The sequence below is a fragment of the Scyliorhinus canicula genome, chromosome 5, assembly GCF_902713615.1.
Source record: "Scyliorhinus canicula chromosome 5, sScyCan1.1, whole genome shotgun sequence".
NCBI lineage: Eukaryota > Metazoa > Chordata > Chondrichthyes > Carcharhiniformes > Scyliorhinidae > Scyliorhinus > Scyliorhinus canicula.
The window spans coordinates 174,019,968-174,567,885 of NC_052150.1; the positions used below are offsets into that span (position 1 = coordinate 174,019,968).

At 46.3% G+C, this 547,918-nt stretch overlaps 2 protein-coding genes across 6 annotated transcripts; one reads left to right on the top strand and one right to left on the bottom strand.

Annotated features, from left to right (window-relative positions):
• Window positions 1-29,464: 29,464 nt before the first annotated feature.
• Window positions 29,465-299,089, bottom strand: pip4k2aa (phosphatidylinositol-5-phosphate 4-kinase, type II, alpha a). 2 transcript variants are annotated; one of them, XM_038798107.1, is made up of 10 exons: window positions 298,594-299,087; window positions 164,729-164,826; window positions 161,565-161,661; window positions 107,714-107,866; window positions 102,448-102,594; window positions 84,922-84,960; window positions 65,922-66,035; window positions 53,655-53,907; window positions 32,832-32,935; window positions 29,465-31,646 (listed from the first exon to the last, which is right to left on the bottom strand). In XM_038798107.1, the coding sequence occupies exons 1-10, from the start codon at window positions 298,723-298,725 to the stop codon at window positions 31,566-31,568; spliced, it is 1,218 nt and encodes a 405-aa protein (XP_038654035.1). In that variant the 5' UTR covers window positions 298,726-299,087; the 3' UTR covers window positions 29,465-31,565. The 2 variants fall into 2 exon arrangements, with proteins under 2 accessions (XP_038654035.1, XP_038654036.1); XM_038798108.1 differs by lacking the exon at window positions 84,922-84,960 and having other exon boundaries at window positions 298,594-299,089.
• Window positions 299,090-317,985: 18,896 nt separating this feature from the next.
• armc3 (armadillo repeat containing 3) lies at window positions 317,986-509,039 on the top strand. 4 transcript variants are annotated; one of them, XM_038798109.1, is made up of 18 exons: window positions 317,987-318,187; window positions 349,549-349,597; window positions 356,648-356,768; window positions 374,217-374,342; window positions 379,895-379,963; window positions 398,421-398,596; window positions 411,061-411,255; window positions 428,617-428,803; window positions 442,054-442,206; window positions 442,330-442,438; window positions 447,976-448,225; window positions 457,779-457,915; window positions 459,951-460,119; window positions 475,300-475,400; window positions 480,292-480,399; window positions 497,800-497,994; window positions 508,150-508,312; window positions 508,414-509,038. In XM_038798109.1, exons 2-18 carry the CDS (start codon window positions 349,550-349,552, stop codon window positions 508,696-508,698), a joined length of 2,592 nt encoding a protein of 863 aa, XP_038654037.1. In that variant the 5' UTR covers window positions 317,987-318,187; window position 349,549; the 3' UTR covers window positions 508,699-509,038. The 4 variants fall into 4 exon arrangements, with proteins under 4 accessions (XP_038654038.1, XP_038654037.1, XP_038654039.1 ...); XM_038798111.1 differs by lacking the exon at window positions 317,987-318,187 and adding an exon at window positions 370,476-371,641 and having other exon boundaries at window positions 349,581-349,597; window positions 508,414-509,039; XM_038798110.1 differs by lacking the exon at window positions 379,895-379,963 and having other exon boundaries at window positions 317,986-318,187; window positions 508,414-509,039.
• The last annotated feature ends 38,879 nt before the right edge of the window (window positions 509,040-547,918 follow it).

Genomic DNA, 547,918 nt, shown 5'->3' on the forward strand with positions numbered 1-547,918 from the left:
ATACAGGTAAGTGACACCGCACAACAGAAGAGGACCAAATTGTGATGCCAAAGGAGAACTGGGAATTTGTGTGACTAGATGTGCCCAACACTGTTATAGGTGGATTCCTTCCACATTGGGAAATGCAGGAGAAAATTTGCCAAATTTAACAGGGGTTGGGAGTCATGTTTTGTGATCTTTATTTATAAGTAGACTTCATCCTACTCCTGACCTTCATCTGTCCATCATGAGGGGGCAGTAAGGAGTTAATATTGATGCCCATGGACCTTTCCCTGTTGACTATTTGCCAGACTTTATGCTGACACAAGCATGGAGGGTGTGGGAAATGATAAGGTAAAATGTTACCTTTGGAAAGGGATAATTTAAAACTGGAAGCTTTCAATTAAAAAACGTGCCATTTCATTATTCTCACACTTGGAAATTTACTGATTTCCTTCAGGTCTCACGGTGAAAAAGAACTTCACCAAAACTCAAACCCTTCCTCACTCAGTGTCTTCACCACTTTCCCCCTGCTCCTCCCCCCAAAAAATGTTAAAAAACACAAAAATGTTGTTTAATACTGTGGCATCTGTAATAGGTTTTGATATATTGACTTGGGATCTGCCTAATGTTGCATCAGCAGATAATGGACCAAGGACTTGCGTTTGGGCAGAACATGCATGAACAAATTAATGACTAGCACATAGAATCTTTAAAGTGCAGAAGAAGGCCCTTCAGCCCATCGATTCTGCACTGACCCTTCAAACGACCACTCTACCCATTTAGGTGTGTTCACCTCGCCTATCCCCGTAATCCCATAACCTAACCTGCACATCCCTGGACATTAAGGGGAAATTTAAGATGGTCAATCCACCTAACCTGCACATCTTTGGACTGTGGGAGGAAATCAGAGCACCATGGCAGAACCTACTCAGACAAGGGCAGCAAGGTAGCATTGTGGTTAGCACCATTGCTTCACAGCTCCAGGGTCCCAGATTTGATTCCCCGCTGTGTCACTGTGCGGAGTCTGCACATTCTCCCCATGTGTGCGTGGGTTTCCTCCGGGTGCTCCGGTTTCCTCCGACAGTCCAATGATGTGCAGGTTAGATGGATTGGCCATGCTAAATTGCCCTCAGTGTCCAAAATTGCCCTTAGTGTTGGGTGGGGTTACTGGGTTATGGGGATAGGGTGAGGTTATGGGCTTGGGTAGGGTGCTCCTTCCAAGAGCCGGTGCAGACTCGATGGGCCGAATGGCGGCCTCCTGCACTGTAAATTCTATGAATTCTATGAAACGTGCAAACTCCACACAGACAGTCACCTGAGGCCGGAACTGAACCTTGATCCTTGCCGTTGTGACACAGCGGTGATAACCATTGTGCCACCATGCAGCCCATCAATGTACACCGATATTAATCTCCTTTTTCTTTTTCAGATCCTGACTGACCTGTCTATGTCCACCATTTTCTTTTTAAAAAAATTTCTGACATTGGTAATTTTTAATTTCCGCTTGATTCAGACATTATATAGACAGCAGGAACTGGACAGGAAATAAGGGGTGGGATTCTCTGATCCTAAGGCTAAGTGTTAACGCCGTCGTAAATGCCATTGCGTTTTATTACGGCGTCAACAGGCTCCCAGATGCAGCGATCCTGAGCCCTACAGGGGGCCAAGACGGCACTGGAGCGACTCACGCAGCTCCAGCTGCCGATACCGGTGTCAAACATATGCCACAGGTCTGCACATGCGCGCTGAAACCGGCGTGAACGTGTGCATGCGCGCTGTGACTGACGCGAACTCGCGCAGGCGCGCTACATGCCTTCTCCGCGCCGGCCCGGACGCAACATGGCGTAGAGCTACAGGGGCCCGGTGCGGAGTAAAAGAGGCCCCCACCAGGAGAAGTGGGCCCGCCGATTAGTAAGCCCCGATCGTGGACCAGGCCACGGAGGAGGTCCCCCCCCCCCCCCCCCCCCCGGGGTCGGACCCCTCTCCCCCCACCAGGCCACCACCCGCAGGATGTATGGCGAGGTCCCGCTGGGTAGGACCACATATGAACGGCGCCGGCGGGACTCAGCCTATCTCGGTGGCCACTCAGCCCTACCCTGACCTGGATCCTCGCCTCTCAGCCCGCTACTACAAAGCTCAGAAAAGTCTGGCCCAGTTTATAGGAAGACAGTGGAAAACTGGTAATCCAGAGGCCCAGACTATTGCTCCAATCCCTCTGTGGCAGCCAACAGAATTAAAAAGGTAGTCTCAGTAATGATGACGACCATTAAATCATTGTCAATTGTCATAAAAATGCATTCACTTCAGGGAAGGAAATCTGCTGACCTTGCCTGGTCTGGCCTACATGTGACTCCAGACCCACAGTAGTGTGACTGACTGTTTTTAAAAAAAATTTTTAAATGTAAATTTAGAGTACCCAATTATTTTTTCAATTAAGGGGCAATTTAGCGTGGCCAATCCACCTACTCTGCACATTTTTGGGTTGTGGGGGCGAAACCCACACAGACACGGGGAGAATGTGCAAACTCCACACGGACAGTGATCCAGGGTCGGGATTTGAAACCGGGTCCTCAGCGCCGTAGGCAGCAATGCGAACCACTGCGCCACCGTGTTGCCCCAGTGATTGACTCTTTTTTATAAAAAAATTTTTATTAAGATTTTCACAAAATATAAACAAAACAACCATGGTAAAAACCCAAGAACAACACCCACCCAACTCCAAAAGCAACTGCAAACAAAGAAAAAAAAAAGCAAACAACAAAAGGGAAAGAGATAACACCCGCCACATCCCACAGACCCATGTACACAGTTCTCCCTCCCACCGAACCAAACCCACCCCCCCCCCCCCCCCCGGGGTTGCTGCTGCTGCCGGCCTATTTCCCTACCGTTCCGCCAGGAAGTCCAGGAAAGGCTGCCACCGCCTAAAGAACCCTTTTACTGATCCCCTCAGGGCAAATTTCACCTTCTCCAATTTGATGAACCCCGCCATATCATTGATCCAGGCCTCCACGCTTGGGGGCCTCGCATCCTTCCATTGAAGCAAGATCCTCCGCCGGGCTACTAGGGACGCAAAGGCCAGGACACCGACCTCCTGCACTCCCGGCTCCACTGCAACCCCAAAAATTGCGAGTCCCCAGCCTGGCTTGACCCTGGATCCCACCACCCTCGACACCGTCCTTGCTACCCCCTTCCAAAACTCCCCCAGCGCTGGGCATGCCCAAAACATATGGGTGTGGTTCGCTGGGCACCCCGAGCACCTAGCACACCTGTTTTCTCCCCCGAAAAACCTACTCATCCTCGTCCCAGTCATGTGGGCCCTATGCAGCACCTTGAACTGTATGAGGCTAAGCCTCGCACAGGAAGAGGAGGAATTCACTCTCTCCAGGGCATCCGCCCATGTCCTGTCCTCAATCTCCTCACCCAGCTCCTCTTCCAATTTACCCTTCAGTTCCTCCACTGAGGCCTCGTCTACCTCCTGCATTACCCGGTATATGTCCAAAATCCTCCCTCCTCCAACCCACACCCCCGAGAGCACCCAGTCCCGTACCCCACGTGGGGGCAACAAGGGGAAGCCCTCCACCTGCCGCCTGGCAAACGCCCTAACCTGCATGTACCAAAACATGTTCCCCGGAGGGAGCCCAAACTTCCCCTCTAACTCCCCCAAGCACGCGAACCTCCCCTCCACAAACAGGTCCCTCAACCTCCTAACCCCTACCCTGTGCCAGCCCAGAAATCCACCATCAATGCTCCCTGGAACAAACCGATGGTTCCCCAGTATCGGGGCCTCCATCGAGCCCCCCACTTCTCCCCTATGCCATCTCCATTGCCATCTCCATTGCCCCCAAATTTTGAGGGTAGCCGCCACCACCGGGCTCGTGGTATACCTCGTTGGAGGGAGCGGCAATGGCGCCTCCAGGCTTGTGCCCACAGAGGACGCCATCTCCATCCTCTTCCATGCTGCCCCTTCCCCGTCCATTACCCACTTACGCACCATCGCTGCGTTGGCAGCCCAATAGTACCCACATAGGTTGGGCAGCGCCAGCCCCCCCCCCCCCCATCCCTGCCCCATTCCAGGAACACTCTTCTCACCCTCGGAGGCCCATGCGCCCACACAAATCCCGTAATACTCCTGTTGACCCTCCTAAAAAAAGCCTTTGGGATAAGGATGGGGAGGCACTGGAACAGGAACAAAAACCTCGAGAGCACCGTCATCTTACGGACTGTACCCTCCCCACCAGTGACAGCGGTAACATACCCCACCTTTTGAACTCCTCCTCCACCTGCTCCACCAGCCTTGTGAGGTTGAGCTTGTGCAGGGCCCCCCAGCTCCCTGCCACCTGGACTCCTAGGTACCTGAAGCTCTTCCCTGCCTGCTTCAGTGGGAGCCTACCAATCCCCTCCTCCTGATCCCCCGTGTGCACCATGAACAACTCGCTCTTGCCCAGGTTCAGCTTATACCCAGAGAAGCCCCCAAATTCACTAAGAATCCTCATCACCTCCGGCATCCCCCCACCGGGTCCACCACATACAGCAACAGGTCGTCCGCATAAAGCGACACTCGATGCTCCTCCCCACCCCGCACCAGGCCCCTCCAGTACCCTGACTCCCTCAACGCCATGGCCAGGGGCTCAATTGCCAACACAAAGAGCAAGGGGGACAGGGGATCTCCTCCTATTCGTGGCTATGCTCGCCATCGGGGCCTCATGGAGCAACCTCACCCAACGGACAAACCCCTCCTCAAACCCAAACCTCTCCAACACCTCCCACAGATACCCCCATTCAACCCTATCAAAGGCCTTCTCCGCATCTAATGCCACCGCTATCTCCGCCTCCCCTTCCACAGCCGGCATCATAATAACGTTGAGGAGCCTTCGTACGTTTGTATTCAACTGCCTTCCCTTCACAAACCCCGTCTGGTCCTCATGAATGACCCCCGGCACACAATCCACTATTCTTGTGGCTAAGATCTTTGCCAGCAGCTTGGCGTCTACATTTAGCAGCGAGATTGGCCTATATGACCCACACTGCAGAGGGTCCTTGTCCCGCTTCAGGATCAAGGAAATCAGTGCCCGTGACATAGTTGGGGGCAAAGCCCACCCCTCCCTTGCCTCGTTAAAGGTCCGGACCAACAGGGGGCCCAACAGGTCCGCATACCTTTTATAAAATTCGGCCGGAAACCCATCCGGCCCCGGCGCCTTCCCCGACTGCATGCTCCCTATCCCTTTGACCAGCTCCTCCAGCTCAATCGGCGCCCCCAGTCCCTCCACCTGCCCCTCCTCCACCCTCGGAAATCGCAGCTTGTCCAAGAAACGCCCCATTCCACCTCCCTCCACCGGGGGTTCAGACCGGTACAGTTCCCCATAAAATCTCTGAAGACCCCATTAACATCTACCCCCCTCCGCACCACCTTCCCAGCTCTATCCGTCACTCCCCCAATCTCTCTGGCCATGTCCCGCTTTCGGAGCTGGTGTGCCAGCATCCTGCTCGCCTTCTCCCCATATTCATACACCGCCCCCTGTGCTTTCCTCCACTGAGCTTCCGACTTTCTGGTAGTCAATAGGTCGAACCTGGCCTGAAGACTACGCCTCTCTCCCAGCAATCCCTCCTCCGGAGCCTCCGCATATCTCCTATCCACCCTCACCATCTCCCCTATCAGTCTCTCCCTCTCCCTCTGCTCCCCCCTCTCCCTATGGGTTCGGATGGAAATCAACTCCCCACTAATGACCACCTTCAATGCCTCCCAGACCGTCCCCACTTGGCGCTCCCCGTTATCGTTGGCCTCAAGGTATCTCTCAATACACCCCTGAACCCTCCCGACCACCCCAGTGATTGACTCTTAACTGCCCTCTGGAATGGCCTAGCAGGGCACAGACTGCGAAGAAGCCGGAGTGGCAGTACGGGGCACAGACTGTGAGGCAGCCGGAGTGGCAGTGTGGGGCACAGACTGTGAGGCAGCCGGAGTGGCAGTGTGGGGCACAGACTGTGAGGCAGCCGGAGTGGCAGTACGGGGCACAGACTGCGAAGAAGCCGGAGTGGCAGTACGGGGCACAGACTGTGAGGCAGCCGGAGTGGCAGTACGGGGCACAGACTGCAAGGCAGCCGGAGTGGCAGTACGGGGCACAGACTGTGAGGCAGCGGAGTGGCAGTGGTGGGGCACAGGGACTGTGAGGCAGCCGGAGTGGCAGTGTGGGGCACAGACTGTGAGGCAGCGGAGTGGGCAGTACGGGGCACAGACTGCGAAGAAGCCGGAGTGGCAGTACGGGGCACAGACTGTGAGGCAGCCGGAGTGGCAGTACGGGGCACAGACTGCAAGGCAGCCGGAGTGGCAGTACGGGGCACAGACTGTGAGGCAGCCGGAGTGGCAGTACGGGGCACAGACTGTGAGGCAGCCGGAGTGGCAGTGTGGGGCACAGACTGTGAGGCAGCCGGAGTGGCAGTACGGGGCACAGACTGTGAGGCAGCCGGAGTGGCAGTACGGGGCACAGACTGCGAAGAAGCCGGAGTGGCAGTACGGGGCACAGACTGAGAGGCAGCCGGAGTGGCAGTACGGGGCCCAGAACGTGAGGCAGCCGGAGTGGCAGTACGGGGCACAGACTGTGAGGCAGCCGGAGTGGCAGTGTGGGGCACAGACTGTGAGGCAGCCGGAGTGGCAGTACGGGGCACAGACTGTGAGGCAGCCGGAGTGGCAGTACGGGGCACAGACTGTGAGACGGCCGGAGTGGCAGTTCGGGGCACAGACTGTGAGGCAGCCGGAGTGGCAGTACGGGGCACAGACTGTGAGGCAGCCGGAGTGGCAGTACGGGGCACAGACTGTGAGGCAGCCGGAGTGGCAGTGTGGGGCACAGACTGCAAGGCAGCCGGAGTGGCAGTACGGGGCACAGACTGTGAGGCAGCCGGAGTGGCAGTATGGGGCACAGACTGAGAGGCAGCCGGAGTGGCAGTGTGGGGCACAGACTGAGAGGCAGCCGGAGTGGCAGTGTGGGGCACAGACTGAGAGGCAGCCGGAGTGGCAGTACGGGGCACAGACTGTGAGGCAGCCGGAGTGTCAGTACGGGGCACAGACTGTGAGGCAGCCGGAGTGGCAGTGTGGGGCACAGACTGTGAGGCAGCCGGAGTAGCAGTACGGGGCACAGACTGTGAGGCAGCCGGAGTGGCAGTACGGGGCACAGACTGCGAAGAAGCCGGAGTGGCAGTACGGGGCACAGACTGTGAGGCAGCCGGAGTGGCAGTACGGGGCCCAGACTGTGAGGCAGCCGGAGTGGCAGTACGGGGCACAGACTGTGAGGCAGCCGGAGTGGCAGTGTGGGGCACAGACTGTGAGGCAGCCGGAGTGGCAGTACGGGGCACAGACTGTGAGGCAGCCGGAGTGGCAGTACGGGGCACAGACTGCGAAGAAGCCGGAGTGGCAGTGTGGGGCACAGACTGTGAGGCAGCCGGAGTGGCAGTACGGGGCCCAGACTGTGAGGCAGCCGGAGTGGCAGTACGGGGCACAGACTGTGAGGCAGCCGGAGTGGCAGTGTGGGGCACAGACTGTGAGGCAGCCAGAGTGGCAGTACGGGGCACAGACTGTGAGGCAGCCGGAGTGGCAGTACGGGGCCCAGACTGTGAGGCAGCCGGAGTGGCAGTACGGGGCACAGACTGTGAGGCAGCCGGAGTGGCAGTGTGGGGCACAGACTGTGAGGCAGCCGGAGTGGCAGTACGGGGCACAGACTGTGAGGCAGCCGGAGTGGCAGTACGGGGCACAGACTGCGAAGAAGCCGGAGTGGCAGTACGGGGCACAGACTGCGAGGCAGCCGGAGTGGCAGTACGGGGCACAGACTGTGAGGCAGCCGGAGTGGCAGTACGGGGCACAGACTGTGAGGCAGCCGGAGTGGCAGTACGGGGCACAGACTGTGAGGCAGCCAGAGTGGCAGTACGGGGCACAGACTGTGAGGCAGCCGGAGTGGCAGTGTGGGGCCCAGACTGTGAGACAGCCGGTCCGGCAATGCGGGGCACAGACTGTGAGGCAGCCGGAGTGGCAGTACGGGGCACAGGCTGTGAGGCAGCCGGAATGGCAGTACGGGGCACAGACTGCGAAGAAGCCGGAGTGGCAGTGTGGGGCACAGACTGTGATGCAGCCGGAGTGGCAGTACGGGGCACAGGCTGTGAGGCAGCCGGAGTGGCAGTGTGGGGCACAGACTGTGAGGCAGCCGGAGTGGCAGTACGGGGCACAGACTGTGAGGCAGCCGGAGTGGCAGTACGGGGCACAGACTGCGAAGAAGCCGGAGTGGCAGTGTGGGGCCCAGAACGTGAGACAGCCGGAGTGGCAGTACGGGGCACAGACTGTGAGGCAGCCGGAGTGGCAGTGTGGGGCACAGACTGTGAGGCAGCCGGAGTGGCAGTGCGGGGCACAGACTGTGAGGCAGCCGGAGTGGCAGTACGGGGCACATATTGCGAGGCAGGCGGTGCTGGGACCCTAAGTGCGAGGCCACCACTGAGGCTGTCTCCCTGCAGGAGTCCGTGGGGCCATCCCTGAAAGATAGGTAACTGGCAGGAAAGGCTACCACCACAACCCTGGTGAGCCAAGAGGAGGGATTTCCCCTTCGATCGGAGGGTTTTTTTGCCTTCTGCCCATGATTAATATATTTAATTTGGCATTCCCCTCCCGCCCTTGCCCCATGATTATGGTTAAGGATATCCATTTGTCGATCTTAATTCGTCCATCCATGGGGGTGGCACGGTGGTACAGTGGTTAGCACTACTGCCTCACAGCTCCAGAGTCCTGGGTTCAATTCCAGCCTTGGGTGACTGTGTGGAGTTTGCACTTTCTCCCCGTGTCTGCGTGGGATTCCTCCGGGTGCTCCAGTTTCTACCGCAGTCCAAAGATGTGCAGGTTAGGTGGATTGGCCATGTCCAAAAGGTTGGGTGGGGTTGCTGTGTTACAGGGATAGGGTGACGGTGTGGACTTACGTAGGGTGCTCTTTCCAATGGCTGATGCAGACCCGATGGGCCGAATGGCCTCCTTCTGCACTGTAAATTCTGTAAATGCAGAGATAGTTTGATACACCATCTCACAACTAATTGCAGCATCCCATTGATTCCAGGGTTTTCACTTCAAGGCTGCTCCTGCTCTGCCATTGTAATTTCACTCGAGTTGTGTTAAAAGAGGTCTTTGTAGTAATCCATAAATGGACAAAAGAGTTAACAGGTCAGATATCCTAATGCAGGGATTGCCAAACATTTCAAGTCGCAGAGCCCCTGGTGACCTCTCGAGCATTGGGGAGCTCCAGGCATTTTCACAATGTCGATGCCCCTTTTTTTGCTGTGAAATAGGGCAAACACAGAAATCAAATGTAAGCAAATCGCTTCTCGCTATAATTATGCATATACTAGGAATTAGGAAGAGGCATACAATCACAATACATTCACAGGTACATGGCCCCCTCACATTAAGACACCCTTCCATTGGCCCTTAACCTTAACCCCTGAATGTAGAACTCAGTTTAATGTGTGGGTAATCTGGTAATAATTTAAAAGTTTTCTAATTAAAAATATTGAACTCTGTTGTCATTTTTACTGGGAGGGATAATGCTGGAAAGCTGATACTCATTGAACACAGGCAGGCATGCACACAGACTTCTCCCTTCGCGCTCAGTCATACACACACCCCTATCCCCCCCTCCACACACACATACCCATGTATCCCTCACACACACACACACACACCTACCCCTCACACACACACACACACCTACCTACCCCTCACACACACACACCTACCCCTCACACACACACACACACACACCTACCTACCCCTCACACACACACACCTACCTACCCTTCACACACACACACCTACCCCTCACGCACACCTACCCCTCACGCACACCTACCTACCCCTCACACACACGCGCACACACACCTACCTACCCCTCACACACTCACACCTACCCAGCCCTAACACACACACACACACCTACCTACCCCTCACACACACACACCTACCCCTCACACACACACACACCTACCTACCCCTCACACACACACCTACCCCTCACACACACGCACACACACACCTACCTACCCCTCACACACACCTACCTACCCCTCACACACTCACACTTACCCAGCCCTAACACACACACACACCTACCTACCCCTCACACACACACACCTACCCCTCACGCACACCTACCTACCCCTCACACACACGCACACACACACCTACCTACCCCTCACACACACCTACCTACCCCTCACACACACCTACCTACCCCTCACACACACCTACCTACCCCTTACACACACACCTACCTACCCCTCACACACACGCACACACACACCTACCTACCCCTCACACACACACCTACCCACCCCACCTACCCATCACACACACCTACCCACCCCTCACACACATACCTACCCACCCCTCACACACACACCTACCCACCCTTCACACACATGCACACCTACCCCTCACACACACGCACATCTACCCCTCACACACACACATCTACCTACCCCTCACACACACACACACACACCTTACTGCCCCTCACACACACACCTACCCACCCCTCACATGCACACCTACCCACCCCTCACATGCACACCTACCCATCCCTCACATGCACACCTACCCACCCCTCACACACGCACACCTACCTACCCCTCACACACACGCACACCTACCCACCCCTCACACATACACCTACCTACCCCTCGCACACACACACGCACATACACCTCACACACACACGTACACATACCCCTCACACACACACACGTACACATACCCCTCACACACACACACACACATAACCCTCACACAAACCTCACGCACACATAACCCTCACACAAACCTCACGCACACATAACCCTCACACAAACCTCACGCACACATACCACTCACACACATACCCCTCACACACACACACATGCACACATTCCCCTCACACACCTCTTGACATCTCCCCTATACATTCCTCCTTCAAATCACCTTAAAATTATGTCCCCTCGTGACAGCCATTTCTGCCCTGGGGAAAAGTCTCTGGCTATCCACTCTATCCATGCCTCTTATCACCTTGTACATGTCTCTCAAGTCACCTCTCTTCCTTCTTTGCTCCAGTGAGAAAATCCCAAGCTCTCTCAACCTTTCTTCATAAGACAAGCCCTCCAATCCAGGCAGCATCCTGGTAAATCTCCTCTGCACCCCCTCCAATGCATCCACATCCTTCCTATAATGAGGTTATCTGAACTGGACACAATATTCCAAGTGTGGTCTAACCAGGGTTTTATAAAGCTGCAGAAAAACCTCGCGGCTCTTAAACTCAATCCCCGTGTTAATGAAAGCCAACACACCATACGCCTTCTAACAACCCTATCAACCTGGGTGGCAATTTTGAGGGATCTATGTACGTGGACCCCAAGATCCCTCTGTTCTTCCACACTTCCAAGAATCCTACCTTTATCCCTGTATTCAGCATTCAAATTCAACCTTCCAAAATGAATCACTTCACATTTATCTAGGTTGAACTCCATCTGTCACTCCTCAGCCCAACTCTGCTTCCTGTCAATGTCCTGTTTTAACCTGCAGCAAAGAGGGGTATAGATTCTTGGTAAGCAAGGCGATGGTAGGTTATCGGGGATAGGCAGGATGCAGATTTGAAGTTACTATTGTCATGTTCTGTACACTGGCCGAAGTAAATTATAATCTACAGAACATGTAGTTTGAAATAATTTATTACAAAACAAACTGTGTGGTATGGTAATTAGGATAAATTAACTAATAAACAACTAACACTAAACAACTCTCGTGGAACTACTGCAAATACGCACATCTCCCACCACGACCAACTCCCAAATCACATGGTGCACATGGTGATGTGGTGGGTTTGCAATGCCACCTAGTGGTCGGAGATCATGCATAACATTATGCATATCATCACAACTGTCAGATCAGCCATGATCTTATTAAATGGCGGAGCAGGTTCGAGAGGCAGAATGGCTTATTGCTGCTCCTTCTTCATATGTCTGCTGTAGGCACCACATCAAAGCTCTGGAACATGAAATTCAATGGCAGTGTCAAAGCAGAAACAATGAGACCTTCCATTGTACTGGACTCAACAGCATGCAAATGACCCTCCTGAAAATTCTACCTAGATGGGAAGACCATTTCTCCTACATGGATGGTTACAGGTTACAGAAAAAGAGCTGTACAAACTTCGGCAAAGCAGACCACCCACCTTGATAACAGTCCACACAGAGGCAAGTGCTGAAATTTGGGTCAGTATGTTTCGAGGATTGAAGCCAGGTTTGCAACATCCAATGTGCCAAAAATAAGGCCAGAGGTCATGCAGCTGCAGGAATTCCCTCATGCACCAACAACAAATAATATGAACTGCCAGTTCTGATGTTGACCATGCCAATATCATATTGGACTTTACAGTCACAAGAGAACTCACAGCGATGACAAAATAATTTACAGCTTGGACATACTCAAACAGCGAGAAGTTGTTTCACAAAATGCCACACTCCGCTGCAAACTCAGAAACTGGCTGGCCCGGGATCCCACTGAGGTGCTAATAGTTAAGGGTTAATGCAAAAGCAAAATACTGCAGATATTTGAAATCCGAAATAAAAACAAAAACGCTGGAAATATACAGCAGGTCAGGTCAGCATCCGTAGATTGACCTGCTGAGTATTTTGACTTTTTCCATTTCTGGTTAATGGTTAATTTCCATTTCCACATTTGCTTATTGCTTATCGTACATTTCTCCTTCAGCAAGGATTAACAAACTGGATTCAAAAGGAGGCTTTGAGTCACTCTGGAACTTGTACATTCAACTTTCTTAGTGGAACTTAAGAACTTGACCACTCAAATTATTGGTCAGTGCTCACTATTTTCACGTCCATCCTACTCCTAAATCTAAACCTGGAGCTTTCTATTGTACTTTGTTATCCCTGTCACTGTCCATGCGATGCTGCCTTAACAAAACTGAATCAATGACGTAAATGATAGGAAATGTGTACTTTCTTTTTTGAGGTGATTTATTCTAAGTATGAATGGACATAAATGATATGAGCAATGCTCATGTTACAAATCAAATAGGAGTGACATTCCAAATAATTTGACAGTGAGACAGGAGCACAATACAATCTGAATGACAGTGTGAAATTATCTTGAGCCTCTGATTAGGAACAGTGAAATTGGAGGAAATCCTTCCCAGTTTGCAGAAAGTGAAAGGACATGGACAGATGTTATCACACTAAGTAGATAATTAAATATTATCCCTCACTTGAGAAGTCAAACTTTAATGATAGCCCCAGAAATACATCTGCACCTTCCACCAAAGTGATTGAAGTTCTCTGAAGAGCTTTGTAGCTAGAGCACCATTCTTAACACGATACAAGTGAATTTGGTAAATGTGTGTTGAGACGCAAGGTCCTTGTCATTCGAAAAACTTTGGAAATTTCAACAGATATTCCGTTATTTTATCATTTTATAATGGACTCTTTTTCAGTTATTGGATTTAATTCAGTATGCCTTTAATGTTGACCTACAACATAATATCTGTTTAATTCCATCGACAGAATTTACTTACATTTTCCGTGCCCTGTGTTCACCTTCATTCCTTTCCCCCATGACATCATGTCTCTTCCCCATGATGCCATGCCCCTCCCCAATGGCATCACGCCCCTCCTGATCCATTAAAATCTTTGTCTTCCCTGAGCCACAATATTGAAAACTTTTCAAATTCCTCTTTGAGAAGCTCATCAAATTATTGAGATATTCAAGGCAGGCTAAAAAGAATTACCTCTTCGAGTTGACACTGATGACTCATCATACCCTCTTGGGGTAGTCCTAAAGTAGACATCAGTTCTACTGTGGCAACAACAACTCTCAGCACTTACCCCATTAAGAACACTCCTTTTCAAACTTGAGCCGATAGCACAGAATCAATCCTTCCAGATAATAGTTTGAACAAACGCACACAGAGCCTACATTTGGGGCATTGGGCACAGCCCAACTCCAACCTCACTTCCATGTAATGCGGAACGTGGTCGGAGATTATGGTTGCGGAGTTTTCTGTTGTTACTATCCTTGGAAGAGGAACAAAGAACAAAGAAAATTACAGCACAGGAACAGGCCCTTCGGCCCTTTCAGCCTGCGCCGATCCAAATCCTTTATCTAAACCTGTCGCCTATTTTCCAAGGATCCACTTCCCTCTGTTCCCCACCCTTTCATATATCTGTCCAGATGCATTTTAAATGATGCTATCGTGCCCGCCTCAACCACCTCCGCTGGCAAAGCATTCCAGGCACCCACCACCCTCTGCGTAAAAAGCTTTCCATGCATATCCCCCTTAAACTTTCCCCCTCTCACCTTGAAATCGTGACCCCTTGTAATTGACACCCCCACTCTTGGAAAAAGCTCGTTACTATCCACCCTAATCTACTCAACCTTTCTTCAAAGCCAGCATCCTCCATACCAGGCAACATTCTGGTGAACCTCCTCTACACCTTCTCTAAATCATCCACATCCTTCTGGTAATGTGGCGACCAGAACTGCACGCAGTATTCCGAATGTGGCCTAACCAAAGTCCTATACAACTGTAACATGACCTGCCGACTCTTGTACTTACTACCCCGTCTGATGAAGGCAAGCATGCTGTATGCCTTTTTGACCACTCTATCGACCTGCGTTGCCACCTTCAGGGTACAATGGACCTGACCTCCCAGATCTCTCTGTACATCAATTTTCCCCAGGACTTTTCCATTGACCATATAATCCGATCTTGAATTGGATCTTCCAAAATGCATCACCTCGCATTTGCTTGGATTGAACTCCATCTGCCATCTCTTTGCCCAACTCTCCAATCTATCTATATTTTGCTGTATTCTCTGACAGTCCCACTCGCTATCTGCAACTCCACAAATCTTAGTATCATCTACAAACTTGCTAATCAGACCACCTATACCTTCGTCCAGATCATTTATGTATATCACAAACAACAGTGGTCCGAGCACGGATCCCTGTGGAACACCACTAGTCACCCGTCTCCATTTTGAGACACTCCCTCCCACCACTACTCTCTGTCTCCTGTTGCCCAGCCAGTTCCTTATCCATCTAGCTAGTACAGCCTGAACCCCATGTGACTTCACTTTTTCCATCAGCCTGCCATGGGAAACTTTATCATACGTCTTACTGAAGTCCATGTATATGACGTCTACAGCCCTTCCCTCATCAATTAACTTTGTCACTTCCTCAAAGAATTCTATTAGGTTTGTAAGACATGACCTTCCCTGCACAAAACCATGCTGCCTATCTCTGATAAGTCTATTTTCTTCCAAATGTGAATAGATCCTATCCCTCAGTATCTTCTCCAAGTTTGCCCACCACTGACGTCAAGCTCACAGGTCTATAATTCCCTGGATTATCCCTGCTACCCTTCTTAAACAAAGGGACAACTTTAGCAATTCTCCAGTCCTCCGGGACCTCACCCGTGCTCAAGGATGCTGCAAAGATATCTGTTAAGGCCCCAGCTATTTCGTCCCTCGCTTCCCTCAGTAACCTGGGATAGATCCCATCCGGACCTGGGGACTTGTCCACCTTAATGCCTTTTAGAATACCCAAAACTTCCCCCTTCCTTATGCCGACTTGACCTAGAGTATTTAAACATCCATCCCTAACCTCAACATCCATCATGTCCCTGTCCTTGGTGAATTCCGATGCAAAGTACTCATTAAGAATCTCACACATTTCCTCTGGCGCCACGCATAAATTCCCTCTTTGGTCTTTGAGTGGGCCAATCCTTTCTCTAGTTACCCTCTTGCCCCTTATATATGAATAAAAGGCTTTGGGATTTTCCTTAACCCTGTTAGCCAAAGATATTTCATGATCCCTTTTAGCCCTCTTTATTGCGCGTTTGAGATTTGTCCTATTTTCCCGATATTCCTCCAAAGCTTCATCAGTTTTAAGTCACCTAGATCTTATGTATGCTTCCTTTTTCATTTTAGCTAGTCTCACAATTCCACCCATCATCCATGGTTCCCTAATCTTGCTATTTCTATCCCCCATTTTCACAGGGGCATGTCTGTCCTGCACTCTAATCAACCTTTCCTTAAAAGTCCCACATTTCAAATGTGGATTTACCCTTTTTTCTAAATAATTTTTATTGAAATTTTTTACAGAAAATATAACAACAAACAATGAAAAGCAACCATAAAACACCATAGTAACTGTAACACCCCCGAGACCGTATCAACGCATGTATCTCACCCTCCCCACCTGCCCAGAACACTGGGCATGGTTCGCTGGACTCCCCGAACACCTGACACACCTGTCTTCGCCCCCAAAGAACCTACTCATCCTAGACCCGGACATGTGAGCCCGGTGCAGCACCTTGAATTGGATGAGGCAAAGCTGTGCACATGAGGAGGAGGAGTTAACCCTCTCCAGGGCATCAGCCCATGTCCCATCTTCGATCTGTTCCGCCAGTTCCCCCTCCCACTTAGCCTTTAGCTCCTCTGCTGACGCCTCCTCCACCTCCTGCATTACCTTGTAGACATCAGATATCTTCCCATCCCCGACCCAGACCCCCGAAAGCACCCTGTCACTCACCCCCCTCGCGGGAAGCAAAGGGAATCCCTCCACCTGCCGCCTGAACATGTTCCCCGAGGGGAGCCCAAATTTCCCCTCCAACTCCCCCAGGCTCACAAACCTCCCATCAATGAACAGGTCCCTCAGCTGTCTGATGCCCGCTCTGTGCCAACCCTGGAACCCCCCATCAATGTTCCCCGGGACAAACCAATGGTTCCCCCTTAACGGAGCCTCCATCGAGCCCCCCACTTCCCCCCTATGTCGCCTCCACTGCCCCAAAATCTTGAGGGTAGCCGCCACCACTGGACTCGTGGTATACCTCGTAGGAGGGAGCGGCCACGGCGCCGTTACCAGGGCCCCCAGGCTTGTGCCTCCACAGGACACCATCTCCAAACGTTTCCATGCTGCCCCCTCCCCCTCCATCACCCACTTGCGCACCATCGACACATTGGCCGCCCAATAATACCCCGAGAGATTGGGTAATACCAGCCCCCCACCATCTCTACCCCGCTCCAGGAAGACCCTCTTCACCTTCGGGGTCCCATGCGCCCAAACAAAGCTCATGATGCTGCTCGTCACCCTCCTAAAAAAGGCCATAGGGATAAAGATGGGCAAACACTGAAAAAGGAACAAGAACCTCGGGAGAACCGACATTTTGACGGACTGCACTCTACCCGCCAACGATAGCGGCACATGTCCCACATTTTGAATTCCTCCTCCATCTGCTCCACAAGCCTGGTAAAATTGAGCTTATGGAGAGCCCCCCAACTCCTGGCCACCTGCACCCCCAGGTATCTGAAACTCTTCATTGCCCTCTTAAACGGGAGCCTCACAATACCCTCCTCCTGATCACCCGGGTGCACTACAAATACCTCGCTCTTGCCCAGATTCAACTTATAGCCCGAGAAGCTCCCAAACTCAGCCAACAGCTCCATCACCCCCCGGCATTCCCCCCTCTAGGTCCGCCACGTACAACAGCAGGTCGTCCGCATACAGCGATACCCTATGTTCCTGATGGAGGGGGAGGGGGCAGCATGGAAACGGTTGGAGATGGCGTCCTGTGGAGGCACAGCAGGTCGTCCGCATACAGCGATACCCTATGTTCCTCCCCACCCCGCACCAGGCCACTCCACCTCCCCGCCAAAGCCAGAGGTTCTATCGCCAGTGCAAAATACAAGGGGGACAGGGGGCACCCCTGCCTGGTCCCATGGTAGAGCCTGAAGTACTCTGCTCTCCTTCCATTGGTAACTACACTCGCCATCGGGGCCTCGTAGAGCAACCTCACCCATTTGAAGAACCCCTCCCCGAATCCGAACCGCTCCAGCACCTCCCACAGGTACCCCCACTCAACTCTATCAAACGCCTTCTCTGCATCCAGCGCCACCACTATCTCCGAAATGTGGATTTACCCTTAAACAGCTGCTCCCAATCCACATTCCCTAGCTCCTGCCGAATTTTGTTATACTTGGCTTTTCCCCAATTTAGCATTTTTCCTTTAGGACCACTCTCGTCTTTGTCCATGAGTATTCTAAAACTTACGGAATTGTGATCGCTATTCCCAAAGTAATCATCGACTGAAACTTCAACCACCTGGCCGGGATCATTCCCCAATACCAGGTCCAGTATGCCCCCTTTCCGAGTTGGACTATTTACATACTGCTCTAAAAAACTCTCCTGGATGCTCCTTACAAATTCTGCTCCATCTACACCTCCAACACTACATGAGTCCCATTCAATGTTGGGGAGGTTAAAATCTCCCATCACGACCACCCTATTTGCTCCTACATTTTTCTATAATATGTCTACATATTTGTACCTCTACTTCACGCTCGCTTTTGGGAGGCCTGTAGAAAAGTCCCAACAATGTTTCTGCACCCTTCTTATTTCTTAGCTCTATCCATATTGCCTCAGTGCTCGAATCCTCTATAGTGCCCTCCTTAATCACAGCTGTGATATCATCGCTGACCAGTAATGCAACTCCTCCACCCCTTTTACCTCCCTCTCTATCCCTCCTGAAGCATCTATATCCCGTACCAGTCTCCCCGGACAGGCGCCGGAATGTGGCGACTAGGGGCTTTTCACAGTAACTTCATTGAAACCTACTTGTGACAATAAATCATTTTCATTTTTCATTTCATATCCTGGGATATTTAGTTGCCAATCATGCCCTTCCCTTCCCTCAACCAAGTCTCAGTGACACCAATTTCCCCACGACAAATAAGTCGATGAGGGTATAGACCTTGTGTACTTGCGGAAAAAATGAGAACTCCTTCTCACCTGGGTGCATGAACCTCCATGGGTCCCATATGCCTGCCGTTTTCCCCGTTTTGGGGTTTGACTTGTCCATCAGTGGGTCTCATACACAGTTAAAGTCTCCCTCCCCCACATGATTTGTCTGCGGTGTCTATGTCAGGTATTTCCGCCGTAGTTGTCTTTATAAATTCCGTGTTGTCCTAGTTGGGAGCTACACGTTCACCAGGACCACTTGTACAGGGCTCTGCTGACCATGCTGTACTGTCCCCCTTGGTCTGCAAACGTCTTTGTCGCAGTGAACACCGTTCTCTTACTTCTAGTTATGGTTACCTCTCGTAACATGAAAGGTACATCTGTCCCACCATTCCTTTCTTACCAAAATTCGGTCCTTCTCCCTCAGGTGCATTTCTTGGAGGAAGACTATATGTAGGCTTTCATACTTTTCAGGTGAGCAAAGACTCTGGATCTTTTCACTGGGCCGTTAAGTCCCCTGTCTTTCCAGGTGACTATTCTGATGGGGGATTTATCCCCCCCCCCACCTGTGCAGGATCAACTCTACCTTGTTGATGCTTGCGGTGCCATCTTGTTCCAGGTACCAAGAATGACTTGCTGAAGCCAGTCTGGAACCACCCCCCCCCCCCCCCCCCCCCACCGCCATTTTGTTTCTCCTGAATATTTGCATCCTCCCCTCCTGTTTACCTCTCTGCTTGCCCCAACCTTGGTGTTCCGATCCCCACCCCTCCATCTTTGCCAGGAGCTCTCTCCACGGTGGGAGATGCAACAGGGCTCCTCCCTCACTCATACTTTCTGGTGCTAACTTTCCCCTAGTGTGGTGGCCCCCCTCCTGGGGTCGGCCTGACCTCATCCTGTGCCCGCTCTGTTGGTTTCCCCTCTAGCGTCTCTTTATCCTCTCCTGCGTTCTACTGCATTCGCCTCCTACCTTTCTACAAACTGAGTTCCCTGTTCATAAATTGTGCATTGTTTTTTCTCTGCCTCCTCTGTGTCATCCTTATCGCTGTCTCCCTTGTTGTCTGTCTAGTCCGTTTTTTGGACAAACTCAACTGCATCTGCAGGGGCAGTGAAATTAATGTTCCTTGTCCTGGTACATTACCCAGAGCCTGGCTGGGCTTAGCATCCCGATTTTGATATTGTTCCTGGACAGAGCCGACTTCACTCTGCTCTTTGCCAGGTCTGTGTCAATGTCCTGATAGACTCTGATCTTGTGTCACTCCCAGCTGTAGGCCTTCATTTGTCTGGCCCAATGAAGGATCCTTTCCTGGTATCTGTGCAGCTTGGCAATGACCGCTCTCGGTTGCTCCTGTACCTTGGGTTTCAGCCAGAGCAACCCGTGTGCTCTGTAAATCTCCGGCAGCTTGGGGAAGCTGTCTCTCCCCACTAGGTTACTCAGCATTTGGGCAATGTAATCAGTCGGGTCCCTGTCCTCGATTCCTTCTGGCAGGCCCACTATTCTAATGTTTTGTCTTCTCGACCTATTTTCTTGGTCCTCTACCTTCCCTTTCAGGGGGCATCGTGTTTTTCGCATCGCTTGTCTCCCTCTCGCAGGAGTGGCTGGGGACCCCTCGCCTCGTGGGTCTGATCTGCTTGCTCACCATTCCTGTCCCTTGCTGGCATTTTGTGTCCCTGTAGCCTTTCAACCTGCGGCTTCCTGGCACCCTTAGAACATAGAACATACAGTGCAGAAGGAGGCCATTCGGCCCATCGAGTCTGCCCCGACCCACTTAAGCCCTCACTTCCACCCTATCCCCTTAACCCAATATCCCCATCTAACCTTTTTGGATACGAAGGGCAATTTAGCATGGCCAATCCACCTAACCTGCAGGTCTTTGCAATAAGGGAGGAAACCCACGCAGAAACGGGGAGAACGTGCAGACTCCATACAGACAATGACCCAACAGGGAATCGTACCTGGGAACCTGGCGCTGTGAAGCCACAGTGCTAGCCACTTGTGCTACTGTGCTGTCCTTGCTGTATGTCATATTGTTGAGGGTGATGTTTTAATCTGATTTTAAAAGTGCCTATTATCCTGTCTTTCAGAGAAGAGCCACCTGATGTGTGACTGCTCAGTACATCCCTGTCACTGGAAGTCTTTGTTATTTTCCAATTTAGTGGAACGGTCTCCAAATCTAGTGAGTTTGAGAAAATTAAAGCCAATGCATTAACTGTCTCCTTAGTCACTTCTTGTACCCAAGGATGAAGTCCATGGGGATCTGGTGCTCTGTCAACCTGTAGCTCCAATCATTTGCTTAATACCACTTCCCTGATGATTGTAATTTTTCTGAATTATGCCCTCATTTCCATTTCCTGATTTACAGCGGTTTCTGGTATCCTCCATAGTGAAGTCTGATGCATAATACTTGTTCAATTCATCCGTCACCTCTCTACTTTCTATTATTAATTCCCCAGATACAAAGCTCACTTTGGATTTTGTTTATTGTCACGTGTACCGAGGTACAGTGAAAAGTATTTTTCTGCGAGCAGCTCAACATATCATTAAGTGCATGAAAAGAAAAGGAAATAAAAGAAAATACATAATAGGGCAACAGAAGTTACACAATGTAATTAGATAACACCGGCATCAGCTAAAGCATACAGGGGTGTAGTGTTAATGAGGTCAGTCCATAAGAGGGGCGTTTAGGAGTCTGGTAACAGCGGGGAAGAAGCTGTTTTTGAGTCTGTGCGCGTTTGACTTCCGGTGGCGGCAATGAGGAGTTAAGCTGCACATTCGGCAGCTCCCGCTGAGAATGGACTTTGGGGCTCTTTTCAGGGCCCCCAATGGAGCTGTGGCGGCAAATCCCGACGTGGGAAGAGGTCAGGAGTCGACCCCAACGGTCCTATGGTCTGGACCAGGAGTGGGGTAAGGCGAAAACTGGAGAAAGCACCCCCGAAAAAGCGGGGGAAGGAAGACAAAATGGTGGCCGGCGGAGGCCTTGAGGAGCTGAGGCAGTGGGTCCAGGAGCAGCAGGCGACTCTGCTGCGCTGCTTCCAGGAGCTTAAGTTGGAGCTGCTGGAGTCGCTGAAGGTAACCAACAGGGAGCTGATGGAGACCCAGACAGCCCAGGGGGCTGCGATCCGGGAGCTGCAGCAGCAGGCCTCCGAAAGGGAGGATGAGGCCGTGGCCGTCGCGGGGAAGGTGGAGATGCACGAGGCGCTCCATAAAAGATGGCAGGAGCGGTTCGAGGAGCTGGACAACCAGTCGAGGGGGAAGAATTTGCGGCTCCTGGGCCTCACGGAGGGGCTGGAGGGGTCGGACCTGACGGCCTATGTGGCGGTTATGTTAAACTCGCTGATGGGGGCTGGGTCCTTCCAGGAGCCCCTGGGGTTAGAGGCGGCCCACAGAATTCTGGCTAGGAGGCCCAAGCCGAACGGGCCGCCGCGGGCGGTGTTGGTGCGGTTTCATCGGTTCGTGGATCGTGAGCGTGTGCTCCGGTGGGCCAAGAAGGAGCGGAGCAGCAAGTGGGAGAACACGGAGGTGCGGATCTTCCAGGACTGGAGTGCGGAGGTGGCGAGGCGGAGGGCCGGGTTTAACCGGACGAAGGCAGTGCTCCATAGACGGAGTGTGAAGTTCGGCATATTGCAGCCGGCACGTCTGTGGTCACGTATAAGGATCGGCACCATTATTTTGAGTCCCCGGAGGAGGCGTGGGCCTTTGTGCAAGCCGAGAAATTGGACTCAAACTGAGGGTCTAAGATGGGGGATGCTGTATAATACTGTATTTGTATTTGCTTGGTTTAATGTAAGATGTGGGTTGGCCTTAGGGTGGGTGGGGTGATGTTGATTTGTCTTTTCTATATGGGTTTTTCTGCAGGGGTCGGGTGGACGGGTTCGGGCAGAGGGGTAAACGGGGAGTTTGGGGAGCTGGTGGGGGGGACTGACAATGGGAGTAGCCCTGGAGGAGGTGGGGCCGGGCAGGGCGAAAGCGCGGGCTTTCTGCGGGTTTCCCGCGCTGGGAGATGGTGGGGGCGGGGTCGGGGCTGAGAAGCGCGGGTCGTTGCTGGCTGTTTTCTTTTCCCACGCAAGAGCAAGGGGGGGGGGGGGGGGAAGGACCCGTTGATGGGCACGATGACGGAGGGGTAGTCCCACGTGGGGAGGAGTCGGAGGTAGGACAGGAGTCGCCGGGGTCAGCAGAAGTTAGCTGGCTCACGGGAGTGCTATGGAGGGAGGGGCATGGCTAGGAGGGGTCCTAGCCTGGGGGGAGGGTGGGGGTGTAGGGTTGCTGCTGAAACTGTCAGGAAGGAGCTGGAGGACGCTGGGGGGGGGGGAAAGAGTTGCTGCCGTGGGAAACTGGCAGAGCGGGGGACGCTGGCCTGGGGTTGGCAAGGGTTGGGGTATGGCTAATCGGCAGGGGAGGGGGGGCAGGGAGCCCTCTGATTCGGCTGATAACCTGGAATGTGAGGGGGCTGAATGGGCCGGTCAAACGGGCCCGGGTATTTGCGCACCTGAAGGGGCTGAAGGCAGATGTGGCCATTCTCCAAGAGACAAACCTGAAGGTGGTGGACCAGGTTCGGCTGAGGAAGGGATGGGTGGGCCAAGTATTTCACTCAGGGCTGGATGAGAAGAGTAGGGGGGTGGCGATCCTGGTGGGGAAGAAGGTGTCGTTTGAGGCGTTAAATGTGGTGGCTGACAGTGGCGGGAGATATGTGATGGTGAGTGGCAAGCTGCAGGGGGAGCGGGTGGTGTTGGTGAATGTTTACGCCCCAAATTGGGACGATGCGGGGTTTATGAGGCGTATGTTGGGCCGCATTCCGGACCTGGAGGTGGGGAGCCTGATCATTGGGGGGGGGGGACTTCAACACGGTACTGGATCCCCCATTGGATCGATCCAAGTCCCGGACGGGTAGGAGGCCAGCGGCAGCTAAGGTGCTGAGGGGATTTATGGACCAGATGGGGGGGGGGGGGGGGGGGGGGGGGGGGGGGGGGGGGTGGATCCCTGGAGGTTTGCGAGGCCAAGGGCCAGGGAATACTCGTTTTTCTCCCACGTACATAAGGCCTACTCGAGGATTGATTTTTTTTTGTCCTGAGTAGGGGGTTGGTTTCGAGGGTGGAGGATGCGGAATACTCCGCCATTGCCATTTCAGATCATGCCCCGCACTGGGTGGACCTCGGGCTGGGGGAAGAGAGGGACCAACGTCCGCTCTGGCGCTTGGAGGTAGGGCTGCTGGCAGATGAGGTGGCCGAGAGGGTTCGGGGGTGTATCGAGAGGTACCTTGAGGCCAATGACAATGGGGAGGTCCGAGTGGGGACGGTCTGGGAGGCATTGAAGGGCGGTGACTAGAGGGGAATTGATCTCCATCCGAACCCATAGGGAGAGGGGGGAGCAGAGGGAGAGGGAGAGACTGATAGGGGAGATGGTGTGGGTGGATAGGAGATATGCGGAGGCTCCAGAGGAGGGATTGCTGGGGGAGAGGCGTAGCCTTCAGGCCAGATTCGACCTATTGACTACCAGAAAGGCGGAAGCTCAGTGGAGGAAAGCACAGGGGGCGGTGTATGAATACGGGGAGAAGGCGAGCAGGATGCTGGCACACCAGATCCGAAAGTGGGACGCGGCCAGGGAGATTGGGGGAGTGACGGATAAGGCTGGGAAGGTGGTGCGGAGGGGAGTAGATGTTAATGGGGTCTTCAGAGACTTCTATGGGGAACTGTACTGGTCGGAGCCCCCGGTGGAGGGGGGTGGAATGGGGCGCTTCTTGGACAAGCTGCGATTCCCGAGTGTAGAGGAGGAGCAGGTGGAGGGACTGGGGGCGCCGATCGAGCTGGAGGAGGTGGTCAAAGGGATAGGGAGCATGCAGTCGGGGAAGGCGCCGGGGCCGGATGGGTTTCCGGTGGAATTTTATAAAAGGTATTTGGACCTGTTGGGCCCCCTGTTGGTCCGGACCTTTAACGAGGCAAGGGGGGGGAGGGGGGGGGGGGGGGGGGGGGGGGGCTTTGCCCCCAACTATGTCACAGGCGCTGATTTCCTTGATCCTGAAGCGGGACAAGGACCCTCTGCAGTGCGGGTCATATAGGCCGATTTCGCTGCTGAACGCCGACGCTAAGCTGCTGGCAAAGATCCTGGCCACTAGAATAGAGGATTGCGTCCCCGGGGTCATTCACGAGGACCAGACGGGGTTTGTGAAGGGAAGGCAGTTGAATACGAACGTGCGAAGGCTCCTCAATGTCATTATGATGCCGGCCATGGAAGGGGAGGCGGAGATAGTGGTGGCAATGGATGTGGAGAAGGCCTTTGATAGGGTTGAGTGGGAGTATTTGTGGGAGGTGTTGGAGAGGTTTGGGTTCAGGGAGGGGTTTTTCCGGGGGGTGAGGCTGCTCTACGAGGCCCCGATGGAGAGTGTAGCCACAAATAGGAGGAGGTCGGAGTACTTTCGGCTGTGCCGGGGGACGAGACAGGGGTGCCCTCTGTCCCCTTGCTCTTCGCGTTGGCGATTGAGCCCCTGGCCATGGCATTGAGGGAGTCAGGGATCTGGAGGGGCCTGGTGCGGGGTGGGGAGGAGCATCGAGTGTCGGTGTATGCGGACGACCTGTTGCTGTATGTGGCGGACCCGGTGGGGGGGATGCCGGAGGTGATGAGGATTCTTAGTGAATTCGGGGGTTTCTCGGGGTAGAAGTTGAACCTGGGCAAGAGTGAGTTGTTTGTGGTGCATCCGGGGGATCAAGAGGAGGGGATTGGTAGGCTCCCATTGAAGCAGGCAGGGAAGAGCTTTAGGTACCTAGGAGTCCAGGTGGCTGGGAGCTGGGGGGCCCTGCACAAGCTCAACCTCACAAGGTTGGTGGAGCAGATGGAGGAGGAGTTTAAGAGGTGGGATATGTTACCGCTGTCACTGGCGGGGAGGGTGCAGTCCATTAAGATGACGGTGCTCCTGAGGTTTTTGTTCCTGTTCCAGTGCCTCCCCATCCTTATCCCGAAGGCCTTTTTTAGGAGGGTCAACAGGAGTATCACGGGATTTGTGTGGGCGCATGGGACTCCGAGGGTGAGAAGAGTGTTCCTGGAATGAGGCAGGGATAGGGGGGGCTGGTGTTGCCGAACCTCTGTGGGTACTATTGGGCTGCCAATGCAGCGATGGTGTGTAAGTGGGTAATGGACGAGTAAGGGGCAGCATGGAAGAAGATGGAGGCGGCATCATGTGTGGGTACTAGCCTGGAAGCGCTGGTAATGGCACCGTTGCCGCTCCCTCCAACGAGGTGTACCACGAGCCCGGTGGTGGCGGCTACCCTCAAAATTTGGGGGCAATGGAGACGGCATAGGGGAGAAGTGGGGGGCTCGATGGAGGCCCCGATACGGGGGAACCATCGGTTTGTCCCAGGGAGCATTGATGGCGGATTCCTGGGCTGGCACAGGGGGTTGAGGGACCTGTTTGTGGAGGGGAGGTTCGCGAGTTTGGGGGAGTTAGAGGGGAAGTTTGGGCTCCCCCCGGGGAACATGTTTAGGTACATGCAGGTGAGGGCATTTGCCAGGCAGCAGGTGGAGGGGTTCCACTTGCTGCCCCCACGAGGGGTGTGGGATCGGTTGCTCTCGGGGGTGTGGGTTGGAGGAGGGAGGATTTCGGACATATACCGGGTGATGCAGGAGGTAGACGAGGCCTCGGTGGAGGAACTGAAGGGTAAATGGGAAGAGGAGCTGGAAGAGGAGCTGGGTGAGGAGATTGAGGAGGGGACGTGGGCGGATGCCCTGGAGAGAGTGAATTCCTCCTCTTCCTGTGCGAGGCTTAGCCTCATACAGTTCAAGGTGCTGCATAGGGCCCACATGACTGGGACGAGGATGAGTAGGTTTTTCGGGGGCGAGGACAGGTGTGCTAGGTGCCCGGGGAGGCCAGCGAACCACACCCATATGTTTTGGGCGTGCCCAGCACTGGGGGAGTTTTGGAAGGGGGTAGCAAGGACGGTGTCAAGGGTGGTGGGATCCAGGGTCAAGCCAGGCTGGGGACTCGCAATTTTTGGGGTTGCAGTGGAGCCGGGAGTGCAGGAGGCGAAAGAGGCGGTATTCTGGCCTTTGCGTCCCTAGTAGCCCGGCGAAGGATTCTTCTTTAGTGGAAGGATGCGAGGTCCCCAAGCGTGGAGGCCTGGATCAATGATATGGCGGGGTTCATTAAATTGGAGAAGGTGAAATTTGCCCTGAGGGGATCAGTACAAGGGTTCTTTAGACAGTGGCAGCCTTTCCTGGACTTCCTGGCGGAACGGTAGGGAAATAGGCTGGCAGCAGCAGCAACCCGGGGGGGGGGGGGGGGGGGGGGTTGTTTTGTTAATAGAGCTGAGCTGTTTATATTTTGTAAAAATTTCAATAAAAATTATTTTTTTTTAAAGTCTGCGTGTTTGTCAGACTTTTGTATCTCCTGCCCGATGGAAGAAGTTGGAAGAGTGAGTAAGCCAGATGGGAGGGGTCTTTGATTATGCTGCCCGCTTTCCCCAGGCAGCGGGAGGTGTAGATGGAGTCAATGGATGGGAGAGAGGTTTGTGTGATGGACTGGGCTGTGTTCACGACTCTCTGAAGTTTCTTGCGGTCTTGGGCTGCGCAGTTGCCATACCAGGCTGTGATGCAGCCCGATAGGATGCTTTCTATGGTGCATTTGTGAAAGTTGGTAACATTTAATGTGGACATGCCGAATTTCCTTAGTTTCCAAAGGAACTATAGGCACTGTTGTTTTCTTGGTGGTAACGCTGACATGGGTGGACTAGGGCAGATTTTTGGAGATATGTACCCCATGGAATTTGAAACTGCTAACCATCTCCACCTCGGCCCCGTTGATGCTGACAGGGGTGTGTACAGTACTTTGCTTCATGAAGTCAATGACCAGCTCTTTAGTTTTGATGGCATTGAGGGAGATTGTTGTTGCTGCGCCACTCCACTAGGTTCTCTATCTCCCTCTAGTATTCTGACCCGTCGTTATTAGAGATCCAGCCCACTATGGTCGTATCATCAGCAAACTTGTAGATGGGAGTTGTAACCAAATTTTGCCACACAGTCGTTAGGGGGCTAAGTATGCAGCCTTGCGGCGCCCCGGTATTGAGGACTATTGTGGAGGTGATGTTGTTGTTTATTCTTACTGATTGTGGTCTGTGAGTCAGAAAATCGAGGATCCAGTTGCAGAGTAAGGAGCCAAGTCTTTTGTTAACTATTTTCTTATTAATATATCTATCAAAACTCTTTCTGTCCATCCTTACACTTCTAGATATCTTTCTTTCGTACTCTAATTTTCTCCTTCTTATTAATATGTTTGTCATTCTCCACTATTCTTTTATATTCTATCCAATCTTTTGCAATTAGATGCATTTTCTTTAAGTTTGATATTGTCTTTAAACTTTTTTCATTAACCACAGAGGTATGTTCTTCCCCTTGGCATGATACATATTGGACAGAGATGGGGATTTTGCTAGAAATATGCACGTTAAATTACATATTTCTAATGAAGGACAACATTCTAGAACAATCAACATTATATCTGTGGATAATAAGCATTACTAGTCACCAAAATGACAAACTCTATATTGCATTTAATAATATATTGGAAAGGCCTGAAGCTTAAATAGAACTTTTTGACTTTGCTGATTTCTTTGCTTATTGCGAGTGTGACTGCTTCCACATACTCTTCCTGCAGGCAACCCACATGCTTGCTACTTTTCCATTACATTCTGTTTCTGTTGGTATTGACCTTTCAGAAAACAAGTTTTCAGGTTTCAATTAAGAGGAACATAAAATATCCTGCTTGTTGGAATATCCTCTGGCTATGAAAAAATGACCATAATTGTTGCAACAACTTCTGAATCACTCTTACATTATGCAAGAATCCCTTTCTACAAGTCAAGGCTGTTTGTTAGGTGGAAGCCTTGTTACGTGTTTATCTATTGTCAATCAATTATCAAAGCTAGGCATCTTCTTCAGTTTCCTTCACTCCTTCAGAGTAGAATTGCAGCCAAAGGCATTTTGGATTACTGCTCTCTGCTAAAGAGTAACCCCAGGATGTTGATAAGTTTGGGGAAATTGGGCACTGGGGTTTAGAAGCCACAGTAGAAATTTCAACAGAAATTTAAATATTTGTTAAAAAAAAAGTCTCGATACTGAAGTTAAATCAGAAATTTAAAAAAAAAACTAATGGAACAATGCTCCCTGTAATTCAAATTTGAGAAAAGGTTCATCGATGTGACTTTTCTATCACTTCAGGGGAGCCTACAGAAACAAAGGGACAATAACTCCCCGTTGGTAAAGGGGGTGATCCCCGAGCAATGTGGAGGAAAAAAAAAGAATAATAATTATTTGTTCATAAAGGAAAAGGATCTTGATTTTCCCCAAAGAGCGTAGAGCTAGGTAATTAGAGTGCTGAAATGCTCTTTGTTTCCTTTTTCCTCCACAGCAACTTATCTAAGGGCCAGATCAGTTACAAAGACTATTGCATGGTCCGGGTGATACCAAACATGGAAAAATAGGCATTTATTACATACTTCACTATCATTCTCTGTCTACGCATTAACAAAGGGGCATTCAATTGCTGCAAGGTGATTATGCAGGGACTGGGTAAGAGCTGTAACAACTTCTAGGCATCAGTTCTATTTTTGACAAAATGGTTGAGGAAATGTTAGAATAGGCAACTGCAGCTATTCTCACCACCAGTATGAAAATAACACCATCAATGCAAGAAATGTTTTGAAACAACAGGGTGCTTTATTTCATAAAGCAAAGCTCAGGTATGGAGTGTGTAGAATGCAGCACTAGTACATATTTTATGAAGTCGCCTCACTTAAACAAAAAAAACAATTTATTTACATGAATGACCAATAAAGACAAAACATTGTGCATTATATTTTAAACTGTGAGAAGCATTTAAAGTACACAGATGAGCCACAGAGGGATATTTTTGCCCAAATATATTGTTTGTATGCGTACCTCTATTTCCCACATGGGCTTGTTTCTTGTAGTCCTATTACTAATGGAAACTACAGCATCCTACAGAAAATTTGAAATGAAAATGACCGGCACAACGATTATGGAAAAAATTATTTTTTTAAATACGTAAAATATATAACTGTACATTTACATTACAGTGTTAACATCACTATACTAAAAGTAACAATCATGTTAAATTATTACAGGAACACACTGATGATATTGCCTTTGGCCACTGAAGATGCTAATACTCTCTAGAATCCTAGTACAATCTAGGTAATTGCTATCTAATGTGAAGCATTTAAAAAAATTGCAGTCCTAACAGCATTGACACATTTTTAATAGGAAAAGGCATTCTGGCACTCCTTTCCTTGCTTAAGTTCCCAAACATTTGGGGAGGGCACAGCAATGCAACTGATATAGTCTTAACAGCAATTTCAATGATACACCTAGGAAAAAGGCACACCTGTTGCACAGTGTAATCTTTTAAGATATTAAGCATGTTTTATTTAACAAGGCATAATCTGCATAATTAAGAGATGGTGGAAGTAGTACAGAAAAGATCAATTCATGCTTAAAATAAGATGGTCATAGTTTCAGGCAACCGTTTATTGCATATTTACACAATACCTAAAACAATGCTGCAGCAACTAAAAAGGCAACTGTGAATTCTGAAATATTACTGTTGCGTTAAGACAATCATAATCCATTCCTCTACATGAAAGGTGTAATGAATTATTGAAGCATTCCACCTTTAATTTGGGAGTCAGAATCCTCCCAAAATCCTCCCACTTAGAACATGGTGGAGATGGATTTTTTCTGAGGACATTTTATTTGAATCCATGTTAATATGAAAAAGCCGCTTACAGTGTGACACATTGGATACTTCTCTTGTAAACACCAGTAACAGTGGGAATATGGAAAAAAAAACAAGTTGTTACATTGAGATGAAATAATCTGGTCACCTATCTAAAGTGTTACAAATGCAGTTTTCTTTTCCACATTGTATTCCAATTACTAACACAACGGGGTCTGCTGTGTATAAAGTGACCAATGTGTCTTCAAGTCCTTTAACTCAATAGATATGTAGTAAATTGTTGCCCAAAACAATGTTAAATAACCATAAGGCTGATCTTGACACTTAAATGCAGATCTTTTCTGTACTGTGAAACTATATTTAATTTATCAAACCTTCAAAGCACCCAATTACTGTCAATGAGAGTGACTGAAATTTTTCATTTCTTAATTCGATCTCCTCCTCGAAAGGGTTTTAACCTTTAAAGACATAGTATAAGCTGCCTAAAGTCGGGGATTTAAGACTAACTTATCACAATAGAAATTTACAGTACTTTTGCAAGTTTTATTAGGTCAAGACTCCCTTTGAAAAAACAATAAACCAAGAAGCTACCTTGAGGAGTGCCAGTGTGCACAGTGGAAGTGTAACATTAGCAAGTTAAACAAATACTGCTCTGCATCTTTCAGTTCAATTGATAAACCGATCCACAGTTTATAATTCGATACCAGTAATTGCTGTATGTCAATCAACATGCAGTATCTTCTCATTATTGAAAGTACCTCCTCCCATGAAGTTCCATCACAGCTGGTCTTGAGAGTGTTGCTAAACACTCTGATGATTTTATATTCTTCCCACAAAATAAAGTCCTTAATTGTGAGAACTGTGCTGGCAGTTTCAGGAAGCAGTTAAAGCTATTTTCCGTCAGTCACCTTATTTAGAAGATGCAAAGAAGGGAATGCTTTCGGCAAGACGAACATTGCATATGCCACTTCATTTAGCCCATTTCATTCCCACATTTCTGTGACCCCCTCCCATTCCCTGCAGGTGTGATCCACGTTAAGCTATGTCAAAATACTGGTGATAAATTCCACAAAGCGCTTCGAGTACTGCTCTGGATTGACGGTGGAGATCTCAGCGCCAGACTATAACACACAAAAATACAATTATCATCATTTTTCATTTAACAACTTTTCAGAAGTAGAACTTCAATACAACAATTTGACAAGGGAATCCGTATAACAGAATAAATATCTTTTATAAAACTGCTTATTTCCTTGTGAAGGCGGAGAGAAAGAGTTAAAAAGCTCAGGTAATTCTCCAGAAGAGGAGGATAATAACATAGTGCGTCAATTTCAAACATTAATTTCTTCCCAAGGACAGGATCCAATTGTATGACTGAAGCATGTCAATCGGTAGCCAGTGAATGATGTCTGTTTAACTTGAAATTAAGAAAAGGGAGAAAGCCATTTATGCTCATTCCTGGGTTTTTCTCATTAAGGTCAGGAATGTCAGTATTGATTACTGGAATACTAGGTGGGGCATTCATGAATAACCTCAGCTGGAATGGGAATTGAACCAACGCTGTTGGCATCACTCCACATCACGAACCAGCCATCCTGCCAACTGAACGACCTGACCCCCTCAATCTGGTGAGGTATTGAGTAATCAGTTATGGAAAGTTGTTTTTTTAAAAAAAAAGTGTGGACACTATTATGAAGCCAAATCTGACACCGAACATCCTCAGAAACAGTAAGTATGATAAATCACATTTGAGTCTGCTTTGATAGTGTTGCTTCAAAATTGATCATTGAGCAGGATGCTCTGCTCTTCTTCAAACATCATGATCTTTTACATCCAGCTGAACAGGCAGATCGGACCTCAGCATATTGCCTCATTGATGAAATGTTTGACAGTGCCACATTCTTTCAGTTTGTCATTGAAATGCCAGCATAGATTATATGATTTAGTACTGAGTAGAACATACGGTCTTAAGTCTCAAGAGGCAAAAGTACTGGCAGCTGAGCCAAGCTGACATGGAGGGTGTGATTTATCGGCAGTTCGAGCCGGCAGATCTTGTGGTCCCGCCGACGGTGCAGGAGTGAATTCAACAGGAAGCCCCGCCAATGGCAGGCAACCTCCTACCGCCTCGCAGCACGTGGCGGGTTGCTCGGTAAATCCTGCCCTAAATAACTAGTACAGTCAATTAGAATTACTCTAGCTACTTAACTGCACTTAACTTCATTTTATGCACTCACTAAAGAATAATAACTTTCTCAAGCCTCAAAGCAGATTTTGTGAGAAAACATAAAGAAGTGTAAATTACTTACGCCATGCTTGACTGTTTTGGCAGCATGTGCAGCTTTCTTCTTTGCATCATAATGTGTTAGAATGTCAATAATTCCCAGAAAGTAAATCTCCTTCCGCAGGGAGTCTATAAAATAATTGTACGATTTATGAACAGGATGATTTTAAAAATGTGCAAACAGATTTATAGTAAAAAGGTGAAAAGTTAAAAAAAAACATTACTACGAAGGAACAGCGAGTGGAGCACCTTCAGCACAGGCTAATTCCCATCATACAACTTATTTTTTTTAAATTGAAAAATGTGAATTTTGACTTGTAAGCTAGAACTTTGATATACTGAGCTATTTTTCTTCCCATCGGAACTTGCACACTTTCACACATCCTACAGAAACTCCAGGCTTTGATTTAGATGCTAATGGGCAGGCATATTACTGGGGTGGCCAGAAGGGCCAGCAGAAATCCAAAATAGTAGATCTCCAAAGAAGTAGGGAGGTGAAAATAAAAATCAGTAATTTGAAGCAGTCAGCTACAGACCAGATATATGTTCAAGTCAGCAGGAAATACGAAAGGAAGCACTCTGTGTCATAATATACACCAGTATATCATGGTGCAGACACACACACTGATTGACACCCAGCAAGACCAATCAACACACATAAAACCGCAGCCAATCACCAGTTAGGGCATGGTCACTATAAAGACAGAGGGCATCAGTTTTCCCGCTCATTCGGGATGCAGCCTCTCAGAAGGACAGAGCTCACAGCTTGCAGCACAGATCTTCACCACGTGCTGAGTGCATAGACTGGTTAGGATAGGTTTAGTTTAATCTAACAATGTCGACCCACAGTGAAAGTATGTTCAACAGTTTCTAGCTTAATAAAATAGTGTTGTACTATTTCAAGTGTTGGTAGCCTGTATGTGTTACTGCTGAGGTAAAAGCAGTCTCCACGGATCCAGAGTGCCCAACACATCACTCTGCACCAAGATGAATCTCCCCCTCCCTTATCGAGCCTTTCTGTCTCTTTTTAACATAATCAGACCATGGGGTTGGATCTTACTAGCTGTTTGGGGATGGGTTGGGAGCTGGGAGGGCTGACAAGATGGTCTGGCATCATGCCACCTTTCCAACAGCAGGAAGTGTTGTGGATGATCTGCACGCCCAGAGTCCCATTGAGCCACTTAAACAGTCTTGGTTCCTGCTGACTTGCTTTCGGCCCTGCCACCAGCATTAAATCTAGCCCAAGGTGTTTATGCAAAGAAGCAAAAGAACTGCCCGAGGTTATGAGAGGACGGGACCCACAGAACTCATGGCCAAGATGTTCGAACAGTTCATAGAATCATAGAATTTGCAGTGAAGAAGGAGGCCATTTGGCCCATCAAGTCTGCACCGGCCCTTGGAAAGAGCACCCTACCCAAGCCCACGCCTCACCCTATCCCCATATCACCACCTAAACTTTTGGACACTAAGGGGCAATTTAGCATGGCCAATCCATCTAACCTGCACATCTTTGGACTGTGGGAGGAAACCAGAGCGCCTGAAGGAAACCCACGCAGACACGGGGAGAAAGTACACCTCACCTCTGGAAGACACAAGATTGTTGGAATTCCGGATAGCAACGAGGACCGTCAGAGGATACAGCAGGATATAGCTCGGTTGGAGACTTGGGCAGAGAGATGGCAGATGGAGTTTAATCTGGACAAATGTGAGGTAATGCATTTGGAAGGTCTAATACAGATGAGAAATACACAGTAAATGGTAGAACCCTTTAGAGTATTGGTAGGCAGAGGGATATGGATGTACAGGTACTGAAAGTCACAGAAAGTGGCAATGCAGGTGGTTAAGAAGGCATACGGCATGCGTGCCTTCATCGGCCGGGGCATTGAGTTTAAAAATTGACAAGTCATGTTGCAGCTTTATAGAACCTTAGTTAGGCCACACTTGGAATATTGTGTCCAGTTCTGGTCGCCTCATTATAGGAAGGATGTGGTTGCTTTGGAGAGGGTGCAGAGGAAATTTACCAGGATGCTGCCTGGACTGGAGGGCATGTCTTATGAAGAAAGGTTGAGGGAGCTAGGGCTTTTCTCACTGGAGTGAAGAAGGAAGAGAGGTGACTTGATAGAGGTGTACAAGGTGATGAGAGACATGGATACAGCAGTCAATTGAAGGGGTGTAGGTTAGGTTGATCTTAGATTAGGAGAAATAGTCGGCACAACATCGTGGGCTGAAGGGCCTGTACTGTGCTGTACTGTTCTATATTTTTCCCTAGGGTGGAAGAGTCATTTACTAGGGGGCATAGGTTTAAGGTGCGAGCGGCAAGGTTTAATGGAGATGTACAAGGCACGATTTTGACACAGAGGCAGGTGGGAGTCTGGAACTCGATGCCGGAGGAGGTAGTGGAAGCAGATACGATAGTGGCTTTTAAGGGACATCGTGACAAATACATGAATAGGATGGGAATAGAGGGATATGGTCCCCGGAAGGGTAGGGGGTTTTAGTTCAGACGGGCAGCATGGTCGGTGCAGGCTTGAGGGCTGAAGGGCCTAGTGCTGTGCTGTAATTTTCTTTGTTCTTTGCATGTTGATAAGTCCCCAAGACCTGATGCTCTAAATCCCAGAGTGTTGAAACCAGTTGCTATGGAGAAAGTGGACGCATTGGTAGTAGTCTTCCAAAATTCTCGGTCCTGGAATGATTCCTACAGATTGGAAGGTCACAAATGTCACCCCACTATTTCAGAAGGGAGGGAGAGAGAAAGTAGGGAACTACAGGGCTATTAGCCATACATCTTTAGCAATGAAAATTCTATAATTACAAGGATGAAATAAATGGACACTTGGATAATAATGACCTGATTAGCATGGTCAATATGGATTTATGAATGGGAAATCACATTTGATGAACCTGTTGGGAGTTTATTTTGAGCATGTTACTAACAGAATTGATAAAAAGGCGTAAGTGGACAGATTATACTTGGAATTTCAGAAGGCTTTTGATAAATTTAAGCACACGGGATAGGAGCTAATATATTGGCCTTGGATTAAGGATTGGCTAACAGAGAGAAACAGGGTGTAGTAATAAACAGGTCATTCTCGCATTGGCAGGCTGTGACTAGTGAGGTACCACAAGGATCAGTACCTGGGCCCAGCTGTTCACAATATATATCAATGATATGAATGTGGGGACCAAATGTAATATTTACAAGTTTTCAGATGACAAATAGATGGGTGGGAATATATGTTGTGAGGAGGATGCAAAGCGGCTTCAAGAGGATTTGGACAATCTGAGTAATTGGGCAAGAGCTTGGCAGATGGAATATAATGTGGAAAAATGTGGGGTTATCCACTTTGGTAGGAGGAACAAATACACAGAGTATTTATGAAATGGTTAGAGGTTAGAAAGTTTAGATTTAGGGTTTCCTGAACTAAAACAGAAAATACTGGACAATCTCAGCAAGTCTGACAGCATCCGCGGAGAGTAGAGGGAGCTAACGTTTCGAGTCCTTTGTCAGCTTTGACAAAGAGTCATCCCGACGCAAAATGTTAGCTCCCTTTTCTCTTCGCGGATGCTGTCAGACTTGCTGAGACTGCCCAGTATTTTCTGTTTTTGTTTCTAATTCCAGCATCCGCAGTAATTTGCTTTTATCAAAGGGTTTTCTAGTTCACTAAACTCCTGAAGGTTAACATTCAGATGCAGCAAGCAATTAGGAAGGCTAATGGAATGTTAGCATTTGTCTCAAGAGGAGTTGAGTACAGGAGTAGCAAAGTCGTGCCTCAATTGTATAAAATGTTGGTTAGACCGCACCTGGGGTAGTGAGTGAAGTTCTGGCTCCCCTACCTTTATTGCCATAGAGGAAGTGCAACAAAGGTTCACCAGACTTGTTTCGGGGTTTGCAGGACTGTCCTATGAAGAAAGATGGAGGAGACTGGGCCCTCTAGAATATAGAACGTAGAAAAATACAGCATAGAACAGGCCCTTCGGCCCACGACATTGTGACAAACTTTTGTCCTAGATTAAGAACAGATTAATCTACACCCCATCATTCTACCGTAATCCATGTACCTATCCAATAGCCGTTTGAAGGTCCCTAATGTTTCTGACTCAACTACTTCCACAGGCAGTGCACTCCATGCCCCACTACTCTCTGGGTAAAGAACCTAGCTCTGACATCCCCCCTATATCTTCCACCATTCACCTTAAATTTATGTCCCCTTGTAATGGTTTGTTCTAACCGAGGAAAAAGTCTCTGACTGTCTACTCTATCTATTCCCCATATCATCTTATAAACCACTATCAAGTCGCCCCTCATCCTTCTCCGTTCTAATGATAAAAGGCCTAGCACCCTCAACCTTTCCTCGTAAGACCTACTCTCCATTCCAGGCAACATCCTGGTAAATCTCCTTTGCACCTTTTCCAAAGCTTCCACATCCTTCCTAAAATGAGGCAACCAGACTGCACACACTACTCCAAATGTGGCCGTACCAAGGTTTTGTACAGCTGCATCATCACCTCACGGCTCTTAAATTCAATCCCTCTGCTAATGAATGCTAGCACACCATAGGCTTTCTTCACAGCTCTATCCACTTGAGTGGCAACTTTCAAAGATCAATGATCATAGACCCCAAGATCTCACTGCTCCTCCACATTGCCAAGAACCCTACCGTTAACCCTGTATTCTGCATTCATATTTGTCCTTCCAAAATGGACAACCTCACACTTTTCAGGGTTAAACTCCATCTGCCACTTCTCAGTCTAGCTCTGCATCCTATCTATGTCTCTTTGCAGCCGACAACAGCCCTCCTCACTATCCACAACTCCACCAATCTTCGTATTGTCTTCAAATTTACTGACCCGCCCTTCAACTCCCTTATCCAAGTCATTAATGAAAATCACAGACAGCAGAGGACCCAGAACTGATCCCTGCGGTACGCCACTGGTACTGGATGCAGGTTGAATATTTGCCATCCACCACCACTCTCTGACTTCTATCGGTTAGCCAGTTCGTTATCCAACTGGCCAAATTTACCACTATCCCATGCCTCCTTACTTTCTGCATAAACCTACCATGGGGAACCTTATAAATGCCTTACTAAAATCCATGTACGCCACTTCCACTGCTTTACCTTCATCCACGTGCTTGGTCACCTCCTTAAAGAATTCAATAAGACTTGAGGCAAGACCTACACCTCAAATCCGTGCTGACTATCCCTAATCAAGCAGTGTCTTTCCAGATGCTCAGAAATCCTATCCCTCAGTACCCTTTCCATTACTTTGCCTACCACCGAAGTAAGACTAAGTGGCCTGTAATTCCCAGGGTTATCCCTATTCCCTTTTTTGAACAGGGGCACGACATTCGCCACTCTCCAATCCCCTGGTATCACGCCTGTTGACAGTGAGGACGAAAAGATCATTGCAACGGCTCTGCAATTTCATTTCTTGCTTCCCATAGAATCCTTGGATATATCCCGTCAGGCCCGGGTCTATCCTCAAGTTTTTTAAAATGCCCAACACATGTTCCTTCCTAACAAGTATCTCCTCGAGCTTACCAGTCTGTTTCACACTGTCCTCTCCAACAATATGGTCTCTCTAATTCGTAAATACTGAAGAAAAGTACTCGTTCAAGATCTCTCCTATCTCTTCAGACTCGATACACAATCTCCCGCTACTGTCCTTGATCGGACCCACCCTCGCTCTCGTCATTCTCATATTTCTCGCATATGTGTAAAAGCTTTCCTTGATTCTAACCGCCAAAGATTTTTCATGCCCTCTCTTAGCTCTCCTAATCCCTTTCTTCAGTTCCTCCTCGCTATCTTGTATCCCTCCAGCACCCTGTCTGAACCTTGTTTCCTCAGCCTTACATAAGTATCCTTCTTCCTCTTAACAAGTCATTCAACCTCTCTTGTCAACCATCACTCGACCATCTCTTCCCTGCCTGACAGGGACATACATATCAAGGACACGTAGTACCTGTTCCTTGAACAAGTTCCACATTTCACTTGTGTCCTTCCCTGACAGCCTATGTTCCCAACTTCTGCACTTCAATTCTTGTCTGACAGCATTGTATTTACCCTTCCCCCAATTGTAAACCTTGCCCTGTTGCGCGCACCTATCCCTCTCCATTCCTAAAGTGAGAGTCCCAGAATTGTGGTCACTATCTCCAAAATGCTCCCCCACTAACAAATCTATCACTTGCCCTGATTCATTACCAAGTACCAAATCCAATATGGCCTCCCCTCTGGTCGGACAATCTACATACTGTGTTAGAAAAGCTTCCTGGACACACTGCACAAACACCACCCCATCCAAACTATTTGATCTAAAGAGTTTCCACTCAATATTTGGGAAGTTGAATTCACCCATGATTACTACCGTGACTTCTGCACCGTTCCAAAATCTGTTCCCCAATTTGTTCCTCCACATCTCTGCTGCTATTGGGGGGCCTATAGGAAACTCCCAACAAGGTGACTGCTCCTTTCCTATTTCTGACTTCAACCCATACTACCTCAGTAGGTAGATCCTGCTCGAACTACCTTTCTGCAGCTGTTATACTATCTCTAAGTAACATCCCCCCAAAACAGCATCCAAAACGGTATACTTATTTTGAAAGGGAACAGCCAAGAGGGATCCCTGCACTGTCTGCCTGCTCGTTTTCTTTCCCCTGACTGTAACCCAGCTACTCTTGTCCTATACCTTGGGTGTGGCTACCTCCCTGTAACTCTTCTCTATTACTCCCTCTGCCTTCCGGATGATCCGAAGTTCATCCAGCTCCAGCTCCCTAACATGGTCTCTGAGGAGCTGGAGTTGGGTGCACTTCCCACAGGTATAGTCAGTGGGGACACCAGTGGTATCCCTCACCACCCACATCCTACAGGAGGAGCATGCAACTACCCTGGCCTCCATCCCCTCTTACCTTACAGAATATAGCTGCCCTGTGGACCAACTGGATCTCCACCCTCCGACTCTGCTCCCAGTCAGCTGTACACTCTGTAAACTCCTGGCTCACTCACTTCACGCTCTTTGAGGAAATGTAGGAAATGAAATGAAAGGAGCACCTTGCTCCCTCCTCACTAAACTCTCTCAGTCACCAAACTCTCACTATAGCACTCAAATATACCCAAAATTCAGCACTCTCTCAGTCACCAAACTCTCACTAGAGCACTCAAATTCACACAAATTCAGCACTCGGTGCAAACAAAAAATAAATTATTCGCTAGAGTTTAGAAGAACGAGAGGTGCACAAAATTCTTAAAGGACTCGACAGGTAGATGCAGGAAGGATGTTTCCCCTGGTTGGAGGGGTCTAGACCAGTGGACAGTCACAGAATTTAGGACTGGGATGAGGAAGTATCTCTTCACTCAAAGGGTGGTGAATCTTTGCAATTCTTTAAGCAGAGGTTGATAGATTTCTAGGTACCAATGACATCCAAGGATATGGGAATGGTGACTTCCGGTTGCGGCTATGACCAGCTAAGTTGCACATTTGGCAGCTCCTGCGACAAAGGTGTTTAAGGGCCGATTGGAGGGCCCCGACGGTACTGTAAAGACGAATCCCGGTGGGGGAAGGCTCCCTGAGGAGAGTGAGACCAACTTTATGGTCGGTACTCGGAGTGGGGCGACAAAAAAAGCGGCAGCAGCTCCCCGAAAAAAGCGGGGGAAGAGGACCAAAATGGCGGCCGGTGGCGCACTAGAAGATTGGAGAAAATGGGCGGAGGAGCAGCAGGCCGCTCTCCTCCGGTGTTTTACGGAGCTGAAAGTGGAACTCTTAGAGTCTATGAACGCGACGACCACAAGGCTGATGGGGGCCCAGGCGACCCAAGAGGCGTCGATAAGAGAGCTGCAGCAGGAGATGACTGCAAGGGAGGAGGAGGCCACGGTCCTCGTGGGAAAGGTGGAGGTGCACGAGGCACTCCACCTGAAATGGCAGAGCCGCTTTGAGGAGCTGGACACTCGAATGAGGCGGAAGAACTCGAGGATCCTGGGCCTAGCAGAAGGCCTGGAGGGGCCTGATCTCCCGAAATATGTAGCGGAGATGCTGAGCTCCCTGATGGGAGAGGGGGCCGGTCCATCGCCTCTGGAGCTGGAAGAAGCATATCGGGTCATGGCTAGGCGGCCTAGGGCGAACGAGCCCCCGAGGGCGGTGCTGGTGCGATTCCAGCGTTTCTGTGATCGGGAGAAAGTGCTGAGGTGGGCCAAGAGGGAGAAAAGCAGCAAATGGGAGAATTCGACGGTGCGGATATATCAGGACTGGAGTGCGGAGGTGGCAAAGCGGCGGGCCCGGTTTAACCGGACGAAGGCGGTGCTGCACGCAAAGAGGATCAAGTTCGGAATGCTGCAGCCAGCGCGCTTGTGGGTCACCTACAAGGACCAGCACCATTACTTTGAGACCCCAGAGGAGGCATGGACTTTTGTTCGGGAGGAAAAGCTGGACCTGAACTAGAACTTGGGAACGCCGGCGGTCGAGGCCGCCCGAGTACCCTTGACTGATCAAGTGGCCCATGTCTTTCTTAGGCCAGGTCGGAACTTGGTTAAAGTTGATGGGTCGTTTGGTTTCTTTGAAACTTGTGTTATGGGGGGTTTCTTTGTTCCTTTTTGTGTGTCTCTTCCCGTTGCCAACTTCCCTTAATTATTGTTGTTGTAGGGGGGGCTTTTTTTTTTTTACTGTTTTTTGATCTGTTCTTTAAGGGTTATGGTTACTGTTCTGTTCGATGGAGGGTGATGGTTAAATACGCTATTATTGGGTAGTTATTTAGTTATGCAGGCATAGTTATGTATTTATGTATTTATTTGAGATTTGTTATTTATATTGTTATATTGTTAAGTTGGGGAGGCGGGACGGGGGGGGGGTGCAAGTTGGTTATGCGGGTTTTCTTTTTCTCTTTTTTCTTCCTCTCGTTTTAAGGGGGCTTTTTTATGGGCTTGGATGGGGACGGGGGTGGAATTGAAGATGGCGGGGTAGGGTGTGGCCGGGCGAAAGCGCGGGCTTTCCCCTGTTTCCCGCGCGCGGGACGGAGGAAGGGGGAGGAGAGAAGAGTGGGGTGTGGCCAGCAATGGCGGCTTTTCCCGCGCTGAAGCGGGGTCAGAGAGGGATGGCAAGGGGGGGGGGGGAGGCCCCTCCCCCCCCACATCGGGAGGAGTCGGAGTGTGGCAGGGGCAGCCGGGTCAGCGAAAATCAGCTGACTCTCGGGAGTACGATGGTGGATACACCGCGGCTAGGAGGGGTCCTAGCCGGGGGGGGGGGGGGGGGGGGGGGGGGGGGGAAAGGGGGGTTAGGGGGGGATACCGGGTTGCTCCTGGAAAGGCCGAGGACGGGAAGGGAAGAACGGGAGGAGAGAGGGGGGGGGCCATCGCCATGGGGAACGGGTCAGAAGGGGAGGGTCGACCCGGGGCGAACAGGGGACAGGACATGGCTAATAGACAGGGGAAAGGGACAGGTCGCTCCGCGACCCGGTTGATTACTTGGAACGTGAGGGGGCTGAATGGGCCGGTCAAGAGAGCAAGGGTTTTTTCACACCTAAAGGGACTGCAGGCGGATGTGGCAATGTTGCAGGAGACTCACTTGAGAGTAGTAGACCAGGTACGCCTGAGAAGGGGGTGGGTGGGACAGGTGTTCCACTCAGGCTTGGACGCAAAGAACCGGGGGGTGGCAATTTTGGTGGGAAAGTGGGTGTCGTTCGTGGCGGCGCAGGTGGTAGCAGATAAGGAGGGTAGGTACGTGATGGTGAAGGGTAGGCTGCAGGGAGAGAATGTGGTGCTGGTGAATGTGTATGCCCCGAATTGGGATGACGCGGGTTTTATGAGGCGCCTGTTGGGCCTCATTCCGGGTCTGGAGGCAGGGGGCCTGATCATGGGGGGGGGGGACTTCAATACAGTGCTCGACCCTGGGCTGGACAGATCGAGTTCCAGGACGAATAGGAGGCCGGCAGCGGCAGAGGTGCTAAGGGGGTTCATGGAGCAGATGGGGGGGTAGACCCTTGGAGATTTGGCAGGCCAAGGGCGAGGGAGTATTCTTTTTTCTCCCACGTCCACAGGGTGTACTCCAGAATAGACTTTTTTGTACTGAGCAGGGGGCTGATTTCGAGAGTGCAGGACACGGAGTACTCGGCCATTGCGATTTCGGACCATGCACCACACTGGGTAGAGGTAGAACTGGGGGAAGCACGGGACCAGCGCCCGTTGTGGCGCCTGGATGTGGGGCTGCTGGCGGACGATGAGGTGTGCGGAAGGGTCCGGAAGGGCATTGAGAGATATCTGGGCACGAACGACACGGGCGAGGTGAAGGTGGGGGTAGTCTGGGAGGCCCTGAAAGCAGTGATCAGAGGAGAGCTGATCTCCATAAGGGCACACAGAGAAAGGAAGGAGAGGCAGGAGAGGGAGAGACTGGTGGGGGAACTTATAGAAGTGGACAGGAGATATGCGGAGACACCAGAGGAGGGGCTGTTGAGGGAGCGGCGCAGTTTACAGGCCCAGTTTGACCTACTGACCACTAGGAAGGCGGAGACGCAATGGAGAAGGGCACAGGGCGCGGTCTATGAGTACGGGGAAAAGGCGAGCAGGATGCTAGCAAACCAGCTGCGCAAGCGAGATGCAGCCAGAGAGATTGGGGGAGTGAGAGAGAAGGGAGGGAACGTAGTGCAGAAGGGGCAAGAGGTGAACGGGGTCTTCAGGGATTTCTACAGGGAATTGTACCGGTCTGAGCCGCCCAGGAGGAGGGGGGGAATGGAGAACTTCCTCGATAGATTGAGGTTCCCAAAGGTCCAGGAGGAACGGGTGGAGGGGCTGGGGGCGCCGATAGAGCTGCAGGAGCTAGTTAAAGGGATAGGCCAGATGCAGGCGGGGAAGGCGCCGGGGCCGGATGGGTTCCCGGTGGAATTTTATAAGAAGTATGTGGACTTGGTGGGTCCAGTGCTGGTGCGAGCCTTCAATGAGGCGCGAGAGGGGGGGGGTTCTGCCCCCGACAATGTCACAGGCCCTGATCTCCTTGATCCTGAAGCGGGACAAAGACCCTGTACAGTGCGGGTCCTACAGGCCTATCTCCCTCTTGAATGTAGATGCCAAACTGTTGGCAAAGGTCCTGGCAACCAGAATAGAGGATTGTGTGCCAGGGGTAATCCATGAGGACCAGACGGGGTTCGTAAAGGGACGACAACTTAACACAAATGTCCGGAGACTGTTGAATGTGATTATGATGCCAGCAGTGGAGGGGGAGGCTGAGATAGTGGTAGCACTGGATGCAGAGAAGGCATTCGATAGGGTGGAGTGGGAATACCTGTGGGAGACGCTGGAACGGTTTGGGTTTGGGGAGGGATTTATCAAGTGGGTGAAGCTGCTGTATTCGGCCCCGATGGCGAGTGTGGTTACAAACGGGAGGAGGTCAGAGTATTTTGGGCTCCATCGAGGTACCAGGCAGGGATGCCCCCTATCCCCCTTACTATTTGCATTAGCGATCGAACCGTTGGCGATGGCACTGAGGGGTTCAGGGGGGTGGAGAGGACTGACAAGGGGAGGGGAGGAACATCGGGTATCACTCTATGCGGATGATTTGTTGTTATATGTGGCGGACCCGGAAGGGGGAATGCCGGAGGTAATGGAAATACTAGCGGAGTTTGGGGACTTTTCGGGATATAAATTAAACGTGGGTAAAAGTGAGGTCTTTGTGATACACCCGGGAGATCAGGGGGAGGGAATTGGGCGGCTCCCCTTTAAGAGAGCAGTAAAGAGCTTCAGGTACTTGGGGGTGCAGGTGGCAAGGAACTGGGGGACCCTCCACAAGCTGAACTTTTCAAGGCTGGTGGAGCAGATGGAGGAGGAGTTCAAGAGGTGGGACATGGTACCGCTGTCGCTAGCAGGGAGGATGCAGTCAGTCAAAATGACGGTCCTCCCGAGGTTCTTGTTTCTGTTTCAGTGCTTGCCCATCTTCCTCCCCAGGGCCTTCTTCAAGAAGGTAACTAGCAGCATTATGGGCTATGTGTGGGCACATGGCACCCCTAGAGTGAGAAGGATTTTCTTGGAACGGAGTAGGGACAGGGGAGGATTAGCGCTACCCAATCTTTCCGGATACTACTGGGCGGCGAACGCATCGATGGTGCGCAAGTGGGTGATGGAGGGGGAGGGGGCAGCTTGGAAACGTATGGAGAGGGCATCCTGCGGCAATACAAGCCTGGGGGCGCTAGTAACGGCACCATGGCCGCTCCCCCCCCACAAGGTATACCACGAGTCCGGTAGTGGCGGCCACCCTGAAAATCTGGGGGCAGTGGAGGCGACACAGGGGGGAAGTGGGGGGTCTGATGGCGGCGCCACTGAGAGGGAACCACAGATTTGTCCCGGGGAACACTGGCGGGGGATTCCAGAGTTGGCACAGGGCGGGCATCAGGCAACTGAGGGACATGTTCATAGAGGGGAGGTTTGCGAGCCTGGGAGAGCTGGAGGAGAAATTTGAGCTCCCCCCGGGGAACACGTTTAGATACCTGCAGGTGAAGGCATTTGCCAGACGACAGGTGGAAGGATTTCCCTTGCTTCCCGATAGAGGGGTGAGTGATAGGGTGCTGTCAGGGGTCTGGGTCGGAGAAGGGAAGGTCTCGGACATCTACAAAATAATGCAGGAGGTGGAGGAGGTATCGATAGAGGAGCTGAAAGACAAGTGGGAAGCGGAGTTGGGAGAGCAGATAGAAGATGGGACATGGGCGGATGCCTTAGAGAGGGTCAATTCGTCGTCGTCGTGCGCAAGGTTGGGCCTCATCCAATTTAAGGTGCTGCACAGAGCCCATATGACGGGGACTAGGATGAGTCGGTTCTTCGGGGGTGAGGACAGGTGTGTTAGGTGTTCGGGAAGCCCTGCGAACCATGTACATATGTTCTGGATGTGCCCGGCACTGGAAGAGTTCTGGGAGGGGGTGGCGGGGACGGTATCGAGAGTGGTGGGAACTAGGGTCAAACCAGGGTGGGGGCTAGCGATTTTTGGGGTTGGGGTGGAGCCAGGAGTACAGGAGGCAGGGGAGGCCGGAATATTGGCCTTTGCGTCCTTGGTAGCTCGGAGAAGGATCTTGATTCAGTGGAGGGACACAAGGCCACCAAGTGTTAACACCTGGTTAAACGACATGGCAAGCTTCATCCAATTGGAAAGAATCAAATTCGCCCTGAGAGGGTCGGTACAGGGGTTCTTCCGGCGGTGGCAGCCCTTCCTTGACTTTCTGGATCAGAGATAGGAACTGGAGGCCGAAACAGCAGCAACCCGGGGAGAAAGGGGGGAGGGGGGACGGGAGGGGGGGGGGGGGGATAGCAACGTAGGGAGCACGTCAGCGGGGGGTCGCGGGCAATGACTGCCCGAGGCCATCGGCAGAAAGGGAAAAACGGTTTGGTTGCTAGACTGGTAGCAAGGGGGGGGGGGAGGGTGGGGGGGGGTGCGCGCGGGGGAGGGCGTGGGGAGGATTTTCCAGGGGGGATTTGTTGTGTTATAATTTAAAATGTAGGAGGGGTAAATGTTTGTATCGAAAAATTTCAATAAAAATTATTTTAAAAAAAAAAGGATATGGGAATGGTGCAGGAAGATGGCCTTGAGATAGAAGATCAGCCATAATCTACTTAAATGGTGGAGCAGGCTTGAGGGGTCAAATGGCCTACTCCTGATCCTATGTTCCTATAGTAAACCATGATACGCTTAGAGGAACTGATACCGAAATGCCAGCAATTCTGAACAGATTTTTTGCCTCAGTTTTCACTGGAGTGGCTAACAGTCGAATGACAATTGGAGAAAAGGTCACAAGGAATATTACAACAGATAAAATAGAAAGCAAGGAAAACAACATACTGAGCCAAACGGAGGACAAGATGCCAGGTCTAGATGAATTACCCACAGATACTCAATAGGAGAAGACAGCAGAGGCACCAGGACCCATGTATAAAACAAACACTTGAAATAATCCCACCAGACTGGTGAACAACAATTGTAAATCCTATCTTCGAAATGGGAAGAACCCAAGACCAATTACCTTAATGTTAGTGGTAGAAAAGGTATTAGCATCTTTGCTAAAGATCAGATGAAAGAAAATATAATAAAACAGAAAAAATTGACATGTGTAATATAGTAGGTGTGGTAAATACAGGCTTTCAGAACACCCTTGATAAAAATCACTCACCTGGACTTCCGGTGGCGGCGATGTCCAAGTGAGCCGCACATTCGGTGGGCTCTCACTCCGGCGGGCGTTTAGGGGCTGATTCCCCGCGATAGCGGGACCACGGAGCTGAAGGAAGGCGGCAGCGAAAGTGCTGAGGAGCGGGCTGCGGCACATGGAACAGCGGGAGTCCAGGAGGCAGAAGAAAAGAAAGAAAAAGGGACAGAGACAAGGACCTGGAGAAACTTACCTGGAACCTAAGATGGCGGACACACGGAACCCGGACTCAGCAATCCAGCAGGCGCTGGATAACATGCTCCAGGTAATGAAGTCCAGTTTTGAAGCGCTGAAGCGGGACAGCTTGGACCCAATCCAGAAAGCGGTGGATCAGCTGAACCAGAGGCTGGATGCGCAAGATGTTAAAGTTAAGGAGCTGGGAGAGGTGGTGGAGGAGCAGGCGGATGCGCAGACGGTTGCGGCGCTAGAAGTTGACGGGCTGAAGGAGAGGCAGAGAAGATTGCTAGACAGAGTGGAGGAGCTGGAGAATAGAGCCCGCAGGAACAACCCGAGGATGGTTAGCCTCCCGGAGGGGGCTGAGGGAGCTGATGCTGCAGCTTTTGTAGCAGACCTATCGATGCAGCTGATGGGGGCCGAAGCCTTTCCGCGACTGCCGGAGCTGGAGGGGGCATACAGCGTGCAGGCGAGGCAGGGGCGGCCGGGCGGACCCCCCCCACCCGATGGGGATTAGGTTCCACAGGTTTGTGGACAAGGAGTGGGTGCTGCGGTGGGCAAAGAGCGCCAGGAGCAGAGCGTGGAACAACAGCGTCCTCCGCATTTACCAGGACCTAAGCCAGGAGGTGGCTCGGCGGCGAGCAGCCTTTAAGAATGTCAAGGAGGTGCTGTTCAAGAAGCACGTGAAGTTTGGTCTGCTGTTCCCGGCTCGTCTATGGGTCATGCACCAGGGTCAACACCACTACTTCTCCGAGCCTGAAGAAGCGATGGACTTTGCGAGGGATCAGGAGCTGGTCCCGTAAAGAGGCCCCACGGACGCGAATTAGGGCCCGAGGACTACCGTAGGAAGGTACGCCGAATGGGCCTGGACTGCTGTTCGATGGTTTGCTGGGTCAAAGGTGCCAAGCGGAACATTTGGGACTCTTTCCTTTGTTCATGGACATTGGTTTGGTGTTTTTTTCTATTGTTTGTTTTTTCTCTTATGTTTTTGTTTTTTCCTCTTTTTTCTGTTTTTTTCTTTTTGGGCGGATTTGTACTTTTTGTGCAGCTCGCGGAGGACACTGGAGCCGGCACGGTAACGAAGGGGGGCCGGTCAGCAAGGGGGGCCAAGGACGTGGGTTGGGTTTTTTTTTTTTTTTTTTTGTTTTGTTTTGTTGATGTCCATGCCTTCCTGTGCCAGTGAGTTTGCTCCAGTGGGTTGGAGAGGGGGATGGGGTGCCGGGGAGTGGGGAGGAGGACGGGGAAACAATTGGAATGAGACAGGAAGGCGCCGGAGTGTTGAGTCACCAGGCTAGCAGATTGGCTAGTCAAGGGAGTCAGGTGGGGGGGGGGGGGGGGGGGAAAGAGATCACAGCCAGTGGATGGCAGGGGTGGGGGTATCGGGGGATGTTGTTAGGGGGGGGTTGTTCTGCTGACGTGGGAAGGACTTGAAATAGGCACTGGAAAGGAGGTCGAGGGTGGAGGCAGCCCGAGAAAGGCTATGGCTGACCAGCATGGTGGGGGTGGTGGGGGGGGGGGGGGGGGGGGGGGGGGTTGTGCCCCCCGACCAGGCTGATTACCTGGAACGTCAGGGGACTGAATGGGCCGGTTAAGAGGGCACAGGTGTTCGCGCACTTGCGGGATCTGAGGGCGGACGTAATTATGTTGCAGGAGACACATCTGAAAGTGTCTGACCTGACCAGGCTAAGGAAGGGCTGGATTAGCCAGGTCTTCCACTCGGACTTGGACTCGAAGTCCAGGGGGGTGGCAATCATGATCAACAAGCGGGTGCAATTTGAGGCAGAGGGCATAGCCACAGACAGGGGGGGCAGATACCTGATGGTACAGGGCAGACTGGAGGGGAGAAGAGTGGTGCTGGTGAATATGTATGCCCCGAACTGGGATGACGTGGACTTCATTAAAAGAGTGCTGGGGAAGATCCCAGACCTGGACTCTCGCAGGCTAATAATGGGGGGGGAGGGGGACTTTAACATGGTCCTTGACCCGGCTTTGGATCGGTCGTGTCCCAGAACGGGGAGACTCCCAGCAATGGCAAGGGAGTGAAAGGGTTTATGGAGCAAATGGGGGCAGTGGACCCCTGGAGAGCCAGACAGCCGACAGGAAGGGGCTACACGTTTTACTCACACGTCCATAAAGTATATTCTAGGATAGATTTCTTCGTACTAAGCAGGGATTGTATAGGGGAGTTAAAGAACACGGAATATTCGGCAATTACTATCTCAGACCATGCCCCGCACTGGGTAGACCTGCAGATCGGGGGGGGGGGCGAGCTACCAACGCCCGTAATGGAGGCTAGATGTGGGACTGCTGTCGGAGGAGGGGATCTGTGAGAGGCTTCGGAGGTGTATGCAAAATTACCTGCAGGTGAATGACACGGGGGAGGTCTCAGTGGCGACCCTGTGGGAGGCGCTAAAGGCAGTAGTGCGGGGGAGCTGATTTCAATTGGGGCCCACAGAGCCAAGGCAGACAGGGCAGAGATGAATAGATTGGTCAGGGAAATGGGTCGGATAGATGAAGAGCACGCAGAGTCCCCGGGGGAGGTTTTACTCAGGGAGAGGCAGAGACTACAGGCGGAACTGGGGGCACTATCCACGAGTAGGGCCGTGGAACAGCTCAGGAAGACGAGGGGCGTGGTGTATGAGCATGGGGAAAAGGCTAGCAGACTGTTAGCGCAGCAACTCAGGAAGAGGGAGGCGGCCAGGGAAATAGGTAGAGTGATGGATGGGGAGGGGCGCAAAGTGGAGGACCCGGCAGGATTGAATAAGGTATTCCGGGACTTCTATCGCAAGCTGTATACTTCAGAGCCGCCGGAAGAACCGGAGGAGATGAAAAGGTTTCTGGACGGGTTAACATTCCCAACAGTAGGTGGGGGGGGGGGCGAGTGGATGAGCTGGGGGCCCCGATTAGAGTGGAGGAGGTATTGGGGGGCCTAAAGGCCATGCAGTCGGGGAAAGCCCCGGGGCCGGATGGATACCCAGTAGAATTTTATAGGAAGTTTTCTAAGCTGGTGGGCCCGGTCTTGGCGAGGGTTTTCAATGAGGCAAGGGACAGAGGGATCCTGCCGCCGACAATGTCGCAAGCCACTATATCACGGATATTGAAGCGGGGTAAAGACCCGGAGGCGTGCGAGTCCTACAGGCCAATCTCCCTGATTAATGTAGACGCCAAGCTCCTGGCAAAAGTACTGGCGGTTAGAATGGAGGACTGCGTACCGGAGGTGATTGGGGAGGACCAAACTGGGTTCGTGAAAGGTAGGCAGCTGGTGGCCAACCTGAGAAGATTACTTAATGTGATAATGATGCCCCCGGCGGGCAGGGAGGTGGAGGTAGTGGTGGCGATGGATGCCGAGAAAGCCTTTGACCGGGTGGAGTGGGACTATCTATGGGAGGTGCTCGGACGGTTTGGGTTCGGGGAGGGACTGGTGGATTGGATCAAATTATTATATCAGGCCCCGAGGGCCAGCGTCAGGACCAACAGAGAAGTGTCGGAGTACTTTAGGTTGTACCGAGGGACCAGACAGGGCTGCCCGCTCTCCCCGCTGCTGTTTGCGCTGGCCATAGAGCCGCTGGCGATTGCGCTGAGAGCCGCAGAGGGATGGAAGGGGATGGTGAGGGGTGGGGTAGAACATAGGGTCTCTCTTTACGCAGACAACCTGCTCCTGTACGTGTCAGACCCAGTGGCCGGGATGGGAAGTATACTGGGAATGTCGAGGAAGTTCGGCCAGTTTTCAGGATACAAATTAAATACGGCCAAGAGTGAAATGTTTGTGGTACAGGCAAGGGTCCAAGAGAACAGATTGAGAGGGCTACCGTTTAGGCTGGTTGAGGAAAATTTCCGGTATTTGGGAATCCAGGTGGCACAAGACTGGGGCAGGCTGCACAAGTTAAATTTGGCCAGGGTGGTGGAGCAAATGAAGGGAGAGTTTCGGAGATGGGATGCACTCCCGCTGTCGCTGGCAGGGTGGGTGCAGACTGTAAAGATGACAATCCTCCCTAGATTTCTGTTTGTTTTTCAGTGCCTCCCGATCTTTGTCCCACAGTCCTTCTTCAAAAGAGTTAACAGGATGATCATGAGTTTTGTCTGGGCGGGAAAATCCCCGCGGGTGAAGAAGGCGATGCTGGAGAGGAACCGCAGTGAGGGAGGGCTGGCTTTGCCGAGTCTGATTAATTATTACTGGGCGGCCAACATCGCTATGATAAGGAAGTGGATGGTCAGTACGGGGTCTATCTGGGAGCGGGTGGAGGCGGCTTCGTGCAGGGGCTCCAGCTTGGCAGCCCTGGTCACGGCTCCTCTACCGCTGCCGCCGGCCAGGTACTCCACCAGCCAGGTACTGGTAGGGACCCTGCGGATATGGGGCCAGTGGAGGGGCATGTAGGGGAGACGGGGGCGTCGGTTTGGGCGCCAATCTGCAACAACCATCGGTTTGCCCCCGGGAGTATGGATGCCCCCCATCGAGTATGGCGGCGGGCGGGGGTGGGAAGGGTGGGCGATATGTTCCTGGAAGGGAGCTTTCAAGTTTGAGGAGCTTGGAGGAGAAATTTGGGCTGGTAAGGGGAAATGATTTTAGGTACCTATAGTTGCGGGACTTTGTTCGTAGACAGGTCTCATCTTTCCCACGCCTCCCGCCAATGGGGATCCAAGACAGAATAGTCTCTAGGGGGGAAGAAGGGGAGGGTAGAGTCTCTGATATTTATAAGGTGCTCATGAGGGAGGAAGGTTCCCAGACGGAGGAACTGAAACTTAAATGGGAGGCGGAGCTAGGCGGGGAAATGGAGGATGGGCTGCGGGCAGAGGCCCCGAGTAGGGTAAATTCAACCGCGACATGTGCCAGGCTCGGGCTGATCCAATTTAAGGTCGTTCACCGGGCCCACATGACCGTGGCTCGGATGAGCAAATTCTTTGGGATAGAGGAGAAATGCACTAGGTGCGCGGGAGGACCAGCGAACCACGTTCACATGTTTTGGGCATGCCTTAAGCTTAGGGGGTACTGGGAGGGATTTGCGGGCGTCATGTCCCGGGTGCTAAATACAAGGGTGGCAATGGGTCCAGGGGTGGCAATTTTTGGGGTTTCGGAAGCCCCGAGAGTCCAGGGGGAGAAAGAGGCCGATGTTTTGGCCTTTGCTTCCCTGACAGCCTGGCGACGAATACTATTGGCGTGGAGGGACTCAAAGCCCCCGAAGACTGAGTTGTGGCTTGCGGACATGTCGAGTTTCCTGGGTATGGAAAAAATTAAGTTCGCCTTGAGGGGATCTGTACAGGGGTTCGCCCGGAGGTGGCAACCATTTATTGACTTATTTGCGGGAGAGTGAGCGTCAGCAGGGGTGGGGGGGGGGGGGGGGGGGGGGGGAAATAGAGTAGAGTAGAGTAGGAGGGATAAAATGGCGGGTAGTACCGGTGGGAGAGGAGCGGGCTTGTGCAGTATGTTACGATTGAAGTATTGAATGTACGTGGATGTTTCCACATTTTTGCCTTTTTTGCTTTCTTTCTGTTGATGTCTGTAACTATTTATAAAGCCAAAAACTACCTCAATAAAATTTTTATTAAAAAAAAAATCACTCACCTGATGAAGGAGCTATGCTCTGAAATCTCATGATTCCAAATAAACCTGTTGGACTTTAACCTGGTGTTATAAGGGAGAATAGAATGGGAGACATTGGTGTATGGTGGATAGAGACTTCTGCAGAGAATAAAACTGGCACAGACCTGATGGATTGTATGGCCCTTTTCTGGACATTCTAATTTAATAATCTTTATTGTCACAAGTAGGCTTATATTAACACTACAATTAAGTTACTGTGGAAAAACCCCACGTAGCCATATTCAGGCGTTTGTTCAGGCAAGCAAGAGGGAGAATTCAGAATGTCCAAATTACCTAACAGCACGTCTTTCTCGATTTGCGGGAGGAAACCGGATTACCCGGAAGAAACCCACGCAGACACAGGGAGAACATGCAGACTCCACGCAGACATTGACCCAAGCTGGAATCGAACCTGGGACCCTGGAGCTGTGAAGCAACTGTGCTGCCCACTGGGCTACCGTGCTAGAGCTTTCCAGCCTTTCAAGTCAGTCGGATCTTCTGGTCCTGCTGATGTGAACAGAGTTTTCAAAGGCTTGCTGGCCCCTCTTGTGAGCGATATGCAGCACCACAACTCACTGCACATCTGATTCAAATGTTAATATGCAAATTATAAAAATAGATCTATTTTAGAAATAAATATTCTGATTAAATTAAGACCGTCAGAAATATAGTCTGGGGGAAATGAGTTACACATTTATCCTAATTAGAATTTGCATTTAATTGTTCCCGGCGTGTTAGTGGTTGAATGCTTTTTCAGGAAAGTACATAATGCCTGATTTAAATTAGTTTATATTATATCGACTACAAAAGTCTTATTTTCTTTGTAAATTGCATCAACACATTAATGGCAACTATTTTGTTCTAATCGCTGCTGGAGGCAACTTGGATCTTTATAATTTTTATATTACTTGAACAAAATTCAAATGTTTACTTACTTTCATGGCTTTTTATGGCATACACATCAATAGTTGGGTCAAATTCACCAGGAGCCAATGGTCTTGAACTGTTCAGTACATTTCCGGGGCTATCCGGAGGCGTTCCACATGATCCGGTTGTATGGGCTCCTGCTCCATCACTTTCTCCTTCATCTTCTTCGTCCTCAAAATCCATTTCTTCCTGTTCAGCTCGCTCAACATCATGAATACCAACCAGAAGACTGTAGTCCATGATCTTCAACTGAGCAAGGAACTGAAGTAAAATTATAGGAAGTGAAAATCATAGTTAAATGCTCTCACAATTAGAAACAAAACATGATATTAATTTGCCTTGTAGAATAAAAAACTTTATTTATTACATTAGAAATAAGCCAGTGCATTTGTAGAATTCCTCTGGGCTGGGGAGAGGAAAATATCAGTCAAGCTTCCCATTCTTGAGGGGTCTTTATTTAGAAACTATGATGCAAATGCCAACAGGGTCTGGCTTACCAAAATGTGAATAGCTTTCAACACTTATTGGGCCTGAACCTCCTCAAAGGTGACACAGTCGGATTGTCACTCCTCTCCTAGTTTTTCATCTTAAATTCTTTTCCATCCTATGCCGTCTGACCTTCCGACTCATGCCGAGCAAGATCCAGGCAGTGAAACATGTCCCTGGGGACTTGCAGCGAGGGCAGTTCTGTCGGAGTAGTTTAGCACAGGGCTAAATAGCTGGTTTTAAAGCAGACCAAAGCAGGCCAGCTACACGGGTTCAATTCCCGTACCAGCCTCCCCGAACAGGCGCCGGAATGTGGTGACTAGGAGCTTTTCACAGTAACTTAATTTGAAGCCTACATGTGACAATAAGCGATTTTCATTTAATTTAATTTCAAAAGGAAGCCATAACCCGGGGAGGGGGGGGGGGGGGGGAGGCCTCGAGGGGGAAGGATTTTGGTCAGGTCTCGAGGGAGGTTGGTGGCATTGGATCTGGGGAGGTGGGGGAATCCTATTGATTGGGGAATTCCTACATTCCCATCGAGTTCCTTAAGGGATGGGAGGAGGCCATTAAGGGAAGGGGTAGTAGGTCTGTTGGGGGGGACCCTTAGGGGTTCGGTGTGGGACTGTACAACAGTAATCCAGAGATTAGAAGTAGAAGAGGTTTTAAATTCTTCCAACTTTTTCTGGGTAACTATTGATGTAACCCAGTCGGGACCATCTGAAATTTGCAACTTAATTGAATTTTCATATGGTTCCCCGGGCAGGGAAACTGCTCAGGGGACATTTGTACTTGCGGGCAATTGCCATGGAAACCCTTATCTGTGAACATCTGAAGGGGATTCCCGAACGCAACTTCCCCCCCCCCCCCCCACCACCCCCCCACAGCCCGAAGGTGCCAGATGTATGTAGAACTGCACCCAATATGACTTAAAACATTGATTAGAACATAGGAAAGAAAGAAGAATTTGCTCTTAGTCTTATTTTAGTATGCAAGCTAAATTCATAAATAAAATCAGTAAGTTCTGGGAAAACTCAGCAGGCCTGGCAGCATCGGCAGAGAGAGAAACAGTACAGTTTTGCACTGAATATAACTTCTTCAGAACTGAAGTAAACTCAAACCATGGTAACTGCAGAGGTGCCACAGACATCAGTAATCCTTATACAAGAACAGATGATAATTAGTGTTCATGATAATTGATAAGGTTTAATCTGCATGTTAAAGGAAGGATATACTTGCATTGGAAATGGTACAGCAAAGTTTGCTTGATTGGTCCCTGGGATGAGAGGGTTTTCATATGACGAGACACTGATTAAATTGGATCTATGTTCTCTGGAGCTTAAAAGAATGAGAGGTGATCGCATTAAAATATGCAAGATTCTGTAGGGACCTGACAGGGTGGATACTGAGAGGTTGTTTCCCCTGGTTGGGGTATCTAGAACACAGTGGCACAGTCTCAGGATAAGGGGCTAATCATTTAGAACCGAAATTAGAGGAAATTCATTCACTCAAAGGCTTGTGAATCTTTGGAATTCACTACTGCAGAGGGGTGCGGATGTTCCATCGTTGAGTATATTTACGGCTGATTTAGACAGATGGTTGACTCTTAGGCAATATAGGTAGCAGATGGGAAAGTGGAATTGAAGACCTATTTCTTAAGTTTTTGTGACATGCTCATTAACTTCTGTCATACCCCTCACGAGGTTCACGGGGAAACCATTATCAATCTCCCTTTGGGGCTCATGGCTTACGAGCTTCCCAGGTAGGGGAGGGAGGCCCGGGAGGGAGGCCCACCCAGTTGGGGTACGTAAAACCGAGCATAAAAGCCGGCCCAAGCAGGGACCGGCATGTTGGCTGTCCCCACGGGGAATGTGATTGCAGATAGGAACTGTCGTGGGCAGCTTTTTGTTACAAGTGAAATAAACCTTTTTCTTCCTACTGTTGAATTCCATGGCCATTAAAACTTCCTGACAAACAGAAATACAAGAACTTGTACTCATTATATATTTATGCAAACAGATTTCCTTCAGCATTGCGAATGGAACTTGGGTGGCATAAGGCTATGCACCTGGTAAAGCCTTGTTGTATAACATTTTTGAAGACTGGAGCATGGAGATGGAGGTGAAACTGTCCAGAGGGTGTAGAAAGCAGAAAAATGCGATGCAGCTGAAGTGCATGCAGCCCTTGGGAGGAAACATAGGAGGCTGGAGTGCTGGAAGAGAGGCTAGTTAGGCTGGGGTTGTTCTCCTTAGAGCATAGAAGGGACCCGATTGAGGTTTACAAAATTATGAAGGACATAGATGGGAAGAAATTTTTCCCCTTATTTGACGGGTCAATAACTATGGAGCCGAGATTTAAGGTAACGGGCAGGAGATTTAGGAGGGATTTAAAAAAAAGCATTTTCACCAAGAGGGTGGTGGGAATCTGGAGCTCACTGCCTGAAAGGGTGGTAGAGATAGGAACCTTCACAACTTTTAGGAAGCGTTTAGATGAGCACTTGGAATGGCATAGCATACAAGTGCTGGAAAATAGGCTGAAAGTAAATAGAGAGCTCTTCAGGGATGTTATGGCAAATCCCCACAACATTTTCCTCAGTCCTGCATAGCGGGTTTTTTCAAAGTGCGGGTCATGACTTATAGGTGGGTCGCGGGCGGATGTCAGGAGGGTTCGCAGAGCAATCGGTTGAGATGTTCCTGGGGTGGTCCCAATTGTGCGAGAAGCGCCTATCGGCTGCTACCGCATTTAAATTGGCAATGGCAGCTGCTACCGGCTTTTAAATGAGAATGAAACAAGGTTGTGTGCAGTCTTCCGACCAGAAACGTCAGCAGTGAACAGGTCACGCACGCTGCACGTACACCTGCCGTCAAGTGCCCTGTATGTATGTGCTTTTGGCACCAAATCACAGAGGAGAGCTTCTTCCATTTCCTAGCTACTAGCAAGCAAGGCAAGAGGACTCTGAAGAGGGATCATTTTATTACAAGGACGAGACGGCCTGAGACACAAATAGGCAGCGTACCTACTGGCCAAGATCTCACATCTGAATCTGCTGGAGAGATCTGCTCAGGAGAATCCATGGCAGGACAGGACAGAATAGTGCTAGTGTTAGCTCTGTACAGAGCCCAAGGGTCTCTGGTGATCTGATGGCAAAGAAGAAACTTAACTTGGGAACAAAGCGGTATAAAGATGATTTATTGAGTTTGGTTTTGTCAATTGTGCCAATCAAATAAGAAAACCATGCCCATGTGTGTTATGTGCAGGGAAGTACTGGTGAATGAGAGAAGTTTCAGGTTTTGAAAGACAAGTGGTGGGTGAAAAGTTCTTTGAGGTTGAGACCCCAGAGTAAGTTATTAACTTGCAGTTGACTTCAAATATAAAGACTACGTTGCCTGTGACAGTACATTAAAAACATGCCAAATGTTTGAGGTTTCAGCATTCTGGAGTAGCACCTCCCAGGAGTATTCAGTGCAGAGTAAAAAAGCATTTTGTTGCTATTACCCTTCACAATGACCTACATGTGCGAGGTTGGATTTTCCATTCTCACAAAGATGAAGACGGCGCAAAGGAACGGGCTGAACTCTGCATCTGATATGCACATTACCCTCTCCTCCTGTGAGCTGGATTAGAGTGAGATTGTGAACATCAAGCACACTCCCCTTTCGTATTAAAGGTAAGTGAACATGGTGTGTTGCAAAGGGCAGCTGGTGTGGGTCATGAAGGTCGGCTGCGTGGGTCCCCGGAAAAAAAGGTTGGTAAACGCTCCTCTTTGGAGTCTCCTGCCATGATGGAGTTCCGGGTAAAACAGTTGCTTTGGGAATCTGGTGTCAGGAATTCGAATGGTATCTCGCACCCAGCAAAGCTGGTTTTGAGTGATTAGCATCTCGATGTTGGGCATGTTGACTCAGGAGAGGACAACCTGTCTCGGCATCAGATTGAGGGGATCTTGTGAAGACACCACTGGTTGTACTTCTCCAGTTCTTTCAGATGCGGCTGTAGGCTATTCAATTCTCCAAAGCGCATAGGAGCGAGAAGATCACTGCTGCCCGGTAAACCATAACGTTAGGTTTGAGATCCTGGTCCTCAAATACTCTTTTCCTCAGTCTGCGAAGACTGAGTTGACACACGGAAGGCTACATTTTTTCTCCTACATCAGCTTTCATCGAGAGGAGGAATGCAAGGCACACAAAGTGGCCCACACTTTTCAGGATCTCACCGCTAAACCTAATCTATGGGAGGGAGGTACTGTGCTGTGAAGCTGGTTGGAAGACGACCTTTGTTTCCTGGCTGTTCAGTGGAAGACCATTTTCTCAAGCATTGGAGAAGGAGTCAACAATGATCTGGAGCCAGTTTCTGAGTAAATGCACAGAAGTGTCATTTGCATACCAAAACTCAAACCCCCGTTGAAAGTAAATGAACACAATATCAGTCACATTACTCTCAACAACCTTCTCCGTTAATACATTCAAGCACTGAATCTAATTAGGCAAACAGGATTTGCCTTGAAGAAATTTGTCTTGGCTGTCATGTCATTGAATAATTCATGTTTTTCCAAGTGACAATTAGATTTGTCCCAGGTTATTATTTCTAAAAGCGTATCCACCACCAATATAAGCCTAAATGGCAGTTATATCTGGTCTACCCCCTCCTCGTTTTTTGAACAGACTGTAACATTTGCAACTCTTCAGCCCTCTAGCATCACTCTCATACCCAAGGCGGATTAGAAAATGGTGGTCACGCCCTCCGCTAGTTACATATGTATGAATACACATCACCTATTCGAGGCAATTAGAAATGGGTAATACATGCTGGCCTTATCAGGACTACCCATGGATGAATAAGAAAACACATTGACCTAGATTGTTTCAGAATAGGACTAACTTTTGTTGCGACCAAAGATGTTATTTGCTGAGCGAGCCAAATCCCAGAGGGAAACTTGTCTTACCATACTATTTTTTGTAGTCTGAAAGCGAGCAGAAAAAACTACTGATCCCTGAAGCATAGAACTCCAGTAACACTTCTAAGATTTAAAAACGTTAAAGATTTATGAACGCGAAGAAAAACAATTAAGCACCTAAGATTAAAGTTGTGTCAAATCAGTCTTAAAACATGCCCCACCACCACCCCCCAAAATACACTTGGTCAGAACACACAAATAAACTATTTGGCATCAACTCCCGTATAGATATTTAACCATAAAAATTCAGTAATATTACCCAAGGCAATAACTGCTGTCACTTTAGTACAGGTATACCATATGACTTCTCAAACCCTTCCAAACTGCTATAGAAATCCAAGAAATTCAGAAACAAAACTGCTTTCTGAAATAAGACTTTTCTGGCCTGACCGGATGACTGTTTCAGAATTCACAGCTTCTCAGAACAGAGCTGGTCTCAGGACATCTCCCCACACATCCACCCAACACAACCACGCAACCCAGGACATCTCCCTCACACACAGTCCCCCAACTCAGGACATCTCCCCACACAGTCCCCCAACTCAGGACATCTCCCTCACACACAGTGCCAAACTCAGGACATCTCCCCACACAACCACGGAACCTAGCACATCTCCCTCACACACAGTCCCCCAAATCAGGACATCTCCCTCACACACAGTCCCAAACTCAGGACATCTCCCCACACAACCACGGAACCCAGGACATCTCCCTCACACACAGTCCCCCAACTCAGGACATCTCCCCCCACACACAGTTCCCCAACTCAGGACATCTCCCTCACACAGCCACCCAACTCAGGACATCTCCCCCATACACAGTCCCCCAACTCAGGACATCTCCCCCTCACACAGTCCCAAAATCAGGATATCTCCCCACACAACCACGGAACCCAGGACATCTCCCTCACACACATCTCCCTCCCCCCAAATCAGAACATCTCCCCACACAACCACACGACTCAGGACATCTCCCCCATACACAGTCCCCCAACTCAGGACATCTCCCCCACACACAACCACACAACTCAGGACATCTCCCCCACACACAGTCCCACACTCAGGACATCTCCCTCTCACACAGTCCCAAACTCAGGACATCTCCCTCTCACACAGTCCCAAACTCAGGACATCTCCCCCACACAGTCCCCCAACTCAGGACATCTCCCCACACAGTTCCCCAACTCAGGACATCTCCCCACACAGTTCCCCAACTCAGGACATCTCCTCCATACAGCCACCCCACTCAGGCATCTCCCCACACAGTCCCCCAACTCAGGACATCTCCTCCACACAGCCACCCAACTCAGGCATCTCCCCATACAGTTCCCCAACTCAGGACATCTCCCCCCACATACAGTCCCCCAACTCAGGACATCTCCCCACACAACCACCCCTCAGCTTTTCTTAAATATCCCTTTTTCCCTTGTACGTCTGATTCCATTGTCCTCATGGTTCCTCTTTGAATAACTTTTCCAAAATATAACACTATTTTATTGCCTCCACTTTCAGGTCAATAGAACTTAATAACTTTCTCCTGTTTACTTATAAAAACCATTCTAAGTTGTAAAAGTCCCTTAAACTCTCTGTTGAAATTTAACAGCTAGAAGCCAAGTATCTATCTATCTCCTAATGCAAACTTTAAACCCCAACCTTTTTACTTGTAAATCCAACTTCACCATAGCCTCTCATTACAAATGCATGCCATTTTCCTTTTATCTTTCAACTCTCAGACAAACTGTCTCTATTAACCTTTGCCTCAGCTTAATTAAGTCATGTATACACACACACACTCTTCTTTACAGAAGACCACCAAAATATAAAAAAGAATAACATCCATCTTTGCACTGTGCAATCTAAAAAACAATGTAATATCCTTCTGCTAAATTGGAGGTGTCTGCCCTTTTAAGCCCATCATTTCTAATTGAATAGATAAACAACACAAGAGGTGGGTGATTTCATACAAAGGTTGATTGCTCTTCAATGTTGATTATGGGCTTTGGTATTTTCTCTTCCTAAAGAAAGTTCTGTTAAATCTAAAAGAGTACAGCACAGAGCTTTGCATTTGATGATGTGTGATGGGCATGCAATAGAAAGGAAATACATAGGTAATGCTTTGGTGAAAGTGCAAAGGTTCCGTTGTCTACTCAACAGAGAGTCAGATGTGGTATTTATAAAGACAGTAACATTGTAACAAATAAAACACTATATAATATTAGCTATTGTAAGTACTGCAGTATCTCTTCGACATCTCAAATTTCTATCTTTGTTTTTTCATATATGGTGGTGGGGTTGGATGGTAAGTTTCTGAGAAATTTGCATTAAGGAGTATGCTATCTTTGTGGTGCCATGGGCATTGGAATGCATGCCGACATTTTCACTAGAAGCATATACTAAAATATATAAATATGCACCACATATTATATTATTATCCATAATAAAATCATACATAAGCACACTCTTCCTGCTAACATTTTCCATTATAAATTCCTACAGTAGCTCCACTGAAGGATTAGGCTATAATTATAGCATGACACGTTTAGATAAGCAGATACCATTTTAAATATGGACATCAAATTTTCTAATGGAAATATAAAATTAAGAACAGCATGTATGCTTTTAAAATAGGGTCTCCTGCATGCCATGGTTCAATTATATCTGCCCTGTCTGCCTGCTTCACTTCAAAGCTAGACTTGATTATCGTTCCCTGTGTGCAATTCCATGGAAAACTGACCAATATGTACGCATATGCTGACAAGCAGATCTGTTGACATTGCCAATGATGAGCCAGAAGATATATGCTGTTTCATTAACAGTGTTGACAGTGAGAGACAGAAAAGGGTTGACAGGAAGTACATGCTCTAATCAAGATTTTATAATTCAGAGTTATAAATTGATATCCATTATAGAAATAGAAGGGTGTATAATAGGGTTAGATTAGGAGGAGTATGGGAAGACTTTTGCACAGCGTAAATGCCAGCATAGAAAATTGGGCCAAATAGCCTATTTATGTTCCATAGACTCGATGTAACTTGATGTAACACATATAGGGCGGGATTCTCCTGAGGTCAATGGACTTTTCCATGGTCCGCTTCCCGCCCGTGGCGATCGTGCAGCGGACGGGGCAGAAGAATCCAGCCCACAGTTTGTACTTCCTAAACCAATTGGGACATTAAAAATTTATGCACACTTATTTCTTAAACTTATATACAAAAAGGTAACATCACATGAAGAATATAACAGATACCCAATAACGGATTTCGAAGCAGTATTTTAATTGATGTGTTTAAATCAATTTAAGACCACAATATAAATGGCTTATAATACCAAAATTACTATCATTATTTATAATAAGGTTTTCATGTTCTGAAGGGTTTTAATATCGTGCAGACAAATGGCATTGGAGAGGAAATTGATAGTGTTCTACATTCTTAATATGTGATGAACTTCATATGATAATTCTCAGATAATGATTAATGATCATGTCTCCTTCAGTGCTGGATTACTGAGAAAATTGCATCTAGAGGATGTATATCAAACAGTTATAATTTTGAGATGCCCTAATGAGGTAGTTGATAAACTGGAAGGATGAGCTTTAAAAGCTAATCTTGCTCATTCCTTACTTTTCTTATGTTCTGCATCTGTCCAAAAAGTATTTTGTTTATTATGAAGATTACGTTGACTGTCCAAAAAGTATTTTGTAAAAATGCAAAGCCACAAAATTACTAATTTTATTTTTAATGCGTGTTGGAATTCTGTTATTTCCAACAAGTCAGCCATTTACTTAAAACCCCAAGTGCCACAGAACAATACTCATCACGAAAACTACGTCACACCACACATTTAATTTGTACTTTGCTCATTTATAGCCAATTGAAAGAGAGAATTAGTGCTCACTCTAAATGCAGTCGACCAGATTACGCTGTTTGTTATGAAGAGTACATTGACAGTCCACCTGCTAAATGACCATTTTAACAACGGCATAATGCAGGATGAATTTAAGTTTAGTTGTCATAAGTTTTCTAACATTTTCATCAATATGGCTTACATCATAGTAGCCTGGCCCTTTAAATGAGATATCTGTGATAAATTATCAAAATGTAAATAAATTAAGTAGGCATTTGGTGTTGTGTTAATTAAACTATCAATGCTAATACAATGCAACACATCTTACAAAAAACTTCCACGCAATAATTGAGTCAATTATCCAGGTATCCAAATATCCCAATCAAACACTACCAGAAATAACATGAATTGGGCAGATAGGATCATAGAAGAGATGGTATATAATTTACATATTTTTTGATGGAAAGCACGGATTGAAAAGTGAAAACAAAGTTGTTGAAGCCAATTGTGTTTTTTAGTGCCCTTCTGCACTCCCTACTGTATTATTTTGAGTACTGGTGGTTCTTTAAGGGTTGTGGAAGATATAGAAATAGAAAGTTTCAAGAAAGTACCTTTTTCAATATTTCTATGAAAAATACTCTCATGAGTAAGCTAGTTTATTTTATTAATAAAGGGTGAGCCCTTGAAAATGTCAGTAACAAGTAAAGTAAAGTATCAAAACAAATTATGAGGGAACCTGCCCAGATACACAAAAATAACTAAGTAAAACTGAAAAATGAAACAAGGTCTGTATGATTCAATAAGGCACTCGGAACCAGAGGGAAATTGACGGGTTTGGGGAAATGTCAATTTTATTGAAATCAATGAAGGTTAATAGTGGGCAGATTATAAAACTGGTATTCCTTCTATTCCTGATATTCTCCCAATGGTGGATGAGATTTAAATCAAAACCAATGCATTAATTTGCAAGAGATATTTTATTCAGGCTGCGATGCTGCTGGTATATTTCAGTCATTATATTACATTACATTATATTACAGAAATTATAGTGTGCCCACCATCACCTGACCCTCTCCATGCCATGACTCAGGTTCTGCATCACTGAATCAAGCTTTGGCGTTTACCTCCAATTAATTTGTTTTGTGAAAGAGGTGAACTCCATTGAGTTTAGAAGTAGGTTGGACGTAATCCACTCTCCATAAGGCCAGTGGTGACACCTTCAATCACCCAAAATCATACCTGGGTTTGGGGTGGATAGTTCACAAATATGTTTACATATAGCTTCTAATTATAATCATTTGGGCATTAACAAAATGGCAGACAGTATATGCACTACGGTATACAGAAATGAAATAACTGTGATAATGATTCAAAGAGAGAGGCTCAAAAATCAATCAACTTACCCCATAATACACCGAGTCTCATCTTAGTTCTGTGTATGGGCAATATATTAGTGCATAAGCAGAAAAGATCATGGGCTTGATTCTCCATTTCAGCGGCTAAGTGCCGGCTCAAACAGAGAATTTGTGGGAGGTTTACGGCCAAATAATTGGCGCCAACTCCTCACCGATTCCAGGACTGGTGAGGGGCTAGCAGCAGCATCGGGTAAAACCCCCAGCTCCCGTGCTAAAAACAGCAGGAGAATGTCCGGGTCCCTTGCCATGCATGCACACAGCTGATGACATGCAGCTGTTGCGCCGTACAGCGTGGCGCTGGCCGTGCATGGACCCGACAGTGCCATCTGCAACGGCACAGGCCACCCCACCAGTCCTCCCAGCCTTCACGGAAGCCCCCCAGCCAGCGGCATGGATCCCGGCCGAGTGTGGCGCCGCAGAACACAGTCCACAGCTGCCACGCCGGGTTCCTGAATGCTGAGACCACACGTGTCGCGGGCCGTCATAAACTCGGCCCATCGGGAATGGAGCATTGTGGGAGGGCCTGCCGATGACGCGCCAAAACCATTGCAATGTTGCGTGATGCGATTATGTCAATTCCAAAGGGGCGGAGCATGGCTGACCAGTGTCAAACTGGCACCGGTCCCGATTTGGTTGTCGGAGTTGATTCTCCACCCAATCGGCAATTACAATATCGGCGTCGGGCAACGGACAATCCAGCCCCATGTATATGTTATTATAGAGAAATTTAATTGTCCATGAACGCAGCAGATTTCCTTGTGCTGCTCACACTGGGTGCCAAAGAGGTAGAAAATGTCCAGAAAAAGATTTACTTTTAAGGTAAGTCGTCATGGGCAATGAGATTGGTGTATGGCCTATAAGTGTTCTAAACATTAATGAAGTACAATCCTCTGCAATGAGTGTTGCATACACCAGGACCACACATTTGGAAATGGAATTTATCTTATACAAATGCAGCAACATACATGCAGATAAGGCCAAAGTAAGAACCTTAGTTACTCATGACAGGCTTAAAAAACTGGGTCTATTTACTTTAGAATGGTATAAACTTGGAGGTGATTTAACAGAAGTTACTAAAATAGTTAATGGGCTCATTGATAGATTATTCCAGTTTGGCATACTGGGAGGGACCAAGAGACATGTATTCAAACAATGCAAAAGTAAGGATCACATAGATCTTAGGTGGTTTCCCTTCTCTCGGAGCATAGTGAACCTCTGGACTGAGTTTCTGGCTTGTGTGGTTTAGACAGACTCTTTCAAGGTGGGAGATGGACAGGTTCTCAGGTGAGATCAAGATTATCTCATATAAAAGGTAAACGAATTAACAGTTAATGTACATGTGATTTGGACTGATTTCCAGTGCCTGACGTAGTTGGAGAGGAATTTGCCAAAGTTATTTGTCCCTGATGGTTTTTTTTCTCTTCTTGGAAGTTACAGGACTGTGGGGTATGCAGCATCTAATCGAGATATTCCAGAGGTAGACTTGATGGTCTTTTTTGCATGTCATTTCTGTATGGTGACATGTACTTCAATCATAAGCAGAAAAACTCAAACTATACAATCCTTATTTGGGTTTCTCACCTCAACATCCTTCTTGAGTTTTTCAAGGAACATTTTTTTGTTGTTTTCATCAATGCAAATTTTTTGCCCATCATTTATAAAATCATTGTCCTTGTATGTTGGCAGCTCCTTGGCCTGTAACAAAATGCACAGTCAATCGCAAATTCTTTAGTCAAAGTAAGTGACAGATCATGAAAATCTTCAATCTATTTCTGATTAAAATAACGTTCAATTCACATTTGTAAGCGTATTTCAAACAAATAGAAACGCAAAATGCTTTCCTAAATTAAGGGAGTTGGGTCTGAACCAGAGGTGGCGCACTTGAGCTGATGCAAAACAGTCACTGACATAGTGGAAGATCAAAATTTGAGCAAATGCAACATTTGAAAAAACACAACAGTTTGTCTTCTGAATTAATATTCGGTATTGTCACCTAATCATCCCTGCCCCAACATGATTCTGCACAAAAATAAATACACCCTCAAGCTCAATGCAAAATTATCCCAATTGGAAACAGCAGGACAACCAAAAGAAGCATCTGTCTAACAGTAAATGGCCTGGAGTTTTGATGCAGTTGCACTTTTTAAAAAAAGCAGTGCGCCTGAAATTGGCAAAAAACAGCGCAAAACACATCGCAGAACCTTTTTGTCCGGCACAACTTGAATTTCATGATCTGTTGTGCAAGTTTAAATGACCTTTTGTGCAAGTTTAAAATACATCATACTAGGCGCCAGTCTAGACTACAAAACTGGCCATGTTTCCCAAACTGATATAATCACCACTTGAAATCTTGCTTGATTGGTGATTGAGGAGGATATTAAAAATCAATTTTTGGGAGCACAAGGACACTAATATAAACATTTTAAAAGATTTTGAATATAATGTTGCTCCATTTATTAAGTAACTGGCTACCAAACAGCAATAAAACTAGCAAAACATTTGGTGTCGCTTTTATTAAACTTCATTTCCAGTTATTTAAAATATGGGTTACACACAATGTGGATGAGACACTCTGATTAAAATATTTTTGTAATTATCTCATTGTCAGCTATATTAATAGAACTATATAGAGTTATTTAAAAACAAAAGGATTTTTTTTAAGCAAGAATGTTTTAAAACATTACATCCACAAATGATTGCACTGGTTAATGGCAGACTGTGTGCTAGGCGAGATATAAATGAGAATAAAGCGAACAAAGAACAATACAGCACAGGAACAGGCCCTTCAGTCCTCCAAGCCTGTGCCTGTCATGATACCACCCTTGGCCAAAACCCTCAGCATTTCCTAGTGGCATATCCCTCTACACCCATCCTATCCATGTATTTGTCAAGATGTCTTTTGAATGCTGTTAATGTATCTGTTTCCACAATCTCACCTGGCAGCGTGTTCCAGGCACTCACCACCCTCTGCGTAAAAAACATGCCTCGCACATCTCCTCTAAACTTTGCTCCACGGACCTTAGACCTATGACCCCTGTGACAGACCCCTCCACCCTGGGAGAGTACCTGCCCTTCCATTCTATCCATGCCTCTCACAATCTTGTAGACCTCTATCAGGTCACCCCACAATCTCAGTCATTCTAATGAAAACAGTCTGAGTTAGGCAAGAAACAGGAGATTAAAAAACATTTCGCAAAACTAGCATGATGTTGGCGCAATTTGCACCTGGATCGCACACCGCATCAAAAGAGGAAACTCTACCATGATATAAACAAATGTGGCAGTATTTGCTGAGTCAGAATGTTGTACTGCCCAATAGCAGAAAATTGAAGCTATTCTGATTGGTTCTTGATGGAATCCATTTTTTGATGGTTGCCGAGGGGGCACTCACCAGAACTCTATCCGTATCATTTTATTCAACTTCCTAGCCTGTGTCTAATCCATTTCTAAGAATGAATTCTTCCACTCTTCCATTCAGCCAATGTCACTGGACCAGTAATTCAGAGACCCAAGCTAAGGATTTGGGGACATGTGTTCATATCCTATCACGGCAGCTGGTGGAACTTAAATTCCATTTAGAAAAGATCCTGAATTGAAAGCTAGTCTCAATAATGGTCACCATAGTCAGGATTTTCCAGTCCCACCCATGACGGGAATTGTCATGAGCAGGACAAAGAATTTGAAGGATAAGCCAAAAGTCCGTTGACTTTGGTGGGAATTTCCAATGGGAACTCTCAGCCCATGAAACTTTCATTCATCGTCATGAAAACTCATCTGGTCACTAATGTCCTTTAGGGAAGGGTATCTGCTGTCCTTACCTGGTCTGGCCTACATGTGACTTCTGATCCACAGCAATGTGGTTGACTCTTAACTGCCCTCTGAAATGACTTAGTATGCCACTCAGTTCAAGGATAATTGGGGATGGGCTGGCCTTACCAGCCATTCCCACATCCAATTAAAGAATAAAAAAACCCTTGAATCTAATTTGCTTATGCCCCAATTTGTTTCCTCTACTGCTGCCCAAAGCCCCTTCTATGCCTATAACCACAGGGAATGGTTTCTCAAATGTTCCCTTGACTGATTCTTCTGCCCATCTTTTGTACACTTCAACTAATCAAGAACTCTGGAGTCTCTTCCTGCATAAAGCCCCACACAGTCACCAGTCCTGCTTCCATCCTTGTTCAGATCCCTTGGATCCTGATGCCCACTTCAAGATCCTTGTGCTGGATTTTCCCTTTCCAGTATGTTTGAAGGTGAGTGGGGAGGCTTATAAAATTCAGTGTGTAGCTTGCCCACTGCCTTCCTTCCTGCTCCCAACCTGTTTCCCATTTTACTTTGGTGTGGTGGAGATTTAGGTGGCACACCTGCCCTGAGCTGATTAATGGCCACTTACAGGCTCCATCCTGAACCCACCATTTTTTTTACACATTGCAGAGGGAGACCTATGTCAAGTGGGTAGCTAGCAGCTTTTACTGGGTGGGCTGGTGTCAGGCAAGTGGGGAGAGATCACCTTTGGGGAATCCAGTGTCCATCACCGGCATCTCTAGCTCCTCCCCAACCCCCCTCTCCACAACTCCTACCATCTCCCCTCTCCCAAATGTCTAACCCCTTGTCTACATTGAATCAAGCACTCGCTTGGGCCTGCAGGAGTGGGGGCCCACCAATATCCTGGATTGACCTCCAGTCTGGCCTCCATGCTTCCTCTTCGTCGGGCACTGGCTACAGTCCCAGCACTGGTCAACGTTCGAAGCTGGTGTCGCTGGGAATACAAGAGCTGATTGGATTGCTTGGTCGCACTTTGAGACAAAATTTCCTCTCTAGTTGGGGCCTTGCTCTGGGCAAATTAATACCCTGCTGAGCATAACATGAATGCAGAGCAGCCAGCTTTTTCGTGTGTGTGGTGATCCACCACTGTATATATGTGTGTGCCTCTTTTAGGGGATGTACTATAGTACCTGCTATTACAGGTTTGCCGGTAAGCCCCTGCCGGCTAGCTCCGCCCACAGGGAGCAGTATAAATATTCATAAGCTCTTCTGAGCTACCATTCTACAGCTGCAGTTGAGGGAATAACATCTCATGGTAATAAAGTCTCTTTTGTACCGTTTCGTGTTTCTGTGTGCAATTGTTTGCGCATCAATTTATTACCGTGAGATTTCCCAAATCATGGACATCAGAATTAAACCCGACCGCCTGCAGCTGGATCCGCAATCGCTGAACGCCAGGAAAGATTTTAACCACTGGCTGGCTGTCTTCGAGGCCTACATCACCTCAGCGGACCCTTCACCATCGGAAGCTCAGAAAGTGCAACTACTTTACTCAAGGTTGAGCTCCAGCGTGTTTCCGCTGATACAGGACGCGCCGTCCTACGCCCATTCTATGGAACTGCTCAAAGAAAACTATGTCCAGTCGGCGAACACTTTGCTCAACACTCTTGCCGTGACAATGACGTTTCTTTATGGGTAATTTATGCACCTCATTCTGTATCTTCAGTTCCTCTGACATTTGGTGACTGATCAATCTTCATCCTCCCTGTTCTTAATATCGGAGCCTTATCTTTCAAACTTTATGACTTAACCTATTGAATTCCCTACTAAAACTACCTTGAAATGTAGAGAGAGACAGGAGCTGCAGAAAACCTCTTGCTTCAATAATGCCGTTGATCTCTCCCTCCCTCTCCAGCTACCTTTAATGTTTTCCTCTCTGGCTTGGAAAATTCACAGCTCTGTGTGGAGCACTACGAGGTGGTGACCATGAAAAAAAAAAATTGGTCAGTAATTAAAGGAGAGATTTCAATATTTTGCACGTATTTAGGAACACAGAAGACGACCATTCAGCCTGTTCCACCTTTTAATCATGGTGAATAGGGCAACACGGTAGCACAGCGGTTAGCACAATTGCTTCACAGCTCCAGGGTCCCAGGTTCGATTCCCGGCTTGGGCCACTATCTGTCCGTTCTCCCCGTGTCTGTGTGGATTTCCTCCGGGTGCTCCGGTTTCCTCCCACAGTCCAAAGATGTTCAGGTTAGATGGATTGGCCATGCTAAATTGCCCTTAGTATCCAAAAAAGGTTAGGTGGGGTTACGAGGACAGAGTGGAGGTGTGGGGATAGGGTGGAGGTGTGGGCTTAGGTAGGGTGCTCTTTCCAAGGGCCGGTGCAGACTCGACGGGCCGAATGGCCTCCTTCTGCACTGTAAATTCTATAATTCCATGAATCTGTACCTTAACTTCATTTCCCCACCTTTGCTCCCTATCCTTTGCTCCTTATCCTTTGCTCCCTTTATCGAACAAAAATATTGATTTCAGTCTTTAAAAATTTAATGGGCCCAGCATCAAAGCCCTCTTGTGCAAAATTATACCTCCTGACTTCACTCCTAATTTGAACGTTATTCCTTGTCCTGAATTTTGGATTTACCCCATCAGAGGAAATAGAGGAGCAATTTATTTTCATAGTGCCGCTTTTAGGGCTTCAATGCCATAAGAATCATGGGGAGATGGTGGCCAAGTGGTAATGTCACTGGACTAGCAATGCAGAGCCCAAGGTTAATGTCCTGGGGAACCCTGGTTCAAATTTTACTACGGCAGTTGGTGGAATTTAAATTTAATTCACTGAAAGCCGGTCTCAGTAATGGTGACCATGAAACTATCATCAGTTGTTAAAAACCCATCTGCTATCCCAACCTAGTTTGTGCCTCTGGACATCAGTAATGTGGTTGAATCTTAACTAAAATGGCCTAGCAAACCACAAGGGTAATAAGGGATGGGCAAGAAATGCTGGCCCACATCCCACGCAGACCATGCAGGTAGCGGCTTGCAACCCTGCCTGCACCTGAGGATCAAGGCAAATCTTTATAATGATGCTAGCAGCAACATCACACAAATGGATGTCTCCCCCACAGTTTATTTATAATTTAAAAAACCTCAATCAAATCATCTCTCAACCTTCTAAAATGAAGAGAATGGCAACCATGTTTATGCAACTTGTGCTCAGAATTTAACGCTTTAAGTGTCTATCATTCTGACAAATCTGCACCCCAACCGTGCCAAATTCAATATACCTTTCCTGTTCTGATGAATGGTAATCATTTACTTGAAACATTAACTCCCTTTCTCTCCACAGATGCTGCCTGATTATGCAGAGTAATTCCAGCACTGCTTTATTCCAGATTTTCAGCATCTGCCATATTTTGCTTTCGTTATATTCTACCTATGGTTCAGCATCTTAAACTAAACACATAACTCCAAAAGTATGATTGAACATACAACTGAATCCTCACACTTGGATTACAATCCCCATAAGATTAAAATCAACACACAAACACGCTTTCAGATTACATTTGGTATCGGTGTGCTAGCTTTTAGTGGATTTTTATATTTTGGCGCCCATATTCATTTGTTCCAGTCTTTCTCCATTAACAAATTCCAATATATCTTTCCAATATAAGAACTTCTCTGTATTGAATACCGTCTGCCATAGTTCACCAACTCACTTAGTCTCTGTCCTTTTAAAATGTTCTCCTCCCATCTATACTATACTATATTGGGCAACACGGTAGCATTGTGGATAGCACCATTGCTTCACAGCTCCAGGGTCCCAGGTTCGATTCCGGCTTGGGTCACTGTCTGTGCAGAGTCTGCACATCCTCCCCATGAGTGCGTGGGTTTCCTCGGTGTGCTCCTGTTTCCTCCCACAGTCCAAAGATGTGCAGGTTAGGTGGATTGGCCATTCTAAATTGCCCTTAGTGTCCAAATTGCCCTTAGTGTTGGGTGGGGTTACTGGGTTATGGGGATAGGGTGGAGGTGTTGACCTTGGGTAGGGTGCTCTGTCCAAGAGCCGGTGCAGACTTGATGGGCCGAATGCACTGCACTGCTTCTGCAGTGTAAATTCTATGATAATCTATGATACAACTTTTTATGCCTCCTAACTTACTGTAATCTTAAAACATGGATATATAACTCTATTCTTTCATCCAAGCCATTAATACATATGGTGAATCATTAAGACCCCAGTACAGATACCTGGGGAACACTATCTGCCATGTCCTTCCAATCAGAGAATCTTCTCTTTGTCACTATTCAGTATATCCTTCCTCACCCCATTACCATGCTACAAGGCTACCCCATTTCTGTGAGGTTTAACTTTTTAGAATTATCCTTTTTGCAGGTCCTTATCAAATGTTTTCTGCAAGTTTATATAGATAAGATTCATCGAGAGCCGCCTAACCTCCATGCTGGAAATAAATCCACTAGACTAGTAAGACATGATCTTAACACAGGCATATTGACTTCCTTTAATACATTTGGCCAAGTACTCAGTCTGTGATGATAGATTCCAATAGGTTCTTTATAATTGGTACAAAACTGACAAATCTGTAATTATCTAGTTTTTACCTTTTTAAACATATATCAATTGATTATCAATTTGTAGATTCTAAATTTTAACACAAAAAAGACTATTGTTAAAACATTTTAAACTTGTGGAGGCGGTGGGGGAGGGGGATGGAGGGAGAAGCATTTATTAACTCAACAAAAACATAGAACAACATCCTACTTGCATTCTTGGTTTGAAAAATAAAGTGTTGATTTGTGGATTAGCAGAGGCCAAATATTATCATATTAAACAATTTCAATAAAGTACTTAAAAAAAAGTACTTAAAAAGTGGTAAGTCACTGCATCAGTGCCAATTGCCAGTCCAGATAAATGGGGAGGTCATCTGGCTATAACCCACCTGCCAAAGTGAAAAAATTATCAACCAGCATTGCGGTGACCCATGCAATGTGGGAAAAGCCAAATGAGAAAGAATAAAGTACTTCAAAGTCACAAGTAAGCATCTTGTACGAGTAACACTCATGATAAAATATCTCTACAGCACTACCAGTCAATCAAAAAATAATAAATTCAAATTCTATTTATAAAAGGGAGAAATATATTTGGTTTGCACTTTTCTATTCTATTTCCCTGGGTGGGTGGATCATTGCTAAAGGGGAAAGGGGACGTGGCTTTGGCTATCACAGATAAGTTGTAAATTTCAATAATGGCAAATTGAAGACTGCAATGCAACAGTATCACACACATGGACTTCACTGCATTTGCTGCAATATTTTATTTAAATACTAAATATCAGTGCAAAGACAATTCTGATTTTAATGTCATTAACCTCAAGAGCCCTTCAATTTCCCATGCCACCAGCTTCTCCAATATAAAATCTATTTTTAATCTAAACTACAAAGCAGACTCGGTAATGCAAACCTGCAGTCCCTGATCTCTTGCATTATATAATCTAAAGGCCAATACATCTCTTAACCAATATTATGTATTTTTAAAGGGAGGTTTAATTTATATGGCAAAATCTAACCAATATAATGTAGGCAAATGGCAAAATCACTGTGCCTTGAAGAAAACACTGAACTCAACTCCTGAGGTTTCATTTGATACATCAGAACAAAGTCCCATTCAATAGCGAAGGAATGGGCGATGCTTCATAAATGGAATTTAACAAAACTGGTGGAGGAGGTTAGGGAGGATCTGAAGAGGTGGGACACGATGCACTTGACTTTGGCAGGGAGGGTCCAATGTCTGAAAATGACCATTCTGCCAAGGTTCCTGTTCATATTCCAGACACTCCCGATCTTTATACCGAAGACCTACTATCAAAAACTGGAAATGATTATTTAAGACTTTATATGGGTAGGGAAGGCGTTAAGGGTTAAGAGGACCCTATTGCAGAGGCAGCAGGGAGGGTTGGCATTGCCGAACCTATCACATTACTATTGAGTGGTGAGCGTGGAGAAGGTGAGGTGATGGTGGGAAGGAGGGGATAAAATGGGTTAGGATGAAGGGGGAATCCTGTAGGGGGTCCAGCATAAAGGCTATGGTGATGGCAGCATTGCCAATGCACTGGGCAGAAACTCAGGGAGCCCAGTGGTACAGTTCACAGTAAAGATCTGGAACCAGCTGAGCGGCACGGTAGCACAGTGGTTAGCACTGTTGCTTCACAGTGCCAGGGACCCAGGTTTGATTCCCGGCTTGGGTCACTCTCTGTGTGGAGTCTGCACGTTCCCCTGTGTCTGTGTGGGTTTCTTCCAGGTGCTCCGATTTCCTCTCACAAGTCCTGAAAGATGTGCTTGTTAGGTGAATTGGACATTCTGAAATCTCCCTGTGTACCCAAACAGGCGCCGAATGTGGTGACTCAGGGATTTTCACAGTAACTTCCTTGCAGTGTTAATGTAAGCCTACTTGTGACAATAATAAAGATTATTATTAGGAGGCACTTTCGGATAGAGGGGATGTTGTATGAAAACCACGATTTTGTGCCGGGGGAATAGATGGCACATATAGGAAGTGGAGAGAAGTGGGGCTGGTTAAGGCAGCCAACATAATTAAGGACCCCACGCACCCCAAACATATTCTCTTCCACCTTCTTCCGTCAGGAAAAAGAGACCAAAGTTTGAGGTCACGTACCAACCGACTCAAGAACAGCTTCTTCCCTACTGCCATCAGAATTTTGAATGGACCTACCTCGTATTAAGTTGATCTTTTCTCTACATCTTGCTATAACTGTAACATTATATTCTGCAGTCTTTCCTTCCTTCCTTACGTACGGTATGCATTGTTTGTATAGCATGCAAGAAACAATACTTTTCACTGTATACTAATACATGTGACAATAACAAATCAAATCAAATTAGATGACGCGGGCAAGAATGAGTGTCCTTCCAGGGGGTGGCAGACGAGTGTGAGAGTGTGGGTGGGAACCAGCGAATCATGCACAGATGTTCTGGGGCTGCAAAATGTTGCAGAGATTCTGGGCAGGAGTGTTTGCGGCGCTAGCAAGTGAGCCGGACCATATGGTGGAGATCTTTGGGATATCGGAGAGCCGGAGCTGATGGAGGGGAGGAAGGCCGATGTTGTGGCCTTCGCCTCTCTGATTGCTCGGTGACGAATCTTATTGAAGTGGCAGTCAGCAATGCCACCGCGGGTAAAGGCCTGGCTAGGGGATCTGTACGACTTTCTTCGGCTGGAAAAGATCAAATACGAGTTAAGGAGTTCAGCGGCGTGTTTTGAGGCAAGGTATGGGATGTTCATGACCATGTTTGAGGAGTTGTTCGTCGTGGGGTGGGGTAAAAAGAGGGGAAAGATTTGTTGGGAAGTTTGTTTCCCGAATTGTTTATCTATTGTAACTTTTCATATACGTTTGGAATCAAATACATTTGGAACAAAGTCCCATAGCGAGCGTGTTTAGCTGCATGTTTCCTGGCGCTCACAGGGCCAAGAAGCACATGGGTAAATAACCCGACACACATTGTATCAGAGGCCTAAGCAGGGAATGTCAAGGCCGCACATAGCCCCATTTTGTACACTGGGGACCTCCGCTTGCCGGAACTCCCCAGTGTTGCGTGAGATTGGGACACCATTTTCAAATAGCGTCCCAATTTCCAAGGCTCCCAAAGTGATCCCCAACCTCCTCCCAACCTGAATGCACTATGGGAGGGCCCCTGGCCCCCCAACACCCATGAAGGGCACCCCCGGCCCGATCGCGTGCACACAGAAATGTCAGCTTGGCACTTTGGGAGAGCCAACCTGGCACCATGAAGTGCCCATGCCAGCTAGCGGTGTCACCTGGGCACCTTGGCAGCACCAGGCCAGCACCCATGTGGCACTGCCAGGGTGCCTAGGTGGCACCAGCAGTGCCAGGGCACTACCCTGCCCAAAGGGTATGCAGATGGGGGCCTCCGATCCCTGCGGAGTCCCACACGAATGCCATTCCATTGCTCGCCAGAGGTCTCTGAGGCAAAGTGGATGAACTCCAAAGCCGTAGGTACCTCAGGAGTCTGCACATTAGATCAAAGCTTACTGCCTCGCTCTAATATGCAGATTTGCCAAAAGGTGATCCCGCCTATTGTGGCCGGAATTCCCCTTCCAACATCTTGTTAATCGCGTTGGAACTCACAAGGCGTGGTTGCCGGGTCGATCCCGGGAGTGGGGTGTTCCAGCATTCAATGACCACACTGCGCTGTAGCGAGCTGCTCTTCAATCGCAGCGTGACTGTAGGATTGCGTCCATTATGTTTGTGTTTATGTCTAGATGCAATGATGGTATTAGTTGAAGCTCATTATAAATGTCTACTGTAATTATGAAGTAAATTGTATAACTGTTAGTGACATTTAAAATGTTTCACTGTTTTTAAACTGTTTAACGTAACTCTAGCCCACTCACTCCAACTCTATATAAACACGGCTGTGCTGACTTGCAGTTTACACCATCTGTCCACAGCTTTTAAAAGTTTTAAAAAAATAAATTTAGAGTACCCAATTATTTTTTTTCCAATTAAGGGGCAGTTTTGCATGGCCAATCCACCTACCCTGCACATCTTTTGGGGGGTGAAACCCATGCAGACATGGGGAGAATGTGCAAACTCCATACGGACAGTGACCCAGGGCCGTGATTCGAACCAGTGTCCTCAGCGCCGCAGTCCCAGTGCTATCCACTGCACCACATTCTGCTCCTGCCATCTGCCCATAGTTAAGGTATAATTTGTAATGTAATGACTAAAGGGCCAGAATTTGCTGTCAGAATAAAAGCATGTGAATGATCACCATAATTTGTGGGTAAATGGTATAGCAAAGTTAGGCGAGGAGCAGATGCTTATTTAAATGCGAATATCCAAAAGTTGCTGTCAGAACTGCATCACTGCGTAGTTAGCTTCATAAAAGTGGAATCTTGTCCTCTGAACCTCCCTTTCTTTGGAAGAGACTTGCTGGACGGAATTCTCCGCCCTCTGGGATTCCCGTTTCCCACTGGCAGTGCACCCCCGCCCAACGGGTTCTTTGGCAGCGTGGGGTGCTTTCAATGGGAAATCCTATTCACAAACGACGGGAACAGAGAACTCCACTGCCAGTGAATGGCACACTGCGAAGAAACATGCGGCTAGGGAGCGGAGTATCCCCTTTGCTTTGCTACTGAAAGTTATGTCTTGTCATTACAAGCACAAATATTTTCATCAACATGGTGACAGTGAATGACTGCCCATCAACCTTTCAGGCACTGAAATGTAACTATTACACATACAGTTTACAGTGCAGAAGGAGGCCAGTCAGCCCATCGAGTCTGTGCCGGCCCTTGAAAGAGCACCCTACTTAAGCCCATGCTTCCACCCTATCCATGTAACCTAGCAACCCCACGCAATCTGTTGGACAGTAAGGGGCAATGTAGTGTGGCCAATCCACCTAACTGCACCTCTTTGGATTGTAGGAAGAAACCGGAGCACACGGAGGAAACCCACACAGACACAGGGAGAAAATGCAAACTCCACACAGTCACCCGAGACCAGAATTGAACCCGGGTCCCTAGAGCTGCGAGGCAGCAGTGCTGACCACTGTGCCACCGCGTTGCCCACGTATGCAGTCTCATTCCTTTAGGTTTTGAATTTTTCAGGAAACTGTAAAAGCGCTACATTGTAGAAGAATTCTTAGGTTTTTTTTCCTCTTTCAGTCTAATCTTTCTTCTCTATTTCTCTCTCTCTATCTTACTTGACATTGATTTCACCCCTTTAATACGTACCCCTTCTCAGTCCTTCCTGCGTTTATTTCCCAATCCTTAAATCTAATTAGTTAAGGTGGTACCCTGTTAATTTGGTTCCCTGATGCCCTGTTTCCCTCAATGCCATTATCGGCTTGCACTTTTCGCAACTTTGTGGACACAGTTGTGAGGTGAAAGGTGCAGGGGCACGTCTAATTGATGAATCTGCTGCGGGAAAATCTGGCCCATTATTTTTCTATATCTAGGTAGCAGCTTCTTGGAGAAAAGATACATCGCAAGGGATTTGTCGAATACTTCATCTGAGAAAGGTAACATTCTAAACCCCAGGTGCTAAACATATCCTTCTGTAAACAGGAAACACAATTTACTAACAAGTGTCTGGAAGATGCAGCATTGCTAAAGATGCAGTTTGTTTTAATTTTTTAAAACATTAAACTAAATTCTCTCCAAATTAGAAGCTGAATTTATTTTGCCATTAAACTAAACTGCCAGTTCATATTAGGTGTTGAAATAGTAGCAAAATCCTAAAAATATTTTCTAATAAATTACTAAACTTTTGTTTAGTTCTTACTGGCAATACAGATAAACAAACTGTTACTAGGAAAAAGGGCTGAATGGCATAGAGAGTTAACCTATTGTCCTTTCAGTTCTGGGGCCGTAGAGACTCAAATTTAGCACAAACCAATGGGATGGAAATACATCTTTTCCTCTTGATTGAAAGAATCCTACTTGACTAAGTTTAAGTGGATGTTGGCTCCTTGCCCCAGAGGACAGAACAGCTTAAATTCCAGCACAAATTGGAACAAAATTGACAATGACCAGGAGGGCATAGTTTTAACACTTGGGAAGAAATTACTGATACGATCCAGCCAGATCAGAGTGAGTTCCCCACTACAGATGGTTCAGATTGTATTTCACTTAGGAATACCTATTTATAATTTGACCCTCCATTTCTGTAATGACATTTCTCTACACATTGGTGTATTTTTGAACCCTCTCATGGATGTGGGCATCGATGGCTGGGCCATCCCCAATTGCCCCCGAGAGGTATGTCGCCGTAGGTGCACAAATTCCCTTCCCCTTCACCAAAAGAAGAAACTCAAATGAGTAAAAACTGCTCAATTACAACTGTCATTCTCAATCCAAACAATGTGTTTTTTTCCCCGGGTGCACAGACAATGTCAACACGATTGCTTGATGTTATGGGAATATTACTCAGGAAAAACTTGTTTAGCTCAATTAAAATTGTTTCCCAACTAAGCAGGTAAAATTGAGTTATAATTTCCTGCAGAAACCTAAGAGGTCATTGAACTCTCAAAGCCAGCAATATTCGAAGATGGAATCATAAAGATTCACAGTACAGAAGAAGGTCATTCTCTTACGCCTGCATTGCATGTTAATTAGAACAACCTCAAACTAATTCCACTGCCCCAACTTTTCATGATGCCCCTGTACCTTAGTCTATTCCAAATATGTATTTATATAACAATGTATTATTTATCAGAAAAAACATTGTTCCATAATAGCAATGAATATAGTATATTGCAAAGGAAAATATTCTTTGCTGAAGCAAATTCCTGAATTAATTTTCTATTTGAGTTTGACGTATTGTGAGGACGTAACAAGCAGGGTACATGAAAGGGAAACATTAGAGCTATTGCATTTTAATTTCCTAAAGATATCCGGTTCGATAAGGTGCCACATAAAAGATTGCCACAAAAGATAATGGGGCAGGATTCTCTGGACAAATTTCTAAGCCTGGTAGCAGGCGGGAATTGCAGCGTGCTTCCCAGCGCTCGATCCAACGAGGCCAGCAACGGAATTCAACATTAATTGGTCCACTTAACGAGGCTTCACGGGCTTCCCGTCACAAGTGAAGTCTCATCAGCTGATTCGTTGGGACCGCACTCGCCAGCCCCCCGCTAACAAGGTCGAGCAGCATTGAAGCAGCACTTTCTCAGACAACCCCAGCCAGCTCGCAACAATGGCGCAGAGGAGACCAGCCCCAAGATTCTGGGGCGCTGACCTGGGGAGGCTGCTAGACACTGTGGAGGCCAGGAGGGATGGCCTGTTCCCCCGAGGGTCCAGCCAGTGCTACCTGGGATGAGGAGGCGGTAGCTGTGAGCTTGGGGAGTGTGGCCAGGAGGACTGGCCTTCAGTGCCAAAAGTAGGTCAATGACCTACACCAGGCAGCGCGAGTGAGGAACACCAACGCCCCATCCCCCACCCCCAACCAAGGGACCATCCACCCCCCAACTCCCCATGCGACCCCCAACCCTCACTTCACCCCCCTCCCCCTTCAACCCTTCCCCACCCTCACAACATTGTGAACCACGAGTGTGGCTAATGAAAAAAATGAAATGAAATTATGCCCTCTCTGTCTCCCCTCAGGGAAAGCTCTCGGGGGAGGGGGGAGGGGGGGGGGGGTCAGACTGCCAGAGGGGTGCCACAATTAAGAATCCTCACCTTCTTCGAAGAGCGTGCCCTGGAGGTGACTGGAGTGGCCGAGGATGGATCGTTCACCCACGCGGAGGCTGGAGGATGCCGTTATGGTCTGGCTCCACCCAGAGGACCTGTCAACCGTGAGTTGTTATTGCCTACTGTCTGACCCATCCCTCCCACATGTCCATTCTCCCGCAGGTCCTCCAGCTGACGGCGCCGGCCCATCCCGGGCGGCACCCTCTCCTGCCTCCCAGAAGACCACCTCGGAGGATAGCTCTAAGAATGCAACCGTAGTCGCGACACAGCTGTCATCCCCACCCTCCACCAGCACAGATATACACACCTCGGTGGGACATGTTAATGGTCAGGCTTCGGTGGCACAATCTGGTGAGCACCACACTGCTGCTGGTACACATCAGGTGGAGGCAGGAACTTCCAGGTGAGACAGTAGTCGGAGGGCTGCTGGATCCCAGGACCCAACTGGGTCCCAACCTGATGCTGAGCCTGTGGTACAGAGGTACCCAGAGCTGATGGAAATAATAGGGAGCAGTTGAGACATTCAAAGGGAGATGTCAGTGGCACTCCAGCAGGTCCATAGCCACTTGGAAGAGTCCTAGTGGCTACGGGTACAGGAGATGTCGCTGGCAAAGCATAGCACCGAGGCCAACACTGTTAGGGTGGCGACCGCAGTGGAAAGCCTGTTGCACAACACGGCACCATTAGTTAAGAGGTCCAAGGCATCGCACAGTCGGTGATGCCCATGGCTGAGGATCTCGGCAGAATGTCCAACTCGCTAAAGGATGTGATCCAGTACCAGGCTGACCTTGTTGAGGTTCTGCAGGACACGTCCCGCTCTCAAGTGGGAATGGACAAGGCGCTGTGGAGCTTGCCCCAGTCACAGGTTGACATTGCTGCGGCACTGCAGAGCATGTCCCAGTCACTGAGGAGCATCGCCGAGGGCATCAACACGATGATGCAGACCATGGGGAACTGCCAGGACTGGCAAAGCCAGAACCTGCAGGGCCAGCTGGGGCTTGAATCAGCTGCCTTCTTTCCCAAGGTGAACTCCAGGGTCCTATGGGCATTGACCAGGAGGAGGGGGCACTCGATGCCAACCCGGACCCATTCCATGGAGTGGTGACGGTGGCCACCAGCTTCCCCATGATGAGGCTGTGTCTCGGGGTCAGCACACGGGACAGGGCAGCATGGCTGTTCATGAACTGCTGACATGTGAGCCAGGGCCTTCCGGTCCCAGAGCCCTCACTGGACGCCCGCCAGGGGCATTGAGGGCCATAGGACGAGATAGGCAGCTGGTTGCCTCCACTGATGTGCATCCTGGGGAGACACCTAGATGTAATGGTGGAGCTAGGAGGGCCAAGCACTTTGAGGAACACTGAGGGCTTGGGGGAGAGTGGAAGGGGGTGAGGTGAGGGGAGGGGGGGGGGGGGGGGGCAGAACCGTCAAGAGAATGGGGAATTGTAAAACACATTAAGCACATTTGTGTACAACCATTATGATGCCTCTGTTACTTTGTTCTGTAAAGCGGGCTGACCTCCATCTCTTGGCCCATCTCTCCATCTCTCCCCGGAGCTGCGTTCCATTCCTGGGTGTTCGGATGTTGGCTGCTGCGTGTGCGTGTGTGGTGTTTTTTCCCGCAGTGTTCAAACAGTGTCCAGGCATCAAGGTGTTATTGGGATGTTAAGCAATGGCTCCCACATGCTACATCGCCCACCCACCCACGGGAATCCACTTGGGATGTGTGAAGTGCTCACTTAACCTTGACTGCCATTGTCCTACTAGCTATAGCCTTCAGCCGCATGCCAGAGGCCTTGGCTGTCGATCGAGGTTATGGGTGGTCGGTGGCGCAGACAGGCAGGAACAAGGGTTGCCCTCGGAATGGGTACACCATCCAGGGGTTGGCATGGTGGTACCATGAGCGGTTGCCACCCAGTGCCTCCCCCCACCCAGCTATGGTGGCCCACTCCTGCGGAAGGTCCCCCACTGAGCACTGGGATGGCAAGCCCAGCAACCCCAGGTGAGTAGCAAAGATGGCTACTCACCCCCTCGGCACCCCCTCCCACCCCAGAAGGCCTTCCGCCAAGTTCACGCTTTTCAAAAGTACTAATGGTTGCCAGTGTGAACACTTGCTCGGGAGGCTGCTGAATGATAGGAGGCCGTTGGATATGGGGTGGCTTTCGTTAATTGTATGGAAATTGGGCTTAAGTGACGATAATTGGTTTCTTGCCACGCTATGGCGAGATCCCGATTTCGCCTTCGGGAGTGGGCCTGTTACATTGTTTGGCGCGGGCGCAGTTCTCGTTTTTGGCCTCTCTCACTTTTCACCGGCCTCGTTTCGTTTGACCGAGAGCGCAATGAGGCCAGATAATCACGCCCAATAGCTCATGGTGTTAAAGGACGATGCATCAAATTCTTATCAAATAATGGAACAGGCTCGAGGGGCCGAATGGCCTACTTCTGCATCTATTTCATATGTGCATACACATTAGCATGGATAGAGGAGTAAAGAAACCTGAGAGTCGAGGTAAATGGGCAACTTTCCACTTGCTAAACAAACTAGTGAAATTGCATGGGGATCAGAGCTGAAGCCTCAATTATTTACAACCTATATGAATGACTTGAATAAAGGGTCAGAGTGTACTGAGCCAAATCTGCTAATGGTACAAAGATAGGTTGGAATGCAAGTTGTGAGGTGGATACAAAGAGTCTGAAAGGGAATAGAGGTAGGTTAAATAAGTGGGCAAAAACCTGGCACATGGAGTATTATGCAGACAAATGTGAGGTTGTCCACCTTTATGGGAAGAATTGAAAAGTAGAATGTTATTTAAAAAGAGAGAGACTGGAGAATGCTGCAGAAACAGAGCAATCTGGTATCCTTGATCATGAATCACAAAATATCAGTATGCAGGTATGGCAAGTAATTAGGAAGGCAAATGAAATGTTGGCCTTCATTGCAAGGGGTTTGGACTATACAAGCAGGGAAGTCTTGCTACAACCGTACAGGGAACTGGTTGAGAAGGTTCCAGGAAACATTTAGTTTAAGAATGCGAATATTTCCTGGGTTTAGCATTTCCAATTCATTATTTTATTTTCCCCAGAATGGGAAGTGTGGTTCTACGATGATTACCTTATCCATTAATCTCACATTCAGAGAAGATCCCATGTCACACCATGTGGCCTTTATCAGTAAATTCAGATGCTTTAAGCTATTGAGCAATAAACAACTGAGTGCAGGATTTAACTAAATGGGAACAAAGTCCCATAGTGTGCGCATTTAGCCGCGTTTCCCGGTGCTTGCAGCGCCGAGATACACAATGCTATTAAAAGGCACTGGGTTAGATAAGGGGCCCCAGCGGGGAATTTGCAGCCGAGGACGCACATAGCCCCGTTTTGTGCATTGAGGTGCTCCGCTCGCTGGAACTCCTCAGTGAAGCGAGAGATCAAGACACCATTTATAAACTACATCCCGATCTCTGTAACCCCCCAAAGCGACCCTCGCCCCAAGCTCCAATGCACTATGGGAGGGTCATGGGATCCCTGCACACCTCTCCAACACCTGCACAGGGCATCCCTGGCACAATTGCCACCGCGCAAAAAAATTCCAGCTGGGCATCTTGGCAGTGTCAACCTGGCAGTGCCCCTACCAGATGGCAACGTCAGACTGGCATCCAGGTGGCACTGCCAGGGTACCACCCTGCCCAAACGGCATGCACCTGGGGGCCTCTGATTCCCTGGTCCCCGTTTGTGGAAACCAGTACTGAACGACGCTCGCCCAAGGTCTCCAAGGCAAAGGGGTCTCCCAAAGTACTTCGGGAATTTACACATTAAAGTGAGACTAGCTTCTTGCTCGAATATTCTAATATGCAGATTTGCCTAAAAGTGATCCTGCCACAATGGAGGGGATTCACACTGCAACATCTCGCGTTGGGAGCCAGGTAGATCCCAGGAGCGGGGTCACCCAGCTTGTACTCGCCACGCTGCACCACAGTGTGGCACTTTTCAGGCACAGCGTGGCACTTTAATTGAGCCTTGGAAACTGGAGGAAAGGGTGAAGGAAAAAATCCTGCTAGTTTTTAGTTTCTCCACCAAGAACATGCACATGAATTAAGTAACCAATGAAATGTGCAAAAGTGAAGAAAGGCTGTATGTTTGGTCGAAGTAGAAAATGGGAAGAGGCCATTACATTAGATGAGACTATCCATTGTTGATAGATCCCAGCTCATATCATACTTGTATCATTCAATTCCTTCTATTAGCTGTTTCACAATGCAGTGTTAACCTTTACTGCAGTTTTCAATCTCCTACATGGCTTGTAGCACTGGTCAGTTTACTGTAATAATATTTTCTCACGTGTTTTGAAAATTGGGATTACACTGGAACAATGAATGTTACTTTATCAAAATCATATTCTTTAACACGTATGTTTGGAAGTTGATGATAAAAACAGTGAGAAATGGAGACTAAATTCATTAAATTCTTATTTTAGTCAGACTAATGAAATAATTAGCTTAATTGTTATTCGTTTAAAGCTTAATGTTGTGTGCTGCTGCCTATAACTTATCACTGACAGAATTAGCAATTTACCTTTTCTTTGTCACTAGCTTCTCTGGCCACTGTGGAACCCTGAAACGAGGAAACAGAAGGAGGGTATCACATCATACATCCAACACCAACAACTTGTATTAGAACATAGAACATAGAAAAATACAGCACAGAACAGGCACTTCGGCCCACAATGTTGTGCCGAACTTTTGTCCTCGATTAAGAACAAATTAATCTACACCCCATCATTCTACCGTAATCCATGTAGCTATCCAATAGCCGCTTGAAGGTCCTAATGTTTCCGACTCAACTACTTCCACAGGCAGTGCATTCCATGCCCCCACTACTCTCTGGGTAAAGAACCGACCTTTGACATCCCCCCTATATCTTCCACCATTCACCTGAAATTTATGTCCCCTTGTAATGGTTTGTTCTACCCGGGGAAAAGGTCTCTGACTGTCTACTCTACGTATTCCCCTGATCATCTTATAAACCTCTATCAAGTCGCCCCTCATCCATCAACCTTTCCTCGTAAGACCTACTCTCCATTTCAGGCAACATCCTGGTAAATCTCCTTTGCACATTTTCCAAAGCTTCCACATCCTTCCTAAAATGAGGCGACCAGAACTGCACACAGTACTCCAAATGTGGCCGTATCAAGGTTTTGTACAGCTGCATCATCACCTCAGGGCTCTTAAGTTCAATCCCTCTGCTAATGAACGCTAGCACACCATAGGCCTTCTTCACAACTCTATCCACTTGAGTGGCAACTTTCAAAGAGCTATGAGCATAGACCCCAAGATCTCTCTGCTCCTCCACATTGCCAAGAACCCTACCGTTAACCCTGTATTCCACATTTATATTTGTCCTTCCAAAATGGACAACCTCACTTTTCAGGGTTAAATTCCATCTGCCACTTCTCAGCCCAGCTCTGCATCCTATCTATGTCTCTTTGCAGCTGACAACAGCCCTCCTCACGATCCACAACTCCACCAATCTTCGTCTGCAAATTTACTGACCCACCCTTCAACTCCCTTATTCAAGTCATTAACGAAAATCAACAGAGGACCCAGAACTGACCCCTGCGGTACGCCACTGGTAACTGGGCTCCAGGCTGAATATTTGCCATCCACCACCACTCTCTGTCTTCTATCGGTTAGCCAGTTTGTTATCCAACTGGCCAAATTTCCCTCTATCCCATGCCTCCTTACCTTCTGCATAAGCCTTCCATGGGGAACCTTATAAAATGCCTTACTAAAATCCATGTACACCACATCCACTGCTTTACCTTTATCCACGTGCTTGGTCATCTCCTCAAAGAAGTCAATAAGACTTGTGAGGCAAGACCTACCACTCACAAATCCGTGCTGACTATCCCTAATCAAGCAGTGTCTTTCCAGATGCTCAGAAATCCTATCCCTCAGTACCCTTTCCATTACTTTGCCTACCACCGAAGTAAGACTAAGTGGCCTATAATTCCCAGGGTTATCCCTATTCCCTTTTTTGAACAGGGGCACGACATTCGCCACTCTCCAATCCGCTGGTACTACCCCTGTTGACAGTGAGGACGAAAAGATCATTGTCAACGGTTCTGCAATTTCATCTCTTGCTTCCATAGAATCCTTGGATATATCCCGTCAGGCCAGGGGGACTTGTCTATCCTCAAGTTTTTCAAAATTTAATCTTCCTTCCTAACAAGTGTGTCCTCGAGTTTACCAGTCTGTTTCACACTGTCCTCTCCAACAATATGGCCCCACTCATTCGTAAATACTGAAGAAAGTACTCATTCAAACACCTCTCCTATCTCTTCAGACTCAATACACAATCTCTCGCTACTGTCCTTGATCGGACCAACGCTCGCTCTAGTCATTCTCATATTTCTCACATATGTGTAAAAGGCCTTGGGGTTTTCTTTGATTCTACCCGCCAAAGATTTTTCATGCCCTCTCTTAGCTCTCCTAATCCCTTTCTTCAGTCCCCTCCTGGCGATCTTGTATCCCTCCAGCACCCTGTCTGAACCTTGTTTCCTCAGCCTTACATAAGTATCCTTCTTCCTCTTAACAAGTCATTCAACCTCTCTTGTCAACCATGGTTCCCTCACTCGGCCATCTCTTCCCTGCCTGACAGGGACATACATATCAAGGACACGTAGTACCTGTTCCTTGAACAAGTTCCACATTTCAATTGTGTCCTTCCCTGACAGCCTATGTTCCCAACCTATGCACTTCAGTTCTTGTCTGACAGCATCGTGTTTACCCTTCCCCCAATTTTAAACCTTGCCCTGTTGCACGCACCTATCCCTCTCCATTACTAAAGTGAAAGGCACAGAATTGTGGTCACTATCTCCAAAATGCTCCCCCACTAACAAATCTAACACTTGCCGTGGTTCATTACCAAGTACCAAATCCAATATGGCCTCCCCTCTGGTCGGACAATCTACATACTGTGTTAGAAAAGCTTCCTGCACACACTGCACAAACACCACCCATCCAAACTAAAGAGTTTCCACTCAATATTTGGGAAGTTGAAGTCACCCATGCCTACTGCCCTGTGACTTCTGCACCTTTCCAAAACCTGTTTCCCAATCTGTTCCTCCACATCTCTGTTGCTATTGGGGGGCCTATAGAAAACTCCCAACAAGGTGACTGCTCCTTTCCTATTTCTGACTTCAACCCATACTACCTCAGTAGGTAGATCCTGCTCAAACTACCTTTCTGCAGCTGTTATACTATCTCTAAGTAACAATGCAACCCCCCCACCTCTTTTACCACCCTCCCTAATTTTATTGAAACATTTATAACCAGGAACCTCTAACACCCATTTCTGCCCCTTTTCTATCCAAGTTTCCGTGATGGCCACCACATCGTAGTCCCAAGTACCGATCCATGCCTTAAGTTCACCCACCTTATTCCTGATGCTTCTTGCGTTGAAGTATACACACTTCAAGCCATCTACGTGCCTGCAAGTACTCTCCTTTGTCAGTGTTACCTTCCCCACTGCCTCACTACACGCTTTGACGTCCTGAACATCGGCTACCTTGGTTGCTGGACTACAAATCCAGTTCCCATTGCCCTGCCAAATTAGTTTAAACCCTCCCGAAGAGTACTAGAAAACCTCCCCCCCAGGATATTGGTGCCCCTCTGGTTCGGATGCCACTCGTCCTGCTTGTACAGGTCCCACCTTCCCCAGAATGCGCTCCAATTATCCAAATACCTGAAGCCCTCCCTCCTACACCATTCCTGCAGCCACGTGTTCAACTGCACTCTCTCCCTATTCCTAGCCTCGCTATCACGTGGCACCGGCAACAAACCAGAGATGACAACTCTGTCTGTCCTGGCTTTTAACTTCCAGCCTAACTCCATAAACTCGTTTATTACCACCACACCCCTATTCCTACCTATGTCGTTGGTACCTCTGTGCACCACGACTTCTGGCTGCTCCCCCTTAAGGATCCTGAAGACACGATCTGAGACATCCCTGGCCCTGACACCCAGGAGCCAACATACCTTCCGGGAGTTTCACTCGCGACCATAGAATCTCCTATCTATTCCTCTTAACCATTGAGTCTCCTGTCACCGTCAATCCTGCCCCCACAGTGTCCCGAATTCTCCGTCCCCGAGATTCGGCGGTCCCCTCCCGCCGGTCGGCGGGCCCCCACGGCCGAAGTCCCGTGGCTGTCAGGCCTCTCCTGCCAGCGTGGTTTAAACCACCTACCTGACCGGTGAAATTGGCGGCGTGGGCGGGCTCCAGGGTGATCTGACCCAGGGGGGTGCCCCCACAGTGGCCTGGCCCGCGATCGGGGCCCACCGATCAGCGGGCGGGCCTGTGCCGTGGGGGCACTTTTTTTCATCCGCCCCTGCCATGTCCTTCACTGTGGTGGAAGTGGAAGAGACCCCCCTCCCCTGCGTATGCACCGGTATGACGTCAGCAGCCGCTGACGCTACGGCGCATGCGCGGACGTACGCCGGCCGGCAAAGTCCTTTCGTCCCCGGCTTGCGTGGCGCTAAAGGCCGTTCACGCCAGCCGGCGGAGTGGGAAACACTCCGGCGTGGGCCTAGCCCTTCAATATGAGGGCTTGGCCCCTAAAGGAGAATTCCGCACCTTTGGGGCGGCCCGACGCCGGAGTGGTTGACGCCACTCCGACACGCCGGGACCCCCCGCCCCGCCAGGTAGGGGAGAATCCCGGCCATGTTCTCGGAGGAGCTGGAGTTGGGTGCACTTCCCGCAGCTATAGTCAGTCATAAAAAATAAACCCTTAATATCCCTCAGTGACCAAACTCTCACTGTCGCACTCAAATGCACACAAATGCAGCACTCAGTGCAAACAAAGTCTGCACTGTAACTAGCTCAGATTTATACTGTGACTCTAGCCTCTGAAAACTGGCCTAATCCAATTAACTAATTAACAAGCTCCAGCTGCAAGTAGCTACAAAAGCAATCAGCTTTTGTTTAAAGCTGATTGAAAATTCACCTTCTTCTCAACCAAACAGCAACTTTTAAGTTAATTAACTAAATAACAGAAAGACTAGACTTTAGATTAAAAAATTTTTTTAAATCCTTAATATCCCTCGGTCACCAAACTCTCACTATAGCACTCAAATGCACACAAATTCAGCACTCAGTACAAATTAAAGTACCTGTAACATAGTTTTAAAAAAAACAGGCGCTTCTCAAGGGTATTATCAACAAAATCTGATACCGCGCCACAAAAGGAGATTATTGGACAGACAACCAAACTCTTGGTCAAACGAGTTTTAAAGGAGCATCTGAAGTAAGGAAGAAAGGCAGAGAGATTAAGGAAGCAAATTCCAGAACTTAGTGTCTTGGCAGCTGAAGGCATGGTCACCAATGGCAGAGACAATTAAAACTAGGATTGCTCAAAAGTCCAGAACCCGGGGGGGGGGGGGGGGGGTGCGCAGATACCGGAGGATAGTCGCCGATTAGAGAAGGTAGGGTGGCCATAGAGCGATTTGAAAACAACAAGAAGAATTAACATCAAGGCGTTGCTTAATCAGGAGTCTATGTAGGTCAACAAGCATACAGGTGATGCGGGAATGGGACTTGGTTTGAGTTAAAATATGTGCTCCAAAGTTTCAGATGACATTAAGTTGACATTGGGTAGAACCTGAGACCCAGTCGGGTGATTTTTGAAAACCTTCATTCATGGGACGTGGGTATCACTGACAGAGCCAGCATTTAATGCCCATCCCTAAAAACCTTTCGGAAGGTGGTGACAATGAGCCATCTTTCTGAATGCTAAATTTCGTAGAGCAGTTAAGAGTCAACCACATTGCTGCATGTCTGGAGTCACAGGGAGGCTAGAATGGGTACGGACGGAAAATATCCTTCCCTGAAGATATTGTAATGAAAACCCGGCTGATTCAGCAATCTGGTGGCTTCATGGTCACCATTACTGACATTAGTTTATTATTCCAGATTTATTTAATTACCCAAATTTAAATTTCACAGTTGATGGGATTTGAACTCATCTTTCCTGACAATTGGTCCAGGCTTTTGGATTACTAGTCCAGTAACATAACCACTATGCTACCATACGTGTAGTATATTGGAATGGTCAAGTTTAGAGAAAACAAATGCATGGATGAAGGTTTCAAAAGCAGATGAGCTGAGGCAGGGAGGAGTCAGGCAATACTATAGAAGTGGATCAGGCGGTGATGCAGATATGTGGTCAGAAGCTCCACTTAGAATAAAATATGACAGCAAAATAGAAGAATTAAGTCAGTGGCTAGAAAACAGATTTGTGGAAGAGGCTGAAAACAATATTTAGTTGGAGGAAATTTCTGTTCATCGATACTGGATGATGAATAAGGATTGTGACAATGTAGAGACAGTGGAGGGTCATGAGAGGAAGTGGAGGTAAAGGGGGGGGGGGGTGGTGATGTCAGTTTAGACATGGTAAATTACACGTTTTTGGATTTTTAAAATTCAGTTTGTAGGATGTGAGCGTTGTTGGCAAAGCCAAAATTTATTGCCCATCTTTGATGGCCCTTGAGAAGGTGGTAGCAAGGTGCCTTCATGAGCCACTGCAGTCCATGTGGTGTAGGTACACCCACAGTGCTGTTAAGAAGGGAGTTCCAGGATTCTGATCTAGCATCAGTGAGGGACTGCTCTATAGTTCCATGTTAAGAGGGGAACTTGCAGTTGATAGTCTTGTCATGTGCCGACTGCCCTTATTTTTCTAGGTGGTCGGAGTTGCTGGTTTGAAGGTGTTATCAATGGAGCCGTGGCAAGTTGCTGCAATGCATTTTGGAGATGGTATGCACTGCTGTCACTGTGTGTTAGTGGTGGAAGAATGTTTAAGCAGGTGAATGGGCTACCAATATAGCAAACCGATTTGTCTTGGATGGCTTTCAGCTTCCTAAGTCGTGTTGGAGCTGCGCTCAGTGAAGTGGAGAGTATTTCATTACATTCCTGACTTGTTTCTTATGGATAGACTTTGGAGGTGGAGGTAGTTGGCACGAGAAAAGTTACTTGTTCCAGAATTCCCAGTTTCTTGACCTGCTCTTCTAGCCACAGTATTTATATGGCTTGGTCCAGTTAAGTTTCTAATCAGTGGTGGCCCTTCCACCCCCAAGATGTTCACGGTGGGGGATTCAGTAATATTAATGCAGTTGAATCTCAAGGGAAAACAGTTATTTTCTCTCTTGTTGGAGATAGTAATTGCCTGGCACTTGTATGCAAATCTTACTCGCCACTTTATCAGCCCAAGCTTGAAGGTTGTCCAGGTCTTGCTGCACGTGGGCACAGTGTGTTTCAGTAACTTAGGAGTTGTGAATGGTACTGACATTGTGCAGTTATCAACAAGCATCCCCATTTCAGGGTTTATGTTGGAGGGAAGGCAATTGATAAAGCAGCTGAATATTCTGGGCTTAGGACACTACCCTGAGAAGCTCCTGTAGTGATGTCCAGGTGCTGAGAGGATTGGCCTCCAACAACCACAACCATCTTCCTTTGTGCTAGGTGTGACTCCAACCATTGGAGAATTTTCCCACCAATTCCCTTTAACTTCAGTTTTGCTGTGGCTCCTTGATGCGACACTCAGTAAAATGCCACCTTGATGTCAAGGGCAATCACTCTCACCTCACCATTAGAATTCAGCATTTTTGTCATGATTGTCCAAGACTGTAATGAAGTCTGGAGATATGTGGCCATGGCAGAATCCAAACTGTGCAGTGAACAGGGCGTAAGTGCCATTTGATGAGCACCGTCACTGATAGCTTATTTTACTCTGCAGATGATTGAGATTCAACAGAGTCCAGTCATTGGCTGAATTGGATTTGCCCTGCTTTTTTTCAGGACATACCAGGGCAATTTTTCACATTATTGAGTCAATGCCATTGTTGTTGTTGTATTGGAATATTGCTGAGGGGCAGCAGGATGTTGAGAAATCTGACATATCCAAGGGGGGATTAGCTACCTTTGTCACAATCACATAGGATGCCATTTGTGATGTTGAGAAGAGCTGATTTAGTCCTGTGGCAGCACGGAAACCTGACTGAAGGGATTCTGCCATGGGAGTTCTGGGGAAAATGGACATGGATTTGTAAGGCAACAACATATACAAGAAGTTTGGAAAGGAAAGGAAGTTCAGAGATTAAGTCTTAAGTTTGGAGGAATGGGCCAAAGACTTATTTTGATGAAAGGTACAATGACAGCAGATCAGAAAGGGTTTGGGTGATGGTACAGAAGGGGAGAGAACCATTAACGACAGGGCACCAGCAAGGAAAGTTAGGTGGTCTGCAGTTTATTGTGAATTGGGTCACACAGAGCAGGAGGTGGGTCTCATGGACAAGGTGAGCATAGCGAGGGCATGAAGAGAGATAGGAGAATAACTGAGAAATATGCGAGTTGAGGACGAGACATGGGGGCAGCTGAGAGGAGAGAAGCAGGAGTAGTTGATCAGATGGTCTCAATCTTAGTGGCAAAAAAATCCTGGACATTTTAGCAATTGTCATAGAATCATAGAATTTACAGTGCAGAAGGAGGCCATTCGGTCCATTGAGTCTGCATCGGCCCTTGGAAAGAGCACCCCATTTAAGCCCACACTTCCAATCTAGCATGGCCAATCCCCACCTAACCCGCACATTTTTTGACTGTGGGTTGAAACCGGAGCACCCAGAGGAAACCCACACAGACACGGGGAGAACATGCAGACTCCGCACAGAGCGTGACCCAAGTTGGGACTCGAATTTGGGACCTTGGAGCAGTGAAGCAACTGTGCTAACCATTGTGCTACCGTGCTGCCCACTGTCATTGGAGGCGAGGCTGGAGAAGACAGGGGGCGAAGAGTTTAAGAAGATAGTTTATTGGAGAGAAAAGTAGCATTGGACATCATGCGTGGCAGCACTGTGATGGTTAGCACGGCTGCCTCATAGCACCAGGGGCCCAGGTTCAATTCGGCTTTGGGTGACTGTATGTGGAATTTTCACTTTCTCCCCATGTTTGCGTAGGTTTCCTCCGGGTGCTCCGGTTTCCTCCCACAGTCCAAAAATGTGCAGGTTAGGTGGATTAGTCATGCTAAATTGTCCCTTAGTGTCCAAGGTTGTACAGGTTAGGTTACGGGGATAGGGCCTAGGTCGAGTGCAGACTCGATATGCCAAATGGACTCCTTTTGCACTGTAGGTTCAATCTTTGCATCCACAAGCAAATAATTTTAATACACCTCAATATAGAAAGAAAGACATGGAAATTGCGACAATTTTGGCATAAAGACTTTAATTCTTAGAAAGTACTGTCCATAACAAAAGAAGCACACACCACCACCTTCAATAAATTCATTAGTGCTTTGTGGTAGAACTTGCTTCACTTAACATGACATCTGCATGAATTGGATAACAGTCAGAGAGATTTGCAGATGGTCAGCCTCATTCTCTTGGCCTGACCTATTTTACTTGAGTGGCGAGATGAGTCTAGATCAATGAGGAGCAACCTAGGCTTGTGAGTTGGCCACATGAGTGGCCCTCCTTCATCTCAGTGGGCCGCAACATTGAAATCAGGCTTGTTCACTAATCGTGACCCCATGAACAAGATTAAATACATTTAATACACACTATATATTTCATCACAAGGAATTGAATATGCTTCATCATTTATATATCAATAGAACGATCATCAACAAAATAAATATTTACACTTTGGATGCAGGGGGAGCACATGGCTCTCTCAGCCAGTGTTGTGTGCAATATGCACGCACTCCACTTCATCTGCCCTTGCTTTACGTGCATATGTATCACTTCAGTCATTACAGTAGGGAAAAAAAAACATGTGGATGGAAATCAATGGAATGTGGCAACCTTGCGCATGGTCAACGGTCAATAAAATGTCTTGCGGGCTGCACTCAACCCAGCCACACCCCGGCTTCCCACCACTCGTCTCAATGGTCAGAGATAGATCTGGATGCAGTGGGTAACCGGGATGTCTTCTGTGTCTTGTCAAGCTCTAAGCATTCCACAATATGGCGCTGACCTCCCTTTAAGAGCATTGGATCTTAGATTGGTCTTACCTGTCTAGTCCACCAGAATCGGTATTCACATTCCAGGAGTAGATAAATTCCTGGGTTGCTATGGGTAGGAGACCTGACACCAACCTCAATTGGTTTGGCTCACATGTCAAAGCAATTTATCAGGGTGGTTGCTTGGAGGCACAGGCGAGAGCCAAGTGAAGGTGAGGACCGACACAAGATGAGCTACTCACCTTCATGTTGCCCCTTGGTGACATTGTCTGAGGGCACGGTATTAGTTTACACACGTAAACTGGCAACACCTAGTTTTACCTCACCACCAGCTCTCTCAACTCTGCTACTGCAGCTAAATTATCAGACTGCTTATCCGACATCTGATTCTGGAAATTTCTTCCAATTAAAGAAGAGTGAAACCATGGGGCGGTATTTTCCGCACATCCCACCATGTGTTTCACGGTGGCGGAGGCAGCCCACCAGCGGCCAAACGGGGTTTCCTGCTGAACGCAATCCCTTGCAACCGGAAATTCCGTGGTGGGAGTGCGCCTTTGGCGGGACCGCGAACAGCCGGAAAATTCCAGCCATTGTTTTCGACCACCCCCTCTACCTCATGTTCTCCTTTAAGACTCTTTAAAACCGACCTCTTTGACCAGGGTTTTGGACATCTGATCCAATACCTCCTCTGTAGCTCAGTGTTTGCTTTATGACGCTCTCATGAAACACCCTCTCCATTTCTTTCTCGGAGAACAGTCTGTTCTTAAGCCTGGTGTCACATTTGACCCAGAGATGAGCTCCTTACTCAAGCAACAGTGCTTGACTTCAACCCTGCCTCAGTTCATCGGCCGCTGAAAGCCTCAATTCAAGCCTTTGTTACCTCTACATGCGATGATTCTAATACAATCCAGGCTGCTCTCCTATATTCTACCCTCTGTAAACTTGAGGTCATGCAAAACATCATGCCTCTTAACTGACAGCATACCCCATTCTCCGAACATCCCTGTAATTGCTGTAATCCCAGGCACATCTTCATTTTAAAATTCTCATCACTGTTTCCAAATCCCTCCATGGCCTTGCCCTCTCCATCTCTGTAATATCTTCCAATCCCACAACCTCGGAGATTTCTTTGCTCTTCTAATTCTGGCCATTTGTGCATTCCAAATTATAACTGCTCCACTAATAGTGCTGTAGTTGAATAGACTCCAAACGCCAGAATTTCCTCCCTCCACCTCTCACCCTCGCTCCCTTACTTTCCTCCTTTAAGACTCAACTTAAAAACTAAATCTTTGACTAAGCTTTTGATTATCTGACCCAGTATCACCTCTATTAGGTGCTTGTTTAATAACGCATCAGTGAAGCACCTTGAGATGTTTCATTACATTAAAAGCAGTCTATCAGTTGTTTCCAAAATTATGTTGGGCTTTTGAGATTGTGAATAGTGAGAATTTGGTGAAACCGTAATGAGGTGGCATGAACTGAAGGGCATCACAGGAATGAAGAAACTGTAGCATCCAATTTGTTCTTAAATAATTCCAAGATCTTCCCTCCACTATTCTGTTTGGAGCCTATCTCACACATAATCACTGTGTTTCTGTAGATGAAAATAAAAAAATTAAAAAGTTATTTGTTCTGAGGAGATTGGTGACATTGCTCATACCAGCTGCTTTGAAAAGCTGGTAATGGACTTGCCAGAATTGTTGCCCCTAATCTGGTGATGATGGTCCCAGTAAGTAAAGTCAAATCGCCGTAGTCCCAGATGACCAGAGGCTGCTTTCCCCTTTGAGGAGGAGGTGGTGATTTAACTTGAGGATCACCACAGATTCAGGCAAGGGACAAGATCAAAATTAATGAAGTCGGACCTTCATTAATAACGGGCAATTAGCCCAGGCTGTTGGCCTTACTCTGCATAAATTACCAGCTGTCCAGTCAACTGAGCTAAACTGGCTCCACGACCTGTGATGGTGGTCCTACAGCGATGTTAATTAATAAATTATTGGATATTGATGCAGCAACAAAGGAATGGTGATTTAGGTCCAAGTCATGATGCTGTAGCTTGGAAGGGAACTTGGAGATGATGCTCCCACAATATTGTTGTTCATGGTACTCATTGGATTTTAGAAGAATGAGAGCTGACCTTATTGAGACATATGGGATTCTCAAGGGTGTTTGAGAGGATGTTTTTTCTTGTAGGTGAGTCTAGGACCATGGGGCATAATCTCAGAGTAAGGGGTTGTCCATTCAAGACAGAGATGAGGAGGAATTTTTTCTCTTGGAAGGGTAGGAAATCTGTAGAATTCTTTGCCCAGAGAACTGTAGAGGCTGGGTCATTTAGTATGTTCAAAGCAGAGATAAAAATATTTTTATTCAGCAAGGGAATCCAAGATTATGGGGCTACGGCAGAAAAGTGGAGTTGAGGATTATCAGATCAGCCATGATCTCATTGAATGGCAGAGCAACTTGATGAGCCGAGTGGCCTACTTTTTCTCCTATGTCTTATGGTTGTCACAGTGGTAGAGGTACCATTGAGGTAACCTGCAATAAATCTTGTAGAATATACACAGAATCTACAGATTGCATTCAATGTACCAATGTTGCATACGGAGTCATAGCAGCACCCTAGCTTCTCCTCTCCTGGGTAACGTGCAGCTTGAAGTGCTGTTCTTTCTCACCCATCCAAACAAGTAACGAACATTCTACCATAATTCTGTCTTGAGCTTTTGTATCTGGTGAAGGAACTTTGAGATCAAAGTGCGAGCCAGTAATCACAAAACAATCAGCTTTGGCCTTGTAGTTGTAGTCATATTGTTCATTTGGCTGGTCCATTTCAACTTCTGGTCAATGGGAATCTTTGAGAAGGAGATGGACTTGAGCTTTCTCTTGTTGGCAATGATGATTTCACTGGCTGTGGTGTGGCTATTAACTGCCCTTGTTTGTCAAAGTCTGGTGGCTACCCGAGTCTTGCTATCGACTGGGGTACACAGCTTCATTATCAAAGGACATGTGAAAGGAGCTGAGCACTGTGAACTGGCAGCAGAGAGCTCCATTGCTGATCTCCTAACAGAGGAAAGGTGATTGATGAAGTTGAAGATGGTTAGGCTGGGAACAATTTCCGAACACACTCTTGCAATGACATCCTAGGCTGTGATGATTTGCCTGTGACTATCACTAGTTTATTTGCATCAGGCATGATTCCAGCTGCTGGCGTGTTTTCCACTAACTTCTTAGTACACTACAGGCTGTTCAAGAACACACTTCCCTAAGCCATTCAAGAAAATTGACAAATGTCATCCTTAAATTAAATTCTCTACATTAGAAGCATCTAAGTCTGCTGTAAACTAATAAACTTAGAACAGGGTCTTTATAATATCTTAAAGAAAGAGCTGTGCTCACTATATTCTCTTGCCACAGAATAGTCCCTGGGGCAGTGTATCTCTCTGGACTTGTGAAGCACCGATGAGAATCACAGTCTGCAGTATAATTTGGGTCTTGCCTGGTGTACTCTATTGACTGGTTGAGACTTGTACAACAGTATATTTCAGTTTTATTTCCATGACCCCCCCCCCCCCCCCCCCCCCCACCACCACAAAAGGCAATGGTCCAGTAATTGCTGCAAACTAAAATGCTTCAATGAATTGCTAATTAGTGGAACAGCAACTTTTAAATGCAAAATAATTTGTAGAAAACACCTGAAGCTTTTTCCTAATCTTTTTTTCAATCTACGTATATTGTACAGCATCTTTGTGTTCACAGGGGCCAACGCATACACAAATAAATGTCTTTTGACTTTGTTGCAGAGGAAAATGGCTGCAGCTAGAAAGTAGGAAGAAGAAACTTGCTGTGTTTTGCAGACAATTACTAAGAACCTCTGATCTCAATGAGTTGTTTTGTATGCCTGCCTCTCACGATTGAGAAATTTTTGAGTAGAATTCTTTCCCAGCTTGGTAGAAACTGTGCTGCACTGCATGGGCTCAGTTGCAGGTCAATTAAAACCTGTTCATGTTGAAACATTATCACTTTTAAGTTAATGCTAAAATAGAGCAAAAGGTCATTACCAAAGTCCTCCTACATGACTTCAGAGCAAAGGTATGAGACCCTTTTGGAGCAGGTAGTTTCATTTTGAATTTAACATCACATGGACTGCAATTCCAGTACAGCATCAAACTGGTTTAAGTGGTTAGGGGTTCTCCCGGAACCCCTGCAAGAGTCAGAATGTAAACCTCTGCAAAAGAAGTTATGCGCATGCATATAATCATATAGACACAGAATTCTCCTCTGAACAGGAGAGTTGGGGCTCCAGCCAGTCAGTGTAAATGGGACATGGTCTGAATGAAAGCCATCCTAATGCTACTCGTCTGAGATGGATGGCTGCACTATCAATGTAGCACCAGTCAGCTAGGCCATTATTCCAGTGGAAAGTGGGAGTGTTTTAACTGCTAGAAGCGGTTATCAATTGATGGTGAATCTACATGCGATAAGGAGAGGATGGGGAGAGGGCTATGGCTGGAACATGCAATCAATGCTGCTTCTAGTAATTATAGTTTATTAGCTAGAAGAGACGCACTGGTGGTCACTAATTCCGTTGAATTAGTAGGAGCGTTTGTTAATGGAATATAAAAGGAAAACAGGAAGATGATTAAGTTGGGAAATAAATAAATGAATGAGGAGAAAAAAAGTTGACGAACAATGAATGAACGAAAGGGAATGGCTGAAAAAAAGTATAGAAAAAATGAAAAATGTCTTCAGTGATGGAGGCGGTGGCGTAGTGGTATTGTCACTGGACTAGTAATCCAGAGACCCAGATAATGATCTGGAGACCCCGTTTCGATTCCCATCACGGCAGGTGGTGGAAATTAAATTCAATAAAATATCTGGAATTAAAAGTCTAATGATGACCATGAAACCACTGTCAATTGTCGTAAAAACCCACGTGGTTCACTAATGTCCTTCAGGGAAGAAAATTTACCGTCCTTACCTGGTCTGGCCTTCATGTGACTACAGACCCACAGCAATGTGGTTGACTCTGAAATGCCCTAGCAAGCCACTCAGTTGTATTCAACTGCTACGAAAACACAAAGGAATGAAACCAGGCGGACCATCCGGCATGGAACCAGGCACCGGCCTGACATCGTCAAACTCACAGAATCATACCTTACAGACAATATCCCAGGCAGCACTATCACAATTCCTGGGTATGTCCTGTCTCAGTAGAGGTGGCAGCACAGTGGTATACACTCGGGAGGGAGTTGCCCTGAGAGTCCTCAACATTGACACTAGACCCATGAGGTCTCATGGCTTCAGGTTAAACATGGGCAAAGAAATCTCCTGCTGATTACGATGCTGAATACCACTTGGAAGAAGCAGCGAGAGTGACAAAAGTACAGAATATGCTCTGAGTGGGGGACTTCAATGTCCATCACCAAGAGTGGCTTGGTAGTACCACCATAGACCGAAGATATGCAGGTTATGTGGGTTGGCCATGCTAAATTGCCCCTTTGTGTCCAAAAGGTTAGGTGGGGTGTAGTTGATAATATGGAAAAATTGTGTCATTTGACACATGGAAGTCTGGCAATATCTGGTCTGAGCGAAACATGAGAGGATACAGGGAAAGATCCCACAAAGGGTTAACAGCAGCTGCCAGAGGATTGTAAAATGCAGATAGCCTTAGTCAAGTAGGCTTAGCAAACACACAGGATTTTTGTATGAAGCTAAAAACAATGGTTCACACCTTCATTGAAATTAACTATCTTAATAAGCATCTGGAAAAGCACGGATGAGGGTTTCAGTTGAGCTAGGTGATAAATGTAAACCTTTCAAGTTATAACCAAGTGGATTTTTAGCATTACGCTAAAAGCAATTATTCACACCTTCATTGAAGTAAAATCAGCAGATAGAAAAGAATGACTAGGGAGGCAAATATATAGGTGTGAAATTCTGCTAACACCAAGTAAATTAAAGAAAATGGGAGACTATCAGTCTACGAGAAACATAATTTAAAGCTGAAATCAAAGTCAAAGTTATGAGTTGGGGACACAATTGGAAAATAAAACTAAAGAAATGACAGGAACCAAACCAAAATTCACACCTCTTGAAATCAAAGCATTTTGAACATCACATAGGAAAATGTAATCGGAGACCTGAGAGGTGAGGTCATGTCAAAATGAATACTTAGTTGTGTAATAAAAAATTAGATTAAAGGTACCTTTTACAATCCAAGTGAAATAAAAGTTACTTTACAATAAAGTCAGAAAAATGTAATAACTGTTAGAAAGAGAATATAAACCCAGAGACCAAAGAAGGAACTACCAGAACCAGAGGGGGAGAGAGAGAAGCAGAGAAGGAACAAGAGAAGTAGCAGAGTCAGCTTACAGTCAGCTCGGTCATAGGAAAGGGACAGAGCCAAGTAGCCGAGCTAAAACAGCTAATACATCTAAGGAAGATCAGAATTTAAAGAGGAGGCAGAGTCAGCTCAGAGATAGCCAGTAGAGTCAGCTCTTATAGCTCAGTACATGGGAAAGATAGGACATAGCAAAAGAGCAGAACAGTGAATACATCTTAAGAAGACCAGACTTTAAAGACGATTGATTGTCAAGGTGGGCCTGAAGGTCCCTTCAACCAACCAGAAGGATCCAGAAGCAAGATCTTTTTACTTTTCTGTAAAGACAGTGATTGCATCTTTTAAAAGAAAAAGAAAAAAATATAATAATAAAATAACTTAAAAGTTTTAACCTGAAACAGTGATTATTCCACAGTCTACTTCACTTACTTAGCAATGCGGGACCCAGGAACGATGCTACTAAGTGGTAAGTAGATGAAATCTTCTGCGAAGGTATGGGTTATACCAGGGGATAACCTGAAAATATAGTTTGACCTGAATAGCACCCACCAAAGCCTGCATAGGAGTCGGGGAGTGAGAACCCCTGTTCACCATTTAGAATGTCGGCCCTTTTTGGTATAGGGGGACTTCTAAGAATTGTGGTGAGTATTCAACAACAGGGGTTACTGGGTTATGTGGCTAGGGTGGAGGTATGGGATTGGATAGGGTGCTCTTTCTGAGGGCCGGTGCAGGCTCGATGGGCAGAATGGCCTCCTTCTGCAATGTAAATTCTATGGTTCGATGGGCAATAAATGCTGACCAACCAGTGCCGTCCATATCCCGTAAATGAATAAAAAACAAAGCTAATGGCAAAAAGAGCAACGCAAAACAAATCAAAAAGTGGGAGCGGAAGAATCAATATGGTTATTGAAAGGGCTTGTGAAAATTACTTCAGAAATGTGCTATGAACCATGTTCACATGTTTTGGGCATGCCCTGAGCTGAGGGGGTACTGGGAGGGATTTGCGGGGGTCATGTCCCAGGTGCTAAAAACAAGGGTGGTGATGAGCCCAGGGGTGGCAATTTTTGGGGTTTCGGAAGACCCGGGCGTCCAGGGGGAGAAAGAGGCCGATGTGCTGGCCTTTGCTTCCCTGATAGCCCGGCGACGAATACTATTGGCGTGGAGGGACTCAAAGCCCCCGAAGACGGAGTGGTGGCTTGCGGACATGTCGAGTTTCCTGGGGATGGAAAAAATCAAGTTCGCCTTGAGGGGTTCTGTGCAGGGGTTCACCCGGAGGTGGCAACCATTTATTGACTTCTTTGCGGGAGAGTGAGCGTCAGCAGGGGGGGGGGGGGGGGGGGGGGGGGGGGTTAGAGTAGAGTAGGAGGGAAAATATGGCGGGTAGTACCGGTGGGAGGGGAGCGGGCTTGTGCAATATGTTACGGTGGAAGTATTGAAAGAACGTGGATGTTTGCACATTTTTGCCTTTTTTGCTTCCTTTCTGATGATGTCTGTAACTGTTTATAAAGCCAAAAACTACCTCAATAAAATTGTTTATTAAAAAAAAAAGAAATGTGCTATGGTGTTCTAAATTCGTTCCTGAGAAATTTGAGTTCATTGTAATTTTGTAGCCCACATGATAAAAAAAGAAAAAAGCAGAAAAATTCAGAACATAAAACTAGAAAGATTGAACAAAAAGCAAGGGAAAAGAGTCACTGTTAATGTTTTCAAAACTTAATAATTGTAAAAACAACCAAATGTGGAACCCAGTTCTCCGTACCTTCAGATCATACTTCCTGTAAACAGGGAGTCGATGGCCAAAAACATTCCTTGTGACAATCATGTAGGTCTCAACCCCATCCACCGTCAGTCGATACATTCCTAGGAATTGTGGAATAAGGGTGTTGCCGTGACATTCCACAATGTACTGCAGGTAACACAAAGAGAAGGGAAAAAAAATAATATTTAGCTCTGCAATGCTCAAACGTAGGTTGGGATATTCATAGAAGTGCACAACGAAAAAGGATGAAAAACGAAGCAAATCATTTAGATTTTGTCTAGCCAATCAAAAAGAAATAAATAAGAGCCCCCCCCCCCCCCCCCACCCCTGAATTACCTTAGTATCCATTATTATCTGGCCATAACCTTAATTTATGTCATTAACAGTTTAAGTATATACAGGTGGAGGCACTTAACTGGCAGTCTTAACGATTTTAACATCTACTGCCCTTGAGGATGGCAGCCTCGTGATATCTTGTATTCCAAATTGTTTATTTTGAATATAACCCAAGTTGGGAAGTCAATTTCCAGCAAAAAAAATAAAGAGACATTTATTGACACAGGTGGGGGAGTAGTAGTGCTCGGAGCAACACACTTGTAGCGTTTCACTTTGAATAAATCTAACACTGAGTAAAGATCGACTTTTGGCCTCCTACTTCACCAGCTGGCTGTCAGGAGGTTTAACATGGGCATCTATACACTTGGCTGCCATAATGGGAGGCAGTGGCGTAGTGGTATTGTCGCAGGATGAGTAATCCAGAGACCTAGATTCATGCTCTGGGGACCTGGGGGCTTGAATCCCGCCAGGGCAGAAGGTGAAATTTGAATGAATAAAAATCTGGAATTAAAAGTCTAAAGGTGACCATGAAACCATTGTTGATTGTCGTAAAAACCCATCTGGTTCCTTTAGGAAAGGAAATCTGTCATCCTTACCTGGTCTGGCCTACATGTGATTCCAGAACCACAGCAATGTGTGGCTGACTCTTAAATGCCCTCAGGGAGAGCAATAAATGCTGACCCAGCCAGAGACGCCCACATCCCACGAACAAATAGAAAAAAGGGTGGTTCGGCTATCCAGAAAAATCGTTATACGGGTTAGCACACTGTTATCACACCTTAGGGACTAGATTAGTGAAAGATACCAGTATCATACCAGAACTTCAAGAGAATCAGTTGGCAGAGGTGAGTGTAGTGGCCACCACGAGGGAGAAGGTGATGGGGAAACTGAAAGGTTAGAAGGAGGATAAATCACCCAGACCGGATGGACTTCACCCCAGGATTCTGAAGGGGATAGCTGAAGAGATTGTGGAGTCATTGGTGGTGATCGTTCAGGAATCACTGGAGAAAGGGAGGGTCCCAGAGGATTGGGAAATGGCTAATGTAATACCCCTGTTTAAGAAGGGTAGGAGGCAGAAGACAGGAAATTATAGGCCGGTTAGCCTGACTTTGGTTGTTGGTAAGTCTATTATTATGGATTAGATTGCAGAGTACTTAGAAGTGTATGGTAAAATTATACTGAGTCAGCATGGATTCGTCATGGGAGGTCATGCCTGACAAATTGGTTAGGATGCTTTGAGGAGGTAACGAGAAAGTTAGACAAAGAGAACCAGTGGATGTGATCTATTTGGATTTCCAGAAGGCCTTTGACAAGGTGCCATACAGGAGGCTGCTAAATAAGATAAGAGCCCATGGTGTTAGGTGCAAGGTATTGGCATGGATAGAAGATTGGTTGACTGGCAGAAGGTAGAGAGTGGGGATAAAGGGGCCCTCGCAGGGGTCAGTGTTGGGACCACAGCTATTCACGATATACATTAATAATTTGGAAGAAGGAACTGAGGCCATTGTTGCTAAGTTTGCAGGTGATACAAAGATATGTAGAAGCACAGGTTGTGTTGAGGAAGCAGGGAGGCTGCAGAAGGACCTGGGCAAGCTAGGAGAGCGGGCAGATGAACTGGTAGACGCAATACAATGTGGAAAAGTGTGAGGTTATGCACTTTGGCAGGAAGAATAGAGCGACTGACTATTTTCTACATGGGAAAAGGCTTTGGAAATCAGAAGCACAAAGGGACTTGGGAATTCTAGTTCAGGATTCTCTTAAGGTTAACGTGCAGGTTCAGTTGGCAGTTAGGAAGGCAAAAGCAATGTTAGCATTCATGTCGAGAGGACTAGAATACAAGACAAAGGATATACTTCTGAGGTTGTAAAAAGGCTCTGGCCAGACCCTATTTGCAATATTGTGAGCAGTTTTGGGTCCTGCATCTAAGGAAGGATGTGCTGGCCTTGGAGCGGGTCCAAGAGGATGTTCACAAGAATGATTCCCGGAATGAAGGACTTATGAGGAGCAGTTAAGGACGCTGGGTCTGTACTCGATGGAGTTTAGAAGGATGAGATGGGAGAGGGATTTCATTGAAACTTACAGAATACTGAGAGACCTAGACCGAGTGAATGTGGAGAGGATGTTCCAATAGTAGGAGAAACTAGAACTCAAGGGCACAGCCTCAGACTGAAGGGACAATCCTTTAAAACAGAGTTGAGGAGGAATTTCTTCAGCCAGAGGGTGGTGAATCTGTGGAACTCATTGCTGCAGAAGGCTGTGGAGGCCAAGTTACTGAGTGTTTTGAAGACGGAGTTAGATAAGTCAGGGGTTATGGGGAGAAGGCAGGAGAATGGAGATGGTACCCAAGGTAATGTTCTGGGGATCCGGGTTCGAATCCCACCACAGCAGATGGTGAAATTTGAATTCAATAAAATAAATCTGGAATGAAAAGTCTCAGGATGACCATGAAACCATTGTCGATTTTCATAAAAAAACAACTTGCTTGCTAATGTCCTTTTGGGAAGGAAATTGGCTGTCCCTACCTGAGCTGGCCTAGATGTGACTCCAAATCCACAGCAATGGATTTAAAAAGAAATGCCACGCAGTTTGAGGGCAAATCGGAATGGGCAACAAATGTTGACCTTTACCTGCGCCGCCCACATCCCATGAAAGCATAAAAAAATAAACAGGTCAGCCATGATTGAATGGTGAACCAGACTAGATGGGAGAACAGCCTAATTCTGCTATGATCCTCCCCCCATCAACAATTCTTTAAAAATCCAAAAACACATCACAACAAAGTAAACATGCATTCACACTATAAAATTATGTGTCATAAAGGCTATATTTCTATATAAAACAGCAGTGCAAGTTCAGAATAACTACATGCAATCTAGTTGTGAGCAAGCTAATGAACTGAAGTCTATGATGCTTTAAAAGAGCTTGGTTCCTCTAACAATAAAACATATTTTACATTGACTTGGAAAATACAATACCCCAATTCAAATTTATTTGCAATAGTCAAATATATTGAAATGGAAATGGTGTTGTTTATGAATGGAGGTTTTATGGCGCAGTGGTAGCATCCATGCCTCTGGGCCAGAAGCTCTGGGTTCAAGGGACTTGACGTCCATGGAAGGTGAGTTTATAACTTCGCCACACAGATTGATTGTCAGTCCGTATATCCTTCCAATGTGCCTTATGGTAGGTGGTTAAGAGCAGGAAAATTTCCTGGTCAAACCATTGCAGTACTTCACCAAATATAAATCATGGACCAATCCAATGGAAGTCCATGGCCGTCAATGCCCTCTTAGCGCATGGTACATGAAGGAGGAAGAGGCTGTGTAGGAGGGTTGAATGTACTTCTTAAGTTATTCATTTAGTCGATTAGTCAAATTGATAATGCCATTTCTACAATAATGAGCTATTGTGTGACAAACTAAGTGACACCAATTGGAAACATGCACATTCTACTGAAGTTTCCCACCAGTATGTATGGTTGTAGCCTTTTGATGTTTCGTAAGAATTTCCACCAAGCGTTGTTGTAAATGAAAATATTACATTATACTATTATAATAGCATTGTGTTAGTTTTGTGATGACAGTACAGTAATATTTTAATAATTTAAAACATGTGGATCAAATAGTTATCGTTAAAAAGATATAAAGCTTCTTGGGAGAAATTTTATTTCTGGTTTGCAAAAATATTTTATTTTTAGTATTGTTAACAGTTCATGTATCTTCTGTATATTTCAAGGTAGTCCAATTTTGAAAAAAGTGCCTCACACAGGCATTGATGGCCATTGCATCCGGACTGGATACTTGATTTTAATGCTGATGTAGTTAAACACTCCTCACAAAACAGAAAGTTGAAAATAATTTAATTAGGCTATCTTTGAAAACTTCATAAGTTGTTTTTTCAAGACAAGGAACATTTCTTTTTAACAAGGTGATCAACACTAAAAATCTGGCACATTAAGCTCAAATAAGACTTGCTTGAAGCATAATTTTCAATAATTGGTCTTTTGTGGCAAATACTATTCCTGTAGCAAGCGGTAAACAAACACTAGTTTGTTTCCTAGTTTAAGAACATTGACATTGTGCAAACTTTGAGATAATAGAGGCTACGATTATCAATTCATCACTGCTCATGAACTTGATGGGTGTAATTTTCTCACACATTGCGCCCGATGCAACAGCATGGCAGGAAAAGGCCCAAAACGGGCTTTGTGCTGGGTGCCGAACCACGAGTGAGTCGCCTGACCCGCAATGCCCAGTGCAATCTGGATCACGGCCTCACTAAGTATGATCCAGATAATCATATTCAAATGAACCATTATGCTCATCTAAATATGCACAGCTGGTTTGAACCCACATTGTCCCAGCACCAGAGAGTCACCAGTGAGACCTCTCCCACAAGTGGAGACCAGGTGTGATGGCCACTCCAGGAGTCTCAGATGCCAATGGAGACCTGGCACTGCCCCCAGCACCCTGGCAGTACCACCCTGGCAGTGCCCAGGTTAGCACTGCCAGGGTGCCAGATGCAATGCCCGGTGTGAGATTGGTGTGTCAGGTTCGAAGTGCCAGGGTGTCAGGTAACAGTGAGAAGGGGTGGGACCTGAGGGCAATACCCATGAAAGAGGGGGTAGGGGGTATGAAGGGGTGAAGGGGGTATGAAGAGTGGCCTTGAAAATTGGAGGGAGTGAAAGGGGGTCCTGAATGGGGGTACTTCAGCAAACCCATGACGGGGTATGCTCACTTGGGTGGGGCGGGGAATGATGTCCTGACTTGTATTCTGGATGCTGAATAAATAACATGATGGAACATATCATTTCTGCAGTACTTAACATAATTGTTCTCATCAGTGTAAAAAAGAACTGTTCTCCCATTTTAAACAAAAAAAGGACACATTCAATTTTTCATATATTATCCTAGGAACTTGTAAGAATTACCTGATGGTATTTCTTCAAAATGTTATGCATTTCAGCCACATCTTCGCTGGATATAGTTTTGACCACATATCTCCTGTCGTACGTGGTGTGAAAACGTGCTCCACTTCTACCTTGCGAGTCATTTGAAAAGGGAGCACTTCGTGTCACTGAATTCTGAAATGGAAAGAAACAATTTACAGGTCTGAGTGTTTGACAGTAAATTGAATGCCTTCTGACCTTTTTGGGATAACGTGCTTTAGTACTTGTAAGCTCTTATCCAGTGAGCTTTCAGCTGACTGAGAATGGCAGATGTCGAAGGCTTAAAAGCCATTCACCTTTTTGGCTGCGAACTATTAAGGGATCGTATCTATTAAAAAAGTAAAGAATGGAGCTGGATTCTCTGTCGGCGGGATCCTCCATTTTGTCGGCAGCGCATTCACACTCAGCACGGGGGTGTCCACAATGGAAAAGCCTATTGGCCGGCTGCTGGGACGGAGAATCCTGCTGACGGCGAAGGCACGCCCCACCAGAAAGTGGATCTAGTGGGACCAAGAAATCCGCCCAAAAGGTATTACAAAATGCCATCTTGACGCAATTGGCAACACACTTATACCAAAGTCAGGTGACTGAGCTTGAAGTTTCATCCCAGTGTTTGAGTATACCTGCACTTCAAACTGAGGGACTACTGCATCGCGGTTTGTAGAAATAAATATTGTAGAAATAGTCTGTTTGTTATGATGGTTCAGGTGGGTGTTACATGTGGTGCTATATGAAGGGCTGGGAGTCCTCGGTCTATCAACATCACGCAAAACAGATTTGGAGCCACTGGTGTTTGGGGCATCTTGTGTACGTAACAATAGTTACTATTTTCTTTCAGCTGGTATAAATCCAAGCACCAAACTAATAATTACAAAAAAAAGGTGCACAAAAGCAATCTCTGGATACTTTTCCCTACTTGCTCCAAACTTTGCAGTAAGAGTATTTTTAAAAATCTCCAATTTTCATTCTTAGCCCCATAATTCTGGCAATGTTAGCCACATTGAATCTACGCACCACTTGTTTCTGCTCACCATTGAACAACAAACCAGTGATGCAAAGCTCAACATTTTTCAACAAACCAGGTCCAGATAAATAAAAGCAACAGTAAAATTGAAAGGTAAGACAAGTTACTTTTTTAAAAACATATATTTTACAGTGGGATTATTTGTGGCATGGCTGTAATTCAATTAAGAAAATATATTAGTACCAAATGTGTGATTCAGTGACATTTCATTCTTTAGAAAGATCCTTTAATAAAAATATGCTTCCTCCCCCCCCAAAACATCAGTACACATATTCAGTTTGCGACACCAGTGCTCTTAAATAGACAGAACACCTGTTTAGACAAGTAGATGTTGCAAAAAAATCAATTTGATGATAAGTATGTGAAGATTCCAATATTACAAAACAAAGTTGACAGGTCAGGGAGGACTGGGAGAGAGGAGTGAAAATGGACAATTAATATCAAGCAATTGTTTAACATGTGAAACAATGAGAAAACAAATGCTAAAAAGGTTTAAAAAGGAAGAGAGTAGCTAAAACAAACAGTGGTCTAGAGGGTGAGATTGAAGGATTATTAATGGGAAAGAACAAAACGGCACAGATTTAAAACATATATTTTGGATTTTTTTTCACTATAGAAGACACAACAGCACGCCAAGGGAGGGTGGAACTTAGAGTAATCACTATCACCAGAGAAAAAGTACTGGGAAAAATAATGGGACTAAAGACTAACAAGTCCCATAGTGGCCTGCATCCTCGGGAAGAAGTGGCTGCAGAGATAGTGGATACATTGCATGTAATCTTCCAAAATTCCGTAGATTCTGGAAAGTTCCAGTCGATTGGAAAACAACAAATGAAGCATCCCTATATGAAGGAACCAGGAAGTAGGAAACTATAGGTCAGTTAGCCTGACATTTGTCATTGGGAAAATACTGGAATTCATTACTCAGGAAGTCGCCGAAGGACATCCAGAAAATTGTAATTCCATCAGGCATGGTCAACATGCTTTTATGAAAAGGAAATAATGTTTGATAAATTTGAGGATTTAAAAGCAGGATCGGTAATAAAGAACCAGTATATATAGGGCGTGATTCAGCTTCTTAAAACCGAGTCCTTTTCAGGCACGTTTGGTGGGGATTCTGTTTTTTTTGGCCCTGGGGAGTTTCTCCCAGCTGAGGCCGCACTTACAGTTCCTGCAGGCGAGTTGCTCTTGACAGCAGGAAGGGCTGCTCGCAGATCAGGACACCATTTTGATCGGTAGCCCCAATCTCGCCCCCCCCCTGCTTTCTGGACCACCCTCAACATTCCAGAGGCGCCCCCCCCGGCATGGAGCCCGATTTGGGCCTCTTGCGGGATTCACCCACTGCGCCCGGATCAGCACCGGGCACAATGGGGGTCGCTGAATTAACCCAGTGCATTTGGATTTCCAAAAGGCATTTGATAAGATGCCACATAAAGGGTTTCAACAAACGTTAAGGGGTGTTATGGTGCAGTAGGCATCTTGCCTGTAAGCCAGAAGCTGAGGTTTGAGGTCCCACACCCAGGGCCTGGGGACCAATGAAGATGCACTCATTAATGAATGAGAAAAATTTCTCAGATGGAGTATAATGTGGGAAAACATGAGGCTTGGTCAATAAAAAAGCAAAATATTATTTAAATGGAGAGAATATACTCTTTCATGTATTTCAAAAAGTTAGCATGCAGGTACAATAAGTAATTATGTGGTCAAATGGAATTTTGGCCTTTATTGCAAGTGGGACAGAGTATAAAAGTGGGAAGGGCATATTACAACTGCAAAGGGCATTGGTGAGCCTATACCTGGAGTATAATTTACAAGTTCTGGTCTCCTTACTCAAGAGGGAATATACTGGCATTGGGGACAATTCAGAGAAGTTTTACTGAGTTGATTCCCAGGATGAAGGAAAGGTGCTTACAGGAAAGGTTGGGGCCTGTACTCTTTGGAGTTTAGAAGAATGAGAGGTGTCCTTATTGATACATACAATATTTTGAATAGGCTTGACAGAGTCGATGCTGCAAGGATCTTTCCCCTCATGGGGCAATTCCAAACTAGGGGCTCAACAATAAGGGGTGTCCAGTTTAAGACAGAGATGAGGAGGAATTTCTTCTCCCAGAAGTCATTAATATTTGGAGATCTCTGCTACAGGGAGCAACGGAGGCTGTCACTGAACATATTGAAGGCTGAATTAGGGTGTCATGGAAAAGGCAGAAAAGTGGAGTGTAGACTCGATCAGATCAGCCATGATCTTATTGAATGGCAGAGGAGGCTCAAGGGACTGAATGGCCTATGCCGACTCCTACTACTTATGTTTTTGTATTCTCTGTCACATTGCTGTTATGATCTTTGCAAATTAAGATTTAACAGGGTTTTAAAAAATTCAAAACAACAAAATAATTGACACAAAAGGTGAGGTCAATTTGGCACAATTGAAAGCATTCTATAGTAGTCTGGAATTTGTACATGTGTTACCAAATCCAACACCTCAGAAGACAATTATGATGAGGAAGGCCATTTGGCCAACTTAATTTGTTCCACCATGACAGAAGCCATCTTCAACCCCATCACACCTTCAAATTACTTCTTTAAATGTTTCAACGTCCCACATGTTGCTCACCTTGTTTCTGAAGAATTTCCTTCTTGCAATACTAAGGGAGTACAGATACAAGATGTTGAACCACAGCCGAAGGACATTATAAATTGTAGGGCACTATTTTGGCTAATATTTCCCTCAGGCAGGCAAGGGTGAGGTGTTTGTGGTGCACCTTGGAGACCAGGAGGAAGGAATTGGTAGGCTCCCGCTTAGGAGGGCAAGGGAGAGTTTTAGGTACCTGGGGGTGCAGGTGGCCAGGGACTGGGGGACTCTTCACAAGCATAATTTCACCAGGCTTGTGGATCAGATGGAGGAGGAGTTGAAGAGGTGGTACATGCTGCCATTGTCGTTGGCGGGGAGGGTGCAGTCTGTCAAAATGTCAGTGCTTCCGAGGTTCTTGTTCCTCTTTCAGTGCCTGCCCATCTTCATCCCCAGGGCCTTCTTTAGGAGAGTGACTAGCAGTATTTTGAGCTTTGTGTGGGCACATGGGACTCCGAGAGTGAAGAGGGTTTTCCTGGAGCGAGGGAGGGATAGAGGCGGGCTGGCGCTGCCCAACCTATTGGGGTACTATTGGCGGCCAATGTGTCAATGGTGCGTAAATGGGTGATGGGGGGGCGTGGAAAAGAATGGAGATGGCATCTTGCAGAGGTATGAGCCTGGGTGCCATTGTAACGGCGCCGTTGCCGCTTTCTCGTAAGAGGTATACCACGAGCCCGGTGGTGGCGGCGACCCTAAGAATCTGGGGACAGTGGAGACGGGATAGGGGGGAAACAGGGGACTCGATGGAGGCTCCATTGGGTGGAAATCATCGGTTCATCCCGGGGAACAATGATGGGGGATTTAGGGGGTGGCAAAGGGTGGGCATCAGTAAATTGAGGGACCTGTTTATTGGCGGGAGGTTTGCGGGCCTGGGGGAACTGGAAGATAAATTTGGGCTCCCCCAAGGGAACATGTTCAGATACTTGCAGGTAAAGGCGTTTGCTAGGCGACAGGTAGAGGAGTTCCCTTTGCTGCCCTCGCGGGGGGCGATGGACAGAGTGCTTTCGGGGGTGTGGGTCGGAGAGGGGAAGGTGTCTGACATTTATAAGGTAATGCAGGAGGTGGAGGAGTCGTCAGTGGAGGAGCTGAAGGCTAAATGGGAGGGGGAATTTGGGGAGCAGATAGAGGACGGTACTTGGGCGGATGCCTTGGAGAGAGTCAACTCTTCCTCTTCATGTGCGAGGCTTAGTCTCATCCAATTTAAGGTGCTGCACCGGGCCTACATGTCCAGGACTAGGATGAGTAGGTTCTTTGGGGGTGAGGACAGGTGCACCAGGTGTTCGGGGAGTCCAGCGAATCATGCCCATATGTTCTGGGCATGCCCGGCACTGGAAGAATTCTGGAAGGGGGTGGCGGAGACGGTGTCGAGGGTGGTTGGATCCAGGGTCAAACCAGGGTGGGGACTTGCGATTTTTGGAGTTGCGGTGGAGCCGGGAGTGCAGGAGGCGAAAGAGGCCGGTGTCCTGGCCTTTGCGTCCCTAGTAGCCCGGCGGAGGATCTTGCTGCAGTGGAAGGATGCGAGGCCCCCAAGTGTGGAAACCTGGATCAGTGACATGGCGGGATTTATAAAATTGGAGGGGGTCAAATTTTCCCTAAGAGGATCAATATAAGGGTTCTATAAACGGTGGCAGCCTTTTCTGGACTTCCTGGCTCAAAGATAGGTATCTTGGTCAATAGCAGCAGCAACCGGGGGGGGGGGGGGGGGGGGGGGGGGGCAGGGATGAGAGAGAGAGAGAGAGAGAGAGGGGGGGGGGTGGGGGGGTGTTCCTTATTATAGTTTCTATTTTTGTTCTACGGTTATGTAACTTAACATTGTGTTAATTTAAGTTGTTGTTAATATGGTGTGTTGTGCATTGAGGTGGGGCGAATGTTTATGATTGCTATCATTATTGTTATTGTTGGTATTTTATTATGGTTCGATGTTGTTGTACAAATTCAAAATTTTTCAATAAAAATTATTTTTAAAAAAAAAATTTCCCTCAGGCAATATTAACTTGCTGTTCGCTGTCATTTGGTGCATGCAACATGACAACCTAATTTTCCTAAATAGCTAAACAGACTCCATTTCCCAAAGTAGTTGCTTGGAAAGGAAGTATAATGTCCTGAGAGATATAAGGAACTGTATAAAAACCAGTTCTTTCCTTTCTTTTCTCATAAGAAGCTCTGTGGAAGGTCAAGCAAGGAATATGAAATTTGGTTCAAACAACCAGTGTCCACAAATTGGCTCGGCAGAAACCACTGTCATAATTCGGTATCCTCAGATTTCACCATCAATGCTAATCCCTATGGCTGTGATTACAACTTTTGCTCCAGGGTTTCTAACAGTACGGCCTCCTCTTGATTTGAACTCGAAATAGGTGCACAACAGTATTAATGCTTATTATGCCTTTAGCGATTAGCACACATGCCAATCAAGATAGCGAGAATAGTTGAGCAGTAACACAAAATGTGCGCATCTCACACATGTACCTTTCATTTCTTTGGAGTTGGCATGCATCAGTTGTATAGGCTTCCATTTATCATGCCTGCGTTTGTAGCCATGCAATAGCATTTTTGTTCGTATCTTAGTGTTTTTATTTCACTCATTAAAAACATTATAGGTTGCCAATAAATTTTATAGTTTATCCAAGGACCATTCACAAAACACCAAACAATTTTCTGCTGAAAATACGTGGAATGCAATTACAACCACTTCTAAAGAGGAACTGCAGAACATCTTCTGCTAAAGGGACAAACAGGACTCGGGAGGCAAAAATAAATGAGCAAGGTTCCAAGCTAGGATATATAAATAGTTTGTATGAGCAGGAGATCACCAGAACCATCTGTTAACTCCAGAATCTCTTAAAAGGGACATAGTCTTGTGATTCAGAGAGCGTCTTGTGATTCAGAGATCATGCATAATGATATGAAGCATTGTTTTATTCAATCAATGCATATGGACTTCGCTAGCTAGGCCAGCATTTATTGCCCATCCTTAATTGCCCTGGAGAAGGTGGTGGTGATCTGCCTTCTGAACCGCTGCAGTCCACGTCGTGAAGTAACACATATATATTGCCAAGTCAGGATGGCGAGTGGCTTGGAGGGGAACTTGCAGGTGGTGGTGTTCTCAGGTCCCTGACTGCCCTTGATCCTTCTAGATGGCAGTGGCCATAAGTTTTTCCTGGATGTTGTCAAGCTTCTTGAGTGTTTTTGGAGCTACACTCATCCAAGAAAGGGGAGAACATTCCAACACACTCCTGAATTGTGTCTTGTAGGTGGTGGACAGGATTTGTGGAGTCAGGTGGTAAGTTACTTGTCACAGCTTCTGAGCCTGTGGCCTACCCTTGTGGCCACAGCATTGATATAGCTAATCTAGTTCAGTTTCTGGTCAATGATAATAATAATAAAATAATAATAATAATAAAAATATCTTATTGTCACAAGTAGGCTTCAATGAAGTTACTGTGAAAAAACCCTAGTTGCCACATTCCGGTGCCTGTTTGGGGAAGCTGGTATGGGAATTGAAGCCGTGTTGCTGGCCTTGTCCTGAAATAGAAGCCAGCTGTTCAGCCCACTGTGCTAAACCAGCCCCTAACACTCTGGATGTTGATAGTGGAATGATTCAATGATGGTAATGCCATTGAATGTCATGAGCGATGGTTAATAGCGTAAATAGAGACAAAGGAGTATGATTTGGTGGTGATTACTGAGAAATGGTTGCAAGGAGACCAGGTCTGGGAGTTGAATATCCAAGGGTACTCAGCATTTCGGAAGGATTTACTGAAAGTAGGTGGTATAGCTTTGCTAGTAAAGGAAGGGAACAGTGATGTAATGAAAAATGATATAGGCACTGGAGATCAAGATGTGGAATCTGTCTGGGAAGGAATAAGAAATAACAAAGGAAAGAAGTCCTGGTGGGAGTAATCTATAGGTCCGCAAACAGTAGTTCTGTAGTGGGGCATAGTGTAAACCAGAAAATACTGGGGCTTGTAAGAAAAGTACGACAATAACCATGGGTGATTTTAATTTCCATATAGACTAGATTAATCAAATTGGCAAGGGTAGCCTCGAAGGAGAGTTCATTCAATGTATTAGAGATTGTTTCTTGGAACAATATGTTGAGGAGCCAATCAGGGAGCAGGATGCTCTGGATTTGTTATTGTGTAATGAGGAGGGGTTACTTAATTACCTTATTGTTAAGGGTCCTCAGGAGGAATGACTATAGCATGATAGAATTTCAAATTCAGTTTGAGGGTGAGAAACTGGAGTCCCACACTCACATTCTGTAGTTAAACAAGGGTAATTATGTAGGCATGAGGACAAATCTGGTCCAGTGGACTGGGCAGGAAGACTAAAAGGTGGGACAATTGACGAGCAGTGGCAGTTGGTTAAGGAGATATACAGTTCCTCCCAACTAAAATATATTCCAGAGAGGAAGAAAGATTGTAAGAAAAACATCCATGGCTAAACAAGGAAGTTAAAGATAGCATGAAGCCAAAAACTAAGGCATACCATGTTGCAAAGGCCAGTGGCAGGCTAGAAGATTGGGAAACATTTAAAGATCAACAAAGCGTTACTAAAAAGTAATAAAAAGAGCAAAGAAGAATTATTTTTAAACACTAGCGCAAAATATAAAAAAGGATAGCAAATGTTTTAATAAAGGGAAGAGAGTAGCTAAAGTGAATGTTGGCTCCTTGGCGGATGAGACCAGGGAGTTAATAATGGGGAACACAGAAATAGAATGGCAGAGATGCTAAATCAATATTTTGCCTCCATTTTCACAGTGGGTGACACAAGTACCACCCTAATAGTAATAGGTAATGTAGAGATAATAGAAAGTGAGGAACTTAGAACAATCATCAATAGGGAAAAAGTACTGAAAACTATTGGGATTGAAACAGACAGGTCTCCAGGGCCTGACGGCCTACATTTTAGGGCCTAAAAGGGAGTGGCATTGGAGATAGTGGATCCATTGGTTATAATATTCCAAAACTCCCTGGGTGCAGGAAAGGTTCCAGTGGATTGGAAAATGCAAAAAGAAAGTGAGGCAGAAAGTAGGAAACTATAGATCAGTTAGTTTAACATCTGTCACTGGGAAATTGTTGGAATCCATTATTAAGGAAGTAATAACAGGATATTTGGAAAGTCGAAACACAATTCATCAGAATCAGCACGGTTTTATCAAGGGTAAATTGTGTTTGACTAATTTTCTAGAGTTCTTCGAAGATACAACAAGCCAAGTGGATCCTGTAAATGCTGGACTTCCAAATTTCACACAAAAAATTTCACACAAGGTACGATCACATGGGATTAGAGGCAATTTACTAGTTTAGATAGGGTAACCGACGGAAGGTAGAGAGTCGGGATAAATGTTTTTTTTTTCTGGTTGGCAAGATGTAACTAGTGGAGTGCCACGACTGGGATGTAATGAGTGGGAGGTCACTAATAGGGTTCGGTTCTTGGGCCCCAAATATTTGCAACATATATTAATGGCTTGGATGCAGGGATAGAAGACCCTATAGCCAAATTTGCAGATTGCATTAAAATAGGTGGGATAGTAAATTGCAATCGGGAATAAGAAATTTACAAATGGATAGGCTAGGCCAGGCATTGTCAAACTCAAGGGCGTGACCCACGGGAGGGTCGCGGGTGGGTGCCGGGAGAGTCGTGGCGCCGTCCGCCATGGTGCTCCCGATGCGCAAATCCACGTGCAACAGCCGCAGCAGCCGGCTTCTATTAATGCCGGCTGCGAGTGGCCTTCAAAATGGCCAGGAACAGATAAAAAAAATTCAACCACACTGCGCATGTGTGCCCGATCATCGGTACACATGCACAAAACTATGTGCATGCACACCGATGATTGGGCCCACATATGCAGTGCGGCCGCATTTTTTTTATATCATTGCAGCCTTCTTTCAAGTTCGGGGGGGGGCCAAAGGAACCAAAGGGATCATTGGGGCCAAAGGGACCCAAAACCATTTCCTCCATTTTTGTCAGCAACAAACAAGGCAAGAGAAGATGGTGGGTCGCGCAGGTTGGCTGGCGTGGGACGTGAAGGTCGGCCGGTGTGGGTCGTGAAGGTTGGCCAGCGTGGGTCGTGAAGGTCAGCGGGTTGGTAAAAATGGATCCCCAGAAAAAAAAGTTTGAAAGACACTGGGCGAGGCGAGGGGGCCAAAATTTAGCAGATGAAGTTTTACATGGATAGGTGCGAGGTCATCCATAATGGTCGGAAAAATGGAAAGGCAACTTATTACCTAAATGAAGAGAAACTTCAGAGCGCTTCAGTGCCGAGGGATCTGGGTATCCTTGTGCATAAATTGCAGAAACCTAGCATGCAGATACAGCAGGTAATAAGGAAGACAAATAGAATTTTGGCCTTTATAGCGAAAGGGATAGAATATAAAAGTAGGGAAGTATTGTTGCAATGGTACACGGCAATGGTACTTCAGACCGCACCTGGAGTCCTGTGTACAGTTTTGGTCCCCTTATTTGAGAAGGGATATAGTTGTATTAGAGGCAGTTCAGAGGAGGTTCACTAGATTGACTCCAGAGATGTGGGGTATGAAGAGAGATTTGAGCAAATATATAAGATGATATAAGGTATGGATAAAGCAGACATACAGCGGCTGCTTCCTCTTGTGGGGCAATCTAAATGAGAGGCTATAGTTTGGGATAAGTGATAGCAGATTAAGTTTTTTTTAAAATTTAGAGTACCCAATTACTTTTTTCCAATTAAAGGGCAATTTAGCTTGGCCAATCCACTTAACCTGCACATCTTTGGGTTGTGGGGGTGAAACCCACGTAGTCATGGGGAGAATGTGCAACCTCCACACGGACAGTGACCTGGTGCCGGGATCGAACATGGGGCCGGGATCGAATATGGGTCATTGACACCATGATGCTAACCACTGTGCCACCCTGGGGTAGGGGATTTAAAACTGAGATGAGGAGAAATGACTTCTGCCAAAGGGTTGTGAATCTGTGGAATTCACTACCCCAGAGTTTGGTGGATGCCTGGACATTGAGTTAATTTGAGGATGAGCTATGACAGATTTTTAATAAGTAATAGGTTGATAAAACAGTGCTGATTCTGATGAATTGTGTTTTGACTTTCCAAATATCCTGTTATTACTTCCTTAATAATGGATTCCAACAATTTCCCAGTGACAGATGTTAAGGGAGAATGGAGTTGAGGCTGAGATGAGAGCAGCCATGATCATATTAATGGCGGAGCGGGCTTGAGGGGCTGAATTGCCTCCTCCTGCTCCTAGTTTGTTTGAGAGATGGTCATTGCCTGGCACTCGTGTGATGTGAATATTACCTGTCGTTTGTCAGCCCAAGCCTGGATATTGTCCAAATCTTGTTGCGTTTGCCAGGGACTGCTTCAGTATCTGAGGAGTCGCAAATGGTGCTGAACATTGTCCAATCATCAGAGAACATTCCCACTTCTGATCTTATTATGAAAGGAAGTTCATTGATGAAGCAGCTGAAGATGGTTGGGCCTGGGACACTATCCTGAGAAATTACAGCAGAGATGTCCTGAAACTGAGATAACAGACCTTCAACAAACACAATCATCTTCTGTGTTAGGTATGAACCAACCAGTGGAGAGTTTCCCCCATGATTTCCATTGACTCAGTTTTGCTAGAGCTCCTTGATGCCATACTCAGTCAAATGCAATCTTAATGTCAAGGGCAATCATTCTCACCTCATCTCAGGAGTTCCGCTCTTTTGTCCATGGATGAACTAAGTCTGTAATTAGGTCAGAAGCTAAGTAGCCCTGGTAAAACCCAAACTGAGAATCCGTGAGTAGGTTGTTGCTGAGCAAATGCCCTTTGATTACACATTACCCCTTCACTAATGATCAACAGCAGACTGATAGGACGGCAATTGGCTGGATTGGACTGGTCCTGCTTTTTATGTGCAGGACATACTTGGGGAATTTTGTACAAAGGTGTGTAGGCTAGATGGATTGGCCATATCTTTTTATTAAAACAGTAAAAAATATTACAAGGCCAAACGGTACAAATACTAATTTTGTTGGAGAAACAGGCTACCCTCCCCTCAGTACCAACGTACGGGGAGTGGGGTAGGATACTCTGATTATTAAAACAGTTCACAACACAGTTGTACTAAAAAACAAACGGTACAAGCACTAAGCTTTGCACTGGAGAGTCCAGATACCCTTGCCTCTGTACCAACAGAAAGGAAAGGAAGGGGGGTGGTGGGGAGAGAGGGGAGAGGTGGGTGGTGGGGAAGGATGGAGTCGGGATGTTAGACTTAGAATTTACAGTGCAGAAGGAGGCAATGTGGCCCATCGAGTCTGCACCAGCCCTTGGAAAGAGCACCCTACCCAAGCACACACCTCCATCCTATCCCCGTAACCCAGTAACCTCACCTATCCTTTTTGGACACTAAGGGCAATTTAGCATGGCCAATCCACCTAACCTGCACATCTTTGGACTGTGGGAGGAAACCGGAGCACCCGGAGGAAACCCACGCATACACGGGGAGAACATGCGAACTCCACACAGACAGTGACCCAAGCCGAGAATCGAACCTGGGACCCTGGAGCTGTGAAGCAACTGTGCCACCCTGTGCCATATGTGTTGATGGAGGGGGCCCAATAGGACACTGTGTGAACTATCTACAGAGGCAGAAAAACAAAAGAACCTCCTAAATTGCTCCTTAGAGTCCAAACCTAAACTGCCCAAAGGTTAGATGGGGTTATGGGATTACAGGGATAGGGGTGGGGAGTGGACCTAAGTATAATGCTCTTTCAGAGGGTCAGTGTAGAATCGATGGGCCGAATAGCCTCCTTCGGCAATGTAGATAGTCTACAAATCTATTACTCTAATTTTCCACATTGCCAGGTAGATGCCAGCATTGTAGTTGTATGGGAACAGCTACGAGGATGACAAATTCTGGAGCATAAGCCTTCAGTATTATTGTGGAAATATTGTCAGAGCCAACAGCCTTTGCAATATCCAGTGCTTTCAGCTATTTCTTGATGTCATGTGGAATTAATCAAATTGCTGAAGATTGGCATCGGTGATGCTGGGGACCTCCGAAGGCGGCCAATATGGATCATCCACTCAAACAGTTCTGGTTGAAGATTGTTATCAATTCTTCAGCTTTACCTCTTGCACTGATGTGCTGGGATTCCCCATCATTGAGGATGGGGACATTTCTGGAACATCCTCCTCTAGGGAGTTGGTTAATTGTCCACCTCCATTCATGGCTGGACGTGACAGGATTGCAGAGCTTAGACCTGATCCGTTGATTGGAGAATGAGTAAAATTATATTACAAGGTTGAAAGAAGAAGCTGTAAGATTTTGCCACAAATCGTGCCATTCGGAAACATGAACTACAAAAACAAAAGGAATCTAAATTTCTGAGAAATATCTTAACTTTACAACTCTGGAAACTGTGCTAAGGAAAGGAGTTTTAGAAAGGGGAACAAACCAGGAGGTTAGGCACATTTATTGTCATAATAATGGAGCAATGAAAAATATTGCTCTTTGCAGATGAGTGCAGAAGAATATGCCTGGAGAAAAGAAGAAAACAAAATATAAAATGGCCTGAACAAAGGCTTTTTGTTGGTGGTGTGGGAAGTGGATGAGAGAAAATCCAGTGGAGGATGCTGTGGATGTAAATCAAACCTAGATTATATACTTTTCAATTATGACCTACTAAATAAAGGTATACTCTACACTTTGCTAAGTTAGCTAAAGCAAACTGGAAGCAATTTTTTTTTGAGAAGCCAATGACAATGGTCAAGAGCACTACTGGAGGCACCAAGGTTAAAAACCACAGTAGGGGAGGCAACACAAAGCTTATTCAAACAAAAATGTGGAACAACAAGTCTTAATTTCATTGCATTAAGCACAGCGGTATAAAGAACAACATGCAAGATGCATTTAATAAGGCCACAGGGAGTCATACACCGTTGAATGGAGTTCCTCCACCCCTCAGCGTGGGAGCTCGCACTCCACGAGACCCATGGGAAAGATAATCATTGCCACCCCGTAAGTCCTGTGCAGGATATAACAATACATACTTGAGTTTAGAAACACATTGGAAGTTTGAGGGTTGCCGACCACAAATAGTACCAACAAAACACAAAGGGGTTGCAATAGAGAGAGAGAGAGAGAGAGAGGTGGTCTCTAAAGTTGCTGTAAGATTTTTTTAATCAGATACAAAATATTTGCTTGTAAACTTTCTAGGATTTGACAGACTTCAGCTTTAAATAAAAATGAAAACATGTTGACGCAAAAATATATTTTTTCATAAAAGAGAAACACATGCTTTGGATACAGCTTGTGGCAATGGCGACATGGGAGTTCTATTTAAGGTCAAGAAATTAAGGCCAAGAATGTCAGCAGTTGGAGGAGGATTAGGACTATTGCTGGCAAAGGTAAGAGGTGGTACTACCACATCTATACTAGCAAACGCAGAAGACAAGATTGTAAACTAAGCAGATTGCTGTCAATATTTTCAGTTTCTTAACTTGCAAGGTGGCAAAATCCCAACTTAATTTCCCCAAATGCCCAATGGCTATTTCTTCTGAAACAAGCAGCAATTATGCTGCTATTCCATTTATTTAAGAAGAGGGGGTGGTTGGTGTGCGTTTCTGATGATTCTTCTCTTTCAGTTCTCAACTGTCCTGTACATTTACTTCAGATTCCTAGCAGTCTCATTGCTTTTTAACTCTGTCTACTTGTATTTTTCTGACAATCTCAATGGCACATTTTTCTGTCTGACCGTCTTGGTCGACTCCCAAAACTGCACCCCCCCCCCTCCCCCCCTCCCGCCTCCACCCATCAACCATTCCAAAAAGGCTGTGCTGTTTTCTCTGCAGCTAAACCATCGTGATGCCAGTGAGAAGTTTTGTTTTTCTGGTGCACAGTCGGAATCCTCAAGAGCAAAATAAATTCATCAGAAAAAAAAAGCTTTTATTTGGCAGAACATCAATATGATTTTTTTTCTTCAAGCAGGATTTTGTGAGCCATGGCAGCTGTTTCTCATTAAACTTTATTTTCCAAAAGAACTTTGAAAATCTTGTTCCCTTGCAAAATCAGATTCCATCAACATTACTGACCTAAGCTGAAAGTTGCTAACTATTTCAAAAAAGGCTGATTCAAGCAAGAAATTATTCTTAATCTTTTTCACAGTCGTTTTAACATTTAAAAGCCCCAAAAGCTTTCAAATTACTTCATAATTATCTGTCTTGGGGGAAGGCTGTAAACAATTTGCAAATGAACACCTCACTCTGAGCTTAGCTGGTATACAACTTCCCACTTACATGCTCTATCAATCTCCTTTTACAGTTAGTTCTGGTCCAATATTCCCCCATCTAACTATTCGGTGAGATAGAACATAGAACTGTACAGCACAGTACAGGCCCTTCGGCCCACGATGTTGTGCTGAACTAGTCTGAAACTAAGATCAAAATCAACCTACTCCCAATCGTTCTAGTGCACTCCATATGCCTATCCAATAACCGCTTGAAAGTTCCTAAAGTGTCTGACTCCACTACCATAGCTGGGAGTATGTTCCACGCCCCAACCACTCTCCCGAGTAAAGAACCGACCTCTGACATCTCTCCTATATCTTCCACTACGAATCTTATAGTTATGCCCTCTTGGAACAGCTACATCCACCCGAGGGGAAAAATAAATAAATCGCTGAACGTCCACTCTATCTATCTCTCTCATCATCTTATACACCTCAATTAAGTCACCTCTCATCCTCCTTCGCTCCAATGAGAAAAGCCCTAGCTCCCACAACCTTTCTTCATAAGACCTACCCTCCAATCCAGGTAGCATCCTGGTAAATCTCCTTTGCACCCTTTCCAATGCTTCCACATCCTTCCTATAATGAAGTGACCAGAACTGCACACAACACTCCAAATGTGGTCTAACCAAGGTCTTGTACAGTTGCAGCATAACCTCATGGCTCTTAAGCTCAATCCCCCTGTTAATGAATGCTAACACACTATAGGCTTTCTTCACGGCTCTGTCCACTTGGGTGGCAACTTTCAGAGATCTATGGACATGAACTCGAAGATCTCTCTGCTCCTCCACATTCTTCAGAACCCTGCCGTTAACCCTGTAATCGCATTCAAATGTTTTCTACCAAAAGAAAATCCTCACACTTATCAGGGTTAAACTCCATCTGCCATTTTTCGGCCCAGCTCTGCATCCTATCAATGTCTCTTTGCAACCTACAACAGCCCTCCACATTATCCACTACTCCACCAATCTTGGTGTCATCAGCAAATTTATAACCCAACCTTCAACTCCATCATCCAAGTCATTGATAAAATCACAAATAGCAGAGGACCCAGCACTGATCCCTGTGGTACACCGCTGGTGACTGGGCTCCAGTCTGAAAATTTACCATCTACCATCCTCTGTCTTCCATGTGATAGCCAGTTACTGATCCAATCGGCCAAATTTCCCTCTCTGCCACACTTCCTTACTTTCTGCATGAGCCGACCATGGGGCACCTTGTCAAACGCCTTAATAAAATCCATGTATACAACATCAACTGCTCTCCCTTCATCTACACACTAAGTTACCTCCTCAAAGAATACAATCAAACTTGTTAAGCAAGACTTACCCCTCTCAAATCCATGCTGACTATCCTGGATTAAGCTGTATCTTTCCAAATAATCATAAATCCTATCCCTCAGGACCCTTTCCAATAATTTACCTATGCCCGAAGTAAGACTAACTGACCTATAATTCCCAGGGTTATACCTATTCCCTTTCTTGAAAAAAGGAACAACATTTGCCACTCTCCAGTCCTCGGGCACTATCCCCGTGGATAGTGAGGACCCAAAGATCAAAGCCAAAGGCTCTGCAATCTCATCCCTCACCTCCCAAAGAATCCTAGGATATATCCCATCAGGCCCAGGGCACTTATCTATCCTCAGGCTTCTCAAAATTTCTAACACATCTTCCTTCCGAATATCTACCTCCTCCAGCCTACAAGCCTGTATCGCACTATCCTCCTCAACAACATGGCCCCTCTCCTTTGTGAGCACTGAAGAAAAGTATTCATTTAGGGCCTCCCCTATATCTTCAGACTGCATGCACACGTTCCCACGACTGCCCTTGACTGGCCCTAACTTCACCTTGGTCATTCTTTAATTCCTCACATAAGTGTAAAAAGCCTTGTGGTTTTCCTTGATTCTACCCGCCAAGGACTTCTCATGCCTCCTCCTAACTCTCCTAAGCCCTTTCTTGAGCTCCTTCCTAGCTATCTTGTTTTCTTCAAGTGCCCTAACTGAACCTGGTTCTCTCACCCTTACATAAGCCCCCTTCTTCCTCTTGACAAGACATTCAACCTCTTTTGTAAACCATGGTTCCCTCACTCAACCATTTCCTCCCTGCCTGACAGGGACGTACATATCAAGGACACGCAGTATTTGCTCCTTCAACAAGCTCCACATCTCAATTGTGCCTATCCCTGACAGTTCCTGTTTCCATCTTATGCTCCCCAATTCTTGCCTAAACGCATCATAATTACCCTTCCGCCAGTTATAAACCTTGCCCTGCCATATGTTCCTATCCCTCTCCATTGCTATAGTGAAAGTCAACGAATTGTGGTCACTATCTCCAAAGTGCTCTCCCACAACCAAATCTAATACTTTGCCCAGTCCATTACCCAGTACCAAATCCAATGTGGCCCAGCCTCTTGCACTTCTATCCACATATTATATGAGGAAACCCTCCTGCACACACTGGATAAAAACAGCCTCATCCAAACTATTCAAATTATAGTTGTTTCAATCAATATTTGGAAAGTTAAAGTCGCCCATGGCAGCTACCCTGTGACTACCGCACCGATCAAAAATCTGCATTGCAATCTTTTCCTCCACATCTCTGTTACTGTTTGGGGCCTATAGAAAACTCCTAACAAAGTGACCGCTCCTTTCCTATTTCTAACTTCAGCCCACACTACCTCAGTAGTCAAATCCTCCTCAAACTGCCTTTCTGCAGCCATTATACTATCCTTGATTAACAATGCTACTCCTCCACCTCTTTTACCACCTTCCTTAATCTTACTGAAACATCTAAACCCTGGAACCTCCAACAGCCATTCCTGCCCCTGTTCTATCCACGTCTCCGTAATGGCCACAACATCATAGTCCCACGTACTAATCCATGCTTCAAGCTCACCAACCTTATTCCTGATGCTCCTCGCATTGAAGTAGACACACTTCAAACCACCTTCATGCCTGCAGGTCCACTCTTATGACCTTGGTACCTTCCTCAGTACTGCACTACCCTCGACTTCCTGAACACCAGCAACGCTATCTCCTGGACTACAAATCAGATTCCCATCCCCCTGCCAAATGAGTTTAACCCCCCCCCCCCCCCGGAAGAGCTGTAGCAAATTTCCCTCCCAGGATATTGGTGCCCCTCTGGTTCAGGTGTAACCCATCCTGTTTGTATAGGTCCCACTTGTGCTCCAATTATCCAAGTAACTGAAACCCTCCCTCCTACAGCATCCCTGTAGCCACACGTTTAACTACACTCTCTCCCTGTTCCTCACCTCGCTAGCACGTGGCACTGGCAGCAAAACAGAGATGACAATACGGCCATCCTGGCTCTCAGCTTCCACCCTAGCTCCCCGTGTTCCTGCTTTACATCCCTGTCCCTTTTCCTACCTATGTCGTTGGTACCGATGTGTACCACGACTTGTGGCTGCTCCCCCTCCCCCTTACGGATCCTGAAAACACGATCAGAGACATCACAGACGTTGGCACCCGGGAGGCAACACACCAACCGTGAGCCTCTATCGTTGCCACAGAACCGCCGATCTGTACCTCTCACTATAGAGTCTCCAATAACTAATGCTCTCCTGCTCTCCCCCCTTCCCTTCTGAGCCACAGGGAGGCCTGGTCACCGTGGCTTACCTCTGGTAGCCCCCCCCCCCCCCCCAAAACAGAATCCAAAACAGTATACATGTTATTGAGGGGAACAACCACAGGGGATCCCTGGCTGCTTCTTCCCCCTCCTTTTAAACATCACCCAGCTACCTTCATTCTTAGGAGTAACTACATCCCTGTAGTTTCTATCTATAACCGACTCTGCCTCCCGAATGATCCTCTTTCATCCAGCTCCAGTTCCCTAACACGGTCTTTGAGGAGCTGGCGATAGGTGCACAGGAGATGAGATCCTGGAACATGTGGAACGGATGTCCCCTCCTGAGCTGGATTGGGCCCACTGGACGCTCTGGATGAAGCCACAGGCGAATGAGCCGCCATGGAGCAGTGACAGTTTGTTTCCATAGTTACCGGACGAAGGAGCGGGTCCTGAAATAGGCCAAAGGAAACCAGGATGCGAGGTTGGTAGGCAGGGCATTCAGATTTATCAGGATGTCGGGGCAGAGCTTGCAAGGAGATGTGCAGCCCTTAATAAAGCGAAGTCGACATTGTACAAGAACACTCTGCATTCTGGTGTGGTGTGTCCGGCGTGATTGAGAGTCAGGAACAACTCAAAGGATCACTACTTCAAGAGACTGGAGGAGCCGGGGGCTCTCGTCAAAGAACAAGGAGTTGGATTGAATTAAGTGGGTTTGGATGGGACTTTAATAGGTGTGATGGGATTGTTTGGAGATATTTTAATATTTTTGTTTATATGTTTGGTTAACTGAGATATATTGTTCTGTGTTGGTGTGTATAGGTTGTTGGGGGATTGATGGGGCGGCCAAAGAAGTTGGGGGTAAGGATTAAGGCGGTAATGCAGTTAACATATAGCCCAAGATGGGTTGAGAAGTGTAAAAGCTTTGGTTTTGATTATCCCATTGTAGCGGGGGAGTGTGGGGGGTGGGGTACGTCTCTTTTCTTTGTTCATTGCGTATGTGCCCTGGCGGTGGGCTACCTCACTAGCAGATAGAGCTCAGCTAGTGAACGGGAGTGAGGTTAGGAGGGGCTGTGGTGTGTTGAACCTGTTTGCAGGTTTTAATGAGCCTAGAAGGTGTGTACATCTTGTAGGAAAAGAGAATTTTTAAAACCATATTGTTTAGAAGATGATTAGTTTAAAACTCACTGGCAACTATGCTGCTTTTGAATGACTGTGCCAACCATACACTTGGCAGAAGTGAGCTATTCCACCATAAGCCTACCCTGCTTTGTAATATGAACTTTTACTGGTTATCTGATGCTAATGCCATCATAAAGGATACATTATGATTATGAAGTCTTGATATCACTGTAGTAATTTCTGAGCTCAAGGCTTCACAGATATGGATTTAAACTCATGTCCATTTAACTGTGTGCCATAGCTGGCTTAGAATACAGTTCACAGCTGCAATTAAACAAGAGTTGCTCAAACGTCAGAATTCTCATCAGATGAAGATCTGTAATTGTGCAACTATCTACAATGCATTTCAAAACTAACCAGTATCAGACAATTTTAATTGAGTACAGATACAGAGGGTTGTTGGCATTAAAGCATAGGTCTCTGCCTTCAGGCAATGAGGAGGGAGATTTGGAAAAAAAATTAAGGTAGAAAATGTGCAAAAATGCACACACCCAATAATATTAGAAGTGCTCCAATGGCATCTTTCATCTGTGGCAATACATCCAGCAGGATCCTTCTCAAAATATTACAGTAAGGTGTGACGCACCAGCAGGGTTTCTTTAAAAGGCCATAAATTCTAAATACCATGTCACAAATGTTGTAGTGGTGAGGATGGCTATTGTACATTTCATGAGGGAGTAGAAATTGTTAAGTATTAAGCAGCAGACTCATCTTTAAAAGAACAGTATATTACACCAGTGATAAAAGTACATAATTGATTGTGATAAGAACCCCACAGTGAATGTGTCTCAACACACTGAAGGATAACTTGAAACATTGGTCCTTAGTGGTGTATTGTTGTTTGGAATAATATGATGAATCATGAACAACCCAGTGAAGAACAATTAATAAAGAATATTTATTAAAGTAAAAGAAAAAAAACAACATGACAAAGACTAACATACACTATGACACTTAAGTATATAAAAAACTAAACACACCGTTTTATCGGAAGTTACCTCTTAGACAATAATAGGAACAGGAATACGCTATTCATTCCCTCGAGCCTGCACCGCCATTCAATAGGATCACGGATGATCAGACATTTCTCATGTTCACTTTCCTGCCCTTTCCCCACAACCCTTTATTGCCTTACTGCTCAAGAATCTACTTATCTCAACCTAAAGATACACAAGGACTCCGTCCCCACAGCTCCCTGTGGCAAGGGTACAAAATGACATCACCATCAGAGAAGAAATTCCTCCTCATCTCAGTCTTAAATTGTCAGCCCTTTATTCTGAGACTATACCCTCTGGTCCTAGACTCTCCCACGAGGGGAAACATCCTCTCAGCATTTACCCTGTCAAAGCCCCTTAAGAATCTTACATGTTTCATGAGATCTCCTCTCATTCTTCTAAATTTCAATGAGTAGAGTCCCAACATGTTTAACCTTTGCTAATTAGACAATCCCTCCACACCGGGGATCGCCCCAGTGAACTTTCTCTGAACCACTTCCAATGAAATAATACCTTTCTTGAAATAAGGGGACCAAAACTGCTCACTGCATTCCAGATGTAGTCTCACCAGCACCTTGTACGGTTGCAGCAAGACTTCCCTCCTCTTTTACTCCAACCCTCCTGAAATAAGGGCCAACATTCCATTAGCTTCCTGATTACCTACTGAACCTATGTGCAAGCTTTCTGTGTTTCATGCACAAGTACCCCCAAGTCTATTTGTGTTGTAGCTTCTCTGCAGTTTTTCTCCATTTAATTAATACTTGATCTTATGTTCTCCCTTTCAAAATGAACAGCTTCACATATTACCACATTATACTCCATTTTCCAGCTTTTTGCCCACTTACTCAGTCAACATCTCATTGCAAACTGTTTCTACTCCTCTTGCAACTTGCCTTTCCACTTATTTTTATGTCATCTGCAAATTTGCCGACAGTACATTTGCTTCCTTCGTCAAACAGTTGTAGTCCCACTACCGATGCCTGTGGAACCCCACAAGTTACAGATCACCAACCCGAAAAAGAATCCCTTATCCAAGCGTAAGTGTTTGCTGCTTCAGGCATTTTAGCTCAGAACTGATGAGCTGGAGTCTGAGCTTAGTCACTGAGGAACATCCGGGAGGGTGAGAGTTACCTGGAAGCTTTGTTTCAGGAGGCGGTCACACCCCATAGATTAAGTACCTCAAATTCAGCAAGTTGTCAGGGACAGCAGGGTGCAACTGTGAGTGAGGCAGGTAGAGGGACCCTGAATTCAGAAATGGAGGATCCTGAACTCTTGACGTGTCCAACAGGTATGAGGTACTTGCTCCTTGAGTGGATGAGGAAAAGGACTGTCAGGATGATGAGCTAGCTGTCCATTGCACCATGGTACAGGAGGCCATTCAACCAGGGGGAGCAAAAAGACAAGTGGTAGTTGTCGGGCATTCTTTAATTAGGATAACTCATAGCATCCTTTGCAAACAGGACCGAGAGCCCCACATGGTATGTTGGCTGCCTGGTGCCAGAGTGAGGGACATCTTTAACCGGCTTGAAAGGATATTGGCGTGGGAGGGAGAGCCCCCCCCCCCCAAACGGAGGGGGGGGGGACTAGGGGCATTACGGTAGCACAGTGGTTAGCACAGGTGTTCCACAGCTCCTGGGTCCCAAGTTCGATTCCCAGCCTGGGTCACTGTCTGTGCGGAATCTGCATTTTCTCCCCGTGTCTGCGTGGGTTTCCTCCAGGTGCTCTGGTTTCCTCCCACAGTCCAAAGATGTGCAGGTTAGGTGGATTGGCCATGATAAATTGTCTTTACCAAAAAAGTTCAGGTGGGGTTACTGGGATAGGGTGGAGCTGTGGGCTTAAGTGGGGTTCAGTTTCTAAGGGCCGGTGCAGACTCGATGGACTGGATGGCCTCCTTCTTGCATCATAAATTCTATGATCCAGTTGTTGTGGTCCACGTTGGGACAAACAACATAGGGAAGGCTAGGAAAGAGGACCTATTTGGGAGATTATCAGGAACTAGGAACAAAATTAAAGAACATATCCTCAAAGGTTATAATCTTGGATTGCTACAAAAGCCACATGCAAATTAGCATAGGGATGAGAAAATTAGGGAAGTAAACACGAGGCTAAAGGAATGGCACTGCGGGAAAGAGGGGCTCCATTTCACTGAGGCACTGGCATCAGTATTGGGACAGGAGAGTTCTGTACTGTTCTGACTATCTCCACTTGAACCGATCTGGGACCAGTGATCTAGCAGAAAGTATAAATACAAGGACTTTAAGCTAGCAAATGGGGGGGGTGGGGGAAGGGTAAAGCTACAATAAGTATAATGGTTAATGGGAACCAAAGCAGCAGGTGGTTGGCATGCGAGGAAAAGGTAGAGATTAATAGGATGAACAGGCAGGGCTAGTCTAATGATTAGAGGTGAAAGGAAACGGGTAAAATCAAAATGTAAGGAGACTGTGAGAGTGAAACTGAGTGTTGAAGCGGAGTGTTCTCAGAGATTAATAAATGAGGTCAGAATGTCTGAAAAGTGTAGTGCACAAGAAAATTCTGCAAGGGAAAGACAAATCAGTCGGACATATTTAAAATCTTTGTATCTAAAGGCACACAGTTTTCTGAATAAGTTCAATGAGCTGACGGGAAAAATAGAGACAAATGGGTATGATTTGGTGGGGATTACTGAAACATGGTTGCAGGAGGACTGGGACTAGGAGTTGACTGTCTAAGGGTACTCAGTACTCAGAGGATAGACAGGATGGAACAGGAGGTGGAGTTGCTTTATTGGTTAAAGATGGCATCAAGGCAGTATTAAGAAACGATATTGGCACTAAGAGCCAAAATGTTGAATCGATCTGGGTGGAAATAAAAAACAAGGGAAAAAACTCCTTTGCAGGAGTAATTTACAGATCCCCGACCAATATTTCCAAATTTGGATATAGCATAAACCAAGAAATACTGAAGGCTTGCGAAAAGGGCACAACGGTAATCATGGGAGATTTTAATATGCATATTGACTGGATTGATCAAATTGGCAAGGGTAGCCTCCAGGGAGATTTCATAGAGTGCATGAGGGATTGTTTCTTCGAGCAATATGTTATGGGGAGCAGGCTATTTTAGATTTAGTATTATGTAACAAAGGTTTGATAAATAATGCCATACTAGAGTTTTAGCGTTGGGCAGAGGTAATTATACAGGCCTGAGGAAAGAGTTGGCCCAAGTAGACCGGGCATAAATAATTGAGGGTAGAATAGTTGAGGAACAATGGTGGATGTTCAGGGAGATATTAAATACCACTGAATTAAAGTACATTCCTGAGAGGAAGCGGAATTGCAAAAGGGCAAAAAATGTCCCACGGCTAATCAAGGAAGGCATAAAGGCAAAACCTAGAGCATACCATACTGCAAAAGCTAGTGGTAAGCTTAAGGATTAGGAAAACTTTAAGGTTCAGCAAAAGGTTACTGAAAATAAAATCAAAAGAGCTAAGATGAACTATGAAAGGAAACTAGCAGAAGACAGACACGGATACCAAAAGCTTCTATAAGTATGTAAAGAGGAAGAGAATAGCTAAAGTAAATGTTGGCCCTTTAGAGGACCATACTGTGAGGTAATAATAGGTAACACAGAGATGGCAGAGTCACTGAACCAATATTTTGCTTCTGTCTTCACGGAAGAATATAATTTTAAAAATTCAAAATCTACAGTTAATGCAAAGGAACTTGGTGCAATAAACATCACTAGGGAGACGGTACTGAGTAAACTGATGGGATTAAGGGCAGATAAGTCTCTGGGACCTGATGGTCTGCACCCAAAGGTATTAAGGGAGGTGGCAGCGGAGAATAGTAGATGCATTGGTTAAGATATATCAGAATTCCCTGGATTCTGGAAGGGTCCAGGTGGATTGGAAACATGTTAATGCGGTGCCTCTTTTCAAAAAAGGACGTACAAAAAGTAGAAACTACAGACCAGTCAAGCTTGACCTCTGGGGTGGGGAAGTTGCTGGAATCAATCATTAAGGAAGAGATCACTGAACATTTGGAAAGACAAAGCTCAATCCACTATTGTCAGCATGGTTTTATGAAGAGTAAGCCATGCTTGCCAAACTTGCTCGTGTTCTTTGAGGATGTAACCAACAAGGTTACGTTTTGGTAGGAATAACAGCAAAAGGGATTACTATTTAAATGATAAAATATTAAAACATGCTGCTGTGCAGAGAGACCTGGGTGTATTAGTACATGAGTCACAAAAAGTTGGTTTACAGGTGCAACAGGTGATTTAAGGCAAATTGAATTTTGTCTTTCCTTGCTAGAGGGATGGAGTTTAAGACTAGGGAGGTTATGCTGCAATTGTATAAGGTGTTAGTGAGGCCACACCTGGAGTATTGTGTTCAGTTTTGATCTCCTTACCTGAGAAAGGACGTACTGGCACTGGAGGGTGTGCAGAGGAGATTCACTAGGTTAATCCCAGAGCTGAAGGGGTTGGATTACGAGGAGAGGTTGAGTAGACTGGGAGGGTACTCATTGGAATTTAGCAGGATGAGGGGGGATCTTACAGAAACATATAAAATTATGAAGGGAATAGATAGGATAGATGCGGGCAGGTTGTTTCCACTGGCGGATGAAAGCAAAACTAGGGGAATAGCCTCAAAATAAGGGGAAGTAGATTTAGGACTGAGTTTAGGAGGAATTTCTTCACCCAAAGGGTTGTGAATCTATGAAATTCCTTGCCCAGAAAAGCAGTTGAGGCTCCTTCATTAAATGTTTTTAAGATGAAGATAGATAGTTTTTTGAGGAATAAAGGGATTAAGGGTTATGGTGTTCAGGCCGGAAAGTGGAGCTGAGTCCACAAAAGATCAGCCATGATCTCATTGAATGGCGGAGCAGGCTCGAGGGGCCAGATGGCCTACTCCTGCTCCTAGTTTTTATGTTCTTATGTTAAGGTGGATAATGGGGAACCTGTGGATGTGCTATATCTGGACTTCCAGAAGGCATTTGACAAGGTGCCGCATAAAAGACTGATCCAGAAGGTGAGTTCGCAGTGGTTTGGAGGTAGAGTACTAGATTAGATTGAGAATTGGCTGACTGAAAGAAAGCACAGGGTCGGGATAAATGGATCCTTCTCTGACTGGCGAACTGGAACTAGTGGGGTGCTGCAGGGGTCTGTCTTCGGACCTCAACTGTCTACGATTTATATAAATGATCTGCCAGCAGGGACAGTGTAATATAGCAAAATTTGCAGATGATACTAAAATACGTTGGAAGTCAGGCAGTGAAGAAGAAATAATGGGCGGGATTCACCATCCCACCAGCCGGCCAATGGGGTTTTCCATTGCGGGCAGTCCCACGCCGTCGGGATATCTCCCTGCGTGGGTGTGCTGCCGCCGCAACAGAGAATCCCACCAGGGGAGACCCCAGCTCAAAGATTTTACAGAAGGATATAGGTAGTCTAGGAGATTTTGGCAGATGGAGTTTAATGTGGATAAGTGTGAGGTTATCAATTTTGGCTATAAAAATAGAAAGGCAAATTATCTAAATGGAAAGCAGATTCAAAATGCTTCTATTCTAGGCAGAGGATCTGGGTTTGTGAATCGCAGAAAGTCGGTATGTAGGTACAGCATGTAATTAAAAAGGCAAATGGAACGTTAGTGTTCATTGCAAAAGTTCTGGAGTATAAAAGTGTTGTTGCAATTGTGTAGGGTGTTGGCGAGACCACATCTGGAGCACTGTTTCCAGCTTTGGTCTCCTTATTTGAGAAAGGATGTGGTGGCATTGGAGGCAGTTCAGAGAAGGTTCACCAGATTTATTCCGAGGATGTAAGGGTTGACATATGTGGAGAGATTAAACAGTTTGGACTTAAAACCGCTGAGGTTTAGAAGGTTGAGAGGGGATCCGATCGAGGTATATAAAATACTAAATGAGATTGATAAAAGTAAATGTAGACCAAATGTTCCCCCTTGTGGGGAAAGCTCAAACGAGGAGTCACGGATATAAGTTGAGAGGTGGTAGATTTATAACTGAGATGAGGAGGAACTACTTCTTACAGAAGTTGGTGAATTTGAAGAACTCGCTGTTCCATAGTGCGGTGGAACCGAAGTCATTAAATAGTTTCAAGGAAGAGATAGATATATAAAAAGGGTGAAAGGGATATGGGCAACAGGTGGGGGTGTGGATTTGAGACCAGGAAAAGATCAACCATGAATTGATTGAATGCGGAGCAGGTTCGAAGGGCTGAATCGTCTACTTCTGCCCCTAATTCCTACTTTCCTGTCCCCACTCGCTGTTTCCTGCCCATTAGCCAATTCTCTATCCATGTCAATATACTACCTCAAACACTATGGACTCTTATCTTATGACTTAACCTTTTGCGAGGTACCTTGTTGTACGCCTCCTGGAAGTCCAAATACAACACATCTACTGGTTCCCCTCTATCCACTCTGGTTGACACTGCCTTGATAAACTCTAATAAATTAGTGAGACAAGATTTCCCTTTCATGAAGCCATGCTGACCATGTTTGATTAGATTATGATTTTCCAAATGTGCTGCTATTACTTCCTTAACAACGGATTCCAACATTTTTTCAACAATAGATGTTAGGCTAATTGGCTTATAGTTACCTGCTTTTTGCCAGCCTCCCTTTGTGAGTTGTGGTGTCACATTGACAGTTCCACTATCCTCTGGTACCTGTCCAGTATCCAAGGGTTTTTGGAAAATTTTGGAAAAGCTACTTCTTTTAGGGTTCGAGGATGCAGGCCATCAGGGTCTGGGGACATATCTGCCTTCAGCCTCATTACTTTCTCTAATACTATTTCCCTAGTGTTGGTGATCGTATTTACTTCCTCCCCCCATATTCTTCAGTATTAATGGGATGTTCAAGTATCTTCTACCGTAAAGACTGGTGCAAAATCATCTCCAACTCCATCGCCATTTCCTTGTTTCCCATAACTATCTCAGCAGATTAACTTTCTTTGGGGCCTATGTTTATTTTCACCTCTCTCTTCCTTTTTATATATTTAAAGAAGCTCTTATGGTCAGTTTTATATTCCTTGTTAGTTTGCCCTTGTAATTTATTTTCTCTCTCTTTATCGTCTTTTTAGTCCTTTGCTGGATTCTGAATTTATCCCAGTCTTCGGGGCTATCACTGATTTGTGCCTTCATATATGCTTTTTCTTTCAACTTGATATCTCTTTAATGGTTAACCATGGTTGGTTTATCCCCCTCTTCGAATCTTTTCTTCTTACAAAGAACAATACAGCACAGGAACAGGCCTGTCAGCCCTCCAATCCTTAACCACTCTTTGCCAAAGCCCTCAGCACTTCCTCATGCCGTGTCCCTCTATGCCCATCCTATCCATGTATTTGTCAGGATGCCTTCTGAACGCTGTTAATGTATCTGCTTCCACAACCTCCCCTGGCAACATGTTCCAAGAACTCACCACCCTCTGTGTAAAACACCTGACTCGCACATCTCCTCTGAACTTTGCCCCACGGACCTTAAACCTATAACCCCCCCCCCCCCTCCCCCCAGTGACTGGCCCCTCCATAATGGGAAAGAGGGCCAGCCCATCCACTCTATCCAGGCCTCTCATAATCTTGTAGATCTCTATCAGGTCACCCCTCAACCTCCGTCATTCTAATGAAAACAGTCCGCGTCTATTCAGCCTCTTCACGTAGCTAACACTCTACAGAACAGGCAACATCCTGGTAAACCTCCTCTGTACCTTCTCCAAAGCCTCCACATCCTTCTGGTAGTGTGGATACCAGAATTGTGCGCAATATTCCAAGTGCAGCCGCACCAAGGTTCTATACAGCTGTAGCATGACTTGCGAATTTCTATACTCAATGCCCCATCCAATGAAGGCAAGCACTCCATATGTTTTCTTAACTACCGTGTCGACATGTGTTGCTACTTTCAAAGATCTGTGGACCTGTACGCCCAGATCTCTCTGACTTTCTATATTCCTAAAATTCCTGTTCCTGCGCTCTACCCAGATTTCCTCATTGTATGAGCCGTCAGAGGTGTCCTCCCGCAGTACGGCTATAATATTTACCTTAACCAACAATGCTACTTCCCCACCTCTTTTACATCCCCGTCTATCTCTCCTGAAGCATCTATATCCTGCAACGTTCAGCTGCCAATCCTGCCATTCCTTTAACCATGTTTTTGTGATAGCCAAAATATCATTATTCCAAGTGCTAATAAGTGCTCTAAGTTCATCTGCCTCACCTACTATACTTCTGCCATTGAAATAAATACACTTCAGAGCACCGCGTTTGAGCAGACAGGGTGATGTTGTTGTCCTCTTCTTTTTTTCTCCATTTCCCCTTCAGTTATTACACCTACTAAGCTAACGCTCTGATTCCCACCCCTCTGCCATGCGAGTTTAAATCCTCCCAAGTGACTCTAGCAAACCTCCCAGCCAGGGCATTGGTGCCCCTCCAGTTTAGATGCAACCTATCCTTCTTGTACAGGCCCCACCTGCCCCAGAAGAGATCCCAATGGTCCATAAATCTGAAACACTCCCTCCTACATCACCCGTTTAGCCACGTGTTTAGCTGCCTTATCCTTCTATTTCTCGCCTCACTGGCACGTGGCACAGGGAGTAATCCTGAGATTACAACCCTTGAGGTCCTACTTTTTAGCTTACTACCTAGCTCCCTGAACTCCTTCTGCAGGACCTCATCGCTCTTCCTGCCTGAACTCCTTCTGCAGGACCTCATCGCTCTTCCTGCCTATGTTGTTAGTACCCATGCGTACTTCGACCTCTGACTGTTCACAATCCCCCTTCAGGATGTCCTGTGTTCGTTCAGAGACACCCTTGGGTGTGACCACGTCTCTAAAACACCTGTCCATGACGCTCTCCGCCACCTGCATGCTTCTAAGTGCATCCAAACGCCACTCAAACTGATCCATGCGGTCTGTGAGGAGCTGCAATTGGGTGCACTTCATGCAGATGTAGTTGTCCAGAACACCTGCAGCGTCATGGATCTCCCACATCTGGCAATTGAAGCACTGCACCCCATTAAACCCCATTTCTATCTCTAATTAATTAATTATTGACGAACCAGAAATTTATAACCAGTAATTTAATACTAATTCAAATTTAACACAACACAGATTCAAATTTAGCAGATTCCCTCTTAGCCAATCAGATCACAACCTTCCTGTGATGTCACTTTTCCCAATGCCCTCTGAGGGTCCCTGAGCATTAAATCTCACCTACTACCTTACCCAGACTGCTCTCTACTCGCTCCGCTCAGCATCTCAAAAAAGCTTACTGGCATATATTTTTGCTGAGAGTCATGAATTACCTTCTTAAACGTCTGTCACTCCTTGTTTACTGTATTTCCTGCTAATCTATCCACCCAGTCCACTTTAGCTAACGCTATCCTCATTTCATTGTATTCCCTTCGTTTAAGTTAAACACTGTTGTTTTTGACCCAAGTTTCTCACTGTCAAACTGAATATTAAATTCTATCTTGTAATAATCACTACTTCCGAGGGGATCTTTTACTCTGAGATCATTTATTAAACCTGCCTCATTTTCCATTACCAGATACAAGATAGCCAGTTCCCTTGCTGGGCTCCATGCCACATTGCTCCAGGAAACTCCCTAATGCACTCTAGGAATTGTCAACTTGATTAACCCAATCAACAAGAAGATTAAAGTCACCCATAATTAACGCTCTATTCTTTTTACATGCTCCTAGTATTTGTTGATTTATACCCATTCCTATTGTGGCTACTGTTTGGGGTCTATGCACTACTTTTACCAAGGTCTTCTTTCCCTTTCTGTTTTTTTATCTCCACCCAAATGGACTCAACATTAACATAGCCTAGATTATCTTTCAAAATATATTTTGTTCCCAAAATATACTCAAGTTCCCTGAACTCACAGAGACCCCATTTCCCAAGCAACATCCAATGTTAGTAACTATAGGTGAAATCCAGTTAATAGTTATTACACAATACTGCTTAGATGACCCAGCCTAGGAAAATGTCTCTTCTTGGTCCAGCGAAGACATGAAACTGCGTCTTTTAGAGGAGAATATCTACAATATGCCATGGCTCTAAATGTAAGCTGGAACAGGTCTTCCTGGCTCAGATCACAGATGGAATCCCTGTCTGGCTGTTAGATGGAGAACTAGCCTCCTTCCCCAATGAGGGGGCTAGCTGTAACACTGTTCAATCTTTTTGATATTCCCTTGTGTGTATTCTGCTGTCCACCTCACTCAAATTCCTTGCCCTTAGAAGTTATCATTTTTATAGCCTCATTGGGGTGCAAATGGCCATATCAGAAACATTATTTACCAGAGATCAATGTCTCTAGACTCCTCCTAATCTTGTTACTGGACAAAGCACATCTCATTATTCCTCTAGGTGCCTGCTACTGTGGTTACTTTTCTGATATTTTATTTTCATCTCAAATTCACCGTTAATCTCATTGATTTCCCACATTCCTGACAATTGTAATGTGTTATAAAATGTCCTGAGATCGCGAACGCTGCTATAGAAGTGAGAGCCTTTCTTTTCCTTTATTAGTAGCATTAGTCAGCGCAGCATGGTGGCGTTGTGGTTAGCACGCATTATAGTGCCGAGGACCCGGGTTCAATCCTGGCCCTAGGTCACCATCTCGGTGTGGCGTTTGCACATTTTCCCCCGTTCCCGCACCCCCAGAACCCAAAAAGATGTGCAGGTTAGTTGAATTGGCCACGCTAAATTGCCCCTTAATTAGAAAAAAGGAATTGTGTACTTTAAAACTTAAAAAAAGAAAAAAGTGAGTAGCATTAGGAGACTTGTGTTAAATGTTACATATTTCTGATATGAATAGCTTCATCATTCAGAATAAGCATTAAAAGTCACTTAGTTCCCCAAATTAAATAAAAGGGAATTACACTCCGAATTGAAGACTATTCATGCACATTAATTATGTATCTTAAGCATTTCATGACTGGATGCAGCACTGAAATGATGCAAGATTGATGCATCTGTCTGCTGCATCCTTTTGGACTGTATTGTAACCACAAATGAACTAATTCTTCATATTTAGAGTCATTGCGCTTATGGAAGTGTTCAGTTATGCAGCTCCCTTTGCAGTGGTGTCATTTTTATTTCATTCCCCAGTCATGTAAAGATTAGGGTGAATTTGGCAGTGTGGTTTGGTCAGAGTCCAGAGTAGTGAGATGCTTGGGGAGACAACCTCAAGGGCCCGAGCTTCATTTGATATAAAGAGTAAAGATAGTACAACGTCAGGTCATGTTTAACAAATGCTTGAATAGTTCAAAAGCTTTTACTTTTCATATTAGAAACTTTCTAAAATATGTTTAGAGCTTTCAAACTATTCCAATTTTACCAGGAGAGAGCTCTGTGCAAGTGTCTTAGCTACACATGCAGCTAGTTTACCTGTTGTGTCTAGGATGCGATTCCACAGCTCAAAGCACAATGGAGATGCTATTCTCCGCAAACTGGACCCTACTTCTATTGGCTTCAGAATGGTGGCCCTTCATTATCAACACGAGTTACTTAAAATCATTAGATTTATTTAATTTGGGGATTTTTATTTGTAAGGGTTTAAAAAAATCCATTGTTCTGTTAGCAGAATGCCTCAAAGTCAAAAATTAACCCAAAAGAGATTTCAAAACTTGAAAGTCAGAAATGTGAAACTTGGGATACAAAAAATGTTTTGAAACTGTTTTAAAATGCAATAAAATTCAATGAAAACATTGTACCAATTATTATTTTAAAAATTTGATTACCAATGATCATGATAGATAGGGGATGCTATTCACCTCCTCCCTTCCCACTGCCTGGGACACTAAATATTCTTTCCAGTGAAATGGTGATTTTAATTCAACTTCTTTGAATTTTGTACACCGTGTTTCAGTCCACAAACATGACCTTGAGTTTCCAGTCTCTTGTCATTATTATTCTCTGTCCCACTCTCCTACCTCAGTCTCTGTCCTCAGTCTCCCACCTTGTTTCAATGAAGCTTAATGGAAGCTCAAGAAATAGAATTTAACCTTGCAATTAGACATTTTACAACCTTCTGACTTGAAACTAATTTTATGGCCACAGCTATTGTATCGAATAGCTGGTGCTGGCAATGATTTTGCTGCCATCAATTCCCACTGCTCTCTATCCATTGTTTGTTTCTTACTTGTCCCAATATCACCCCTTGTGTGTTTGCACCAACATCTCTTCTGCTGGTGTGGTACAGGTCACTTGGGAAGCTGCTGTGGCAACTTGCAGAATGGAGCTATGGATAGAGACGTTAGAGGCCCCAACTTTCTTTCCATCACATGGCTGTCCAGGAATCTCTCCAACTCTTACCCTCTGCCACTGGCGGATGTTGGAAGGATTTTCGGGTTGATAATCAACCGGTCTGACCATGTTATGAATGCACCTTCCGTGGTTATCAAGTCCTGTGGTGGGATTCAAACCCGGAGCCTCTAACTGGGATGTCACCCACTCTGCCACAAGACCTCATATCATCACTTTTAAGCAAGACAAATTTATGTTACACCAGGTAAAATTTTGCTCAGGAAAGGACAATTGTTAAGTTAAATTTTAGGCAGCATATACCGCCCATTGTCTGAGGGTATGGCTGGAAGAGGTGAAAAAGGTAGTTGCGGAGGCTGGGAAAAAGGTTTGGATCTGACTGCTGATTGGTCAGGTTATTGTAATAAGTCAGTTCGTGTACTACAATCAGCGGTAAGAAGGTTCATTTACTGACCAATTAACAGCAATGATATTAACATGTTGACATTCTTTGGTCGACTGTGTCAAATGTATTTCTTGAGTAAGGGTTGCCATATGCATGGTAGCACAGTGATTATAATTGTTGCTTCACAGCACCAGGGACCTGGGTTAGATTTCCAGCCTGGGTTGCTGTCTGTGAGGAGTCTGCATGTCCTCCCTTTATCTGCGTGGGTTTCCTCCGGGTCCTCTAGTTTCCTCCCACAAGTCCCAAAAGACGTGCCGTTATGTGATTTGGAAATTCTGAATTCTCCCTCAGTGTACCTGAACAGGCGGTGGAGTGTGGCAACTAGGGTATTTTCACAGTAACTTCATTGCAATGTTAATGTTAGCCTACTTGTGACAATAATGAAGATTATTATATCACTGATGAGAAAGCCGATGTTTTGGACGTGGTGGAAGATCTCCATAGTCTTCCTGAGGCATCTTGCATTCCAATAGATGACAGGTGAGATACATTTAGAGTTGGACCATTGGATGCGGAGATTATAAAGTTTATTATGTTTGACAACAGCGGACGTGTCCCATTAAGACAAGAATCAGCTTGCCATACACCTGGAAAGGTATATGGAGGCGGGAACATATGAAGCCAGTTTGACTTGAGTCGATGGACCTTTTCTTGCTCCCCAAGCCAGTTGGAAAAATTTAACCCATTAACTTGGTTTCTCACTCTCCACAGATTCTGCCTAAGTTGCTGAGAATTTCCTGCATTTCCTGTTTTTATTTTAGACTTCCAGCATCCACAGTATTTTACTTTTGTGGTAAAGTTTCATATTCCTCTGATGTTTATAGTCAGAATTGAGACTGCTTATATTAACTTGTTCCAGTGGAGTCATACCTGGCACTAAGGAAGATGGTTGTGGCTGTTGGAGGCCAATCATCTCAGTTCCAGGACACCATTGCAGGAGTTCTTCAGGGGAGTGTACCAGGCTAACCATCTTCAGTTGCTTCACCAATGACCTCCCTCCATCACATGGTCAGAATTGGGGATATTCACTTATGTAACATGTTCAGAATTATTTGCAACTCCTCAAATACCAAAGCAGCGCATGTCCATTTGCAGAAAGATCTCAACATCATTCAGACTTGGGCTGATAAATGGCACGTAACAGACACATTACACAAGGGCCAGGCAATTGCCATCTCTAACAAGAGAGAAAGTATCTATCTCCCCTCGATATGCAATGGCATACCATCACTGAACTTCTCGTCATCCTCCTGGGGTTTACTTCATCAGAATGTGAACTGGAGCAGCCATATAAATACTGCAGTTACAGAGCAGATCAGAGTTTCGGAATCCTGCACCAAGTAACGTGCCTTCCGACTGCCTAAAGCCGGTCAACAATCTACAAGGCACAACTCAGGAGTTTGATGGGATACTCTCAATTGCCTGAGTGAGTGCAGCTCCAACTACACTCAAGCAGCACAACACCATCCAGGGCAAAGTAACCTACTTAATTTGCACTCCATCCAAGACCTTAAACATCCACTCCCTCCCCCACTGACTCACAAGTGACAGCAGTATGTTCTATCTGCAAGGCACAGAACTTCCAAGATAAAAGCAAATTACTGCAGATGCTGGAATCTGGAACAAAAACAGATAATACTGGACAATCTCAGGAGGTCGCACAGCATCTGTGGGGAGAAAAGAGAGCTAACATTTTGAGTCTGGGTGACTTTGACAAAGGCTTTGACAAAGTCATCCAGACTCAAAATATTAGCTCCCATTTTTCTCCACAGATGTTGTCAGACCTGCTGAGATTGTCCCGTATTTTCTGCTTTTGTTACAGATCCTTCCAAACCCACAACCTCTAGCACCTAGAAGATAAGGGCAGCAGATGCATGGGAATGCCACCACTTGGAAGTTGTACTCCAAGCCACACACCACCTTAACTTGGAACTATATTACCGTTCTTTCACGGTCACTGGGTCAAAATCTTACAAGTCGCTTCCGAACTCCCTTGTTCACTGTGGACTGGTCTTCAAATGAAAAAAATGAAATGAAAAATCGCTTATTGTCACAAGTAGGCTTCAAATGAAGTTACTGTGAAAAGCCCCTACCAGGCCAACCTCAAGTGTACTGCCAAAATTCCACTAACACACCTCCTGTTCTACCAGGGGAGCCAACATCCTTGTCCACTGATATACAAACATCAAGAGTGCCTAACGATCCATCCCCCGGCCGCACTTCGGAAAATCTGACCACAAGACGGTGCTCCTTCTCCCTGCATACAAGCAGAAACTTAAGCGGGAGAATCCGGTTAAGAAGGTCGTGCAATGCTGGTCTGATGCAGCAGAAGTGCTCCTATGTGACTGCTTGGTGTTAGTGGACTAGTCCATATTCAAGAACTCAGCGGCCAACCTAAACGAGTATACCACCACCGTCACAGACTTCAGCAGCAAGTGTGTAAAAGATTGGGGCCAAAGAAGGCAGTACCTACGCTCCCCAACCAGAAACCATGGTTTAATCGGGTGATTCACTCCGTACTGAAGGCATTCAAGGCAAGCTACCCTGACCTATACAATAAATCTAGGTATGACCTCTGCAAAGCCATCAGGGATGCCAAGAGACAATACCAGACTAAGCTAGACTCACCGACTACGACATAGACTTTCATCGGTTGTGGCAAGGCTTAAACAATATAATGAGCTACAAAGCAAAGCCAAGTAGAGTCTCCAGCAACAGCGCACCCCTCCCCAATGAACTCAATGCATTCTATAAAAGCAAATTACTGCAGATGCTGGATCTAGAGAACATGTTGGAAAATCTCAGGTCTGGCAGCATCTGTAGGGAGAGAAAAGAGCAAGCGTTTCGAGTCCAGGTGACCCTTTGTCAAATCCAGCAGCACGGTGTGTAAGCCTAAACCACATGGACTGCAGCTCACCACCACCTTCTATGGCCTAGTCAGTGATGGCAACATGCAATGAACAAATAAAAAGCTATACCTCCTGATGTAGTGTAATTACAGAATAGCAAACCTACATTAGCAGTTACTATCATAAATATGAAAACAGGAATTCATAATGGAAAAAATGACAAGAGGAGCATGTTGATAAGATTTTTAATATTTTTAATAATCTATCCGTTGGGATTGAGGATGACTTGCTTCCCGTTTGAATTGATGGGTTCTGAAATGGTTGCCAAGTCCAATGCACGTTCTGTAGACTCTGCCACATCCGGGGCAGGTGGTGCTTGAAGGCTTTGGTCGATGAATTGTTTAGAGGTTTGTGCATTGACATTTCTGCACATTCCCACTGAAGATTCCCAATGCGTTTGGTGCCTTCCTCTATGAGATTTTTCCATTTTTGGCCTCTCGTGAGTTGGCAAGTACATGTCATGTCTTCAGCGATGCTTTGAGGACATCCCCTAAAGTGTTTCCACAATTCTCCTTGGAGTATCCTGTCACGACCAAGTTCAGACTACAATAATTGCTTTGGGATTCTGGTCTCAGGCAAACAAATGATGTTTTCCGCACAGCAAAGTTGGTTTTCAATGATGAGCTCCTTGATGCTGGGTAAGCTAGTCTGGGAGGGGCGCTGCTATTGGGACAGCCTTTTCTTTCCACCGGATATGTCGGGCCTTGTGAAGGCTCTGCTGGTGATACATTTTGATGTTTCACAGGTCAATCTGCTGTATAGCATTGCACAGTAAGCTCTGCAATGCTGTTTTTCTCTTGGCTTCTCATTGATTTTGTCTGAGCGAATTCAACTTGTTCAAGCAGTGCACAGTGGGTGAATGGGTGCTTAAAATTACCTATGGGATTTTGTACTGAGCTCCTGCTCTCTACTTGCAGATACCAATGCGAACCAAGTCTTATGACTAGATGGAAAGTTGTCTGCCAGAAATCAATGAGGTCCTATCTTAAATAGTCAGACTGACCTCTGATGACATCCATGAGGCCTAATTCACCATTTTAGTGAGAAGCCTGCGAAGACAAGTCAGTATAGCTTTCCTACCAGGCCAATTTAGTAAACAGTGAAGCTTGGTCATTACAAACCCAACATGTAATTTATATTACTTCAATTTTTTAATATTTCCAGCCTCATGTAGAAGGTTAAGGCCTGCCTTAACCTGATTGCAAGTCCTCTTCCTCAGATTTAACTGAGGGCCAAGAACCACTTCTTTATCCCCAGTGACAACCACCTGCTACCCTTCACTGCAATTCCACCTGTCTCCTCGCTGCTGATTCCAGCAATTTTGGCTGAGAAACTAATTTTATGTAAATGAGGCCTGCACATTAAAGTCTCCCTCGCATCTCACTGCTGACAGCAGGACAATTTACTGCCCACTTCAGCCTCAATCGTTTGACTTCCAAATTACTTAAAATTAAGCTTGTGTCTCTTTGTTTTCCTTCCATTTCTTACCACTTGTCCTTTTGCAGTAAATCTTCATATATTATCTACAAATCTCTGTTTCTATTTTGATGTAATTTTAAATAAAAGGTAATTAGACAAAAACAATAACCCACAAAAATCATTTTCAAAATTACTATAATTTGTTTATTCCTGTGTGAGGCAGCCCTATATACATGTCTGTGGTTTTATCCACTTGAGAAACATACTTTGCATCACCCAGAGTGAGCCTAGTCCGTTTTACGCGCTGTATACAGTTAGGTTCAACCTAGGAGATGTAACAAATTGTTTCTCAGATGACAAAAGGCAGACAATTAAAAATTCCAGTGGAAGCCTCTTTGGGAAAATGTTTAAGTATGGTTTAATCTGGAAGTGTCACCTTTTATTGAAAAACTAAAGGAAAATCAATGCACGGTTTTATTTTGCAGGGTCAGCAGAAGAGACATGCATAACCAGCATCAGACACGGAGGTCATTATCATGAATAAGAAAAGCACTGATCAAATTTATGAGATTTACATGAGCTGGCAATTTCAGAGTCTATAAAATCTATTGTAGACCATAAAACACATGCTGTTGTAAGGAGTGACATTTTTATTAAGGCTTCCCCACCCCCACAAAAACTGCATCAGTACACATTTCATGCTTTGCTGTAATGCCACAATAAGCTTAATTATTTTACTCTGTAAAAATTAACAAGATGATTCCTTTCAAATTATTCACTTTTTATTTGCATTGTGGAAAAATGTGTTGAATGTACATTTCTTAAAATCTTTAATTGCAGTAAAATGCAAAGATTAAATTCCTCTCCTTACAAAAGATGATGGGTCAAGCAGCTTGTTATTTCAAAACTTGATTTGTATAAAATAGCAAAACACAGATTATTACCTTGCACTACATTTTAAGAATAATTTTCACACTGTGGATAAAAATTGGTTAAAATATTGAAAATATTTTGTACATGTATTATTTTTCTATTTCCATGATTTATTCTGCAACGACTATATTTCTTCCACATAATTAAGACGACCCACTGTCTGCATGGTGCATAAAGCAAATTAACAAGTGGGCCATCTTTCAAATACTAGTATTGTGATTTTTCAAAGTGAATAATGAGCAACCTCTGGCAATGCACAACTGTGTTTACAGCTAACAGATAAAATACTTTGAACACCCTATCTCTATGCTGGCTGCTTTAGGTTTATTAACCTGGGTCTCATGAGTGGAATATTACTGAAGGTCAATTTCATTAGACAGTTATAATCACTGAGCCTAGTCAACTAATGACACTTTGTATGACCTGCCCCTAGAAACACAGCATGGTGTGGAGATAATTATTAATTCCCTGCTCTGCAGCTAAGAGACTAATCTGTCTTTTTCTCTCCTACAGTGTTTTCTCGACAGCTAACACAAATAATATGTGCCAATGCAAATTGCAGGATGTAAAATAAATGTACGCTTTTAAGTGAAGACATTAGAACACCACCTTGTCAGCACAAATGCTGCCTACAAATGTTAATTATGTTTTTGTAATTTTCTATGCATCTAAAAAAAATGTTACTTTAAGCAGAACCACTAAAAAAATCTTACTATTGTAGAATAAGGGGCCTATTCAATATTGAAAATTTGATACAATAAATGTAAAGCATCACATTTAAAAATACATTTTCTTACCACTTCTGTCAAGTCTTTACAGTTCAAAACAGACAAACAAATAGATGCACATTGTAACTGTTGCTTCCCATAATATATTTGGGTGAAAGCTTTCAATTTACTGCAAACTAGTATATCACATTTCCCAAGGACTTGATAATTCCACATTCTATTACGCCACCTTGCTACAGGTAATCACATTGTGATGAATCAGGCAAACTGGTTAACTGCATCTGTACTCACTTAGTAATATTCTAGGCGCAATCCAGCAGCCACGCTGCGCCGGAAAAGCAGCTCGCCACAGCACAGTGTGGCCGTTGAAAGTCGGGGGACCCCGCTTCCGGGATCTAACCAGCTTGCAACGACTCGTGAGATTCAACACAATCTCACGAGACGTTGCGATGTGGATCTTGCCCATAATGGGCGGAATGACGTTTTAGCAAATCTGCACATTAGAGCGAGTCAGTAAGCCTTCGTCTAATGTGCAGATTTTCGAGGCACCTGAGGATTTGAGATTCAACCTCTTTGCCTTGGAAACCTCAGGCGAGCGCCGTTCAGGGACAAACAGGGACCAGATGGAACAACACTTGCGGGGGTCTCCCAGGGGAACGGAGGCACCCAGCTGCATGCCCTTTGGGAAGGGTGGTGGCCTGGCACTGCTGGTGCCACCTGGGTACTCTGGCAATGCCACCTAGGTATGCTGGCAGTGCCACCTTGATGTCAGGTTGGCACTGCCAAGCAATTGCACCGGGGTTGCCTGGCTTAAGTGTTGGGTGGTGATGCAGGGGTGGGGGCCGGGGGACCCTCCCATTTTGCGTTTGGGCTGGCTGGGAGAAGTCGGTCAGGGATTGTTTCGGGGGCCTCGGAGAACCATTTTTAAATGGCGTCCTGATCTCTCGCTACAATGGGGAGTTGGAGTGAGCAGAGCTCCCCACTGTACTAAACTGCGCTATGTGAGGCCTCGGCCGTGCGTTCCTTGTTCAGGCGCCTTATTCAACTGCGGTGTGTCAGGAAACACACGGCTATACTCGCTCGCTAGGGAACTTTGTTCCCCTTTGGGAGAATCGCGCACCCGGTGTCTAAATATGCTAAATTGGAAACTCAATGCTCACAGGTAAACAGCTTTGTTAAGTTGTGAGGAATCATGCAGCCAAATCCTGATCATTATTTTTCACTCTCGAGGAATGATTTTACGATTTTTCTTGCATTTAATTTTACTTTTATCACAAGGACCAAAGAACACCTTTCAGGTTTTTGTTTTTGTGGTTTCAGTTTGATGGATTCAACATTTTCCACTAAGGAATTTAGAATGTATGCAGTTTTATTCCTTGCAACACGTGTGATTTGAATGATGGTTTTTTGTTTGGTAAACGTTAACACTGGCCCTCTTAGAAGTAATCATAGGTTTCAAAATAACTGATATTATGATCAGAATCTTATTTTACTGACTTTTAACAGTATCTGTACTTGTGATTACTAGGACTAGCTATGCTGGAAAGTATGCACAATTTTCTTTTCTGACTACTATTGATTTTGCGTTTGAACTTATGATCTTGGTTTCTGGTTCTGTATCTGCATAATTTGGATGGACAAGACAGATGGACAAGACAACATTGTTTAGCTTTTGTGCATTGAGTGGGTTTTTGTTTTCTATTCCAGAGCCTCTTCTTTGTTGTCTAATATTTTGACATTTGAACAGATCTTTTTCAGTTGATCTACTGATTATTATTTTGGCTTTAGCAACTTGTGATTCTGCAACTAATGAATAATAAAAGCTGCAAAATAAGAAGCATTTTAAAATGATTTATACAACTCTGTTGAATAAATTATTTTAAAAGAAATTTGAAAAGAAAATGCCAATTATATTAATCATCTCTAGAAGTAAAAACATATTCACCAAAATATACTTAAATCATAAAATTTATAGAAGTACATAAAATAACCATTTAAAATTGACCATAAAGTGCAAAGCAAATCAGTTTCTTTCAATACTGTATGTTAGTCACTACAATTAGTTACTATTTACAATATTCATTACCTGTCAAACATACAGCCGGAGGGGTTTTACACAGGTTCCACCTCAGTGTACTATGTATCTTTTCCTATTGTGACTTTGTTGCAGCTGCCCCAAGCTTGAATCCATCCCTCAGCACATAGCCCTCGACCTTGGAATATGCCAGTTTGCAACACTTAATTTGTTGACAGCTTTCTGCATTGGAAGACCAACAAGTTTCAGGCAGATCAAAGTCTGAGTTGATGGTCCTCCAAGAGCAGTTGATGTTTATCTTGGTGTGCTTTGGAAACAACCTGTACAGCACAGATACCTTCAAGACTGAGCTGCTTGGGATGAATCTCAGCAAAAAAACACTGCATCTTTTTCCCGATCTGCTTTGCATTGCAGAAGGAGGTGGATGATGGTCTCTTCCCCATTGCAGCCCATCCCATTGCAAATGAGGGATTAGGTTCTGGGTGAGCAGGAAGGTTCTAATCGGGTGGGCTATTCGCTTGAACAATCAAGTCATGTCTTGGTACTTCTTTGAAAGTTCTGGCATCGAGATATTCCGTCAAATTACTTTGGCAGTCATCTGAGGGAACCATCTCAAAGGGTTCCCCTTCTCCTTTATGCAGGGACTCAAGGACATGGAGATGCCCTCAGAGTCTACAACAAAATTGTAGGGGTGGGGGAGAAGGCAATAGGCCCCTTGGATTGGAGAGGAAACCCCATTTTGGATCATAATGGCCTTAAGGGCATCTTTTGATGCCCGTGGCCCCCATTTGGGGGATGTGCATCAAATTCCAATGGCTCTCCAGACTGTTGCAGAGAGGCTGCTTGCATAAAGCTATTGGCCTCCTCACATTCAGCCAGCGGTGGAGAAGCTGCCGCCCCGCCCCCCTCCCCCCCGATGAGCATGAAAAAAAAATTAATTGGTGCCTTAATGACTTCAACTGATTTCTGTTGAGCGGATAGGCAATTAACATGCTGGCTCACCCCAGGAAATTTGTCTATAGTGGAGAGCCATCCTGTAATGGCACCCTGATATTTTCCTACACCCTCTCTCCTTGCTTCCACCTTCCCATCCGCTGGCCAACCTTCCAGGGATCAGGGGATCATGGGAAGCGGTGGCATAGTGGTATTGTCACTGGACTACTAAATCAGAGACCCAGAATAATGCTTTGGGGACCCAGGTTCAAATCCTGCCACTGCAGATGGTGAAATTTGAATTGAATAAAAATCTGGAATTAAAAATCTAACGATGACGCCCTGGTCACGGCTCCTCTACCGCTGCCGTCGGCCAAGTACACCATCAGCCCTGGTCACGGCTCCTCTACCGCTGCCACCGGCCAAGTACACCACCAGCCCTGGTCACGGCTCCTCTACCGCTGCCGCCGGCCAAGTACACCACCAGCCCTGGTCACGGCTCCTCTACCGCTGCTGCCGGCCAAGTACACCACCAGCCCTGGTCACGGCTCCTCTACCGCTGCCGCCGGCCAAGTACACCACCAGCCCGGTAGTGGTGGCGACCCTGCAGATATGGGGCCAGTGGAGGAGGCATGTGGGGGAGATGGGGGCGTCTGTCTGGGCGCCAATCTGCGACAACCATCGGTTTGCCCCCGGCAGTATGGAGGGGGGGTTCCGAGTATGGCGGCGAGCAGGGGCGGGAAGGGTGGGTGATATGTTCCTGGAAGGGAGCTTCGCGAGTTTGAGGAGCTTGGAGGAGAAATTTGGGCTGGTAAGGGGAAATTATTTTAGCTACCTACAGTTGCGGGACTTTGTTCGTAGACAGGTCCCATCTTTCCCACGCCTCCCGCCAATGGGGATCCTCGACAGAATAGTCTCTAGGAGGGAAGAAGGGGAGGGCAGAGTCTCGGGTATATATAAGGTGCTCATGAGGGAGGAAGGGTCCCAGACAGAGGAACTGAAACTTAAATGGGAGGAGGAGCTAGGCGGGGAAATGGAGGATGGGCTCTGGGCAGAGGCCCTGCGTAGGGTAAATTCGACCGCGACATGTGCTAGGCTCGGGCTGATCCAATTTAAGGTCGTTCACCGGGCCCATATGACGGTGGCTCGGATGAGCAAATTTTTCGGGATAGAGGACAAATGCGCTAGGAGGATCAGCGAACCATGTTCACATGTTTTGGGCATGCCCTAAGCTGAGGGGGTACTGGGAGGGATTTGCGGGGGTCATGTCCCAGGTGCTAAAAACAAGGGTGGTGATGAGTCCAGGGGTGGCAATTTTTGGGGTTTTGGAAGACCCGGGCGTCCAGGGGGAGAAAGAGGCTGATGTTTTGGTCTTTGCTTCCCTGATAGCCCGGCGACGAATATTATTGGCGTGGAGGGACTCAAAGCCCCCGAAGACTGAGTGGTGGCTTGCGGACATGTCGAGTTTCCTGGGGATGGAAAAAATTAAGTTCGCCTTGAGGGGATCTGTGCAGGGGTTCACCCGGAGGTGGCAACCATTTATTGACTTCTTTGCGGGAGATTGAGCGTCAGCAGAGGGGAGGGGGGGGGGGGGGGGGGTAGAGTAGAGTAGAGTAGGAGGGAAAATATGGCGGGTAGTACCGGTGGGAGGGGAGCGGGCTTGTGCAATATGTTACGATGGAAGTATTGAAAGTACGTGGATGTTTGCACATTTTTGCCTTTTTTGCTTTCTTTCTGATGATGTCTGTAACTGTTTATAAAGCCAAAAACTACCTCAATAAAATTGTTTATTAAAAAAAAAATCTAACGATGACCATGAAATAATTGTCGATTTTTGTAAAAGCCCATCTGGTTCATTGGTTCAGGGGAAATAAATCTGCCATCCTTACCTGATCTGGCCTAAAAATGACTCCAGATCCACAGCAATGTGGGTGACTCTCAACTGCCCCCTCATGGACAATTACGGATGGGTTATAAATGCTTACCCAACCTGTGCCCCATAAACGAATAAAGAAAAATTCAATCCATTGTGTATGTTATACCAGGCTTTTTCAAAGTAGGGATTGCCCGCTGGTGTAAAAAGGGTCACACTGCACCCTGAAATTAAGATAAGCATCCCAACCACCAGGTATAATCAGCAGGATGGCGAACAGAAAGAGTGCCATGAAAATTACTTTTATGATGGGAGACACAAGACACAACCCAGGAGTGAGAAGCAGATTGGACTGGCCGACTGACAAACATCCCAACAACAAGCCAGACGGTTAGCTGTAATTTGGAATCATCACATGGACAAGACTGAAGCCGAGTAAAAGGACATCAGATCGTCACCAATCAATCGAATTCTTCACTGAACTGAAGTCTTTCAATCAACTAACCTGAAATTGAGTAGCTTTTCAGGATCATCCACCAAGAGACTCAATTCCCATTTCTGTCGAGAAGCTGGCACAGACCCCTAGCCCTCTACATACACACACTCACGCTCGGTCCTCTCATTGGAAGGAGCTTCTGGGAAGCCAAACACCAAGTTGGACAGTAGTGACTGTACTTCATTGGCTGCAAACTACTTTGTACTCATGTAGTTATGGAGGTGCTAGCAAAATGCAAATCTTGTTTTTCTTTCCATAATTCAAACATTGACATCAACCTCGTAGCTCTCCTCTGCACTTTGAATACCTCTCTACTTTCATTGAGTCACTGAGTTTTACAGCATAGGAAGAGGCCCTTCGGCCCATGGTGCCTGTGCCATCCATCAAGTGGGTCTCAAAGGTTGGCCAGCTAACAAAAGTGGGTCCTGGGAGAAAAAGTTTAATAAACACTGTTACACACATCAGCTTTGTGGTTGAATCTAGTTATTTCACTTTAGGTTTACCAATTGAACCTAGCTGCCTGGGAGGGGGCAGAGGCGGGTTGCCTCGCATCCTTTAAAAACTACCTAGATGAGCACTTGGCACTTGTAACAATCACGGTTGTGGGCCAGGATTAGGTAGGTCAGGTGTTTTTCAGGTGTTGATGCAGACTCGATGGGCCTCTTCTGCGCTGCATTTTCTGTGATTCGGACGAAAATGCATCTCTGTTGTCTAGAAATCTTGGGAGGACCCGAAATCTACAATATTAATTAACACAAAATGTATTGATATGTGTTTCTATTTGCAAAGCGCCAAGGAAAAGTTCTGAATTAATAAAAACTCAAAATGACTACACTCAGCACTATTCCCAAGACTCCAAAGCCATTCTGTACTAAAATTAATGCTCATACACAACTTTGCTGCCTTGCCCTAAATGAGGAAAAAGTTATCAAATTATTCAAGGGTGCTCTGAAATGATTGAATACACCACTCACTTCAAGGGCAATTAGGGATGGGCAACAAATGCTTTGCCTGTGACACCCACATATCATGAAAGTATTTTAAAAATGCTTTGGACAGGCACTCATTGACTACTCGCCTACAAGGCAGCCTAAATCATTAATTATAGCATGAAGATATCCAGAGAGTTAAACAACATCAACTCTTTTCATACATCAGCTGACAAGAATGAATGAATGAATGAATGAATTCAGAGAATGTATTTACGGATTCGTACCAATAGGCACTTTCCCCTACCCGAATTCAAGCCCCAAGAAGCATGGATGAGTAAACAACATCAATGCTGAAAAGTTCCAGGCAATGACAATATCTAAGAGAGAGATCAGAGGGAGGATGATGACTGAGAATTATTCCTGTTATTGACTGAAATTTGTCAGTTGTATTTTTATGTGTTTTGGTTAATCAAATGAAACGGATTGATGAAGTGTAATTCAAGCAGATCATCTTCTTGGGATAAGCACTATTATAGATGGATAGAATTTACAGTGCAGAAGGAGGCCATTCGGCCCATCGAGTCTGCACCGGCTCTTAGAAAGAGCACCCTACCCTAGGTCAACACCTCCACCCTATCCCCATAACGCAGTAACCCCACCCAACACTAAGGGCAATTTTGGACACTAAGGGCAATTTATCATGGCCAATCCACCTAACCTGCACATCTTTGGACTGTGGGAGGAAACCGGTGCACCCGGAGGAAACCCACGCACACATGGGGAGGATGTGCAGACTCCGCACAGACAGTGACCCAAGCCGGAATCTAACCTGGGACCCTGGAGCTGTGAAGCAATTGTGCTATCCACAATGCTACCGAGAAAAATTATTTATTGAGGTGTTGTAATTTGGCCATAGTTTGACACTCAGCCAATTCTCCCTGATAGAGGAGGATGAACGATCAAGATGTTTTGCATTGTAATGAATGGAATTACTTCAACACAGTATTCAAAAAGAATGACGGAGGTCACAGAGTGATTGCAGACAAGCTACAGTGAATGTGTGAAGTTGGCGAAAGGCAAACGAGCGTGACAAACCATGACAGCAGATCTCCTGCTAGCAACAGCAACAGTATTCAAATATAATTAATCTTACAATAGCTGATGTTGGGGTCGGTTGAAGATAACTGATCTTGGGATCGGTGAAAAATAATCAACTCTCTTAAATTTAAATCCATTTTTAATTTCTTAATTAGATTCTTAAAAAGCAATAATACTGTCAAGAATTTACCTGTAACAAATACAGCAGAGGTCAATCAACTGCCATTGATCCCAAAGTAGGATGACAAAGTAGGTGACTCGTCCTTGATTTCAAAAGGAAATTGGGGAGGCAGTTGAGGAAAATAAACTAGGGTGTTCCGGTGATATGGAGCAAGGGGACTTGACTGGGTTGTTCTGCAGAGAACCTTTCCTGATATAGCTGAATCAGATGTCCCAGAGGCGTTTCTCGCAAATATTAAATGTATTAATTAAATGAGCTAACAACAAGTCTTAGCAAGTTTTAGGGATTGCAAGGCAAAACCATACTCCACTGTTCAAATTCTTGCGATGATCTGAATATTTTGGCAGGTTCTCTGTAGAACAACCCAGTCAAGTCCCCTTGCTCCATATCACCGGAACACCCTAGTTTATTTTCCTCAACTGCCTCCCCAATTTCCTTTTGAAATCAAGGACGAGTCACCTCTTCCACCACCCTCATAGGCAGATCATTATCACTCACTGTGTAGGTTCTTCCTCATATGCCCCCTAAATCTCTGTACAAAACCTTAAATCACTGTCCCCTCGACCTTGTACTGTCAACTAATGGGAACAGCTTTCCTTAGTTGACCTTATCTAAACCTATCATAATTCTGTACACCTCCATCAGCTTGCTCCTCAAATACCCTTGCTTGAAGAACAACCCCAGCTTCTCCAAACAAAATTCCCCCATCCCTGGAACCATCTTGGTAAATTTCCACTGTATCCTCTCAAGGACTCTTACATCCTTCCTAAAGCATGCTAACCAGAACTGTGATCCATCTGTTTTTGTACTCATTGGTTCTGTTTATCAAACCTAAGGCATGCTTGGTTAATTACACTTTCAATTTGTCCTGCCACCTTCAAAGATGTATGCATGTCAATTCCTAGATCCTTCTGTCCTTGCACATTCTATGGAACTGTAATATTAAGTGTATATTGCCTTTCCCCTTTGCCAGAATACACATGTTAAGGCTATTGAAACAACATCCTCAACACACTTCATTCCGCCTCCTGGACAGGCTCAAGTGTAGATATTTTGAACACAAATGTACAAGAGGCAATAAAGCAACAACTGACCTCTGAAGCACAAAAAAAATTGCATTATACCTACATTGCAGAGAAAAATTAATGTGCTACTGCAATAGAATGTAAATACATTCCATAATTTAATTCCAGACAGCAACAGACTTTGCTGCAGTGAAAATTAAAACAAAGGTTAGTATGTAGAGCTACAACAAAAGTATACTGCTGCAGAACAAAGGTCCTGCCAATCTGCAAGTCGAAGGGAATCAATCACATTCATTAAGAAAAATCAACATTCTGTGTTTTAGAAAATACGATGTTCTGGTTAATTTGAAGGATATGATATGAAAAGGCTTCTTGCTTAAAGCACTCACGATATTCATTAATTAATTCCAGATTAGGTAAAATAAGAAAATGTAAAGTCAGGCAAGAGTATTTAAGCTCACTGCTTTAGAATTCCAACGTTCTCATCCTCACATCGAGCTACGCATGGAGTATGTTCCTCAAGTTCTTACCTCTGTTATTGTTCTGCCATTTATAGCACCATTAGGTGCAAATTAAAACGTCCATTTTGTCCCCAAAATTATTTCATCCAGAACCTTTAAAAGCCTGGAGCAGTTTACTTTCACCTGGGTTAGATGGAGGTTTTCCAGACACTAGAGCACAAGCTCTCTTCTTTTTTTTAATAAACATTTTATTGAGGTATTTATAGTTTTACAACAACAAAATAAACAATGTACATGAATTTATAAACATAGTGCAAAAGCCATCTTCCTCCCTTACAGGTCCCACTTTACTAACCCCCTACTTCTAAACCCTTCTGCTGACAGTTAATTTTCCGCAAAGAAGTCGACGAACGGCTGCCACCTCGGGGCGAACCCTAACGTTGACCCTCTCAAGGCGAACTTGATTTTCTCCAAACAGAGAAAGCTAGCTATGTCAGATAGCCAGGTCTCCAACTTCAGGGGCTTTGAGTCCCTCCAAGTTAATAATATCCGTCTCCGGGCTACCAGGGAAGCAAAGGCCAGAACGTCTGCCTCTTTTGTCACCACTTTAAGAGTGGTGAGGCCGTGGAATGCCCTCCCTGCAACAGTAGTGAACTCGCCAACATTGAGGGCATTTAAAAGTTTATTGGATAAGCATATGGATGATAAGGGCATAGTGTAGGTTAGATGGCCTTTAGTTTTTTTTCCATGTCGGTGCAACATTGAGGGCCGAAGGGCCTGTACTGCGCTGTATCGTTCTATGTTCTATGTTCCTCCTCCTGGATTCCCGGATCTTCCGAGACTCTGAAATCGCCACCTCTGGACTCGGTGCCACCCTTGTTTTTAACACTGTGGACATGACATCCGCAAACCCCTGCCAGAATCCCCTCAGCTTTGAAATGAAATGAAAATGAAAATCGCTTATTGTCACGAGTAGGCTTCAAATGAAGTTACTGTGAAAAGCCCCTAGTCGCCACATTCCGGCGCCTGTTCGGGGAGGCTGTTACGGGAATCGAACCGTGCTGCTGGCTTGCCTTGGTCTGCTTTCAAAGCCAGCGATTAGCCCTGTGAGCTAAACAGCCCCTTTGGGCATGTCCAGAACATATGGACAAGGTTCACTGGCCCTCCCGCACACTTTGCGCACCTATCTTCTACCCCAAAGAACCTGCCACTGTCATGTAAGCCTTGAATTGTTTCAGGCTGAGCCTGATCCACATGTTGTGGATGCGTTGACTCTACTCGACGCATCCGCCAGAGACCATCCTTCTAACTCCTCGTCCCACTTGCGCTTCAACTCCTCAGTCTGCGTCTCCTCCGACCCCATGAGTTCCTTGTAAATGTCAGAGACCCTTCCTTCTCCCACCCACACTCTAGAAACTACCATGTCTTGCATCCCCCTTGGTGGTAGTCCGCACCTGCAGGTACCTAAATTCATTTCCCCGCGCCAATCCAAATTTCTCCTCCAGCTCCCTCAGGCTAGGAAAGCTCCCCTCTATAAACATATCCCCCATCCTCTCAATCCTTGCTCTCTGCCATCTCCGAAACCCTCCATCCATCCTTCCCGGGGCAATCCGGTGATTATGACAGATTGGAGACAACCCCGATGCTCCCTCCGCTCCCACATGCTTCCTCCATTGCCCCCAGACCCTCAGGGCCGCCACCACCAAGGGGCTGGTGGAGTACCGTGCTGGCGGGAACGGTAGAGGCGCTGTTATCAACACCTGCAAGCTGGTGCTCTTGCATGAAGCCGCCTCCACACGTTTCCATGCCGACCCTCCCCCCACCACCCACTTCCTGATCATGGCTATGTTCGCGCCCAATAGTAATTACTGAAGTTCGGCAGCACCAGGCCCCCCCCCCCCCCCCCCCATACTCAAGAATCCCCTTTTTTTTAAACTCGTGGGGTCTTGCCCGCCCATGCAAAGCCAGTGATTACCTTATTGACCCGTTTAAAAAAGGACCTTGGAATAAAGATGGGGAGACACTGAAACACAAACAGGAATCTCGGGAGGACCGCCGTTTTCACTGTCTGCACCCTCTCAGCTAGTGACAGCGGCAGCGCGTCCCATCTCTGAAAATCGTCCTTCATTTGGTCCACTAGTCGGACCAGATTTAGCTTGTGCAGCCATTCTCATTCCCGGCAAAAAGCAGACTAAGCTTTGCAAGGCAATATTATAGGTTCTACAAACCTGAGGCCCATGACTCCCACCACTCCAACCTTTGACAGTGGCTGTGTATCCCTCTAATGCATCTCTGAAATTGTTAAATGTTTTAACCATGAAGAACTGAATGGAGGTTTGTGGGGCCCTATGTCTTAGCAGGCGTTTTAGTTTACGAAGGTATTTTCAAATACCTTCACAAGAGATTTAGGACTTCTCTGAAATTCCACTGTCAGCTACAAAACAAAGTTAAGTCAAACTCAAAATATCAGAAATGGGTTAAATTGATGAAGCATTTGGATGATGAAAATAACATCTGGCTCATAAATTGGCAGTCCAATACAGCACAATAAACATGGCCACCTAACAGCATCAAGTCTTTGAAATATGATCCATAAGTCATACAACTATATACTGCCAACTGGGATAGGTTAGAACATATCTGGGTTGGATCGGTCGTGCCCTAGGTCCATGAGGATTTTGGCTAGAGCAAAAAAGGTATTGGAGTTTATAGGGCATTTGGGGGTCGGGGACATGGCTAAGGGGCCACGGGTGAAGGAGTTTTCATATTTCTCGCATGTGCACCGGGTGTATTCCGGGATCAAATGTTTTTGTTTTGTTTTTGGACAAGTGTTGCTAAAGGAGAGGCAGATACTTCAGATGTAGTTTGAGGTGGTGTCCACAGGAATGGCAGTGGGGAATTGTGTAGAGCCAGAGCGACAGTATATGAGGTTGGGGAGACAGCAAGCAGCATGCTTGTGCAACAGCTGAGGAAGCAGGCGGCGGTTTGAGAGATTAGATGGTTGAGAGACGAGAGGGGCACGATGGTATCGCAGCCGGAGGTGGTGAACTGGGTTTTTATTGGCACTTTAAAAATAAATTTAGAGTATCCAATTTCTTTTTCCAATTAAGGGGCAATTTAGCATGGCCAATTCACCTAACCTGCACATCTTTAGGCTGTGGGTGCAACCCACACAGACAAGGGGAGAATGTGCAAACTCCACACGGACAGTGACCCAGGACTGGGATCAAACCCGGGTCCTCCGCGCCATAGGAAGTAGTGCTAAGCACTGCACCACCATGCCGCCATTTTGTTGGCTTTTTATCGGAGGCTGTATAACTCCAGTGGGGGACGAAGGGGTGAGGCAGTTTTTAGACGGGTGGGAATTCCCGAAGGTTGAGGAGACAAAGTTGCAGGGACTGGGGACCCTGATTGGGCCAAGGGAGGTGATGGATTGCGTGGGGTCTATGCAGGTGGGGAAGGTCCTGAGGCCGGATGGGTTCCCAATCATGTTTTATAAGAAGCTTGGGTTGGAGCTGGGGCCCCTCTAGTTGAGATGTACAATGAGTCAATGGTGAGAGGGGAACTCGCCCTCCACGCTGTTGCAGATGTCAATATTTTATAGAAGGACAAGGACATGGAGTAGTGTGGATCGCACTGCCCGATCTCACTGTTGAATGAAGATGCAATTTGTTGGCGAAGGCGCTGGCGATGCAGATAGAGGATTGTGTGCAGAGGGTGATAGGTGAAGACTAGGCAGGATTTGTGAAGGGTCAGCAGTTGTTGGTGAATCTACTGGCCTCCTTTTGCACTGTGAATTCTATGATGAATGTATGGAAGTTGCTTAATGTTATTATGATGCATTTAAAGGGCCGAGAGGCGGAAGTGGTGATAGCGATGGACGCGAGAAGGCGTTTAACCAGGTCAAATGGGATTATCGGTTCGAGATGTTGGGTTGGTTCGGGCAGGGGTTTGTGCCATTCTCCATCCAGGAGGCGCAGCTATGTAGGCCCACCCACACAGCACAATCCCACTGGAGCCAAATCCTGACATTTACATATTTCACTGACGCTAAAGGTGCAGTTGAACATCCTTGACTTTCAGCGTGTTTAACCCGCGGTGACGTGCCAGTTACATGCAGCACTCACCCCACCAGCAACAAAAGCAATCTGCAAAAGCATTTCTTCAACGGCATTGTCAAGTGGCCCATTTGGAACAATGTCGCACACTAGGTCCAACCACGTCGTCTTACTTTAAACTGGATTGCCTTCTGGACTCATACATCTCCCTGAGCCCAGTGTTTCAGGACCCAGATATTTTAGAAACAATTGTCCTTCTTTCTGGCTACAGAAACAGAAGGAAACAGCAATAGCAGCCTCCAGGAATCAGCAGCCTCCAGGAATCAGCAGTCCCCAGGAATCAGCAGTCCCCAGGAATCAGCAGCCTCCAGGAATCAGCAGCCTCCAACAGGAGCAAGTAGCAAACACAACCTGCAGCTGTGAAGTGCTCTCAAAGTAAGAAGGCCAATTCCTTATTAGCAATAACCTTCAGATGTGTAGCCAGCACCTGGTCATAGCCAAAGGAAGTTAAAGTAATCCTCAGCATATAACCACAAACATCTTCTGTCCTGGAAGTGTTTGGTAGGACAGACAGACAAGACAGCTCTAGTTGCCCCAGATATGGATATGCACAATTTTGGAGGATGGCCTGTAGGCCCTGTAGATGCTCCTCACCGTTCCCCGCTCCCCCACAAGGGGTGACCCCCTATCTATGCCCCCCCCCCCTCCTCCCGCGCTACTTTGAGCGCTGGGACATCAACCCCATGGGCTGCATGCCGGGGACTGGAAATAGCTGCTCACCTCCTCAGCAGCTATTGCGCTAGCTTCCCAGTTTTAAATAGGAGTACTAAATGGCGCCCGCACAACCTCTCACTGGGGAGCCGGTTAGTTCCCGAAGGCCATTAGATTGGGCTTCCATCTCATTAATGAAATAGAGATCGCTCTTAATTGGTTTCAATTGTGTGTCACCACATCGAGGCGGGGTCCAAGACCTGCCAACGAGATCGTCACGGTTAGATTGAGAACCAATTAGTGTCCTGCGTGGATCCCGATTTCGACCTCTCCCGTGATTTAACTCACGCACCTGGATCCCCGCCGGGCACAATGCGGCCGTTGAATCACGTCCCCCAACCTTTAATTTCAACCTTAAAAACGGCTTCCAATAAGCACCCACATAGCACCCACTAGCCCCCAGAAAATAATCTTAAACTGGCTGAGGCAATTTTAAAAAAGAAGTCAATGTGATTGGAGACCAAGACCTCGCAAATACGTTAAGCATTGGATCAGCTGAGTGATCATACCAAACAAATTCACTGAGTGACTGAAGAGAATTTGATCAGGAAATTGTCATGCCTGTCACAGTTATCAAGTGGTTGCAACGTGGACCTACCTGGAAATCCTGATCATCAATTGCAAACCTCTCTCTCAAATTTCGGAAGACCATAGGGCAGTACTCCTTAAACTTAAAGTGACTTGGCATATTCTCCCTGGTAAATAAATTAAATCTCTTAGATATTGTTTGTACAAATAAATAAGCTCATGCCAACCAGTTATGGAGTGAACAAAATTGTTTATTAATACAATATAAAAGAAAATTATGCAATTGATTTAAAAAAGAAACGCACACGAGTCAAGGCCAAGTGCAGATGAAGCAGATTAAGATAGTGTGGGGGTGGGTAGAATTAGTCTTAATTTTGCCTACAATATATACATACGTGCTATACTTTTAATATAATGCTTTACTTATCATTCATCGGGTCTGGCTTTAAGGATGTGTTGGCGGATGGTGGTGGTGGCGTTTGGGGGGGGGGGGGGGGGGGGGGCGTGGAGAGAGAGGGGGAAAGAGAGAGAGAACGGAATTACTTGGAAGTTTTCAGCTGGACAAAGAGAGCCAGTATGAATTTGTAAAGTGTTGGCCATACTTGACAGATCAGAAAGAATTTTGCAGAGGTAGCTAAAGTAATGACCAGGGGATTGTCTATGGATGTTATTTATATGGACTTCCAGAATATACTTCATAAATTCTCTCATAAGAGGCTGTTAGCTAAAATTGAAGCCCATGGATTTGAAGGCAAATTGGTGAACTGCATAGGAAATTGACTGAGCAGCAGGCGGCAAGGGATATGGATAATCAGCAGGTACTCTTATTGGCAGAATGTGAATAGTGATGCCCCCACAAGGGGTCTGTGTGGCAGCCTCAACTACTCACCATATTTTTTAATGGCTTAGATGATGGAACAGAAAGCTACATATCCACATTTGTTGATGACACAGACAGATGGTACTGTAGATGGAAGTGTTACATTACAAAGAAATGTTGATAAACTAAGTGATGGGGGTCCCTGATGGGGAGGGTCTGTGATTGGGGGGGGGGGGTGGTCTCTGATGGGGTGGTTGGTCCACCTTCTATGTGCTGTGGGTGAGGGTGCCCTGCAATTCCTGTGGTGGTGAGGGGGTTGTCCCTACTTATCATTGGTGGTGGTGGAGAGGGGGAGGGGGCAGAGGAAAGCCGCTGGGCACGATATCGGGCCACCTGCTCAAAATGGCAGCCTGATACTGGGATTCCAATGGCTTCCCTAAACTCCTTGCCAGTCATAAACCTATATGGCAAAGGGAGAGGGAATTGCTCCTGGGTGCCGCGCCTGGCGTCAGCACAGACCAGGAGCAATTCTATTCCGGTGGGAGAAATTAGTCTCCTGAACGGAGAATCATCTCCATAGTTTAGTTGCACGTTTGGGGCTTGCATGGTGCAGGGAATTAACTGCACCACCCTTCTGCTTTTTAACATGACAATATTCACAATGAATATTCATAGGTTGAAGGTGAAAATTTCTATCTGTTCAGGAAGTACGGTCAAGTTGAAGGTGACTATTTGAAATGAAATGAAATGAAAATCGCTTATTGTCACGAGTAGGCTTCAATGAAGTTACTGTGAAAAGCCCCTAGTCGCCACATTCCGGCGCCTGTCCGGGGAGGCTGGTACGGGAATCGAACCGTGCTGCTGGCCTGCTTGGTCTGCTTTAAAAGCCAGCGATTTAGCTGAGTGAGCTGTTATGTAGGCCTTTGATGTTAAGTGCTTGTAATGGTCTCTAAGCAACATATCAACAGTACTTTTACCCCAGCTTAGCTTTACTCTTGTTCTGGTAGCTATATTCAAGGTTCCTTTTGTTGCCTGATTCTATTAATTTCAGGTTGACCTCTCACCCTCCACCTGCTGTGTACCTCAGCTCTTCCAAATCTCTGCTGCTTGTAACTTATCCTGCACCTACTGATCTATTCTCTCTGACCTTTCTAAACTACATGGGCATCTGACCCCTCAAAGCTTTAAATTTAAAATGCTCACCTGGAGAATAATAATCTAATTTCCCCCACCCAAACCCCCAGTTTTACAGCCCTCCAATTCTACAGAGAATCTAGTATTTTGCCTATGATCAATCTGCTTCTGAGGGATGTTAGTTTTGTGGGAATGAAAGAGAAAAAGAGGGAGACAGCTCACTTCAAGTTACCAAGATTCTTCAATCTGTGTGTGTGTGGGTTTCCTCCGGGTGCTCCGGTTTCCTCCCACAGTCCAAAGATGTGCAGGTTAGGTGGATTGGCCATGATAAATTGCCCTTAGTATCCAAAATTGCCCTTAGTGTTGGGTGGGATTACTGGGTTATGGGGATTGGGTGGAGGTATTGACCTCGGGTAGGGTGCTCTTTCCAAGAGCCGGTGCAGACTCGATGGGCCGAATGGCCTCCTTCTGCACTGTAAATTCTATGATAATCTATGATTAATCTCGGACAACGGTTCGGCACAACATCGTGGGCCAAAGGGCCTGTTTGGTGCTCTATTTTTCTCTGTTCTATGTTTAATACTGGACGGATTCTCCTGCCCCCCAGGCACGTATTTCTCGGTGGTGGGAGGCGGCACGCCATTCGCTGTCAATGGGAATTGCCATTGAAGCCACCCCACACCACCAGGAATCATGGCAGGGATGCACTGCCAGCTAGACCAGAGAATCACACCAAAGTAACCAGCCAGGGAATTCTGGCCACTGGTCTGTAAAACCTATCTGCAGCCCATGATCTTGCATAACAAATAATCCAGAGCTATGTAATGGGTGAAGCTTTCCACAAAATTAAAAACTTTCGGGAAAAAACAGGAATGTGTGAATCTGGGAAATAAAAGTCTAAATCCAAGCAAAATATAGCAACAAAGCAACATTTTAGTCAGGAATTCACAAACAAAAACATTCAAACTGATCATTCAATGCAACCCACAAATCATATGGATTGTTAAAAAATGCAAGCAAATGAAATTCATTCCCCCAAGCAATATAGTTACACCTCTGATTGTAAGTTTAAGCTCTTAGAAACGCATGGCAAGTCAGCACCAAGTAAAAGTTGACTCATTTCCTCCTCTGTGAGGGAGAACTGTCCCACATCATTTTATATGTGGAAGCACTACCATGCAATGCTATAGCAAAAATCTAAACCACAGCACATTCCATTGCACTTAATACAAAACATGCTTTCCAACTTAATTAAAAACAATGTACAGCAATAAACTTACTTATTGAAAAGGTGGTTATCCACTTTTATCTTGCTGTAGGCTTTGAAATCATCTGGCATCAACATAACTGGAATTTGGACATGACTTAACTCATTGATCTGCAAAATAAAAGACAATTCTTTTTAGAAATATACCAATCACATTACAATTAAGATTTCCAAACTTTTATATTCGGAGAAAACGGGATTTTTGTTTTGCGCCAGAGCAAATTTCAACAGACTGCATGCAATATGACAGCAAAAATGAAAATCTTTGTACAGAGGACCTGTACCTTTGAATCCAACATTACTGATAGGAAGAGAGACCCCAAGCGTTTGTGAGCGCAAGGAAAAACAAGAAATACCAAACATAAAATCATTCTTCCTGCACATTACTTCCATCATGGGACTGAATTACATTTTGACTGACTTCATTGTTTTTGCCTTTAGTCCTTTGGTAGATTATTCCAAGTATCCATTATTCTGTGATCAAATAGTTGAAATCCAAATTTGCATTTTCAGTTTATTTCTACTTTCCATTTATGCTTAAACTTCTTTTCCCGACATAGATCGAAATACTGTGCTTACAGAATCTTATAGAAATACTGTCATAGCGCAGAAGGTATGCACATTTCCTGAATCTTTCTCCCATCTCCCCTAACCATGAGCCCAATATTGAAAAATAAACAATTTCTCAGATTATCAGTGATTTTCTCTCTTCTGGAGTACTCCCACTCCTACCTCCCATCTCAATTCCTTTACTTCAAGCAGCTCCATCTCTACCTCTTCCGCAGATACACAGTTCAGATTGTCCAAGCAGACTGTTATTTCAATGGTTCCTGCCACACTCCTTCCCCTGAATCTAAAGTTTTCCCCTTGTTAAATTATACACAATTACATTGAATATATACGTACAGGACGGCACGGTGGCGCAGTAGTTAGCACTGCTGCCTCACATTGCCGAGGTCATTGTCTGTGTTGCGTTTGCACATTCTCCCCGTGTCTGCGTGAGTCTCATCCCCACAACTCAAAAAGATGTGCCGGGTAGGTGGTTCGGCCACACTAAATTGCTCCTTAATTGGAAAAGATATAATGATAAACAGTACAGAATCAGGCCATTCAGTCCAACTAGTCTGTGCTGTTGTTTATACAAGAGTCCGTCTAACTACTTAATTGCAGCCATTCAGCATATCTTGCCATTCCCTTATCTCTCATGTACTCATCTAGTTTCCTTTTGCAGACATTTGCCTCAATCACTTTCTGTGATAGAAGGTTCCACATTCTAACCAATCACTGAATAAAGAAACTTCTTCGTATTTTCTTTTTGGATTTACTCACAAGCATCTTGTTTTGTTGACCCTTAGGAAATATTCTCTTCACATTTACCCTCTTCATGATTTTAAAAGTTTTCATCAGGTTTCCTCTGAAGCCTTCTCTTTTAAAATAACTAAGCCCTTAAATTTTGGTCTATCCCGACAGCTGTAATCTCTCAGTTCTAGCAAATCTTTTTTTTGTACTTTCTCCAGTGCTTACAGACCTTTCCTATAGCATAGAGACCAGAACTAGCACATTAGTGCAGCTTTGTCAAAGTCCCATACGGTTTAACATAACCTCACTACTTTCAAATTCTGCCTTTTTAAAATCCAAGTATCCACTGATTTTCTTTTTTCTGTCCTGCTAGTTATACCCTGAAAAAGTTCTGATAAATTTGTTAAAACACAATTTAACTTTTATAAAAGGATGTTGACTTTGCCTAATTAAGATTTTCTGAGTTACCACCTCCTTCATAATGATTCCAGAATTATTTTGATGATTGACGTTAGACTAACTGGCGGGTTATTCCCAGCTTTCTCTCCACTTGAATAACAATGTTGTATGTGCTCCATTGGGTTATTCCAGAACTTAGGGAATGCTGGAAGATTACACCCACCCTCTTTTAATATCCTAGGATTTGTCAGCTTTAAGGCTTTTTCTAGTACTTTTTCCCATCTCAAATTAACTTTTTTTTAAATTTGCTCAGGGGATGTGGTCATTGCTGACTGGGCCAGCATTTATTGTCCATCCCTAACTGCCCTCCATTTCAAAGTCAACCACATGTAAACCAGACGAGATAAGGACGGCAGATTTCCTTCCTTAAAGAACTTTAGTCAACCAAGTGGGGTTTTATGACAATCGATAATGATTTCATTGCCATTAGGGTGGTGGGATTTGAACCCAGGTCTCCACATCTTGTCCTGGGTCTCTGGATTACTAGTCCAGTGACAATACCACTACGCTACTGCAACTGGACTAAAGTCCTTCACTCTCAATAGACACTTGGTTCTTGTGTCTTCCATGATGAAGACAGAGACAAAATATTTGTTCAACATGTCTTCCATTTCCTTATCCTCATTATAATTTCCCCTATAACAACCTCCGAGACTAATCTCTTCTTTTTAGAAGTTCCCACAATATGTTATTATATTACTTGCTAGTTTGCTATCACATTTGATTTTCTGCCTCCATTCATTTTTCCATTATCCTATGGTCATGCTTACTATTCTTCACAGCAGGGGAGACGGTGGCATACTGACAGTGTCACTGAACTAGTGGTTCAGAGGCTTAGGATAATACTCTGGGGACACAGGTTCAAATCCCACCATGACAGCTGGTGGAATTTAAATTCAGTTCATAAAATCTGAAATTGATTGTAATAGTAATGGTGACCATGACATTATCAACGTTTCTTTGTAAAAACCCATCTGGTTCACCAATGTCCTTTCGGGAAGGAAATCCTTACCTGGCCTACATGTGGCTCCAGATCTACAGTAATGTGGCTGATTCTTAATTGTCCTCTGAAATGTTTATGGCCAATTAAGGATAGGCAATAAATGCTGTGATACCCATATCCCATGAAAAAAAATACCAAGGGACAGAGGCCTGTACCTTAATGCGGCAGTAGAGTTGGTTCAATCTGCCGCTTTAACATCCACTATTTTTCTTAACGGTCAACCTTCTGCACTGGCGAGATTCCTTTCGCTTTCTCATGTGGGATCTTCCTGTTCCCTTTTGCCACTTTAGGTATTTTCATGTTCTATTGCTCTTTTCAATCATTTGATTGTGTTTTGACAGTAGGTGTATCCCCAAAGTTGCCCATGATCATTTTGTCTATGTTCATGTATTTCCTACCCTTGGAAGTGAGTGAGTCAATTTCAAATAACTAAGAAAAAGCCTTTTGTATTTGTAAATAAAAGATTAGTTTGTTTCTACCCTCATGTTCTGGAGGTTACTTAAGGAAACACAATACCACTCAGGCACACAAAGACTAATTACAGATGAAGACAAAACAAATCAAGTTCAGTCTCTTATTGTTTGATGGGGGTTTGGCCTTCTGAAATGGAGATGTTGCTTCATCTTAAGAAAAGGCCGAGAATTACCACAGGTTGCTTTCACAGGTAGTTGAGGAGATGAAACTGGGTGCAGGGAAGGGAGAGTTTTAATGTTTTGATTTTACGGTATTGCAGGTGTGGCACTTTCAGCTGCCGAGTTACTTACAGCAGTTATTTCTGGGTGTCTCTCCCGGAGTTCAAGCTGTTGTCCTTTTCTCCAGTGTTTCAAGATGGTTCTGACTGTAGGCAGATTGCCCTGCCTTTTCTATATTAATGGCAGACAAGCAAAGATTGCCCCCGATGGTGTTCTTTGTGTTGCTTATTTAGGATGGATTGCGTAGTGTTCACAAAGACCACAGTATAGCTTTTACTTGAACAAAGCTATGATTTTATTTCCACTACTAAACTGGATTTCGACACTTCGTCCTTATTAGAATACAGAATTAATCAATAAAATCTAACTACACTCACCTACTGCCAATCTCACTCACTGGTGTAACTTGAATCTAACCTTCTCACACTAACTGCTCTGATCTCGTTCTAGCTGTCGCCTGCTTACTTCTTCCCTAAGGTTACTCCTCCCCATCACTGCTTTTATAGTACTCTCTTCTCCCTCTAGTGGCTATGCATGCAACTACATTAACCCTTGTAATGCTGATAGTTATAATACCACACCTGCTGTATCATCTGACCTCCCTCCACGCCCAACCCAAGCAAAATGCCAAATCATGTTGCACATAAGGCAAGTGGCAATCTAATTTATAATTTGGATTTATAATTTGGATTCCCAAATATCTTTCAAGTCTGAGTTCAATCGGTGTTCTCTGAATAGTCCTGGACAATGGCAGGTATGGAATTCCACAGAGGGGTTGTCTAAGCACATCTATTTGTAATCCACTTGGAACCTTCTAGAAGCTTTACAAACATTGCAGTTGTATGCGGGCAGGTGACACCTGCAGTCCATTTTAAAAGTCCAATCATGTCCATTATAATATAAAATAGTTTTTCAAAAATTTGTAATGTCCTCAGGTCCGCGCAGGCATGGCAATTGCTTCCATCCACGTGCTGTTCAATCCATTAATCTGCTTGTCTGATACCCTCCCAATTTTTAAAAAGCTAGAATCCTATAATCCCTACAGTGCAGAAGGAGGCCATTTGGCCCATCGGCTCTACATCGACCCTCAGAAAGAACCCTACCTAGGCCCACTCCCCCGCCCTATCCCCTTGTTATAGGCCAACCTGATTATGAGTACGAGCTCCCCTGCTGAGGGGCAGAAGTCCATCATTAGGTTTGTTAATTCCACAGGATAAAGCCTAGCCCAGGTCGGGGCTTGGGTTCCAGAATAGTCCCGGCTGGGACTTGGACTATTGCTTGTATGTATTTTTCCTAAACCAAGGGTAGAAAATAAACCATTTTTTACTCTTCTTTTTGGATTCCTCCTTGACTACCATATCCTGTAACCTCCTACCCTACCCAATCTTTGGACACTAAGGAACAACCTTGAATGGCCAATCCACCTATTCTGCACATCTTTGAACTGTGGGAGGGAACCGGACACCTAGACAAGGGGGGGAATATGCAAACTCGACGCAAGCAGTCACCCAGGATTGGAATTGAACCCTGGTTCTGTGATGCAGCAGTGATAACCACTGCCACCATGCCACCCAATTAAAAACATATTTTAGAGGCTTTCCTATCTTAAAGTACGAAGGAAGAGTCAACAACCAAAATACAAATCTGTCTTCTCTATTTAAGATGCAGATGAATTAATTTCTAGCATTTTGCATTTTATTACCATATTTCGAATGTGTTCTGATTAGCACAATGTGGCATTGTGGTAGAAATGAAACTCTAATTGCACTGCATAGCACTATAGCCATATTGAACACAGAAGTGGTTCAGTAACTTCGGTCACCATCTTAAACACATCACAACATCATTTGATTAAAAATTGACACCGTTCCTCTTTCGCTCCCCTCACCCCACAAAAAAGACTAGATTATCGAAAAATGGCACTTCTTTTGAGTACTGCTCAAATCTGGAAGTGTTATTCCTTCAAAATTCATTTTGCGGCCAGTGGGCACTTGGTTGTTTTTTTTTAATGGCAGCTGGAGAAACAATGCTCAACTACAAATAGTGAATAAGCATGGCAATCAATTGTAATTGTCTATGATAACCTACATTACTACATTACGTAGTAAAAAAAGTCCCAACTAGAAACTGATCCAGGAATTGACACTGAGCCATGGAGGAAAATTTTATGATGGATAAACAAAAACCTGGTGGAAAGGATAAATGTTGAAAAGCTTTTTAAAAAAAAAATGACAGAGTTGGAAGAACTGAGAATCCCCGAGGCAGTTCCAACATCTGAAAAGATCTATGTGATGTTACAAGGTATAGCACACAAGGGATGAAGTAAGAAAATAGAAGGGTGTGGAAAGAGAAATAAGGCTGGAAGAAGGTTGCAAAGACATGGTGAGGCAGGCAAGGAAGGATATTTTTTATTTCTACTGACATCATTATCCTTATGAAGAAAATAATATGGATTTTAGATTTAATACAATATGGGAACCAGTGTAAGTCAGCATGGGCAGGTGTGTTCGACTTAGTACAAAGTACAAATGGGTTTTTAAAAAGCTTTTGGAAGGGGATTGAGAGAGTCCGATTAGGGGGATCCAGAATAAATCTTGTTTAGAGGGTGAAAAAATGGATAAGGATCTCAACGTTTGAGGGACTGAGGAAAGGCAAGCAATCCTGTAAGTTGCTTTGGTGACAGATAGGATGTTTGAGTAAATGCTCAGATCTGAGTTCAAAAGAACGTTAAGATTTTGCACAGCCTGGTTTAGCTTCAGTACCTGGAGAGGCTGGAAAGGAGGAATGCAGTCAGTAAAGAAGGAGAGGAGTTTGCTGCAGGAAATCAAAATTGCATCTTTGATCTTCCTGATGTGACACCAACAGTGGTTCGCTAATTAGCCCCTGCTACTGTTCTGACAATAGGATAAGAATGAAGTAGATTTATGCAAAATGCCAGAAGAAATCCAATTTTAATACTTGCTGCCGAAAAAGGATTTATTGCACCATTATCGATGAATCCTGCAACAGTTATAAACACAGCTTCACAGGCTATAAATGAAGGGTTTAATCTCCCAAGCTTTAGTTTACGAAGCCTCAAAGCTAAAAGTACAGCATATAATTGTAGAACAAATTAATATCACTTTCAAGAGATGAGGTAGATTACAATCTTAAGTAAATGATGGTTTCAGAAACACTGAAGAATTGGTTAGACAAAAGGATGGGGGGTACTGACATGTTAAGACACCCTTAGAAGTGCCAGTTTGGAGATTGTGGTTATGCTTAGGTGCGATGGTTTAATTATTAAAAAGAAAATGAAAATAAGGATAAGGATGTCAGTAGAAATACAAAATATGCTGTTAAACATTTGAGGTTCTGCAATACTAAACAATGATATTTAGAAGTAGTAAGACACTGCCAATATCACGAGCTGTGAGCTAGGGTCAATACGCAGTGGTGATGCTTTTTTAACGTTCTGCGTAATTATCAAGCGAGGCAAGTAAATATCAAAGAATATCCAAGAACCTGTCTATATCATCTAGAGGAATGTATAAGGCAGCATGGAACCGATATACAGATTGGTGACATAGCGGTAATGTCACTGGGCTGCTAAACCAGAGGCTTGAGTTCAAATCCCACCATAGCAGCTGATGGAATTTAAATTCAATTAACCAATTAATCTGGAATTGAAGGCTAGTCTCAGTAATGGTGACCATGAAATTATCATTGATTGTTTTATCGACCCATCTAGTTCATTAAGGTTTGGAAGAGTGAGAGGGTATCTCATAGTAATTTACAAAATTCTAACAGGTTTAGACTCAGAAAGAATGTTCCTGATGGTGGGGGGAGTCCAGAACTAGGGGTCGTAGTTTGAGCATAAGGGGGTAAACGTTATAGGACTGAGGTGAGGAGACATTTCTTCACCCAGAGAATGGTAAATCTGTGGAATTCGCTACCACAGAAAGTAGTTGAGGCCAAAATGTTGTGTAATTTCAAGAAGGAAGAAGGAATTAGATATAGCTCTTGTGGCTAAAGGAATTAAGGGATATGGGGGGGGGGGGGGGGGGGGGGATGGCGGGATAAGGGTTGAACTTGACAATCAGCCATGATCATAATGAATAGCGGAGCAGGCTCGGAGGACAAAATGGCCTCCTCTTGCTTCCATTTTCTATGTTGCTGTCCTTACCTGGTCTGGCTTCCATGTGATGCCAGACCCACAGCAAAGTGATGACTTTTAACTGCCTTCTGAAATGACCTAGCAAGCCACTCAGTACAAGGGTAATTAAGGGGTGGACCTTAATGATGGCCTTGCCAGAGATGCCCATACCCCATCAAAGAAAAATCATTTCAAAAAAACAAAATTGCCCATACTGTAAAATATACTCCTTGAAAGACAGTGGTTTTACTATTTTCAACGTTATATAATAGGGGGGGGGGGGAGGGGGGAGGAGGGGGGGGAGGAGGAGGAGGGGGGGAGGAGGAGGGGGGGAGGAGGAGGAGGGGGGAGGAGGAGGGGGGAGGGGGAGGAGGAGGGGGGAGGGGGAGGGGGAGGAGGAGGGGGGAGGGGGAGGGGGAGGAGGAGGGGGGAGGGGGAGGAGGAGGGGGGAGGGGGAGGAGGGGGGAGGGGGAGGAGGAGGGGGGAGGGGGAGGAGGAGGGGGGAGGGGGAGGAGGAGGGGGGGAGGGGGAGGAGGAGGGGGGAGGGGGAGGAGGAGGGGGGAGGGGGAGGAGGAGGGGGGGAGGGGGAGGAGGAGGGGGGGAGGGGGAGGAGGAGGGGGGGAGGGGGAGGAGGAGGGGGGGAGGGGGAGGAGGAGGGGGGGAGGGGGAGGAGGAGGGGGGGAGGGGGAGGAGGAGGGGGGGAGGGGGAGGAGGGGGGGAGGGGGAGGAGGGGGGGAGGGGGAGGAGGGGGGGGAGGGGGAGGAGGGGGGGAGGAGGGGGGGAGGGGGAGGAGGGGGGGAGGGGGAGGAGGGGGGGAGGGGGGGGAGGGGGGGAGGGGGGGGGAGGAGGGGGGGAGGGGGGGGAGGAGGGGGGGGGGGGGGGGGGAGGGGGGGGAGGAGGGGGGGAGGGGGGAGGAGGAGGGGGGGAGGGGGAGGAGGAGGGGGGGAGGGGGAGGAGGAGGGGGGGAGGGGGAGGAGGAGGGGGGGGAGGGGGAGGAGGAGGGGGGGGAGGGGGAGGAGGAGGGGGGGGAGGGGGAGGAGGAGGGGGGGAGGGGGAGGAGGAGGGGGGGAGGGGGAGGAGGAGGGGGGGAGGGGGAGGAGGAGGGGGGGAGGGGGAGGAGGAGGGGGGGAGGGGGAGGAGGAGGGGGGGAGGGGGAGGAGGAGGGGGGGAGGGGGAGGAGGAGGGGGGGAGGGGGAGGAGGAGGGGGGGAGGGGGAGGAGGAGGGGGGGAGGGGGAGGAGGAGGGGGGGAGGGGGAGGAGGAGGGGGGGAGGGGGAGGAGGAGGGGGGGAGGGGGAGGGGGGGAGGGGGAGGGGGGGAGGGGGAGGGGGGGAGGGGGAGGGGGGGAGGGGGAGGGGGGGAGGAGGAGGGGGGGAGGAGGAGGGGGGGAGGAGGAGGGGGGGAGGAGGAGGGGGGGGAGGAGGAGGGGGGGAGGAGGAGGGGGGAGGAGGAGGGGGGAGGAGGAGGGGGGGAGGAGGAGGGGGGGGAGGAGGAGGGGGGGAGGAGGAGGGGGGGAGGAGGAGGGGGGGAGGAGGAGGGGGGGAGGAGGAGGGGGGGAGGAGGAGGGGGGGAGGAGGAGGGGGGGAGGAGGAGGAGGGGGGGAGGAGGAGGGGGGGGAGGAGGAGGAGGGGGGGAGGAGGAGGGGGGGAGGAGGAGGAGGGGGGGAGGAGGAGGAGGGGGGGAGGAGGAGGAGGGGGGGAGGAGGAGGGGGGGAGGAGGAGGGGGGAGGAGGGGAGGAGGAGGGGGGGAGGAGGGGAGGAGGAGGGGGGAGGAGGGGGGAGGAGGGGGGGAGGAGGGGAGGAGGAGGGGGGGAGGAGGGGAGGAGGAGGGGGGGAGGAGGGGAGGAGGAGGGGAGGAGGAGGGGGGGAGGAGGGGAGGAGGAGGGGGGGAGGAGGGGAGGAGGAGGGGGGGAGGAGGGGAGGAGGAGGGGGGGAGGAGGGGAGGAGGAGGGGGGGAGGAGGGGAGGAGGAGGGGGGGAGGAGGGGGGGAGGAGGGGAGGAGGAGGGGGGGAGGAGGGGAGGAGGAGGGGGGGAGGAGGGGAGGAGGAGGGGGGGAGGAGGGGGGGAGGAGGGGGGGAGGAGGAGAGGAGGGGGGAGGAGGAGAGGAGGGGGGGGAGGAGGGGGGTCCAGTGGAGAATTGGGGGGGTTAGTAGCACAGTTATCCAGGAGTTGGAACTTGTTTTAGTTCTAACTTTTCCTGGGTAACTATTCAACTAAGTGACTTGGAACCAAGCAAAGTCTCTCATTTTAACTCAGTTTTCGAGGATTTTGGGGTACGACCATCCAGAGACTGGAAGGTCTGGGCACTGGGGCTGGTTTAGCACACTGGGCTAAATCGCTGACTTTTAAAGCAGACCAAGGCAGGCCAGCAGCACGGTTCAATTCCCGTACCAGCCTCCCCAAACAGGCGCTGGAATGTGGCGACTAGGGGCTTTTCACAGTAACTTCATTGCAGCCTACTCATGAGAATAAGCGATTTTCATTTCATTTCATATCTTGAAAAATACAACATGCACTTCTATCATCTATTTACTTCAATGTGATGAATAATAAGTTCCTGACAGCTATTATCAGGCTTCAGAATTTGAAAGTAGAGATCCATTGTTAGAAGTTTTGCATTTTAAGGTTGTGCTTGATACTCCAACTAAAGTGATATTACAGTGTTGAAAAGCACAATATGATCCCTCAGCTACTTGATCTCCAGTATAATGTTACAGTACTGTATTTAATTATTGCTGATGCATAACTAATAAACTTAGCTAAGTGCACAACTGAATAATACAGTAGAGGAGACACAACTCATACCTATAAAGCATCCATTTAGCACTAAGCGACAACAACGAAGACTCCAATTACAGGCAGCAACATAATGTGCAAATGACAGCTGCATCGTAAACTGGATAACACCCAGTATATGTTAACTTTGGTAAATTAAGTGCATTTTTCCTCATTATAGAAAGGGAGAATAGATGATGGGAAAGAGAGAAATCAGCTTACTGGGAGGGAGCAAGTAAAACCAGGGAGTGAATGAGAGATTAGGGGCTGGTGATAGTTGAATAAGGGGGAGTTGAAGAGATTGGAGTGCAGTTGTTAGTTCAAAGAGTGGGGGTGGGGGGGGCATGAATGACTTAAAACATGGGGTTAAAATATTCAGGAGCAGGAGTCGGCTATTTGGCCCTTCGAGCCTGCTCCGCCATTCAATAAGTCATGGCTGATCTGGCTGTGACCTCAACTCCGCTTTCCTGTCTAACCCCCTTCCCTCCCCTCCCGATTCTCTTGTTGAACAAAAATCGAACTCCGCCTTGAATAAATTCAATGATCCAGCCACCGCCGCTCTCCGCAGAAGGTAATTCCACAACCCCGCAACACCTAGACAGAAAGGTTCTCACCCCCATTTTAAACGGAAAACTTCTTATTCTTACTCTCCTAATATCTAATCTCCCCACAAGAGGAAACGTCCTCCCAGAATCTACCCTATCAAGTTCCCTCAGGATCTTGAGGAGGAGGATGGGTGAGAAAGGGGCCACTGAATGATCCACTTTCCCTGCAACCCACATCTGAAATTCAGCCCGCTGTTATTGATGGCTTTTTATCTCGCTATCATCCACCTCAACCTAGTGAAGAAATAATAAGACAGAAAAAGACCAACGGCAAAGGTTAAAGTAGGGCTGTGGGGATGAAGGGTACAAGGAAGAGATGAGAGGGAGGCAGAGATCAGACAAAAGAGAGAAACTAGCATGAAGACAGAGATATGCACAAGTGACCATATTCTCCAATGTGAACTATGCCATGGCAAAGCAATATTCAATAAATACCTAGGAATTACTTTGTATTATTTGTAAAGAAATCAATAACAAAACTAAACTAAAATTTCCATTTGTGTTTTCAAGAATGCTGATTTTTTAAAAAAGGAATTTTTGAATTAAAAGTTATTGCTGCTTTTGGGATGCTTATCTTCACGATAGACATCATCAAATGATGTCACGTTACAAGGTTCTTTTGGCAGGTGCTTAAATATTTGAACAGAGAATAGCAAGGAAAGATAAAATTTTATAAGCTTAGCACAATAGTCAGAATATGAAAATGCCACTGCCGAAAGTAAGCTAACCCATTTTTTCCAGGTCAAACCATCTGATTCATCACATCCTTCAGCCCTCTATCCAAAATTACAGTTGTCTCCTCAATTCACTGATCTGGACTGCTTCACAAGTCTTTCCTGCACTTATTCACAATCCTATAATTCAGTGAAAAAAATAATCTGTCTGACTTCCTACCTCACTAATAGCTTTCTAATTTCTAAACGGTCTTTCTGGGTCCTCCCGCTAACTCTTACCAATCTTTAAAGAGGAGATCAACTGTTTCCACCTCGAGTGGAAACCTCCCTCTGATCCCCAAAAGGCAAACTTCATATTTTCCGAATGCAGGAGTTCTGCCAAGTCATTCATTCATCCACCTGCTTTAGGCGGCTCCGGAGCTCGTCATCCTAACAAGATCCTCCTCTGGGGTATCAGGCAGGCAAAGGCCAACACGTCAGCTTCTCTCCCCACCTGCAGTCTCGGATCCTCCGCGACACCAAATATTGCCACCCACGGGCTTGGAGCAACTTTCAGCCCCAAATCTCTGACATAGTTCCCAAAAAGGATTCCCACAACACCACCAATTTTGGACAGGACCAAAACAAGTGGGTGAGGTTTGCCGGCCCTCTGGAGCATCGGCCACATTCATCCTCCATCTCCGGAAATAAATGACTCATGCTTTGCCTCGTGCACTCTGTGCACCACTTTAAATTGATTTAAACTCAATCTCGCACACGAGTATATTGAGGCCTCCTCAGGGCCTCACTCCAAATTACCCCTTCAAAATGTCCCACCCAACTCCTCCTCCTCCCACTTCCTCATTATCTGCTCCAACAAGGCTTTCTCCCTTTCCATTAACTGTCCATAAATAGCAGAGACCTTGCCCTCCCCAATCCCGTCCTCAGGCACAATCTTTTCCATCGGGGGGGGGGGGGGGGGGGGGGGGGGGGGGGGTGACAACTGTGGAAACTTGGCTAACTCTTTTTTCACAAAATCCCTGATCTGCAGTATCGGAATCCATTCATCTTCGGCCGATGGAATTTCTATACTACCTCCCCCAATTCTGCGAATCTCTCTTCCAAGAAAATATCTCTCAACCATTCTAACCCCTCTCAACCACCCCCCCCCACATCTTGTACGTTGAGTCCAGCCCTGCTGAGATAAATCTATGATAATCACAGATCGGTGTCCACAACGACATGCCCTCTACCTTAACATGTTGCCTGAGCTGGTTCCAGATCCTCAACATTGCAACCACCTTGTGGAGTATTTTGCCAGCGAGAACAGAAGATATATTCATCATCAGTTCCCTTAGACTTGTCCCTCTGCATGAAGCCTCCTCCATCCGTCCCCACACCAATCCTTCCTCTATGACCCACTTCCGAACCTTGACCACATTCGCTATCCAGAATTAGTTTAGCAAATTTGGTAATGCCAAACCAACCCACAGCCTGTCCCCTTCCAAAAATACCCTCCGAGTCCTAGGTACCTTCGCCACCCATGTAAAATCTGAAATCATTCTGCTTACCCTCCTAAAAAAAGATTTAGGTAAGAAGATCAGGAGCTTCTTAAAGACAAAGAAAAAACTTTGGGAGGACTGTCCTCTTCAGTCTGAATCTGTCCTGTCATGGGAGTGTCCCTTTAAGAAAGGTTTTTATCTTATCACATGGCTTCAGTGATGTCATTTTGTGGGTGGAGCTGAGCTTTGACTGAGGTTTTAGTTTCACTTTCAGATTTGGCTGCTTTCAGACAGAAAAGAAGTGTTTTGGCCTTTCTCTATTTTCATTTTAAATATCTATTCTAGTATCTATTCCAGGGGCTGTTTAGCACACTGGGCTAAATCGCTGGCTTTGAAAGCAGATCAAGGCAGGCCAGCAGCACGGTTCGATTCCCATAACAGCCTCCCCGAACAGGTGCCGGAATGTGGCGACTAGGGGCTTTTCACAGTAACTTCATTGAAGCCTATTCATGACAATAAGCAATTTTTATTTCATTTTAATTTCAGTAAAAAAAACCTTGATTATAGCTATCTGCCTTGGTAACCTAAAATATACAGTTTGCCGTCCGGAAAGGTTTAAACTTGCTAGTGAGACGGAGTCAGAATCTCAGGAAAAGCCAGTCTTATTCAAGTGAGAATGCAGAGCGCTCGGCCACGCCCTTGAAAAGGGGTTTTTGGTTTATGGGATTTTGTTTTTGAATTGGAACAGTTAAGGGGGAATTCATTAAGTGTTATACATAGATTACTGCAGTTGTGGGGTGTCTTTACGTTTGTAATTTATAAGAATTCTTGCTGTTTGTTTATATATATATATATATATATTATGTTAACTCAGTTCTTAGAATAAAACTTATTTTGATTAAAGTGTCTGGGAAGACTGTTAAATCACACCTGAAGGGAAGGCTTTTGTGCTCACCCTAGCCAAATTCAACATAAAGGTTGTAGGTCAGGACTTCAGAACATACTTTGGAGTTTCTAAGCACTGGCCTGTAACAGTCTCGCCAACGACAGTGGGAGAACATCCCATCTCTTCAAGTCCTCCTTCACCCCATCCACCAGATGAATGAAATGAAATGAAAATCGCTTATTGTCACGAGTAGGCTTCAATGAAGTTACTGTGAAAAGCCCCTAGTCGCCACATTCCGGCGCCTGTCCGGGGAGGCTGGTACGGGATCGGACATTTTCCAACAATTCACCATGAATCTCTGAATTGAAAGCCTTAGATTTGATTCAGTTTGGACAAATTGGCAGAGGACTTCAGTCTATCCGGGGTTTAGGGTAAGTCCCATGTTCTCATAGCCTTTGGTGAATATGGCAACTATCTATTGCAGTTTTTCTTCAGTATGAGCACTGACTAGTGCATCGCCAGAATACTATCGTTCTATTACAGAAAGTGTTGTTATCTTGGTTTTAATCTTTAGTTGGTTACGGTTGAAGAATTTACCATCAGAGCTTTAGCATGTTATTAACACACCTGGGACAGGAGTGCTATCATAGTGTTGGCACAGTGACATACCACTAACCCTGTTGGACACCTGTTTTGACAGGGGAGAGGTCCATAGTGGAACCATTGCAGAGCACTGCTATCTACATATTTCATGTAGGAGAAGGATGATGTTTGTGAACTTATTTGAGCATCTATATCTCTGTTGCACCTTCCAAACATTTGTACAACTAAGCAGTTTACAAAGTCAACCACTTAGGATGGGGCTAGAGTCACATACTAGAACAACAGTTGGGGTGGCAGATTTCCTTCCTCTAAGTTGTGAACATTTCAGCAATTACCATTTTCTCTTCTGGAGACCACAAATCACCCCAACATTTATTAAATTCTATTCACAACTTCCCATAATGGTATTGAATCCTCACCCATTACATTACTGTGTCACAGTGACGTTGCAAAGTTGTGGTGTATCTATGAAACAAATATTTTATCAATAGCAAGTCCACATGCACTTATGGTCATTAAATCAGTACTGTGCCCAAATGGTACATTAACAATTCTAATAATTACTATCTGACCATCCAAATCAAAAGGTAGAAGTAAAGTATGATTTCTAGATAATTGTACAACCAGGTCTCGATTAGGTTGCAAAAGGAGTAATTTGGTTTCATACTGAAAACCACACTCCCATATTAGCACAACTGGGGGAAATGAGTGAAAATAGGTTTTGGGTGTCTTTATACTGTAAATTCAGTGTCTCTGTGAAGTGGCTTTACATGTTATAGCAACACTAAGGCTGTAGTATAAATTCAGAACCAGGATCTGACCTGCCTTCAAAAACACCAACTGGGAAGGGTAATTTCACACAACCGGAGGGATTAACTCCAATACAGTGTGAAAAAGTAAATTTATAACAAAAGCAAAATACTGCATGTACAGGAAATTCAAAATAACAACAAAATGCTGGAAATATTCAGTGAAGTAGGCAGCAGCTGTGGAAAGAATCTGAGGCCAGGATTTTCCAGCTCCGCCCACAGCAGAAATCAGCATGAGTGGGACGGGAAAATTGGCCGGACCAGCCAAATGTCTGTCAACTTCGGACAGGACTGGAAAATCCTGGCCAGAGTTAATGTTCCAGGTTGAGGTGACTGTCATGTTCTGTAGATTGGCCGAAGTGAAAGAGGTACTATAGAACATGTAGTTTAAAATAATTTATTATAGAATAAACTGTGATCAGATAACTAGGATAAATTAACTAACAAACAACTAACAATAAACAACTCTTGTGGAACTACTGCAAATACGTATACCTCCCAGCATGATCAACCCCCTACTCCCAGATCACATGGTGATGTGATGGGTTTACAATGCCACCTCGTGGTCGGAGGTCGTGCATCACATTCATTTTCAAACTTCGATTATGCCTATCATCAGAATGAGTTTTTGTCAGAACTAGATTCATAAAGAGCCTGCAGGTGTGTGGTCTATGGAGCATCCGTCTTTTACCACACCAAGAAGGCACCATGTTCAAAAATGGGGTCTGAAATGCATGTGTACAACTGATGCATGTGTGCAGACTGAGCACTCTAATCAACACGGTCTTAATTGTGCTTGGCTGGATAAACAGAAACTAGCCCTTTTGGAAGCAGTCAGGAACTACCTCCAGACATTGGTGGCTGGCTGAAGTGTCCTATGGGGATTGAGCATGACTGGGAGAATAAAGAGAGGTCATGCAGTGCGGAATCAGCTGCTAAATGAGAAGAGGGAGAAGACTTCTCAGCTGGAGGCCACATCCACTTAAGTTCTTTCGGGAACAAATTTCTTACCTCAACTTCAGTGAGGATCAATGTACGAGACACCTTTGCCTTACAAAGGCGATCCTGTATGGAATCTAACAAATGTGGCAGCCACAAATGCAAGCTCAAAGTAGGGCAAGGACATCACTGCCCATGGCTCATAACACTTGTGCACCTGGATCCTTCCAGGCTGTTGCAGTAAATATAGGCAACATCCTGCAGGCTGCAGTGCACCGCTGCACAAGGGATGTCACTGAGACTTTCCATACAAAGAGACACAACTTCATCTCAATATCTCGATAATGACAGTTTTCGTGGATTGCAGACTTCCACATAGTGTAGTTTGCCGCTATCTGCACATATGTTGCCTTGCAGCACCTCAATGGAACTCAGCTATTTTTATAAACTGAATTGGATTTCACTTCCTCAACAGGCAGCTAATGGGAGACCACAGGCAGCACAGCAGACAAGGCTGAATGCCCTTGGTATCTTGACAGTAACAATGATTTCTCTTCTGCGGCAGTCCTTCACACCACCCGCGTTTGACCCACCATGAAATGTAAAAGGCAGGCTTCTGGGTCCATGAAGATTAAAGCAAATTACTGCGGATGCTGGAACCTGAAACAAAAACAGAAAATACTAGACAATCTCAGCAGGTCTGACGGCATCTCTGGAGTGAGAAGTGAGCTAACGATTCGAGTTTGAATTACTCTTTGACAAAGAGTCATCTTGCCGCAAAATATTAGCCCCATTCTCTCCCCAAATGCTGTCAGACCTGCTGAGATTGTCCTGTATTTTCCATTTCGGTACCGAGTCCTTGACATGGCTTACGACTTTGGTCCAGAATCCACACATGTGTGCAGCAGGTCAAGAGTGAGAAGCATGCTATCACAAGGAACATTCTGGAGCACATCATGGTATCTTCAGGCAATGCATTGACAATCTGGAACACTCTGGAGCAGTCCTGCAATGTTCGGCCGAGTGGAAGGCAAAGTTTGCAGAACATGCTGCATGGCCGTATGAGGGCACAGCCAGATTGGGCTAGTGGTAGGGAGGGCACAGCCAGGTGGGCTAGTGGTAGGGAGGACACAGCCAGATGGGTTAGTGGTAGGGAGGGTACAGCCAGATGGGCTAGTGGTAGGGAGGGGTGCGTTGAGCCAGCTAATGGGATTGTCTTTATTTTCATGACAAAGGGTTCCCATGAGCTCCTTGTACTTGTTCAAGGTGAGGGTGAAAGGACAGGGGGGGGGGAGGGATTTAAGACCTTTTGCAGTGGAGAAAATAAGTGAGGGGTCATCTTTGCATCTCAGGTAAAAAAGGTCCAAATAGATCTGTCGGTGGGTAGCTAACCTAACCGTCTACCACATCCTTTAAAATCTGTACCTCTTGGACTTAAAGGAGTAAAGAGGACGGCCGTAACAGGGAGGCCAGGGTGAGAGTAATGGTTTTATCAGGGATTAGGGCATCGAGGGTGTTGATGAGGGTGTGGTTGAGTAAAACCAGTAGCTGCAGAAATGTGGCAAATGGAGGGCTAAAGGCGAAATAATTGGGACTATGAAAGTGACGTTGGGGTATATATTTTTTCCAGGGACAGTTACAAAAGGAGGTAGGGTTGAAGCGTGGAAGGAGATGTGAATGCTGAACAACACACGTATGATAATTTTTAAATTGATGCATTGCTTAACCGGGAGACTGTGGTAACTCACCAAGACTCCTTTGACAGCATTTTTCAAATCTACAATCTCGACAATTTAGGACAGGGACAGCAGGTGCATGGGAACACTGCATGTTCCCCTTAAAGCCATTCACTATCCCGACTTTGAACTATACTGCCATTCCATCACTATTGCTGGATCAAAATCTTGGATCACCCTTCCTAACAGCACCGTGGATGTCTTACACCACTGGCCTTAGCAGTTCAAGAAGGCAGCTCACCACCACTTTCCCACAGCAATTAAATGCTAGCCTAGCCAACGATGCCCACAACCCAGAAAATATTTTATTTTGTTTTTTGAAGTCAGCAAACACAGGGGTGATGGGTTAAGAAGATTTGGTACAAGTTAAGACATGGGCAAAGCTTTGGATGACCTCAAGTTTAGGGAGAGTGAAATGTCAGAGGGCAGCCTTGAGTGCATTGAAAGAGATAGCAGAGGCATGGATGAGGGTTTCTTCTTTTTCAGTTCTTTCATAGGATGCAAGTGTTTTGCACATTCCTAAATGCCCGGTAGAGCAGTTAAGAGTCAATCACAGTTCAAGAACAGATGAGCTGAGGCAGGGTGGAGGTGCAAGATGTTAGTGAAGTGGAAGTAAAGGATCTTAGTGAAGGGAGGGACAACTGGAAACTCATCTGCAGGTTACATATGATGCACTAAGGTTGTGAAGAGTCTGTTCAGATAGCTGCCAAGCAGTGGTATTTAGGTTAATGTTTAGGGAATGGAGTTTATAGTGGGAAGCAAAGACAATGGGTTTGATTCTTCCACCCCGCCCACCGCAAGATTGCCACGGGCGGGATGTGGACCACGTAAAGGTCCATTGACATCGGGCGGGAATTTGCTGTGTCCGGCTGGGTGTGGCCGGAGAATCCCGCCTAATGTGGATGAGGTTGTCACCAAAATTTCTAAGTGCATTTGTGGCGGGTTTGTCAGGGAGTTTCCCGCTAGCTCTGCTGGCAAGTTCTCCACCACTATACAATAACGCTTAGTCACGTTTTTGGGCCCTGGGGAGTTCCTCATCGGTTTAGCCCACACTCAGAATTTTGTTTAGCACTGGGAAGCTGAACTCTGAGATCGGGCCGCTATTTTGAAAGGGTGTCCCGATCTCCAAGTGAGCTTGTGGGTCCCCTACACCCTCCACCCATGGGCAAGATCACCACCCACCCCACCACACACACACACATGGACATTATTCCACACTCCCTCAGGTGAGGACTCCCCAGTATGGGGTCCCTAGGGGTTCCCCCATCTTCAGGCCCCCCCACACTCACAGGCCTCTCCCCTTACAAGACCCCCACCCCTCAACACCCCCCAGCCTCCAAGAGGCCCCTACCTACTTGCCCTGCACCCCCCCACCCTCTTTTCACAGGCATGACCCACCTCAGGCCCTGACCCTTGACAGTGCCACCCTGGCACCTGAGCACCCTTGCAGTGCCATAGTGCCAGCTGGGCAGTGCCAAGGTGCCCATGGTCCAGGGGGGGGGGGGGGGAGAACCAGGGAGCCACCATGCACTGACCCTGACCACCCAAGGATCTCGAGTGGCCTGGGAGACCCCTCGGTGCCATTCTGCCTGGTCCATGTTTGTGCGGACCACTGGTGGATGCCGCCCGGCTGCAGCCTCGCTGGGGAGGCAGTGGATCCTAGGAGGCTAGTGGATCCCTGTTGAGCTCACCGAAGCTGGTTTAAAACTGGCTTCGGTGAGTGCTATTTGGTTATGCCACTGGTGGAAGAGGCCTCTTCCAGCATTCACCAGCCGCACTGCACTCGAGTGAGAGAGAACGCAACGTGGACAGGGAATCACGCCCATTGGCCTCTGACTTCCCTATATTTAGTTGGAGAAAATTTATGCTCATCCCTTAGTGGAAATCAGTCAAGCAAAGAATATAGAAATAAAAGGTTAGTCCCGATGAATATGTGGCTGGAGAGATGCTGCAGGCGGGAGGGCTTTGGATTTCTGGGATTGGGACAGCTTTTGGGGATGCAAGGGCATGCAAGACTATGGACCAAGTGCTGGAAAACGGGATTAGAATGGTTAGGTGGTGATTTTTAAATTGGTTCAGATACAATGGGCCAAAGGATCTTTTCTGTGCTGTATATAAACTGTTTCTAAATACGAGAAAAGCCAATAAAAAGATTTTCAAAAAAAAAAAATGAATAGTGATAACAGAGGCTCCAACTTTCTTTCTATTGCATGGCTGCAGAGGAGGACTTGCAATGAAACAACACCTTGCCTAGGCACAGAACACAGACCAAGGGGGGCCTGTGCCAGCCAGTGTTTGTGGGCACCAATCAGAGCCTGATAACTCAGGCAATGCAGGACGACATCAGAGTCCGATTGGTCGAGACCCCTAAGGGCGGGAAAACACTGATGAGCATTCGGGTGATGAGGAGGCAGAGAGGCAGTAAGTCAGGGCGAGAATCTCCTGTGTTTATTTAACTAACTTTTTTGCAACTGGTGAAAAAAAGCCACGAGGGAGGAAGATGGTGAGCCAGCCAGCTGGTGAGGACTTGGAAGCAAGCTATCGTCGAGGGGAGCAGGAGCAAATCGACCCCCAGGCCAGGCCTGAGGAGAGCTGGACTGGCCATAGTCAGTCAGCTGAGTCAGTAGCAAGGCGAGGTCATCGAGGTGCGATGTGAGATGCCACTGGGGCCAGGCAACTGGTGGAATAAGTCTTGACGGAGGTGGTGAGTGAGCCATCCAGCCAGCCGGGCCTCGGGCTGGTCGTCATCGAGCAGCGAGGGGGGGCTGGATGAATTGACCCCCAGGGCTGAGGGGGGCAAAAATGCATGCTCTTTCAGAATATTCATATAAATTAAAATCAAGAAACAACAGTTAATATGAAGCGACACTTACCAATTTGGCTGTCAAAAATGTTGAAAATGGAAGGCGAGGCAAGAGGATGAAGTTAGGCAGGAAGACAGTTTGTCATTTTACTTTTAAAAGTTTGAAGTATTGAACAGGACACAAACTGCACATTCATCCTCATCATGAAAAGTATGGGTGAATTATCTGATGACTTAAGACTTGCCCATTTCCGGAAAAACTACATCACCTGAAAAATGTGAAGAAGAAGTGGAATCTGAAATTGCGATGGAGCTGCAAGATATTTCTTCAGTTGAAGTGAGGGAATAAACCGATCCAGAAGGCATTGCCTTATGGCCAAAATCTGTTCCACTGGGTATCATAGAACAAAATGTACTAAATACACCAGAAAACATAGATGATAGAAAATTTGAGAAAAGAGTTTGAGGTTGAAGGCCAAAAGCAGTTTAGAAATCTTCATGAAGCCAATTTTCTGAGGAAGAGGAGAAATGCAATGACGGAAATGAGAAATTGGTTGATTATTTTGGAAACCTCGAAGGCAGTCGACTGTTATGTTTGCAAATTATTCTCTGGCCCTAGTAAAGGGAAACAAGCAATCACTGATGGGTGCTCGAACTGGAGAAATGTTGGAAGAGATATTGCTGATCACGAAACTTCTAAAGCTCATATTAAAGCTATGTGTGTGTTCATTCATAAATGTAAATTATCTGGAAGGATTGATTCTGTGTTATCAGCTTAGTTTGAAAAGGAGTGTTCTCATTGGAGGAAAGTGCTGAAACATGTTGTTACTGTAGTCAAACTGCTGTCTTCTTTGGAACTACCTCAAAGAGGAAAAGATGAGTCATCAGTGTCAAGTCTTTTTAATTCACTGGCCAAATTAATCATGGTGTTTATATGGGGGGGGGGGGGGAAGAATGCTAGGATCACAAACAAGGTCCTACAGAAAACAAAATCCAGGGGAGGGCTAGCCCTCCCAAACCCACAATTTTACCACTGGGCAGCGACAGCGGAAAGAGTGACGGGATGGATAAAGGAGCCAGAAGCCGGGTGGGTGCGCCAGGAGGAGGCCTCCTGCAGAGGGACCTCTCTCTGGGCCCTCGCCACGGCCGCACTCCGATCCCCACCAAAGAAACACTCCAGCAGCCTAGTGGCGGTAGCCCCCCTCCAGACTTGGAACCAACTACGGCAACAATTCAGACTGACCAAAATGTCCGACAAAGCCCCCATCTGCAATAACCATAGGTTCACACCAGCAATCACCGATGCCACCTTCAAAAGGTGGAGACAGGACGGCGGGACATTGACAGTCAGGGACCTACACTGACGGTAGGGTCACAACACTGGGCGAACCTACTGAGAGATGACTGCTAGCTAAAGGCAATGAATTCAGATACCTGCAGCTTAAGAGGGAGTACATGACTGAGATGTATACAATTATGAGGGGCATAAATAGAGGAGACAGTAAGAAACCTTTCCCCTTGGTGGAGGGGGTCAATGATTGGGGGCATGGATTTAAGGCAGGGGACAGGATGTGAGAAGAAACCTTTTCACCCCGAGTGTGGTGGGAATATGGAACTCACTGTCTGAAAGGATGGTGGAGGCAGAGACACACATAACATTTAAGAAGTATTTAGGTGTGCAATTGTGATGCAAATAAATACAAGGCTATGGGCCAAGAGCTGGAAAATGGGATTAGAATAGTGGTTGTTTTTGACTGGCACAGACACGATGGGCCGAATGGTCTTTTCTTGCTGTAGACCTCTATGACTATGTTGAAACCATTCTGAACATATTTTTAAAAATACCTGTCATGAATGCTGCCAGTGAACATCTGTATTAAAAATTATTTGCAAAGAATGAGTCATCAGAAACATTTGACAAGTTCAGCAATATTGATGATTGAAAGTGTGTCTTTACAAGATTTTACTTACGATGATGCAACTGATAATTTTGTGAAGACAAAATATAGAAAAAACTATCCAAATTGACATACCAACAAGGGATGAAGCAACAAAAATCTTAAAATTTGTCTGTTTTCCATATTCTCTTGTTCAAATTCTGTTTATCGAAATGGACCATCGCTGGTCTGAAATATTGGCCGCAGCTGGTCTAACCATCATCGCCGTCAAGACTGGTCTTCAGAAAGTCTATTGGGGACAAAGAACGGAATCTTGCAGACAGAGCCACTGATTTGGACTTACTGGACACTCAATTCATGTGAATTTACGGCAATAATGGGCGGGATTCTCCATCCCGCCAGCCGGCCAATGGGGCTTCCCATTGTGGGCAGCCCCATGCCGGTCGGGAAATCCCCGACGTGGGTCCGCTGCTGGCGTAAATGAGAATCCCGACAGTGGAGAATTCAGTCACGTCTTTGATTTTGTGGGAAGAAGTAAGGAAGTTAACTTTTCAAACTAAATGAGACTCTGAGATATACTCAATGGCAGCATAGGCATCTTGTCGATTGTAGGGTATTTGCTCCTGCACTAGACTGCCTCATTCTGTCCTGCACAGTCCTGTGCTGCCGTGATATCGCCGCTTGATTTTTCCATCTCGTTACTCATCAGCAAGTTCCATGCTTACTCACCTCAAGACACACATCGCAACATTGACCATCTTTACTGTCATTCTGACAAGAGGCAAGCATGTATTTCAATTCAGGAATGATTCATACAGGCGTGTTTTTACAGGTTAAAGAGCACTAAAGCAGTTATCAATGTGTGTATTTTTGTGGATTGTGCCTTTCGTTTCTGTGGGATGAGAGTGGGCAGAGTTGGATGGGCATTGTGTAATTGGAGGGAGGGGCATGACATCATGGGGGAGGGCGCAGAAAAAAAACTGAGCACGAGGCCCCACAAAGTGCAAGTCTGCCACTGCATGGCTGACCAAGAATCTCGCCCGCTCTTACTGCTTGCCATTGGCCTTCTGATGGAAGGATATGCAATTTGCTAATTAGCCTGCTGGGCTACATTGTGAATGCATCTTACTTGGTCATCAAGTCATGGGATGCGGCTTGGACCGGAGCTTCTCGCTCACAGATGCTACCCTCTGCACTACAGCACCTCCAATATCTGCCGTATAGAAAACGTCACTTAAACAATGTTACTACAAGGAATATTAGATCACATTTAATAATAAATATCACTCATTTGTGGCTCTGTAAATACACGGCTGTGGATTTTTGCAACTGCTTCAAAATTTTATTTCCTTTAGGAAGTCACAATGTCCCTAAGATAAGTATGCAAAAATATGTAGTAGATTCTTGCCTGACCCAATTTAACTCCAGAATTGTGTGAAACTCATTAGTGGCTGTCATAAATACAGGATTAGTCAGTCATTCTTTCCTGACAACAATGATGTGAACATCGTCTATTAGATTAGCTGGACTCTTAAACTTTAACATTGAAGTTTAAAAAGCTGGTTTGCAATGATTGGTGATGCCAATTCTGCTGCAGTTACACTGCTTATCTTGTGCTGGTCAGATATACAGCGTAAAATGCGTTAGATAACTACACTAATTGACATCCTGCAAAACATACTGTTTGCTCGTTTTGTTGAAACTCAATGTTCAAACGATGGTGTAAGATATCACTTGTAACGCTTCTGATTTCATTCAATTTGCTTCAATGAACAAATTAGAAATTATATTAGCATGAAAACTATTGTTCAAAGCATGGTATTTTCGAGTCTATTCACAAATTGTTTTGCTCCATAAAACATGTCAAAATAGCGGAAACAATTGTTTCAACATCTCAAATAAAAATTCAATACAATAAAGTAAATCAAACAAAGGTTCTTCAATCCATTTGATCTCATGTTTCAGCCATACTAAACACTGGCACCATCCAATGCACTACTGTTTCTTATACGATTAATATCCTGGCCTAATCACTGTTTCTACAAGATTTTGAACCCATTAGAAGTGAATCGCATTGTTTTTTTGAAATCAAGAGTGGCAGTGACAATGAATTTGTAGCATTGACAAATTTTGGAGGCATGTTAAACATATACATCTTGATACGGTTCTGATTAAATCAGCAGTAAAAGAGTAGCTAGCTATTATCTGTAAAGAATATCATGGTAGTGATCAAGCAGGATTGTTGCAGTGAAATCAGTAGATGCAGTTCCTTTGCATTTCCAAATGGTATTTTAAAAAGGTGCTACATAAAAGGTTGATGCACATGAGCGTTTATGGTATTGGGGATAATTTATTAGAATTGATAGGGGTATGGGTAACCAACAGGAAAAGATAAATTGAATAAACCAGGCAATGGCATATTGTAACTAGTGGGATGCCACAGAGATCAGTGCTATTTTAAATCTATACTAATAATTGGATGAAGGGTCCAACCCTATTGAAGTCAAATTTGCTAATGACACAAAGTAGTTTGGAAAGCAAGTTGTGAGGAGGATACATAATAGTCTGCAAGGGGATATAGATAGATTACGTGAGCAAACAAGAATTTGGCAGACGGACTATAGTGTCGGAAAATATGAAGTTACCCAATTTGGCAGGGAGGATAATATGAAGTTGTCCATTTTGTCAGTAAGAACAGAAAAGAAAAATATTAATTAAGTGGAGAAGGACTACACAATGCTATGCTACAGAGAGATCTAGGTGTCCTCATACATGAAAGAAAACATTTAAGGTGCAAGTTGAGCAAGTAATGTGGAACATGTTGGCCTTTACCACAAGTGAGATAGAATATAAAAGCAGGGAAGTATTCCTACAACTTTACAAGCAATTGGCGAGCCCACAACTGGAGTATAGTGTACAGTTTTGGTCTCCTTATTTCATGAGGGACATAATTGTATTGGTAGCAGTTCAGATAAGATTCAATGGGTTCCGAGGATGAAGGGGTTGTGTTATGAGGAAAAGTTGAACAGTTTGGGCCGATACTCATTAGAATTTAGAAGAATGAGCGCTCACCTTTTGAAATGAAATAGATTCTGAGGGGGGGTTTGACAGTATAGTTGTTGAGAGGTTGTTTTCAATCATACTAGTATCTAGAACTAGGGGTGATTGTTCTAGTATAAGGGGTTATATTTAAAATGGAAATGAGGAGGAATTTCTTCTCTCTGAGAGTTGCCAATCTTTGGAATTTCGACCCCAGTGCGCTGTGGCAGCTGTATTATTAAATATATTGAAGGCTGAGACGTCATTTTTTTAACTTTAGGGGAGTCAAAAGAGTTATAGGGAATGGGCAGGAATGTGGAATTGAAGCTAGATCAGATTGGTCATTACTTCATTGAATAGCGGAGCAGCCTCGAGCAGCCATATGGCCTAATACTGCACTTATTTCTTTATTTCTTATGTAGCTCCTCTCGACCGTGTGTCCCAAATCAGAATTTCAATGTAGGCAAAAGAGTGTGAATATGTATAGACAAAAACCAAACACCCTACCTATCTGAACTCTAAGTACACTACTGATGAGGAATATTTGATTTAAAAATAAAGCTAATGGGCGTTTGAAATTGAAAAAAATCATCCTCATCTGCACAACACGGTAGCACAGTGGCTAGCTGTATGGCTTCACAGCGCCAGGGTCCCAGGTTCAATTCCCGGCTTGCGCCACTGTGGAGTTTGCATGTTCTCCCCATGTCTGCATGGGTTCCCTCCGGGTGCTCCGGTTTCCTCCCACAAGTCCTGAAAGCCGTGCTGTTAGGTAATTTGGACATTCTGAATTCTCCCTGTGTACCCGATCAGGTGTCGGAATGTGGCGACTCTGGGCTTTTCACAGTAATTTCATTGCATTGTTAATGTAAGCCTACTTGTGACAATAAAAAGATTATTAAATTATTAAACAATGTTCTGATACTAAGTCCATAGTTCAGAGGCAATGTGCACTGTTTAATATTTCAAAAATATGAAATGGATGTATTTTGAAAAGCATTGGTTTACATTTCAGGAGTACCACAAGCACTGCTAAAAAGCCTGCACCTTTCAGCAGATATTGAGGTTTATAGCTTGCCGGGGGAGGCAGTGGCGTAGTGGTATTGGCACTGAACTTGTAATCCAGAGACCCAGGTAATGCTCAGGGCAGTTGGTGAAATTTTAATTCAAGTAAAAATAAATCTGTAATTAAAAGTCTATTGACGACCATGAAACCATCGTCACTTGTCGTAAAAACCCACCTGGTTCACCAATGTCCTTTAGGGAAGGAAATCTGTCATTCTTGCCTTTTTCTGGCCTACATGTGACTCCAGACCCACAGCAATGTGGTGACTCTTAAATGCCCTGAGGGATGGGTAATAAATGCTGGCCCAGCCATGATGCCCACATCCCATAAACAAGTAAAGAAAAAAGTTCTTGATGCATTTCTGAGATTACAATGTTTAAAGAGCACATGCACAATATTGTTAAAACTCAGTGTTTGTTACGTTAACCTCGGAAAGCTTCTTTGCAAATAACATTAAAAGATAAACATCCACAAAGATAAGGACACATCCTCAATAGCTGCAACTTTAATAATAGAATGTGAACTTGGAATTAGCCAACATAACTCTTTCACACAGTCAAACCGGGTTTTATTAATCTCTATTAGCACTATTCTTTACAGTGTAGTAAGCTACGAAAACAGAAATAGAATAGTTGAAACCAAATAGAAACCTTAAAATCGCAGCACTTGGTTCCCTTAGTTCTTTTAGACCTTAACTGAAATGTGGAATAACAATCTATACCATCCCTATCCAGGAATGTGCAATACATTTGTCAGGAATGTAAAATAAATTTATCGAAGTGCTCAAAAACTGTCAGTTAAAGGCACTGAGCCATGAAGTAGATAGATCCCGGTTAACAATAAATCTGGACTGCTGTCTGGCAACTGCCTTAGGTTATAATTCTTCCTGCAATCCTTAATTCTGACCAATATTCCCTGCATTCTGTTTACAGAAGTTCCTTTGACGGATTTTTCTAAAAGAAAATGCCCTCGTGATGGCGACACTGGCAGAGCAGTATTTCTAACCTGCCCTGAGAGCATTACAAATTAGCCACAGAGCATGGGACCAGAGTTACATGTAGCCAGACCACACAGGGGTTGCAGATCCCCTTCCCTACAGGCCACACTGAACCAGTTTAGCTATAACAGCAGCTCTCGTGCCAACTTTCCAGTACGAGCCTACAAATGACCACATTAAATAGAAAATAAAAACAGAAAATGCTGGGTTAACTCAGCAGGTGTCTCTAAACAGATGTTGCCAGACCTGCTGAGTTTATCCAGGATTTTGTTTTTATCTCATATTTCCAGCATCCACAGTATTTTGCTTTTAAATTACCTTATTAAGTGAATTCAATTCATCACCTTGTGACAGAGAAATAAATCTGAACTCACGGTGGATTGCCAATACCATGACCACTAGGTTGTGGTATTCTATATGGGGGCTGGTTTAGCTCACTTGGCTAGACAGCTGGTTCGTAATGCAGAGCAATGTCAGCAGGGCGGGTTCAATTCCCGTAATGTCGGAGGTTATTCATGGGCGGCATGGTGGCACAGTGGTTAGCACTGCTGCCTGACAGAGCCAGGGACCCGGGATCGCCTCCGACCTCGGGTGACTGTCTATGTGGAGCTTGCACATTCTCCGTGTGTCTGTGTGGGTCTCAGCCCCACAGTCCAAAGATATGCACGTCAGGGGGATTGGCTATGCTAAATTGTCCCTTCGGGTGAGATTGCAGGAATTGGGCGGGGGATTGATCTTGGGTAGGGTGCTCTTCCAAAGGGGTGGTGCAGACTCAATGGGCCAAATGGCCTACTTGTGCACTTTAGGGATTCTATGAATCCGCAATGGTTAAGGCAAAATAAACCTTTGCTGTTCATAGAATCTTACAGGACAAATGTTGGCCATTCAACCCATCGTGGCTGTACTAGTTTTAAAAGAACCTATTCCCATTCCCTAATCTTTTCCACAGCGCGGTTATTTTCTCCCCTTTAAGCATTTGCTCTTTTCACATTTGAAAGTTATTATTGAATTTGCTTTCACCAGTTTTTGGGATAGTGCATTTCTGATGATAGCCTTTTGCATAACAAAAAAATCTCATTGCCCCGGCTCCTTCACCAATTACCTTAAAAGTGTTTCATGCTAATTCTTGTACCTCTACTGCCTCCTCAATTCACCAGGCGGTGTGACTGCATTCCCTAAAGCTGAACAAATGTCAAGGTTGTGCTTGTTGGGTCGAACAGGATCAGCTAGACTTGCAACGTGATTTCACTGAAGCCCTGACCAGATGTAGAGACCAAGAAACTGCTGGCTGCCTTGAAGGGAAGTATTCCAAAACAAGCGATTTCAATCTGTAGACATTAAATTCAAATCCTGCGTTAGTGCTAGCGATGACTTAAAATACACCTGATTTTTGTTTTTTAAATAAGCAAATTAACACACAACACTATAATTAAATGTCAATAGTCATCAAGCTTTAGAGAAAGTATAAAAATAAAAATCACCAAGTCAGCCTTCATTTTACTGAATGGCGGGATCAGGCTCAAGTGGCCTCATGATCCTCCTATGTCGGTTCTTCTCCCTTATGTTAGGAATACGCTCAAACATAATGAAGCTTCTGCTCTTAATGCAAAGCCTAGGATGAGGTTTTGTTATTTTCTACCACGGAAACTGCTTTCATCCCATTGTACTTAACAGAGGCAATAAATTATTAAGGTTTACAAATTAAGCTATTATTGATTCCTGCCTTATGTGAATGGGCAGCACGGTAGCATAGTGGTTAGCACAATTGCTTCACAGCTCCAGGGTCCCAGGTTCGATTCCCGGCTTGGGTCACTGTCTGTGTGGAGTCTGCACGTTCTCCCCGTGCGTGTGTGGGTTTCCTCCGGGTGCTCCGGTTTCCTCCCACAGTCCAAAGATGTGCAGGTTAGGTGGATTGGCCATTCTAAATTGCCCTTAGTGTTGGGTGGGGTTGCTGGGTTATGGGGATAGGGTGAAGGTGTGGGCTTGGGTAGGGTGCTCTTCCAAGAGCCAGTGTAGACTCGATGGGCCGAATGGCCTCCTTCTGCACTGTAAATTCTATAAAAGTCAACAAAAATTAAAAATAGCATCAAAAAATCCAAAGCAGGACCACAGTGGCATTCAGTTTACTTTCACACATCACCCAGCAGTGAGCAAAATATTGCATCTACTGAACCCAAGCAGTCAGTCAGTTGTTGACCTGCTGGTCATCCTCTTACCCGCAAATGGTACAGAGAATTTAATTCAAGAATGTTTTTAATGGGAGAGCATCTCCAGAAGGGTTGACTGGGCATGCTATGTGCCTTTGTTTTATCTGATGCTTAGGTCGATGCCTGCTGGTCCGCCCGATCTGGTTCTTATTTGGCTTTCCTGTGGTGGCTTAACACAACTGTGGGGTTCGTTAGGCCATCTTAGAGGGTAGTTAAGTGTTAATCACATTGCTGTGGGCTAGGAGTCATATGTAACTCAGATGGAGCAAGGGTAACAGATTTACTTCCCGAGAGGACATTAGTGAAGCGATGGGTTTTTATGACAGTCTGGTCTGGTAGTTTCATGGTCATCATTACTGAGACTAACATTTTATTCCTGATTAATTAATTAATTAATTAACTTTCCTCAACAATCCCTAAAAAACAAATAAAAGTTTGGATCTATCAAGCTAGGTTTCACTCTGGGATCTGACTTGTCCAGTATTAACAGCAGCTGGGATTGCAACAACGTTTGAACAAAATATGAAACTAAGCCATATTCTGAAATATTAGGTCAATAAAAAAAGCTTTGCCAAGGAGGTAGGTTCAAAAAGTTGTTTTAAAGGAGCAAGGTGAGGTTGCGAGGCAAAGGCAGGCAACTGAAGATGCAGCCACCAACGGGAGAACAATTAAAATTAGAGGTGCTTAGGAGGTCAGAATTAGATGAGCACAGATGTCTCAGAGGGTGGCTGGGCTGGAGGAGAAAGGGTGGGGAAAGGCCATGGAGGGAATTGAAAACAAGGATGAGAATTTTAAAATCAAGACGTTTGACTGGGAGCCATTGTAGGTTCAGTGAATACAGCGGGGAAAGGTGAATGGGACTCAGTGTATAGTGAGATATGGGCAGCAGAGTTTTGCATGACTTCCAAGTTTACAGACGGTAGAATATGGGAGATTTGCTAGGAGCGTGTTGAAGTAGTTAGTTTAGACATAATGAAGGTGTGAATGAGGGTTTCAGCAGCAGAAGAGCTGAGATGGGTTATATTGAGCAATGTTACGGAGGTGGAAATAGGCAGACGTAGTGATGGTGCGAATAAATGGCCGGAAGCTCATCTCAGGGTCAAAATGACAGCCAAGTTTCTAATGGACCAGATTGCTGTCAGGGAGAAGGATGGAGTTGGTAGCTAAGGAACAGAGTTTCGAATGGGAACCAAAAACAATAGCTTCAGTTTTCCCAGTAGTTAATTGGAGGAAATTTTTGTTCATTCAGTACTGGTCGTCTGATTATCCAACTGACAAATTAGCAACAATCAAGAGAGGTGGTGGTGAGGTGGGGCATACATGTGAAACCTAATGCTTTGATTTCAGAAGATGTGGCCCAGAGACAGCATGTAGTCGAGAAACCCGAGATGACCAAGGTAGACCCTTGGGAAGGTGCGAGAACAGGAAGAGAAGCCATTTCAAGTGATACCCTGGTTACAAAGAAAGACAAGAATGGAACCAGGTGCGAGAAGTCCCACACAGCTGGACAATAGAGAAGCATTAAAAACCATAATGTCCTCGGATTGGCAATAAATGTCAAATTGCTACTCCGTGCCCAATTACGGAGATGAACTTTCTTCCTTGCCAGTCTCAGCGAGTTCTCTGACTCTGACCCGGCGATACCTTGGGATTGGAGGACACACCCTTTTTTTAAACTAGCAATAGCTGCAATAAACCAGGTAAGTTTAAATGTCGATTGAAACTGACAGTTGTTAGCACTGCTGCCTCACGGCGCCAAGGTCCCAGATTCAATTCTGGCTGTGGATCACTGTCCATGTGGAGTTTGCACATTCGCCCCGTGTTTGCGCGAGTTTCACCCCCACAACCCAAAGATGTGCAGGGTAGGTGGATTGGCCACACTAAATTGCCCCTTAATTGGATAAAATTAATTGGGTACTTCAAATAAAAAAAAGTTGACAGGCCAGGGAGAAGGCAAGTGTCTGAGGTAAGCAGACAGGATTGGGGGGGGCACGGTTCTCAAGAGGTCAGGTCGGGCCTGCCTGTGTGGGGTGGTGTCGGGTCAGGGAATCCCCTGGCGGGAGGGGTTGTTGCAGTCTTCGTCTTTACAGCGGTCACCCAGAAGTTAGAAGAGGATTCAATTCTTCTAACTTTTTCTGGATATCTATTTGTGTAGCACAGCCAGACACACCTGAAGCTTGCAATTTTAAATTGCATTTTCAGATGGTTCCCAGTGCAGGGAAATTTCCCAGAGAAAGTTTGCACTTCTGGGCAATTGCTGCCCCTTACCTTGAAACTTCTGAGAGGGATTCCCCAGCACATCTTTGGGGCAACCCTCTAAATTCAATTCGGGGGAGTTTGGAAGTTACGGGCCATGTGTTAATATAATTTTGTATTTCTTTTAGCAATATTACTTGATATAATTATATATTTCAATCATAGGTGGGCCTTCTTTTTGTGCTATACTGGTGAGACACTCCCCTTACAAGCAATCAGTAGATCCAGAAATTCAGATTTCCTACCATTCCCAAAACAGCTTTCTGCTATAAACCTTTAAGCAAACAATCCAAACAACAGAGGCATCAATACAGGTCTTTCTCATTTAAAATACCTCCTAATAGTGCAATCCTTTTAGTGCATTTGTTTTGCAAACCTGCCACTCTCCTCACACACTTCCCCAACCCTCCTGCTCGTCACCTCTCTGTCCCCTTTCTCCCTCTCACCACACCTTTCATGAGCCCTCACTCACAGCTGGGGTCCAGTAGGCGGAGTGACAGGGAGAGGGGAAGTGATGAGGGGGGGAACAACGAGGGGAAGTGATGAGGAGGAATCGGAGCGATGAAGGGAGGGGGGAGCAATGAGGAGGCAGGGGAGTTGGAAGAGGGGGAGAGCTGGAGAGTCAGCAAGCTGCTGAGTGAGGGAGCGGCGGCGAGCTGGGAGAAGTGCAACTGTTAAGGTCAGGAAGGAAAGCGTTGAGCAGCTGAGGCAGGAGCATGGAGAGTTGAGAGAGGTGGTGAGCAAGAGGGTCAGCGAGGGAGACAACAAGCAAAAGAGGTGGTGATTTGGTGAGTCGGAAGAGATGGCAAACGGAAAGTTGCAAGCAGTAGGCAAAGGAAAGCCAAGTTACTACTGTTAAGTTATTAAGGGTTAGGAAGTAACTTCAGCTAGTAAGAGGATTTTTAGGCCCCGCTACCTTAAGGTAGGTTTTAATGTAAAATTTACATTCTGGACTATAACCCATTCCTTATTACATGATTTAGTGCAGTGATTATTTAGAGACATGTTTGGAGAGACAAAAGGAGGACATCTGTACTAACATTTTTTTTCTGAAACAAAGCTAATAAATCACAAGTGTGCTATCATGAACCCAGCAGATATGGTGTTCTTCCAGTGAGAGGTACAGTGGATACATTTGAACTTTTGACATTCCAATTATCCAAAAAAAAGCAAAGTTCTGAGAATACTGATAGATTATACCGTTTTCACCAAAATAAATCTCTCGAGATAATAATGCAACAGTTTCAAACAGGAGAAGGCCTGTTTTTTTTCAATATATAAAAGGTAAGAGAGAGGCAAAAATAGACTTTGAACCACTGGAAAATGTGGCTGGAGAAGTAATAATAGGAAACAAAGAAATGGCAGAGGAACTGAATAGTTACTTTGCATCGGTCTCGACGGTGGAAGACACAAGTGGGATGCCAGAGCTCCAGGAGAATCTGGCGGCAGAGGTGAGTGCAGTGACCATCATTAAGGAGAAGGTTCTGGGGAAACTGAAAGGTCTGAAGGTGGATAAATCACCTGGACCGGATGGACTACACCTCAGGGTTCTAAAAGAGATGGCGGAGGAAATTGTGGAGGCATTGGTGGTGATCTTTCAGGAATCACTGGAGGCAGGAAGGGTCCCAGAGGACTGGAAAGTGGCTAATGTAACACCGTTGTTTAAGAGAGGAAGGCAGAAGATGGGAAATTATAGGCCGGTTAGCCTGACTTCAGTCATTGGTAACATTTTATAGTCCGTTATTAAAGATGAAATCGCAGAGTGCATGATAAAATAAGACTGAGTCAGCACGGCTTCGTCAAGGGGAGGTTTTCTAACAAAAGAAATCTGTTAGAGTTCTTTGAGGATGTAACAAGGAAGTTAGACAAAGGTGAACCAGTGGACGTGATTTAGTTAGATTTCCAGAAAGCCTTTGACAAGGTGTCGCATAGGAGACTGTTAAATAAGTTAAGAGCCCATGTTGTTAAGGGTAAGTTCCTGGCATGGATAGAGGATTGGATGACTGGCCTAAGCCGAGAATGGGGATAAAAGCGTCTTTTTCAGGATGGCAGCCGGTGACTAGTGGTGTGCCTCAGGGGCCGGTGTTGGGCCCACAACTTTTCACACTATACATTAATGATCTGGAAGAAGGAACTGAAGACACTATTGCTAAGTTTGCAGATAATACAAAGATCTGTAGAGGGACAGGTAGTGTTGAGGAAACAGGGGGACTGCAGAAGGATTTGGGCAGGCTAGGAGAGTAGGCAATGAAGTGGCTGATGGAATACAATGTGAAAAAGTGTGAGGCAATGCACTTTGGAAGGAGAAATGTAAGCATAGACTATTTTATAAATGGGGAGATGCTTAGGAAATCAGAAGCACAAGTGGGACTTGGAAGTCCTTGTAAAAATTCTCTTAAGGTTAATGTTAGATTCAGTCCGCAGTTAGGAAGGCAAATACAATATTAGCATTCATGTCGAGAGGGCTAGAATACAAGACCAAGGATGTACTTCTGAGGCTATACAAGGCTCTGGCTAGAGCCCATTTGGAGTATTGTGAACAGTTTTGCACCCCGTATCTAAGGAATGAAGTGCTAGCCTTGGAAAGGATCCAGAGGAGGTTCACAAGAATGTACCCCCGGCTGTTGATGGCGGCAAGGGAGGAAATAGCAGGGATGCTGGGAATAATTTTCTCTGGCCACAGGAGAGCTGCCAAAGGACAAGAGGATAGCCAATGTGGTACCATTATTCAAGAAGAGAGGCAAGGATAAACCAGTAAACTACAGGCCAGTCTGTCTAACCCCAGTGGTGGAGAAACTCTTGAAGCTCCTGAAAGCTAGTGATTCCAAACAAACCTTTTGGACTGAAACCTGGTGTTGCAAGACTTCTTACTGTGCCCACCCCAGTCCAACACCGGCATCTCCACATTGGGGAAACTATTGGAAGCAATTCTGAGAGACAGAATGAATTTGCATTTGGAGAGGCAGGGATTTATCAAGAACAGTTGGCATGGTTTTGTTAAACGGAGGTCGTGCCTGACAAACTTGATTGAATTTTTCGAAGAGGTGACCAGATGTATAGATGAGAGAAATATATTTAGTAGTCTACTTGGACTTCAGCAAGGCATTTGATAAGTTCCCACACGGGAGACTGATAGTGACGTAAGAACCTGCAGGATCCAAGGAAATTTGGTAAATTGCATCTAAAATTGGCTGAGTCGAGGGAAGCAGAGGGCGATAGTTGAGAGGTGTTTTTCTAACCAAAAGCCTCTATCCAGTGGGTTCCCGCAGGGATCAGTGTTGGATGCTTTCTGTTTGTTGTTTATATCAATGATTTAGATATGAATGTCGGAGAGTTGATCAGTAAGTTTGTGGATGATACGAAAATTAGTGGAGTGAGAAGTAGTGAGGAGGATAGCCTTAGTTTACAGGAGGAGAGAGACCGGCTGGTCAGATGGGCTGATCAGTGGAAAATGGAATTCAATCCGGATAAGTGTGGAGGTGATGCACTTGAGCAGGACAAACAAGGCAAGGGAATAAATACATGCTAAATGACTGGGAAGCACCGGGGATCAAAGGGACCTTGGTGTGCATGTACACCAGTTCTTTATGGTAGCAGAGTAGATGGATACAGTGATGAAGAAGGTATACTTGCCTTTATTAGCTGAGGCAGTGTTCAAGCGCAAGGTATGCTAGAACTGTATAAAACGTTGGTTAGGCAACAGCTAGACTAGTGTAAATATTGTGTGCAGTTCTGGAATCCACATTATAGGAGGGATGTGATAGGAGAGTGCAGAGGAGATTTACCAGGATGTTGCTGGAGTTTTAGTTGTGAAAAAGTGATTGGATAGACTTAGATTGTTTTCCTTCGACCAGAGAAACCTGAGGGGGACTAGATTGAGATGCATACAATTCTGAGGAGCATAGATAGGAGGGGGGGGGTGGGGGAGAAAGAAACATTTCCCCTTGGTGGAGGGATCAATGACCAAGGGGCATAGATTTTCGGTAAGAGGCAGGAGGTTTAGAGGATTTGTGAGGAAAAACCTTTTTACCCAGAGGGTGGTGGGAGTTTGGAACTCGCTGCCTAAAAGGGTGGTGGTGGCAGACACCCTCATAACATTTAAGAAGCATTTAGATGTAGACTTTCAATCCCAAGGCCTACAAGGCCATGGGCCAAGTGCTGGTGAATAATTAGGTAATTTGGAGAGGCAGGGATTAATCAAGAACAGTTGGCATGGTTTTGTTAAGCGGAGGTCGTGCCTGACCAACTTGATTGAATTTTTTGACGAGGTGACCAGATGTATAGATGAGAGAAATATATATAGTAGTCTACTTGGACTTTAGCAAGGCATTTGATAAGGCCCCACATGGGAGAATGATAGTGAGGTAAGAACCTGCAGGATCCAAGGAAACTTGGATATAAAAGTGGCTGAGTGGTGGGAAGCCACCACTGAGATGTGGGGTGTTTTTCTAACCGAAAGCCTGTATCCAGTGGGTTCCCTCAGGGATCAGTGTTGGTCGACCCAAACTCAATTTGCCCTTTCTGTGCTGTGTGGTTCCTTGGCCGGAATTTACCGGCTGCTCAAGAACCCGCTAGTGGGTTGTCTCCATCACCAAAAAAAAACACACGGCAGCCTGCACAGAAAACCTCAGCCAATGGCTCTTTGTATTAAATTTGATCCACGGACCTTAATGCCATTATCCCAGTTGCAATCAGTATTTTAAGCTTGCTTTTTGTAGAATCATAATTTGTTCATAAAGTTATTACACACTTTTTAAAAATATGATTTAGATGTCTGTGAAGCTTGAGTGCTTTAAAAAACTAATCAATTCAAATCCCTCCAAGACCTTGTCCCTCTCTATGTCTGCAATTTCCCCCAGGCCTACAAGCCTTTGTGATATGTGCACTCATCTAATTCTGACCTGATGAGCATCTCGAATATTTCACCATTGATGGCCATGTGTTCAGTTGCTGCAGCTCTAGGCTCTGTTATTCCCTCTTTAACCACTCCTCTCTCTCCCTCCAACATTCCTCAAAATCTTTTTGACCGAGCTTTGACCATCTGCCTTGATGTCATCTTATGGTTCAGTGTCAAATTTTGCTTTATAGTGCTCCTGAAGTGTCGAGACATTTTATATTAGAGGCGCTAAATAAACACAAGTTGTTGTCGCTGTGAACTATGTACTCCTTCAAAAGACATTAAAAATTCCTTCCAAGATAAACCATTTATATTTTCATATCATATTAGGACTAGTGAATGAGATATGTATAAATAACTGGATATTTTATAGGGCTGGCCTGAAGTATAGAACCATCCGTTAGCTCCAACAAAACTTTACTGACTAACGTGCCGAGTGCTTTCACTATTTTCATCAAATTTTTAACCTTTGCAGCTGTTTTTTCTTTTTAGTCAATATACCACTTTGTCCAGCTATTCTTTGATATTCATAACAAATTAAGATGCAACAAATCTCTCCGATCCAATCCAACATGTGCCATTCAGCACCACAGTTTACGTTGAAAAACAATTGCTCATTGACAAGAGTTTCCGACAAGCACTGCAAATTGGACGCTGCGGTGTTGGGTACACATTTGCTTGTCTCGTAGCTGCTGGACTGCCAGATGGTAATAGAAATATATTTTCCAACTAATCGAGCAAAATGATGTTTTGTGCTGTTTTAAAATTGATAAATGGACAAATGCAGAGTGTTACACCAATCTATTGGCATAAGCACAGCAAGGCTTCAACACATCTATGCCATGAAACTTCAACTCAATTTTCAAAGCCTGCGATGAGGCTGAATGAAAAAATAAAAATCTGAAACAAACTTTGATGAAAAGACATTAAATGAAGCGCCAAACTATATAGCAGGCCTGAAGAAGAATTATCCAGATTTAGTAATCATTCTAGAAAAGTAAACAACCCGCAGCCGAAAATTAGTGAATGAAACAAACTGGAACAATAATAGATGTGAAAATTTTGAATCAACGTTGCTCATTTATCCAAAGGCTTGAGAAAAGTCTTATGCATCCAGAAAATGCAGGAAAGACCGACAAATGTATTATTTGACAGAATGCAAGTGATTCTAATAGCTTGGAAGATTCTCAGGACAGGTTTGTAGGTCTCTGGATTAAGAGTCCAATGGCATTTTCACAACAGCACCATCTCCACTGAATCTGCAAGTCTAATTAGTCTTTTCCTAGCGATGTTAAAATCAGTTACACTAAATGTGTGATTTTGATAAATCAAACACTTCTTTCACCTTTGAATGCAATGGTTTGCTCTTAAATATTTTTGAAATTCAACAGCACCATTATATAGCTTTGATAAGCATCCCATGTGGTACTGTATCCAACAACTAACTGTGTTCCATTTTATCATGGATCTGACCTGATTGATCTTGAATAAGAATTAAAAACCAAATATATTTCAGTTTATAAAGGAATCTGATAAACTCTTGTAATTAAAAAGTGACTGTTACAATAATTCCATTGCTGGTTTACAAAAAGTCCTCATGTTTGAATTTTTAAAAAGTAATGTTACTCAATTATTGACAGAGCCATAAAAAACTGGGCAATGAGGTCCGCTGTAATTAGAACAGTAAAGTCAGTGTGGAAAAACTTATTTGGATAGTTAAGGGTAATTGAATCGAAGCAAAATGCAACAATGCTGCTTCATGCCAGCAAGGTTTGTACTAAAATAACAGACTCCTTGTGCTAACACATCTGCATTTTGTTTGCAGAGTACAGGAAGAGAGCTCAGCAAGTTGCTTGCTCTGCCAAAACCACTTGCTGATCCAAAGAGAAGCAGTCATTTATTTACAATTGCAGAGTACACTTGCAATTGCAGAATTGGCTGCTGCATTTTCCATCACACTTCATTTCCTGTTAATGTATGAATTTATACTTGGTGTCTTGAAGAAGACTTTCCTCAAATGAAGGCAAAGCCCATTAACCAGTATTGATCAATGCCAATAAGTATTTCAAACATTGCACTCATCATAAATCTATTAACAATGTGACTAAACTTAACATTTCTTTATGACTTGACTGAGCTGTAAAAAACATAAAACTTTAAATAAGATGACAAATGCATTATTCAATTAAAGTTTAAATGTTAACAGCATGTGCAATAATGCTTTTGAAGGGTCATACATATATATTCCAAAGTACTGAACCTGCTGCATGAAATCAAAAGGCACTGTGATGAAAGTAGTATTTATGCCAGTAACATTTTTTTAGGTCACAGTATGGATAGAGCTAGATGCATGCTCAAAAAAATGACAAGGTTGCATGATACAATAGTTCCAGTAGGGGTGTGTCTGGTCAAGGATGCAAGGGAGGGGCACACCATTCAATTCAATTACCTTGCGGCATTTATTGATCTATAATGTGTTTGATTGACATCCTTGAAGGACGATTGAACTTGTTCCTATGGCATAGACCAGTTGGGCTGAATGCCCTGTAATGTAATCCTAGAGAATACACACTGTAACCTCGCTGAAGCCTAAATATCCTGCCTAAATTAATGCAGCTGACCAACGATGTCTACAACCCCTGAACAAATTTTAAAGCAAATGTTCTTTTTTCCCCCAAAGTATCACATCACTAATGTAATAGATGCATACTAGACACAGGATTTGATATGCACACACACACAACACACTAGAGAATGGCATTGCTCAGTCAGTTGGATTATATATTGCAGAAGGACTACTGTTATAGTCATGATATATGTATTATTATGTTAGTACGGTGCAGCTGTGTTCCTGTGAAGTCAACCAGAGCTTAATTGTTTGGTGAGAACATGGAGCATAGTAAGGTCAAAAGTTTAATTGTCCTTCAGGATGCAAGTCAGATTCCAGGGTGGAATGTCAGACTACTTTCTTTTTAAATAGGAGATGAATGTCAAGACGTTGATATGTATACTTGACTGTGTTCCAGAAGTGGAGATGCTCTTAACCTAGCCTCCCCTTTTTAGACCAGTATGTTTAACTGCTATAAAGAGAGCTTTAGACAACTCAAAGTTTAATTGTTGTTAAGCCAGGCAACATGGCTGATTAAATCTCTGCCGATTAAATCTCTAACTTATTCCAGTTCTTGATGAAAGATCTTCGACCTGAAATGCTAACTCTTTTTTCCCCTCTACAATTGCTGCCAGGCCAGCTGACTGCTTCTGAGATTTTCTATTTTTAATTTCAGATTGCCAGCCTCTGCAACATTTTGCTTGTACTACATTTTCTACAACGTATATTGTTTGGAGTGTGGTGTACCATTTCTAATATTGTCAGCAAATGTCCTGTGACGTTGCTCATTGGAAATCAGAGAACATATTTCCACAAGGACAGAATGACTGCATCAAACAACAGCAAATAACATTCGAACAAACTCACCAGTGTTTAACTCTTGATTAGCTTACACAACCTTAAAAGGGACACATTTATACCATTAAGCAAATTACAGTATTTGGTGAAAGCTGGCAATTTTCTTCCCTACACACCGTAATTCCAATCTGATATCTAAAAAAGGTAACTTTTCAATTTGAGTCAATTCTTCAATAAAGGGGCCACTCAATAAATGTGTAAGCTGCTTAGGATTTGAAGAGGGGGGGTTTCAACACTCACCATATCCACTCCAGACATTGTGCGCGGTCATTTCTGAAGTTATATAAACTGACACAGCAATGGGGGAGTTAATTTTTGTGAGGGTGGAGCTTAGTGTGAAAGATACTATAAGGTTTTGAGAGATTAGGTTTAAAAATGTCATAACAGGAAACACACTGCACAACTTGGGTCACTGGTGAGTAATACTTTTTACCTTAAACATACTAAAGGAGAGTTTATTCTAAATTGTTACGGGTCAATATGCCCACAGAGAACACTTAACCACATCAAATATTCTTAAAGACTACTTGAGATCACATAGCACAGGGGTGGGCAAACTACGGCCCGCGGGCCGCATGCGGCCCGCCAAAGGTATTTCTGCGGCCCACCAAGTCATTAAAAAAAAAAAAAAATTTTTTTTTAAAGAATTTTTTTTTTTAAAGGTTAATGGGGGGGGGGGGGGGGGGGGGGGCTGTTGGGTTACTTACTGGTATAGGGTGGATACGTTGACTTGAGTAGGGTGATCATTGCTCGGCACAACATCGAGGGCCGAAGGGCCTGTTCTGTGCTGTACTGTTCTATGTTCTATATGAGGTGCCCAGAATGATAACCGGGTGAAGTAATTATTTTACTTAATATACTATGCGGCCCTTTAAAATTGTGAATTTCTGAATGTGGCCCTTGCACGGAAAAGTTTGCCCACCCCTGACATAGCACTTTGTAAATTGGTGGTGTGAAGCAATGAATTATTGACTTGCAGTTCTTGAAATGGACAGAAAGGAAGACCACAACAAATTTATTGAGCCCCAATTCTTTAAACAGGCATCCACCTTTGATGTAGATTATGAAAACCTTTGTTTGCTTCAATAGATCCTTTTGATTTGTGCCCACATTGAGAATGGTAGCATTATTGAATGGCAAACCAGGCTTGAGGGATGAAGGGTCCTATTCCTGCTCCTAATTCATCTTGCCATTTTGGAAATTACTCGACAGTGTAACTGGTTTTCAAAACAAATGGTGGCAGATAAATGTGATGAAACACAAATCTTATATACCACCCAGTTTATATAAACACCATGCCGACCAATTAATTCTCAGAGGGGAAATCATGTACTGCTACCTGTCTAATTCATAACATGGAAGCAAAAAATATTCGATCTCATCAATATTCTTGACTTTAAAAAGAAAACAAAATAACATCCAAAAAGCCTTGAACAAACTTCTGCACGAAAGTGAAAGTGATAGGCATTTAGGAACATGGGGAATCTTATTACTAATAATCTTTTATTAATGTCACAAGTAGGCTTACATTAACACTGCAATGAAGATAGAATAGGTAGTAGAGTAAATTTAGGGTAGAAAATGGAAGGCTGGAGGTAGTGATCATAGAATTTACAGTGCAGAAGGAGGCCATTCGGCCCATCGAGACTGCACTGGCTCTTGGAATGAGCACCCTACCCGAGGTCAACACCTCCTCCTTATCCCCATAACCCAGTAACCCCACCCAACATTAAGGGCAATTTTGGACACTAAGGGCAATTTATCATGGTCAATCCACCTAACCTGCACATCTTTGGACTGTGGGAGGAAACCGGAGCACCCGGAGGAAACCCACGCACACACGGGGAGGATGTGCAGACTACGCACAGACAGTGACCCAAGCCGGGAATCGAACCTGGGACCCTGGAGCTGAGAAGCATTTGTGCTATCCACAATGCTACCATGCTGCCCCTTCTTAAAGACTACTGATGTTGAGACCCCTTCTATTTCTAAATTACAATAATGATCTAGATTCAAAATAACGCTGTATAAATTTATCAAATGCAAAAATTATTTCAAACTGCGATTGTTTCAGTCTTCAGATCCATAGAAGGATGTACTTTGTCAGAAAGGGAGCACAACAAAAGTTCATTAGACTCATTCCTCAGATGATCAAGGGATAGCCCCCTGGGTGAGCTTGAATAGGTTAGGATATTACCTAACCTTTGTGTGAATGAGAAGCGATCAAATTGAAATATGGAAAATCTTCAAGGGCTTGACAGGGTGGATACTGGGATGATGTTTCCACTGACTGAGGAGTCAAGAACTATGGGACAAAAGCTCAGAATAAGGGATGTCATTTTAGGACTGCAATGCAGAAGTGTTTTCTTCCATTTGAAGGGTTTCAAATCATTGGAATTCTCTACACCAGAGTGCTGTGATTACTAAGTCCTTGAATATATTCTGTTTGCTTGATCGTACGGCCTTGTTAAGCCAGATTTTGTGATGCTACTAGGAGGTTGTGTGCCTCTAGCGAGATTTACGACGCTCGGGATGACTCGCGAGTTCCAACAAGATCTCGTGAGACGCTGCGATCTGCAGCTCACCCTCGTAGGGTGGGATCCGGATTTGAATATTTAAGGGAACAGTTAGCTCACCAGAGTGCTCAGGTGGCATTGCCAGGGTGCCAGGTTGCCTATGCCGGGGGTGCCCTGTCCTCGAGGTGGAGTGAAGGCAGGCTCGAGGACCCCTTAATCGGCATGTCTGGAGGCTGTGATGGGAGGTCGAGCGATCGGGGCAGCATTTAAAAGTGGCGGCCCAATCTCTTCCTGCTGAGCTCATCAGTGCAAGGAGTGAGGTACGTTCAGCTTTGGCGGAGCGCTCCCCACAGAGGCTACCCAAAAAAAAAGTCCCGTTTGATTGCAGGGTCGTTCTCGGCACTGCAGGCTCTGAGAAACACCCTGCTATTCGCACCCAAACGGGACTTTTTTTTTTCTGTTAAATCGGGCCCAACATATTTTTGGGACTAGGGTAATTGAGTTATATGGAGAAAGTTTGAGAAGGAGTGCCTGAGGTGTAAAATCAGTTATCTACAAAAATATGAATTTGGAGCAGGAGTAGGCCATTTGGCCCCTCGAGCCTGCTCTGCCATTCAATAAGATCATGGCTGATCTGATTGTAACTTCAGCCCCACATTCCTGCCTCGCCCTGATAAGAATAGAGAGGGAATTAAGTTCATAAGAGGAGAGGCGAAATGTGGACCAGGTATCAGTGGTGAGTATAGAGTATTGGAGCACAATTCTGAAATTACTTTGATAATGTAAATGTTGTGAGATAAAGACATTTGTTCTGGATGGACTGGCCCTTTCAGAACATTATAGGTTTGGAGGTCTTTCTCTGTTGCTCCTTTTTTTTTCCATGTTCCAAAATACATATAATGCAAATGTAAAATACCATAATGCCCTTTATACATCATTAATTCACTTTTGTGACCCTTTTTTTCTTTTTTTGTATGTGCAGCATTGTCAAAACCCAATGAGATAACATCATTGGCACAGGATGAAATGGATGTTATAAAGTGATATACTATCCAGTTGGTCAGTGTACCATATTTTGACTGCTTCAGCAATTGTTCAAAATTGATTTTTAAAAGGGACAGAATACAAATGAGCTGTCATTTTTAAAAAAAGAAAACGCTTGCTTTTTATAAAGTGCCTTATCACATCTGAGATGTCTCGAAGGACTGGGTATGTGCTGAATTGCTTTGAAGTGCAGTGACTGTTATGCATGCAAATGTGGTAGCAGTCTTCAAAGACTCTCACAAACATTTGCAAGTTGAATGACCAGTTAACCTATTTTCATGGTGGTGGTGAATTGTCAAACAGGAACCTGGCCTGTTCAAATAGTGCCATGGGAGATTATTCATCAAATTATACTGAAAGTGTCACAGAAAATGTAATTTAATAATACGGTTATGTTGTTTTGGTGTGTATAACAAACTCCAAAACCTATGACTTGGCTCCGGACTCTGCTAACTGGATCCTCGACTTTCTGACCCACAGACCACAATCAGTAAGAATAAACAACAACACCTCCTCTACAATAGTCCTCAATACCGGGGCCACGTAAGTCTGCATACTTAGCCCTCTACTATACTCCCTGTACACACACGACTGCGTAGCAAAATCTGATTACAACTCCATCTACAAGTTTGCTGACAATACGACCATAGTGGGCCAGATGTCGAATAACGACAAATCAGAATGCAAGAGGGAGTGGTGCAACGACAACAACCTGTCCCTCAATTCCAGCAAAACTAAAGAGCTGGTCATTGACTTCAGGAAGCAAAGTACTGTACACACCCCTGTCAGCATCAACGGGGCCGAGATGGAGATGGTTAGCAGTTTCAAATTCGTAGGGGTACACATCTCCAAAAATCTGTCCTGGTCCACCCACGTCAACGCTGCCACCAAGAAAGCATAACAGCGCCTCTACTTCCTCAGGAAACTAATGAAATTAGGCATGCCCACATTAACCCTTACCAACTTTTACAGATGCACCATAGAAAGCATCCTATCTGGCTGCATCACAGCCTGATATGGCAACTGCTCGGACCAAGACCGCAAGAAACCTCAGAATCGTGAACACAGCCCAGTCCATTACATGAACCTGCCTCCCATCCATCGACTCTGTCTACACCTCCCCTGCCTGTGGAAAGCGGGCAGCATAATCAAAGACCCCTCCCACCCAGCTTACTCACTCTTCTAACTTCTTCCATCGGGCAGGAGATACAAAAGTTTGAGAACATGCACGAACAGACTCAAAAACAGCTTCTTCCCCGCTGCTGCCAGACTCCTAAACGACCCTCTTGTAGAACATAGAACAGTACAGCACAGAACAGGCCCTTCGGCCCTCGATGTTGTGCCGAGCAATGATCATCCTACTCAAACCCACGTATCCACCCTATACCCGTAACCCAACCCCCCTTAACCTTAGAACTTTTTTAGGACACTACGGGCAATTTAGCATGGCCAATCTACCTAACCCGCACATCTTTGGACTGTGGGAGGAAACCGGAGCACCCGGGAGGAAACCCACGCACACACGGGGAGGACGTGCAGACTCCGCACAGACAGTGACCCAGCCGGGAATCGAACCTGGGACCCTGGAGCTGTGAAGCATTTATGCTAACCACCATGCTACCGTGCTAACCAATTATGGACTGACCAGATTAACACAACACCCCTGTATGCTTCACCCGATGCCAGTATTGATGTAGTTACATTGTGTACCTTGTGTTGCCCTATTATGTATTTTCTTTTATTTTCATGTACTTAATGATCTGTTGAGCTGCTCGCAGAAAAATACTTTTCACTGGACCTCGGTACACATGACAATAAACAAAATCCAAATATACAGTGAAGCTTACAATCTTACAGCACAGAAGGCCATTCAATTTATTGTGCCTATGTGAACACTTTGAAAGAGCTGCCCACTTAGTCTCACAACCCTGCTCTTCCCACAGCACTGCAAATTCTCTTTCCATTCAAGTACATTCATAAGACTATCACATCTTGTTATATTGCAACTCAACACAATGGCCCCTGTCACAATGTACCCCACCATTCCCCATGCCACATTCTCTTGGAAGAGACAGAACAAAAGGGGAAAACATAAAATACCTACACAAGGGGGAACAAAACTCTCAGGAATTTGGCCCTGTAGCCATCTGGGATGGCCACTTCCAGAATACAAAATGGACGTTTGCAAAGAATGTAGGGAACTGTGGACAATGTCAGGAAAACAAGCAGGCACAGAGCTTGCATGCATACTGGAGAGACAGCTCCCAGACGGAATTGAAACAATAGGTCAATTAACATATTGATGGCCCATCTCCGGGAACAAAGGAAAGACACTCAAGCAACCGATACTGTTTCAGACATTCCTGCGCCAGTTCCCCAACCGAAGATACAAACAAAGCAAGGCCAACGGCCACCTAAGACATCCCCAGCCATCAGGGCACCCACACCTTTATTGGTCATGACCAATACCAGTGATCAAGAAGCGGCCCAATTAATTGGGGCCAAGTTTAAGGCCCGACTAAAAGCGCGTGAAGCCCCTCTGGGTATAAGAAGGGAGGCCCCCCCCCCCCCCCCCCCCCCCCCCCCCCCCCCCGAAAGAATCGCTCTCTTGGACTTGGCTCTGAAAACGGAGAGACCCGTCCACCAGCATCACCAGAAGCAAGTAAGTTCAAGGTCACCGCTCACTACCAGACGGACGACCTTAGCTGTTCTCCTGTTACCTCTTCGAACCCAACAACCTCAGATCCGAACAACAGCCACTGTTCCTCTGACTGAGTGGGCACCTGAAGTTAAGTATAGGCGTTAGCGTTAGAGATAGTTTAGTTTGTAGTACTTTGTGCATGGGTAGATCTTACTGTGTGTGTAAATAAATAGTATTGACTTTGAACTAACTAACTGGTGTATTGGCTCTTTGATCAGTATTCGGGTTTGAAGAGATTCGGTATTCAAGAGATACCTGGTGACTCTGAAAGTAAACATAAATTAGGATTAAGGAAGGCGACCATATTGACTGCTATATTTATAACAAGTAAACAGAGCAACAGCCTGGACCCCCAAAAGTGATCAGTCAAGGTCCAGTAGACCAGGAGGCATGTCAGCAAAAGTCACCCCGCTTTTGCATGCTGCAATGTCAGCCAGGGTTAGGAATTCATCCAACTCGTTTTAATCACTTGCAGCAAATCTGCTTTCACTGCAGGAGATCACAACTTGTTTCAAAGGTCACTTAGCTGCTGTGAATAGTAAAATTGCCTCCTGACATCTGACCAGGTTCTATATTTATGTAACTTATAAATGTTTTACCTTGTCCTCCCCACTTATTTAACTCAAATAGCATAGCCACAAGGACCAAATCAGATTCTTTCATTATCTTTGAGGATCTTATTGGAATCTCCTTGCTGTTTACACTTCCCCGGACTAAAACCCCAGATATTGAAGCTTACCATGGTAACTAACAAATGGGTATCCATCTGGTGGTCATCCTCTGAACTTTCTCCAAGGTCGATAAGTGACTAACCTTGTGGGTGACCAAAACTGGACAAAGTATTTGTGATAAGATCAAACCAAGGTCTTATACCAGGACAAAATAGTGTTTTTGTTAGTAATAGATTGTTTTGATAGTTCACTCAAATACACTTAGTTGTTTTACCTATATCCTTGCAGCACTAGTTGTAAATCTCAAGATTTAGATACTATAGCACCTATTCTCCTCCAACCAACAACCTTAAGCTCTTACAGTATATACATTGGTCAATGGTTTTTGAAAAATTAACACCGTGTGAATTACACAATGTGCATATCAGCCTCGTGGTGAGGAAGAGATGGCTCCATGAATTGTGAATCACTACAAGCTATTGACTAATTTGCCTCAAGTCTGCCATTTTCTTGGCAAAAACAGCACTATACCTGGAACCACCCTGTGATTTTCAGAAAGTTGCTGTATTTGTATATTTTTTAAAAAAAACTTATTTTATGACAAACTTGTATCAAAGCAGGTTACAGCAAGTAAACGCCCCAGGAAACACACTTCCCAGCAATCAACTATTCTGTCTGTACAGATTTTTCCCCTTTTTCATCTCCCCCTCCCCTCTCATCACCCACCCCCCATGACGAATAGCTGCTCAAACATGGTCACAAACATCCCGAACGCCACTCCAGCAAAATTCGTCGCCATGCAATCAGAGAGGTGAAGGCCACAACATCAGCCTTCCTCCTCTCCATGAGCTCCAGCTTCTCTGAAACCCCAAATATCGCCACCAAAGGGTCCGGGTCCATCTCCTCTTCCACTATCCTGGCTAAGACTGTGAACACTCCCGCCCAGAATCTTCCCAATTTTTCACAACTCCAAAACATGTTCGCGTGATTCGCTGACCCCCACCCATACCTCTCACATTCATCTGCTACCCCCTGAAAGAACCCACTCATTCTCGCCCAAGTCATATGCACCCTGTGCACCACCTGTAATAGGCTCATCCCTGCACAAGAGGTGGTCCCATTTACCCTTCGCAGTGCCTCACTCCATACTCCCCAATTGATTGCCATTCCCAACTCCGCTTCCCATTTCTCCTTGGTCTTCCCCACCCACTCACCTCCCCTCTCCCTCAGCCACTTATATATGTATCCCCAATTTTTCCCTCTCCTTCCACATCCGTAAGCAGCAGACGCTCCAGCAGGGTGTATCCTGGCAATCTAGGGAACCCCTTCCAGACCTTTTCGTGCAAAGTCCCTAACCTGCAGATACCTGAACTCTCTACCCCTCGGCAGCTCTACCCTCTCCCTTAGCTCCTCCAGACTGGTGAACCCATCCTCCAAATATAAATTGCTCACCTTGGCTAGTCCCACATCCATCCACCTCCTATATACACTATCCATCCACCCCAGACTCAAACCCATGATTTTTGCACAGCGGCGTGAGCACCGACATCCCTTCCACCCTAAAATGCCTCCTCAGCTGATTCCATATCTTCACCGTGGACTGCACCACTGGGCTCCCTGAATACCTACTCTGAGCTATTGGCAATGCTGCCATCACCATAGTCCTCAAACTAGACCCTTTACAAGATTCCTCCTCCATCCTAACCCACTCCACCCCTTCTCCTTCCCACCACCGCCACACCTTGTCCACATTCGCCTCCCAATAATAATGAAGCATGTTCGGCAACGCCAATCCCCCCCCCCCCCCCCCCCACTGCTGCCTCTGCCTCTGTAGCAGGGTCCTCCCCACCCTCAACACCTTCCCCGCCAATACAAAGTCCGAGATGATCGTGTCCACTTTCCAAAAAAAAGGCCTTTGGTACAAAGATCAGGAGAGCCTGAAAGATAAACAAGAACCTTGGCACAATATTCGTTTTCACCACTTGGACCCTTTCATTTTCACCACTTGGACCCTGCTGCATTTGTATATTAATTGTGAAATAAATTATACTATGGAGAGTTTAACAACCGTGGATAGTACTTGATAACTGCCAATCAACTTTCTTGCCCAGAAAGCGATCAGTGATCAATAAAAATGTAAGTCTCATTACTTCAGGTTGTCAATTGTTGAAGATTTTAAAAATATCTTTTAATTTTTATTTTCTTTCTTCTGACCTTTTCTCGCCCTCTCTTAATCCCACCTTCCCTTTACTTTTCTCTTCTTGTACCTAATTTGATACCAAAATCAGCTGTTCCAATTCATCCTCCTTCTCTTTATTTCTCAATCCTGTTCCCTCATTATACTGTCCTGTTGTTCACAAGGTTCCAGTTGCCCTGATACTCTTGCTGTGTGATAATCAGCTCATACTTCTCATAACTTGAGTGTGAGCTGTTTTTAAATTGCCCATATGTGTGCAAACAAGTCTAACTAAGCAGGCTTGCTAAGAGATGCTCAATTCAGCAAAATCTCAGCCATGTGTGGTACGAGCTCAACCAACATGAAAGACCCTACATTTATATATTCCAAATGAGAGCAATCATTACCCCCATCATAACTTGACCTGACTAGTCTATTTTCACAATTCCAACAATTTCATACATGCACATATCTTGGTATCACTCATAAACTTGCAGAAAGTCTTCCCAAAGCTTCATCCAGATCTTAAATACAGATAGGCAAGAGAATGGTAACTCAGAAACATCTTATCGCATCTAGGACTATATATCTATCAACTTTGAAATTTTCAACTACACATCTGGGGCGAAGAGTGATGCAAAGTAGCTTTTTAAAAGCTCTGCCATAATAATAATATAATAATAATCACTTATTGTCACAAGTAGGCTTCAATGAAGTTTCTGTGAAAAGCCCCTAGTCACCACATTCCGGTGCCTGTTCAGGGAGGCTGGTACGGGAATTGAACCCGCGCTGCTGGCTGTGTTCTACATTACAAGCAGGCGATTTAGCCCACTGTGCTAAACCAGCCCCTGGTTTATCACCTGCATCTGCCCTGAGGAATCCTTCAGTGGGGGATGGAGAAAGAGGAGCGATATAATGCTGCACTTTATTTTAGTTTTTCAAAAAAATGGCATATGATTAGATTACTGATGTTAAACTTCACCAAGATGCACCAGGAAGCTTAAATGCTGGAAAAGGTTACAAGAACTTAAATACGTTCGATGTCTCAAAAAAGTTTCAATTTTGCTATGGGCTGGAACATAGTTCGGGGAACCAAGTATAGTAAATGAAAAATCAAGGAGGCAATAGTACAAGATAGGAAAAGAAACATTGTTGGACATGCTCTGATTATAAGTGGACTGACAAGAATAGAACTGCAACAACTACTAATTATGCAGCAATTTTAACAGAGTAATAACCATTGTCACAAGTAGGCTTACATTATTAACACTGCAAGTTGCCACATTCCGGCACCTGTTCGGGTACACAGAGGGAGAATTCAGAATGTCCAAATTATCTAACAGCATGTCTTTGTGGGAGGAAAGTGGAGCACTCGGAGGAAACGCACACAGACACAGGGAGAAGTGTAGACTCCACACAGACAGTGATTCAAGCCTGGGAATCGAAACTGCATCCCTGCCGCTGTGAAGCAACAGTGCTAACCACTGCAACCGTGCCGCTCAAATAATTAAACATCCCAGGGTGCTTCACAAAGGCACCAATAAAACAAAATATGACAGCCAGCCACATAAAGAGATATTAGGGCAGATGACCTTGATCAAAGATAGGTTGGTTTTAAGAAGTGGCTTAAAGGAGGAAACAGGAGGTGGAGATATGGTGATATTTAGTGTGGAAATTCCAGAGCATAGGGTCTTGGTAGCTGGAGCCATGTCCACCAACGTTGGAACAATTAAAATTGAGAATGCAACAAGAGGCCAGAATTAGAGGAGTACAGATATTACAGAGAGTTGTGGGGCTGAAGGAGATTTCAGAAATAAGATGGGGTCAGGGATTTGCAAACAAGAACAGGAAATTTAAAATCAGTGTGAAGCAGATGAAGATAGTTGGGTCTAGGATATTGCCCTGAGGAACTCCTTCAGCAATGTCCTGAGGCGGGGGCTGGCGTGATTGGCCTCATTCAATTATCTTTCTTTTTGCTGGGTATGAATCCAGCTGAGATGGTGTTTGCATCAATCACTATTAATTTCAAGGTGATGCTTCCTTGATGCCACCTCACCTCTCCTCTCCACTGGAATTCAGCTCTTTTGTCCATATTTGAATCAAGGCTATATTGATGTATGGAGCCAAATGATCTTGGTGGGACCCAAACCGAGCATTGATGATTAAATTAATTTGTTATGACCCCTTAGGTGCTGATAACTTTGAGAAATATATTTGAATTTCCAGTGACTGACAGGAAGCATCACAAGACAAGGTATAAAGTTAAGGCTTTTACTGTAACACAAACTAAAAGCAACACAAAGTGCTGAAAATACCCAGCAGTTTTTTGTAATTCATTCAAAGGATGTGGGCTTCACTAACTCGACCAGCATTCTTTGCCCTAATTGCCCTCATGATAGTGGTGGTGAGTTGCATTCTTGAACTGCTGCAGACCGTGTGGTGTGGGTACACCCACAGTGCTGTTTGGGAGTTCCAGAATTTTAACCTGGTGACATATTTCTAATTCAGGATGGTGAGTGGCTTGCAGGTGGTAATGTTCCCATGTATCTGTTGCCTTGTTCTTTCTAGATAATAGTGGCCATGGGCTTGGAAGGTGCTGCCTTAAGAAGCCTTTGTGAATTCCCGTAGTGCATTTTGTAGATGGTACACAAGGTTGCCACTGTGCATCGATGGTGGAGGGAGTGAATGTTTGTGGAAAGGATGCTAATCAAGCGGGTTGCTTTGTCCTGGATAGTGTCAAGCTTCTAGAGTATTGTTGGAGCTTCACTTTTTCATGCAACTGGCTCCTCAGCTGATTTTGTTTGGGCGGGCGGGAGAATGTGGTAACCAGCAGGAGGTTTCCTTGCCCATGTTTCACCAGACATCATGAGACTTCATAAGGCCCAAAGTCAATGTTGAGGATTCCTCGGGCAACTCATTCCAAACTGTATACCACTGTCCCACCACCTCTGCTGCACAGGGCATTCCCAGGAATGGTGATGGTGGTGGCTGGGTATGGAAGGTATAATTCCGTGAGTATGACTATGTCAGGCTGATGCTTGACTCAGTCTGTGAGACAGCTCTTCCAATTTTGGCACAAGTCCCCAGTGTTAATAAGGAGAACTCTGCAGGACATTTTCATTTCCCGGTACCTGGGTTGACGCCGGGCGGTCTGTCCGGTTTCATTCCTATCGGTTTTGTTTTTAGCGGTTGGGTCCAACGGAGTGTCTCTTTAGGCCATTTCAGAGGGTATTTAAGAGTCAAAGATATTGCTATGGTCTGGAGTCATAAGGGGCTTGTTTCCTTCCTTGAAAGACATTCGTAAACCAGATGGGTTTTTACAACAATCGACAATGGTTTCATGGTCATCATTAGATTTTTAATTCCCGATTTTTTTATTGACTTCAAATTCCACCAACATTGTAAGATTCGAATCCGGGTTCCCAGAACCTTCATCATTCAATATTTTCAACACTTTGTTTTTATTTTGGAATTTCAGCATCTGTAGTATTTTTGTTTTATTAAAGCAACATTGACTAAAAAATATTTTAGTAGGCACCTCATACTGAAAACTACACCAAAGGACCCATATTTAAATTTGAAATGACTGAAAATCCCTCTCCACAGTTATAATTTACTCTGTCCTTTTAAGTGGATACTTCATCACAAATTTGGTCCGAATACAAATGTTGAGCTCCCTTCTGAGCAGCACGCTAACACAGTGGTTAGCACAGTTGCTTCAAAGCTCCAGGGTCCCAGGTTCGATTCCCGGCTTGGGTCACTGTCTGTGCGGAGTCTGCACGTTCTCCCTTTGTGTGCTCTGGTTTCCTCCGGGTGCTTCGGTTTTCTCCCACAGTCCAAAGACGAGCAGGTTAGGTGGATTGGCCATGATAAATTGTCCTTAGTGTCCAAAAAGGTTAGGTGGAGTTACTGGGATAGGGTGGAGGAGTAGGCTAAAGTGGGGTGCTCTTTCCAAGGGCCAGTGCAGACTGGATGAGCCGAATTGCCTCCTTCTGCACTGTAAATTCTATGATTCTGCATGATGAATAATAGAGCCTCGCTGCCTCTATCTTTGTCTCACTCAGATTCTTGCAGACTGACTGGTCTGCTAGGTTCAGAGATAACAAGCTGATATGGCAATGGTTTGTTTTAGATTCTTCTCCTTTCAAAGCCTATCTCCATGGCAATGTAAATTTCATAGGCTTGGTATCCAGGTAGAAACGCCAATTAGCTATCCTCCAGACCCTCAACTCCTCCAGACCCTCAACTCCATCCTTTCTTAAAATTAAAAGACAGTTTAAAGTATAACCATTTATAAATCAGACATCCCACCGCTTCTCTGTGAAACATTCCGCATCAGGAGCACTGCTACCAGTGGCGGAGAATCCAGCATCGGGATCTGCACCGGCAATGCTCTGGTCCCCCGCTGGCATCGGGATGAAGGTTCGTGCCCGCGCCAGCAGGAGGATGCAAATGGGTCATTAACACCCATTTGTATCCTATTACCCTGCCGGGCACCATATTCTTGTGACCTGCATGATTCTCCTGCCCTCTGGGGTCGGTTTAATTAGAGGGTCTCTGGTAGTGGGGGTGGTGAGCTGAATTGCATCGTGGGAGGGGAAGGGGGGCCAGCCACCGAACCTTGCTATCAGGCTACCTGCTCAAATTGACAGCCCGATATCAGGGTTCCCTAGGGCATCACCATCGCTAAGGATTGGGAAACAGGTCCCGATTTGTGTTTCCAGCATGAGCGCAAATCAGATGCAATTTAGCAGCGACAGAATAACAGTCCCCCAAACGGGCAATCCTGGCCTAACAGTCTATCCAAAGTCAGCACATATGCTCTTGTCATTGTCTACAAATGTGAACATCTTGCACTGTCTTTCCAGTAAAGCAATCTGGGCCCAACTCTACCCTTTAACAACCAAGCCACCGAAGCTTGTGGTAAAGCAGGATTCAGTGCAGGTCGCATGACCCCTCCATCCCGACATTTTACCTTAAATTAAAGGGACGATCCCAAATCATTGTCTTATAAATTGCATATTTTTATGAAGTGGTAGGTGTTAATTCATAGCAAAAAAACATTCAAAGTCTTCTCTCTATATTTCCTGTCCACCTTTTCCTATTATAATTTAATATGCCAACTTAATAATGGAAAATTCCTGTATGAACGTATCTTTCCCGTCCTAAATTTGAGGCAGTATCTTCTATATGCAGTTTATAAATTACAAAGTGCAGGGGGCCCAAAAATAGAGGGGGGGAGGTGGGGTGTGGCGGGAGAAGATTAAAGAGGGTTCAGGCCAAAAGTGTGCAAAGTGGCTTTGAGGATCAGTCAGCAGTCCTCAATGAGATATTGAATTCATCAATGAATAGGGCCCCAAGACATACTGATAAGGAAGAATGCCACGCCCAGGAACAGAGGTAAAGTCAGCGGTCCCATGTGTGGTGGCTCCCACTAGAGATCATTGTTTGAACTCTTTTCACCCGACCAGCGATGGAAATCGAGACCGAAACTTGTTGTGGTTGATGAATTGAGTGTATTTTGTACGGGTTGAGGGATGTTTGTTCAAAGGTGGGTGGGAGTTGTTTGCATTTTCTGTCTGTTTTTTATTATCTATGGTTGAAAGGGTGCTAATGGGGTTGTTTTTAATTTTCCATGTTGAATTGTATTTTGGGGGTTGGTGGGATGGGTGTTGTTTGTTACTTTATTTTTGGTTTAATAAAGTAGATTTTGAGCAGGAGGTTAGCTTGGTGTTTCGGAATTTTAGGGTTATGAATTGTTCTGTGTGGGGGCCACCCCATGAGCTAGCATAGTTAGTCAATGGAAGTGAACGGATGGGGTTTATTAGCTTATGGGTTATGATTATTGGGTGGTTGCGGCTTGTTTGATTGTTTGGGTGTGGCGTTGGTGGGAAGGGGGAAAAAGGGTGGATTAGTCTTTTGATGGTGGCTGGGGACCTTTCTTTGTTCTGTTGTGTTGGGGAATCTGGTGGCCATCTTGGGTGGGCCTGTTGTCAGCTCTTCTTGGGAGGGTTATTGGTGGCCTCACTAGGTGGAAATGGCTAACTCTGGTGAGGGTGTGTGTGTGTGTGTGTGTGTGTGGTGGTGGGGGTGGAGGCAAGCCAACCCCCCTCCCAATCCAGCTGGTCACATGGCATGTGAAGGGCTCGAGTGGCCTGGTAAAGAGCTCTAAGGTGTTCGCGCACCTTGAGACTTTGAAAGCGGTTGCAGGAGACCAATTTGTGAGTTAGACATTAGCTAAGGTTGCGAAGGGTTGGGTGGGGCAGTTGTTTCAGCAATCCTGATTAATAAGAAGACAGGAAGATTTTGACGGATCCAAATGGGAGGTATGTGGTGGTTAAAGGGTTGTTAACGGGTACACCGGTGGTGCTGGTCAATGTATATGCCCCAAATTGGGACGGCACAGCTTCTTTTAATAAGTTGTTGTCTTTGATCCCGGATTTGGATTCACACCAGTTAATCATGGGAGGCAACTTTAACTGCATATTGGATTCCCGACTGGATAAGTCGAGGCCTAAGTTTTTGAAGCTTTCTGGGATGGCAAAGGCACTGTTGGCCTTTATGGAGCTGATAGGGGGACCAGACCCTTGGGGATTTCTACACCCGGGGAGAAGGATTTTTCGTTCTTCTCTCAGCTTCACCACGTGTATTCCAGGATTGATTTCATTGTGGTAGGTAGGTCGCTGCTGCCAGGATGATGGGGGCGGGGTACTTGGCAATAGTGATTTTTTTTATTTTTAAAAAAATCTTTATTGTCACAAGTAGACTTACATTAACATTGCAATGAAGTTATTGTGAAAAGCCCCTAGTCGCCACACTCCGCCTGATCGGATACACAGGAGGAGAATTCAGAATGTCCAAATTACCTCACAGCACGTCTTTCGGGACTTGTGGGAGAAAACCGGAGCACCCAAAGGAAACCCATGCAGACACAGGGAGAATGTCTGCACAGTCAGTGACCCAAGCCAGGAATAAAATCTGGGACCTTGGCGCTGTGAAGCAACAGTGTTAACCACTGTGCCACTCTCCTCATTATGTGGACATGGTGGTTGGGTCGGCACTGCTCAGTGATCCCCATGGAGGTTTGATGCATCGCTGCTGATGGATAAGGGCTTCTGAGAGAGGGTTCCTTGAGCATTGAGTATCTTTTTTTTTAATAAACAATTTTATTGAGGTAGTTTTTGGCTTTATAAACAGTTACAGACATCATCAGAAAGGAAGCAAAAAAGGCAAAAATGTGCAAACATCCACATACTTTCAATAATTCCATCGTAACATATTGCACAAGCCCGCTCCCCTCCCACCAGTACTACCCGCCATATTTTCCCTCCTACTCTACTCTACCCTACCCCCCCCCCCCTGCTGACGCTCACTCTCCCGCAAAGAAGTCAATAAATGGTTGCCACCTCCGGGTGAACCCCTGCACAGATCCCCTCAAGGCGAACTTAATTTTTTCCATCCCCAGGAAACTCGACATGTCCGCAAGCCACCACTCAGTCTTAGGGGGCTTTGAGTCCCTCCACGCCAATAATATTCGTCGCCGGGCAATCAGGGAAGCAAAGGCCAGCACATCGGCCTCTTTCTCCCCCTGGACGCCCGGGTCTTCCGAAACCCCAAAAATTGCCACCCTGGACTCATCACCACCCTTGTTTTTAGCACCTGGGACATGACCCCCGCAAATCCCTCCCAGTACCCCCTCAGCTCAGGGCATGCCCAAAACATGTGAACATGGTTCGCTGGTCCTCCCGCGCACCTAGCGCATTTGTCCTCTATCCCGAAAAATTTGCTCATCCGAGCCACCGTCATATGGGCCCGGTGAACGACCTTAAATTGGATCAGCCCGAGCCTAGCACATGTCGCGGTCGAGTTTACCCTACTCAGGGCCTCTGCCCACAGCCCATCCTCCATTTCCCCGCCTATCTCCTCCTCCCATTTAAGTTTCAGTTCCTCTGTCTGGGACCCTTCCTCCCTCATGAGCACCTTATATATACCCGAGACTCTGCCCTCCCCTTCTTCCCTCCTAGAGACTATTCTGTCGAGGATCCCCATTGGCGGGAGGCGCGGGAAAGATGGGACCTGTCTACGAACAAAGTCCCGCAACTGTAAGTATCTAAAATCATTTCCCCTTACCAACCCAAATTTCTCCTCCAAGCTCCTCAAACTCGCGAAGCTCCCTTCCAGGAACATGTCACCCACCCTTCCCGCCCCTTCTCGCCGCCATACTCGGAACCCCCCATCCATACTGCCGGGGGCAAACCGATGGTTGTCGCAGATTGGCGCCCAGACAGACGCCCCCATCTCCCCCACATGCCTCCTCCACTGGCCCCATATCCGCAGGGTCGCCACCACTACCGGGCTGGTGGTGTACTTGGCCGGCGGCAGTGGTAGAGGAGCCGTGACCAGGGCTTCCAAACTGGAGCCCCTGCACGAAGCCGCCTCCACCCGCTCCCAAATAGACCCCGTACCCACCATCCACTTCCTTATCATAGCGATGTTGGCCGCCCAGTAATAATTGACCAGACTCGGCAAAGCCAGCCCTCCCTCGCTGCGGTTCCTCTCCAACATCGCCTTCTTTACCCGCGGAGACTTTCCCGCCCAGACAAAGCTCATGATCAGCCCGTTAACTCTTTTGAAGAAGGACTGTGGGATAAAGATCGGGAGGCACTAAAAAATAAACAAAAATCGAGGGAGGATTGTCATCTTTACAGTCTGCACCCTCCCTGCCAGCGACAGCGGGAGTGCATCCCATCTCCGAAACTCTCCCTTCATTTGCTCCACCACCCTGGCCAAATTTAACTTATGCAGCCTGCCCCAGTCTCGTGCCACCTGGATTCCCAAATACCGGAAATTTTCCTCAACTAGCCTAAACGGTAGCCCTCACAATCAGTTCTCCTGGCCCCTTGCCTGGACCACAAACATTTCACTCTTGACCGTATTTAATTTGTATCCTGAGAACTGGCCGAACTCCCTCAGCATTCCCAGTATAGTTCCCATCCCGGCCACTGGGTCCGACACGTACAGGAGCAGGTCGTCTGCATAAAGAGAAACCCTGTGTTCAACCCCGCCCCTCACCATCCCCTTCCAACCCTCTGCGGCTCTCAGCGCAATCGCCAGTGGCTCTATGGCCAGCGTAAACAGCAGCGGGGAGAGCGGGCAGCCCTGCCTGGTCCCTCAGTACAACCTAAAGTACTCCGACACTTCTCTGTTGGTCCTGACGCTGGCCCTCGGGGTCTGATATAATAATTTGATCCAATCCACCAATCCCTCCCCGAACCCAAACCGTCCGAGCACCTCCCATAGATAGTCCCACTCCACCCGGTCAAAGGCCTTCTCGGCGTCCATTGCCACCACTACCTCCACCTCTCTACCCGCCGGGGGCATCATTATCACATTGAGCAATCTCCTCAGATTGGCCGCCAGCTGCCTACCTTTCATGAACCCTGTTTTATCCTCCCCAATCACCTCCGGTACACAGTCCTCCATTCTACCCGCCAGTACCTTTGCCAGGAGCTTGGCGTCTACATTAATCAGGGAGATTGGCCTGTAGGACCCGCACACCTCCGGGTCTTTATCCCGCTTCAATATCAGAGATATGGTGGCTTGTGACATTGTCGGCGGCAGGGTCCCTCTGTCCCTTGCCTCATTGAAAATCCTCGCCAAGACCGGGCCCACCAGCTCAGAGAACTTCCTGTAAAACTCTACTGGGTATCCATCCGGCCCCGGGGACTTCCCCAACTGCATGGCCTTTAGGCCCCCCCCAATACCTCCTCTACTCTAATCGGGGCCCCCAGCTCTTCCACTCGCCCCCCCCCCCCAACTGTTGGGAATGTTAACCCGTCCAGAAACCTTTTCATCCCCTCCGGTTCTTCCGGCGGCTCCGAAGTATACAGCTTACGATAGAAGTCCCGGAATACCCTATTCAATTCTGCCGGATCCTCCACTTTGCGCCCCCCCCTCGTCCCTCACTCTACCTATTTCCCTGGCCGCCTCCCTCCTCCTGAGTTGCTGCGCTAACAGTCTGCTGGCCTTTTCCCCATGCGCGTACACCACGCCCCTCGCCTTCCTAAGCTGTTCCACGGCCCTGCTCGTGGATAGTGCCCCCAGTTCCGCCTGTAGTCTCTGCCTCTCCCTGAGTAAAACCTCCCCCGGGGACTCCGTGTGCTCTTCATCTATCCGACCCATTTCCCTGACCAATCTATCCATCTCTGCCCGGTCTGCCTTGGCTCTGTGGGCACCAATTGAAATCAGCTCCCCCCGCACTACTGCCTTTAGCACCTCCCACACGGTCGCCGATGAGACCTCCCCAGTGTCAAGCATTGAGTATCTGAGGTTTAATAGGAGTGAGGCGATTTTGCTTTCCATTTGAGACATTGAAGGTGTTTGTTAGAGGGGTAATCATGTCTTTTAAGGTGCACAAAGAGAAGAGTGAGAGAGTGGAGAAGCAGAGGTTAGTGGATGCATCTTGGAGGTGGACCGTCAATCAGACACCAGAGGTATTGTCTGATAGGAAGAAGCTATAGTTGGAGTAAGGGCTGCTGTCAATCGGTAGGGTGGTCTGCTTGCTGTAACATTCAAGGGAATTTTTATGAACATCGGGAAAAGGCTAGTCGCTTGTTGGCTCACCAGTTGAGGCGCCAGCCGGCCTCTCGGGAAATTGTGCAGGTTCGGGATGCGGGAGACAGAGAGGTCTCTGCTCCGGCTGTCATTAGAGGTATTTTATCGGAAACTTTCCGAGATTGAGCCCCTGGAGGTTGGATTCTCAATGTTAGAGTTTATGGATGGTTTGGCTATCCCGATGTTGGGGCAGAATAAAAGGGTGGGACTGGAGGCTCCTCTGACTTTGGAGGATGTTATGAAGGGTATGGGTTTGATAAGGTTGGGGAAGGCGCGTGGGCTTCCCGACTGAATTTTATAAGACGTTTGCCAGGTCAGTGGCCCCAGCTACTTGAGATGTTTGAGGATTCTATGACTTGGGGGAACGTTGCCAGCCATATTGGCGCAGGCACGATCTTAAAGAAGAATAAGGATCTGATGAAGTGTGGATCGTATTGCCCTATTTCATTAATGAACACGGATGCAAAGTTGTTGGCGAAGGTCTTGACTAGGCGCATGGAATTCTGCCTCTCAAGGGTCATATCGGAGGAGCAGACAGTTGTCAGCCAATGTTTGGAGGCTACTTAATGTTGTTTTGTCTCCCTCTCCAGTCCAGAGTTGGAGGTAATTATCTCACTCAATGTGCAATAGGCATTTGACAGGGTAGAGTGGGGCTATTTGATTGAGATCGTGGGGAGGTTTGGCTTTGGGCCTAGATTTATATTTTGGATCCATCTCCTATACAGGGTCACCATTGCGATCATCCACACAAATGCTTTAAGTTCGAAATACTTCCAACTGAGGAGAGGCACAAGACAGGGGTGTCTACTCTCCCCACTATTGTTTGCCTTGAGCCTGCCAAAGCACTGAGGTCATCCACAAAGTGGAAGGGGCTAGAGAGAAGGCAGAGGAGCATAGGATGCCATTGTATGCAGACGATCTCTTGCTGTACGTGATGGATCCTCTCCCAGTGTGGAGGAGATAATGCAGCTGCTCGATAGGTTTGGCTCCTTCTCGGGCTATAAATTGAATTTGGGTATAAGTGAATGCTTTCCGATGAATCTTCCAGGGAGAGGAGCCGACCTGGGAAAGTCATCTTTTGGCTTAGCCAGGTCCGACTTTTGTTATCTGGGAATCCAGGTGGTCCATGATTGGACCTCGCTACAGGAGTTAAATTTCGGGTGTCTGGTTAAAGCTGTGAAGGCTGACCTGAAGAAGTGGGATAGCCTCCCGCTGACTTTGGCAGGGAGGGTTCAGTCGTGTCAAAATAAATATCTCTGGGCGGGCAGGGCCCCTCGGGTCCATAGGGTTTTCTTTTTACAAAGGGATAGGCAGTCAGGAGACCACCATCGCCCTATCTGTTACAATACTAATAGGCGGCAAATATTGAAACGGTGTGGGGGTGGTATAAGGGGACGGAGTCCATGGGGGATGCATGAAGACAATTGACAGTAAAGACATCAATTTGAGAGCATTGGTCACGGCTCCCCTTCCGTTTTCCCCACTGAAATGGACTGTGAACCCATTGAGAATATGGTTACAGATTTGGCAGCATTTCCATCTGGGTGCTATGTCGGTGTTGGCCCCAAATTCTGAAAACCATCGTTTTGTGCTGATTGTTTGTACACAAGGAGGTTGTTTCTTTCACTTTGGCAACCCACCTCCCCCACCCCCCCCACCCTTCATTGATGGACCGATTTCTCTTGGAGGTTGATGTGCGGGAGGAGGGGAAAGTATCGGGAGATTTATGGTGGGCATGTCCTGTTAGACGAGATTAAAAGGAAATGGGAGGAGGAGTTGGGTCAGGAGTTTGACAGCAGGTGTGTGTGTGTGTGTGTGTGTGGAACGAGGCTCTAGGTAGAGTCAACTCCACCTCCTCGTGTGCTAGGCTCAGTCTGATTCAATGTAAAGTGGTACATAGGCCACATTTGAGTCGGCCACAAATTAATTGTTTTTTTCCTGGATGTTGAAGATAGGTGCGAACGGTGCTCCAGGGGCCCGGCGCATCATACACGCACGTTCTGGTAATGTATTAAGCTTTGAGCTTCTGGGCCACCTTCTTCAGCACCATGTCAGGAATTCTCGGGGTTGATTTGGAACCATGACCATTGATGGCTATTTTTGGGATCTCAGATTTACCGCAGATGCAGACAGGGGTGAAGGCGGATACTCTTGCCTTGGCTTCCTTAGTAGCCCAAAGGCAAGTTTGGTTTCGTTGGGAGTCTTCGGCCCCGCCAGGTGCTGCCGAAACATTGTTAAGTGATCTGATGGAATTTTTGTACTTGGAAAAAATCAAATATGTAATGAGAATGTCGGCTGAAAGGTTCTGCCTGAGGTGGGAGCAGTTTATTTCCCATTTCAGGGAGTTGGTCACCATTCGATGTAAGGGATGGAGAGGAGCATAGGGGATTAGTTGTTAAAATCAAATTATTGTGGATGCTGGATTAGTTGTTGTTTCTTTCAGGTTGGGGGGCTGGAAGGGTTGAAATTGTACGCATATAATGTAACAGTGTTATATTAAAAGATTTGATCATCATTTTTCTTTAAACTGATTTGTCTACATCGCTAGACTCGGAAACAAGTGATTTGTTTGTTTGGTTTTATGCAAGACCCATATGGTGGTGCCAGCTTTCCTCATCTAGTTACAATCAAATGTTTGAACATATTGCTTGGTTAATTGAACACATGGTGGTTTCTGATGTTAGTCAGAACATGACATAAATATGCAACACGGTGTGACACTCTACACAAGGCCTATTTTTATTGATGTAAATAGGCATTGAAGAGAGAGAAAACACTTTCAGTAATTCGATTAGCATTAATCTTGATCAGGAATGTCTTTACAGCCCATCTCAAAATAGAATAAACATTTCTAAAAGCACACATTGCAATGTTTTTCTAAGACCTCTATTTTGTAATGTCAGTTATAATTAGATTATATTTGTACTTGCCAATATTTCTCTTAGTGTTTGCTTCCTGCTGTGGATTTTGGTAGAGGCTGAAGATCAAAAAGAGGCCTAATCCATACTCTCTACTGTCACTCATCCCTGGCAATACCAATACTGAATCTTCATAGCAGCTTTTTCATTTATTTTTAATATCTTTCTGAGAATAGAATGCCAACAAAAACCATACACAATACTCATCAGCAGCCTTGTACAAATTCAAAAGCGTGCCCCCCCCCCCCTTTATCAAGCGTCTGTGGAATCAAAATAAAAACTCTGGTACCTTTTCTTTTTTTTAAATATTCTTATTGATGTGTACTGTCACCGTTAATGATCCATGGTCCTGCAAATTAAAGTATCTCCACTTCTGTATTCCATTTAAATCTTACGATTTAAGGAGTAATTCCTTTCCGCATTCCTCCACAGCTCTTACTGTTCTCCCTAATTAGCCTTTTTGAATGAAGATGCAAAAGCCTATTCTTTTATAAAATAACTGATGCCTGACCATACATGGGGCAGGTTACATTTGCTTCCATGCTTCCCCAATATTGCCTGATACAGTGGGACACAGGCCCATGGGATGGAGCTGCCAGACCACAAGGCCTGAAGCCTACATGGTCCATGGAATCATAGATTTTACAGTGCAGGAGGCCATTCGGCCCATCGAGTCTATAGTGGCCCCTGAAAGAGCACCCTACCTAAGCCCACACCTCCACCCTATCCCCGTAACCCAGCAACCCCACCTAAAATTTGGACACTACGGAGTAATTTAGCGTGACCAATCCACCTAACCCACACATCTTTGGACTGTGGCAGGAAACCGGAGCACCCGGAGGAAACCCACGCAAAGGCGGAGAGAACGTGCAGACTTTGCACAGATAGTGACTCAAGCCAGGAACTGACCCCGGGTCCCTGGCATGGCAAACCAACAGTGCTAACCACTATTCTACCATGCTGCCCATTGATCTCATTGAAGGCTGTGGCAGAGGGGCTTATATGATCATTTAGCTTACCATGTGGACTTATGGTCAGCCAAGACTTTGCGAAACCAACTGAATTCAGTGATATATATTAGCGAGGTTTCAAATGGGGGCAACATTTGTCACAGCTGAACGTTCAGAACTTTCACCATCTCATTATCATTTTGCTCTTGATGGGCTGGAATTACAGTGCCTGTGATTAGAAACAACCTTATCTATTGAATAAAACATACCATCAAATATCAAAGAAAAGACAGTTTTACAGAAGGACCTGGGTTAATCGTCAATGAACCTGTGAAACATACCCTCATGTTCAAGAAAATTATTAAAAGACCTTTAAAAGTACAGTACAGTAAATTGTCTACGTTGTCAAGAGTATTGTTATCCAAATGTGAAATGGTACAAACTCTCACAAATGAAATTCAGTGGTTATAAGATCCATACCTGGATGCCCTGTAACATATAACTAACGCTGCTCCATATGCAAGCAAACCCCTGGTGACTTTCCATAAAGAGGACAGTGAACGTTTTTTCTTTGTTTCATTCTCAGGATGTGAGCATCACTTGCAAGACCACATTTGCTGCCCAATCCTGGTTGGCCTGGTGAGTAATGGTAGGCCGCATCTTAACACACATACTGTACTATGTGGAGAATGGGCTCTCATAAAGCTGTCAGGTAGAGAGTTCCAAAGTTTGACCCAATGACAATAAACATCTACAAATTTTGTTAATATTATACAAACATAGCAGAACACTTTAGCACTGCAACTCAAATTGATAAAATACTATTTAATCTCGATTGTTTGCCATGATACAAACATTGTAACTGTAACAGAATTGACAGACTGAATTTTTTTCTTAAATGTGCATCTTGTTATCATAGTTGGGCCAATAGCTACAATGCTACTTTGGCAGCAAGGATAGAAAAGTAGCATATTATTTAAATGGAGAAAGTTCCAAATGCACTTGTTTTGAACAAAATAAGCAGGAAGTGAGAGAAAAGTTAAAGAAGATAATCAAAGGCATAGGCAGAATAATGGGTTTTTAAAGGGCGGGGGAGAGAAGAGGCGAAGCCGAGAGGTGTTAAAAGGAAATTGCACAGTTTGAGAGCATGGTAGCTGAAGACTTTGCCATTAATTGATTGTGCAGCAGAAAGATCAAAAGTTCGGAAATAAAAGAAGTGTGTAATAGGATGGAAGAATTCAGAAAATTAGAGGTTGGTGGAACAAAACCACAAAGGGGACTTTGTTTTTAAAAAAAATGGAGGCAGTTTGTTGGTAAAGGACGGCATAGCCAAGGATGATCCAATTGTAGAACTTGATATGGGAGTGGATATGAGTAACATTATTTTGAACAGTTGGAATTTATGTAAGTTGGAACTCAGGATGCTGAGAAGGAAAACCTAGCAGAAACGTGGGTTTTGCATGTAGTGGTCTCAGCTCCACATTCTGCTCACTCCTGGTAACATTTTGAATCCCTTTATTATTAGTCAAGAATCTATCTACTACTGCCTTAAAAATATTCAATGACCTTGCCTCCACTGCCTTCAGGGGAAGAGAGTTCCAAAGATTCACAACCCTCTTAAGAGAAAACATTTCTTAATGGGAGACCCCTTATTTTTAAACTGTGTCCCCTAGCACTAGTGTCTCCTACACCCTGTCAAGTCCCCTCAGGATCTTGTGTTTCAATAAAATCACCTCTCAATCTTTAAAATTCCAATGGATACAGGCCCAACCTTTCCTCATAAGATAACCCCTCTTCCCCCATCCCAGGTGTCAGATTAGTGAACAGTTTCTGAACTGCTGACGCATTTATATCCTTTCTTAAATAAGACCAAAACTGTACACTGTACTCCAAATGTGGTCCCACCAACACCCTGCACAACTGTAGCAAAACTTCCCTACTTTTCTATTCCATTCCCCTTGCAATAAGCAACAGCATTCCATTTGCTATATCTGCATACTGGTCCAAATCCTTTTTCTGAAACACTAGGGAACAATTTTGTTTTGAATTTTAGATCATTTCAATTTACAGATGCTGCTTGTAGGCCAAAGCCCAGCTTAGCTATGATCTAAAATAAATAAAATGGCTGGAAAAGTAAGACGTGCCACTGAATAATAAATACAGGTTATCTGTAATAAGTTCCCACCTTGCATCACCTGGAATTCTGCTTGTTAGAAGAGGGTTTGCAAGGTAAGCAATGAAGACAAACAACTAGACTCCACACGCTAAAGGTCGGGTACAGTCATTCGGGTGGTGTTTGCTCAGGTCAGAGGCTTCTCGTGCTAAAAATCGGATGCAGCTTTTAACACCTCTCGGCTTCGCCTCTTCTCTCCCCCGCCCTTTAAAAACCCATTATTCTGCCTATGCCTTTGATTATCTTCTCTAACTTTTCTCTCACTTCCTGCTTATTTTGTTCAAAACAAGTGCATTTGGAACTGCTTTGTTCTGCACAACCCTTATACAAGTGTATGATGTTGTGTAGTTGGTACTGCATGTGCTTACTTATTGCCCTGGTAAGATGGAGACCTAATTCTGTGACAGCATGCAAGGGCCATATTGATGTAATAGATGGTCTGATTGCACCAGAAAACGTCTTCCATTTTAATTTATATATGTGGTACTTGAAAAATACCCTATTTTAAAGCATTGAACAGAATCCCACACTTTGGCTACAGTTCTGAATTTCATCATGCTTGTCCATATATTCACTGGAAGACTTGCACAATCTCTCAAAATGGTCACTGAAATGCAGCAGTGTGTAATCTTAATATTGAAATTACAACTAGCTCTTTGTTGATTTGGGTGATGTCCCCAAGGATGAGAGGCCAATCTCACAACAGCACCGAATAATCTGACAAACAGATTTTCCTCTCATTAAATCCCACACACAAATATCTGTATTTTAAACCATTCTGTGACAGTGATGAGTCACTGTGTCACTCATGAGTAAGCAAACAGCCTTTAGCAAAAGTATATAAGTTTAACATTTCCACAGAAGGAATTTATGCCCTAATTAATCTGCTATCCTATTTGGTCCCAAGTAAAATTTACAAAACAACAGAAAACAAAAATTCCCTCAGTACGGGTCAGCTAAAAAGTCTGCATGTCAGGTTAGCAGGTCACATCAATTTTACCTTTTAAAAAGAATACTCACAGGAAAATTCAATGTCAGTGAACATGGCATGATTCAAGTCATAACATCTAATTTTAAATCACAATGTTTGTAAATGTCCTGTCACCCATCTATCCTGCTCGAGTACAGAGATCGCTGCACAAGTCAAAAAAATAAAACTAATTGCACTACATCAGCTAAGTTGACCAACATATCTGTTGGATAGAGCAATATGGCCTTGGCAAATGATAGGTTTTCGGTATCACCAAGAGAACCTGTTCTTTCAAATAATAATTTTTGTGTTTATCCAGTCGGCAGAACACATGGAAGAGCCAAACAAGAAAATGCTAAATTTGATTGAATTGGTAGAACCCTCACTATTATACTTGAACACACAACTTTGGTTGACATTTTAGTGTATTATTGAAGGAGTGCTGCATTGTCAGAGATGGTGATTCCTCATGAGAAACAAAACCACTCACGAGGATCATAGAAACCATTGAAAGTTAATGGCACAGAAAGAGGCCACGGCCCATCGTGTCTGCACCGCCTGAAAAAAAAGAGCCACCCAGCCTATTCCCACTTTCCAGCATTTGATCTGTCGCCCTGCAGGTCCCCACCCAGACAATTTTTAAACAAGTTGAGGGCTTGCACCTACACTACACTTTTAGGCAGTGTTCCAGAAACCCACAACCTTCGGTTTGAACTGTATCCAAAGTATTTACATCTTTCCTTAAATAAGGAGGCCAGAACTGTACCAGATGTGGTCTCACTGATGGCCTGTACAACTGAAGCATAACTTCCCTACTCTTGTATTCAATTCCCCTTACAATAAACAACAACATTCTATTAGCTTTGCTAATTAATTGCTGTACCTGTATATCTGTACCTATATACCTGTATATTCATGCACTAGGGCACCTAGAACCCTGCAATCTCTCACCATTTAGATAATATGCTTCAGTTTTATTTGTCCAGCCAAAACGAACAACCTCACATTTTCCCGCATTATATTTCATCGGTCAGATCTTTTTTTTTAATAATTTTTATTGAAATTTTTACAAAATACAAAATGTAAACATCTTAGCTCTATTAACATACAACCGCGGTAACACCCCATGAACAATCCCCCCCCCCCCCAGCTTCAAGGGCAACTTCAAACAGAACAAAAAACCAAAAAAAAGAACAAAGAAAAAGAACAAAGAGAAAAACCAAAAAAGAGAGATATTACCCTCCACAAACCCATGTGCAGTTCTCCCTCCCCCCTATCCTTACCCCCCTATCCTTACCCCCCTCCATCCTTACCCCCCTATCCTTACCCCCCTATCCTTACCCCCCCTATCCTTACCCCCCCTATCCTTACCCCCCTCTATCCTTACCCCCCCTCTATCCTTCCCCCCCCCTCTATCCTTACCCCCCCCCCCCCGGGTTGCTGCTGCTGTCGGCCTCTTTTCCTACTGTTCCGCCAGGAAGTCCAGAAAAGGCTGCCACCACCTGAAAAACCCTTGTACTGATCCCCTCAGGCCAAATTTCACCCGCTCCAATTTAATGAACCCCGCCATATCCGAGATCCAGGCCTCCACGCTTGGGGGCCTTGCATCCTTCCACTGGAGCAAGATCCTCCGCCGGGCCTCGGTCAGATCTTTGCCAACTTACCCAAGGTATCTATATTCATTTGTAGCCTCCTCGAGTGCTCTTCACAGTTTATTTTCCTATCTTTCCTTGTATCATCAGCAAATTTAGCAATCATACTATTGATCCATTCATCCATTGTAAAAAATTGAGGTTCCAGAACTGATCTTGGTGGCACACAATTCATCACATCCTGCAACCGGGAAATAAGCCAATTATGTCTATTCTTCATTTTTGGTTAGCTGGCCAATCTTCTTTCCATGCCAATATGTTATCCTGCATACCACAAGCTTTTATTTTCTGCAATAGCCTTTGATGAGGCACCTTATCAAATGCCTTCTGAAAGTCTAAGTACAGTACATCTACTGGTTCCCCTTTAACCACAGCATCTGTTACTTCTTCAAAGAGCTCTAATAAGTTGGCTAAACATGATTTTTTTCCCCCCCCCATAGAATCCCTGCAGTGCAGGAGGAGGCCATTTGGCCCATTGAATCTGCACCAACCCTCTGAAAGAACACTGTGTCTCGGCCCATTCCCTGTCCTATCATGGCCAATCAACCCAACCTGCACATCATTGGACTTTGAGGAGCGATTTAGCATGGCCAATCCACTTAACCTGCACATCTTTGGGCTGTGGGAGGAAACCAAAGCACCCGGAGACAGGGCGAGAACGTGCAAACTCCACATAGTCATCCAAGACCAGAATCAAATCTGGGCCACTAGCGCTATGAGGCAGCAGTGCTAACTAGTGCATCACCGTACCACAAAACCATGTTGATTCTGACTGATTACCTAGAATTTATTCCAAGTGCCCTGTTATAACATCTTTAAAAAGAGCTTCTAGCATTTTCTCTATGACAGGAGATGAGATAACTGGCCTATAATTTCCTGTTTTCTGTCTCCTTCCCTTTTCAAATAAAGGGATTACATTCGCTTTTTCCAATCTAATGGAACCTTCCCCAAATCTTGTGAATTTTTAAAAATTAAAACCAGCGTGTTAACTATCTGTTTAGCACAGGGCTAAATCGCTGGCTTTGAAAGCAGACCAAACAGCACGGTTCGATTCCCGTTACAGCCTCCCCGAACAGACGCCGGAATGTGGCGACTAGGGGCTTTTCACAGTAACTTCATTTGAAGCCTACTCGTGACAATAATCGATTTTCATTTCTTCTTCCTAGCCCTTTTAGAATCTTAGGGTGGAATAGTCAGGAGCCGGAGATTTGCCAACCTGCAGTTCCAACAAAATAACAGAAATTCCAAAAAAGGATACTAAAGATCCTGTAGTATTATTTGAGGAAAAGTAGCAAGTTCTGTTGTCTTCAACATCTCTTCAAACAATTTCACTCTCAAGTTTAAATTTAATTGGCATGTTTAACTGCCCCTCAGTCTCACTCCTCTCTATCCGTCTAATCTTTCAGCACTACAAATTCTCTTCCCACCAACCAAATTCTGGTGACCATCCTCTTGTAAATCCGTTACTCGTCGTTGTACCTTCAGTTACCCCAGCCCCATGCTGTGGAATTCCTTCCCCAAATGTTTAAGCCTGCTGACCTTCCTCTCCTCCTCCAGTGCTCTAACAAGGCTTTTGGCCATTCTTTAGAATCTTTCCTCATTTGGGTTGCTAATGTGTCGTTCAGCAGATCTAATGTGATTTTAATATGCCATTAACATGTAGCATAATTAACTGAAATATTTTCCCCAACCATGAGGTTTTTTTTTTAAGTCACAAGTCTAAAAATAGCAATACGTCATAATATATATCTTCCGCACCGCAGGCAGAGTTCCCACACTACCCTGACTCTGATCACCGTCACTCTGTTGCTGGATCAATATCAGTAGTAATTTAAAGGTTTTAAATTGTGGTACATCTCCCATTATATCCCTATAATTTCATCATCTTGCTCTTGCTTGTATTATATCATCAAATCTCTTGATTTATTTATGTAAAGTGAATTAGTTTCCGATTGTCTATCTGCCGACTTAATGAATTTAATCAAAGTGAATGGCCTTGAGAGGCAAGGTAATATTAATAACCAATGCAACAGAAGCAAGTCTCTTCAAATTCATGGGTGAAGGCCAATTTTCTATTGGAGTCTATGCAAAGTTAATTATCCATATATACTTGTTGCAATTCTGTAAATGCACATCTTTAAATTGTGATAGATACAAGCACGAGGGCAGCACGGTAGCATGGTGGTTAGCATAAATGCTTCACAGCTCCAGGGTCCCAGGTTCGATTCCCGGCTGGGTCACTGTCTGTGTGGAGTCTGCACGTCCTCCCCGTGTGTGCGTGGGTTTCCTCCGGGTGCTCCGGTTTCCTCCCACAGTCCAAAGATGTGCGGGTTAGGTGGATTGGCCATGCTAAATTGCCCGTAGTGTCCTAAAAAGTAAGGTTAAGGGGGGGGGGGGGGTTGTTGGGTTACGGGTATCGGGTGGATACGTGGGTTTGAGTAGGGTGATCATTGCTCGGCACAACATCAAGGGCCGAAGGGCCTGTTCTGTGCTGTACTGTTCTATGTTCTATGTTCACTGTATTAATCTGACATGCAAAAGGTGGAAAGTGGTGTTCCAGAAGGACTGTGCTGAACCACTGTTGTTCACAATTTGCACAAACAATTTAAACTCAGGAATCAGAAGTACAATTTCAAAGTTTGCAGACACCAAATTGGGGGAATAATTAATACAAATGAAGACTGAACTAATAAAGGAAGAACTCAATAAACTTACAGAATTGGCAAATGAATGTTAATATGACCTCACTGTGAGGTGTTGTCCAATTTTAGTGGGAAGAATAATGACAAATACTCCTGGGAACTAAATGCCTAAAATCGATAGAGCAGCAGAGAGATCTGATTATACAGATACACAAATTAATAAAAGTACAGGTGTGGGTCAATAAGGACATGTAAAAGAGGAACCAAAATACTGGGGTTCATTTCTGGATGGATGGAATAGAAAAAGAGAGATGTTGGGTGGAATTCTCCCATGGCCCCACCGGTGGACTCAATGGCGGGCGGGAGGAGAATTCAGCAAGAATCCATTGTGCCACTGGTGCCCACCATGGCAGATCGGGAAATCCACTGGTGACCGGTGTGAAACTGATTTGCATCCTGTGAATGGGATGCAAATGGAAGTCCAACCAGAATTTCCCCCTTTCTGGAACAACATGTGTGGAGAAGTCGGGACTCACCTGCACAATATGTGGGCTGTCTCCGAAATTCGGGAGGGAGACTACCAGCAACCCTGGAACGCCACAGCAGTGTGTGGAGCATCTACACGTGGCTCTTCGAAGAGGTCTATCTTCCAGCCTCAGAGTGTTCCTGGAGATCCATCTTCTTTCTTCAACAGTGGGTCAGTGATGTTGGGCACCTTTTCAATATGGTACCAAGATATGATGGCAGGACGTGTGCCATCATGCCCACCCCGCCACCGAATATGGCGCAAAACCCCCAAGTGCATAATTAATGAGGTTGGAGCTGGAAGATATAATGTGGCTTTCCGGCAGCCTCTGTAGGGTAAACACTCCTTAATCACATCCCTCCAGGGTACTTAGTCCCAGATGGGAGAAATCTTCTCATGTTCAACTTGGATAGAACTTGCGATTCTGTGAGTAGTTCTGGTCTCCACATTCTAAAAAGGATATAGAGGCACTGGAGAAGATGCAGGACAAATTTTAAAAAGAGAAGTCTGAAAAACTGAACAGATCTGGGGGACTTCTGGTGGCAATATGTAGGGGGAAGATATGTAGGAGGTGGCTCCCATTAGAGTTCTGCACTTTTTGCTCTTTTCTCTTAGTTTCAGGGGTATTTTCTTTTGAAAACCCACATAATTAATGGGATAAGGATCCTATATAGATGAAATGCCCTGAAAAGTCAGGGGAAAAAAGCAGACAGTAGACATTTATCGATGGAATCGGAAGCCTCTCAGAGTTCATCAGCAGATAAAATGGTGGCGGCAGCCTCCGGGGCTCCGGCCACTCCACTAACGGCCGAGGTGCTTTAGAGTACCTTGGTAAAAGACTACTATTCTGACGGGTTCTGTTGGAGGTCCTCCGGAAAACGATGGAGGAAGTCTTGGCCCATCATAGTGGCTCTGGAGAAGACCAACCAAACCGTGAAAGCCCATGTAGCCACGACAAAGGACGTGGAAATGGCCCTTTCGAGACATAGTGATCATAGTGCCTCACTAGAAGCAGAGATGTATCTGGCGGCTGAAGCGAATAAATTGCTGAAGACCAAAGTAAACGATTTAGAGAATTGACCCAGAAGGCAAAACATTTGAATTGTGGGGCTGCCAGAGGGGTCGGAGAAGTGTTCAGTAAGATGGTGGGGAGAGGTTGAAATCACATCCCTTCCTGAGCTGGACCCAGTCCACCGTACACTCAGGCAGAGGCCTCGTCCTGAGGATTCACCGCCTGGGGTAATAGTGAAGTTCCATAGCTTCAAAGAGAAAGGCTGGTTTTCAGATGGTGAGGGAGCATGTAACTTCAATTTAGAAGGAAAGATTGGGGCGGGGGGGGGGGGGGGGGATCTTATAGAAACATATAAAATTATGAAGGGAATAGATAGGATAGATGCGGGTAGGTTGTTTCCACTGGCGGGTGAAAGCAGAACTAAAAGACTCAAAATAAGGGGAAGTAGATTTAGGACTGAATTTAGGAGAAACTTCTTCACCCAAAGGGTTGTGAATCTATGGAATTCCTTGCCCAGTGAAGCAGTTGAGGCTTCTTCATTAAATGTTTTTAAGATAAAGATAGATAGTTTTTTGAAGAATAAAGGGATTAAGGGTTATGGTGTTCGGGCTGGAAAGTGGAGCTGAGGCCACAAAAGATCAGCTATGATCTCATTGAATGGAGCAGGCTCAAGAGGCCAGATGGCCTACTCCTGCTCCTAGTTCTTATGTACATCAAAACTAACATCCGGTCTAGTCTGTCTACCTAACCAATTCAGTTGCCCAATTAAACTTTGCAGTTGCTCTTTTTCCATCTTTGAAACCACGGCGTCTTTTTGTGAATCCCGACCACGACTAATTGCTATCGGGCTAATGATCTCCAAATAAGATTGCTGACATAAAGTTGCCCCTAACTTAGTCTGTCCGATTTCCAGTCCAATACATTGAAATGCACCGGAAGCCTGATTTCCAACCCTGAATTCTTTCCTCAAACCAGAGATTACAATAGCTTCGATATCACTAGTCCCACCCCACAAAATATCATCAACACACATCATAAAGATGCCAATAAGATTTCCTTTATAGTGCCAGTAAAACATTGCCGGATCTGCTTTCAACTGGCAGCAGCCTAACTTCAACAAAACTGACCTTACCGAAAAATACTAGACTCTAGACGCATCATTTAATCCATATACACATTTGTTCAACTTCCAGAGTACCCATTCTGTGTTAGCTGCCTCTTTAGGAGGATGAAGAAAAATCTCTCTGAAGCTGCTGCCCCTGCAAAAAGGCAGCTTTTATATCTATAGATTTGCATTCTCATGCCTTTGTGGCTAATAGAGCAAAGAAGACCTTTAAAATAACCTATCCTGCCGGAGGTGAATCTACCCTTAATTCCTGCTCTCCTAAGTTTTCTTCAAATCACCTTGCCACAAGCCTGGCCATTGTCTTACAAGTTCCACCCAGAAGAACCTTTTCCATGTAAATCCATCTGTGGGATAGAGCTCTTTGTCCCCTATCCGGTACTTCAGTGTATACCCCAAATTCACTCCAACTATGCAGTTCTTGCTGTTTGGCATCTTTGATGACTTTTTCATCGAATTTATTGGAAGCCACCAAAATCTCATGTGCATGTGGGCTTCTACTCCTAGTAGTATTTATAGTCTTACTCATGTTCCGAGACCTTGATAAACTCGTCCCCACTCCCGCCTGGTATCTTGTTATGTACTGCTATTGCTTGATCTTTCCCTTCTGTCGTGGGATGTCCTTTCAATAGTTCTCGACCTTTTCCTGCGAACCTGTTCACTATCCGATGTACTATCTGAACTGGCACTGCATTTCTGTACCCTCCATTTTTGAATGTCATGTTCCTAATCCATTGTCTTGACACCCTCCCCTGAATGTTGTACATTCAACCATTGTTTATATTTTTCAGTGGCCTTTCCTGCTCTACTAATAAAAATTGCATCCTTCCATTGACTAGACCCTTCAGGCAAGTATATTACTTTTGTACCAACTTTTGGCAGTTGTCCTTTCGGAAAAATGGCCTGTTCTAATTCATCAGAAGCATTGTGTTCCTCTACAGAAACCCTGTCTATATCAATTAACTGGTCCTCATAGTTCTGTAACACGTGCGCATCAGATGACCCTGGTTCCTCGTTATATCTGTCTGCTCTGTCTAAATTTCAAAATTTGTAATCTGTAACCATTATCCTTGATGAATGTACCCTAACAGTTTGTTTGCCATGTTGCAAAATAAATGTTTTGCAATCAATAGCCATGATCTTCCCTGGGCCTTTCCATTCATTAAAATTGTCTCTCTTTTGGATACTAGGTCTCCTTGCTAAAAAACGGTATTTGATGGCTGTACATTATTCCTTAAAGCTATTCAAATTCTTTCAGAGACTTCTGCTTCCAAAAAAGCTTTTCTACTGCTATGTAACGCATTTAAATGTTCAGCAAAGGCAGAGCTAATTGTAGTCCCTTCCCAAGCTGGAGGCTGGTCATCCAAAATGGACAGAATTTTAGGATTTCTATCAAACACTAATTGATAGGGACTATAGCCCCCAACCATCTGCAATGAATTTTTTGTATGTACCGCCCATCTAAAGCTGAATTTAACTTGCAGTTTAGTCTATCTGACAAAATTTTCCAAAGCATGTCATCTATTACAGCATGGTTTCTTTCACACACACCATTACTAAATGGGCTTTCCGCAGCCGTATTCATAACTGTGATATTCACGTTTACACACATACCCCTGAACTCATCATGAGCAAATTCTCCCCCATTGTCCGCAAGGAATTTTGCCGGTGGGCCCATTCCTGTCCCTATCCATTTTTCTACGATTTGATCCAGAATTACTCTCTTTTCTTTACTTCGTACAATCGTTGATTGACTAAATCTGGCTGCTAAATCTACAAAATGCAAAATAAATATAGTTAGCTTCATCCCAGATCTTAAGGTCCATGGCCACAATGTCGTTAAAATCCCTGGCCAAGATAGGGTTACTATTGGTTGTGATGGTGTCCTTCTGTACTTCCTACAAACTTCACATCGATCACTAACCTGTTCTATCAGCTTAGTATAGTCTTCATCCCTTACCCCTGCATCCTTTAATACATTTTTCAGCCTCCAAGGAGACAAATGCACAAATTACCTGTGAAGTTTTAATACAACAAGCTTTTTATCAGCTGAAGTCCCATTTCCAACTGCCATTAACACATCCTCAACAACTGCAGCTGAAATATTACATGTCTGTAATGGAATACAATAGTGTCCCGACTGCGTAAATTGTAAGTCCACCGTCTTTCCAAAAACTGTTGCCTTATCCTGTTCCATATCCGTTTCATGTGTGCTTTCTTCATCGACGGTCTGCTCAGAAGCAAAGGTATCTCACTTGATACAACATCCGTGCTAATGAAATGCAATATTGCAAGGGATCATCACTCTTTTCAGCGACTTCAGCATATCATCCCCAAACCTGAAACTTGTGGAATTTTCAAATTCCTTAACCTTGTTATGATTTTCAGCATTCAAAGAGTAACATTTTAACCAGTCAATTCGACACACAGTAGATGTACAGCACAATTGAAGGATTCTGCAACCAACACCCTTACTACCAGAGTAAAACTGCTTATTAATAGGACAATGCCTTCTTTCTGGTCACTATCTTTTTCCTCTTCTGACTCTTCCATGTCATGCGCCGCTTCAAACACTCTATTATAACGTGTTGGACAGTGAAGGCATAATAGTATTCAAAGTCACACCAAAAACCGATTTATCATACCCAGGGCATTTCTGGGGTTCATCTTCCTATTTCCATTCTCCATGTCCCTCCTCCTATTATATGTTCTAAATGGGTTTCTGTCCTCATAATTTCTGTGTCCCGATCTCCTTCCACACTCTTGCAACCTGTTCACAGCTGTACAATTTCGTCATCCTGTCAGGAATGTATCTTCCATAGTCTGCGTTATTGCTATCTGACCCATTTGGGTCATCAGTGCCATAGGAATCAAATGTTTCCCCAGAAACTTCTTTAAGGCCTCTACCATCTGATCGAATAAGGTATCATTATCCGCAAACTTAACTCCTGTCAAAACAAGGCGCCTATCCATGTTGCTCACTCTTGCACAGTCCAGCAATTTAAATGCCAACACAGAGTGTGGAATTTCCAGGTTGTGTTTCTGCAGCCTTTTATATAGTCTGCTAAATTCCATTATATGGTCTTCCATGGAGATATCCTGGTTTCGGGAATCTATCAAAATCTGACCAGGCTTCACATGCACTTAACAAATCATCCGCTTGATAAATCTTATCCATATTATGTAATAGAGTCTCCAAACCTTCTTCTGAGTCTAACTCTTCCAATTCCAGCTCAGAAAACACTTTACTTCGGATTGTACTCTCATAAGGTGGAGAAAGAGCCAATGCCAGACCTTGTTTCCTCTTTCCCAAGGCAGTTACCCGAGTCCACATAACAACTGCACTTCTCCATTGGTCGTACAAACACTTTCAGAAAATAAGGGGGGATAGTCATATCCGGCCATCTTTATCGTAGGTTCAGCTATACACACACGCACTTTTCTTTTTTTTCCTCACTCACTCCTTGGTTGGGTCTGGAAAAGTTGTATCTTTCAACCCTTCACATTTTCACAGCAACTGTCCTCTGCCACCACTGTTTGCCATTTAGCTGCTGTTGTATAAAGAGTCAAAAGTTCTGCTCCTTCTCACAAACACCTTTATTTTCCTTTAACACAACTTTGTACAAAACTCTATCATCACATCACATGCCCCAAAGGCCACCTGAAGTTTTTTTTACATAATCAGTGTCAATTATTGCATACTTAACATAAATGAGACATTTAATTGGAATGTCTCTCAACCTATTCCTTAACATGACATTCCCTTTAGAATTGTATCCTGTTTTATACTTCTTTTCCTCAAGCAATTTTCATTTTCATTCATTTCATCTTTGTGCCAAATTGGCACAACTTCACAACTGGTTGCATTAAATTTCTATCTGCCAATGTATCCACTTCTCTATGTGCTCTTGAAGTCTATCACTATCCTAATCATAATTCTGCTCTTCACACCCACGTCTAGGGGTGGGATTTTCCCACCAGCTCACCACATGTCTTTCAGCGGGGGAGGTTGCCTGCCAGCGGGATCTACCAGTCCCTCCGTTGTCAACGGAATTTCGCATTGACAGCACCCCTCGTCGCCCAGAAACCAGTGCTAACGTGGGACTGGAATTTCCTGCAGGTGTGAAAAGCTGGTAAATCTCGCCCTAGGTCATTAATATAGGCCAAGGAAAGTAATAATTCTAATACGACACCTGGGAACATTACAATACACCTTTCACTGGTCAAAAAACAACTGTTCACCATTACTCTGTTTTCTGTCACTCAGCCCACGCTTCTTCTCATGTTGCCACTTTGCTTTGTCTTCCATGGACTTCCAATGTGGTACTTCATCAAATGTATTTTTGGAAGACCATGTACCCACATCAAACACATTACCTTCATCAACGCTCTTTGCTCAAGTTCCTGCTGGATTTCCTTAATTAATCCACACATTGTCCACGGTATTGTTAATTTTCTCCAGGATTATCATTTCTAAAGATTTTCCAACCCAAGGTTAAACTGACTAGTTTTAAGTTGCTGGCATCCTGTTTTGAAGGGCGAGATTAATTGAAACACATGATTCTGAGATGGTAGAAGTGCAGAGGCTGTTTCCCGTTTCCCCTTTCCCTTGGCAGGAGAGGCTATAACTGGGAGGTATAGCCTCAAGATAAAAGATTGGCTAATTGCAGCTAAGTTGAGGAGAAATGTCTTCATTCAGAGACTGTGAATCTATGGAATTATCTACCACAGAAGATTGTGCCTGCTCAGTCAGTGTGTATATCAATGGCTGAGATCAATCGATATTTAGATTCTAAGGGAATCAAAGAATATGAGGCACAGGTGGGAAAGTGGAGTGGATGTTGATGACTAACCATATTCTTATTGAATAGCAAAACAGACTCAAGACATCATGCTGTCCACCCTTGCTCCTAGTTCTTTATTCTCTGACATTCGTCTTGCGACCAGAGGTGACATTCCTCTGCAACATGGTCACTCCTTCTCTTCCTGATCAAGTTTGCACTCCAAAGAATGGGCATTTTTTCCCCTGCTGAGTCTCTTTCCTCTCCTTCTCACAACAGAACCCATCACTCCCACCCCACTTCAACAGAGTCCATAGATTCCCTACAGTGCAGGAGTCCATTTGGCCCTTTGAATCTGCAATGACCTTCCGAAAGAGCATTCTACCCAGGCCCATTCCCCTGCCCTATCCCCACAATCCCACCCAGCCTACACACTCTTGGACACCAAGGGGCAATTCTAGCTTGGCCAATCCAACTAGCATGCATATCTTTGAACTGTGGGAGGAAACCAGAGCACCTGGAGGAAACCCATGTAGACACGGGGAGAATGTGCATACTCCACACAGACAGTCACACAAGGCCAGGATCGAATCCGGATCCCAGGCACTGTGAGGCAGCAGTACTAACCCACTGTGCCGCCCCTTATCCCTTGATTCTACCACATTTCCCAGGATATCTGTCCTTCTCTCTTCTACTCAAAAACTGCCTCTCACTTTTTGTCCTCCCCAGGTAGGGCCTCATCTTGTCTCACCCCAACATGTTTGCATCCACCACTGGAATTCCATACACCAAGATGCCTCTCTTCATTCTATCCTGTGGAGAGGATCTCTCTTCTTATCCCTGCTGCAAGAGCATGTATTTTACCTGTAACTTCTCCGCACAGTCTCTGGGTTCATTGCAATAGAGTTACAGAACACCTGCACAGATCATATGTCCATCTCTTTCACTTCTCCCTGAGAATACATTATAGGAAGTGGAATATATGATAGATATCTGCCAGTATGATGAGTCTGACCCAAGCAATAAATCATGTAGCTACAATTAACCTCAAAAGTAGATACCAGAATCACTTCATCAAATGTCACTGACGAGTCCATTATGGTTTTGTTCCAATTATAATTGTGCATAAACCAGGCTTCAAATTGGAGTTAACTTGGCATGGAATTAACTTTCCCCATCAAGTTTAATTATTATTGCCTTGCAATACATACAGCCAAGAAGCAAAAGATCATTTTTTTGGTTGCCTGCCAAACTGGGCAACAGGGCTACATTGCTGCGTAAAATATGTTTTGTGAAACTAAAGACATTCAAACTGCTCAAGAACTGTCCCAATTCTAATGGTTCTGATGAAGGGCCAAGATCAACCCAAAATTTCCGCTTCTCGCCATAAATGCTGCCTGACTTGCTGAGTATTTCTGGCATATTCTGTATTTATTTCAGATTCCAGCATCTGCAGTATTTTATTTCTGTAACTGTCCTATTATGACTGGTACATCAACAACTGTAGCAGTGATTTGTGACACTCGTTTAATGTTGTACATTCTAATCGAACAGTGCCTTGGGCTGAAGGCAGTTTGCAGCATTCAGCCTCCAAGATAGCTTTTGTACTTCCAATAGCATGGATCCGGCTTAAACATCAATACTGCACAGTTGCAGCTTGGAATCAATGAGGCTGACTCAATAAACCCTAGATAGGCTGCAAACTTCAGTCAACAGCGATCAGAAAGTTGAGAAAATAGGTGTATTCATTGTCCCAAAATAGTCAAAGTTAGACACAATCTTCAGTACACAAGATAATCTAAATGAGACATTAAGTCATAAAAAAAGTATGCAAACTGCAACAAAATGTAACAGATTCTGGATATAAGGACCTTTTCGCTACGTGGGCTTGTTACTTTCCAATGACTACAATTTTGCAAAGTCATACAATTAAACAGCCGGTGTTGCACAAGTATCTCCTAAGAGGACTGAAAGAGAAGTAGGAATGCACAATTCCACAATTTTTGGTACCATTATCCACATCCCGTAACAGCCTCCCCGGACAGGCGCCGGAATGTGGCAACTAGGGGCTTTTCACAGTAACTTCATTTGAAGCCGACTCGTGACAATAAACGATTTTCATTTACTTTTTCATCAAAATATCCACTGTTACGGTAATGTGATATTACACAAGTTCTGTCACATGCAACAACAAATAAAATCACCCTAAACGGAGGAGTCAACATTTCGGAAAAGTTTTAAAGGTTCAATGACAGAATCCTGCATTTCTGGGAAGTAGCTATCAGAGGTCAACACTCACTGCTCCACAGAGCATTAAATATTATCCTCTGATTCAGAGTTCCGATGTCATTGGCCATCCATAGCCTGTTCTGATAAGGTTGTCAAGATCAATTTTAGATGGCTGTAACATATTGCATAAATTTTAATTATCTACCTCAATACTTATGTTCTCTCGTTGTTCGCAACAAAGTAATCTAGCACAATTCTTCCGGCTGTTTGGGGAGTCCTTTTTTTCGATGTGTTGGTTTGTCTATTTCACTCTTTGACACCCAGCACGCTCAAGGTCCCCGGGTGGGGGGGGGACTGTTTTAAAGAAAACTTAAGAGCACTGCTTTCTGAATGCTCTTTTTTTAAACTTCGCAGAAACTTTTTTTTTTACTTGTTTTTTTTAAAACTTAAAGCCATAGCTCTTGCTTTGCAGGGCTATTTTCTCTTCTATTTTGTTCTGTACACATTTCTTCCTGAACCATAGACTACTGGCTGTGGTAGTCACCATTGATTGTATAATAGAGGTAAGGCTCCTGTACTACAGGTACGGAAGTAGATCCCTGCCTGCTGGCTCTGCCCAGTAGGCGGAGTAGAAACGTGTGTGCTCACCGAGCTGCCCCCATTCTGGTAGCAGCTGCAGGAGGCCACACATCTCTGCTTAATAAAGCCTCGATTACCCTCTACTCTCGTCTCGTCGTAATTGATAGTGCATCAATTTATTAAGCAAAGATATTAGAGCGATGGAACTACGCATCAAGCCAGATCGCCTGCAGCTGTACCCTCAAGCAGCCAATGCCACTTCGGCCACTGGCTAGCTTGCTTCGAAAACTACCTCGGATCAGTGCCCTCAGACGCACAGAAGCTCCAGATCCTGTACTCACAAGTGAGCTCTGGGATTTTTCCCCTTATCCGACATGCGGCCACTTAACCTGAAGCTATGGAGCTTCTGAAAGGACACTATATCCGGCCGATCAACAAACTCTACGCCAGGCACCTCCTGTCAATGAGGCAGCAACTCCACGGTGAGTCATTAGACGATTTCTGGCGTGCCCTGCACATCCTGGCGAAGAACTGCGATTGCCAGGCAGTTTCGGCCGTTGAACAAACGGAACTCTTAATCAGTGATGCTTTCGTTACGGGCATGGAGCCGGCGTACATCCGCCAGCGCCTATTAGAAGGGGGTACGCTCGACCCTGCGGTGACCAGGCAACTCGCGCACCCACTAGTGGTAGCCTCACGTAACGTACAGTCGTACGCCCCCGACCGCACGACGCCCTCCTGGACATCATGGGCCCCACCAGCGGCCACCCCCAGCCAACCCCAAGCTTGCGCCGTGCGTCAGCCAGCCAACCCCGGGGGGCCCAAATGCTATTTCTGCAGGCAGACAAAGCACCCCCGGCAGCGCTGCCCGGCGCGGAGCGCAATCTGCATGACCTGCAGAAAGAAGGGACATTTCACTGCGGTGTGCCAGGCCTGGTTGATCGCTGCTATATATCGACACAGTGTTCCTGCACGCCCCACGTGCGACCCGTGGGCGCTGCCATTTTCGTCTCAGCAGACCACGTGCGGCCCGTGGGCGCCTCCATCTTTCTCCCAGCAGAACACGTGCGGCCCGTGGGCGCCGCCATCTTCCTCCCAGCAGACCACGTGCAGCCGTGGGCATCGCCATCTTTAACGCCGCCCGCCATGTACGCCCCGTGGGCTCCATCTCCGGCGCCATTTTGGACGGTGCCTCAGGACCCCTGCTCGTCGGAGACTTCATCTAGCCGTTCATCGCCTGCCACCGCTGCCGACCAGTCTAGGGCCAACCAACACCAGCCGTAGCTCACCTCCATCACACTTGACCAGTCCCGGCCATACAACCTCTCAACCTCGACAACGACGGTGAAAGTCGATGGGCACAAGACATCCTGCCTTCTTGACTCCGGGAGCACAGAAAGCTTCATTCACCCCTCTACGGTAAGGCGCTGCTCCCTTGCAGTACACCCAGTTACCCAGAGAATCTCCCTGGCCTCCCTATCCATTCCGTGGAAATCCGGGGGTACTGCATCGCCACCCTCACCGTCTAGGGTGTAGAGTTCAGCAACCTCCAGATCTACGTCCTCCCCCATCTCTGCGCTGCCCTGTTACTCGGCCTGGACTTCCAGTGCAACCTCCAAAGTCTAACTCTAAAATTCGGCGGACCCCTACCACCCCTCACCGTATGCAGCCTCACGACCCTTAACACCTTCCCTGTTTGCAAACCTCACCCTGGATTGCAAACCCGTTGCCACCAGTAGCAGATGGTACAGAGCCCAGGACAGGACCTTCATTAGGTCGGAGGTCCAGCAGCTGCAGCAGGAAGGCACCATTGAGGCCAGCAACAGCCCCTGGAGAACCCAAGTGGTAGTAGTAAAGACTGGGGAGAAACAGAGGATGGTCATTGACTACAGACCATCAATCGGTACACACAGCTCGATGCGTACTCCCTCCCACGCATATCTGATATGGTCAATCTGATTGCACAGTACCGGGTCTTTTCTACAGAGGACCTGAAATCTGCCTACCACCAGCTCCCCATCCGCAAGGCGGACTGCAAATACACTGTGTTCGAAGCAGACCTTCGAAGCCTTTACCACTTCCTTAGGGTTCCGTTCGTCGTCACTAACAGGGTCTCCGTCTTCCAACGTGAGATGGACCGAATGGTTGACCGGTACGGGCTGCGGGCCACCTTCCCGTACCTAGATAACGTCACCACCTGTGGCCACAACCAGCAGGACCACGATGCTAACCGTCTCAAATTTCTCCACACCACCAAACTCCTTAACCTCACGTGCAAGAAGGAGAAGTGCGTGTTCCACACCAACCACTTAGCCATCCTTGGCTATGTTGTGGAAAATGGAGTTCTAGGGCCTGACCCCGACCGCATGTGCCCCCTCATGGAATTCCCCCTTCCCCACTGTCCCAAGGCCCTGACACGATGCCTGGGGTTTTTCTCCTATTATGCCCAGTGGGTCCCTAACTATACGGACAAGGCCCGCCCACTCAACCACTCCACAGTTTTCCCCCTGACGGCTGAGGCCCGTGAGGCCTTCAACTGTATCAAGGCAGACATCGCCAATGCCACGATGCACGAGACCCTCCCCTTTTAGGTCGAGGGCGATGCCTCGGACGTCGCTCTGGCCACCCCCCTCAACCAGGCAGGCAGACCGTGACATTCTTTTCCTGCACCCTCCATGCCTCCAAACTTTGGCACTCATCTGTCGAAAAGGAGGCCCAAGCCATCTTGGAAGCTGTGCGGCATTGGAGACATTACCTGGCCAGCAGGAGATTCACTCTCCTCACTGACGAACGGTCAGTTGCCTTCATGTTTAATAATACACAGCGGGGCAAGATCAAAAATGATAAAATCTTAAGGTAGAGGATTGAGCTCTCCACATACAATTATGAGATTTTGTATCACCCCGGGAAGTTCAACGAGCCCCCCGATGCACTATCCCGAGGTACATGTGCCAGCGCACAAGTGGACCGACTCCAGACGCCCTACACGATGGTCTCGGTCACCCGGTTCTTTCACTTCATAAAGGCCCGCAACCTGCCCTACTCCATTGAGGTCAGGACCATCACCAGAGCCTGCCAGGTCTGCGCGGAGTGCAAGCCACACTTCTACCGGCCGGACCGAGCGCACCTGGTGAAGGCCTCTCGCCCCTTTGAACGCCTCAGCATGGACTTCAAGGGCCCCTCCCCTCCACCGACCGAAACACGTACTTCCTGAACGTGGTCGATGAATACTCCTGATTCCCCTTCGCCATCCCATGCCCCGATATGACGTCTGCCACAGTCATTAAAGCGCTCAACAGCATCTTTGCCCTGTTCGGTTTCCCCGTTTACTTCCACAGCGACCGGGGATCCTCCTTTATGAGCGTTGAGCTGCATCAGTTCCTGCTCAGCAAGGGCATTGCCTCGAACAGGACGACCAGCTACAACCCCCGGGGAAACGGGCAGATGGAGCGGGAGAATGGGACAGTCTGGAAGGCCGTCGTGCTCGCCCTGTGGTCCAAAAATCTCCCGGTCTCTCGCTGGCAGGAAGCCCTCCCCGACGCGCTCCACTTCATTCGATCGCTATTCTGCACTGCGACTAATGAAACCCCCCATGAATGTCCCCTTGCCTTCCCTAGGACGTCCACCTCCGGGGTTTCGCCTCCAAAGTGGTTGGTAGCTCCTGGACCCGTCCTCCTCCGCAAACACGTGCGGATCCACAAGACGGACCCATTGGTCAAAAGGGTACAACTACTGCACGCGAACCCACAATACATCTATGTGGCGTATCCCGACGGGTGCCAGGACAGTCTCCCTCAGGGACCTGGCACCAGCTGGATCCCCACCCATGGCCCACCACCCGACACCCGCCCCCTCCGATTGCCCCGGCACCACCTACCCTCGCCCCAGCGCACCTCATTACAGCCCCCGCCCCAGGACAATCCATCCTCCCACTGGTTCTACCCAGGGATGAAGATGAGGACAACATGCTCCCGGAGTCACAGGCGACCAAGTTGGCGCCTGCATCACCACCGGGACCGAGCCGCTCACATCGGAAGATCAAGGCACCCGACTGGCTGAATTTGTAAATTTCCACCAGACTGTAAACTTTAAATTTTCACAAACCTGTAAGTTTTTTTCCATCACCCCCGCTGGACTCTTTTTTAACAGGGGGTGAATAAGGTAGTCACCACTGATTGTATAATAGAGGTAATATGGTAAGGCTCCTGTACTACAGGTACGGGAGTAGATCCCTGCCTGCTGGCTCCGCCCAGTAGGCAGAGTATAAATGTGTGTGCACCCCGAGCTGCACCCATTCTGGTAGCAGCTGCAGGAGGCCACACATCTCTGTTAATAAAGCCTCGATTACTCTCTACTCTCGTCTTGTCGTAAGTGATAGTGCATCACTGTCAAATTCAGTTTTCTTCTGCATCTCTCCCTCAGCTTCCCCAACGCACTAAGCCTCCCAGGCCATCTCCTCCGAGACTACAATGCAAGTGGAGGTACGTTTCTGCATTTCGCTCATCATCTTGTGGTTTCTTACCCAGGGGCCTTGCTGTGTTCTTTTCGCCCATCTTGCAACTGTCTGTCTTTTCTGATTTTACATTACTCGAGGTCTGGCAATATCTCATAGGGTCTATTCACCCAAAAAGAGGAATTCTGGTAGTTTTATTTTCAGACTTCCGTTAGAATTGGATACTCACATGTGTCAAACCAGAGGCTGTGGCAGGATAATTTATCCTTGTCGCCAGATGAAATTATGCACTTTCAGAGACTCCATTAGTGAGCACAAAAGGTATTTATTAAGAACTGTTCAGCAGTCGCATGGCTGCAACAGCTTGCTACATGTCTCTTGCCGAGGAGGACTCCACCCCCTGGGGTGATTACCCACTCTGGAATCCCAGCTGGTCACCCCAAGCCAGGTGACTCTTTTTACCTGTGTTGCCCTTAAAGGGACAATCACCACCAAAGCAGAACAGGCTCAATGGATCATGTGGTCTACTCCTGCTCCTATTTTTTATGTTCTTATGATTTGAATCACTCTGCCTATACCAGCTCCTTGGAAAGAGCTTTCCAATTAACTCCACCCACCTGTTCTTTCTCATAGCCTAAAAATATTTCCTTTTCTGTGCTTGTCCTGCCAGCTTCAAAACCTTATGCGCACATCTCCACCTCCCGCCACCCTGAGGTCTCTTTAATCCTACACCCCCAAATGCCCCAATTGATTTAGATTGCCTTCCCTCGTTTTTCCTACCAAAATTAATCATTTTACATTTATCTGCATTAAATTTCATCTGCCCATTTCACCATTTGCCAATGTGCTCCTGAAATCTACTATTGCCCTCCTTTCCATTTTGAAATTATGGCTTTTAATCTCAAGCAATGTGATGAATGCAATTCAAAAAATACATTGTTCCCAACACCAGTCCATGGATTACACCACTACATGCTCCCCTCCACTCTGAAAAACAGCCTTTCACCACTAGTGTCTCTTGGCCAATTTCACATTCATGTCAGGTTTACTAATTCACCATAATGTGGTACTTTATCAAACATCTTTTGAATGCCCATATGCACAACAATGACCGGGCTACCCTCACCCATTCTTGCCATTACTTGAAAGACTCATTCAAGTACTTCAAACAGGATCTGCCTTCAGCAATTCATCATTTAACTTTTCCAAATTCCAATTAATTTTGTCCTGCATTGATATCTCTATGCTTTCACAACACCAATAGGTTGAATTGCCTGCTTGCAATTTTTATTTCTCTCCATTTCTTTTCAACAAGATATTGAAATATTTGAAATCTCCCAAAACTCTGTCCAAGTTTGGAAGATTGTAGCCAGAGCTGCTGCAATTTCCACCCATACTTCCCTCAACAAGCTAGCATTTGGACTGGATGACTTTTCCACTTTAAGCATGTAAAGCTTTAAAGTACCTCCTCTTTATTTTATCATATTAAATTTTTCTACCTCCTCCTCTGCCTTCCTCATTGGGCAAGAAACACACGGACCAAGAAATTCCTCTTGTACACATTTCTTTTCTTCTTTGCCCGAGGCTGTTATTTCCTCAGTCTAGATGAGGATAATTGAAGTCCCCTATTACCACGGCTCTGCATTTCTTGCATCTGGTAGCCTATGGTATTCACTTAGCTGTGCAATAGCTCCTCTATTATTCCTCAACTCTAACCAAATAGATCCTTTCTTTCAACCCACAAGAATATTGTGACAATAAAGATTATTATTATTATAGTATGTCTCACATCTGCCTCTGTTTTATTCCTCCTAGTTCTGAGCAGCACTTTCTCCCAGAAGCCATACACAAGTCTCAATCTTGTGGAGTTGTGGTTGTAATTCATTTGTTGTGTGATGTATGAAAGGGGGTAATGTGGATCTGCAGAACTCCTATCCTCTCTACCCCACCCATGAATGCAGCATTATTTCTTTGCCTACTGAAAGGTGTGTAATGTTTGAAACCAGTTTAAACTATTTGATAAGCAACATGTGTGCTACTCATTGTAACTCAATTACAGGAAGGATCCATGGAATGATGTGCAATCTAATTCAAAAATGAGACAACTGAAGTGACGCACTTGCTGAAATAATGCAGCTATAACCCAGTTTGAAAATGATAAACGTTATTATATTTAAGCAGAAACAGATTGGAAAGTAAAAGTTGTGAATATTTTTCAAAACAGGTAGCTTAAAATGCAAACAGAAAAACTAATCAGCAATAATGAAATCAAACAGGAACTAGATTAAACATCGCATTCAAAAACATCACAGCGCATCTTCTGCCAATAGGAGAAAGGCACCCTCCCAGACTGGGGTCAATGCACATATGGGATGTGGGCATCACATTTATTGAATTGAATGGCCTGCTAGGCCATTTAAGAGGCCAAGCCAGAGGGCATTGGTGTGGATATGGAGTCACATGCAGGCCAGACCAGGTAAGGACAGCAGATTTCCTTTGTGAACCAGAAGGGCAATTGACATCATGAGGCTTTTAATTCCAGATTTCTATTGAATTTAAGTTTTATCATCTGCGCTGATGGGATTTGAACCCAGATCCCCAGAGCATTAACCTGGGTCTCTGGATTACTAGTCCAGTGGCAACACCAGTGTGCTAATGATAGCCCCCCTCCCCCCCAAAAATATGTATTTTATTCAGCAAAAATATACTGTATCTAACAGAGGAGTAGGATATAAAACTGTATTACTTCAGAACATAAAATACATTCATTTTTTAAAAATAAATTTAGAGTACCCAATTCTTTCCTTTCCAATTGAGGGGCAATTCAGCGTGGTCAATCCACGTACCCTGCACATCTTTGGGTTGTGGGGCTGAAATCCATGCAGACACAGAAAATACATTCACTTTTGAAAAGGAATGTTGAATTTTGATGTGATCTGGCCTCCAGTTGCTGCTATGGGTTACAGAACGAGTTATAATTGAACGGGGACAATTGAATGCCTTGTTTTCAGAACAGCTGTACTTTTCCATATTCTACGTCTTTGAGATTTGGGTCAGGATAGAATTGTATGCTTAAATCTTAATCTACATCACTTATAAGGGCAACGTCAGCATAAAAAAATACATTTCTAATTCCAGATAAAGTTGAATTTATTGGGAAATAGTAATAAATAAATAATAATCTTTATTATTGTCACAAGTAGGCTTACATTAACACTGCAATGAAGCTACTGTGAAAAGCCCCTAGTCGCTACTCCGGCGCCTGTTTGGGTATACTGAGGGAGAATTCAGAATGTCCAATTCACCTAACCTGCACGTCTTTTGGGACTTGTGGGAGGAAACTAGAGAACCCGGAGGAAAGCAACGCAGACACATGCAAAACGTGCAGACTCCGCACAGACAGTGACCCAAGCGGGAATCGAACCTGGGAATCTGGCACTGTGAAGCAACAGTGCTAACCACTGGGCTACCTTGCCACCCAATAATATCTGTTGTGGCAACAAGTTCATTGATTGAAGTCCATCTATATGGGAAACAACTCAGCATTCAAGTGTGGCAGAGCTTTTACCAAGGATGTTGCATATGCTAGAATTATTTAAACACGGAGATGGTTTCTGTAGACTAAGTCAAAACTTGAGTTCTGTAGTTGATAATCATTCATTTATTTGTTCTAACATTTAACTGTGCAATTTAGAGGGTATAAAATTTCTCATTTATTTTTTGAGTAACCGCTCTGGATATTTTTCAACACACAGAGACACAGTCACAAAGTGGAAATATTATCAAATTGTTATTGCAAAAGAACAGAACTGGGGAAACAAAATCATGACTTGAAGTTAGTCTCACAAAACACAAAGTTAAAAAAAAAATCAATTTTATTCTGGGCAATGTTGTAGAGCAACCATTACGCAGTGTTTTGCTATCCCATTTGTGTCCAACCATTCCAAAGCTTTGAAATTTTACAAAAACCCATCTCCACTGACCTAGTTTTCAATGTTTTATCCATGATGTGAAATTGGACATTCTACACTTTTGATGATAAAGATGCCAAGGGGAATCTGTAAAATAAAATAGGTGCAGCTTTCTTGCCAACTTAGCTACCTAGCCTGAATAGAATGGTACAGAAATCTGATATTGAATGAAACAAAGAATAGAGAGCTGTATAATTAGGAGAAATTAAAAAATAACTGCCTTGATCAGTCTTTCTAGAATTGACCATTGCAATGCAGTTACATAATTTGGCATTCTGGTTTTATGGAGGTTCTTGTTTATCCAGCATGGTAGTATGACAAATTTAACAGACTGTATTTGTACATTTATATTCCAAGCAACATTGCACTTGCAGGTGCTCTTTGATCAACTGCTAGAACAATCTTGCAAGTAAAAAGACAAAGCCAGTTTAAGCACATTTGCACCTTCAGATTATTGAAGTGGTTTTGGCCTTATTTATTCCCTATTAGTTAGCAAGGAAAACCTCTGTGATCTTGTATTAAATGTGTAGGACTCCAATGCTTCTTGGCACACCATCAAGAAAACATTTCAATACTGCTAGCAAAATGGTTTTCATTTCATTCTTATGGCAGAACCCTCAATCAAAAGTATTAGTGCCTATGTAACTGAAACTGAAAATAAATTGCACACAGCTCTACTGAACAAAAGTATTTACCGATGCCAAACATATTATAGTTATATCATAGAATTTACAGCGCTGAAGGAGGCCATTCGGCCCATCGAGTCTACACCGGTCCCTGAAAGAGTACCCTACCTAAGCCCACACCGCCACCCTATCCCTGTAAGCCAGCGACCCCACCAATATTTGGACACTGCAGGGCAATTTAACATGACCAATCCACCTAACCCACACATCTTTGGACTGTGGGAGGAACCCGGAGCACCAAAACCTACGCAGACACGGGGAAATCATGCAGATTCCGCACAGACAGTGACCCAAGCCGGGAATCGAACCCAGGTCTTTGGTGCTGTGAATGTAAAAATGTACCTGAATAATTTTGATTTCTGTCTCATTAACAAAGATCCTACCCACAAATAATTACTGAGTGCAAGGGTGTTACAATTATTCGAGATCAAGGAAGGAACTTTGGAAGCAGGTTAATGACAGATGCAGCGGAAGCTCAAGACCGAGCTGGATCACTCTACAGTTATGTCTCAGTAGTGGTACTCAGCCCTTATCAGCAATGAAGGAAGTGTGCATTGCAATTCTGACAAAGGGAGCAAAGGTCTATTATCTGGCAATTTCTCCACCTCCCACTGTACTGTGATATTGGCAGCCATTTCCCCTTTGGTGAACAGGGATGCAAAGTATGCCCTTTGTATCGTAGCTATGCCCTCAAAGATGATATTCTTTTTGGTCCCTAATCGCCACCGTGGTTAGGATATTGGAATATTTTATCTGGGTCCTGTATGATTTAATTATTGCTGATTAGTTTCGAAGTTTGTATTTTAAGACATCTGGTCTTTTTTTATATGTTGCAAATGTTAACGTCCTGATGTGTTTCTGCTTCTTAAATATGATTTTCAAAATGGGTTATGGCTGCATTATTTCAACAGGTGCTTCACTTCAGTTAACTCCTTGAATTCAATTGCATATTTGGTGGGGTTGCTGGGTTACGGAGATAGGGTGGTGGTGTGGGCTTAAGTAAGGTGCTCTTTCCAATGGCCGGTGCAGACCCGATAGGCCGAATGGCCTCCTTCTGCACTGTACATTCTATGATTCTAAGATCATTCCATATGAGTAGTACATAGGTTGCTCACCAAATATCCTGTACTTTCTAAAATTATATTGTATGTACTGTGGAGCAGTAATTGGTGCTGCCACAGGAGATGGCTCAACCTCTGAGACCCGAGGACAATGGGCATGTAACCTATAGTCTCAAACATTCAAAACAAGAGATCCATCCAGGTTTATCCTATTCATTATATAGTGCAACTTTATATGAAATGAAAGTCGCCAGTCTCCTAGGCTGTTCTCCCCTTTTGAAAGAGAGCTGACTGGTGATGATTTACCAAAAGAGAAAATGCTGGAAAATCTCATCAGGTCTGGCAGCATCTGTAAGGAGAGAAAAGAGCTAACTTTTCGAGTCCAGATAACCCTTTGTCAAAGGTAGTGATTTAACCTGAGATGGGGCATGGTTGAGAAGTAGAGCCTTCATCAATAACCACAGCTGGTACCACTTTCCAACTACTGGTAATGTTAACTCAGCAAGGGTAGGAGAGGTGAATAAAAGGGGAAATTATTCCTCCTGATTCCCTCATGAAAGTCATCACTTTTCTTGGTCATACAGATACATATTATAGAGCCTCAGTAGCTACACATAAATGCTATACTCATGTACTCAACAAAAGTTTACATTGAGTTGCTGATACTGGTGTTCAAATTTAGGATTTATCTAAAAACAGCCCAGTCTAATCTTCCAGCTAAACATAATAAGTAAATAAAATGTGTAAATGGGATCAAGTTGCTTAGCTTCAAGGGACAGATAATTAGTGCTGTGAGACTGTGGGGCAGCACAGTAGCATAGTGGTTAGCGTTATGGCTTCAGAGCGCCAGTGTCCCAGATTCGATTCCCACTTGGGTCACTGTCTGTGCAGAGTCTGCACGTCCTCCCCGTGTCTGCGTGGATTTCCTCCAAAGATATGCAAGTTAAGTGGATTGGCCATGTTAAATTGCCCTTAGGTTAGATGGGGTTGCTGGGTTACGGGGATTGGGTGGAGGTGTGGTCTTAGGTAGGGTGCTCTTTCCAAGAGCCAGTGCAGACTCGATGGGTCAAATGGCCTCCTTCTGCACTGTAAATTCTATGATTCTATGACTGCATCTGGCCCATGGGTGTAAATTGGAGCACCCCACCCTAATGTTAATCAAGCAGCTCAAGACAACCACGATTATTAACAATGCATCACTAGTTAGACTTCAATAAACTTACCACCAATCCTCAAATATCTTAATTTTCTTATGAGCACAGAACTCTTCAGCACTGGAAATGACCATCTTTACCCCATGATGTCAGCATTTGAGCAAGGTGGTGAAAACTTGAAACTTATGATTTATATTTTCAGTTCCAAATCTACGACTACTTCTTTTCAGATGCTTACAACCCAGAATGACAGTTCAAATTAATGAGATTATAAATACTCCCTATTAGACCTGCGGTGATTTAAGAAAAATGCAACACTGGATACTACATAGGAAGCTATGTGATGCAGTTTAGATTTCACAAAACTCAAAAATTTAGCAGAGATTTTGTAGCTCATGTCTAGGTCTCAAGAATTAAAAAAAGTCTGGCAATGTTTTGCAACAGGAAAAGTATTCTATTAAACATTCATTATGGATTAAGAGAGGAAAAAGAAAGTATTTTAATATAACATTTATTGACCTATTTTGTATTTGTGAACGGCTAATATTGTTCAAAACCACAAATAAAATGGCTTGAGATTTTCTTTTTATAGCTGACCAAAAAGATAGACGTTTTAACCAGCTTTATTCCATCCAAATTCTGTCTGCACCACTGCAAATTCTATGATTCTATAGTAAAACGTTGCCTATAGTTATTTGGAGCCTCTAAACCAGGGGTGGGCAAACTGCGGCCCGCCAAAGGTATTTCTGCGGCCCACCAAGTCATTAAAAAAAAAATTTTTTAATTTTTTTATTTAAGGTTAATGGGGGGGGCTGTTGGGTTACTTACTGGTATAGGGTGGATACGTTGACTTGAGTAGGGTGATCATTGCTCGGCACAACGTCGAGGGCCGAAGGGCCTGTTCTGTGCTGTACTGTTCTATGTTCTATATGAGGCGCCCAGAATCATAACCGGGTGAAGTAATTATTTTACTTCATATACTATGCGGCCCTTTGTGAATTGTGAATTTCTGAATGTGGCCCTTGCACGGAAAAGTTTGCCCACCCCTGCTCTAAACCCTCAGCATTAAAACCCGATTAAAACTTAATAGCTTTCCATATGTGCAATTTACCTTTGTACCTTTTCACACATCCAGAATGTCTTTCCTCGCCACAATTAACTGTGCAGCAAAACCAAAATGCATAATTCTATTCATCACCATGTGCAGTAAACTAATGTTGGAAATAAAATAAAAACATAGCCCTTCACTCATCGTTATAGTTGTAACAATTTTGAAAATGCCCCTCTTGTCGAATGAAGTGCTGGAAAGCCACATTGCAAAATCAATTGCCACTTTACTGGCTGGGGAAAATTACAATTGCAGTGGAGAAGAAAAATGAACACAATGAAAAAGAAAACAATACAGGGGCTTAATTTGAACGATACAAGACATCAATTAGGACTCCAGAGTGTTTTGCAGACTTGGAATACACTCCCAACAATTTGTTATTCTCTCCAATAGGTTAATGAACTGAAAGGTATTTGTCTGCATATTTTCTGTTGCTTCAATATCACTAGGGACTTTCAGATTATTTTTCAAAGTACTGACGTGGCAGTTTACCAGCTCAGAGTTTTGTTTTTAACTGTAGCAATTGAAAGACCAAGAGGCATCCACAGGCACACTTTTTTGTGTACCCAAAACAAAAGGAAGTCATAGGTGAGGAAAAAAATTTTTCACTACGTTAAATCACTCAGCCACACCAAACACCCAAGTCCGTTATAGCACAAGAAAGATAGCACACAACAGATGTAAAAACAAAATAACTTACAGGATGTGGGCATCGTTGACTAGGCCAGCATATATTGCCTATTCATAATTACCCTCGAGAAGGTGGTGGTGAGTTGCCTTCTTCAACTGCTGCAGACCCTGAGTGTAGCTGCACCCACAGTGCTATTAGGGAGGGAATGCCAGGATTTTGACCCAGTGAAGGAATGGCGATATATTCCCAAGCCAGGATGGTGAGTGACTTGGAGGGGAACCTGCAAGTGGTGGTGTTCCTAGATATCTGCTGCTCTTGTCCTCCTAGGCGTTAGTGGTCATGAGTCTGGACAGTGCTGCCTAAGGAACACTTGGTAAGTTACTGCAGTGCACCTTGTAGATGGTACACAAGGCTGTCACTGCTCATCATTGGTGGAAAGACTGAATGTTTGTGGAAGGAGGAGCAATCAAGTGAGCTCTTTGTCCTGGATGGTGTTCAGTTTCTTGAGTATTGTTGGAGCCGCACTCATCCAGGCAAGTGGAGAGTATTATATTACACTCCTAATTTGTATCTTGTAGATGGTGGATAGCCTTTGGGGAGTCAGGATGGGAGTTATTCACTGCAGAATTCTGAGCATTTCATCTGCTCTGGTCACCAAAGTATTTATATGGCTAGTGCAGTTCAGTTTCTGTTCAATAGTAACCTACAGGATGTTGATAGTGGGGGATTCAACAATGGTAATGCCATTGAATGCCAAAGGGCGATGGTTGGATCATATCTTGTTGGAGATGGTCATTGCCTGGCACTTATGTGGCACAAATGTTACTTGCCACTTGAGACCAAACCTGGACATTGTCCAGGTCTTGCAGCATTTGGACATAGGCAGCTTCAGTATCTAAGGAGGCAGCTTCAGTATCCAAGGAGGCTTCTTCGATATCTAAACAGTCGCAAATGCTGCTGAACATTTCCATGTCTGACCTTATGATGGAAGAAAGGTCACTGATGAAGTAGCTGAAGATGGCTGGGCCTTGGACACCACCCTTGGTGAACTCCTGGAGTTGAGATGATGAACATCCAACCACCATAACCATCTTCCTTTTTGCCAGGTATGACTCCAACCAGCGGAGGGTTTCCCCCCATGATTCCCATCGACTCCAGTTTTGCTAGGGCTCCTTGATACCATACTCAATCAAATACTGTCTTGATGTTAAGGTCAGTCACTCTCACTTCACTTCTGGCAGTCACCTCTTTTGGCCATGCTGTACAAAATGTCTTTGACTGCCAAGTAACATGCCAAATAACATGCCTGACAAAGTATTTCCACACACCCCACCTAATCTTTTTGTTAATATGGTAACTTTCATCCTCCACACTAGCCATCCTGTTTTGTGACTGGTTTATTCAATTTGTGGCTAACTGTGTTGTGTAACCTATACCTAATTGGAATTTAACTGAAATAATTGTGAGCTATTTTAACTGTCAGTGAAATCAGATAAGTAAGTTTATTCCAGCCTAAATTACGTACAGATTTAGTCACAAAACATTCTGGGGTTTACCATTGACCAGAAACTGAACTGGACTAGCCATATAAATACTGTGGCTACAAGCACAGGCTTAGAATCCTGAAGTAACACACTCACATCACGACACCCCAAAGCTTGTCAACCATCTGCAAGGTAGAAGTCAGTTGCTTGGATCAGTGCAACTCCAACAACATTCACCATCCACGACAAAGCAGCCCACTTGACTGGCACCCTTTCTGCAAACCTTCATCCCTCCACCACTGATGTACAGCAGCAGTCATGTGTACCATCTACAAGATGCACTGCAGGAATTCACCTATTAGAATGAGATGGTTGAAGGGCAGAAAGTAAAGATTAAAGGCAAGAAGATCCTTGAGTTGGCTTTTAATGCCCACTAAAAGGGCCTCTTCTGTCACCACCGGGGTTTAACCAGCGACAGGAAAGAGCTTAACCAACGGTGAAACGGCAGTCTTCCCTGCGCAGGCTGGTGGCGGTGTCCGTCGATACTGGCTCCCTGAAGGACCCCCCCCACCAAATCAACCAAAGATGTTAGCCACCACAGCCTCTCCAAGTCAGGAGAGTGAGTGGCTTGGAGAGGCAATTACACATGCTGGTGTTCCGATGCATCTGCTGCCCTTTTCCTAATCGGAAATAAACCAAAAGATGCTGGAAAAATTCAGGAGGTCGGGCAGCATCTGCGGAGAGAGAAACAGAGTTAACATTTCAAGTCCATATTACTCTTCTTCAAAGCTGATCAAGCAGGTTGTTGTCTCCAAAATGGTGTTGAGCTTCATCACTGTTGTTGGAACTGCACTCATCCAGGCCAGTGGAGAGTATCCCATCAGACTCCTGACTTTGCCTTATAGATGAGGACAGGCTTTGGGAAGACAAGAGGTGAGTTACTCACAGCACAATTACCACTCTCTATCTAACTTGCTATTGTAGCTGCAGTATTTATATGGCTAGTCCAGTTCCGTTTCTCATCAATAGTGATGCCTCGGACGCTGATATTGGGGATTCAAAAATGGCAATACCACTGAATGCCATGGGGAGATAGGTTCTCCCTTGGTGAAGATGGTCATTGCTTGACACTTAAGTGACAAGTTATATTTGCATCACACATCAGCCCAAGTCTGAATATTGTCCAGTCTTGCTGCATATGCACATGGACTTTTCAGTATCTGAAAAGTTATAAATGGCACTGAACATTATGAAATCATCTGGAAACACCCCACTTCAGACCTTATAATGGAAGGATGTCCATTGACAAAGCAGCTGAAGATGGTTGGGTCTAGGACTCTGCCGAGGAACTCCTGCAGTGATGTCATCCGACTAAGATGATTGACCTCCAAAAACCACAACCATCTTTCTTTGTGCCAGGTAGGACTCCAAACAGTGCAAAGCTTTCCCCTGATTGATCAGGAGCCGATGTAGATAAGCGAGCACACGAACGCTAGGGGGGGGAATAAGACTTATTATCCGAGTTAAGGCACAGGCAGGTGCACTTAGGATGACCTCTCATTGGTTTACAGTTGGTAAAACGTGGGAGAGTAACCAAGAGTGCATTGGAATGTCAGAGTCTAGAGGTAATGAGGGCATGGACGAGGGTCTATCTTTAAACCCCTCCACCTTGGTCTCTTTCATTAAGATGCTCCTTAAAATCTTTGATCAGGCTTTTGGTCACTGGTCCGAATGACCATAAAGCGGCTTGGTGTCAAATTTTGTTAACAATCTTGTGAAGTATCTTGGGGCTCTTGTGAAGTATCTTGGGGCACTTTGCTTTATGAAATATATTATATAAATGTTCTTGTTGCTGGGATCCATGTAAAAACATTATTATAGATACTTAAATTGTTTATTTCAGTGTTGGGGAAATGACTTGAGCGTATTCTAAATTATCAAGACTCATGGTGATTTAAATGAAGCACTGCAGGGTTTCTAGCATCATCAGAGCTATGTGAAAACAAGAGTTACTGTCATCAGGGAAGGAAAGCAAAAAATTGCTGAGAAATAGACATGTGAAAAGCAAAACAGTGCAAACATGAGAGAGTAATTACATGAAAGATAGTATGCTGTGGCAGGAGGTATAACGCTTAATATATCAGATTCTACAACTTATTACGTACTTCAATAAATATTTTTTTGGTGTCCAATGCCTTTGCAGCCTCCATTACTCTACAGTTTTATGTTGAAATCAATAGTACACATGCCAGAATTCCTGGCCCCAGAAAACTCAATATTTGAAATTCATTAATTCTCAAGATATAATGCTAATTGTCCTGAATATAGCACAGCTAGATTTTAGTCGGCCACATTTACAATCTGAACTCTAAATCAAGACATAATTCGGATGAAAAAACCATACGAATGTTCTTGAAGTTGCACATTAATGGCCTTGATCTAAGTACATAGACCTTAGATTTACAGAAATCACAATCCTTCAAAAAAAATTGAAGGTTAAAAAAAATTATTGATGTTTAAAATTACAATTTCAGTTAACCAGCATTTTACATTCTGAAGGAGGGCCCGACACAAAAGATTGTCTAGTCCGTCCATTACATACAAGCTGACTGGCCTGTTACTTTCCATCTTTTTTCTGTTTTGTCTAATACTTTCTTTTAATAGTATCTTAACAACAAATATTGTAGGGTAATGCAACTCATACCACACTTGAATAATTGTGTTCCATCCCGTATTCTAGGTGGGACTCTAATAAAGTAGCAAGTTACACAGAAGTTTATTTAATATCCAAGATTAAAAAATAAAATGTCCATTACAATTTAGCATGGCATGCATTACTATACAAACACCTGAAAGGCTTATGTTAACGTTCTTTGACTACGTGACAAAGGTGACTCCTAAAGTGTTTCAGCAATTTTACAGTTTAGCTACTTTAAAAAAACACCTACTTGCCATCAGATACACTACAAATAACTTGCAGTTTTACCTTAATGCACCCAAGAGTGCCTTCAAATACACCCAATAATTTCAGTATTATTAAAGCAGTATATAGATGCTGGAAATCTGAAATAAAAACAAACTGCCTGTAAAATTCAGCAGGTCTGGCAGGTCTCTGCAGATGGAAGAGTTTCACATTCAAGTTGAATATGCCTTTTTTCAGAACTGAAGGTAAAAATGTGCTGAGTTTTAGGCTGTTGAAAAGATGGAGAAGAAGGATTAATAAAAGATGGGGGGGGGGGGGGGGGGGGGGGGGCAGGGAAGATTCATGGAACAAAAGGCAAAGGGAGTGGTGGTTGTTGTAAAGAGACAACGCATTTGTCCAGAGTGAGTGTAAACTTCAGCCCTAAATCCTAGAATCACCTTTTGTTGTTACATTTTAACTTCAGCATATTTTGAGAATGTAGTTGCAGAAGGCGAATTATTCAGAGTAGGTTTACTTTGAAAATTAAACCATGATCTGAATGCAACAAAACATTTATCATGTTAAAAGAACGCAAGACTTTTTTTAAACTGGGAACAGTTAAAAGATTAAGGCTAAAAATTCCACCCCTATCCTAAGTGGCAGTGGGAATGACTAGAAAGAAATCAGATGAATACATTGTTTCAAGCATAGTTGTTTGAAAGGCCCAAATCAAAAATGTAAACATTTTGAAATTACTGAAACAATTAAGTATTTTTATACATCCATGTTTCCACTGTATAAATTCTGTGAAATAATGCATTGCTAAGACATTGTAACCAAAATTAGACAAGTTTGGGATTGAGTTACAACTTTGGGCGGAGGAAGGAGGGTGGTTTAACTCAGCAAGCTGACCTCAGCAGCAATATGCCACAATGTCTGTAAAATTCAATAGCTCGACTGGAAGTTTTGAGACATTTAAGCAGGATGAATACAGAAGTCCAAAACTCCAGAAAAATTAGGACTAAAAAGATACGCTTTGCCCCCCCCCCCCCCCCCCCCCCACCCACCATCCCCCACCAATTCTTTCTCCGCCCCCCACCCTGCCACATGCTGACTGCTTCCAAAAATCAACAGCAGTGCTTGGCAAGTGTTCTGTGTTATTCTGAGCATGTTATTGGATGACTCGAGCTAGATATCAGCTGTTGCTTAAATTTTCCAAAGCCAAGTGGCTGCCAAAGGTAGAACAAAAGGACAGCTGGGATTCAATCCCTAATAGGATTAGAGGAAACCAGAAAAATGTATAGTGAGAGGGTGGATTATCATATTTCTAAGCTAGAAAATTAATTTGATCAGTCCAAATAAAATTACATTGCTAATATTAACAAAGCAAAAGTCCCATCAAACCAGTGCCTTAGATTAGAAATAAAAAGACAGAAGTACTTAACAGGTCAGGCAATATCTGTGAAGAGTTACAAAGTTGCTATTTCAGGTTGATGATCTTGGACACAATTTAACCACCACATCACGCATGGCACAGATCTGGGCAAGCCAATTAAATAGTGGGAGAGGTTAAAATAGAGATTCACACCGGGCGTGAATCAATTTGCTGTCTACTGGCCCGCTCCCGATGGCGAGGTCTGGATAACGCCAAATATGGTGAGCATCAATTTGCATCGATTTCCATTCCATTAGCCACACAGAAGGACAATTATTCATAAGATACCTGGAACACCGGGCTCCAGGGGACGTACGTGTCTGAAGGCAATCAGGTTTGAAGAAGATGCTGCAGGGCCTGGTGTGTGACATTGCTCCATATAAACAACCTGCTGCAGACGTTGAAGAAATGCTTTTGCAGATTGCTGATGCCTATGTTGGTGGTGTGGCGAGTGCTGCATGTAGCTTGCACGTCACTGCGGGTCAAACACATTGGAAGTCAAGGATATTCAACTGCCCCTTGAGCACACGTGGAATATGTGAGCGCCAGTGGATATATGTGGAGCCAGGATTTGGTTCTGATGAGATGGAGCCATGTTGGAGGGCCTGCACAGCTCCGGTTCATCGGCGGAGAATGGCACTGAAACGTGGAACAACCAACAAGTGACGCATTGATGGACAGATCATTTCTGCGACAAAGTTCTAGACATGATAAAACATTCTCAAACTTGGCCTCAGTTTCTGCTGTGGAACCTGTGAGAGGTGATACCATATATTTGTTTTTTGGGTAGAAATGAGCTGATATAGCTTTGTATTGGTACAATATGGAATGGTGATGTTTCCTTGTTGTTTACTGATCAGTGTGATATGTGGAATGTTATATAGTTGATTTTTAAATCTTTAATGTTGACCATTTTTGTCAATAAAATATTCCCAAGCGGCTTCTCGTGGGTACATGCACAATGTCTTAGACCAATGTTTTTCAAACTTTTTTGCCCGAGACTCATTTTTACCAACCCGAACCCATGCCAGCCAACCTTTGTAACCCACGCCGCTCAAACTTTGTGACCCATCATTTTCACTTACCTTTAATGTAACAGGTGAGTCTGCTTGGTGATCACACTTGCTTTGTTATTCAATGTTACATTTCTGATAATGACTTCAGCTGATGATTTAAGATCTCACTGCATCCGTTGAAAGAAAATCAAGAGGTTGGTCCTCAAACTCGCCATGCTTAGTCTTCAAAGGTTTTAAACTTTCATTTGCCAATACTTCCTTGCATATCATAGTCATAGAAGTTACAGTGCAGAAGGAGGCCATTCAGCCCATCGAGTCTACACTGGCTCTTGGAAAGAGCACCCTACCCAAGGTCAACAACTCCAACCTATCCCCATAACCCCATAACCCAGTAACCCCACCCAACACGAAGGGCAATTTTGGACACTAAGGGCAATTTATCATGGCCAATCCACCTAACCTGCACATCTTTGGACTGTGGGAGGAAACCGGAGCACCCGGAGGAAACCCACGCACACACAGGGAGGATGTGCAGACTCCGCACAGACAGTGACCCAAGCCAGAATCGAACCTGGGACCCTGGAGCTGTGAAGCGATTGTGCTATCCACAATGCTACCGTGCTGCCCGTATAACACACATGAAATTTGAATCCTGATTTGCAGTGGCACAATTAATAAATCATACCTCAAGTAATCATCCTTATGCTGCTTTGTTCCTGTTTTCAGCTTCTTCTTCATGGGTTGTTCGCCAGCAGCCCTAGGGTTCACACCAGCACTGCTGAGAGCTATAAAATGGAGGAATCTCTCTCGCATCCAAAACACGTGATATCAGCATAACCTGCTCTCTGCCGCTGCTCCACACAGCGATTTATAAAATAAAAGCGCTGACATCAGGAAGGGGCATTCTGCTCCACTGGGCTCTGTGCCTGTACACTGAGGGGGCACGCATGCGCGGAACGGCCAACATTCTGAAAGCCAGTCACAGCCGGCATTTTTAAAAGGCTGTTGCGCCATTGGGCACTATCCCCTGCGATCAGGAATGCCGCAATGCAGGCCCGGTGATCCTCCCGACACCCGTCCACGACCCGGTTTGAAAATGACGGTCTTAGACTACGATTATCGCATTGCATTTCAATCAAACTTTAAAGTCTGAACAGTTTGCTTAGATTCTAGAAGCATCAGTACCATAGTGGCAGCAGCCAACAATTAAACACTCAAGAGCTGGGCTTCGGCACTGGCGATATCCTCACATCCAAGTGGTGAGAGCACGGTCTCTCTAATGTTCCTTGCAGGGGTCTGGAGTCTAGGGGCTCCTGCTGTGGCTGGGGATGAGTGTGCAGAGCGAGGTTTCTAGCACGACTGGCTCACTGGATGGCACTCAGAGAAGGCGGGACATGCAAGGGTGGGGGAGGCTTCAGGGATTTGAGGGTTCCAGGGAGGAAGCCTGATTATCCATCATTGCCGGGATGCCGCAGGTCCAGGCAGTAACTGATGGCACGCATGTGACCTTGAGCGCACAAGGGCTCCTCATTAACAGGAAGGGGTTCCACTCCTTAAATGTTCAGAATCGTGTGCCATCACCACTACGGATCATGCACGAATGTACAGCAGCTCCCTTTTGTTAGCGGCAAGCTAAAAAGTGCCGTTAAATAAGGCCACAATCTTGCCAACGCAGCCATCGAGAAATATCCTGCCAATCGCACCCAAAACGACATTTAGAAATATTTATGTTAAATCGCGGCTCTGAGAGTCAGAATGGGAAAAAGTTAGAGATGTAACAGATTTTAATTAAGTGATGAGACATGAAAAGGGGAGTTGAAGAACAGGGAAGGGGTCTGATACGGAGGAAGTCAGGAGTTTAAAATTCAAATCATGATGGTTCAAAGCAAAGGCACAAAATATGGGTCTGGAGGTGGTGTAAATGGGAAGAGCAGAATCATCATCAACAGCTGCCATCTGAAAAAAAACGAGGCTGCGTCAATGATCTGAAATTGCTGAACTCAACATATTCAGTCCAGAAGGCTGTACGGTCCCTATTTGAAAGGTAAAATGCTGTTCCTCGCGTTACACTGACCTTTATTAGAACTGAGAAGGAGATCGAGGCATAGAGGTCAGTCACTGAATCTACCTTTGGTCTCCCTAATGTGGCTCTGCATCATGAGTGACAAACAAGGTGCTATGGCAAAGGGGAGGTCGTTTCAGGAGTGACTGAAAAGTGGACCATGGTATTGCAGAACAAATGATTCACCTGGAATGCTGCAAGGGGAGGGGCAGATGTGTTTGGGAGGGTGAAAATGCAGGAGGTTGATCTGTTAATGTGGCGGATGCTGGGGTGGAAAGGAATCTGCAAAGAATTGTTACAGCTCAGAAGGAGGCCATTCAGCCCATCATATCCAGGGCTGGTTTAGCACAATGGGCTAAACAGCTGGCTTGTATTGCAGAACGAGACCAGCAGCACGGGTTCAATTCCCATACTTGCCTCCCAGAACAGGCGCCGGAATGTGGCGAATAGGGGTTTTTCATAGTAACTTCATTGAAGTCTACTTGTGACAATAAGCAATTATTATTATTATATTTCTACCAGCTCTCTGAATTAGTATTTCACCTCATGCCTTTCTCCTGCCTTCTCCCTGTAACCCTGCAGATTGATTCTTTTCAAATAATCCATGTCGCGTCTTTTCGTCCAACGTCACTTCGTCCAACGACACTTCGTCCACGTCTTTTGGTCCAACGTCTTTTTGTCCGCCCGTCTTTTGGTCCAACGTCACTTCGTCCAATTATCCAATTACAAATTAACTCCGTATATATATATATATATATTATATATATATATACCCTGTAACACAGTGTGTTATATAATATATACATAGTGTTATACCCTGTAACACAGTGTGCTATACAATATATACAGGAGTGTTATACCCTGTAACACACAGTGTGTTATATAATATATACAGGAGCGTTATACCCTGTAACACACAGTGTGGTATATAATATATACAGGAGTGGTATACCCTGTAACACACAGTGGTATATAACTCCGTATATATTAAATGGTATATGCCATTTCGGGATGGGCGAATTAAGAAAGAGAACGGTAATATCTATCCTTTAACGAGGCTCGTTAAAGGAAAGAGAACTTTAAAAATAAAAATCCTTTATTGCATATTATACCTTGTTATGTGCATTAGAGAAGATTTCTATTTACAAAAAGTTATTGTGGGGAGTGGAGTGGAGTGCTACTAAGCAAGTTACAAAAAGTCAAGTTACAAAAAGTCTTTTACAAAAAAAATCATCCGACAAAAAAATGTAACAAGTCACAAAAAATCTTTGACAAAAAAAATCATCGGACAAAAAGACGTTGAACCAAAAGACGGGCGGACAAAAAGACGTTGGACCAAAAGACGTGGACGAAGTGTCGTTGGACGAAGTGACGTCGGACGAAAAGACATAGCACCCAAATAATCATCTAACTCACTCTGAATGCCTCAATTGAACCTTCCTCCACCACATTCTCAGGAGGTGCATTCCATACGCACGGTTTTTTGTCATGTTGCTTTTGCTTATTTTGCCAATTACTTTAAACCTTCAAGGGAACAAGAGAAACCTTATTGTGAAATTCTGAAAGGGAAGAAGTGAAGAGCAGAAGTAGGGAAAATAAAATGGACGTGACCAAGGACCCTGCCAATTATGATGGAGGGGCATTCTAAATGAAGGAAAAAATATATATTGTAAACAGAAGGTAAAGTTTGGCAGAACGGATGCTTTGGAGGAAGAGATAATGGAATGCAGTACTTACGGGAAGTTGGATGGGAGGCAGCAGAGTAGCATGGTGGTTAGCATAAATGCTTCACAGCTCCAGGGTCCCAGGTTCGATTCCTGGCTGGGTCACTGTCTGTGTGGAGTCTGCACATCCTCCCCCGTGTGCGTGGGTTTCCTCCGGGTGCTCCGGTTTCCTCCCACAGTCCAAAGATGTGCGGGTTAGGTGGATTGGCCATGCTAAATTGCCCGTAGTGTCCTAATAAAAAAAGTAAGGTTAAGGGGGGGGGTTGTTGGGTTACGGGTATAGGGTGGATACGTGGGTTTGAGTAGGGTGATCATGGCTCGGCACAACATTGAGGGCCGAAGGGCCTGTTCTGTGCTGTACTGTTCTATGTTCTATGTTCTAAGTATAGTCAAGGTAGCAATAGTAGTCAGTGGTCCTTAAGTGAACATAGCCAAGCCCCAGAACTGAGACAGAGAAGTTAAGAACATAGAACAGTACAGCACAGAACAGGCCCTTCGGCCCTCGATGTTGTGCCGAGCAATGATCACCCTACCCAAACCCACGTATCCACCCTATACCCGTAACCCAACAACCTTAACCTTACTTTTTAGGACACTACGGGCAATTTAGCATGGCCAATCCACCTAACCTGCACATCTTTAGACTGTGGGAGGAAACCGGAGCACCCGGAGGAAACCCACGCACACACGGGGAGGACGTGCAGACTCCGCACAGACAGTGACCCAGCCGGGAATCGAACCTGGGACCCTGGAGCTGTAAAGCATTTATGCTAACCACCATGTTACCGTGCTGCAGAACTGGTCGGAGAAGAACAGTCGGAGATGGACCATATGAAGCTGAAGGAGGGGTGGAAATTAGAAGTAAAGTTAAAATTTTCAGTTCTGGCTGAGAGCAGGAAACAGCACTGCTACAGCCAGCAACATTCAGAAAGAAAGGCAAGGGACTAATCCCGAGTAGGATTAGAACAAAGACTAGCCTACTTTTCCCACAAAAAGTCAGGTACTGCTAAGACCCAGATGGGTGCACATAATAATACCATTTAGTTGGAAGTGAATAAATTCAACTGAGACTTCAATGTGCCAAGTTCATAAGATCAGAAATAGTAGGAGTTGGCCACTTGGCTCATTGAGCCTGCTCCACCACTCAAAGGTCAAGGCTGGACCTTAACTCCACATTTCTGCCTCTGCGCCAAAATCTTCAATCAAACATCTTTCTGACTCAGCCTTGAATATATTCAATGATCCAGCTTCCAATGCTCTCTGTGAAAGAGAATTCCAAAGACTAACCAGAAACCAGAGAGAAGAAATTCTTCCTCATCTCCATCTTAAATGGGAGATCCCTCACTTTTAAATTGTCACTTTTAAAATAGACATTACCCAGAACCACCAAAGTGCCGACCCAAAGATCCACAAACAATAACATGTCTCGTATTGGGGTCAGCCAAGACCTTAGCATCAGAAAACTGCACCGTTTTATTGATTAATATTGCTGCATCCTGGGCCCTACCATCAAAGCCCGAATGAAAAAGCTGTCCCACCCACCTTTTCTGCAATCTTGTCTGGTCTCTGACCCATAAGCAAGTCTCTTGCAGAAACACCACGTGGGCATTTAAACTCACAGAGTAATTCGACCCCCTGACATTCCAGGTGGCCAAATGAATTGGGGGCCACCGACCCCACCTCGATCCAGAGTCTGCCATTTGAACCAAGAGGGATTGTTCAACAGTTAGAGAAAGCACGGAAACCAGTTCTTCCCAAGTTGACCGTCAAACCCACTGACAAGAGTAAACCAAGAAATATTTGCAGTCACTGTCAAACATGTTTAATTTAGTGAATGCCATTGGCTGCAAATAGAAACATTTGCGAGTAAGTCATAGAATTCACAGTGCAGAAGGAGGCCATTCAGCCCGAGTCTGCATCGGCCTTTGGAAAGAGCACCCTAATTAAGCTCACGCCTCCACCCTATCTCCATAACTCAGTAACCCCGCCTAACCTTTTTGGACACACCAAGAGCAATTTATCATGGCCAATCCACCTAACCTGCACATCTTTGGACTGTGGGAGGAAACAGGAGCACCAAGAGGAAACCCACGCAGACACAGGGAGAATGTGCAGACTCCACACAGACAGTCAGTGACCCAAGCAGGGAACCTGGGACCCTGGAGCTGTGAAGCAACTGTGCTAACCACTATGCTGCTGTGCTGCCTCCTATTTAAATGGTTAAACAAATTTGACACACTCAAGATTGCTGGAGTTTAAGCTTGCTTTGGAAGTCTTAAAAGAACACACCTGGTTGACTGCTCTGCACCTCCCAGTTAAGCACATTAGTGAGTTTAATATGGCTGGCAGACATGGTGCCAAAGCCTTTTGTCTTGATGAATGCAAGACAAAGGCAAGAGTGGCAAATTTCAAACAATCAAAACAACTTACAGTCTAGGAGAAAAGGGACATGAAAAGTGCCCAGTCCACCTCACATTACCCCGGGGAAAAAAAGTATCTCAAAGGCCACGCTCGCTTAAGTAGGTTTGAACCTACTTAAGTGAGCTCACCCAGGATCTACAGGGCTCTAGGCATCTAACAGCTTCCCCAGTGAGTGCCCAGCCGATCGCCGTTCAGTACTGGTCCACACAAACATGGACCAGGCAGAATGGAACCCGAGGGGTCTACCAGGCCATTGGAGATCACTGGATGGCCAGGGACAGGGCAGTGTGGCCCCCTGGCACTCCCCCTGCAACTGCCAAGGTGCTCGGATGGCACGGCAAAGCTGGCAAGAGCACTGCCAAGATTGCAGTGCGAGGGTGCCAGGGTGGCACTGTCAAGGATCAGGGGGGCCTTAAGAGTGGGCCCCCCAGGGATCCCATAGCGGGGTGACCTCACCTGGGGGGGGGGTCATGCCATGGGTCTGGGGACCCCACAAGCTCTCTTAGAGATCAGAGCACCCTGTCAAAAGGGCGCCTTATCTCTGAGGAACCGGTCTGGCCAACCAGTTCAGCTCCCCAGTGATGAAAAAAAATCCAAGTGTGGGCTAAACCGATAAGAAACTCACAAGGCCCAAAATAGTGACTAAGTGTGGTTAGATAACAGTAGGGAACTCGCCGACAGAGCCGGCGGAAATTCACAGAAAAGCTTGCCACAAAAGATGTTCTACCACACAATTGAACAATGTTGTTTATGAATTTCAGCGTTGCTATGATGCCAGGTAAGTAGATCATACCTCACAGCAATTGGCCCATCAAATCAAAAAGCATGTCCCTTCGGTAATTTGTAATAGGCAGAGTACAGACTGTACTCAACCAAACCGTGTTTTCAAATCGCAAAATAAAATGTCTACTGTTAAATGCGATTCGGCAACATTTCCTGAACAATCCTGGGCACACCGGCACAGTGGTTAGCACTGTTGCCTCACAGTGCCAGGGACCCGGGTTCAATTCCAACCTTGGGTCACTGTTTATGGAGTTTGTACATTCTCCCCCTGTCTGCGTGGGTTTCCTCCGGGTCGTCTGGTTTTCTCCCACAGTCCAAAAATGTGCAGGTTAGGTGATTGGTCATGCTAAATTGCCCCTTAATGTCCAAAGATGTGGGATTATGGGTTTATGGGAATAGGGCAAGGGAGTGGGCATAGGTAGGGTGTTCTTTCAGAGGGTCGGTGCAAACTTGATGGGCCGAATGGCCTCCTTCTGTACTGTAGGAATTCTATGGTTCTATGACTTATACACTTGCAAGAACCGACGTACATTCATACAAACGACCCATTTTCTACAAAGAGAGATATGACCAACAGCCTGGCGCTTTTTCTATTCATAAAATATTTTATTCAAGGCATTTTCACATTGATGCACGATCAATAACTCTCGAAGCAAGATCGGCGTACAATTGAAGGCTTTATTGGACAAGATGTTTCCCTTTGCAGGTGGAAGAGCGGGCCGGGCAGCTCTGCTTGGCTTGCCCGTAACAGCGGGGCCCCCCGGGGTTGCATGGTAGCTGCGCGGCACAAGCTTGTGGGGGGATGCATCGGGGTCGGCCGCAGACGGGTTCCACGCTACCCAAGGGGCTGCCGCAAGCTCGGGGACGTACACGCGGGCGTTTCGGGAGGCCACATCCAGGGAGCTAGCAAGGGACCGTGCCTCCTTGAGGCCTAGTGTCTCTTTCTCTCGCAGCCGCTGACGGATTTGGGAAGACAGCATTCCTGCAACGAATGCGTCCCGGATTAAAAGTTCTGTGTGGTCGCTGGCTGAAACTTGCGGGCAGTCACAGTTCCTACCTAGTGCCAGACGTGCGCAGTAGAATTCGTCTAGCGATTCCCCCGGGATTTGTCGCCTTGTCGCTCGCAGATGTCGGGCGTAAACCTGGTTTACTGGGCGAATGTAGTGTCCTTTCAACAGGACCATCGCGGCCTCGAAATCGTCTGCATCCTCGATGAGCGTGTAGATTTCTGGGTTCACCCTCGAGTGGAGAACTTGCAGTTTCTGGTCCTCCGTGGGTGTAGTCGTGGCCGTCCTGAGGTACCCGTTGAAGCACGGCAGCCAGTATTTGAAGGTTGCCGCTGAGTTTGCCGCATGGGGGCTAAGTTGCAGACACTCCGGCTTGATGCGGGGCTCCATTCTTCAAAATCTAGTCCAATAAATTGATGCACGATCAACAACTCGCAAAGCAAGATTGGAGTACAATTGAAGGCTTTATTGGACGAGATGTTTCCCCCAGCAGCGCAGGTACAGAATGCAACAGCTGGGGAGACACTGACTCTTATACTCCACCTTACTGGGCAGAACCAGCAGGCAGGCTTCACCAATGATCTTGCTGTCTCAGGTACCTACCACACCAAGGGTCTTACAGCCTCAACCTGGGTACCGTAATACCCCTAATACCGACTACCACACACATATACACACACAAACAAATCAGAACAGCAGAACAACTCAATGAACAGTCACACCCCACCTCCCTCCACTGCCCCCCCCCCCTCCCCTCCCCACAACTGATCAATCCTCCTTATAGTACATCAATAAACAGCTTCCACCTGCGGGTGAACCCCTCTGCCCCTCAAAGTGAACTAGACCTTCTCCAGCCTCAGGAATTCTGCCAGGTCCCTCAATCCCACTCCCGCATTCGGCAGCTTTGAGTCCCGCCACCCGAGCAAAATCTATCTTCGGGCTAACAGGGAGGCAAAAGCCAAAATGTCGGCCTCTCTCACCCAGTGGACTCCCAGGTCTGCCTGGCACCTTTTTTGATTTAACTGGGAGCTTGTTCACCACCACCTTCTCAGGGCAATCAAGGATAAGACAATAAATCTATAAGCTATAGGAGCAGAGGGAGGCCATTCGGTCCATCAAGTTTGCACCACAATTCAATGAGATCATGGCTGATCTGATATAATATAGAATTCATACTCCATTCAACTTTCCTGCCTTATCCCATAACCCTAGATTCCCTTACTGATTAAAAATCTGTCTATCTCAGCCTTCAACACACCTACCGACCCAGCCTCTACAGCTCTTTGCGGAAAAGAATTCCACAGATTCACCACCCCCTGAGAGAAGAGATTCCTCTTCAACAGGGTTTTAAATGGGTGACCCCGGGTCCTAGACTCTCCCACAAGAGGAAACATCCTCTCAGCATCTACCCTGTAAAGCTCCCTGAGAATCCTCTGTGTCTCAATAAGGTCACTTGTAGTCCAATGACTACAGGCCCAATATACTTAACAGCTCCTCATAAGAGAATCCCTCCATAGTCAGGATCAACCTGCTGAACCTTCTCTGGACTGCCTCCAATGCCAGTATACCTTTCCTTGGATAATTAGACCAAACTGTTCACAGTATTCCAGGTGTGGCCCAACTAGTGTTTTGTACATTTTTGGCAGGACTTCCCTGTTATTATACTCCATTCCCTTTGAAATAAAAGCCAACTTGCCAATTACCTTCCTGTTACCTGCTGTACTTGCATGCTAGCTTTTTGTGATTTATGCAGGAGGACCCCCAAATCCCTCTGCGCTGCAGTCTTTCTCCATTTAAATAATATTTAGCTCCTTTATTCTCCCTACCTAATTGCATTTTCCCACATTATGTTCCATCTGTCAATTTCTTGCCGATTCACCTGCCCACATCCCTCTGTCGACTCTTTGCGACATCCTCGCCACTTTCCCTCCCACCTATTTGTGTCATCCACAAACTTGACAATATTGCGTTCATTTCCCTCATTCAAGTTAATATATATTGTAAATAATTGTGGCCCCAGCACAGATCCCCGTGGCACTCCACCAATTACAGGTTGCCATCCTGAAACTGCCCCTCTTATCCCAACTCTGTTGTTTATCAGTTAGCCAATCCTCTATCCATATTAATATACTACCCACCACACCATGGGCTCTTATTAAGTAGCCTTTTGTGTGATACCCTATTGAACACTTTTTGAGCGGAATTCAAAGCATATTACATTTACTGGTTTTCCTTCATCTATCCTGCTTGTTACCACCTCTGAAGAATTGGAATAAATTTGTCAGGCATGATTTTCCCTTCATGAAGTCATGCTGACTCTGCTTGATTATATTGTGCATTTCTAAATACCCTGCTATTACATCCTTTATAATGGACACTAACATTTTCCCAATGTCAGAAGTTAAGTTAACTGGCCTATAGATACTTCTTTCTTCCCTCCCTTTTTGAATAAAGGTGTTACATTGGCAGTTTTCCAATATTCTGGAGCTTTTCCAAAATGTAAGGATTCTTAGAAGATTACTACAAAGTGCTTCCACCATCTATGTAGCACAATTGGCTAGCACTGTGGCTTCACAGCTCCAGAGTCCCAGGCTCGATCCCCACTATCTGTGGGGAGTCTGCACGTTCTCCCAGTGTCTGCTCCTCCCGCCTTCTCCCAGTGTCTGCTCTGGTTTCCTCCCACAGTCCAAAGATGTGCAGGTTAGGTGGACTGGCCATGATAAATGCCCTTAGTGACCAAAAAGGTTAGGAGGGGTTATTGGGTTACGGGGATAGGGTGGAAGTGAGGGCTTAACTGGGTCGGTGCAGACTCAATGGGCCGAATGGCCTCCATCTGTACTGTATATTCTATGTTCCTTTAATATCCTGGGATGCAACCCATCAGGCCCAGGAGGCTTTTCAGCCTTTAGCCTCATTAGTTTCCCCGGTGATAATTATTGTACTGATTTCCTCTCTTCCCCCCCCATCCCTTCTGCCCCTTGATTATTTAATATTTTTGGAATGTTATTGGTTTCTTTCACTGAGAAGACTAACACAAAATATGTGTTTAATTCTTCTGCCATTTCCTGGTTCCCCATTATCATTTCCCCTCCCCCTTCCTTTTTATATATTTAAAGAAGCTTTTGCTGTCCACTTTTATATTACACTCAGTTTATCTTCTCCCACTTTATTATTCTTTTGGTCATCTTTTATTGGTTTTTGAAACTTTCCCAACCCTCTGGTTTACCACTCACCTTGGCCACTTTCAATTTAAGACTATCTTTCACTTCCTTGGTTAACCATGTTTGATTTGTCCCCTTCCTAGAATCCTTCTTGGTCAATAAATGCACAGCCACATTACATGAAAGAAGAAATAAAAAAAGTCCCCCCTTAGCAATGCCCTGGCCAGAGTTCACTTGCCAACCAATCAGAGTTTCTCTTGTAGAATAAAGTATGATGATCATTTGAAAATTTGGCATTCCTGTGATTGTCCTGGTGAGTACAAGACTAAAAGTTTCAGCAATATGCCTCCCCTTAGTGATTGGTAAAATAGACAAAGGTGAATACAAATGGATGGGCCTAGATTATAGGTACAGTTTGCTGCTAATCAAGGAAATGAAACCAGCAAGAAGTGTAAAATAGTAATAGTTATCATCAGCCAGTACTTTGTACTATTTGGACTACAATGTTATTTAAAAGCTTTATTGAAAATAATTATGCAGTGTTATTGTTAGGAAAACAAAAAAGGTTGGTTCTAGTAATAATTGCTCCATTTACTCGTGTGATTTAGGGGAAGGGGTGGCGTAGTGGTATTGTCACTAGACTAATAACCCAGAGACCAAGGATAAATCTCTGGGGACCCAGATTTCAATCTCACCAAGGCAGATTAACTCACAAAAAAGTCTGGAATTAAAAGTCTAATGATGACCTTGAAAAGGTTGTTGATTGTCATTAGAAGCCCATCTGGTTTACTCATGTTCCCTTATGGAGGGAAATCTCCCATCTTTACCTGTTGTGGCCTTACATGTGACTCCAGATCCACAGTAATATGGTTGACTTTTAAATGGCTCAGCAAGCCACTCCATTCAAGGGCAATTAGGAATGGCCAATAAATGCTGGCCCAGCCACCGATGCCCACATCCCATGGACAGTAAGGTCAGCCTGGAAACACGGTAGAGAATTAAAATGACAAGCAACCAGAAGCTCGAGTTCTTGGACTGAACAAAAGTGCTCCACAAAGAAGTCACGCAGTCCACGCAATCGGCCCAAATCACTGTAGCTACTGGTACACAAGAGTATTCTGAAAACTCAGACTCTGCTCAACCTGCTGCATATTTCCAGCATTTTCTGTTCCTTATTTCTACAACATTTTATCAATATCACATGTAGAGTCACATAATGCAGCTTTCCACATGATCAGAATTATCTTCTGGAAGTGAAAATTTTGAAGACTGAAATGTTGGTCCAGATCAGGGCAAGGTCCGTACACTTATGCCCTGATTATGGCACTATGGTTAAAACTTACATATGGAGATTTCACATGCATACTGACCTACAATCTGCATGTTCAAGTTCCATCTATAACATGGAGCTACTTTAATGTTACCACTTTTTCTTTTTAAAAAGAGTACTTTTTATGTTCTTAACTTCAGAGTGGTACAAAACTTAACATGCAACCCATTTCCACCATTGCCAAACTAAGTCTCCATAGGTATCTCTAAAAATAACATTTCCCACAAACAGAATGGAACAATCAATGGACTACTCAACCTTACACAACAAAAGATGTCAATGCATCAATATGCAATCCTTTCAGCCTAAATATATTTAAAATGTGACAAAGTACAGCTCAATACAGAGTGGTAGCACTGGTGAAGGCTGAAAAGGCGGCATTTTGGAGCTGAATATAGTGCATATTTCACGCCAACACTGCCATACTCTAATTGTTTGTTAACTTTACTCGTTCCATACATCTACAGAGTCCCATCTACTTTGCACATTAAAACAGAAAAAAAATTGAGAGTGCCGGTTGATAAAGAACCGGAGAAGCAATGCAGAAATCTAGTTTTGTAGTACAGGGCATCTAAAGCATTACCGTGAAATACAAATGCACAACATTATTCCTCAAAGCTAAAATCAATTGTGGACTTCAAAGTGAATGATATTAACAGTGGGAATGGAACACTTCCATTGAAGGCATTCAGGACAGTTACAATACAGCTTAGGTGCAGAATGAAGCATTCTCTACTCTGACTGATCGATTTGCCCCAGACCCAGCCTCAGGTGATGGCATCACACCACACCAGTGACATTTTTCTATTTTCCACACTAGTCATCCTGTGGTCTGTCTAACTGTGACTGCCAATTTTGTGCCAATAACTGTGGCTTTGTGCTAAAGTACATGTCTACAGGAGTTGGATTGAGAGGACTCGAGGCTCAAACCACATGGAATTCTTGTGGCTATCAGACAAAAGAGACTTTCAATTCCAGCAGTTAGGAATGGATCTGAACCCAGAGGTTAAAAGGCCAGTGCCCAAGCCACTGCATGAAAGAGCCACCTCTCCTCCACCCCACAGTCTAAGATTTTAATTTTGTTTTAAGAAAAACCTCCCTAACTGCTCTGCGAGTTAATTTAACAACTAGCTGAGCCATAAAGGTCAGGAAAGTGCACAATCTGATGAGCTAACTGGTTTCATTTTTGCAGTAGTGTTACGCGAGAGAGATTTTAGGAACTTGGGTAAAGAAATGAGATCCAAGATGTAGCAGGCAATTTAGGAGGTAAACAGGCATAGAGTCAGACATGGCCGAATTACATTGCCCCAGTCAGACTTAAACTCGTTAGTGCAAATACAGTGGATACCCCCACCACCCCAGGTACATTGTCCTTCCAAACACTCCAGTCTGACCAGCCATTAACCCAATACAGAGCCTGATGGCCTCTTTGTCCATCAATGGGAGGTTAGTTGCATATCAATAGCATGGCTCTGTTCTTTTGTATAAACGGGAGTGGGCAATCAAACAGCCAAGATAACGATGATAGTTCAAGACTGGAAACCTCAGAGAACCTTTGTTTGAGGGCCTGGGTCGAGCTGAGAGAGCGAGCGAGAGGGCGAGCGAGAGCGAGCGATAGAGAGCGAGCGAGCGAGAGAGAGCGCGAGAGAGAGCGCGAGAGAGAGCGCGAGAGAGAGCGCGAGAGAGAGAGCGAGAGAGAGCGCGAGAGAGAGCGCGAGAGAGAGCACGAGAGAGAGCACGAGAGAGAGCACGAGAGAGCGCACGAGAGAGAGCACGAGAGAGAGCACGAGAGAGAGCACGAGAGAGAGCACGAGAGAGAGCACGAGAGAGTGAGAAAGAGAGAGTGAGAGCGAGAGAGAGCACGAGAGAGCGAGTGAGAGAGCGAGCAAGACAGAGAGAATCCTGATTTTAACAGGTAAAGGGAGACGGTTTCAGAAATCGGCCGAAAGAGGTCATGAAAATTAGCCACTGAGGCAAGCTTTGCAAAAGGGTTCAGAATGAATTTCCCTAACAGAAGAAACATTGCTTTGTTGAATGCAAGTATTGCCTTTGTCTGTCTGTTTGAACCAGAGTTGAATGTTTATTTTCAGTGCTGCTAAATGGGAACTAATGTGTTAAGGTTAAGAAACTACATGTAATCAATTAGTGGCAAGAGTTGAAGTTTAAATATTGTTTTCTTTTGTTTGAATAAAGTTTGTTTTATAAAATAACCAAGCCCTATTTCTTATCTTATCACTCCTGGAATGAATCAATCTTTCTGCACCGTCTTAAAATTTTAAAACGTTATAGCTCTGGTTCAGTCTCTTAGCCACTGTTGAGAGCTGACCAGACATCTGGGCTGTGGATAGGGAGGGAAGGGAGGTGGAAATCCTTCTTTCTCCTGATCAAACATACCAATAATTACTGTTCAAAATGAGAATGGGATGTTGGGTAAAGATAGGGGCAGCACGGTAGCATGGTGGTTAGCATAAATGCTTCACAGCTCCAGGCGCCTACCTACGCCCGATCCATGGAACTTCTCAAAGAGAATTACGTCCAGTCGACAAACACTCTGTTTGCGAGACATGTACTCGCCACTCGCGTCCAGCAACCGGGTGAGTCGATTGAGGACTTCTGGCGGGCCCTTATCCCTCTAGTACGGGACTGCGAGTGCCAGGCCGTCTTGGCTATGGAACATTCGAATCTCCTCATGCGAGATGGCTTGGTGACGGGTATTGCATCGGACCCCATCCGGCAACAACTGCTGGAAGGGGCCGCGCTCGATCTAGCGGCGACAAAGACTTTAGCGGTCTCTATGACGGCCGCTTCCCGTAATGTGCAATCCTACCCCGCCCGCCCCACCCATCCTACCCCTCGTGGACCCCGCAACTGGCCCCCCCGACTGGGGCCGCTCCCGCGCAGTATACCTGCGCTGCCCGCCACACCGCGCACCCTGGGGGTCCCCGCTGCTACTTCTGCGGCCAGCAGAAGCACCCTCGACAGCGCTGCCCGGCCCGCACCGCGACCTGTAAATCCTGTGGCAAGAAAGACCACATTGCAGCGTGTGTCAGGCCCGCGCAGTTGCCGCTATCACGTCAAACTCTCCCCCTCGCCTCAGCCGGTCGCGCAATGGACCCCGCCATCCGCTGCTCCCAGGGCTACGTGCGATCAGTGGGCGCCGCCATCTTCTTCCCCGCAGGTACTTCAGACGCCGCCATTTTGTCCTCCCCTCAGGACTGGACCACGGGACCTGGGTCGCTGCCGCTACTCGTCGGACTCTACGGACTCTTCGGACAATCGCCCGCTACTCTCCTCCATGACTCTCGACCAATCCCGTCCTCATACCTGGCTACTGCTTCTACGATGGTGCTCATCAACGGCCACGCGACCTCCTGCCTAATCGACTCCGGGAGCACAGACAGCTTCATCCATCGGGACACGGTAAGGCGCTGCTCCCTCACGGTCCATCCCGCCAACCAGCGGATCTCCCTGGCCTCCGGATCCCACTCTGTCCCGATCCGGGGTTTCTCCGTGGTCAAACTCACTGTACAAGGCGTTGACTTCAACCGTTGCCGCCTGTACGTTCTCCCCAACCTCTGTGCGACACTTTTACTGGGCCTGGACTTCCAATGTAACCTCCAGAGCCTCACCCTCAAATTCGGCGATACCCACCGCATGCGCCCCCTCATGGAGCTTCCCCTCCCTCACTGCCCCAAGGCTCAAACGATGCCTGGGGTTCTTTTCTTACTACGCCCAGTGGGTCCCAAGATACGCGGACAAGGCCCACCGACTGATCCAGTCCACTCAATTTCCCCTCACGGACGAGGCACAACGGGCCTTCGCCCGTATTCGCTCAGATAGAGCGAAGGCCGGGATGCACGCAGTAGACGAGACACTGCCCTTCCAAGTAGAGAGCGACGCTTCAGATGTTGCACTTGCCGCCACTCCAAACCAGGCAGGCAGACCCGTGGCATTCTTTTCCTGCACCCTCCATGCCTCCGAAATTCGACATTCCTCTGTTGAAAAGGAGGCCCAGGCAATTGTGCGGCACTGGAGGCATTACCTGGACGGCAGGAGATTCACTCTCCTCACTGACCAACGGTCGGTAGCCTTCATGTTTAACAACACGCAGCGGGGCAAGATCAAAACGACAAAACCTTGCGGTGGCGAATCGAGCTCTCCACCTTTAATTACGAGATCTTGTATCACCCCGGCAAGCTCAACGAGCCCCCAGACGCCCTCTCCCGAAGTACATGTGCCAGTGCACAAGTGAACCAGCTCCGTGCCTTGCACGACAGCCTTTGTCATCCAGGGGTCACTCGATTGTACCACCTGGTCAAAGCCCGTAATCCACCCTACTCCGTTGAGGATGTACGGACAGTCACCAGAGACTGCCAGGTTTGTGCGGAGTGCAAGCCGCACTTCTACCGGCCAGACCGCGCGTGCCTGGTGAAAGCGTCCCGCCCTTTTGAACGCCTCAGCGTGGATTTCAAAGGGCCCCTCCCCTCCACCGACCGCAATACCTACATCCTTAGTGTGGTTGATGAATTCTCTAGGTTTCCCTTCGCCGTCCCATGCCCGGATATGACGTCTGCCGCCGTCATCAAGGCCCTCGATTCCATATTTGCTCTGTTCGGTTTCCCCAACTACATCCACAGTGCCAGGGGATCCTCATTCATGAGCGATGAGCTGTGTCAGTTCCTGCTCAGCAGGGGTATCGCCTCCAGCAGGACGACCAGCTACAACCCCCAGGGAAACGGGCAGGTAGAGAGGGAGAATGGGACGGTATGGAGGGCCGTCCAGCTGGCCCTACGGTCCAGCAACCTCCAAGCCGCACGCTGGCAGCAGGTCCTCCCTGACGCTCTCCACTCCATTCGGTCACTGCTGTGCACCACAACTAACAACACCCCATGAACGTGTTTTTGCCTTCCCTAGGAAGTCTACATCCGGGGTGTCGCTCCCGACTTGGCTCGCAGCTCCAGGGCCGGTCCTGCTTCGTAGGCATGTCAGGCTCCACAAGGCAGACCCTCTAGTGGACAAGGTACGCCTGCTCCACGCGAACCCTCAGTATGCCTACGTGGAGTTCCCCGACGGCCGCCAGGATACAGTCTTGCTCAGGGACCTGGCCCCCCTCGGGTGCCGATCCCATGTCCACACACCTCCCTTCCCACGCGCCACCCTCCTTTCCCCCGGCGCCCCCAACATCAGCCCCACCAGGTCCATCCCTCGTTCCCCTGCCCACAGTAGAGGACATGGAAGATTTTGGCTCGCTCCTGGAGTCACCCAGAGCTAGCCTGCAGGGGCTTACCGAAACCTGTAATACAGGTACTGTCGTACATCCCATAATACATATATATATATATATATATATATATATATATATGTGCCTGTATTATGGGATGTACGACAGCACCTGTATTACAGGTTTCGGTAAGCCCCTGCAGGTTAGCTCCGCCCACAGGGAGCAGTATATATATTCATAAGTTCCCCTGAGCTGCCATTCTACAGCTGCAGCCGAAGGAATAACATCTCACGGTAATAAAGCCTCTCTTGTACCGATTCAAGTCTTTTTGTGCAATTGTTAGTGCATCACAGAGTTCCCGCCGGCAGCGACCAGGGGTAAACAGCGCCGGCGGGACTCTGTCGTATCCGCGCGGATGCTCGGCCCATCCGGCGGCCCGCAGCCTGCGCCGCGCCAAACTCATTGTGCAAATCGCGCCAATTCACCTCTGAGAATCGAGCGCCAGCGTCGGAGCATCGTGGCGCGGTTGCAGCGATTCTCCGGCCCGGGGCTCGGAGAATCGCTCCCATAATCTCGACTAAGGAGTAAACACCTTCAGGACAGGAAAGCCACCAGAGAAAAATTGGTATGGAAATAATGATCCAAATGCGCAGGTTAAAAGTCTTAAGTTTTTTTTATCTTTTTCACAATTTAGAAGCACAATTCTTAAGTGTTTTTCCCCATCTTGTACAAACATTTATAAATTAATAATCATTTATATAATATCGATACAATGGTCAAATATCGATACTATGGTCAAATGCAGAAGTGAAGGGCAGAAAAAGAACCATTTATATGGTTTCACTCCATTATATGCCAACATGTCAGTTTCCATAGAAACATAGAAAATAGGTGCCGGAGTAGGCCAATCGGCCCTTCGAGCCTGCACCATCATCCAATATGATCATGGTTGATCATGCAAATTCAATATCCCACTCCCGCTTTATCTCCATACCCCTTGATCCCATTAGCTGTTCCCTCTTGAACTGGCCACAACAGCTTGCTGTGGTAGAGAATTCCACAAGTTCACAACTCGGAAAAGAAGTTCTTCCGCATCTCAGTCCTGAATGGCGTACCTCTTATTCTTGGGTTTTGACCCCTTAGTCACAGAAATAAATTTGATATTTGACACTGATGTATGTCACTATTACTACCTATTTTGTATTTCAGTAATTCACTTTTCTTCACCTACAAACCTTACTTCAGCTCCCAAATCCTCAATATTACATTGTCACCACATAACAGGAAGAAAACCCACATTAGGCTTATACATTTCAAAAGAACAGATAGTTGCCAGTGAGTTCAGACAGTGATTGGAGTCTGCTGACACTGTAAAACATTGTTTTTTATTTGTTCACGGGAAGTGGGCGTCGCTGGCTATGCAAGCATTTATTGCCCATCCCTAATTGCCCTTGAGGGGGGCAGTTAAGAGTCAACCACATTGCTGTGGGTCTGGAGTCACATGTAGGCCAGGCAACGATGGCAGATTTCCTTCCCTAAAAGACATTACTGAACCAGATGGGTTTTTACGACAATCGGCAATGGTTAGGAGTCAATCTGTAATCTTGATGGTTTGTATACCTTACAAACATACCACGCAATTTACACATGGAGTCACTAAGGGAGGTCAGGAATATCTGACATTTGCACAATAACACATGTAATTTACATAGATTTGTAATACAGCTGGAACAGAAGCTTCCAGTCCTAGGAATCACTTTCTGGACATAATCAGCTCTAAGACGGCACTGAATATAAATACAATTTGACATCCTATAACTTTTGCTATGCAGTATTCAAGTGCTGCAACCTTTCAAGCTGGCCTGACAGCCTGGACACACCGCTATCAGCCTGAATACACCACTACCAGATAACACAAAACTATTAAAGCAACCAGTTATGGACTATGGAATCCAATTAAATTTCAGGGTCACCAAGGATGACAAGCACCAGGAACATAAAGGCATACATACAAGCAGGAGTGACCATATGGCCCCTTAACCTTGCTCCACCATTCAATAAGATCATGGCTAAATGTATACATCAACTCCACTTTTGCACCATACTGATTCCCTTAGTGCCAAGAATTGATTGACCTCAACAACTGAGAATCCACAGCCCTCTCGGGTAGCTAACTGAAAAGATTCACAACCTCAAAAGTGAAGAAATTTCTTCTCATCTAAGTTATATATGTTTAGCCTTAGCCTGGAGACTACGGTCCCTTGTTCTGCACTCTTCAGCCTGGAACAACAGCCTCACAGCATCTACTCTGTTGAGCTCTCCCAGAATTTTACACATTGATATGAAATTGCCTTTGATTCTTCTAAAATCCAAAGAATATTGGCCCTACTCAATTTCTCCTTGTAGACGAGCAATCTCATCTTGTAAACTTTGTTGCACTCACTCCAGGTCAAGTACGGTAAGGAGGCGAAAGCTACACACAGTACTTGAGGCGTCGTTTCATCAAAGCCTGCATATTACAACAAGGTTTCCTTACTCGTATAATGCAAATTGCAATAAAGGTCAACTTACCCACTGCTTTCCCATGTGCTTGCTCTATCTGCATGTTATGTTTGTGTACTGACTATAAGAAAAAAGGTTAGGAGGGGTTATTAGGTTACAGGGATAGGGTGGAAGAGAGGGCTTAAGTGGTTCGGTGCAGACGCGATGGGCTGAATGGCCTCCTTCTGCACTGTATGTTCTATGTTCTCTGCACTGTATGTTCTATGTTCTAAGATATAGAGCAAGGAAGGTATGATGAACCTTCATAAAACACTAGTTTGGCTTCAACTGGAGTGGAGCATCTAGTTTTGGGCACTACACTTCAGGAAGAAGAGAGGGTGCCGAAACGATTTATGGGGAGGAGGGCAGACGCCCTTGCCTTTGCCTCCCTGATCGCCCACCGTAGAATCCTGCTTTGTTGGCAATCAGCAGCATCACCTAAAGCTGCAGACTGGCTGTCCGACCTATCAGAATTTTCCAAATGGAGAAAATCAAACTCACCATCAGTGGGTCAGAAGAGGCTTCCACAAAACATGGGAGCCATTCACTCAGCTGTTCAAAGACCTGTTTGTGGCCAACACATAAATAAACAAATAGCCAGTAGCCAGGACAAGATAGAAAGAGGAATGCGAGGGTGCAAGGTGAGGTAGCAAAACCCAGCAAGAGAAAATGGGGAGCAGCGGTGAAAGGGGGGGGGGGGGGGGGAAACGGGACGGAGGGGGGGGGGTCAAGTAGAGAGGAGCTGGGGGGGGGGGGGGGGGGGATAGGGAGGATTCTATGCTGAGCCAGATGGCAACAGACTGTGAATAGAGACACCCAAGAAGGAACCTCTGTGACTGTACAATAATTGAAAATGAACAGCAATGTATATAATTTTGAAAATGCCAATAAAAAGATTTTTTAAAAAAGATTTATGAGAATGGTTACAGGGATGAGGGATTTCAGTTATGTGGATAGTTTGGGAAAGCTGGGGATGTTCTCCTTAGAGAAAGTTGAAAGGAGATTTGAAAAGCTGTTCAGAATCATGAGGGATCTAGACGGAGTAGATAGGGAGAAACAGAGGAATTAAGAACCTGAGAACACATAATTGAGGTGACTGGGAAAAGAATCATAGGAGACAGGAGACAAAGTTTTTTATGCAACAGGTGGTTGAGACCCGGAATGCACTGCCAGAGAGGGTGGAGGCAGTGGATTCAACTGCAGCTTTCAAAGGAAATTGGATAAGTAACTGAAGATAAAAAGAATCTGCAGGTTTACAACAAAACGATTAGCAGTTTGAATGGCCTCTTTCCGTGCTGTATTGATTCTATGATTCAACATCCCTAAATTATACTTCATCTGCCACCTTCTTGCCACTTAATGCGCTTTCGCAGCTTTGTCCTCCTCTCATCTTACTTTCCCGTCTATCTTATCATTAAACTTTGATACATTACATTTGGTCCCTTCAAGTCATTGATATAAATTATAAATAATGAGACCTGAGCACTGATCCTTGCAATAACTCATTTCCATCCCAAAAATGACCCATTTGTTTGTTTTCTGCTCATTAATCATTCTCAATCTATTCTAATATATTCATTCTAATCATGAGCCCTAATTTTGTCTAACTACCTCTTCGAGCACCTTCTGAACATTTAAATGTACTACCAGTACACTGTGAAAAACAGTTCTGTTATACAAAACCTTCCTTTCATAGAACCTTACTGACACATCTCAATCATATTCTTAGTTGTTCTATTCATGTTAAAAGGTTACAGTAAGACCTGCTAAAGTTGCCAATTCGAATCAATTACATTTCAGGGGCTAAACATGCCATATTTGCATAAATGTATTTACACAAAAACAATGCCTTCTACAAGCAATAGGTTATATTCACTGTTTAGTTCTGAAGTTCTATCTCCCCAAGCCTACTGACACAACAATAATGACCTTAAAATCTTGGTACCTCGGTGGGACCTTGCTGGTTACTGCAAATCAAACCATAAAACCAACTCATTAAATGAATCAAAATATAAAACAGATCTACATCAGGAACTGAATTCTATTAGAAATTGTTGCAATTAGTGGACAAACAGGACCTTAACAGTGCATCTACAACAGCCATTTGGCAAGCACCCAATGTGTATTTTTTAATGGATTGTTCCCCTTGAGAATATCACAGCACTAATTAAAACAACAGCTGGATAATATTTCTCCTCTCCACCTACTTCATCCCCCACCTGAGCACAACTCAAGAGGTAATACGTGGATTGCGCAATCTCAAAACTAAGTGTTTAGTAAATAACCTGCAGTGCTGTAGTATAGTTTTAAATGTTGTGCATCTTAAAACTAATAAAGTTTGTGTGGCTTTACAATGAACATTAATGACAAAGGCAAAAAGATTGCTGATCTAGCCTTCCTGATGGGATGCTCCACCTCCAGATGGCACCTTTTAATTTTGAATTACTGAAGGTAGGATTTTAAACTTGCCTTTCGTGAAATAATATTTTGTTGCTGGACATTGTTGAAGCCAGCTAACTAAATCCAGCTCATCTTTTCATTCACATCACATGGTACTTGTCCCACTGTGAGTATTTACCTCACAGTCGCTGCAGGAGAGACAACCCAAACAGCAAAACATGGTAAACAAAAGGCATAATGCTGCAGATGCTGCAAGTCTGAAAACAGAAAAGGCTCAAACTATCGCACTGATCGGCAGCACCTGTGGAGAAACAGAAGGCAGTCAGTCAATTGATGCTTCAATTTTAAGACCTCTCCTCAGAATGGAAGAGTCTGGACCGGACCATTGATAGACTGGACTTTTGAGTCTCCGTTGATTCTGCCTGACTTGCCGAATTTCTTTTCTAGCTTTCAACATAACATCGATCGCATTCACTGCAACAGAATGTAATATGATTTGTGTAGGAAAACAACTCTTATTTGAAACCATGTTCAATGGCTGCACCGCAATCTGGAATTGGATTACTTTATAAATCGCTTTCAGCTTTATTTGCATGATAGTACACTTCAAACCAGCTATTATCCCATTTACAACATAGTGAATAGATTGTCCAAAAGGATTTGGTTATATATATTTTTTTTTTAAAAAGAGGCAACAAATACCTTGGATCTTAAAAAAAATATTCTAAGTCCCACGAAAATAATTTTTGAAAATGTGTGTTCATGAAGGAGTAGCACAGGGAAAACTTTCCGTTCAAATTCTTTTCTCAGAAATCCAAGTATGTTTCGTCTGAAAATGTTGCACTTGCTACATTGCTTATTTCATAAATGCTTCTAAGTATCCAGGGTAAAGTTTACATTTTGGGTAAACCAATATAATGCACCCTCAATGGGTTCGAAATTGCACTGGTCAGGTTACATTTCAAGATACTGATAAATATCGGCACAGATGTAAAATCTTTCATGACCCAGTGTAATTGGACAGCCTAATAGATTGTAATAAGTATTTCTTGAGGAATTTAAAGTGAGAAACTTGATGCAGTTTCAATACAGCTGGAAATAAGTTTATCAAAAATATGCAGAAGTGTTCAGTCCTCACTGAACATTGCTTAAAATACTGAACCATTTAATAGTTTTATTGGTGTACACAAGCCAGTTTCTTCATAAATCAAATATAATTCATATGAAAAACTTTAAAATATGTCTACTAGTGCCAGCACATCTAAGAAAATTAGCACCATTTGAACTGCCTTCCTGAACCATTGCCATTGGCAAAAATCTCAATTTCGACCTGGGTGCGGACTCCATTTTGTGGCCAGTGCCTGATCTGAGTGAATTAAATCTTCAAATCAGTGCAAAAGATCATGGAAAACATGTTATTCACTCAAAATTAAAATATACAATCTTTCACGCTGGTTCCACCAATTCTGCCCCAATACACTGATATTACAAACCTTATGTTAAACATTATAGCTGCTTGTTAATGTTCCTAAAATGATGGTTTGGGTGTGGAAGAGGAATAAACATTTGTACAACTGGTCTTCAGCATATGATATTATGCTGAGCAATATTATGCATAAGGCAGCGGGAGAGGATGAAGGAATTTAGAATTATGGGGTTCCCTCCGATCCAGTGGAATATAACACCAGGGCCTAATTAATATTTTTGGAATCCATTTTCCATTTGCTACCACCCAGATTGCTTTAGGATGTTCTGAGGTCGTGAAATGCAAGCCTTTCATTTGATTTTTAAAAATCTCCTCAAGCCATGTATTAATTCCTGGTCAAAAGCAAGCCAAGGTAATCAATTCCCAAACCTCTTCTAATGCTGCTCTGTGGCAAAATAAAAGGCACAATTCTCCAGATTGCGAAGTCTGGTAGCAAGCGGGAACTGCCACGAGCTTCCCAGCGCTCGTCTCGGTGAGGCCAGCAAGGCTATTCAACATTAATTTGTCCACTTAACAAGGCCTCACAGGCTTCACACCGCAACTGAAAGCTCGCCATCCAATTTGCTGGGAGCACCAACCCGCTAACAAGGTGGAGCACTTAAAACAGCACTTGCACAACCAACCCCTCAGCTCACAGCCATGGCGCAGAGACAACTGGCCCCAAAGTTTGGAGACATCGACCTGGGAAGGCTCCTATTTGCGGTGGAGGCCAGGAGAGATGTCCTGTTCAGAGGGTCCCAGAGGGTGAGCCACAGGGCAGCGAGTGCCACCTGGGATGACGTGGCAGCATCCATCAGCGTAAGCAGGATAACTGGCATCCAGTGCCGCAAGATTGTCAATGACCTACACGGGGCAGCATGGGTGAGTTCCCCACACCCACCTGCCCACGAACACAACCAGCACCCCCAATCCTCCATCTGCCCCCCCAACCCACCCTTCACCCCCTCCCTTTGCCCCAACTCTCCCTTCACACCCCCCCCCCCCATGTGAACCTCATGTGACTAACAATGCCCTCTCGGTGTCTCTGCAGGAGTAGCTTTCCCACAATCTCCGAGAGAGAGCCCAGATCGGCGTAGGGGTGCCAGACATAAGAATTCTCATGACCTTCAAGGAACGGCTGTGGAGGTTAGGGGGTGGCCAAGGTCAGAGCAGTCACCAATGTGTAGGTTGGCTCACCCCGCAGAGGTGAGGATTCACCGTGCCCCACGTGACTTGTTATTGCCATACAGACTGACCCATCCCTCCTACTGTCTTTGTGTTCATTCTCCCACGGGTCTTTCAGCTGACAGTGCCAACCCATCCGGAGTGACCACCTCACCTGCCTCCCATGCGACCACCTCGGAGGAGAGCTCTGAGGATGCAACCATTGAGGCTTTCATCCCCACCCGCCACCAGCACAGACACATGCACCTCAGTAGGCAACATCAGTGGACAGGCTTCTGGGGTACAATTCCGTGAGCACCACAGTCACTGATGCACATCAGGCGGAGGCAGTAATGCCCAGATGAGACAGCAGTCGAAGGGTTGCTGGATCCCAGGATCCAACTGGGTCCCAGCCAGATGCTGAGCCGCTGGAACAGATTTACCTGGAGCTGATGGAGAAGCTAGGTAGCAGCTGGGACATACAGAGGGGGATGTAAGCGACAATCCAGCAGGTCCTTAGCTGATTGGAGTCCCAGAGGTTACAGGCACAGAAGATGTCACCGACAATGCATGGCACGCAGGCCAACACTGCTAGGGTTGGGGACCGCAGTGGAGAGCCTGGTGCACAATGTCAGCAGCATGAGTGAAGGTGTCCAAGGTGTTGCGCAGTCAGTGACTGCCATGGCTGAGGGCCTAGGTAGACTGTCCGACTCGATAATGGATGTGACCCAGTACCATGCTGACATTGATGATGTGCCGCGGGACATGTCCCACTCTCAGATGGGAATGCCCAAGGTGCTGTGGAGCTCGTCCCAGTTGCAGGTGGGCATTGAGGCAGAGCATGGCCTGATCACTTAGGAGCATCATCAAAGGCGTCGACACTATGGTGCGGACCATGGGGAACTGCCAGGGCTGGCACAGCCAGATGATGCAGAGACCGCTGATGCTCAAACCAGCTGCCCCTCCATCCAGAGGTGAACCCCATGGCCCTATGGGCACCAACCAGGAGTAGTTGGTGCTGGGTGGCAATCTGGACCCATGCTATGGACTGTCGACGGTAGCGATGAGCTCCTCTGAGTTCCACCAATCTGATGAGGCCATGTCTCGCAGCCAGCACCTGGAACAAGGCAGCATGGCTGTGCATGTATCGCTGACAAGTGTGCTGCAGGCCCTCCGGCCCCAGAGGACGCCTGGCAGGGGATCGAAGGCCACGGGACGTGATTTACATAGAATTTACATTGCAGAAGGAGGCCATTCGGCCCATCGAGTCTGCACCGGCTCCTGGAAAGAGCACCCTACCCAAGGTTAACACCTCCACCCTATCCCCATAACCCAGTAACCCCACCCAACACTAAGGGCAATTTTGGACACTAAGGGCAATTTATCATGGCCAATCCACCTAACCTGCACATATTTGGACTTTGGGAGGAAACCGGAGCACACGGAGGAAACCCACGCACACACTGGGAGGATGTGCAGACTCCGCACAGACAGTGACCCAAGCCGGAATCGAACCTGGGACCCTGGAGCTGTGAAGCGATTGTGCTATCCACAATGCTACCGTGCTGCCCATAAGCAGCTGGTTGCCTCCACCCATGATGCGCATCCTGGAGATGTTCTACCTAGACATAGGGGTAGAGCAACGAAGGCCAAGCACATCGAGGATCACTGAGAGCACTGCAGTGGCCAGGGTGGATGAGGAGGTAAGGGGTGGAGTGTGCATTGTGGGGGGAAGGGGGGGGGGCGAGGATAGTGGGGTGGTACCATCAGGATAAGGTACACTTGAATGAGGAACATTAAAATACCATCACCACAACCACTACAACGTCTCTGGCTCTTTGTTTATCATGACCAACAATCCCATGCCCCCCCCCCTTCCCCAACCCAGCACGTCCTGCCCATGCACACCCGGCTGCAGACATGTGCTCGGGGCTGGGGCCCATACCCTGGGTGATCGAAGGTTGGCCACTATGCTGCCTCCCGCAGTGTTCAAGCACAATGTCCATGCACCAAGCTGCGATTAGGCTGCAAGGCAATGAGCCCCACAGCTATATAGCTTGTGCACACAGGATCCTCTTGGGATGTGTGAAGTGCTCACTTAACTATGATTGCCAATTCCCGATTAGCAATAGCCTTCAGCCGCACAACCAGAGGCCTCTGCAGTCAGTGAGAGTTATGAATGGTTGGTCGGGCAGACAGGCAAGGGTTAGGATTGCCCCCCAGTACGGAACACACGGTCCAAGGATTGGCATGGCAGACCCACCCATATCCAACCCCCCCCCCCAACTCCGCAGGGTCCCCCACACCCCACTCCTCCACCCAGCGCCAATACACACAACCCCCCCATGGCAGCCCACCCCCAACCAGGGCAGCCCACCCCCCCTCCCCCAAGCACAGGGACAGCATGCCCAGTGCCCCTGGGCTCACTGCCCATGAGCAAAGTTGGCTGTTCACCTCCTAGGGTCCCTGCTGCAGCCCATCCGCCAGGTTCCAGTTTTTCAAAAGGAGTACTAATCGGTACCAGTGTGAACACTTGCTGGGGAGGCTGCTGAATCATGAGAGGCCATTGGATGTGGGGTAGCTCCCGTTAATTGTATGGAAAAAGGGCTTACGTGGTGATATTTGGTTTCTCGCCACAGTATGGCGGGCTCCCAGTTTCGCCCATGGGACAGGTCAGTTGCATCGCAAACAGTTTGATGCCCAGCACGGTTCACGTTTTCCACCTCTCCTGCTATTCACCGGCCTGGTTTCGCTCGAGTGAGAGCGTAACGAGGCTGGAGAATCACGCCCAAAAGAGTGACCTAGGCTAAATCATCTATTGACACCTCATAGCATAATGTATGGAATTCTTATGACCACTACATTTTAGTTTTGACTGTATCCAGTATTAGATACTTGTGCAAATTGACAAGCAGCAACTGAGCAGTAAAAGTCAAAACAAGCATCGATGACTGCCAGCTGGTTTAACATGTGTAATTGTAACATATGATTTGTTTACCCTTTCATTGTAACTGTTTCATGCTTGACAATATATGTAGGTAACCGCACCAATTTTGCATTCTTACATATGATGCATTTCATTTACGATTTGAGCACATCACAAAATCAAAAACAATTTAAATGAATTTTCAGACTCAGAATGAGGATTCTCATACCATTCTGCAAATAAGTGAAACAGGTGAAAGATGAACATTATTCTATTTTAAAATACTCAAGAGACCAGACGTAATTAGTCACACAGCAACAATTCTGTACAATTCTGCAATAAGACACTTTTTAACAAACCTATTTTTGAAACATTGTGACACAGATGTAAATAGTATCAAAAAACGTTGTCACCATATTTCCAATGCACTGCTTACGAACAACACAAATACATAGAAATCTCAGCATTGTGAAATTCCATTTGGCACACTGCCAGTGTTGTGTCAACCACACGGGGCTAGATAGCTGGTTCATGATGCAGAGCAAGGCCAGCAGTGCGGATTCAATTCCTGTACTGGCTGAGCTTATTCATGAAGGCCCTGCCTTCTCAACTTTGCCCCTTGTCCGAGGTGTGGTGATCCTCAGGTTAAATCACCACCAGTCAGCTCTGCCCCTCAAAAGGAGAAAGCAGCCTATGGTCATCTGCAACTATGGCGACTTTATCTTTACACAGCAGAGGTGTGCTACTCCAATCCCATTCCCCTGCACCTTTTCTGCAATATCATGACGAAGAAAATGAACATTGGTTTTCCAACCCCAGAAATTATTTCTGGAGAATAATCTGAATTGAAAGATTCTATGCTAGCTCTACAGAATCAGAAAGTATTTATATTCAGCATTCAACATTTATGAGCAAATAAAAAAGTAATTATTTAATAACACAATCCTGAGATAACATTCACACAGTGCTTTGCTATCTCATTGCATTGAGGCAGCCACTGGGAAGCCCTGGCGTGCAGTGCTTTTGTTTAGTAAGTGATATCCATGAGCAATAGAACACCATAACCTGCTGAACCACCAAGCAGAGACTATAGGCGTATGGAAATCTAATCTAGTCAAAAGAGTTTCCTCAAGTTATTTTTGCATGGCATGTCAAGTATACCAGACAGTTAAAATACATCCTCACCCGTTGATGCAGAGAATCTCCATTAGTTCCAATGTCAGTTGCTTGGGGTTCTCATTCTTTGCAGCCTTTTTATTGTTTACAAAAATAAAGTGTCACTCATATGAAATAGGAGCAGAAGTAGGTCATTCAGCCCCTTTAACCTGCTGTGCCATTCCATAAGATCATGGCTCATCTGTTTGTGTTGAATTCTACATTCCCCATCTATACCCAATAACCTTTGATTCCTTTATCCAAGAAGAATCTGTTTACCTCCGCCTTAAGAATATACAGTGACCCCGCTTCCACCGCTTTCTGAGGCAGTGAGTTCCAAAGTTGCACAACCCTCATCTCTGTCCCAAAAGTGCCACTCCTAACTTTAAAACAGTGTAACCTGGTTTTGGACTCACCCACAAGAGAAAACATCCTTTTAGCTCCTCTTGTCAATACCAATCAGGATCTTATCTTTCAATCAGGTCACCCCCTCACTCTTCTAATCCCATGGAAACAAGCCCAGCCTTTCCAGCTTATCATCACAAAACAACCCGCTCAATCCAGGTATCAATCTAGTAAACCTCCTCTGAATTGGTCTTCAGTGCATTTACATCCTCTCTTAAATAAGGAGACCACAACTGTGCTCAGTATTCAAGATGCTTGACAGTGCTCAGCCTAACAATTCACTTCCTTAACTGTACACTTCATTTCATAACTGAGATGGAGAATAAGAATTCTCAATAAATAATGTGGAAGAAGGGAGAAATGGGAAGGGATGACTGTCCGCATAGAAAGAGAATTACAGCTCAATATCCATGGTGTACTAAATCAGACTGTAGAATCCTAGAATTAAAGTTGTTGTTCCTAATAGAACAATCACATTTCCCAATAGTAAAACTTGCTAGAGTTCAAACTGCAGCATCAAACCAACTTCACAGTTTAATTCTGTGGCACCAGGGTGGCACAGTGGTTGGCACTGCTGCCTCACAGCACCAAGGACCCGGGTTTGATCCCGACCCCAGGCCACTGATCATGTGGAGCTTGTACATTCTGCCCGTGTCTGCGTGGGTCTTACCCCCACAACCCATCAATGTACAGGGTAGATGTGCACACTAAATTGCCCCTTAATTGGAAAAATATTTTAACCAATATTGGAACCAATAACAACTGAGCACCATCAATTGGGGATTAATGTCTAACCAGTCTGACCGCACCCTCCCCCACCACTAGAGTCAAGCAGTGGTGAGAACAAACCAGCAAGATGGTGCAACAGGATGCAGATGTCCATCCAGGGCCTCAGAACCAGGACAAATCTCAGTAAATGTTTCAGGCTTCAAAGAAGTTATGGTCAGATCACTCTGTGAATAGTACTCATAGTTCTTTTAATGTGCCAGTTTATTATATGCTATTTAAGATATATTTTATACAGTTAACTGCCTACAATTGTGGCATGCAACTGACAATCAAGCCTTTTTAGTGCCATCAGTGAAGAAGAAAAACCTGATTAAACCAGGTACCATTTTTTCACCCTTCAAATGCACCTTTCACTTTTTTAAAGTAATTTGACGGGAATGGGAAATTGGTTATGTTGACGCACATATGCTAAGATTGTGGTCTGGTGTGTTGAAACGCCCAAGTCCAACCTACTATGGACTGGCACACTTTCAACGCTTTAGCCAAGCATTCGTGTTCCGCAACAACCTTTGCTTTGAAAATAAGTGACGAGTTACAAGAGTTGCATGCCTACAAGCTCTGATGGCGGAACACGAGGCTAGATCAATGAAATAGCCTTTCATCTTGCCCTTCCACAACATACAAATGCTGACACGCAAAGTTGGAGGTCAGGACACGATAATGAGCCATGACAACGATCCGCCCAACAACACCAGAGACACAGCAGTCGGCGCGTTTTGCGGAGGTGGTCATTATCCGGTCGAAAACGAATGGGACGTATATTTGGGGGGCTACCGTGGGTGGGCTGATACAAGGAAACAAGAATCAATGAAGCTGTCATTTCCCTGGCTGCTGCAATTCTTTTCAAACCGCAGCTATCGGCCCCGCCCCCTTCGTATTGGGCTTTCCTTTTGGGAATGGCAGCGAGCTGGAGATCCAGGGGCCCAGTTGGTCACCGGAGCTGTCAGTCACAATTACATCACAGTCCGACACCAAGCTGACACTCAGGGGTTTCCAGGTCGTCGCCTTTGGTCTAAAAAAAAACCCGCTCGGAGTGGCAGGAAGAGGGTGCAGGCCCTCGGCCAAATACCTCAGTTCCCTCACGTCAAAGACGCATAAAACAGTTTAGCAAAAAGGCAAAGGCTGATGATATCCATCAAGCGAAATGTTTGTGAAAAGGGGGCTGTCATTTCACAGAATCGCCCAGAGCAGATTTGGTGCAGGGGAATTGATATTTTATCTTGCAAGTCTCACATCTGCCGCTGCCCCGTGCACAGCTTACGATTCGAAGAGATATTTTGGGGGGTTTAAAAAATCTCTCGCTTAGCTTTTGGTGCATCGCAGGAGCACAGTGACCTGTCCGAAGAAAACCCCAGCTGATATGATTTCCTGCAGAAGTTCCTCCGCAGCAGTTACCGCGTTTCATGACGTTTTTAAAACAGACTTACCGAGTGATTGACTCCCCACATCAGGACGCTGAGCAATGGGTCACTAGCTCGGAACAGCTTTACTTTCTGAGCCACAAAATGTTTCTTCTTGGTTTTCGTTTTGCTGGCGAATGTTGTACTGTTCGCTGCCATCTTTCTCCCTGTCTCGCGCGTTTCCCGTTTACTTCAATTCACTGCGTTTTCAGGACCGAATTGTGTGTTGATTTCCCGTGCAATTTTTGAAATGGAAATGTCTATAATAAAAACTAATCCTGTCTTCTTCCTCCCCTCATTGAAAACAAGTTGAAACGGTTATGATGTAGATTTGTTGGGGGGGGGGGGGGGGGGTTGTTGGCGGTGGTAGTAGTAGTACGAGCATAGGCTAGTTACTATATATTCTCCAATGCTGTAGCTGCTTCCGGACCTTGGCGAGTGAGTGTATCTGCGAGGAGGCGAGGCTGTCGCTTGCAAGCCGCACACACGCAGTGCACACTGCAACGCAGCCTGGCGACCCAGGCAGCAGGCGGGGGAGACAATAGCGTGTGATTGACAGCGCCAGGAACCAAAGAGGCGGGGACCCCCCGCTGCGCAACCTTCCAAACAGGGCGGCGCCCGAGGACACCCGACCAATGCCCGGGTTGCACGAGACGATTTGATCCCGCGTGCACCGAAAGAGAATAGAAGCCATCAAGTTGGGTTGTGGTGTGAGTGGGCGTAATATGCTGTCTCAGAAACATTTGAAAAATGCCTGAAACTTTATACCTTCCCGTTATCTGCACCAAATACAAAGCAAATAGCCGAGCAGGGCTGAGGGGTTGGCGTAGCAAAGACAATCGTGGGGAGAAACTTGTATTCTGAAATAGATGTGCTGACATTATGAAATGCATGGTGGTGGGAACGATGTGTTAATGTTCTACAGTAATTATATAAGCGATAGCTTCACTGTTCCATACCACATGACGCCGCTGCCCGGTTAGTGGTGTGAATTACCTTTCTCCTCCACTAAGAAGTAGGATAGCTCTGCTGGGATTGATCAGAGTAAAAGTACGATAGTTCTAAATTTAATACCTTTTGAATTAATGTACCGATTGGTTTGGTGAGTGAAATGAAATGAAAATCGCTTGTCATAAGTAGGCTTCAAATGAAGTTACTGTGAAAAGGTCCTTGTGTGACATTTCACCAATATTGCAACAGTACAACAAATTGCAACGTAGTAATGCCTCAAAGCACTTCTCGGCAGTGTTATGAGACAAAGCATTACGGTTCTAAAATATCGGGATGAACTGTAATATTGCCATATTAACCTCCAAAATAAAATTTACATACATGTGACAATCCTGTAAATCCTCCTTTTGTGTCATTTGTGTCCCTGCTTTCTCTGTCTCTATTGTTATATTAACATTTGTCTTGTTCTTATTTCCTGTAACTTAACCTTTTTTAACTTTTACATGCTCATTTTAGAAGTGGGAACAAATTTGGAAAAATTGACAATGAACCAATTAAAATGTGGCTGAAAAGAACAGATTTTTGACAAATGGCAAAGAATTCAAGACTGACAATGTCGTGTGCAACTAGTTAATAAATTACTCTTCTAGCAGAAAAATTAATAATTGGCTGCATTAAAAAAGCTGTGACCACAAAAGGAAGTGCCTGCAGGATGTTAAGAGTTAAAATCGTACCAAAAAAAATCCAAATTCACTTATTGGTTCTTAGCTATTTAACACCAATTCCAAAAGCAGACGTTCAGTGTGCTTCACCCAGTTACTTGATTTTTTGGGTGCTAGGCTGATTTCTTACTAATTCTTTAGCTTCCAGGACAGTCAGTCATACATAGTAGAGGTGTAGAAGCATCATGCTAAACTGCATCAAACTTGCATGTATGCATAGGTTGGATCATATGGGGCAAGGAGTTATTTTACAGGTTCAGTTCCTATTTAGACAGTGGTAGAGACTAAGATGGATTAATTGCATGACAGAAACATTGAATCACGTCTTAGACTGGAATCCTGGGGCTAGCTGACATTCATACCTGTCAGCCACAGTTGAGATAATTTTGCTGGTTGCCATGCCTGTTAGGGGGAGTTATTTTCTGTAGTTCTCCATTGTTTGATGAGATCAGTAACATGGGTGAATTAAAGAGAGAAATCAAAGACATATATATGATATTGTTTGAAATCAGATACTAATATCAGTGCAATATAGAATTTTGGGACTGTATTGACAAAAGATGTTCACTCAGTGGTAGAATATTTGCCTCTTGAGTCATCAGGTTGCAGGTTCAAGTTTCAATACAAAGACTGAGTACATAATCTAGCCTCACACTTAAGTGCTGAGAGAGTGCCCTTCTTTTGGCATTGTGGACTTTCAATAGGTTCATTAAACCATGATTCTGTCTTCCTCTCATGAGGATGTAAAGATCTAATACATTCATTCAAACAGCAGGGCAGCTCTGCCCAATTCTTATTGCTCACTAAAACAGATTATCTGGTCAGTGCATAACTCCTCTGTAGGATGTTGCTGTGTGTAAATTGGCTGCTGTGTTTTTCTAAAGTACAATAGAGATTTCATTTCAAAATTAATGAATTGTCAGTAGAGAGTTTTGAGACATCCTGAGGTCATGAAAAGAGCTCATGAAAAGAGCTACAGGAATGGAATGCTCCCAGAGATCCATTTGTTTTGTATGGAATAGGTTGTATGTTTTCTTACCTTTGGATTGTCTATTACAATAACATTCAGCAGCAAGATTTTGTAAGTATTAAAATAAAGAATGTTATTTATTCTCACACCTTCCCAGAATTAAACACAAATTAAACATTAGCTGGTCTCACTCACGCACCCACATGCCTAAAGATGGATACAGATAAAGATTGTGCACTTTTTCAGTGTATAGTCATCTTACTCTCTGAATTACAATCTCTGGTCTCCCATGTGGCAGGACTGTGATCTTATGAATGGATTTTATTACATAAAATTGAAGTGGGTGTCTTGTATAGAGAAAGGTACACAGAGATTATGAGGTTTCTTGTCATTGGATAGCTAGGAGGTTGGTTATCAGCTGAACTTTAAACTGGAACGTGTTCTGGCTACCTGATGTCCTGTGTCTGGTTCACAGACTAGCTAAAATGATGGTTCTGGTGGAACTGCCTGCACACAGCTCTTAGCTGATCTCTGAAACAAGCAAAGAAACCATGACTGACTCCATATTTCTTTTCACAAGTTCAAGGCTTTTCCAGATAACGTGTGGTGTTCATGTTGATTCCACACCCTATGTTGTGGGTTAACAATCCTGAGGGTTTGAGCCAGTCAATGTCTTTGTTTTAGAATGGCACATTCAAATCAGAAACTAACCTTTGATTGGTTTCAGGGAAGGGCATCAACTCACATCAGTCTGGGATGTTCTTTGGTTCCCTTTTGAGAAGTGAGTCATTTTAATCCACAAAAAAGTCAGGTGGCCTTGGGCAGCCATATTTTTCAGCATTTTCTAAATATAAAATTCATTTGAAGTTCAGGATATTCTATGCTGGTACTGGGTGTGACTAGTTTAATTCAGGAAATTACTTACATCCACTGAACTGGATTGATCTTGCATCAGTCTTCACGCTAAAGGACAAATAAATCATCCCAGGATATGGGATCCAAATATGGAAATAGACAGAAGGGAGGAACTCAGGAAAAGTACAATCATCAGAGAAGGGTACAAAGTAATTGTCAGAACTATGGACTGGGAACTGCCCAGGCCTTGATAGATGTGATCCTAGGGTCTTAAAATAAGTGGCTAATGAGATAGTTGATGCTTTGATTTTAATTTTCCAAAGCTCCCTAGATTCAAGGTAGCTCCATTAAACTGGAAGATAGAAAATTTTACTCCATTATTCAAAAAGTAAGGAAGACAGAAAGTGGGAAACTACAGGCTAGTTAGCTTACCATATGTCATAGAGAAAATGTTAGAAGCTATTAAACACTTTATGGAATGCATTAGACTTAAAATGGATCACAGACTTCATGAATTCTGTGACTAATTTATGCTAGTTTTGAATTGAAGGACGCTTGTTGCTGATCCAGGAGCAGAGGATATTTTTACGAGCTACGAAAAGTTAGGATGTTATACAGCCTTTTTTCATTAATGTCAGTAATTCTCGCATCTGGAAGACCCAGAATTAGGAACAAATGATTAACATAGGAATTAGGAGCAGAAGTAGGCAATTTAGCCCTTCCAGCCTGCTCCGCCATTCAATTGGATCATGGCTGATCTCTTCCTGGTCTCAAATCCACCTCTCCATCTGTTGCACATATCCCTTTAACCTGTTTTTTTCTCAAGAATATATCTATCTCTTTCTTAAAACCATATAATGACTCAGATTCCACTGCATTATGGGCTAGCGAGTTCCACAAATTCACCATCCTCTGCGAGAAGTAGTTCCTCATTTCAGTTTAAAATCTAAAACCAAGAAGAAAATGCTGGAAAATCTCAGCAGGTCTGGCAGCATCTGTAGGGAGAGAAAAAAAGCTAAAGTTTGGAGTCCAGATGACCCTTTGTCATAGCTAAAGACAGAAAATGTGAGAAATATTTATACTATGGAGTGAAAATGAAAGATGAGTCATAGCCACAGAAACCAGGAAAACAGGGTGCTAATAGCCACAGAAAGCAAGGGGAAAGAGTGCAAATGGCAGTCCCCAGAGAGAACATCAGAGGGTAAACTGTGACAGATGTAGATGTGGGGAGAGGGGAAGAGGGAAGCAAAGGGGAGAAAGTTCTAAATCTACCGCCTTTCAACCTATATCAGTGACTTCTCATTCTACATTTCCCCACACAAGGGAAACATTTAGTCTATTGTTACTTTATCAATCCCATTTAGTATTTTATACACCTCGATCAGTCCCCTCTCATCCTTCTAACCTCCAGCAAGTGTAAGTCCAAACTGTTTAATCTCTCCTCATACATTAACACTCTCATCCATGGAATCAATCTGGTCAACCTCCTCTGAACTACCTCCAATGCCACTACATCCTACCTCATATAAGGATACCAAAACTAGACCCAATGCTCCAGATGTGGTCTCACCAACACCCTACACTTTTATACTCCAACCTTTTTGCAATAAACACCAGCATTCCATTTGCCTTTTTAATTACATTAAGATCTAAAGCTCTGTCAAATACCCTCTCAAGTTCCCAAACGACATCATACCAGTAGGATTGAACCTTAACACAAGTTTATATGGAGTGTATATTAATCACCTTCAACTACCAGTCACTTTAACCACATTGGAGAAATAATGGATCAAAACTGTGTCTCAGACTACTCGTGTTAGGGAAACGGAGGAATATCTTAAATGAGTCTCCTTTATTCCATTGCAAAGTTAATTACTCCATGTCTCCTAATCAATAATAGTTGCCAAGTTTTTCCCAAGTCTGCAAAGTACCCGATGTGCTAACACAGGATCTAGAACACAAGATTTCATTAAATGTGCTAATTAAGTATTTAGGTTTTACAGAAATCAGGATTTTTTTCACCAGGGAAATCGAGGAGTCAAGACTCAAGGTCGCCTTATCCAGGATGATGTCCCTGAGTTGCAAATACTTAAAAAAAGGAGTGTCTCAGAATGTCAAATTTTTGGTATAGCTGCTGAAAGGATGACAAGGTAGCATGACTGAACATATCTCCTAGCCTACAAATGCCTCTATTTCTCCAAGTATCAAATCCATGGTCCACAAGACCTGTGGGAAGTCTGGGCTGCCCTGGATGGGAAAAAGTGCAGAAGTCAGTTTAGATATCCATTCTAGTTGGCTGATCATTCTCCACGCTCTAAGAATGTTGATAATAATAATCTTTTATTGTCACAAGTATGAAGTTACTGTGAAAAGTTCCTAGTTGCCACATTCCGGCATCTGTTCATGTATGGGAATTGAACCCACGCCACTGGCCATGTTCTGCATCACAAACCAGCTGTCTAGTCCACTGAGCTAAACCAGCCCTTGTCATCAGAAAGATTCCATCTAACTGTTTCATCAAGATCTTAGACAACAACTTCAAATCAACAATCACAAGTGAGATTGGTCTATAGAAGGCACACTCCTCCAGGTAGACCTGCCTGTCTTTAAAATCAGGAAGATTTTTCCATCCAGGAGCATTGGTGGCAACAGACCTGTCTCAAGGGAATGACAGTACATACCAATGAATGGCTCTATTAACAGATCCTTTAATTCCCTGTAAAACTCACACCCAAAACCATCTGGCCCTGGGGCCTTACCCAGCTGAAGTTCCTTAATTGCCACAGCCACCTCACTTCTGGAGATAGGAACACTAAGGGCCAAATGCTGGTCCGCTGAAACCACATAAGCTTGAGTAAAGAGAAGCACTCCTTGCCTGCCGTCACATCACCGGTTGAACCAACTTATATAATTCAACAAAAAAATCCCTAAATGTCCCAATAATATCTTCTGTTTTCATTAACCTCTTAGCCCCCAAATTCTGCACAGAAGGGGCATCCCTAGAGTCTGCCCTCTTAGACAAAAAGGCCAAGTGCTTTCACGGCTTATTCCCAAACTTATACAGTTTTTGCTTTGCAAACATTAGACCTCTCTCGGCCTGCTGTGTCAATAAAGAATCAAGAACCACCCGAGCTATGTTGACCTCCTTCAACAACTGCTTGCTAGGGGCCCTCCTGTACGTCTGCTCTACATCAGCCAGACAAACCTCCAACCACCGCTAGCTTCCCAGCATTCTCCTCCTTTTGTTGGCTGTGTAAAAAAATAGCCAGCCCCCTAGCATTGACCTTATGTGTCTCCCACAGTGTAGAAGGAGTGACATCAGAGAGGGAATTGACCAAGTAAAAAAACTCAAACTCCTTCTTAAAATATGCAATAAAAGATTTATTCCTAAACAAAGAGGCATCAAACCACTATGACCCAGAGCGGGGAGGAGAGCCCTCAAGCAGAAATTCCAGGAAGACAAGCATGGTAAAAGATTACAATGCTACCTGTAAAGCAGAAGGCACCAAGTATAGGATAGCCCGAGGCACAAAAAATTAGTAAATTCTAGTCTGATGAGGGGTTGAGAAAAAAGGAAAGTTGCTTTCTCTAGGATGTAAAGTCCTCCACACATCCAGGTATCCCATTTTCTCCCACACCAATGCTCAAGCCTTTAGGGTGGGGGTGAGGGGGGGGGGGGGGGGGGAAGCTCTAGTAACTGGGAGTTTTCCCATTAAGGGGCTCAAATGACAATTAAAGTCTCCGCCCACAAAAGACAAAGTCCAAAATAACCTTAGTGACAATCTCAGGGGAGTAATTTGGCAAGCCGTACACATTCACTGTTGAGACAGTTTCTCCTTGTACTAGCCCCTTAGCAATCACATACCTGCCTCCCTTATCCTTAACAAAATTCTCCATCTTAAAGAGGACATTCTCCTTGACCAAAACTACCCTTGCTGGTCATTGAGAAAGAAGCAAAATAGACGTGCCCCACCCATTCCCGTCTTAACTTTAAGTTCTCCTTGTCATCCAAGTGAGCCTCCTGTAACTTTGCGATGTCCACTTTTTCCTTCTGAAGAAAATGAAGGATCTTTTTCCTTTTCATAGGATGATGAATTCCTTGCACATCCCATGAACAACGTTTAAAATTAGTTACTGTCATTGCATAGACCACCAGAAAAAAAGTAGGATAAGATTTTCACGCCACATTCAGGCGTGTGCCGCAACATCCCTCCCCATCTCAAATTATACCAGAGACACCAGAATATCTTTAATTAATTTTTCTCTTGGATAAAAGACCTGTCCGCACCAATGCAAGATATAGTCAACAAGATAGAAACCCCAACATTATAAAAATACAAAAGAATCACAACCACAATCGTTCTAAAGAGACATTCCTTGGCAAAGGTGAGGACCCATGGGGCTATCCCTACGGCCATATTGTCATTACCATCAGGAAACAATCTCCTCAACAAAGAGCAAAAGAAAAAAGCCAACAAGGAAATGGGAGCTAAATGGCCCTCCCACATTTTGAACCCACCCCTGAAGACCTGCACTCTCCACACACCTTCCACAATGGCTCCACTCAGTTCTACCATGATTAACAGAGAGAATATCAAACATTCAGTATTACCATCATAAAGACACGGAGAATAAGAAAAGATGACTGATGCTTAACACGCAGCACAGCTACCACGAATAATAAATGTCCTTGGAACACCTAAGGTCAAGGAAAAGACATTCATTATGGCTCTTAAATGTTAACACCTCCCACTGAGCAGGAGATCTGACAATGAATCAGAAAAACAACAAGACAGGGAGAAAGTCCAGATGTCAAATTTTTCAAGCTGCAGATTATCAGTCCAACTCTTTTCCCTCTAGTGATTTAACGAAGGCCAAGGCATTTGTCAGATAATCAGAAGAATTAACAGAGTGAAATTTTTTCACGTTGAATAAATATTTTTGTTATTAAAACTAATTATTAGAAATAAAAGTTACAGTCTTTTGAACCAGGGTTCTATTCTGAGGTCTTCTTGTTACAACATCAACTCGGATCGTAACACATTACACTCCTGACTTGTGCCTTGTAGATGGTAAACAGGGTTGCAGAATCAGGAGATGAGTTATTTGCCGCAGGATTCCTAGCCTCTGACCTACTTTTTGTAGCTACTGTATTTGTATAGCTAGCCCAGTTCAGATTCTGGTCAATGACTACTCTCAGGATGTTGATGGTGGGAAATTCAGTAATAGTAATGTCATTAAGTGTCAAGGGGTGATGGTTAGATTTTCTCTTGTTGTCAATGGTCATTCCTTGGCACTTGTGTGGCACAAATGTTATTTGTCACTTGTCAGCCCAAATATTGTCCAGGTCTTTCTGCATTTGGGCATGGACCAAAGTACCACAATACTGGTGCTGAGTATACTTTTGGGCTCTGTGTCACCAACATTGCATAGGGGCATTGGAGAAGGTACAAAGATGATTTACAAGGATGCTACCAAAACTGAGAAGAATACAGCTGTTAGAAAAGACTGAAGGGACTGTGTATCTTTTCTCCAGCAAAGAGAAGATGCTCTAATAATGGAAAGGATTTGATAGGATCGACATTTACAAGGCATTTCCAGTTGCAGGGAGGGGGGCACAGATATGAAATATCACAAGATATCTGAGATGAGTAACTCAGAGAATGTAGGACTTGCTACCAGAGGGAGGAGTTGAGGCGAAGGGCAGAGATCCATTTAATGGGTGAAGCGAGAGGTAAGTGATTGAGAGATCAGCTGAAAAGGTTAAATGAAATAAATTAGGAGGTTGGGGTGGGCTCAAACAGAGGCAGAGAGTTCCATTGGGCCCACGGTTCTGCAATTCATTCTAGGATTGAAATTTCTACATTGATGTTGGGGTGGAGCAGGCACCTTGCAAGCACATTGTGTTTGAGGTTTTTGGGAGAGAATGAAAAAGGTTGTGGAGGAATAACATAAGAATGAGAAATTGTTATTGGGGGATAGGAAACCCATGTGGATCACTTGGGTGAATGGTGCAGGACTGCACACCAGTGAGTGCATTGTGGATAAGTTGGAAATATGGAGGATGGGATGCCAAAAAGAAGAACAAATTGAGTTTGGTAGCTTTAAATGTACAATAAAGGTTCAGCAGGAGCGGGGCTGAGACAAGATGGAGACAGGCAGTGATAGAAGAGCAAAATGCTCCAGATCCTGAGGCTGGCAATGTTGGCTGGGTCAGAAACAGGCAGCCCTGGTGATAGACTGGACGTTGGGTGTAGTGCTAATTTGGTCATTTAAATGTTGAAATGACATGTTACCCAGCCATCAAAATTATATTTCCCTCCATTTTGCGTTTCACTCTCCTTCTGTTTTCTTAGTCTGTGACTGTGTGCTGTGAAAACAGGAATAAAAGGTGCAATTTTAGTTGGAGCAAATCTCCAGGGTCTCCTGTTTATCATATTAAATGTGACCCAGTCTCTGACAGCAGCCTTCAGCCATGCTAGTGCCTGGCAGCAAGGTAAATTACAAAAACGCCTCCATCTCATTATGTTCACATAGCACCAATTCAGTGCTCAAAGAGAAAGAGTAGCCATGATGTGGAGATGCCGTTGTTGGACTGAGGTGGGCACAGTAAGCAGTCTTACAACGCCAGATTAAAATCCATCAGGTTTCTTTGGAATCACTAGCTTTCGGAGTGCAGTTGACTCACCGGATGAAGGAGCAGTGCTCCGAAAGCTAGTGATTCCAAACAAACCTGTTGGACTTTAACTGGTGTTGTGAGACTTCTTACTGTGCACAGAGAGACATGTCCCCAGCTCTGGGCGCACAATCAATGTGGGAGCATCTCTGAAAAATCGATTCAATACTCCAAGAAAAGCTTTTGAAATGGTAAGTTGAAGCCAGTTTTTGGGAGTAGGTTTAAAGGGTGTTGATACACCATCAATAAACACACGACGAGTGATGAACATAACTTGAGGCTTTAATACACTAAACAGCAAGCCTCCTGCCTCTGGACCCGAACTGGGTCGGAGGCGGAGATTTGCCACCTTTATACATGAGCCCGAGGGGAGGGGCCACAGGTGGAGCCAGCCTGGACAAGCCCAGGCATGTACAACACAACACAATGCAATACAATGCAATACTGTGGTTTACCACATTCACCCCCTATTTAAAAAAAGAGTCCAGCGGTGGTGAAGTGGTCTTAAAGGTCAAGTCTGTCGGGGGCCTTGACCTTCCGCCGTGATCGTCTCAGCCCCGGCTGTGGTGTGGGCATTGGTGTCAAGACATGACCGTCCGGGAGCGTGTTGTCTTCTTCTTCTTCACCCAGATGTTGAGTCGGTGAAGGGGGTGGGGTGGGGGGGGGGGGGAGGGGGGAGGTGTATTAGCGGAGGTGGTGGTGATTGCTGCCAGTGGGCCAGCGGGTGTCAGTTCATGAGGTAGGTGGGCAGGGAGAGAGAGAGAGAAATACAGCACAGAAAAGGCCCTTCGGCCCACGATGTTGTGCCGAACTTTTATCCTAGGTTAATCATAGAATTGTGGACACTAAGGGCAATTTATCATGACCAATCCACCCAACCTGAACATCTTTGGACTGTGGGAGGAAACCCACGCACACACAGGGAGGATGTGCAGACTCCATACAGACAGTGACCCAAGTCGAAATCGAACTTGGGACCCTGGAGCTGTGAAGCAATTGTGCTATCCACAATGCTACCGTGCAGCCCTTAAGAGGTGGGGTGGGGTGGGGGAAGACGGAGTAGGGTGGGGGGTGGTGGTGATGGTCGCTGGGGAACCTGCAGGTGCCAAATCCCGAAGGGATACTGTGTCCTGTCGCCCGTCTTGGTGTGCCACGTAGGCATATTGTGGATTTGCATGGAGGAGCAGGACCTTCTCGATGAGGGGGTCGGTTTTATGGCTCCTCGCATGCTGCCGGAGAAGGACGGGCCCTGGGACTGCCAGCCAGGACGGGAGCGAGACCCCGGTGGTGGATTTCCTGGGGAAGGCAAACATATGTTCATTAGGAGTCTCATTGGTGGCTGTACACAGGAGCGACCAGATGGAGTGGAGCGCGTCAGAGAGGACCTCCTGCCAGCGGGAGACTGGGAGACTTCTAGACCATAGGGCCAGGAGGACGGCCTTCCAGACCGTCGCGTTCTCTCTCTCCACCTGTCCGTTTCCCTGGGGTTATAGATGGTCGTCCTGCTGGAGGCGATGCCCTTGCTGAGCTGGAACTGACGCAACTCGTCGCTCATGAAGGAGGATCCCCGATCACTGTTGATGTAGGCAGGGAACCCGAACAGGGTGGAAAAACTGCATGGCCTTGATGACGGAGGCAGAGGTCATGTCAGGGCACGGGATGGCGAAGTGGAATCTTGAGTACTTGTCAACGATGTTGAGGAAGTACACGTCACTGTCAGTGGAGGGGAGGGGCCCTCTGAAGTCGATGCTGAGGTGCTCAAAGGGGCGAGAGGCCTTTACCAGGTGTGCTCTGTCTGGCCGATAGAAGTGCAGCTCGCACTCCGCGCTGACCTGGCAGTTCCTGGTCATGGTCCTGACCTCCTCGATGGAGTAAGGCAGGTTGCAGGCCTTGAGGAAGTGAAAAAACGGGTGACAGAAGTCATTGTGGAGGGCCCGGAGTCGGTCCACCTGTGCGCTGGCACATGTAACGCGGGATAGGGCATCTGGGGGCTCATTGAGCTTCCCGGGTCGATACAAGATATCATAGCTGTAGGTGGAGAGCTTGATCCTCCACCTCAGAATCTTGTCATTCTTGATCTTGCCCCACTGTGTATTCCGGTCCAGAGGCAGGAGGCTTGTTGTTTAGTGTATTAAATTGATATGCCAACTGTAGTACCCTCAATAACGACACAGTGGAGTAGAACGGTAAAAGAAGGCTTTAATGAGCAGAGAACTAGCCTGTTGCCACCTACAGGGCGGCCCCTTATATACGACTCCCTGGTGGGAGGAGGCGGAGGCGGAGTTCCCCAGGGTTCCAAGTCCGGTCTTAAAGGGGCATCACCTACTTGATGATAAGGGTACAGTGACTGTTCATCACACCATCAATAAACACATGACGAGTGATGAACGGCTTTAATACACTAAACAGCAGGGCAGCACGGTGGCCTAGTGGTTAGCACAACCTCCTCACGGCGCTGAGGTCCCAGGTTTGATCCCGGCTCTGGGTCACTGTCCATGTGGAGTTTGCACATTCTCCCCGTGTCTGAGTGGGTTTCGCCCCCACAACCCAAAAATGTGCAGAGTAGGTGGAGTGGCCACGCTAAATTGCCCCTTAATTAGAAAAAATAATTGGCTAATCTAAATTTATTTAAAAAAATACACTAAACAGCAAGCCTCCTGCCTCTGGACCAGAACTGGGTCGGAGGCGGAGACTTGCCACCTTTATACCTGAGCCCGAGGGGAGGAGCCACAGGCGGAGCCCAGGCATGTACAACACAACACAATACAATGCAACACCGTGGTTTACCATGGATTTACACTTAGCCCAGTGTTCTTCAAAGTTGGGGGCGTGACCCGCGGGTGGGTTGCGGGCGGGTGTCGGGAGGGTCACGGAGCCGTTTTCTGCAGTGCTCCCGATTGCGCAAATGCCTGCGCAGCAGCCAGCTGTTCATAACGCCGGCTGCAAATGGCCACGAACATGTTAAAAAAAAATTGTCTGCATTGCGCATGCGTGCATGATGATCAGGCCGATAATCGGGCACGCATGCGCAGTGCGGCTGCTATTTTTTTTTAAACGGTTTCAGCTTTTTGTTTTACAAGTTCTGTAGTAGTTTTTATTCATTTATTTTATTCACTTAATTTTTTTTCATTTATTTTATTCATTTTATTTTTTTTACAAGTTCGGGGTTTTTAAATTCATTTTTAACATTTATTTTATTCATTTTATTTTTTATTTTTTTACAAGTTCGGGGGGGGGGGGTTTAAACATTTTTGTCATTTATTTTACTCATTTTATTTTTTTATTTTTTTACAAATTCGGTGGGGGTTTATTTGATTAAAATTTACAGGAAAAAAATTCAGAACTTTGGACTGTGGTGAACCTATTGTACTAACCATTGGCCAATGTATTACACTGTATCACGCTGTTGCCCATGTGGGCTCCACCTATGGACCATTGTACGATATTATACAGAATGTATCATGTTGGTGCCCTTGTGGGCTCTGCCCCTGGCTCTGCCCCCTTGAGGGGAGGTATAAAGAGCAGTAGCCCTGTAGGCGGCCCTCATAGCAGAGCAGTCACAGGCAGGTGCTGTTCTAGTCGATTAAAGCCACAGTTTACATCTACTCTCTGTTTCGCGTGAATTGATGGTTGCATCAATTTAATCGACTACACCACAATGGAATTGGCCCTCAAACCAGACCGACTGGAACTCGACCCACAAGCTGTGGACGCCAAAGGGATTTTTTCGCACTGGCTCTGCTGTTTTATAGCCTAGCTCATCGCCTCCTCTTCGCTTTCGGTTTCCGACGATCAGAAGCTGAGCCTCCTCCACGCCCGGGTGAGCAATCGAATCTCTGTCCAACTCGAGGAAGCCTCCACTTACCCAGACGCCCTCGTGATACTGAAGCACCTATACGTAAGGCCCGTGAACAAGGTGTACGCTCAATACTCACTTCCTCAATACTCGCCGCCAACGCCCCGGGGAATCGCTGGAGGAGTACCTACGTGACCTCAAAGTCCTCGCACGAAGTTGCAACTACCAGGCCATTACGGCCACTCAACATATGGACCTCGCCATCCGGGATGTTACGTGGCAGGAGTCAAGTCAAACTACGTGAGACAGCCATGTTCCTCGCCACCTGACATGTGCGACCGACGGGGGCTGCCATCTCGGCCACCATCTGCAGTGACGCCCGACACATGCAACCGATGGGGGCAGCCATCTTGGGACCACCCCAGCACCATCGACCACACCGGTTACCCGCAACTCAGCGTGGTCACCCTTGACCAGTCGCATCCAAATACCTCCGGAGCTCCATGATGACCGTCCGGGTCAATGGACACGAAACGCCTTGCCTGTTCGACTCCGGGTGCACGGAGAGCTTCATTCATCCAGATATGGTAAGGTGCTGCTCGCTCCCAATCTTCCCTGCACATCAAACCATCTCCCCCACTTCTGGGTCGCACAGATCCGGGGGTGCACTACCGTAACCATTGCAATGCAGGGCGCCGAGCACGCCGATTTTAAGTTATTTGTACTCCCCGACCTCTGTGCTCCTCTCCTGTTGGGACTGGACTCCCAGTGCAACCTCAGGAGCCTGACTCTGAAGTTCGGCGGGCCCCTACTCCCACTCACCGTATGTAGTTTCACGACCCTGAAGGTCGACCAACCCCCCCCCTCCCCCCCCCCCCACCCTTCACAAATCTCACGGCCTATTGTACCACCAGAAGCAGGCGGTACAGCATACAGGACAGGACTTTCATCCGGTCCGAGGTCCGGTGACTCTTACAGGGGGGCTCATCGAGGCCAGCAATAGCCCCTGGAGAGCTCAGGCGGTGGTCGTCAGGACCGGGGAAAAGACCTGGATGGCTGTAGACTACAGCCAAAACATAAACCGGTACACGCACCTCGATGCGTACCAACTTCCCTGGATCGCAGACATGGTGAGCCAGATCGCGCACTACCAGGTATTCACCATGGTGGATCTGAAGTCTGCATATCACCAGCTCCCAATCGCCCGGAGGACCGCCACTACATGGCCTTTGAGGCAGAAGGCTGCCTCTTCCACTTGCTCCAGGTCCCCTTCAGTGTCACAAATGGGGTCTCGGTCTTCCAAAGCACGATGGACCGAATGGTGCACCAGTACGGGCTGCGGGCCACATTTCCATACTTGGACAACATCACCATCTGTGGCCACAACCAGCAAGACCACAACGCCAACCTCCAGAGATTTCTTCAAACTGCCCAAGCCCTTAAACTCACTTATAACAAGGAAAATGTGTTTTCCGCACAACCAGACTAGCCATCCTCGGCTACGTCATGGAAAACGGTGTTCTAGAACCCGATCCCGACCGTATGCACCCCCTCCTGCAACTCCCCCTTCCCCACTACCCAAAGGCCCTGAAAAGGTGCCTCGGGTTTTTTTCTTATTACACCCAGTGGGTCCCCAACTATGCGGACAAAGCCCGCCCACTAATCAAGGCCACTATCTTCCCACTGGTAACTGAGGCCCGCCAGGCCTCAGCCACATCAAGGCAGATATTGCCAAAGCCGAGTCTGTCCCGTTCCAGGTGGAGAGCGACGCGTCAGAAGTCGCTCTCACCGCCACCGTTAACCAGGCGGGCAGGCCAGTAGCATTTTTTTCACGTACCCTCAACTTCTCCGAAATTCGACACTCCTCGGTCAAAAAACCCAAGCCATCGTGGAAGCTGTGCAGCACTGGAGGCACTAACTCGCTGGGAGGAGGTTTACCCTCGACACCGACCAACGATCGGTAGCCTTCATGTTTGATAATACGCAGCGGGGCAAGATCAAGAATGATAAGATCTTGAGGTGGAGGATCGAACTCTCCACCTATAATTACAATATAATACAGTGTCCTGGGAAGCTCAACGAGCCCCCAGATGCCCTGTCCCGCGGCACATGCGCCAGCGCGCAATACAACCGACTCCAGGCTATCCACGATGACCTCTGCCACCCGGGGGTCACCCGGCTCCTCCACTACATCAAGGCCCGCAATCTGCCCTACTCCATCGAGGAGGTCAGAGCCATGGCCAGGGACTGCCAAATCTGCGCGGAGTGTAAGCCGCACTTCTATCCTCCGGATAAGGCCCACCTGGTAAAGGCATCCCAGCCCTTTGAGCGCCTCAGTATTGACTTCAAAGGGCCCCTCCCCTCTATCAACCGCAACACGTACTTCCTCAACGTCGTTGACGAGTTCTCCCGCTCCCCCTTTGCAATCCCATGGCCCGACATGACCACGGCCACCATCATTAAAGCCCTGCATAGTGTCTTCACCCTGTTCAGCTTCCCCACGTACGTCCACAGTGACTGGGGCTCGTCGTTCATGAACGACGAACTGCGTCAGCAGCGCCGGCCCTAGGGTTGCTGGCGCCCCGGGCAAGCTGAACTTCTGCGCCCTGGGGGGGGGGGGCTGAGGCGGGGGCCGAGGCGGGGAGGCGGGGGGGGGGGGGCGAGGCGAGGGGGCGGGGCCAAGGCAGGGGCGGGGCCGAGGCGGGGGCGGGGCTGAGGCGGGGGGCGGGGCCGAGGCGGGGGGCGGGGCCGAGACGGGGGGCGGGGCCGAGGCGGGGGGGGGCGAGGCGGGGGGGCGAGGCGGGGGGGCGGGGCCGAGGCGCGGTGGGGGGGCGAGGAGCGGGGGGATGGGCCGAGGCGCGGGGGGAGGCCGAGGCGCGGGGGGGGCCGAGGGTCCGCGGGGGGTGGTGGGGGCGCGGGGCCGAGGCGGGGGGGAGGGGGGCCGGGGCCGAGGCGGGGGGGAGGGGGGCTGGGGCCGAGGCGGGGGGCGGGGGCGGGGCGGACGGAGGGGAGGACAGAGGGGGGGGTTGGCCGGAGGGGGGGGCGGAGGGGGGGCGGAGGAGGCCGCCCTGGGGGAGGGCGGCCACCGCGCATTCGCTGGTTGGCACCGGCCAAACTGCGCATGCGCGGGACCCGAGTCTGGCGTCCCCTAGCACATGGCGCCCCGGGCGACTGCCCGAGTTGCTGGTACCTTGGGCCGGCCCTGTGCGTCAGTACCTGCTCGGTAAGGGCATCGCCTCGAGCAGGACTACCAGTTATAACCCCCGGGGAAACAAGCAGGTGGAGATGGAGAACGCGACGGTCTGGAAGGCCGTCCTCCTGGCCCTACAGTCTAGGAATCCTCCAGTCTCCCACTGGCAGGAGGTCCTCCCCGTGCGCTCCACTCCATTAGGTCCCTCCTTTGCATAGCCACAAACGAAACCCCTCATGACTGCCTGTTTGTTTACCCCAGGAAATCCACCTCCGGGGTCTCGCTTCCGTCTTGGCTGAAGACACCGGGGCCCGTCCTACTCCGCAAACACGTAAGGAGCCATAAGTCCGACCGCCTGGTCGAGAGGGTCCAGCTCCTACACACCAACCCCCAGTACGCATACGTAGAACACCCCGACGGCCGACAGGATACGCTTTTCCTTCGGGACGTGGCACCCGCAGGTTCTCCTACCATCACCCCAACCTACCCCCCCCCCTCAACCTACACCAAACATCGCCCCCGCCCTACATGGCCTCTAAACCCCCTCTTATACTCCCTCCCCCTTCACGGACCCACAGGAACGAAGCTCCAGAAGACACGCTCCCGGAGCCCACGGCTGTGCCCGCACCGGCGAGTTCACCACCCAAGCTCGCACCGATGAGTTTGACACCCGGGCCAGCTGCGATACCAGAGCCTCTGGTGATCGCAGCACATGATCAGGGCGGCGGACAGACTGAACCTGTGAACCCTTCACCCCCGCTGGACTTCATTTTTTTAAACAGGGGGTGAATGTATTGTACTAACCATTCACCACTGTATTACACTGTATCACGCTGTTGCCCATGTGGGCTCCACCTATGGACCATTGTCCGATATTACACAGAATGTATCATGTTGGTGCCCTTGTGGGCTCTGCCCCTGGCTCTGCCCCCTTGAGGGGAGGTATAAAGAGCAGCTGACCTGTAGGCAGCTCTCACTAGCAGAGCAGTCACAGGCAGGCACTGTTCTAGTCAATTAAAGCCACAGTGTACAGCTACAGCTACAGGGGCAGCACGGTAGTTAGCATAAATGCTTCACAGCTCCAGGGTCCCAGGTTCGATTCCTGGCTGGGTCGCTGTCTGTGTGGAGTCTGCACGTCCTCCCCGTGTGTGTGTGGGTTTCCTCCGGGTGCTCCGGTTTCCTCCCACAGTCCAAAGATGTGCGGGTTAGGTGGATTGGCCATGCTAAATTGCCCATAGTATCCTAATAGTAAGGTTGAGGGGGGGAGTTGTTGGGTTACGGGTGTGGGGTGGATACGTGGGTTTGAGTGGGGTGGTCATTGCTCGGCACAACATCGAGGGCCGAAGGGCCTGTTCTGTGCTGTACTGTTCTATGTTCTATGTACTCTCTGTTTCGTGTGAATTAATGGTCGCATCATGGACAGATGGAGACTCCCTACTTTCCGACACCGGAAGGCTTCACTTTCACCCAACAGGTTCCATTGGAGGAGTGTGTATGAGGGCCAAAGGGACCCAAAACATTTCCCCCCATTTTTGTCAGCAGCACACAAGGTAAGAGAAAGTGGTGGGTCACGCAGATCGGCTGAGTTGGGTCCTGACGGTTGGTCTGTTGGTAAAAATTTGTCCCCAGAAAAAATGTTTGAAGAACACTGCCATAGCCACCCCGTGATGCCGCAGTGTGTTTCATTGTAAGACTGCCTCTGATGAGGACTACCATTTCGGGTCATCTGGGGCTGGATTGTCCGTTGCAAGATTTACCGTTGCTAGTGAGAAGGTAAATTCTACTCCCACCACTTGTCAACGAGACCAGAGAATCCCGCTGCCAGCGAGTAAATGGCCAGAGAATTCCCTGGTTTAGCTTGGGCAACCTATATAAATGTTGCTGGAATGTGGATATTAATGTAAGTTCGACTGCCCCTGATCTGAACGAATGGCTAGAACAGACCTGAGACTGAGGGATAAGTTGATAGGGCGACAGGAGGCTCATGTGGAACGTAAACACAACGAGGAATGGCCTGTTTGTGTAATTTGCAGTTTTGCTACGAAATTTTTGCGGCAGATTCTAATGTGTTGCCCTAAGTCTAAAGTGGTACCGCTCCACACGTTTAAATGCAGAAAATCACCAGTCTCCCTGCCCCCCTATTCATCCGCCTGCTCAAATTTCTTGCACGGGTACAGGATAAAATAGCAGATTTTCCATCGCTTGCCAAACACGCTCTTTTTGCTTTCACTTCGCTGGCAAGCTGCAGTTCACGTGACCCGCTGCGCGCGGTGTTTGCCCGTCGCCTGGCAACCGCTCCGGGCCGGAGGTGGGGAAGCCTGTGGAAGGCAGGTGAAGGTCTGCAGGCAGACGTCCCGAGGCCCCGTCCGTTATTCGCGGCCGGCTCTGGTGCTCGGTGCTGAGCTTTTCCACGGGCTGGAGTTTTCAACGCACCACAATAAGCTCCTAGCAAAGCTTCGCCGTGAGTAAAGTTTATTATTTCTGTATATTTAGTGACTGTCCCTCTTACCAACGTATACGACTAAGTCGCTGAAAACCGTCGCCAAGCTTTTCGGGGGGAAATTATCCACCCCTAATTTGTGGGTTTGAGAAAGTCAGCAACCCCATTGGACAGCATTTTGTTCGGAGTCCGACATCTCCGGGTAAATTAATTTCATAAGATTTGGGTGGATTGTTGTTGACTACCGACATACAGCAGATCTTCTCTGTAATCATTTAATATAGTCGCTAAACTAAAAGCATGAATATATGAAAATCTCAACTAAATGGTTCTGATTTGAAGTGGCAGTGATCCACCCTGGAAACGTTAGCTTTCCTTTTCTCTTCTCCACAGATGCTGGCAGATCTGCTGAGGTTGTCCAGTATTTCCAGGTTGTGCTTCTGATTTGAATCTGGGTCAGTAGGTGTCGACCCAACACCAACAGGCTGAGCACCAATAACAACCATATAAACACAATAATGGTTGGATTTTACATTGGTGCTTGCTGCCAACTTCGAAGGGAAGCCTACCCACGAAGATTTTTCACAGTGCTCAGCAAAGGTTTATATCAACAAAAAGGAAGGATGGTAGAAAGAGGGAAAATCAACCGTGGATATCTAAGGAAATAGGGAGAGTATCAAATTGAAGGAAAAAGCATACAAAGTGGCAAAGGTTAGTGGGAGACTAGAGGACTGGGAAATCTTTCGGGGGCAACAGAAAGCTACTAAAGAGCTATAAAGAAGAGTAAAATAGATTATGAGAGTAAATTTGCTCAGAAAATAGAAACATCTAGAAAACGTTTCGACAAATATATAAAACAAGAAAGAATGGCGAAGGTAAATATTGGTCCTTTAGAGGATGAGAAGGGAGATTTAATAATGGGAGATGAGGAAATGGCTGAGGAACTGAACAGGTTTTTTGGGTCGGTCTTCACAGTGGAAGACACAAATAACATGCCAGTGATGATAGAAATGAGGCTATGACAGGTGAGGACATGAGATGATTGTTATCACCTAAGGAGGCAGTGATGGGCAAGCTAATGGGGCTAAAGGTAGACAAATCTCCTAGCCCTGATGGAGTGCATCCCAGAGTGCTAAAAGAGATGGTGAGGGAAATTGCAAATGCACTAGTGATAATTTACCAAAATTCACTAGACTCTGGGGTGGTCCCAGCGGATTGGAAATTAGCAAACATGACACCACTGTTTAAAAAAGGAGGTAGGCAAAAAGCGGGCAATTATAGGCGAGTGAGCTTAACTTTGGTAGTAGGGAAGATGCTGGAATCTATCATCAAGGAAGAAATAGCGAGACATCTGGATGGAAATTGTCCCATTGGGCAGAGGCAGCATGGGTTCATAAAGGGCCTAACTAATTTCGTGGAATTTTTTGAGGACATTACCAGAGCGGAAGATAACAGGGAGCCAATGGATGTGGTATATCTGGATTTCCAGAAAGCCTTTGATAAGGTGCCACGCAAAAGGTTGCTGCATAAGATAAAGATGCATGGCAGTAAGGGTAAAGTAGTAGCAATGTAGAGGATTGGTTAATTAATAGAAAGCAAAGAGTGGGGATTAATGGGTGATTCTCTGGTTGACAATCAGTAGCTAGTGGTGTCCCTCAGGGATCAGTGTTGGGCCCACAATTGTTCACAATTTACATAGATGGTTTGGAGTTGGGGACCAAGGGCAATGTGTCCAATTTTGCAGACGACACTAAGATAAGTGGTAAAGCAAAAAGTGCAGAGGATACCGGAAGTCTGCAGAGAGATTTGGATAGGTTAAGTGAATGGGCTAGGGTCTGGCAGATGGAATACAATGTTGACAAATGTGAGGTTATCCATTTTGGTAGGAATAACAGCAAAAGGGATTATTATTTAAATGATAAAATATTAAAACATGCTGTAGTGCAGAGAGACCTGGGTGTGCTAGTGCATGAGTCGCAAAATGTTGGTTTACAGGTGCAACAGGTGATTAAGAAGGCAAATTAAATGTTGTCCTTCATTGCTAGAGGGATGGAGTTTAAGACTAGGGACGTCCTGCTGCAATTGTATAAGGTGTTAGTGAGGCCACACCTGGAGTATTGTGTTCAGTTTTGGCCTCCTTACCTGAGAAAGGACGTACTGGCGCTGGAGGGTGTGCAGAGGAGATTCACTAGGTTAATCCCAGATGTGAAGGGGTTGGATTATGAGGAGAGGTTGAGTAGACTGGGACTGTACTCGTTGGAATTTAGAAGGTTGAGGTGGGATCTTATAGAAACATATAAAATTATGAAGGGAATAGATAGGATAGATGAGGGCAGGTTGTTTCCACTGACGGGTGGAAGCAGAACTAGGGGGCATAGCCTGAAAGTAAGGGGAAGTAGATTTCGGACTGAGTTTAGGAGGAACCTCTTCACCCAAAGGGTTGTGAATCTATGGAATTCCTTGCCCAGTGAAGCAGTTGAGGCTCCTTCATTAAATGTTTTTAAGATAAAGATAGATAGTTTTTTGAAGAATAAAGAGATTAAGGGTTATGGTGTTTGGGCCAGAAAGTGGAGCTGAGTCCACAAAAGATCAGCCATGATCTTATTGAATGGCGGAGCAGGCTCGAGGGGCCAGATGGCTTACTCCTGCTCCTAGTTCTTATGTAAGATTGGGGGGGGGGGGGGGGCACGGTAGCACAGTTGCTTCAGAGCTCTCGGGTCCCAAATTCTAAATCCGGCTTGTGTCACTGTCTGTGCAGTGTTTACGGGGATGGGGTGAGGTGCGGCCTTAGGTAGGGTGCTCTTTCCATGGGTCGGTGCAGACTTGATGGGCTGAATGGCCTCCTGCACTGTTAATTCTATGATCTAGTGGTCCCGGTGACCTGATTTTCCTTTTCCCAGCGGCAATTTAAATCTAGTGCTGCGTGAGGGGGGAGGGATCTTCAGGCATCAGCAGCAGTGCTGTCAGCAAACAAGGTAGGTAGCCAACCAAGCACGCTGAAGTAATCACACAGACAGCAAGCCAGGAAGATAAAACCACTAATTTCCCCCTACTTTCAATTAATATTCTCAAGTAGTGAAATAAAGTATTATAATTTGATTTAGAAATTAAAATATAAACAAATTGACTTTTTATCATAATATGGAAATTTGACATTGCGTATAAAATTAGCCTTCAAGTCTTTTGAAGCTGTTTAGCAGTAATTATTGTGAACCTAGTATAACATTAAAACCCCAGTTATGCCTCATCCACCAAAATGGAACTTTTTCAAAGGGTTTTTCAGCAAAACCAACAATAGGGCAGCACGGTAGCACAGTGGTTAGCACCGTTGCTTAACAGTACCAGGGTCCCAGGTTCGATTCCCAGCTTGGATCACTGTCTGTGCGAAATCTGCATGCTCTCCCCGTGTCTGCGTGGGTTTCCTCTGGGTGCACCGGTTTCCTCCCACAGTCCAAAGATGTGCAGGTTTGGTGGATTGGCCATGATTGCCCTTCGTGTCAAACAAAGGGTAGCTGGGGTTATTGGGTTACAGGGATAGGGTGGAGGTTGGGGCTTGGATAGGGTGGTCTTTCCAAGGGCTGGTGCAGACTCGATGGGCCAAATGGTCTCCTGCACTGTAAATTCTATGATTTGTATGAATGTTAATGTTTTTGTCGTTTCACATGTTGCGCATTGGGGAGATCTCAACAATCCACTCCCTGGTGGAGTATACAATCACTGTCAGCAACTTAACAATCTCTGCATTGTTCTGTGTGTGGAATCATAGAAATACAGAAGGAGGCCATTGTGTACGTTCTGGCTCTCTGGAAGAGCTATTCAGATTGTCCTAAATCCTTGCCTTTTCCCTGTGGCTCTGCAAATGTTTGCACCCTCAAATATTTATGCAATTCTCTTTGAAAGCCCCATTTGTATCTGACTCCACCACACTCTCAGGCAGTGCATTCCAGATTTTAACCACCCTCTAGATAAAAAATCTTTTCCTTGTGTGCACTTCAGAAGTTTCTCTCAGTGTTGCTGAAATTATAACACTGAGCACTGACAGTGACAATTTTAGTGCATGAAGCAGGAATAACAACACGGGCGGGATTTACCAACCCTGTCACATGTTTTGTGGCAGCGGAGGTGGCCCGCCAGTGGGATCTATTGATCCTAGGCTTCATTGAAGCCTACTCGTGACAATAAGCGATTTTCATTCATTTCATTTCATTCATCTACCAGTCCCGCCATTGCCAACAGGATTTCCCATTGACAGCAACCCTCGTCGCCAGGAAACCCGTGCGCCAACGTGGGACTGGAATTGTCCGCCGGCGTGAACAGCCGGTAAATCCTGCCCAAAATGTTGCTCTTCGACAACATGATCTTAATTTTTCAGGACAGCTTAATGTTAGAATTAAACAGCAGTTTTGACAATACCCATATAAATCATTTTTTAAATGCCTTTTTAAAAAGAATCTTTGGGTGAGATTTTCCAGCCCTTCCTGTTGACAGGATCTCTTGGCCCCAATGCAGTCAATGCCAATTTGAATGGCTCCCTCATCCTGCTGCCAGGAAAACTACAGTGGGTTTGACTACAAGGAGAATTCTGGCCCGTTTCTTTTGGTTAGATTTTCTGCTCACCAAGATGTCAGATCATGCATAACTGGATGCAGCTGTTGATACAGAGAAAATACCTACTGTTCCAGTGGTGGGCAACCTAGTCTAGTGAATAGGCCGCAAGTGTGACCCTGCTTCATTTCAATGAGCAGTATAGATTGAAATTGGGCATGATCGTTAACTATTGCTGTTGAATAAGATTGAATACATTTAATACATGCTGAATATTTCATAAGTTATAGAAAATGCTTGCTCACATATATTATTAGAACTGTTAGCAACTTAAAGTGGTAAAAAAACAAAAATAAATATTTACGCTTGATTGGATGCAGAGAGAGCCCATGGCTCTCGGAGCCAATGTTGTGTGCAATCAGCACACACCTCACTTCACATGCCCTTGCATACGTGCATATCACTTCAGCCATAACGGTAGAAAAAAAGGTGACATGGATGGAAATCAGTGGAATGTGTCAACTTTATGTGTGGGCAATAGTCAACAAAATATCTCTTAGGCCGAACTCAACCCTGATGAGCTACATGTGCCCCCCGCAAGCTGTAGGTTACCCATCACCAGTGTGTTCTGTTTTAATGTACCTTAGTCTTAATTCAGTGGAGCATTTGCCTACTACATTTTTAAAATTCTTTCCATATTTTCCAGTAGTCATTCTTTTGACTTTTGAGATTGTCAGATTCCTATTGATATTTGTTGTGATGGAGCAGAGCTAGACTGTTTAAAACCTCACTAGTTTTTGAAAGACGTAGTACCCTGTAAGCATATGTACAATAGGTGAAGTTTCAATTCTTTGCATTGGGTTGCACTAAAGTTTGACCCCTGAGGTAACTTACTGTTACTTCAGAGACACAAGAGGAACTATGTATTTTTCCTGTTTTATTTTAAAAGTAAGGGACAACACAGTGGTTAGCACTACTGCCTCACAGCTCCAGGAACCCAGGTTCAATTCCTTGTGTGACTGTGGAGTTTGCATTTTCTTCCCGTGTCTGCGTGGGTTTCCTCCGGGTGCTCCGGTTTCCTCTCACAGTCCTAAGATGTGTAGGTTAGGTGGATTGGCTATGCTAAATTTCCCTCAGTGTCCAAAAAGATTAGGTGGGGAATCTGGATTTTGGGGATAGGGTGGAGGTGTGGGATTAAGTAGGGTGCTCTTTCCAAGGGCCAGTGCAGACTCTATGGGCTGTACATTCTATGATTCTATGAAGCAAAGTGTGCAGTAATATTTCAAAATGTATTTTCATTAAAGTTTTCAAATTTTAATAATTAATGCACCAAAACAAAATAAGAAAAAAAACAGCGATAGGTTTCAATACAAAACAGATACAGCACAACTGTAATTATTAAAAGCATAGGAACAAATAAGACTCTTATGAGTTGAGGACAACATCCCAAATGTGTTCCCCCTACCAAAGCAGGTTACAGTCAACAACACGTCAAGGAAAACTAACAGAGGAATAAAAACCCTGAGAACTCCAATGCTAAGGGGAAATTACACTGATACCCACAATGCAAAAGGCCCAAGATTAAGGAGGATATTATCAGATCTCAGCTAGAAGGGGGGGAACTCTGTACCAGACAAGAGGGGACCATTAGGCTATCCCCCAAGCCACCCCCAAAGTGAGGGCCAGCTCACCTCCCCCAGCACCAGGGAACCCACCCTGACAATCAGGAAAAACAGGTAGGGCTACCCAAAAAAAAACAGTGCTCTGCATCCAAATTCAAAAAACGTCCCCCTTACCCCCCCCCCCCCCCCCCCAAAAACCGGAAGCTGCTGAGCTCTAACTGATGGGGACCTTCCTCGATCACAGCGAGAACAACCTAACGCTACAAGCTCCCACCCCTCGCCCCTCTCCAGCTCTGCTCATCTTCGTTCTATTACATTTAAGATAAAGACTATGCACAAATCCCGTATTCAGCAATTGGCTTAACATGGTATAAATATTTTCTGTATATAAATTGAACATGAGAGAAAGTGAGGTGTTCTTGATTAATGGCAGAAGGCAGGAAAAACAACGGCGGGAAGGGGGGGGGGGGGGGGAGAGTTGCTGTTTAAGGTGATGAGAGCTAGTTTCAGGTATTTGGGTATCCAGGTGGTGCGGAGCTGGGTACAACTTCATAAACTGAACTTGCCTCGACTGTTGGAACAGATGAAGGCAGATTTCAAGAGGTGGGATGTGCTGTTGCTGGCAGGGGGGTGCAGACAGCAAAAAGTATGGTGCTACCTAGGTTTCTGTGTTTCTTTGTCCCCAAGTCGCTCTTTAGGAAAGTCAGTGGCTGATCTCCGGGTTTGTCTGGGTGGGGAAGTCCCCGCAGGTGCAGCGAGCCTTTTTGGAACGGGGTTGAGGGATGGAGCTCTGAGAGGTAGTGATATTATTTGGGGTATTGAAACTTCCGGGGGTCCAGGCGATGAGAGGAGTCAATGTTTTGGTCTCTGCCTCCCTGTTAGCTCAGAGACTAATATTGCTAGGATGGCGGGACTTGTCTTCCAACTTCTATTAAATCCTTACAAACCAGTGCTCTGTTAGAATTTATACAATAATCAGTTTTGGCATGCCCAGACTGTTAATTCGTCACTTTAAGGGACATTTGCTGGGTTTATTTGGTGGCCAATGTAGAGGCATATGTGAGGCATACAGAGGGCCCCATGGGGGGCATCACACATGCAGCAGCCAAAGATTGAAAGCAGCGGTGGTGGGATGGCAAGGTTGGTGGAGAAACAAAATTGTGGAAGGAAAGGTGAGCCCAAAAGCAAAGTTACCCTGGCTGGAGGGATTGTTCCTGTGAGGGATGGGATGGCTTCAGATGGCAAGAATGGGATTAGGACAGCATGGGAGAGGTGGCATGGGAGGGGTTGATCGGACAATGGAATTGGTTAAATGTGGCAAATTGGTAAGGGCAGTTATTTGATATAACTTCTTGAAAAGAGGAGCATGGTGGCATAGTGGCTAGCACTACTGCATCAGAGCACCAGGGACTCTGGTTCAATTCCAGTCTTGGGTGACTGCGTACAGTTTGCACGTATTCCCCCTGTCAGTGGGGTTTTCCTTCGGGTGCTCTGGTTTCCTCCCACAGTCCAAAGTTGTGAGGGTTAGGTGGGTTACAGCAATAGGGTGGGGTGAATTGGGGGGTGCAGGGTTGAGACCTGGGCGGATAGCTCTTTTGGAGTTTCGATGCAGACTCGATGGCCGAATGGCCTCCTTATACACTGTAGGGATTCTATGTAAAACTATTTGTTGTGTTAAACTGGAAGAATCAGTAGATTGAACATAGAACATACAGTGCAGAAGGAGGCCATTTGGCCCATTTGAGTCTGCACTGACCTACTTAAGCCCTTACTTCCACCATATCCCCGTAACTCAATAACCCCTCCTAACCTGTTTGGACATTAAGGGCAATTTTTAGCACGGCCAATCCACCTAACATGCACACCTTTGGACTGTGGGAGGAAACCGGAGCACCAGGAGGAAACCCGCACAGGGAGAATGTGCAGACTCTGCGCAGACAGTGACCCAACGGGGAATCGAACCTGGGACCCTAGCGCTGTGAAGCCACTTATGCTACTGTGCTGCCCCATAAAAATAAAAATGAAAAAAATAATTTGGAAAAGCTGTCAGACGAATTAAAAGAATAATTGATTTTGTAAATTAAGAGATCATCTCAGGAGAGATCTTAGGAAGCACTTCTCCACACAAAGGTTTGGAACTTTCCAACAAAAATGGTAATTGATGCTAGATCAGTCGTTCATTTAAAACCTGTGATAGATAAAATGTTGTGAGGCAAAGTAATTAAGGGATATAGGCCAAAGGCAGGTATAAGGTGTTGGGCCACAGATCAGTCATGCTCTCATTGAATGGCTAAGCAGCCTTGAGGGGCTGAATGGCCTATTCATGTTCCTAAAACAGTCTTTACTGCAACGTGCATAAACATGGCATGTGGTTTTTGGTTGTGTTAAAAAAGTTACTGGGAATACTTTTTCTGTAGTTTAGTGTATTAGTTACCTATTAATGTTTAGTTGATGTTGATTTTAGTTTGTTTCTTACAGTAAAAATCTTAAAACTTGAAATCTTGTGTGGTTATTTCCTTTGATTGCTGGGAAATCCACTTCTTCTTAAAATTATCAGTCTTTATGGGATTGCAACCAATTGGGGACTCTTCCGGGATCTAAATCCAGAGTCTGTAAAACTGGCACACTGGAATTTTCCAGAATTAAAAAAAAAATAAAAAATTTTATTCAAATTTTCACAAAAAAGAAAACAATAACAGAAAATTCTAAGAACAAAAAAACCCCCAGGAAACCAACCCCCCCCCCCCCCCCCCCCCAACACAACACACACACACCGCCGTAAATACAAAAGAGAAGCAATAAATTAACGCCCATCATTGGCAAAAAAAACAGATATTCAACCCAAAACAAAAACAAAGAGACAACCCCCCCCGGGTTGCTGCTGCTGCTGATCTTTTGTTTTTACCGTTCTGCCAGGAGGTCTAGGAATGGTTGCCATCTCCTGAAAAACCCCTGCACTGACCCCCTTAGGGCAAATTTCACCCTCTCCAATTTAATAAACCCCGTCATATAGTTGACCCAGGCCTCCATGCTTGGGGGCCACACATCCTTCCACTGAAGAAGAATCATCCGCCGGGCTACTAGGGACGCAAAGGCCAGAACACCGGCCTCTTTCGCCTCCTGCACTCCCGGCTCCACTGCAACCCCAAATATTGCGAGTCCCCAGCCTGGCTTGACCCTGGATCCTACCACCCTCGATACCGTCCTTGCTACATCCTTCCAAAATTCCCCCAGCGCTGGGCATGCCCAGAACATGTGGACATGGTTTGCTGGGCTCCCTGAGCACCTAATACACCTGTCCTCGGTCCCAAAAAAAGGCTCATCCTTGTCCCGGTCATACGAGCCCTATGCAGTACCTTAAACTGTATGAGGCTAAGCTTCGCAGACGAAGAGGAGGAGTTCACCCTTTCTAGGGCATCCGCCCACGTCCCCTCCTCAATCTCCTCACCCAGCTCCTCCTTCCATTTATCTTTCAGCTCCTCCACCGAGGCCTCGTCTACCTCCTGCATCACCTGTACACTTCCGAGATCCTCCCCTCTCCAACCCATACCCCCGAGAGCACCCTGTCCTGGACCCCACGCGGCGGCAGCAGGGGGAACCCCGCCACCTGCCGCCTGACAAACGCCCTTACTTGCATGTACCTAAACGCAGTTTCAGTGCGTGGGAGGAGCTGAAAGGGAGGGTTTTGCAGTGAGTGGGAGGAGCCGAATTGCGCTCTGGGAAGGTGAGTGAATTGATATATTTGGGCAGTGGCTAAACCCGAGACACTACACGTGTAGTGTCTCCCACCCGCCCTCCTCCTCTAACCAAAAAAAAAGACTGTGTTGAAAACGAGCAGCGGACATCAGATTCTCAGCGGGAGCAGTGGCGAGGGGTCTTTGTGACGGTAAGTTTACCTCTTTGAAACTTTAAAAACTTACCTGGAAGAGCGACATCACAGCAAAGCAGAGATCTGATTGGCTGGTAAGGAAAGTTCTCCAATTAGCAGCAGCTGGGAGAAATTTAACTCTTCGTGTGTTGGTAAGTATTGTGATTGGTAAGTAAAATCTTTGTTCCTTTCACTTATTAATTATTTGATAGTATAGTTTGTAGCCAGTTAAGGTAAAGGGTAAAAATGGCAGGAGATCCCAGACCCGTGTTATGCTCCTCGTGCTCAATGTGGGAGTTTAGGGACGCGACCGATGTCCCTGACTCCTTCATGTGCGCAAAGTGTGTCTAGCTGCAGCGCCTGTTGGACTGCATGACAGCTCTGGGGCTGCGGATGGACTCACTTTGGAGCATCCATGATGCTGAGGAGGTCGTGGATAGCATGTTCAGTGAGTTGGTCACACCGCAGATTAGGATTGGTGAGGGAGACAGGGAATGGGTGGCCAAAAGGCAGAGAAAGAGCAGGAAGGCAGTGTAGGTATCCCCTGCGGTCATCTCCCTCCAAAACAGGTATACCGTTTTGGATACTGTTGGGGGAGATGACTCACCAGCGGAAGGCAGTAGTAGCCAGGCTCATGGCACTGTGGCTGGCTCTGCTGCACAGAAGGGCGGGAAAAAGACTGGCAGGGCTATAGTCGTAGGGGATTCAATTGTAAGGGGAGTAGACAGGCGTTTCTGTGGTCGAAAACGAGACTCCCGAATGGTATGTTGCCTCCCGGATGCTCGGGTCAGGGATGTCTCCGATTGGCTGCAGGACATACTAAAGGGGGAGGGTGAACAGCCAGTTGTCGTGTTGGATATAGGCACCAACGATATAGGTTTTAAAAAAAAAAAGGATGAGGTCCTACAATCAGAATTTAGGGAGATAGGAGATAAGTTTAAAAAGTAGGACCTCAAAGGTAGTAATCTCAGGATTGCTACCAGTGCCACGTGACAGTCAGAGTAGAAATTCAAGAATAGTCAGTATGAATATGTGGCTTGAGAGATGGTGCAGGAGGAGGGGTTCAGATTTTTGGGACATTGAAACCGATTCTGGGGGTGGTGGGACCATTACAAACCCATGGTCTACACCTGGGCAGGACTGGAACCAATGTCCTAGGGGGTGCTTTTGCTAACACTGTTGGGGAGGTTTTAAACTAATGTGGCAGGGGGATGGGAACCAGATTAGGAAGTTAGAGGTTAGTAAAGAAGCAGCAAGTAAAGCCGGTAAGGTACGAGATAATAAACTCCATGTGACTAAGGGGCAGAGACGACAGGGAAGAGATGATGAACGCAAAGGGACAGGTGGTCTGTCATGCATTTGTTTTAATGCGAGAAGTGTAGCAGGTAAGAACTTAGGGCTTGGATCAGTACCTGGGAATATGATGTTATTGGTATTACTGAGACTTGGTTGAGGGACGGGCAGGACTGGCAACTGAATATCCCAGGGTATAGATGCTTCAGGGGGGATAGAGAGGGAGGTAGAAGGGGTGGAGGAGTTGCATTATTTGTCAGAGATGATATCACAGCTGTGATTAAGGAGGGCACGATAGAGGATTCGAGCACTGAGGCAATATGGGTGGAGCTAAGAAATAGGAAGGGTGCAGTAAAATTGTTGGGACTTTACTACAGGCCTCCCAAAAGTGAGCATGAAGGAGATGGTACAAATATGCAGACAGATTATAGAAAAATGTAGGAGCAATTGCGTGGTTGTGATTGGAGATTTTAACTTCCCCAACATTGAATGGGATTCGTGTAGTGTTGGAGGCGTAGATGGAGCAGAGTTTGTAAGGAGCATCCAGGAGAGTTTTTTTTAGAGCAGTATGTAAATAGTCCAACTTGGGAAGGGGCCATACTGGACCTGGTATTGGGGAATGATCCCGGCCAGGTAGTTGATATTTCAGTCGGTGATTACTTTGGGAATAGCGATCACAATTCCGTAAGTTTTAGAATACTCATGGACAAGGACAAGAGTGGTCCAAAAGGAAGAGTGCTAAATTGGGGAAAGGCAGAGTATAACAAAATTCGGCAGAAGCTAGGGAATGTGGATTGGGAGCAGCTGTTTAAGGGTAAATCCACATTTGAAATATGGGAGTCTTTTAAGGAAAAGTTGATTAGAGTGCAGGACAGACATGTTCCTATGAAAATGAGAGATAGAAATGGCAAGATTAGAGAACCATGGATGACGGGTGAAATTGGGAGACTAGCTAAGATGAAAAAGGAAGCATATGTAAGATCGAGGCGACTCAAAACAGATGAAGCTTTGGAGGAATATTGGGAAAGTAGGACGAATCTCAAATGCGCAATAAAAAGGGCTAAAAGGGGTCATGAAATATCTTTGGCTAACAGGGTTAAGGAAAATCCCAAAGCCTTTTATTCGTATGTAAGGAGCAAGAGGGTAACTAGGGAAAGGATTGGTCCACTCAAAGACAAAAGAGGGAATTTATGCGTGGACTCAGACGAAATGGGTGAGATTCTTAATGAGAACTTTGCATCGGTATTCAGAAAGGAGAGGGACAAGACGGATGTTGAGGCTAGGGATGGATGTTTAAGTACTCTAGGTCAAGTTGTCATACGGAAAGGGGAAGTTTTGGGTATTCTAAAAGACATTAAGGTGGGCAAGTCCCCAGGACCGGATGGGATCTATCCCAGGTTACTGAGGGAAGCGAGGGTCGAAATAGCTGGGGCTATATCTTTGCAGATATCTTTGCAGCATCCTTGAGCACGGGTGAGGTCCCGGAGGACTGGAGAATTGCTAATGTTGTCCCTTTGTTTAAGAAGGGTAGCAGGGAAAATCCAGGGAATTACAGACCTGTGAGCTTGACGTCAGTGGTAGGCAAACTGTTGGAGAAGATACTGAGGGATAGGATCTATTCACATCTGGAAGAAAATAGACTTATCAGTGATGGGCAGCATGGTTTTGTGCAAGGAAGGTCATGTCTTACAAACCTAATAGAATTCTTTGAGGAAGTGACAGAATTAATTGATGAGGGAAGGGCTGGAGAGGTCATATACATGGACTTTAGTAAGGCGTTTGGTAAGGTTTCCCATGGCAGGTTGATGGCAAAAGTGAAGTTGTTTGGGGTTCAGGGTGTACTAGCTAGATGGATAAAGAACTGGCTGGGCAACAGGAGACAGAGTAGTGGTGGAAGGGTGTGTCTCAAAATGGAGAAGGGTGACTAGTGGTGTTCCACAGGGATCTGTACTTGGACCACTGTTGTTTGTGATCTACATAAATGACCTGGAAGAAGGTATAGGTGGTCTGATTAGCAAGTTTGCAGATGATACTAAGATTGGTGGAGTTGCAGATAGCAAGGGGGACTGTCTGAGAATACAACAAAATATAGATAGATTGGAGAGTTGGGCAGAGAAATGGCAGATGGAGTTCAATCCAGGCAAATGCGAGGTGATGCATTTTGGAAGATCAAATTCAAGAGCGGACTATATGGACAATGGAAGGGTCCTGGGGAAAATTAATGTACAGAGAGATCTGGGAGTTCAGGTCCGTTGTACCCTGAAGGTGGCAACGCAGGTTGTTAGAGTGGTCAAGAAGGCATACAGCATGCTTGCCTTCATCGGACGGGGTATTGAGTACAAGAGTAGGCAGGTCATGTTACAGTTGTATAGGACTTTGGTTAGGCCATATTTGGAATACTGCGTGCAGTTCTGGTCGCCACATTACCAGAAGGATGTGGATGATTTGGAGAGGGTGCAGAGGAGGTTCACCAGGATGTTGCCTGGTATGGAGGGTGCTAGCTATGAAGAAAGGTTGAGTAGATTAGGATTGTTTTCGTTGGAAAGCCGGAGGTTGAGGGGGGACCTGATTGAGGTATACAAAAGTATGAGAGGTATGGACAGGGTGGATAGCAACAAGTTTTTTCCAAGAGTGGGGGTGTCAGTTACAAGGGGTCACGATTTCAAGGTGAGAGGGGGAAAGTTTAAGGGAGATGTGCGTGGAAAGTTTTTTACGCAGAGGGTGGTGGGTGCCTGGAACGCTTTGCCAGCGGAGGTGGTAGAGGCGGGCACGATAGCATAATTTAAGAGGCATCTAGACAGGTATATGAACGGGCGGCAACAGAGGGAAGTAGACCTTGGAAAATAGGAGACAGGTTTAGATAAAGGATCTGAATCGGCTGGGAGGGCCGAAGGGCCTGTTCCTGTGCTGTAATTTTCTTTGTTCTTAAAGGTGTTCCCCGGGGGGAGCCTGAACTTCCCTTCCAGCTCACCCAGGCTCGCAAACCTCCCGTCTATGAACAGGTCCCCCAGCCTCCTGACACCTGCCCTGTGCCAACTCAGGAACCCGCCATCAATTCTCCCCGGAACAAACCGGTGGTTCCCCCGCATCGGGGATCCAATCGAGGGCCCCACCTCCCCCCTGTGCCGCCTCCATTGCCCCCAAATCGTGAGGGTAGCTGCCACCACCGGGCTCGTGGAATACCTAGTTGGAGGGAGCGGCAGCGGCGCCGTTGTCAGCGCTTCCAGGCTCGTACCCACACAGGATGCCATCTCCAGCCTCTTCCATGCCACCCCCTCCCCGTCCATTACCCACTTACGCACCATCTCTGCGTTGGCAGCCGAATAATACCCAGAGGTTGGGCAACGCCAGCCCCCCCCCCCCCCCCCATCCCTGCCCCGCTCCAAGAGTCCCGTGTGCCCGCACAAACCCCGTAATGCACCTGTTAACCCGCCTGAAAAAGGCCTTCGGGATAAGGATGGGGAGGCACTGGAACAGGAACAGACACCTCGGGAGCACCGTCATCTTGACTGTCTGCACCCTACCTGCCAAAGACAGCGGCAGCATGTCCCACCTCTTAAACTCCTCCATTTGCTCCACCAGCCTTGAGGTTTAGCTTATGCAAGGCCCCCCCAGCTCCTGGCCACCTGAACCCCCAAGTACCTGAAGCTCTTCTCCGCCCTTTTCAGTGGGAGCCTCCCAATCCCCCCCTCCTGGTCCCCTGGGTGTACCACAAACAGTTCGCTTTTCCCAAAGTTAAATTTATACCCTGAGAAATCCCCAAATTCCCAGAGAATCCCCATCACCACCGGCATTCCCCCCACCGGGTCCGCCACATACAACAATAGGTCATCCGGAATTTTCCAGAATTTAACAAACAATATTTCATAAGAACTAGGAGCAGGAGTAGGCTATCTGGCCCCTCGAGCCTGCTCCGCCATTCAATGAGATCATGGCTGATCTTTTGTGGACTCCGCTCCACTTTCCAGCCTGAACACCATAACCCTTAATCCCTTTATTCTTCAAAAAACTATCTATCTTTACCTTAAAAACATTTAATGAAGGAGCCTCAACTGCTTCACTGGGCAAGGAATTCCATAGATTCACAACCCTTTGGGTGAAGAGGTTCCTCCTAAACTCAGTCCCAAATCTACTTCCCCTTATTTTGAGGCTATGTCCCCTAGTTCTGCTTTCACCCGCCAGTGGAAACAACCTGCCCGCATCTATCCTATCTCGTCCCTTCATAATTTTAAATGTTTCTATAAGATTCCCCCTCATCCTTCTAAATTCCAATGAATACAGTCCCAGTCAACTCAACCTCTCCTCATAATCCAACCCCTTCAGCTCTGGGATTAACCTAGTGAATCTCCTCTGCACACCCTAGGGTGCCAGTATGTCCTTTCTCAAGTAAGGAGACTAAAACTGAACACAATACTCCAGGTGTGGCCTCACTAACACCTTATACAATTGCAACATAACCTCCCTAGTCTTAAACTCCATCCCTCTAGCAATGAAGGACAACATTCCATTTGCCTTCTTAATCACCTGTTGCACCTGTAAACCAACCTTCTGTGACTCATGCACTAGCACACCCAAGTCTCTCTGCACAGCGGCATGCTTTAATATTTTATCGTTTAAATAATAATCCCGTTTGCTGTTACTCCTACCAAAATGGATAACCTCACATTTGTCAACATTGTATTCCATCTGCCAGACCCTAGCCCATTCACTTAACCTATCCAAATTCCTCTGCAAACTTCCGGTATCCTCTGCACTGTTCGCTTTGCCACTCATCTTAGTGTCATCTTCAAACTTGGACACATTGCCCTTGGTCCCCAACTCCAAATCATCTATGTAAATTGTGAACAATTGTGGGCCCAACACAGATCCCTGAGGGACACCACTAGCTACTGATTGCCAACCAGAGAAACACCCATTAATCCCCACTCTTTGCTTTCTTTTAATTAACCAATCCTCTATCCATGCTACTACTTTACCCCTAATGCCATGCATCGTTATCTTATGCAGCAACCTTTTGTGTGGCACCTTGTCAAAGGCTTTCTGGAAATCCAGATATACCACATCCATTGGCTCCCCGTTATCTACTGCACTGGTAATGTCCTCAAAAAATTCCACTAAGTTAGTTAGGCATGACCTGCCCTTTATGAACCCATGCTGCGTCTGCCCAATGGGACAATTTCTAACCAGATGCCTTGCTATTTCTTCCTTGATGATAGATTCCAGCATCTTCCCTACTACCGAAGTTAAGCTCACTGGCCTATAATTTCCTGCTTTCTGCCTACCTCCTTTTTTAAATAGTGGTGTCACGTTTGCCAAATTCCAATCCACCGGGACTACCCCAGAGTCTAGTGAATTTCGGTAAATTATCACGAGTGCATCTGCAATTTCCCTAGCCATCTCTTTTAGCACTCTGGGATGCATTCCATCAGGGCCAGGAGACTTGTCTACCTTTAGCCCCGTTAGCTTGCCCATCACTACCTCCTTAGTGATAACAATCCTCTCGAGGTCCTCACCTGTCATAGTCTCATTTCTATCAGTCACTGGCATGTTATTTGTGTCTTCCACTGTGAAGACCAACCCAAAAAACCTGTTCAGTTCCTCAGCCATTTCCTCATTTCCCATTATTAAAACTCCGTTCTCATCCTCTAAAGGACCAATATTTACCTTAGCCACTCTTTTTTGTTTTATATATTTGTAAAAACTTTTACTGTCTGTTTTTATATTCTGAGCAAGTTTACTCTCATACTCTATCGTACTCTTCTTTATAGCTTTTTTAGTAGCTTTCTGTTGCCCCCTAAAGATTTCCCAGTCCTCTAGTCTCCCAGCAATCTTTGCCACTTTATATGCTTTTTCCTTCAATTTGATACTCTCCCTTATTTTCTTAGATATCCACGGTCGATTTTCCCTCTTTCTACCGTCCTTCCTTTTTGTTGGTATAAACCTTTGCTGAGCCCTGTGAAAAATCGCTTGGAAGGTTCTCCACTGTTCCTCAACTGTTCCACCATAAAGTCTTTGCTCCCAGTCTACCTTAGCTAGATCTTCTCTCATCCCTTTGTAATCTCCTTTGTTTAAACACAAAACACTAGTATTTGACTTTACTTTCTCACACTCCAAATGTATTTTAAATTTAACCATATTGTGATCGCTCTTTCCGAGAGGATCCCTAACTATGAGATCATGAATCAATCCTGTCTCATTACACAGGACAAGATCATGGACCGCTTGTTCCCTCGTAGGTTCCATTACATACTGTTCTAGGAAACTATCGCGGATACATTCTATAAACTCCTCCTCAAGGTTGCCTTGACCGACCTGGTTAAACCAATCGACATGTAGATTAAAATCCCCCATGATAACTGCTGTACCATTTCTACATGCATCAGTTATTTCTTTGTTTATTGCCTGCCCCACCATAACGTTACTATTTGGTGGCCGATAGACTACTCCTATCGGTGACTTTTTTGCCTTACTATTCCTGATTTCCACCCAAATGGATTCAACCTTATCCTCCATAGTACCGATGTCATCCCTTACTATTGTCCGGATGTCATCCTTAAATAACAGAGCAACACCACCTCCCTTACTATCCACTCTGTCCTTCCAAATAGTTTGATACCCTCGGATATTTAACTCCCAGTCATGACCATCCTTTAACCATGTTTCAGTAATGGGAACTAAATCATAGTCATTTACGATGATTTGTGCCATCAACTCATTTACTTTATTCCGAATACTGCGAGCATTCTGGTAAAGTACACTTTTATGTTGGTTTTTTTACCTCTGTTTTGAATCTTAACATATCCAGTTTTATTCCTTTTGTTATTACTGGGCCTATTCACTGAGCTCCCCTTAGTCTCTGTACCTTGTACTGTCGCCCTTTTAGATTTTTGACTATGTCTTCTCTGCCTTGCACTTTCCCCCTTAATTCCTTTTGCTTCTGTCCCTGTTTTACTACCATCCAACTTCCTGCATCGGTTCCCATCCCCCTGCCACATTAGTTTAAACCCTCCCCAACAGCTCTAGAAAACCCCCCCCCTAGGACATCGGTTCCAGTCCTGCCCAGGTGCAGACCGTCCGGTTTGTACTGGTCCCACCTCCCCCAGAACCGGTCCCAATGCCCTAGGAATTTGAATCCCTCCCTCTTGCACCATCTCTCGAGCCACGCATTCATCCTATCTATCCTGACATTCCTACTCTGACTAGCTCGTGGCACTGGTAGCAATCCTGAGATTACTACCTTTTGAGGTCCTACTTTTTAGTTTCACACCTAACTCCCTGAATTCCGCTTGTAGGACCTCATCCCATTTTTTCCCTATATCGTTGGTGCCTATGTGCACCACGACAGCTGGCTGTTCACCCCACCTCACCAGTGTTGAGGCAATTCTGGTAAGAGACAAGCTGTCTGTTAATGCCTTAGAACTGTTCTCGAGGTTAATTCAAAAGCAGTGGCAGAAAGATTAGGCGTCAATTTGAAAGTCCAAGCTAAAAATTTAGAAATTGTTGAGGTATTAGCTCAGCACCCGAGCTTCGATGAGGGGAAGGGTAAGATTTTAATTACAAATGAAACAATTTAAATTGGAAAGAAAGATAAGGCAAACACTTGGAAGTAGAATTCCAGTGAGAAGAAAATGCAAAAGCCAAGGTCAGAGAGAAAAAAGTTGGGGGGAAAAAAGGGAAAACCTTGAACTCCAAAAGCAAAGGAAAGTGCGAAAATTTGAATTAGGTAGAGAAACTCTTCGATTATGCAAAAGCCTTAATATGTGAAATATTTGTTAGTTACTGGGCAATTTATATCTTTTTTATTGGCAAATCAAGAGACTATGAAAGGAGACTGTGAGTATGCTGGAATTTGCCAAATTTTAAATAATTTCACAGTTAGTTTTGCTGAAAATTAGCATGGCTCTGTATGGTGTTTAGATGTTTCTGGAGAGGGACAACTTGTCGGTAAATGTCTTGCAAAAGTTAATTTAAAGCCTGTGGTGGACAAAGTAGGTGTTAACTTAAAAATGGGGCTAATAAGGCAGTGGGCCGTGTTTGGCTCAACCCCTGAACACCGAAGAGGAAAAGGGTGATCCCGAAAGCACTTGGGTTGAGTTAGCAAGAATTCAGTTGCAAATGGAACAACTTGAGTTTTAAAAAGTTTATTAAAATTGTTTTTATATTTATCAAACCAACCTGAAACAATCAAACAGAAATACACAAAACAAGAGGGGAAACAAAAGCAAAAACACAGACCTAATTGACTTTATCACAAAAACTAACCTAACCCCCTAAAAGCTGACAGTGACTAACTCCTTTTAAAAAAGGAAATGAACGGTTCCCATCTTAGGTAGAACCTCTCCACCGACCCCTGATGTTGCACTTGACCTTCTCCAATGCGGAAATGACATGAGGTCACACAGCTAAGCTGAGGCACTAGGCAGTGTAGGAGACCTCCACCCAAGCAGAATTCGCCTCCGGGCTATCAGCGGGGCAAAGGCAAGACATCCGCCTTCATCCCAGACGGAATCACTGATGAATCTGACAACCTAAATATGGTCACCAGCGGACATGGATGCAAACCTACATGGAGTATCTCCGGCATGGTGTCAACGAAAGAAGCCCAGAAGTTTATCAACTTGGGACAGGATCAGAACATATGTGTATGGTTAGCTGGTCCTCAAGAGCAGCGCTCACACTTATGCTCATCGCCAGGGACAACAACGTTCATCCTAGCCCTGGTAAAGTGCGTCCTATGCAAAGTCTTGAATTCAACTCAGTCGAACGCATGAAAACCCTGTGAAGGGTCTCACACCGTGGTCACGTAATGGTCACCTCACCAATACGAAAGGACCACAATTCACCCTCCCATTTTGTCCTCACATCATTTAATGAAGCAGAATCTGTTGAAAGGATATGGCCATATATTTCTGAAATAGATCCCCTGTCAGGCCGAGCTAAACCGGGAAGAGGGTGTCACAAAAGGAAAGGAGGGAAAAGCTTTGTGCAAAAAATCGTGAATTTGAAAATACCTGAAAAGACTGGAACCGGGCAGTTAGAATTTCTAAGCTAAGTCCTTCAAAACTAACCAACTTCCCCTCCATGAACACGTCTCTAAGCTGCTCCAGACCCTTCCCATCCCAAGATTTAAATGTTGAGTCCAAACCAGCTGGTAGGAAAAGGTTATTATTACTTATGGTGATTCAGAGTCTATTTTGAAAAGTGAAAATCCTGATAACGAATTAATGTTTGACTTCTGTGGTGAATTATACTGTATTGCAATTCACACTGTATTGCATTGCATTATATTATGTCCTTGTGGGCTCTGTATGTGAGCTGTTGCGCGGCTCTGCCCATATGGGGAGATGAGGAGCTTGTACAGAGCTCCACCCTTGGCTCTGCCTATGGCTCCGCCCATGGCCCCCTCCCACTACCGGAAGTATGAAGTGCTGCAGCCGTAAGCCTGCTCTCAGTTCCTCTGGTCACAGGCAGGCTCAGTTGTAAGACAATTAAAACCACAGTTTACTTCCAGTCGTGTCTCTAGTGAATTGATGGTCACATCAATTTAATAGTCTTAGAAAACTACTATGGAATCAGCCCTCAAACCTGACCGACTAGAACTTGACCCGCAGGCTGCAGAGGCGAAGGAAATCTTCCGACACTGGCTTCGATGTTTCACAGCCTATCTGGCTGAATCAAGCACATCCGAGACTAGAGGAGCAGAAACTCAGCCTACTGCACGCACGGGTGAGCAATCGTATCTCTACGCAACGCAATTGTACCACCTCATATACTGAGGTTCTAGCTATGCTCGACCGACTGTACATGCGGCCGATTATCGAGGTCTACGTGCAGCACATTTTCACAACCCAGCGCCCCGCAGAGTCACTAGAAGACTTTCTGTGCGATTTAAAAGCCCTTGCTCGGGGCTGCAATTTTCAGGCTGTAACAGCCTCCCAGCATATGGAATAGAACATAGAACATAGAACAGTACAGCACAGAACAGGCCCTTCGGCCCTCAATGTTGTGCCGAGCCATGATCACCCTACTCAAACCCACATATCCACCCTATACCCGTAACCCAACAACCCCCCCCCCTTAACCTTACATTTATTAGGACACTACGGGCAATTTAGCATGGCCAATCCACCTAACCCGCACATCTTTGGACTGTGGGAGGAAACCGGAGCACCCGGAGGAAACCCACGCACACAGGGGGAGGACGTGCAGACTCCACACAGACAGTGACCCAGCCGGGAATCGAACCTGGGACCCTGGAGCTGTGAAGCATTTATGCTAACCACCATGCTACCCTGCTGCCGTACGTGATGTATATGTTGCAGGGCTCAGGTCCAACTATGTGCGCCAGTGATTGCTTGAAAAAGGGGCCCAGAACTTGGAGGACACTAGAGTTAGCCATGACTATGGGGGTCGCGTTCCGCAGTTTGAACTCATTCCCCGTGGACCAAGCGACCCCATCATGGGCCCCTGACCAGAGACTGCCCCAGGCCTGCGACGCGCGGACACCCACCCACTATCGAGCGCCATCGTGCCATTTTCGTGGCCAGCCCCAACACCCACGGCAGCACTACCATGGGGGCTTCGCTCCCATCTTGATTGAGAACACCGGACCCGGTACTCTTCCAGAAGCACGTCCGGACACACAAAACAGACCCGCTAGTGGTGAGAGTGCTACTGCTTCATTCAAACCCCCAATACGCCTTCATTGAATACCCCGACAGCTGTCAGGACACAGTTTCCCTCCGGGACCTGGCGCCTGCAGGATCCAACTCCTCCACCGCCAAGGAGTCCTCACACTACACCCCACCCAACCCCCCCACGTCCTGCGCCTATAGGTTCCCTGCCCACGCTCGGCGCCCCCGCGCCTGTAGGTTTCCTGTCCCCCCCCCCCATCGCCCGGGTTAGGTATGAAGCTCTGACTGAAACACCCCCGGTGTCCGCCCCCATTCCCACACTGATCGTCACCACCCAACCACTCGAAGAGGCTGCAACCCCGGTGCTCCGCCGATCCCAAAGGACGACTCGGCCACCGGACCGGCTGAACTTGTAGACCCGTCACCCCCGCCGGACTTGATTTTTTTACAGGGGTGAATGTGGTGAATTATACTGTATTGTAATTCACACTGTATTGCATTGCATTATATTATGTCCTTGTGGGCTCTGTATGTGAGCCGTTGCATTTCTCTGCCCCTAGGGGAGATGAGGAGCTTGTACAGGGCTCCACCCTTGGCTCTGCCCATGGCCCCCTCCCACTACCGGAAGTATAAAGCACTGCAGCCGTAAGCCTGCTCTCAGTTCCGCTGGTCGCAGGCAGGCTCAGTTGTAAGACTATTAAAACCACAGTGTACAGTGTCTAGTGAATTGATGGTCACATCAACTTCAAAGAAGAAGAAAGGAAATTCTTGAATCCAGAGGATAAGAAGCACTATGACAGAGGATTTCTTCTTGGACTACACAGCTGCCAGTATCCAGGAGGTTGCCAGCAATCAGTAATGCTATTCTTGATCAGGCCAAACAAATTGTAAAACCTTTGAGCGTTGTAAATACTGCCTCAGGATCCAGACTGTATGCAATCCGATCTAGATTTTTAAAAAAGGTAGCACGAAAGGTGCAAAATCACAACCAAATCTTTTAAACTGAGGGCACGGATATACTGTATAGCCTACACAAAATGAAAAAGCCGATCTTTTGCAACGATTGAAAGAAAATGACCAGTGATTTTAAAAAAAACGCTCATTTGCTAGCGATGTGAGAATATAAGACCTCGTGCTAGCTGGACCTAAATCCCAATTGTTACTTTTGGATAGCAGTTACAGTAAGCCCTATAATGTTGTTTAGACAAAATGTTTAGTGGTGAAATGTAACAATAGGGGAAAGAATATTAGTAGTATCGTATGTAGTAGATTAGTTGTTAAATGTTTACAATGTTGTATTTTGACAGTGTTGCCATTAATGCTTTTTCTGATTTTTGGTGTTGTAACAAGACTTTAAACAAAAGTTTTGTTTTAAACTGGAGGTATAACAGAATGTTCTGAATGGAGTTGATGTGATCATGCCAATTCTGCTGAGAAAGAGGCCCATGTGATCTGTAACCAGAATCTATTAGAAAAAATCAAGTGACAAGTTTTCATTATTTGACACAATTTTTCTGGTAAAAGACATACAAGACTGTGAGAGACGTAGAGAGGGAGACAGAAACAGCTGCTGCTGTTTAAGGTGGAGGGAAGCTTTTTATGCAAACCACCAAGCAGGATGTTTGAGGGAACTGGTTCTCTCTTCAAAGATAAATTACGTGGATATTTCAGGAAAAGAAGTGTCACCGGTGAGGGCTTTACAGCTGTTTGGGGGTACTTAGAAAATTGCAGAAACGGCTTTTGAAAGTCAGAAAACTGGTGTGGCAGGGAGAGGGGAGTCTGCAGAAAAGTGAGGTGGAGCTTGAAACTGAATCTTCACAACTGCATATTTGCAGGGAGTGTGGTGTTAAATAATTTGGTTATGTTAGTTAATGGGGAAAAAACCTTATTTATGTATTTTGGTGTATTTCTAGTCTAGATTTTTGTTTGTCACAGTAAAAGTTTTAAAACGTGATATCTTGTCATGCATTTCTTTCGATCCGGCAGTGGGAAATTGATCTCTTTTTAAAAGTTATTGGTCTCTACAGAGATTGCGTCTACAGGAATTGTAACAATATAACATTTGTTTTATGTTTGTAATCTGCAAGATTGTAATCTATAGATATAAAAGCTTGTGATAATGTAGCGCCTTTCTTGACATAGGGACGCTCCAAAACTATGTTTGAGTATATTCATTGTTTTTTAAAATAAATTTAGAGTAACCAATTCTTTGTTTTCCAATTATGGGGTAATTTAGCGTGGCTAATTTGCCCAACCTGCACATCTTTTTGGGTTTTGGGGGCGAGACCCACATAGACATGGGGAGAATGTGCAAACTCTACACTGACAGTGATCCGGAGCCGGGAGTGAACCCCTGTCCTCGGTACCGTGAGGCAACGGTGCTAACCACTGTGCCACCATGCTATATTCATTGGTTTTTCATTTAGATCCCATCCTTTAAAGTTACAAAGCCAATCCGCAGAGTGGACCTTTCAAGCCCCTAATCTATCTCATTGCTTGCTCTGAAAATCAGTTCAAAATCAAATTGAATCCAATTCATGGTGTCCACAAGAGTATATACTAGATCCAAGCTGACAAGAAAAGGCATTGCACCTCATCTTGGGCTTAATGTGACGCTTTATCTTAGCCAAAATGAGTGAGCAAATTTGTACTTAACAAGCTCCCACACACAACAATGTGACGACCAATAATCTGATTTCGTGACATTGATTTGATTTCATATTGCAGTTGTACAAAACTCTGGTGCGGCCGCATTTGGAGTATTGTGTGCAGTTCTGGTCGCCGCATTATAGGAAGGATGTGGAAGCATTGGAAAGGGTACAGAGGAGATTTACAAGGATGTTGTATGGAGGGAAGATCTTATGAGGAAAGGCTGAAGGACTTGAGGCTGTTTTCGTTAGAGAGAAGAAGGTTAAGAGGTGACTTAATTGAGGCATACAAGATGACCAGAGGATTAGATAGGGTGGACATTGAGAGCCTTTTTCCTCGGATGGTGATGTCCAGCACGCGAGGACATAGCTTTAAATTGAAGGGAGATAGATATAGGACAGATGTCAGAAGTAGGTTCTTTACTCAGAGTAGTAAGGGCGTAGTACATAGAACAGTACAGCACAGAACAGGCCCTTCGGCCCTCAATGTTGTGCCGAGCCATGATCACCCTACTCAAACCCACGTATCCACCCTATACCCGTAACCCAACAACCCCCCCTTAACCTTACTTTTATTAGGACACTACGGGCAATTTAGCATGGCCAATCCACCTAACCCGCACATCTTTGGACTGTGGGAGGAAACCGGAGCACCCGGAGGAAACCCACGCACACAGGGGGAGGACGTGCAGACTCCACACAGACAGTGACCCAGCCAGGAATTGAACCTGGGACCCTGGAGCTGTGAAGCATTTATGCTAACCACCATGCTACCCTGCTGCAGTGGACGCAGTAAGTAGCAGTGGACGCGCCAACACTAAATGCATTCAAATGGTCATTGGATAGGCATATGGACGATAAAGGAATAGTGTAGAGGGACTTTAGAGGGGTTTCACAGGTCGGCGCAACATCGAGGGCCGAAGGGCCTGTACTGCGCTGTAATGTTCTATGTTCTCTGATTGAGGATTAGAGATTGGCTGGGACACTGAGCACCTCCTTACTCTTTTTAGAAATAGTGATGCAGCACATAACGAGGCCATGCTATCAAATATGCCTGTGCGAGCCCTTTGAAGGAGTTTTCCAATTAATTAAATTTAATTACATTCCTCATAGTTTGCAAATTTTCCTCCTTCATATATTTATCCAAATCCCTGTTGAAAATTTTTATTGAATATGTTTCTCCATCCGTGCAATGCACTCGAGATCCCAAAAATTTATCCGTAATTACTCAATCAAAAGCTAGTGGATGGGAGCTTCTGTACCACCCGGGTGGTGAATGTAGCCTAGTTTAAAGAGTCATCAATTTATGGCATCTCCAACAGTATTGTGTGGAGGTGAGTGCTGAGATAGATTTTGCATTAAGCCTTTAAAATGGGACTTTGGCTCCGAGGCAAGGTTAATAGTGCTATGCCACAATTGATGCCTGATGTAGGTGGAGGCAGTGACAGTGGTATTGTCCCTGGACTAATGATCCAGAGACCCAGACTAGTGATCCAGAGACCTGGGGACCCGGGATCTGATCCTGCATGGCAGATAGTGAAATTTGAATTCAGTAAAGAATCTGAAATTAAAAGTTTAAAGGTGACCATGACACCATTGTTGATTGTCATAAAAACCTATTTGGTTCACATAGTCCTTTAGGGAAAGGAATCTGTCGTCCTTACTTGGTCTGGCCTACATGTGACTGCAGATCCCTAGCAATGTGGTTGACTCTTAAAATGCCTTCAGGGATGGGCAATAAATGCTGGCCTCCAGCAATGCCTACATCCCATGAACGAATAAAGAAAAAAAAAATATTAGTAGCGTAGCTCCTTCATCAGATTATGCTCTGAAAGCAAGTCATTCCAAATAAACCTGTTGGACTTTAACCTGGTGTTGTAAGACTTCTTACTGTAACCTTTTGGACACTAAGGGGCAATTTAGCATGGCCAATCCACCTAACCTGCACATCTTTGGACTGCGGGGGTAAATCGGAGCACCCGGAGGAAACCCACGCAGGCACAGAGAGAGAGTGTAAACTCCACCCAGACAGTCACCCGAGGCCGGAATTGAACCCAGGTCCCTGGAGCTTTGAGGCAGCAGTGTTAACCACTGTGTCACTGTGCCCCCTTGGGTGAGAAGAATATAAAAGATGAGTAAAACTTTTTTTAAAAAATCATTCATGGGATGTGGGCATCACTGGCAAGGCCAGCATTTGTTGCCAATCACTGAATGACTTGAACTGAGGGCAGTTAAGTCTCAACCACATTGCTGTGGATCCGGAGTCATATCTTGGCCAGACAACGTACGGTTGGCAGATTTCCTTCCCTCCAGGACATTAATGAACCAGCTGGATTTTTTTTTAAACATCATTCGGATGATAGTTGTCATGGTCACCATTACTGAAATGAACTTTCTATCTGGATGTTTTAAGTGAATTTAAATTCCACCAGCTGCTTTGGTGAGAATTGAAACCATATTCCACAGCATTAGGCTAGGCCTCTGGAGTACTGTCCAGTGATATTACTTCTGTGCCATCATCTCCTCTCATCTTGCTTACTTTACAGTTCATGAAATTCTGTAGCCTGAGTTGTCTCTTGTGCATACGAAAGTGAGTGATGACAGTGCTGTGATTGGAAAGTCAAGTGACTATTAAATAATGTGGTGTCTAGGTTGTTACTTCTGACAAGCTGTCAAGTGAATGGACAGCATTATATACGTCCTCCAATGTATTGGAATAGATATCCACTAGATAGGGTACTATATGTACATTATTGAAAGGCTAGCCCATTTTGAGGCCCAGGGCTAATTGTTTGCACTCAATTCTTTGCCGATCAGCTTCGCTATTTGTTTGGCTGTATGTAGGTTCAACAGATGTATATGCATTCAGCTGCCTTCAAAAACACTAATGGATTCTGAAATAGAGTTTGTTTTTACAGATTTCCTCTGAATGTGAGTTGACGGCTTTGACAGTTTTATGATACTTTTAACAGGTGTGATAAAAGGAAAATAAAAAAACTCGCTTTATGTGTATGTTTAAATTGGAGTCATGGTTTGGGAACTACAGTTCCAATAGGCTTGGGCCTTCTGTGCATGTGCCATCCTGGAAATGGCCACATCTACGCAGTTCGTGCTTTTTATATTTTTGTGCATTTGCTGGCTGGGGAATGGCTTGTCAAATACAGTTTGTTGATTTTGCAGTCCTTGTGCTGGGAACCAGAGTGACGCACATATGTAGTTCATTTTTCTATGGGTGGCACAGTGATCATCACTGCTCTCTCTCAGCCCCAGGGACCCAGATTCGATTCATGCCTCGGATGATTGTCTATATTGAGTTTGTACGTTCTCCTGCCTGCATGGGTTTCCTCCCAAAGACAGTACAAAGACATGTAGATTGTCCATATTAAATTGCCCTCAGTGCTAGGTTAGGTGGGGTTACCGGGATAGGTCGGGGAATTGGGCCTAGGTAGGGTGCTTTTCAGAGGGTCGATGCAGACTCAATGGGCTGAATGGCCTCCTTCTGCAGTGTAGGGATTCTGATATTCAAACTATGAATTAGACTGAGAACTGGTCCTGCACATGTGCAGAAGAAAAAAAGTGAAACCACATGAAACTGGAGGTCCAGTGACCTGAAGAGGAGCACCATTTCATGGAAGGTATCCCAAGGGGCAGGACATAGGGGCCATTTTGGGGCAGCATGGTAGCATGGTGGTTAGCATCAATGCTTCACAGCTCCAGGGTCCCAGGTTCGATTCCCGGCTGGGTCACTGTCTGTGTGGAGTCTGCACGTCCTCCCCATTTGTGCGTGGGTTTCCTCCGGGTGCTCCGTTTCCTCCCACAGTCCAACGATGTGCGGGTTAGGTGGATTGGCCATGCTAAATTGCCCGTAGTGTCCTAATAGTAAGGTTAAGGGGGGGGGGGGGGGGGAGTTGTTGGGTTGCGGGTATAGGGTAGATATGTGGATTTGAGTAGGGTGATCATTGCTCGGCACAACATCGAGGGCCGAAGGGCCTGTTCTGTGCTGTACTGTTCTATTGGAGGGAGGGAAAGAGAGGTCCCAAAGAAAGAAAAGAAGTATCCAAACCAGGGAGTGGGGCAGAAACAGGTCCCAGAAGACAGTTCCAGTTCAGGGGCAAGGGCAGAGATCAGAAACAAATCCAGTTAAGTAAAATTATAAGAAAGGTGCAGAGCAATAGGCTCCGAATTAAAGAGAAGGATGTGTGGGGAGCCGATCTGAAGCAAAGTGGGCACAAGAGAACTCCTCAGGATCTGAGGGTAGCTGAGAGGTTAGTGACTGTGCTGCGGCCCATAAGGGCAAATGGTACTCTCTTTTTTTTTGGAGCTGTGGTGTTTTGCTTGGCATGGCCAAAGATATGAAAATGTGCTTGGAAGGTGAAGCTTGAGTTGAGTGTACATAGAATACCTACATGCAGATCCAGGAGAAAGGAATCTCAGAAGGCAAGATTGAAACTCTGGAGGTGAATTCTGCTTGAGACTGTCCAAGTGAGAGTGACGTATCGGAGAGAATTCCGAGGCAAGATTTGATTGTGGAGATTGGAAACCCTTCTTGAGAGAGACAGCGTTTCAGTGAGACCAGTTGACTCACCATGCAACAAGCATCTGGGTGGGTAATTGAGAGATCCATAGATTTGGTCGCATTTGTTATTTACCTTGCAGTATGGTGTAGCCACCTGGGGTGGCCATGTCCCGTTTTTCAAAATGGACACTTGCAGAGAATGAAAGGAAAATTGGACAATGCTAAGAAAGCAAGCAAGTACAAGGTTTGTCTATGGCTTGGAGGTTGCAGCTCCCAGACAAGACCGATACTACCAGCCATTCGCATGCTAATGAGCTATCTCCAGGGACAAAAGAGAAACATTTTAAGCAAATGATACCAGAGGAGACTCCCCGGCGCCAGAGGAGACTTAAAACAAAGCAGGCCAACGGTCACCTAGGGCCCGCCCAGTAATCAAGGCAGCCACCCCTTTATTGGAGAAAATCAATACCAATGATTAGGATATGGTCCAATTAATTGGGGCCAAGTTCAAGGCCCGCCCAAAAGAGCGCGAAGCCCCTTTGGGGTATAAAGAGGAGCCCCTAAGACAGATCGCTTTCTTCTTCTTCTTCTTCTTCTCCTTCATCTTGGCCTTGGCTCTCAGCGACGAGAGACCCGCCCAGCACCAGACAAGTAAGTCTAAAGTCAACACATGCTACGAGATAGGTGCTCCTCGCTACTAGTCTCTTCAAGTTCGATGCCAGCAGCCTCAGAACCGGACAACGGCCATTGTTCCTCTGACTGAGTGGGCACCCAAAGCTAAGTATAGGCTTTTAGTAGTAGTGATAGTTTAGTGAGTAGAGTATGTGCACAAGTATAATTGACTGTGTGTGTAAATAAATGTGCATTGATTTCAAACTAACTAACTGGTGTATTGAGTCTTTGATCAGTATTCGGTTTTGAACCTTGTGGCAGTATCGAAAAGATACCTGGCGACTCTTGAGCTAGCATAATTAAAACTGAGCAAATTAAGGAGAGCATAATGAGCAACAATGGAGTGTCTGACTGCAGTTGGCTTTTTAATTCACATGTACCACGCACTTGCTTTGACTATTACAGTATAAGATAGATGTGGTAAATTGTTTATCTTTCTGAATTTGTTGTGTCTGTAAAGAGATAGCTGGGGTGAAGGAATCGTGAATATTTGGATAATTCCTTTTGTGTTTGTATTGAAATCTTTCCAATCTATTTGTCTGGTATAATATACTTCATTTTCTTTGTTTAATAAATGTTTTATTAACTGTTAATAGTTCATGAGCAGACTTCCTATAAATTGGTTCAGTAATTTACCTCCAGGGTTTCTTTAAAAAAAATTAGGATCTATCAAGCCAGGTTTCATTCTAGGATTTTATATGTTCGGTGTGATCATCGGATGAGATGATAACACCAGCTATAATTGTTCTGTCAAAAATCATTTTTTTTTCTTTTAATTGTGCCTTTCAACTAATTTGTTAATAGGTTTATGAATTTTTCAATATCTTCCAAATGTTATTGTGGGGCTTGAGTTCTGTTTATAAAGTAGGTTCTGGATGAGTAGGTGAGGGAGGAGGGTGGGGTAATGGGGGGGGGGGGGGGCGTTGGGGGGTGAGAGCAAGGGGGGCTTTTCACTCGTCTGTTGGTTTAACTTTATGTGGAAGAGCCACTGATGGCCTTGAAGCACTGGGCCGATATATCTGGAAATGGAGGCAGGCTTCTTAACCTGAACACGTTGGCATGGGCCCGTCCCCACTTTTGCCTTCTCCTCCAGCCTGCACTGCATCTTGATATCTTCCCATTCTCCAAGACATGAAGTTCCCACCTGCCGCCAGGGCAGAAGCAGGATTACAATGTCAGAGTTAATCCAGACTCCTGATTCCTTCCTATTTCCATTTGCAATGCTGATCATTGCCTGCTCGCAGCAACAATTCATTTGTCACAGGATTATCGCATGCATTGAAAAAAAGTGAATGCAATTTTCCACATTACAATTTTATCAAAACTTGGGATCAGCAGTATATTGTGAAGGTGTACACTCTAAATAATTTATGAATATCAGAATCCCTGCAGAACTCCATGTCATTAGCCCTCCAATTAAGATTTTCTACTTACTTTATGGGAATTGCATGAAGTACTCTTAATACTTAAAGTTTACAATAAAATACTTAACATGTCAGATAAAAACATTACGATGCAGTGTATCTATTTATATATGTCTTCCTATAATAATTATTTAAAGCATATCTGTTGTCTTTTCCATAGGATGGGTAAGAAACAAAAGAAGGAAGTTGAGCCATTTCCAAAAGATCCAGTAAGTTGGTCTTAAATATAAAAGCCTCCTAATAGCTGTTAGCCACTCTGTAAAATATTTTGTATCGTGACAATTGGTTTAAACATTTGATTAACTAACTGACAAGTGAGACAAGAGTTTGCTGAGCATAGATGCACATTTATTTTGATTTTTTTTTCTACAAAAGTCGAATTCCAGATGATTATTTGCCCTTCAGAAAACAAATGATTTCATTTATTATTTGGAGAACTGGACAAATTGACTGAACCATCGTGGCCATTCTGTTTATGCTTAAGAATGAGGCAGACAATAGAGACCGACAGAACACCACTCCTCATGTCTCTCGTTGGAAAGATTTTTTTTGTATTATTATTTTTTCAACTTTGTTTTATTGCCATATAGGTTTTATCCACCATTGCTTCCATGTGTGTTGACTTACTTTTAGAAAGCCTCATGTGGAGCTTTATTATGTGCCTTCAAATTATGCCCAACAGCAGCACACCTTTTCATTGTTTATGGTATGGGCAGGTAATTTACTAAAAGATCACAGCCCCATCAATATTTTTTTCTTGGTTGTGCACACCTAGTTTAAAAGGGCTTGTTCGCCACAGATGTTGGAATTTTTGAGTTGCTGTGCAGCCACTAGGGGGAAACATTGCCCTCTCGATCTGTGCACGTTCAGGACCTGGACGTTCCTGTTGCTTGCCATTTTAACAAAAGACTCTGCTCCCATGCCCACATGTCTGTTCTTGGCCTACTGCAATGTTCCAGTGAAGCTCAACGCAAACTAGAGGAACAACATCGCCCTACAGTCGGTCTCAACATCAAATTCAACAGCTTCAGATGATTAGCTCTACACCACCTAGACCCATTTTGTTTTCATCCCATTTCATTTCAACTGTCTCTTACCATTTCTTTCTTTCTTAATATATATTTAAACCCCAATCTTATCCACCTTTCCTTACCCCTTCTCCCCTTTGCTTGTCAAAGTTTAGCCTCTGATGTTAGTTTCTCTGTTGTTTGGTCTCTCACACCTTTTGTTCTCTCTGGGGACTGCTATTAGCACTCTTTTCCCTTGGTTTCTGTGGCCATTAGCACCCCATTTCTCTGGGTTTTTGTGGCTATGACTTATCTTTTCTTACTCTGCAGTATAAATATTCCCCACATTCTCTGACTTAGCTTTGACAAAGAGTCATTGGACTCGAAACGCTAGCTCTTTTCTCTCCCTACAGATGCTGCCAGACCTGCTGAGATTTTCCAGCATTTTCTCTTTCAAATTATTCATATGGTGAGGTTCATTGTTTCTAAATCCAGAGTGCTCTTTTAAGGTCCCTAGGTTCATGGAGATAACATAAATAAGGGGTAAAATTCTGAAGGGCATGCAGGAGCAGTGGGACTATCAATTGTGCATAGTTCATTGAAGGTAGCAGGGCAGGTGGAGAGCAGTTAATAAAGCATATGTATCCTGGACAATATTAATAGGGATATAGCGTACAAGAGCAAGGAGGTTATGCTGAATCTATACAATACTAGATAGACCTCAGCTAGAGTGTAAGTTCTGGGTGCCACACGACAGGAAGGATATGAAGGTATTGCAGAGAGTGCAGAAGTATTTACAAGAATGGTTTCACGGATGAGAAACTTCAGTTATGAGGATAGATTGGGGAGGTTGGGGCTGTTCTCCTTGGAGAGAAGAAGGCTAAGAGGAGATTTGCTAGAGATGTTCAAAACCATGTGGGGGCTGGACAGAGTAGATAGGGAGAAGCTGTTCCTGCTCCTAAAAGGATCAAAAATTATATTTTCAAAAGAAGCAAATGTAATGTGCGGAGAAACTTTTTCACACACAAGTGTTTCGGGTCTGGGATGCATTGCCTGGAAGTGTGGTGGAGGCAGGTTCAATTGAGGCATTCAAGAGGCCATTAGGTTATTATTGGAATGGAAACAATGTTGCACAGTGATTAGCACTGTTGCTCCACAGCACCAGGGTCCCAGGTTCAATTCCCGGCTTGGGTAACTGTGTGGTGTCTGCACGTTCGCCCCGTGCCTCCGTGGGTTTTCTCTGGGTGCTCCAGTTTCCTTCCATATGTCCGGAAAGACGTACAGATTGGGAATTTGAACATCCTGAATTCTCCCTCTGTGTACCTGAACAGGTGCCGGAATGTGGTGACTGGGGCTTTTCACAGAACTTCATTGCAGTGTTAATGTAAGCCTACTTGTGACACTAAAGTTTATTATTAAAATGTGCAGGGGTATAGGGAAAGGCAGGGGAATGGCACTAACTTATAATGCTCATTTTGATATTATTATTATTATTATTATTACAACAATTCTGGGAAAAATTCTGGGATTCTATGAGAAGGTATCCTGACAAATTATTTTTTTAAACATATTTTTATTGGCATTTTCAATTTAATTATGTACAGTTGCATTTTGTGTTTGATATTCATAGACTTAATAGAATTTACAGTGCAGAAGGAGGCCGTTCAGCCCATCATGTCTGCACCGGCGCTTGGAAAGAGCACCTCACTTAAGCCCACACCTCCACCCTATCCCCGTAACCCCACCAAACCTTTTTTTTTTGGACACTTAAGGCAAATTATCATGGCCAATCCACCTAACCTGCACATCTTGGACTGTTGGGAGGAAACCGGAGCACCCGGAGGAAACCTATGCCGACATGGGGAGAACATGCAGACTTCGCCTGGACCCAAGCCGGGAATCCAACCTGGGTCCCAGGAACTGTGAAGCAACAGTGCTAACCACTGTGCTACCTTACCATGTATTGTACAGAACTTGAGATTCTTTTACATTTATTTACATTTTGTCAGCATCTGGCTTGGTGCATTAGCCTCTCCTCTCTCTTTCTCCCCCCCCCCCCCCTCTTGATATCCTCCTCTGCTCGCTCAGGAGTGTGCCCCCCGCCTCGCCTCTCTTCTGCTCTTCTGCTTTGATTGAGATCAGCAACAAGATCCTAGAAAATGTACTAATTTTCCACATATTGGGAGTCTCCTCTCCACGAAGGCAGACATGGACAACAAGCTGCTTATTCACTCCAATATGCCAGCTTAGCCTTTGACAACTGAGAAAAAGAGTACTTCAGGACTAGGATCTCAAACCTGAGACTAGGTTTATGGTTTACTAGACAGCAGTAATTCCTGTGCTCTGATATGCTTTAGAGTCGTGGACAACCTACAGAAGGCATCACTGGTGGTGCTTTCACAAGATCGTACAAATATGGTGACAAGAAAAGCAGTCCAACAACAGTGTTTTCTCTATTTCTGACCAGCATCAAAATACTAAGCACTCACACCTGGCTGAACTATAGTGTCCCAGTAAGTCTTAAACTCGTTATTCGGAATACACAGGGTGCCCCTGATCCATTGTTCTTCAGGACATTCCTGTCTAAACGGCTATTCGCCCATTACAGGGTCTGATGGCCTCTTTGCCCATCAGTGGGAGGTTAGTTGATTATCAATAGGATAGCTCTGTTCTTTTGTATTATTTGATGGTGTCGGCCATCAAACAGCCCAAGATAACAATGATGGGTTCAAGTCTGGAAATCCCAGAGAACCTTTGTTGGAAGGGCTGGGTGGAGCTTAGAGACAAGAGAGAAAAAATGCTGTTTTGTACATGTACAGGGGGAAGGTTTTTGAAATCAACTGAGAGAGGTCATGAAAATTGCCACCAAGACATGTTTTGGAAAAGGGCTCTGAACGAATGTCCCTAATGGAAGAAAAATTGCATCGTAAATGCAAGTATTACCTTTTGTCTTCCTGTGTATGTGGGATGAGAACTGCATGTTCTGGGACAGTGCTGTTTAACGGTAACTAGTATGTAAAGGTTAAGAAACTTCATGTAATTGGCTATTGTTAGGGTTGAAGTTTAAATATTCTTTTTCTTTTGTTTTAATAAAGTTTGTTTATAAAATAACCAACCCCTATTGCTTATATTTTCACTCTTGGAATGAAACAATCTTTCCGAACAGTCTTAAAACTTGTATAGCTTTGGTCCAGTCTTTTAGTCACTGTTAAGAGCTGACCAGACGTCTGTAACATAAGGGTGGGGAGTCTGTATTCAATAGAAGCTTAACTGGACTAGCTATATAACCCCTTGGTAGCAAGAGCAGGTCAGAGGCTTAGTACTCTGTGATGAATAGATCACCTCCTGACCCTTCAAAACCCCTGCATCATTTGCAAGGCTGAAGTCAGGAGAATTATGAAAGATTCAAGTTAAAAATCTGACCCCATCCAAGACAGAGCAGTAAGTTTCAATGCAGCAATGGTCTCAAAATCCACCTCCTCCAATGTTGCATTGTGGCTGCAGTATATATGATTTGCAGGATGCAGTATGTGTTTAAGCATAAGAAAGTAGAGTCAACGAAAAGCAGAATTGGAGCAAAGGATAAGGTAGGGCAAAGCCATATTTTAAATACCTGGTCAAAAATTTAAAATGTTTGGTTTTAGAAGAGTTCTTTTGTAATTTAGTGAGGATATGGATGATGGACAACGGCACTTGCGGCAGAAAATATGTGTGCTGGGGGTTCGGACAGGCGTTTGTGGAGGGTTGCGGGTGGGAAACCAGCAAGCAGTGCTGAGGCTGATCGAAACTGGGGATAATGCAGGAATGTGTGAGAATTTTAACAATAGGGATATTGGAGGTATGGGCGCTCGGTGTGAGGTGGGGGTGGGGGATGAGACTAGAAATTTTGCTAAGGTGTGCAGTATTCTGTCTTTGTGATAGATATGATATAAGCTTTAAAAGTTCAACTTAAAATCAAACTAGAATCCTAGTTTCCAAATGCTTAGTTCAGTTTGGAAGAGTAGCTGCAGAGGGGAATGGAATCTGTAGCAAAGGAGTGGAGATTGTGATGGAGACTGAATATGATAGTTTTGTGTTCAGTTGGAGAATTACTCATCCAACACTGAGCCAAATAATTGGTTGATAGCATTGGGCTTGAAAGTGTGGATATTGGTGTATGGGGCTCCAAAAAGGTGATGAACAATAAGTTGACTTCAGTTGTACTTGTGAAAGCTGACCCTATCTCTACACATGTAGATGAGGATGCAGATGAACCAGGGTTAGATTATTGGGAACACTAGGTGAATATGCAGGGTTGGAAAAAAAGCTGTTCCTTAGAAGTGCTGTGGCTACATTCAGATAGTTATTTGTCTGTTTGTTATTTACTGTACAGAAGGAAGCTATCGTGTCTGCATCGGCTCCCAAAAGAGTAACCTAGCTAGTCTCAATCCCCAGCCTTATCTCCGTAACCTTCTAAATTAATCGCTTTCAAATATATATCCAGCTCTCTTTTGAAACCTCCTATGGAATTCATATACATCACTCTCACAGGCAGCACATTCCAAACCCCAACAACTCTTCAAAGTTTCTCCTCATCTCACTCCGAGCTCTTTTGCTAACCATCTTGAAATTGTGATCCCCAGTCACTGATATATCAACTAGTGGAAACAGAATATCCTTCTTTACTCTCTCAAAATTGTTCAGAATTTTGAACACCTCAATAAGGTCACCTTTTACTCTTCTCTGCTCCAAGGAGAACAAGCCCAATTTCTCCAATTTTTCCTTGTATCTCATTCCTCATTCCTGGTATCATTCAAGTAAATCTCCTCTGCACGCTCTCCAGGGCTTTAACATCCTTCCTTAAATATAGTGCCCAGAACTGAACACAGTACTCCAAATGTGGTCTAACCAATGACTTGTAGAGGTGTAGCATCACTTTCTTGCTATACTCTATGCCTCTATTTATATACCCAAGGATGCCTTCTGAACAACTGTTTCACCTGCCTGGCCACCTTCAGAGAATTTTGCACTTTAATTAGAACTCACAATTGAGTATAATGAAACTTCAAGAGTCAAATTAGCTGACCTCCACCGGGGCAGCAGTTAAGATACTAAAATTGTCTTTGTGTTCCTGGACTAGGACCAGTAAATTGGGGTAGGGGGGGGGAGATATTATTGTTCCTTCTTCTGACATTTATCCAGTGTCCTGCACAAATAGACCCTGGATATAATTGTGAGGTTATATTTATATGCATGGTCAAAAAATTAAATATTTTAAACACTCACAAATAGGATGGAGGGGCTAGAAGGCTTTCCAGTGTGTGTGTGTGTGTGTGAAACTATTCGAGGAAGAATAAACTAATTCAGAAGAAAATGGAAAATATTCGAAGGGAAAACCAATCTGGAGAGAATCATTAGTAAAGAGAACTATATACTTTTGAAGACGCCAACAACTGATTAGTGCGACAATGGACCTAAACATACATAGCCACATGTAGTAGATATTTCAATGAAAAAACAAATATCAGTTTATTGTGAACAATCATTTGTATTCTCTGAGGAATGCTGTTAAGAACTTTCCTGATTTAAATGCAAGGGTATTCCAAATCACTGAAGGGAAACATGTAATGCTGGTTTTTAACTGTTTATTTTGCAATTTGGTATAATGTGTTTATTTTGCAATTTGGTATAATGTGAGAAAAGAGATGAAAACCAATGTCTTGCTATAATCATTCAAAGAAAAAAATGTTTATTGAACTGTAAACCACACACCAGGAATGGCAATAATATAGAACAAAATTATTAACTACAATAATGGTTACACGCATGGTATATTTAAATCAACTCCACTGCAAATCTCTCTACATTCCTAAACTCTGAGAACATACCTCCCCAAAACAACATCCCATAGATTTTAACAGAATGAGCCAAATCCAGCAATAATGACTACAAATGATTTTGGGAGGCGGGGGCGGGCCAGGCTGATCATATGGAATGTGAGAGGGTTGAATGAAATGAGGGTGGATTTTAAGAGGTGGGATATGTTGCCGCTGCTACTGGCTGGATGCGATCTATCCTCACACACCTTAATGAAATTTCCACTTTACAATAATTTTAAGCATTGAGAATAATGAGTTACCTAAATTGGCCATTTCATCCAATACAAGGTAGATTTTAAAATATGGTTGAATGAGTGCTGGAAAATGTTGTTTATTCACTTCTTGAAGTGACGGAATATTAAAAATATACAAAAATGAACTCTGCTCTTTTCAGCAATTTAGTACATTTATTATCGAGAGCCGAAATGTGCACACAGTGGTTCTTATGCTGGATTCACTAGAAGATGAAATTTTGCTTAAAGCCTGTGAAGCCATCTACAAATTTGCCGAGAAAGGTTAGTTTATTTTCATTCACACTTGTCTTGTAGTATGTTAATATTTCAAGATGTTCATCAAGTAACCGTGCATGATACAATTTTTAATACCTAATCATTACAATCCATTTGCATTGCTTTTGTAGAATTGACCTTGTGCTTTTTGTGTTATTTTTGTAAGGAAAATATAAGTATTTCCTAAATGGTGGCATTTTCAGGGGCTTTTGCTTTTTAAATCCACTGCATACTTCACATTTTTGTACGGTAAAATGTAATTTAAAATTGGGTACTTTATGGAGATATGCTGCAGCTAAATGATGTTCATGAAAGTGAAATGCAGTGTATGAAAATTTGAAGCTGGTAGTTTTTGGGCTGAGAAAAGTATGTTAGTTTCCATAATAAACAGATGATATGTAAAAGAAGCGACACAAGCAAAATCTTTGATCGCAATGAGTGGGTAGAATCTGAAGTGTGACTTCGAGTGGCATAAAGTAGGGGGAAGACATGCACAATGTGCCTCCTGCTGGAGAACTGATCTCTTTGCCCTTTTTTTGGCGGCAAGGGTTGCTTAATCCTTGGAAACTTATGTTAGTTACCGGGGAGTTCTCTCTTTGCTGAGATGCCGAGAAAAAGCAAAGATAAGAAAGCTTTGAGCAGAAACTCGTTGACAGAGTCTGAAGCCTCTCGGAGCTCAAAATTAGTTAAGATGGCAGAGTTGGTTTCTTTCTTTCCTGCCACTCCATTAACGTCTGAGGTTCTCACTAGTATCTTGGCGGAAGAGTTTGAGAAGGATCTTTATAGATCAATCAAATAGTCCTTGGCCCCCGTTTGTGTGGCTCAGGGAAAAACTAGTGAGACTATCGAAGTCCATGGAGTTGCAGTCAAGAGTACGGAGGTGGCTTTATTGGACCACAGCGACCGGATTCATAGAATCATAGAATTTTCAGTGCAGAAGAAGGCCATTTGCCCATCTAGTCTGCACCAGCTCTTGGAAAGAGCACCCACTTAAGCCCACACCTCCACCCCATCCCTGTAACCCAGTAACCGCACCTAACCCTAAGGGCAATTTACCGTGGCTGATCCACCTAACCTGCATATCTTTGGACTGTGGGAGGAAACCAGAGCCGCGGAGGAAACCCATGCAGACACCGTACAGACAGTGATTCAAGCCGTGAATCAAACCTGGGACCCTGAAACTGTGCTAAGCACTGCCATTGTGCTGCCCTTTAATGGTTTCATTGTCATCATTAGAGTTTTAATTCTATCACCTGCCATGGTGCGATCCGGATCCCCATATCATTATCCGGGGTCTCTGGGTTACCAGTATGGCAACAATACCACTATGCTACCAGCTCACCACAAGTCAGATTGGACCCCAGTAACCCGGCTAGTATTATTTAATTTATGAAGCAACGCCCAATCATAGGCCACTTGGATTCCCAGGTGACGAAAGCTAGATCTGGCAAGATGAAAAGGTAACATCCCTAGATGGGCTCCCCTCTCTGGGAAGGTTAACTGGGAAGTATTTGCTCTTATCCAGATTTGGCTTATACCCAGATAAGGAGCCAAAGCTCCCAAGCAGCTTCATTATCTCATCCATAGTGGTACTGGGTCCATAAAATAAAGAAACAGGTCATCCACGCACAAGACACTTCAGTTGCCAGCGCAAATGGGAACAAAGACGATGGACATCCCTGCTCTTGCAGCTATTCAGCGGAACGTAATCTTAATTCAAAGGATTTGTGCGAACACTAACAGTGGGGACTCTATAAAGAAGACAAATCCATGATGTAAACTATTGTCCAAATCCAAACTTCCCAAGAATCTCAAAGGGAGGTACCCACTCCATCCTATCAAATGCCTTTTAAGTATCTAGGGAAACAATCCTGTTCAGTTCAGGCACAGAATAGGGGGTGAGGACAACATTTAATAGACTATGTATATTAGCTGACAACTGCTGACCCCTGACAAATCCTGTTTTGCCTTCCAAGATTACCTGGGAGGCAGGACTCCAACCGCAGTGTTAGCACTGTGCAAGTAACTTTGTGTCCGAAATAGACCCACATTCTGTAGAGTCCTTATCTGTCTTAAGGATCAGGGAAATAGAGGCCTGCACAACTAACGGACAGCTAACCCAAGGAAGGGAGGACCAGTTGTTTTGCAAACTTCTTATAAAACTCAATGGGAAGCCATCAGGGCTAGGAGCTTTACCGTCTATATCAATGTAATGCATTTCTTAATTTTCTCAGGGCCCAACAGGGATTCCAACTCTTTCTATTTCTCCCTCCTCTTTGTCTTAATTAATAAGACTAGTATGGCGGGGGGTGGGCACCGGAGCAATAGGTCAGAAGGTGAAAAAATTGACAGAGAACTCGGAAATAGGGCCGGTATGGCCCTGAGGAAGAGCAGACAGGGAGATGTTGCTGAAAACAGTGGGACTGGTGGCCTGATGTTTAACACAAGAAGTATAACGGGTAAGGCAGATGAACGTAGAGCTTGGATTAGTACTTGGAACCATGATGTTGTTGCCAATACAGAGACCTGGTTGAAGGAAGGACAGGATTGGCAGCTAAACATTCCAGGATTTAGATGTTTAAGCCAGGATAGAGGGGGATGTAAAAGGGGTGGAGGAGTTGTGCTACTGATTAGGGAAGCGGGGGAGGAAAGAGATTGATGCTGGGCGATGTTTTTTCGAGAGGAAATGATGTAAGGAGGGGCGGGGTGGAGGGAAAGGGGTTCGATGTTAATAATGGATAGGGGTGGGTCAGGCTCATGGGGCAGGGCCCGGTGGTATGATGATGGTGGATAAGAAGGGTGGGGGGGGTGGGGGTAAGAGACCCCCAGTTAGGATAGTCACGTGAGAGGGCTAGGAGGTCCGGTCAAGGGTGCTTGCGCATCTTAAAAGTTTGAAAGCCAATGTAGCAATTCTGCAGAAGACTCACTTGAGAGTGAAGGACCAGGTGAGACTTAAATCGGGCTGGGTTAGCCAAGTGTTTCACTCTGGACTTGACGGAAGGGCTCGAGGGGTAGCGGTGTTGGTCAGCAAAAGAGTACGCTTCCAGATGGAGAAGGTGGTGGCAGATCAAGGGGGTAGATATGTGATTGTGACAGGGGCGCTGGAGGGGAGGTTAGTGGTGCTGTTAAGTTGAGACCATGTGTGATTCGCAAAGAAGGTGTTTGGGACCATCCCCGACTTGGACACACACAAACTGATAGTGGGGAGTGATGCACAATCAATTGTACAAAGACTAAGGTGAGATACAACTGTGGCTTTATTGCAGTAAGATGTGTGGCCTCCCACAGCACCTGGCGAAATGGCTGCTGAATAGAGGACACGCTCCTCCTACTGGGCGGAGCCAGCAGGCAAGGGCTACCGGCGAACTTGTCGTACAGGTCCCACCTTACATCACCTAATACAGGTGTAACAGTGGTATACCACATTCACCCCCTGTTAAAAATGAGTCCAGCGGGGGTGGTGGAGAACTATATACAGTAGTGAATTTATGTACAGTGTTTTATCAGGGAAAAGAAAAAAAACGTAATTTGAAAGTCCGGTGCCAGTTAGAGATTCAACTGGTCTGGTGCCTTGATGTTCCGCTGGGAGAGACACAGCGGTGGCAGCGATGTCGATGCTGCCCTGATGTTGGGTGACTCCAGGAGTGTGCTGAAATCCTCTTCATCATCTGGCATGGGCAGGGGAAGGAGGGATGGTCCTGGTGGGGTTCATGTTGGGAGCGCCGGGGAAGGGGAGGGTGGCGCCGGGCCGGAGAAGTGTGTGTGTGTGGGTGGAACCTGCTGGTGCCAGGTCCCTGAGGGAGACAATATCATGGCGGCTGTCGGGGTACACCACATAGGCATACTGGGGGTTGGCATGGGGCAAGTGCACCCTATCCGCCAACGGATCTGCCTTGTGGAGTCGGACGTGCCTACGGAGCAGGACCGGTCCTGGAGCTGCGAACCAAGTGGGGAGCGACACCCCGGATGTGGACTTCTTGGGGAAGGCAAAAAAACGATCATGGGGAGTGTTATTCGCAGCGGTGCACAGTTGTGACCGGATGGAGTGTAGTGCATCAGGGAGGACTTCCTGCCAGCGAGAGGCTGGGAGGTTCCTGGACCGTAGGGCCAGTTGGACGGCCCTCCATACCGTCCCGTTCTCCCTCTCTACCTGCCCATTTCCCCGGGGATTATAGCTGGTCGTCCTGCTGGAGGCGATACCCCTGCTGAGCAGGAACTGCTGCAGCTCATCACTCATGAATGAGGGTCCCCTGTCACTGTGGATGTAGGCAGGGAAACCGAACAGAGCGAAGATTGTGTTTGGGGCTTTGATGACGGTGGCAGACATCATATCGGGGCATGGGATGGCGAAGGGGAATCTGAAGTACTCATCGACCACACTGAGAATATACGTGTTTCGGTCAGTGGAGGGGAGGGGCCCTTTGAAATCCACGCTGTGGCGTTCAAAGGGGTCGGAGGCCTTCACCAGGTGTGCACGGTCCGGCCGGTAGAAGTGCGGTTTGCACTCCGCATAGACCTGGCAGTCCCTGGTCACTGTCCGTACTTCCTCGACGGAGTAGGGCAGATTTAAAAAAAATAAAATAATTTTTATTGAAAAATTTTGAATTGGGAGCCTCGCATCCTTCCACTGCAGCAAGATCCTCCGCATGGCTGCTAGGGACGCAAAGGCCAGAACACCGGCCTCTTTTGCCTCCTGCACTCCCGGCTCCACCGCAACTCCAAAAATCGCAAGTCCCCACCCTGGTTTGACCCTGGATCCAACCACCCTCGACACCGTCCCCGCCACCCACTTCCAGAATTCTTCCAGTGCTGGGCATGCCCAGAACATATGGGCGTGGTTCGCTGGACTCCCCGAACATCTGGTGCACCTGTCCTCTCCCCCAAAGAACCTACTCATCCTAGTCCCGGACATGTGGGCCTGGTGCAGCACCTTAAATTGGATGAGACTAAGCCTCGCATATGAGGAGGAAGAGTTGACTCTCTCCAAGGCATCCGCCCAAGTTCCATCCTCTATCTGCTCCCCGAGTTCCTCCTCCCATTTAGCCTTCAGCTCCTCCACTGACGATTCCTCCACCTCCTGCATTACCTTATAGATGTCAGACACCTTCCCCTCTCTGACCCACACCCCCGAAAGCACTCTGTCCATCGTTCCCCACGAGGGCAGCAAAGGGAATTCCTCTACCTGCCGCCTAGCAAAAGCCTTTACCTGCAAGTATCTGAACATGTTCCCTTGGGGAAGCCCAAATTTATCTTCCAGTTCCCCCAGGCCCGCAAACCTCCCGCCAATAAACAGGTCCCTCAATTTACTGATGCCCACCCTCTGCCATCCCCTAAATCCCCCATCCCTGTTCCCTGGGATGAACCGATGATTGCCACCCAATGGAGCCTCCATCGAGCCCCCTGTTTCCCCCCTATGTCGTCTCCACTGTCCCCAGATTCTTAGGGTCGCCGCCACCACCGGACTCGTGATAAACCTCTTAGGGGAGAGCAGCAACGGCGCCGTTGGAGTAGGGCAGATTGTGATCCTTGACGAGATGGTACAATCCTAGACCCCCGGGTGACAAAGGCTGTCGTGTAGAGCCCGGAGTCGGTCTACTTGTGCGCTGGCACATGTACCTCGGGATAGGGTGTCTGGGGGCTCGTTGAGTTTGTCGGGGCGATACAAAATCTCGTAATTATAGGTGGAGAGCTCGATTCTCCACTGCAAGATTTTATCGTTTTTGATCTTGCCCCACTGCGTGTTGTTAAACATGAAGGCTAACGACTGTTGGTCAGTGAGGAGGGTGAATCTCCTGCCGGCCAGGTAATGCCTCCAATGCCGCACAGCTTCAACGATAGCTTGGGTTCTTTTTCGACGTGCGAGTGCCAAATTTCTGAGGCATGAAGGGTGCGGGAAAAGAATGCCACGGGTCTGCCTGCCTGATTGAGGGTTGCGGCAAGTGCGACATCTGATGCGTCGCATTCTACTTGGAAGGGCAGTGTCTCGTCTACTGTGTGCATCCCGGCCTTGGCTATATCAGCTCTGATACGGGCAAAGGCCTGTTGTGCCTCGGCCGTAAGGGGAAAGTGGATGGGCTGAATGAGTGGGCGGGCCTTGTCCGCATAGTTTGGGACCCACTGGGCGTAGTAGGAGAAGAACCCCAGGCAGCATTTGAGGGCCTTGGGGCAGTGGAGAAGGGGAAGCACCATGAGGGGCTGCATGTGGTCGGGATCGGGCCCCAGATCTCCGTTCTGGACAACGTAGCCGAGGATGGCTAAGCGGGTTGTGCTGAACACGCACTTCTCCTTGTTGTCGGTGAGGTTGAGGAGAGTGGCGATGTGGAGGAATTTGGCAAGGTTGGCATCGTGGCTGCAAATCGTGACAGTGACGTTGTCTTGGTACGGTAAGGTGGCCCGCAAACCGTACCAGTCGACCATTCGGTCCATCTCCCTTTGGAAGACCGAGACCCCGTTAGTGACGCCGAAGGGAACCCCGAGGAAGTGATAGCGATGACCGTCTGCCTCAAAAGCAGCGTATGGACGGTCCGATTTATGAATGGGGAGCTGGTGGTAGGTGGATTTGAGGTCTATCGTTGAGAAGACCCGGCGCAGTGCAATCTGATTGACCATAGCAGATATGCGTGGGAGGGGGCATGCGTGAGCTGCATGTACCGATTGATGGTCTGGCTGTAGTCCATGACCAATCTGTGTTTCTCCCCAGTTTTAACGACTACGACTTGATGCCTTCCCGAAGCAACCGCTGGACCTCCGACCTGAAGATCTTGTCCTGGGTGCTGTACCATCTGCTCCTGGTGGCAACGGGTTTGCAATCCGGAGTTAGATTGGCAAAGAGGGAGGGTGGGTCGACCTTTAGGGTCACGAGGCTGCACACAGTGAGGGGTGGTACGGGCCCGCCGAATTTGAGGGTAAGGCTCTGGAGATTGCACTGGAAGTCCAGGCCTAATAGTAGTGCAGCACAGAGATTAAGAAGGACGTAGAAGCGGAAGTCGCTGAATTCTACGTCCTGGACCGTGAGCGTGACCGTGCAGAACCCCCAATTGCAACGGAATGGGATCTGGAGGCCAGGGAAATTCTTTGATTGGCGGTATGGACCGCGAGGGAACAGCGCCTTATCGTATCCGGGTGGATGAAGTTTACAGTGTTCCCGGAGTCCAGCAGGCAAGAGGTGGCCAGGTTGTGTGGACGAGACTGGTCGATCGTCACTGAGGCGAGCTGCGGTCGGTCGTCACTGGTGTCGGAGGATGGAGAGCGTGGGGGACCCAGGTCGTGGAATGCTGTCTGCGTCCATGCCCCGTGGGGAAGACAGGATAGCGGCGCCTGAAGATCCTGCAGGGAACAAAATGGTGGCGCCCATGGGCCGCACGTTGTGGGAGCTGGACAAGATGGTGGCGCCCCTGGGCCGCACATGGCTCCGGGAGGTGAAGATGGCAGCGCCCACTGGCCGCGTGTGGTCCGGGATGAAGTTGGCGCCCATTGTGTGTAGGTCAGGGGGGAGGGTGCGATAGCAGCGACTGCGCGGGCCTGGCACACCGTGGCGAAGTGCCACTTTTTGCTGCAAGCCTTGCAAATTGCAGTGCAGGCCAGGCAGCATTGATGGGGGTGCTTCTGCTGGCCACAGAAGTAACATCGGGGACTCCCGGGGTGCGCGGGTTGGCGTGTGGCGCAGGCGTACTGGCTGGGTGAAGCCCCGGCTGGGGCGGCCGTCTGTGGGGTCCACGAGGGATAGGAGGGGTGGACCTGAGTATTATGTGAGGCGACCGTCATGGAGAGTGCTAGCTTTTCAGACTGAGCTAGGTCGAGCGTGGCCCCTTCTAGCAGTCTTTGGCGTATGAGGTCCGACCCAATCCCCATTACAAACACATCGCGCATAAGACGGTTGGAATGTTCGGTGGCCGTAACGGCCTGACAGTCACAGTCCCGGACGAATGGGATTAGGGCCCGCCGGAAGTCTTTTATGGACTCAGCAGGGAGTTGAGAGCAGGTGGCGAGTATGTGCCTGGTGAAGAGTGTGTTCATTTTCTGTGCGTAGTTTTCTTTGAGGAGCGCCATGGCGTCTGCGTAATTCGGGGCATCCTGGATCAGCGGAAACCCGTTGGAGCTCAACCTTGAGTACAGGATCTGTATCTTCTGAGCCTCCATCGATGGGGTGGTCGCTGAGCTGATATAGGCCTCGAAGCAAGCTAGCCAGTGATTAAAGTTATTTTTGGCGTCGCTTGATTGCGGATCCAGCTGCAGGCTGGGGTTAAGGGGTCGGAATACTCTGCAATTGCAGTGTCAGATCATGCTCCGCATTGGGTGGATGTGGTGCTGGAGAAGGGAGTAGCGCACAGGCCGGGATGGAAATTAGATTTGGGACTTTTGGGGGACCAACTGTTCTGTGACAAAAAAAGGTAATTAAGGAATATGTAGGTTTCAACTGTACGGGTGAGGTGTTGAAGGCGGTCGTCTGGGAGGCTCTAAAGGCGGTGGTAAGGGGGGAGGTGATTTTGTTTAAGGCCAGGGTGGACAAAGAGGAGAAGTTGGAGCGGCAGAGGGTAATAGGTGAGATGTTGGAGTGGCAGAGGGTAATAGATGAGATGTTGGAGTTAGATAGGAGTTATGCATAGGATGGGGACCCAGCAAAGCTGGAAAAGAGGAAGGAACTACAGGTGAGCTTCGACCGACTGTCCACCAGGAAGGCGGTGCGCCAACTGAGACGAGCAAGGGATGCAGTTTACAAACATGGAGATAAGGCAGGTATGTTAGCAGGTCGGCTCCGGAGGGAGGCAGCGGTAAGGGAAATTGTTCAGGTAAGGGATAGGGCAGGGAAGTTGGTGGTTGCTCCGGATCTGATTATCAAGGTTTTTGAGGAATTTTATGAGAGGTTGTACAGGTCAGAGCCACCCGGGGGAGACAGTGAGATGCAGGAATTTCTAGATGGGTTGGAGTACCCGAGGTTAGGGGAGGGGGACAGTGCTACATTAGAAGGAGGCGAGAAAGGGTGCGATTGGGAGGATGCAGTCGGGGAAGGTGGCAGGGCCGGATGGGTTTCCGGTGGAATATTATACAAAATTCAAGGATAAGTTGGCACCCCTGATGGTGGGGATGTTTGAAGAGGCGATAGGGAAGGGGGTGCTGCCACAAACGTTGCGGCAGGCATCGATTTCCCTGTTGCTAAAAAAAGATAAAGATCCGACGGAGTGTGGGGCGCAAAAGTACTGGCGGGTAGGCTGGAGGGCTGCCTCCAGAAGGTGATAGGTGAAGATCAGACGGGGTTCGTGAGAGGGAGGCAGCTCTTTTCAAACATTAGAAGTGTATTGAACGTCGTTATGGCACCGGCAGAGGGGAAGGAAACAGAGGTGGTTGTGGCATTGGACGCTGAGAAGGCATTCAACCAGGTAGAATGGGGGTACTTGATGGCAGTTCTGGAGCAGTTTGGGATTGGACCAAGATTTGTGAACTGGGTAAAAGGAGCCGAGGGCGAGTTTCCGCACAAACAACATCAGCTCGAGATACTTTTCTCTCCACAGTGGGACTAGGTAGGGATGTCCTATGTCCCACCTGCTGGTTGCACTCACGATAGAGCCGTTGGCCATTGCATTAAGAAGTTTGGGGATATGGAAAGGAATAGTGCGGGGGAGGGGGGTGGGGAGGGGGGAAAGTGAGGAGATAGAGCATAGGGTGTCCTTATATGCTGATAACTTGCTGTTATACCGAGTGTCGATAGGGGGAATATTGGAGCTGCTTCGAGTGTTTGGGTCTTTCTCTGGGTACTAACTAAATCTAGACCAGAGTGAATATTTTGTGGTGTCTTGGCTGGGGGTGGGGGGGCTGCCATTCCGTAGGACAGGGGCTCACTTTAGGTACCTCGGGGTGCAGGTTGCCCGGGAGTGAGGGGGGGGGGGGGGGGGCTCCGCAGGTACAAGATTTCTAGTTTGGTGGGGAGAGTGAAAGCTGATCTGGCAAGGTGGGTGGTCTCCCTCTGTCACTGGCGGGTTGGGTAGAGGCGGTTAAAATGGACTTGTTGCCGCAATTTCTGTTCATTTTACATGCCTGCTGATCTTCCTGCCAAAGGCTTTTTTTCAGAGAGATTGAGGGAAGGATTGCGTCATTCATATGGGGAGGGAAGGTGGCCAGAGTTAGAAAGGTGCTGCTACAGAGGGGAAGGCAGGCAGGGAGTTTGGGTCTCCCGAACCTGATGTACTACTACTGGGCGGCGAATGTGGAGAAGGTGCAGAGCTGGGTCAGAGGGGTTGATTCCCAGTGGGTCAGAACGGAGGAGAGTTTGTGCAAGGAGTTGGGGCTGAAAGCACTAGCAACAGCGCACTCCCGATAGCCCCGGGGAAGTATTCAGGGAGTCCGGTAATAATAGCTTCATTGAGAATTTGGAGGCAGTTTCGCCAACACTTCAGGTTGGGGGCAGGGTCAAGGGAAATGCCGATTCGGGGGAACCACAGATTTGACCCAGGGCGGTGGGATGGAAATTTTCGGAAATGGGAGGAGAAGGGGATCAAGACACTGAAAGATTTGTTTCTTGGCGGTCTGTTTGCAGGATTGAAGGAACTGGAAGTGAAGAATGGGCTGGAGCGGGGGAAATGTTTAGATACATGCAGGTTTGCGATTTTGCCAGAAAGGAGATACAGAACTTCCTGGAGGAACTGGCGTCCACATTGCTGGAGGAGGTGCTGATGACAGGGGGACTGGAGAAGGCGGTAGTAGCAGTTTACGGAGCTATTTACGGAGGTATTTTAGAAGAGAAGGCACCACTGGAAGGGATCAAAGCAAAGTGGGAGGAAGAGTTGGGAGGGGTTCTGGTGTGAGGTCCTCCGGAGAGTGAATGCTTCCACCTCGTGTGCGAGGTTGGGGCTGATAGAGCTGAAGATGGTATACGGAGCACACCTCACGAGGGCGAGGATGAGCCGATTCTTTGAAGGAGTAGAAGATGTGTGTGAATGTTGCGGGGAAGCCCTGCTAATCACGTTCATATGTTTTGGTCCTGTCCAAAGATAGAGGATTACTGGAAGGAGGGTTTAGGGTAATTTTTAAAGTGGTGTAGGTGAAACTGGACCTGGTCCCCCGGGAGGCCATGTTCGGGGCGTCAGACCAGCCAGGGTTGGAAACTGGTGCGGAGGCAGATGTTGTAGCCTTTGCCTCGTTGATCGCTGAAGGTGGGTCCTGATGGGTTGGAGAGCAACCTCTCCACCCTGTGCCCTGGTGTGGCGGGGGGTCCTGTTAGAATTCTTGACTTTTGAAGGTTAAGTTTGAACTGAGGGGAAGGATAGATCGGTTTTACAATTCATGGGCGTTATTCATTATGCACTTTCAAAAACTGGATAACATCGAACAGTTGGGGTGGGTGGGAGGGTTGGGGGGAGGGGAGCAATGTGTGTTAATGGTGGCTTGGGTGATTCCGGATTTGTTTTTGTCATTTGTTTATGTGGACATGTGGGCGAATGTTTGGTGGGAGGATGGGATCGTTGTTATTGATAAGGGGATTGACATATTTGTTACTGATTATTGTTTATTGTTGGTGGGTATAAATTTGGGAGAAAATGTGAAAAAGGAGGAGAACAAAGACATATTTTAAAAAAAAGAGTAGCAAGGATAATCCAGGGAACTACAGGCCGGTGCGCCTTGCGTCAGTGGTAGGGAAATTACTGGAGAGAATTATTTGTGACAGGATCTACTCACATTTGGAAGCAAGTGGTCGTATTAGTGAGAGGCAGCACGGTTTTGTGAAGGGGAGGTCATGTCTCACTAACTTGATAGAGTTTTTCAAAGAGGTCACAAAGATGATTGATGCAGGTAGGGCAGTGGATGTTGTCTATATGGACTTCAGTAAGGCCTTTGACAAGGACCCTCATGGCAGACTGGTACAAAAGGTGAAGTCACAGAGGTGAACTGGCAAGGTGGATACAGAACTGGCTAGGTCATAGAAGGCACAGAGTAGCAATGGAAGGGTGCTTTTCTGATTGGAGGGCTGTGACTAGTGGTGTTCCGCAGGGATCAGTGCTGGGACTTTTGCTGTTCATAGTATATATAAATGATTTAGAGGAAAATGTAACTGGTCAGATTAGTAAGTTGGCGGACGATACAAGGGTTGGTGGAATTGCGGATAGCGATGAGGACTGTCAGAGGATACAGCAGGATTTGGATCGTTTGGAGACTTGGGCGGCGAGATGACAGATGGAATTTAATCTGGACAAATGTGAGGTAATGCATTTTGGAAGGTCTAATGCAAGTAGGGAATATACAGTGATTGGTAGAACCCTCAAGAGTATTGACAGTCAGAGAGATCTTTGTGTACAGGTCCACAGGTCACTGAAAGGGGCAACACTGGTGGAGAAGGTAGTCAAGAAGGCATACGTCATGCTTGCCTTCATTGGCCGGGGCGTTGAGTATAAAAATTGGCAAGCCATATTGCAGCTGTATAGAACCTTAGTTAGGCCACACTTGGCGTATAGTGTTCAATTCTGGTCGTCACACTACCAGAAGGATGTGGAGGCTTTAGAGAGGGTGCAGAAGAGATTTACCAGGATGTTGCCTGGTATGGAGGGCATTAGTTATGAGGAGAGGTTGAATAAACTTGGTTTGTTCTCACTGGAGCGAAGGAGGTTGAGGGGCGACCTGATCGAGGTCTACAAAATTATGAGGGGCATAGACCGAATGGATCGTCAGAGACTTTTTCCCCAGAGTAGAGGGTTAATTACTAGGGGGCATAGGTTTAAGCTGCGAGGGGCAAGGGTTAGAGGAGATGTACGAGGTGTTTTTTGCACATAGGGTAGAGGGTGCCTGGAACTCGCTGCCAGAGGAGGTGGTGGAAGCAGGGACGACAGTGACGTTTAAGGGGCATTTTGACAAATACATAAATAGAGGGATCCTCTGAAGTGGAGAAGATTTTAGTTTAGACGGGCAGCATGGTCGGCGCAGGCTTGGAGGGCCGAAGGGCCTGTTCCCGTGCTGTATTTTTCTTTGTTCTTTGTTGGATGGAAATCAGGATCTGCGCCACCTCCTGGGAAACTGATTGCCATTTCATCTGGTGAGCGAAAGGCCTTCTTCCTGTGTCCATAAAATACACATGTACGCCGCTGCTGGCCCACTGCCTTATCCGTTGATAATTCAAATTGTGTCCGCAGCTTTTTCCTACTTTTGGGGCAAGTGAGTACTGATTGTCCAACTCCAGGATGGAGTCCACCAGCCTCTACGGTTTAGCTCTCACTGTCTTTTCCATGTCCACTTTGTAGGAAATTATCTCTCCCGATAACCACCTTAAGGGCTTCCTACAGCGTGGAAGATGAGATGGACTCTGATATTAACCAGTGTAAACCTAGAATAACTTTAAATCAACAAACCTATTGAGAGAATGTTATCCTCATAGTGGTGACTCATATGAGTTCTGTAGAGGATTTTATACTTTAAAAAAAAACAGAGCAATTGTGAAGTTGATTGGTCATTTGAACTGGTTGAGAGCTCTGACTGGAGCAGTTTTGATGTTTTGGGAGTTAACTCCCACGATAAAACACTCTCAGCTGTAGAATGTTTCAAAAACAAAGAAATAGAATAAAATGTATGCTGAAGTTCCCATCATTAAATAAGCAAAGAATATGAAACTAGTAATTTTTAGTGATAGTTTCCACGCTACTCATCTTGAAGGGTATTCTCGTGCAACAATATTTCTTCCAGTGTGTAATTTTAAAGGGTTTATTATTGTAATTAGTTCATAATTCATTTTAGTAGGAAGAAGCAGAGAGACAAAGAGGTGGTGAGGGAATCAACAAAAGGAAAACACATACGTGACCTCTTCCACATCAATCTACCTGCAGCAGATGCATTTGTCCATGACAGCATCGGTAGGAGTGACTACTGCACAGTCTTCGTAGAGGCAAGTCCCATCTTCACATTGTGTTGCGTGGCACTACCACCGTGCTAAATGGGATAGATTTTGAACAGATCTAGCAACTCGAGACTGGGCAACCATGAGACAATGTAGACCATCATCAGCCGCAGAATTGTACTGTAACCCCATTGCCTGGCATATCTTCCACTCTACCATTACCACCAAGCCAGATGATCAACCCTGGTTCAATGAAGAATGGAGGAGGGCATGGCAGGAGCAGCATACCTAAAATGAAGAATAAAGCTGATGAAGCTACAATATAGGACTACTTGTGTGCCAACCAACATATAAGCAGCAAGTGATAGACAGAGCTAAGTGATTCCAGAGCCAACGGATCAAATTTAGTTCTGCAGTCCTGCCACATCTAGCTGTGAATGGTAGTTCACACATTCACACAATTAAATAACTCACTGGATGAGGAAGCTTCACAAAAGTCCCTATCCTCGAAGATGGGTGCCGAGCACATCAGTGCAACAGATGAGGCTGAGACATTTTCTACAATTGTCAGCTAGAAGTGTTGAGTGGATGATTCATCGTGATTTCCTTTGGCGGTCCCCAGCATCACAACTGTCATTCTTCAACCAATTCGATTCATTCCATGTGACATTATGAAACTCCTGAAGGCACTGGATACTGCAAAGGCTATCGACCATGACAATATTGCAGCAATAGTATTGAAGTCATGCGCTCTAGAACTCGCCACACCCCTAGCCAAGCTGTTCCAGCAATGCTATAACACTGACATCTACCCAGCAGTATGGCAAATTGCCCAGCTATGTCCTATACACAAAAAGCAAGACAAATGCAACACACTCAATTATCGCCCCATTAGTGTCTTCTCGATCATCAATAAAGTGATGAACAGTGTAATCAACAGTGTTATCAAGTGACACTTGCTTAACAATAATCTGCTCAATGATGCTCCGTTTAGGATCCACCAAGGCCACTCATCTCCGGACCTCATTACAGCCTTGATCCAAAAGAGCCGAACTCCACTCGTGAGGTGAGAGTGATTGCCATTGATATCAAGGGTGTATTTTACCAAGTGTAGAGTTAAGGAGCCGTTGCAAAATTGGAGTCAATGGGAATCGGGCGTGAAATTCTTCACTGCATGGAGTCATGCCTAATCCAAGGGAAGATGATTATGATTGTTCGATGTCACTCATCTTAGCTCCAGGACATCACTGTAGGAGCTCGTCAAGGTAGTGTACTAGGCCTAGCCACCTTCAGCTGCTTGAACAATGACCTTCCTTCCATCAATAGATCAGAAATGGGGATGCTCACTGCCAATTGTACAATGTTCAGTACCATGCATGCATCTAATCCTGAAACAGTTCATGTCCAAATGCAGCAAGACCTGGACAATATCCAGGTCTGGGCTGGCAAATAATATTTGCGCCACACTAGTGCTAGACAATGACCATCTTCAATAAGAGCAAATCTCACCCCTCAACATTCCATGGCATTACCGTCAGAGAGTCTCTCACCGTCAACATTCTGGGAGTTGCCATTGACCAGAAACTTACCTGGACTAGCCAAAGAAAACTGTTGTCTTAAATTGCTGCAGTCTATGTAGTGTAGATATACATACAATGGTGTTAGGGAGTGAGTTCCAAGATTTTGACCCAGGGTTAGTGAAGGAATGGCAATACATTTCCAAGTCAGGGTGGTTTGCAGCTACTCTTAAAATCATAGATCCCTACAGTGTAGAAGAAAGCCATTTGGCCGACTGAGTCTGCACCAACCCTTTGAAGGACCACCCTACCTAAGCCTAATCGCCTGACCTATTCCTGCAACCCCACCCTAAAGGGCAGTTTATCATGGCCAATCCACCTAACCTGCACATGCTTGGACTATGGGAGAAAACCGGAACATCCGGAGGAAACCCACGCAGACACAGGGAGAATATACAAACCCCACTCAGTCACTGGAGGTTGGAATTGAACCCGGGTCCCTGGCACTGTGAGGCAGCAATACTTACCACTGTGCCTCCCCAGGCTACATTTGTGACTGTTATGGCTACAAGAGCACTTCAGAGGCTAGGAATCCTGCGGTTTGTAACTCTCCTCCTGACACCCCAAAGCATGTCCACAGTCTACAAGGCACAAGTCAGGAATGTGGCGGAATACTCTCCCCTTGCCTGGATGAGTGCAACTCCAACAACACTGAAGAAACGTGACACCAGCCAGGACAAAGCAGAGCACTTGATTGACATCCCATCTGCAAACATTCACTCCCTCCACCACCGGTACATACTAGCAGCAGTACATCTTCAAGATGTACTGCAGGAACTCACCAAAGCCCTTTGGGTAGCACCTTGCAAATCCATGACCACTACCATCTCAACTGATTTCGGCAGCAGATACATGGGAACACCACCACCTGGAAGTTCCCCTCGCGTGACCTCTTTTCTCAATTTCTCCCTGGGTAAATTCTCACTGCAGTACAGTGTATGACCACATGAGGCTGATGTAGAGGCCGGTGCCATGGACGTTTGCCTCCCTGGGTCACTGTTACAGTCACTGCCACCAACACAGCCTTCAGCAGTCACTTCCATCCCTGCAGTAGTTGATCAGCCAGGTTAGTCTGCACCTACAGCTGAAGAGTTTTTAAAAAAATCAATTATCTTTATATTCATTTCCTGCCGATACTCCTTCTGCACAGTTAGTTTCCAGCAGTGTTTCGCACTCTTTTTTTTTTTCCAGGCCTGCATCTCCCACCCAAAACCAAGTGACTGCTGACTGGAATATGTTTCCACAAGTACCACAGTCAGTACCCCTTATACTTGATCTAGCAGATAATTCCTGTGTCTCCTGTGGGATCTTCCCACCTTTCAATTGGTCCATTGTCACAAAGATGATTCATGTTTGCCCCATTCTGAACTCGGCTCTGGGGCGACGGGTTTGGGAACTTCATCCATCCCAGTCAGGAGGGAAATGCATCTGTTCAAGTACAGCTCATGGGCAGCAGGGAGTCAAGGGTCACACAAAGAAACCAACTTCAGGGTTAACCTTCTGAATCAGATGCATGTTTAATGTCTGCCATTGTTACCATTGGCAATTAATCTTGAATTTCTGTTACCATTAATGTTGTCAGTGTTGGTTCAATTTCTGCGACAGTTAATCTTGTTGATGTGTGTTGAGTTTCAGTTACTCTTAACCTTGTCAATCAGATCTATGTATAAAATTGTGCTGTGTGTGCATAAGAGGTTTGATGTATATTTAAAATGGGGAGCCGCCCTCCACTCACTTTGAGATCAGCCGCTGTCTCAGTGAGACTGACTTTAAGATCGATGGTGAGTCTCCTTCCTTCCCCATCAGCCCAAAATCCAGATGTGTTTCCAAGAATTTCCTCATTCCCCCTTCAAACAATAATAATGATGATCTTTATTAGTGTCACAAGTAGGCTTACAATAACACTGCAATGGAGCCACTATGAAAACCCCCTAGTCGCCACACGTCAGCACCTGTTTGGGTACAGTGAGGGAGAATGCAGACTGTCCAATTCACCTAACAAGGACATCTTAAGCTTTAAGTTTGGCACAATAGATAATGATGGTGGTGTTTGTTTTGTTCTAGGGGATGACAACAAAATGAATCTTCTGGGACTTGGAGCCATTCCAAGATTGGCTAAATTAATATCCCATGAAGACAAACAAATCCATATGTATGCTACTATGGCCTTTGGAGTAATGTCAACCAATAGTAAGTACCTTGAACTGGATTTATTGTTTTTTGGGGAAAATAGAGAAAGCAAGGTAAAGAATCAAAGTCTGTGGTGCAGGACATAATGAAAACTAAAAAGAATAAAAGAGAACTTGGCTTTAAAATCCCAAATATTATATGAAAAAAGAAAGACTGATAGACATAAACAATTCTATAATTTCCTTGCAGAGAAAGACTGATGAATCTTAATACTGCCACAGTTATTGTTATTTTTGATAGAAGGCATAGTTGGAGTTTAGAAGAAGTAAGAAGGAAATCTGATAGCATTGGACATTGTACTGTAGAGAGACACGAAAAGTAGAGAAATAGAGAAAATTAGCTGTGATTGAGAGATTGTTTATAAAAGCATAGAAATTAGAAGCGAGAGAAGTCCACTGAGCTCATCTAACCTGCTCCGCCACTCAATCTGATCATGGATGATCGTCTATTTTGGTGCCGTACGCCAGTTCTCTCCACATCAGACAAGATTTTTGATAGGAGCACAATTTAAATCACGAAGACAATTCAACTTGAGAGGGAACATTTGTCCCGATATCATGATTTGGGATGGAAGAAATAATTGTAGTGCAGTCACTGAGGTGGCATTGAACAGGTGTTTAATTAAAGGCCCAGTGTCCCGTATGCTTTCAAGAAGGAGTCGACAATGACCTGGAGCTCTGTTTCTGAATGAGTGAGCACACAAGAATCATCCGAATGCTGAATTTCAATGACTGAAGTCGCAGTAATTTTGGTTTTGGTTTGAAGGCAGTGTACAGTTTTCTGTCAGTTCTGTAAATTATCTCCATGCTTTTGGGTAATTTGCTGAAGGTGAGGGGCAATATTACAGCAAGGGAGATGGAGAAGAGGATCGGTGTGATGACACAGCCTTATTTGATCCCAGTCTTCACAGAAGATACGGTCTGTGGAGGGTCCTCTGGTAATAGTCACAACTTGCATGTCGATTGGATTGGATTGGATTTGGATTTGAGTTTATTGTCATATGTACCAAGGTACAGTTAAAAGTATTGTTCTGTGAACAGTCCAGACAGATCGTTCCATACATAAAAAACATAGGACATACAATAGACACGCAATGTAAATACATAGACATAGACATGGGGTGAAGCATACTGAGTGTAGTACTACTCTGCAGAGAAGATGCATGGAGAGTTCAATTCAGTCCATAAGAGGAATTCAAGAGTCTGGCAACAGCGGGGAAGAAGCTGTTTTTGAGTCTGTTCGTGCATGTTCTTTTATATCCCCTGCTGATGGAAGAGAGAATAACCAAGATGGGAGGGGTCTTTGATTATGCTGCCTGCTAGATTTCCGGTGGCGAATGAGCGGTTGGACACAGTGCAGCTCCAGATCAAATGCTTCAATATGAGCTCTTTTTTTTACCCAAAAGTGGGAGAATTTACCCAAAAGTGGGAGAATTTTCACAGGAAAGTGTAGCTGAAGGTGTGGAGGAGAGGTTCCACCCGGGAGTGGCATGTCTGCTGCTAATCAGACCCGGCAGAAGAAGGTTAAAGACCTGGCCAAGGAACTGGAGGAGATCTGTGGCGCAGCAACAATTGGAAAGATTGTGGGGAGGAAGGTTGTTGCTCGCTGGAAAGCCCCAGATGGAGCAGCTGATGGCGTTCATCAGAGACGGGTTCCGCCAGCAGTGAAAGGAGATGCAGGAAGACCGGTTGAAGGCCATTGAGGGAGCAGTAATACCTTTGAAAGGCTCAATGGAAAGAGTCGAGAAGTGCTTGGAGGCACAGGGATCCGGGAGATGGAAAAGGTGATGTCTGACCACAGTGGTTGGGTGGTGGCATTGGAGTTGATTGGGTGGTGGCAGTGGAGTTGGGACTCTTGGGGGACCTTTGCAAGTCGCTAAGGGCAAAGGTGGAGGGGCAGGAGACTAGATCCAGAAGGCAGAAGCTGCATATTGTTGGCTTGCCTGAAAGTGTGGAAGGCACGGGTGCCACGAGAAAAGTCTCATGGATGCTCGTGGACTGGTGGCCAACGGGGTGCTGGACAAGGCCCCAGAGGTGAATAAGGCACACAAGTCCCTAAGGCAGAAGCTAAGAGTGTGAGAGCAGCCACCGGCGGTGATTGTGAGGCGCCACAGGTTTGTGAAGATGGAGAAGATTCTGCGGTGGGCCAGGGAGAAGCAGAACTGTGAATGTGAGGGGAACAAGGTACAATACTATCAGGGCATTGGAGCGGATCTGGCGAAAAAGCGCGCCGGGTTCAACAAGGCCAAAGTGGTTTGTTACTGAAGGCAGATCAGGTTTGGGATGCTGTAGCTGGTGAAACTGTGGGTGACTTTTGAAGGCCGGAAGTACTATTTTGAAACTCCAGAGAAGGCCAGGGACATTATTAGAGACCATAAACTGGGGGAGAACTGAACATTGATGGTAGCTGGAACAACAGAGTTCAGAATATGCGGGTAGTGTGAGAGCTGGAGGATGGGGCGATTTTTTTCTTCTCGGCTGGGGTAAGTTTGTTGTTGTGATTGTTTGTTTGCTAACGGATAAAAAGCTTGTAATGGGGCAACTCTCTCCCCCCCACCCCCGACCACTTGTGTTTCTTTTTCGGGGGGGGTGACCTGTGTTTTTTGATGTGTCTTTGTTTGTGTGAGGTAGGGTGGGTCCACAGGGAGCCATTTGCACAGACCAAGGAGGAGAAGGCGGGGCGAAGGCTGGAGGGGTAGATAGGAAGAGTCTTTGTGCAATAGCTGGCAGATAATGCTGGCGAACAGAAGTGAGGTGGAGGTGTGGCCGCGGAGGTTGGCCATGTGCGATGGGGTTGGGACGAGGTGGGGAGAGGAGGGACACGATGTGGCAGGGTTGGAGTAGGAACGGGTTATGGATGGAGAAGGGGGCCATCTTGGATGGGTCCAGTTTACAGTGAAATTAAAGGGGACAGAATTGGAAGGGGAGGATGGCGGACAGTAGAGGAGAGTGGAGGTGCAAGCTCTAGTAAGTTCATAAGATGGAACATACAAGAACTAAACGGGCCGGTGAAGAGGTCCCGAGTATTCATGCACTTGAGGAGCTTGAAGGGGGTGTTTGTCTTTCTGCAGGAGTCGCACCTCCGGGTGAAGGATCAGGTCAGGTTGAGAAAGGGTCAGGTGTTTCACTCTGGCTTCGAGACGTGGAAGGGGAGGGTAGGATTGGGGATATATACAGGTGCCTGGGGGAGCTGGGGGGGCGAGTGCAGGTGGTGAGGATTAAAGAGAAATGGGAGGAGGTGCTGGGGGGCAGGGCAGGTAGATAGAATGGGGTGAAAAGGGGGAAAAAAACTTGCACAAACTGTGAAATGTGGAGAATGTCCTTCGATGTGTTTATGCTTTTGTACTTTTGAAAGTTCGGAATAAAATACATTTTTAAAAAGATTATGCTGCCCACTTTCCCAAGGCAGCGGGAAGTGTAGACAGAGACAATGGATGGGAATCAGGTTCGCATGTTGGACTGGGCTGTGTTCACGACTCTCTTTAGGTTCTTACGGTCTTGGGCCGAGCAGTTGCCATACCAGGCTGTGATGCAGCAAGATAGGATACTTTCTGTGGTGCATCTGTGAAAATTGTTAAGAGTTAATGTGGACATGCCGAATTTCCATAGTTTCCTGAAGAAGTATAGGCTCTGTTGTGCTTTCTTGGTCGTAGCATTGATGTGGGTGGGCCAGGGCAGATTGTTGGTGATGTGCACACCTAGGAATTTGAAGCCGTCAGCCATTGCTTCCTCGGCAGCATTGATGCAGACGATGTGTACGATACTTCACATCCCAAAGTCAATGACCAGCTCCTTAATTTTGCTGATGTTGAGGGAGATATTGTTGTCGTTACACCACTCCACTATTTCTCTATCTCTCTCCTGCATTCTGACTCATCATTGTTTGTGATCCGACCCACTACAGTCGTGTCATCAGCAAATTTGTAGATGGAGTTGGAGCCAAACTTCCTGGGTGTCACCATCACCAAATGTCTGTCCTGGTTCACTCCTATTGATGCAACAGTCAAGAAAGCCCAACAACGTCTCTACTTCCTACGAAAGCTAAAGAAATTCGGCATGTCTGCATGGACTCTCACACACTTCGACAGATGTGCAATAGAGAGCATCATATCCGGCTGGTATGGCAACTGCTCGGTCCAAGATTGCAAGAAACTGCAGAGTGTGGTGAACTCAGTTCAGCGCCTCACACAAGCTTGACACTCGACCCCCCCCCCCCCCCCCCGTCGTGAACTCGGCCGAGTTTCACGACGGCCTCGGAGGCCGCTCCTCTCACCTTATTCACCCCCACCCGGGGGGCCTAGGAGCGGCGCTCTGTAACTCTCGGCCGCCAGGCCTTGACTCTTGCGCCAAGGTGGCGTGCCGAGAATGATGCGACGGCGGCGCCTAAGTGACGCCAGCCGCGCATGGGCAGGTTGGCCGGCTCCAACCCGTGCATGCGCGGCTAATGTCACGATGGCTGATGGCTCAAACCCGCGCATGTGGGGTTGCCGTCTTCCCCTCTGCTGCCCCGCAAGACGTGGCGGCTTGATCTTGCGGGGCGGCAGAGGGGAAAGAGTGCGTCGCTTTGAAACGCTGGCCCGACGATCGGTGGGTACCGATCGCAGGCCAGTCCCCTCGCGAACACGGCCGTGGTGCTCACTCCCCTCTCTGCCCCCCACAAGCTTCAAAAGAGCATTTGCTGAGCGGAGAATCGCGCCCATTGCCTTCTTCCAGACCCTTCCTTCAGGCAGGAGGTACAGAAGTCTGAAGATCCACAAATCCAGACATAGGAACAGCTTCTTCCCCACAGCTACAAGACTCCTCAACAACTCCCCCTCGGACTGATCTGTTCCCTGTAAGAAGACTTTTCACAACACCCTATGCTGCTCTTGCTCATGTATTTGCTTTGTTTGGCCCCTTGTTCCACACTGTAGCCAACCACTTACTGTCGATGTAACATTTGAGAATGTTCTCTGTTGATTATTCTTTTGTCTACTATGTGCGTTCCCTCGGCTGCAGAAAAATACTTTTCATTGCACCTCGGTACATGTGACAATAAATCAAATCAACACATCCAGCATATCCCATAAATGAATTTTTTTTAAACTGTGTAATAATTGCAGCACTTGCCTGACTTTCAATGAGACCCATGAGTTGCTGCTGTGTTCTTACTCTTGTGCCAAAGGCTAGATTCGTGGAGCTTGGGAAATCCATGGAAATGTTGTTAAATTCAATATTACATTGAACAAATGCTTTAGTGGAACGATTAAGACATTCAAATCCCTGGCGTGTGTTTCTCGCAACTTGCTGAGTGTGCCTGAATAGATTCTGGTCATCAACATGTTGGAGCAAGCTTCCAGACACAATTGCATCTTTGGCCACCTTAACACTGCATCGAGACATATTCTTTGTTCCATGTTAAAATTGTCTCCTTTTTCTCTTTTTGAACAATGATTTGTGTCGCGTTCAAATGAAATAGCCTTTGGGTGCAATGGCCTTGCTTTGGTAAAGTGAATAAAGAGATATAAAGCTGTTGATTAATTTTCTTCATGCTGATATTTTAATTTTTTTCAGGTGAAGTTCGAAAATCAATGAGACAATTGAATTTCCTACCATCCATTATTGCATGTCTAGCTCCAGATGGTAATTCTAAGCTTCATTTTTATTAGTCGTAATCTACAAATAATGTAATTCTGAGAATAAATTTATTTTTAAAATTTGTATATTTCATAGGTTTTAATTTCTTCCAAATAACACAAGAAACATTTTTGATTCAAAACAGGTACAGTATAAAACCAGAATTATTGCAAATATAAAAACAAAAAGAAAATTATCCCAATAATACAAACAAAACAAAGAAAAATAAAATAACAGCTGACAGTGTCCAGATCTTTGAAAATTGCTATCTCAGGTAGAATCTTGCAACAGAACCCCTGATTGTGAATTTAATTTTCTACAAAAAGGATATTAATTCCCCAAGCCACTTAGAGGCAATAGGCGGAGCGGGAGACTTCTAACTGAGCAGTATCCGCCTCAGTGCTTTCAATGAGGCAAAGGCAATAACATCCGCCTCTACCCAAGAGTGAATTGCCAGGGAGTCTAAAACCGCAAATATATTGGGCATGGCTGTAAACCTAATTGGAGAATAATAAACATAGTGTTAAAAAAGTAAGCCCAGAAACTGGAGCAGGACCACAAATATGTGTTGATCTGTGGGGGCAAGCGAAAAGCGGTCACATCTGTTCTCAACATGCAGGGGAATAATCGCTCATCTTTCCGTGGTGAAGTGTGTCCTATATAGCACTTTGAACAAAATTAGGCTCAAACAGGCACATGAGACGTGGTGTTGACCCTGTGTATGGCCTCTCTCCAGACTTCACTTGCGAGTGCAGGGCCCAGTTGACCAAATGTTCAAATTACCTAACGCCATGTCTTTCGGGACTTGTGGGAGGAAACCAGAGCACCCTGAGGAAACCCATGCAGATGAGGGGCGAACATGCAGCCTCCACACAAAGAACCTGGGACCCTGGCACTGTGAAGCAACAGTGCTAACCACTGTGACTGTATGTAATGAACTTTGAGACAGGGAGTCGTAGAACATATCTAACAGCAAAGGTGTAAGCTGTTCCAAGAATTTCTTATAGAACTCTATTGGAAAGCCATCCAGGCCAGAGACCTTACCAGCCTGAATAAGACCAATGCATTTTAAAATCTCATTGGGCTTGAATGTGGGGGGGCAACTCACAACTCTTGACTGTTTCGACAGACGGGATGGGCAATCTGTCCTGAAAATCATCCATGATCGACTTGTCTGTGGAGGCTCTGGTTTATACAGGTCACAATAGTAGTACGTAAAAACCGCATTGACTTGGCGAGGGGTGAAAACGAGGTTGCAGCCCGGGTTGAGTACCTGGGGGGATCTCGCGGGAGTCCAATTGGTGTTTATGTTGGTGTGATATAAGACCACTGGCTTTTTCCCCATATTCGTTCAAAGTACCCCTGAAGCACTGGAGCAGACATGCGGCCTTATTGGTGGTCAGTAACTCAAACTATGTTTGCAAGTTTTGTCTGCTTGCATATAATTCCGGTGTGGGATCAAGTGAGTACTGGTGATCCACCTCTAAAATGGAGTCCTCCAGTTCCTGTTCTAATTTCCTCGCCTTTAGCACATGTGCTCTATTAGAACTAATTTCCTCCCGAAGGACTACATTAATAACCTCCCACAACGTGGAAGGGGAGATGGAGTCGGACCTATTTAATTCAATGTAGTCGTCAATAGAGGTGGACAGGCTCAGCCAGCAAAGTAGTATCCAACCTCCACAGTAGACGTTGGGTGTGGCTAGACTCCAACAAAGTTTGGGGCGCGGTCAGACATTACAATTGCTGAGTACTCAGCCGCCACCATCGATGGGAGGAGAACCCTATCCAGAATTTTAAAAATCAATACGAGAATACACATGGTCAACAAGAGAGAAAAAGAAGAAATCCCTGTCATTCAGATGTAAAAAAAAATAGCAGGGGTCTACCCATCCCATCTGAGCCATGAAGGAAGACAAAGCTCTGGCTACTCCCCATGGGACAAAATTTGGATTTTGATTGATCCAAATTTGGGTCCAGAAGGGAAGACAGCAAAGAGTTGATTAAATTTTTATCACCCCAATTAATGCCCAATGGGCAATAAATGCTGGCCTAACCAGCGACACCTACATTCTGCAATTTAATTAAAAAACCTGGGAGCACTCCAGGCACAACCATCGCAAGAAGAAAGGACCCTGGCTTTCGAACCCAGAGATGACATCCACATCGAGTGTCTGTAGCCTGCCAGCCTCCTTTACTAAGTGTGGGTAAAACCCAAAGCTCAGCTGTGAGTCTGAGTCAGATTTTGTTGAGTAATAGAATTGTGAATAAAATTGCGTTTAAGCTGTGAAAATAAAATTAGGGGCTTAGATGTTGAACAGAACCACTCAGTGGCGGACTGGGTCTAAAAATATTGGTTGCCAGGAGACAAAGGGGGCCCAACAATGCTATCATTTAATTTTGATAATGAATAAATAGAATTTTTTTAAAATACATATGGAAAAAAGGGTACAATTAAAATTTTTGTGGAAAAAATGTATTTCTTAGTAATTACAGTGTACATATACTGTACATATTACTGGCAGTCGATACCAAATGTAAATACAGAATGTTATAATTGAATTTTTAATTTTTTAAATTTTAAGTAATTGGTTGATATTTTTAAATAGTTTACTGCACAATTTACACATTGACAGATAGTTCAAAAGCACAAAGAGCATTGCATGCAGTCCACTATGTTAAGAGCAATCGTTTGTGTTCGCTAGATGATTGTGCGGATCTGCCAATAATTGCTTCTGCATCCAATTCATCTAACAATTCCTTTTCAATAGATAGCAACATGTATGATTCCAAATTCTCCTCAGACAGCGAATTTCTTAACCTTGTCTTTATGATCTTTAGCTTTGAAAATGTCCTCTCACATTGGACTTGAGTAACTGATAGTGTGCAGATGACTTTATATAAAGGTTATCATATGCCTTGTCATGAAGTCTGTTGGATGCCAGAATTTTTAGTACACACGATGGGCAAGTGCTGCAAATTTTACAATTGTTGCAGCAACTGGAATCCATATTCTCACCATCATTAAGCAATAGCTTTAATTTTGAAGCAAAAGAAAACAATTCCAATATTACTTGATCTTTGCTGATTTGTGGAAACAGCTTAATAATACCTTCCAATGCTTCATCTTCAAGGCCCTTCTCTGCAATAGTTTTAAACTTTGCTGGGTCCAAGCAGGACAAATCTTTATACAACTGTTTGTGTTGTACAAAGTGTGATTCTAGTGACTGGACAATGCGATCCATTATTAGGTTAAACACATTTACTCGAAAATCAGCAAGAGATTCTGAGGAATTTCTTTCATCATCAATAAGCTCATCTGCCATTCTTTTCTTCTTCCTCTGCCTCTTAACTGGCAATGCTGTTTCCAATGCATCAATTTCCAATGTTTGATTTTCATCCATATTCATCTGTGAAATCCTGTCATTACATTTATTTACAAATTCCAAAGACTTGCTGTGAACGTTATCAAATGTTCTTGTCTGTTCCTTCAACATTGTTGTAGCTGAATCGACCAAACTCCATGCAGTAAACATATCTAAACCACTTGTCTGTAGATAACTTGATAACGGGGTTGTAGTTTCAAATATATACAAGTAAGTAAATGCTGTCAATATGGTTTCAAACTTTAGAAGACTTTGAAGTAAAACATTTGCTTCATCTTTTGTTTTTGCATCAAACTTTTCTGAATCTTGTATCATTGATAAGCATGTCAATAGATTTACGAAAGTACTGGCAGCGGCATCATCAAAACGTCCAAATATAGTTGTTGCTGCATTGGATTTTCCTGACCATCTGGTCTCACCAATTAGCTTTAATTGTTTCATTTTTTCTTGTCCTAGATGTTTTCCAACAACTTCTATCCATACAGCCATTCTCTTGTATGATGATTTCACAAACGTTGCTATATTATGGAGCAAATTGAAAAAAGAAACTGCAGGCACACAACATTTTGTTGTTTCAGTTATCCCCAAATTCAAGACATGGACGTAGCACCATATATGAACATGTTGATCAGCCACATCAGCAATTTTACTTTGTAAACCATTATACTGGCCATGGTAGCTTGCAGCGCCATCTGTGCTATCAGATAAACATTTTTGGGGGTCAATTTTAAGATGCTGTAATGTTTCAATCAATAGATCAAAAAATCCCTGTCCTGTACCATCATTACTTGGCACAAGTGAAAGTACAGTAGTCGCTCACAGATAATACCTTTAAGCACATACCGAATAATAATGCTAAACTGATCGATGGATGAATTATCTTGTGTTGAATCAACCTGAATAGAATAATATTTTGCTTGAGAAACTTCATGACTAATTCTTTCTTGTATCATATTCTTCATAATTTTGACTAACATGTTTATTGTTGTTTTACTCAGGTATGCAACAAGTCCACCACGGCCTTTACTTTGAGCCTTTCCTTGTTGCTCTAATCGTTTAATTCTTTGTTTAGACTTGCTTTGCACTGCAGAAATATGAGCTGCCATAATGGGATCATATTTTGCCATCAACTGCACTGTAGCTAAAAAATTGCCATGATTCAGAACCTCATTATCTAGAGTGTAGGCCGATTCATTTCTGTGACCTTGAAAAGGAAGTGCTTGCTTGCCTAACATCTTTATGATGTCTATAATCCTCATGACAATACTTCTCTGCTTCAATACTTCTTCTTTCCTTCTAATTAGTGATGCTGCAAAAAATTTATCTAAGGTACCATCATTAACCACACTGATGCATTTCTGACATGTGTTGTTGTCGATTCATATAAAGTCAAGCTCTGGCTAATACGCCTGTAGTCACTAAAGCCACGTACAAAGGGTAATGGATTACAAGTGCTGGAAAACTCAAAGGCTAAGCAGTATGAACAATATAAGCATCTATTTTCTTTGTTATATGTTAGCCATTTTCTTGGGACTGAGTCATTCATAATTTTCCTCTCGTACAAACGAGCATCAAATGGCAGATCATCAAGTGGCTGAAGTGGATGTTCAGCAAAAAACTGTTTTATCTTTGCTCGTGATGGATATTGGAAGATTCCAGTAATTGATCTTTCATTTTCTTGCGTAGGTTCATTTACAGGATGTGCTTCAGAAACCAAGTAATTTATGTTTGAAGGAATATCTGATTCTCTGTCACTAGTTGAAGCTATGTGTTCAGATGTTGCAACTACAGGCAGTACAGATACCGGAACAAGGAAGACAGAAGAAATATTGGGCCTGGGTTGATTAGTAATGGATGCACTTGTATTTGTCTCTACATTCAAAGTAGCTCTTCTCTGTTCTTGTAACTCACATGTCATTGCATCATCACCATGAGCATTGTTTCTTGCTTCTTGATTTATTTGTTGCAGAACTGGATATTGATGTGGATTGTGCTTGTGGTGTTATAAATTCTGTAATAGGCCTGCATCGCTTGGCTGATTCCTTCCTTTCTGCTTCTTTTTGTTCTTTGCGTTTTCGTGACCCAGATTTATGCTTTTTCTTTTCCATGCTGGTAGGGGCAATATTTCTGAAATACAAACTTAATTAAAAATAGCCCACATTGGGAAAAATGAATATTGATGATTGCAAGAATAACTTGAAGGAACGCCTGATAAACCCCTACTTGATAAAAAAAATATAAAATAACTTACTTACACTTCAATAGGCTATGTTCATTAGTCAATGCTACTATGGCCTATGCAGCTTCAGAAGAGGAGACAATCCAGTGTTCACACCAGCAAGCAACTGAGACAACTGTTGAAACTTAGAAGTTTGGTCCGACTATAGTAAGACATTAAAAATGGTCCCACGACCAAAGTTAACATGTCCAGTTTGATACCATTGTAGTATTACAAGTTGCAACCCTTTGAGTTTACCGATCATGGCTTATCACTTCAATATCTTTGACCTCATGATTCACGGTCAAAGGTACCGCTTCTCCTTTTCGGTGACCTCACGACCCTATGTACTGCTTGATATCCTTTCAAGTTGCCGACCATCTCAAATCACGAACTGTAACTTTATCTTTGAATTCACACACTCTTGCTGAAAACTTGGATTTCCAACTATGTCCGACCCGGGTGAACCAGCACCCTGTCACCCACTCCTTTTCACATCCGTTTAACACTGCTTTGTTCCTTCATGCACTGAGTGATTGTTTGTTTCTTTATTGCATTTTTATTTGGTATTGCTCTTTTTAAAAACAATTATATTTTATTAAGTTGGAATACAAATCTCAGGAAAGAAGTTGGAGATTTATTTATCTAATTAATTATAATTTTTAAGGGCCCTTCAGAGATTCACGGGCCCCTTCTTGGCTCCCCGGGCCCCGGACCGATGTACCGGCTGAACCAAGACTACTGCTTGATATCCTTTGAAGTTGCCGACCATCTCAAATCACGAATTGTAACTTTATCTTTAAATTCACACACACTTGCTGAAAACATGGAATTTCCTTAATTATGCCCGACCCGGGCCCCCCTATTCCACATCCTTCCACTACCTCCCCTGCTTCGTTCCTTTTCATGCACTGCTTATTTGTGTCCTGTTCTCTTTTTTTTCTTATTCCTTTTTATTACTAAAACAGTTGTCTGTGTTTGTTTCTTTATTGCATTTTTATTTGATATAGGGGGCCCACTTCATCAGGGGCCCACTTGCCATCGGGCAAGCTGACACCCTGGCCAGTCCGCCACTGGAAACACTGGTGTTCAATAGGGAGCCGCATACGATTCTATGGGACCATTTAGGACAGCCATAGTCTGGGATGAGGAACATTGGACTCTTTTGTTGATTAAAATCACGATGCCTCTCTCCCTGCTTTAAAACTAGAATGAAAAACTTGTCGAATCCATCTTTTGCATAGCCTGGTCTGATCTTTACTGGGAAAATGGGTTTCTGCCCCAAAAAAAAAAAATCAGAATTTAGGATGCTCTCAATTGTTTCACAGGGCCATTCAAACCACTAACGATCCCCTCAGATTGGGGGGGAGAGGGGGCTCCCATCAACTCTCAAATCAGAGTAAGCTATTGGCAGGAGGGGTGTTAAAGAAGGGGCACAAAGGAAGAAGATCAACCCAAGCTGGCCACTGAGCCACGTCCGGTGATTCGACAAAGAGAGACCAGTAGACGCCATCAGCAAACTAAAACTAAAACCCACCCCATCCTGCTCCTCCACAACCCAAACATGCCTTCTCAGCCGAGCATAACCACGCCGAAAAGCAAATGGAATGGTGGCAAACAACTTAACCTTGTACAGTACAAATAACCAAACAAAACTCAACAAAATCCCTAAACTCGTTCTAAAAAGTGTTATGTGCTGCAGAAAACCCTTTAATATCGTTCCCGCTAACTAGCACACCTTGGTAGCAGAGAGACTGCCAAATGGAGAATAAAAACCTTGGATTGCCATGAGGATGATTGAAAGTTGCATCAAATAGTAGTAATGAAAATAAATTATTGTAAGGAGCGAGCAGCAGAAATCCCTACTAAGTTCAACTAAATTTGTCAAGAATACACCCAAACAACAGAAATGAAAATTGTCTATACAATGAGTCATACAACAGATTAAACGTAAAACAAATTGTGCTTCTGGACAAAGGAATCTGCACCTCCCAGTAAATCAAAACAATAGTCCTTTTCACGGAATATTATACAAAGGTGGGCTGGATAAATCATCCTGAGGTTCACTCCATTCCTGTACAGGGAAGATTTCACTTTTTAAATGCGTCCCTTTTCTTGGCTTCACTTGCACTCATGTCCTGGTATAATCTGATGGTGTGGCCTTCCCACGTAAAATCCTGGTGTTCTGTTGCCCCTAGTCGTCACACTCCATCACCTGTTCGGGTACACAGTGGGAGAATTCAGAATGTCCAATTCACCCAACATCACGTCTTTCGGGACATGTGGGAGGAAACCGGAGCACCCGAAGGATATCCACGCAGACACGGGGAGAACGTGCAGATTCCGAACAGACAGCCACCCAAGCTGGGAATCAAACCTGGGACCCTGGCACTGTGAAGCAACAGTGCTAACTGCTGTGCTACTGTGCTGCCCAACTCAATATCAATAAGCTTCCAACTCAGTATCTTCTCCATCAAAGTCTACAACTTTCAGTTCAATAGCATTGTCTAACCCTTCCCTGTTGCAGCCTGTCTACATGGAAACCTTCATCCATGCCTTCCATTAATTTCAGACTTGATTACTCCAAAATTCTCATTGCCGGCTTTCTCTAACCACCATAAGCATAACCTTGTGCTGAGGCAAGTGTTACGGCCCATTGGGCTAGTGCACGCTAAATTCCACCCCACTTGACCCAGAGTCACAACACAATTGAAATTAACAAAAAATTCTCCGAAAAAACACCCAAAGTCTTTGGTCATTGGGCTGCCCAATAACTACAGTCACCAGGTTTGTAAATTTAAGCACCATTAATATTATGAACAACAATAACTATAATTAAATATGCATCAAATTCAACAGATTAACTATTATCTAGCTCCTAACCCCCCCACCTTAACGTGCCCCACCCTCAATATATAATATATATCACAATATATATATATATATATTTTTTAAATTTAGATTACCCAATTATTTTTTCCAATTAAGGGGCAATTTAGCGTGGCCAATCCACCTACTCTGCATATTTTTGGGTTGTGGGGGCGAAACCCACGCAGACACGGGGCGAATGTGCAAACTCCACACAGACATTGACCCAGAGCCGGGATCGAACCTGGGACCTCAGCGGCGTGAGGCGGTTGTGCTAACCACTAGGCCACCGTGCTGCCCCATATATATCACAATATATATGTGTGAGTGTGTACATATGTGTAAAATATTAAGTAAGAAATAAGAGTCTTTGTTTCTGATTGTTGTCCTCGAGCGCACCTTCCTTCAATCTAGGCTTTCAGTTCAAAGTTTCGGCTTTCAGCCTGTAATGATTTTCACCGTACTTCCATCCAGGTCTCAAGACTTCTTTGCATGTTCAGAGAAATAGCAGATAGGCAATATTTCTGTAGAGAGACTGAGAGAAACAGACACTAACAGCTGCTCCTCTTCGCATCCAGGATCCGACTGCTTTCCGTAGTTCTCTGAAAAATCATCCCACTCGGATAGGGTCCAATCACTGCCTGTTACCGGGCACAATACAGCCTTTTTGGCCAATTCATTGACCACCAGCCAACCAATCGAACCAGATCCCACCAATGTCTCGGGTGCTGAAAGGCCTGTGTTCTGTTGTCCGACGACAAGCACAGGGCACAATTCTTCCATAAACGTTTCTAAGTGTGGTAGTGAGTGGGAACTGCTGCACACGGCCCTGTGCTCGGCCCGGCAAGACCATCACCGCAATACAACTTTAATTGGTCCACTTATGGAGGCCCCATGGGCTTCAGGCCGCAAATGAAGGCTCACCAGCTGATTCACCGGGACTGCGCTCGCCAGTCTTCCACTAACCAGGCACAGCAGCACTTAAACTGCACTTACACAGCCGACCCCACTCAGCTCTCAGCCACAATGCCAAGACGACTGGCCCAACGACTTGGGGATGCAGACCTAGGGAGGTTCTTAAAGCTGGCCAAGGCCAGGAGGGTTGCCCAGTTTTTCTGAGGATCCCAGAGGATGAACACCAGGGGAGACTGTGCTGCCTGGGATGAAGTGGCAGTAGCTGTCAGCTTGGGCAGTGTGACCAGGAGGACTGGCACCCAGTGCCGCAAGAATACACTGGGCCGCACAGGTGAGTTGGCACCACCAATCTGCCCTCGCATGAGCCTACACTTGGCTCCGCCCAGCACCATGTCCTGGCGAGCTCATACTGGCCTCTCCCCGAAACCCTCTTCCAGCCCCCACTCCTAGCCCCCTCCACAAACACGCCACCCCCCAAACCCGGGTACACTGCGTGCAGGTGATGGGTGTGAGCGAGCACACAGCAGACAGGCAGGGGTCAGCCTATAGCATAGATTGAGGGGCATCAGCCCTCTGCAGGTTATCATCACACCCTACTCTCAACAGTGACCTGCTGACAGTGCCGACACAGTTCCGGCACACTGAATTGATGTAACACAGACCCTTGGAGGGTGGGAAATTAGGAGGGGGGGGGGTGTAAACCAGGCCACATGCTATGTGAAGCTGGCAAGTATGAGGGCCTCCCTGGCCCACCGGGCTTGCTGGACCCTCGATTCTGCGTCTGTCCTGCAGCCTCCGGTTGGTCCTCCACTTCCTCCCTTCTGTTATGGTTTCCATTGCTCTATGGAAAATTTCTGAGGCAGAGATGATTCCAAAGGGCATGCGACTGAAACAATATCTTCTATACGGCGTATTAAAAGTACAGGGCATTTTGCTGGACCTATCAAGTTGTAGCTGCCAAAATCCTTTTGAGGCATCTAACTTAGAGAAAAGTTTTGCGTGTGCTACCTCACCTGTAATCCCTTCGTGTTTAGGAATTGGATAGTGCTCTCTTCTGATATTCTTGTTCAGATCGTTTGGGTCTGCATAGGTTTCGCACACATACCATGAAACTAACCCAATCTGTAGGTTCAGTTATCTTGGATATGATGTTCAGTTTCTGTGTATGATCCAGTTCCTGCTTGAGACATTCTTTAAGAGGGGCTGGTACTCTTCTCCGAGGATGTATTACTGGTGTAGCAATTTCTTTAAGCTGTATTTTATAGCTAAACGGGAACATACCCATATGAGTGAATACATTTGGAAACCTAGCAAGGATGTCCTCTATGCTATCTTTCTGTGAACCAACACATCGATTGGCTTGTGAATCCTTTTTACAAGATTCAGCATCAGACAAGCATCAACACCTAGTAGAGATTTACTGGCATCAACTAATGCAAATTGCACTGGCAGGTGGATTTCATTGTTGCTTACAGTTAGACAACACAACTCTCTTGTGCTAATGATGGAGCCATTGTTGTCCCTCAATTGGCATTTAGTAGTTTCAATTGGAGGAGGACACTGTAGAGAGGTCTGATTCCGTGATCAGATTTGCATGAGCTCCAGTATCCAACTTATAAAATATTTTGGACCCATTTACTTTCAATGGTATGTTCCAATCTTTCTTCATGTGAACAGATGATATTCTGCTTTAAATGTTGTTTGTCAGCAGTATCAATCTTGTTGACTGAGTCAACAAAGAATGTGTCTTCTAAATCATATTGTTGTGCTTCATCATTGGAATGAGAATTTTTTTTTCTCCATTTGATCCATTTGCACACTTGTTAAAAAAGCTTTTCGTATTACTTTTTTTTGTATTTAAACGGCACTGTGAAGTGTAATGATTAAGTTTGCCACAGTTTGCACATACTTTCCCGATGGCTGGACATTTTGTTCCTTGGTGGGCGTGGCCACAACATTCACACGTCACGACGCTGTTTATGTCATTTTCAAAGTGGGCGCTAGCTGCAGTGCCCATTTAAAAAAAAACTGTGCCACAGCATTAATGGCGTTAGCCACGTTGTCTTCTTTCGCATTTTTTTCCTGGGATTGTATATCGGCATACTTGCTCGCGGCAAGCTCACTCGCTCGACATACACTTATTGCATCTTCTAAAGATAAATTGTGCTGCCTAAGCAAATGCTCACAAAGTTTTTCCTTTTTTACACCAAATACGATTTGCTCACAGAGGAGGGAATCTGTTAGCGTTGAAAAGTTGTAAATCTGCGCTCTTAAACAGAGACTCGAGACAAAATAATCTATTGATTCACCTGCTTTTTGAACCCGTTTCTTAAACATAAATCTCTCCTATGTTTCATTATTCGAGCTTTACAATGTAGATCAAATCTTTTCATTACTGCATTAAAAATTTTCTGATCGTCACTATTTCTACAATGAAACTCATTAAAAAGTTCATGTCTTGTCCTGCCACAGTGAGAAATAACCCCAATTTTCCGCTGGTCACTGGCTGACTCTGGAGCTGAAGCTGAGAGAGAAAGCTGAAATTGTTGCTTAAAACTTTTCCAATTCACATCCAGTTTACCAATAGTCTTGAAGTGCTTTGGAGTCTGAAGACCTTCCATTTTTGCTTCTTTCACACTGTGTCTAGAGGTGACTGGCTTATAGAGTGTGATGGGTTTTTCCCCGACAAAGTATTTTTTTCGACGATCTTCTTACTAACCTTACTACACCTAACTAAAAACCTTTAGCAATCACTCCTAGTACCATGTTGTGTTCTTTGTTTTTGTTCTTCAGGATGGTGAAGGTTGCAGTGTTTTTTTAAAATAAATTTAGAGTACCCAATTATTTTTCCAATTAAGGGGCAATTTAGGGTAGCCAATCTACCTACTCGGCACATCCTTGGGTTGTGGGGGTGAAACCCACGCAGACACGGGGAGAATGTGCAAACTCCACACGGACAGTGACCCAGGGCCGGGATTCGAACCCGGGTCCTCAGCGCCGTAGGCAGCAATACTAACCATTGTGCCACCGTGCTGCCCCAAGGTTGCAGTGTTGACAAAGAACAGCAAGCAGTGTTTAACGATCAAAGCTAATTTATTACACTACACTTAATTAAATTCAAACATTTACTAAGGAATTAGATAAGTAAAGAATACACTACACTTCTACACCTCTACAATACTAAATTATTCTATCAGTTAAATTATCTCACATCTACTCTATCTGGCTTTTCACTCTCCCATAAGTCAAGGAGGTCTGCGATATTTATATGGTTGCTCTAGGGCACCATCTAGTGGCGAGTGTAGTAACATTACATTAACCCTTTATGTTCCTTACAATATCCACATTTGCAACACACTAGTGGCAGTTCCTTCAGTTGCTGGGTCTCTGAGTGCTGGAATTCCCGACTTACACCTTTCCGCATCTGACTTGCTTTTCTCTTTTAAGACGTTTGTTAAAAGCTTCCTCTTTGACCCAGCTTTTGGTCATATGACTGAGTGGCTTGGTGTCATATTTTGTTTTATAATTTTCCTGTGAAGTGCTGTAGGATGTTTCATTATGTTAAAGGCGCTATATAAATATAAGTTGTTGTTGATGGGCTAAACAAAGGAACTGCCAGCCTCCCCGAACAGGCGCCGGAATGTGGCAACTAGGGGCTTTTCACAGTAACTTCATTTGAAGCCTACTTGTGACAATAAGCGATTTTCATTTCATTTCAACTATGTCTTCTGGTGGAGGAATTAAGAGCAAAGTGCAAAATTTAAAATTATAATTTGGCTGTTCTGGAGCAAATTCAAAATATCTGGGATTTTCCTCTCCCAAAAGGATGTGGATCATGGTGCAAAATTGGAATTTCCAAGGCTGACACAGATAGATTTTGATTTGATGAGGATATCAAGGGGATGGAGCAAAAGTGGGTAATTTGATTTGTGTAACTGTAAAAAAAAAAATTTGAAGAACCCAAATTTTTTTTTCAATTAAGGGGCAATTTAGCGTGGCCAATCCACCTACCCTGCACATCTTTGGGTTGTGGGGGTGAATCCCACGTAGACACTGGGAGAATGTGCAAACTCCACACGGACAGTGACCCAGGGCCGGGATTCGAACCCGGGTCTCGGAACTGCAGTCCTATTGCTAACCACTGCGCCACATGCCGCCCCCATAACTGATCAGTTATGATGTCGTTGAATGGCTGAAGAGCTTGAGGGCTGAATGACCTGCTCCTATGCCCTGAAAACCTTCTGCTAATATCCGATTACATACCATTTACTCTCACCTACCATTCACTCGTCCCAGCTGACTCATATTTAGTTGCCAGTTCCTAAAAACCTTGTATATAAAATTCATGATCTTGTGTTTAAATTCCTCAGTGACCTCTCCCCTCCCTATCTTGTAATCTACAACAGCTGTAAATATTATCCTTCCCACACTCTTGATTCATCAAAACCCCCTGGTTCTTTTCCCTTCTTGCTTCGAATCTCTAGTGGCCACACCTTCAGCTACCTTCGATTCAAATCTCTGAATTTTCCTTCTTCAAACATTGTGACAAATTTTGAATATCCCTTCAAATATATTTTTTACAGTTTATTTTTTGTTTATCTCAAATTTCTTTAAAGTACCTTGAACTATCATCTACAGTAAACATGTGGTATTAATGCAGATTATTTTATTGCATTGAAGTTTCTCAATACAAAGAAATCCCCCCCCCCCCCCACACACACACACACACACACACACAGACCTTCAGCACATGCTGCACAAATTGCATAAAAACCATGAACTTAGGTAACACATTCAGCCGTGTTGAAGGAATCCATATGTCAATATTCCCAGAAATAAAATTAAGTTAATAAATTCACTACTAACTGGCAGTACTAAATGGTAGTGGCCATTGGCATGGATTTAGGTGTGACATTGTCAAACAGGAGCAAGATTGTTCGTTTGGACATAATACATGGAATAATAATTGTTTAAAAAATGCAACCCATGCTTTCTACAGACGTTTTGCAAATTTTTCCATTATGGACTCCTGGGAAAATATTCTACATTGGTACTGATTCTCAAATATAATCCAATGACATTGATTATAATTTCAATCTGGACTGTCTCCTCGTGACTCCACATCTCACCAGAATATGCAATTGATCATTGATCATTCTATCATATTCACTGAATTTTCTAGAGAGTGGTGAATCTATGGCATTCACTACCACAGAAAGTAGTTGAGGCCAAAACGTTGTGTAATTTCAAGAAGGAATTGGAAATAGCTTTGGGGCTAAAGGCATCAAGGGGTATGGGGGTGAAGGCAGGATCAGGGATTGAACTTGATGATTAGTATGATCATAATGAATGGCGGAGCAGGCTAAAAGGCCGAAAGGCCTCCTCCTACTTCTAATTTCTATGTATGTTTCTCGGCATGAATGAGGAAAAACATCTATTCTAGTTTCTAAATTAATTAGTTTCTCAGTAGTTATTGTTAATTATTTGTTGATTATGTTGTTAAAGATATATAGTGATGGGCATTGTTTAAGGACTGGGATCAAATCTTTTTGCTCCTCAATTTTTGTTTGCCCTCAGCCCCATCCTCCTGATATTTGATTACCTGGAGCAGAGGGAGGTGGGCAGGTTGGAGAACCTCGTGGGAATGCTCCTGGGCTTGGTCAAGGTGGCTATTTATTGGTCCAGGCAGAAGGAAGTGGTGTGACTGTTTGGCTGGACTGTCTGCCCTTCTCTGAGGCTGTGTTTGTGACTGGGTGTTCCTGGTGAGGGAACATGTGGCTACTGGTACACTTGAGCGACTGTTGGTGCTGCAAGGGCAGGAGTGTGCCATCAGCCCCAGGAATAACGTTGTTTATTATGTTAAGTTTCCGTTAGTGTTTTTTTTTTGTTAGAGTGCCCCTTTAAGGAGCTGTTAATCGGTTAATTTCCTATGAATACATTTATTCAATTAACATACTCAAAGTACCACAAAGACAGTCCGTTCATGTGGCTGGCGGAAGAGAGTGCTTGAGCTGCTGGGGTGATCAGATTTCGGAATGTAATTGATGGTGAAGAGCGGGCTGGATAATGCCATAACAACTTTTTTTTTAAATTTAGAGTGCCCAATTAGTTTTTTCCAATTAAAGGACAATTTAGCATAGCCAATCCACCTACCCTGCACATTATTGGGTTGTGGGGGTGAGACCCACTCAGACACTGGAAGAATGTGCAAACTCTACACGGACAGTGACCAGGATCTGGGATTAATCCTGGGTCCTCAGCGTTGTGAGGCAACAGTACTTGCCACTGTGCCGCCCAATGCCACAACAAATTGAGCATCACACATCTATTTCTTTACAGCTTGCGGGCAAAGCAATCCCCAGCCTTGTGGTGTTTGGCCCTGATGGCATTCAAGGTGACAAGGCCGTTCAAGCATGCGGTGGGCTCCCATCTGAACTGACCCACGTTCAGACAGAAACCTCCCTCAGGAACCATGGGCCCACAATTTGAACTGCCTTCAGAAAGTTACTCTGTGCCTTTTGTCCCACTTGGAGGGATTTCCTATATGGGCTGCTTGCACACATCCTTCACTTCCTGTCCCTGGTCAACCGCCTGGACACGCCGTGGATTTACGTCCTGCTGTCCAGAGGTGATAGGAGCTTCAGTGAAGGACTCTCTCTGTGGGAGTCCTCCTCTTTACCATGGGAATTTGGCGTAGAGGGTGTTGCATGCAGCCATCCATGCAACTGTTGGTTAGTGTGGTTCTCGGACCCCCAGGCCTACTATTTTCTGTGATCTTGATGAATCAGTATTCCATATGCATAGAAGCTGCGTGAGCTTGCAGTCCCTTTTTGATTATTTGAAGGTGATGCTCTCGAATTTTGGTTGCACTTCAGCCCGAGGCTCCAGGTTTTTTGATGGGTGATCAGAGGACTTTTTTGTTGGTCTGCTCCTGGGCCTGGCCAAGGTGGGCAATAACAGGGGTCGTCTGACCTGACTGTCTGCCCCTCTTCTGCTATTTTTATGTCTGGGTGTTCCTGGAGAGGGAGCATGTGGTACACTTAGGCCTTCTGTGACCAGTGACATTGCAGGGACTAGAGTGCATCATCAGCCCTGGGAACAATGTTTTAATTTAATTTGTTAAGTTTCCATTAAAGTTTTTTTTAATTATTGTGTCTTTAAGAGGCTGCTAATTGGTTAATTTGCTATTAGTTAATTTGATTAATTAATACTCGAGTAAAAAGAAAGCCAGCTGGGGTACTGAGGTAGTAGTTAGGAGGCAGAGATCTAGTGAAGCTACATCCTGTGAATAAACTATCAAAGAAAAGGATTGTCTTGCTTCGTACTTCACCATCTGGCTTGGATCCATTTAGCAATGATTGGCAGAATTTTAGTTCCAGCGTCCCAATTCTAATGTTCGGCTGGAACTCCGAAGTGACTCTTCGTGGACCCTGGAGGAAATTTTCAGGGAAGTAGCCAATTAAGAACCTGCCTTCGGAAACTCCAGCCAATTTAGATCCACTGGCAGGAATGACAATGGGAGTGCCCGAGGCTCTGGCCTCTTGCCACCCCACTGGACATTGTGGGCTTTGCTACAATGGCTAGGGTCCTTGAGGCCACCTCCAGAAGGAGATGACCTCTGAAAACTTGTGAATTGTTCAAAATATTCTGTGGCTACAGCTGCCATGCTATCATTGTGTTAGGGAATCTCTCCTCAGGATGGCCTATGGCTTTGACTATGCCCCATGCAGCCCAATGGATTCACGCTGGCTGCTTTGCGTGATATGCCTCTGGTTCCCATGGTCTGCTGCCGGGAGGCCACCACCATGCCATCTATGGGCTACAGCCACATCCAGCAGCCTGTTCTTGGACAGTATGTGCCGTTTACCCACATTTGGCACTTCAATTGGCCTAATTGGCTACCCAGTTCTGACATAATAGGCAAGATGTGGAAACTGTTGACAGTACACTGATAGTATAAAATTGCTGGAATTCCAAACCTACCTCTGCCTCGGAATAGAAAACCAGCCTAATATTTAATCAAAATAGAAATATTTCATCCAGATGGATATCTTCTGACCAGGAGACCTGACATGATGAGCCCCCTTTACTTTCAGACGTCTCAAAACAACATATAGAGAAATCATTAGTAACATTTTTGTAAAGGAGACAAGTTTTTATCATCTTAAGGTACGTTGATGAGGCAGCACAGAGAACATTACTTTTCACTTGACATATTTGAAAGGACCTATGCTAGTAGTGTTTGGTCCGAAGTGTCAAAATTGGGTCTACGCAATTTTATGTGGTAGCACTCATTGTTTGAGCCATTTTGATGTCAAAATAGTATCCACTGCACACACGCACACTTTTGCTGTGAATCGCACCAGAAGGTATTTACACGCATGCAGCTAAATTCGACTGGTTTACCAAGCATGCAGATAATGACGTCAGTCAGCGCTGCCATTTTGAGTATCCACGATTCATCCAGCTCTTAATTTTTCGTAATTGAACACATGTTAAGCAGCATGAAGGACCCCTTGCCTCACCAGTGCCATTTAGAGCTGGTATCAACTATTTATTAGTTACTAGCAGATTTCCTTTTGTAGTTGGTAAAATTCCATAAGGTACGTTGCTGTCCAAAGTTTTATATTTCACCAATATATGGAAGAAAATGAAACACTGTTGGCTGACTGCGGGAATGAAGAATCTCACTGCCAGTAGGGATGCGCCACGCTGTGGCTGGTGGACTGGAGAATCTCGCCTATGGTATTGCTCACGTGCAGCCTGGAATATGACCATTGTTGTGATATTTTCAGTTAGATGTTTGAGGTAATCCCTTTGTGACAAACTGGCCTAAAAAGTAAACCCAGGTAATTGTCGCTCTGTGAGCTCAACAATTTTAAATGTCTTTAAACTCTGATTCCAGCTCAGAAGAACCCATCGAGAATGAGAAGGATTGTTTCATTCCAATCTTTTAAAGCATTTTTACATCTGTAACAGTGTTGCACTTTGAACTGGGACAGACAGAGAGAGAGCGAGAGAGAGAGTGAGAATGAGAGATTTTAATTGTTTATTGTTTCTTCTGCTTTGGCCTCAGATGATGTTGTCGTCCATGAACTTGCTACTCTGTGCCTAGCTTCCATGTCCATTGATTTCACCAGTAAAGTGGAAATTTACGAGAAAGGTGGGATGGCACCACTTATTCATCTTCTTTCAAGCCCTGATCCTGATGTTCAAAAGAATTCCATTGAGTGTATTTCAAATTTAGTTAAGGTAATATTGATTTTTCAATTATGATTGATGAGCATATTCTCAGACATAATGTGATAATACTGATTTTCTTAATTTTATAAATATAGCCAATATACAAAACAATTTTTAAAAAATTAAATGTCACGGCGGTCGCTGTTATGACCTTTTATAAAGTAATCCTAAACCATGCCAATTTGTATTTATCTAATTTGCCAGCGCTCTTGAGGAATGGCTGGCCAGTGGGTGGAGGAGGAAATAAAGTGGCCCTTGCTTGGAACTTTACTGTACCTACATATGTAGTTTCAACTGGTTGACAAATACTTACTGTTGAACTGTCTAAGACTATGAATCCGTTAATAAAACCAACCGAACTATGCCCAACACTTTATTGCATGGTGGCAAGTGAACGGAAAAGCTCAAAATCTTGCAGTGACTGCCCAGGAAAACTGAAGGAAAAATCAAAGAAGCAGTCTGACAAAGGTGCAAAGGGATATCATCAGAGAAAAGCTCTGAAGAAAGGCTTTGGAAGCTGAAGGCAGAAATTAAATTCCTCACTGTAGCACAAGATTCCACTGAATCCTCTAGAAGTCCAGTTTTGATACACAGATTGTACACAGTTAGCAGGCCTAGCAGGAGTGAGCTAGACACTTTAAATTCTTGGACAGCGCAAGTCTCATAAAATATTAGGTACTCCTGTGCTCAGAAATTTCCATTTAAATTGCAGTCCAAGAAACCTAGTGCCTGAGTTGGCTCCTGAACACATGGTGGCTGAGCTTTCCCGAAACAAAGAAAAAAAAGAAATTGAAAATTAATTGTGACCGTGTAGGCAGCTTAAAAAAACCCCCAAAAAGCCAGGATTCGATACTACGAAGACCCGTGAAGATTGTACTAAAAGTGTGGAAGGCTCTAAGCAGTCAATCCAGGTAGCCAATTTTTAAAAAAGTTTAAACGCTGAGATCACGAACGCCAGTACAGCAAGCATAGAAAAAACGGTTGTGCCAAAGCGTGCCGTTACACCCTCTTGGATTTTCGGAAACCTCTTAACGCTGAACCTACAATTTAAACATTTTAACCATGGATCAGAAATCCACTCTTCCAGATTAATTTGGATTTATTCAAGGCCAATTACAAAATGGGGGATTTGGAGTTAAGAGATTCCTCAGTTACATGAATACTTCAGGACTGTATAAAAATACAGAAGCTGAACAAGCTAACACACTACTTTATTTGGCAGGCCTGATAGCTGACAATATAATAGCTAGACAAGGAATCAACAAATTGTCTTTAAAGTGATTTAATAACATAATTTGACACTTATTTTAATCTCAGAAACAATAAAATCCTTGAAAGGGCTAAATTTAATAAACGTGTCTACTAGACCAGTGATTCTCAAACTATCTGATGTGGCGGACCGGCAGTTTTTTTTTTCCATGTGCCAGGGACCAGCAGTCTCCCGTGGCGTTGAATATCACTACTGTCTCTTTCTTTTCTGGAAACACTCCACGTACCGGCAGACAATGGCTCGCGTACCGGCACCGGTACGCGTACCACACTTTGAGTAGCACTGTACTAGACAGTAAAACCTGTTGATTTCTTCAGTAATTAATTGTACAGAATATTAAAGAGCTAATCATAGAGTCTTAGAGGTCTATTGCACAGAAAAAGCCCTTTGGCCCATTGCGTCTGCACTGGTCAAAAACAACCACCTCTCATTTTCTCAGACATGCTTCAAGCAAAGGAAGATCTACTGCTTGGGAGAACCATCCATATTGTCAAATCCATTTACAGCAGAGATGATATTAAGGGGAGAAAGCAATATGTATGCAAAGTGAACTTCCACTGTCCAGTTAGTGAAAAGCACAGAAACTGGGACACTCCAAACCAAGGGAAGCAATACCCTAACCAAGAATTAGAACAACCATACTAGCACTGTGGTGCAAAGCAAAGGTGTAATCAATGTCTGGCTATTTCAGCCCACTGCTTTCAATGTAACTTTGGATTCCAAGAGGATTTAGAGATTGTTCCAGTACGCCAAGAGGACCCACAACTAGGCTTCTTGGGTGAGGTCAAATACCTTAGATTTTCATTCCAAAATGTTGATATCGCTGTTAATGGCCATCTCACAAACTTTAAGTTGGACAAGGGAGCCAGTATTATGGTCCTATCTGACAGAGAACCATGGGTGATATTGCAATATTGCAACGGTTAATGCGACAAAGTATCTGTACGGAGCAGGAAATATTAAACTCCCTGTGAAAGGTACTCTGCAGTCAAAGATGAAACAATCCGAAAGACTCTGTGGTCCACAACTAGGACTGTTTATTTCTTGGTCGAAAACCCAGGGTTTTATAAAAAATAGACAAGGTCAACCAACACAGGACTAGCTCCAAGTATGAAGCGGAGTTACTGAAACAGCATTGAGGCCACTGAAGAACACATACCAGTTCACACTGGCGGAAGATGCCAAGCCTGCTCGTGCCATAAAGTATTCCCCATCTGCTCATGAAGCAAATGGAACAGAGGCTTCAAACATGGGTGCCATCCGTCCAGTCACATAACCAACTGCATGGTGTTCCCAGGTGGTACCAGTCCCAGAACCAAATGAGTCCATTTTTATTGCATCGACCTGACACAACTCAATAAAGCCGTAGCCTGAATGTACACCTGGAAAAAGTCAGTGGATGAAAGTCTGACCAAACCTTCTGAAGAGCACTTGAGATTTCCAGACTTGACACCAACAGTGGCTTTGTTGGCACCTCCCACTATACAAAGCATCCAGGTTGCTGAACACATTCTTTATCCCCTTTGGCATATTCTGCTTCAACTGCCTACCTCTTGGAATCGCCTTAGCACCAGGTTACAAGGCCTCCAGAATATCTGAACCTATGAACTTAGAGATTGGGAGGGTGGGGGTGGGGTAGTAGTAATGATGTCAATACATGGGGTAAACTGGACTAACATGTAAATACTTTGGATAAAGATTAGGGGGAGGTGTAGTATAAGGGATGGGCTCATGTGGGAATAAGTGCAGTATTGCCCACATAATGATGTAAGCAGACACATGACCTGCACCCTGGTGTCAGTGGACAGAGTCTTGAAACTGGTGAAAGGGCTGCTGTGTAGAATCAAACATGGAGACAGCTCCTAGCTTGGAACTTTCCCCGTGTGTGCATAGTTTCTAGTAGTTAAATACTTAATGTTGAATTACCTAAGTGTGGTGAATCACAGTAGCGTAATTCACACTGTATTACTATGTCTCTGTAAGCTCAGCACATGAGCAGTTGCGCTGCTCTGCCACTAGGGGGAGATGCCCTGGGAGTGTACGGGAGTTTGTACTGGGCTCCATCCTTGGCTCCACCCACGCTCCTCCCCCCTAACCGGATGTATAAAGGTTGATGCTGAGAGCCTGCCTGCAGCTCATCTGGAGTTCATCGTGTGACAGGCAGGCTCTGTTGTAAGATGATTAAAACCACTGTTCACTTCTAACCACATGTCACGTGAATTGATGGTCTCATCAATTTAATCGTCTTAAGAAACAGTAAGGAATGACCATGGAATCAGCCCTCAAGCCTAACCGACTGGAATTCAACCCGCAGGATGCAGAGGCGAAATAAATCTTTTCACATTGGCTCCGATGTTTAAGGCCTACCTGGCTGAAACAAGCACCCCAGAAATGACGGAGGAGCAGAAACTCAGTCTACTGCACGTGAGGGTGAGCCATCGTATATCTACTCAGCTAAACTGTACCGGCTCATATACAGAAGCCCTAGCCCTACTCGATAGGATGTACGTGAGGCCTATCAATGAGGTCTACGCACACCACGTTTTTACTACTCGCCGCCAGCACCCTACAGAATCGCTAGAAGAATTCCTCAGAGACTTAAAAGGCTTATCCCGGGACTGTAATTATCAGGCTGTAACTACTACAGAGCATAGAGAACTTGCTGTCCACGATGCCTTTGTTGCAGGCCTTAGATCAAATTACGTGCGCCAGTGACTGCTGGAGAAGGGGGCCCTAAATTTAGAAGATACTGTTGAACTCGCTACAACTATGGAGGTCTCATTTTGCAGCCTCACCTCGTTTCCTGCCAGCTGCGTGACCGCGTCAGCAGCCCCCGACCAGCGACTCCCCCAGGCCTGCGCCGCACGGCCACCCAGCCACCATGCTGCCCCAGCCTGCCCCTTTTGTGGCCAGCCCCAGCACCCGTGGCAGCACTGCCCGGCCCACAACGCGACCTGCAGCAGCTGCGAGCAAAAAGGCCACTACGCCAGTGTGTGCCTGGCAATGAAGACCCCAGTCCCTAAAACTCCAACGGCACAGATTAATCGCTCTCCACACTCGCAGGCCCCAGAACGCAGCGGCCTATGCCACGACTCTGCCCCCACTCTGTCCATATCCAAGGGCGCACCATCGCAATTCTAAAAATCCAAGGCGCTAGCTATTCTAAATTCCAACTATACATCCTGCCCGAACTCTGCGCCCCACTCTTATTGGGACTCGACTTTCAATGCAATCTCAAGAGTCTCACCCTCAGCTTCGGCGGACCCCTACCCCCCACTCACTATCTGCAGCCTAGCCACGCTGCAAATCTCCCCCCCTCCTCTCTTTGCCAACCTCACTCCAGACTGTAAACCCATAGCCACTCGCAGCAGGCGGTACAGCCTACAGGACAGGGTGTTCATTCGATCCGAGGTTCGGAGGCTTTTCCGTGAGGGGATCATAGAGGCCAGTAACAGTCCAAGGAGAGCTCAGGTGGTGGTCGTCAAGACCGGGGAGAAATTCCGCATGGTCATAGACTATAGTCAGACTATTAACTGGTTTACGCTCCTCCTCGGTGGGTGAGCATGCGGCATGGGTTAGTACCTGGGACTTCGATGTTGTGGCCATTTCGGAGACATGGATAGAGCAGGGCGAGGAATGGATGTTGCAGGTGCCGGGGTTTAGGTATTTCAGTAAGTTCAGGGAAGGTGGTAAGAGAGGGGGAGGGGTGGCATTGTTAGTCAAGGACAGTATTACGGTGGCTAAGAGGACATTTGATGAGGACTCGAATACTGAGGTTGTATGGGCTGAGTTAAGAAACAGGAAAGGAGAGGTCACCCTGTTAGGGCGTTTCTATAGGCCTCCGAAAAGTTCCAGAGATGTAGAGGAAAGGATTGCAAAGATGATTCTGGATAGGAGCGAAAATAACAGGGTAGTTGTTATGGGGGACTTTAACTTTCCAAATATTGACTGGAAACACTACAGTTCGAGTACTTTAGATGGATCCGTTTTTGTCCAATGTGTGCAGGAGGGTTTCCTGATGCAGTATGTAGATAGGCCAACAAGAGGCGAGGCCGTATTGGATTTGGTACTGGGTAATGAACCAGGACAGGTGTTAGATTTGGAGGTAGGTGAGCATTTTGGTGATAGTGACCACAATTCGATTACGTTTACTTTAGCGATGGAAAGGGATAGGTATAAACCGCAGGGCAAGAGTTATAGCTGGGGGAAAGGCAATTATGATGCGATGAGGCAAGATTTAGGATGCATCGCCTGGAGAGGAAAACTGCAGGGGATGGACACAATGGAAATGTGGAGCATGTTCAAGGAACAGCTACTGCGTGTCCTTGATAAGTATGTACTTGTTAGGCAGGGAGGAAGTGGTCGAGTGAGGGAACCATGGGTCACTAAAGCAGTTGAAACACTTGTCAAGAGGAAGAAGGGGGCTTATGTGAAGATGAGATGTGATGGTTCAGTTGGGTCGCTTGAGAGTTACAAGTTAGCTAGGAAGGCTCTAAAGAGAGAGCTAAGAAGAGCCAAGCGAGGACATGATAAGTCTTTGGCAGGTAGGATCAAGGATAACCCTAAAGCTTTCTATAGGTATGTCAAGAATAAAAGAATGACTAAGGTAAGAGTAGGGCCAGTCAAGGACAGTAGTGGGAAGTTGTGTATAGAGTCCGAAGAGATAGGAGAGGTGCTAAATGAATATTTTTCGTCCGTGTTCACACAGGAAAAAGACAAAGTTGTCGAGGAGAATACGGAGATACAGGCTACTAGATTAGAAGGGCTTGAGGTTCATAAGGAGGAGGTGTTAGCGATTCTGGAAAGTGTGAAAATAGATAAATCCCCTGGGCCGGATGGGATTGATCCTAGGATTCTCTGGGAAGCTAGGGAGGAGATTGCTGAGCCTTTGGCTTTGATCTTTCAGTCATCTTTGTCTACAGGAATAGTGCCAGAGGACTGGAGGATAGCAAATGTTGTCCCCTTGTACAAGAAGGGGAGTAGAGATAGCCCCGGTAACTATAGACCAGTGAGCCTTACTTCTGTTGTGGGAAAAGTCTTGGAAAGGTTTATAAGAGATAGGATGTATAATCATCTGGAAAGGAATAATTTGATTAGAGATAGTCAACATGGTTTTGTGAAGGGTAGGTCGTGCCTCACAAACCTCATTGAGTTCTTCGAGAAGGTGACCAAACAGATGGATGAGGGTGAAGCAGTTGATGTGGTGTATATGGATTTCAGTAAAGCGTTTGATAAGGTTCCCCATGGTAGGCTATTGCAGAAAATACAGAGGCATGGGATTCAGGGTGATTTAGCAGGTTGGATCAGAAATTGGCTAGCTGATAGAAGACAAAGAGTGGTGGTTGATGGGAAATGCTCTGACTGGTGTCCAGTTACTAGTGGTGTGCCACAAGGATCTGTTTTGGGGCTGTTGCTGTTTGGCATTTTTATAAATGACCTGGAGGAGGGCGTAGAAGGATGCGTGAGTAAATTTGCAGATGACACTAAAGTCGGTGGAATTGTGGACAGTGCAGAAGGATGTTACAAGTTACAGAGGGACATAGATAAGCTGCAGAGCTGGGCTGACAGGTGGCAAATGGAGTTTAATGCAGAAAAGTGTGAGGTGATTCATTTTGGAAGGAATAACAGGAAGGCAGAGTACTGGGCTAATGGTAAGATTCTTGGTAGTGTGGACGAGCAGAGAGATCTCGGTATCCATGTCCATAGATCCCTGAAAGTCGCCACCCAGGTTGAGAGGATTGTTAAGAAGGCGTACGGTGTGTTAGCTTTTATTGGTAGAGGAATTGAGTTTCGGAGCCATGAGGTCATGTTGCAGTTGTACAAAACTCTGGTGCGGCCGCATTTGGAGTATTGTGTGCAGTTCTGGTCGCCACATTATAGGAAGGATGTGGAAGCACTGGAAAGGGTACAGAGGAGATTTACAAGAATGTTGCCTGGTATGGAGGGAAGATTATATGAGGAAAGGCTGAAGGACTTGAGGCTGTTTTCGTTAGAGAGAAGAAGGTTAAGAGGGGACTTAATTGAGGCATACAAGATGATCAGAGGATTAGATAGGGTGGACATCGAGAGCCTTTTTCCTCAGATGGTGATGTCCAGCACGAGGGGACATAGCTTTAAATTGAGGGGAGATAGGTATAGGACAGATGTCAGAGGTAGGTTCTTTACTCGGAGAGTAGTTAGGACGTGGAATGCCCTGCCTGCAAAAGTAGTGGACTCGCCAACACTAAACGCATTCAAATGGTCATTGGATAGGCAGATGGACGATAAGGGAATAGTGTAGAGGGACTTTAGCAGGGTTTCACAGGACGGTGCAATATCGTAGGCCGAAGGGCCTGTACTGCGCTGTAATGTTCTATGTTCTATGACGCGTACCCCCTCCCCAGGATTGCAGACATGGTGAATCAGATCGGCCAGTATCAGATTTTTTCCACGGTGGATCTGAAGTCTGCAGACCACCAACTCCCAATCCGCCCAGAGGACCACCACTTCACGGCGTTTGAGGCAGATGGCCGCCTCTTCCACTTCCTCTGGGTCCCCTTTGGCGTCACGAATGGGGTTTTGGTGTTCCAACGAGCAATGGACCGAATGGTGGACCAGTACGGGCTGCGGGCCACGTTTCCGTACTTGGATAACGTCACCATCTGCGGCTATAACCAGCAGGACCACGATGCCAACCTCAACCGATTTCTCCAGATGGCCCAGAAGCTTAACCTCACATACAACAAGGAGAAATGCGTTTTCCGCACGACCAGACTAGCCATCCTCGGCTATGTCGTGGAAAACGGAGTCCTGGGTCCCAGCCCGGACTGTATGCGCCCCCTCTTAGAACTCCCTCTCCCTCATTGTCCCAAGGCCCTCAAACGGTGCTTGGGATTCTTTTCGTATTATGCCCAGTGGGTCCCTCAATATGCGGACAAAGCCCGCCCACTCTTTAAGGCCACACTTTTTCCCCTGTCAGCTGAGGCTCGCCAGGCCTTCAACTGCATCAAGGAGGACATCGCCAAAGCGGCCATGCGGGCGGTGGATGAATCCACCCCCTTTCAGGTTGAGAGCGATGCCTCAGAGGTAGCTCTTGCAGCCACATTAAATCAGGCAGGGAGACCAGTCGCATTTTTCTCCCGAACACCTCTCCGCTTCGGAACTTCAACACTCCTCAGTTGAAAAGGAAGCACAAGCCATTGTGGAGGCTATTCGTCACTGGAGGCACTACCTCGCAGGTAGAAGGTTCACCCTCATCACCGACCAAAGATCGGTTGCCTTCATGTTTGACAACTCGCAAAGGGGCAAAATTAAAAATGACAAAATTCTGAGGTGGAGGATCAAACTCTCCACCTACAATTACGATATTATGTATCGACCGGGGAAGCTCAACGATCCCCCAGATGCCCTGCCCCGCGGGACGTGTGTCAGCGCACAGAGCGACCGCTTAAGAACCATCCACAACGACCTCTGCCACCCGGGGGTCACCCGGCTCGCCCAATACATTAAAGCCCGAAATCTGCCTTTCTCCACCGAGGAGGTAAAAGCCATCACCAGGGATTGCCCGATCTGCGTGGAGTGCAAACCGCACTTCTACAGACCAGACAGGGCCCACCTGGTCAAGGCTTCTAGGCCCTTTGAGCACCTCGCTATCGATTTCAAAGGGCCACTCCCTTTAAAAGTACTTCCTGAACGTCATAGACGAGTTCTCCCGTTTTCCCTTTGCTATCCCGTGCCCCGATCTGACCTCCCACACAGTCATTAGGGCCCTGCATAGTATCTTCACCCTGTTTGGTTTCCCCAGCTATGTACACAGCAACCGGGGTTCATCTTTTATGAGCGACGAGCTGCGTCAGTACCTGCTTGGCAAGGGCATCGCCTCGAGCAGGACTACCAGCTTGATGGAACCATCATTTCACCGGACACGTGTTTCCGATATGAATCTAGGCTTTAATCGACTTACTTCAGAGCCAGCCTGTTACCCGTTGATGAACTCGTAGTGAACTCAGGCTGACTCTGGACAAGGGTATTTATACAGCGGCACTAGGGGGAGGAGTCGTGGGCGGAGCCCAGTACAAGTTCGTGAGTACTCCCAGAGCTACTCCCCCTAGTGGTAGGATAGCGCCACAGCGCTTTACAAAAACAGTGTGAATTATCATATCTACACGTATATCACATTCACCACACAACTATAACCCCAGGGGGAACGGGCAGGTGGAGAGGGAGAATGCGACAGTCTGGGAGACCGTCCTACTGACCCTCCGGTCCAGGAATCTCCCGATCTCCCATTGGCAAGAGGTCCTCCCAGACGTGCTCCACGCTATTAGGTCCCTCTTATGTACCGCTACCAACCAGACCCCTCACGAGTGGTTCTTTATTTTTTCCAGGGGCACTACCACGGGGGTTTCGCTCCCGGCATGGTTGAAGACACCGGGCCCAGTACTCCTCTGGAAGCACATCAGGGCGCACAAAACTGACCAACTCGTAGAGAAAGTGCTCCTACTGCATTCGAACCCCGAGTACCCCTTTCATAGAGTTCCCTGACGGCCGTCAGGACACTGTATCCCTCCGGGACCTAGCACCTGCAGGATCCAACCCCCCCACTACCACCGCCGAGGTACCCCTCATACTACATCCCACCCAACTCGCCCCCCACGCCCCCGCACCTACCAGTTCGCTACATTTTTTTTGCGCGCCCGTGCTAGCTAGCTCCCAGCGCCCCCAGTCCCCAGTCGAACCAGACGGGTACGAAGCTAGGGCGGAATCGCCCCCGGAGTCCGCCATCGTACCCCAACCAACGGTGCTCATCCAGCCACCAGAAGGGGTTGCAACCCCGGTGCTCCGCCGATCACAGCGGACAACTCGGCCACCGGATAGACTCAATCTGTAAGCCACCACCCCCGCCAGACTTGATTTTTTACAGGGGGTGAATGTGGTGAATCACAGTAGCGTAATTCACACTGTATTACTATGTCTCTGTAAGCTCGACACACGAGCAGTTGCGCTGCTCTGCCACTAGGGGAGATGCCCTGGGAGTGTACGGGAGTTTGTACTGGGCTCCACCCTTGGCTCCACCCACGGCTCCTCCCCCCTAACCGGAAGTATAAAGGTTGATGCTGAGAGCCTGCCTGCAGTTCATCTGGAGTTCATTGTGTCATAGGCAGGCTCTGTTGTAAGACGATTAAAACCACTGTTCACTTCTAACCACGCGTCGCGTGAATTGATGGTCTCATCACTAAGATTACAAATACCTTAAAAGGGCCTACTGATTATACCCAACACTTTACAATAATATTGAAACTGGATACTGACCCTGGTGTACTGCAACATTCCTCTGAAGCAGTCCAGGATGAAGGGCTTCTTGACCACACTAATTGGTCGCTTTGTGATATTCCTCACGGCAGTATTGGCTGGATTTCCAAACGACCCCCTACCACCCGCCAGCAGGTCTGAAGGTGGGAGACATATAAAATCCAGTAGGTGACCTTTCCGCCACCCACTTAATTTCTCCCAATCTGGCTGAAATTTTATGTGGGCGGAGGAGATATCCGTCGGCACACCTGCCCTTGAGCTTATTGAAACCCTTAAGTTGCCAATTAATAACCACTTAAGGGCCTCATCCTGCCACCACTGGAGTGGCCCCCTTTCTAACTGCCTCCCATGATCAACGGCCTCCCCAGCAAGTAGTCACAGAGGTGCCTTTTTTAAAACGTGAAACCGGCAGAAGGGCTGCTGTGGCGATCCAAGTTGGTGAGTAGCCATCTTCGCTCCCAGGCGATGAACCCAGGGACATTGTGATTGCTGTCCTGGTGCTCGGAGGGGGCTGGAGGAACCCCCACGGGGCCAACCTCCATCAGGGAGAGGTGGGGGGGTGTTTGGGGAGGTTGCCCATATTTGGGGGGGGGGGGGGGGGTGGAATATGGGCAGCATTGCTGGACATGGGTGGGCCGGGGCACAGAATGGTGCTGGGTAGGGGCAGTGCCAGGCGCATTTTCATGGTGGTGGTTTGGTGCTAACCCACCTGCGAAGCCCAGAGGAGGTCATTAATCATCTTATGGCACTGGGTGCCAGTCCTCCTGGTCACCCTCCCCCAACTGACCCTCCGAGACCCTCGGGAGAACATGGCATCCCATTTGGCCTCAACTGCGTCCGTAATCTGCACAGGTTGGCATCCCCAAATTGTGGGGCTGGTCTTCTCGGAGGCATGACTGTGAGCTGTGTGAGGTTGGCTGTGCAGGAATGGTTTAAGTGCTGTTCTCCCTTGTTAGCAAGGTGCCGATGAGCGTGGTCATGGTGAATCAGCCGGCGGGACCAGCAGCGGTGTGAAGCCTGTGGAGTTTCGCTAAGTGGACCAATTAATGTTTTATAGCGGTGATGGCATCATGGCAGTTCCCGCTTGCTACCACACTTAAATCGCACCTTAAGTAAACCTATTGTGTTAACTTTATTAATAAATGGCATTTGAACTGTATTGGGGTTGCTTGGTTTGAATATTTATCGTGAAAGTATAGGGCATAAGTTAAAGAATTTTCTTTTGTTTTCAGAACTGTTTAACCATTAATTCTAAAGCAATTTTTTTGATGTTAATGTGGTTAATTTTGTGTTTAAATTAAAGCTTGTTTTAACATAAAAGCTACCTATTAATCTGAGGTGAAATATCCTTTTCTCACAGTTTTTCAAATTGAAAATTTGTTTGGGGTTCTGGTCCGGTATCCAAACACCCTCCTGATGCATGTAGCCAATGAACAGCAAGTGTTTAGATATTAGGCAGTACCAATTTCATACATAATATGTACATCTATATTATGTAATATGAAAGCAGAATACGGAGGATGCTGGAAATGTGAAATCAAAACTCAACAGGTCTAGCAGCATCTGTGGAGAGAGAAACAGTTAACTGAGTCTATATGATTCTTCAAAATTTAATATGTTACCTCCAACGCAGTGATCAGACATGGGCTAACTGGGTACTGCAATGTACAAACCAATTTAACCTCCATACATCTTGCTTTCATTGGCCATGAAATACAACTAATAGTAACAATGGTGTAAGACTGAATAATTGAGAGATACAAATACACAGTTTTAATTCAAACACGCACAGTAAGTACAGTTATGTGTGTAATTAGGTTTCATAGAATCACATTTGTAGGTTTTTTTAAACTTTTGTTCAACAGTGAACTAAAATTATAAAGATTATTTTCCTCTTGAATATTTTTTCTAGGACTATGTGTGTCGTGCTGCACTTAGTGAAATTAATGGAATTTTTCCTGTGCTGAGCCTACTGAGCTCTGAATACCCTGTCATTCAACACTTGGCACTGCAGACCCTAATAACCATATCCACTGATGTAGAGAGCAGAAAAGCACTGTGTCAGATTGACGGCCATGAAAACCTTCTCCAGGTTCTTGATACACCGGTAATAAAATCTATGCAGCAATCTTTTGTAAAATGTGTAAACGTGCGCAGTGTTTGATCCAACAGTTTGGTAAGAGTGTGATGCAGTCATGAAAGTAATCTCAGTTCTTTCTTGAGAAACTGTGATGTTGATAATCATTACCATAATGACCATTAAAAATATTAAATAGAATTTGAAATCAGTACATTTGTCATGTGGCATCAAAACTAATTATTGATTCCGTATGTCCTATGTAAACAACTACTGTTGACTCAAAATTATTTACCAAAATGTTGAATGATTTCCTGCTCCCAATCAAACAAAACAGTAAAATAATTTTGATCTACTTGCCATTGTGGAAAATAGGAATGGAGCTAGACACCACATTAGAACTTTATTTAGCAATGCCAGATTCACTTGGAAGTGCAATAGCATATCAGCTTAACTTCCCTTTTTCAGAACAGATTGGGATCAAATCTTGAAGCTTTGCTGGAGTCAAGGATAGCAGGCATACCTAACCTCAGAAATAATAAAACATTCGAAGACCAATGGCTCTTAGAATATATTTACTCATATTCTGCTTATAATGGAACTTATTTTATTTGTGATGATAAAGCATATCCCTGGCTCCCAAGATCCTGGTCAGGATCTTGCTATTTAGGATACATGGTATCTGCCATTCATCATGTGACTAATCTCCTGCATACTTCAGAAATGACTGTTCAAAGAAAAAAACGTTCCATCACCTTTAGAGATGCAATTTTTGCTAGAATCATTCCTTTCTATTGGGAAGTAAGGATGGAGAATGAGTTAAATAAAATAACAACCATCATGCAAAATGTAGCTGATTACACTGCCACTGCCCTAGATAAAATCTCTGACGAAATGCGAGCAATTCGAACCGTGGTATTACAAAATCGAATGGCACTTGACTATGTGCTAGCTGAAAAAGGTGGCACGTGCGCCCTGATTGGTGCAGAATGTTGCACTTTCATTCCCGATAACTCTGAAGAAGTTAAAGATTTGGTATTACATATCCAAAAAGAAATCAAAAAACTTGATCCATCCCAAGTTCTCTCTCTGGGATAGAATTTGCGGGTGGTTTGGACACACTGGAATGTCCATAATGAGAATAATCCTATTCTCCTGTGCAGCTGGATTCATCATTTATATAACATACCAATGTGCTACGTGCATCAAAGAACTATTCACTAAACGCAGGGGACCAACTGTCAGAATGATTCACACTAACCCTACTGCACCCCCAATTGATGAATTTGAGGTGAAATACTTTTGTTGAAATGTTAACCGTAATATTATCAATCAATTATTTGTATAATCTAGTAATACTGAATCTATAGTATCAAATTTGACTAATTTATTAATTGTTATTTTGTAATGATGATTCTTTAAGAATTTTAATGATTATTGTTGAAATAGTTGTTGCAATGCTAAGTTTCCATTCTATTGTTTAAATCTGCAATGACAATATGAATGGATTAATCTTTGCGCTTTTACCTATCCTATCGCTTTAATAATGTCTTTTATCTTATTCTGATATATCTCACTTGATCTTTCGATTCACCAAAGGGCCGACTGTAGAAGCCAGGTATTTTAAATACACTTAATATAGGTAAAAAGCTGCTTAAAGCATAAATATTAATTCCCAGATTTAAAATGAAAGAAACTATATAATTTCCAAACTCAGTCATGAGTTTGCAAAACACAGAAGTCTGATAAGATCATTACATTTTTCCAAGGACAAGGGTTGAATCCATAGCAACGAGGAATAAGAATGAAGGATTGCACGATTCTCACGCCGTTTGAGATTAGGGTGAATTACATTCCATGATTATACAGGCTGAAACATTTTAAACTGTGTTGCCTTGTTTTTAATAAATGGACAGTTAAAACATCGAATCAAATATAATATATATATATTTGATTCCAACATTCTCATTGAAACAATCTTATAAAAGACAGTTTGAATTATATTTTCGGAATTATGCCTAGCATAGTATGACGAGATAACATAAGGTCTCTATTATTGCAGCAGTGAGGTCAGCATGAGGTTTCCATTGTGGCAATAGGTAGGTCAGCATTAGACCAGTTTTTGCTGGTTTTGATAAAGCACAATATCCCATGAAAAATATACAAGCAGGCAACAATTGGAAGTAATGTTACATCGTGAAGATGGACAGCTTGCTATCAAATCAAATGTGTTTGAGTCTAACCCAAACCAATTAGGATTATATTGGGGTGTGATCGGATCGCTTAAGACAGATATGAAATAGTATATCCATGGACAATTTGGCCACCATTTTGAGAGAAAGGGAGAGACAGAGAGAGAAAGAGAAAGAGAGAGAGAGACAGAAAGGAAAGGAAGAGAATTAGAAAAGAGTTCTGTATTCATATTTCATTTTCAGACTTTGACTTCAGACTTTGACTTTTAAAGTTGTGTTCGAGCTATTGTCTCAGAAGATAATTCCTGTGATTCTTTGAAGAAAATCAAATTGTCTACAAACTACCTTCTAAATGATTTTCAAGTTGTAACCAATGAACTCCAAATAAAACAATTCTTATTTGCACCTGACAAGTTTTTAACTTGAATTTCTACTGAGTTTCAGCAATGTACAAGAACAACCGGTAACCCTGAATTGAATAAACTTCGCAATCCTAAGATCCTTCAATGTCTATAAATCAGTAATAGAACACTCTATAGCAGGGGTGGGCAAACTATGGCCCGCGGGCCGCATGCGGCCCGCCAAAGGTTTTTATGCGGCCCACCAAGTCATTAAAAAAAAATTTTTTTTTAAGGTTAATGGGAGGGGGGGGGGGGGGGGGGGGGGGGGCTGTTGGGTTACTTACTGGTATAGGGTGGATACGTTGACTTGAGTAGGGTGATCATTGCCCGGCACAACATCGAGGGCCGAAGGGCCTGTTCTGTGCTGTACTGTTCTATGTTCTATATGAGGCGCCCAGAATCATAACCGGGTGAAGTAATTATTTTACTTAATATACTATGCGGCCCTTTAAAATTGTGAATTTCTGAACGTGGCCCTTGCACGGAAAAGTTTGCCCACCCCTGCTCTATAGAAAGAAAAGAAAAGTGAAAGACCATTTTATAATATATTTAGAACTGTACCTGATGTGATCAATGCATTTGACCATGGAGGAAAGAACCCATTGCAATGACATCAAGGCAATACACTACTATTTCTTGCTGTCAGCAGAAATATCTAACAGACCAAAGGATCTCTTGAACCACCAAAATATTTCCACTGCATCAATACTGATCTCAAATTGAAATGAATGGTTCTGCTTGTGAATTAAATCAATAAAAAGGCAGACATAAAATCATCGTGCACAGGAGAGTATGGAACATAAAAGAAATTGGTCCTTCAACACCATTTCTCTGTAAGTAGTGCATATTGCACTGTTATGGACCAACCCATTTAATCGGTTTGTAAAAAAAAGTTCTTCAAAGTTGCTCAGTTTCAAAAGATAAATTAAGTAAATCTCGAGTTTTTGTTGTAACTTTCATCGACCTTGCTACTTTGTATTAATTATTAGTTTTAACAAAAGTCAGTTTGAGTCAGTCAACTTAATCCCAGAAATTGACTTCCGGTTGCGGCTATGCGGAGCTAAGTTGCACGTTTGGCAGCTCCCGCTAGAAACGGACTTTTGGGCTCTTTTTAGGGCCCCCAGCGGTACTTTTTCAACGTTTCCTGGTGTGGGAAGGAGTCAGCAACATTTCCCCAGCAGTGTATGGCCTGGACCAGGAGTGGGGCGAGTAAAAAAGTGATAGCAAAGCCAAAGCAGGTGCAAGGGAAGAAGCACAAGATGGCGGCGGGCGGAGACCAGGCCGCATGGATGCAGTGGGCGCAGGAGCAGCAGGAGGCTCTTCAGAGCTGCTTCAGGGAGCTTAAAGCTGAGCTGCTGGAGTCGATGAAGTCTTCAATTATTAAGCTGCTGGAGACCCAGACGGCCCAGGGGGTGGCGATCCGAGAGGTCCGACAAAAGGTCTCCGAAAACGAGGATGAGATCTTAGGCCTCACGGTGAAGGTGGAGCCGCTCCATAAAAAATGGCAGGAGAGGGTCGAGGAGATGGAGAATCGTTCGAGGCGGAAAAATCTGCGGATCCTGGGCATCCAGGAGGGGTCGGACGTGGGGGCCTTTGTGGTCACCATGCTAAATTTGCTGATGGGAGCTGGGTCCTTCCAGGGGACCCTGGAGCTGGAGGGGGCGCGCAGACTATTGGCGAGAAGGCCCAAGCCTAATGAGCCGCCACGGGCGGTGCTGGTGCGGTTCCACCGGTTTGCTGACCGGGAGTGTGTGCTCAGGTGGGCCAAGAAGGAGCGGAGCAGCAGGTGGGAGAATGCGGAGGTTCGGATCTACCAAGATTGGAGTGCGGAGGTGGCAAAGAAGAGGGCCGGGTACAACCGGACGAAGGTGGTGCTACACAGGAAGGGGGTGATGTTCGGCATGCTGCAGCCGGCGAGTCTGTGGGTCACCTACAAGGACCGACACTTTTACTTTGAGTCCCCGGAGGAGGCGTGGGCCTTCGTACAGGCCGAAAAATTGGACTCGAACTGAGGGTTGGGTACGGGGGTTTGTATGTAGCTGTGCTACATTTTGAGGGGGGGGGGGGGTTCTCTGTTTATTGTTAGTTCTTTGTTGCTTTTGGGTTGGGGTGGGGCACTTTTTTGCTTGGGTTTGTCGGATGGGCTCGGGGAGGGAGGCAGACCTGCAATGTGGGGGGCTGATGGCGGGAAGGGGGGTTGGGGCCCCGTGAGGGAACCGGGCCGGTAAAGGGAGCTGCGTCAGAGGAGGTGAGGTCAGGCAGGTGGAAAGCGCGGGCTTCTTCCCACGCAGAGGGCTGAAAGGAGCGGGGCTGGAGCTGGGAAGGGGTCGAAGGAGTGGCGGGAGCGGCTGGGGTCAGCAGGAGTCAGCTGACTTACGGGAGTGCAATGGAGGGAGCAAGGCAGCTGGGGGGGGGGGGTCCTAGCTGGGAGAGGGGGGGTACCGGGTTGCTGCTGGAATGACCAAGAGGGAGCTGGAGCAGGTAGAGGGGGTCGGGATGGGGGTCTGCCGCCGCGGGGAACGGGCCGAGCGGGGGTGCGCGGGCACGTGGCGGGCTGAGGAAGGGTATGGCTAGTCGGTGGGGGTGAGGTGTAGGTAGCCCCCTGATCCGGCTGATAACCTGGAATGTAAGGGGACTGAATGGGCCGGTCAAACGGGCCTGCGTGTCTGCGCATCTGAAGGGGCAGAAGGCAAATGTGGTCATGCTTCAGGAGACGCACCTGAAGGTGGCGGATCAGGTTAGATTGCAGAAGGGATGGGTAGGCCAGGTGTTTCATTTGGGGCTGGATGCAAAAAATCGGTGGGTGGCGATCCTGGTGGGAAAGAGGGTGTCGTTCGAGGCGTTGAACATTGTGGCAAACAGTGGCGGGTGGTATGTGATGGTAAGTGTCAAGCTGTAGGGGGAGTGGGTGGTGCTGGTCAATGTATACGCCCCGAATTCGGACGATGCGCATGTTGGGGGGGGGGGGGGGGATTTCAACACGGTGCTGGATCCGGCACTGAATCGATCCAGATCTAGGACGGGTAGGAGGCCAGCGGTGGCTAAGGTGCTGAGGGGGTTTATGGACCAGATGGGAAGGGTTGACCCCTGGAGGTTTGCGAGACCGAGGGCCAGGGAATTTTCATTCTTCTCCCATGTGCAGAAGGCATATTCCCGGATTGATTTTTATGTTATGAGCAGGGCGCTGATTGCGAGAGTGGAGGATACTGAGTACTCGGCGATAGCCATTTCTGATCATGCCCCGCATTGGGTGGACCTCGAGCATTGGCACTTAGAGGTGGGGTTGCTGGCGGACGAGGAGGTGGGCGGGCGGGTCCGAGGATGTATTGAGAGATACCTGGAGGCCAATGACAATGGGGAGGTCCGAGTGGGGACGGTCTGGGAGGCGCTGAAGGCGGTGGTTAGGGGAGAGTTGCTCTCCATTCGGGCCCACAGGGAGAGGAGAGAGCAGAGAGAGAGGGAGAGGTTGGTGGTGAAGATGGTGAGGGTGGACAGGAAGTGCGCGGAGGCTCCGGAAGAGGGATTGTTTAGGGAGCGGCGTAGTCTCCAGGCCGAATTTGACCTATTGACCACCAGGAAGGCGGAAGTTCAGTGGAGGAAGGCACAGGGGGCGGTGTATGAATATGGGGAAAAGGCGAGCCGGATGCTGGCGCACCAACTTCGGAAGCGAGATGCGGCTAGGGAGATCGGTGGAGTTAAGGATAGGGGAGGGAATGTGGTGCGAAGTGGGGTAGCCATCAATGGGGTCTTCAGGGACTTCTATGAGGAACTGTATTGGTCCGAACCCCCACTGGAGGAGGGGGGGATGAGGCGTTTTCTGGACTGGTTAAGATTCCGGAGGGTGGAGGAGGGACAGGTGGGGGGACTGGGGGCACCAGTTGAGCTGGAGGAGCTGGTCAAAGGGATAGGGAGCATGCAGCCGGGGAAGGTGCCGGGGCTGGATGTGTTCCCGGTCGAATTCTATAAGACGTATGCAGACCTGCTGGGCCCTCTGTTGGTTAGGACCTTCAGCGAGGCAAGGGAAGGAGGGGCTTTGCCTCTGACGATGTCTCGGGCGCTGATTTCCTTGATCCTTAAGCGGGACAAGGATCCCCTGCAGTGTGGGTCATACAGGCCGATCTCACTCTTAAATGTAGACGCCAAGTTGTAGCCGAAGATTTTAGCCACGAGGATAGAGGACTGTGTGCCGCAGGTTATTCACGAGGATCAAACGGGGTTCGTGAAAGGGAGGCAATTGAATACTAACATACGGAGGCTTTTGAACGTTATAATGATGCCGGCGGTAGAAGGGGAGGCGGAGATAGTGGTGGCGATGGACGCAGCGAAGGCCTTCGATAGCGTAGAGTGGGGGTACTTGTGGGAGGTGCAGAAAAGGTTCGGGTTCGGGGAGGGGTTTGTCAGGTGGGTGAGGCTGTTATACGAGGCCCCGGTGGCGAGTGTGAACAGGAGGAGGCCGGAGTATTTTCGGCTATGCTGAGGGACGAGGCAGGGGTGTCCCTTGTCCCTCCATGCTTTTTGCACTGGCAATTGAACCCCTGGCCATGGCGTTGAGGGAGTCGAGGAACTGGAGGGGGCTGGTGCGAGGTGGGGAGGAACACAGAGTGTCGCTCAATGCGGATGACTTGTTGTTGTATGTGGCGGACCCGGCATCCAGAGGTAATGAGGCGGATCCGGCATCCGGAGGTAATGAGGATTCTCAGGGAGTTTGGGGATTTCTCAGGTTACAAGCTCAACATGGGGAAGAGCGAGTTGTTCGTTTTTCACCCAGGGGACCAGGAGGGGGGGATTGGTAAGCTCCCATTAAAAAGGGAGGAGAGGAGCTTCAGGTACTTGGGGGCCCAGGTGGCCAGGAGCTGGGGGGCCTTGCACAGGCTTAACCTCACGAGGCTGGTGGAGCAAATGGAGGAGGAGATTAAGAGGTGGGACATGCTGCCGCTCTCTCTGGCGGATAGGGTGCAGTCAGTCAAGGTGACGGTGCTCCCAATATTTCTGTTCCTGTTCCAGTGCCTCCCCATCCTTATCCCGAAGGCCTTCTTCAGGTGGGTTAATAGGAGCATTACGGGGTTTGTGTGGGCGCACGGGACCCCGAAGGTGAGAAGGGTGTTCCTGGAGCGGGGCAGGGATGGGGGGAGGGGGAGGGGGGGCTGGTGCTGCCCAACCTCTGTGGGTATTACTGGGCTGCCAACGCAGCGATGGTGCGCAAGTGGGTGATGGAGGGGGAAGGGGCAGCATGGAAGAGGATGGAGGTGGCGTCCTGTGTGGGCATGAGCCTGGAGGCGCTGGTGAGGGCGCCGCTGCCGCTCCCTCCAACGAGGTATACCACGAGCCCGGTGGTGGCGGCTACCCTCAAAATTTGGGGGCAATGGAGACGGCACAGGGGGGAGGTGGGGGCTTCGGTGAGCTCCCCAATACGGGGAAACCACCGGTTTGTCCCGGGGAGAATTGACGGCGTGTTCCTGAGTTGGCACAGGGCAGGTATTAGGAAGATGGGGGACCTGTTTGTGGACGGGAAGTTCGCGAGCCTGGGTGAGTTGGAGAACTTTGGGCTCCCCCGGGCGGACACGTTCAGATATATGCAGGTAAGGGCCTTCATCAGGCAGCAAGTGGTGGAGTTCCCACTGTTGCTTCCGCGCGGGGTCCAGGACAAGGTGCTCTCGGGGGTGTGGGTTGGAGAGGGGAGGATCTCGGCAACGTACCAAGTAATGCAGGAGGAGGACGAGGCCACGGTGGAGGAGCTGAAGAGTAAATGGGAGGAGGAGCTGGGTGAGGAGATCGAGGAGGGGCCGTGGGCGGACGCCCTGGGGAGAGTGAAGTCCTCCTCTTCTTGAGCGAGGCTCAGCCTTATACAATTTAAGGTGCTGCTTAGGACTCACATGACCGGGACAAGGATGAGCCGGTTTTTTGGGAGTGAGGACAGGTGTGTTAGGTGCTCAAGGAGCCCAGCAAACCATGCCCATATGTTCTAGGCATGCCCAGCGCTGGAGGAATTTTGGAAGGGCATAGCAAGGACGGTGTCGAGGGTGGTAGGATTCAGGGTCAAACCGGGCTGGGGGCTCGCAATATTTGGGTTGCAGAGGAGCCGGGAGTGCAGGAGGCGAAAGAGGCCGGTATTCTGGCCTTTGCGTCCCTGGTAGCTCGGCGGAGGATTCTTCTTCAGTGGACGGATGCGAGACCCCCAAGCGTGGAGACCTGGATCAACGATATGGCGGGGTTTATTAAATTAGAGAGGATGAAATTTGCCCTGAGGGGATCAGTGCAGGGGTTCTTCAGGAGGTGGCAACCATTCTTAGATTTCCTGGCAGAACAGTAGAAAAAAGGCCAGCAGCAGCAGCAACGCGGGGTGTGGGGAGTTTCGCCTCTTTGTTTTGCGCTGAAGGGGCGTATATATGAAAAAAAATGAAAATCGCTTATTGTCACGAGTAGGCTTCAATGAAGTTACTGTGAAAAGCCCGTAGTCGCCACATTCTGGAGCCTGTCCGCGGAGGCTGGTACGGGAATCGAACCGTGCTGCTGGCCTGCTTTAAAAGCCAGCGATTTAGCCTGGTGAGCTAAACATATATTTGTTCATTGTTGATGACGGGTGTTGATTTATTTCTTTTTTTTTGTATATATGGGGGGGGGGGGGGTTGTTTCCTCTTTTCTTTTTGTATTTTGTTATTGATATTTTGTGAAAATTTGAAAAAGTGATAAAAATTATTTTTAAAGAAAAACTTAATCCCAGAAATTTTGGCAAGCCTGTCTTCATTAAGACTGTTACCAGTCTGCTGTGGCATCTACCTGTTTACTGGATGGCTTGCATGACTGGTGGGCATACACAATTTTTGTCCTGTATATCCCCAACTTCAATGTTTTGGTTTATTTTTATATTTTATGTAAACTTATGAGAAAGTCAGTTTGGGAGGTTTGAAGAATAAAAAGTCCATGGAAAAAATAGTTCAATGTGACTACCAAAAGAAAAAACATTCAATAAAGGGCAATACAAGAGGTTATGAGACAAAATTATGACTTATGGATTGAGGATTGATTAACAGGCACACAATACAGAGTAGGAATAAATGGGTAATTTTTGGGTTTGTCGGCTATAACTACTAGGATACACGAGGATCAGTGCTTGGGGGTCAGCTATTTATAAACTATATCAATGATGTAGGTGAGAGGACTGTGTGTAATCAGGGGAAAAATTTCCGCTGGTTGGAGTTAGGCCTGGCACAAAGAAAGATGGTTGTGGCGGTCAATCATCTCAGCTCCAGGACATCACTACACGAGTTGCTCAGGGTAGTGTCCTAGGCCCAGCCATCTGCAGTTGCTTCATTAATCACCTCCTTTCCATCATAAGGTCAGAAGTGGGGATTTTGCAGATAACTGCATAATGTTCAGCACCATTCGCAACTCCTCAGATAATGAAGCAGTCCATGGCCAAATGCAGTAAGACCTGGGGTGACAAGTTACATTTGCGCCACACAAGTGCCAGCCACTGACCATCTCCTACAAGAGAGGATCTAACCATCACCCCTTGACATTCAATGGCATGACTATCACTGAATCTTCCACAATCAACATCCTGGGGGTTACCATTGATCGAAATTGAACTGGACTAACTAATTAATACTGTGGCTACCAAGTCAGGTCAAAGGCTAGGAATCCCACAGCGAGTAACTCACCTCTTGACCCCTCCAAAGCCTGTCCACTTTCTACAAGGCACAAGTCAGGAGTGTAATGGGATACTCTCCACTTGCCTGAATGAGTGCAGCTTCAGCAACACTCAAGAAGCTTAACACCATCCAGGACAAAGCAGCTCGCTTGATTGCTCCTCCTTCCACAAACATTGAAATCCTCCACCACTGATGAACAGTGGCAGCCGTGTGCACCATCCACAAGATATACTGCAGTAACTCACCAAGGTTCCTTGACCGCACCTTCCAAACCCACGACCACTACGACCTAGAACAGTGTTCTTCAAACTTTGTTCCCGGGGACTCATTTTTACCAACCGGCCAACCTTCGGGACCTAACCCGGCCAACCCTCATGACCCACGCCGGCTGACCCTTGCAACCCACGCCGGCTGACCCTCATGATCCATGCCGGCCGACCCTCACGACTCACGCCGGCCGACCTTCGTGACCTACCATTTTCTCACCGTTAATGCGAGAGGTGAACCTGCTTGGTCCTCACGATCTCACTCCAATTAGGCTCACAGGAAGAGAGGGCTATGCGCATATCGGGTGAAGGATTCAGCCGGTTCCTTTGTGGCGTCTTCACCTTTGTGAGGGCGGAAAATCCAACGTTGCACATGTAGGCCGTTGTGAAGGGCAAGAGCAACAAAATGCTTGTTTTACTCAGCTTCGGATACTCCTGAGAGATGCTACTCCAGAATGCTGACAGCCTTATTGACTTGTGCCGTGTTTTTAATATGCTGTCACAGCATAAGCTCAATTTCTTCTTTTGGAGTCAGCTGCAAGTTAAGAACTGATTCTGGGATCCCAAACTCAAAGGAATTTTTCACCCACCTCCTCTCTCTCAGAATCTTAAACTTCACCTCTGGAAAGTTGCGATCAAAATTGTCGATCAGGGCAGCCAGATGCAACTGCTTGCCAATCTATTTACAGTTTCCTTACTAATGCTGTTTTCTTCAATGTGTCGTAGCAGTGTGGGAAACATGTAATAGTTTTGGCTTCGCACTCGCAATTGCCTAACTTTCAATATCTTTTGGAAAGCTTCGATTTCTTCAGAGTGCCGAAAGCAATCATCATCCTTCCCTTGCAATTTGAGGTTCAGTTCATTTAGAATTGAAAAGATGTCTGCAAGGTAAGACATTGCTCGCATCCAAGTTTCATCAGCAAACAAATCAGCCAGAGGGGACAATTTCTCGAGGAGGAAAGCGTGGATTTCATACCTCAGTTCGTAAACTATGAGTAGCACCCGACCCTTTGACAGCCAACGTACTTCTGTGTGGAACAATAAATGTGTGTGCTCAGCCCCCATATCGGAACACAGTGTCAAAAAGTCTGGTATTGAGTGGGCTGCGTTTAATGAAATTCACAACTTACACTATTCCTTTCAACACCACTTCAAGATTGGATGGAATTCCTTTCGATGCCAGTGCCTCACGGTGAATAAAACTATGATTGCAAACAATGTCCTGACCAGCTGCCTCCTTAATCCTTACTATAACTCCGCTGTTTTTCCCAGTCATGTTGGTTGCTTCATCATTTGTGATTCCTCTGCAATTACCCAGTCGAGCCCACACTTTCCAACCACAGAACTATTCAAAACTGCAAAAACTTCTGCAGCAGTCGTGTGGGTTGCTAAAGTCAGGTAGCACAGCTAATCTTCAACAAATTCATTATGCCAAACATACCTAACGTATACTAGCAAGGTTGCACAATCTGAAATGTCTGTACTTTCATCCAGTTGTATTGAGAATGCCTGCGCTGATTTTAAATGAGAAATAGGCTGGGCTTCTAAATTCTCAGCAATATCAGAAATTCGGCGAGCCACTGTGCTATCACTAAGTGGGATGCATGTCACTTTTTCAACGAACCTCTCATCTATGACCGTACGAACTATATCTAATGCTGCAGGGAGAATTAATCTCTGCGCTATAGTGTGGGGCATTTTCTCTTTACCTACACGGTAAGCTATCATGTAAGAGACTAATTGTACTTTGTTGTTCAATGTAACATTTCTGCTGAGGACTTCAGTCAACGATTTAAGTTCTCGTTGCATCCTTTGAAAAAAATCAAGAGGTTTGTCCTCGAACTCACCATGCTTAGTCTTCAAATGCCTTCGAAGTTTTGAGGGTTTTAAACTTTCATTTGCCTGCACTTCCCTGCATGTACGCACATGGGCCATGCATCCTGATTTGCGCAATTAATAAATCCATACCTTAAAAAATCGTCTTTATACTGCTTTGTGCCTGATTTCAGCTTCTTCTTAATGGACTGTTCACCAGAGGCCCTGGAGCTCACACCAGCACTGCTTTGTCCTGCTGTGAACCCACCTGAACAGCTCACACCAACAGTGCTTTGTCCTGCTGTGGATTTTCCTGAGCCACTCTCTCTAACAGGTTGAGTTGTGAGATCCTGGACTCTTTGTGTCTCCGGCCCTCTCTTCCTTATAACAAAATGATCCATTTTAAATTTTATTGGCCTGTTGCTTGTTTGCTGCTAACAAAATGGAGGAATCGCAATCATGCCCAAAGCACGTGACGTCGACATTTGTGTGACCTGCCCTCTGCCTCTCTTTAGGCAGGAAGATTAGATAGATTAGGTAAAAAAATCTTCTGTGTCTCTAACGCCGGCTGCAAGCGACCTTCAAAATGGCCGTAAACATATTTTTAAAAATCGGCTGCATTGTGCATGCGCGCCCGATCATTGGTGCGCATGCGCAAAACTATATATACTGCTTTGCGCGATCGGGAGCACCGCGAAGGATGGCTCCGTGACCCTCCCGACACCCGCCCGTGACCCACCCGTGGGTCGCGCCCCCGGGTTTGAAGAACAGTGACATAGAAGGCCAAGAGCAACAGATACCCAGAAACCCCACCACCTGGTGGTTCCCCACAAAGTCACTCATCACCCTGACTTGGAAATATATTGATGTTCCTTCACTTTCTCTGCTGCACAATCCTGGAACTCCCTCCCTAACAGCTCAGCGGGTGTTCCTACACCTCAAGGACTGCAGCGGATAAAGAAGGCAACTCACTAGGGCAACTAGGGATGGGCAATAAATGCTGGCCTAACCATGACGCCACATCCCGTAAATGAAAAGTAAAATCTACGTATGAATTTAAACTACGAGGAGGATGCAGAGGGTCTGCAAGGGATATGCACATGTTAGATGATTGAGCAGGGAAGTAGTAGATAGAATACAATATAGCGTGTTGACCAGTACCCTTTCTCCAGCTGATTAATAGACACAACACCTTTCACTTTGAATCAAATCACTCCTTTATTGGCTTCTTCCTTCTTTTGTGATGTTGTTCCTCATGGTTTTGCTCATTAACTCTCTTTGGGTGCGATCCACCAGCTGCATTGCCATCTCGCTTGAGCGAGGTACGGCCAGTGAATGCCGGAAGAGCCCTCTCGTGGGTTTCGTGGAAGTTTTCACGGCTCGCAGGATTCATCCAAGTCCCGTGAAGCGTCAGATTTAGGATACTGCCCACAAGGGGCGAGACCAAATGGTGCGTGCCAAAGCCGGTTTAAAACCAGCTTCGGCGAACTTACCCGGTATCCATTGGCATTGCGGAATCCACCGTCTTCCCCAGTGAGGTTGCAGCCGGACGCCGTTCAGTACTGGTCCACACAAACGTGGGCCAGGCAGAACAGCACCTGGGGAGTCTCCCTGGGCCATCGGAGACCCCAGGGTCGGTGGGATCGACGCTGGGTGGCCCATGGGCTGCCTCCTGGACCATGGGCACCTTGGCACTGCCCATCCTGGCAATGCCAAGCTGGCAGGAGCACTGCCTGGGTGCTAGTGTAAGGGTGCACAATGCCAGGGTGACACTGCCAAGCATCAGGGGCTGAGGGCGGCCATGCCCATGAAATGAGGGTGAAGGGGGAGTTTGAAGGGTGGACGTATGCAGGGCAGGTAAGTAGAGGCCTCCGGAAGTTTTTTTGGGGTGGGTTGAAGGTGGGGGTCCAGGAAGGGTGAGATTGCTTGGGGGGCCTGCAGAAGGGTGGGGAGTGGGGGGGGTGGCCATCAGGGACCCCATTGCAGAGTGGCCCCACCTAACCCAATTAGAGATTAGGGTACCCTTTCAAAATGGTGGCCCAATCTTTGAGTTCTGCTCCCCAGTGCTTAAAAAAAATTGTAAATGTCTGCTAAACCAGTGAGAAACTCCACTGGGCCCCAAAAAATGTCTAAGTGTCATTGAATAGTGGTGGGGAACGCGACGGCAGAGCTGCCGAGAAACTTCCTGAAAAACCTGCCACAAATGAAGAATCACACCCTTTGTCTTTCCTTTTTATACAGATCTTGCTGGCATAGATCTCATGCTCCCAGTCATGTGCTCACAGGCAGCACTGATCAATGACTGTCCTTGAGCCCCGAATGTTCAAAGAGCAGGGGCAGCAGGGTAGCATGGTGGTTAGCATAAATGCTTCACAGCTCCAGGGTCCCAGGTTCGATTCCCGGCTGAGTCACTGTCTGTGTGGAGTCTGCACGTCCTCCCCCTGTGTGCGTGGGTTTCCTCCGGGTGCTCCGGTTTCCTCCCACAGTCCAAAGATGTGCGGGTTAGGTGGATTAGCCATGCTAAATTGCCCGTAGTGTCCTAATAAAAAAGTACGGTTAAGGGGGGGGTTGTTGGGTTACAGGTGTGGGGTGGATGTGTGGGTTTGAGTGGGGTGATCGTGGCTCGGCACAACATTGAGGGCCGAAGGGCCTGTTCTGTGCTGTTCTGTGCTGTACTGTTCTATGTTCTATGAGTTGCGACTATTTCAGGGGTCATAATTCTCTCAGGGACACTACACAGAGGGGCCTGTGTTAACTCACTGTCTGTCCAAGTCACAGCAACAGCCATTGTCCAATCAGCTCCTTTGCCTTGAGCTGATAACAATCTCCTTTGAAGCCAGGGGCCTCCTGTTGTCCTGCATCCTGCCCTGCATTCCCAGAAAGCCCCTGCGATTTCTTTAATATTTTTGTTACTTGGCCACATTTCCCATCAGGCTACAGTGCCTCTTGTAACTTGGCCATATTTCCCAGTAGACTTGGGGGTCAGGGCTGCAAGCTTTGGGGAATAAATGTCTTCATCCGGAGGGTGCTGAACCTGTGGAATTGTCTACCACAGAAGGCTGTGGAGGCCAAGTCACCAAATATGTTTAAGCAGGAAATAAATTGATTTCTAGATTATAAAGGCATCAAGGAGTATGTGGGGGGGGGGGGGGGGGGGTGCAGGAGTATGGTATTGAGACAAAGGATCAGTTATGATCCTACTAAACAGTGGAGCAGGTTCGAAAGACCAGATGACCTACACCTTCTCATATTTTCTATGTTTATTTCTATGATAAACTGAAGTTATCCATCTCGATAATAAACATAGAAGAACAGAATTTTTTAAAAGGTGAAAGACTGGAAAATGTTGATATTCAAAAGGACCTGGATATTCTTGTACACAGAAAGTTTGTATTTCACATAATATGTTAACTTTTATTAGTAAGGGAATTGAATGGAATAGCAAAGTGGTCTTATTGTGATTATATCAGACCTCGACGAGACCAGCCCCTGCGTATAGTTTTGGTCTCCTTACCCAAGGAAGGATTTCATTGCTACAGAGGGAATGATTAAAGGTTTACTAGACTGATTCTTTGAAACAGGGTATTGTCCTTTGAGGAAAGATTGAATTGACTAGACCTGTATTCCCTTGGGTTTAGAAGATTGAGTGAACATCTGAGTGGAACATAAAATTCTAAAGAGACCTGGTATGATAGATGCTTGAATGTAATTTCCCCTGGCATGAAATCTAGGGAGAACAACCTCAGAATGAGGGGTTAGCCATCCAGGAGAAATTTATGAAATAAAGGGTTGTGAAATTTTAGAATTCTCTACCCAGATGGCTGGATGCTTATTTGTTGAGTTCTTCAATTCTTATGTTCTTAAACCCCTCCCTTGAAATTTTAGTATCATTGCCTTCGAAAAAAGGAAACACGTAACTATGTGTCTATCAGGATAGGTTTACTTACCTGCATTTCAGTAAATCCATTTAATAAACTGGTAATTATCATGCAATGGTTTTGCTTTAATCTCCTCTCCCTCACCCCCTTCTTTAACATTATTATTTTGACTTAATAGTTATTTTAGTTAGTTTGTTGCATTCAAAATCATTTTGGGAAAATGAAAAATGAAATGAAAATCGCTTATTGTCACGAGTAGGCTTCAATGAAGTTACTGTGAAAAGCCCCTAGTCGCCACATTCCGGCGCCTGTCCGGGGAGGCTGGTACGGGAATCGAACCGTGCTGCTGGCCTGCTTGGTCTGCTTTAAAAGCCAGCGATTTAGCCTTGTGAGCTAAACCAGCCCCTGTGAGAGGGCTAACTCCTTCCTGTAAAAATTACTGGTATTGCCTTCTTAATATAAGATACCACCTTTGTGTCCCTGTGGAGTTATACTTGCCTCACCCTGCACTTAATCTAACCGTACTGTATCCTATCCTTGTATAACTTATTGCGCTAACTGACTCTGAATACTTTCTATGACTGGTGGACAAAATGTAATGTTTTTGTTTCAGTTTCTTTGGGATATATCATTTTGATTTAATTTTGTTACATTTTCATGCTGGTTTGCGTGGATGAACACAGTTGTGTCTCAGTGAAATTCTTGTGGTATTGCTGTTTTAATATAGGCACTTGATTTTGGAAACTTAGGGCTGGGTATATTTAAATCTATTATTAGACAGTCTATCTAAAATTGAATTTTTTATCACATGATTGGGTGTATAATTCAGGTAAGGCATGTGATTATGGTTCACTGGCCTATTTAAGTAAGGTTCTTATTTAATTTGCTGTGTATGCCGACTGATTGGCCAGTTTCCATGACCAATGCACACAGTATGAAATCAGGTGATGCGTTTACAATTCGCTTCCGGTTACAGATTTCTGTCGGAGTTTATTTGCTTGATTTCAATGGAATTTAATTGGTTATTGAGGCTCCCAAAAAAAACTTTACAAAGCAGAAGACAATTTTATAATTTATGATTCATAATTTTCGCAATGATATCCAGAATGTTTTACCATTTTTGCACAATGTTGCTAATATTAATATCATTTTAATTTTAGTGATTGCATTTAATTTTTTACCCCTAGGAATTTGGTGATCTTCATGCAGATACATTGCATATACTGTCAAACTGTTTGGAAGAGGCGCAGAATGTTACAATCATCCGTGACTCAGGAGCCCTGGAAAAGTTTTTGGTATTTGTAGCTACATCCACTTATCCAGAGGCACAGAAACATGCAACAAGTGCAATAACAAGATCAGCTCGTAGTAATAGTATGTCCGAACTTAATTTTGCAAAATATATTTAAGATACATTATTACCTAGTTTGAAGCAATTTCTATGGGTTATTATTTGATCAAAAATAATTCTTAATACAGTCTAAGTAATGCTGTTTTTTCTTTGGTCCGCTGTCACTGTTGTGTGTAACAGCACAACATAATTTTGTATGAGAAGTAAATGATTGTTGATGGGAAGTACCAAAGATATATGAATTTGCACTGGGATGTTTTATAAATGCTGCCCTCTAGATGCAAAGTCTGTTGCATGCTCACTTTTTAAACTTTTTTTGTGGATTTATGCTAATTGTCCACTTACAGTATTTTGCAAATTTGGCCTCATGAGCGTCATGGGCTGAGGCTGATGCACTCCCTAACTTGCACTAAAATGACAATGACAGTGCCTTACTTGCTGCTCTCCAGCCTCCAACTTAATTTTTAGATGCTGCTAGTGTATGTTTCTAGCCAGAACATGATTTTATAGTTGTGCACTACAAGATTTATAGTCGCACCACAAAACATGATGCTAAATTATTTTTAAGCGCAAGAGAAATAGAACACCGTTTGCATTATTTTTGCAATTCATCCCTTTCTTGTGCCAGTAAATGAAAAACCAAAGTTAGTGGTGATTTGGTCAATCTCACACATTTAATAACATTCTTAAAAAGACCACATGTTATAACATATGGCTTAAAGATGGATAAGTCTAATGAAAATTTAGACTAAAAAGTGATGAATCAATACCCTCAAAAATATTAAATTTGGAAACATCTTTGAAGGGATTACCTGTAGTAACTCTCAGCTTGGCTGGAACTGGTGTGGAATTTTCAAAAAATAAAGTTGAACAATTTAACACAATTCGATGCAATTCACTTCCCCCAACACACTGGACTGGTAACTGGACAGCACCACAGAAAATCAGAATATGTATTGTTCACTTAAGTATGATATGAGGACAGTGCCTTCAAACTAGGAATAAAATAGTCCTGAAACCGATAAAAGCTATTTGTTGTGGTTAGCTATTTTTGAATACTATCAACAGCTCGTAGTCAGGGGCAGCACGCTGGCGCAGTGGGTTAGCCCTGTTGCCTCAAGGCGCCAAGGTTCCAGGTTCGATCCCGGCTGTGAGTCACTGACCGTGTGGAGTTTGCACATTCTCCCCGTGTTTGCGTGGGTTTCGCCCCCACAACCTAAAGATGTGCAGGTTAGGTGGATTGGCCACGCTAAATTGCCCATTAATTGGAAAAAATTGATTGGATACTCTAAATTTATATTAAAAAAACAGCTCGTAGTCCCCTTTCCCTCTTTTTCTCCTTTCTATTTCTGTTACTGTAGCATTTCTTGCAAATTATTTTCTCATGTTATCATTTATTTTCTTTCGCATATTGTCAAACGTGATGCTGAGGAATCAATATTCAAGTCTTAATTTAAATGTTGTTATATTTATTGCTGCTGCCATTTGTAAATTATAAGTAGAAGTTAAACTTGTGATCCTGTAGTGGAACGAAGCTGGCATCAAATTAAGTGCAGTCCACATGAAAGATAAATGAACCATTGTTTAGGTTCAGAGGCAATTACAAAGTACTTAAAAATATATATTTAATACAATTCTAAGTTAAAGTATTTTATTTTGAAAATGCTTTCTTTTGCAATCATTTTCTATTTTAATTATGTAGGTGTCAGAAACTGTGGCTTAACAGGTAGTTTCCAGTTAGTTGTGACACGGGTGGAATTTTCTGCGCGCAGAGGCGGCCCGCCATTGGCCAGTGGTGGGATCTTTTGGTCCCATCATTTTCTTTTTTTTGAAAACATTTTATTAAGGCATTTGTGATTTTGTAATTACAAATGTAAACATAACTCAGTAAATAACACTCTTTCCCCCTCCCCCCAGCCAACAACCATACCCAACCAACATGGCTTACACACTCAGTTCCCCAGTCCCACCGGTCCCGTCATTGTCAACAGGGTTTCCTGTTGAATGCACCCTTCGCCGCTGTGAAATCTGTGGCGGGGGTGCACCATTGGTGTGACGGGAAGATCCCACCGGCGTGAATGGCTGGAAAATTCTGGTCAGGAGTTTTATCTATTTTTACTATAAAGGAAGAGGCAGGTAAATCCAAAGACTATCAGATTTAGATGGTGGAATTATTGCTTGTTTTCCCTTGACTGAGCAATGATCCAGTTGTGGAGTTTAAAATATTAAAAGGATTTGACAAGGTAGATACAGAAAAACTGTGTTTGGTTGAAAAATTGAGAACAAGCCGTGTGTTTGCCCACTCACTCAACTTATCTAAAGCACCTTGAAGCCTCCATGAATCCTCCGAACAACTCAAAACTCTGCCCAGGTTTGAGTCGTCAGCAAACTTGGAAAAATTACATTTGGTTCCCTCATCCAGGTCATTTATATATATCATGAACAGCTGGACCCAAGTACTGATCCCTCCAGTACCCCACAAGTCACTGCTTGCCACTCAGAAGAAGTTCCATTTATTCCCACTTTCCGTTTCCGGTCAGTTCCGGGTCTTGGTCCACTCTCATTAGTGTCACCGACGTGACGCAATTTTCAAATGGAACTGTACTAACCGGCATGTGGACAGGTTCAGTAACCAATTGGGAGCCCCAAATATTTTGGTGTTTACCTGGAGGTTGGTCCTCACTGAGGCTGTGGCCGAGAGGCAGCAGATTTTCTACTTGCCCAGAAATTGCCCCCTCCACTCCCCTTCCAGCAGAACAATAGGTCATGGTTGTAGGAGGTGGTGGAGATGAGAGGTCTCAATATAGGTCCAGTGCCCCAAGCACTTCACTGACCTCATAAGATCTGGAAAGGTGAGTGGCAAGCAGTACCTAAAAGCAGCATGCTCATTCATGAGTGCAACAGACTATGCTCAGACTTCTACTTAACTGGATCGGATTTTGTTTACTGACACGTGTGCCGAGGTACAGTGAAAATTATTTTTCTGCGATCTCAATAGATCATTAAGTACATGAAAAGAAAAGAAAGAAAATACATAATAGGGCAATACAAGGTACACAATGTAACTACATAAACACCGGCATCGGGTAACTTTGTCAGAACAATGCATAGCCACATCACTGAGATGCCAGCAACGCTCTTGAAGAGCCATATGCAGCACCACTCTTGAGTGGCTGCAGGAGCAATGCTCAGACATGCACAGAAAGAGTGAGGTTCTATGATGTATGGAATGCTCAGTCCAATGTTGCTAATGGCACAGAGATGCAAAGAGTTCTAAAACTTAGCTGCCTGTATCTTAACTCGCACCATGTCCCATTCACCTCTGGAACTTTGGCTCTCAGTCAAGCAAGGACTGGGTTTTAAAAGCCTCATTCTTGTTTTCAAATCCCTTCATGGCCTCACCCATCTCTATCTCTGTCATGTCCCTCAGCCCTCAGATTTCTGTGCTCCTCTAATTCTGACCTCTTAAAATCCCTGATTTTAATCACTGCACCATTGGTGGTCAAGTCAATAGCTGCCTGAGCCATAAGCTCTGGGGTTCCTCTCTAAACCTTTCTGCCCCTCTACCTCAACTTATTCCTAAAATCTACCTATTTGACTAAGATTTTGATCATCTTACCATTCCACCTAAGTAAATATTAGGTCTCATGTTTGTTTTCTAATGCATCTGTGAAGTGCATTGGGACATTTTATTACATTAAAGTTACTATATAAATTGTTGAACTAAGTCAAAATTGAAACGAATCTTCTAATTTTCACCAAGCCCAAATATGTTACATTTTAGATATCTACTTCTTAGCTTATGGCCAATGATTATTTAAGTATTATGACAGGTTTTCCTAGGAGGAATTGTAAAATCACAAAAGAATGATATATTTTTTAATTTATTTGTTCATGGAATGTTAGCATCTCCGGCAAGGCCAGCATTTATTGCCCTTCCTAACATTTCTATGAGGGTCGTGGTGTGCTTCTACCTTGAACCACAGAAGTCTCTGTGATGTAACTACATCCACAGTGTTGATGGGAAGGGAGTTCCATGTTCTGACAGAGTTCCAGCAACAGCGATAACGTGCCAAGTCAGGAGATTTTTTAATCGAATGGCTGGGGGGAAATGGTTATAGTTCGATATTGAGGTTACTACCTGGGGAAGCAGAGCCAATACACTACATACTTCTTCACTCGCAGAATACTGGTTCTCAATCTGACTCAGGACCCGCTGCGCAAATGTGGTAGATATCGACTTCCAGGCAGTCTTGAGGATTCATAGAACTTTCACAGAATCTACAGTGCAGAAGGAGGCCATTCGGCCCAGCGAGTCTGCACCGGCTCTTGGAAAGAGCACCCTACTTAAGCCCACACCTCCACCCTATCCCAGTAAACCCACCTAACCTTTTTGGACAGGAAGGGCAATTTATCATGGCCAATCCACCTAACCTGCACATCTTTGGACTGTGGGAGAAAACCGGAGCACCCGGAGGAAACCCATGCAGAGATGGGGAGAATGTGCAAACTCCACACAGACAGTGACCCAAGCCGGGAATCGAACCTGGGACCCTGGAGCTGTGAAGCAACTGTGCTGTGTTAAGGGTAACAGGAGGAGGCTGAATAACAAAGGGAGGAATTGGAATGAGGAGGCGGGAGTATGGGGGAGGATGGGAGGATCTCAGTGGGCGATAGGGGTGGTTGTAAGCTGGTCTCATTTACAAAGGTTAGCAGCACTATTTTTGCAATCGCTAAAGAATGGAACGTTGAAACAACAAGAAAATGTTAAGTACGGAGGGATGTCAGGGCATGTGGAAGGTGTTCAGCAAAACAATTTAGGGCATGTTGAAGGGATGCCCTCTATATTTCCTGCTCAAACCATTGAGATTGAGGCTCAGCTGAGTGCTGGATTTGTTGATCTGATGTACAATAGATGAGATTTGCACCTATACTGTTACTGGATCAAAGTCTTGGAACTCCCTCCAACAGCACTGTGGGCGCACCTATATCATGTGGACTGCAGCAGTTCAAGAAGATGGCTCACCACCACTTTCTCAAGATCAATTATGGATGGGTAATAAAAATGCTGGCCAAGCCAGCAATGCCCACATCCCATTAAAAATAATTTAAAACATCTAATGGTGCACATTTAGGTGCGCATCTATTAGTATAGGTGCTGTAGAACATTTGATCTTTGGTATATGATCTTTCAAGAGGCATGTAAGAATGAATGTAGGGTCAAGCAGTTAAGAGTCACGGCTGCTGCACAGAATCTAAATGGACCCTACAAGCCTCAACGTTTCCCGGTATACTAGCCATGGGGCTGGATACTTCACAGCCCCACGCTGCGATTGCGTTTGGCGCGGGGGCGGAGAACCCACTTTCACACCGAAATCGGGCCCGGCGCCGGCCTGGTGATTCTCCGGCACCCGAAAATTGGCATTATCACAGAGTACGCCGCGTGGCTGGGGGCCCTTTGACAGAGCATCCGCACGGTTAGATGCTCGTGCGCGTGGCTGATCGGGGGCGTCTCATTTTTGCGTCTGGCTCCGCAGTCCGAGTTTGGAGCTCGGCACGGCCGCTGGAGGCTACCACTGTGCCCCAAACAGGACGTGTGGGGGCCCGTATCCGCAGCTAAAGCTGGGAGATTTACTCCGGGTCCCTGCTAGCCCCCTGCAGGGCATTGAATTAGTTCATAATTTTTACAAGAATCTCTGGAGTAAAACTCCAATGTTTTTACGCCGGTGTGGGGACATAGTCCCATTTTGGGAGAATCCAGCCCATGGTATTCAAGGCACCATGCTTGCAGTCATGACGCAAGTGCAAGGATTGGATATCAATATTATTGTCAAGGCTACTGGACTACAACTAACAGAAGCCTGACAGAGGGTTATAGGACTTGGACCTTCAGAGCCTAATTAAGACCCTCATTGAGAAAGTGCAATCGTATATGAGGGAGATGTTCAGCTCGCAGTCATTCTTCAAGTTGGCATAATTCTGTAAGAGGTGGCCTGCACATGCCATGTACAGGCTGATGATAGGTCAAAGGCTTGAGTCTAGATTCCTGCCTTAAAAATGGAGGGACACCATTCAAAGGGAACTATCATTGATTGCTCAATTGTATCTGTTCAAAGATTCAAGGAAGAGTGGAGAATGCAGGCTTCAGGCAATACTGCCTTGTTGATAGCTGTACAGCCAGATCAGGCTATATAAGTAGTCTACTGAGTCCTGCTAAAGAGAAGCCCACTGAGTGAATGAGAGGAGGTTGACTAGAAGAGTGGAGGGACTTGCTATCTGCAGAACTGAGTGCCAAATTTCATTAATACATGAGCTAGGTATTGACTTCCCTTTTGGTGAGTATTGTTGGGAACTCGGCCGGTTGGGAGTGGAGGATCGCTGGGTGGGCCTCTGTCAATGGGCCCCCAGCCGCGCGGCGTACTCCGTGATCACGACAATTTCCAAGGTTGGTGAGTATCTGTAATTAAACATTCACCGTTATAGTGTATCTGGATAACTGCGAGTTATTGAACTGAGAGAACTTCACCCCATCTATCACAGTCTCCAGCCCCTACACATTTCGCAGTCCTTCCAACCGTGGCATCAAAATGTCAGTGGATGTACCTACACCACATGGACTGCAGGAATTCAAGAAGGCAGCTCATCACCACCTTGTCGAGGGCAATTGGGGATGGCCAACAATTGCTGGCCTAGCCAGCGAAACACATCCTATTCAAGCAATATAAAAAATAATAATTTGCTCACTGATGCTCAGTTTGGATTCTGCCAGTGCCACTCAGCTCCTGACCTTATTACAGCCTTGGTTCAACCATGGACAAAAGAGCGGAACTCCCAGAGGTGAGGTGAGAATGACGGCCCTTGACATCAAGGAAGAAGTTGACCGATTGTGGCATCAAGGGGCCCGAGCAAAAGTGGAGTCAATAGGAATCGGGGGAAAACTCTCCGCTGGTTGGAGTCATACCTAGAACAAAGAAAGATGGTTGTAGTTGTTGGAGCTCAATCATCTCAGTTCCAAGATGTCACTGCAGGAATTCCTCAGAGTAGTGTCCCGGGCTCCACTATCTTCAGCTGCTTCATCAGTGATCTTCGTTCCATCGTGAGGTCAGAAGTGGGGATGCTCGCTGATGTTTACACAATGCTTCGCCCCATTTCCGAACAGCACTGTGGATGTATCTACACCATGTGGACTGCAACTGTTCAAGAAAACTGTTCACCGCCACCTTCTCAAGGGCAATTAAGGATGGGCAATAAATGCTAGTCTAGCCAGCGAAGCCCAAATCCCTTGAATAGAATTTTAAAAATCAATAAAATAAAAGCTGCAACTCTTAAGGGGCTGCAGGAGCTCCTTCAGGAGAAGGGATACCTGGAGAGAAGCCAAGGTGCCCCTTCCGCCTCTCTGCTGGCTAGAGCAAAGATATGGAATACTGAGCGTAAACCTGTCAGAAACAGCTGAGCCTGGTTCTCCAAGGCAGCCACCACCTTTCAAGTGGAGACTTAATACGCTCACATGCCAGAGCCATGACATCAGACAGAAAATGGACAGACTTCATCCTTCGTTTCAGTCTGGTGAAGGCCCCAGCCAGTTTTGTCTGATGTTCTCCGCCTGTCTCTACATCTCCAACATGTCTCTTAGGGCCAATTCCAAAGGCTCTTTATTGGACTTGGACTCAGCAGGGTCCTGGTCTCCAGCACTCCTCCAAGTACTTGTTAAGACTGAGCCTACTAAGTCCCACCGAGGTGTGAGTATCTGCAGTAGTTGATGATGCAGGTGAATGCAGTGACACTTTTTTCATCAGATGATGCCTTCTAATCTGAGGTGGTGCAAGGGTTGGGGCTGAGTCGTTTGCAGGAGGAGATCCTTTGCCTTTTCTCATGGCACCTGGAATAGAAAGAAGAGAGAATTAGGGCATGATCTACCAGCCACGGAAGCGGAGCGCTACTGGTAGATCCCTGGAGAGGCCTTCCCTGGGCTTCCCGACAACCAGTACGCCTCGCGAGATCTACTCAGGTCTCGTGAGGTGTCATGATCAGCATCTCCCTCACAATGGGCAGGACCAAGCCTTGCACACTTAAGTAGATTTAAAACTCACCTAGGCATGCTGACCCAGGATCTATCCGGCCCTCAGCATCTATCGACCTCCCCAGGGGAGCCCATTCAGTACTGTCCACACAAATATGGATCTGGTGGAACCGCACCCAGGGTGTCTCCCAGAACATTGGAGGCCCCTGGGTGGTTAGGAACAGGGCAGGGTGGCTCACTGGCCCTCCCCCTGGAATGCAGGCACCTTGGCACTGCCAGGTTGGCACTTTGGCACCACCACCTGGCATTGCCAAGGTGTGGGTGGCACTGCCAAGCTGACAAGTGCACTTCCAGGTTGGCAGTGCCAGGGTGGCACAGCCAGGGGTCAGGGTCTGATGGGGGCCAAGCCCATGAAATGAGGGTGGAGAGGCAGTATGAAGGGTGGGGTGCAGAGTGGATATGAAGAGGTCTCCTGAAGGTTGGGGAGGATATGAAGAGGTCTCCTGAAGAGGGGTCCTGGAAAGGGGGTGATCCCCACAAGGGGGCATGGGAAGGCCTGAAAAGTGGTGTCCCTCAATGACCCTATAACGGGGTGTTATTACTTGTGGATGGGGGGGGGGGGGGGGGTGGTAGTGTTAGGTAGTGCCCGTGTGTGTGGGGGTGTGAGGAGTACTCTCAAGCTCACTTGAAGATTAGGGCACCCTTTCAAAATGGTGGCCTGATCTTTGAGGAGCTGGCCTGGCCAGTGAGTTCAGCTCCCCAGTGATGAAAATAATTCTTAAGTGTGGGCTAGCCCAGTGATAAACTCCCCAGGACACAAAAAAGTGACTACGTGTGGTTAGAAAACAGTGGGGAACTCAGTGATAGAGCCAGGGAGAAATCCCTAGCAAAATACACCACAAATGGCACTTCGAACATTTTGTTAGATCGCGCCCTTAGTGATTGTCTCAGTAGGCTCCAATATTATAGATCACTCACAGTCATGGTCCACATGCGATTGATGTGTACCGGGTGCACAATCACTAGCATGTTGGGAGATGCTGATCTCGGGTGTGATCTAACGGCCACGCTAAGCCCGCAAAGCAGGGCACCGTTGTGCACGTGGCAGGTAAATAGAACAAAGAACAAAGAAAAGTACAGCACAGGAACAGGCCATTCGGCCCTCCAAGCCTGTGCCAACCATGCTGCCCGTCTAAACTAAAATCTTCTACTCTTCCTGGGTCTGTATCCCTCTATTCCCATCCTATTCATGTATTTGTCAAGATGCCCCTTAAATGTCACTATCGTCCCTGCTTCCACCACTTCCTCCGGCAGCGAGTTCCAGCACCCACTACCATCTGAAAAAAAACTTGCCTCGTACATCTCCTCTAAAACCTTGCTCCTCACACCTTAAACCTATGCCCCCTCGTAATTGACCCCTCTACCCTGGGAAAAAGCCTCTGTGTATCCACTCTGTCTATGCCCCTCAACCTCCGTCATTCCAGTGAGAACAAACCGAGTTTATTCAACCGCTCATCATAGCTAATGCCCTCCATACCAGGCATTAGCCTGGTTAATCGCTTCTGCACCCTTTCTAAAGCCTCCACATCTTTCTGGTAGTGTGGCGACCAGAATTGAACACTATACTCCAAGTGTGGCCAAACTAAAATTGACGTCGTGATCTCTCCTGCACTGAGGAGTTTCGGCGAGCGGGGCTCCTCAATGCAGGAAACAGGCCTAAGTGCGGCCTCGGCTGCAAATTCCCACCGAGGCCCCCTTTCTAAACGGAGTCATGTTAGAGAGTGTTGTCATTCTCGATGTTGCTCTCGCTATGGGACATAGTTCCCATTTGGTTAAATCGAGTCCCTTTGCCTTCGCACAGGAATGATCCCTGTACTCTGCAGCCAGCTACGCGGCTTGTTCCTCAGAGGGGGAGAGGATCCTCACCAGTCTCGGCTCTCTCCCTTTTCCTATGGAAAATCTTGGGTGAAATTCTCTGACCCCCCGCAATTTACATAGAACGATCGGGGCCCACCGATTGGAGGGCAGGCCAGTTCCGTGGGGGAACTCTTTCTCTTCCGCCGAGGCAGAAGAGAATCCCCCAGCACGCATGCGCTGGTGGTGACGTCACCACCGGCGCATGCGCGAACCGGCGAAGGCCTTTCGGAATTCTCCACACCTTTGGCGGCTAGGCCCACGCTGGAGCGGTTGGCACCACGTCGACTGGTGCGAAAACCGGCACCAGCGGCCTTTCAGGCCCACCGCCCGGCGCCGGGGCTAGTCGAAAGGCCTTCGCCGGTTTGCGCATGCGCTGGCCTGCCCACCGATTGGTGGGCCCCGATCGCGGGTCTGGCCACCATGGGGGCACCCCCCCCGGGGTCCGATCGCCCCGCGTCCCCCCCAGGACCCAGGGGGCCCACTCGCGCCGCCACCAGAGGTGGTTCAAACCTCGGCGGTGGGAGAGGCCTCCCAGCAGCGAGACTTCGGCCCATCGCGGGCCGGAGAATCGCCGCAGGGGGCTCGCCGCTCGACGTGGCGCGATTCCCGCCCCCGCCAATTCCAGGGTGGCGAATAATTTCTGCCACTGCGGGGGCGGGACTTTTGGCGGCCGCGGGCGATTCTCCGACCCTGCGGGGGGTCGGAGAATTTCGCCCATGGTTTGACTGTGAGCACCATGAATACAAAAGCAGTTCAGGAGCATGCATCATTTCCACTGAGCTCAATCCCAGTAAGGAAGTAAGATGTTGTTAGTGCAGGATCTCACATGACCAAAACAGGTGCCAGAGTGTGGCGACTATGGTATTTTCACAGTAACTACCTTGCAGTTTTAATGTAAGCCTACTTGTGACACTAATAAAGATTATTTATTATTTATTTATAAAGTGGCTGGCAGACAATCAATGCTGATGACCTATTTTCTGGTAGTTTGTGATGTCTTTGTAGGCTCTTCTAACCTTTAGACTATCTGCTGCCCTTATGAGCGTCTGAGTTTGGAGTTAATAAAAGGTCTGCTTGCACTGGCAGAACATTCATCCTTTATCGGCACTGTAGAGTGATCCTTTATGGTTTATCAGGGGCGCTGACCTCCCTGGCAGCCTCATCTCAGTTGGGCGTGGTTAGGTGGGAGGACATGGGTTCATAAAGGGCAGGTCATGCCTAACTAATTTAGTGGAATTTTTTGAGGACATTACCAGTGCTGTAGATAACGGGGAGCCAATGGATGTGGTATATCTGGATTTCCAGAAAGCCCTTGACAAGGTGCCACACAAAAGGTTGCTGCATAAGATAAAGATGCATGGCATTAAGAGTAAAGTAGTAGCATGGATAGAGGATTGGTTAATTAATAGAAAGCAAAGAGTGGGGATTAATGGGTGCTTCTCTGGTTGGCGATCAGTAGATAGTGGTGTCCCTCAGGGATCCGTGTTGGGCCCACAATTATTCACAATTTACATAGATGATTTGCAGTTGGGGACCAAGGGCAATGTGTCCAAGTTTGCAGATGACACTAAGATGAGTGGTAAAGCGAAAAGTGCAGAGGATACTGGAAGTCTGCAGAGGGATTTGATAGGTTAAGTGAATGGGTTAGGGTCTGGCAGATGGAATACAATGTTGACAAATGTGAGGTTATCCATTTTGGTAGGAATAACAGCAAACGGAATTATTATTTAAACGATAAAATATTAAAACATGCCGCTGTGCAGAGAGACCTGGGTGTGCTAGTGCATGAGTCACAGAAAGTTGGTTTACAGGTGCAACAGGTGATTAAGAAGGCAAATGGAATTTTGTCCTTCATTGCTAGAGGGATGGAGTTTAAGACTAGGGAGGTTATGTTGCAATTGTATAAGGTGTTAGTGAGGCCACACCTGGAGTATTGTGTTCAGTTTTGGTCTCCTTACTTGAGAAAGGACGTACTGGCACTGGAGGGTGTGCAGAGGAGATTCACTAGGTTAATCCCAGAGCTGAAGGGGTTGGATTATGAGGAGAGGTTGAGTAGACTGGGACTGTACTCGTTGGAATTTAGAAGGATGAGGGGGGATCTTATAGAAACATTTAAAATTATGAAGGGAATAGATAGGATAGATGCGGGCAGGTTGTTTCCACTGGTGGGTGAAAGCATAACTAGGGGACATAGCCTCAAAATAAGGGGAAATAGATTTAGGACTGAGTTTAGGAGGAACTTCTTCACCCAAAGGGTTGTGAATCTATGGAATTCCTTGCCCAGTGAAGCAGTTGAGGCTCCTTCATTAAATGTTTTTAAGGTAAAGATAGATAGTTTTTTGAAGAATAAAGGGATTAAGGGTTATGGTGTTCGGGCCGGAAAGTGGAGCTGAGTCCACAAAAGATCAGCCATGATCTCATTGAATGGCGGAGCAGGCTCGAGGGGCCAGATGGCCTACTCCTGCTCCTAGTTCTTATGTTCTTATGACCTTCTGCGAGGGCTAGAGGGAATAGTTGGGGAGTGACCAGGAGGTGGCCTGAGGAGTCAGGGTACCACACCATTACCGCAGTCGGCAGGGCAGCCATGTGGGTGCGCATGCCGCTGACAGCCCGCTATAAACCTTGTGCTGTACCATTCTATCATTAAGCTTCAAGTTGCCTGCCAAGAAATCATTATGGAATGTGCTGTTTCTATAGGTGTACATATTCATTTTATGAAATGAATTTCAGTTTGTTTTGGCCTGCCAATGACTTTTATCGCAGGTGCTAATGTTGTTTGTGGTGTTAATGGTCACCGTGAACGTTTGTTGATTTGTGTTTGTATTACTGCCGGTTTTCAAGGAAAACAGGAAATTCTGGCCAGTTTCTAGAAAGTTGTACATTTACTGTCATTTAAAGAGCATTCCTCTGCAGTTGAGAAATATGCTTTGTGTGATGTACTTGATTTCACTTCCCTTAATATCATTAAATAATGTTGATAGAATAATGCTGATCGTAACCAAATATGTTGATCTTTCAAAGTGTTTCGAGGATTATAGCCAGGAAAAATAATCATATTATTGCGAGGATACAGCAAATGATACCGAACGGCGCTGTTGAGCATCTTTGCTGTGAATTTTATTAAGTTATGCACCGTCTGCTGGTTTGTACAAAAATATTGTGTCAATTAATTAAGAGTGATGTAAGGTACAGTAAAAAGAGTCAATATGTTAATCTTGAAGATTGAATGGTTCTATATATTTGTCATTGCAGTTATTAGATGAACAAATAATTATCCATATATAATACTCCAGTGTTTTGAAACTTTCCATCACTCTTGTCTCTTAATGATATAAGGTGAAACCAGACATATTTTTCATCAGGAAGGTTTGGAAAAAGTATTGGTGATGCTTTTAGGAATCAACAATGATGCAATCAGAATAGCTGCTTGTGAAGCAGTATCAGTTATGAGTGAAGATGAGGCGAGCAAAGAGACCTTCAGAACTGAAAGTAAGTATGAATCATTTCATATCATTCTATAGTTAAATATTTGTTCCATAAATAGCAAATTGTACGATAGTCAACTGCATGTGTGTAAAGTTGAAACTAGATTTATAAAGTATTTTTTTGCAGACGGTATTGTTCAAGTGGTTCCGCTACTGACGAGTGACAATGTGGAAATGAAAGAGGCAGCAGCCTTAGCTCTAGCAAATCTAACAACTGCTAATTCCAGTAATGCTAGGTAAACAGATTTATTATTAATGCTATCCTTACTTTGCATCAGAGTTTATAATGGAGAATTTTCCCTGTAAATTTGTTGCTCATTGGAAGGGCAATATCAGTGATCGGGAATGGATCCACGATCTGCTTTGTGCAACAAGACCTCAAAATTTGTGTACATCAATGCAAAAATACTTTTGTCTGAAACTCTTTAAAGTCTGCAGTTTTGTTTTAAACAGAATTTAAATAAAGAAGTTCTATATTAAAGTTTCAAGCTAATATTTGCACACCATAGCTTCAAATCTCTAGTGTTAGCATGAATCACTGTCAAGTTAGTTATATCACGATGATACGCAGACTAAGGGCTAAGGACCTGAGTCGGAAGAGGATGGAAAAGTAAAATTCCAAAGTGGGGTGGATCAGGGGTGGGATAAGAATTGGGGCTGGTTCAGCTGAGGTTGTAACCTCAAATTAAAGTGCCACCTTAAATTCCAGTGAGGAACAAGACACTTCTTTGCCTGCCCCCACATCAGATGAATGGCTGGGTTACCCTGCAAATTTTGCCCATTTTAAGACTTCTTTGAAAACTTTGGGACCTTTGGATAGGTCCTGGACCTCATTTGACTGAGGGATCCAAAATCGATCCCAAAAGGTAGACAGCGATGTTTAACTAATTGCTGTATGGCTCCTTTACGAGATTAAAACAAAAGACAATTTGTGTTGACTAGCAGTACAGTTACGGGGTGCTCTGCCACCTGCTGGCACACTGGTAAAACTGCCTTTGTGCCTTTACAAAAATGGGCACCTGCCCTGATCAAATCAATAACCCAATCCCCACAATTTAGGATAGGGTCCATGGCTTGAGGGTGTGGGCATATGGGTGTCATGCTCCATATAGCAGAATTCCAGACTTCTATCTAAAGTTCTATCTAATATGGTCTAAAAAAATGCCTTAATCCCGATCACAAAAGAGTATCTCCATTACTTCAATATGCGTTATTGGATCTCTTGTTCTAGCTGTCTTTTCCTTCACATTATTGGCAGGGTTATATTTTCACAATACGTCCATACTCTGCAAGGTTTGACTTAAGATCTGTGCAGTCAGTAGTTTCTACTAAATTAAAATTTTGGTTCCAAAACGTACACTTAACTTCTACATCACTCGACACCCTTGGTTAAAGTATTTTGTACTACTTAAAAATGTAAAGACCCTGAGGTTTGCAATTTCAGGTTCAGAGTCAAAATTGCTGTGCAACTCAAAGAATAAATAGCCATAGCAATGGTGTGTTACGCAGGAACACATGTAGGCTATTCAGCCCTCTGAGCTTGTTCCACCATTCAGTCAGATCATGGCTGATCTATACCTCAACTCAATTTTCTCACCTTTGGTACCTATCCCTTGATTACCTTATCTCACAAAATGTATCAATCGCAGTCTTGAAAACGCCTATTTTCCCAGCATCTACAGACTTTCTCAGAGACAATTCCAGATTTCTATTGGGCTCTCCACAAAAAAAATGCTTCCTGATTTCTCTCTTAAGTGGTATAACTCTAGTTTTATTAAAGATTATGATCCTTGATTTTGATTGCGCCACCAGAGGCAAAAGTCTACCCTATTGAATCCTTTTAACATTTTAAACCCCTCAAGCAGATTGCACTCAATCATCTGTGCTCTAGAGAATACAAGCTATGTTTGTGTAACCTCTCCACATACTTTTACCCTTTTGACTCAGCGTCATTCTGGTGAATCTATTCTTTCTGAGGTGTGGTGCCCAAAGCTGAACAAAGAGAAACAGATGGAAGTTCTGTTCAACTGAGCCTAACTTCCCTTGCATTGCAGCTCCTTGAGACTAACGGCAACATTCCATGAACCTTTCTGATTTCATTCCTTGCAACTGTTTTTAAATGACTTGTGTACTTGGACTCTCAAAATCAATTTTTTCTTGTACATCACCAGTGTCACTATTTACTTAATAAATAGTATTAACTTCTATTAGAAGTTAATACTATTTATTAAGTAAATAATAACTTCCTATTATCTAAAATAGATGATTGAGCACTTACAACATTAAACTCTATCTGTCATCATTTTGTGCATTCACTTAATCTTTCTCTGGCCCTTTGCAACTTCCTGCTTCCTGCACCACCCACTGTCCCTGTTACTTGAGTGTCCTCTGCAAACTTTGATATACAACTCTTAATTCTTGCATCCAAATCATGATAAATATGATGAACAATTGACATTCCAGCACTGATCCCTGGAAACGTTATTTGTCACGCTCTGGCAAAATTATGTCAGCCTCCTTTTCGTTGCATTCTTAATTTTGCAATACTCTGTTGTGTGGAACCTTATCAAATATATTCTGTAAATCCATTCAAATAACATCCATTGATACTCCCTTGTCTACATTATTAGTGATTGCTTTAAAAACGTCAACTAGATTAGTCAGACACTAGATAGACTGTACTCTTCCAACAAGTGTGGCAAGCTGATGGAATTCTTTGAGCAGTATTTAATGGAGCCCACTGAGTGAGCATTTGGTGGGGGGCTGGAGCAGGAGTGAATTGGGCAGGAGCCCTCTGCCAAGATTGCCGGCAGCCTTGTAGGGAAGAGTCCCTCATTCACGGGCACAGTGCCAGATTTTGGCAGAGAAAAAGCAGAGAGTGCAAGATTTCAGAGGAGAAATTGGAGAAGGGCGTGAGACTTTCAGGTCCAAAGTCACTGGGATTCCCTCCCTTAAACCTCCCCGCCTTTCTCTGCTCCTTTAAGGCTCCCATTAAAACGTACCAGTGACCAAGACTTTTAGTCATCCATTCTCATAAAATATTCTTTGGGTTTGTGTCTATTTCTTGATCCCTTAGTTTTGGAACATGTTCCAATTTTAAAGACTCTATACTTGCAAATTGTTGTTGGTTATTGGCACAATAAGAAGAGTAACATATGGGGTGAAATTTAACTTTAAAAAGTCCCATTGTGGGTTGCTTTAGCGGGGTGTTTCCTAGTGGAACAACCTCATTATGCAATAGGACTCTGTTATTTTCTTCGGGCCTCAGCAGGACAGGCCCAGTCGAGGCCGCACTTACCTTCATTTCCTGCACCGAGGAGCACCGCACGTCAGTGTAGGAAGAGATTGGGTATGGCTTACCCAATGCCAAAGTAGGTCAGTGAGCACTGGGGTGATAGCAGGAAGAGATTGGGTATGGCTTACCCAATGCCAAAGTAGGCCAGTGAGCACTGGGGTGATAGCAGGAAGAGATTGGGTATCTCGCGATCCTCCAATGCAACCCCTGCACCCCCCCCCCCCCCCCCCAATTTACCTATTGGGGATCCTCGAGCCTCCCCTCACCCCATCTCAAAAGATCAGGGCACCCCAAGGCCCAATCCCCAGCATGGACAAAATGCCACCTTGGCACGACCATGGTGCCAGGTTCGCAGTGTCAAGGTCCCTGCGGGACATCAGCAGTGTCTAGAGACCAACCACCCGGGGGCTTCTGATCGTATGGGAGCACCCCCCCCCCCCCCCCCCCCCCCCCACTCAATTGCCATTAGGCCTAGTCCCTGTATGTGGAGACTAATGCTAAACAGTGCCCAGCTGGGGTCTCCTAGGCGAGGCCGTTTAGTTCTGGTGGGGACATATTTAAGTGTGCCCAACTGCACACTTAAATATGTGAATTAAAGCCAGCCCATGTGGGCGGGATCCAGATTGCGATGCCTCATGAGATACTGTTAGGTCTCATGAGGCATGATGAGCTGGATAAATCTTGCAAAAGGCCTTTCGTGAGATTTACCAGTCGCATGCCGAGTCGGGCGCGATACGGCTGTTAGATCGCACCCAGAATGTGAGTACTAGACTTGGGAGAAATTAAATTCCTGGAGCCAAGTGACAGTTTCCTAACCCTGACCTTTCTTATGAATAATGAACTTGTATTCCATGTGTATTTCTGAGATAGCTAATTACTTTTGAGTTTATTTAGAAAATGATAGGGTTAATTAAGGAGTTAGAATTTCTCCAGAAAAGCGCACTCTGGGGATGTCCACTGAAAGAGATGGAGTATATCTTCTTTTGCCATAAAACAAAAAGGTACAAAATACTGGGGATAATAAGTTGATGTTTTACTGAACCAATGAAGGATCTGAACAGCACACAGACAAACCCTGTAAATATATGATTATTTTCAAATAATGAGGGATCTAACCAAATATCTACCTAAGATCTACATATCTACATTTATGGAGTAAACGCTTCCCCCAGCAAAAACTTGTACTTATATACCACTTCAACATAGTTAAAATGTCCGAAGGCACTTCACAGGAGCATTTTGTCACAAAATTTGACACTGAACCATGTAAGGGATTTTATGGAACAATGAGAGATAAAGAGGTTTTAAGGAAGGAATTTCAGCACTTGGGGCCTTGGCAGCTGAAGGGAATGGAGTTGATGGTGGACAGATTAAAATTGGGGATGTTCAAAAGGCAAGAATTAGAGAAGCGCAGATATCTTGGAAGATTATATGGCTGGAAGACATAGGGAAGGTGAGAGCACAGAGGGATTTGAAATCAAGGATGAGAATTTTAAAATTGAGGCATTGCTTACCCAATGCCAAAGTAGGTCAGACAGCACTAGGGTGACAGCGGAATGGGACTTGATTTGAGTCAGGACAGGGGCTGCAGAGTTTTTGGGGACCTGATGGGTAGGCTGGCCAGGAGTGCATTGAATTGTCAATTCTAGTTGTACCAATGGAATGAATAAAAACTTCAGCAGATTACCTAAGGCAGGGGTGGAGTCAGGCAATGTTGCAGATGTGAAAATAAATGGCTTCAGTGATGGTGTGTGGGAATGTGGTAAATATTATCTTGAAATATAATCTCAGGGTCAAACGTGACATTAAAGTTGCAAATAGTCTGAGTTAGTCACTCAGTTGCCAAAGGGAGCGAGGGAATCTGTGGCTAAGGAACATAGCTTGTGACAGGAACCAAAGCCAACGGGTGGTATTTCAAGCTTCTGGCGGGAAGACAAATCGATTAAAAAAAAAAAAAAAAAAAAAAAAAATTGCCTCTGGAACAGCGCGCTGACGTACTGAGAAGGTGGTCTGCCGTGCTGGGTTCTGGGCCTGCGGACTGCTATGTCCGGTTGAGGGGGCACGCCTGCGCGGGACGGCCGGCATTCTTGAAAGCCGGTTGCGACGGGCATTTGTAAAAAACGGTTACAGCTTTCCGCGATCGTCAATGCCGCGACCAATCGCTCCGCAACGCTCTCGGCACCCGCTCCCAACCCATCCACGGGTTGCGACCCTGAGTTTCAAAATTACTGGTTTAGTGGAAACATTGATGGAACAGGAGGTAGGTCTTATGGGCAAGATAGGTTTGGAGACTGCATAGGGGAAATGTGAGAGAAAAATGCTAATTTAGATTGGAACAAGGCTGGACCTCAGGGGAATTTTGGCTCAGTTGGCATGCGGTTGGTCAGAAAACAGCAGAGGCACTAAGAAGTTACTTTTTAATTCTGACCACGTTTAAGAAGAAATACTTGTTTCTAATATTTATTTAATTTGAAACAGTGCTGTATTTGATGCTGACGGTGTGGAACCATTGGTGAAATTGCTGTCGGAACCAGGAGATGGCATTGTTGTCAATGCTGCTGCCACAATTACTAATCTAGCCCTACAGGAACCAATACGAGCTAGTATTCAGAATTGCGGGACTATGACTGCCATCATAGAACCATTGAAGTCTAACAACCCTGTGGTGCAGAGCAAAGCTGCACTAGTTGTGGCTTCATTAGCTTGTGATGCAAATGGAAGAACAGAGGTATGAATTAGTTAAAATCTGCAACATGAAGTAGTGATAATATTCAGAATGTTAAATATAATTTGTATTATATATATTTGTATTAAATTTGAATAAGACTCTGTTTAAATATAGTTTGTGAGAAATTCCAAATGCGTCAGGCTATAACACACTACATAGAAGTGTAGTCAGCCTGTGCCTACGATTCCCAATATTTTATGGCTCTCAGTCAAGGTTTAGAAAATGCAAGCTCAGTATTTCTTCTCATAGACAGAAACTTTAAATAAAGCGCCATGATGCATAATGTTCCTGGGAAAAGGCCAAGGGTTGATATTCCTGGAGGTAGTGCCCAGACTTTCCTAGGATCATTGCTGGGTTTTAGCTGCAACTGAGAATCCTGAAGAGAAAAGTACGCAACAGCCTTCTTAGTGTTGGAGTTAGGGTTGGAAAATTCCTACACTTTAGGCCACGTAAGTACAGAAGCTAAGAGCGTAGAGTTATCACTAGGAATGGGGTTATTTCCTGAGGCTAAGGTCAGGAGCAGAAATGTTTCTGGAGCAGAAATGTTCCTGGAGCAAGGCTGAAAACTGGGGTTGAAGCCATTAGTGTTTGTATCTGTGGAGCCCTGGTCAGAATAGCAGATATCTGTGGGACCAAAGCTGGGAATGAGCTTACTGGGGCCTGATTCAAGTTGAGGCCTTTCTAAGGGATGGAATTTTCCCAAAAATGGCAAGTGTCACTTTTGTTGAGAAAATTGGTGAAATTCCTGCAAGCCCCTGCAGCTGACGAGTGCTGTCATTATCTCCCATGCAGGATTCATGACCTTGCTGGAGGGCCCCCTGTCAATCTGAGGGCAGATGATTGCCCTCCTTTTCACTGCATCCAACATTCAAGAACCGTTAGAGCATCTCCTAAGTTTGGAATGGACAGACAACCGATCCTGTGGGCCAGTGACAGCGCATATAATGTGCTATGGGTCAGAAACTTAGCTCTAGGGGTCTTACTGAAATTAGGCTCTGGGGCAAAATTCAACTGGATATATTTCTTGAGCTGGACAATTTTATGGATAAGCTAATTATTTTTGCACTTTTTCATGTTTGCCTGAAAGTGCATAATAAATTTGTTGCTTACTTTCCTTAACCAGTATTTAGTTAACTAGGGAAAATGGAGCATGGGATATTTTTCCCCAAATATTATGATTGGTTCAGTTCCTGCTTTTTAACATTGATTTAATCGGCTCTTAGTTACTGAAATTTGTTTGTTTTCCACTGTAAGGAGCTTAAAAATGTTAGCAAGTTGATTGGTTCAAATTGTGTTTTGTTGGTAAACATTTGTTGTATTTGGTGAATGGGTGACAATTTGTTGAATATGACATTTGAGCAAATGAAAAGCGTGAAAAGAGGAAGTGAATCAAAATCTGTGACAGGAAGTCTGTTTCAGAGAATAAGATTTTTCCCATGCATATGGGACCCTTGGGCAGTGCGGTGGTGCAATGATTAGCACTGCTGCCTCACGGCCCCAGGTCACTCTCCGTGTGGAGGTTGCACATTCTCCCGTGTTGGTGTGGGTCTCACCCCCTGTGGTGAATATAGATGTATATATGTAATTCACACTGTCTTTGTAAGTGCAGTAGCGCTGTCCTACCACTAGGGGGAGTAGCGTGGGAGTACTTAGGAACTTGTACTGGGCTCCACCCTTGGTTCCGCCCATGACTCCTCCCCCTAGTGCAGTTGTATAAATACCCGTGTCCAGAGTCAGCCTGGGTCACTACGAGTTCATCGACAGGTAACAGGCTGGCTCTGAAGTAAGTCGATTAAAGCCTAGATTCACATCGGAAGCACGTGTCTGGTGAATTGATCGTTCCATCAATTTAATCGACTTAAAAACAGTAAAGATCGATTATGGAATCGGCCTTCAAGCCTGGACGCCTGGAACTCAACCCGCAGGATGCAGAGGCTAAAGAAATCTTCTCCCACTGGATCCGGTGCTTCAATGCCTACCTGGCCGAAGCGAGCACAGCCGAAACTACAGAGGATCAGAAGCTAAGTCTACTGCACGCGAGGGTGAGCCACAGAATCTCTATGCAACTAAACTCGGCTAGTTCATATACTGCAGCGCTAGCAGTTCTCAAAAAAATGTGTGTAAGGACCGTTAATGAAGTTTACGCTCGCCATGTGTTCACGATTTGCCGTCAGCGGCCTATGGAATCACTCGCCAAATTCCTGAGAGAACTTAATAATTTGTCCAATGACTGTAATTACCAAGCGGTTACCGCGGCTGAACACAGGGAATTGGCGGTACGCGATGTTTTTGTAGCGGGCCTCAGGTCTAACTATGTGCGCCAACAACTGCTGGGAAAAGGGGCCCAGGACTTAGAAACGACTGTGGAAGCTGCTACCACGATGGAAGTCCGCTTCCGCAGCCTTAATTCGTTCCCCGCGGATCCCGCGACCCAATCATGGGCCCCCGACCAGCGACTCCCCCAGGCCTGTGCTACGCGGCCGCCCAGCCACCATGCTGCCCCAGCCAGCCACAATGCTGCTCCAGCCAGCCACTATGCTGCTCCAGCCTGTCACTTCTGCGGCCAGAATCAGCACCCGCGGCAGCACTGCCCGGCCCGCAACGCGACCTGCAGCAGCTGCGGGTGAAAAGGGCATTACGCAAGAGTGTGCCTCGCAAAAAGGGCCCCAGCTTCCAACTCCCCAGCGACTCGCAGTAATCGCTCCCCTCACTCGCAGCCCTGCGGGGCCCGAAACGCTGCGGCCTTTGCCCCGATTCCACCCCCTTCAGCCACGTGCGATCCATGGGGGCCGCCATCTTGGAAAACCTCCACCACGCGGCCGGCCACGTGCGACTAATGGGGGCCGCCATCTTGGACGCCATCTTCCTCGCTGCCCGCCACGTGCGACTCATGGGGGCCTCCATCTTGGACGCCATCTTCCTCGCTGCCCGCCATGTGCGATCCACGGGCCCGATCGACATCTCCGCGCTCAAACAACTCAGCGGAGGAATTCGAATTAAACTACGAACTCAGAGGGCAGTCATCACGGGGCCACTCCAGCACAGCTGATCGAGCCGCCGACTACCCGCAACCCAGCGCGGTCACCCTGAACCAATCACGACCAAAGAATCTACGAAACTCGATGGCAGAGGTCCATATTAACGGGTACAAAATGCCTTGCCATTTCGACTCCGGGAGCACGGAGAGCTTCATACATCCAGACCTGGTAAGACGCTGTTCGCTCCCCGTTTTCCCCGCGCAGCAAACTATCGTGCTCGCTTCAGGCTCCCACTTGGTCCAGACCCAGGGGCGCACAGCCGCGACACTCACAATCCGAGGCGCTAGTTACTCGAAATTCAAACTCTACGTTTTGCCCGAACTCTGCGCGCCACTCTTATTAGGCCTAGACTTCCAGTGTAACCTCGAGCCTCACCCTCAGCTTCGGAGGGCCCCTGCCCCCACTCATGATCTGCAGCCTCTCTACGCTGCGAATACCCCCCCCCTCCTCTCTTTGCCAATATCACTAAGGACTGTAAACCCGTAGCCCCTCATAGCAGGCGGTATAGCCTGCACGATAGGGTATTTGTCAGAGCAGAGGGCCGAAGGCTACTCAGTGAGGGGGTTATAGAGACCAGCAATAGTCCCTGGAGAGCTCAGGTGGTGGTTGTTAAGACCGGGGAAAAATTCCGTATGGTGGTCGACTGCAGTCAGACTATAAATAGATATACGCTCCTCGACGCGTATCCCCTCCCCAGGATTGCAGACATGGTAAAGCAGATCGCCCAGTGCCGGCTCTTTTCCATGGTGGATCTGAAGTCTGCATACCACCAGCTCCCAATCCGCCCGGAGGACCGCCACTACACGGCATTCGAGGCCGATGGCCGCCTCTTCCATTTCCTCCGGGTCCCTTTCGGCGTCACGAATGGGGTCTCGGTGTTCCAACGAGCAATGGACTGAATGGTGGACCAGTGCGGGCTGCGGGCCACGTTTCCGTACTTGGACAATGTCACCATCTGCGGCTATGACCAGCAGGACCACGACGCCAACCTCCACCGTTTTCTCCAGACGGCACAGAAACTGAACCTCACGTACAACAAGGAGAAATGCGTTTTCCGCACATCCAGACTAGCCATCCTCGGCTATGTCGTGGAAAACGGAGTCCTGGGCCCCGACCCGGACCACATGGGCCCCCTCTTAGAACTCCCCCCCCCCCCCCCCCCCTCCCCCCCCTCATTGTCCCAAGGCCCTCAAAAGGTGCTTGGGATTTTTTTCCTACTACGCCCAGTGGGTCCCTCAATAGCGGACAAAGCCCGCCCACTCTTCAGGACCACACGATTTCCCCTGTCAGCCGAGGCACGCCAGGACTTCGACGGCATCAAGGAGGACATCGCCAAAGCGGCCATGCAGGCAGTGGATGAATCCACCCCATTTCAGGTTGAGAGCGACGCCTCAGAGGTAGCTCTTGCAGCCACGTTAAATCAGGCAGGGAGACCCGTTGCATTTTTCTCCCATACCCTCTCCGCTTCAGAACTCTAATCTCTTCAGTCGAGAAAGAAGCACGAGCCATTGTGGAGGCTATCCATCACTGGAGGCACTACCTCGCAGGTAGGAGGTTCACCCTCATCACCGACCAAAGATTGGTCGCCTTTATGTTTGATAACTCACAAAGGGGCAAAATTAAAAATGTTAAAATTCTGAGGTGGAGGATCGAACTCTCCACCTACAATTACGATATCAAATATCGACTCGGGAAGCTCAACGAGCCTCCGGATGCCCGATCCCGCGGGACATGCGCCAGCATGCAGATCGACCGATTAAAAGTCATCCACAATGACCTCTGCCACCCGGGGTTCACCCGGCTCGCCCACTACATTAGGGCCCGAAACCTGCCTTTCTCCAACGAGGAGGTAAAAGCGGTCACCAGGGACTGCCTGATCTGTGCGGAGTGCAAACCGCACTTCTATAGACCAGACAGGGCCCACCTGGTCAAGGCTTCTAGGCCCTTTGAACGCCTCGCGATTGATTTCAAAGGGCCACTCCCCTCAACTAACAAGAACGTTTACTTCTTAAACGTCGTAGACGAGTTCTCCCGCTTTCCATTCGCTGTCCCGTGCCCCGACATGACCACCCACACAGTCATTAGGGCCCTGCATAGCATCTTCACCCTGTTTGGTTTCCCCAGCTACGTCCACAGTGACCGAGGTTCGTCCTTCATGAGCGACGAGCTGCGTCAGTACCTGCTCGAAAAGGGCATTGCCTCGAGCAGGACTACCAGCTACAACCCCGGGGGAACAGACAGGTGGAAAGGGAGAATGCGACGGTCTGGAAGACCGTCTTACTGACCCTCCGGTCTAGAAAGCTCCAAGTCTCCCAGTGGCAGGAAGTCCTCCCAGTCGCGCTCCACGCTATTAGGTCCCTTTTGTGTACGGTGACCAACCAGACCCCTCACGAGAGGCTCTTCATTTTTTCCAGGGGCACACCACGGGGGTCTCACCTCCGGCATGGCTGAGGACGCCGGGCCCCGTACTCCTGAGAAAACACGTCAGGGCACACAAAACCGACCCCCTTGTTGAGAAGGTGCGCCTGCTCCACCCCAACCCCCAGTACGCATTCGTCGAGTTCCCTGACGGCCGTCAGGACACTGTATCCCTCTGGGATCTGGCACCCGCCGGATCCAGCGCCCCCTCTACCCCCGCAGAAGGATCTCTCACCGTACACCCCATGCTGCTGCCGCCCCCTCGCGCTCCCGAGCCTACGAGCTCGCTCCACCAGTTCCGCGCCCCGACGCCGGCAAGCCCCCAGTGGCTCCAGTTTCCGGTCGAACCAGGAGAGTATGAAGCTCGGATACAACCCTCCCTGGAGTCCCCCATCGTACCTCAGCACACGACACCCATACAGCCACCGCAAGAGGCTGCAACCCCGGTGCTCTGCAGATCTCAGCGGACAATCCGACGGCCGGACAGACTGAATTTATAGACTAGACCACCACCCCCACCGGACTTGATTTTTTTGAAGGGGGTGAATGTGGTGAATGTAATATAGATGTATATATGTAATTCACACTGTCTTGAAAGCGCAGTAGCGCTGTCCTACCACTAGGGGAAGTAGCGTGGGAGCACTTAGGAACTTGTACTGGGCTCCACCCTTGGTTCCGCCCATGACTCCTCCCCCTAGTCCAGCTGTATAAATACCCGTGTCCAGAGTCAGCCTGGGTCACTATGAGTCCATCGACAGGTAAAAGGCTGGCTCTGAAGTAAGTCGATTAAAGCCTAGATTCACATCGGAAACACATGTCTGGTGAATTGATGGTTCCATCACCCCCTCAAGCCAAAGATATGCAGGGTAGGTGGATCGGCCATATCTTTTTAATAAAACAGTAAAAAATGTATACATTTACAAACATTAATTTTGCGTTGGAGAAATAGGATATCCTCCCCTTAGTACCAACGTACGAGGAGTGGGGGTAGGATACTCTGATTATTAAAACAGTTCACAACACAGTTCTACAAAAAAAATGGAACAAGCACTAAACTTTGTGCTGGAGAGACCAGATACCCTCGTCATGCTAAATTGATCCTTAATTGGAATTTTTAAAAAAAGGATATGAGAACCTGAAGGTAGGGTCAATTGGGACTCAGAAGCCTGCACCCTGGGGGAAATTGTCACCCAGCCATGATTTTCTCCAAATTAGCCAGTTAGTAGCCAGAGAGCAGGCTTGCTGTCCAATTCAGGGTCACAAGCAGGCCCTTGAAGCTGGAAGGCCATTAAGAGGCCCCTCAACAGGTAAGAAGCAGCAGACTGCCTTCTCAGGTAAGAGAGAGAGGAGCTCAAGATTGAGATCCTCACAGCTACAGTATGAGAAATGGTTCAGTGACTTATATGGGTTGCTCAGGTCATTGAATACATCTTCAAATGCTATTTCCTGTCCACAACACCACCAACCTCATATTGCTCAATGAACCATAACCCCATCACTCACCCATCAACTATACAATTTAGGGCAGAATGTTACGCTTCCCCCAAGGCAGGTTCTGAGACTGGGAGGAGCGTAAAATTGAATGGATGGGATTGCTCCTGGGATCCTGTCTACCCAAACCCAGATGCAATTTCACGCTTGGGCGGGCAGAGCCTCGGGCGGGAATCCCACCATTTCATCACTGAAGGCATTTAAGCAACCACTTAAGGGCCCTTTCCCACCCAGCCTAATTTTTTACACTAGCAAGTTTACTGGGCGGTGGGGGTGGGGGGGGGGCTCGATTTGAAGCCCTTCTTGGAGTTAAAGTGCCCTCCTCCCTGGGACGTTGGAACCCGCTTAACATCCTTAACATTCTATACTTAGAGTAATACCAGCACTAATCAATGCTACAAGATGCATTTCGCAGTTTCCACATACCTCCAGCCATTCACCTATGACAGGCACATTGCACCACACTCACTGACACTCTTCCCTCTCTCTTGCAGAAAAAGATAGCACATAATACGAGGAAGCATGAAAGAACATGAGCATGAGAAATATGAGCAAGAGTAGATATTTGCCCCATTGGGCATGCTGCACCATTCAATATATTCATGGCTGATCTTCTACCTCATTTATGCCCATTCCCAGATTCTTGATTCCCCAAGATACTAAAACGCTGTCTATTTGGCTTTAAAATTATTTAACAATGGAGCATTCACAACTTAAAGGGTAGCAAATTCCAAAGATTTATACTAATACAAGAGCAAAATATTTTGGATGCTGGAAATCTGAAATAAAAACAAAATGCTAGAAATACTGAGCAGGTCAAACAGCTTTGGAGAGAAAATCTCTTTCTCTTCACACATTCTGCCTACCTGAATATTTCAAACATTTTCTGTTTTTTATTCCAAATATTCACAATCCTCTAAGTGAAGAAATTTATTTCCCCTTACTCTGAGACTGTGCCACCGTGATCTATACTCCCCAGCCAAGAGAACGGCCTCTCAGTGTCTACAATGTCAAGTCCATTCAGAATCGTTGTAATTCAATGGGGTCACCTCTCCTGTACTCTGGAAAATATTGGCCCAATATACTCCGCCTCTCATCCTAGGAATCAATTTAATGAACTGGCAGGTAACAGGTATATCTACATCTCCTCAGCCCCTTGGAGGAGATAGCACTGACCAAGGCCTTTGCAACCAGTGTCGCTGAATGTATCCAGCATGACGGTATGTTCCTTCCTCATGAATCTTCTCAAATCCCACTTTATCCTCACCCTGCAAACTTGTGTGAAGTACAAGCTACAAATGGTGTGGGCATGAGCCTCTTGTTTCCATGCATCCGCCATTTCCCCCATTCCACGTATATACTTTCAGATATCCTAGACCTGTCACCTGGCCAACAAGTGTTGCCTCACTACGAAGGGTGAGAAGAAGCCCACATGCCCTAAGAAGAAGCAGCATTATTTAATCTAACACTTATTGCCACCAACTCCAATACTGGTACTGCACATTCTTTGAACAGTGGCAGAATGAACACTCATGGTGAAGCACCAGACATAAATGGGCTGCAGCAAGGCCAGGAAGAAAATATAGAGGAAGTCCTATCTTCCCAGAGAGCAACTTCATAGATGGACTCTGGTCCAGAAGACTCAGATGAGGTCTGTGATGGGTCAGCCTTCTGGAAAAGCCTACATGATGGGCAAGTGCACATAACTGCTTGGTGCATTGGCAGGCCTGCCCAAGAGCTTCTTGTCAATATCAAGGAGCATGGAGAGGTATGGTTGTACATTGGCATAGGGCTTTGCGCAGAGCCTGGGATTCGTCCTTTCCAGCATCAAGTGGTGGTCAACTCCATGAAATCTCTGACCCAGCCATGATGCAACTTCCAATGGTTGATACCTCAGTTTCCATTGCAGCATAGGCAGAAGCCATGCAACATCCGAGTTCTGCAATGAAAATCAAACTGACAGCACATGTTAATTATGCAAATATACTGACCCTGGAAAATTTTAGCTAGTCAGTGTGCTTTTCTACTAGCCAAAATCACAAAATTGCCCTAATGGGCTAAGCCTGTGATTTGTGGCAAAAACTAACTTTGAAAGTAGCTCTTGGAACTATGAGTATTGAAGATCAAACAAATTTAAAAACTATTTGTCACAGGAGTTATAAATTAATTTGGATTCAGGATCGAATTTGATAGAAGTCATAACTTTTGAATATCAGGTGAATTGAACCTTATATTCCCACTGATATTCAACTGATAATAGTTATTTTCTTTTTTTTAAATAAATTTAGAGTACCCAATTAATTTTATCCAATTAAGGGGCAATTTAGCATGTGCAATTCCGCCTACTCTGCACATCTTTTGGTTGTGGGGGCGAAACCCACGCAAACACAGGGAGAATGTGCAACTCCACACGGACAGTGACCCAGAGCCGGGATCGAACCTGGGACCTCGGCGCCGATAGGCAGCTGTGCTAACCACTGCGCCACCGTGCTGCCCCATAGTTATTTTCTTAATACATGGCATTTTTGACCAAGTTGTTCTGTGTTAGAACTGATTATTGGATGGATGTAAATAAGACTTATTTCTAATTGAGCCCATTTTCACAGCTGAGAAATGCTGGTGGATTGGAACCACTTGTTGAACTGCTCCATTCTAATAATGATGAAGTGAGGCGCAATGCCTGTTGGGCTGTACTTGTCTGTGGAAAAGATGACCCAACAACAGCTGAACTTTGTAAGTTAGGGTAAGTATGGAGAAGAATAAGCAGCTATAATTGAATGCTAAGTGCCAGGAAACAAAACATAATGCAACATCCTTTCCAATTCATGATCCTTTGAAGAAGTGATTTGTCAGAGCAAGTCAACTATAGTGCACAACATTGCTGAGAATATGTTTTAGATTGTAAATGCCCTTTAGGTAACTGTTATCACTTTGGTGGCTTCATAATCTTCGACATTTACACAAGTTTGTCTCCCCAGGAAGGAGCATTTAAATTACCTTTCATTGCTACTGCCCAGTGCTCACAGTGATTACATTTTGCTGTGTCTGTTAGTCATTAAAAATAATCACTTTATACAGATGGAATAAACATTCTTATGTTTTTAAAGCCTGTGTTCTGTTATTTTCTAGTATCAGTTCTCTATATAGCAGTTTCATTTTAATTTATTTTAATGGAAACCTCTACAGGTGGTAAGAAATTGTGATAATTCTCAATGAGGAGCAATTAACAATAATGCAGTATGGTTTATATTGCAATTACCTAATTCTATTCATTACAGTGTTGACTGAACTGCATGCATATCAGTCTGCCAAAAATTAAACATATCAATTGTAAATTTATATTGCCAGAAATATAAGTGTGCTGATTTAAAACTGATGGCTGAATTATTAATAATAATTGGACCAATTTACAATTTTTCTATTCCTTTTGTTTGGTATCCTAAGCCATCCCACTAAGACAACTCGACCTCTGCCTATGCCGTAATGTAACTTGTGCCAGGAGTACTCGAGTGTCAATTTCCACCCGCCCTCAGGGAAAGGAGGCATATTCCATTACCTAGCTGGTTTGCTGTACACATCATGTTTAGTTAGGTCCAATATTAGTTGGTTCCTTGATCATCTGGAAATACTCAACAAAGCATTCATGGCATATCTGATATCACTTAATCTACATTTAGGCAGTTTTTGTTGGTGTTTTGGCATACAAAGTTTGAATGTCTGATTGAGTCAATTAGAATAATTTTGAGAAGGTAAATGCTACTTTGAATTGGCATCCGAGTTGAAAGGTACAGATTTCATCTGAGTCCATGTCAAGATATTTAGTGTCCTACCCTATTTAAAGAACTTGGCATTACACTCAGTTTACGGGAAGGATGTACTACACTAACTAGTTAAAAAATGAATATGTTTTTTTGGATAGGAAATATCAATCAATCAAAAGGACAGAAAAACCTATCACTAAACTACATCATAGTAAAATAACCACATCATCAGTTCATTCGAGGTACAAATCCAACATCAGTTCCAAATTGTACATCTCAGGAAAGGCTGCCAGAATGGATGGAAGATAGATAGTTCATCTATTTTTCTATCAACAAGTGATGTTTCATCCAAATGGAAAGCAGCAGTCATCACCACTTTTTCATTCCCTATAGTTTTCGTGAGCTTTCATACGGTTGTCCTTTGCGATTCTGGTCTGTAGCATGGATTTCTCCCTAATAAGTACAATGTGTTCTGCTTCCACTCAGATGAACAGCATTGGCAGAGAGTAGTTGAAATAGACAATATAGGGAAACAGAAGTTCAATAGGCTTTTGGGAGCCAGAAAAGGTTTATTAGTGAATTACTTTATCTTAATATATGCAGTTTATTTTACATGTTTTTTTAATGTTTGTGTTTATTGAGATAAAGGACTCCAATGCTGAGGAACTGAGAATATTCTGTAATTTAATGGTCAGATACAATGCAGAACATTAATTTCCCACAAAATGTGCCAAAGTGCCATTCATAAAAAAGCATTCTTACTGCATTAATATGACTTGCATTTCTAACACTTTTATTTAGCCTTTGAGTGAGTTGCATGAGCTTCTATTGACTTTGAAGAAAGAGCTCATATCATCCATTAATGTCTAGACTTCCCAAATTAATTTTACTTCTGATCTTAGAACCCATCGAAATAGCTTCTCAGACTATTTTCTGTTAATTTTTATCTGAAAGTTCAACACAATACGTGAAAGGAATTGATACAATTGTGATTGGGTAATTAATTTTGTTTTATAGAGCTTTGGAAATCCTCCAAGAAATAAACCTGTCCTCCAATCGCAAGAACAGTTTTAGTGACGCAGCTGTGAAAAGACTGCTTGACCATAACACAGCTCTCAAATATTGTCTGACTGGCTACTTGTCATCCGCTGACATAATTGCAGATGGTTTCTATGATCCTGGTTGGGTAAATTTTAGTTATATTTCTCATTTTACATAAGATATTCAGCACAGAAACAACCCATTCAGGATGACTAGTCCATTCCAGCTAATAACAATTTCAATGAAAAATAGATATCCCGGATCCTATTTCCTGTTTTTATGTCAGGTTAGTTGATGGGTAAACCCAGTAAAAATTGCAAAATTTAAATTGGTATCAGCAACTACAGCTGCATGTTGGAATCTGAGTTCTCTTAGAGACAAATTTTCATCATGATTTTTGCTGTAGAACTGTCATTAAAGCAACTTCATATTGATGGTTCTACAGTTGATTCTGCCAACTGGATCATGCTAATATAGACCTCCTGATCAATATTAACATGATCATTGATTACCTGCACTCTATTTAAGTGACCTTAAAATAATGTAAATTAAGTAATGCTGCATAGTTTGCAGAATGACCAACATTGCCAAAGATTATGTTTAATGCAAAAATGCATAAAAAAGAGAGCTGACCTTTTTATTTATTCATTTATTCTTGGGATGTGGGCATTGCTAGCAAGGCAATACCTGTAGTTACTTCTTGTCCAAAATATACTTACCCATAAATTTTGTATAGGTACATTCCAAAACATTACAAATTGAATATTACAAAAGTGTAGTAGAATTAAACTTTTCTCCAAAGCGTGTTCCACTCTGAAGTGTCTCAATACAATAGTTTTGATATTTACAATATGCATTCCATGTCAGGAGTTCAACCTAAATGTTCTACACACTTTGCAAATGTTCAGTGTGCTGTATCTGAAAGGCCTGAGACACTGCCTTTCCCTGTTTTGCCTCTATGGAGGCTACCCCAAGCTTTAGTATACCCCTTCAGCATTCGTCCTGGACCTTCGAATGTGCCAGTCTGCAATATATTGTAATGGATAACTCTTTGAATGGAAGATCAGCCTATTTTGGGCAGACCAACTTTCACCAAGTTGATGGTTCATTTTAGTGTGTGTCCCTGCAAACAGCTCGTAGAACACACAGTTCTGCATCATGTAGTTACTCAGATGAAACTCAACAAAAACATCTCTTTCCAGACCGTCTTTGCAAAGGTACATTCCAGAAGGACGTGGACAACAGTTTTCTTCCTCACCATGGCCACATCAGGGGCAATACCTCGATACCAGACTAAGCTAGAGTCACAGACTAATGTCACAGACTCTCGCCGGTTGTGGCAAGGCTTAAATAACGGGCTGCAAAGCAACGCCGAGTAGAATCTCCGGCAGCAGCGCACCCCTCCCCGATGAACTCAATGCATTCTATGACCTGTTCAAGCAGGAAACATTCAAACCGTTGCCAACTGCCCAGCAGCCACAGACACACCCATACTACCGTCACAGCTTCCAAAGACAAATCAGCCTTCTCGAAAGTGAAACCTTGGAAAACGACAGGTCCTGACGCGATCCCTGATCGTGCACTCAGATCCTGCGCGGACCAACTGGCAGATGTGTTTGTGGATATCTTCAACCTCTCCCTATTCCGTTCTGAGGTTCTCACCTGCTTCAAGAAGACTCAGGCAACGTGCTTCAAAGACTGCCGTCCGGTGGCCTTGACATCGATCATTATGGAGTTCTTTGAGAGGTTGGTCATGAGGCACATCACCTCCATACTCCCAGAATGCCTTGATCCTCTGCAATTCGCATACCGCCACAACCGGTCCGCAGCAGAATCAATCTCCCTGGCCTTACATTTATCCCTAAAGCATTTCAACAACAAGGACTCCTATGTCAGATTCCTATTCATTGACCACAGCTCTGCCTTCAACACCATAATCCCAGCCAAGCTCATATCAAAGCTCTAAAACCTAGGACTTGGCTCCTCCCTCTGCAACTGACCTATAGGCCAGAATCAGTAGATATAAACAACAACACCTCCTCCATGATAGCCCTCAATACCGGGTCCCGCAAGGCTTTGTACTTAGCCCCCACTATACTCCCTATACACACATGACTGTGTGGCAAAATTTGGTTCCAACTCCGTCTACAAGTTTGTTGATGACACGATCGTAGTGGGCCAGATCTCAAACAATGGTCAGTCAGAGTAGAGGACAGAGTTAGAGAACCTAATGGAGTGGTGTAACGACAGCAATCTCTCTCTCAATGTCAGCAAAACTAAAGAGCTGGTCAATAAAGAGCCCTCAAGAAGCAAACCTGTGCACACCCCTGTCTGTATCAATGATGCCACTATAAAACCACAGTTGTAGCTGATACTCTTCAGGCTATCCCCCCAGTATTCTGTAGTGAATCCATGAATGAACCACCATAAATGGGAGAGTTGCAACAAGCAATCAAACAATGAAAAACAACAAAGCCTATGGCTGTGATAGTATTCCAGCTGAAGTCTTCAAAACTGGTGGGTTTTTGCTCACATCAAGATGTCAATACTATGTTAATGATATTGTTGATATAAAGGCGAAGGGCATTGTTTAATTTAGTACTTGGAGCACATATAAATAAGGGACAGCTGGGCCACTGGGCATTAAAGAAGAGCTAAAAGACGGGACAAAGTCAATAAATTCAGTAAAGAAAAGCCCTGTGTCTTGGTTTTGACTACACCAATTAACTTGAATCCTGTTAACATAAGACTCCATATACTCAACCTATGGATTTCTGAAAAATACTCTTTTCCGCCCCCCCCCCCCCCCCCCCCCCCCCCAACCTCAGGAATGCAACAATTGTAATTATCTTCAATAAGGGAAATAAATCATGTAGAAATGATTGAGATATTTTTTTCTTGTCTATAGCAGGGAAAATCACACACATCCTGAATTGCCGACTTCCTGAGGCTGATGAAATCCTCCCAGAGACATAGAGGCTTCTAGGCTACCTTCTGACATGGTCTTTGTTATCATAGAATCCCTGCAGTGCCGAAGGAGACCATTCAGCCCATCGAGTCTGCACCGACCCTCTGAAAGAGTAACCTACCTCAGCGCACTTCAATTTTGGCATGGAGGCGATTGAGGTTCCATAGACATACATGGACCTGAAATCTCCGTTTGGGCAGCTGTGTTCTCTTCCCGGAGGTGAATATCCTCTGATTTACACTCGCAGTGGGAGTGAGAATCCAGAGGCTATTTACTATCCCTTGCATTCAAATTCATGCATGGTGGGTATTGTGAAGGATTCCATCGCAAATCCTGCTATCGGGGGGTCATTTTGAGTGGGCGGCCCAGTTGCGCTGTCTGGTGACTTGCCCTCCCCTCCAGCCACCCCTACAATGCAATTCCGCCCCCACCTCCAGCACTACAGGATTTGCTGGGTCAACCCCGCTTGATGCCTCTTCCCCCCCCCCCCCCCCAATAATAGAGGCCCCCTTCACCCAAAGACCCGCACCATCCTCAAAGAATTCCAGTAGATTTCTCAAGCATAATTTCCCTTTCAGAAATTTATGCTGATTCTGTACGATCCTGCCACTGTTTTCCAAGTGCTCTGCTATTAAATCCTTGATAAGAGTCCAGAATTTTCCCCACTTCCAACGTCAGGCTTACTGGTCTATAATTCCCTGTTTTCTCTCTACTTTTCTTTTTAAATAGCGGGGTTACATTAGCAACTTTCCAATCTGTAGGAACTGTTCAAGAATCTATAGAATCTTGGAAGATGACCACAATTTCATTTCATTTCAATGCATCCACTATTTCTAGAGCCACTTCCTCAAGTACTTTGCGATGTAAATGATCAGGCCCTGGGAATTTATCGGCCTTGAATCCCATCAATTTCCCCTGTGCCATTTCTCTAATGTGGACCTCCTTCAGTTCCTCCCTCTCACTAAACCCTGTGTTCTCCAGTTTCTGGTATGTTATTTGTGTCCTCCTTTGTGAAGACCGAACCACAGTATGACCTACATTTGTCTTCACAAATTCTTTCCCTTCACATACCTGTAGAAACTTTTATAGTCAATTTTTATGTTCTCCGCAAACTTACTCTCATACTCTACATTCTTAATCAATCCCTTGGTCCTCCTTTACTGAATTCTAAACTGCTCCCACTCTTAAGGTCTGTTCCTTTTCTTGGTCAATTTGTATCATTCTTCCATGGATCTAATACTGGGCACATTTCAACGGAAACATTTCAAAGTGTCATTTTGAGCGTGTTTGGCTGGGTGTTCCTCAACGGCTGCGTTGGCGAGATCGCAGCCCATATTCAACGCCACTTAGTGTAAAAAATGAGCCCCCATGAGCTTCTCGCCATTACTGGCTGTCTCGTGTCTGATTTGCCAGACTCCTGCCTCAGCTTCTAGACGTTAACGAGGGGAAGCTGCTTTTAAACGTTCCCGCACCGCTTACTCCCAATCAACACATAAGCATGGCAGTACTCGGACCTGCTATTTGTTTTGGGGATGCTGACCTGATCAAACTCCTCAACGCTGTGAATGAGAGGTGGGGCATCCTGTTCCCCCAAGGGGGTTGGATGATCAGCAGCAGGGTCAACAATGCCGCCTGGGTGGCAGTGGCAGTGGTTATCAGTGTGGGCAGCATGATCAAGAGGATCGCCGTCCAATGTCGGAATAAAACCAACGACCTCCACCAAGCTACCAGGGTAAGTTACCATCTCTCCCCTGGCATCAGTTCTGCCTGGCATCCCTCAAATTCCTAAATCCCCTTCCCATAAATCACTGGCTGACACCTCGCATCCTTCCCACGCCCGTTCTTCATGCTTCTTCCTCAGAGCCGCCCTAGGATCCACCAGCACAACCCTTTCATGTCCAGGTGTAGTGCCCAGACATGCCACCTGCTATAGACACCTCCCATACCCATCAAGCATGCGGCTCACAATGCCCTCTCTTTGTCTCCGCAGGAGAATATAGCCCATAATAGGCGGTAAAGGGCCAAGACAAGGGGGCAGGATGCCAGAGATCCGAGTCCGAGTACTCTATGAGGAACAGGCCTGGTGATCACAGAGTTGGCTGAGGAGAGAGCAGGCACCGATAGCGAGGTTAGCCTGCACCAGAGAGGTGAGGATCCACTGCCCCTTCACCTAGATGACCTGTCTCAAGTGAGTAGTTCATGTCAGACAAAGTGATCCTTCCCCCCCTCACTGCCCACATGTCCATTGTCTCTCTGTATCTCCATTTGATGAGGCCAGGACATCCAAATTCATCCCCCCACCCCCCCAATCCCTCGGAGGAGAGCTCTGAGAAGAACACCATAGAGGTATCACAGCTCTCATTCCCACCTTCCACCTGTTCAGAGACACACACCTTGGTGGGTGACATTAGTGGACAGGCTTCAGGGGCACTATCTGCTATCAGGTGGGCAGAAACATCCAAGGGAGACGGCAGTCGCATATCTGCTGGATCCCAGGACACAGCTGGGTCCCAGTCAGATGTCGAGCCTCTGGACAAGGATCTCCCAGAGCTGATGCAGATAATAGGCCAGAGCTATTACATTTAGAAGGGGATGTAAGCGGCATTCGAGTGACTGGATAGCCGATTGGAGGAGTCCCAAAGGCTTTGTGTGCAGGGTATGGTGCCAGTAATGCGTGGCAGGGAGGCTAACACTGCTCGGATAACAACTGCAGTGGAAAGCCTGGAGCACAACATCTGTGCCTTGAGTGGTGATGCCCAAGTCATGGCTCAGTCTGTGATGACCATGGCCAACGGCCTCAACAACATGTCTAGTCGATGAGGGACATGTCTCAGACACTGGTGAATATTGCCAAGGCACTGAAGAGCATGGCCCAGTCACTGAGGATGATCGCTGAGGGCGTGGTCACCATAGTGTAGACAATGGGGAGCCGCCAGGACTGGCAGAACCAGGTGGCTCAGAGACCTCAGTTGCTCACTCCAGCTGCTTCTCTAACCCATGGAGTCCCCATGGGCCCTACGGGCATCGTCAGGGAGGAGGGTGCGCTGGAGGCCAACCCAGAGTCTGCCACCAAGGAGGCTACAGTGGTCTCCATTTCTTTTGAATTCCTCCTCCTGACACCAGTGCATCTTAAGGGCAGCGGGCAGAACATGGTGACACCTGTGACACTGGTAAATCCGCCAGGGCCCTCTGTCTCCAGGCCCTCCAGAGGACATGCGCCAAAGGCCAGAGGGCGCGGAAAGCAGCAGGCTGCCTCCACCTCTGATGTGAATACTGGGGAATCCTGGGGACACACCTAGATGTAGCAGTAGATCACGAAAGATCAGGAAGATTGAGGAACACTGAGTGGGCGCTGAGAGTCACTATCTGTAGCTAGGAGGAATGGAAATGTCTAATGTTCACTAAACATTTTACACCTGATACATGTGAACCCTTTGTCACGTTAATCTTCATGATAGGCCTGCCTGCACACCCACCCCCTGATTCCCTCTGCTCACCCCCTAGCGTGATGTTACACAGAGCCTTGGAGGGGGCGGAACGGGGTGGTTGATGTGAGCGGAGGTGGAAAGGATGGAAATGGGGGGGGAAAGGAGGGAAATGGGGACAGGGGGATTGGGGGGAAGAAGGGAAATGGAAGGGGGATTGGAGGTTCAGTGGCTGCAGTGGAGTCCAAAACGAAAGGCACAAAGAAACATTTTATTACGTAAATGATATACACAGTATACTTCAGGTGCCAACTGGGACTACTCGTGTCCGGCTCTCATCTGGGCCAGCTTTATGCTGGAATGCATTTACTCCGCTGATGGGCTCCTGCCCCTCGGTGGGGAAGCTCGTATTCTACAAGGCTCATGGAAGGTTAATTGGTCCATCTCAGTAGGTCTTGTCCACGTTATAACGGGGAAAGGAGGAAAATAGGGAGGGGGGATTGTAGGGAGAAGGAGGGAAATTAGGGGGGGGGGGGAGTGGGGTAGTTCAGCTGATGGACATAGCCTTGTCCTATGAGAATTTGGTGAGGATGGGGGCTCCTGTTCCTCCCGGCACGCCGTCCGTCTGCCATCTCCATCTTCTCCCCGGGTTCATCCTCCAGCCCTCCTGGTCCACCTCCTCCAGGATGTTGCCCCACAGCTGCGCCAGGTTGTGGAGGGCACAGCGGACTACCACAAAGCAAGAGATTCTGGGGGTGTACTTCAGGGCACCACCAGAGCAGTCCAGGCGTCAGAATCGCATTTTGCGCAGTCCGATGCACCACTTATGACAGCACAGGTGGCAACATGGACCTCATTGTAATAAGTCTCCACATTGGTCTTAGGCCTCTGAACCGGCGCCATTAGCCAGCACCTTAGTGGGTACCCCTTGTCTCCCAAGAGCCAATCTGTCATCCTGGAATGGTCCTCGAAGACACCAAGGTCTCCGAGTGCCCCAGGATGTAGTTGTCATGCACGCTCCCTGGGTAGCAGGCGCATGTGTATGATATGGAGGCGGTGGATTCACACAACCTGAACATTCAGGGAGTGGAACCCCTTCCGATTAATAAAAGACACCCTCTGATGCCCCGGTGTATGCAGGGCAACGTGCATGCCATCAATTGCCTCCTGCACCTGGGGCATCCAGGCGATGGCAGCAAATCCTGCATCTTGGTGGGCCTGGTCCAGCTTAAAGATGATAAAGTTTGATGCCTGGGCATACAGGGCACCTGTAACTTCCTGGATGCACCGGTGGGCTGTAGATTATGAAATGCCATACAGATCCCCGCTTGAGCCCTTGAATGAACCGACGGCATAAACGTTGAGGGCTGTGATGACCTTCATGGCCACTGGGAGTGGGTGTCTTCCTCCTCCATGGGGTACCAAGTCCACGAGGACATGGCACAGGTGCCGCACTGTCTCGCCCCTGAGAACAGAGTCTTCTGTGGCACATCCTGTCTGTCATCTCATTGAAAGACAAATGACGCCTATATACCTTGGGATGTAGCTGGCCTCTCCCTCTGGGATACTGCAAGACCTGGATAGAGTGGACGTGGAGAGGATGTTTCCACTTGTCGGAAAAACTAGAACCAGAGGACACCATCTCAGACTAAAGGGGCAATCCTTTAAAACAGAGATGAGGAGGAATATCTTCAGCTAGAGGGTGGTGAATCTGTGGAACTCTTTGCCACAGAAGGCTGTGGAGGCCAATTCACTGAGTGACAGAAAGAGATAGGTTCTTGATTAATAAGGGATTCAGGGGTTATGGGGAGAAGGCAAGAGAATGGGGATGAGAAAATATCAGCCATGATTCAATGGTGGAGCAGATCCAATGGGCCGAATGATCTAATTCTGCTCCTATGTCTTATGGTCTTATGGACACACTGCATCTGATTCTGGCAGGGAGGGTCCAAGTGGTGAAGATCAACGTTTTGCCGATGTTTCTATTTGTATTCCAGACGCTTCTGATTTCTGTACCAAAGGCCTTTTTCAGACTCTGTATGGGCAGGGAAGGTACCAAGGGTTAAGAGGACCCTGTTAGAGACAGAAGGGGGAGTTGGCATTGCAGAACGTGCTGCAGTATTATTGGGCGCCGAACGTGGGGAAGGTGATGGGACAGAATAGAGGAAAAATCCTGTAGGGGTCCAACCTGAGGGCTATGTGACGGCGGCATTGCCACTGGTGCCAAGGAAATACACAGAGAACCCAGTGGTACACAGTGAAGTTCTGGAACCAGTTGAGGAGGCATTTCAGGATAGAGGAGATGTTGGTGTTAACCCCGCTGTGCGAAAACCATAGATTCAAGCCGGGATGTGCAGGAAGTGGAGAGAATTGGGGCTGGCCAGGATAAGAGATTTGTACTTAGAAGAGAGGTTTGCCAATATAGAGGAACTGAAGGAGCGGGCAGAGCTCCCAAGAGGAAGTGAGTTTAGATACTTGCAGGTTAGGGACTTCGCGCGGACGGTTTGGAAAGAATTCCCCAGATTATCGAGATATGCCCTGCTGGAGCGATTGTTGCTTCTTGACTTGGAAGGGGAGGGCAGGATCAGAGACATTTCTGGGTGGCTGGGAGAGCAGGGTGCTGAGCAGGTGATAAAGATTAAGGAGAAGTGGGAGGGGAGCTGGGAGAGTAGATAAACTGGGGAGTGTGGAGTGAGGCGCTATGAAAGGTAAACGCGACTTCCTCATATGCAAGGATGAGCCTGATACAGTTCCAGGTGGTACACAGGGCGCATATGACTCGGGCAGGAATGAGTGAGTCTTCCAGGAAGTGGCAGAAGACTGCGAGAAGTGTGGGCGGGGACCAGCAAACCACATGCATATGTTCTGGGGTTGCAAGACGTTGGAGAGATTCTGGGTGGGAGTGTTCGCGGCACTAATGAGGATAGTGGGGGAGGAGGTTGGGTCAGATCCTTTGGTGGCGATATTTGGGATATCGGAGAGCCGGAGCTGATGGAGGGGAGGAAGGCCGTGTTGTGGCCTTCGCCTCTCTGATTGCCCAACAAAGAATTTTATTGGAATGCCGTCCTGGCTGGGAGACTTTTCTGACTGTCTTCCGCATGTACTAGATCAAATATGAAGTGAGCAGTTCAGCGGAGGGCTTCAAGGCAAGGTAGGGGTTGTTCGTGACATGTTTGAAGAGTTCTTAGTCACGGGAGGAGGGGGGTGAAAATATACCATTTGTATAAGTTTGGAATAAAATAATTTTTATTTAAAAGGAAATGTCTCGTGCTTTAGAAGAGAGGATCAGAGAGGTAGATATCAGGAAGAGAATGGGTGAGGAAATTTGAGGTCATGATGAGAATTAGTAGAATTTTGAAGGGAGGGTGAGACTTAAGATGAGAAAATGAGTCTTGGGAGAAAGCTCCAGGGGGCAAAGGCACAGTTGCCTGTGGATCAGCATCTGAGGTGGTGCACAGGAACTGAGAATAATCTTAAATCTATAACGAATGTAAAAATTAAAAATATTATAGGTGCAGTAAAGGTTAAAAGCCTGGGTTGACTTCGGGTGGCAGCCATGGAGTGAGTGGTCGCACATTAGGTGGCTTCTGCCTGAGGTTTGTTTTTTTGGTCCTTTTCACCAGCACGGTAGCATGGTGGTTAGCATAAATGCTTCACAGCTCCAGGGTCCCAAGTTCGATTTCCGGCTGGGTCACTGTCTGTGTGGAGTCTGCACGTCCTCCCCGTGTGTGCGTGGGTTTCCTCCGGGTGCTCCGGTTTCCTCCCACAGTCCAAAGATGTGCGGGTTAGGTGGATTGGCCATGCTAAATTGCCCGTAGTGTCCTAAAAAGTAAGGTTAAGGGGGGGGGTTGTTGGGTTACGGGTATAGGGTGGATACGTGGGTTTGAGTAGGGTGATCATTGCTCGGCACAACATCGAGGGCCGAAGGGCCTGTTCTGTGCTGTACTGTTCTATGTTCTATTTTGCGGGGTGTTACTGAGTTGGAAAATGGAAACTATTCCTTTCTTTGTTCTTTGAGCTCGGAGAGGGAAGGATGGCGGACATATATGGGGAGTTGATGAAGAAAGGGCTTTGGTTGCAGAAGTAAAACTGAAATGAGGAGAGGAGCTCAGAGTTGTTGTAGAGGCGGGCTATAGAGTGAGGGCCTGCGGAAGGCAAACACCTCCTGCTCTTGTGTGAGACTGAGTCTCATCCAGTTTAAGGTGGTGCACTGGGCGCACATGCTGGTGTCATGAATGAGTTGGTTCTTTCCACGAGTAGAAGATAGGTGCGGGCAAATCATGTCCACATGATTGGGCATGCCCGAAATTGGAGGGGTTTTGGGGGGCCTTTCCATAAGTTATGTCAAAGATGCTGGGTGGTAAAGGCGGTGCCAAACCCATGGGTGGCAATATTTGGGGTTTTGGAAGATCCAGGAGTGTAGGTGAGGCGAGAGGTTGACATGTTGGCCTTTGCCTCCCTGAAAATATTGGTCGGATGGTGGGACTCGGAGTCACCTAGAGTGATGGTGCGGTTGACTGAGTGACTTTGCGGAGATTCTGCACCTGGATAAAGTTTGCGATTAGAAGCGCAGGTGAGAGGTTCTTTTCGAGGTGGAGGTTGTTCTTTGACTTCTTTAAAGAGTGTTGCAACGTCAGTGGGGAGTGAGGTGGTTCTCTGTGGGGGAGGTCTTTTGTTATTATAGTTTAGAAATGGAGCAGGGGCTGGGACAGATGAGTTCGGGTGTTTGGAGTGATTTGTGAAGGTTGATTTCTGATGGATTGGCCATGCTAAATTACCCCTTGATTAAAAAAAAAAGAACAGGGTACTCTAAATTTATATTTAAAAAGTTATGTCTGCAGACAGATTGGCAGTTTCTTTCCAAGCAATTCAGAATTGTCAGATTACAAGGTGAGCAGAAACAAGCTGAGAAGCAGCTTTTGAAGGAATACAGCCAGAGTTTTTGCACGTTTCTGACAGGATTCACGTCTTTTCTTTAAAGCAGTGTCAAAAGATCTCTCTTTCTCAAAGTAGTGTACCCAGACTTCTCTGTAAAGCAGGTATTCCTGAATGATAATTGTATTCAACAATGGATTGAGAGCTGAAATTTCTTTTTGTTTGGGTGGGAAAGATTGCAGTTCAGGGTTACTGTTCCACTTGTTACACCACCCTAGGCCAGCGAGCGGTCGATTCCGGCCTCAGAGCCACACGCAAGGGAATTGACCAATAATTTGTATAAAAATTCCCGAAGTCTTTGCCCTTGGCTGCCCAATAATTTACAGTCACCAGGTTTGTAAGTTGAAACACAATTATCGTTTATTTATAACAGAAATAAAGATCAAATATGCAGTAGTTACAACAGAATATCGGCAAGCTAACCTATTACGCCCCCCCCCAACCTTTTACTGTCCCACTCTCTACCCACGCACACAAGACAGACAAACACAGAGGGGTAAAGGGGTAAAATAATAAGGATTAAGGCAAAAGTAAGAGTCCTTGCTTTCGATGTTGAATTCTTTGCAGGTTGTCGTCTCAGCATGTTGATTGACCGTTGTACAGTTGGTGATAGTTTTCTTGCAGCAACATTCATTCAGTATTCACAGGCAGTGGGATTTATTCTGGAGAGATCCTATAGCCTTCAACTCAAAGGTCTAGCTTTGAGCTTACTCTCTCAAGACTTTTTGGGTGCGAGTCTCTGGCCTCGTTGCGCTCTCGCTCGAAGCATAACGAGGCCGGTGACTAGCAGGAGAGGCCAGAAACGAGATGTCAGCCAGGCGCAAACAGTTTGCGATGCAACCGGCCTGCTCCTGTAGGCAAAATCGGGATCTCACCATAGCGTGGCGAGAAACCAATTCTCACCACCTGGCAGTTCCTCATGTCTGCACCATGGTGTTGGTGCCCTCGGTGATGCTAATCAGTAACTGGGACATGCAATGCAATGCCTTGGCAATGCCCATCTCGGCCATATCCGCAGAACCTCATCAAGGTTGGCCTGGTGCTAGGTGACATCTTCCAGCGAGGCAGTCATTCTGCCGAGAACATCAGCCATGGCCATCACCGACTATGAGATGCCTTGGACACCTTCACTCATGGTACTGAAGTCGTGCACCAGGCTGTCTCCTGCGGTTGCCACCCTAGCAGTGTTGGCCTCGGTGCCACTCATTGCCGGCACCATTTCCTGCACCCCTAGCCTCTGGGACTCCTCCAAGCTTCTATGGCTTTTGTAGAGTGGCGCTGACAGGTTCCTGCCTCCACCTGATACGCATCAGCAGCAGTGTGGTGCTCACCAGAATGTGCCCTGAAGTATGTTCACTATCATGTCCCACCGAATGCGTGTATCTGCGCTGGCGGAGGGTGGGGATGACAGCTGTACCGTGACCACAGTTGCATCCTCGGAGCTCTCTTCTGAGGTGTTCTCTTTGGAGTCAAGAGAGGGGCCCACCCAGAATGGGCCAGTGCCGTCAGCTGGAGGACCTGCGGGAGAATGGACATGTGGTCAGTGGGACATAAGGTCAGTCAGTCAGGCAATCGCTACTCACATTTGACAGGTCCCCCAGGTGGAGCCCAGTGGTTCCTCACCTCTGTGGTGTCCGCCAGCCTCTGCGTGGGTGACCGATCTGTCCTCGACGACCCCAGTCACCTCCAGGAGCCGCTCCTCGAAGAAAGTGAGGTTTCCTATGTCTGGCACCCCTCTGCCAATCTGGGCCCTCTCCCGCCAATTGTGAGAGAGCTTTTCCTGAGGCGACACAGAGACATCATTAGCCACACGCGTGGGTCAGTGGTGTGTTAAAGATATTTAAATACTGTGACTGACATGGGAGCACAGTGTTTAGCACTTTTGCCTCACAGCGCCAGGAACCCGGGTTCAATTCTGACGTTGGGTGACTGGGTGGAATGGGGTTTGCACGTTCTCTCGATGTCTGCTTGGGCTTCTCTGGTTTCCTACCACAGTCCAAAGATGTGCAGGTTAGGGGAACTGGCCATGCTAATATTGCCCAAAGGTAAGGTGGGGTTACAGGGATTGGGGCGGGAGACTGGGTCTAAGTAGGGTGTTCTATCAGAGCAAGGGATGATGTGGACTTGATGGGCCGAATGGCCTCCTGCACCGTAGGGATTCTATGATTCTATGAGTTAGTAATAATGTTTGTTTCAATATATCATATCCCTTTTTTTCATGGATTCACTCCTGGGGCAAAATTCACCGGGGACCGACGTGACGCCCATTTCCGGCGGTAAAAAGCGATGTGGATGACTCCGGCGTTGGGGCCTTCTTTTAAGGCGGTAATCTCCCTTCCCGAAAGGGCCAGCAGTGGACTGACGCGATACGCGTCAGTTTCACCAGCTGCGGAAGTGGCGAGTCCCGGCGTTTGTGTGGTGGGGAGAGAGAGACCCGGCGTTGGGGGGGGGGGGGGAAAGAGAGACCCGGCGTTGGGGGGGGGGGGGGGGGGGGGGGGGGAAGAGAGACCCGGCGTTGGGGGGGGGGGAAGAGAGACCCCGGCGTTGGGGGGGGGGGGGGGAAGAGGAGGAAGAGAAATCCGGCGTTGGGGGGGGGGGGGGGGGGGGGGGGGAGGGGAGGGAGAGAGGGGGAGGGAGGGGGAGGGAGGAGGGAGGGAGGAGGGAGGGAGGGGGGCGGTTGCGGCGTTGAGTTGAGAGGAGAGGGGAGAAGGGGGTTACCTGCGTTGAGAGGGGAGGGCGTTACGTCATTGAGTTGAGAGGAGAGGAGGGGGGGGTTACCTGCGTTGAGAGGAGAGGGGGGTACCGGTGTTGAGAGAGGGGGGGCGGCGTTGGAGGGGGTAGTGGTGGTGAGGGGGGGGTTGGGGGTAGGGGGCAGCGGCGTGCAGAGGGTGGGGGGGCGACGGATGGCCGGTGCCAACGCACCGTCGCACCCCTCTGCACGCCGCTGCCCCAACCCCCCACCACCCTACCCCCTCCAATGCCCCTACCCCCCACCGCCCATACCCCCCCTCCCACCCGCACCTACCCCCCTCCCCACCACCCCTACCCCCCTCCCACCACCACCACTACCCCCCTTCCCACACCCCTACCCCCCTCCCACCACCCCTACCCCCCCCCCAATGCCGCAACCCCCCCCCAACGCCGCAACCCCCCCTCCAACGCCGCAGCCCCCCCCCCAATGCCGCAACCCCCCCCAATGCCGCAAACCCCCCCAACGCCGCAACCCCCCCAACGCCGCAACCCCCCCCCAACGCCGCAACCCCCCCCCAACGCCGCAACCCCCCCCCAACGCCGCAACCCCCCCCCCAACGCCGCAACCCTCCCCCCCCGCACTCGCAACCTCCCCCCGCACTCGCAACCCCCCCCCCCCGCACTCGCAACCCCCCCCGCACTCACAACCCCCCCACTCGCCCTCGGAAACTGAACGGCGTCAACCATCATCAATGGTTGACGCCGTTTTAAAGCTACTCTGTTTTTCGCCGACATGACCCGTGGCCACGTCGGCGGGACTTCGGCCTATCCGGGCCGGAGATTTGTTGAAAGAAAAATATAATGAAATCCCGCTGGCGCCAGCTGTTTTCAGAGGCTGCCGGCGGGATTTGCACAACGCCGGTTTTTGGCCAGTCGGAGAATAAAAAACCCGGCGGGAGCAGGATTAACGCCGCTGCTGGCCGATTCTCCGACCCTGCGTGGGGTCGGAGAATTTCGCCCCTGGAGTGAGGTATCCTTTCCTCAGCCTTACAAAATTGAAATAAAATATTGGTGTTTTTGTCCAGTATCCTAGCCACTACTGGGGTCTGGTCTGGGACCATAATAAATCCAAAATCGTGGTATGGCCTGGGGTTTTTGTTTATGGAAGATGTCCCAAAGAGGGTGTGAAGAGTTTCCAGAGAGATTTGCAAACATAATTAAGGATCTTCAAATCAATTTGCTAGAATATCTTTTGAGGTGCATTTTCTTAAAGAGGCTGAGTTAACTCTAAAGCTTATTTTTATAGATAAAACAAGGCATGAAGGTCTTGACTCTCGAAGAATTCAGTAATCAGGAGATGAATCAGCACCGGCCAATACTGCTAATTAATGCAAAAAGAACAGATGGGTAAATCTTGTTTCATTTGAGTACTCCCAACGCCATATAAGAAGGTCAAATTGTTATTTAAAATTTAAGAGTGATTTTGGGACTAAAATTTAATTTTTTTAGCATTCAAATGAATTGCAGGTGAGTAGCGTAACTCCATCCATATCAGTGATATTATGTGGGCGTCGCTGGCCACATTTATTGATCATCTTTAATTGCCCTTGAACTGAGTGGCATTTAAGAGTCAATCACATTGCTGTGGGTGTGGACCAGGTAAGAACAGCCAACCTCCTTCCCTAAAGGACATTCGTGAACCAAATGGATTTTTACAACATGTCACGGTCATTATTCCAGATGGTGACACAAGTCCCTAGAGCATTACCCTGGGTCTCTGGTTTACTAGTGCAATGTCAAAAGAGTTATAGAACAAAGAGATCTAGGAGTACAGGTTCATAGCTCCTTGAAAGTGGAGTCACAGGTGGTCAGGGTGGTGAAGAAGGCATTTGGTAATTCTTGGACTTACGGAGTGGAGGTGGGAGCCACACTAGGGGAAAATAATAGAGAAAACAACCCCTCTTTAAAAGAAATGTCCTTTTTTTAAACAGGCCTTAATGGTTGCGCCATGAACTATGCATGGAATGTGGTTCGGTTGCCCAAACCCTCGTGATCAGAATACAACCATCAGAATACAGCCCAGCCAACAGCATCAAAGGGGTTTCCATCTTGTTCTGTCTGCCCCATTCATGCCTTGAGTTAAGCTAGGCTGTATATGTTTCTAGATGAATACTCTAATGGTTCAATATGGCAATTTACAGGTTAGTTCCTGAATTCATTAAAAACTCACTTAATTGATGTGGCTTGCAGGTCTGAGGAGCCCAGAAAATAGAAAGCAAAATTATTAAAAGAAAAAAGGAAGTGTAAAATTTGTGTATGTGACATCCCAGAAGAAATGGTTGTTGGAGGTCCCTGGTTCTAGATGTTTCAACAAGATTAGGGAGGATAGTAAAAGAGGTGGGAGGGGGGGAGGGGGTGGCATTATTAATTAGAGATAGTATAATAGCTGCAGAAAGACAGTTCGAGGAGGATCTGCCTACTGAGGTAGTATGGATTGAAGTCGGAAATAGGAAAGGAGCAGTCACCTTGTTGGGAGTTTTCTATGGGCCCTCTAATAGCAGCAGAGATGTGGAGGAACAGATTGGGAAACAGATTTTGGAAAGGTGCAGAAGTCACAGGGTAGTAGTCATGGATGACTTCAACTTCCGAAACATTGAGTGGAAACTCATTAGATCCAATAGTTTGGATAGGGTGGTGTTTGTGCAGTGTGTCCAGGAAGCTTTTCTAACACAGTATGTAGATTGTCTGACCAGAGGGGAGGCCATATTGGATTTGGTACTTGGTAATGAACCAGGGCAGGTGAGAGATTTGTTAGTGGGGGAGCATTTTTGAGGTAGTGACCACAATTCTGTGACTTTCACTTTAGTAATGGAGAGGGATAGGTGTGTGTAACAGGATAAGGTTTACAATTGGGGGAAGGGTAAATACAATGCTGTCAGACAGGAATTGAATTGCATAAGTTGGGAACATAGGCTGTCAGGGAAGGACACAAGTGAAATGTGCAACTTGTTCAAGGAACAGGTACTACGTGCCTTTGATATGTATGTCCCTGTCAGGCAGGGAAGAGATGGTCAAATGAGGGAACCATTGTCGACAAGAGAGGTTGAATGTCTTGTTAAGAGGAAGAAGGAGACTTATATAAGGCTGAGGAAACAAGGTTCAGACAGGGCGCTGGAGGGATACAAGATAGCCAGGAGGGAACTGGAGAAAGGGACTAGGAGAGCTAAGAGAGGGCATGAAAAGTCTTTGGCGGGTAGGATCAAGGAAAACCCCAAGGCCTTTTACACATATGTGAGAAATATGAGAATGACTAGAGCGAGGGTAGGTCTGATCAAGGACAGTAGCGGAAGATTGTGTATTGAGTCTGAAGAGATAGGAGAGTTCTTGAACGAGTATTTTTCTTCAGTATTTACAAATGAGAGGGGCTATATTGTTGGAGAGGACAGTGTGAAACAGACTGGTAAGCTCGAGGAGATACTTGTTAGGAAGGAAGATGTGTTGGGCGTTTTGAAAAACTTGAGGATAGACAAGTCCCCCAGGCCTGATGGGATATATCCAAGGATTCTATGGGAAGCAAGAAGTGAAATTGCAGAGCCGTTGGCAATGATCTTTTCGTCCTCACTGTCAACAGGGATGGTACCAGGGGGCTGGAAAGTGGTGAATGTCGTGCCCCTGTTCAAAAAAGGGAATAGGGTTAACCCTGGGAATTACAGGTCACTTAGTCTTACTTCGGTGGTAGGCAAAGTAATGGAAAGGGTACTGAGGGATAGGATTTCTGAGCAACTGGAAAGACACTGCTTGATTAGGGATAGTCAGCACGGATTTGTGAGGGGTAGGTCTTGCCTTACAAGTCTTATTGACTTCTTTGAGGAAGTGATCAAGCATGTGGATGAAGGTAAAGCAGTGGATGTAATGTACATGGATTTTAGTAAGGCATTTGATAAGGTTCCCCATGGTAGGCTTATGCAGAAAGTAAGGAGGCATGGGATAGTGGGAAATTTGGCCAGTTGGATAACGAACTGGCTAACCGATAGAAGTCAGAGAGTGGTGGTAGATGGCAAACATTCAGCCTGGAGCCCAGTTACCAGAGGCGTACCGCAGGGATCAGTTCTGGGTCCTCTGCTGTTTGTGATTTTCATTAACGACTTGAATGAGGGAGTTGAAGGGTGGGTCAGTAACTTTGCAGATGATACGAAGATTGGTGGAGTTGTGGATAGTGAGGAGGGCTGTTGTCGGCTGCAAAGAGACATAGATAGGATGTAGTGCTGGGCTGAGAAGTGGCAGATGGAGTTTAACCCTGACAAGTGTGAGGTTGTCCATTTTGGAAGGACAAATGTGAATGCGTAATACAGGGTTAACGATAGTGTTCTTGGCAATGTAGAGGAGCAGAGAGATCTTGGGGTCTATGTTCATAGATCTTTGAAAGTTGCCACTCAAGTGGATAGAGCTGTGAAGAAGGCCTATGGTGTGCTAGCGTTCATTAGCAGAGGGATTGAATTTAAAAGCCGTGAGGTGATGATGCAGCTGTACAAAACCTTGGTAAGGCCACATTTGGAGTGCTGTGTGTAGTTCTGGTTACCTCATTTTCAGAAGGATGTGGAAGCTTTGGAAAAGGTGCAAAGGAGATTTACCAGGATGTTGCCTGGAATGGAGAGTAGGTCTTACGAGGAAAGGTTGAGGGTGCTAGGCCTCTTCTCATTAGAACGGAGAAGGATGAGGGGCGACTTGATAGAGGTTTATAAGATGATCAGGGGAATACGTAGAGTAGACAGTCAGAGACTTTTTGCCCGGGTGGAACAAACCATTACAAGGGGACATAAATTTAAGGTAAATGGTGGAAGATATAGGGGGGATGTCAGAGGTAGGTTCTTTACCCAGAGAGTAGTGGGGGCATGGAATGCACTGCCTGTGGAAGTAATTGAGTCGGAAATGTTAGGAGCCTTCAAGCGGCTATTGGATAGGTTCATGGATTATGGTAGAATAATGGAGAGTAGATTAATTTGTTCTTAAGGGCAGGATGGTAGCATTGTGGATAGCACAATTACTTCACAGCTCCAGTGTCCCAGGTTCGATTTCGGCTTGAGTCACTGTCTGTGTGGAATCTGCACATCCTCCCCGTGTGTGCGGGGTTTCCTTCTCCCACAGTCCAAAGATGTGCAGGTTGGGTGAATTGGTAATGATAAATTGCCCTTAGTGTCCAAAATTCTATGATCTATGATTAACCTAGAACAAAAGTTCGGCACAACATCTTGGGCCGAAGTGCTTGCTCTGTGCTGTATTTTTCTCTGTTCGATGTTCTAAATACCAGTTAGCTACCAGCTGTGACCTCCAGCACTGACCCTGTCAAAGTATCCATTACCTTGTCATAGGCACCAGATATAAATATTTCCGCCATACGTCTACACTACTTAGGACACAGTTGGGAGAATTAACAAAATAATAGCAGCAGCCTTCTTCCCTGGGGGTTGCAGAGAGCTTAAAAATGTAAAATAAATCTCGAAAAGTCCAGTCCATTGCCACACCTAGACCACCAACACCACATATGTGACCCTGAAACCCTCTGATGCTCTGGTGTTTCATTTTCCTTGTTTTAAATTCAAACAACATTATAAGTGAAACTTTCCTTTAAGACGAACAGGCTGATTTTAAGACTAGCAGGCTGGCTGCATCACACACACCGTTAGCACAACGTTCATTGGGCTCTGTTGAGTGCAGAGGCAGTGGCATAGAGGAAAAGAGCGATTTGGAACCTTCTCAGACCCAAGATATAATCATGACAGGGATGTGGGAGCATCAAGTTTACATACTATCCCAAGGCGGCACGATGGCACAGTGGTTATCACTGCTGCCTCACAATGCCGAGAACCCAGGTTCGATCCCAGCCCTGGGTCACTGTCCGTGTGGAGTTTGCACTTTCTCCCTGTGTCTACATGGGTGTCAGCTCCACAACCAAAGGTGTGCAGCGTTGGTAAATTGACCACGTTAAATCGCCCCTTAATTGGACACAAAGAATTGGACACTCTAAATTTATTTTTTAAAAGTTTGCATGCTACCCACATCCATTGGAATTGGAACAGGGAACTTGTGAACCGTGATCTTCCCACCAAAAAGATGAAATGGACAAATTTTTAGAACATCAGAATTTAAAACCGTTTTGATGGCTAGAAAACTTGCAGGATATAAGACTTTGTCCCATGTCTTAAATGTATTTCCTCAAAATTCTATCAATATTGTAGTATTTGCTGCTTTTCCCCCCCTATGTAAATAAAAATTAATGATTTAATGTCTTATTTTGCAGACAGCAGGTGGCCGGATTATCAGTTGAAGAAAAACTCTCTGAGGCTCCGTCAGTTATCAGTAATCGGTTCCCTTCTAGCAAATCCTACATCAAAGAGAAAACATCTAGGTCTGTCTAACTCCTTTTTATGTTACTTTTCTACAGAATGGCCATGAAATTAGAACTTAATCAAAATTTTGAGGTGATAATCTGAATTCCTCGTATCAAAATCCACAACTGCCAATCTCGCATTGTTACGGTCAGGAACATAGAACATAGAACAGTACAGCACAGAACAGGCCCTTCGGCCCTCGATGTTGTGCCGAGCAATGATCACCCTACTTAAACCCACGCAACCCGTATACCCGTAACCCAACAATCCCCCCCATTAACCTTACACTACGGGCAATTTAGCATGGCCAATCCACCTAACCCGCACATCTTTGGACTGTGGGAGGAAACCGGAGCACCCGGAGGAAACCCACGCACACACGGGGAGGACGTGCAGACTCCACACAGACAGTGACCCAGCTGGGAATCGAACCTGGGACCCTGGAGCTGTGAAGCATTGATGCTAACCACCATGCTACCGTGAGGCTCCGTGAGGGAGGTTAATTTACACAGCATCAATTTCTCCTGCCACACAAAAGGATTTTTTGATTTGCTTCTCACCTTTATATACAGTGATGTATTTCCCAACCCCTTTGTTTTGGTGTGATCCAATTCTCTATTAATAACCCACAGCGAACTTAAGGTAGGATGAATTTGAAGGTTAGTTTATTTGCGCACACACAAAACACGAGGAGGGTCTTTTTGAAAACTCACCATTATTCTTAGAATTCCCCCTATACCAAAAAGGGTCGATATTCTAAATGGTGAATAGGGATTCTCACTCCCTGACTCCGATGCAGGCTTCGGTGGGTGCTATTCAGGTTAAACTATATTTTCAAGTTATCCCCCAGTATAACCCATACCTTCACCAAAGATTTTATCTGCTTTCCCCTTAGTAGCATCAATGTCCTGGGTCCTGCATTGCTAAGTAAGTAAAATAGACTTTAGGAATAACCACTATTTCAGGTTAAATTAAGTTATTTCATTATTATATTTTTTATTTTAAAAGCTGCAAACACTTTCTTTACAGAAAGGTAAAAAGATCTTGCTTCTGGATCCTGCTGGTTGGTTGAAGGGACCTTCAGGCCCACCTTGACAATCAATCTTTAAAGTCTGGTCTTCTTGCGATGTATTCGCTGGTTAGCTCCATTGCTGTGTCTTGTCGATCCCATGTACTGAGCTATAAGAGATGGCTCTGCTAGCTATCTCTCAGCTGACTCTGACTCCTGTTTAATTTCTAGTCTTCCTTAGATGTATAGCTGTTTAAGCTCGGCTGCTTGCCTTGTCTTTCCCATGACCGAGCTGTGAGAGCTGAATATGCTTCTCTCCTCTCTCCTCTCTGTCAGATCTCTGAGTTCTGGTTGTGCTTCTGCTCTCTGGGTTTATATTCTCTTTCTAACAATTATTAAGTTTTTATTACCTTATTGTAAATTAACTTATTTCACTTTGATTGTTAAAAAGTATCTTTGATCTAAACATTCTAATACAACTAATTATTCATTTTGGGCATAACCTCACCTCTCAGATATGATTACATTGTCCTTTGTGATATTCAAAATGCTTTGGTTTCAAGAGGTGTTACTTTTAATTCCTGCCATTTCAATAGTTTAATTTTCCAATTGTGTCCCAGATCATAACTTTGACTTTGATTTTGGCTCTAAATTATGTTTCTCGTAGACAGGTTGTCTCCAATTTTCTTTAATTTACTTGATATCAGTAGAATTTCACACTTAGAATTAACACCAAATTCAACTGAACCTAATCCTTTCCTTTTCCAGGTGCTTCCTAAGATAGTTACTTTCAATTAAGGTGTGAACCATTGTTTTTAGCTTCATACACAAATCCTGTGTGTTTGCTAAGCCTACTTGAGAGAAAGAATCTGCATTTTATAATCCTGTCCTTTGTAGCTGCTATTAACCCTCCGTGGGATCTTTCCCTGTATCCTCTCATGTTTCTCTCAGACCAGATATTGCCAGACTTCCATGTTTCAAATGACACATTTTTCCGTATTTTCAACAACAAGGGTCACAACGCTGCCAAAGCTAGAGAGAACTGGAAATGGGATCAGATTTATACTGTAGTGGGGGGATGGAGCAGTGGGGCTGGAAAATAAAGAAATATACATTCATTCTCTCACTCACACTGGCATGTTAAACACAGCCGGCAAGAACGGCCATTCCCTGCTGCATTTTCCTTTTTTTCCAGGTGGAAATCTAGGTTAGTATATTAGCAAGGATGTTATCCTGTCCTGGGATGTGGAGTATTTTGTGACCTGGGAATATTCAAATCTACCCTTATGCAGAAGTCTTTTCGGATTGGAGTTTGGATTTCCTCTGTTGGGGATCAGGCATAAGCAAACCCATTGGTTTCAGAACTCTGTCCAACTTATGTTTAAGTGTTCTCTAAAGGGTCTAGGGGTTTTCCAGGGTAGTTTGCACTCAGTGAATAGATGGTCAAGTAACTCCAAGCTGTTGCAGGAGAATGCCAGGCACCTCACTCTGTGAATGCCAGACCCTTTGATCATAGGGCTGAACTGCTCTTGTACAGTTTAGCCCCTCCCTGTCTACTGTGGTAATCTGTCGGTTCAGCTGTTTAATACGAGAAAACATTTTATTGCGGCATGGACTGGATCTGGAGCGGGGCAGTCATAAAATCGCCTGTACCGGCCTGGGGGGGGGGGGGGGGGGGGGGGGGGGGTACCGGGTTGCTGCTGGAAGGGCCGTAGGGGAACAGATGGTGCTTGGGGGGGGGGGGGGGGGTCGTGATGGGGATCTGCCACCGTGGGGAACGAGCCGTGTGGGCACGTGGTTGGCCGAGGGAGAGTTATGGCTGACCGGCGGAGAGGGAGAGGGAATAGCCTCCCGATTCGGCTGGTCACATGGAATGTGAGGGGGCTGAATGGGCCGGTTAAGCGGGCCCAGGTGGTTGCGCATTTGAAGGGGCTGGGGGCGGATGTGGCTATGCTCCAGGAAACGCACCTTAGGGTGGCGGATCAGGTAAAGCTGAGAAGGGGCGGGTTGGGCAAGTGTTCCATTCGGGGTTTGATGCGAGGAACCGGGGGGTGGCGATTTTGATGGGGAAGAGTGTGTCGTTTGTGGAGTTGAGTGTGGTAGCGGATAGCTGTGGCAGATACGTTATGGTGAGCGGTAGACTCCAAGGGGAGCGGATTAATGTGTATGCCCCAAATTGGGAAGATGCAGGCTTCATGCGGCGCATGCTGGGCCAGATTCCAGATCTTGAGACGGGGGGGCTTGATAATGGATGGAGATTTTAATACAGTGCTGGACCCAGCACTGGATCATTCTAGGTCCAGGACCTGTAAGAGGCCAGCGCCAACCACAGTGCTGAGGGGGTTCATGGACCAGATTGGGGGCGTGGGTGTGTGGACGGACCCTTGGAGGTTTATGAGGCCGGGGGTAGGGAGTTCTCGTTCTTCTCCCATGTCCATAAGGCTTACTCCCGGATTGTCTTTTTTGTCCTCAGCAGGGCGCTGATTCAGAGGGTGGTAGGGGCGGAGTATTCGGCGATAGCCATATCTGACCACGCTCCGCATTGGGTGGACCTGGAGCTGGGGGAAGGGAAGGACCAACGCCCATTGTGGACGTTACAGGTGGGGCTGCTGTCGGACAAGGAGATATGTGGGCGGGTCCGGAGGTGTATATGTGGTGATCCACCACTGTGTAAATATGTGTGTGCCTGTATTAGGGGATGTACAGCAGTGCCTGTATTGCAGGTTGGTCGGTAGCCCCTGCCGGCTAGCCCCGCCCACAGGGAGCAGTATAAATATTCATGAGTTCTCCTGAGCTGGCATTCTACCAGCTGCAGTCGGAGGATAAACATCTCACGGTAATAAAGCCTCTCTTGTACCGATTCGAGTCTTTGTGTGCAATTGTTAGCGCATCAGAATACAGGGGTATTTGGAAACTAATGACAATGGGGAGGTACAGGTGGGGGTGGTCAGGGAGGCACTGAAGCTGGTGGTTATGGGGGAACTGATTTCTATTAGGGCACATAGGGAGAGGGGGGAGAAAAGGGAGAAGGAGAGGTTGGTGGAAGAAATGGCAAGGGTGGACAGGAGGTACGCGGAGGTCCCGGAAGAAGGGCTTTTGAGGAAGCGTCGTCGTCTCCAAGCGGAGTTCGATATATTGACCACCAGGAAAGCGGAGGCGCAGTGGAGGAAGGCGCAAGGGGCGGTATATGAGTACGGGGAGAAGGCGAGTCGGGTGCTGGCCCACCAGCTCCGGAAGCGGGAGGCCGTGAGGGAGATAGGGGGAGTTAGGGACGGAGGAGGGAATCTGGTGCGGAGTGCAAGGGTCATTAACGGAGTGTTCAGGACCTTCTATGAGGAGTTATACTGGTCAGTGCCCCTAGGGGAGGAGGGTCGAATGGACTGCTTTTTGGACAAGCTGGAGTTCCTGAGAGTAAGGGAGGAGCAGACGGACGGTCTGGGGGCGCCAGTCGAGCTGGAGGAGCTGGCCAATGCGATGGGGAGTATGCAGTCAGGGAAGGCACCAGGGCCTGATGGGTTTTCAGACCTGTTGGACCCGCTGTTAGTGAGGACCTTGAATGAGGCAAAGGGGGGTGGGGGGGGGGGGGGGGGGGGTGGGGGGGAGGGGGGGGGGGGGGGGCTTGCCCCCGACGATGTCCAGGGCATTAATTTCATTGATTTTGAAGCGAGATACGGATCTCCTCCAGTGTGGGTCTTACAGGCCGATCTCGCTCCTCAATGTTGACGCAAAATTGCTGGCCAAGATACTGGCCAGGAGGATGGAGGAGGTGGTCCTGCAGGTTATTCACGAGGACCAAACGGTTTTGTGAAGGGGAGGCAGTTGAACGTCAATGTGCGACGACTTCTCAACGTCATAATGATGCCAGCGGTGGACGGAGAGGCGGAGAAAGTGGCATCGATGGATGCGGAGAAAGCCTTTGACATGGTGGAGTGGAGAGGAGGTTTGGGTTTGGTGAGGGATTTATTAGGTGGGTGAGGCTGTTGTATAATGCTCCGGTGGCGAGCGTGGTGACGAACGGGAGGAGGTCGGAGGACATTTGGTTGTACCGGGAGACGAGGCAGGGGTGCCCCTTGTCTCCCCTGCTGTTCTCGTTGGTGATCGAGCCCTTGCCATGGCGCAGAGGGAATCGGGGAACTGGACGGGGATTGTGCGGGGGGGGGGGGGGGGGGGGGGAGTGGAGAGGAGCACCAGCTGTCGTTGTACGCGGACGATTTATTGCTGTACATTGCAGATTGGAGGGAGGGGGGGTGGATGCCGGAGGTGATGAGGATTCTCAGGGAGTTTGGAGACTTCTCTGGCTATAAGCTCTATGTGAGGAAGAGTGAGCTGTTGGTGGTGCATATGGGGGACCAGGAGAAAGAGATAGGGGGGCTCCCGCTGAAAAGGGCAGAGAGGAGCTTCAGATACCTGGGGGTCCAGATAGCCAGGATCTAGGGGGCCCTGCATAGGTTAAACTTTACGAGGCTGGTGGAGCAGATGGAGGAGGAGTTCAGGAGGTGGGATGTGTTGCCACTCTCCCTAGCGGGCAGGGTCCAGTCGGTTAAGATGACGGTGCTCCCGAGGTTTCTGTTCCTCTTCCAGTGTTTACCCATCATGATCCCGAAGGCTTTCTTTAGGAGGGCCAGTAGGAGTATTACGGGGTTTGTGTGAGGAGGGTATTTCTGGAGCGAGGTAGGGAAGTGGGTGGATTGGCGCTGCCCAACCTGTGTGGGTATTACTGGGCTGCGAACGTGGCAATGATTCGGAGGTGGGTGATGGAGGGGGAGGGAGCCGCATGGAAGAGGATGGAGGCGGCGTCCTGTGTGAGCACCAGCTTAGAGGTGCTGGTGACGGCGCCGTTGCCGCTCTCCGCGGCAAGATACTCTACGAGTCCGGTAGTGGTGGTTACCCTTAAAATCTGGGGGCGGTGGATGCGGCATAGGGAGCAAGTGAAGGCCTCAGTTTGGTCCCCGATACTTGGGAACCACCGGTTTGTACCAGGGAGGATAGATGGAGGGTTTTTGAGCTGGCACAGGGCAGGTATCAGGCGTATGGGGGACCTCTTCCTTGACGGGAAGTTTGTGACCTTAGAGGAGTTGGAGGGAAAGTGGAGTCGTTTGTTAGGCGGCAGGTGGCAGAGCTTCCTCTATTGCCGCCAAGGGGGGTTCAGGATAGGGTGCTCTCGGGGACGTGGGTCGCCGAGGGCAGGATCTCGGCAATTTATCAGGTGATGCAGGAGGAGGAGGATGCCTCGGTGAAAGAGCTGAAAGCGAAGTGGGAGGAGGAGCTGGGTGAGGAGATAGATGAGGGGACGTGGACGGACGCCCTGGGGAGGGTGAATTCCTCCTCTTCTTTACAGAGAGAGAGAGAATTTACAGTGCAGAAGGAGCCCATTCGGCCCATCGAGACTGCACCAGCTCTTGGAAAGAGCACACTACCCAAGGTTAACACCTCCCCTTATCCCCATGACCCAGTAACCCCACCCAACACTAAGGGCAATTTTGGACACTAAGGGAAATTTATCATGGCCAATCCACCTAATCTGCATATCTTTGGGCTGTGGGAGGAAACCGGAGCACCCGGAGGAAACCCACGCACACACGGGGAGGATGTGCAGACTCCGCACAGACAGTGACCCATATCTGAATCGAACCTGGGACCCTGGAGCTGTGAAGCGATTGTGCTATCCACAATGCTACCGTGCTGCCCCTCTTGCGCACGGCTTAGTCTAATCCAACTAAAGGTGCTGCATAGGGCGCATATGACTGGGACAAGGCTGAGCCGGTTCTTTGGGGGGGGGGGGGGGGGGAAGACAGGTGTGGCAGGTGTTCGGGGACCCCAGCGAATCACACCCACATGTTTTCGGCATGTCCGGCGTTGGAGGGTTTTTGGAAGGGAATGGCGGGGACCTTGTCAAAGGTGGTTGGCTCCAGGGTGGAACCGGGCTGGGGGCTCGCAATTTTTGGGGTAGCATCGGAGCCGGGAGTGCAGGAGGCGAAAGAGGCTGACATTCTGGCCTTTGCGTCCCTGGTAGCCCGCCGCTGGATTCTTTTACAGTGGAGGGACGCGAAGCCCCCGAGCCCGGAATCCTGGATCAGCGACATGGCTGGGTTCATTAAACTGGACAGGGTCAAGTTTGCCGTGAGGGGGTCGGTGCAGGGGTTCTTCCGGCGGTGGCAGCCTTTTCTTGATTTCCAGGCGGAGCGTTACAGGGTGGTTAACTTCAGCAGCAACCCAGGGGGGAGGGCGGTGGGGGGGGGGGGGGGCGGGTGACGGGTTTGTTACGGGGGTTCGTTTTCATGGTTCTAAGCCTATTTCTTTTTCTGGTTAATTGATTTTGTATTTGGAGGGGGCGGGGGTTACTATTTTTATTTGTTGTGATAAAATTTGTTGTTGAAAATTTGAATAAAAATTATTTTTTTTTTTAAAAAGCATTTCGACAATTGTATGGGAAAGATGGGTATAGAGGGATGTGGGCAAAATGTGGGCAATTGGGACTAGCTTAGAGGTAAAAACTGGGAGGCATGGTCAAGTTGGGCCAAAGGGCCTGTTTTCATGCTGCAAACATCATTGCTCTATGAATGGGTGGTATTTTATTTTACATTTATTTATGGAATGTGGGCATCGTTCGTTAGGCCAGCATTTATTGCCCATCCATAGTTGCCCTTCAGAAGGTGGTGGTAAGATTACTTCTTGAGCGCTACAGTCCTTGAGGTATAGGTACACTCACCGTGCTATTAGGGAGGAAGATCCAGGAGACTTCCACTTGTGACCATGGAGTCATTGGTCACATAAAGGGCTGTTCCTGTTCAAAGTCACAGAAAAGGGCTCTTTTTACCCAGATCCAGGTGGAATTTTGATGAAAAGGCGTAGGTTTATGTTAGAGGAGTAGTTTACCCCTGGAATGGTATGTTTTCTGATCACTGGATCCGGCAGAAAACAGTGAGAGGTTTGGCTGGAAAGTTGAAACAGTCTTGTGCTTCACAGACAGTCTCTTCCAGCGTGCAGGTAGGGGAAAGGTGGAAGTCTCCAGATACAGGAACTGATGACTTTTATCAAGGAGGAATTTCATAAATAGAGGAAAGAAATGGATGAGGACCATGCAAAGGCCATTGCAGAAGCTGTGGCACCCCTGAAGAGTACTTTGGAGCGGATGGAGAGGTGTTTGGAGGTGCAGGGGTCACAGATTCGGGAGATTGAAGGAGTGAACTCGGACCACAGCGATCGTAGGGTGGCTCTGGAGGCAGAGGTGGGGCTCCGAGGAGACCTTTGTAAAACGCTGAGGGCAAAGGTTGAGGAGCAGGAGAATACATCGAGAAGACAGAATCTGCGAATAGTGGGCCTGCCTGAAGGAGTGGAAGGTGTGAGTGCCACGAGGTACGTTTCGAGTTGGACTGGTGGCAGAAGGGGTCCTAGATAAGGCACCTGAAGTGGACCAAGCGCATAGGTCTCTGAGGCAAAAGTCTAGAGCTGGGCAGCCGCTGCGGGCAGTGATCGTGAGACTCCATAAATTTGTGAAAGAGAAAATTCTACGGTGGGCCAGAGAGAAGCGTAGCTGCGACTGGGAGGGAAATAATGACCGGATTTATCAGGACATCGGAGCCGAGATGGCAAAACGGCGGGCAGGTTTCAACAAGGCCAAGGCGGTGCTGTACCTGCGGCAGATCAGGTTTGGGGTGCTCTACCCGGCAAAATTATGGGTGACGTTCGGAGGCCGGGAGTATTATTTCGAGACCCCAGAAGCGGCCAAAGACTTCATTAAGGGGCATAAACTGGGGGAGAACTGAACGGACAATGCTTGGGAACCGGGGTGCTGGCACTATGTCGTGGTCGGGAGCATGTTTGAAGTGGGTGTAGGGATTGGGGGATTTTCGCCTTTTTTTTGCTGGGGGGGGGGGTTCTGTTTAATGTTGAAATTGTAAGGAGTTGTAGGGGTGAAAGGTTTATGTGAGGATGGATGTTCCCATTCCCCCTCCTGTTTTATGGGACTGTTTGTGTTTAACATCCGTTTGTTTGCTTTTGGCGAAGGCTACCTGGAGTTCAGGAGAAGTCCTTGTTTGGGTGGGGGAGGGTAAGGCCAGCAGGAGGCCTCCTTCTGTGGTGAATCACAATCCTAGTAATTCACACTGTTGTATGTGTTGTCTCTCTGTAAGCTCGGTATACGAGCAGTTGCGTGGCTCTGCCCATAGGGGGAGATGAGGAGTTTGTACTGGGCTCCACCCTTGGCTCCGCCCATGGCTCCTCCCACTAACTGGAAGTATAAAGATCTGCAGTTGTGAGCCTGCTGCCAGTTCATCTCGTCGCAGGCAGGCTCAGTTGTAAGACTATTAAAACCACTATTCACTTCCAACCACGTGTCTTGTGAATTGATGGTCACATCACCTTCTTCTTTGAGCTGAGGAGGGGTGGGTGGAGAGGTCATTAGGATGTGCCTTTGGACAGGGGCAGCCGCACTAGCAGGTTATGCTGCTGAGCGGAATCACCACTAGTCAGCTCTCCAACGAGAGGGCAGCCTATGGTCCTCTGACACTGTGGCGACATTTCCCCCCTCACATTCTCTTTATCAAAGCCTCAAACAAGTTAGTTAATGTGTGGTTTTCCCTGAACAAATCTGTGTTGACTTCCTTAATAAATTCACATTTGCCAAAGTGAGTGTTAATTTTGTCCAGGATTATCGCTTCTAAATGTTTCCCCACACAAGGTTAATCTGACTGACCAGTAGATGCTGGGTTTATCCTTGCATCCTTTTTTGAACAAGAGGGCAACATTTGCCATTCTCCAGTCCACAATTTGGCCCCTTGCTTCCCTCAGTGTCCTTGGATGTATTTATGAACATGCATCCAAACATATGAAATAGGAGCAGAGTAGGCTATTCAGACCCTCAAGCCTGCTACGCCATTCAACAAGGCTTATCTGTTTGTGTTTTGAGTTCTATATTCCCATCTACTCACAATGGCCTTTGATTCTCTTGCCAATCAAAAATATATTTATCTGTCTTGAAAATATTCAGTGACTCTGCTTCCACTGACTTCAGAGACAGAGTTCCAAAGTCGCGCATCCCTCTGAGAGAAAATATTTCTCCTAATCTCTGTCATAACATAACATAAGAACTAGGAGCAGAAGTAGGCAATTCAGCCCCTCAAGCCTGCCCCGCCATTCAATATGATCATGGCTGATCTCCTCTTGGCCTCAACTCTGCTTTCCTGCCTGTTTTCCATAACTCTTCAACCCATTATTGATTAAAAATCTCCTCAAATTTACTCACTGTCCCGGCATCCACCGCACTCTGGATTGGATTGGATTGGATTGGATTTGTTTATTGTCACCTGCACCGAGGTACAGTGAAAAGTATTTTTTTGCAAGCAGCTCAACAGATCATTAAGTGCATGGGAAGAAATGGGAATAAAAGAAAATACATAATAGGGCAACACAAGATATACAATGTAACTACATAAACACTGGCATCGGATGAAGTATACAGGGTGTAGTGTTAATGAGGTCAGTCCATAAGAGGGTCATTTAGGAGTCTGGTGACAGAGGGGAAGAAGCTGTTTTTGAGTCTGTTCGTGCGTGTTCTCAGACTTCTGTATCTCCTGCCGATGGAAGAAGTTGGAAGAGTGAGTAAGCCGGGTGGGAGGGATCTTTGATTATGCTGCCCGCTTTCCCCAGGCAGTGGGAGGTGTAGATGGAGTCAATGGATGGGAGGCAGGTTCGTGTGATGGACTGGGCGGTATTCATGACTCTCTGAAGTTTCTTGCGTTCCTGGGCCGAGCAGTTGCCATACCAGGCTGTGATGCAGCCCAAAAGGATGCTTTCTATGGTGCATCTGTAAAAGTTGCGAGGGTTAATGTGGACATGCCGAATTTCCTTAGTTTCCTGAGGAAGTATAGGTGCTGTTGTGCTTTCTTGGTGGTAGCGTCGAATTGGGTGGACCAGGACAGATTTTTGGAGATGTGCACCCCTAGGAATTTGAAACAGGAAGAGTGAGTTCCACAGATTCGCAACCCTTTAAGAGAAGTAATTTCTCCACATCTCTGTTTTGAATCTGCTACCTCATTCTGAAACTACTACCTCTCATTCTAGATTGCCCCACAAGAGCAATACGTTTTATCATCTTATATATCTCAATTAGATCTTGTCTCATTCGCCCCGTGTTTACATGGGTTTTGCCCCCACAACCCAAAGATGTGCAAGGTAGGTGGGTTGGCCACGCTAAATTGCTCCTTAATTGGGAAAAATGAATTGGGCACTCTAAATTTACTTTTTTTTAAATTAGATCTCCTCTCATTCTTCTAAGTTCAAGAGAGTAAAGGCCTAAACTGCTCAATCCCTCTTCATTGGACAAACCCCATCAGCGTGATTCTCCATTCCTGAGACTAAGTGTTGACGCCGGGGCAGGATTTGTGGACTTCCACGACAGCAAAACTGGTGCCGTATCTGGACCGATTCAATGACTGTTAAAGGGTTAGCACCAGCGCCACGTGGAACACAATCGATTCCAATAAAAGATAATGCCGGATTCGCAATTAACACTCAGGAGGCTGACAAGCTGCAGTCGCATATGCACACTTCATTCCCCACGCACTCCAACCCAGCCAACAAGATGGTACTAGTTGTGATGGAGCGCACCAATGCGGCTGGTGGGTCAGCTGGGGCCAGAGGGCACTGAGGGGGTGGCCTGAGGGGACACCCAGTTGACCCGTAGCCCTAAGTTCAGAGTGGGCAGTCAACAGCGTGTGCAGCTACACGGCTGCCTTGTAGGCTGTGGCAATGGTGTTCCATGCCCATCCAACCCGACCCCACAGCCCACCTCCTGGCCATTCCCTGCTACTCACCCTGGCCCTGGCAGAAGCCCCTCATCCAAGTTGTTGGACACTTTCTGTACCCCCTCTCTCTCCCTCAGTCGTCACGGCGCCTGTTTCACGATTTTTAAAAGCACAAGTGAACCTCGCCATCTGGAATTTGGCCCATTGGAGGCAGAGAATCACGGAGGCACTGAGAATACTGTGTCAGGTTCGCTGTAGAAATCTACCATGCGGTTTAAGTGTAGTCTCGTATACACTTTGAACTCAGTGGAAATTTGAGTTACACTTCTCGGATGCGAAGTAAAATCTTTTATTGTGTCTATTGATTATAATTTAGAGTCTGAAACCTTTTTGTGGTTATAAATCAAATGTTCACAATAAGCCCTGCCAGCAGAAGACTTAGAGACATAATCGGCTTAGTAGTTTATGAACAGATTTAACTTTCAAAATACAGTAATGGTTTCTTGCTCAAAGCAAAACAGCTTGCGCAGACTTTAAGAGATAGAGCGGAAATACAAAATAAGGATAGCGAATAGTTAGGTAAAAAGGTATAGAGTGTTTCCGGAATGGAAAATGTCTGCCCGGACCTCTATATTTACGGAGATTGTTACCAGTCTGACTCCATCTGTCCCTACCTCTGCAATGTGCTGATTGGCTTGGATGGGTCTCAAATGCATTCGGTTGGATAATCAGTTGTCAATCATCAATATACAACATATCTACAGATATGTTGCTTTTTAGATGCTTGTCGTGTGTTGGAATGTGATATATACATTTAATCAATTCTAGTTTCTACAGGTTTTTCTGCTGACTGCAATATTATCTATATTCTGAACAATGGTGGATTCATGTTGTCATTGTACTTATTTTGACCTTGATCAGATTGTGGTATAATTGAATAACTTCTGCAATTCTGTTCATTAGAACAATGGATAGTTTATAATGTCAATTTAACCTTTGAGTAAAAATGTTGCATAAGCTCTAGCTAGCCTGTCGATGTTTCAAATTCTGTGCTTTGCCACTGCAAATCCTGCAAGCTGTGTGTTTTTGTAATCTAAGTTATGCTTGAAGTTTTATGATGAAATCCATTTTAAAATGGATTTCAATTTTGGCTTTAGTATTTACATTTAAATGTCTAAATGAATGACCCTTTTACCTATCAGAAATAGCTGGTTTCCTTCAACCACTAATGATATGCCAAGGGTGTTTACTATACGTGCGTTCTGGAACATATTGATGCCACTGTCGAGGCGACAGAGAATTACAATTTGGCGTGAAATCGGCGCCCGCTGCGATTTTGGCGTCAGAATTCTCTGCCCAATCGCGTTTCCTGATTCCAACATCAGCCGGCAGAGAACCCCGCCCCGTATTACTGGAATCAATCTAGTGAATACCCTCTAAACTGCCTCTAATGCAACTACATGCACCTCAAATAAGGGGGCTAAAACTGTACAGTACTCTTAAGTACGGCCTCACTAATGCCTTCTACAGTTGCAGCAACACTTCCGACTTTTATACTCTATTCCATTAGTTATTAAGGCGTAAATTGCATTTACCTTCCTTATTACCTGCGGCACCCCCATGTAGTTTTCTGCAATTCATGCACAAGGACACCCAGATAACTCTGTGCAACGCACTCAGGTTTCTCTCCATCAGATAATAAGTTGCCTTTCCATTTTTCCGAGGAAAATGGATAACCTCACACTTATCCACTTTAAACCCCATCTTCCACATTTTTCTGGCCTAACCTATCTATATCCATTTGTAAATTTCTTATTTCTTCATTGCAACTTACTAACCCACCTCTTTGAGTGGAATTTGCAATTTTGGCTATAGTATCTTCTATTCCAACATCCAAGTCATTAAAATACTGAACTATGTGGCACCCCACCAGCTACATTTTGCCAACCAGAAAAAGATCCATTTATTCTGACACTCTGCCGTCTGTCGATTAGCCAGTCTTCTGTGCAAGATAATAAATTACCACTAATCCCATGTGATCTTACCTTATGTTTTGTGCAACACCTTCTAAAATGCCATCTGGAAGTCCAGATATACTACATCTAGGTGGCACGGTGGTACAGTGGTTAGCACTGCTGCCTTACAGCATCAGGGACCCGACTCCGACCTCGGGTGACTGTCTGTGTGGAGTTTGCACATGTGTCTGCGTGGGTTTCCTCCAGGTTCTCTGGTTTCCTCCCACAGTCCAAAGATGTGCATAGATTGGCCATGTAAATTGCCTTTTAGTGTCCAAAGGTTAGGTGGGGTTATGGAGATAGGGCGGCAGAGTGGGCCTCGGTTAGCATGCTCTTTCAGAGGCTCAGTGCAGATGTGATGAGCCGAATGGCCTCCTTCTGTGCTGTTAGGATTCTATAATGTGCAAGATCCCCATTATCCATTGGCTTGTTACATTTTGAATTGGTTTGTTTATTGTCACGTGTACCGAGGTACAGGGAAAAGTATTTTTCTGCGAGCAGCTCAATGGGTTTTCATCACATTGAAACACATTTTCATAGAAATTACAGTGCAAAAGGTCCAGCGAGTCTGCACCGGCCCTTGGAAAGAGCACCCTACCTAAGCCCACACCCTGTTCCCGTAACCCCATCTAACCATTTTTAGACACTAAGGGCAATTTAGCATGGCCAGTCCGCCTAACCTGCACATCTTTGGACTGTGGGAGGAAACCGGAGCACCTGGAGGAAACCTACTCAGACACGGGGAGAACGTGCAGACTCCGCACAAACAGTGACCCAAGCCGGGAATCAAACCTGGGACCCTGGAGCTGTGAAGGAACTGTGCCAACCACTGTACTACCCTGCTGCCCAAGGAAGCAAAGAAACCTAGCAAATTAGCGAAACATGATTTACCCTTTATAAAACCATGCTGACTGATGAGTTGCGTTTTGACTTTCTAAATGTCCTATTCTTAATAATGTCCTCATTAATAATGGATTCAAACAATTCCCTAATGACAGATGTTAAAATAACTTGTCTTTCGTGTCCTACTTTCAGTCTCCCTCCCTTTTTGAATAAGGGCGTTACATTAGTATTTTTCCAATCCACTGGAACCTACCCCACATCCAGGGAATTTTGCAATATTATAACTAAAAGATCTACTATCTTCAATCCCAATAGTTTCTCAGTACTTTTTCCTTATTGATGATGATTTTTCTTGGTCCTATAAGGACGATTCCTAATTTTAAGACAGTGCCTCTTAGGTCCGGACTCACCCACAAGAAGAAGCATCCTTTCCACGTCCACCTTATCAAGACCATTGAGGATCTAATATACTTCAGCCAAGTCACCCCTCACTCTTCTAAACTGCACTGGAAATTAGCCCAATCTGTCTAGCCTCTCTTCATAAAACAACCTGCTCATTCCATTATCAATCTAGTAAACTTCCTTTGAACTACCTCCAATGCATTTGTTTCCTCAAATAAGGCGACCATAACTTCACACAGTATTCGAGATGTGGTCTCACCAATGCCCTGTATAGCTGAAGCATAACATCCTTCCTTTTATAATCAATTCCTCTCATAATAATAATCATAATCTTTATTATCACAAGGAAGCTTACATTAACACTGCAATGAAATTATTGTGAAAATACCCTAGTCGCCATATTCCGGCGCCTGTTCGGGTACTCACAGGGAGAATTCAGAATGTCCAAATTACCTAACAGCACATCTTTCTGGACTTGTGCGAGGAAACCAGAGCACCTAGAGGAAACCCATGCAGACAGAGTGAGAGCGTGCAGACTCCACAGAGACAGTGACCCAAGCTAGGAATCGAAACTGGTGCTGTGAAGCAACAGTGCTAACCATTGTGCTACAAGATAGCATTCCACTAACATTCTGGATTACATGCATACTAACATTTTGTGACTCATGCACGGGAACCTAAATCCCTTTGCACCTCATAATCCTACAGTCTTTCTCCATTTAAATAATAGCTCTACTTTTGATGCTCTAGTTCCCATCTCTCACCCTGGACGTTTCCCCTGGTACATCATTCATCTCCACCCCCATTAAGTACAGGGAACACAGTTGAATGGATATGACAGACAATTGGTTTAGATGTTCACCGCCAGATCTGGCAGGATGACTTAAAACTCTATCAGACCTTTCTCTCATCTGTGAAAGTGGCTGAGAATTTAGGATCATCCGGGAATGCAAAGGTAACCTTGGCTATTTTTCTCTTCAGTTCTCTATCTTCTTAACCCACCTCTCCCCTGTCTCTTTCACCTTCATCTGCCAACATCAAGTTATTTGATTGAGACCTTCTGAGAAGCCTCTGCCACTTTCTTCCTTTCCCCTGGTCCATCAGCCCAAACATCTTCTAAAGCATTCCCTGTCCTACCCCAAAACTTGTATATCTCTCTCCAACTTCTGCTCATATTGTCTCTGAACTTTTCTTATCCTTAAGACCCTCCTCCTGCTCTCTCGACCCTATTCCCACTAAGCTGCTGACGACCCAACCACCTTCCTAGTTCCATGGTTAGCTGACATTTTTATAGTTCCCTTCCCTTAAGTTCTATCCTTCTTGTGTTCAAATCTGCCATAATCACCCCTTCCTCAAAAGAACAATCCTAGGATTCCCTCCATGCTTCTGAACGACTGCCTCATCTCTAATCCCTTTGCCTCTCCAAAGTCCTTGAATATGTTGTCACTTCCCAAATTAAAAATTATATCTCCATGGGATGGATTCTCTTGCTTCCCAACCCCATGTTTCTAGGCAGCGTGTAGTTCGCTGATGATAGGATTCTCTGCTCCCAATGGTGTCAATGAGATTTCTCATTGAAGCCGCCCCACGCCTCTGAGAAACCCACGGCAGGGATGTGCTACCGGGGGGACCAGAGAATACCTCTACCAGCGAATGGCCAGGGAATTCCGACTCCTGTTTACAGATTTTCAATTAGGTCCCCACAGCTGCTTCAGAATTGCAACAACTCTTGTCAAATCACAAATGGTGCTTGGTGACTGCAACAAAGGCAAACTATCCCTTTCATCCTTCTCAGTGTGTCTGTGGCTTTTGCCACACTTGATCACACCAACCTCCTCCATTGCCCCGCAACTGTCCTACCTACTTAACAACATTGTGGTAGTCCCTTCACCACTAGAACTACAACAGTGCAAGAAACCAGTCCACTATCACCTGCTTAGGGCAACTATTGGTGAGCAAGAAATACTGGCCTTGCAAGCGAAACCTGTCTCCTGAGTATCCGGTTTTTGTTTTAGTTTGTAGAGTGTCTGTTTGTGGTAGTACTGCCCATATGAATATTCCATGCTCGGTTCCTGACATGGAACAGCCCAAGTGGCCACAAAGCCATCTATGTGTCTTCCATCAGAAGAGGTCAGTTTTATAATTGGATGATATTTCAAGCCAGTCTTACTGTTTTCACCTTCTAATGACTGGCAAGAGCTGAACTTTGCGACCCTCCTCATTTTACCTGAGCAGCTTAGTGGGAATTCAAGGTTTGTGAGCACCTCCTGTATTACATGCAAATGGTCTGATCTTGGAAACTCTGTGGGGGCAATTCCCACTCCATCATAATTATGAAAAAGAACTATGAATTTTTGACCCCATTATTTGAAAAAGATCCCAATTTTTTTTATTACATAACAGCAAAGGAAAAAGCAGAGGGAAAAAAGAAGAGGAAAAACAAAAAGAGGAACAACACCAGCAAAAGGCTGAAGAGGAAGAGAAAAATAAACCATGGGAATGCCCTTATGATGTACTTTTTGATGCTTACCTCAGTGAAGTTGCAAGAAATATTTTACCACTTCCCAGCACAAGAGAACAAATTGTGGCACTTGCAACGTAAGTACTTTTCTGCACAATTTTGCATGTAAACTGGCATAAATTTAAAACGTCCAAACAGGGTGATATTTCTGAATTTTATTCCTGAATCATTAAACTTGTCCTAAGCGTCAAATGGTTATTTCATGAATATGGTACCGTAAGAAGACTCCAGAAATGGTATTGTTCTCTACAAAACTATAAAGGTTAAGGGAGATTTAATAGCGATGATTAAAATTACGAGAGGTAAAGTAAAGTTGTCTGATAAGGGTTTCCACTGGCTGTCGGCTTTTTGTAACCAACAAACACAAAGTTAAGTTAATTAGATGAAGAACCTGAGGGAAGATATGGAATGAAATGAAATGAAAATCGCTTATTGTCACAAGTAGGCTTCAAATGAAGTTGCTGTGAGAAGCCCCTAGTCGCCACATTCCGGCGCCTGTTCGGGGAGTCTGGTATGGGAATTGAACCGTGCTGCTGGCATGCCTTGGTCTGCTTTAAAAGCCAGCGATTTAGCCTAGCGTGCTATTCTCCGTCCTGTTGTACCTGTTTTCTGGTGAGGCGCACCCCCGCCGACAGCATGATTCTCCGTCCCGGCAGCCACCAATGGGGTTTCCCATTGTGGGCACCCCACACCGTTGGGAAATCCGCGGACTTGAGTGCACTGCCGGCAAAACGGAGTATCCAAACGATGGAGAATCCAGCCCAAGATTTTTTAATGCTGTGTGCTGTCAGGATCGGGATTGCGTTACCTCAAAGAGTGGTGGAAACAGACTTATTAGTAACTTTTAAAAAGGGAATTGGATAAACTTGAAAATGGCAAACAACAACATCAATAGGGAAAGTTCAGGGAAGTAAGTGATTAATTGGATAGTTCTTTCAAAGAGTTGGCACAGGCAAGATAGGCTGAATGGCCTCTTCCTCTGCTGTATGGGGTGACACTGGCACAGTGGTTAGCACCTCTGCCTCACAGTGTCAGGGACCTAGGTTCGATTTTGATCTCGGGTGACTGTGTGGAGCTTGCACATTCTCCCCGTGTCTGTGTGGGTTTTTCTCCGGGTACTCCGTTTTCCTCCCACAGTCCAATGAAGTGTAGGTTAGGTGGTTTGGCCATGCAAATTAGTTGGACCAGCGGCACGGGCCACGGTGAGGCAGGCGGAGTGGCTGAGTCGGGCCCAGGCGAGGCAGCCAGAGCAGCGACGCAAAGTCCAGACGAGGCAGCCAGAGCGGCAGTTCTCTGCAACAGCATCATTACTGACTGAACTAGCCGGGTCGTAAAGGACAAAGCTGCTAGACCCGGTTACGGCAAGTGATCAGAGAACCAACAAGAGGGAAAGGTTTACCTGACCTGAGCCTCACCAATCTACCTCTTACAGATGCATCTGTCCATGACCGTATTGGTAGGAGTGACCACCTCACAGTCCTTGTGGAGATGAAGACGTGTCTTCACATTGAGGCACTACTACCGTGTTGTTGGGCACTACCACCGTGCTAAGTGGGATAGATTTGGAACAAATGAATAACTCAAAACTCGACATCCATGAAACATTTGCAACCATATTTAAAGCTCTGGATGATGTAGTCAACAGTGCTATCAAGCAGCACTTACTCAGAAATTACCTGCTCGCTGACGGTCAGTTTGGGTTCTGCTACAGTTACTCTGCTCCTGGCATCATTACAGCTTTGGTCCAAATGTGGACAATAGAGCTGAACTCAAAGTGAGATACAAGTGACTTCGACATGAAGCAGCATTTGACAAAGTGTGACATCATGGAGTCCTCGCAAAACTGGAGTCAATGGGAATGAGGGGGACTCTCTCCATTGGTTGGAATCACACTGAGCACACAGGAAGATGTTTGTGGTTGTTGATGGAAATGATCTTATCCCCATGAAATCATTACAGGACTTCCTCAGGGTAGTGTCCTGGGCCCAACTATCTTCAGCCGCTTTATCAATAGTCTTTCCTACATGAAGGGGATGTTCACTGGTGACTGCAAAATGTTCAGTAACATTCATGATTCCTCAAATACTGAAGCAATCCATGCGGCATGGTGGCACAGTGGTTACATTTGTGCCACACAAGTGCCAGACAATGACCATCTCCAAAGGAGAATCTAGCTATCTCCCCTGGACATTCAATGCCATTACCATTGTTGAAACCCTGACCAGAAACTGAACTGGACGAGCCATACTTTGTCTGCAAGAGAAGTCAGAGGCTGGGAATTCTACGGCAAGTAACTCACTTCCAGAATTCCCAGAGCTTGTTTACCAGCTACAAGGCACAAGTCAGGAGTGTGATGGAATACTTCCCACTTGCCTAGATGAGTGTAGCTCCAACAACACTCAAGAAGCTCGACACTCTCTGCTGTGTTCTGTGGTCTTGCTGTTGCAATGATGCTCACAGAACTGCTGATGAGTTACTTACAATGATGATTTATTAGTTAACACATGGAAGGATAACATGTAGAATGCTGTACCGACTAGGGGGAAGGTAATTGATAGTGTGGGGTGCTGGAGGGGACGCCGGCGCTGCTAGTCAACATACATGTGCCTAATTGGGACGATATGGGGTTTGTAATAGGGTTATTGGGAGCGATCCCGGACTTGGAGACATACCAACTGATTATAGGTGAGACTTTAACGTGATGGAACTGAACGTGGACAGGTTGAGTCCCAAGTCAATGGGAAGTTCGAGGATGGCGAAGGAATTGGGAGGGTTTATGGAACGGATTGGAATGGCCGATCTGTAGAGGTTCAGGAACCCAGGTGGAGGGAGTACTCATTCTTCTCGCACGTGTATGAGCTGTACTCTAATCACTTCTCGGCCTTTAGGCTAAGATGAGCATGAGGTCAGGTGTAATTCCTGGACCTGGTATGTCATTTTTGTGGGGACCATGAATTGGATTCAATTTGAATTGCTTTTGGAGCAGGCAAAGAACTGGATTAAGGGTTTGCCCCTGTCCACACTCTGAGCTCTGGCTTTGTAACTCTGATAAAGGAATTTTTGAAAAAGGGATACTCTAGAATTGATTTCTTTGTGGTGAGTTGGGCGGTGCTGATGGGGGTGGTGGGAGCGGAGTATGTGGGAATTTTGATTTTGGATCATGTACTGCATTGGCTGGAGGTGAGGCTTAGCTCGGGGCATGTACAGAGGCTGGGATGGAGGCTGGATAGGGTCTTTTGGCAGATTAGGGGTTTTGTGAAAAGGTGAGGCTAGCGATTGAAGATTATGTGGAACTTAATCAGAACAGGGAGGTGTCGGCGGCCACATTCTGGGAGGCATTGAAAGCGGTGGTTCAAGGGGAGATTATCTCGCTCAAGGCACACGGATAGGTGGAGGAGGGAGGAGCATGGATGGCTACTGGACGAGTTGGTTGAGGTGGGCAGGAGATATTCGGGGGCCCTCACTAAAGAGCTGTTGGCGGAGAGGAAGAGGTTGCAGGGGCAATTTGATAGATCGACAATGGGTAAGGCGGTGGGGCAGCTACAGAAAGCAAGCAGGGTGCAGTACGAGTATGGAGAGAAGGCCAGCCGCATGTTGGCCCACCAACTGTGGAGGCAGGCAGCGTCCAGAAAAATTCTTTTTTTTAAATATTTAATTCGGGCATTTTCATAAAGAAACAAACCAAAGCTGAAGTAAAATTATACAACATTATAAATAATCAACACCCACCCCGCTCTCCAATCAAGACCGCTCTCCTCCCGTCCTGCCGTCCCTATTTTAACTCGCTTCCCCCTCTCGCCCCCTCCCCTTTTGCTGAGTACTCAATCCTCCTCAAAGAAGTCAATGAACGGCTTCCACCTCCGAGCGAATCCGTCGACCGACCCCCTCAGGACGAACTTGACCTTCTTCAGCCTCAGCAATTCTGCCATGTCGGTCACCCACACTCTCGCTTTCGGTGGCTCCAAGTCCCTCCGCTGGAGCAAAATCCGTCTCTGGGTTATCAAGGAGGCAAAGGCTAAGACATTGGCCTCTCACGACCTCTGAACTCCCAGGTATTCCAACACCCCAAATATCGCCACCCCTGGACTCGGGGCTACATTTACCCCCAACACCATGCAAATTACGTCCACAAACCCCTGCCAGAACCTCTTTAGCTTTGGACATGCCCAAAACACCCAGCTTCTCCTCCCACTTATGCTTTATATCCTCACTGGGGCCCCCTCCCAATCCATTAGCTCCTTGTAGATCTCAGACACCTTCCCCTCCTCTGACCCCCTTCAACAGCACCTTGTCTTGCAGTCCCAAGCGCGGCAACAGGGAAAGGACGGCATCTCTCTATTCACAAAATCCCGAACCTGCAGGTATTTGAAAGCATTTCCCCATGGCAGCTCATACTTTTCCTCCAGATCTTCTAATTTCGCAAAACTGCCCCCCACAAACAGGTCACTGAATAGCTCAATCCCTGCCTGTCGCCACCTACGAAACCACCCCCCCACCGACCTACCCCCAGCGCAAAGCTATGATTATCAAAGATCAGTGCCCACATCGAGGCACCCTCCTGTCCCAAACGTTGCTTCCACTGCCCCCATACACTCGAGGCCGACACCACCACTGGACTCGCAGAGTACCTGGCTAATGAGAACGACAGAGACGCTGTTAACAATGCCCTCAAGCTTATTTCCCGAGAAGAACCCACCTCCATCCGCCCATGCCGACCCTTCCGCCAACTACCCATTTCCTAACCATGTGAAGTTTTCCACCCAGATGTAGTTAATTATATTTGGCAACACCAACACGCCCCCCCCCCTACTTGCTCCAAAAAAGCACTTTTGACCCATGGGATCTTCTCCGCCCATACAAACCCAGAGATAAACGCGTAAAGCTTTTTAAAGAACGACTTCTGAACAAAGATTGGGAGGTTCTGAAATATGAACAGGAACCTTGGCAGCATCATCATCTTTACTGTCTGCAACCATCCCGCCAACGACAGTGGCAGCACATGCCACCTCTTGACGTCCCCTTCATCTGCTCCACCAGCCGAGTCAAATTTAACTTGTGCAGCTGTGCCCAACCCCCCTGTCATCTGAATGCCCAGGTATCTAAAACCCGCCCCCACTACCTTAAATGGAAACTCCCCTAACCTCCATTCCTGCCCTCTGGTCTCAATCGGGAACACCTTGATCTTTTCCATCTTCAACTTTTACCCGGAGAACCAGCCAAAGTCTCCAAAATCCCCATAATGCCCCCAGTGCCACCCTGTGGGTCGGAAATACATAACAATAGGTCATCTGCGTACAGCGAAACCCTGTGCTTGACCCCACTCGCTCCTCCCTCTCAACCCCACCCCAGACAATCCCTACCTATTCCCTCGACGCTCTAAGCACCATTGTCAATGGCTCTATAGCCAAAGATAAAAGCAATGGGGAGCGCAGGCATTCCTGCCTCATCCCAGGATGCAGCCCGAAATGTCTCGAACTCACCCAGTTCGTCCGCACACTTGCAACCAGTGCCTTGTACAGCAACCGGAGCCAGTCCACAAACCCAAACCTCCCCAGCACCTCGCACAGATATTCCTTCGCCCTTTCCTGTGGTCTGACATTTCTCTTCTGTCCGCGCAAACATATTATCATAGTTCTTTCTCCCTTTTTCCTCCTCTGCTTCGTCCTCAACGCTACTTTGTCTGCCCCATGTCCATATAAACTCGTCTGCCTCAGCCTGGGTGTTGAAATAATGTTCCTTATTTTGGAAAGTGACCCAGAGCCCGGCTGGGAACAGAATTCCAAATTTCACTCCGCTTTTGTACAGGGCCGATTCCGCCTGGTTGAACTCAGCCCTGCGCTTTGCCAGGTCTGCCCCAATGTCCTGGTATACTCGAATTCTATGTCCTTCCTAGCTGTTTGCCTTCATCTACCTTGTCCACTGCAGGATCTTCTCCCGATCCTGATAATGATGTAATTTGACAATTATTGCCCTTGCAATAATTTTCCCCGCTTTGGGTTTTGGTCGGAGCGATCTGTGCGCCCTATTGATCTCTGGTGTCTCGGGGAAGCTGTCCATCCCACGTAGGTTGCCCAGCATCTGGGTCACATAGTCCGTCGGGTCCCTTCCCTCGATCTCCTCCGGCAGTCCCTTGATTTGGATATTTTGGCGCCGAGACCAATTTTCCTGGTCTTCGACCTTCCTCTTCAGATTCCCCTGGGATGCCACCAACCTTTTAATATCGGCCTCCAGAGCGACAATCCTGTCACTCTGGTCCGTCAATGTCTTTTCAAGCTCCAGCATCGTCTTCCGCTGAGCTTCCAGATTCTTCCACATTCCATTGATGGCCGTCTGCATGGCGAGGGAGTGTTGTTCGGGTCATCAGCCTCCCTCTCTCCGGAGTGGCCAGGGACCCCTTGCCTCGTGGGTCCGCCAACTCGTCCAACTGCTGCTCTTAGCCTTTTCCTCCGCTACTATCCTCTCTGCCGGTTCTCGAGCTCCTATTCTCTTGCATGTTGTTCCTATTCTCTCCCTTTCTTATTTGTGGGTAAAATAAGTCTGAATTTTCGGGCTAAATTCGAGTAAAAGTGCCTATATGGTTGTATTCTGGAGGAGAGCCACCTGATGTGCGACTGCTCTGCACATCACCGTCGCCAGAAGTCCTTATTGGGGATGTTTAGTGCAGTGTTGGAGAAGGGGGAGTTGCCACAGTCTTATTTATTTTGAAGTATTTTTATTAAGGTTTTGCAGAATTTTTCATAATAAAACAGTAGTAACAATAATAACAAAACAAACTAGAGTGAATATTAACATAGTGTAAAAAGAGAATATACAATAACAATTAAATAGACATTACCCCACGCGACCCAGTCTTCCCACACCATCCCAATTAAGCACTTGCCTCCCCCCCTGGCCCCCCCCACGGATTGCTGCTGCTGCTGACATTTTAATTTTCCCCGAGAAAGTCGACGAACGACTGCCACTTCAGAGAGAACCCTAGTGTAGATCCTCTTAAGGCAAACTTTATTTTCTCGAGGTAGAGAAACCCAGCCATGTCGGTAATCCAAGTCTCTACACTCGAGGGCTTCAAGTCCCTCCACATTAATAAAATCCGTCTCCGGGCTACGAGGGAGGCAAAGGCCAAGAAGTTGGCCTCTTTCGCCCCCTGAACTCCCGGGTCTTCTGACACTCCAATGATCGCTATCTCTGGACTCGGCACCACCCGTGTGTTAAGCACGTTGGACATTGCCCTCGCGAACCCTTGCCAGAACTGTCTAAGCTCCGGGCATGCCCAAAACATGTGGACATGGTTTGCAGGGCTACCCTTGCACCTCATACAACTGTCTTCTATCCCAAAAAACTTGCTCATTCTCGCTGCCGTCATGTGTGCCCGGTGAAGCACCTTAAATTGAATTAGACTGAGCCTAGTACATGATGAGGCGGAATTAACCCTGCCCAGGACCTCTGCCCACAGACCCGCTTCCAACTCCTCACCTAGCTCCTCCTCCCACTTGCCCTTAAGCTCCTCTGCCGGGGTTTCCTCCGCCTCCTGTAATTCCTGGTAGATATCCGACACCTTCCCCTACCCCACCCAGGTGCCGGAGACCACCCTGTCCTGTATCCTCAGTGGCGACAGCGTCAGAAAGGTCACTACCTGTTTTTTCAGGACAGCTCGTACTTGTAGCGCCTTCAAACTGGGAAAGCTTCCATCGATGAACAAATCTCCCATCCTTCTGATGCCTGCCCTCTGCCAGCTCTGGAACCCACCATCTATCCTACCCGGGACAAACCTGTGGTTGTTGCATATCGGGGTCCAGACTGACGCTCCCTTCACCTTCTTGTACCTCCTCCACTGTCCCCAGATCCGCAGTGTCGCCACCACCACCGGACTTGTGGAGTAACGGGTCGGCGAGAACGGCAAAGGAGCCGTTAGCAAAGCTCCCAGAGTAGTACCTTTACATGACGCCGCTTCCAGCTGCCCCCCCCCATCACCCACTTCACCCACTTCCTAATCATAGGTATATTGGCCGCCCAGTAGTAGTTGCGAAAGTTCGGCAGCGCCAACCCCCCCCCCCCCCCCCCCCCCCCCCCCCCCCACTGCGCTCCAACAGCGATCTCCTTACTCGCAGGGTCTTATTCGCCCACACAAAGCCCGTAATGATCCTACTCACCCGCTTAAAAACAGCCTTTGGGATGAAGATGGGGGGACACTGAAAGACAAACAAAAATCTGGGGAGGACAGTCATTTTCATGGTCTGCACCCTCCCTGCCAGTGACAGCGGGAGCATATCCCACCTTTTAATGTCCCTTTCCATTTGCTCCACCAACCGGGTCAGGTTGAGCCTGTGCAGGGCATCCCATTTCCTGGCCACCTGTATACCCAGGTAACGAAAACTTTTCTCCATCATCCTGAGCGGCAGCTCTTTCAGCCTCTCCTCCTGCCCCTTGGCCTGGATCACAAACAACTCGCTCTTTCCCATATTCAGTTTGTACCCTGAAAAACTACCAATATCCCTCAGGATCCGCAGAACCTCCCCCATCCCCTCCACAGGGTCCGAAATGTACAGGAGGAAATCATCCGCGTACAGTGAGACCCGATGTTCCACCCCCACCCCCCCCCTTCCCCGAACCAGTCCCCGCCAGTTCCTCGAGGCTCTCAGCGCCATAGCTAGTGGTTCTATAGCTTGGTCAAATAGTAACGGGGAGAGGGGACACCCCTGCCTCGTTCTCCAGTGAAACTCAAAGTACCCCGACCTCAGCCGGTTTGTACATACACTTGCTACAGGTGCCTGGTACAGCAATTTCACCCAGCCAATAAAGCCCTCACCAAACCCGAACCTTCCCAGCGTTTCCCACAGGTACTCCCACTCCATCCGGTCAAAGGCTTTCTCTGTGTCCATCGCTGTTACCACCTCCGCCTCCCCTCCCTCTGAGGGCATCATAATAATATTCAAAAGTCTCCGGACATTGGTATTGAGTTGTCTGCCTTTAACAAACCTAGTCTGGTCTTCCTCTATCACCCCTGGGATGCAATCCTCAATTCCTGTGGCCAGAATCTTAGCTAGCAATTTGGCATCCACGTTTAAAAGCAAAATCAGCCTGTATGACCCGCAATGTTCCGGGTCCTTCCCTCGTTTAAGAATGAGTGAGATCAAGGCCTGTGACATTGTTGGGGGGAGGGTTCCTTTCTTTCTAGCCTCATTGAAGGTCCTCATCAGGAGTGGGCTCAATATTTCCGAAAATTTCTTATAGAATTCTACCTGGTAACCATCCGTCCCCGGGGCTTTACCCGATTGCATGCCCTCTATACCCTTGACAATCTCCTCCAATTCAATTGGGGCCCCCAGCCCTCCACCATGTCCTCTTCCACCTTTAGAAACCTCAACTGGTCCAAAAATTGCCTCGTCCCTCCCGCTCCTGTCGGGGGCTCCGACTCGTATAGCTTACTATAGAACTCCTTAAAGACTCTGTTTACCCTCCCTGGATCCTAGACCGTGTTACCCTCCTTATTCTTTACTCCCCCGATTTTGGGAGTTGCCAGAGTCATGGAGGTCAAGCTGGACCCAATGGTGGCAATGGGGTATCGGAGGTGCTGAAGATTCTGGAGGGGAATGGGGCCGATGTTGTGGCCTTCTCCTCTCTAATTGCCCGGTGAAGGATCCTATTAAATTGGAGGCTGGAGGCGGCTTCGCTGGGGGCTTGTTGGAGAAGATTAAGTTCGAGTTGAGGGGGTCAGCAGCGAGCTTCAGGTTGCGGTGGGGTTGTTCATGACGCTGATGGAGGAATTGTGTCATGGGGGGAGGGAGGGGGGATAAAAGTGGAAAAATTGTACAAACTGTGGACTGTATATTTTGTTGTTGTTACACATGTTTGGAATAAATACCTTAAGAAAAAGAAAGCATGGAGAGAGCATTAGAAAAGATGATCAATTCTTCTCGGGCGTCCCACATTGAAACTGCATAGGTATACAACTGCGTAGCTGCGTTCCTGAATATGCAAGATACTTTTCAATAGAGTTTAACAAATCAGCAGAACTTTGTGAAATTGATGATTAATTTGAATTCCATGCCTCTTTTCCCTTAGACTACCTGTATTTAATCTGTGTCACTGTACACTTCCTCTCCTGCCCTGGTAGCAACATCCAGTGCCACCCCAGGTTCCGTTCTTAGACTTTTCCTTTTCCTCATTCACTTTACCCCTTCACACAATAATCGAAATTGATTTATTTTGCTTTGTTTAATTTTCGATACTAGGTTTGTTTCTGATAAGATGGGTGGGCCTTTATGCAAGGAAAAACTTCATGAATTTACCTGGGAACTTCACATTGCTGACCTGAAATTTGAATTAAAATCCAATGTCATCCCCATTGGGAAAATTCAGAAAGGAATCTACTACCACAGAGCCCTTCTATTCAAGGTAGTTTTTGTTTCTGGTAAACAATTCAATTGCTCTTTCACAGTTTCCAAAGTGAAGAAATTTAAAGTATATATTGCTTAATAAATCCATTTGTTTTTCAGGCTTTAGCGGATAGACTAGGGATTGGTTGCAGTCTTGTCCGTGGAAAATACACCCGAGCCTGGAATGAAGTCCAGTTGGTTGATCAACCGTCTCAAGATATTATTGGGCTTTTCATCCCACCAACGACATACATCTTGGACCTCATGTACCAAGTTGGCAGCTTGATGAGGACTGACAGTCCTGATGCAGCATACTATGAAAGTTATACTAGTTGTAAAATTACACCTTGTAAATGTTGCAAACAATTGTCTTGGTACCTAGATAACTTTGAGAAAAGAAAATAGATCACTAGTCTCTGAATTTGACAACTTTAATAGATTTAAACAGATTGCAAAATATTGGTGCAAAATCATAAATGGCATCTTAAAACAGATCATTAAGTCTCCATTCCAACTTGTTTAGTTAAAATATTTCTGACTATCCTCTATGTTATTTCTTTATTACTTGATGAAATCACCTTGTTTCTGAATAGGAATTTTTAACTATTGCTGAGATGCCCGCATGTTACTGGATTTTCATAAAGACAAACACTTCAATGGCTCTTCTATTGTTAGCATTTCCACAAATTCTGTAGGTGTGTTATTTTACATGAGAAATTGTATAGCAAATAATAAAGTAAAGTTGTAACAAAATAACCACTTATTGAAAAATAATGATTGATGTTCTTGCTCCGACAGAATGTTTTAAAATCATGAGTTAAACAGTTGTAGTGGATAATAACTTGCCCTTTTTAGAACTGACATCTCAGCCAACCACTTAAAGATTCAGGACAGTGCATATCTTTGTAGATTTAGTTTAATAGCAAGAAAACAAGAACATGGAGTATGCCATATAGCCCCTTGAGCCTGCTCCATTCAATAAGATCATGGATGATCTGGGGCTGGATTCTCCCCTACCCGGCGGGGCGGGGGGTCCCAGTGGGATGGAGTGGCGAGAACCACTCCGACGTCGGGCCGCCCCAAAGGTGTGGATTTCTCCGCACCTTTAGGGGCCAAGCCCTCACCTTGAGGGCTAGGCCCGCGCCGGAGTGGTTCCCGTCCCACCGGCTGGCGTGGAAGCCCTTTGGCGCCACGCCAGCTGGGGCCGAAGGGATTCGCTGGCTGGCGGAAGTCCGCGCGTGTGCGGGACCGTCAGCGGCTGTTGACATTGTCCCCGCACATGTGCAGCGGAAGGGTCACTTCCACGTTGGCCATCACGGAGGCTATGGCCGACGCGGAAGGAAACAGTGCCCCCACGGCACAGGCCCCGATCGTGGGCCAGTGGGCCCCGATCGCGGGCCAGGCCACCGTGGGGGCACCGCCCGGGGCCAGATCATCCCCTGCCCCCCCCAGGACCCCGGAGCCCACCCGTGCCGCCAGTCCTGCCGGTAAGGGAGGTGGTTTGATTAACGCGGCGGGAGAGGCATTACAGCAGCGGGACTTCGGCCCATCGCGGGCCAGAGAATCGCCCCGGGGGGGGGGGGGGGGGGGGGACTGGCGCGGCGCAATTCTCTCCCCCGCCAAATCTCCGGTGCCGGAGAATTTGGCGGGGGCGGGATTTACGCCCCCCCCCCCCCCCCCCCCCCCCCCCGGCGATTCTCCGACCCGGCGGGGAGTCGGAGAATCCAGCCCCTGATCTTGATCTCAACTCCACTTTCCCATAACCCTTGACACTCTTGTAATTCAAAAATCTGTTCAATCAACTTTGAATATATTCTATGACCCAGCATCCACTGTTTCTCTGGCACAGAGAATTCCAAAGATTGATGACCCACTGAGAGAAGATTTTTTTGCACATCTCCATCTTAAATGGAAATCCCATTATTTTGAAACGGTGCTCCCTGGTTCTGGAAGAAACATCTCAACCTCGACCCTGTAAGCCCCCTCACAATCTTCTGTTTCAATATGAACACCTCTCATTCTTCTAAACTCCAATGAGTATAGGATTGAACCACTCAAGAGATTCCTCATAAAATAACCCCTCCATCCCAGGAATGAACCTAGTCAACCTTCTCTGATCTTCCTCCATTTCAAATATATATCTCCTTAAATTATGAGAACAAAATTGTGCAGTTTTCTAACATCGTGTACAGTGAAAGCAAGATTTGTCTACTTTTATACTCCCATCCCCCTTGCATTAAAGGCAATTCCATTTGCCTTCCTAATTAGTTGCTGTACCTGAATGCTTTTTGTCTTTAATGTAAGAGGACACACCGATCATTCTGGATTAAAGCACTTGATGGTCTCTCTACATGATATTTTGATTTTATATTTTTCTTGCCAAGATTAACAGCCTCACAATTTCCCACATTATAGTCCATGTGGCATTTTTGTGCCACTCATGTAACCTGTGCATCTCCCTTTTGAGGCTTGTGTCCTTCTAATAACTTGTCCCTTCCCTGTCCCCATGCACACCCACCATTAGTTTTCTAATTGTTCTCTGGAGCTCCTGCTGTGGATTGTGACGGCCCATAGAGAACTATTGTTCCCCAAGGATGGGAGGTGGAGGCCAGCTCTCTGATCAAACAGGTGCGACTAGAAACACAGTAAAAAACAAGCATGTATTCTAACAAATCTGGGATGCAGTTCTGCATGAGGTTCAATTACCTATTTAAGGTGGTGTTCAACTTTCAGATGCAAACCCCTGCAGTCTGACATCCTCAGCATTCTCACGGACAGCAATCCTCAGATCAACACAACTAGCAGCTCCACTCATTCCTCATTGCTCTTCCTTGAGCGACCTCGCATCCCATCTGAATAGCTAACATTGATACTCACCCTCATCCTATTGCTATCTCACGTTAATTCAGGGCTCAGCTTTGGACTGCAGCACCATGACATGGGCAGCAGCAGTCTGGGCTGACTAGCAACAACAGCAGGGTGGGATGGGATGGCAGTGGTGGGTGCACAGAAGCCTTCATCCTGAGAGAAGGCAGCAGGTTCATATATCACGGAACCACTGACACTACCCAGGAGCTCTTCGTTGATGGTGCTATAGGATCTTTTACATGTACCTGAGAAAATCTTGATTTAGCTTGCCATCCAAAAGATGGCAGTTCCGCTATGCAGCAATGCCTTAGTACTGTAATCAAGTCTCAGCCTGGATTATGTGCTCAACCTCCTGACTCGAGGCTGACATGTGGAACAAATCGAAGTGGCTGAAAATTGATATCTGCGATGACGGAAGTCCTCAGATCAAGTCCGGAAGAATCTCCATTCAGTACTTGTGGCTAAACATGGTTGTGAATTTCTCAGTCTTTTCCATTACCTTGCTCTGTCATAATTACCAATCTGGATCTTCATGCAGCCTCCTTCTGCCATTAGTTGCTTTATTGCACACTACTATTCGAGGCTGAATGCAAGTGGACTGCAGAACATTGTCCTGGTCCAGTTTTGTGAAATCCTTTTCCTCTCTTGTGTTGATTGCACTATTTAGCATGCTTGTAGACCTGTGTTATAGCTTCAAATGGTTAGCTGGCAGCTCATTTCTGGATGGCTGGCACTGCATCCAACATGCCCTGTACACTCTCTATTGAACTATTTTGGCCATCTGGTTTGAAGATGTTTGATTGTTTGTTTATTGTCACGTGTACCGAGGTACAGTGAAAAGTATTTTTCTGCGAGCTCAACAGATCATTAAGTACATGAAAAGGAGGGCAGCACGGTGGCCTAGTGGTTAGCACAACCGCCTCACGGCGCTGAGGTCCCAGGTTCGATCCCGGCTCTGGGTCACTGTCCGTGTGGAGTTTGCACATTCTCCCCGTGTCTGCGTGGGTTTCGCCCCCACAACCCAAAAATGTGCAGAGTAGGTGGATTGGCCATGCTAAATTGCCCCTTAATTGGAAAAAATAATTGGGTAATCTAAATTTATAAAAAAGAGAGTACATGAAAAGAAAAGAAAATACATAATAGGGCAACACAAGGTACACAATGTAACTACAAAGCACTGATACCGGGTGAAGCATACAGGGGTATAGTGTTAATGAGGTCAATCCATAAGAGAGTCGTTTAGGAATCTGGTGACAGTGGGGAAGAAGCTGTTTTTGAGTCTGTTCGTGCGTGTTCTCAGACTTTTGTATCTCCTGCCTGATGGAAGAAGTTGGAAGAGTGAATAAGCCGGGTGGGAGGGGTCTTTGATTATGCTTCCCGCTTTCCCCAGGCAGCGGGAGGTGTAGATGGAGTCGGTGGATGGGAGGCAGGTTTGTGTGATGGACTGGGCTGTGTTCACGACTCTCTGAAGTTTCTTGCGGTCTTAGGCTGAGCAGTTGCCATATCAGGCTGTGATGCAACCCGATAGGATGCTTTCTATGGTGCATCTGTGAAAGTTGGTAAGAGTTGATGTGGAAATGCCGAATTTTCTTAGTTTCCTGAGGAAGTATAGGTGCTGTTGTGCTTTCTTGGTGGTAGCGTCGACGTGGGTGGACCAGGACAGATTTTTTGAGATGTGTATCCCTAGGAATTTGAAGCTGCTAACTATCTCCACCTCGGCCCCGTTGATGCTGACAGGGGTGTGTACAGTACTTTTCTTCCTGAAGTCAATGAGAAACTCTTTAGTTTTGTTGACATTGAGGGATAGATTGTAAAAAGAGGATCTGTTAGGGAGAGCTCGCAGAGAATGGCCACACTCCTGCGCCATCTTGCTGCCGAAGATGAGGAAGGAGTAAGGGATATGCTTGACCACAGGTTCTAGGTTGTGTTGAATTACAATTATGTTGTAACTGATGATATCCAGCGCCTCACTGATGCCCAGTTTTGAACTGCTGGAGTTGTCCGTAAGTACAAGTTGCTGTGGTGCATCCTGTAGATAGTAAATACTGCAACCACAGTATGCCAATAAACAGCATTTCTGTTTCATTTTCAGTGCAGTTATGGTAACAGAGAAGGTCCAAGAACATTCCCAGCCATGGTTCATTGTGGAACAATAAGCCTATCTCCATAAACCAAGTGGTGTGCTGCTAATAGTTTAAGGTGGCTTATATGAATTCTGATTGAAGGTATAAAGAATGAAGATTTTTCAATGAAAATCCATTTTTGTCCATAATGGATCATTTGGTGGATTTTTGTTTTGTTGGACAGTAAAAAGTTGTGCAGGTTACTTGGATTGGCCGTGCTAAATTGTCCCTTTGTGTCCAAAGGTTAGGTAGGGTTACAGAGATAGGGTGGGAAAGTGAGCTTACATTTAAGATGTATCTTGATAGACACATGAGCAAGTGGGGAATGGAGGGATACAGATCATTCAGGCAATAAGTAGTAGGTCTAAATAAGGAATCTGGATCTGCACAGGCTTGGTAGGCTGAAGGGTCTGTACCTGTGCTGTAATGTTCTTTGTTCTTTCGGAGGGTTGGTGCAGACGCAATGGACCAAACGGCCTCCTTCTGCATTGTAGGGATTCTATGAAATGGGACTAAAGGTGGTTCCCACAAGCTACTTCTGTAATTTCAGTAAATATCCATTATGGTCTGGAGTGCTAAATGCATGGATCAAGTGTTGCCATTATCCTTGTATTGGGACCCCATCTAAAATCATTTAAGGAGTTTGGAATCGATCATGGGGTGAATCCATTCCATTGAATTAAAAATGTCCTCTGTGCAACTTCCTCTAGTTTCTCTCCTCCCACTCTTCATGCCCTCTGAGTTCATCATGTCCACGAGACACACTTCTTGGTCCATCAATTCTATTCCCACTACGGGCAGCAGGTTAGCACAGGGGTTAGCATTGCTGCCTCACGGCACTGAGGACGCAACTTCGATCCTGGCCCCACACCCTCACACCGCACCACCCCACAGCCCACACCCTCACACCCACTGCCTGACACTGTCCCACCCCCGCAGCCCACACCCTCACACCCCACCGCCTGACACTGCACCACCCCGCAGTCCATACCATCACTACCCCACCGCCTGACACTGCACCACCCCACAGTCCACACCCTCACTACCCCACCGCCTGACACTGCACCACCTCACAGTCCACACCCTCACACCCCACCGCCTGACACTGCACCACCCCACAGTCCATACCCTCACTACCCCACCGCCTGACACTGCACCACCCCACAGTCCACACTCTCACTACCCCACTGCCTGACACTGCACCACCCCTACAGTCCACACCCTCACTACCCCACCGCCTGACACTGCACCACTCCACAGTCCACACTCTCACTACCCCACCGCCTGACACTGCACCACCCCCACAGTCCACACCCTCACACCCACCGCCTGACACTGCACCACCCCACAGTCCACACCCTCACTACTCCACCGCCTGACACTGCACCACCCCACAGTCCACACCCTCACACCCCACCGCCTGACACTGCACCAACCCCACAGCCCACACCCTCACACCCCACCGCCTGACACTGCACCACCCCACAGTCCATACCATCACTACCCCACAGTCCACACCCTCACACCCCACCGCCTGACACTGCACCACCTCACAGTCCACACCCTCACACCCCACCGCCTGACACTGCACCACCCCACAGTCCATACCATCACTACCCCACAGTCCACACCCTCACACCCCACTGCCTGACACTGCACCACCTCACAGTCCACACCCTCACACCCCACCGCCTGACACTGCACCACCCCACAGTCCATACCCTCACTACCCCACCCCCTGACACTGCACCACCCACAGTCCACACTCTCACTACCCCACTGCCTGACATTGCACCACCCCCACAGTCCACACCCTCACTACCCCTCCGCCTGACACTGAACCACCACACAGTCCATACCATCACTACCCCACCGCCTGACACTGCACCACCCCACAGTCCACACCCTCACACCACACCACCTGACACTGCACCACCCCACAGTCCACACCCTCACACCCCACCGCCTGACATTGCACCACCCCCACATCCTCACACCCCACCGCCTGACACGGCACCACCCCACAGTTCACACCCCACCGCCTGACACTGCACCACCCCACAGTCCACACCCTCACACCCCACCACCTGACACTGCACCAACCCCACAGCCCACACCCTCACCACCCCACCGCCTGACACTGCACCACCCCACAGTCCACACCCTCACACCCCACCACCTGACACTGCACCACCCCCACAGTCCACACCCTCACACCCCACCGCCTGACACTGCACCACCCCACAGTCCACACCCTCACACCCCACCGCCTGACACTGCACCACCCCACAGTCACACACCCTCACTACCCCACCGCCTGACACTGCACCACCCCACAGTCCACACCCTCACACCCCACCGCCTGACACTGCACCACCCCCACAGTCCTCCCTCACAGCCCCGCCTGACACATTTACCAAATATGCAGTCGAAGATACAGCTCTAGGATTGGGCTCATCAGCTATGCAAAGACCCACAGAATGTATGACCAGTGATACAGAGTTTCATAGGCAGCACGGTAGCATAGTGGTTAGCATGAATGCTTCACAGCTCCAGGGTCCCAGGTTCGGTTCCCGGCTGGGTCACTGTCTGTGCGGAGTCTGCACGTCCTCCCCGTGTGTGCGTGGGTTTCCTCCGGGTGCTCCGGTTTCCTCCCACAGTCCAAAGATGTGCGGGTTAGGTGGATTGGCCATGCTAAATTGCCCTTAGTGTTCTAAAAAGTAAGGTTAAGGGGGAGTTGTTGGGTTACGGGTATAGGGTGGATACGTGAGTTTGAGTAGGGTGATCATTGCTCGGCGCAACATCGAGGGCCGAAGGGCCTGTTCTGTGCTGTACTGTTCTAAATCTAAATCTAGGTGGACAATCCTACTCTTTAGTGAGTGATCGCTGAAAAAGAGGGAAACAACCAAGTAAGAAGTAAGGGAACAGCATTTTTGGGTCATGTGCTAAATTACAGTTTTCTCTAAAGTCAATCCAAGCTTACTAAATTGCAACTGATACTTTATTATTTCTAAAAAATTTTTTAGAGTACCCAATTCATTTTTCTTTTCAATTAAGGGTGCCCAATTCACCTACTCTGCACATATTTTTGGGTTGTGGGGGCGAGACCCACACAGACACGGGGAGAGTGTGCAAACTCCAAATGGACAGTGACCCCGGGCCGGAATTGAACCTGGGTCCCCAGTGCCGTGAGGCAACAGTGCTAACCACTGTGCCACCATGCCACCCACAACTGGTACTTTATGATAGAACTGAAATGATACATAGACTGCCTTTCACATAATTTAAAATCCAGTATGTATACATGGTATTGATCTATGTCATGAATTGCAGATAGCGCAGCATAACTCAACCTTTTCCGAGTTGGTTCTTATCAGGAGATATTGCTAATTATTTTTTAATGTTTTTTGTGATTAAGTGAACCAAGCTTATGTGAATCTCCCAACAGTCAACCAAATAGCTCCATCATTTTATCAATTAAAATCTAATAATAATAATAATCTTTATTGTCACAAGTAGACTTACACTGCAATTAAGTTACTGTGAAAAGCCCCTAGTCGCCACATTCCGGCGCCTGTTCGGGTATACAGAGGGAGAATTCAGAATGTCCAAATGACCTAATAGCATGTCTTTCGGGATTTATGGGAGGAAACCGGAGCACCCGAAGACACAGAGAGAACGCGCTGACTCTGCACAGATAGTGACCCAGCCGGGAATTGAACCTGGGACCCTGGACCCTGGAGCTGTGAAGTTACAGTGCTAACCACTGTGCTACCGTGCTGCCCTGTATCTTAAAACTACCGTCCAACTTCAATTAAAAGGCACAGTTTATATAACTCCTAATTATGCATATAGAATAACTTTCTGTAAATTGTGCACATTATGTTGTTGTATTGGATTTTTCCACACCAAAACTTAGATGTGTTGAACCACACTTATTTCTGAATCCCCACTGCTGTAAAATCATTAAACCACTCTTTCTAACCTTTTGTCACTCCTATTGTGAAATACGAGCTTAACATACATGGCAAATTGAAAGCTGGTTCAAAGTATCTCATTCTTCTGATCAAAAGTTGACTTGTTTGCTGCAGTACAGCCTGACCCACACTGCCTGGAAATAGATGCACCCAGCTAATTTCAAATATTTCTTTGTATGACTAACAATGGCTCCAGTTGTGATTACCAAGATACAGTCTGGTTTCATTTATTACTTTCGAAGTTGAAATGTAAAATATCTAGAACACACAGATAAATTTAATACAAATATACAAAATTCCTTGGATTCTATTCAAGACAAAGCTACGCAGCTGCAATGCTAGCTATCACAGTCTCTTCAATCCTATTCAAGCCATAATCATGCAGCTGCAGTGCTAGCTATCAGAATCAATTTAAAGAAGATACACTATTGTTCCATACATACTAGTGGAGTTCTTGGAAGAACGTTTATGCTGAACTGAACCACAGGATTTTGTTTTAGAACAATAGGTGTTGTGGAACAGTTCGCAGAATTGGTTACTTACCAAAGAACATTTTGACTCCATTTGCTTCATTGTGTCTTCCTAATTATTCACTTTCCTTCCTCACCTGAACTTTCTTTCTATTGTGCTTTCGCATTTGATATTTATCGAATGCCATGATTTCCTGGTGACTAGTGATTGGGAATTAGATGGTCAGATGTCGAGGCAGCTGGGAACAGAATGGAAAAGTCGGTATTTTGGGCAGCAATGTTTTGAAATTCAGAGGCTGGGTAGCCACGTAGGAAAACAGAAAAATGACACAAAAATGAAAGTAACTGGAACAACAGACCATTAGCTAAACTGTTCCTGTACAGTGGCAATGCAACAATGTTGTAGAATCATAGAGCTATATCTTTGTCCACAATTCCCGATCCCACTGCCTGGTGAAACAGCGGTTGGAAACAACCCACATGTACACCAGTGGGATTGGGGGGCGGGGAGGGCAGGGGATTTTTAAAGTAAGCAGCCAATTAAGTGGAAGATTCATCAACAGCACCCCAACTCTAGACCTCATTACAGCCTTAGTCCAGACATGGACACAAGAACTGAATTCCAGAGTTGACGTGAGAATGTGTGCCCTTGACATCATGCAGGAACTGGACAAGAAGCCCTGTGAAATTGAAATCAATGGGGATCAGGGACAAACAATCCAGAAGCTTGAGTCACAGAAAAGATAGTTGAGGTTGTTGAAGACCAGTCATCTCAATTCTGGAAAATCAATGAAGGAGATCCTCTGGGTCGCATCCTGTTTTCAGCTGCTTCAACAATAATTTTCTTTCTATCATAAAGTTAGAAGTGGAGCTGTTCATTGAAAATTGCACGGTGTTTACATTCATTCACAATTCATTAGATAATGAAGCAGTCCATGACTGCGTGCAGCATTATCTGGACAACATCCAGATTTGGACTGGTAAGAGGCAAGTAATATTAATGCCATATTAATGCCATACCTGTGCTAAGCAATGACCATCTCTAACAAGGACAGAGCTAATCGTCTCTACTTGACCAATGGCATTACCATTGTCAAATACCCACTATCAGTAACCTGGAGGACACCATTCATCAGGCACCCAATTTGATCAGCCACATAAATTCTGTGGTTACTGAAGCAGATCCAGAGCTGGATATTCTGCATTGAGTGGCTCTCATTCTGATTCTTCCAAGTGTCCACCATCGATAATATACAAGTCAGAAGTAGGATTGAATACTTCCAACTTACTTTGATGAGTGCAGCTACAAAACACTAAAGAACCCCAACGCCAAAGCAATTCTCATTTGGCATTTCACCTATTAGCCTAAACATTCACCCTGTACCATTGGCATATAACGACTGCATTGTAGCAAATCACCAAAGCTTCTTAAAAGATAACTCTAAATCTGAAGGACAAGTGGGTACATGTAAACACCATCGCCTCCAAATCACAGACCATCCTGACATGGCTATAGATCATCTTCATCATCGCTGGGCAAAGGGCAGCACTGTGGTTACCACTGCTGCCTCACGGCGCTGGGGTCCTTGGTTCGATCCCGGCCCTGGGTTACTGTTCGTGTGGAGTTTGCACATTCTCCCCATGTTTACATGGGTCTTACCCCCACAATCCAAAGGCAGGGTAGGTGGATTGTCCACGCTAAATTGCATCTTAATTGGAAAATAGATGAATTGGCTACTTTAAATTTAAAACAAAAATCGTAGCTGGGCAACATTCCTGGAATTCCCTATCTAACAGTACTGTGGGAGACATCTTCACCACACAAAATGCAGTGTTTGAAGAAGGCAGCTCACCAGGAGCTTCAAAGCTGACATCAGAGGAATTAATATAAATCAATGTGCACAGAAAGCAGGATTCCAAACCACATTGCAAGGAACAGAAGTAGGAGAAGCCAAAGTTAATAAATGAGACTGGAACAACAGTACGAACATTTGAAATGTGATACAGTAATTCCATAGATAAATGTAACAATTTTAACACAATCAGAAACCACCGAAGAAAAATACATTCACTGGTTTGATTGTAGAAATTCCAGCTATTCAAAAGCACTTAATTTTCTTCAAATCGACCAAGAACAAGGAGAATTAAAGAAATTATATCAAATATTTTGAAAATCCTTTTTAGATACTACCTTGTACTCTGTCGGACCTATGCAAATCAATGCTAGAAAATGGGCTTCGTAACATAATAAAAACATGGGAAAGTAAAATAATTTAAAGACAGTGATTACCTTTGTATGAATTGCAGCAATTTGAATATTTAAAATGTATGGAACATAGTTTTCTGTTAAAATGGTATGCCTGAGAATGCTTGAGCTCAAATTCATAGGGGGCTGGATTCTCTCATTTTGAGGCTATGTCCCCACGCCGGCTTGGGATCGGTGCTGTTTTACGACAGAATAAATGGTGTAAAATGGCCACCGATCCTCCGTTTGGCTGGGGGCTAGCATCAACGTAGCGTAGAGCACCGGCTCTAACTGCCGATACAGCCTGGAGAATTGCCAGGTACATGGCCACGCATGCGGACGGTGGCAGCCGCACCGTGCAACATGGCACCTGCCACTTGTGGACCCAGCCTGCGAAATAGTGTCCCCCTTTGGCCGGCTCGTGGCCCCGGACCACCCCACCAACAGTGTCCCCAGTCCCTGGCAAAGTCCTCCGTGCCGGCCGATCGGCCCTCCCCCGACTATGGCGGCACTGGACCGAGTCCGCAGTTGCCACACTGAGTTCCCGACGGATGAGACCACACGCGACCGACAGTGGCGGGAACTCGGCTTGGAGGGAGGGAGCATCATGTAAGTGGCGCCGCCCCCGATTTGGTCGTGAACAGGGACTCTCCGGCCAATTGCCAAATGCGATTTCGGTGTCGGAGATTGGAGAATCCCGCCCAGGGTCTTCCAAAGCCGTCACTGTTAACAATACAAGGAGAATGGAACTGCCATAACTCCAAAATACAACTTTATCAAACTCCCGATGGTGATCATTGAGGCGTTCCAAAAAGGTAAGTACAAGCAGTTTATTTTCTTACTCACAGTAAGGCCGCACAGTTTTATCTTGGGAAATTAATGACCCTGCTGTTGGGCCTCAGCGGGGAGCCTGTATTCCACGAGCCCCATGGGGAGATCGATCGGGTCGTCCCTGTGGGACTCCTGGCGGTTACAACATCCCTCCCCCCCCCCTCTAAAGACCACTAGTCCCTCTGTCATAGAAGTTGGGGGAGGCCTTCTTCTCCACTTCGATCGTTGTTGCACCTCCAGCTGTTGCAGGACTGGTTCGGGGGGGGGGGGGGGTACCATGTTGGGGGAACATCGTTTTTGCACCAATCTTCTGGGGGGTTCCTTTGGTGACCGTTCCCTGGCATGGCTGTTGTCCGAAACCAGATGCTTGAGTAGCCATGTTGGATCCTGAGTCCTCCACCTTGCGCATCTCTGTGTCTGGGCCTCTAGGGGGTATTGCTCCCAGGCCCTTGGGTGCGGAAAGGCCAAAAAGATGGCTCACCCGGTGGGGCCAGTCCTGACGCTGGCTCCCTGCTCCGGAGGTGGTCCACATGCTTTCTCACCGTCCACTCCCATGTTTGCACCATGTATGATATCGGTACAGTCCGTTCCACCATGCTCCTTAGTATCCACCGGGCACACAGTCTCCGAACACCCGGACATATACCATGGCCCCAAGTCGAAAACATCTGACCTGCGTCCATCCACTGTGGTACTGCCTCTGGAGATAGATTTCATAGAATTTACAGTGCAGAAGGAGGCCATTCGGTCCATCGAGTCTGCACCAGCTCCTGGAAAGAGCACCCTACCCAAGGTCAACACCTCCACCCGATCCCCATAACCCAGTAACCCCACCCAACACTAAGGGCAATTTTGGACACTAAGGGCAATTTAGCACAGCCAATCGACCTAACTGCACATCTTTGGACTGTGGGAGGAAACCGGAGCACCCGGAGGAAACCCACGCACACACGGGGAGGATATGCAGACTCCGCACAGACAGTGACCCAAGCCAGAATCGAACCTGGGACCCTGGAGTGGTGAAGCAATTATGCTATCCACAATGCTACCGTGCTGCCTTAGATCTAGGGTGTTATTTAATGGTAAAATGCCGAAGAGTCATTTTGTGGCGATTGGTGGGGTGTTTCACGAAGGCCATGTTGGCAAGATTGCGGCCTTTATTTAAAGGCACTTAATGCCAAAAATGAGCCCCCACAAGCGTCTCGCTGTCTGATTCACCAGACACGTGCCTCAGTGTCACGGCACTAACAAGGGGAAGATGCTTTTAACTCCCTCACAACTCACTCCCAGATATGGTAGGGTGCAGACCGGCTCCCTGCTTTGGGGATGCCGAGCTGACCAGGCTTCTCAATGCTGTGAGTGAGACACGGGGCATCCTGTTCCACCAAAGGGGTCAGAGGGCCAACAGCCGGTCCACCAATACCGCCTGGGAGGCAGTGGCATGGCTCTCAGTGTGGGCAGACGAGGAGGACCAGCATCCAATGTTGGAGGAAGCCTAATGACCGACACTGAGCTGCAAGGGTAAGTTACCACCTCTCTCCTGGCATCAGTTCCGCCTCAAATTCCCAAACCCCCCTCACCTGACAAATCACTGGCTGACAACTCACACTCTCCCCACATCTGACCTTCATGTTTATTCGTCAGTACCCCTGGCACCCACCAGCACAACCTCTTCATGTCCAGTTGTGTTGCCCACACATGCGACCGGCTATAGACTCCCTGATTCATCAAGTGTGTGGCTCACTCTTATTCCCCGCAGGAGAATATAGCTCATAATAAGCGGGAAAGGGCAAAGATGGGGTCAGAGCACCAGAGACCCGTCCTCACCCGCTATGAGGAATGGGCCCATAAATCGCGGGATTGTCAAGGAGAAAGCAGTCATTGACCACGTCCTTTTTCTCGCAGGATCTACATTTTATGGGGCCGGGCCATTCGGAGTCGTTTATCCCCACCTCCCGCCACCCAAGAGACATTAATGGACAGGCTTCTGGGGCGCAATCTGGTGAGAACCACAAAGTTGCACATCAGGTGGAGGCAGAACATCCGAAGGAGTCAACAGTTGGAGGTCTGCTGGATCCCAGGACTCTGAGTCCCAATCAGACGCCAAGCCACTGGACAAGGTTATCCCAGAGCTGATGCAGATCCTAGAACACGGCCATCAGGCTCAGGAGGGGATGTCAGCAACATACCACTGAGTGCATAGCCGATTGGAGGAATCCCAAAGTCTATGGGCGCAGGAGATGATTCCGCCAATGCATGGCACCAAGACCAACACTGCTAGGTTAGCGACCACAGTGGAAAGCCTGGAGCATGAGGTCGGCATCTTGAATGGTTGTGTCCAAGGCATGGCTCAGTCTGTAACGGCCATGGCTGAGGGCCTCGACATCATGTTCCAGTACCTCAGGGACATGTCCCACATGCAAGTGGACATTGCCAAAGCACTGGGCAGCAGAGGGCAGCAGAGCAGAGCTACTGATCAGCTGTTCTGGGTAAATTTGCATACGTGCAGTGCGGTCAGCCTAAGTTGAAGGTGAATCTGCGAAGGAGACCCGAGGAGTTTGAGTGAAGGCAATCATCCAGCAGAGGGCAGCAGAGCAGAGCTACTGATCAGCTGTTCTGGGGAAATTTGCATACGTGCAGTGCGGTCAGCCTAAGTTGAAGGTGGTTTGTGGAGAGGCTGTTGGCAAGTGACAGTTAAACCCGAAACACTTCGTGAGTGTTTCCCACCCTACCTCCTCCTCTAACCAACCCCCCCACCCCACGGTGGTTGGGAAGCGGGAGCAGGGGCCTGTCGTGAAGGTGAGTGAGTGCCTTTAAATTTGCTTACCTTTCAGCGGGAGCAGGGTTTGAAGTAATATCAGGTAAGCTCTTCCTTTCTTTTTCTTTTTCTTGTTTTTTTTTAAATCTAGAGGTGATGTCAGGGAAGGCAGTACAATGCTCCTCCTGCAGAATGTTTGAGGTGAGGGACGCCGTCAGCGTCCCTGCTGATTTCATCTGTGGGAAGTGCACCCAACTCCAGCTCCTCAAAAACCGTGTTAGGGACCTGGAGCTTGAGCTGGATGAACTTCGGATCATTCGGGAGGCAGAGGGGGTCATAGATAGGAGCTTCAGGGAAGTAGTTACACCAAAGACTGGAGATAGATGGGTAACTGTAAGAGGGACTGGGAAGAAGCAGTCAGTGCAGGGACCCCCTGCGGTCGTTCCCCTGAGTAACAAGTATACCGTTTTGGATACTTGTGGGGGGGACGACTTACCAGGGGTAAGCCATGGGGTACGGGCCTCTGGCACGGAGTCTGTCCCTGTTGTTCAGAAGGGAAGGGGGGAAAGGAGTAGAACATTAGTAATTGGGGACTCAATAGTCAGGGGCACAGATAGGAGATTTTGTGGGAGCGAGAGAGACTCACGTTTGGTATGTTGCCTCCCAGGTGCAAGGGTACGTGATGTCTCGGATCGTGTTTTCCGGGTCCTTAAGGGGGAGGGGGAGCAGCCCCAAGTCGTAGTCCACATTGGCACTAACGACATAGGTAGGAAAGGGGACAAGGATGTCAGGCAGGCCTTTAGGGAGCTAGGATGGAAGCTCAGAGCGAGAACAAACAGAGTTGTTATCTCTGGGTTGTTGCCCGTGCCACGTGATAGTGAGATGAGGAATAGGGAGAGAGAGCAATTAAACACGTGGCTACAGGGATGGTGCAGGCGGGAGGGATTCAGATTTCTGGATAACTGGGGCTCTTTCTGGGGAAGGTGGGACCTCTATAGACAGGATGGTCTACATCTGAACCTGAGGGGCACCAATATCCTGGGGGGGGAGATTTGTTAGTGCTCTTTGGGGGGGTTTAAACTAATTCAGCAGGGGCATGGGAACCTGGATTGTAGTTTTGGGGTACGGGAGATTGAGAGTATAGAGGCCAGGAGCACAGATTTGACTTCGCAGGAGGGTGCCAGTGTTCAGGTAGGTGGTTTGAAGTGTGTCTACTTCAATGCCAGGAGTATACGAAATAAGGTAGGGGAACTGGCAGCATGGGTTGGTACCTGGGACTTCGATGTTGTGGCCATTTCAGAGACATGGATAGAGCAGGGACAGGAATGGTTGTTGCAGGTTCCGGGGTTTAGGTGTTTTAGTAAGCTCAGAGAAGGGGGCAAAAGAGGGGGAGGTGTGGCGCTGCTAGTCAAGGACAGTATTACGGTGGTGGAAAGGATGCTAGATGGGGACTCTTCTTCTGAGGTAGTATGGGCTGAGGTTAGAAACAGGAAAGGAGAGGTCACCCTGTTGGGAGTTTTCTATAGGCCACCTAATAGTTCTAGGGATGTAGAGGAAAGGATGGCGAAGATGATTCTGGAAAAGAGCGAAAGTAACAGGGTAGTTGTTATGGGAGACTTTAACTTTCCAAATATTGACTGGAAAAGATATAGTTCGAGTACATTAGATGGGTCATTCTTTGTACAATGTGTGCAGGAGGGTTTCCTGACACAATATGTTGACAGGCCAACAAGAGGCGAGGCCACTTTGGTTTTGGGTAATGAACCAGGCCAGGTGTTAGATCTGGAGGTAGGTGAGCACTTTGGAAACAGTGACCACAATTCGGTGACCTTTACATTAGTGATGGAAAGGGATAAGTATACCCCGCAGGGCAAGAGTTATAGCTGGGGGAAGGGCAATTATGATGCCATTAGACATGACTTAGGATGTGTTGGTTGGAGAAGTAGGCTGCAAGGGTTGGGCACACTGGATATGTGGAGCTTGTTCAAGGAACAGCTATTGCATGTTCTTGATAAGTACGTACCAGTCAGGCAGGGAGGAAGGGGTCGAGCGAGGGAACCGTGGTTTACCAAAGAAGTGGAATCTCTTGTTAAGAGGAAGAAGGAGGCCTATGTGAAGATGAGGCGTGAAGTTTCAGTTGGGGCGCTTGGTAGTTACAAGGAAGCGAGGAAGGATCTAAAGAGAGAGCTGAGACGAGCAAGGAGGGGACATGAGAAGTCTTTGGCAGGTAGGATCAAGGAAAACCCAAAAGCTTTCTATAGGTATGTCAGGAATAAAAGAATGACTAGGGTAAGAGTAGGGCCAGTCAAGGACAGTGGTGGGAAGTTGTGTGTGGAGGCTGAGGAGATAAGCGAGATACTAAATGAATACTTTTCGTCAGTATTCACTCAAAAAAAGATAATATTGTGGAGGAGAATGCTGAGACCCAGGCTATTAGAATAGATGGCATTGAGGTGCGTAGGGAAGAAGTGTTGGCAATTCTGGACAAGGTGAAAATAGATAAGTCCCCGGGGCCAGATGGGATTTATCCTAGGATTCTCTGGGAAGCCAGGGAAGAGATTGCTGAGCCTTTGGCTTTGATTTTTAGGGCATCATTGGCTACAGGAATAGTGCCAGAGGACTGGAGGATAGCAAATGTGGTCCCTTTGTTCAAGAAGGGGAGTAGAGATAACCCCGGTAACTATAGGCCGGTGAACCTAACGTCTGTGGTGGGTAAAGTCTTGGAGAGGATTATAAAAGATACAATTTATAATCATCTAGATAGGAATAATATGATTAGGGACAGTCAGCATGGTTTTGTGAAGGGTAGGTCATGCCTCACAAACCTTATCGAGTTCTTTGAGAAGGTGACTGAACAGGTAGACGAGGGTAGAGCAGTTGATGTGGTGTATATGGATTTCAGTAAAGCGTTTGATAAGGTTCCCCACGGTCGGCTATTGCAGAAAATACGGAGGCTGGGGATTGAGGGTGATTTAGAGATGTGGATCAGAAATTGGCTAGTTGAAAGAAGACAGAGAGTGGTAGTTGATGGGAAATGTTCAGAATGGAGTTCAGTTACGAGTGGCGTACCACAAGGATCTGTTCTGGGGCCGTTGTTGTTTGTCATTTTTATAAATGACCTAGAGGAGGGCGCAGAAGGATGGGTGAGTAAATTTGCAGACGACACTAAAGTCGGTGGAGTTGTAGACAGTGCGGAAGGATGTTGCAGGTTACAGAGGGACATAGATAAGCTGCAGAGCTGGGCTGAGAGGTGGCAAATGGAGTTTAATGTGGAGAAGTGTGAGATGATTCACTTTGGAAAGAATAACAGAAATGCGGAATATTTGGCTAATGGTAAAATTCTTGGTAGTGTGGATGAGAAAGGGATCTCGGTGTCCATGTACATAGATCCCTGAAAGTTGCCACCCAGGTTGATAGGGTTGTGAAGAAGGCCTATGGTGTGTTGGCCTTTATTGGTAGAGGGATTGAGTTCCGGAGCCATGAGGTCATGTTGCAGTTGTACAAAACTCTAGTACGGCCACATTTGGAGTATTGCGTACAGTTCTGGTCGCCTCATTATAGGAAGGACGTGGAAGCTTTGGAACGAGTGCAGAGGAGATTTACCAGGATGTTGCCTGGTATGGAGGGAAAATCTTATGAGGAAAGGCTGATGGACTTGAGGTTGTTTTCGTTAGAGAGAAGAAGGTTAAGAGGTGACTTAATAGAGGCATACAAAATGATCAGAGGGTTAGATAGGGTGGACAGCGAGAGCCTTCTCCCGCGGATGGAGGTGGCTAGCACGAGGGGACATAGCCTTAAATTGAGGGGTAATAGATATAGGACAGAGGTCAGAGGTGGTTTTTTTACGCAAAGAGTGGTGAGGCCGTGGAATGCCCTACCTGCAACAGTAGTGAACTCGCCAACATTGAGGGCATTTAAAAATTTATTGGATAAGCATATGGATGATAAGGGCATAGTGTAGGTTAGATGGCCTTTAGATTTTTTCCATGTCGGTGCAACATCGAGGGCCGAAGGGCCTGTACTGCGCTGTATCGTTCTATGTTCTATGTTCACTGCAGAGCATGTCCCAGTCACAGAGGAACATCTCCCAGATGCAGGCAGACATTTTCTTTTTCGAAAATATTTTATTAAGGCATTTATAATTTTAACATTTTAAATAAAGAGATCCAACAAACAAGAACTCCACAACAGCATTCCCATCTCCCCCCAAGCCTAAACCCTGACAATCATGGTCCATGTAACCACTCCATCTCACGGTTTTCCCTTCAATAGTTTTCCTACGCTTATTCTTCACTTCCATGCACCCCCCCCCCCCCCCCCCCCCCCCCCCAGCTGACAGTCAATTTTCCATGAAGAAATCGATGAATGGCTGCCACCTCCGAGCGAACCCCTGTAATAATGAATCCCTTAAGGCTAACTTGATTTTCTCCAACCTGAGGAACCCTGCCATGTCGCTGACCCAAACCCCAACTTTGGAGGCTCCGAGTCCCTCCAACCCAACTGAATCCGTCTCCGGGCTACCAGGGAGGCAAAGGCCAAACGTCGGCCTCTCTCCCCGCCTGGGCTCCTGGATCTTCCGACACTCCAAATATTGCCATCTCTGGTCTCGGAGTCACCCTCGCTCCCAGGACCTCTGACATGACATCTGAAAATCCCTGCAGAATCCCCTCAGCCGAGGACATGCCCAAAACATATGCAACTGATTCGCAGGACCTCCCCCACAGCGCTCACACCTGTCCTCCACCTCCTCAAAAAACCTGTTCATCCGGGCCACAGTCATATGGGCCTGTGAACCACCTTGAACTGTATCAGGCTGAGCCTGGCAGACGACGAGGATGCATTGACTCTCCTCAGGGTCTCCTCCCATAGCCCGACTTCCAACTCCACTCCCAACACCTGTTCACCTCCCCTATTGGGACTCCTTTCCACTCCATCAGTTCCTTATATATTTCCGAGACCTTCCCCTCACCAACCCCTGTTTTTGACATCACCTTATCCTGTAACCCACTTTGTGGGAGGCGCGGGATGCCCGGGGCCTGCCTCCAAACATCCTGCACTTGTAAGTACCAGAACCCATTCCCACCTGGCAACTTAAACTCCTCCTCTATTTCCTCCAAACTCGGGAAACCCGCCTCAATCAAAAGATCTCTGAATCTCTCGATCTCTGCCCGCTGCCACCTCGTAAAGCCCATGCAGGTTGACATTGCAGGGCACTGCAGAACATAATAATAATCACTTATTGTCACAAGTAGGCTTCAATGATGTTACTGTGAAAAGCCCCTAGTCACCACATTCTGGCACCTGTTCGGGGAGGCTAGGACGGGAATTGAACCCGCGCTTCTGCCTTGTTCTGCATTACAAACCAGCTGTTAAGCCCACTGTGCTAAACCAGCACCTACATGACCCAGTCACTGAGGAGCATCAATGATGGCATCAACACCATGGTGCAGACAATGTTCCAACTGGCAGAGACAAATGATGCTAAGGCCTCTGGAGCTCAATCCAGCTGCCCCTCCGTCCCAGGGCGAACCCCAGGGCCCTAGGGTACCATCAGGGAGGAACACCTGTAGGCCAACTTGGGGCCTGCCAAAAAGGGACGGCGGCAGTCTCCAGTTCTTCTAAATCCACCCCCCCCCCTCTCTCCTGACACCAGCACATCTCAAGGCCAGTGGGCAGAATATGGTGGCAAGATGAAGCCAATGACACCGATAAGTTGGCCGGGGCCCTCCGGCTCCAGCCCCTCCAGAGGACATCTGCCAAGGGCATCAAAGGCCACAGGGCATGAAAAACAGCAGGCTGCCTCCATCTCTGATGTGCATCCTGGGAGACACACCTAGACATAGCACTAGACCATGTAAGATCAAGAGGATTGAGGAGCATTGACTGGGCACTGGGGGAGCACTGGGGTGGGGTGGGGAGAGGGTCACTATGTGTAGCTAGGGGGAATTAAAATGCCCAATGTTCATTATTTAAGGATATTACATCTGTTATGACACCCTGGGCTAGTGTGCGGTCAATCCCAGCCCCACAGGCCCCGTAGTCCAAACATAAGTGAATTAATCAATAATTTGCATGTTTTCCTGAGATCTTTGACCATCCACTGCTCCAATGACTCACAAGCACCAGATTTGGAAGTAAAATAGTTTTAAAAACTGTTTATTTTTTAATAAGGGATAAGATAAACACGAAATGGAAACAATAGAACAATTGTCTTCTACTCTAACTATTCCCCAAACCCTGCCCCACCCTCCACCCAGACAGACATAAGACAGACACATGATGGAAGGGGTAAGAAAGGTTCAAAAGAACAGGGATTAAACTGAACGAGAGATGGCACTCTTCGCTGCTGAGGTAGCGGTCTTTGTAGTCGGTGATCTTCTCAGAATGCGAGGTGTTAAAAACCACCTGTTGGTTTAGATCTTGTAGAATCTTCCTTCAATTAGACATTGTGGGCTGGAGGAATTCCTCTGTAGAGTCACCTTCACTTGTACAGACCTCCACCTGATTGACTCTCAGTCTCACTGAGATAGTACTAGAATTCTCTACCTGGGAGTTTACAGCAGGTTCACCATCCACCCTGCCTTTGAACTGCTTGTCTGGTCTTTGTGCAGGGTTTCTGGCTGTGGTATAGGGAGAGATATAAGGGCCTGAACTTCAGGACCCCTTCTGGATTCTAGAACATAAGAACATAAGAACTAGGAGCAGGAGTAGGCCATATGGCCCCTCGAGCCTGCTCCGCCATTCAATGAGATCAACACCATAACCCTTAATTGCTTTATTCTTCAAAAAACTATCTATCTTTATCTTAAAAACATTTAATGAAGGAGCCTCAACTGCTTCACTCGGCAAGGAATTCCACAGATTCACAACCCTTTGGGTGAATATGTTCCTCCTAAACTCAGTCCTAAATCTACTTCCCCTTATTTTGAGGCAATGAAATGAAATAAAAATTGCTTATTGTCACGAGTAGGCTTCAAATGAAGTTACTGTGAAAAGCCCCTAGTTGCCACATTCCAGCGCCTGTTCGGGGAGGCTGTTACGGGAACAGTTCTGCTTTCACCCGCCAGTGGAAACAACTTGCCCGCATCTATCCTATCTATTCCCTTCATAATTTTATATGTTTCTATAAAATTCCCCCTCATCCTTCTAAATTCCAACGAGTACTATCCCTGTCTACTCAACCTCTCCTCGTAATCCAACACCTTCAGCTCTGGGATTAGCCTAGTGAATCTCCTCTGCACACCCTCCAGTGCCAGTACGTCCTTTCTCAGGTAAGGAGACCAAAACTGAACACCATACTCCAGGTGTGGTCTCACTAACACCTTATACAATTGCAGCATAACCTCCCTAGTCTTAAACTCCACCCCTCTAGCAATGAAGGACAAAACTCCATTTGCCTTCTTAATCACCTGTTGCACCTGTAAACCAACTTTCTGTGACTCATGCACTAGCACACCCAGGTCTCTCTGCACAGCGGCATGCTTTAGTATTTTAGCGTTTAAATAATAATCCCGTTTGCTGTTATTCCTACCAAAATGGATAACCTCACATTTGTCAACATTGAATTCCATCTGCCAGACCCTAGCCCATTCACTTAACCTATCCAAATCCCTCTGCAGACTTCCAGTATCCTCTGCACTTTTCGCTTTACCACTCATCTTAGTGTCATCTGCAAACTTGAACACATTGCCCTTGGTCCCCAACTCCAAATCATCAATGTAAATTGTGAACAAATGTGGGCCCAACACTGATCCCTGAGGGACACCACCAGCTACTGATTGCCAACCAGAGAAACACTCTAATCCCCACTCTTTGCTTTCTATTAATTAACCAATCCTCTAACCATGCTACTACTTTACCCTTAATTCCATGCATCTTTATCTTATGCAGCAACCTTTTGTGTGGCACCTTGTCAAAGGCTTTCTGGAAATCCAGATATACCACATCCATTGGCTCACCGTTATCTACCGCTCTGGTAATGTCCTTAAAAAATTCCACTAAATTAGTTAGGCACGACCTGCCCTTTATGAACCCATGCTGCGTCTGCCCAATGGGACAATTTCCATCCAGTTGCCTTACTATTTCTTCCTTGATGATAGATTCCAGCATCTTCCCTACTACCAAAGTTAAGCTCACTGACCTATAATTACCCGTTTTCTGCCTACCTCCTTTTTTAAACAGTGGTGTCACATTTGCTACTTTCCAATCCGTCGGGACCACCCCAGAGTCTAATGAATTTTGGTAAATTATCACTAGTGCATTTGCAATTTCCCTAGCCATCTCTTTTAGCACTCTGGGATGCATTCTATCAGAGCCAGGAGACTTGTCTACCTTTAACCCCATTAGCTTGCCCATCACTACCTCCTTAGTGATAACAATCATCTCAAGGTCCTCACCAGTCATAGCCTCATTTCTATCAGTCACTGGCATGTTATTTGTGTCTTCCACTGTGAAGACCGACCCAAAAAACCTGTTCAGTTCCTCAGCCATTTCCTCAACTCCCATTATTAAATCTCCCTTCTCATCCTCTAAAGGACCAATATTTACCTTAGCCACTCTTTTTTGTTTTATAAATTTGTAGAAACTTTTACTATCTGTTTTTATATTCTGAGCAAATTTACTCTCATAATCTATCTTACTCTTCTTTATAGCTTTTTTTAGTAGCTTTCTGTTGCCCCCTAAAGATTATCCAGTCCTCTAGTCTCCCACTAATCTTTGCCACTTTGTATGCTTTTTCCTTCAATTTGATACTTTCCCTTATTTCCTTAGATATCCACGGTCAATTTTTCCTCTTTCTACCGTCCTTCCGTTTTGTTGGCATAAACCTTTGCTGAGCACTGTGAGAAATTGCTTGGAAGGATCTCCACTGTTCCTCAACTGTTTCACCATAAAGTCTTTGCTCCCAGTCTACCTCAGCTAGCTCTTCTCTCATCCTATTGTAATCTCATTTGTTTAAACATAAAATATTAGTGTTTGATTTTACCTTCTCCCCTCCATCTGTACTTTAAATTCCACCATATTGTGATCACTCCTTCCGAGAGGATCCCTAACTATGAGATCATTAATCAATCCTGTCTCATTACACAGGACCAGATCTAGGGCCACTTGTTCCCTTGTAGGTTCTATTACATACTGTTCCAGGAAACTATCTCGGATACACTCTATAAACACGTCCTCAAGGCTGCCTTGACCGACCTGGATAAACCAATCAACATGAAGATTAAAATCCCCCATGATAACTGCTGTACCATTTCTACATGCATCAGTTATTTCTTTGTTTATTGCCTGCCCCACCATAATGTTACTATTTGGTGGCCTATAGACCACTCCTATCAGTGACTTTTTCGCCTTACTATTCCTGATTTCCACCCAAATGGATTCAACCTTATCCTCCATAGCACCGATGTGATCCCTTACTATTGCCCGGATGTTATCCTTAAATAACAGAGCTACACCACCTCCCTTGCCATCCACTATGTCCTTCCAAATAGTTTGATAGCTTTGGATATTTAACTCCCAGTCGTGACCATCCTTTAACCATGTTCAGTAATGGCCACTAAATCATAGTCATTCACGATGATTTGCGCCATCAACTCATTTACCTTATTCCAAATACTACGAGCATTCAGGTAAAGTACACTTATGTTGGCTTTTATGCCTCTGTTTTGAATCTTAACACCTCGATCAGTAACGTATCCTAAGTTATATTTCCTCTTTACCTTTCTCCTAATTTTCCTTGTCGTTGAACCCATACCTTCATGTAACAACCTGCCGCGTCGCTTACCATTTATGTTTTTACTTCCCGTTTTATTCCTTTTAGTATTACTGGGCCTATCCACTGAGTTTCCCTCAGCCACTGTACCTTGTACTGTCGCCCTTTTTGATTTTTGACTATGGCTCCTCTGCCTTACACTTTCCCCCTTACTGCCTTTTGTTTCTGTCCCTGTTTTACTACCTTCCGACTTCCTGCATTGGTTCCCATCCCCCTGCCACATTAGTTTAAACCCTCCCCAACAGCTCTAACAAACACCCGCCCTAGGACATCGGTTCCAGCCCTGCCCAGATGCAGACCGTCCGGTTTGTACTGGTCCCAACTCCCTCCAGAACCGGTTCCAATGTTCCAGGAATTTGAATCCTTCCCTCTTGCACCATCTCTCGAGCCACGTATTCATACTATCTATCCTGACATTACTACTCTGACTAGCTCGTGGCACAGGTAGCAATCCTGAGATTGCTACCTTTGAGGTCCTATTTTTTAGCTTAACTCCTAACTCCCTGAATTCAGCTTGCAGGACCTTGTCCCATTTTTTACCTATATCGCTATATCGTTGGTGCCTATGTGCACCATGACAGCTGGCTGTTAATCCCCCCCCCCCCCCCCCCCCCCACAGAATGTCCTGCAGCCGCTCCGAGACATCCTTGACCCTTGCACCAGGGAGGCAACATACCATCCTGGAGTTTCGATTGCATCCGCAGAACCGCCTGTCTATTCCCCTTATGATTGAGTCCCCTATCACTATAGCCCTGCCATTCTTCTTCCTGCCCTGCTTTGCAGCAGAGCCAGCCATGGTGCCATGAACCTGGCTGCTGCTGCCTTCCCCTGGTGAGCCATCTCCCTCAACAGTATCCAAAGCGGTATATCTGTTTTGCAGGGAGATGACTGCAGGGGACACCTGTATTGCCTTCCTACTCTTGCTCTATCTTTTGGTCACCTATTTTCTTTCTCCATCAGTAACTTTCACCTGCGGTGTGACCAACACGCTATACGTGCTATCCACGACGTCCTCAGCATCGCGGATGCTCCAAAGTGAGTCCATCCGCAGCTCCAGAGCCGTCAAGCGGTCTAACAAGAGCTGCAGCTGGACACACTTCTTGCACGTGAAGGAGCCAGGGACAGTGGAAGTGTTCCTGAGCTCCCACATCACACACGAGGAGCATGACACGGGTCTGGGATCTCCTGCCATGTCTTAAACCTTAGGTTAACTTATACAACTTCAGTTCAAAACTAAAAGTCTGTATTTTAAAAACAGCCAGCAGGACATGCATTAGAAAGGAAACCAGGATCAAACAAGGAGTTAAAAGAGGTTCCTTATACACCTGATAGATGTGACGCCTATCACGTTAATCTTTACAGCGGGCCTGCCTGCACCCCCACCCCCTGTGGCCTCTGCTCCCATCCTCCCCCTGCCTCCCAGACACTGTGGTCCAACATCAAATGCCCCACTGCAGACCCCGTTCAGAGGATGCTTGTGACGCGCTGTCAGCAGAAAGACAGGAATTAGACTTTGGTATAAACTGAGGAGCACCAGAGCTGAACTCACAGCGAGGGATCAGCTCTATCCTGCCTTGTATATTAACCCACTGACAGTGCCGACACAGGCTCTGGTGTGATGCTACACAGACCCTGGGAGGGTAGGACAGGGTAATCGGGGGAGGGGATGAAAGAGGGGTATGCGGGGGGACAAAGGAGGAAAATGGGGGGGGGGGGGTTGAGGAGGGGAATGGGGGAGAGTGTAAACTGACAGACAAAGCCTCATCCTATGAGAATCAGGTGAGATGAGGGGCTTCCTGGACCTCTGGGAATGCCAGACCCTCGCCACTGCCTGACCTCCATCCTCCGGCTCCCGTGGGGTAATATTACACAGACCCTGGGAGGGGGAGCAAGGGCGGGTATTGGGGGGGGGAGGGAGAGGCGGGGAGCTGATGGACAAAGCCTCATCCTCTGAGTATCGGGTGAGATTAGGACCACCCTGGTGCTCCAGCATGCCAGATCGTCCCACCGTCTGTCTTCCATCCTCCGGTTCCTGCGGGTCCTCTGGGAGGTGTACTGCAATGCACCACCAGAGCGGTCCAGGCATTGGAACCACATTTTGAGCAGTCTGATGCACTGTTCAATGACAGCCCGGGAGGCAATATAGACCTCACTATCGGGTCTCCACCTCGGTCTCCAGTGTCCGTACTGGTATCATCAGCCAGGACCTCAGCAGTACTCCTTATCCCCCAAGAGCAACCAGTCATCCTGGAGTGGGCCTCGAAGACGCTAGGGATCTCCGACTGTCCCAGGAGTAACTGTCATGCACGCTCCCTGGGAAGCGTGCACACACGTGTATAGAATCATAGAATTTACAGTGCAGAAGGAGGCCATTCAACCCATCGAGTCTGCACTGGCTCTTGGAAAGAGCATCCTACTTAAGCTCACACATCCACCCTATCTCCATAACCCAATAACCCCATCTAACCTTTTTTGGACACTAAGGGCCATTTCTCATGGCCAATCCACCTAACCCGCACATCTTTGGACTGTGGGTGGAAACCGGAGCACACGGAGGAAACCCACACAGACACGGGGAGAACGTGCAGACTCCGCACAGACAGTGACCCAAGCCAGGAATCGAACCTGGGACCCTGGAGCTGTGAAGCAACAGTGCTACCCACTGTGCTACTGTGTACTGTGCATGTTCTGGAGGTGGTGGTCACACACAAGTTGAATATCCAGGGAGTAGAACCCCTTCCTTTAATTGAAGAGCACTTCCTTATGTCTAGGTGTGCACAAGGCAACATGCATGGCATCAATTATCCCTGGACCTGGGACATCCTGGTGATGATGGAGAATCCTGCAGCCCAGGCATCTTGGTAGGCTTGGTCCAGTTTAAAGTTGATTTGCCCGGGCATACAGGGCACTCGTGACCTCACGGATGCACTTGTGGGCTACAGCGTGTGAAATGCTGCACAAGTCACTGCTCGAGTCCTGGAATGAACTGGTGGCACAGAGGTTCAGGGCTGCACTGACCTTCACGGCCACTGGGATCAGGTGTTCTCTTCCCCCAAGGAAGCCAGACCTGCAAGGACATTGCACAGGTGTTTCCTGCGGCTCATGCTGCCCATCATCTTCTCGAAAGGCCAACAACACCTGTACACCTTGTGCTGTCGCAGGTATCCTCCTTTAGGTTCCTCCTCTGACTGATGGGTGAGCGGGTTTTATGGGTGTGCGGTGGCACCCTGTACATACCTGCGTGTACACTGCTCCCTTCTCTGGCCTCTGGCCAGCTGAGCTGCCACCAGCACTGCAAGAGCACCTTGCGGGACAGACACCACAATCCATTTTGTTTTCTGTAAGGAATTATGGAAGCCAGTATTGAAAAAAAATAAATTTGGAGTGATGGAACCATCAATTCAGCAAACACGTGTAGTTGGATCTGAACAGAGGCTTTAATACACTTACAACAGAGCCAGCCTATTCGTCGTAGAACTCCATGAACTGGCAGGCTGGCTCTAAGGCACTGATCTTTATACATCGGTCCCAGGGGGAGGAGTCCTGGGCGGAGCCAAGGGAGGAGCCCAGTACAAACTCTCACGTACTCCCAGAGCGACTCCCCCTGGTGGTCGGATAGTGCAACTGCACTTACAAAGGTGGATAGTGAACATATATACACGGAGTTATATTGACAACTATATACAGCATTGATCTTACAACGGGTAGATAACGAACATATATACATGGAGTGATATTGGCAACTATATATAGTGTGAATCACATTCACCACATTCACCCCCTGTTAAAAATTCAAGTCCGGCGGGGGTGATGGCTCAAAGAGTCAGTCTGTCCGGTGGACGAATTGTCCGTTTTGATCTGCGGAGCACCGGGGTTGCCGCCTCTTGCGGTGGCTGGGCGGGCGTCAAGGTCTGGGGTACGGTTGCCGGCTCCGTGGCGAGTCTTGTACAAGCCTCATACACTTTCTGGTCGAATGGAGACTGGGGGCGCGGAGGGCCGTCTGGTGCTGGTGCTCGGGACTGGTGGGGTGAGCTCGCAGAATCGGGGGCGCAAGGGGGCGGCCGCATAGGGAACGGGGAAAGGAGTTCCTCGGTGGGGGTAGATGGGGGGCTGGATCCAGCGGGTGCCAGGTCCCGGAGGGATACTGTGTCCTGGCGACTGTCCGGGAACTCAACAAATGCATACTGTGGGTTGGAATGAAGTAGGTGCACCTTTTCAACAATGGGGTCGGTTTTGTGCGCCCTGACGTGCTTCCTTAGGATAACCGGGCCTGGCGTCCTCAGCCACGCCGGAAATGAGACCCCTGTTATAGAGCCCCTGGAAAAAATGAAGAGCCGCTCGTGAGGGGTTTGGTTGGTAGCTGTACACAGGAGGGATCTAATTGCGTGGAGCGCGTCTGGGAGGACTTCCTGCCACTGGGAGACTTGGAGCTTTCTAGACCGGAGGGTCAGTAGGACGGTCTTCCAGACCGTCGCATTCTCCCTCTCCACCTGTCCGTTCCCCCTGGGGTTGTAACTGGTAGTCCTGCTCGAGGCAATGCCCTTGTCGAGCAGGTACTGACGCAGCTCGTCACTCATAAAGGACGCACCCCGGTAGCTGGGGAAACCGAACAGGGTGAAGACACTATGCAGGGCCCTAATGACTGTGTGGGAGGTCATATCGGGTCCTGGGATGGCGAAGGGGAATCGGGAGAACTCGTCAATAATGTTAAGGAAGTAAATGTTTTTGTTAGTGGAGGGGAGTGGCCCTTTGAAATCGTTCGTGAGGCGTTCAAAGGGCCTAGAAGCCTTGACCAGGTGGGCCCTGTCTGGTCTATATAAGTGCGGTTTGCACTCCGCACAGATCGGGCAGTCCCTGGTGACCGCTTTTACCTCCTCGTTGGAGAAAGGCAGGTTTCGGGCTCTGATGTAGTGGGCGAGCCGGGTGACCCCTGGGTGGCAGAGGTCATTGTGGATGGCTTTTAGGCGGCTGATTTGCACGCTGGCGCATGTCCCGCGGGATAGGGCATCCAAGGGTTCGTTGAGCTTCCCTGGTCGATATTTAATATCGTAATTGTAGGTGGAGAGTTCAATCCTCAACCGAAGAATTTTGTCATTTTTAATTTTGCCCCTTTGCGAGTTGTCGAACATGAAGGCGACCGACCGTTGGTCGGTAATGAGGGTGAACCTCCTACCTGTGAGGTAGTGCCTCCAGTGTCGGACAGCCTCCACGATGGCTTGTGCTTCCTTCTCCACTGATGAGTGTCGGAGTTCTGAAGCGGATAGGGTACGGGAGAAAAATGCAACGGGCCGCCCTGCTTGGTTTAAAGTGGCGGCTAGCGCTACCTCTGAGGCGTCGCTCTCAACCTGAAAGGGAGTGGATTCATCCACCGCCCGCATGGCTGCTTTGGTGATGTCGTCCCTGATGCAGCTGAAGGCTTGGCGCGCCTCAGCAAACAGGGGAAATAGTGTGGCCTTGAAGAGTGGGTGGGCTTTGTCCGCATATTGGGGGACCCACTGGGCGTAGTACGAAAAGAGCCCCAAGCACTGTTTGAGGGCCTTGGGGCCATGGGGGAGGGGGAGTTCTAAGAGAGGGCGCATGTGGTCCGGGTCTGGGCCCAGGACTCCATTCTCCACGACGCAGCCGAGGATGGCTAGTCTGTTTGTGCGGAACGCGCATTTCCCCTTGTTATATGTAAGGTTTAATTTTTGGGCCGTCTGGAGAAAACGGTGGAGGTTGACGTCGTGGTCCTGCTGGTCATAGCCGCAGATGGTAACATTATCCAGATACGGAAACGTGGCCCGCAGCCCGTACTGGTCCACCATTCGGTCCATTGCTCGTTGGAACACCGAAACCCCGTTAGTGACGCCGAAGGGAACCCGGAGGAAATGGAAGAGGCGGCCATCTGCCTCAAACGCCATGTAGTGGCGGTCCTCCGGGCGGATTGGGAGCTGGTGGTATGCAGACTTCAGATCCCCCGTGGAAAATACCCGATATTGGGCGATCTGGTTTACCATGTCTGCGATTCTGGGGAGGGGATACGCGTCTAGGAGCGTAAAGCGATTGATGGTCTGGCTATAATCGATGACCATGCGGAATTTTTCCCCGGTCTTGACAACCACCACCTGAGCTCTCCAGGGACTATTACTGGCCTCTATGATCCCCTCACTGAGCAGCCTTCGGACCTCCGTTCTGATAAATACCCTATACTGCAGGCTGTACCGCCTGCTGCGGGTGGCTACCGGTTTGCAACCCGGGGTGAGGTTGGCGAAGAGAGGAGGGGGGGGCGATGCGTAGCGTGGCGAGGTGCAGATAGTGAGTGGGGGCAGGGGCCCGCCGAAGCTGAGGGTGAGACTCTTGAGATTACATTGGAAATCCAAGCCTAAGAGGAGTGGCGCGCAGAGGTCGGGCAAGACATACAGTTTAAATTTGGAATAGCTAGCACCTCGAATCGTTAGCGTTGCTGTAGTGCGGCCTTGGATTTGGATGGAATGGGAGCCCGAAGCGAGGGCGATAGTTTGGTTGACTGGATAAATAGGGAGAGAACAGCGTCTTACCAGCTCTGGGTGTATGAAGCTCTCTGTGCTCCCGGAGTCGAAGAGGCACGACATGTTGTACCCGTTGATCTGGACCTCCGTCATCGAATTTCTCAGATGCTTGGGGCGAGATTGGTCGAGGGTGACTGTGTTGAGTTGCAGGCTGCGTGGTGGGTGCCCGGGGGAGTCGAATTCTTCCGATAGGGCGTCTTGTCAAGTAGATGCTGCTGCATTCTGGCAAGCTTGATGCAAGACTGCCCGGGGAGGTCGTACTCCTCCGATGAGCTGTTTGAGTCTGGGGATGCAGCTAGGGCCCATGGATCACACGTGGAGGGTGGTGATGAAGATGGCGTCCAAGATGGCGGCCCCCATGAATCGCACGTGGCCAGCCGCATGGTGGAGGTTTGCCAAGATGGTGGCCCCCATGGATCGCACGTGGTGGGAGGGGGCGGAGCCTGAGCGTAGGCCCGCGTTTCGGGCCCCGCGGGCCTGCTGGTGCTGGGGGCGATGTTTTTGGACTGTTGGGGTGTTGAGGGTTGGGCCCTTCTGCCGAGGCACACTTTAGCATAGTGGCCTTTCTTCCCGCAGCTGCTGCAGGTCGCGGATCGGGCTGAGCAGTGCTGCCGCGGGTGCTGGCTTTGTCAACAGAAGTGGCAGGCTGGAGCAGTTGAATAACTGGTTTGGGGAGCTGAATAGTGGCAGACTGGAGTAGTTGAATAACTGGTTTGGCGAGCTGAATATTGGCAGGCTGGAGCAGTTGAATAACTGGTTTGGCGAGCTGAATAGTGGCAGGCTGGAGCAGTTGAATAACTGGTTTGGCGAGCTGAATAGCTGGCTGGGGGAGCTGAGTAATTAGCTGGAGCAGCTGGATAGTTTGAGTAGTTGGCTGGGACAGTAGGGCGGCCGGCTGTGGCAGCGCGATAGCTGGGGGGCCTTGCGGCACAGGCTTGGGGGGTCCTCAGGTCGGGGGCCCATGCGAGGTTAGCGGGGTCCGCTGGAAACGAGTTGAGGCTGCGGAACGAAACTTCCATTGTGATAGCAGCCTTTACGGGAGTCTCTACGCCCTGGGCCCCATTTTCTAATAGTCTCTGGCGTACATAGCTAGATCGAAGGCCCGCTACAAAAACATCCCGCACAGCAAGCTCCCTATGTTCGGCCGCGGTTACGGCCTGGTAATTGCAGTCATTTGAGAGATTGTTCAACTCGCGTGCAAATTCAGCTAAAGTTTCAGTAGCCCGTTGTCGGCGAGTCGTGAACTCATGGCGGGCAAAGACCTCATTCATGGGCCTAATATACATTTTCTCCAAAATCGCCAGCGCTGCGGTGTAGGAACTGGCTGGATTTAATTGTGTAGAAATTCTGTGGCTTACCCTCGCGTGCAGTAGGCTGAGCTTTTGTTCCTCCATAGTTTCAGCGGTGCTGATTTCGGCCAGGTAGGCCTTAAAACATTTCAGCCAGTGGCAGAAGGTTTCTTTCGCCTCTGCATCCTGCGGATCGAGTTCTAGATGTCCTGGTTTTAGAGCGGATTCCATGCTTTACTTTGGCAGCTTCTTAAGTGTATTAAATTGATGGAACCATCAATTCAGCGAACACGCGTAGTTGGATCTGAACAGAGGCTTTAATACACTTACAACAGAGCCAGCCTATTCATCGTAGAACTCCATGAACTGGCAGGCTGGCTCTAAGGCACTGATCTTTATACATTGGTCCCAGGGGGAGGAGTCCTGGGCTGAGCCAAGGGAGGAGCCCAGTACAAACTCTCGCGTACTCCCAGAGCGACTCCCCCTGGTGGTCGGATAGTGCAACTGCACTTACAAAGGTGGATAGTGAACATATATACACGGAGTTATATTGACAACTATATACAGCATTGATCTTACAACGGGTAGATAACGAACATATATACATGGAGTGATATTGGTAACTATATATAGTGTGAATCACATTCACCACATAGAGTACCCAATTCTTTTTTTTTTCCAATTAAGGGGCAATTTAGCGTAGCCAATTCACCTATCCTGCACATCTTTTTGGGTTGTGGGGGTAAGACCCACGTAGACAGAGGTAGAATGTGCAAACTCCACACAGACAGTGTCCCGGGGCCGAGACAAACCCGGGTCCTCAGCGCTGTGAGGCAGCAGTGCTAACCACTGCCACACCACGCTGCCTGCCTTGTCCTCTTTAAACAACCCGAACAATGGCATATTGTCTGTTATGATTGTAAAACGTCGCCCATAAATGTATTGATGGAATTTCTTCACCGCGAAAATGATGGCCAGCCCTTCTTTCTCGATCTGAACATAATTGCGCCCTGCATCAGCCAAAGTCATCGATGCATAGGGTATCGGCTGCTCAATTCCGTTCTCCATACGGAGGAATAACACTGCCCCAATCCCAAATGGGGAGGCATCACTAGTGACCAAAAGAATCCTGAGGGGCGTAGTGGGTCAACAAGCCCAATGACAACAGTCGCTGCTTCACCTTGGTGAGCGCTTCTTGCGGCACTCTCCATGCCCAATCCTGGTGCTTTTTCAACGGCGCAAGGATGAGCATCAATACCACATTAAATTAAATAAGTCCGACTCCATCTCTCCTTCCATGCTGTGGGAGGCTCTTAAGGCCGTTCTTTGGGCAGGGGTGAATTTCCCGAACAGCCTCGTTTATCTTCCCCGGCTCTGACACCACATCCCTGTCCCAGTTCATATCTTCAATATTTCCCTGGACATGGCCTGCCTCCATAGCTGTTGTGTTAACATTTGACTTGCCTTCTCCCCGTATTTGTATTGCACCCTTTTTGCCCTACTCAGCTGCCCCACTACCCTCCCCATCGTCAACCTATCAAATTGTCCCTGCAATTATTTCCTCCTCGCCAATCCCTCCATGGTGGGCAACCTCGAGTATTCCCTATCTACCTCAACTATCTTGTTCATTAGCCGTTCATATTCCTCCCTCCTTTCCCTATCCGCATGTGCCTTGAATGAGATCATATCCCCCCGGACCACTGCTTTTAGTGCTCCCCAAAATGTGCCTGCCAACACCTCCCTGTTTTGGTTCAATGTGACATAATCTTTAATCACAGTCCGCACGTTATCGCTAAATCCTCTATCTGCCAACAGCTCGAATCGAGTCTCCCTCCCATCCCGAGCCTGTGCTCCCATCCCGAAGTAAGCCGAATCTCCAGCCAATGGGGCGCATGGCCCTAAATTACTATCCCCATGTACTCTGCCCGCTCCACCCCAACCAAAACCTCCCGGCTCACCACAAAGATTTAATTCTTGAATACACCCTGGGCGGGATTCTCCGATCGCTGTCATCGAAATCGCGTTCGGCGATCACCCCGAGAATCCCCGTTAACAGCGGAATTGGGGGTGGTGCTGTTTTAGCGGTGCTCTGCCCCCTCAAAAACTGACGCCGCATGGAGGGCCTCAGGTGACGTACTGAGGCCCTCCCCCAATGCTCTGCCCCCAATGGACCGAGTCTTGTGCTCACACCATTCAGGATCCTCACGTGGTGGCTGCGGACTGAGTCCAGCGCTGCCACAGTCGGGGGAGGAGCCGTTCCACTGACAGGGAGGGCTTCGGCAGGGGCTGGGGGCACTGGTGGTGGGCAGTCCGGGGGTGGCGAGGCTGGCTACAGGGGAGCAGTTTTTGGCAGGCCGGGTCCGCGTGCGGTTGGCGCCATGATGCATGGCGCGGCCGCCACAGGCTGCCACTGTGCACATGCGCAGCCACAGACTCAGCCATTCTGCAGCCATATCCGCAGGTAAAGCCGGAGGATCGGTGCGGGGGTGGCGGCAACCTTCTGGTCGTAAGACCAGAACGATCCTGTGGGCATAGACGCAGGATCGAAGAATTCAGCCCCCTATAAACATGCGAGACAAAGGAATACTACCTACCCCCTGTGTTCTTGATGCACCATAGGTCCATCATACCCATCTTTTCCATAAACCCGCCCAGATCCTTTGCTATTTATATCCTACTCATTGACCTAGGGTGTGACCTATCCACCCTTGGCTCTAGGACACACTTATATTGATTTAATAGAATTTACAGTGCAGAAGGAGGCCATTCGGTCCATCGAGTCTGCACCAGCTACTGGGAAGAGCACCCTACCCTAGCCTACACCTCGACCCTATCCCCATCCCTATCCCCATAACCCAGTAACTCCACCCAACACTAAGGGCAATTTTGGACACTAAGGGCAATCCACCTAACCTGCACATCTTTGGACTTATATCTCCTCACATAATGAACTGGTGCGTGGCCAAGTCCAGGATCGCTGCCAGCAACCCCTTCATAAAACCTACATCGTCCCAATTCAGTGCATATACATTCACCAGTACCACCGGCATCTCCTCTAATACCCCCTCACCAGCACATATCTCCCACCCGAGTCCCTCACTTTCTTCGCACAGCCACAGGCAGCAGGAGGGGTTTGGGGAGAACAGCTGTCCCTTCACAAACTTTTCACCGCTGCTACACTTTGTCAACCCAACAAAGAGGAAAACCCTTCCACATTGGTGGTTAAGGAACACCCCCTCCCCTCCCTCTACCCACATTCCCAATTGCTTCAATTGTGCCAGCAGCTCAGTCACCCAAAACTGTTCAGTTCTCTCCCAGTTTATGCTCCTTGATAAATTCATCGGCCGCTTCTGAGGTCTCAAAATAATATTCCCGGCCTTCATAAGTCATCCATAGTTTTGCCGGGTAGAGCACCCCAAACCTGGTCTGCCATCGATATAACACAGTCTTGTCCCTGTTGAACCATGCACGCCATTTTGCCAGTTCAGCTCCAATGCCCTGGTATATTCAGACCTTCCCCTCCCATTCGCAGTTCCGCTTCTCCCTGGCCCACTGCATGATCTCTTTCTCCACAAACTTGTGGACTCTCATGATCACTGCCCACAGTGGCATCCCAGCTCTTGGCTTCTGCCTTAGAGACCTGTGTGCTCTGTCCATCTCAGGGGCCTTGTCCAGCGCCCCCTCCACCACCAGCCCTGCCAGCAGCCTCGAAACGTTCCTCGTGGCACTCGCACCTTCCACTCCTTCAGGCAGGCCAACGATTTGCAGATTCTGCCTCCTCGACCTGTTTCCCTCCTGCTCTACCTTTGCTCTCAACGTCTTGCAAAGGTCTTATAAGAGCTCCATCCTGCCTCCAGTGCCACCACTCAATCACTGTGTTCAGAGATCACCCTCTCAATCTCTTGGATCTGCAACCCCTGATGGACACTGGGTGAGTTGGCATGGAGAGTTTAAGAGCAAAATGTGATAGGTGGGCAGCATAGATTCACAAAAGGCGGGGCTACAAAGGGTTATGGAAGGCTGGATACTCGGAGCAGGAAGACAATGAGTGAATGCTTGTCAGAGTAGAAGTGACAGGATATATAGGATAAATATGTTGCTGAAGGGATGGTGTCAGGGGGAGGGTTTCAGATTCCTGGGTCATTGGGACCGGTTCTGGGGGAGGTGGGACCTGTACAAACTGGACGGATTACACCTGGGCAGGACTGGAACTGATGTCCTAGGGGGGTTATTTGCTAGAGCGGTTGGGAGTGTTTAAACTAATGTGGTGGTGGGTGGGAACCGATGCAGGTAGTCGGAAGATAGTAAAACAGGGACAGAAACAAAAGGCAGTAAGGGGGAAAGTGTAAGGCAGAGGAGCCATAAAAGTCAAAAATCAAAAAGGGCCACAATACAAGGTACAGTGACTGAAGGGAGCTCAGTGGATAGGGCCAGTAATAATAAAAGGTCTAGTAATCCACGGGAGGCAGGAGTTCCGTCACCACACTAATATTTATTTACAATAACGATATTACAGGAGCAGCTACAAACAGTGCTGCTAGCAGTCCAGTCAACTTAAGACTGGCTCACAAAGCCTACACAGGTGATTATATGGGCCCCCTCAATGAGCTATCATTGAGGGAGCTCATACTCCAATTGGCCAACCAATAAAGCCAATTGGAGTTCATTACACCCCCTCCCCCCCCCTCAAGGTCCGAGGAATTCCTGCCAGCTGGCATTCCTCTCTGCGTCTTCCTGCTCCTCATGTCTGGGTCTGTCACCTCTGTGTCGTCCGCCGGGTCGTTCTCCGAAGTGGGCGGGGTGTACCTTATAGGTGTCCGTCTTTTCCTTGACGACCTCCTTGGAAGTTGTTCTTCCTCCTCCTCGGGGAGAGGTGTCGCGGCGTCGAGTGTGTCCATCTCCGACTCTGATGACTGGATGACGGGGTCTGGAGAAATTGCTCGGGGCTGGGGTGTGGGTATCCTTTCCGTCTGGGCTATCCCAGCTTGAGGCAGTCCTGCTTCGCCTGCCTCCAGGTGTGGAAGAATGCTGCCCATTCCGAGAACTGTACTGGTCTGATAATGCCGTCGCGCCGTAATCTTTCCATTTCGTCATCTACTTTCTTCCTTAATGCAAAAGGTACCGACCTGGCCTTACAAAATTTCAGAAGGGCTTCTGGGTCCACGTGCAAAGTTGCTTTGGCGCCTATGATTTCCCCCAAACCTTCCTGGAAGACCTCTGGGTATTTTTGGAGTACTCCACTCAACTGCCCGCTTCCACTCTGGAAAATTTTCATGCAATCTAATTTTAGGTCTTTCAGCCAGTTCCGTCCAATTAAGCTCGGTTCGGAGCCCTCTACTATTGTCAACGGTAATCTGAGCAATTGTTTCTCATATTCCACAGGTACATGAGTCGTGCCTAGAACTTCCAGGGGTTCCCCCGTGTAGGTTTTAAGTTTCGTCGATGTTTTTGTTAGGGTTAGTGGCTGGAGTCCAACTTTGATTTTTCTAAATGCTGCCACTCCCATTACTGATACGGATGCACCCGTGTCTATTTCCATTATTGTCAGCCGCCCGTTCACCCGTGGGGTAATCCTAATGGGTTCTGCTTTCTTCGTTGTAATATTATATAATTGTTCCCCTTCGGAGGAGGATGGGGCGTCTAGGTTGCGTACTTCCCTGCGTCCCCACCTGCTATTCCTCTTTTGCCACCTCCTTCTAGGGTTTCTGTCGCTGTTACCCCACTCTGTCTGGTGCCGGAAACGGTCCTTCTCTGTTGGGGGAGCCTCAGCCGGTACTTCCCTCTGTCTCCAGTTAGTCCTGGCAGACTTGGGGGCAGTTCTGGGGTTTTCCATTTTCCCTCTATTCCTCAGGTTTTTCCTGAGAGCGGCTATCTGGTAGCAGGACCAGTTGTGGTAGTCCCTCTCACAGGTATCTACCTCCATTGGCGTGCCCTGTAGTTCCTGCGCCCCACTTGCTGCCTTTTCTAGGGACATTGCGAGCTGTAACGCCTACCTGCAGTCTAGCTCCGCTTCCGCCAACAGGCGTTTCTGTATTGTGAGGTCGTTTATACCACACACTAACCGGTCCCGAAGCATTTCATTTAGCGTCGGGCCGAACTCACATTTTTCCGCCAGCCTTCTCAGGCGGGTCAAGAAATTTGTGACTGACTCCCTGTCTTCCCACTTCACTGTGTAGAATCTGTACCTATGCAAAATGAGGGGTGGTTTTGGGTCGTAGTGCTCTTTCACCAATTCTGTTACTTCTTGGAAAGTTTTCGTGTCCGGCGCATCGGGATAAGTCAGACTACGTATAATTGCAAAAGCGGAGGGTCCACACGCCGACAGCAGGATAAGCCGTCTCCTTTCGTCCGTCAGTATATAATTTGCCCGGAAGAAGTAACACATTCTCTCCACATACTGGGACCAGTCCTCAATAGCCGGGTCGAATGCCTCTAACCTCCCAAAAAACGGCATTTTTAAAATGGCAAGGCTTACCCTCCGAGTGCGGCAGCTGGTCTCCGCAAAATTCGTAGTTTACCTCATCACCACTGTAGTAATCCACGGGAGGCAGGAGTTTCATCACCACACCAATATTTATTTACAATAACGATATTACAGGAGCAGCTACAAACAGCGCTGCTAGCAGTCCAGTCAACTTAAGACTGGCTTACAAAGCCGACACAGGTGATTATATGGGCCCCCTCAATGAGCTATCATTGAGGGAGCTCATACTCCAATTGGCCAACCAATAAAGCCAATTGGAGTTCATTACAAAAGGAATAAAG

What these genes read in the sequence shown, in the direction of transcription:
- pip4k2aa (XM_038798107.1), bottom strand. Translation starts at nt 298,725, where the DNA reads ATGGCAGCGAACAGTACAACATTCGCCAGCAAAACGAAAACCAAGAAG. An exon ending in TTGATGATCAGGATTTCCAG is followed by an intron (nt 107,867 to 161,564) that starts GTAGGTCCACGT and finishes TTTCCATTTCAG; the next exon opens with AATTCAGTGACACGAAGTGC. An exon ending in TTTTGAAGAAATACCATCAG is followed by an intron (nt 102,595 to 107,713) that starts GTAATTCTTACA and finishes TGTTACCTGCAG; the next exon opens with TACATTGTGGAATGTCACGG.
- armc3 (XM_038798109.1), top strand. Translation starts at nt 349,550, where the DNA reads ATGGGTAAGAAACAAAAGAAGGAAGTTGAGCCATTTCCAAAAGATCCA. An exon ending in TGCATGTCTAGCTCCAGATG is followed by an intron (nt 379,964 to 398,420) that starts GTAATTCTAAGC and finishes CTTTGGCCTCAG; the next exon opens with ATGATGTTGTCGTCCATGAA. An exon ending in AATGCAAAAAGAACAGATGG is followed by an intron (nt 475,401 to 480,291) that starts GTAAATCTTGTT and finishes CTTATTTTGCAG; the next exon opens with ACAGCAGGTGGCCGGATTAT.